This window comes from Sander lucioperca, chromosome 12 (genome assembly GCF_008315115.2).
Source record: "Sander lucioperca isolate FBNREF2018 chromosome 12, SLUC_FBN_1.2, whole genome shotgun sequence".
Classification (NCBI taxonomy): Eukaryota; Metazoa; Chordata; class Actinopteri; order Perciformes; family Percidae; genus Sander; species Sander lucioperca.
In genome coordinates, this window is record NC_050184.1 from 944532 (window position 1) to 1442031 (window position 497500).

A 497500-nucleotide genomic window follows, 5' to 3' on the forward strand; every position below is an offset into this window, starting at 1 on the left:
TGTTTGTTGTAATGCATTTGCAAGAACTTAAAAAAAAAACATTTAGGGCTGCAACTAACGATTATTTTAATAATCGATTACTCTGTCAATTATTTTTTCGATAAATCGGATAAAAAAACTTAATACATACTTACATACATACTTGTTGATTTAGTTAATAGTTGTGTAAAGGCAAGTAACCCAAAGAGCAGATAGACAACACACACACACACACACACACACACACACACACACACACACACACACACACACACACACACACACGTTCACTTGAAGCTTATTCATTAAATGATTACCATCATTGTAGTAAGTGCAAGTTAAGTTCATTTGTACACCACATTTAAACACAGCTTAAGATGACCAAGTGCTATAAAAGAACTTTAAAATGAAATTAAAAAGTACAACACGCACAAATATATTTGTCAACAATAACTGATATGGGACAAAGCACAGAATATATACATGACAATAGATTGAAAAATTAATGGGCCAAAAAAGGTGAGTGAATAAAAACGTGTCTTTAGTCTTGCAAATTATACCACCCCTGCTTTACTACTGTTCTTAACGAGCTAACGCTAGCTTGTCATACTTGTCAAGCTGGATAACGAGTAAATACCACATCAGCACCAGAAGAGGGACGTTACGTTCCTCACTTCAAAACGGAACAAAAGTAGGATTCTGTAGTGACTTTACCCTGCTGTTGAACTCCCTTCCTCCGCATCAAGGACTCCAACATGTTTACGTTGTAGGAGGTGCTGAATCATCACCATGGTGCGCCTGTGCCATGCCATGTCGCTTTTGCTTATCTTGTAATTAACACGTTTTCGATTTATTTAGTGTGAAATGCTCCCACACCTTGGATCAGTTAGGTCGAACTGATTTCTCTGCCTCCGCCACGTGTTTCAGAACGTTACAGGTCTCTCTGGTTTCTCTCAGTATTTCCTCTACCCCCGTTCTGCTCTTTTTTTGTTTTTTTCTTTCGCTCCGTGCCGCTCCGCACGGCACTCAACTCAATTGCTTTTATCTCCGTGGCTGAGTGGCGACACAACAAATCGATTATGAAATTCGTTGCCAACTTTTTTAATAATCAAATTTTTATCGATTTTATCGATCTGTTGTTGTAGCCCTAAAAACATTTAGTATTCGAATACTGATTTGGACGTCGGTTACCACGGCAAAGGCCGAAGCTTCGAAGCATTTGGGGCAGCCCTATTTAAAATTATTGTTCACTCATCAATCTACACTCAATATCCCATAATGACAAAGCCAAAACTGGATTTTTAGAAATGTTGAAAACTGAAATATCACATTAAGTATGCAGACACTTTAAATATAGCTCAGGAACAAGGGTTTTCCCTGCATTTATACGGCTTACAGCCAAAAACAGACCAAGCGTGTATAGCAGTGTAGCGCAGCTAGTTTTATTTTGGCACCTATGTTTTCCAGTCTGTCCGTGCATACCGGTGCGTAGCGATAGTTTCGGCGTCTCTTCTATTTCTTGCGCAAGACGCGAGCGTATGTGTCAAGTCAGGCAGGTGATCACATACAGGAAGACCACAGTGCAGCCGGATACTTTAGAAAAATAAAACATTTCAAAATAAAACACCTAGGTTCATGGTGATTTTGGCTGTCGTCTGACGGACAGAGACAAACACACACACACACACACACACACACACACACACACACACACACACAGCCAGCCACATATAGGCTACAATTACCACAGAGAGAGAGCCTAGAGGAGAAGGACCGCTTTGTGACCAGCGCATCCGGTATGAATGGCCAGGCGCGCGATCAGGCACGTATCTACGCTCCGTGACACTTACGCGTCCGCTGTGCTCCAGCTGTTCGGCGCAGCGCCTAAATGTTTTTGTGCACTGCCTAGGTGTATGAACGTAAAAACAAATCTTAAGAGCATCTGGACAAGCCAACGCTGCTTGTCCTCTGCATACATGTGCTGCCTGACTGTTGGCGTACACAGTGGCAAAAGCAGTGTTGGCCACACACACACACACACACACCTACCCACCATGCATGTGCACACACAGTGGAAGCTGCAGCCCATGTAAGCAAGTGTGCGGTAAAGAGAGAAGGAAAAAGAGAGAGGAAAGTGTGTTTGTCGGTTTTACAGTCAATTGATTGGACATGATTTAGAAAGGCACTGTCAGTTGCATTTTCCATGATGCTCTTCACCTTTTCATATTTTAATATGCTCTACAGTAAAGATAAATAGTAAATAATTGGCTTAATATTTGAGACCCCTCAAAAATGTATTTTGAGGATCTTAGTGGGTCCAATGTGTTAATTAAGGGCTCAGAAACCCAGAGACAACTGGTATTTAAAACACTGCTGGGGAGCTCTTGTGCATAAAACTGAGTTGTTTTTTGTCTGCAAGAAGACATGAAAGGGTGTTGCCACTACATCAATAAGAGGCCAGCTGTGAGGCTACTGAGAATCTTAAACCCTGCAGTTGTTCCTCATCAGATTGCAAATAATAAAAAAATGAATTAGGCTAATATGACTATCCATCATAACTAAACCAATTACACAATGCCTGAGTCGCATATCCAGGCATGTTGGACATTCAAAGAGACCGGTTTACAGACAGGTGTGCCTGCATTTTCTTTCTGTTATGCAGATTAAAATTATATCCCATATTTATTATCTTTCTTAAAGCTTACATATTATACATAGCAGATCCACGCATTAATAATAGAAAGAGAGTGCGCTTGTGTGTATATAATATACTCTATTAGGGATCGACCAATACTGGTTTTTCAGGGCCGATGCTGATTATTAGTATTTTTTAGTTTTTTTTTTAATAATTTTTATTGGTGCAACAACGTTGGTACAAGTTTAAAGTGTGTACAAATTACCATTTTTCCAAAAAATGTCAGAATCAGAAAGGGCTTTATTGCCAAGTACGTTGCACATACAAGGAATTTGTCATGGTGTTGTTGGAGCATGTTACACATTCAAATATAAGAAGGATAAAAAGAATATAAACAATAAAAGTATAAACATATACACACAGTATGTATTAATAACGAGAAAATAAATGTAAATAAATAGTAAAATAAGTTAAACAGTAGTAAAAAAGGAACTCTACAGCAGAGTAGGTACAGTGGCATGAGGAGCCAGAGGTGTAGTTTGGAGAGAGTCAGGGTGGTTTCCAGGCCTTGTTTAGAAGGCTAGTGGTGGAGGGGAAAAAACTGTTTATGTGACATGAGGTTTTGGTCCTGATGGACCTCAGCCTCCTGCCAGAGGGGAGTACAACAGCGGTCACAATTAGATTTGGAATCTGGGTATATTTTGGCCAGTCTGGCTTTGCTCAGGTGCACTCTGTGGGCTACGATACGGTTCAGGGACGATACATTTTTATATGAAACGATTCGGTGCGATACAATGAGATATGATTCAATCTGACAGATACAGTTAATATTTGTTTAATGTACACACATTAATTTCCCATTATAAATTAAAATAAGCCAATTCTATAAAAGAAGCATTGCCTACCTTCAAATAATATATTTTGTAAATATATATTTTGTATAAGGGACCAGGGAATAGTAAAGCTAGGACATGTTAATAGTATATAGTACACTGTAACTTCAACTTAATTAGCTAGCCTCTTATAACCAACATCAGCTCTATGTTAAATGAAACTGCCTCCTTGCTGCTGTAATCTTAGAGACAGTAGCTAAGTTTCCATCCACTTGTCAATCGAATTATCTGAAGTTCGGTAAAAAAACTCATGCGAATAAAGCTGGTGAAAGTGTGTTTCCATCCAACGGCTTTAAAGCGAATAAAAACCTGTGCGTAATGACATCACATGCTGTTTTGCGGTCAAATTGGTATATCGAATTGATTTGAGACATTTTAAGGTGTTTCCATTCATTTTCGCACTGAATCGCACAACATTCAAGCCAACATTTGCGAACAAAGTTTTGCTAGACAAAATGGATCGCGCCATCTACCAACAAATGATCAATATTGCACAAGTTGTAATAGTGCTTATGTGCCAGCTGATAGCGACATACCAAGCTATAATAAGAAAACAACGACGCTATCAACACATTGCTATGATGATGCAGATGCACGTAAATGCCCGACGACAACGGAGGCGGCCTGTGGTGTGGGAACGACAGCGTTATATTTTGCTCATAAATTACATTCAAAAAGTCTCTCGTCTTCTCGTTCGCCCACTTCCATCTGTCTTTGTTGACACCCGCCATGTGTGCAAACAGAGCTGAAATACTGGGCGGAAATGAACAAAAACTTCTTCGTTTTGTGGCGGGTTGTAACCATAAAATGACCTAAAACTTAATTGCAATTCATTATTTATTCGGCAAATAACGTTTCCATCAGCGTTTATCGCATAAGCCATATATCGATCAAGATATAATCCGATGAGACCGAACGGATTTCCTTTGAGTTGATATTCATGAAATTAAATCGAATTTTACTGTTTCCATAAGGCATTTTTCGTTTGACATCACTAAATTTGGATAAAAACGTGTGGATGGAAACATAGCTAGTAACTCAATCACAGGTACACGTTACACAGTCACACATTGTGAGCACTGCAATAATAATCATATACAGTATTACAGTATACGTGTGAGCACTATAATACTGTTGTGAGCGTTAGCATGCTGCTACAGACTTTTGTGCTAATGTAACTGAACATCTTAGAACATATAAACGTCATTATGAACTTAACACACCCAAATATCTATACATATGTATACCAGTCTACTCCCATGTTTATGAACACACACATGGATGGATGACTCACAGACCGCAGCTAGTACAATTTACAATATCCACAATGTATTCCTCTCAGCCACTTTCACACTAGTCTCGCTTTGCCAGACCTTCCTCCTTTCACTCTAACTCCAAAAACAAAACCTAGCAGTCGGCATGTTTTTTCTGCAAACCCAAAAAAGGCACTGATTGGCTGATCCCCGCCACCCCAAACGTGAATGATCAAGTCCTTAATCACACACATGGTGAGGATTTTGTTTTCCTCGCAAATAAACACACACCCGTCTCTATAAACAGCATTGCGCACACCGCAGCTTCGTTAGATTGACATTAGTTACTTCTTCCAAAAAGTAATTAAATTAGTTATTCAGTTACAACTTATGAAAGTAACTTGTTACTTCAGAAAGTAACTATTGCGTTACTTTCAAGTACATTTTTAAATGCTCAAATGTGACCCCACCTCCACCTACCCCTCTTTAATGGAACTTAAAATACATGTGCATGTTCAATTATTTATGATAAATCTGAATATTATAATGAAATGGACACTTAATACAATACATTATTAACAGAAACAATGTACACAAATCTAAACTATTTTAATGTTGCTGTGGGACAAAGTGAGACTAGCCTCCAATCAAATGCCATGTATGTAGATATTATGTTTATATAGTGGATCGATACAAATAACACAACACCTCAACAGGCCACAACTGGGCAAAATTTAATTATGCTTGTTAAGCACTATACCAAAAATAAATAACAAAGATTCTTTGTAGTGCAAATAACGTAAGTGGCTATGTTTATACTTGTGCGCTTGTGTGTGTGTGTGTGTGTGTGTGTGTGTGTGTGTGTGTGTGTGGGGAGTAGGTGATAGAGCGAGGGAGAAGTGAGAGAGTGACGGCGATTAGCTTTCGAGCGAGTACCGTATCGATATAGTAAGTTCTGACCACGTCTCCCCTGTTCTTTCTGACCACGGTGGAAAATCTGTAGCAGGAAAAGTTAACCCTCTCCTTGATTTCATAACGCCATACCTGTCTCTCTCTCGTTGACTGACTCGCTTGTGTTGTTCTTGCAACATGTCTTGTGTGTCCGACTATGCGTACTTTCAAACACCCGCCCAACTCTACCTCTGATTGGCTCACCATGACATTTTACTCAATCTCAGCCAATTGTCAGCATTTATGCGCTTGCGTTGTGCACTGCCCACTAACCAAGGAAGAACAGTAAAAAAAAGTATTTGCCTCTCGGCTCAGAATCTAGTTGGTCTGATGAAAAAACCAAAAAAATATAGTAACGTGCCGCATTTTTTGGCAGTAACGATAACGGCGTTATTAAGATGGGAAGAGTAATCAATTAGATTACTTGTTACTGAAAAAAAGTAACGCCGTTATTTATAACGCCGTTATTCCTGTCACTGGTCGTATCTGATAATACAACCGGACACCGATTTGTGTCTGTGAATCTTTACACCCCTAGTTATCAGTCAAATAAAATGCAGATACAGATAATCTGCAAACGGGCCGATAATCAGCCAGGGCCGATAATCTGTTGATCGCTATACTCTATATATTTGTAAAGTTCTTTTCATAGAAATATTTGTAGTGTTTTGCACTAAAATAGCCTATAAAGGCTATATAGCCTACACTAAAAAAATTGAATTGTAAATGTGTACATCGGTTCCACATGATCAGAATGTGGTTAACTGAAATACTTTTTGTCTCTCTCTTTATTACTTATTTCTTGTCAAACCAACATATTGTATTCACATTAGGCTGTCTATTAAAATTGTGTTAATTTAACATATTATTTTTCCGTTACAGTAACATGAAGTTTTTGTTTGAATGTTAAGTAATTTAATCATGTTCAGGATACCTGATTTTAGACTGTAATTGCAATACGAAATTATTATGTAATGTTAAGTAATTTAATCATGTTCAGGATACCTGATTTTACACTGTAACTGCAACTTGATTTCTTAAAGCTAGTATTATGTAAAGGTATTATGTAACTTAAATTTCATCATGTCCCTGGTACCTGAGTGGGGTCTCTAAGTCTAACATGATTTGTGAAAGTTAACTCTATCCAAATGTATTGTAGCCATCGGTTGGTTCCTTGTTGTGTGTGTAGGTAAATACAGTTGTATGTTGAAATGATTTGCATTGACAAAAAAGGCAGAGTCAGAGTTCTGTACTCAAAATTGTCTATATTAAAACTTGCGTACCAATTTTACCCAAAAAGAATGACTCCGTGCAGTTGCCATAAACAGATTTCACAGAGGGATCAAAAATCTTAACCTCTACATCAACAGCAGTGGATTCAACCACACAACTATGCAAACCACAATGTTTTCAAATCGTTGTAAATTATGCATACAGTGCATTGGTTTTAAATATAAAGTAACCTCGCACTATCCATCTTCACAGTAACAATAGGAGCATATACTGTACTTCTAAACATATCTTCATAGTGTACTTCGAACAGCAAAGACATTTATAATACTTCAAACATATCTTCAGTGGACATGGCAAAGACAATTATAGTACTCTTCTAAAAGTGCAAATACAAAATACTGTGAACTGCTCTCACAAACAGTGCTCTCCTGAGAGCAAATAAAAAAGAATAACACCATTTCAGTCACAATCAAACATGGCACAAAGTGAATAAGGCAAAAATAAGAGCTAGTGCTTTGTTACAAAATTTACTCCTAAGCTTAAAGGGTAAATTCAGTTTTTTTCAACCTGGACCCTATTTTCCTATGTTTTTGTGTGAATCTTTGAAAATTGGTCGATGTGAACCGGGCTGCAATGTTATATACGGCAACTTTGCATTGTCAGTTAGTGTCCACTAAAAGTTCTGTTGTTGCTGCTGACAGTCTCAGATTATTATTCTAAGTGTCTGACAACATTATGGAAAGGATCCCTACAGAGATAGACCTTTTTGTTAAAGAGTAAGATCCCAAACAGTACTTTTAGTCTGGTGGGTTTGGTGATGGTGATTTTGGGGCTGTTTCATGTTAAACAAAAAGGATCTTGTTATGCAGCTGTGCCACACGTCATATTTAATTGATGTCGCTTTAAAATGACTGCTCAGAGACAAAGATGTCTCATGTTTGTTAAATGCCTGTTGCCTCAACTCCTTTCTCCTCAAGTCTCTTCCTCGATTCCTCTGCTCAAATCTCCTGTGGGTGGGACTAAGACGCGAGGAGAGGAATCGGGGTTGCACAAACTGGGAATTGGGAAAGGGCTCCAGTGTAACTTTATAAATGCCTTTGAGAAGAGGTTATCTGAAATTGTGTGCTATTATGTCAATTTGTTCACCCCTCCCTATGATGGCAGGCATCTTGCCCCGCCTGCAAGTGTGACACCTTTGCCTTGAGACAGATAGTCGAACTACAGGCAGTACAAACTAGTTCATTTTTAAGCATATCCCGGCTTTAAGTCTTCAGGCTTGTACATACACCAGGCAAATGTCTAAGGTCATGCTGGTTGCCAGCTGTTGCTCAGCGGAGTAATTTCAGTCATAAAATGTTGGTTTGCTGCTCTGGTATTCAGATTTAAGCTTTCAGATGTTCTTTTCGACTCTTACCTTCTGCTCTCCTCCTTTAGATATCCGCCTCCGGGTTCGTGCTGAGTACTGCCAGCATGAGTCTGCGCTTCAGGGTAACGTCTTCTCCAACAAGCAAGAGGCAGTGGAGCGACAATTTGAGCGCTTCAACCAGGCAAACACTATCCTCAAATCCCGAGACTTGGGCTCCATCATCTGTGACATCAAGTTCTCTGAGCTCACCTACTTGGATGCCTTCTGGAGGGACTATATCAATGGATCATTGCTAGAGGCCCTTAAAGGGGTCTTTATCACAGATTCCTTAAAACAGGCTGTGGGCCATGAAGCTATAAAACTGTTGGTCAATGTTGATGAGGAGGACTACCAGGCTGGTCGACGCAAACTGCTACGTAATTTGGTCACAAGTGGAGGGAGTCCACCTGGAGCTAGCAAAGACTCTGTATCTTAGACACTCTCCAGGTGGTAGCATAAGGGAGAAACGCTGCCGTGCTTTCCCCACAGGGAATAGAGTGAGATGTGGTTGTGTCGTTTGAGGTGCCTGAAGTGTGTGCCTGAAAGGAACTGAAGGACTTCCACCGCATTAATTCCTAGAGAGCTAAGGTCATAGGATATCTACTTGGCACCCCTAAGCATAGCATGTGAGGTGATTGGGAACTATGTTAGCAAAAAGAAGAAGGTGTATACAGGTTGACATTATTTTTAATGTTAAGCTGTTCATTTTCTTCAAGGAGGAGAATGCTGATTCATTCGTGCATTGAATTTAACTAATTTCTTGTTTCTGGTATGTTTTCATTGAAGCATTGAGCTCATTGAAACACATTGTTATTCTAAAGATAGATGATCTTAACAACCTGTTCAGAGTCCAGTTCTTTTCAATACAACGAAGTTACTCCCAGTGGGAGTTGTACCTTACTGTCAAACTGGTTTTTCAGGTACATTACAGATTGATTGGATAAACCCAATGAGAAAGTGTTCTGTATGTTATATAAAGGCACAGACTGTAGGAGTTAAAATTAGTTTTTATATTTCTTTCAGCGTATTATCCTACTTTCCCCAGAGTTTCCTTGTCTGTAAAGATGGAATCTTTCAGAGCCTTTTTTTATTGGCTCATATGTGTTCACTGTCAACGTTGTGTCTTGGCTTTGTTTTAACAAATTCTTTGTTTTACAACATGGCTTGTTACCAGCAGCTGTGATTCTGGCCTAATGTGAAATTCCAATTGTCCAGTCACTGCCAATATTTAAACTTTGGGGATCATTTTAATGTGTTGAATACCATCCAATGAAACATTGAGTCATTCACTGGTGTTTTAGATTTGTTTGGATTTGCAAATTAGGGCCAGTTTCATTGTCAGCCTGTAACTCTGCTTACTCATCGTCTCACTCATGATATAACACTGACAAATTTTAAAATTTGAAATGACCCTTAATAGCTAATTAACAGCAGTTGAAAATCACAGACAGTGTGTGTAGAGTTATCTCAGTTGTGAGGGTAGTAAGATGCCAGAACAAATTCACAGTTAAGATATTTCACCCAGTTGTTGTTGGACTTGCACATTAAATCCTCAGCAGTCTTCTCTGTGGACTTGTTATGCCTCCAGGTGAATGAGGATGTAGTTGAGTCCATATGCTCAGTGTTACAATCACTTTCTTATCCAGTCGCTTGACACCCAGTTGGACATGTTAGACAAACTAGGCGTCCAGGTGTCCTTAGTTCGATCCTTCTCCATCATGGGGTGTGGCATCTCTACAGACATTCACAAACCAAACTGGAGTTCTTTTTATTAAGGTTTTGATACAGGAAAAAACTAACTGTGCGGGTCAACATAATAGTAAGGTATATAGCATGTTAATCTTCTACAATTAAGTGCGCAGATCTAGAACAATATTATGCCTATAGTGGAAGAATACCACTTTTACAGTGTTGTCAGAAATGCTAATTAACCAAAATGTAAATTTATATTAATTTCTTTTTGGTATATGGAATGAGGTGGATTAACAGAAGACATTAGGTTTGGTGGGTGCCTGTGACAAACCCGTGTTGACAGTATTACTGATGATAACATTTTAATTTAATGCAGTCCTAAAATACATTCAGTTGCCTCTTTATTAGGCACACCTTTTTAGTTCTGAGAAGGCCCCCTGAAGAGGGGATTGGGGATTATGGCCTCACAAATTTAATGCAGATTTTGTGGCTGCACATTCGTGATACAAATCTAGCTATTGCGCCTCAGATTACAGGAGCTGTACTCAGCTAAACAGGGTGCAGGATTTCAACAAGGCTGGTGATATAAAACCAAAACTGATCTGTAGTCATGTTTAGCTTCAGGAGATCAGTCGCTGGTACACATCCATCCCATACAGCTTGTTATTTTTGAGTAGCTTCAACCTTTCCATTTATTAGCATTGCAGTGTAAGCCAGATTCAGAAATTGTGCACATTAAACGTTCCTGGCATACCCAGACAAGAGTCTGCCCTTGTGTGCCCTTGAGCCTCCTGTGGCTAACAGTCGCCCTTATCAACAGCTAATTAATCATGTATTATTAGATGTTGATAATAGATGATGCCAGTGAGAGCGCTGCACAACTGGCAGTTCACCCATTGCCAGTACAATGCAAAACTTCTCCGTTCCAGTTGCAATTTTTTTGGTAGGCTTGTTTGTTCTGTAATACTTTGTGGATTAGAAATACAGACTACTACTGCCGGCCTATTTATTTTGCAAGTTTAGAACTTCCATGCATGTTAGCGGCCAACTGACTGTAGGCTGTAGTTTCTGTTCTGTTTAATGCAACTATTCACAAAAAATGTGAGTCGTCGACCAACTTTTACACCTGACAAAAGTGACAGTATTAGACAATCCTGCAAAATCCTGGATTATATTTGTGACAACATCCTTCAAATTCTTGCTTTCTACAATATCTGAGCACAGCAACTAGTATGCTATGGGGAGAGAACAATCGTGGTTACGTTTATTAAAGAGGCAAATGTCAATTGCAGGTCTGTGACGGGATGGAATTTCCAGTCTCCTGTACCAAAGTCAGACACACATCTGCCCATCCGCCACCCCAACCCCCATACCCTTTCTTTTTTGAGTAGCTGCATAAAGGACACACTACTTCCTGCATTGGCACTGAACATTGGCATTTGATGTTAATCGCACGGTGGTAAGATAGAAAAGGGGCAACATAGTCATACATTTTTAAACTTTTAAAATTGTAGCTTTAAAAAAAAGTAAATTGACATGCTGAAATGTCATCACTGGTTTACCAGGACTGGTTATGACTCAATGCAAACTCAAAGTACCTTTGTTTGGAAATGTTTAATATCAGTGATAATATATCAGTATATCAAAGATGAAGCATTGCTGTTTTGTGGTGAGATGATTTTGATTTTGTAACAGAGGTAGATAAGAGACTAAATGTCATTTAAGTAAAATTTGTCATTTGAAATGCCAGTCTCTAATGCTAATATTTGACATGTTTCTGTTATTCAGTGCACATAGCCAAATGGTTGACATAAAAAAATCTGTGTACCCTTTTAAAAGTTCAGTGTACGTTTTTACCAAATATATTCTTCCTGCTAAAAACGCTTATTTTAAAAATCTTATCTCTGCTATCATACCATCCATGGGTACATATCAGAACACGCAAGTCATGATTGACACGCCACTATTACTGTGAATTAAATAGAGTAGGCCTACATTTTATATTTTTCCTCCAGTGGAATTTTATGTTAAGGTTGCAAGTTAGTATCTATTATATAGGTTTGTGTATGTTATGTTGATTGTATGTTATGTTGTCATTTGCAGCTGTCTTTTACGCAAAATTGCATGTAAGCTGTTATCTCCAGAAATGTCATAGAAACTCACAGTGCTAACATTTTGTAAATAATATTGGATGTCAGGTTTTCTTACTTCAATTTTGCATTTCTTTCAGGAAACAGACAAGTAGGACTGTTAATAAATGAAATGGATGGGTTTTGTTGAAGTCCCAGCCTAGTTGTTTTTTTTGTCACATGACATATAAAGCAGAGTACAATTTTCAGATAAGAGAATATATAGGATATATTTAAACCATGAGAATCCTGATGGATCAATTTTTTTTCAGGGCTACACCAACATTTAAAAAAAATTTGGCCCTGCTTTGACACAAACCCTGTGTATAATGTGGAATGTTTTGAATTTGTGTTAAAACTATGTTGATTTACATTAGACTGGTCCTGGGTGCATCGCATTTTTCTTAGACATGTCCTCATACCCTTCACACACTTCTTGCCAGTCAGCTTGTCTCACTCATGACGTCAGGGAGATATAAGAAGAAAGGAGAAATCCTGGCAACAGATTGACAAATGAGGCAAACCATGTTAATTTGGACCATGGATGTTCTTGCGGAGACTTGAATGTAATGTCTGTAATGTAATTCAGTGTGAACCATACTCCCTACCAGTGTGATGGGATTACTTTCAACATATACACTACATGAAATTATATAATATTTGGTGGGTAGTTCTGAGGGGTATCCTACGAAGCAAGTTCAACAGAGCCAGGGCTTCTTTTAGAGCCAGCGTGGGCAAATGTCCAGAGAACACTACAGACATATTCAGTAGTTCAATGAGAGCAACAACATCCTTTCAAATAAAATGGTGTTCTTGCTCAGATTTTATTGCATAACTCTCATGGCAAAAATGAGAGTGGCAAAAAAACCTGCAACGTGATGCCTACAGTAAGCTCTACTTTAAAGATTCATTTTTGGGGCTTTTCCCTTTATTATATAGTGACAGTGGATAGACAGGAAAGGGGGAGAGATATGGGGGATGATACGCAGCAGGACGGATTCAAACCCGCGCTGCTGCAAATGACTCAGCCTGCATGGGGCGAACGCGCTTAGTGGGTGAGCTAGAGGCCGCCCCAGTAAGCTCTACTTTAACGGCACGGCTGCGTTCAGTAGCATAATAAATACCATTACAGCTTAACATGTTTGTATTTATAACGTATTCCCCCAGCTGAGAATCTGTATCGCTCATTCAGTAAATTGTAGACTGTAGTGACGCTATTTCCAAAAGTAGTTTATTAATGAAAAGAGCTTTTTAGATTTTCGATTTAGAGCCTAAACTTAAACCAGGTTAGCCGTGTAGCATAAGTCAGTGGTTCCCAAACCTTTTTATGTCAAGGACCCCTAAACTGACACAAATTAAACCACGGACACCCATTTGATAAGATTTTGCTTTAGGATGTTATTACAGAAAGTGTATAACTTAATTTGTTCTCTCCCACAAGTCCCACCGGACTTTTGTGTACCTTAAAGGGAGAAAACCACTGTGAGGCAAGGGAGGGATGACCTAAAATGTTTTTAAACTTAAAATGCTTTTGTTTTGCCATGTTTGCATTTGTATTATTTTACTACTTACACAATTATTTGAAGTATATATTATTTACAGTACACAGCATGGTTTCAATGATATTTCTAGGGGGGAAACCCTCAGATGGGGTGGGTCCTGACCCCCCTGCGATTTCTGCCTGTGCCTGCGATTCTCACGAAAATACAGCTGCTGTGCAGGGTAAGGTACCACCTGGGACCCCCTCAAGGACCACTGGCATGAGTTACCATGGCGATCTAACCAGGTTAAAAGAAAGCCACCTTCGTGACACAGAAAACCCTGGCTTCCGACTCAACATACCACACTTCCACTAAACAGATTCAATTAAGACTTTTTTTTTTTTATAATTTATTTATTGATTTTTTACACTCACAAGTAGTACAGTTCAGTTAACAAATCGCCCCCCCCCCTCCCCCTGACCCAACCCAAAACAAAGTCTCTCTCCCAACATCTGTTACACTATAAGAGCTTGTTGAAGAAGTCCCGCACTGTCTATTATGCATGCAAATACACATTTCACAACGTTTCGGTCACACAGACCTTCCTCAGGTGAATACAAGAGCTAAAAGACAAGAAAAACAAATAATATGACAGTATCACATCACCTTTGCCATCACCCTCCAAGACATGCCTCAGTCCTTTTCTCTTCTGGGGTTCACCACTTATTTTAATTATAGGTATCCTGTACCGCATAGATTTTCTCATACAGCCCCAATTTGTTTTTTTAATATATAAATTAATCTCTCCATAGGCATACATTGTGCCATTATCTTGATCCAAGCACCAATTGTAGGTGCCTCCATTTTCTTCCAGCTGAGAGCTGTAGTATTTTTTGCCTGCAGTATAGCAAGGGTTTTTGTTGAAAAGTGGGTTTTTATTTACCCAAAAAATGCAAAACCAATATAAACAAAGAACGTAATGTCTAGGCCTATAAAAGAGGTCAACACAATATAACTTAACCCAAAAAATAGCAACAACAAAACAAGATATGAACTCAACAAACTAACCTCCCTGAATGAGACAAAAATGGGACATATATACTGACTCGGCCAAACCAAATTACACACAGGGAAAACCAAGATGTACATAATTGCAACTAATACAAAGAAAACCAACCTAAACCTAAATCCCCCCCCAGCATGGTAGCCAATGGAACTGCCCAATTGGCAGGCCATAGTATATAACAGTCCTTTACCCTTGGCCATGCCTTTTCTGCACCGGGAAGGACCTCACCACCAGCATGGTAACAAAGACAGAAAATAATGATTAATATAACAGAAAACCTTATAATGTAGAAAAGTGTGCACTCCATTTAAACCTTGTAAAGCTAAAGGAAATAAACGTGGATTATGAATTAACCAAACAGTCTAATGTGTTTGTTTTGATGCCTGAATTGTTGGGGTGTGGCTGACTGCACAATGAATTAATGTGTGTACTTAACAGCATGGGTTGAAATTGTTTACCATATTACCATTGCTGGCTGTTTTAACCTGTGTAGCCTAGACCATCACACAGCCCCCCCCTTCAGGACTCTCGCTGGAACTGCGGGAGAGGTAGTGAGCTGTGAGGTTGTTCTTGCCTGGGATGTGCTGGATGCTGAAGCGGAAAGGTTGGAGTGCCAGGTACCACCTGGTTATCCTGCCATTGTTATCCTTCATCCTTTCCATCCACTGAAGAGCTTTGTGGTCTGTCTCAAGGGTGAATTCCCTGCCAAGGAGGTAGTACCGGAAGGAGTCAAGAGCCCACTTGATAGCCAGGGCCTCCTTTTCGACTGTCAAATACCGAACCTCTCTTGGGAACATTTTCCTGCTGATGTAGGCAACTGGATGGTGGTCGCTGGGTGGTCCCTGGAGACGCAACGCCCCCAGACCCCTGTCAGAAGCATCCGTTTGCAGAATAACATGTTCATAAAAGTTTGGACTGTACACTGTACTTACTTAGTGATTGCCGGATGTCATGGAAAGCTGCCATTGCATCCTCTGTCCACAGGATCTGATTGGGACACCGGGATCCAATCGGGTCTGTGAGAAGAGCTGCCCTGGTGGAGAACTGCGGTATGAAGCGGTGGTAGAAGTTTTTTCTTTGTTTGTGGCAAAGGACATGACTCTATGACCTGGATCTTGTTGGCTTGTGGCTGTATCACCCCATTTCCGATGATGTGGCCCAGGTACTCAGTCTCTGCAGCAGCAAAGACACACTTTGATGGGTTTATGGTCAGCCCGGCAGAGTGGAGACGGTCCAAGACAGCCTGCATATGTTCCAAGTGCTCCTTCCAGGTGGCACTGTAAATGATAATGTCATCCAGATATGCAGCTGCAAAACTAGTGAAACCTGACCTGGTCCATGAGCCTCTGGAAGGTAGCAGGAGCCCCATGCAAACCAAATGGCAGGACAGCAAACTGGAAGAGACCCACTGGAGTCCTGAAGGCTGTCAGCTCTCTGGATCACTCAGTGAGTGGAACCTGCCAATAACACTTGCACAGATCTATCGTGGTCAAGTATTTTGCTTTGCCCAGTCGTTTCAACAGTTCATCAATTCTTGGTGTGGGATAGGAATCAAACTGAGAAATTGAATTCAGGTACCTGAAGTCAATGCACAACCTTATGCTGCCATTCTTCTTTGGCACCAGGACCACAGGGTGACACCACTCACTTCTTGAAGTCTTGATGATCCCCATGGACAACATCAGATCAATCTCCTTTTTCAGTGAAGCCAGCAGGCGTTCATGAATCCTGTAACTAAGTTGTTTCACTGAAGCCCCTTCTTTAACAACAATGTTATGTTCAACAATATTTGTTCTACCAGGATTCTCCTGGAATACTTCTGAATTACAGATTTCTCTCACCTGGAGCTGCTTGTCTTCAGAGAAGTGGCCGAGGTCGTGGTCCACTGGAGCCCCAGCAGAAGGTAAGTATTGTTCATCCACTTCCTCTTCCTCTCGCACACCTCTGATGAGCATCACCTCTTTTCTTTCTGGTCGCTGCACCCACTTCTTCAGGAGATTTATATGTAGTATCCTACATGACCGTGGCTTCCCTGGGGTTGATACCTGTTAAGTGGTGGCCCCTAGTTTCTTCAGAATCTCAAACGGTCCTTGCCACTTTTTGTCATCACTGGGAAGGAGCACTAGTACTTTCTGTCCAGGGTTAAAGGACCTCTGCCAGGCCGACTGATCGTACCAGGACTTTTGCTGTTGCTGGGCCTCCACCATGTGTGCTTGGGCAAGCTCACTCACTTTCTCCAGTCGTTCCCTCATCTGGACAACATAGGATATGACATTAATGGATCCCCCCCCTCTCCTTGCCTCCCTCCCAAATCTCTCTCATCAGTGAGAGAGGACCTCACACTTCATGCCCATACAGAAGTTCAAATGGAGAGAAGCCAGTAGAGGCTTAGGGTACTTCCCTGTATGCGAAGAGGAGATATGGCAATCTGTACCCCTGTTGTTGACAAATTTCCAAAGCATCTGCTTCAGCGTCTGGTTAAAGCGCTCCGTCAGACCATCTGTTTGGGGGTGATATGGTGTGGTCCTCAGGCTCCTTATACCAAGTAACTGGTACACCTGCTTTAGCAGCAAACACATGAAGTTAGTTCCTTGATCAGTCAGGATTTCCTGAGGAGAACCTACTCTGGCAAAGAGCTGCACCAAACAGAAAGCAACTGCTTTTGCTTGTAAAGATTTAAGTGGAAAAACTTCAGGGTACTTTGTAGCATAATCTGTTATGACCAGCATGTAACGGTTTCCTGCTTTGCTCCTTTCAACAGGGCCCACAATGTCCATTCCCAGCCGTTCAAATGGGGTGCCAATGATGGGTAGTGGAGTTTTAGCAGATGTTATTTGGCACTGAGGGCAACTTCTACAGAATTCAGCTACATCTTTGTGCAGACTCGGCCAGTGGAAATGGCGTTTGACACGTGCTGTGGTTTTGTGATTACCCAGGTGGCCAGCCCAGGGAACAGAGTGCCCCAAGGTAAGTATGTTTGGTCCAACTGCTTGGGGAACCACTAGCTGCAACACTGACCCCTGATGATAGAGCATGCCATTTTGCAGAATATACTCATCTCTGTTGAAGTCTAGCTCAGCTTCTGACTCCTTCTCCTCTGCTTTCTGAAAGAGAGACACTAAAGATGGATCAGCTTTCTGTGCCTCAATTATGTTCACTGGCATTTGAAATCCTAAGGGTAACTCAGGTTCAGGATTGGTTAGTGGTTTCACAATAGTGTGTTGGGACTTCTCCTGCCGTCTCTGTCTACGAGTTTTACGAGACTTCCCGGGTGCTGTCTCCAACTCATCATTGTAGAAAGGCAGTGCACAGAGAGTCTCAGCATTGTCATTTGATTTCTTTGCCTACATTTCCGGTTTTGGTCTAACTCCAACAAATCAAAAAGCACTGGAAGATCTCGCCCTATTACAGCAGAATTAAATACTATAGCTCTCAGCTGGAAGAAAATGGAGGCACCTACAATTGGTGCTTGGATCAAGATAATGGCACAACCTAAATCCCCCCTCCAGCATGGTAGCCAATGGAACTGCCCAATTGGCAGGCCATAGTATATAACAGTCCTTCACCCTTGGCAACGCCTTTTCTGCACCGGGAAGGACCTCACCACCAGCATGTTAACAAAGACAGAAAATAATGATTAATATAACAGAAAACCTTACAATGTAGAAACATGTGCACTGGAGTGCACACTTTTCTTTACATGGTTTAAATGGATTTAAGATGGAATCTTGCATCCAGCTTTCCCTGTTTAAATGAAACATTGCTCCACACTGGGCTGAATTGTGACAGAGAGTCCAATATGTTCATATATTCTTTTACCTCATACCATACATTAACCATATTAGGAACTACAGGATGAGCAATATGTGTTCTTAAGTACTTTGGCTTGGTTGAATACAGGTATAAATGCATTTATAGCTGCTCTGCAGCGATGGTTGGGGCCGAACATTTTAAGGAGGATAAGGAAAATGCAGTGAATGGAGAACAGGAAGAGGAGAAAAATGGAAAATATATGAGCGTTCTGTCAGCACAAGTGCCAAACATTGCTGCTCATCACGTTGATTATGACCAAGGAAAAGGACCTATTTCACAAAACCAAGATAAGGGATTAAGCCGGGATTTACCTCAATTTAGCCATGACTCGGTTTCACAAAAGCAGAGGCACCTAAGCTACCATGGAGATTTATTCTGTACAGCTAGCCTGGTCCCGATCAGGCTAACAGCCAGGATTTATTAATCCTGCTGCCTTTTCTGTTCACTCAGCAGTGCTTTTACCTTATTGTTATCAGCCTGCATTAAAATACAACAGCTGCATATTGCTGTTCAGTTAACTACTGTTATTATTTAAAGTTGTGACCATTATTTTTTATAATTATTCATGTGACATTGTTACTGTTATATTGCTGTATGAAGACTGCTGTTCATATTGTTGTTAGAAGTTTGATGAATATAATATGGCAGTTGTTGAGATAATTAGAAAAGGCTGATAACATTTCAAATGTGTTTTAAATGAAGTCAGTTACTAAGGGCAATACATACAATGCTGTACATGTGTGTTTCTATAGTGGACCAATGCACCTTGAATTATTATTTGTTTAAATTTTTTAACAATAAAGGATCATGTTTGTTCCACTTCCATGTGCATTGTATTTGGCTTTCTTAGCACACAATTTGTGTTGTCCAATAAACTGGGATTATAATTTGGGAGGATTGTACAATTTTAACAACATATCCTAATTGTACAATCCTCCCAAATTATAGATTTACTTCACTGGACCAGTAACCATAAGCGGAGTTTGACATTCGAGCCAGGAGGGGCAAAAAAAAAAAAAAACTCATTGTAGAAGCTGAGACCTGGCCTACCACTTGGGGAACACAGCACGAGCACATATGGACAAAACAAACATGCTAAATAAACATGTTTATTTTTAAAGAAGATTTTAAATTACATTCTAACAATTTAACAACTCGCCCTTATGAAATCCAATCGCAGCACGGCTGTCTTGGAATGCAATAGACAGACGGTGGCAAACTGCCCCGACACTTAAATTCAACTAAAATGTAACAGTGAACAATCAGTGTTGGACCTCCAGTCTGTTGAGATGCCTCTCCAAACGCAGAAACCAAGCGCAGTCCCACCATAAAAGGTTAAGACACGTTAAGAAAAAAGATCCGTATTTTGCCGTAATCCAGTGACACGAAAAAAAAAAGTAATCCACAGCGATCAGGAGATCCACTTCGCCGTTTAAACAATGTGGAATAAAAACGTATAAAAGTCCAAATCTACACAAAACACGCAATCAATTAGGAAGTTGACAGCAAATTTATATACATGGCATTTAGGAAACCTTTATTACAACGTTGGCACTAGTGCAACAGTAATTTTAGTTTTTTGCGTCCTGCATATGTGTCGACAGGTCTCAGGTGAGAGCCAGAGCCCTGAAAAAATGTATTATTTTTTACTAAAGCAGTAGGCCTATATGAAATCAGATGTATTACCTACCACCATTTAGTTGTTTTGTGTTATTTAAAATATTTATAAAATATCTGGTCATGCCATGAAACAATGCAATTACCCGCTTCAGCTGCCAGGGGGGGCAGTGCTCCCCCTGCCCCCCGCAAACTCCGCGTATGCCAGTAACTATCTAGTGTTGTAGGCTACTGTACATTCATGTGACAACAGGGAGAGGACATCCCAATCGTTTTTGACCTTATATTTTGCTAGGGGGAAATAACTGATGAATATACTCTGTTACATTCATGTTTACAGTGTGCATGGAATTTATCACTTAAATTATCTTTATAGTTTCTAGATTTTAGAGTCCAATTTCTTCAGTGTCTTTCTTTTCTATGTCCATATATACGAGGGAGCAAAGCATATAATATGTAAAGAAGGAAACACGGCCTCTGTTTAAAAAAAAAAAATGCGAGAAAAAGCGTGGCAGATAATAGCGGACCGACTGAATGATATATCTAAAAATATACATTTATGAACTACTGCACTTAACTGAAAGCATTCAATGATCATTTGCAAAAAACGAACAGTTGTACACTTTGCATTTAAATTGAAAGTTAATATGACTTAGGAAATTTATATTTTAGCCCATGAGAGAGAGGGAGAAACAGAGTGAAAGAGATATTTACGCATCATATTCTAGCGTTATAGAAAATTGATCTTCATGGTAAATTTCCTGAGTAACATTATCTTCTGCTTACTTTTAAGGCAAATAGTACAACTGTTAATTTGTGCAAATGATTAGTAGCCTAATCCTTGAATGGTACAGGTTTCAATTCAGAGCAGTCGTCAGTTAATGTATATATTTAGGCTACTTACGCATTCAGTCGGTTTGCCATTGTCTGCCACGCTTTCTCTTGCTGTTTCATTACAACGGCCGTGTTTCTTTTTTTTTATTTACACAAATAATGGGTTTCTCGTTATCATGCTTCCATAAGAAGCTGCTGCTCACTCTGTGTAAAGTATGTACAATGCATATTTTCCATTTTAACATCAGTAAATCTGTGATCGACCTCGCGGTCTGTTAAAGAAAGCCAGGAACGCGCATCTATCCAAATTACTTTAGCCTGGCTCGACCTAGTCGCACCTCCTCAGCCTGGCTTGGCCTTCGTGAAACGCACCTAGCCAGGATGCACAGATTAGACTAGGTCAAACCTCGCTTTATTGGGTATCCTGGATTTATAAATTCTGCTTTTGTGAAACAGCCCCCAGGCCTACTGTTTAAGTGAGTGTTGGGTAGGGGATTGAAACTCCGAACCTCTCGCTCTAAAAACCAGTATCAACCTTGTTGAGCTACAGCTCCTCTAAGAAACCTGTGTCTCCAATCCCCACAGCACAATGCCATCTAAAACATGCAGGGAATGTGTTCAATAAGATGGTCACCTTGTAACTTGTGATGGCCACAGCCGTGGCCACACAGCCATCTTAAAGGCGGTAACTTCATACACTAACATTTATCTTAGTTCATGCTGTTTTCCTTAAGATTGGTTTCTATATATTTTCAGACACATTATATATTTTGTTGTAAACAGTTATTTAGTTTAAATAATGTACAAGACACTGGATTTGGTTTACATATATACTTTATTAGTTTTGGATTGTCTTTTTGCTATAACGGTTTTCTTTTGAGCTTACCAGTGTTGCGGATTCCACACCCTAGAGTGAGGCATGCAGGCTGCTGGAACAACAGCAGCTTTAAAGGGGTGGTGGCCAAATTGGACTCTACCACTACTTGTTATGTCTGGGGGGGTGTAGCTTTATTTTTTCCCAAGATATTTGAGTTTTGATTTGTGTTGTATCTAGTACATTTATTCGGTTAATGTTAATTAAGATTACATTTCTTTTGGAATAAGTGTTTAGTTGGTTTTTTTTTGTTATTTGTAGTTTATGTATTAGTGTTATTGTTAGTCTTCCCCTGGGTGTCAAACCTGGTCTGATCAGCCAGTATATAAGTCCCTTTGGTTTCTCTTATAGGAGGTCAGTTGTATTTTTGAGTTTGTTATGTTCAGAGCTTAAGTTCGGTTTGTTTGTTTGACCTCTTTTAAGGGCCCAAACTTTATCTCTATTTTGTTGTAATGATTTTGTGGGTAAAATAAAAAAAAACCTTTTTTGAAATACTCTTGTGACTCCTCTTGCCTAACTGCTTGGTCCCTGACATATGGTGGCAGTGGTGGGATCAGCCAGTTGAGGAGTGCAAGGTTTTTGTTTTTTTTTGTTCCACCATTTTGGTTTTCCTCCATTTTGTGAAGCATGCGAGGAGTGAGAGGGACAAGAGGCGGTCAGACAGAGAATAAGAAGACTGAGTCAATTCATTCAGAGAGAGGACATCGGGTGGACGGTGAAGACGCAATTGAGGAGGAAGCACTAAAAGGAGCATCATGCGTTGAGGATGACGATGGCAGAGAGCCAACGCTGAGTGACCTGGCAGGGATTATCCGGTCATTTGCGGGTCAACAGGAGGCCCGGGAAGAAGAATGGAGAGCGCAAGCCAACCGCCAGGAGCACCAGTTCAAGGCACTACAGCATCAGTTTCGCCTTCTGCAGCAAGAGGTCGAGGATCGTACATCTCCAGTCCCCAAGCCTGCTTCCACAGTACCGGATCCCTTTGAGGACCACAATTTGAATGAGAATCATCCAAGAGCTCAAGCCTCATCCTCTACAGAGTCGGTCCACCCTACTATGTCTTCAGCAGGTCAGTCTCGATCTCTTTATGAGCCTAGACTTGAAAAATTAACAGAAAATGATGATGTTGAACATTTCCTAATTACTTTTGAGAGAATTGCAGTAACATGTCGGTGGCCAAAAGTGGACTGGGTTTTTCGCCTCCTTCCACTGCTGACTAGTAAGGCCAGAGGAGCCTATGTGCATATGGATATGGATGATGCTCATGAATATGATAAAGTGAAATCAGCGATTCTAAAAAAGTATGATATTAACCCTGAGACCTACAGGCAGAGGTTCAGATCCCTCCATGTGGAACCTGAGGAGAGCCCCCAGGAGCTGTATGGGAGGCTGAAAGAGCTGTATGTCAAATGGATACAACCGCAAGGTAAAACACTTCATGAAATTAGTGAAGTTCTGATCATGGAACAATACTTGAGAATGCTGTCCCCTGAGCTTCAGGTTTGGGTAAAGGAGCATGGGCCGAAATCTGCTGCTGAAGCTGCCACTCTTGCGGATGTGTTTGTGGCTGCCCGGGAAAAAGGCCAGCCATGGAGTAGTATGGGTGGCAAGGACTGCCACAGGCCCATACCCCCTCAGCACCAACAGAGGTCGGCGTCAGGAGCGGGTAAGCCTCCCATGAGGGAGAACCAATATGCACCACCCAGAGCTCCTAACCGAACACCAATTTGTTACTTTTGTGGACAGGAAGGTCATATTAAACCGATGTGCCCAAAGAATCCAGTCAAGCTGACCCAGATGTGTTTTGTTCCACGCCAGAGTGTTAACCCTGAACCCAAAGGTAACCATATCAGGAAAATGGTTGGTGTTAAAATCAATGGGGTAAACCTCAGAGCCCTGATTGACACTGGCAGCACTCAGACCCTTGTACAGAGAAAGTATGTACCAGCTAATGCTATCTGCACCTTGGAGACGGTTCCTATTTGCTGTATACATGGTGATGAGAAGTCTTACCCCACCGCTGATATTTATCTGGAGATAGAAGGACAGGCTTATCTGTTAAATGTGGGAGCTGTGCTTCTCCAGGGACCCAAGGAGGAACGACATCCTGTGGCATATATCAGTCGGAAACTGCTCCCCAGAGAGGTCCGTTATTCAACGGTGGAAAAGGAGGCCTTGGCAGTCAAATGGGCCCTTGACTCCTTCAAGTATTACCTGATGGGCCGAGAGTTTATCTTGGAGTCTGACCATAAGGCACTGCAGTGGCTGGAGAGGATGAAATATACCAACGGGCGGATCACCAGGTGGTACCTTGCCATGCAGCCGTTCCGGTTTACAGTCCAGTACATCCCTGGCAAGTTCAACACCACTGCAGACTATCTCTCTCGCTGGCCCAGCGGCAGCTCTGAAGGAGGGGGGTGTGTGATGGCCACAGCCGTGGCCACACAGCCATCTTAAAGGCGGTAACTTCATACACTAACATTTATCTTAGTTCATGCTGTTTTCCTTAAGATTGGTTTCTATATATTTTCAGACACATTATATATTTTGTTGTAAACAGTTATTTAGTTTAAATAATGTACAAGACACTGGATTTGGTTTACATATATACTTTATTAGTTTTGGATTGTCTTTTTGCTATAACGGTTTTCTTTTGAGCTTACCAGTGTTGCGGATTCCACACCCTGGAGTGAGGCATGCAGGCTGCTGGGACAAAGGGGTAGCGTCTGGAACAACAGCAGCTTTAAAGGGGTGGTGGCCAAATTGGACTCTACCACTACTTGTTATGTCTGGGGGGGTGTAGCTTTATTTTTTCCCAAGATATTTGAGTTTTGATTTGTGTTGTATCTAGTACATTTATTCGGTTAATGTTAATTAAGATTACATTTCTTTTGGAATAAGTGTTTAGTTGTTTTTTTTTGTTATTTGTAGTTTATGTATTAGTGTTATTGTTAGTCTTCCCCTGGGTGTCAAACCTGGTCTGATCAGCCAGTATATAAGTCCCTTTGGTTTCTCTTATAGGAGGTCAGTTGTATTTTTGAGTTTGTTATGTTCAGAGCTTAAGTTCGGTTTGTTTGTTTGTTTGACCTCTTTTAAGGGCCCAAACTTTCAGAATCAGAATCAGAATGGGCTTTATTGCCAAGTACGTTGCACATACGAGGAATTTGTCATGGTGTTGTTGGAGCATGTCACACATACAAATATAAGAAGGATAAAAAGAATATAAACAATATAAGTATAAACATATACACACAGTATGTATTAATAACGATAAAATAAAATTAAATAAATAGTAAAATAAGTTAAACAGTAGTAAAAAGGAACGCTACAGCAGAGTAGGTACAGAGTAGGTACAGTAGGTACAGAGTATTTACAGTGGGGTGTGGAGAGAGTCAGGATGGATTCCGGGCCTTGTTAATAAGGCTAGTGGCGGAGGGGAAAAAACTGTTTATGTGGCGTGAGGTTTTGGTCCTGATGGACCTCATCCTCCTGCCAGAGGGGAGTGTCTCAAAGAGCTTGTGTCTGGGGTGGGAGGGCTCAGCCACAATCTTTCCAGCGCGCTTCAGAGTCCTGGTGGCGTATAGGTCCTGGAGCGGCGGCAGATTGCAGCCAATCACCTTCTCAGCTGCCTGCCTTTGTCCTTGGCAGTGGCAGCAGCGTACCAGATGGTGATGGAGGATGTGAGGATGGACTCAATGATGGCTGTGTAGAAGTGCACCATCATTGTCTTTGGCAGGTTGAATTTCTTCAGCTGCCGCAGGAAGTACATCCTCTGTTGTGCTTTCTTCACGAGGGAGCTGATGTTCAGCTCCCACTTGAGGTCTTGGGAGGTGGTAGTTCCCAGGAAGCGGAAAGACTCCACAGTATCAATTGTGGAGCCACAGAGGGTGATGGGGGCAGGTGAGGCTGGGTTCTTTCTGAAGTCCACAACCATCTCCACTGTCTTTAGAGCGTTGAGCTCTAGGTTGTTTTGCTTGCACCAGGTCACTAGGTGGTCAGCCTCCCAGCTGTAGGCGGACTTGTCTCCATCAGCGATGAGTCCGATGAGGGAGGTGTCGTCCGCAAACTTCAGAAGCTTGACGGACTGGTGACTGGAGGTGCAGCTGTTGGTGTACAGGGAGAAGAGCAGAGGAGAAAGAACGCAGCCCTGGGGGGATCCGGTGCTGATGGTCTGTGAGTCGGAGATGTGTTTCCCCAGCTTCACATGCTGCTTCCTGTCAGACAGGAAGTCAGTGATCCACCTGCAGGTGGAGTCAGGCACACCAAGCTGGGAGAGTTTCTCCTGAAGCAGAGCCGGGATGATGGTGTTGAAGGCAGAGCTGAAGTCCACAAACAGGATCCTGGCGTAGGTTCCCGCGGAGTCCAGGTGCCGGAGGATGTAGTGGAGGGCCAAATTGACTGCATCGTCTACAGACCTATTGGCTCTGTAGGTAAACTGCAGGGGGTCCAGGAGGGGGTCGGTGATGGCTTTGAGGTGTGAAAGCACAAGGCGCTCAAAGAACTTCATAACCACAGAGGTCAGGGCGACGGGTCTGAAGTCATTAAGTCCTGTGGTCCTTGGCTTCTTGGGGACAGGGATTATGGTTGAGGTCTTGAAGCAGGCTGGCACGTGACATGTCTCCAGTGAGGTGTTAAAAATGTCTGTGAACACTGGAGACAGCTGGTCAGCGTAGTGCTTCAAGCTGGATGGGGAGACAGCATCCGGTCCAGCAGCTTTCCTGGGATTCTGTCTCCTAAAGAGTCTGTTGACGTCCCTCTCGTGAATGGAGAGAGTCGTCACTGAGGTGGGAGGGGGGGTGGAGGTGGAGGGGACCTTTTAAGGAGGGCATTGGTGGGGGGGCCCAGGACCCTGCTGAGGTGGGCGAGGTGGAGGTGATGCACAGTGGCTGTAGCTGTAGGGAGGTGTCGTGGGGGATGGTGTCAGGACTGTCCTTTTGTCTTTCAAATCGACAGTAGTACCCGTTCAGGTCGTTGGCTAGGTGTCGGTCATTGAAGGAGTGGGGGGTTTTAGGCTTATAGTTGGTGATCTGCCTAAGTCCTTTCCAGACAGTCGCAGAGTCATTAGCTGAGAACTGGCGTTGGAGCTTCTCAGAGTACAGATGTTTAGCCTCCTTCACTGCCTTGCTAAACTTGTACTTCGACTCTTTAAATCTGTCTTTGTCCCCACTCCTGAACGAGTCTTCCTTAGCCAGCCTTAACCTTCTGAGTTTGGCTGTGAACCAGGGTTTGTCATTGTTGTAACTCACCCTGGTGCTTGATGGAACACAGCAGTCCTCACAGAAGCTGATGTATGACGTCACAGCCTCTGTGTACTCATCCAGACTGTTGGTAGCAGTCCTGAACACATCCCAGTCAGTACAATCCAAACACGACTGGAGATCCTCCACAGCCTCACTGGTCCACTTCCTTGATGTCCTCACTACAGGTTTGCAGAGCTTTAGTTTCTGCCTGTAGGTGGGGATCAGGTGGACCATGACGTGGTCAGAGAGGCCCAGTGCAGCACGGGGGACGGCGTGATAAGCATCCCTGACTGTGGTGCAACAGTGATCCAGAATGTTCTCCTCACTGGTCGGGCATTTAATATGTTGTCTGTATTTAGGGAGTTCATGAGTGAGGTTCCCTTTATTAAAGTTACCAAGGACAATAACTAGGGAGTCCGGGTTGGTCCGCTCCACACACAGTATCTGGTCGGCAAGCATGCGCTGCGCGTCCTGCACGTTGGCCTGCGGTGAGATGTAAATACCGACCAGAATGAATGAATGGAACTCACGGGGTGAATAAAAAGGCTTACAGTTTATGGTGAAATACTCCATGTCAGGAGAACAATGCTGCTGGATCACTGTCACGTCGTTGCACCAACCGCTGTTGATGTAGAAACAGATTCCTCCACCTTTAGTTTTGCCAGAGAGGTCCGTGTCTCTGTCCGCTCTGAAAAGCTGGAAGCCTGCCAGCTGCAGCGCAGAGTCCGGTATTATTCCACAGAGCCACGTCTCCGTGAAGCACAAAACAGCAGATGAAGAAAAGTCCCTGTTTCCCCCCCAACAGCAGTTGTAATTCCTCCACTTTGTTGGGCAGAGAGCGCACATTAGAGAGGAATATTCCAGGTAACGGTGTGCGTGATCCTCGCTGGTGGAGACGCACCAGCGCACCGGCCCGTTTCCCACTGCGGTCAAGCCAGCCGACACTCGGATCTCCGTGGTCAACTCAGCCGACACTAAACTTGTAATGCGCTCTTATTCCGGCACGCGTGGTAAATGCATTCAAACGGCCGAGATCGAGTAGCGAAGTTGGCGAGATGATACACATTGGACTACTTCCGGTTTTCAAAATAAGATGTTAATACAAAGTACATATAAAAACTAGTAATGGATTACATTCACCAGAAGTAAAATACATGTAACCTGTGTCTGTCCATTATACAAAACAAATGAGTGAATTGTGAAAGGAATGTATAGTTTGAGTTTACAAGAATACAACAATAATTCCAGACTGATTTATTTCAGGGGACACCTCTGACTACACCCATATTTAAAATCAGGCAATTAAACGGTATCAATTTGGGGATTTTTGGAAGCAAAGTCCCATACTTCTGCTGTAAAATGACTCAAAATATGAAACTGGAGGTGCTATAAAAAGACTTTGGTCCATAGTTCCAGGCAATGACTGACATATTTGAGTACAGGGCATCACTTAATACTGTCATACTGAAAATCAAACAATTTTACTGTATAATTTTGAAGATTTCTGGAAGCAAAGTCCCATACTTCTGCTGTAAAATGACTCAAAATATGAAACTGGAGGTGCTATAAAAAGACTTTGGTCCATAGTTCCAGGGAATGGCTGACATATTTGAGTACAGGGCATCACTTAATACTGTCATACTGTAAATCAAACATTTTTACTGTATAATTTTGAAGATTTCTGGATGCAAAGTCCCATACTTCTGCTGTAAAATGACTCAAAATATGAATTTGGAGGTGCTATAAAAGGACTTTGGTCCATAGTTCCAGGTAATGACTGACATATTTGAGTACAGGGCATCATTTAATATTGTCATACTGAAAATCAAACAATTTTACTGTATAATTTTGGAGATTTCTGGAAGCAAAGTCCCTTACAGCTGCTGTAAAATGACTAAAAAAATGAAACTGGAGGTGATATAAAAAGACTTTGGTCCATAGTTCCAGGGAATGACTGACATATTTGAGTACAGGGCATCACTTAGTACTGTCATACTGTAAATCAAACATTTTTACTGTATAATTTTGAAGATTTCTGGATGCAAAGTCCCATACTTCTGCTGTAAAATGACTCAAAATATGAAACTGGAGGTGCTATAAAAAGACTTTGGTCCATAGTTCCAGGGAATGACTGACATATTTGAGTACAGGGCATCACTTAATACTGTCATACTGTAAATCAAACATTTTTACTGTATAATTTTGGAGATTTTACTCAAATATGTCAGTCATTCCCTAACACAGGTTACATGTATTTTACTTCTGGTGAATATAATCCATTACTAGTTTTTATATGTACTTTGTATTAACATCTTATTTTGAAAACCGGAAGTAGTCCAATATGTATCATCTCGCCAACTTCGCTACTCGATCTCGGCCGTTTGAATGCATTTACCACGCGTGCCGGAATAAGAGCGCATTACAAGTTTAGTGTCGGCTGAGTTGACCACGGAGATCCGAGTGTCGGCTGGCTTGACCGCAGTCGTTTCCCTCTCCTCCGGCGTTTCGCTGCGTGAGCAAAGGTGAGCGCACCTTTGACCAGAATGTCCAAAATTTCCAGTGAAGGGAGAAGAAAAGTGGGAAATAAGTCTGATGGTGTTGTTGCCCTGAAGTTCATGAGCTCTTCACTTGTGAATGAGATACGGGTACCATCGCAAGAAACAGAATTAAAACACAAAACAAAACAAAACAGAGTGCACCAACACACCGTGTCGCCATTCTGCGGCGCCATCTTGCAATTCACTCTATCTCTATTTTGTTGTAATGATTTTGTGGGTAAAATAAAAAAAAAAACCTTTTTTGAAATCCTCTTGTGACTCCTCTTGCCTAACTGCTTGGTCCCTGACATAACTATTGGGGCTTGGACTCACAACCTTTGGGTCTGAAGGCAGATCTCAGTAAGCTGTTGTCTAGGTGATGATTCCTCTAGCTATTGGGGCTAGATTTTATTGAGTCAGCCTGGGTTGACTCAATAACACGACTTTCCTAAACTGCAACTGGACTGAATCTGAATCAGGTGTGTTAATGCAGAAACACATTTAAAATATGTAGGGAAGTTGTCCACAGCACAATGCCTGATTAGATATATGTAAGATCCTCTTGCAACACCAGGGGCTCGAATTTTGAACCTTTGATGCCATAGGCAGGTGCTTTTCGCAGGGAGCTATTATCTGAGTGATGAGACAAGTGGCCTCACAACAAATGCAGAATTTTAAACTATTGTAAAAATGAATTTCTCATTAGAAAATTCTGAGAATTTGTGTACTTGGTTAGGACAACATAGAGATGCCTGTAATTTATTTTCACAAAGATCAATAAATGAAAAACTGATGATTAGAGATGCTCTATTTTGCATTGACTGCAATGCGTAGATGAGGACACAATTCCAAAAAAAATTGAATTCACTTTTTTAGATAAAATTCTGAAAATCTACAGTAATTTTCGAATGTAATGTAATCTTGAAAGATTTAGTTTGCAAAAAATCGCAGAATTTGTTACACTACTGTATGCAGTAAAATGTTTTAATGCACTGTGGGCTCAATTTTTGATACATCAAAAATCTGAATACAATTTTTGTGGAGAACAGTCGAGATGAAGTTCCCAAAATTTGGTGTCAATTGAAACAAAAATGTGGGAGGAGATAGGAAAATTTTGTTTAGTTTTTGCAAAAAGTAGAGTGATGGACTTCAAAATTGCTACTGGGTAAAAGCAGAGCACAGTCTCTTCTCTATTGGGGCTACAGTTTGACATAAGTTGCGACGTAGTATGTATGTATGGTTGATTTGTTATGAATTTTTAAAGTTTAGAATTTTAGATGGCTGTTGTAGCGCCACCATCAGGGCAATTAGCACACACATCGCTGCTCGGCTTCGCTGCTCGGCCCCTAATGAAGAATAATAATAATACTGGCAAAAACAATAGGGTCCACGCAGCTTTGCTGCTCAGCCCCTAATTATAGCATAAAGGAGCATAACTCCATGTCCATCCATGACAGAGCATCTCCAGAAGAAAAGTAAAACATTATAGTTCTCAATTGTGTTGCTAATAGTACCAATGAAGATTTGGACATTTCAGCCCCCCAGTAGAGAGAAGCAGAATTGAGGACACTTCTTATTCCATATAAATTTCCTGAAGCGTGCTGTGAGTTTTTTAAACATTCCTACGGGTGGCGCGAGAGGGATATTTTGAAAAAAATACATGAATTTAGGCAATATGTTCACTTTTAATATATTAATTCTCCCTATCATAGATATAGGTAAAGGCATCCACAGGCATCCTTTCTACAGATGTATGTACTGAGTTTATTATTGCTTCATAGTTTGTTGGTGCTCTAGTTTCTAAATGAGGTGTTATTTTGTTGCCCAAAAATGTAAAATTAGATGAGAGCTTGAAAGTAAACCAGCATTCGGCCCTATATTCTCTTTCATTTCCGTTAAGCAGCATTAGTGATCATTTTGAAGCACTTACTTCATATCCACCAGGACAGGACAGGACAGGTCACCACATGGGTCAGCATCGCAGACAGTGAAAAGACAAAGCAACGGGTTGTTTTTCCCGTTTTTTGTGAAACCCATAGACTATATAATAGAGGTGACACCACAAAGCTAAATTTTATATACTGAGGCCATTTTAGGAACTAGGTGAAAGAAATGTTAAGGGAAAACTGCTTTTAATGCTGGCACACAAAACATTTATGATGTTGTATTACTATACATTTGGCAATAATGTTGTTGGACTTAGAAACAGTGGCATATTATGAGCTATTGCATTAGGCTATGTTTTGCGTTAAGGTTAGCTGTTGGCTGTTTTCTTCACATACACCAGGTAACCCTGCTTCTGACTAGACTCATGTTTAGCCTTACACTTACTTACTTGTACTAAACATGAATGATAGCACACCCTTTTCATTTCCATTGTTGGCTTGACATTTCATTACTGTAGTATATGAACATTCTATAACTTTCTATAAACTTTGTCTTAAAGGTTTGTTATAAGGGAGTCCTATGAACTTTACCCTACTGTTGCTGAAAACATCTGGAAACTGTTAACATTAGAAGGGGCCCCCCAAGACAGGACAGTCCTTTTTTGGAGATATGCCAGAATAAAGCAGCAATTGGTCAGTTTTCTGCTCCAATCATATACTCACACATATCATGTCTTATGTTATACAATGCACAGAATATATACCATGTGTTAAACAGCAGAACTTTAGAACGACGTATTGGAAGAAATTGGTTTGGTCGTCCTCCAAGCTCTCTGCAGGAGTTTGTAAAATTGATGCTCAATCTTTGATTGTAATAAACCTTTTTATAATCGAGATCAGTGTCTACGGAGTTTCTTCTTCACACATCGGCAACGCAGCGCTGCAACTAAAGATACCACATTACCAATAGAAAAATGTCATGTTAGTTAACACTGGTGCTCAGTTATGAGCAGTAAGACAGACAATGATGGATTAGTTGTAAATATTAAAAGTCCATCTGTTCTAAAGGCTGAGCTATTGTATTAGTATGTAGGCTTATGACTACTTTCTTGAACTCATATTGGATTTTATTCACAGAGTCAACATGCAGAGATCCGGGCCTTTTTTTGGTGCTAAAAAAGACTAAGATTAAAAATTAGCGTAGGTCATATACTGTAGATGATAATGCTGCCTGTATTTTCTGTGGTTGTCATGCAGGCTTAATACTAAAAAGGATAGCATAGGCAGGATGTCAGATGGACTGTTAGCAGGCAGGACCTAGTAGCAAAGAGGTGAGTAAGAAAAGAGCTTGCAACAACTACGGGGGCAAGGAGGGCAGCAGGACCACGGCGACAGCTGCAACCATGATTTTGGTGCCATCCTAATCCAAGGAAACATGCTGGGTGAAAAAAAAAACATAAGGACTCCGAGGAATAAGCTCCCCAGAGCTAGGTTAGTAACAAACATTTCTGGGACATGGATGCACGCAAATGGAAAGAGAGAGGAGAGAGAAGCTCAGTGTGTCAAAGGAAGTCCCCTGGCAGTCTAAAATTATAACAGAATAGCTAAGAGCTGCAGAGAAGCAGAGATAGGGAGGGGGAACGCCATGACTGTGGTTACACACCCTCCCCCGCCGCCCTAAGCGAACGCTGCAATTCCTCACTCCCTAACTATAAGCTTTATCAAAGAGGAGAGTTTTAAGTTTACTCTTAAATGTGGTGACGGTGCCTGCCCCCCGAACCCAGACTGGTAGCTGGTTCCACAGGAGAGGAGCCTGATAGCTAGAGCTCTGGCTCCCATTTCACTTTTAGAGACTCTAGGAACCACAAGTAACTCTGCATTCTGCGAGCGCAGTGCTCTAGTGGGACAATGTACTATGAGTTCTTTAAGATATGATGGTGCCTGACCATTTAGAGCTTTGTAGGTCAGGAGAAAGATTTTAAATTCAATCCTGGATTTTACAGGAAGCCAATGCAGAGAAGCTAATACAGGAGAAATATGATCTCTTTTCTTAGTTCTTGTCAGAACACGCGCTGCAGCATTCTGGATCAGCTGGAGAGTCTTAAGTGACTTATTTGGGCAACCTATCGTAAGGAATTATAGTAGTCCAGCCTGGAAGTAACAAATGCGGACTAGTTTTTCAGCATCGTTTTGACACAGGATGTGCCTAATTTTTAAATGAAACCATAGTCACGTCATGTTTATTTGGGTAATTTATAATTCCTTCCTTCAGGATACTTCATACTTTGACGTGAGTGCAGTTGAAGTGAGTGAAGCAATGAACAAAATTCTCTCTCATTTGATTTGTGCATGGGTTACATTAAACTACTCAGAAATCAAATGACCATATAACAGTTTAAATTGTTTAAATCTTGTCAAAATGTGAACTTCATGCAACTTTATAGTCAGGATTTCCATACTTATGTAAACATGCTCTGGGGATAATATGAATGAAAAAGGGTATACCTAGGCATACAAAAAAGAAGGAAGAACCTTGAGTGAAGATTTAACAGAACCTTACCAGCCAAATCCCAGGGAGATCGAGCCACCAGAACTCTCCCAGTCTTAAAATTTCAGGAGAAGTGGTTTAACATATGTCTCTTGTTCCATCGTGTTTTGTCTTTGCCATGTCTCGCTGTTTTATCTGATGAGCATGTTTTTATCTACTGTAAGGTGACCTTGGGTGTCCTGCGCATCAAATAAAATCTCTTATTTTTTTATGAATTTTTTTTATTCTTTAACAAAAATACAAAACATACAACTCGCAACATTAACAAATCCCCACCCCCCTTCCGTCATCACCACTCACCCAGACAAAAATCAAGAAAAGATGACACAGTAACTACAATATCCCAGACCATTCAACAAAATAGTAACACAATAGACAATAAACCAAATAAACATATGTATAAATGACAACACCATAAGCCCATCATACACATCTCTCCCCAGCACTTCTTAGAAGCCCTCCAGAAAGTTCAGGTACTCTTCCCTTTTACATCCAATCTGGCAACCGTTTATATGACATTTTTTCAAACCCTGCCCCATAGCCATCTCACAAGCCCACTCCTGGATTGATGGCACCCCTTCATTCTTATAACGAGGACATTAAGGGTAACAATTGCGTGAGAGCTTAACGGCTGTATTTTCAGACTTTGACATTTGATGATATATGCACAGTATTAAAGACAGATAATGTGTTATTTACACTGTGTTCTGCCGTTATCTAATGCTAGGTATTTGATGCTATCCTTGAATCCATGCAGTCGGGTCATCTCCCCCTCCTGTGCTCCGTAGCGGACAATGTGATGGCGAGACAGCGCCGATTAAACATTAAGAACATTTAAAACATTAAACATTAAATTTTTAATTAAGATTTGAGTTGGAGGTGTTTATGGAACAATTATCACTCAGTACAAGCGCAAATAACACTGCTGGATTTAATCTTCTTGGTAACGTGGATGATATGGAGTGAAAAAATGTGCGTGAGGCATCAATACTTGAAAATATTGCGAGTAATCGTTATTCCCATTTACTTTCTGCAGTCTGACTTCAGTTCACCACCTCACCATCTGGGTCCGTGTACTTGGTGGCCAACGGATTTTCGTTTTGAAAGGAAAAAAACAAAAACGAAAAACGGCCAGTTTCCCAATTACCATTAGTAAATAGGAAAACAAAAAACGGAAAACAACCCATTATTCGTTTTTTGTTTTGATATTAAAAAACGGAAAACGAAAAACAATCTCGTTATCCGATTTTCTTTGATGTATTTGTAGATGGAACTCGGAAATTAAAATGTGTGTATAAATCTTATTCCTTTGTCAGTACCCGATCCGTACCGCCTGTAAAATCCGTTCTGTGCACTGCCTGATCAGTTCTACGCTTGCGCGAACACCGGCAAACTTCACAGCTCTATGCACGCATTGGCGTAAGGATGTTTGGACATTCCCGGTTACCGGAAGAAAACATTAGACAGTAGACCGTTATGATGGCAAAGATGAAGTTTACAAGGTGTTTGCTGGAGTTGCCTAAAGTATCTGTTAATGATATACGGAGCGTCGTCTGGCCATCCAGTACAACACCATGTAGCAAATTAAATAAAGGCTTCAAATTTTACGTTTCGTCATTTCTTTACAACTTTGAAGGTAACGCTAACGCTAGCTAGCCTGAGCTAGAAGCCTTGCTTTGGTGTTATAAGTCATGACTCCGTCCTGCTTCAGGTTAACCATGTTTTAAATAAAGTTTAAGCATGTGTATACCTCTCACTTCATGTGTTGGTCATGTGCATGTCAGGTAAAAACAGGGCTACAAATGAGATCTCTGTGAGAGACCAGCATACTCCTAGCAAACTATTATGTAGCTCAATGCTGGACATTTCACCCCTAATTCCGGTCACTTTACTGTATTTGTATTTGTTTAGTATTTGGTTTAGAAGCCTTTATTGGTGAAGTCCTGCTATATACGTACATAGCTAGCTATATATGCTCCGCTATGTCGCGTTAGCATGCAGCTACAATAGTTAGCTATGAGTATGCTAACGTTAGATTGTAGTGGAACGAAGCAGCACTTTCTAACGTCAAAAATCGCAGACCAAACACTACACAATCGGACATGTTTCAGCAGGAATGTGACCCGGAATTGGGGACAATTTAACAACATTGCCAGCTAAGATGACCGTTAGCATGTAGCTACTATAGTGTTTACTGCCGTTAGCATGTAGCTACTATAGTGGTATACAGCAGTGGTGGCTGGGAGAGCTGTCATCCCATCTTCAAAAGGACACTTATGTACGTTTACACTTCATCGCATTAATAATAGACAGTCTATGGTTATTAGTCAAGACGAAGTATTAGGTAAAAACTTAACGTAAACAACACAACAACGATGTTGCTACACGGTTTTGGATCAGTGACAAGTTTCGAATGTTTGTAGCTATGACTATTGTATAATAAAGATTTAATAAAAAAAGATTTAATAAAAAGTTGTAATGTTTGGTCGTAAAGTGTTGACACTGTCGGTACACGATCCGTTCTGCACATGCGCAAAATGTTCGCGCATGCGCGGTTGTACGAGGATTTACGACACTGCACGATCTGTTCCACGCTTCCGGTCGACAGCCAAGCTAACGTTAGTTTAGCTAACAGCTAATTCGGCTAACCACTAGCTGATTGTAGCGGTCTGCCGTTAGCCTCCACAGGCAAGCTAACGTTAGTTTAGCTAACAGCTCATTCGGCTAACCGCTAGCTGAGACAGCATGTAATAACTTTAAAAGACCCTCAAAATAAAACTTGAAAATAAACGTTGACATATATAACAAACACCTAACATATATAACAGCTGTTACATCAGTTCTACTTTACTTGTGCTCATTTAAAATACAATCACTCAATACTTGTCTTTATTGTTATTACTGTGAAGTCTTAATTTAGCTGTAGCCTGCTTTTCCCATTACGTTTGAGTTAACGTTATTTTATTAGACTGAATCTAGCTGTCAGCTAGCGGTTAGCCGAATTAGCTGTTAGTTAAACTAACGTTAGCTTCCCGGTGGAGGCTAGCCATAGGCTAGCGTGGAACAGATCGTGCAGGTCGTATCCTCGGTAAAACAGTATTATCTTGCGCATGTGCAGAACGGATCGTGCAGGCAGAACGGATCGTGTACCGACAGACACGTTACTTATATACAGTCTATGGTTACAAATCGCACAGGGACATTGTTAGTTTTCTACTACGTAATTATGCGCATGCACAGAACGGATCTTACAGGCGGTACTGGCCAATAAATGCTATTGAAGGGCGGGTCTTGGCGTGGCGGGAGTAACTTCCGGGTCACGAAAAAAATACCAATGCAAAATTAAGGAATACGACTTATACACACGTATTTTAATTTCCGAGTTCCATCTACAAATACATCAAAGACAATCGGATAACGAGATTGTTTTTCGTTTTCCGTTTTTTAATATCAAAACAAAAAACGAATAATGGGTTGTTTTCCGTTTTTTGTTTTCCTATTTACTAATGGTAATTGGGAAACTGGCCGTTTTTCGTTTTTGTTTTTTTCCTTTCAAAACGAAAATCCGTTGGCCACCAAGTACACGGACCCATCTGCGTCGCCAATTCCTGTTTTGTCTCCAAAATGTGTATACGCATGGGTCAGAGTTTGCGTGGAGGACCACACATTCTCCCATCAAGTTTGTTTTTTATAAATCACAACCTTTGCGTGGGAAGTGGCGTACGCACATTTTCAGCCCCGTTTTGTGCGTACGCCACATTTATAAATGAGACCCCTGGACCTTACGTGCTAGTCTGGATCTTATGTGCTTATTCATGGGAATGGAACCTGGGTCCCTGCAATCTGACATAGGCGATTATGTATCCCGGTCCAAAATTCCTGTAGCTTATTCAACTCATTTGAGCCTCTTGTATTAAATAACAATTAAACTTAAAAATTAAATTAAAAATTAAACTTTAATAATGAAACACAAACAGACAGCAGCTGCATGATTCCTTATTTGTTATGTTGTTTAAGTTATGTTTTTTATGTTGATTATTTATTTTGGTTGTTTATAACAAATATTTTTTTGGCAGCCTACTCTCGTGTTCCAGGAGCCTAGGAGCCAGATTGTGATATGATTGTTAGCTGCTCATCCTTTACGGCTCATGAATTTTTTTAGATTTCTTTTGCAAAAAAATTGAGAGTAGATATAAAATTAGTTCCTTTTCTCCAGCTATGTCTATAATCTCTGCAGTGCAATATGCATATGCTGAATCCCAGTTAGTGTCTGTCCTTGCAACCCTTGCATTTTGAGACTTTCTCTTGAAACATTGTTTGAGCTGATGTCAGCTTCCCAACCAAACACCTGCTACTCAATCCCCTACCAGCTAAACTTTATAAAGATCTTTGGCCATATCTAGGACCTACAACACTGAATAAGTTGCATAAGTTAAAATTAGCCAATATTTATCCTTAAAAGAGACATCCCAACATGTTCAGAAACTTCCACATCTCAGGGACAATTTCATCCTTTTCTGACGCCTTGCTGCCAAGGAGCTTTTAGACTACCTCAGCTACCTCTACCAGGGATATGGATAAGTCTTCCCCCGAGTTCCTCAAAGTGCTATTTCGAATTACTGAACAATAGGAAAACAGAAATCTGTATAGGCCTATATAACTATATATGATAATTCTTCCACATTATCAGCTTAAGGATATTGTTGTTATTTCCTCAGGAAAAACTTCAGGCACCACCACAGAGTGTTTGACAAAGGTTGCAGTAAAGATTTAATACATTTACAACTTAACAAAAAAATCAAACATGCATTAGTAAAGTTAACTTTAACAGACTAAAACAGGACATTAATGCAACTATGATCAAATGTCTGTCATTAAAACCAATAACATTTTTTGGAGAAGGACTAAGATTAAAACTGAATCCAAATACCGTATTAACAATGTTTAACCTGTTGTTATTACCAGGGTTGGTCCAAGGGTTGGGCCGAACCGGCGGTCATATTTCAATTTTCAATGTCAGTTACAGTCATGGACGTATTATAACAGGTGACAGTATGGCCCTTAGCCTTGAGGTGGGCTGGCATGGCTCTCTCATCCGTAGACAGTGCAAAACGGAGCTCTGGCCTGAGTTGAAGATCTTTAGCAACATCAGATATGTGCGCTCTTCACAGGCACTCATGAAAGGCCACTCCATGCCAAAGTCCCGGCCTGAATTTTTATCCCATTATATCCCTGTTTATTACACTGAAAGGGCTAATACATTACGCCATAATGTTTTGTGATTAGTAGGTTAACTGGTCTTGTGCAATATGTGTTTAATTTTGTAAGTTACAGGCACCAATGTGTAGACAGTGAAGAAGCCTGGTTTGGTACACCAAGCTTACTCAACGATTAGCTAGTTTATTTAGTGCTTCAGTGGCCTTAGAACAGTGCTTCATTAGTTTTTTTGTTTCCTTGAAGTTGCTGTTCAAACTACTAGAATAAGTTCTGCATATTGTAGAACTTTATTAATTGGTAATACGTGACAGTGCATTAACGTGATGAAATGAATAACGGCACATTTTCTTTGCTTGTTATTTACTATTTGCTACACTCTCATAAATTACTTTTACTGCCCATGTGTGTTGCTGTCTCTCATTCACAGGCAGGATAGCATGACAGTTCATCACTGGTGCTTCTAGGATCTGAGGTCCTTTTTACTATAGGGCTTGTTTCCCAAGAGGTTATCCACCTCAGATACAATGGACAGTGATAACTTCGGAAGGACCTGTGGAATGAGAAGAGAGAAACCATTACTGTAATTTCTCAAACTATTTATTTACATCAACTGCCGAAAGAACCAGGCTTTTACTTAAGGCAGGTCTAAGTGTCACAAAGGTGTGACAAACAAACCATGTGTGTTTGCCAGTTTGGTTCAGGTTGTGCATACAGTATACTATGACACACTTTGTAGACTGTACTAAGTATCAAACCACATTTTATTTATCTATTGCTTATTGATAACTAAGCACCCAGTGATTGCATACCGTATACAAAGTGTGTTAATTTGATACACTTTGTGAACCATGCCCATGAATGCACCTTACACAAGAGCAAAACAACTTTCAAACTGTGGACAGACGATTTAGGAAAACAAGAATACATTGTAAGCAGGGTTCAAAATAAGCACCGTTTACCAGCCAAATGCTGGTGAAAAATGCAAGTGGCTGGTAGATTTGCTTCACTCACCAGCCAAAAAACCTGATAGCAATCTATTGAATGGCTGGTAATATTTGAACATTCACTAGCCATTTGGCTGGTGGATGAAAAAGTTAATTTTGAAGACTGATTGTAAGACAGACAGAGGTAGAAGCTGTAAAGATTTGCAGTGATCAGTCACCAAGAAATTGTAAAATCTCTGCACACCTTTACGTGGGTGTCAGAAGAAAGCATGAGTTGAATAAAACTGAAAAACCTCCCAACACACTGTTGGTAGAGAGCCGTACATGAAACCAGAACATCCGGGTGGTGTTCAATATTTAGAAGCTTTCAATAAACAAATTTCCCGTAACCTTATACTTTCGTTGGTTAAACCTCACAGCTCAACAGAAGAGGTCAGTCCTTTGGCGAGTCGAGGGGACGAGGTTAGTTGACGAGGTTAGTTTACACATCTCTATGATAGCAGTAGGGCAGGGAGTGGATTTGGTTTGGAACAATGGACTGTAAAAGTAATGGACGAAGCTTCCGGGCCTGAAAAATTAAGCGAATCCGGAAGTGCCTTAATGCGGCATTCTATCTAATTTCCAACAGGGGGCGACTCCACCGGCTCCAAAAAAAAGTCAGTTTCTATAGAAACTGACTTCTATAGAATTTCTCACTTGATTTATTACCTCAGTAAACACTTTAATAATGAGTTTATGGTCTCAATCTCTAGTACAAAGTCTTCTTTCATACAGCATAATGTTCATTTTGTAAATTATGGTCCCATTTATTTTAAAATAGATGATAAAGCAGGGGATGCTTTAGAGGTGTCACTACCATATTGTTGCATGTTATTATATTGCATTATTGGTCTGTTTTCTTTTCTGTTGTTCAGTCTCAAGACTGTACCATGTAGTGTTGGCTGTGGTTATGTAACTATTAACATGAAGTGCTTCCACCTGCTGCCTGTATGCTTTCTGACCTGTATTGCTCTGATATTCTCCATCAGCTGGTCAGTTCTGGAAGCTCCCAGCAGGACAGAGTTCACCCCCTCGTTCCTCAGGCACCATGCTGTGGGAATTTGCAGCACATGAAAAAAAGGTGCATTTTTTAATTTAACAGCCATTATTGCGTGGAGGCAAAGAGTCAAGTCATTTGGACTACAACACGGGCTAGGATATTACAACATGTTGTATGGTGGACTCATATGTGCCAGTTAAGGGATGTGTTTTGTATAATTCCCTATTGCTCAATTTGTGAGCAGTTCTTTGAAACTTTGTATTCTAGTACCTAGTACCTAGCTATCTTTTAATAATAACTGGGCAAGAAATAAGCCTTTCCTGTGTTTGCAAAGAAAAAAGTCTGTTTGATACCATATTTCCTCAAAAAGTGACTGGGCCTTTAGTTACTTCATTGCGGATGGTAAGATACCTTTACTTAAAGCAGGCTTGTATTAGAGGCAGGTCTTTATTTATAAGTTCCTCTGTTTGATAAATATATTTTAGCACAAAGCCTTGTTTTGATCTACTCCCATTTTCCCTATAACAATTACTGCATTACACTGTTAATACAAACTCTTGTATCTGCTTCTATTTAAAAGCCCTGTAGCGTTTCAGTGCAAAGAAACCCTTTATTTCTTAAATGAGAAATCTGGCGCAAAATTAACCTAGGGGTTAATAACACGTGTACCGAGTCGACCGTTCTCTGGGATATGTTTTCATGCTAATCGAATGTGACAAGTTTTATCGCAAACCGCTAATTAGCTTATAAAGCTAGTCGCTGGGGCACTGGTAAAGTAACAAGAATTTTTTAGAATTTGTATACCACTAACAAGGCTCAAAATAGCACCAAACTTCCACAGTAGCATAATGAGGGTCCGTACATGTAAACCGAAGCATTGAGAACTTTGTTAGTGTACAGACAGTTTATTAAAAAGATAGTTTATAAAGACAGTACCGTTCATATATACATGCGCCATCTTGGGAAAACAGTCATGACCAGTCGAACGACGAACACCGTGCAACCAGTAACATAGCTCAAGCACGGCGTTTGTCGTTCGACTGGTCATGACTGTTTTCCCAAGATGGCGCATGAACGGTACTGTCTTTATAAACTATCTTTTTATATAGTATGATTATATTGTTTAACTAATAAATTAAAAGCGATACATTATGCTTAGTTGCCATGCACATAATATACAGCCACCCGGGAGTTTATCCACCCTTATTTTTAGAGTGCCTTTGGACTCTGACTTGATTGACTCTGACTCAACTGGACCTGGTCTTGGACTTGACACGGATAGGATTAAGTTGGTATTGACTACAGCCCTGCCTGCATGTATCGTGAATGGCAGATGTGGTTTTCTGTGTTTTTTTTAATTCATGTCTAATAAAAGAAATACTGTAAAATACATATCTATAAAACTGCTCTAGTTGCAGGTTACCACAATACATGGGAATTTAAAGATGGCATCTTGGAAAATAAGCATAAAGTTAATCTTGGATAGAATTAGATGTAATGAAGTGATAACCAAATTCAATAAAGCTATCCTGACAGAGACAGAAATATCAGGTATTCCAGAAGAAAAAAAACATGGACACCTACAGAGTAGGATATGGTGGACATATAGACAGAACAAAAAATTACAGTTTTGTTTTACCAATAGCCAGTTGGGGCAGAGTGCAGCCTAGGTGCTCAGCAATTGCCTTCAACTCTTTTAGCTTCACCTGCTGACGGCTCCCTTCCTCACTCAGGATCTTGTCCTTCATCCACTGATAACCCTGTTGCAGACAACACAATACAGAGCTCAGGGCAAGACAAGGATTCTGGTAGTCAGTGGTGGAGGAAGTACTGAATCTCAGTACTTAAGTAAAAGTACAAATAACCAGAGATATATTTACTTTAGTAAAAGTACAACAATGAAAACCCTACTTAAGTAAAAGTAAAAAGTACCTGATTTTAAATGTACTTTAAGTATTAAAAGTAAAAGTACTTGCATAACGATTTATTCTCTTAATGTCTATATTCTAATAAAAAAAAACTGTATGGGCTGTGGCATTTTAATTAAGTTAGTTTTAGGTTAATGTAATTGTGCTTACCATCTGTGGCCCAGTTTACATTCTGAGTTACAATCCTGGGTATCTATCAGGGTGATCTGCATGAAGCTCGACTTTGCATTATTTCCCACGGGGCAGTGAATGATGCACATATTTATTTAGCGAGAACACGCAGGCTTGCAGTAACAGCAGTAACAGGAGCAGTGGTAGTACCAGGAGCGGTACGCGCCTGGCCAATAAACGCTATTGAAGGGCGGATATTGGCGTGGGCATAGTGGGATTCGTAATATCGCGAGCGGCACCGGGAGCTGGACGGCTGCTGCTGAAGGCTTCCCTGCGGACTGCAAAAGGGGGAAAACTGATCTGAAATGTAACAAAAATGTAACGGAACGTTGTAGAAATGTAGTGGAGTAGAAAGTATAGATAATTGCTGCAAAATGTAACAAAGTAAAAGTCAAAAGTATGCACTAGTGATTAAAGGACAATTCTGGCGCAAAACGAACCTAGGGGTTAATAACGGATGTGTACCCACTCTGTCGTTCTCTGGGACATGTTTTCATGCTAACTGATTGTGTTTGTAGCTTGAACGAAGCTAGCGCGGACCGCTGGTTAGCTTACAACGCTAGTATTCGGGGCACAGGGAAAGTAAAAACAAATTGCTATTTATACCACTAAAAAGGCTCAAAATAGCTCAAAGCATTGAGAACTTTGTAAGTGTACCGACAGTTTATTGAACGAAGAGCTGCGGGAGCTCCATGAAAGGGCTACGAGAGAGAGAGAGCTATGCCGCAACAGAGCCTCGTACTTCGGGAAACCAGTCATGACTTACAGCTGGCAATGCCAACTAAAATCATAAGCAATTTGCACAATATATCTGAAATAATCGCACCGATGTAAAACATAACTTGTCTAGTTTACTTACTTAGTGGATAACTGTCCATCTTGTCCCTCCGGTCTGGGTCGCCGTCTCCAATTTATTTTCGGGCCATGGAAAAAAGTTTCCCTGTTTATCACAGAGGGGGAATCTTCAGACTGTACAAAACACTGCGTCTCTTGGGAGTTGCGACGCAACACAGATACTCCTGTTCGGTGGCCATAGCTTCACAATGTCACACCACCAGTTTCCCGAAGTATGAGGCTCTGTTGCGGCATCTCTCTCGTAGCCCTTTCACGGAGCTCCTGCAGCTCTTCGTTCAATAAACTGTCGGTACACTTATAAAGTTCTCAATGCTTCGGTTAACATGTAGGGACCCTCACTATACTACCGTTGAAGTTTGGTGATATTTTGAGCCTTTTTAGTGGTATAAATAGCGATTTATTTTTACTTTCCCTGTGCCCCGAATACTAGCGTTGTAAGCTAACCAGTGGTCCGCGCTAGCTTCATTCAAGCTACAAACAGAATCAATTAGCATGAAAACATGTCCCAGAGAACGACAGACTGGGTAGACATCCGTTATTAACCCCTAGGTTCGTTTTGTGCCGGAATTGCCCTTTAAGTAAAGTACAGATACGTGAAAAATGTACTTAAGTACAGTAACGAAGTATTTGTACTTCGTTACATTCCACCACTGCTGGTAGTTTACCCAACCCTGAATGCCACAAAGATGACTTTTTTTTGTTCGTATTTAGATTAAGCTGTCTTTGTCACAGGAGGAAACTGATACCTAACATAACTACAGTTCTTGCACCAGAAACTACTTAAGAGACTCTTGCCCTTAATTGGTTTAAACCATTTGACTGCTTTGAAATGATCATCTCAGTGTTTCCCATACATAGTTTCTACTTTGGCGCAGTGCCCAGGTAGATTGAGACCCGCCCAGGTAGATAAAAACTGAATTACATTTTCTTTTCCAATCAACGATGTATTTTTTACAGCGCACAAGACCAGTGGCCTCTAGCCCCTCCCCCTTGTGAAGTCTCGCGCCGCGTGCATGACAGCGTCAACGCTTCACAATCACTTCAGGCTCAGAGGCTGTTAGTAGTAACTTGCTGCTCGTGGTCTAGTGTGGGATTAACTATAGCCAACTGATAAACTTTAGAAATGCCACGGCCACACTGTAAAGGCTCCCCGAACGTCATTTGTCAGAGTCTGGTTGTTCGAGTCTCCTCCCCTCCATAGCTTTATAATGGAGTAAACAGGAGCTGACCGGAGCTAATCACTAAACAGTGCTAATCGTTGCTAACCGAGCCTTTAGTTCATCTCCGTGCCTGTACCCATTAACTGTATTTATGGACTTGAGCCCGAATAAAACCTGAAATTTTATTAAGTTGGCTGTAAAGTTTTGAAATTCAACTCAGAGTTGTTTGAATGACATAAATATGTTCAGATGAGATCTAATGAATACAACACAGACATGTAGGCCTATTTGAAAATGCATGTTTTGTTTAAAGATCACCAAAGAAAAAACACTGGTGGAAGAAGTATACAGATCCTTTACTTCATTAAAAGTACGAATACCATACTGTAAAAAGACTCTGTTACAGTAAAAGTCCTGCATTGAAAATATTACTTAGGTAAAAGTATCTAAGTATCATCAGGGCAAACATTTGGACTTAAGTACAGTACTACTAAATGTACATAGTTACATTCCAACACTGGTGTTATGTTTGTACAAATGTAACTAATTCTTTGTGTGAATGATGTACAGCCAAAATTCTTATTTTCCTGCATTGTATAGTATTGTATGTCTCATATATACATGTGACCTTTAGGAAAATATTGAATTATCTGATTCAATGTTTTTCTATTTTTTTAAATAAATTATCAAATAAATCAAACTTATGTTTTTCCTTTTTTTATGTTTTATTCATTATAACTTTGTAACTATGAATATAAATACATGCAGGAGCTATTCCTACTTCTGGCCATGGTTATGCTTTTTAATTTGAGATGCCAGACTTGCAGATAGAGTGAAAAATGAGCTCACAGTGAGTAATAATGTCACAGGAACAAAAACACTATAATATTTGGGCTCCGGGTAATCAGGTATTTTATCTGCTGAACAATAACATTTGACAAACCAACCAGATTTAATTGAAAAAGCACATCATAGCTACACTTCATCTGTATCAGCTTTTAGTCTGATTTGTTTAATATGTAAGTAGTTATTTCTTTCTAAATGATCTGTTAATGTTATGTAGTCATTGTTTTCATTGTTTGTTTGACTAGTTTTTACTGAACTCAGCCATTACACGCCACGTCGTCACATTCTGCACCACCCACCACCACAAGTAAATTCTCAACCTGTGGGAAACACTGCATCTTCATAAATGGTCAGAGAGATGGCACACAATAGAATGACAATGAGAAGTGGGAAAAGTAGGAGTGTTACCTTAAGCGAGGCACGTGAAAAAGAGGGGATCCCACTGTTATACTTCCCTGAGATGATCCCACAGGCCAGTGGAGACCATGTCATAGCTCCAATGCCTGCATGCCCAAAACAGGTCTTGTAATCGACCAAATCACAGACAGCTAATTTGTGCTGTGTTGTTCAATGCCTTGTTTATTTACAGTTTCTTGTAGTTTTACAATATGAGGGACTAGGGAGGCTAGGATTAGCATCAGGATTCAAACTAATACAGTTAAAGTTTTATCTTAAAGAATCCAATGGCAGCCCAACATTACTAATATCCCAACCATTTGCATGGCTGATTCAATGTCTTACAAAAAAAACAAGATACATAATTAAACTTAATACAAATGAAAAAAAGTGACTTCTTCATAATCTGTCTTAATAATTATGAATACATATTTATTAAGACAGATTTTCCTTATTATGACTATGGCAGCTGCTTACCTATCTTGTGGAACAGTTCAGGCAGTTGCACTTCAACCTTCTCCCTTTGAAACATGTGGTACTCTGCCTGTTCGCAGATTGGTGGGATCTGGTTGAACTGTCGCGCCATCGAGTATGCCTCCTACAGCAAAAAGAGGGACATTTTTGACCTGATCCAGTCCAGACCTAATGTGCATAGATTAATTTTTAAAAAGAGCAACCTGATCTGTAATAGACTCAAGGATAATCAAAAAAATAATAATTTGGTGCACCCGAAAAGATCCAGACAGATGGAAAACACCAATACTGGCATCACTTGACCTGTTTAGACTCAATAATTTGGCCCTGACACCAACAAAGTAGTGGTGGGTGGATAGATCCAAATATCGATAACATTGATACCAACGTTGGTATTGATATTGATCAATACCAGTGTAATGAGATCGATACTTTAGTTTCAGTTTCTCTCCAGTATCCACTGCTGCGGTTTCATCAAAGAGGCGACCTGGCTGTCTGTCTGTGTAAGTCCAGTCACAGCGCAGAGCAGGTACACTTTGCTCCTTGTGATTTGATGTTGTACCGTCACGTGACTCAGCGGCACCTGGGACCTGTTTCAGGAAGGAGGTTTAACAAACTCTGAGTCTAACCCTGATCTCTAAGTTGATTTACCCTGAGATGGGAACCTCTGAGTTTTCGGTTCCAGAACAGCTGATTTGAGTTGGTTCAATCAACTCAGAGTTAAGCGCGTACACCAATACAATAAAAAGGCAGCATGAATGGAGCCATGATACTACGATTCACCATGGCAACAACCACAAACAAATCGGTCGGCATACTGTATCCCTCTGGAACTGGAACTACTCATGCGCACATACAGCGAGTTTGAATATATATTTTGTTAAAAAAAGCAACACGGCTGCTGCTGCAAAATAATGAGAATTGGTGTGGGAGAAAATTGCTGCTCGAGTCAATGCGTAAGCTCTAATATAGTGTATTAATTTCATATTTAATCACAGGTAACCTATAATATTACTGGTGAAAACTGGAATGGTATAGGCCTACACCTATAATTTCATTTAGGTGCAATCCTGCGGGTAAAAAAGTAAGATACTACTAATCCCATTCTGAGGTTGCAGCACCATGTCATTAACAGAATTATAATTTATAATCATTTAATTATTTTTAATGGCTCTCACTGGTTTGTGTCCAGGGAACACTACAAAAACATCTGAAAAATGTTTCAGAGCGAGCATTGGCGATTTTAGACCCTCTTTAGGGTGACTCAAGCCCCCCTAAATTTAATCTCAGCCCCCCTAAAAATTCAATTTTTTTTTCAATCAAAAAAAAAGTGCTTCAAGTTAAAGTTTACAAACTTGTCTGTTAGAGTTTGCGAACTTGTCTGTTAATGACAGAAGACAAACAATTACAGGTTCAAAGGGCTTGAAAAAGGTACAATATCCTGTGTCGCTGTCGCCAATGCTTGCACCTCTAACCCAATCAAGGAAAGGGTTAACAGAAACGTAGTGTTGGCCTTGGATTGGAGGTGGTTGTACCAGACAGAGTGTCGCTCTATCTAATCTGTCAGAGGGAGAGCAGGAGTACTGTTGTGAAGTTTAACGTTGGTAGTCCCCAGAGAAGAAGTTGGTAATTTCATGCTGCAGATTAGAACCCACATTGAAACATAAGCAACTAAAATTGCTGAATATTAGAACATTGTGTCAAATTGGTTTTTTGCAAGGCACTGTATCCGTGTCACATTCTCATTAGGGGCTGCGATATAATATATAATAATATATATATAAATAGTAATACAACTTTTTCATCAACGGGATCGTCGACAAAAGGACATGCCATGTTCGGGAAAAAAACGTTTTCTAATCTGCCTAACATAGTTAATAAACCAACACATTTTTTTATTTATGCAGACGACAACACTGCGCTAAAATGCGCCTGATACAGACTGAATGAGAAAATGAAAGAGCGCTGTGTCAGAGGGAGAAGACTGAGAGAAAATCAAAGTTTATTGAAGAAAACCTGCTCCCGACCAGATTAGGTTCACAGACTCAGTTACCATAGTAACGGACTATGAGGTTAAGTTACATCTCTTTCTGAAACGGGCTGGAGTAACCCCTCCTTCTCAGGTTTAAATAACCTCCCTTTCTGAAACAGAAAAACTCAGAGTTTTCACTAAACCTGCTTTCTGAAACGGGCCCCAGACAAACAAGCAAGCAAGCAGTCAGGCCCGGTGGCCAGCAGCACACACACACAGACACACAAGCAGGAGAGAGACAGAGCAGAAGAATGGCAGAGAGGAAGAAGAGCACTGTGTGGCTATATTTTCAGGCCAAAAATTAAACGACGGCAAGCTGTATAATTTGTAAAAAGGCTGTAAGATACAGTGTTAACACAACAAATGTATACAACCATATGAAAATTCTGTCCTAGGTTTTAACTTATTAAAAATCCAAAAAAGGAAAAATCACAAAACCAGTTAAAGGTCATAAAAATTCATTCAGATTTAGCAATTAGATTCATCGACATTATTAAAAAGTATCGGTATGGCATCGTATTGTATTGGTATTGGCGATACTGGCCCTGTATCGGATTGATACCAAATTTTGCAGTATCGCACACCACTGTGGCACTGTGGTCAATCAAATGGACCAATGAATGCATTTTCATATTTTGAGACTTGTCGGTGAACTCACCATGATCTCCATGGAGGTCCATCGTGATGTCCCCCAATACATGGCCATCCCCTGGTTGATCACATGGGTCATTGCCCTCACCGTCTCTACCAAAACAGCCCACATTAGTTAAGTAACAAAGTTTCAGCAATCATCAGAAAACAGCAAGGAGGAAAAAAGGGGCCAGCTTAAATGAAAAGAAGAAGCAATAGCATAAAAACTGTACTGGCTTATATGTTCTTTATGTACGTTTTGGGTCCAGTATACGGTTGATGGATCAATCTTTACTGGAAAAAGCTGGAGACACGTTTTTGAGTTACGTTTCATTTTTATTGTGTGTAATAGAAAAAAAGTATAGTATAAAAGTAAAAGTAGTATAATAACGTGTTGGAACAATTCAGTCAGAGGTTAGAAAGACAATACTGGGCGAGGGTTTATGGCATGAGCCATACGGTACACTAATAAGACGTAATAAGCCATAATTTGTATCAAATTAGATATAGATATGGAGCTCAGCGCAAATTCTTTCAGGAAGACTATTAAATAACTTCAATCACCACTATCTCTTCCTAAAACTATTCAGCTGTTAAGAGGCGTTCACTTTTCAGTAAACCAACCAAAATTGGCCATGATCCAATCATAGCATGACATCCTGCTTTAAATGTCTTCTCTCCTTGCTATCAGCTGTCTTTTCAGGCAAACGTGCAACTACTCATTGGACGGCTAATGGCACTAGTTTTCTTTCTATGTTACTTTTGGCTCTTCGTGCTTATCATGTCGGACTCCGACTTTGATCCGGCGGAGGGACCGGGTTCAGGAAGCTGCTTGTCTCCGGCGGCTACTGCAGGCTCTCTGGACAGCATTCGCAGGAGCTCTCGCCTGGCTACGCTGCACGGCTCCTGTTCAGATGGGACGGAGATGTTCCTCTTGCAGCTCCAGGATCATGGCATCACACCGGCTCCAGGTTTACCTTCTCCCAAGCTCTGCGAGCTGGCTGCCCAGGCCTGGTGTGTCTCGCCGGTTCCCTCGCCTTTCATTCCTGTGGCTGCTCATGGTCGTAAGCAGACCAAGAAGGCGGATCCCCTCCCAGCGCCCCGCTGAAGACACGTGGTGCGTGTTCTCTCAGCCGTGCGGCTACTACAGCTGTTCTGGGGGGTTCCTTGGACACGAGCCTCATCCTTGCTTCTCTGCAGTCTCTGGCCAGTTCAATGCAGTCCATGGATGCACGGCTGCAAGCCGTTGAAAGCAATTCTGCTTCCGCCGGTTCAGCGACCGTCAGTACCACGCTAGCATCTATGTCGCTGCCGCCGCCCTGCCTGCCCCAGCAGAAACCAGCTATTCCCTGGCCACCGCTGCCTCAGGCTTCCAAACCTCCTATTTGCAATAACTTTAATGACAATGTTTGTACCTTCCCCCATTGCATTTTTCTCCACATCTGCAGCGATTGCCGAGATGCTCATCCCTGGTCAGTCTGCCATCGGCGCCTTGTTCCGTCCCAGGCTGCTCGGCGGCCGTCTTGACGCGGCTCAAAGACATTTTGACAGTTCATCCTTCCACTCCATTAAATCTGCATACATTAGCATTTGAATTGTCTTCCCATCCTAATTCTGTTTTTGTGGATCACCTTCTCACAGGGCTTTCCCAAGGTTTTTGGGTGGGCGTGCTCACAGCTCCAAATGTTACGTTTGTGGCAAAAAATCTTTCCGCAGTTTCCGACCCCGACACCGTTTCCCGGTTGCTGGCGTCGGAGGTTGATAAGGGCTATGTCATCGGGCCGTTCAGCTCGTCTCCGTTTTCATTGTTTTGCATCAGTCCAATAGGTGTTGCTACTAGGAAATATTCTGTAAAAAGCGCCTGATTTTTTTGTCCGCGCCGCACAACGGGCCTGTTGCTTGCATTAATAGCCTCATTCCACCTGTCCCCTTTTCTCTGCACTATGCTACTGTCGACAATGCTATCAAAATGATTAAGTTGGCAGGGGTTGGCGCTTGGCTCTCCAAGGCGGACATCGCTGATGCATTTAAGATCGTTCCCATTCATCCTTCTCAGTGGCCTCTTTTCGGCGTTAGGTGGGATTCCAAATTCTATTTCGGAGTGCGTTTGACCTTCGGCTGCAGGATCAGCCCGTGTATTTTTAATCATATCTCCGAGGCGCTTTGCTGGATCCTGCTTAACAGGGTGAGGATGTCTTCATCTGCTGGATGATTTTCTTCTCATAGACCCTCCTCACGATAGCACTGGCTCGTCATTGGGCAAACTGAGGTGTTGTTTTCGTTCCCTCGGCGTTCCTCTGTCAGAGGAGAAAACTATTGGTCCTGCCACACGCCTTGACTTTCTCAGCATCACACTCGATTCTGTCGGCATGGCTCTCCCGCTTGACAAATTGCAGCGCATTCGAGAAATCGTTGCATCTTTTTCATCTGCTGTTGAAGTAACTAAACGCCAGTTACTCTCCCTTCTCGGGCATCTTAACTTCTCCATGCCCTCAAGGGTGCTCTTTCATTTCCCGGTTACTGGATACGGCATCCTCTGTTCCCCTTCTGCATGATTTTGTGTATCTCGATGACGGCTGCCGCTCCGATCTGCGTTTCTGGTCTCACCTTCTCAAGCATTGGAATGGCATTACCTTCTTTTATGAAGAGCTGGTGCATTCCTCCGACTCAATGCAGCTTTTTACGGACGCTGCCCCTTCCGCGGGTTTTCGTTTTTTTTTCCAAGGCCAGTGGTTCGCAGGCCACTGGCCTCCCAATTTCTTCCAGTTCGATTCTTCAGCCCTGCACGAGATTTACCCCATTGCTGTAGCCTGTCACGTCTGGGGCCATCATTGGAAATGTAAACGCATCACAGTTATGTGATAATCAAGCAGTTGTCAGCATCATTAATAGAGGGCGCTCTTTGTGTGAAAATATAACTTTCATGAGAAGCATCACATGGTCTGCTGTCATGCAAAATTTCATCATCACTGCCTGTCACGTCTCCGGTCATTTCAATAACGTGGCTGACGCTCTGTCTCGTTTTCAATTTCAGACCTTTCGGAGCCTCTGCCCTGCAGCCAGCCCCATACCTGTAACTCTTCCCTCTCTTCAAGAGCTAGCTCTGCACTAAATCTAAATCCCCTTCAGTGTTATTTAGACTCCTCTAGGATATATATGAGAAAGGGTTTAGCTGCTTCCACTCTAAAAACTCATGATTTTGCTCGGCATACATTCTCTTTTTTTTGTGTATCTATTGGTGTACCTCTCAAACCCGATTCTCATAAGCAGTATTTGTGCATTTATTTGTTATTGTACCAATACTCGCCATTTTAAACTGCAGTATACTCGCGGGATTATTGCTGGTATACAGTTTAACATCAAGTGTTACAATCCATCTTTTCTGAGCCTCTTTTCTAATCAGGCTATTAAACTGCTTTTGAAAGCTATCTCAAAAACTCTTTTTTTCCTGGACCTCAGGCAGCCGATTACACTCGGCATTTTGCATAAATTGGTGTTGACTCTTAGAGCAGGTGTTTTTTCTTCATACATTGATACCCTACTGGAGTACGTATTTTTGTTAGCTTTTTTGCTTTTCTCAGATGTGGCAAATTTACTACCCCCTCAAAATCTTTCAATCCCGATAGAGATATCACCTTCACCGATCTGGCCTTTCATTCTCATCATTAGTGTTTAAAACTTAAGCATTCTAAGCGCGTGGTGCTTGTTCTGTCATTGTTTCCCGCACAGACACACTTTTTTGCCCTTTCAAATCCATGATGAAATACCTTATGCTAAGGCCTCATACTGGCTCCCTCGCACCTTTGTTTCTTGCTCCCGGGGAATTTCCCCTGTCAAAAGGTTGGTTTAGCCATCATTTGAAGATAGTTCTTATCAAGTCTAACATTTCACCTCAACATTATTCGGGCCATTCCTTCAGGATAGGGGCTGCTACTACTGCGGCGATTCAAGGTATATCTCGTACTTCACTGCAAAAACTGGGTCGCTGGTCATCCTCTGCGTACTCATCCTACATTCGTCCCGACGTCAACGATGTCCTCGCAAACCAAAGATCCCTAAAGCCGTAATTTTCGGTAAGCGTGCATATAACTGGTGGTGGTCTGGGAGTTTACCTGCTCAGTTTGCATTTTATCGTTCTATCTATGGTATTTATGCTGCTTTAGTGTGCAGGCCAGAATTGCTAATACCGGCCGCTGCGCCGAAGAAAGTAATACCGGCTGCTGCGCCAAAGAAGTTAATACCGGCGCTGCGCCGATGAAATTAATACCGGCTGTTGCGCAGAACAATTAATACCACCTGCTGCGCCGAAGACATTAATATTGGCCGCTATCAGCTGTCTTTTCAGGCAAACGTGCAACCCTCCTCCTCCCCTTCCACCTCTGGTCATCGTCAACCACGGCAACCTGAGTCCCTTTCCGGCAGACAGCTCCTTCGTTCGGTCTCCAGGTTCCTTCTCCACCATCACCAGTGTTTAGGCTCCATCGGGGGGAATGTCTGGCTTCTCTACCCCTTTAAAATATTTTTAACGATGGAGTCTAATCCCCAAAGACTGTACATTTCATATTATGCTTATGTACAATAAATCTTTGCATATCTGCAACGAAGTCTCTCCTGATTGAAATAATGTGGTCTTTATTAGACAGTCAACAAACACAGTTATAAGACACCATATTCCTATTTTATGCTGTATTTGGAAACGGCATATAATGTCATATTAGACCCAAATTATACTATACTTAGACACTAATTTTTAATTATAAAGAATTCACAACTTTATGTTCGGAGACCATTTTTTTGGGGGCATTTCAGCCTTTAATGGAAAGAACAGCTAGATATGAAAGAGGGGAGAGAGAGGGATTACATGCAGGAAAATCATCTCAGGTCGGACTCGAAGGCATACACCTCTACATATGTGCGCCCGCTCTACCCACTGAGCCAACCCAGCCACATGTTCGAAGACTTTTATTTTGAAATTAAGGCGCATTTACTTCCGTATCATTCGCTAGCGCAGTTAGGATTTCCACTCATCCTGTGTTTCTGTGCAGAATTTACTGATTGTAAGTAATAATACTACATCATGTAGCACAATAACTAGATTATTTGTATTTCCTTACATTACAATGTTTAGTCGATGTTAAGCGTATTCATTCATGTTGTTACTAAGCTAACGTTAATGTTACCTGGCTAACCTAGCTAGCTTGCTCTGTAAATTCATTTTGTGCTGTGAACGTTTCACCCAAAAGGAATGCAGATATCATTTACAGTCTTTAAATGCTTTAATTAATGTTGTAATGCTGTGACAACTCAGATATTAACATAACGTTACCATTAGGCCAATTTGTATTTCTTGTGTTTTATTACAAAAACTGTAACATTCATAATATTTACCCCTATGCTGTACCGTTTGTAACATTAACGTTACTGTTTGTAATGTTAATACTTACAGTCTTCAAGAAAAAAAAGGCTAAAAACACTCTGTGCTCTCTTCACAGGCAAACGACGAACAGCCCAGTGAAAGACCAGACAAGGCAAACTGCACTAGGCCATACACAAAACTGTATCAATCAATCAATAAATAATTACATTTGTTAAAATACCACGTGTTTATTTTACCTGTGTGCTAATATATGGAAATCTGTGCACCAATCAGCCATTTACGTTGTAATGTGTCACTAATTACCTTTTAAGAAAGTCTAATAAGATCTAACAAGATCTGACAGAGGGAAACAAGGATGGATCCCACTTTATATTACGGTACGGTTTTGTTTTAATTTGTTACAAATTACCTTCTAATAAATACCACTGGACTCTGCAGAGCATCCAGGCTATGAGGGACTGTGTGAAGTGAAATGAAGTGACCGGAGGTGACTCGATGTGGGTTTGACATTTACTAACGATAGTTTTCTTCCAATAAGCAACAAATGACACTAAAAGGCAATGCCGATTTTTGGTTCTCACAATTATCAACAATTATTAATTTCCTAATTTGGATTATATATCTGATATCAATTTATGAACATCTGAAAATACATTGTTCACCCTACTGTTCTTAGGGGCAGAGGAGAGGTTGCTGGAAGGAGTTTTTTAAACTTTTGCAATCTTCAGACGTCTTTGGTTTGCCACGTGGCATATCTTTCTCTCTTGGCTCAGGAGGTCATCTTTATATTAATGTACATTTTATTTGCATAATTAGTTTTATCCTGGTCTCACTGTATGACTCAAGTCTTTGGAAGAGCCAGAATTGCTGGCAATTAGACAATTAACAATTGATTAGGTCCATTACTCCATTAGGCCCTTAAGCCCAGAAGACTCTGAACTTTACACCATGGGATCGTGTACACGGTATCCTTTCCCAAGTCCTTGCTGTCGTACATTGATAATGATAAAAGTGTGTCTTGACTAGTGGATAACTGCAGTGGATACTGTGTCATTAGTTTTAACGTTACTTACTACTACTTACTCGTTGGTGTTTATTCGGGGTGGCGTAGGAAGCATTAGCACAGAACACACTAGAGATGTAAAAATATTTTTGCTTCATTATAAAACTGTGGCCGGACCAGACACTGAGTAGTGACAACTTCATGAGCTTCTTCAATGATAAAATTCTAACGGTTTATCTTTAAACGCAGGACCGCTAGAAACAGCTTTAAGACCTGACATATGCTTAGACAGCTTTTCTCTTATTGAACTTCACCAATTAACGCAAAATATTTCTAAAGCTAAGCCATCTACCTGTCTCTTAGACCCCATCCCAACTAGGCTACTTAAAGACGCTTTACCCTTAGTTAACACTTTGTTACTAGATATGATCAGTATGTCTCTATTAACAGGTCATGTAGCCTACCACAGTCATTTAAAGTAGCTGTGATAAAACCTCTTCTTTAAAAACCCACTCTTGAACCTGAGGTCTTAGCCTAGGCTATAGTTATAGACCTATATCTAATCTCCCCTTTCTCTCCAAGATCCTTGAGAAGGTAGTTGCTAATCAGTTATGTAACTTTCTACTTAACAATAGTTTATTTTAGGGTTTTCAGTCAGGATTTAGAGTGCATCATAGCACAGAGACAGCAATGGTGAAAATTACAAATGACCTAACTGCTTCAGACAAAGGCCTTGTCTCCGTACTTGTCTTACTAGATCTTAGTGCTGCATTTGACACTATTGACCATGGCATCCTGTTGTAACAGGAGACTGGAACATTTAGTTGACATTTAAGGAATCGCACTAAGCTCGTTTAAGTCCCATTTATCTCAGTTTGTTAATGTTAACGATGAGGCACGCTAAAGTTAGCTATGGCGTTCCACAAGGCTCAGTGCTTGGACCAATTCTATTCACCTTATATATGCTTCCTCTAGGCAATATTATTAGGAAACACTCCATTAACTTTCGCTGTTATGCGGATGATACCCAATTATACCTATCAATCAAGCCAGGCGAAACCAGTCAGTTAGTTAAACTTCAAGCATGCATTAAGGACATAAAATCCTGGATGACCTACAATTTCCTGATGTTATTATGCTGAGCCCTAAACACCTCCAAACCTCATTATCCAAAGATATAGCTACTCTGGATAGCATTGCCGTGGCCTCCACAGCACTACTGTCAAAAATCTTGGGAGTTACTTTTGATCAGGATATATCCTTTAACGCCCACTTAAAACAATTCTCAAGAATAGCCTTTTTTCATCTGCGTAACATTGCCAAAATTAGGCACATCCTGTCTCAAAACGATGCTGAAAAACTAGTCCATGCATTTATTACTTCAAGCTGATCCAGAATGCTGCAGCACGTGTGCTGACAAGAACTAAGAAAAGAGATCATATTTCTCCTGTATTAGCTTCTCTGCATTGGTTTGTAAAATCCAGGATTGAATTTAAAATTCTTCTCCTGACCTACAAAGCTCTTAATGGTCAGGCACCATCATATCTTAAAGAGCTCATAGTACCTTATTGTCCCACTAGAGCACTGCACTCCCAGAATGCAGAGTTACTTGTGGTTCCTAGAGTCTCTAAAAGTAGAATGGAAGCCAGAGCCTTTAGCTATCAGGCTCCTCTCCTGTGGGACCAGCTCCCAGTCTGGGTTTGGAAGGCAGCATTGTTGCCGTGGTCCTGCGCCGTGGCCTGCTATACCCTGCTATGTCCTGCTACGCTCTGCAGTGCCTGCTACGCCCTGCTATGCCCTGCTACGTCCTGCTACGCCCTGCTACGTCCTGCTATGCCCTGCAGTGCCCTGCTACGCCCTGCAGTGCCCTGCTATGTCCTGCTATGCCCTGCTACAACCCTGTAATGCCCTGCAGTGCCCTGCTACGCCATGAACTACTACAACTATTTCTAGTCATAGTTCCATTATCTTTATTGTGACTATAATTGCCACTGTTCATCACACCTCCAACAGGCACCGTCAGACACTGCCTGCGAAGAGCCTGGGTCTGTCCGAGGTTTCTCCCTAAAAGGAAGTTTTCCTCACCACTCGAGGTTTCTGCCTAAAAGGGAGTTTTTCCTCGCCACTAAATGCTTGCTCTTGGGGGAATTACTGGAATTGTTGGGTCTTTGTAAATTATAGTGTGGTCTAGACCTACTCTATCTGTAGTGTCTTGAGATAACTCTTGTTATGATTTGATACTATAAATAAAATTTAATTTAATTGAAATAGATTATTTGGTGTTTCCTTTATAACGCTACCCTATGTCAACATAACTGGAGGTGATCTTATTAAGTAACTTGCTAATGTAGTTGACTGGACTGTGTTCATGTTTTATTTGACACGGTTTAAGTTGTCAGATTATTAATTAATTAATTATTGCCATATTTATCTGAGAAATGTTTGTCAAAGCTGCAGATTATCTGTTTGATACCCTAACAAAATACTGTGGATAATACTATATAATCATATTGTCATCTGTCAACACTGATAACACATACATTTTTAAAAATGTGTTGAGTCTAGCACAGATACAGATAGATGATTTAATGTAAGGCAGTACGTCATTTACAAACATTCTGACAACCTATATCATTATGTGATGATCAGACATTATGATTTATTAGCCTACTATTAAATTGTATGCCAAAAAACATTTATTTAAAGGCTGTGTAACAAAATATAAATTCCAGATCAAAGCTTATATATTATATATTAGGTTATAGCAAAGCTACAATAGAATGTTCGTTTTGGTGCTGGCCTCCGTTTCGTCCATCAGCCTCATCACCAGGATAGGCTCATGTCTACAACAGCTAAATCTGGGCCAGATTTGACTAAATGAAATGGGCCAAAACTTGCTCACATTTTTGGCAATTACAGAAAAAAGTTTTTACATTCCTCTACACACATTTACTGTTATCTATAAATCAGGACCTATTTGAACTCAAATAGCAGGCCTGGGTTCGACTATGACCTGTGGCCCTTTGCTGCATGTCTCTCCCCTCTCTCTTCCCTTTCATGTCTTCAGCTGTCCTGTCCAAAATAAAGACCTAAAATGCCCCAAAAAATCTCACTGATTGCACTACAGATGTAATTGTAACTGCAAATGAGGTTATTGTGTGGATATTTCTGCTACTATATATTAACACTTGCAACTGGACATTTTAGACTTCTCTAAGGAAAATCTCTTGACTGGATAATTTGTAAATCAGTGTTCATGTCTTATAAAGTTTTATGATGCATTCCCAAGTCTTGTTGGACCAGGCGAAACTTGAGTTAATAAGCTTCAGTATAATTTCCCCTTCATAAAAAGTAAAGAAACACGACTGATCCATCGCAGTATAAGGACACCCACCTTCTATAGGTGTGTTAGGATCTGGTCGATTCGCAAAAACCACGTCTACGTACTCCAGCTGAAGTCTCTCTAGTGATGCCCTTAGACCTGTTTCATATAGATAATTGCATATTTATTGTATTATTACATACATTCATTGTGATGTTATGTGGCTATGGTGACACATGCAGCTATGTTTTTCAAACAAATACATGTACTTGTCATGATAAAATACTAGTCTGTGAATAGTTATTCACAATGGTAGCATAAAATCTTACCTTCAATTATATGTTTTCGAGACAATCCTCTTTCCATTTCTGCTCTGAAAAAAAAAATCTTTCATTTCAGAACTCAAGGTTTGAAAACTAGAACATTTCAAAGGAATTCTAATTATCCTTTTATGTTGGTCATTGCTATATTGAATAAATGTAAGCACAAAGCATAGACCTATTTTGTGTTTAAGTCCCTTTATAAAAATGACATGGAAAATATCAGTCAGGCAGAAATATAATTTCATGTGGGATGTAGTAACCAGTGAGTTGACAGACTACAAGGGAAATCTAGCATTTAACAATGACACAACCAATGAGCAAAATATTCATTCATTTGAATCAACGGCCACACTAAGCGCACAGAAGCTGAGATGTTGCAATTTTGGGGCAAGAAGAAAAGCATGCCTTTGTTGAAGGGTTTGAAAGAAAACTGAATCCAAGAAACTGAGCAACAGAGGCTCTGATGCCAGATCCATTAGCTTTATTAAAGAGCATACAACCTTGACCTGGATGATGATAATAATGATAAGCAGCAGTTTTGCCAATGGAGGACCGTGGTATGCCAATACAAACAATACAGCCCCTCAGAACTTTTCTAAAGGGAGTTATCCTATTGTCAAATCATCAACATCAGCCAGGTTTGTTTCCTCCTTTTTTGTGGTAACATTAAAGATATTTGGAAAAGGACAGGTTGGTTGGTGACATGTTTTTAAAATGACATGAATTATCTAATGGCTAATGCCAGAAAAAAATAATGCTAGTCTAAATGGCGCAGATTTCTCCAGTTGCCTCTCCGTTAGCTCCGTAAAATTTATGCTGAATTGTCTATTTTACAAATATGTGCTTTATGTGGTTGATGTTGGACGGTGATGGCATTTGGCTATGAGTTGCTCATCAGGATGGGGAAATCAACTTGCCAGTTTCCTGCAGACTCTGCTAACCTCCTACCGACTCTGCTGGGCTGGGCTAGCTAACCAGCTGGCTCAAGTTTTCAAATGTAAACATCAGAGTAAACACAGAGAAAAGGTGGAGAAGATGAGCTCAAGCTAGCAAGACCATCTGCAGCAATCTCATGACTATGAGTCAATCATCAACTCACCGCTTTTTTGGTTGTCTGGATCGACGACATTTGGATAATCGCCGGATGTCCCTCTCCTTGCAAAACTCTGTTCGTTTCGGGAAGCAACAACAACGTTCGAGCTAGCAAGCTACACGCTGAAAATGACAATTTTGAGGAAACTTTGGATTGTACAACAAGGCAGTCTTTCTTGGTTCTTTCGGGGAATTATTGTAAAGATTTACAAAGAATATGTTCATAACGTTACGGCATTTACTATCCAACTGGGACGTTTTGGGACCGACTGTGGCAGGATTGCTGTGGACGAGTAACGTTAAACAGGGTGATACACAGGAACAAGTTATGTTTATGTATTTATGTATCCAGCTTATTTAAATAGCTCACGTTACTGTATTATGTTAACTTCATTAGTTAAATGTTCTGCGTTTGGAGCTTAGCGGCGCTCAAGACGATTGTGATTGGTTTAAAGAAATGCCAACAACCCAGAGCATTTTTTTATCCTATCCTGCAATGTATGTGGGGAGGCGCCAGACCTTACTCCACAGTGCTGGGGAGATACGTCTGGCCATGCGAAACTACTCTTTTGCTGACTCTGGTCAGTCAAAGTTTTCAAAAAGGTGAAAATGACTATCAGCTACGACCTATGGCTACAAGCAAGATCATCTCTGAATCTATCCATCTCTACATCAGAGCGGGCACTGAGGCAAGCGTGGAGGAACTGAACACTGACTGTCACTTCTCTGCTGGGCATCCTGCAGGCCAGTGTGCAGGCGTCAAACGGTGAGCATGGTGGCCTCCGTGCCTACGTTGAATTCCAGTGGGATGTCCAGAGCTGTAGTGTCCTTTCACAGAGACTTGGCTGGATCCAGGAGTGCCAGTGCCATTCAACCGTTTTTTTCTGTGTGCCGCCCTGACGGCAACATTCTCCTTTATCATGACTCATGTTGAAGTTGAAGGAGCTAATGGGATAACATTTTACTGAAAAAGAGCAGCAGTACAGTGTTTATTTTATGTTGTTCAGAGTGGTTATTGCAGAGGGAATGAAAAATGTGTCGTAAATGTTTTATCTATCTATCTATCTATCTATCTATCTATCTATCTATCTATCTATCTATCTATCTACAGTTCAGATAGGGGGGTTTGAGGTGAACCGATTATCTTACTGCAGTGATGTATTATGCAGGAGAGTTTTTTTGTGTTTGGTGTTGAGGAGGTTGTACCAGGATGAAATGTTAAAGGTGAGAATGGATTCAATGAGTGAACAGTAAACCAGTAAAACATCATCATGGCCAGGTGTCAATCTCCCCAAGTGTTCCCAGGTACTCAACCTGCTCCACCAGCTGACACTAGATACTGAGAGGTTGGAAGAGATGGGAAGCTTTTTTGACTCTGCTCCCACAGCACAGCACCTTAGACTTTGATATGCTCCAATGAATGTTCAGCAAATGTTTGGACCAGGTTGTTGACTGCCTGCTGGTCCAGTGATTCATTGTCAAAAACAGGAAAAAAGTCCATGACTAAAAGTCCTTAGCAGGTGTCTTTTTGGGAATTGAAATCATGGTGGATTCACCAGAGGCCAGTTTGAAGAGGTGCTCAGTAAAGTTGGAGTCCTCGCCATTCAATGTTGTCATATGAAATTATAATGCATCATTTCCATGGTACTGGTGACTTGTTCTGCACAATACCATTCAACTATCGTGTGGAGTTCTGCACAGTGGCCAGGATCGTAAAGGATGTGGCAGCAGCTATCTGGGAGTCGTTGGTGAGAGAGGTGATGCCTGCTCTGACCCTGGAAGACTGGAGGGCCATAGCAGAGGATTTCCATCAATGCTGGAACTCCCCCCGTTGTGTTGGCTCCAGAGATGGCAAACACATTGTCATCAGGGCCCCCTCCAACTCCGGCTCGCTGTTCTACAACTACAAGGGGACATTTTCTGTTGTCCTCTTGGCAGTTGTGGGCAGAGTACCGCTTCCAGGTCGTTGATATCGGAGGATATGGGAGAAACAGCATTGGTGGGTCTCTCCCCAACTCAGCTTTTGGAGAGGGCCTCCGTGATGGCACCCTTGACCTCCCACAATATTCTGTCGTCCCTGGAGCAGATCACAGAGGCTCACTGCCATATGTGTTTGTGGGAGATGAGGCCTTTTCCCTCCACAGGAACCTGATGAGGCCATTCCCAGGCTCCAACATCACAAGGGAGCAGAGGATTTTCAATTACCGCCTCAGCCGTGCCAGGTTGGTTGTTGAGGATACATTTGGCATCCTTTCCTCGCAGTCGCCCATGGACCGGCGTGTAATTGGAGTCAGCCCTGAAACTGCAGAGTCCTCGCAACCAAAAGGCAATGTCATGCATAGAGCAATGTTTCATTTGTACAAACACAACTATACTGTCTGCACAAGCACAACTTTAAATACAAAACAAAGACCCAAGCCCAAATACGTTGCAGACCGGTGCGTTGCAAGTAGCTGCAGATTTCAACTCGTCTCGTCATGTATCTTTGGTCTGAACTTCCTGCTGCACACACAGTGAGATATACAGAGTGAAAATCGGGTGCCTGGTTAGCTAACCTTGTAGAGCATGTGCCCATATATAGAGGTTTACTCCTCAACACAGCCGTGGGTTCGACTCCGACCTGTGGCCCTTTGCTGCATGTCATTCCCCCTCTCTCTCCCCTTTCATGTCTTCATCTGTCCTATGAAAATAAAGGCCTAAAATGCCCAAATAAATATCTTAAAAAAAAAAGATATATAGAGTGAAATTGTAAGTTTTTGTTAATGACTGTTACTTGCTTAACTTTAGCTACGTTTTCTTGAGGTTAAGGAAAGAGGATATTACTAGCTAGGGTGAACGAGTGAAATACAAGAAATAGTTAACCTAGATATCCACAGCTCTATTTTTGCCATTAATATATATATATATGTGTGTATAGAGAGAGAGAGAGAGAGAGAGAGAGAGAGAGAGAGAGAGAGAGAGAGTGTATCATATCTAAATATGTCTGATATTGTTTTTGAAATATGATACTAATATAAAAACAATATCAGTCCCCATAGAATGTTGTTGTCACTGAAAACTAAATGTCATAGTGTCCCTATAGTAACAATTTAAGCCGGCAAAAACAATAATTTTCAGTGGACAAAAATCGAGGGTGCACTATTGCCCTATTAGGTTACATTGCAGCTCCGTTCACCCTGGCCCATCGATGCGATCTCGCTCAATACTGGATCAATTTCAAAGATTTTTTTTTTAATTACCCTTCAATGTTTCAGTTGCTTCTTTATTCCAGACTCTAATGGATTTTGTGTTGGGTTCACCAGTTTGTAGTTGTGACCTTTATCTTTGCAGTAATAAGATGACATTGTGGTCAGTGCAGCTGAGAAGTGGGTGTGGTTTAGAGATCTGAGCTAGGGATGGGCGTATCGATAGATCGATATACTCACGCTACTCATTTGGCATTGATTTCCTTAAAAAAATATCGATATAAACTAAAAAATAATAATTGGGGGTGTATGCATCACTTTCAGCTGTTTTAGATTACTTACTTAAATTACTATGTGCTGGGACACCCCTGTACCTGGCGGCGTATTGAGCTGGCCCATGTCACGTGACAGGAGACGAGCGAATGAGCGTCAACGTGCGACACAGCCGACAGCGACACAGCAAAGGGCCTGAAAATGTGTATGTTTTTGTTCATATTTAATTTATTTCATTCATATTTATGTTATTTATTTTAATTTTAATTTTATTATGTATTGACCATAATACATTTTGTATAAATGGTCTGTATTTGTCTTGTGATTTGTCTTAAATGTAATAATATTTTTACTGACAAAAATTGCCAATAAGAAATTAACGGTATCGGTATCGTATCGAATCCTAAAAGTGTGGTATCGCCCATCCCTAATCTGAGCATCTGTGACATTGCCATACATGTGACAAGATAAACAACTTTTAGCATACTGTTAGTCCATGTTTGGCACCAAATATAGCTTCTCACTATCTCCTTCATTCTCACTATTCCATTGTGTCCTGCATGAAGTTACTGCAATACTTTAGTTACAAGGAAATAATAATCACTCTCCTCCCCCACAGCAAACATCCTGACTGAACTGACAGTTCTGACCGTCCTCCAACGAAGGGCTTTAAGTTTGCGTCATCAGTAGGTTGGCCCTTGACAATCACGTCCGTGACAACGGACAACACTGGGTCATTTCTGGACTCCTTTTTTACATTAACAGCTGAAACAGGTGCTTTTTCTATCTCCGTGAAGTAGAAAATTTCCATAGTGTTTGACTCTGGCTTCGTGACAGGGAGTGGCAATCTGGATAATAATAATAATAAAAATAATAATAATAATAATAATAATAATAATAATAACTTATTTATATAGCGCCTTTCAAGAAACCCAAGGACGCTTTACAGAATTACAGTGGCTAAGCTAAAGGAGGTTGTAGGCTGTGGTGAACAGGTGGTGTTTCAGGAGTTTTTTTTTAAAAATGTCTAGGTATGTAGCATTTCGGATATCTGCAGGGAGGGTGTTCCAGAGGGATGGGGCTGCAACACTAAAGGCTCTGTCTCCGAAGGTACAGAGTCTGGTGTAGGGAATGGAGAGCACGCCAGCGTCTGAGGACTGCAGGTTTCAGGGTGGGGTGTATGGATGGAGGAGGTCGGAGATGTACTGTGGGGCCAGGAGGGATTTGTAGGTGAGAAGGAGTTTATATGTTATGCAAGACTTAATTGGGGCCAGTGAAGGTGGATGAGGGTTGGGGTGATGTGCTGCCAGGTCTTGGAGTGGGTGAGGACCCTGGCGGCAGAGTTTTAGACATACTGGAGCCTGTCTAGGGTTTTGCTGGGGACCCCAGACAGGACTCCATTGCAGTAGTCCAAAAGAGAGGTTATGAAAGCATGATGAGGGTTTCTGCCACGGAGTCAGAGAGTGATGGCCGGAGTCTGGAGATGTTTTTGAGATGAAAAAAGGTTGATTTGGTGATGGATTTGATGTGAGTATGGAAAGAGAGGGTAGAGTCCAGGATTACACCAAGTTTGCGGACCTCAGAGGATGGGCAGATGGCGCACCTATCAACATCCAGGATGAGATCTCCAACCTTCTGGAGCAGCGCCTTGGGGGCCACAACCAAGAGCTCTGTTTTATTGCTGTTCAGTTTGAGTAGGTTGGTTGACATCCATGCTTTGATGTCATGCAGACAGTTGACCAGGGAGAGGGGGGGGGGGCTGAGGGCATAGTTTGGTGCTGATATAAAGTGTGTATCATCGGTGTAGGAGTGGAAACTGAGACCATGTTGCCGGATAATCTGACCAAGGGGGAGCATGTAGATGGTGAAGAGCATGGGTCCAAGCACAGAGCCTTGAGGCACGCCTTGGTTGACCGGAGCTGGATCGGAGCGGGAGTTGCTAATGGTGATAAATTGCTTCCTGTGTGAGAGGTAAGACTGAAACCAGGAGAGAGCTGTGCCAGTGATATCAAGGTAATGGGATAGGCGGTTGAGGAGAATGGTATGGGAGATTGTGTCAAAGGCCTAGGAGAGGTCGAGGAGAATGAGTATGCTGATGTGTCCAGAGTCAGCAGTGGTGAGTAGATCATTAGTGATTTGATGAGGGCGGTCTCTGTACTATGATACGGCCTGAATCCTGACTGAAGGGGTTCATAGAGCTCATGGTTGGACTGGCTGATGGACTTGGGCGGCAACTGCTTTTTCCAGGATTTTACTTAGGAATGGAAGGTTGGAGATTGGCTGGTAGTTGTTTGCATCCTCCGGATCCGAACCAGGCCTCTTGAGGATAGGGGTGACTAAGGCAGTTTTAAAGTAGGTGGGTATCATGCCAGATTCCAAGGAGCAGTTGATGACATCCACTATGATGGGACACAGGACAGGCAGGCATGCTTTGACCAGGGCTGTAGGCATGGAGGGAGGATGTGGAAGCCTTTGCTTTTATGACCAGCTTGGTCACTAGATGGTTGTCCATAGGCATGAAGGAGGAGAGGCAGCGCTGAGGCAGATGAGCAGGGGAGTGAGCAATGTTCTGTGGTTGATTGGAATTAGAAGTAGATGGGGCACACACCAGGAGTAGCTGATGGATAAGATCCACTTTGGCCTGAAGAAATCCAGGAACTTGGTGCAACAATCAGGTTCAGTGGGTGTCAATGGGGCGTAGCAGGTGGTTAATAGTGGAAAACAGCATTCTGGGGGGGTTTTGCTGGTTGCCGAAGAGGGTGGTGTAATAATTTGTCTTAGCTTTGGAAAGAGCTTCTTTGTAGGAGCTCACATGTTCTTTGTAGGCCTCCAGGTGGACAGTGAGGTCAGTTCTTTTATAAAGTCTCTCCAGTCTGCGACCAGAGGCTTTCATGGAGCGAAGTTCAGCGGTGTACCAAGGAGCTGAACAGGTGAAGGAGACAGTACAGGTTTTAAGGGGGGCAAGAAAGTCTAGGCTCAGAGACAGAGCCGTGTTGTAGTGGGCTGTTATGGCGTCCACTGTGGCCAGGGCTGTTTTGGTGGTGAAGTGGGTAGCTAACACATTTGTTAGGGATGGGGTGCTCACTGATTTTATGTTTCGAAATGTAATTGTACGTGTAGTACGTTGCCTAGGGAGAGAGGTGGGGATAGTAAAGAGGATAGCATGATGATCAGAGACAGCAAAGTCCAGGCACTGTAGATGGAGGAGTGTAGTGCCAGTGGAGCACACAAGATCCAATGTGTGATCTTTGGTGTGGGTGGGACCTTGGACATGCTGTGTGAAGCTGAGGCAGTCCAGTAGAGATAGAAGTTCGGTGGCTAGTGTGCAGCTGGTGGAGTCCACGTGGATATTAAAGTCGCCAAGGAGGAGTGTGGAATGAGACCTGGAGCAGACAGAGGTGAGTAGCTCAGATAGCTCAGACATGAAGGTGGTGGAGGCTTTAGGAGGACGGTATATAAGGACCATCTGAAGTGGAGCCGACCCAGTTAGACTGAAGGCAAGGCATTCCAGAGAGGTAACATTGGGAGCTGAAAGCTTTTTGACCAGGAAGTCTTTTCGGTGTACTACAGCCAGCCCACCACCACGGCACTTGGAGCGGGGCTCAGGTTTCAGTTAAGCAGAGAAAGTCTATTTTCTTTTCTGTAATGATGTCATGAATAAGAAGTGCTTTGTTGTTAATGGAGCGGATGTCTTGCAGCATAAACAAAGCAGTATTGTTTGTGGATGCTGAGCAAGAGGGGGTGGGAGGAATGACGATGATGTGGGACGGAGCGTCAGTCAGACAGTATGGTAGGGATGGCATGATCGGAGTAAACAATCTTGCATCACGTAGCATTGTGCACATAACAAGGACGACGTAGGAATATTTTAGGAGCACCATTTTCAGCAGTGCAGAGAGGTAGTGGCCAACACTAACGTTAGCTGTAAGTGTTAGCTATTTGCTTGAGCCGGGAACAGGGCTAAAAGAGCTCTACAGCGAACAGATGTGCTTGGCAAGCCGTCAGTCAGTGGTAGCTAACAGAAGCTAGCCGGCGTAAGCAAACAGCTGACCGGGTGTCTTAAAGTTACCAAGTGATCGGCGGAGACAGGGAGTACATGTACTTGAAAGAGTCTGGTAGTTGTGGCAAACGAAGGTCCATTCAGGAGTTTGGATGGAGAGTCCACTGAAATCCACTGTGGTCTTAAGGGATAATCCTCGCTAGATCACTAGCTAGCGGTGTGTTAGTCGGGAGGTTGACAGCTAACGTTAACCAGCTCAGAGTCAAAGCAGGGGATAGAAAGGTTTTGAGAATGACCAACACCTAATCTAAAACTTAAGGTACTTAATTTACTAGAAAGAAAAAAAAATAATAGTAATTTTGTGGATTGTGAAGCGGCAATATTCACGCCAGCGTCCTCACGTTCCATAGACAGTAGTGTATATAAACCATCTGCGTTGCAATGAGAGTCTTATTTGCGATACCTACTTACTTTGTGCAATAAATCCAAACTCTTACATCCAAGATTGATACACTTTATGTCCATAATTTATAAGTTTAAAGGCTGTTTATCGCTACTATCTTTGATGAACGCCAGTTTGACTTTCCCATGATGCTCTGGGATATCATTCTGAACAGAAGCTTGTTTACGTCTTGTTAGCCAATGGAAGGCTGGTTCGTCATTGCAGACGAAACAAAGATCATATATAGTGAAGAGGAATCACACAAGGGCAGAATAGTTAGTTATGACCAAAGATTGTCTATACATGACCGTTCTAAACCGGTTTTGAAAAGAGAAAAATTCCATTATTGTTTAGAGTTTTGGCATAAGTCTGGGCCTTTTTTGAAGAAATGTAAATAGTTTGTCCACTGTATAAGTTATAATGTTCATTGTAATGATGACTCCCAAGACATAGGAGAACTGTTTTACACAACAAAAATGCTTGTGTAGCATTGCTTTGTGTGTGAATAAATAAATATGGCAATACTATTTTGAGTATTGGCATAAGTGAATGTCATGAGGGCAACTTCTGGACTTTTTTTAAATAAATGTAGATATTTTGTCCACTGTATAAGTTATAATGTTAATTTTTACACTGTCTGATCTAGTTGCAGTCTGGTCCAGAAGCCTTCTGAGCTTTCATCCACTCATTATCCGCACAGTGTTTACAGTCAACACCTCTTAGTCTGAGGAATTACTTGTTCTGTTACCGTGCTTAAGTGTGTGAACATGTCTTTTCTTTTTGTGTTTTACAGTGTCTTTTTTACTTTAGGCTTTTTGTCTTTGCTCTTTTTGTTTCTGCAAGCCTTGTTTTTCACAATTGTGACAGTCCATCTCTTTACACCAACAGTCAGTAGCAAAAAGTCCTGATCTTCCACAGCGGAAACATGCTGTGGGTTTGCGTTGCCACTGCTGAGTTTATGCACTCTACCGCAAGCATAGCTGGTGAGCTTCTTTTGATGTTATTGCCATGGTCACACTGATTTTAATGGCTTTTTCAAGAGTCAAGTCACTTTTGTGAGTAATGTCTTCTGTGCTGCTTCATTCCTTAATCCACACACAAGCCTGTCTCTTAAATGTGTCATTTAAAACATCCATAAATTTGCAATGCTCAGCTAACTTGCGTAATGCTGCAACAAACATAGTTACAGACTCACCCTCTTCTTGATTCCGTCTGTGGAAACTTTCTGCAATCAACAGAGGCTTGGGTGAAAAATGGTTTGTCAGTGTGTCCACATTTTCTTTGTAGGTTTTACTGCCTTCTCGTGTAGCTGGCTGCACAGCGCACACACCTTGGCACAGGGAATGACATGCAGCAAAGGACCGCAGTTCGGAATTGAACCTGTGGCCGCCGTGACAAGGACTGAGCCTCTGTACATGGGGCACACCCTCAACCAGGTTAGCTACCCAGCATTCTGCTGACACGGTGCCCTGTCAGAAACCTTAATCCGCTCAAATTGGTGGCGGGGGGGGTCACTGTTGAGGCAGCCTGGGGATGGGAGTCTGAAGCCTTCTCCTCTTTGCCACACTGGAGCTCTTCGACTCCTCCTGCCTCGGTGGGTGAGTGAGGGGCAGATGGCAGTTTAGCTGTGACTTCTCCTTTACCAGTCGCTTGAAGCATTGAGTGACTGATGTAATCGATCCAAAAAGCCCCGTGGTGATGGGAGCTCCCAGGAGATCATTGCGGTCCTTTTTGGGGAGCGCAATGAGTCCAAGCCACACGTAACGAGCCAACGGTTGCTACAGACATCACACAGCCGGCGGAAGCTGCAAAACCCTGAATCAGATTGTTCATTTGGCCCTGAGAAAATTTGGGTGCAACCGGGGCTTTCGTCTTCAACAGATGCTGCCAGGACGCCTCAAACACTGCCAGATGTCTGGGAGAGAAGGCGAGACAGATGCCCCCAGTGAACTTCCGCAAACTTCAAGCTGTTGACATGATCCTCCTCTGCAAATGAAGCCGCCAGCTCGGCAGCGATCAGTCAATGGCTGGAGCGGGTGTCTCAACGTCGGCTCAGACTCCAGCTCGCTGGGTGGTGATGGTGACTTCCCTACAGGCCGCTCTTTGGCCTCAGGGGAAGCTTCAGGTCTTTTGAAGTTTCTCTGTCTCACAGAATAGTATCACCAAAACTGTTAGGTTCCAACACAACCCTTAGCCGTGTTATGCCAGACGTGTTAGCAGGTATAATAGGTTTGTCGCATCTCTACATAAAGTTTCCTTACACGGTGGGTGAACAGGCAAACATAAAAGCGCAATTTGCAGCAATGTCCGGTTTCCCAAATGTAATCGGTGCTATTGACTGCACTCATGTTGCTATAAAGGCACCGAATGAGAATGAAAATGCTTTCATTAATCAAAAGCATTTTCATTCAGTCAATGTCCAAATAATTTGTGATGCAGACATGTTGCTCACTAATGTAGTGGCTTGGTGGCCTGGGTCAACCCATGACTCATTTATTTAAACCTTACCAAACCTAAGGTCTTTTTTTACAATTCATTGTCCGTCTGGTTTTCATAATTTTTTTTCATTCATTTTTTTTTTTTGGGCTATTAGTAAGGTCACTTGAATGTAAAAAAAGGTTGTAGGACCTTAAAGACAAATAAATATATAAAACGGAACATGAATCTCAGATATGTATTGATATCACACACAGAACAATAAAAGCTAAGCCAATCTCCTGTCTAAAACACTTCCCATATGTCTTGGGAGTCAAACTGTGAAGAAATAAACACTATAAGTTATAGTTGACAAAATATAGTAATGTGTGACGGACCTGCCTTCCCATTGGTTGAAAAACATCAACACACTCTCGCAAAGCATCATGGGAGATTTATGCTAGACGGTAGCACAGAGCTAGCGGCAGAAATGACCGAAAACGTGATAAATTATGGACATCAAGTGGATAAATCTTGGATGTAAGAGTTTGGATTTAATGCTCAACGACCCTGAAAAAGGCACAAGTTCCAGGCTGGATAGAAAATCACCTGTAAAGGCTAGAAAGACACTAAAGACACCCCCGTGACGGCTAACTAAGGAGTTAGCCGTTTTTGCAGCAAAAATCGGTAAGTCTCTATCTTTTATGGCTATTAAATGATTAAAATATGAATCAGAGGCATTGCCATTTTGGGTCGTATACGACCCTTTCGATGGCTGGCTTCTGGCTTTACATTTGTCTGTACTTCAGTGTCTAATCCCTTCACTTTCCTTGCAGGGGGCAGTGGCTATCCCCTCAAGCAGTGGCTGCTTACACCTTTCCCGAACCCACAGAGTGCAGAGGAAAAGCACTATTACGTGCGCCACAGCCAAGCTTGCGCGATCATGGAGAGTACCATCGGGCTGTTCAAGGGCAGATGGCGCTGCCTTGACTACACTGGAGGGAGGTTACTATACACTTCTGAAAAGTGCCAAATTGTGCGAGTTTGTGCTGTGCTACACAATGTGGCACAGCTTAAAAACGTGCCATTACCCCCTGATGCCGATGGCTTTGTTGGCCCCAGCCCCATCCCCAGCCATTTGAGCCAAACGCTGCTGCTGTGCGCCAGCGTTCAGAAGTGATGAAACACAAAAGGTATGGAAACATAATACTATTTATTGAGAAATGCCTTTATTGTGCAGTTGATTTCAGACAGGACAGTCTTAATTTCTCTTAATTCCTTCGCCACCTCTCTAACAGACTCTATGGTTTCCCTCTGCATTTGCAGGACTGCATCGGTGAGGACACGGCCGCTGCCGGAGGGTTGGTACACACGTGCTGTGGAGACGCTGGGCCCACACGGCTGCTCAGCTGCAGTACCAAAACAACTGGCCCCGCTGGAACACCCTGTGACTAAAATAGAGATTGATTTTGTGAATAAAGTGTCATTGTGTACATACGTGTGACTTGACTGCTTTATTTTACTCATTTCACGTACCTGTGTCATCCGGTGCACCTTGCACTTGTGTCCCCCTCCGCCTCAGTCACCACTTAAAAGGGATTCCCCGATGATAGCTGAGTGTCTCATCAAGAGGGGTCAGCTCCGGTGTCCCCTTCCCACCGCCCGTGGCTGACACACTTGCACGATGTAGCGCTAGGCGCTTTTTTGCATCAACCTTAATGTCAGAGCATTTCTTTTTTATTTTGGCCATGGTCCGACCTTCTGAGGCATTAACAGCATCTGCCACCTTTTGCCATTCTAAAGCTTTTTTCACATTAGTGATGCCCACACTGTGCCCTCTAAATAACATTTTCCTCCTTTTTTCCACCTCTCCAACAAGAACTTCTACTTCACATTGGGTAAAGTTTCTTTTTTTGCTTTTCCTCTCTACGTTTGCCATGATGTTTCAATCAATGAATATTGATTGGGGGTGTTTCACTGACTATTTTTAGGCAACTATGGGCGTGACATGAAGCCGCCAAAGCTGCGCCACATTTAGGCCCTATCTTGCACCTGGCACAGCGCAAAGCCCGACACAAGTGTCTTTGCTAGTTTTAGACCAATGCAGTTGTCAATTTCCTGTCCAGCGCCCACGTCGTTTAAATAGCAAATGCACCTGCGCCCATCTTTGCGCCCATGGGCATGCTGGTCTTACAGGGACCTGTGTTCAGGCTAATTCTTGGTGTATTGCTATCTTGAGGCAGCGGGAAGTGATCGCTCCATTGACCAACAAAAACCTGGTCTAAAGTCAATAATTTCATTGTTATTTTAATTGCAAATTAGTAAAATGTGCCTAGGCTTATGCACAGCGCGTGCACACTATGCTTGTTACACACACAGGGACACACAAACATGCAAAAGATTACAAATAAAAATATTACGGTGCAAAATATTACGGTGTTTGTACAATGCGCCAAAGTACAAACGCGCCTGGCTTTTAAAGGGAATGGGAAATGACACTCTGATTGGTTTATTGCATGTTACGCCCAAAACACACCTATGAATTAATGAAGACACTAAGTACACCCCTTTGAACAATGTGCCCGGCACACAGACCCTTTTTTCTGCTGTCAAACTATCAAAAGTGGATTTGGACACGCCCTAAACGCACCTGCACCATGCGCTTCACGCCGTGCGCTTAAATCTTTAAAATACGGCCCTTTTGAGTTGATTGTGATAAAGGGAAACAAGCGTGCGTGCGCATGGTTTTATAAATCTGAATATTTCTGTGCATATTCACATCCTATGTTTCATCCGTACGCTACTTCTGATGCAAATTCGCCGCAGAGTTTTATAAATGAGGCCCCAGGTGTTAAAAAATGACCATGCTTTGACCATTAGCTGTTGTATTAAGCCTCTTTATTTGTCTCTCTTTGCTCAGCTAATGTAATGATGCATATGTCCCTTGGACTTGGTGGCAAAAGAGCCTGACAGGAGTTGATGTTACTTTATCAATTTGCAGTTCTCAAAACATTTTTCCTTTTTGACTTTTAGTGGACAATAATAAAATTACCTAATTGTAATTTCCCCATTGGGGATCAATAAAGAGTATAAATTATTACATTATTAGAACATTGCTGTAATGTTACCTCCTTATAATGGCCAATAGGGCATTAGCATATGGCCAATAGGCAAGTATTTAATTCAGTGCAATCATAGAAAGAAAAAAAGATAGCTTATACATACTTTCCGCCCCAGAAGATTTTGGTGGTGATGACTAAACTGGAACGCCTGCATGTGAGAACATATTTAAAAAAAGAAATCAGACTTTGGAAATATATCCTTTTAAAATGACACCTGAAAACAATATATTTCAATGGCTTAAAGCATTATAGAATATTATAATGAAATTCAGTATTCCCTTATTATATTTCTGACAATCAAATACCATCATTGTTTGCTTTTTATTTCAAACTTTTAGAACAAGTATATACAAAACACAAACAATTGACAACTACCCACAGGCCACCACCCTGATACACCCATTAAACATACAATAAAAGCAAAACAAACGTTGCCAGATTAGTAAATAGTTGTCCACACATGCCCATCTGCTGTGTAGGACCTTACTCTCCTTGAGAGAGTTTAAACAAAAACCCAACAGTCAACAAGGCTATAACTATCTTACTTGGTGACTCTGTGTGTGAAAGGCGTCTTAGACTCAGAAACGTAAAAACACTAACAGGTTAAGTCAATGATTAGACAAGTTATTGGAAGTTCCAGCTAGCAGAATCCTTCCCATTGGTGCAGGTGACATAGCTCCTTAGCTGCTACCAGAATGGAGGATATATATTCATGATGAAAATTAAGTCCAAAGAGAAAACGAAGAGGTCAAATTAAAAATATTATTTTACTACACTACTAGGAATAATCAGTTGATTGAAAAATTTGAAATTGAAAAAGCAAAGTTAAAATGTAAAATTGTAATTTGAAAATGTATAGTGACAATGAAAATTGCATTATCACACCGTTGTGACGAAAAGAGAGCTGAGCCAGAAGGCAAAGCTCTCAATCTACCGGTCAGTTTTCGTTCCTACCCTCACCTATGGTCATGAAGGCTGGGTCATGACCGAAAGAACGAGATCCAGGGTACAAGCGGCCGAAATGGGTTTCCTCAGGAGGGTGGCTGGCGTCTCCCTTAGAGATAGGGTGAGAAGCTCAGTCATCCGTGAGGAGCTCGGAGTAGAGCCGCTGCTCCTTCGCGTCGAAAAGAGCCAGTTGAGGTGGTTCGGGCATCTGGTAAGGATGCCCGGGCATTTCATCCTTTCAATTTTGATTTGGCATTTCAAAGGTGTATGTATAAGATGTGACGTGTGGCCCAAAGGCTGGAGGTAGGGTTTGAAACACTTGGGGTGCAGAGGAGCCTTATGGACAGCAGGGGGAGCTGACAAAGAGCACAGTTCAATGAAAACGGAGTGAGCAGGCTTGTAGGGATATTATTATTTAAAGGGCAATTGCTTCCACTTGATGAAAGTGTTCTTACATTTCTGAACTTGTGGCCTCTTACACAAAGTAACCAGTGATAGGACTAAGGAGCATAAACAACTCTACCACAGTTCCCTATCGGTCTGACGGCGAGAAAGCAGCGGACAATGCAGCAGAAACATTAAGAGGCTAACTTTAGCAAATAGCTACCATTATATTAGCCGTTACTTGCTGGCATGCATAACTAGTTATGTGGATACCATGTTAACTTGCGAACGGAACACAGACAGTGTCAAGTCATTTATGTCATGGTTGCAGCTGCTCCGCGCCCTGCTATGCCCTGCTACGCCCTGCTACGCTCTGCAGTGCCCTGCTACGTCCTGCTATGCCCTGCAGTGCCCTGCTACGTCCTGCTATGCCCTGCTACGCTCTGCTATGCCCTGCTACGCCATGAACTACTACAACTACTATTTCTAGTCATAGTTCCATTATCTTTATTGTGACTATTATCACACCCCCAACCAGCACCGTCAGACACCGCCTACCAAGAGCCTGGGTTTGTCTGAGGTTTCTCCCTGAAAGGAAGTTTTCCTCACCACCCAAGGTTTCTCCCTAAAAGGGAGTTTTTCCTCGCCACTGTCGCACTAAATCATTTCAGTCGGTCATTATGGCCGAACTGACCGTGCCATGGGAGGATGGGCTGGAGGTTGCCTTTGAAAGGAAAAAGGAGAGGTAGAGCTCCTGGCTGAAGACTGCACAAGGGGCGGAGGGGCTAGTTACTCTGTCCGCACGTTTGTGAAGCAATTGCCTCACAGACTCCCTAACTAACTACAAGCAGAATAAAGAGAAAACAGCCCGATGGTCCACCGAGAGGCGGGATGGAAGATGGACCAAACAGGATGGCCAACCTGGTAACGACTGGAATGGACACAACGAACAAAGAAAGGATCATAAGACAATGCAGCTGTGGATGGACCAAAGTGACCACATACATTGGCCTGCGAATCCATCAGGGGAAGGCAGTAGTAGTGTAGTGCAAGTAGTAGAAGTGCTGCAGGAACACCCAGGCGCAAGCTTGCACTGTAACAGCAGATCAGACAAGGAGGAACAGTAGCCAGGTTGAGCACCACAGCGCTACTGAGCCCACCATTGCACCTGGGAGAACGACGCCAGACCAGCCCCTGCAAGAGGATACGCATCATCCGCCACAAATCCAGCAGCCCGAACATCATAATACTGCAAGCGATGAGCCCAGAAGAGCTACAGCCACAGAACCTTGCCAAAAAGCCAAGGTCAAATGGCTGAAAACCAGTGAAAAGGATGAGTGGAGAAGCTTTGACGAGAGCCTGCATACAATCCTCCAGAACGCCCTGAAAGGCAACACAATCACTAAGCTGAACATTTGGAGAGCTGCAGCAAAGGAAGAGCCTTCCCAAGCAGAGCGGAAGACGGGAGAGGGAAATACACCAGCTAGTAAAAGAGCGCCGCTTCTTACAGAAAGCATGGAAAAGATCCAAGGAGCACGAAAAGGAGGGCCTCAAAAACCTGTGGGACCAGATCCGAGCCAAACTTGGACTGTTAAGGAGAGCAGAGAGAATCCGGAGACGCAGAAGTCGCAAGGTTGAGCTTCTTCCGTGACCCTTTCAAGTACGCCGTTGCTGGAGGAAAAGAATTCAAGGAGGCTGCACATCAATGAACGGGAGCTGGAGAACTATATAAAAACCCAGACAAGCGACGACCTTCGGGAATGTCCTCTTGGTCCACCTGGCTACATCCCTAAACCATCAGAGCCAAGAATTCAAGGAGGCTGCACATCAATGAACGGGAGCTGGAGAACTATATAAAAACCCAGACAAGCGACGACCTTCGGGAATGTCCTCTTGGTCCACCTGGCTACATCCCTAAACCATCAGAGCCATCGTCAAAGTTCAATACCACCCCCCCCCGAAATGGTATGAAATCAACCATGTGGTGTCTCGAGCAAGAGCTGCCTCTGCAGCTGGACCAAAAGGGGTATCATACAAGGTCTACAAGAGCTGCCCCATGACCTTGAGGCTCTTGTGGAAGATGATGAGTGTTGCCTGGAAAACTAAATCTATCCACCTGCATGGTGCAAGGCAGTCACCACTTTTATCCCAAAAGAAAAAGACTCCCGAAACATCAACCAATTCAGAGGCATTGTGCTTCTGAATGTGGAAGGGAGGCCCAGAAGGCAGGCGTACCAGGGTTTTCAGGCTGCATAAAGTCAGACCTCCATGAAGTTTGGCTCGATCTGGCTAATGCCTATGGGTCTGTCCCCACCAGCTCATCTGGTACGCCCTCAGCTTCTTCCACATCCCACCATGCATCTAGAGTCTCATAACCACCTACTTCAATAATCTCCAAGTGTGCTACTCTACAGCTACAACTTGGTGGTACCAACAGCAGAAGGGAATAGCCATGGGTTGTTTAATCTCCCCAATTCTCTTCACAGCTGCCTTCGAGGTCATCTTAGTTGGAGGAAGACAGATGGTTAATGGAGTCAGATCCCCAGCAGGGCAGCGACTTCCGGCCATCCGAAGCTATATGGATGACGTCACCACACTCCTCCAGATAGCAGCGTGCACTCACAGACTCCTAAAAAGATTTGAGGAACTGTTGACATGGGCCAGGATGAAGATAAAGCCATCCAAATCTCGCAGTGTCTCAATCCGCAAAGGAGCCAGGAGAGACAACATCTCCTTCTCAGTGGATGGCAAGGAGATTCCACGCCTGGCAGAACAGCTGGTGAAAAGCCTGGGTAGGCTATACACAGCTGACCTGTCAGATAAAAACATGACTGTCTCTGTGACTGCACAGCTCACTGCTGGTCTAAAGAAGATTGATCAAAGCCTCCTACTACATGGCAAGTTTAACCCTTGTGTTGTCCTTCGGGTCCCGTAGACCTCTGTGTTTCACTGTGTGAAATTAATAAATCATTTTGGTGCGGAGTTTTGAAATTCATGTTACCCCCCCCCCCGTCTCGTCCTGTCCCGAATTTTACCCATGAAATTAGCTCAGCATTTGACTCAAAATTGAAGCCAGTGGGCGGCCGGATAGTTCAATTGGTAGAGCGGGCGCCCATATATAGATGTTTACTCCTCGACACAGCGGGCCCGGGTTCGACTCCGACCTGCGACCCTTTGCTGCATTCCCCCTCTCTCTCCCCTTTCATTTCTTCAGATGTCCTGTCAATAAAGACCTAAAAATGCCCAAAAAATAATCTTTAAAAAAAATAAATAATTGAAGCCAATCCAAGAATCTCTGGACTCACTTCTCAATGATATGGCTTCTGTAACAATCAATGTGAAAGACCCCGAGGTCAGCCGCTAATGAGACGGAACGCTGACTCGCTGATATAGAACAGAAGCTTGCTTATACACAATCGGAGAATATGTCACTGAAACAGAAACTCAAATCTCATATATATATATATATATATATATATATATATATATATATATATATATATATATATATATATACACACATTTCATTCATTCATGTTCACATTCATTTTCATTTAAATAACACATTCATGTTTCATTATAAATTAAAATAAGCCAATTCTTTAGAAAACTTTGCCTACCTTAAAATATATATTTCGTAAAAGGGACCAGAGAATATCTTAACTTTATTAGCTAGCCACTTGACCAAATAACATACACATTAGCTCCATATTAAATTAAACAACCTCCTTGCTGCTGCAGAAACAGTAACAAACTTATAGTTCATTGAGTTACATAGCCTCTGTGAGCATTATGTTAGTAAATATTGAGAGAGCAATACTGTTGTGACCGTTAACATGCGGCTAGCAGAAAGTTATGATAATGTAGTGTATTGTAACATATGTATATATTTATACCAGTCTACTTACATGATTATGAACACACACATGGATGGATGACTCACACACTGCAGCTAGTAGCCTACAATTCATAATATCCACGATTCCTCCCACCACTAACTCCAAAAAGGAAACCTAGCAGTCAGCACGTTTTTTCTGCAAACCGAAACAAAGGTACTGATTGGCTGATCCCTGCCACCCTGAACATGAATGACCAAGTCTTTCATCACACAAATGGCAAGGCATTTGTCCAAGTTTCCCTTGCAAGCCGCACACATACATAAACACACCTGTTTCTTTCAACGGCATTGCACACACCGCAGCAGCTCCAACGAATTGACAGCAAAGCTTCAGTCAACTGATTATATATGGTAATGAGCTGCTAACCAGAGCAATGAGACTGAATAGCAGTTCAACCCCAATACATGTGCCAGTCTGGCATTACCCTACAGATGACATGCAATTTAAAATAAGTCAGAAAAAATCAGGTTTATAAGTTAAACTAAACTGTCAAGTATGATGCCCCTAGTTTTGCGAAAACAATCTGAAAATTTTACCTCCATTCTTTCTTCTTTATGATACTTCCCAAGACAACTTCAGCCCTGGGAAAGGAAAGCAGGGATAGATAAATAGAGAAATAAAAGTATTTTGATGTTTCTTTAATTAATGAAATAAAATAAATTGTTTATGAAATGTAATCTATTTCATATGCCGTATGAAGTTGTATTTGACTACATAGTAATGTAGAAGATGAGTTCACCTTTTCTGACTCCCAAAAAATTTTTTTTAAAGGACCTCTCATGCATTTTTCACTTTCCAGTTACTCAACAACCAGTTATCTAGACACACACTCAGCTGATGAACATACTAATAATTAGCAATGTAAACTGTAAACAAACCAACATTAAATAAAGCCAAGGCAGCATCATAGCAATTTGCCATTTTACTGTATGTAGCTTAAGACCTTTGTGAACTAGCCAGTGGTTTCATATGTATTGGTCCCTTCGCTCCAGAATGTGCTAGCAATGGAAAAGATGCTCTGGTGCTTCAATTTGCCCTGCTAAATGACAGCTAAGGTCCGCAAACACAATTCACAAATGAATGCAGAGCGATTTGTATCCGCAAACACAATTCACAAATGAATGTAGAGCGATTTGTATCCACTTATTAGGACTTTGTCGTCAAATAAATTACATTTATGTTTTCAGCATCATTGTTGCAGTGCATTTACAATTTGCTTCATGTTGTTATAGCGGCAGTGACAGTTTACTATATTTTGGAGCATGCTAACGTTCACGTTATTGTGCAGCTTGAACAGCGATGCAAACTTAGCTCATTAAAGTCAGCCCTGTAACCGTTGCCTGGTCTGGAATTGGCAGTCTGAAATATTATTAAGCGCTGCTTAAACTGTTAGTGGGCCCAGTTGTAAAGCTAGTGAATATATTTGGTATCATATGAAACTAGATGATCTAAGGAATCAATCAATGATGTTGCAAGTTAAACCATAAAGAATTTAAATTTAACATTTGCTCGACATATTGTAACCATGGCTATTAGTACAGTAATTGCCACGCACCGGGTTAAACATGCTGCTCTTTTATTCAAGACTAAATGTATGTGCAGTTGTACACCGTGATAAAAACTGATAGCCTAGTTTAATCTAACACTGAATCTGCCGTGTTTTCCAGATCTGACTGATCACTGATGAGGTGTACTCTCAACTGCTCAGTAACTTAAGTATTAACAGCTACTGTGAGGACTACTGTGTCCATAGACATTGATCAGGCTGTGTGAAAGGGACTCTTGTTTCACAAAGTAACTTAGAGATTTTCACTTTCACAAGTTTTTATCCGTTCATTATATTTATGCTGTGAAATGTTTTTCAAGCTGCAGATTAGATTTAATACCCCTTCAAAATACTTTAGTTTTATTCCTATTGTCATCTGTCAAAACAAGAAAGTATAACTGTTAAACAAATGTTTTGTGTTGCTTACTGTCACTATTACTTGTCGTTAAGGATTACATTTTCATAGTCAGGATGTTAAATGGACTTAGTGTTTGACCCTTCTACATGCATTAAATCAGACATATCACCTGTATAAACAGTGCAATTACAGTCTTTGTGAAAAAACATGTTATGTAACACTTAAGGAGCCTTACTACTAAACTTAAAAATGACCAAACCCTGCTTAGAAATAAAGCACTTTATTCATAGTCAATGAAATGGAAATATAAAGTGTGTATACATAATGCACAGAGTAGCAGATGTTAACTGTCCAGCTCATGTCCTCCACCCGTCTAAAGGGTTTCTTTTCTACTGAAGATGTGTCAGCTGGTAATGTAGGCTCTCAGGTCACATACAGTGGGGAGAACAAGTATTTGATACACTGCCGATTTTGCAGGTTTTCCCACTTATAAAGCATGTAGAGGTCTGTAATTTTTATCATAGGTACTCGTTAACTGTGAGTGACGGAATCTAAAACAAAAATCCAGAAAATCACATTGTATGATTTTTAAGTAATTTGCATTTTATTGCATGACATAAGTATTTGATACATCAGAAAAGCAGAACTTAATATTTGGTACAGAAACCTTTATTTGCAATTACAGAGATCATACGTTTCCTGTAGTTCTTGACCAGGTTTGCACACACTGCAGCAGGGATTTTGGCCCACTCCTCCATACAGACCTTCTCCAGATCCCTCAGGTTTCGGGGCTGTCGCTGGGCAATACAGACTTTCAGCTCCCTCCAAAGATTTTCTATTGGGTTCAGGTCTGGAGACTGGCTAGGCCACTCCAGGACCTTGAGATGCTTCTTACGGAGCCACTCCTTAGTTGCCCAGGCTGTGTCGTTGTCATGCTGGAAGACCCAGCCATGACCCATCTTCAATGCACTTACTGAGGGAAGGAGGTTGTTGGCCAAGATCTCGCGATACATGGCCCCATCCATCCTCCCCTCAATACGGTGCAGTTGTCCTGTCCCCTTTGCAGAAAAGCATTCCCAAAGAATGATGTTTCCACCTCCATGCTTCACGGTTGGGATGGTGTTCTTGGGGTTGTACTCATCCTTCTTCTTCCTCCAAACATGGTGAGTGGAGTTTAGACCAAAAAGCTCTATTTTTGTCTCATCAGACCACATGACCTCCCATTCCGCCTCTGGATCATCCAGATGGTCATTGGCAAACTTCAGACAGGCCAGCTCTCTTCAGGTCATTGACCAGGTCCTGCCATGTAGTTCTGGGCTGATCCCTCACCTTCCTCATGATCACTGATGCCCCACGAGGTGAGATCTTGCATGGAGCCCCAGACCGAGGGAGATTGACCGTCATCTTGAACTTCTTCCATTTTCTAATAATTGCGCCAACAGTTGTTGCCTTCTCACCAAGCTGCTTGCCTATTGTCCTGTAGCCCATCCCAGCAGGTCTACAATTTTATCCCTGATGTCCTTACACAGCTCTCTGGTCTTGGCCATTATGGAGAGGTTGGAGTCTGTTTGATTGAGTGTGTGGACAGGTGTCTTTTATACAGGTAACAAGTTCAAACAGGTGCAGTTATTACAGGTAATGAGTGGAGAACAGGAGGGCTTCTTAAAGAAAAACTAACAGGTCTGTGAGAGCCGGAATTCTTACTGGTTGGTAGGTGATCAAATACTTATGTCATGCAATAAAATGCAAATTAATTATTTAAAAATAAATAATGCTTTTTATGTAGGAAAACCTGCAAAATCGGCAGTGTATCAAATAATTGTTCTCCCCACTGTAAGTCATCCTGTGGATACTGAATCTTTCCTGATGCTGTTGTGTTGTCTTCAGACCATCGCTTGGCAGAAGTTTGACACCTGTCCCACAATACCTTCATACTGTGAGGAGTCTTGTGGGTCCAGGTAAACCTTGTCAAACAGGTGTTCAGGACAGCATCTGATCAGTCAGATCTGTAAAAAATGGCAGATTCAGCATGTATTTAACCCAGTGTGTGGCAATTACTGTACTAATAAACATGGTTACAATATGTCGAGCAAATGTTAAATTTGTATTCTGTTTAACTTGCTACATCATCTGAAATCTGTAGTTATGGCAACAGCTACAGTGTAAGACATTATAAATCCATTTTTATTCTGATTTCTTCAGGTGAGAGAGACTTCTTTGAAAATGGCTTAACTTTGGAACCTTATTTTATATATGCCTGTTAAGTATGCATGACATGGTTGGTATCAATGGATTCCTTAGATCGTCTAGTTTCATATGATACCAAATATATTCACTAGCTCGCCGACGGGTTTAAGCAACACTTAATAACATTTCAGACTGCCAATTCCATACAAAGACCAGGCAACGCCCATGTTACAGGGCTGACTTTAACGAGCTAAGTTAGCATCGCTGTTCAAGCTGTACAAGAACGTTAATGTTGGCACGCTCCAAAAAGTAGTAAATGTCACTGCCGCCATAACAACACAAAGCAAATTGAAAATGCACTGCAACAATGATGCTGAAAACATAAATGTAATTTATTTGACGACAAAGTCCTAATAATATCAACTTACCCAGAGGAACGTCAAGTACATTCTGCCAACCGTCTCTGAAACATTTAACAAGGCTTTTTCATGTAGTTTAACAGATGACAAACAACAACGGCACAGAAAAACATTCTCAAAAGTACTCACACAAATAGAAGGAGATTTACACATATTTACATTGAAAAATACAGTTAATTTACAAATGATGAAATACAAGTTACAAATTAGACACACGGACACAGATACGCATTAGTGGATTCAAATCGCGTCAAAATTGTGTTTGCGGATACAAATCACTCTGCATTCATTTGTGAATTGTGTTTCACAAGGCATAAATTAGAGACACAGATACAACACAGATTTACCAATACAAATCACTCTGTATTCATTTGTGAATTGTGTTTTACAAGTTGCAAATACTTATGAGACTGTTATCGACCATAATATCGACCTATCCTAAGGCTATAGAATTGTGAAATGAAATGAGTTATATCTACATAATTCAAATGTATTGTAATTTTCTCCACATAATACACATACGCATTATGTTAATTATTTTATCAAACATATTGCAGAAGATCACCTTTTGAAAGATCCCTAAAAATAATGTATAGACCTATACAAAAGTCATACCTCTCAATCATCACTTATGATCCACTAGAAGAGTGGGGTGTCTGTACCTGCAGAGACCCTGCCCTCTTTTCTTTTTAGGGCCCGAGCACGAAAGTGCAAGGCCCCAACGGTGCCTTGCACTGAAAGTGCGAAGGAACCTATTGTTTTTCATAAGATTATTATTATTATTATTATTATTATTATTTTTACCAATTCCTCGTCGCATTTTTGAGGGGGTTAGCATGCACGAAAACTCACAAAAATTTGCACACGTCACAACTGGTGAAAATTGCAAAGTTCTGTAGTGATTGGGCTCGGGCATTGCCAGGGGGCTCCATAGCGCCCCCTAACATGCGCCTTAAATTGGACAAAAGTAGTAAGTTAATATACCAACTTTTGAGGGAACATAGGTCTCATCTTCAAGTCCATGGTGCTATTTTTAGAAAAAATTACAAAATTCTATAATTTCGAACACTTGTTTGAGGACTTTAGGATGCATGAAAACTCTCAAGATTTTGCAGCCATGTGCACAATAGTAAACTCTTCGAAACAGGAATAGTTGTATCTTGCGCACGGCTATTCCGATGGACACAAAACTTAAGAGAATTGTTCGTCATGTGCCAATGAGGCTGTGTGACAAATATGGCGCCAGTCGGCCTTTAGATGGCGCTGTTTTCATTTTTTTAATTAATTAGCAAATTCGCTTTGAGCAAAACCTACTTTTTTATCTTCTCCGAGAGCTTGAGACCTATCTGCACAAAAATGTACACGTAGACTCGGTGGACCCTCATGACAAAAAGTTATCAAAAGAATTTTGATAGCTACCACAATGCGCAAGTTACAGAGGACCAACTTCCTGTAGGGGGCTGTCGAAACAGGAAGTTGCGTATCTTACCAAGATTTATTCCGATTGACACCAGACATGACACAGTTGTTCCGCACTGGGGCTTGAGCTTCCATGCCAAATTTAAAGTGAATCGGCCATTAGATGGCGCTGTTAGATTTTTTTTATTAATTAGCCACATCGCGATATATGGGAAACATACTTTGTCTAACTCCTCCTGGGCCGTGAGTCCAATCTGCACGGAAACTTGGATATAGACTCGGTGGACCCTCGTGACTAAAAGTTATCAAAAGAATTTTGATAGCTAAAACAATGCGCAAGTTATGGAGGAACAACTTCCTGTAGGAGGCTGTAAAAACATGAATGGTTGTATCTTGGCAAAAGTTATTCCGATTTACATGAAACTTAGAATGTGTGGTCTACATGTGATGTTGCGTCTGCCAGTCCCCCGATTGCAAGAAGGCGAGGGCCCGTTCATCGCTGCTTGCAGCTTTAATTCATCTTATTTTTGTGAGTGTGGGATGGTTATTGGCCTCAGTAACGAGCATTTGGGACCCACACGGTGTTCCAACCACTACTTTGCCCCTCAGCACCTCATACTGATGCAAAAGTTTAACTGACACAGACATGTTTCAACTTTGGATCATAAATTCAAATTTGTCTTATTTGTAGGAAAATTCTATTTCTTTCCTCAATTATCCAAACATTTAATGAAAAAAATTTCCACTATTTTTCCAAACCAGTCTCTTCATCTTCATGGTATCAGTTTCAGCCAAAGGATGGAGTAAAAGCCAGACAACAACTTTCAAATTTTATTTTGTGAATGACATATTGGATGCCAAAGGAGACTGCATTAGCTATGATTCTTTAATTTTAAAATACATGGGTATGTAAAGGTCACTGCTATGCACAGCTGTTGTCTGCATTACCTTTATCGTGGATAAATATGATTAAAAAAAATCACAGCATAATTTACATGTTTGTCGCCCCTGCCTCCAAAATTATAAATGACTGGTGAATTCTAAAATTAACTCTGCCATGTATCATTATTTTATCTCCTCTGACAATATCACTTCCCATTCATACCATTTTCAAACATACTGGAAAGATCTATTTGATAATGCTCTTCCTTGGTTGAGAATTTTGCAGTTTATTTATGAATCATCATGTTCAACTCCGCTGAAATTATTTTACAAAATACTAACACCAAAAAAAGTAGAAAAAAAAAAAAGTATAATTAAAGCTGCAAGCAGCATTGGACGGGACCTCGCGCCTCTGCGGGGTTACTGGTGAACAACGCTCCTTGCGAATCAACACTAACGACAAGAGAACTCCCTGCTGAGTTCAATGATCTCAATGACCTCACACAAGATTCTACGTCCTACAGTTCATTAGCTGTGAAAGGGGGCGTGGCCAAATCATAGGGGTTGGGGCAAATCTTTACCAATAAAAAAGGAAGTCTCTGCTGAGTTCATTGATACCTCACATAAGACTCTACATTAAACGGGTAACAAGTTATGAAAGGGGGCGTGGCTTAAGCATAGGGGTCGGGCCAAACCATCACCAATCAAAAAGAAACTGTCTGCTGAGTTCAATGATACCTTACATAAGACTCTACCTTAAACGGGTCACCAGTTATGAAAGGGGGCGTGGCTTAAGCATAGAGGGTCGGGCCAAACCATCACCAATGACTAAGGAACTCTCTGCTGAGTTCAATGATACCTCACACAAGGGTCTACCTTAAACGGTTGAAATGGTATGAAAGGGAGTGTGGCTTAAGCATAGGGGGCGGCCCAAACCATCACCAATGAAGAAGGAACTCTCTGCTGAGTTCAATGACACCTCACACAAGACTCTACCTTAAACGGTTCAAATGTTATGAAAGGGGGCGTGGCATGAGTACGTGGGCGTGGTTAAAGTATAGGGGGGGCGGCTCAGTATCACAAGTAGACCACACATTATAAGTTTCATGTAAATCGGATGATGTTTGTGATATAAGGCTGATTTCCTGTTGCCAGTGGGGGGTGCTATCACCAAAAGTCAATATTGTTTACAATAGCCTGTATATGTCCTCAGGCCTGGACTCTTGTTGATTGTGGGAAATTTCAAGCAGATATGACAATGTACACTGTAGTTACAGCCACTTCCTCGGTCATCGCTAAACACTCAAAATGGCCGCCATGCCACACCCACACCGTTTGGCGAAAAGTTTTTCTTTTAATAACTTTTCATCTTTGAGGTGTTCAGATGGTACAGACCAAATTTGAAGTCCATCGGATGAAATCTCTAGGAGGAGTTCGTTAAAGTATAGCACCTTGACTTTTAGATCTACTTCCTATTGCCACTAGGGGGCGCTATGACTTTGAGCCAATATCGGCCTGTAGATGTCGTCAGGGTTGGACTCTTATCAATCCTGAAAAGTTTCGAGCAATTGGACAATGTACACTCAAGTTACACCCACTTCCTGTTTCAATGGCGAAACGCACAAAATGGCCACCCCGCCACGGCCATGCCCTATGACAAAATGTTTTTCTTTTAATACATTTTCATCTTTAACGTCTTAAGATGGCACAGACCAAATTTGAAGTTGATCGGATGAAATCTCTAGGAGGAGTTCATTAAAGTACGATGTGGAAATGGCCAAAATCACACTAATTTCGAACTTTCAATTCAAAATAGCGAATTTCCTGTTCGGTTTCGTTAGTCTACGTCAACCATACTGCAGGGTGCGCTAGCGAGCTATTTTTGTGCGCTGATTCCCGAAACCCTTAAAATGCGTACATTTTCACCAGACTTGATGTGATTGCCAATTTTGGTGAGTTTTTGAGTATGTTAAGCCCTTCAAAAAGGTGATTCATTTGCAGAAAATAATAATAATTCCTTCAGTTTCAGTAGGGCTTTCGCCGCTGTCGGCGCTCGGGCCCTAATAATTGCTGTAGATTTTGTGTTAAGGAGGAAGACATGCACTTATTTTGGTATTGTCCGGTTGTATCATTTGGGCAGCAGGTGGCAGACTGGCTGGCAGAACAGGCAGTCCTTTAACCTTTAACCCCTTGAAATATTACTTGGGGTTTTCAAGAAGTCAAGACATGTTTTTGCAAATTACTGTAATTCTTAACAACATTTATAAATTGAAATCCACAAAAGAATTAGTATTAAGTATTAAGTAGTATGAGTGACCACTATTTTTAAACAGACAGGATGAAGCTCTGCATTCACTCATAATCCAGCAATGTGTGTGTGTGTGTGTGTGTGTGTTTATTTGTGGTTTAGAACATAACTGCTCCAAGATAATCAGAAAAGAGCATTTTGTTCCTCCGCTTCACTGCTTTGTTCAGCACTCCCTTTTCATTTCATTCTTATTTATCTTTCACTCTGTATCTCGCCAAAATGTCTAAACCATCCAAGGTAGACTGACCACGAGCTACGAAAACAAAGGTTTCTGCATTTGTATAATCCACAAGTTTGTATGAAATCAATCTTGGTTTAAGAAAAACATGTTTTATTGGCGTTCTTATGAAGAAGTACTACACTACCCAAAATCCTAAGCGTAACAGCGACGTCTCTGATTGGTGGAGCTTGCTATCACCATGGAAATGTTTTTTTCTTCTTTTTTAAAATTATTTTTTATTTTTATTTTGCAGAAACAGTGTGAAGCTATTTCATACATAAATGTTATTCCTCTTATTTCAAGTCCTTCACAATAGGACAAGACGGACAAGACATGCAAAAACATAAAATAAAATAAAAATAAAACAAAATAAATAAAAACACAAAACAACAAACCCAATAAATAGACCAAACAACATAATAAATGCACTCAGATAACATAGTCCCTAACATTAATGGAAACATTCATAAAATCATGAGATTTCCATATCTTCAAAAAGTCAGAGGTTCTGTCTTTACACTTGTACTAAATGCTGTCCATGACAAAGTCGCTTGAGAGTTCATTTCACCAGTGGACTAATTGCTGGGGGTTTGGAAGCCTTCCATTTTAAAGCTATGCATTTCCTATAAAAGAAAGAAGTGGCAGGAGCACTTCTGGTATCCTTTTAACCACCGGTGCTCATGGAAGGGTATACAATTCACCAAAAGGAAGAAGAATTATGACCAAGAAAGTGTAAAAAAAATCAAGTCCCTGCACTTAAGGTTGGTTACAAAAAGTAATAAAAATGCGTTTAATAAATAGGGCAAGACATTAAAAATACACCTACGCGTGTCGGCTTGAGCCTTCCTCAGGGAGTAGTGACACAAAGGGGTCCCTTTGTCACTACACCATGAGTGCCTGAACTTGATTTTTTATGACTTTCTTGGTCATAATTCGTCTTCTTTTTGGTGATATGCATTTCCTAGCTGCCACCAAGGCAAAATCTATGTACATACTTTCATATTTATTCCACTTGTCAGACATATTAATTCTCAAAAGACATAAACGAGGTGAAAGGGGAACAGATACATTTAAACACTGAGATATCAGCTTGGTAATGAATTTCCAAAATAATGAAAGTTGTTCACATGACCAAAGCACATGAAAAAAAGTACCTTTATATTTCTTACAACGCCAGCAGAGGAAATGATATCTCACTCTCTCTCATTGAATTTCTCTGGAGTATAATAAACCTTCTTAAATAGTGCTAATTTAAGCCTTAAATTATAAGAGCATTTATGTACTTTCCTGTAAATAAAAGACCAATCTTCTTGCTGTATTTCCATATAAAGATCTTGTTCCCACAGCTTGCAATAAAGGCACTATAAATCTTTAAGATAAGTATATTGTTGTTCTCCCTATTATCGTCGTTAATTACGACATACATTTTTGATGGCTCAGGTTCTCGCAAAGAGCTGTCTTCAGAATTGACTACATGCCTTATCTGAAAATATCCAAACAAATGGGAAGAATGAACTCCATATTTCTGCTGAAGCTCAGTGAATGAACAGCCTGGTCTCACAGAATTCCATAAAATTATCACAAATTGTTAACAGTGCATTATGTGGTGGTGGCACGGAATGTGTGAAAATTCTACGGTAGCGAGTAGTATGAAAGTCCGAAAATCCGCGTAGGGAGGTTGGTTGGGGTGGTGGACTTTCACCCAGGAGACTGTGGATCGTGTCCCGCGTGTCACGTTTCCTAAACCCAGCTGTCGCTTTCTTCTTTTCCTAAACTCAACCATCCCGTTATTCTTTTCCTAAACGCAACCATCCCGTTGTTGTCCCGCGTCCCATTATTGTTTTCCTAAACTCAACCATCCGTTATTCTTTTCGTAAACCCAACTGTCCCATTGCTGTCCCGCGTGTCACGTAAACGTAAGCATACCCACGACCTTTTCCTTAACTTAAGGGGCCATGTTCATTTCACGGAATTCTTCTGTGGGCTCATCACGGAATTTTAAGGGGCCGTGTTAATTTTACGGAATTGTTCCGTGGGCCCATCACAGAATTTTCGGCGATTCCGTGAAACTGCCACAGATTTTTAGTTAAGGGTCCGTGTTCATTTCAAACAAGTGAAACATTTTCCTTATACCTTTATCATACCAAAGTTCTGCTTCCAACTTTACATCCAATATTACATGATTGCTGGATATAACATACATATACTAACTTTTCTTCACTTTCCTAGAGCATGTGCGGCTAGCTGAAAGGAACATCGCGACTGTTGTGTGGAATAAGGTTGGGGGGAAACGGCGCTACGTAATGCTGGCTTTTCAGTGTCTATTATTTAGCTAAGAGTAAACTCAATAAAAAGCCATTTGCCAACACTAAATATCAAACAAAAAACAGACACTATATCGTATTAAGTTGCTGTGACCTGTAGCCTACATTCACCACTTCTAAACAGAGGCAGAACATAATCTAATCTCGGAGATTATTCCTAGCTGAACCGGGCAGACACAGCAGTTTTCATCAGACTCACCCTGAGTCGAGTTGATTAAGTCTATTGCTAATTTACAACACTAATAACGTTACCGTCACCAAAATACCCCCGTGAATCAAATCCCCTACTTCACCGATAACCGTCAAGCCACTAAACCTGTATGGAAATGAACACCCCTGCTGAAGTGTTAAATTCGTTATCGATCATACAACACAAGAAAACACTGTCTCTCTCTCTCTCTCTCTCTCTCGCTCTCTCTGCGCACACGCACAAACAGTCCGGTTCTGGTGGTTGATTAACGCAGATAGGTGCAGTTTAGCTCTCATAACGGGCCAGGTGGGTAGCGCACTGCCATGCATCCATGAGGCTAATGTCTGATTACTCAACATTTTCATTGTGATATTTTGTGATTAAATTCTGAATCTGCCACGTTCTCTGTCAGGAATATATTAGTAGAATGTCTTCCTCTGATGTATAAGTAGCCTACACTGTAAGTCAGTAGTAGGCTATACAGTGGAGTTGCATACTGCAAACCTAACAGTTTTGGTGATACTATTCTGTGAGACAGAGAAAGGCCTGAAGCTTCCCCTGAGGCCAAAGAGCGGCCTGTAGGGAAGTCACCAGCCTAGAACCCCATAATCCTAAAACAAAAGAATCCTCCAAAATGGAGAATTTACCTTCAAACACGAGGAGAAATGGCAGACTGGTGGAGGGCCTAAGAACTGCAACAACGAGTTTTCACACATTTGGCGAGGCCAGGATTTCCGATTGGCCGTGGCTCCTTGAACGCACCAAAAATAAAATAAAAGCCACCGGTGATCACCGCTCGCTGCTCTTCGTGGTAATCCGTTGCCGTAGAAGACACGTCGTTCAGCGCTGTTCGAGAATCAACATCGTATCATTCACTGGTCGAGTGAGACGTCAGTATCTTTCGTGATATAAAAGGATGCGACTGAAATACTAAACCCAGTATTTCACCAAATCTGCAGAGAGGGTAAATCAGCCCTGTTTCAAGGAAAAGGGGACAACGCACCTTTATTTTCCTGCAAGTCGACTGGACCGTGTTCCCGCTCCACTGCCCTGGACGGTACAGGTCGTTAATCTCTGGCAAGAGGTTAACTCAGTTCTGTTCACCGGGGAAAATCCGCCGGACAAACTAACAGACTGCACACCAAAAAGTAAGAGGCTTTCATAGTTCCGGGAAGACTTTAGAACTAGTGTGTTTTATTAATGAGTAAAAGTTATTGCTACTATTTGTTTGCCATTAATATGTGATCGGACCGCTGTGTCCTACGTATTGCTGTTAAGAATATCCCTGATCAAGAATTGTTGAAAGTTGTGTTGAACTGTAACTGATAACTTCCGCCTAACATCCTGCTTTTGTCACCCCACCACGGCGATATGATATACAGACATTATATCATATACCTGTGGAGGGACAGAGCGTGGGATTATCGCACCGCGGAGTCAGCTGCTTGCTCGCAGAGAGTAGCGGAGAATAAACACTCTCTACCGTTAAACAAACCTCAGATTTTGCTGTAACGCCACGTTAAGTTAGAATCTCGAGTGGGGTTCCCAGCTACTTCAGCGTTGGGAGTAGCCATTTTGGGTCTTTGTAACAAACTACAAAGAGCCTACAAGCAGGCGGTCCCTCCGACCGCCATCTTGAACCTCACGTGGTTAGTCGACCGCGTGGCCCTGCTACTCTGTAGATCTGTATTTTAAAGGGAACACCACCTAAATGAGACTGTTTCACAGTTTGATTATTGGCCCGTGAGTTCCAGGGTGGTGCCCCGTTTTGATTGTTTGTCAAGTTGGTGAAGTTATTAATACGCATATTCATAACTTTATTAATATTGATAAAACATCTTTGATAATTTGCCAATAATTAAATCTGTACCCTACCGATTCCCAACAATATTAAGTGGTTTAGGGTCCATCTGTAAGTACTTTTGGGGTACAATTTGGTTTTGAAGAATTCTACAAGCAGCACTAATACAGGCCAAGCAATCAGTTCCAAACAGGCACATTTTCAACAGGCACTGTACTATTTCCAAATAAAGGAAGATATGAGACTTTGTATCCTAAAAATAAAATGGAATGGAATGGAAATATAATGGAATAATTGGAAGATTTTTAAATAAATATAAAAACTTAGGCAAAACAGACATTTTAACTATGTTTACTCTCCCCATAAGTGAAATGGGTAGTTGGCCAATGATTTTTAACTCCTCCGATACTTTATTAATTACTGGAAGGTAATTCAAACTAAAAGACTCTTCCATTCTTTTTCCACACAAATTTAAAACATTTAATGACACATACGTTTGTTTTGTGTGGAAAAAAACAAGATTTTAACAGTGTTGGGCTCGGGTCGGGCTCAGACAGAAAAATGCAGGGTGGGAGCTGTCCTTGGTGATGATAAGATATATCCTTATCTAATAATAGTCTAAGTTGTCTAATCTTGTGCTAAGGTAGGTAATAAAATATTATCTAAAAAGGATCTGCATCTATCCGAGTCATACTGTGAAGTAGATGTATATAGTTCACTGTAGTATGATTTAAAAACATCACTGATATGAAAAGGGTCCATGGTAGTGCCTCCATCTTGTTTTTTGATTTTAAGAATTGTTGTCGAATTGTCTTCGGATTCTTTTTTGATCTGCCTAGTTTATAATTTGCCTGCCATTTCACCTTGTTCTACATAGCTTAATTTGGATTGTATGAATGCCAATTCACATGCATGATTTAATAGAATTATACTTCAACTTAAGTTCATCTTTGATTTTGCCTTACAAACAGCACAGTGGTCAGAAAGAATCCTAACGTAGTAAGAGCAGTTTATAATTTTTGAAAGATAATTAACTGGGATAAATAAAAAAATCTATTCTTGAATAAGAGTCATGCACATGAGAGTAGAAAGAGAACGCTTTCTCCTCTGGGTGAAGCATTCTCCAGACTTCATAGAGTCCTACATTTCGTGTATTATTTACCAAAGCTGTTGACATATTAGATAATGCATATTTATTTTGAGATGATCTATCCAATTTTACACAATTAAAATCTCCACCCCAAAATTTTGGAATTTCATACTGGAGTAACATAAGATAAAGATTATTAATGAATTTGGGATCATCATAATTAGGAATATATAAATTCAATAAAATAACCTCTTCATGGGCTAAAAAGCCTCTAAGAAATACCATATCTACCATATGGGTCAGATTTAGCTTCTTCTAGGGAGAAAGGTACATTTTTACAGATAAGAATAGCCACTCCTCTCGAATTAGATGTAAATGACGAATGGTACACTTTTCCAAACCACCTGGAATTAAGATGATCATGAGCTGATGAAATGGGTTGAGTCTCTTGTAAATAAACTGTCTATTTTCTTCTAGGTGCAACACAGCTTTACTGTTTTTAGCAAAACTCCCCAACCCTTTTACATTCCAACTCAGACATTTATATTTCGGCATTGCATAGAAACAACATGATATGAATAATTATGGACCTGAGATGCATTACAAAAAACACACAAAAAAAGAAAGAAAATACATGCTTTACAAACAACACCCCCTAGACCTAACACCTACCCCCCTAACATTATATACTACCTGTACATGTCCCCCTCAATGCAATGAAAGAGGTGCTGCATGGTATACAGTCAGCTCCACCTCATGAAATTACATGAAACTTAAATATCAGTATTGAATTTTGAACGTATCCTTTAACTATTGTCCATTAAGAGTCAAAACTAAACAAAACAATGTCTATAATCCAAGTCACTCATTTAAAAACTTTAAGCCATCTGGCCAAAAATGAGGACATTGAGAAAAAGAAGAGAGATCAGTCGTAAAAATAGTAATCATAATTGTGACGATCCCTGCTGTGTCTGGTTGTTCACCTGTCTCTGGGTGTTTCTCAATCTCAAGAATGCAAAGAATGGACTTGTGTTCTTGGGGAGAACGTTCTTGCTGGTTGTTCTTGGAAGAATGAACCCGCAAGTTCACAAGCACAGAAAACGCTGTTAACAGTTTGAGACGATGCGTTCTCCCTGTTATTGCTCAACACCCCCAGCACAGAGGCTACCTGCAATGCTTCAAAATAACAGTTAGCAATAAAAACCACAACAATATAACCACTTTGTATTAGTGGTTATAATAGCTCCGGACAAGCTATTATAATAGCTCCGGACAAGAAAACCTCATAATGCTACAACTATTGCAATAATATTGAAAAATAAAACTAATTGAGCTTTAATTTTATTGTTTATGGTTTAGCTCAAACACCCCTTACTTATTCAAAAGAGTGGAATGCAATCCCTACTATTATTAGAGTATAAGTTTAAGTCAGTTTAAATTAAAAAATAAGTAGGCATATGCACTGGTGTGTCCTATGTGTTCCTATTAGTGTTATGTGGAATTATCATTTCTATATTATTGTAGTGCACTTTATATGCCCAGGGACAACAGATGGAAATTAGCAATTAAAATTATAAAGGTTGGTGTCTCCCCTTTAGTCTACATAACATGTCATAGCATGTTACCACTTTATGTACAACTGTTCATTTATCATACAGACTGAAACTCAACTTCTAATAAATCAGAAAACAAATACACCAAAAAAATATGAACTAAATACTAAATCTAATGTATAGCCTATGGCATAATTTAAACAAGTCTCCCGAAACGGGTATTTCTCTCTCCCCCGCCTCTGCCTGCTGCGCTGTGTGTGTGTGAGCTTGTGGAGTTTAACTCCGAAAAGACAGTTAACCACAGGTTCCCGTTAATCTTATGATGGACATGTGTTGTGATATTTAAACAAACGATCAGTCAACGGCAAAATGAAAGCCTCTTATTTACGGGACCGGTCTAAAAGACCTCCGGCTTACAGCGGGGTCTCTGAGCGTGACGCGTCCGAGCGACGAGCTAGCGGCCCCGGCAGGCGCAAGCTTGCGGCCGCGTCACTTTATGGAGCTCCTCAACTCCGAAAACTTTGAAGCAAATTGTCAATTCGGCAAAGATTTACGCAAGACTGCCTATATTCGAAATCTAAACCGTTCATTTCTCGCCAAAAACGTTCTCAGAAGTGAATTTAGTGATGAATAAGATGGCGTTTTTGGTCTGTCTATGTACCGGAAACCCGACCATCATTGAATGCCGAAATGAATGTTGGGATACGGGTGCTGCGAAGTTCATACAAGTTACTGTCGGTACACGATCCGTTCTGCCTGCACGATCCGTTCTGCACATGCACAAAATGTTCGCGCATGCGCGGTTGTACAAGGATTTACGACACTGCACGATCTGTTCCACGCTTCCGGTCGACAGCCAAGCTAACGTTAGTTTAGCTAACAGCTAATTCGGCTAACCGCTAGCTGATTATAGCGGTCTGCCGTTAGCCTCCACAGGCAAGCTAACGTTAGTTTAGCTAACGGCTCATTCGGCTAACCGCTAGCTGATTGTAGCGGTCTGCCGTTAGCCTCCACAGGCAAACTAACGTTAGTTTAGCTAACAGCTAATTCGGCTAACTGCTAGCTGAGACAGCATGTAATAACTTTAAAAGACCCTCAAAATAAAACTTGAAAATAAACGTTGACATATATAACAAACACCTAACATATATAACAGCTGTTACGTCAGTTCTACTTTACTTGTGCTCATTTAAAATACAATCACTCAGTACTTGTCTTTATTGTTATTACTGTGAAGTCTTAATTTAGCTGTAGCCTGCTTTTCCCATTACGTTTGAGTTAACGTTATTTTAGAGTGAATCTAGCTGTCAGCTAGCGGTTAGCCGAATTAGCTGTTAGCTAAACTAACGTTAGCTTCCCGGTGGAGGCTAGCCATAGGCTAGCGTGGAACAGATCGTGCAGGTCGTATCCTCGGTAAAACAGTATTATCTTGCGCATGTGCAGAACGGATCGTGCAGGCAGAACGGATCGTGTACCGACAGTTACCAACCAATGCATCCCAAGCCCCCAGGAAGAGCGCCGAGTCTAAAAGCCACCATGGGCTTAGCGGATAACGGTGGTACTGCACCCCATGGCCCAGAAAGACTTTTCACATAGACTTTGCATGGCGAAAGAAACGTCTATATTTCAGCGGATAACTTGTTTCTGGGTATATCAACTTACCAGCCCGAACACTGAAAGGGTCCTTGTTTAAAACGTTACGTTTTTAACATTCACTAGAAGCGAATCCAGAATTATTAAATTTGGCATGATGAACGCGCATAGTGGACGCGAGTAGAGCCGCGGGACTGCGCCCGCCCGCTCACATGACTGTTCTCCCGAGCTCATGTAGCTAGCTATAATAATGGATATAGCTAATGGTTGTAATTCACCATGTGTTCTATTAATACGTCCATGGTATTATCTTATGAAGTCATGATACATCCCAGGGATGTATGTATGTAGCTGCTGTAAAGCCTGTTAGCTACGTGGATGTAACGTCATTAGCGTTTCCCAAACTGGCGGGCTATCGGCTAGCTAGCTAGTTGCTAACATCAGGGGTAGCTAGCATGGCTGTATTAAGATCTATACATAGCTAGCTATATGCCTACTACATAACGTTACTACAGACATAGTGATTACATCGCCTTGGTTCTCTCTTATGATACATCCGAGGGCTGTATGCTGTAAAGCTTGTAACGTGGATGAGAGCTGAAGCCATGGATGAGCTCTGTTCACGAAACTGCAGGCTAACAGCTAGCTAGCGCTAGTTAGTAGGTAGCTAGCTAGTAGCACAACATAATTATTAAATCTCCTTGGTTGTCTAGCTAAATACATCTATCGTTTATTTAGCTAAGTATGTAAACGATCGGGAACAACGAAAACAATGTTTAACGTTAGTGAATATTTTAGACAATGAAAATGGCGAGTTCATGAGTTCGCCACTTGTAAGAGACACGACAGAGAAGCTCATGAACGCGCATGTTGCTACCGGTTGCTACGACAACGCAAACAAATTGTTGCTAGTGCGCATGCGCATCGTGAGCCAACCAGCGTTATGGGCCAACAATGTGGAAGAGCCGAGCTCCATGTTTGCTTTATGCGCTTTTGAGCACTCTCATTGGAACGTACGGGGCTTCCTGCCGAACACTGTATCCAGTTCTCTTAATACATCCATGATGCATCCTCGGTAAAATGGGCGTGTCAAGAACATTTCCGGGAATCTTAACTGTTCTTGGTGAAATGCGAACTTGTGTATTGGGAAAGTACTTTGGCAACACAAGATGACGTTTCACAGGGACACAAGAACACAAGTCAATAGAAGAACACAGATTGAGAAACGCCCTCTGTCTTTGCAGGAACTCGTCAGAGTAACCTGGAACACCTGAGTGTGCCCAGGCTATTTAAGCCTGGCTGCAGGGCAGCTCTGAGGGCTATTTCACAAAACCAATATAAGGGATTAAGCTGGGCTTTACTAGTTATCCTGGCTCAATTCAGCCTTGACTCGGTTTCACAAAAGCAGAGGCACCTAAGTTACTATTATTTATTCTGTACAGCTAGCCTGGTCCTGTACAATGCTGTGTTTGTATAGTGGACCAATACACCTTGAATTATTTTAGTTGATTACGTTTTTTTTAAATTCTTTAACAATAAAGGATCATGTTTGTTCCACTTCCATGTGCATTGTATTTGGCATTCTTAGCACACAATTTGTGTTGTCCAGTAAACTGGGATTATAATTTGGGAGGATTGTACAATTTTAACAACATATCCTAATTGTACAATCCTCCCAAATTATAGATTTAGTTCACTGGACCAGTAACTATCTAGTGTTGTAGGCTACTGTACATGTACATACAACAGGGAGAGGACACCCCAATGGTTTTTGACCTTATATTTTGCTGGGGGGAAATAACTGATGAATATACTCTGTTACATTCATGTTTACAGTGTGCATGAAATGTATCACTTAATTATCTTTATAGTTTCTAGATTTTAGAGTCCAATTTCTTCAGTGTCTTTCTTTTCTATGTCCATATATACGAGGGAGCAAAGCATATAATATGTAATATGTAAAGAAGGAAACTCTGCCTCTGTTTAAAAAAAAAAAAAAAAAAAAAGCGAGGCAGATAATAGCGGACCGACTGAATGATATATCTAAAAATATACATTTATGAACTACTGCTCTTACCTGAAAGCATTCAATGAGTCACTTGTCATTTCACAAGTTACAAAATGAACAGTTGTGCACTTTGCATTAAAAGCAAGCAGTGGAAGTTAATATGTATTTTAGCCCATGAGAGAGAGGGAGAAACAGAGTGAAAGAGATATTTACGCATCATATTCTAGCGTTATAGAAAATTGATCTTCATGGTAAATTTCCTGAGTAACTTTATCTTCTGCTTTTAAGGCAAAGAGTACAACTGTTAATTTGTGCAAATGATTAGTAGTCTAATCCTTGAATGGTATGATTATGACGGTTTCAATTCAGACCAGTGGTCAGTTAATGTATATGTTTAGGCTACTTACGCATTCAGTCGGTTTGCGATCGTCTGCCACGCTTTCTCTTGCTGTTTCATTACAGCGGCCATGTTTCTTTTTTCTTGTATACAAATAATGGGTTTCACATTATCATGCTTCCATAAGAAGCTGCTGCTCACTCTGTGTAATGTATATGCAATGCATATTCTCCATTTTAGCATCAGTAAATCTGTGATCGACCTCGCGGTCTGTTAAAGAAAGCCGTGAACGCGCATCTATCCAAATTACTTTAGCCTGGCTCGACCTAGTCGCACCTCCTCAGCCTGGCTTGGCCTTCGTGAAACGCACCTAGCCAGGATGCACAGATTAGACTAGGTCAAGCCTCGCTTTATCAGTTATCCTGGATTTATAAATTTTGCTTTTGTGAAACAGCCCCCTGGTCTCTGCTTGTGGCTGGTTGCTGCTGGTCCTGTTCTCCCTAGTTTCGTTGGTTTCCTTTTTGGTTTGTTTATGTAGTTTAGTTTATCTTTATGCTTTGTTTGCACTGTTCACCTATGCACACACGCACACAATCCCTCATGCACATTTACACCACTGACAATACACACACTCCACACCTTAATAACCCTTTTTATTTGGTCTAATTCGGTTTGATTTGAGTTAATAAAGTACATTTTTGGTGAAACTTTATCACGGTGTGTCTCCTCTTTGTCACATGCTTTGAGCAGGTTTGTGAATAGCCTAAATGGTTTGTATTAACTTGTATTTCCCCTCAGCATGGCAGAGCAGCGCAGTGAAGAGAAATGAGGAGAGCAGTGGAAAAGAGAGGCGAAAACTTAAGAGAATGTTTTAGCACCATAGATATGTCCGAGGCATAGCGCCGACTGGTGGCGACCTTGCTCAAATTACCCTTTGATGCCAACAGAAAAGGAATCATAATGTGCAATCATTGCGTGGGCAGTTTTTCTTGGATGCTGTTGCCGACAACAGCCTTGTTTTGGTGAGTTTTATTTTGTTTCTATCAAGTTTAAATTGAGTTTGAATTAAGTGTGTTTTTTGTGGCTTTGATTAGAGCAGAGTTGGTGATTATTGGAACAATGAAATGACTAACTAAGCAGCTTTGGAGAGTTTTATTTTGTTTCTGTTCAGTTTGAATGAAGTGTATTTTATGATGAGTTTGAATTCAAAAAGTGTACACCTAAATTATGGTTGAAGCTGTCACCGTGGTCCTGCTCCGCACCCTGCTATGCCCTGCTATACCCTGCTATACCCTGCTACGCCCTGCAGTGACCTGCTACGTCCTGCAGTGCCCTGCTGCGTCCTGCTATGCCCTGCAGTGCACTGCTACGCCATGAACTACTACAACTACTATTTCCAGTCATAGTTCCATTATCTTTATTGTGACTTGAATTGCCACTGTTCATCACACCCCCAACCGGCACTGTCAGACACCGCCTACCAAGAGCCTGGGTCTGTCCGAGGTTTCTCCCTAAAAGAAAGTTTAACTACTAAATGACTAAACTAATTAATTACTAAATGCTTGCTCTTGGGGGAATTACTGAAATAGTTGGGTCTTTGTAAATTATAGTGTGGTCTAGACCTACTCTATCTGTAAAGTGTCTTGAGATTACTCTTGATGATTTGATACTATGAATAAAATTTAATTGAATTGTATGTAGGTGTAAACATATTTCCTATCTTGACATTTGTACGTTTATTTTGTTTACTAAAAAAGTTATTTGATCCACATTTGATATGATTGCATTTTTTTGTCCTCTAATCATCGTCCTTGATTCTCTGACCAGGCTTTGCTACAGTTGTATTTGTTGGACAGTTGTTGTTTATTATTGTTACTAAACTGCTGAAATGCACAAATTATTTTTCATCTGGCCTTTTTAGCTGTTGAAACAGTTTCATGTGTACTGCCACCATCCTCTGGACTAAAGTGGGGCTTATGCTGATTTACATATAGCCCGGGAAAACCAAGACAGACACATTCATGTGGCAAAGTATATACAAAATTGCATTAAGTCACATCTTGATTTGATCTTGGAAATCATACACAGCCATACTTACTTTCCAGCATTATACACTTCAGCGGTGTCGAACAGATTGATCCCATTCTCATATGCCAAAGTCATCAGCTCCTCTGCCACCTTCAACCGCAAAATTTGAAATGATAAAGATGAACAAAGTTTAAAACTGTTGTATTTTCTTTCTCACTGACCTCTGAGAAGTTTTTTTTGCTGGCAAGTTGAAGAGGTTCTTCAAAAAACAAGCAGTTGCATCAAGAATGCTTAATGCTTATATAACTTATATAACAGGATTATTAGGATTGTTTTCAGCTGCGGGTTATCATTAGGTTAGGATTTGAACATTTGTGGTGGAAGACTAGTAGCTACACTGCAGGTCAGCAACAGTGATGAAAAATAGTGTAGATGTTATGGGTCCTGAGCATGGTCCCAAATGAACAGATTATGCTGAAACAGCTGGAAAATGTCAACAGTTGGAAGCTTGTACCAAATTAAATCTTTTTTCTTTTTTTTTTTTTTAAAGATAATTTTTTGGGCATTTTAGGCCTTTTATTTGACAGGACAGCTGAAGACATGAAAGGGGAGAGAGAGAGGGGGGAATGACGTGCAGCAAAGGGCCGCAGGTCGGAGTCGAACTTGGGCCCGCTGCGTTGAGGAGTAAACCTTTATATATGGGCGCCCGCTCTACCAACTGAACTATCTGGGCGCCCTTGTACCAAATTAAATCTTAAACTCATTGCGGACATGCTTGACATTTCCATCTCCGGGTGATAAAGGATTAGCTGAGGCCTGTACTACGAAGCAAGATTTGGCGTTAACGAGGTAACTTCAGTTTCAACCCAGGGTTTTGTGTATCATGACGGTGGATCACTTGTTACCAGGTTCAACTGCCGTGGTAACTTATGATGAACACCTAACCTGGTCGGGAGCAGGTTATGTTGGAGATTAGAGATCAACCGATGTAAAAGTACTGACCAATCAATACTCGGTTGATAATGGCGTCACTGTAGAAGATCCGGTGAAGCTCGGTGCGCGGAGAGAGAGAGAGAGAGAGAGGTGCGCTCATAAAAGTTAAAACATTTAGAGACCGAGAACCCCGTTAACATTCCCTGATGGGTATCTTTATGAAATATATTGATTTTCAGCGCAGAGAATTACGTATAGGCTATTTGTCGGCTTCTTGAGCCGTGTGTTGCCAATGCCACACATCGGTTTGAATTATATTTTTATATTTTTTATTTGCTCCCATGATCACTTCCCACTGCCAGGGTTGCAACTGAAATAATAGGCTAAAGCAATGACAGTTTATGGAAAGCACAAGTGTAATTATGGTCAGATCTTGTGCCTGACTGATGGGGAAGATATTGATAAGCGTTTGATTTACACATTTACAGCATTGGCTATTTTTTTTGCCAGCTTTCCTTCCTGTTTTAGGAAGCAGCGACTGTATTGCATTTTGCCTGTAAAACCGTGTCCATGTTCTTCATATTTATGTAGAATTATAATTTGCTCTTCTTATGTAAAATATGCATCTCTGGTAGATGTTTGCGATTGGTCATGCTATGCAAACACCACCTCTTTTATGTGAACGCGCGCGTTGCTGGATTGGGAAACCCTGGGTTGATTGAAATAGTTGTTAACCACCGTCGTGACACAGCTTATACGGGACCACGGTTGTTAGGTTAGGTGAAGCCGAGTAACTGAAATCAATCCAGGGCATGTTGATCTTGATTCGTAGTACAGGCCTCTGGTGTCCGCTTTAGTAAAACAGGGACTGTTGTCAGCTGGTGTGGGCGTGGTTGCTTGTCATAAATCTGACGGAGCAGAGAGGTTTACCACAAAGCAAGTTCGACAGAGTCAAGGTTTCTCTGCCTCATCTGGCTCGACAAAGCCATGAAGCCTTAATCAGAGATCAGGCACTATGACAGTTATTAAATTGCTCTGTGAACCCAGGCTTTCTTCTTCAGGCTCTCTTCACATTATAAAATGGAGTGTTTAGAATTTCATTTAAACTCTTTAAACACACAAAAAGGGCCGATTGCAAGCCGGCTACTTCTGCCTATGAAGAAGATGAAAAATATAAAAATAATACTGTTGCTGCAAATATAAACTCACAATTTGATATACTTATTTTACCACTCACATTTTACCCCTCAATGCACTCTCAATGCTGACTATTTATTTCTAACACAGCTGCTCACTTGATGCAGCAGATGTAAACTATTTTACTCAAGAACTACATTTAGGTGTGACACTAATAATGAATAATAAAGCAGTAGTTTTTGGAGAAATCAAAGTAAAATGAATAATATTTCTGGAATATTATCTGTGATATACAGTATATACCAGCAGTGTAAAACAGACCTCAGCAAATCAGGACCAATAAAAACATCATCCAAAGTGGTAACGTTATGGTTTAAAGGAATTATACCATATTTAAAATGCAAGTAAACATCATACTGACTAATAATGCAGTAAACTATAAATGTCTGCTACCTGTGATTTTATAGATGCTGGGCTAATGTCCAGAGAACACTACAAACCGGTTCAGTGAGAGCAAAAACAACAAATAAAGATATAGCTGCTGTGCAGTTGTAAATTGGGGCCGCGCATTTTAATGAGAAATAAGAATGAGGAAGAGAAATAAAATATACAATTATCATTAAACTTTGAAACCTACGTCTGTATTCCATACAGCACAATACCTGTGTAGGCATTACCATGTTTATTCTGCATCACCTGACTCTAAGCTCTCTGAGCTAACTGCTGAGTCAGAAACTATAGACAGATTCACACTTTAAACCAGAGATCTTCAACAGGGGGTCCGCGACCCTTAGGGGGTCCTCAGAGTTACTCCAGGGAGGCCACCAAATTATTGTCTGCAAATTTTTTGATGAAATTGTTGTTTTTTAAATTAAAATGTCTGAAAATATACATTAATATGAATCCAACATATTATTAGGAAAGATACATTGTCCTGTTCATAAAATAATTTACACATTGATGATGCTTATTATAGGTAAGGTAGCCATTATGGTTATTCACTGTGCCATCCACATGTATAACAAATAAAACATGATGTATGAATAATTATCCATCCACCCAGTTTAATATGCAGCTTGGTTTTATACAATAGATGTAGCAGGGGGTCCCAGCTCCATCTCTCTTTTAGCCAGGGGGTCCTTGTCCTAAAAAATGTTGAAGACCTCTGTAAACTATGACTGAGGCAATCAACAGGGTGGCATGAAAGGGCAGAAAATATTCTAAAAATGTGTGTACTCCATCTAAACAACATAGAGATGTTTTAATTTTTTTTTTTTTTTTTTTACAAAATATGATTGCTCCATAAATAACAAAACTGATGTTTAAAGATGTTCTATTCCCATTGACTGCAACAGCGGATAGAATTTAAATTTATAGCTGTTGTGCAGCTGTAAGTAAGAGCAGGGTATTTTGATGAGAAAGGAAAAAAAGACAAATGAGAAACACAATTATCATTGAACATATGTTTCTAATCCACACAATATCCTGGAGCAGGCATTAACATGTTTGTTTTTACAACCGGGCTCAGACCCTCACAACCTCAGATATCAAGGGCAAGTGATGATCTTGTTTAGCTACCTGCCAAGTTAAACACTATTGATGGCTTCACACTTCACACAATGACTAAGGAAATTACAAGGGTTGCTTGTAAAGGCAGATTTTAAACTAGTGCCAAAAATTCAGTTATCAGGACAAAATTCTGAGATTCTACCACCTGAGCCACAGCCGCCTGCAAGCCGCCCATAGAGATCTGTATCTGTACATTATTTTTTTTATAAGTTTAATTGCTCCATAAGCAACAAAACTGATGTTTAAAAAAGCACTATTCCCATAGACTGAAATATCTTACATGAGGATATAATTCAAAGTATTGTTTTTGAGATACAATTCTGAAATTTACCACACTACTTCTACCATCAGCTAAACATTGCAGATTTATTAATCGAGAATTTTTATTAGTTGTTTCCAGGACTGTTAATTATCACTAAGTGGACAGATTCTCCCATTTAAAATACATACCTTAGAATCCTTAAGAGACTCAATAAATGTCTTGCCATGTTTATTAATGTAATTATTTATATTCACCCTTAAGGGAATTTCATCCAACTCCTTTAGGTAATCATCTAAGTCCCCAACTCTACTGTTTAGATCCCCACATATATAAATAACTTTCCTCAGAGGAAACTCTCAACAGGATTCCCAAACTGTCAGTGCGTCATGACATCGAGAGCTCCGAGGTGATAAAAGGGGGTCAAAGTAATGAATGTGATAAGCCATGATTGCCACAACCTCGAACGCACCCACCTATAATAAATCCTTATTTCGGATCCCACCCCGTGCCCAAGTGCCACAGGTTGGCAAGTAAGCCTAGTCAAGAAATTACCAAAGGTTTGTTTGACACACGCCCTACACACTTGGCAGGGTGCACCTGATCTAGCACCACTGGTTAATAAAGTTACCATACTTGTTTTACCCCCCTATTCCAGCGCCACAATGCAATGGACAGATAAGGAGATTGCCTTTTACAGTCCCCTAATTACCAAGTATTTACCTGGTATTTACATGGTAATAACATCATTAGGTAATGGTAATAGCATCATTAGGTAACTACCACTGGTAATAAGTAGGTAATTATAGAAAAACTACAGCTGAAGTACGAGGTAAAAATTAAGGTATTACCCATATATATAAGTACCATGTAGTTCTGACTGGTTTAGGATGGTAATAACTCAAGATAAAAGTGTGTACTTCCTAAGAAAATAAGCAATTAAACCTTAGAAATACCCCCCTCAATTACCAAGCAATAAAAGGTTCCAATTCAGGGTTTATTTTGTAACAGCCCAAGTTTTTTTGGGTACTTTTTGTGAATTTACTTTCCAATGAATTACTTACTTACACTTACAATGAAAGCTCATATAGCCATGAACAATAACTTTATACAAATAAAGTTATTGTTCATGGCTATATGAGCTTTATTTGATTTACCTTATTATATATATATATATATATATATATATATATATATATATATATATATAAGTACTTACCTGGTAACACCCACTGTGTGGACAGTTTATCTCTTGGGTAGTGGGTATGTTCTTTTAGATGTATTCACAATTTACTCAGTACTTAAGCAGAAACTGGACTGTAAAAGGAAGTCGTGTTTGTTCCCAGGTTATTACCAGAATATTACTATACAACGTGTAATAGAGTAATCCTGTTGTTTATGCAGTCAACACCAACTTGTACCATATGAAAAACATGGATATTTACCCATTAAATAAGTCGAAACTAGACTGTAAAAGGAAGTAGTGTCTGTTTTCAGGTTATTACCAGGATATTACCATTCAACTTCTGATAGATAAACACCCTTTGTTAGTCAACACCAACTTGTAACATACAGGTACCACAACATAACTATGAAAAACATCATTATTTACTCATTGAATAAGTTGAAACTGGACTGTAAAAAGGAAGTCTTGTTTGTTTCCAGGTTATTACCAATATATTACAATAATACTTGTAATAGATTACTCCCTTTGTTTGGTCAGTTAATGCCAATTTGTTACATATAGGTTCCATAAAATAACTAGGAAAAACATGAATATTTACTCATTAAATAAGTTGAAACTGGACTGTAAAAGGAAGCCTTGTTTGTTCCCAGGTTATAACCAGGATATTACCATTAAACTTGTAATAGCTTACTTACTTTGTTTGTATAGTTAACACCAACTTTTACAATATAGGTTCCACAATATAATTATGAAAAACATTAATATTTACACATTAAATAAGTAGAAACTGGCCTGTAAAAGGAGTCTTGTTTTTTACCAGGTTATTACCAGGATATTACCATTAAACTTGAAATAGATTACTTGGTAGCACTTAACATTACACTTCTGGTAGTTTCTGTGGTAATAATAATATATAATAATAATAATAACCCATCTCCTCTTCCTCCCCTGGGAAGATCAGACCACAACCTGATCCACCTCCTGCCTGTGTACAAACCTCTGGTCTGCAGGCAGCCAGCTGTCCCACGCACTGTGAAGAGATGATCTGATGAGGCTTGTGAAGCCTTAAAAGACTGTAAACACAACTATGCGAGCAACTTTCTGAAAACGTTTTTGATCCCTTTTGTCCTTTGGAACGTGCCTTGGTCGACGCGCTTAAACAAGACTCCGAATCACTCCACTGTTTTCCTTTTGTAACTGTCCTTACCAGATGGTGTACAGGCATTGACAGCAGCAAAAATAAAAGATATAACAAAAAACAACTTCAACTCACAATCACGTAACTGTTCTGAGCGGTACTTGAAGCAGCGGTCAAAAAACCGTATGGCTACAAAAACCAAAGACCCCAAAGTGAATGAAAGCCAGGCTATTATACACCAGCTGATGCAATTACTGCCTTCATCAGTTGATTGCCAAAAGGCTGTGACGATATGCCATGCATCAAGATCAATTAACATAAATTGTCAGTTTACAATGAGTCTAGTTTACTGTAAATATCACTGCATTCATGCACAATTTATCAAATTAAAAGTTAATATTGAAATCATAATTTTGGCTCCAACAACAACTATGTGGGATATACTCTGTTACACTCATGGGGAGGACATTGACAGTCTCACACATTCTATAACGGACTACATCAATTTCGGTGTGGAAAATGTTGTACCGACCAGGACCGTACGGTGTTTTCTCAACAATAAACCCTGGATTACTCCTGACATAAAGGATCTTCTTGAGGAAAAAAGGAGGGCTTTCGGGTCAAGAAATATAGAGGAACTCAAGAATATACAGAGGGAACTGAGAGGGAAGATCAGAGAGGGAAAAAAACGCTACAGGAGGAATATGGAGGATCAGCTGCAGCGTAAAAACACCATGGAGGTCTGGAAAAGCCTTACCACCAACCCGTTTATCGGCCGTCGGACAATCTGGCGAGGTCAGTGACTTGAGTCTATTCGTTGTTTTCCGTGCCGTCGTCAGTCGGAGGAGATGCCGGCATCCGTTTAGGCCGATTTTACTTGTTGAATCGGCCAGTGGGCAGTCGGACTTAATGACCAATCTGATTGGTGGAGTGCTAGCCCTTCCACAAGAAGAAGCCCGAGAGCTGACAATGCCAGTATCTTTTTATTACTAGCCATCGTATTTTCTTCCGTTCAGTGAGTAATGACAATAACGATCCTTCTTGACTACTATCAACACTCTCTGATGAAAACAATGACTGATGACAGCGGGCTTTGTGTTTACTAGGTCTAGAGAGATGTTCCGTCATTTCCGGTTTTCATTTTTTGGGCGACAATACAGATTAGCGCCGCCTACTGATATGGAGATGTATTACTGTACGTCTTGTGCACGCGCAGAACATACGCTCAAGTCGGCGTCGCTTCGGTGTGTTCCGAGGCACTTTTTTGAGAGACGGGAGCCGACTGATCAGTCCGACTGCCTTTTCTGCCGACGGTCGGCCGTCAGGTTGGTGTATTAGAGCCTTTAAAGCCATCTCAGGTTACAAAGGACTGAAACCTCAGACTGTGGGGAACACAAAGTGGGTGAATGATCTGAATCTTTTCTTCAACAGATTTGATGGGTCATTTACCCCTCCCCCTGTCCAGTCCTCTCTGCTGCAGTAAACACCACTCTCTGCACTCCCTGGGGTTTGTCACACCCCCGCCATCACTTCCCCACTCACAACCTCCAACAAACAGCCCCCCTCCTTCAACACACAGCACCCCTGCCCCAACCTGTCCTTCACAATACATCAGGTGAGGAGTGAGTTACGGAGGATCAAGGTGAGGAAAGCAGCGAATCCTGATGGCCTCAGCTCCAGGCTTCTCAAATCCTGTGCAGATCAGTTGTGCAGGATAGTGGGACACATGTTAAACCTGAGCCTAAAGCTAGGGAGGGGTGCCACAGCTCTGGAAGACATACTGAGTGGTGCCTGTGCCAAAGACCCCGCATCCCAAGGATCTCAACAGCTACAGGCCGGTGGCACTGACATCCCACCTGATGAAGACTCTGGAAAGGCTGGTCCTGGTCTATCTCCGCCCCCTGGTGAGCCCATCCATGGACCCACTTCAGTTTGCCTATAAACCTGGCACTGGGGTGGATGACGCCATCTTATACCTTCTCCACAAATCTCTCTCCCACCTGGAAAAGGCTAGAATCATTGTGAGAATCATGTTCTATGATTTCTCCAGCGCTTTTAATACCATCCATCCAAAGCTTCATTACCAACCGACCTCAGTTTGTAATGACACAGGGCTGTGTGTCTGACACAGCTGTCTGCAGCACAGGGGCCCCACAAGGAACAGTTCTGGCCCCGTTCCTGTTCACCCTCTACACTGCAGACTTCACCTATCACTCAGGAAACTGCCACCTACAAAAGTTCTCTGATGACTCCGCAGTTGTTAGCCTCATCGCAGATAGGGACGACAGGGAATACAGAGAACTTAACAAAGACTTTGTGGAATGGTGCCAGTGGAACCACCTCCAGATAAATGCTGGGAAAACCAAGGAGCTGGTGGTGGATTGCCAGAGGAGCTAACACTCTCCACCTCTGCCGGTGAACATCTTGGGTACGGACATCAATATGGTTAAATCATATAACTACCTTCGTGTTCACCTGAACAATAAGCAAACAGCATCCGCGCTGCATCATGAGATACCGCAACCTGCTGCTGTCAGACTCTACAATAAGCACTGCTCCCAGTAGACCACATGGACAAAACACACAGACCAGGACTGATAAAACAAAGGTGCAATAAAAAACGTGTGCAATACTGTAAATACATTTTACTATTTCAAAATATATTCTCTTTCATTTTATTTATTATTGTGGTTTATCTGTGTCTTATATTTTTCCTCTTATCCCTTGCTGCTGCAACAGTGTGAATTTCCCCATTGTGGTATTAATAAAGGATTTTGAGTCTTTAATCTTGAAATGCAAAACTACGTGTTTCTATTTCATTTCATAGTAATATTAGATTTAACAAGCCAGTGTGTGCTAACTATTCCTAACGTATGCTAGCTACAGTAGATATCAAACGAAAGCTGCAGACAATATTGCATTAAATTGCTGTGAGCTGTAAACTTACTACGTTAAAATATTAACAATAATAATATCAATACCTTTATTTATGAATAAGTTTTTTTTTTTAATTACATTCAATTAAAAAGACAGTAAGCAAACAGTTCAAAATGACATTCAATTTAAGAAAAGGTATTAAAACAAACAGTTAATTCTAAGTAGGAATAAACAAATAAGCATCTCGTGGCTAGGGTGTGTAGCATCCCCAGCTAGCAATAGCCAACTCGAAGAGCTGAGGGAGAAACAAACAAAAAAGCTCTCATAATGGAGCCATAAACATTTATTATACACTGAAAGTGTCGCATCCAGCTCCCGCTCTTATTTTGTGTTCTGTTTGTTTTCCTGGACTTCCTGTTTTATTTTGAAATGTACTGTTTGTCTACATTCCCGGTCACTTGTCTTCCTACCTTTGTTTGTTTCTCGCCGTTTGTGATTACCTGTCCCCGCCCTATGTGATTCACCTGTGTGTAGTTGTCTTCCCATCCCCCGTGTATATATACCCCCCTTGTTTCATTTGTTCCCTGCCAGATTGTTGTAGCTCCTTGTGTGTCTCTCTTTCCAGCGTTTTTCCCAGTGTATGTATACAGCGTTACCAGACTACCCAGGTAACAATTTTTGGTTCCCAGAACGTTCTGGGAATGTTCGTTTTTGGTTGCGGGAACGTTGCCTGAAGGTTAGTTTTTGGTTCCCATGGAAAGTTTTCCTGACATTTAGGGAACGTTAGTTTTTGGTTACATCGACCCTTCCCAGAACGTTCTCAGAACGTTCCCAGAACGTTCTCAGAACGTTCCCAGAACGTTCCTAACGTTGCAACCTTTAGAGAACGTTCCCCTACCGTTGTAACCTTTAGAGAACGTTCCCCTAACGTTATTTTTTACATTCCCATAACCTTTAAATAACTAACGACTGTGGTACCAATTTTATTATTAGTTTAAACTGTGTGCATGAGCAGGAATGAATTATTATATATTGGCAGGAATGAAAGAACAGGCAACAGGCAAACTTGATGGGATTTAAAACTTTAATATAAAATTAACAAAATACAAAAAATATTAAAAAAAAAATAATATAACAATCAGAAACTATACAAATAAGAAAAAAAAGCAATGGAGTGGGATGTAGAGTGCAAATGTAGTGCAAATATAGTGTGCAAAGATGCATATTGGAATGATAATGTAATGAATTATATATTAGCATTTTAACAAATACAATTGCTTTAACCTCTTAACGATCACTGTAACCTCCACTCATAAACGTTTTTATAACTTTAAAGCATTAAATCTTCAAAATATACAGCCACACCAATTGAAAGGGTCCGTGTACTTGGTGGCCAACGGATTTTCGTTTTGAAAGGAAAAAAACAAAAACGAAAAACGGCCAGTTTCCCAATTACCATTAGTAAATAGGAAAACAAAAAACGGAAAACAACCCATTATTCGTTTTTTGTTTTGATATTAAAAAACGGAAAACGAAAAACAATCTCGTTATCCGATTTTCTTTGATGTATTTGTAGATGGAACTCGGAAATTAAAATATGTGTATAAATCTTATTCCTTTGTCAGTACCCGATCTGTACCGCCTGTAAAATCCGTTCTGTGCACTGCCTGATCAGTTCTACGCTTGCGCGAACACCGGCAAACTTCACAGCTCTATGCACGCGTAAGGATGTTTGGACATTCCCGGTTACCGGAAGAAAACATTAGACAGTGACAGTAGACCGTTATGATGGCAAAGATGAAGTTTACAAGGTGTTTGCTGGAGTTGCCTAAAGTATCTGTTAACGATATACGGAGGGTCGTCTGGCCATCCAGTACAACACCATGTAGCAAATTAAATAAAGGCTTCAAATTTTACGTTTCGTCATTTCTTTACAACTTTGAAGGTAATTTGCTAACGCTAGCTAGCCTGAGCTAGAAGCCTTGCTTTGGTGTTATAAGTCATGACTCCGTCCTGCTTCAGGTTAACCATGTTTTAAATAAAGTTTAAGCATGTGTATACCTCTCACTTCATGTGTTTGTACTTTTATGAAAGTATCAGGTAAAAACAGGGCTACAAATGAGATCTCTGTGAGAGACCAGCATACTCCTAGCAAACTATTATGTAGCTCAATGCTGGACATTTCACCCCTAATTCCGGTCACTTTACTGTATTTGTATTTGTTTAGTATTTGGTTTAGAAGCCTTTATTGGTGATTTTTTACGGTACAAAGTCCTGCTATATACGTACATAGCTAGCTATATATGCTCCGCTATGTCGCGTTATAATGCAGCTACAATAGTTAGCTATGAGTATGCTAACGTTAGATTGTAGTGGAACGAAGCAGCACTTTCTAACGTCAAAAATCGCAGACCAAACACTACACAATCGGACATGTTTCAGCAGGAATGTGACCCGGAATTGGGGAGAATTTAACAACATTGCCAGCTAAGATGACCGTTAGCATGTAGTTACTATAGTGTTTACTGCCGTTAGCATGTAGCTACTATAGTGGTATACAGCAGTGGTGGCTGGGAGAGCTGTCATCCCATCTTCAAAAGGACACTTATGTACGTTTACACTTCATCGCATTAATAATAGACAGTCTATGGTTATTAGTCAAAACGAAGTATTAGGTAAAAACATTAACGTAAACAACACAACAACGATGTCGCTACACGGTTTTGGATCAGTGACAAGTTTCGAATGTTTGTAGCTATGACTATTGTATAATAAAGATTTAATAAAAAAAGATTTAATAAAAAAGTTGTAATGTTTGGTCATAAAGTGTTGACACATGTTACTTATATACAGTCTATCGTGCAGGCAGAACGGATCGTGTACCGACAGTTACAAATCGCACAGGGACATTGTTAGTTTTCTACTACGTAATTATGCGCATCCACAGAACGGATCTTACAGGCAGTACTGGCCAATAAATGCTATTGAAGGGCGGGTCTTGGCGTGGCGGGAGTAACTTCCGGGTCACGAAAAAAATACCAATGCAAAATTAAGGAATACGACTTATACACACGTATTTTAATTTCCGAGTTCCATCTACAAATACATCAAAGACAATCGGATAACGAGATTGTTTTTCGTTTTCCGTTTTTTAATATCAAAAAAAAAAACGAATAATGGGTTGTTTTCCGTTTTTTGTTTTCCTATTTACTAATGGTAATTGGGAAACTGGCCGTTTTTCGTTTTTGTTTTTTTCCTTTCAAAACGAAAATCCGTTGGCCACCAAGTACACGGACCTGAAAGCTTAGTCTCTCAGGATTCCATTAAGCCCACAGACAAAGAAGATGATTTATAGCAGTTACACAACTGCTACAAAGTTATAGAAAATAAAACAATACAGCTGTAGACGGCGCAGCTGGTGTCGAGAGTCAAGTGTACATTCATTCATTGCTTTCTCCCTTTAGCCACAACGTTGATATTGTAACAAAAACTTTTTTTTCCTACATCCCCAAGAGTCCAAGGAAATGGAATATCCAAGCCGTTTTATCCAAATCTAGCTGTTCAGGGTCACGCTGCCTTCGATCGACAGTTGCTTGAGCCAGTTACAATTCCATGGCACAAGACCTGCCTACCCTTTTAGCCAATGAGTAGAGGATTCCATTGATATATTGAAAGGCATGGCAATTTTAACCCTGTGATGGCTGGCTCTGTGTTTCAGCACAAACAGTGACTGTTTTCATGTTTTAATTTCCTTGAGCAATTTATAATTACTTATTTCCATATTTTTATGTAAATAGTTATCTCAAGTATGTGTATGATTGACGTGGGTGTGTTTGTGTATTTGATAAGTTGTATTTTGCAGTTTTTTTGGTCTTTTTTCTTTGCACTTTTCAAATGGAAATCAGAAAAACGCACAGACATATCTGTAGAAAAACAATTCATATAAAATCCATTTTTGAGTCTTTTGGCTTCTCTTTTTTCTGTAGTAAGCTGAGACATGTGGCTATGACATTGTGTTGACTGTACCTCACTAGATGTGTTTACAGCAGTGTATTTTAATAATTTTACAGATGTATGACTTGGATGGAAATAAAACCCCTCCATTCTAGCCTCTGTAACTCTGTGTCAGTAAGGTCTAGAATCACCCTGACACTTGGAACAAACACTTGAGACTGGTACCTTTCCAATGATATCAGGCACACCCCTGAGTGTCAAAGTATATGGGAGCTGTACCACTTTTAATTTGGGTATGTCGTTTAGACCAAAAAGCTTGAAAAAACGAAAAAAAAAAGAGAAAAAAAGAAACAAACAGAAGTTGGATATGTCATACTAAGAATCAACACGTTGACAAAAGCAAGACTAATTGCCTTACTAAGGGACTGTTTGTTATTTAATTAAGGGGCCACCGGAGGAGTTTTGTGGCCTCTAACCTAAAAAGACGTGACCCTCCCCTCGTCAGTAATAATTTTTCTATGACCCTCCAAAACGGATTGAAAAAAATGAATGACCCTCCCGTCACGTGCAAGTTTGCACTTAAAGAAGTACAGATACCATTTGATTTTTACAGCCATGACGTACAGGAGTTAACCTCTGCTTTCTCATCTTACACATCATACTCCTCTGTTATGGTGTGGTGGCCATTTCAGTAGATTTACTCACTAACATTGTTGTGGAAACAAAATAAGCATGGAAACTAAATGCACACTTCATTCATTACTGCATTACTTCAAATACTAAGTTACTCCTCTAGTAAACTAGTATTCATATGAAATAAAACAATAAAACATTGAGATCATTCAGCAAAGGACGCTGGGATATAACCAATTCAACACTTTTCATTGTATATTTTAGCACATAGGTAAAGCTGCCGAAGCTGAACATTATATTCCAAAACATATATGTTTATTTTTAAAGCAGATTTTAAGTTACATTGTAACAATTTAACAATTCGCCCTTATGAAATCCAATCGCGGCACGGCTGTTTTGGAACGCAATAGACAGACGCTTAAATTCAATTAAAATGTAACAGTGAACAATCAGTGTTGGACCTACAGTCTGTTGAGATGCCTCTCCAAACGCAGAAACCAAGCGCAGTCACACCATAAAACGTTAAGACACGTTGAGAAAAAAGATCCATATTTTGCCGTAATCCAATGACAAAAAAAAAAAGTAATCCACAGCGATCAGTAGATCCACAAAAAGGTAAATGATATGGTGTATCCAGCAAGGCCGATATCAGCATCACATACGAGGCCTCTCCACTTCGCCGTTTAAACAAAGTGGAATAAACGTATAAAAGTCCAAATCTACACAAAACCCGCAATCAATTAGTAAGCTGACATCACATTTGTATACATGGCCTTTATTGCAAGGTTGGGACGGCAAGATGTCCAGACTAGTGCAACAGTAATTTTCGTTTTTTTGAGTCCTGCATCGTCAGCCAGGTAATAATTTTTTTTTACCAAAGCAGTATATGAAATCAGATGTATTACCTATCACCATTTAGTTGTTTTGTGTTATTTAAGATATTTATAAAGTATCTGGTCATGCCAGATCTAATTATTCCACTAATTTTTTAAACAATGCAATTACCCGTTTGAGCCACCAGGGGGCAGTGCTCCACCTGCCCCCCAGCAAACTCCGCGTATGCGGTCAGACCCATCTGCTAGGGCAGGGGTTCTCAACCTTTTGCAAGCTGGGCCCCCCCAAAGCTGGTTCATTACAGTTGCAGCTGGTGGTGCGTCGGTTACCTTGTTGGTCCTCACTAGAAATCTCTCCATTTCGTTTGGTTTTGAAATAATTTGGATGTGGATTAATTGTGTTTTCAATAAAGTTGAGATGATGTAACGATGTGTGCGTGTGTGCAGCCTGGACACGGAGTGGTGTGTGTCTCCTCTCTACTCTGACTGCAGGCTGGGACTGCTGCGCGAAGCTACTGAGAGACTGATCGCCTGTGAGGGCTTTTGGACAGGGGAGGGGCTCACGGCAGCACCCGCTGCTCGTTGAGCACATAACTGCAGAGTGATACGTGCTTTCGAGTCTCCAAACACCACAAAAGTCTCCAATAACACCAGTAAAAGTTGCTAGATTTGTCGCTAGTCGCTTTTAACAAAAAAGTCGCCAGGAGGATGATTTATTTTAAAGTGCGAAGGCTCCACACAGAGCTTTCTCCGTAACCTACAAAAGTGTCCTGATGTTTATACTTGTGCACTGGTGTGTGCGTGAGCCAGCGTGTGTGTGTGTGTGTGTGTGTGTGGGTGGTAGAGGGAGAAGTGAGAGAGTGACAGCGTTTAGCTTTAGAGCGAGTACCGACTCTAGAGTCATAGTGAGAGAAACAAAGTGTCTCCCCTGTTTTTTCTGACCACGGTGGGAAATCTGGAGCAGGAGAAGTTAACCCTCTCCTTGATTTCATGTTGTTGATGGAGAAGGAGAACCAGGAAATGAGTCGGGGAGGAAATGCAACGCTACCCAGCCACGACCGAACAGCGTGCGTCGCCGCGACGTGTAGTTACATTACGTGATTTTTTTTTTTCCTCCCATCCTGTAGCCTACTCGCGCCCCCCCAGGAGAGTGTCTGCACCCCCCCAGGGGGCGGGCCCCACCGGTTGAGAACCACTGTGCTAGGGGGCCGAGACTGAGAGCTACATGGATAAATATGCACCAAACAAGCCACTTTGAAATTTTGCTCTTTTCATGAATAAAAAAGTTGGGTGACCCCCCCACCCAGACTAAAAAATGTTGGATGACCCTCCCCTCAGCATAAAATAAAAAGACATGACCCTCCCCTATTTTCCTCCGGTGGTCCATTCCATAAATACCGAACGGTCCCTAACAACTCTGTTTTTTTCACATCATATAGAAGCATTTCAATTTACCATCTGTGTGGGGCAAACTTCAGCGCTTGCCCGATCAAGTCCTCCACGTCTGCTGCAGTCAGCGTGGGGAGGTTCTTCTGGGAGGCCGCTAGAGTAGAAGTCAAAATGATGCAAAGTTACAAGTCAAATTAAAACCTCTTATCAGCCAAGCTAAGCATAATACTGATGTGAACAATAAAATAACACCTGCCTGTTATAACCCTGCATATAGTCAGGTCCTGGAAGGCCTTCTTTGCCTTTCCTCCCCGCAGGCTATACTCTTTCAGCACGTCATTGGTTGCCACTTGCCGTAGCATGCGTCAGACTGCAGTACCTGTGGTCAGACCTCCAAGCGTTGTCAGGAAAAGTTGCTGTAAAACATATAGAAATACAAATTATACATGTGGAACAAAGTGGAGAGCTTGTACAATCTCATTTTGTAAGAGAAGTCAGTTCTGTTATGATGATATTTGAATTTATGCAATTATATAGTGTTAATCTTAGGGCACTTAATTACCAATTTTATCCTCCTCTCCGGGTGACCGAGAATCCGGTCAAACTCCTCCAGCTCGGTGACGGTCGAGCAGGGCGACACCAACATGTCCTCGCCTGGAGCAGAGGGAGGGAACTGGGAGCTCCTTAACAGTATGAGCAGTTCATCCATCTTCTCCTCAAATGCATTCATCCACTGTGTCAGTCAATGGATGCCCTCATGGCTATGGAAAAAGTAATGGTGTTAGTTTTAGTTGTTATACATTACAAACTTGCATATGTGAACAACTTAAGTGAGTCTTCTTACCTCTCATTTCCGTCTCCATGGCTCCATGGTCTCCCTCTGTGTGATGAGGTCTGTTGTTTACAACAACAAAAAAAGTTATGTTACTCTCAAGTTCCTTGTCATGAAATTGTATTTAATTGGAAATGGAAAATTCAAAGCCACTGTACCTTCAACTGGGTCCCAAGAAGTGACAGGCCGAGCTTGCGTCACAATCGACCCATCCAGCTCTGGGCGACTGGCAGGTTTCCTGTACGGTGTTGACTCATCTAAAAAAGTAAATATGAATATTGGTCAGTTCATTTATGGTAGGTTTCTTGCACATGCCATTGCAAAGGATGAACCTATGCTGTTACATTAGACAATCGCTAAAAAAAAACCACTTACATGCAGGTGGTGGAGGCAATAACGTCTGCTGACCTGAAAAAGGGCAGGAAGGGACAAACGCATCAGAACAGTGCACCAGGTTGAGTGTCAGTAGTTCTATGGTAGGAAATATGACTCTGGTTTCTTAAACGCATGCATAAATGTTAACTTACGGACAGGGCTTCCAGACACACGCTCCGTCCTGAAATGCTTGCTTGCTTGTGGAATGGATTCATCTGAAATAAAAGACCATACAATTTGTACTGATTGCAAAAATAATATTTGAAGTGTAAATAATAATACATAGTCTGTACTTAAGGTCTTACCATGATTATCTAAATAAACGATGGATGTATCAATCATTATGTAATGCTAGGTTAGCCTGCAGTTTCGTGAATAGAGCTTCTCTTAATGCATCCATGGCTTTATCTCTCATCCATGTTACAGGCTTTACAGCATACAGCCCTCGGATGTATCGTAAGATAAGTGTTAAACCCTAAACCCACATCGACTCTTAGGGACACATAATATATTACGTTAACGTTAGCTAGCTACCTAGCTCCATTGTTGCTGTATAATGCTGGCAACCATGTCGGAGCTTTCTTTAAGTTGTTTACCAAAATCTCTCACCTTGTTGTCCAGGTTCCTTATGGTGGTTAAAACATTACCGAGGGAAGGCTCAGTCTCTGTGGCCAACTTCGATGTATCCATGGGGCTAGCAGCACTCACAGCATAGCTAGCTGTGGAAAGCTAACTTGTTTCCCGCATTAGCATATGGGCTAGCAGTCTTGAGCGGAGAAAAGTCTTTACTGTTGACAGCCGACAATGTCTTTCTTGGTATCTTCGTCCTACCTCGCGTTATAACACCGTCGGTGAAATGTAGTCAGCATATGTTTTAGTCAATGGCAGTATTTCAGTTCGAATTTGGGATCAAACGAACGGATCTTTTGTCTGCCTTGTTTGCCAGGTATGTATACTGGTGTTGTATACGGAAGCAAAGCCCGTCTACGGAAAGCCGTTCCACTCCCTATTAAGCCCCATTGTACCTACTTTGGTTGCAGTTCCACCAGAGTTCCACTGGGGGTGATCACGGTCCAGTGCAAAATGAATGGGACCCTATGGACCTAGACGGCTAAATTTGTCTCTTTTGCCTGATTGTCGATGAGAAATCTCAGATTTGATTGTAGTTTTTGCAAGTTCAACATGGATTATAGGTCGAAAGTTGAATGAACGAGTACTTATGCCCTTTCGATTTGTTACAGGTTGAGTCGTTGTTGCCCATAACACGCTAGCATTCTGCTAATGAATGCTGATTGGTCAGTGAAGGACAGATTACGATCGGAGATCCCGCTTGACGGCATCCGAAGCAGAACCAGAATGCCAGAGTGAATATTTCGGCGTGGTCTTTAAAACATTAGCAAACCTCTTTCTAGCACGTGTATTGACAGGGAGAGCCTAACCTGTCAGCTGTGTTGTCGATGCCTCGAGAGAAAAAAGGAAGTGACTCAGAGCTTGCCGTAAAGCAGAATCTCTGGCCGTATATGTGTATGACGTCATTTACATTTTAAAAGGCTTTTTAGAACAAAAAAGGCACTTTAAAAAAATCTAACACCCAGTAGTGTGTATTTTCTTAGCCAACATTCAAATTACTAGACAAAAAATTATATCCTGAGGAAAGTGGATTTTCAGGGGTATAGCTCCATAGAGTCCCATTCATTCTGCACTGGCCTGTGAGCGCCCCCTATTTGGAACTCTGGTGGAACTGCAACCAGTTCAGAAGCCGGAAGTAACGAGAGAGTGGAACTTCTTCCCTTATTAGAAATTCTTTGACGGAAGTCAGGACAGGACTTGAATCGATCACCTGAGAGCAGAGGCACTGTCTTCCCCCTACTGGCGTGGGGGTGTAACGGTTGGATTACACTGAACTGAGCCACTTGTTAGAAGTGAAATGTGAAATAAAAGAAGTGAATTTTCTTAGTTGTGAAAATCGTTCTATTGATAGATTCTTGTTTTAAGTATTTTCACCTAGTCCAGTTAAAAAAACGAAATTGAGCACAAATTATTGTTTTTAACAAAATTGTTATCAGCCTAAAAATAAATATATTCTCTTGCTATGTTGTTTATCTTACTTAGATTTTATAAGACCAATCATTTTTGAGTGAATCTAAATCAAGTGACTGCAAACCTTTTATATGCTACTTCAAAACTTAAATGGAGCTGGTATAAATAAACATTTTCAAAACCGCACTCAGAACAACCAAAAACAACCAAAAACAACCAAACGGGAACGTTGTGTGGAGGTACAGTACAACCACAGGAGAACGTTCCCGTTGGTTGGTTCCCTTAACGTTTAGGGAACGTTATAACCATGAGGGAACGTTCCCTAAACGTTAGTTTTTGGTCTGGTTCAAACTAACCTTTAGGGACCCAGAAACTAATGTTCCCCAACGTTCCCTAAACGTTCTGTGTTAGTGGGGTATTTGCTTGTATTCCTGACCACATCTTCTGCCTGTCGATTTTGTACTGTTGCCTGCATTGTTCATTTGAACAATAATACAAACTCACCTTTTACTCTGAGTTTGAGTCGTGCATTTGAGTCCGCCAGTGTACCCGTGACAGAAAGGAAAATAAAACAATAAGGCTTGTAGTGTTCTCATGTAGTGTGTCAAACTCTGATTAAACACCAAGTTATGAAGACAGTTGTAGTAAGTTTGACCATTTATCTCATTAAACGTACAATATGTAAAATTCCCGCTAGGGGTCTCTCAATCAAAACAATAGATGTAAAAAGGACTTTTGATGATGTTGTGTAGTGGCATTATGGGAGTTGTAGTTTAACACAATTGCCAATTAAAATATATCTGTTCACGGATAGGTACGTTTAGTAACGTTTATTCATGTCATTCTGATAAAATAGCTGCAGTTTCCCCCACATAATTACGTTTTCTTGATTCAATTTGTATTGGTAGCTAACATTAGCTAGCTAGTTGACCAGTTAGCGAGCAAGCAAGATAACATAAGCCAGTATCTAAAACCACAATATCACAATATATTTAACGTCAGTGTCACTTGTTGGATGTTTTCAGCACCGGGGGGAAAAGGGTTTGTTACTCAAACCTGCTGAGAGACATCTACTTCATGGCTGGGGCTGGCCGCCAAGTATCTTCGGGGCTGTAAATAAGACCACTAAACGCTAAAGGGGGGAGAATTTCAGCACAACACAGCCGGACTCGGACATCTGGGGCGATATGGTCTGTTTCCCCGACGGAACATTACACTTTCTGTCAGGGCCGGCTCTAGCCCTTTGGTTGCCCTAAGCGAGATTGAGTTTTGTGCCCCCCCCCCACCTAGTCTTGCATTGCCAGATCCCCACAGTGCTGTGTCAGCGATAGAGTAGCAATGTATGTTCATTTTAGTTTCTAGCTTGCATGTAAGTTAGATGGCACCAACATTTGGTCTAATCATAACTGGTCTGGCAACCCAAAGGCCAGTGTTTTGTTTCCAGATTTGTGTGCATGGTGTGATGGGGTCCACCCCCTGAAAGTTTTGAGCATTAAACTCTTCATTTCCTGCATTCAGGTGAATTTTTATGCACCTATTCTACCTTTTTCTGAATCAATTCATGCTGGAAATATCTTTATGTAAAGGGAAACATAGATTACAATCCAAATATAAAAACATAATGGAATATTTAGCAGTAAGGCTCTCAGGCATTCTGTATTGCTTTCATCTATTTATACTCCTGTAGATCGACTTTTCTAATTATATCTGAGTCAGCACACATGTAGCCTATCATTTACTCACCTCAATGATACATGAATTCATTTTAATGAATTAATCAACCCCTGGACTGTAATATCTCAGATGTGTTTGAGTAAGATTTCTGCTCATGTTCAAAACTTTGTGCACATTTAAAATATCTCATCTGTGCTCTCTGAGATTTGGAGGAGTCATGATATTTTGAGAAAAATAAAGTGATAATAGGCTATTGCAAGAATAAAGTCACAATATTTCAGAAAAGAATCCACCTACATCATAGTCTGCTGTGCTTTACGTGATTGCTCTGCTGATATGATAGATCTCAGTTCCTCCTGACAGACACAGAGCCCAGTTTGAGACTCTGGTGTCTGAATGACACAAAGTTTAGGGAAGTGGCTGCACACTGCTCTACATCGGAAGTGGAAACCCGAAACTACTGCAGAAATACACGGAGCACAAACGGGACACATCTGCCGCAACAGACCACGGAAGGCGCGCTGCAGCAGCTCCGTGGTCTGTGCCGCTGCTCATCTCTATTTTTACAGCGAGAGTGGACACTAAGCGACGCACAGGTCTGCTTCAGAGCTCCGTGTGTTTGAGTCTGACCCATAGACTGGAAACGTCACGTCACGGGAACTTCAACTAAATCATTAGTTTGAAGTTTTCCCCCCAATTAGGAAATTATCGACAATAATCATCAATTCAATCTAATAATCAGGTTGACAAGCAAACGTGTGGCTGAGAGGGTGCCCTAGGATGATCATGTTTAATAAACATGTTTTATTTTGCTTGTCATTCTAATGGCAAGCAAAATAAATCGCCTAGTTCGCCTATAGCAATCGTCGGCCCTGCTTTCTGTTACGGCCGTTAGCATAGTTATCAGCCGGCGCTGTAATTTGTGATGGCTGGGTTCGGATTGCTTTAAGTTTATAATATTGGCTGGCTGCTGGCTAACTGTGGATGTGTCGTGTCCCCGGGGCTGTTGTTCGCGTTCATCCCGACTGAAGTCCCTTAGTGGCGGGGATTGAGGCAGAAAAAACAGGGTGGGATAGCTGGCTAAATTAGCATTAGATTTGTTTTCTATCTATAAAGCTAACGTTAACGCTAACATTAGCTGGCGAACATAATCGTGGGTTAGCCCAGTGCCATTAACGTTAACTATACCTTGATGAAAACAATTACACTTAAAATAACTTCATGGACGTGTTGAACAATGTTGTAACCTTATCACGTTAACGTTCCCCACTGAGCATTAGCATGAGCTAACGCTAACGTTACTTGTCAACATAGCACGTTAAGCTGGATCAGTCGATATTGAAATTTATCAATAAATCAAGATCTCTGCTGTATTACTGTGTTGTAAGTGGCATGTAATCAATGACAAAATGATGCTGTATGGCAGAAAGCAAGATGTATTACAGTTACTGAGTATTATTCTTTCTGTGACATTGTATGATTTACGATTACACTCAAACGTATCGTCTGGGTGCCCGTGTTTAGAGGGGTCAAAGGTTTTATGACGCCACTGACAGGCAACTAAATGAAACGTCCTGTGTAATTAAAATTAAATAAGATTTCTCTGGGTTTGAACGTTGTTGGAAACATTTAGGATAGTGTAAGTACACAACTCAACAAAATATATTACAAAGGTATGGTCGTTTTTAGACATTTTAATAAATAAATACAAAATAATTACAAATGTTACATATTGTACCTTTTACAATGCTGATGAAAACTATAAATAAAGACAATACAAAACATATATTGTTTCCGTTTTAACTACATTTTTTTAACATCACATTGTACAAAATGGTAAACATAAGCTTTTCTTGCACAGTCGTTAGCTATTACCATGATTAGCCTACTTAGACTGCTGTGAACACGTTTTTTAATTAACTTAAGAAACATGCTTTTTAAGAAAATCTTTACTGATATACAATCTTTAACATGTTTACTGTCAAATAGATTAACTTACAGAATTGCATATATGATGCTTTCAGTGGATGCAAGCGGGTTATTTGTGGTCAACAAGTAGAGTTGATACATTAGGCCCATTCGGGTACTTTGCTAAACGTCAAGGCAATTTGTATTCCCCCTTTTGGGGAATACAAATTTTGTTTTTGGATCATAATTTTGACAAATGTGCATTGAATTAATTTCTTGTTAAACAAATGTTTGTTTTAAACACTTCTATTGCTTATTTTGTGAACTTGAGCGTTAATGATACCTTAATAAATTATAAAAAGATTAACTTCATAATAATAATAACTTCATAATAATAATGAATTCATTGGAAAAGAGTTGGCAACACTGGTCACTTCCGGTGTAGTAATAGTTCTGCCACTCTGACATTAATCCACATGCATCCACTGAATCATTATAGAGGCAATGCCGTTAAGTTAATCTATTTGACAGTGAACATGTTAAAGATCATATATCAGCAACGATTTAAAAAAAAAACTATGTTTAATAAGTTATTAAAAAATGTGTTTATTTACAACTGTAATAAGCTAACAGCAATTTTAGTAGTCATGGTAACAGCTAACTATTACTACAGCAACTACTGTGCAACAATGCTTATGTTTACCATTTTGTACAGTGATGTTTAGTTAAGAACAGAGACTGAATATTTTTTGTGTTGTCTTTATTTACAGTTTTCACCAGCATGTTAATGAGGATATGTGACAACCAATGGTCAAACTTACTACGACTCTGTCTTCATTGGCTGCGGTTTAACTTGGTGTTTAATCAGAGTTCAACACACTGCATGAGAACAATACAAGCCTTATTGTCTTATTTTCCTTTTAGTGTATAATAAATGTTTATGGCTGTTGTTTATCTTTGAGAATGAGCAGCATTATGAGAGCTTTTTATGTTTGTTTCTCCATCAGCTCTTCGAGTTGGCTATTGTTAGCTGGGGATGCACACTCTAGCCATATGAGATGCTTATTTGTTCATTCCTACTTGCTTTTAATTTAATTTGTTTAAATACCTTTTCTTAAATTTTATGTTTGCTTTTTGTCTTTTTAACTGAATGTAATTAAAAAGATCAAAAGTTATTCATAAATAAAGGTATTGATATTATTATTGTTTTTTTATATTTTAAAGTAGTAAGTTTACAGCTCACAGCAAGTTAATGCAATATTGTCTGCAGCTTTCGTTTGATATCTACTGTAGCTACCTCGGGTGTACTGTGGAGTGTGTAAGACTGCTTTTAATGGCAGGCTAGCAGATACTGTTGACTTGCGCTAGCCTAGCACCAGCGAACTCTGCAACTGGAAGGACTGGATGAAAACTGTCTCCACTGATAAATAACACACTGGCTAACTTGGAAATGAGGTCCTATGTCCAAAATTCTGAACCACCCCTTTAACGCAAAACTTTGTCTGGGTTCATTCTGTTCCTCTTCAATGGAGTGATATGTAGTCTGTGATTAATCCGAAATTGCAGTTCCTTGGCCTTATTAGTGGTGACACCCAAATAAGGTAAACCAGATGTCGTCCCAGTCTTCACTTATGATTTCAACACCAAGGTCGCTCTCCCAATCTGATTTAATTTTAGTTGTATTTTCCTTGATTATCTTACAGAGTACTGCATAGATTTGCGTAACTAAGTTGGTAGGGTCAGCATTATTAAAGAATATGGTTTCTAAAGGAGAAGTTGTGTATCCATATTGTAACTGTTTGAGGGTAGATGCAATATAGCTGTGTAACTGAAGATATCTAAAAAATTGGTTGGTTGGAATTTCATATCTACTTTTTAACTGATCAAAGCTCGACAGTAGTCCATTTACCACCATGTCTCCTAGCGTCCTAATGCCCCTGTCATGCCACACACTGAGGCAGTCAGGAGGGTGGGGAGGGAAATCTGGGTTCAAATATAGCGGCGTTAGTGGGGATGTGATGTTCTCCAGGCCCTCCAATTTTCTTGTTAGCCTCCAGACTTTAAGAGTATTTTGTAAGAGAAAGTCAACTTTAACAGCTGAGTTGACCCACTTCCTGGAAGTGTACAACATATTTTTTAAAGGTAAAGGGGAAATATGGTCTGATTCAATATCAAGCCAAGTGGATATATATATATATATGCGGCCCAAAAAGCACGTTGGGCCACCGGGAAAGTGCCCGGTATGCCCGTCCGCCCTTGGGGGGCATAGATGTTCAGAAATTATGTATATTCCTCATATAGGAGGCACTTGATTAAAACATATTGGCCCAGTTTATCTGATTTAACCTCCACTTCAGACAATGGCAGCGATTTATGTATTAAAATTGCAACACCTCTCTGTCCGTTTTTATTTTGGCTCCCATGTTAGAGCTTGCACACTGCCTGCGTGACACGCACATCTCAGGCGCCGAAAACACGTGCATGCTAGAAATAAGACCGACGCCTATTTTTCACGCGACATGCAAGCGTGTTGGAAGCGTTTCCAGGCAAAATAGAATACAAAAAGATGTTTATATGTCATTTTGACATGAATACATATATATACTGTAAATAAATGACATTTTGATGTTTGAAAGTCTCTAGGTTTTGACATGAATGCAGATATAAATGTAATTTAAAAAAGAATAATAAATAATTATCGATTTTCAAATATTGCACCTGTCAATACCGAACTAAATATTCTGTAGCCTATTTTGCCGTCAATACTGGACCTGTTGTCTGACCAAACAAAAATAAAAAAAGAACACATAAGCAAACCCCCAATAAAAGAAACCCCAGCCACCCCCTTTGACACTTCCCTCACGTTGAAGTGCACACGTTTGTGCATTTTGCACTAGAACCAGTGCTCCTACATGAACAATTCAACTGCAAACATAGCAGCTGCGGGCTGAGCGCAGCATATCAGTAATCTCGTGAACAGCCTAGGCAGTATAATGATGTAGGCTAGTTTCTACAGACACAGACTGCTGTGTGATAAACATACAAAGTATTTCCACAGGCTATGGTAACAACAGCAACACAGTATCCCAAGCCATTCCACAACAAATAAGAAAAAGCTATCAAAAGATAAAAAACAAAGTCATAACTAAATTCGACTATAAATGTGATTTTGATTTTTATTTTATTTGTCTATCCGCTTTAGGTGAATTGGCAGCGATGTCCATACAACTATATTAACAAGCGACATTTAGAAAAATATTGGGAATGCCGCAGCTTGTCAAAAGCATTAATCACACGCATTAATCACACTGAGTATCAATGTCACTGCCGTGCTCTCCCCCAGTTTCTGCATTGTTTGTTGTCGTGGTTTCACAGCAGAGCGATTGTTTGGGCAAAGAAAGTCTCTGCGTCCTCAGGCTTGTCAAAAACTTCTTGCTTACCTTGAAAAGTCACCTGTAGCTTTGCAGTGGGGAGCAGGCCATACCATACACCAGGGGGAGATCCTTCATCTTCGCTTTAATATCCTTGAAAGCAGCCCTCTGACGAGCAACGTCTGGAGGCCAATCCTGAAAAATGTGCACCCTGTGCTTGCGAAAATACAGCTCGCCCTTCTCCCGTGATATTAAGTATTAAGTATTTTGCGTCTGACCTGGTCGTGATGCACCCGCATGATGACCGGCCGGGGGGGTTGCTTGGGGTCCTTCGGCGCCAGGCTTCTATGAGCCCGATCACAAATGGGCAGTTGATGGGCAGTTGATTTGGCTGGATGGGCATTCCCAGGGTCTCGCTGAAAAAGACCTCCATAAATGCTGTCGGGATGCCTATCACTCGTAGGTTTTGGCGGCAGCTGCAAGACTACAGTTCCTCCAGCTTCTCATATAGGTTAGCATTGTGCTTAGCCAGTTTGGCACAGAGGCTTTCCAGAGTAGCCGTTCTCGAATCATCTCTCAGCGAGGTCTCAATATCTTCCAGGCGGCCCCCAATTGATAGTACAATCAATTGCAGAGTGTTAATAGAAGTGTGAGTCTCTCCTCTGAACTTTTCAATTAAGCCTGGTTCACACGGCAGGATAATTAGGCAGATTTTAGCCCCGATTCACCCCTTCCGACAATCTTAAGGATGCTCCGATTATCGTAAAATAATCTGATCAGATATTCCTGCCGTGTGTGGTGTGTTAAGACTGCTCTCGTCTGCTCGGAAGGACGTCGGGACCGCTCCGATCTCAAATCGGGGATATCCAACATGTTGGATTGTTTTGGCCCGATTTCTCCTCGTGTGTGGTGTCCCCTGGGGACAAACGAGCACGCAGCCTGTGGACTGTGGCGTGTAGCCAATCAGAAAGTGAGGTGACGAGGCGGCGAGGAAAGCACCGGGAAACAAAATCAAAACAGCCGGCGGCATGGCGCACCAGAAAGTCCGGTGGACGTCGGAGATAAGTATAGGAAGTATAGTCCATGCTCGCGTTGTCTCCACTTCTTTGACCATCGCCTTTTCTTTTGATAACGTTTTTTTTCCGGTTAAAAACAAACTATCGCCACTGCATCCGCTTCGTCCGCCATGATTGTTTACTCTGAAGTCACGTTTGATCTCGAGGGATTTTGCGAGATTTCCCGTCTGACCTGGGAATGCTCGGGAGTCAAATCGGTTCGTGTGTGATGTGTTGATTTTGCCGTGTGCTGCGCACCACACACTGTACGACCAAAACTGTTAGACCCATGATTTTTTATCGCCGTGTGTGGGGTCTCTCAGGATTGGAAAATCGGCCGACAATTTTAAAATCGTCCCGTGTGAACCAGGCTTTAGGCTAATCACGTTGGCTAACGTAGGTTCAGGATAGCCATCCTTGCTACCACTCTCCACATTGCCACCGTTGCTTTTACTCTGAGTTTCACGGTCAGGGGTGTTTCTCTTCGACTTCGGCATTTCACAAGAAATATGCAATGTAATAGCCTATTGAAACGAATCTGCAGTCGCAAAAATATTAAGTTTGCATTAAATTATTGTAGAAAGTTGTAGGAGCAGGTCTGGGACACGTCTACTCTCTATCCATGCTCAGCAGCGCCCTCAGAAGCGTAATGTTAAGTGCTACCAAGTAATCTATTTCAAGTTAAATGGTAATATCCTGGTAATAAACTGGAAACAAACAAGACTCCCTGTTACAGTCCAGTTTCTACTTATTTAATGTGTAAATATTCATGTTTTTCATAGTTATGTTGTGGTACCTGTATGTAACAAGTTGGTGTTGACTACACAAACAAAGGGAGTTTATCTCTCACAAGTTTAATGGTAATATCCTGGTAATAACCTGAAAACAGACACTACTTCCTCTTACAATCCAGTTTTGACTTATTTAATGGGTAAATATTCATGTTTTTCATAGTTTTGTTGTGGAACATATATGGTACAAGGTGGTGTTGACTGCATAAACAACAGGAGTACTCTATTACAAGTTGTATAGTGATATCCTGGTAATAACCTGGGAACAAACAAGACTTCCTTTTACAGTCCAGTTTCTGCTTAAGTACTGAGTCAATTGTGAATACATCTACAAGAACATACCCAGTACTCATGAAGATGTTCTATCATGACTACACAAGAGATAAACTATCCAACCAGTGATTAGGTTGATCTAACCCTGCCAAGTGAACCGATGTGGTTCCTTGACAAAGAACACTATTTATAATTTGTGACTTTCATTTCAACAATTTTTTTCTTGAAAATATATACATTTTCAACTAACTAATCTAGACTAGTGCAAGGGGCTGTTTGTCAACATAATCCAAGAGGTTAGGTGGTGAACATATGAAGGAAATGTTTAAACCAAAAAAAATTATGTATCTTTCAAAGTTTGCTCCACCATTTTAAAACATAACCAGGTGACATTAGTGGGCTAATTCAATCTTTGTGTACAAGATGTCCATGTATGTTACTTGGTAAAATTATTGTGATTGTTATCATACATCGTTAAACCTGGATTACCTGAGACTGTATATGTGTTCAGGTACTTTCTCTTACCTCATTTGTTATCTGGCCTCCAAAGGTAACCCACGTACCTGCACAAAAATAAAACGATTACATTTTGTGTGTGTGTGTGTGTGTGGCCCCCCCCCCCACACACACACACACACACAAAATGGGGGGAGAAATCTCTTTAGCGTGCTTCAATCACAGGAAATAATAAAGATTAAATAACAAATAAATTGCAACAAATTTGAGTATTGTTCAGTTTGCAAGCCAATATTTGAGAATGTGCAGTCCAGTCACAGATTTGTCAGGTGTTGGAACCTAACAGTTTTGGCGATACTAGCTTTTATCTTTATCGAGGGAAAGATAAAAGCCACCGGCGATCACCGCTCGCTGCTCTTCGTGGTAATCCATTTGCCGTAGAAGACACGTCGTTCAGCGCTGTTCGAGCATCAACATCGTATCATTCGCTGGTCTAGTGAGGCAAAAGGATCCGAGTGAAATACTAAGTAATACTAAGTAAGTAATACTAACTATTTCCTCCTCCTATCCTACACAAACACACACACACACAAGCTGGATTTGCTGTTTTGTTTGCTGGTACTGTAACAAGTAACTAGAGTTGTGACGAGTGAAAGATTATTGATGATTTTGAAGCTAATAAATTCTACTATACTTTAAATAGCAGTTGTTGGTGATTTGTGTACTTATTGTAATAATTGCTGGTTGAACACAGGTAGAGCTCAAATTCATCCTTCCCTTTTGTTCCTTTAGAAAATACCAGATAAATTAATCAAATTAATTAAGATCTGTATTTTAACCCTTGTGTTGTCTTCCTGTCAACCTTGAAAAAAACACTTTTTTCTGACGTTTTTGATGCCTTTTTTTCAGTTTTTTTTTTTTTTAAATAAATAAAGAAGAGACCACAAAGCCAGTCTTGATAAAAAAAAAATACCTATGTTCACTGTTTTTACTTTAGTGTTCGTTGGACAAATTTTGGACTAAGGCAAATTGATGCTTGGGTTGGCTTCCCAACAAAGTAGTCTCCTAGTGGCGGGGAGTAAGGCGGAGGGACCGAGGGGCTACGCTAATATTACTAGCTAGCTAACGGCAAAGTCAGCTTCCCTAGTGCTGCTTTCAAACGACGTTATACAAACATTTCAAATATAGCCCAGTAAACATTGCTCGGACATATTCATGTTACTACAATATCAACACGAAAAAGAAACAACACACTTATTACCAAATGGCTTTTGTTAAAATAAAAACACTTTTACTTTAAATTTCTGATATTTGCCTTCTCCTCTTCATAACATTGTGGCAAATTAGCTGTTGTATGATTTAAGAACTAAAACATACATACAAAAACCATATCACAAAAGTTTGTATTGCTCTTTCATAACCAAAATACACAATATCGATGTATGATGATCAACGACATTGGGAGATTACAAAGAGTAACCGTGCGTTCATGGGCATCGGAAAAACATTTTTCCCAGTGAAAACATCATTCACGTCACTTCATATGGGAATCAGAGGTGGGAAACTGGGGCTAGATTTTGCTAACAGAGTTTCCCAGTTGGTGACGCGTTGTTGACAACTGACGTTTGATGTAGGCGACTTTGGTTCACTGAAAATATTTCAATGACAATAAACTGTTTATTGTGGACAAACGCCTCTGCTAAGAAACATACACAGACATAATCAAATTACTCATAAATAGGCCTATGTATAAAAAAACACCTTATCCGTGTCCTTTCCTGTTTGTTGTCCTGCAGATAACACAAACACCTGTCACTGTACTGTTTGTATGCTCGCATAAGAAAACAGCAGCAAATCTTTTGTTATTGTGGCCTCCTTGTTTTCACACACCTGATGCTCTAGGCTACGTCCAACATTTGGTGGCAGTCATGCAACAAGTTGTTATGCCAAACGCCAATATAACAGAAGAAGAGGAACACGCATCCCGACCATGTGAACGCTCGCAGTCGGAAAAACAACATAATCACACGGGGGCGGTCCCTGATATTCCCAGGTGGCATTAACGCACCATTGGTGAAAGCAGCAGTGTCATGGCCTTGACACAGTGTCAATATAGCCTCACTCTGGCCTTCACCTAAAATAAAACAAGCATTACTGTGTAATAACTAGGCATTTTTAGAGTGCAAATCCAACTATATTTGTAGATGCAGAATAGGCTTCATGTTTGTTGTTTGAATGAATCATTACAATGTATATACAATTATAAATTACCAATTTGAAAAAGTGTTGTTTCCCCTCTTTTTCCAGGCTAGTAAAAATATACAAGGGGTCAGTAAAACTCTGATATACTGGGACGAGGGGCCAGCGGGGGGAAAATGTTGGACACTGCTGGAGATAGAGGGAAGATGCGAGATTATACGTGAACACAGACTGGCCAGCCAGTTACGGTATGTCGTCTAAATTTAGCTCTATACGTTTCTCCACTTGGATGTTAAAGGGCTGGGCAATTCCATCTTGTCTTAAAAGACAAAAAAAAGCATATGTTGGCTGTGGAAACTGAAAAACTTTGTGGAGGATGTGTTGGATATGTGTTTTATAGTGTGGGTCTAGCAGGAGTAGTGAGTCGCTACATTAATTAGCAAATTCATGTACCTGCAATTTAAATTTATTCAACAAATTTAGGATATTCAGGAAGAGGCATTATCGTGCTTGTGGAAATACAATGGAAAGAACTAATGGCTGACCTACTTTCTGATCTGCAGCGCTAACTCCACACACCTGCTGCTCCTCACACCTGTGGTCTATCTCCATGATTATCTGCTCCCTGATTTAAGCCAGTCCTTCCCTCCAGTCTTCGCCATTTCATTGTGAAACGTTCCGTGGTAACACTTGGTCTCCAGCTTGAAGATATTTTCTTCTTGTTGCCTAGTCTAGTTTTTTTTTTTTTTTAAACCTGTTTTTCTGTTTTTTCTGTGCCTCAGAACCTGCCAGACTCACCAGAAGCGTCCTGCCACTGTTGTCTCTGTGTTAACTTCTACTTCTCACCGGACCTATTTAGCCACGTCCCGCCTTGCCAGTCGTCTCAGTTGGATCACCTGTACTCCAGTTTTCAATAAACCGTTTTTTCAACCGCCTCCTGATTCAGTGTCTGCATTGGGGGTCCAGTTCAAAACTCCTGCTATTCGTAACAATTTTCTAATGGATTTGAAAAGGAAATTACAAGTTGTAGGGAACCACAATACGGTTCTAGGGACTTTTTTTGTTTTGTTTTTAATTTGACAGAGGACCCAGTTCTGGATTACAGTGGGGCTGCAGCACGTAGGGCCCCCCAGAGCCTCTCTCACATTACAGAGGATTTGTAAGACTCTAGACTTGGTGGATATTTGAAGGATTCTGAACCCATCTGGAAGAGATGAGCTAAAAGATCACTTGGCGATCAATTGGTTCTCTGTGTAGTCTTCAAGGGTGGCATGGGAGGCCTTAAAGGCTGTAATCAGGGGACCAATCTCCCGCTCCATTGTCCCCTCACTCGTGAACAAGACTCCAAGGTACTTGAACTCCTTCACTTGGGGTAAGGACTCATTCCCTACCTGGAGAAGGCACTCCATTGGTTTCCTGCTGAGAACCATGGCCTCTGATTTAGAGGTGCTGATCCTCATCCCAGCCGCTTCACACTCGGCTGCGAACCAATCCAGTGAGTGCTGAAGGTCACAGGCCGATGATGCCATGAGGACCACATCATCTGCAAAAAGCAGCGATGAGATCCCCAGCCCATCGAACTGCAACCCCTCTCCACCCCGACTATGCCTCAATAGCCTGTCCATAAATACTACAAACAGGATTGGTGACAAAGCACAGCCCTGGCGGAGGCCAACTCTCACCTGAAACGAGTCCGACTTACTGCCGAGAACCCGGACACAGCTCTCGCTTTGGTCGTACAGAGATTGGATGGCCCTGAGAAGGGACCCCCTCACCCCATACTCCCGCAGCACCTCCCACAGTATCTTCCGGGGGACCCCGGGTCCGTTGTGGTGCTGGTCCGTTGTTCCACGACCAGGACGGAATCCGTATTGTTCCTCTTCAACCTGAGGTTCGACTATTGACCGAACCCTCCTTTCCAGCACCTTGGAGTAGACTTTACCAGGGAGGCTGAGAAGTGTGATACCCCTATAATTGGCACACACCCTCTGGTCCCCCTTTTTGAAAAGGGGAACCACCACCCCGGTCTGCCACTCCTTAGGCACTGTCCCAGACTTCCACGCAATGTTGAAGAGGCGTGTCAACCAAGACAACCCCTCCACACCCAGAGCTTTAAGCATTTCTGGACGGATCTCATCAATCCCTGGGGCTTTGCCACTGTGGAGTTGTTTAACTACCTCAGCAACTTCCACCAGGGAAATTGACGACAATCCCCCATCATCCTCCAGTTCTGCCTCTACCATAGAGGGCGTATTAGTCGGATTTAGGAGTTCCTCAAAGTGCTCCTTCCACCGCCCTATTACATCCTCAGTTGAGGTCAACAGCGTCCCATCCTTACTGTACACAGCTTGGATGGTTCCCCGCTTCCCCCTCCTGAGGTGGCGAACGGTTTTCCAGAAGCACCTTGGTGCCGACCGAAAGTCCTTCTCCATGTCTTCTCCGAACTTCTCCCACACCCGCTGCTTTGCCTCTTTCACGGCAGAGGCTGCAGCCCTTCGGGCCCTTCGGTACCATGCAACTGCCTCCGGAGTCCTCTGGGATAACATATCCCGGAAAGACTCCTTCTTCAGTCGGACGGCTTCCCTGACCACCGGTGTCCACCACGGTGTTCGTGGGTTACCGCCCCTTGAGGCACCTAAGGCCCTAAGACCACAGCTCCTCGCAGCAGCTTCAGCAATGGAAACTTTGAACATTGTCCACTCAGGTTCAATGCCCCCAGCCTCCACAGAGATGCACGAAAAGCTCCGCCGGAGGTGTGAGTTGAAAGTCTGTCGGACAGGGGCCTCCTCCAGACGTTCCCAATTTACCCGCACTACCCGTTTGGGCTTACCAGGTCTGTCCAGAATCTTCCCCTACCCCCTGACCCAACTCACCACCAGATGGTGATCGGTTGACAGCTCTGCCCCTCTCTTCACCCGAGTGTCCAAAACATACGGCCTTAGATCAGATGAAACGATTATACAATCGATCATTGACCTTTGGCCTAGGGTGCTCTGGTACCAAGTACACTTATGAGCATCCCTATGTTCGAACATGGTGTTCGTTATAGACAATCTATGACTAGCACAGAAGTCCAACAACAAACAACCACTCTGGTTTAGATCAGGGAGGCCGTTCCTCCCAATCACGTCTCTCCATGTGTCTCCATCATTGCCCACGTGCGCGTTGAAGTCCCCCAGCAGAACTATGGAGTCCCCCATTGGAGCCCCATACAGGACTCCACTCAAGGTCTCCAAGAAGGCCGAATACTCCGAACTCACCCAAACACCATTAGACCTTAATTGGGCTTGTTTGGAAAACTTTCTCTTATTTTATGAATACTAATATAGTGCCCGTTGAAAATGTGCCTTGTTTGGAATGGGCCGATTGCTTGGCCTGTGGTATTTCTGCTTGTAGAATTCTTCAAAACTAAATTGTACCCCAAATTACTTACAGAATGACCCCAAACCACTTAATACGCAACTCCACTGTATAGCCTACTATTGACTTACAGTGTAGGCTACATCTATCATTGTACCTCTATAATTACCTAAAAGCGAACGTTGCAGATTCAGAATTTAATCACGAAGTATCACAATAAAAATGTGGAGTAATCAGACATCATGGACTCATGGCAGTGCGCTACTCACCTGGCCCGTTATGAGAGCTAATCAGCACATACCTGCGTTAATCAACCACCAGCACGGGACTGTTGTTTGTGTGTGTTACAGGTCTCAGATTGAGAACCCGTAAACAGATGCAGTAAGAATTCCTGTAAAACAGGACAAAATATCAGACAGGAGACGAGTGCTTGCGTTCACTGCAGCTTCGCTCAGCAGAATCTTTATTTGCCAATATGCAATAATATCTCTCTCTTTGTTTCTCTATTTTGCTTCTATACATTTAGCATCAACACAAAATCCAAAACAAACAAAGCAAAATACCATAGCTAGTTAGCCTTCTCCTTAGCCTTCAATTGAAACACCGATTCAATTTACCATTTCAATATGTGTTACTACATTTATCCTCATTCAGTACTATAACTGAGCTAGCATTTCAGTTAGTTAACCCCTTAAAAGAAGGTACCATTCAATAAACATAGCATATTTAGGCTGCTCACTTATTTTCATAAGATGTAAAATAAAGAAAACACACCTTTTACATGGCCACTAACGGCTGTCAGTACTGTACAATTGCTTGAGCTGAAGACTGGTAACGTTTTAGCTTATCAACAATATACATCAAATTACAACAACATATTAATTTAAAACGAGCTGCAATATCGTCACCAATATGCATTTAAAACCAACCTAAAATGCGCTGGAGCCAAGAACTCAGAAATATTTAAATCTTACTTCACTCTTTGGATTTATGGAAAGTTCACTGCCGGCGCCATCTCGAGACAGCCGCGACAACAATACTTTTCTCTACTTGTACACAAACCATATAAATGTGCTATCTTCCCTCCCACCAAACCGATCTAACATTACAAATGTAACTGTTTAACAAGATATGTATAAGTATACAAGTTTAAAGCGTCACAAACCTGTAAAACAGGACAAAATATCAGACAGGAGACGAGTGCTTGCGTTCACTGCAGCTTCGCTCAGCAGAATGACGAAGCAACGAGGGTCCGCTCACCAAGAGTGTCCGTGAGAGCGAAGCACAGCGCCACACTGCCCCCTGCTGGCAGCACCGTAATGCTGTATTAGAAAGAGCCTTGTACTCTTACCAGAAATAATTGATTAACCATTATGACTCCTATCAAACGTTTTTCTCTCATATAAATAATATCCCACAATAACACAGACAAAATTACATAAAATGTGACCATACATTTCGTGTGCGTCACACACTCCCTGACAAAAAATAAAAATGGCTCCAGACATTTCCAAACTCTAAACCTCAAAACATTTGCATTCAATCAACACTTTCAATACGCAAAGGTAAGTTCCAGGTAAGTATGTGTGAGTGTATGTATGTGTATGTCTATGTGTGCCGATCAGTATGCAAATTGTGGTGCAGTGCATTGCACAGTTGAAGTGTAAGGTAAGATTTGGTATGGTGTGGGGTATGGTACTATCTTGAAAGGCACGTGGTAGTTTATAGGGTATGCCTGCATTTCCCAGATCGGCATTGAAGGTGGTCTATAGGCCCCCACGGTACTGCACACTGTTCTGGGTTGGGAAGAGGGTTGCCCTAATGATTCATATGTGAGCATCTGGGTAGGCTTTCTTTCACGAGTGGACCTCCTAGTTTGTGGATTATTAGCTTGATCATCATAGGGCTGCTCACGCATTGTCCGGGGGGGATTCTGGTCTATCCTCTTGCTGCATCCCGTCTTCCTGCTCACATTCTGCAGGGTTAAGAGGTAAGTGCTCCTCTTCAGCCCATTCCTCTCCATGGTTGCTGTGTCTAGTTCCTCTGCTCTCAACACCAGGCCTGCTCCCCCTCCCCTTACTGACACGTACACTCCTTCTGGTGTCTTTTTCGGGTGTGAGTGGTCGGGTTTGTCCAGATCTCTCAGTTGTTGTTGCGTGATTAGAGTTCCTTTGAGGCTCACACACAGGCTGCACTTGTGTATTCTCCGTTCCTTTTCTTACCGGTATTCTCAGCCAGTATTGTGGTACATCATCATCATCATCATCATCATCAGAAGCGTCACTGCTTGGGTTCCAGTCTTTCTGTTCCTTTGTGTTTGACTGACTGTTTCTGGTTCTCTGTCGACGTTGTGGTTCTATTGATTGAGTGGGTGTGTGTCTTGTTGAGTCTTTTTTCCTCCAATTGGTGTTTTCTGTGACTGCTGGGGTAAATCGACAGGTAGGTCATTGACCAAGTGAAGCAGGTTGCGATGTAGTGTTCGTACCTTGTTTCCACCTGTTTCCGGTGTCACTTTGTAGACAGGCCCCTCTCCTTCACAACATGAATCATGCCTTCCCAGTACGATCTTAGCTTACCAGGGCCTCCTCTTTCACTCAAGTTACGCACCAACACCCGGTCCCCTGGTTCAAGGACAATGCCCTTCAGGTGGCGGTCATAGTATCTCTTTCCCCGAGAACTTGACTGTTGGCTATTCTCAGAGGCGAGTCTGTAAGCTTCCTTCATTCTAGAGGCCCATTTCTCTGCATAGCCTCTAGGAGAAATGGCTTCTTCATCAGCAGCCAAACCAAATATCATATCCACAGGCAGACGTGGGTGTCAGCCGTACATTAGGTAAAAGGGTGAAAACCCAGTAGCCTCATGCCTGGTACAGTTATAGGCGTGGACAACTTGTGGTAGGTGTTCTCCCCATCTTTCCTTTTCCTTTTCCTCCAGGGTTCTGAGCATTTGAAGCAAGGTACGGTTAAACCTTTCTGCTGGATTTCCCTGAGGATGATAAGGAGTGGTCCTCGAGTGACCCACTCCACTGAGCTGTTGCAGGGTTTTGAAAAGTTCATTCTCAAATTCTCTCCCTTGGTCATGGTGTAGTTTCCATGGGTAACCGAATCGTGGAATGAAATCATCAAAGAGTTTTTCTGCCGCTGTCTTTCCGGACTTGTTTTTGGTAGCATAAGCTTGTGCGAACCTGGTAAAGTGGTCTACAACTACCAAAATGTACTCAAAGCCCCCTTTGCTAGATTCCAAGTGTAGGTAGTCTATAGACACAAGCTCAAGTGGTGAGCTGGTGGTGATGCTCCCCATTGGCGCTCTGATGTGTAAGACGGGTTTTTTCTGCTTGACATCACGTTTCATGTATGGCCAATAGAATCTGTCTCTAGTTAGGCCCAGGACTCTTTCAGTCCCCATATGACCCATATCATTATGGAGATACTTCAGGACCAAAGGTCGGTACTGGACAGGCAAGACTAGTTGACTCCCCTGGCTGTTTTTCCTGTACAGAAGACCATCTTTGAGGTGTAGAAGTTTCCTTGTAGGACCATTAACTCCCCTTCTCATGTCACTAGTCAGAGTGTTGCTAGTCTCTTTCAGTCTGATGACTTGACTGATTGCAGGATCCTCTTGCTGAGATTTGATGAGCTCATCAGAGCTTATCGTTGGGAGCAACTCTGGTGACTGTAAGTACAAATTCTCTTTTGACAGGTTCAGGGCGGCAACATTGCTTAGCTGCTCTGCTGCGACATTGCTTAGCTGCTCCTTGCTTAGCTACTCTGCTGCCTTCCCAGGCTGCCAGAATGGTGTCTCTGGGCAGCTGTTCTGTGCATGACTCTACATAGCTGTCAATGTCTAATGGCAACCTGGAGAGTGTCAGCGTCCACATTTATTTTCCCTGGTCGATATCTCACCTCAAAACGAAAGTCAGCAAGCTCACCAACCCATCGGTGGCCGACAGCATTGAGCTTGGCAGTGCTCATCACATACGTTAAAGGATTGTTATCCGTGTACACAACGAAGTGGGGCGCGTAGAAGAGGTAATCTCGAAATTTCTCACTTATGGCCCACTTCAACGCCAGGAATTCGAGTTTGCCTGAGTGAAGGTTGTAATTTTGCTCTGCAGGCGTCAGTGTTCTGGATCCATAGGCTATTACTCTGAGCTTCCCTCCCTGATGTTGGTATAGCACAGCACCAAGTCCTTGTTCTGATGCATCTGTGTGTAGCACAAAAGGGAGGTTGAAGTCAGGATAACCAAGCACTGGTGGGTTGGACAAGATATCTACAAGGTGGTCTAGGGCTCTTTGGTGCTCCTCCATCCACTGTATCGGTGTCCTGGATGACAGCTGTACCCCTTTTCCCTTCTTTTGCTTGGGCTGAGGCATCACAGTGGCAGTGTTTTTGGCTTGCAAGAGCTCATACATTGGCTTGGAAATTTTAGAGAAGTCTTGTACATATGTCCGATAATAGCTGAGGAATCCCACTAGTTTACGGACTTCTCCAACCGTGCTAGGAGTTTTCCCTCTCAAAGCCTGAATGGCCTCCAGATCCTTGGGGTCGATCCGCACTCCATCAGCAGAGACCAACCTTCCCACGTAACGGACCTCTTTTTTTTGAAGAGCTCACACTTAGTTGGCCTGAGCTATACTCCGTGCTGTTGAAGGGCCCTCAGGATGCGTCTGAGTACCTCGACATGATCTTCAAATGTCTTAGAATAGCAGAGGATGTCGTCTAAATATGGAATGCAGTATTCATCCCGCAGGGAGCTGAGCATTTCCTCCATGCTCCTCTGAAATGCGGCTGGGGCATTCGAAAGTCCAAAAGGAATGCGCACCCACTCATACAAGCCCCATGGAGTGATGAATGCTGTCATGTGCCGGGATCCCTCTGCGATGAAGCCTTGATGATATGCTTTTCCTTGATCCAGAATTGAGAACCAGCTGTATCCCCCAAGTGTGTCAATTAGATCTTGAATGCGTGGCAGGGGGTGTCTGTCTGGGACTGTCTTTTGGTTCAGGAGCCTATAGTCAATGCACAACCTCAAGCTCCTGTCCTTTTTGCGAACACAAACCACTGGAGCAGAGTATGGGGACTTTGATTTAACTATCCACTTCTTTGCTAGTAAATCCTGTATGTACTCTTTGACTTCTTTGTAGAGAGGTTTGGGGACTGCTGCATAGGACCGCTGCACCGGGATGTCATCTTTCAGAGTTATGCTCATTTGGAGGTTTGGAACACACCCTATGTCGTTCTCATCCCGAGCAAATGCATTTGACTCCTCATAGAGCATTTTCTTCACTTCTGCTTGTTGTTCATCATTCAATTGACTTACATCAACGGGGGGATGCCACAGCTGGGACCGTTGCTCTGTTCGGCCGTTGTCCTCCTCATCCTCCCCAACAGGTACAAGTGAGTTGACATTTTGAACCTCAATGCAGTCCGATTGGTCTGTTTCCACTATCTTGTCGATTGGCTGGATACTGCCTAACACTGTGAAGTTGCCCAATGTAATGTTGTGTTGGGTGTAGTTGCACACTGGGATTTCAACATAAGGCCGCTGGGTGTGATGAACCTCAACCAGGCCATCACCGATATCTAGCTGGTCCAGTCTCAGGTCTGGATGGTTGACCTCGAACAGCGCCACAGATTCAGTGAAATCAGCAGGCACTTTACATTTGATGTGGACAACTTGACCTGGGTGGATAATGATATCATGCCGACCAACTGTCACAAGTCTATTGTCATGGACTGGTTCCTGGGTCTGTACAAAGTTCACAATGGCCTCAGCTTTGTCATTTTCAATTTGCATGGTGTCCCTCAGCAACTTAACAATAATGGCAATGACTTCAATTTCACTCTCCTGCCCTAGGATGAGCTCTTCGATCACGTTGAAGCCCAATATTGGTCTCACGAGGCTCACACAACTGACCAGGAAGGGTACTCTGATGGTGAGATTTGGATCATCATTGCCAGGTAAATTAAAGGTGACTTCCACCCATCCATCGTATGGTATCGGCTCTCCATTAGCTGCCGTGAGATCCAGTCGTCTATCTCCCATAAGCTCACACAGTGGGCGCACTTCCTGTTGAGGCAGGTATTTTTGTTTCCATGTGCGGTCGATAATGCTAACCTGGGCGCCAGAATCTAGCAAAGCAGTCACAGTATACCCACTCAGATTACATTTCAATAAACATTTCTTTCCAATTAGCTTAGCTACTCGCTGTGATGTTGACATGACCTCTGGTAATGAATGAGGAGAGTCAACGAGATTGTGGTTAACCTGTGCTGGTACTGGCTTGCTTGTATCTGGATGGGACTGAATATTAAAGTCGGTCACTGGTTGTCCCTCTGCCATGACTGGGGGGCGTTTCCCGACGGCTTAGGTTTTTTTAAGCATCCCACAGCACGGTGCCCCTCTTCCCCGCGTGCAAAGCAGTGATTGCAGTTAGTCCGATTACTGGCAATGCAGTTAGGGCAACCATGTGGTCTCTCTTTTCTTAACTGTCTGTTCTGTTTATTGGGACACTGGCAGGTACACTGTGGTTGAGGCTCAGATGTTGATGGCTTTGCTGCTGCTGTAACATTTGACTGTAAGGAGCTTACTGCCTGTGCCAGGGCCTGTACTTGAGCGCTCAGCTGGTGGAGTAGCTCATCTTTGCCACTGGTATCAGTGGTACACTGTCCTTTGTTAACCTCACTGATGTTAACTTCACTATTCTGAGCGTGAGCTAATTTTGGGCGATTGCTGCGTCCCAAGCGTTGTTTCCTCTCACTCTCCTCAGTTGTCGTTTTTGTAACTTGTCTCAGAAGAGCCTCATCAGTGACGGTAGGGTCTGAGAGAAGGGGTCTTAACTCCCGCCTGATATCATCATGTTTCTCACCCAAGCCCTGATAGACTGTGCGAAGGAATACATTCTGTGCTGTTCGTGCTTCATACTTAATGTCAGAATCCGTCTGTCTTGGTGTGAATATCACTTTTTGTTTAAGCCCCATCATTCTGTAAAGAAACTGGTGTGGCATTTCGTGCTCATGCTGTTTGGCATTCATCAGTTCTTGAAACAGTTCAGTGCTGCTTTTCTCTCCTAAATGTGATTGTAGAAAGCTCTTTAACTCTGTTATTGTCATTTCATCCTTGCTGGTGAGCATTTCCTTGAAGTTGCAAGGCTTTATGATGCGAAACACAGCTCTGGTGATTTCGTCTTTGGTGTGTTTCTCCTTTAATCCTTGATCAATCTGTTTACTGATACTACTGTAGCTTAACTCAGATGTGTTATCCCCAATTTGTCCACCGTGGATCTTGAATTCTTTCCTCTGCAAGAGGGAAAGGTCTTTGAGAGCAATCACGCTTTCAGTGGTGCTAGTGGAATGTCGGTCAGCGTTTGCACAAGGTGTCTGCATGACATGTGCACTGACTGACTGGTTACTGTCATTGTCAGTAGGTTGAGTGTCGGCCGTGTGGGGGGCTACGGGGACACTACCCGGTTTAAGCTTTTGACACAACTCATAACTACAGAGCAGTTTACTTAGCTGTGATTCAAGTGCATTTCTTTGAGGAGCTAAAGCTGTTGTTGCAGTTTCAGTGTGTGTATCTGTAGTGTTAATATGACCAACATCAGATGGTAAAGATTGCGAAACATCAGCTTCAGATACAGTAAAATCTCCCCCACCCTCTGTAGAAGATTCACCCTGCTTACGGTTGCTAATAATTTCACCAATCATATCTTTTAGGAAAAGTATCTGCGACATGCCCTCATCCTCTAACTCCAGCAAAACTGTACTTTCCATGTATGAACAAACGTAATCCATACAGGCTTCTTCGTCATATTTGTTTAACTTAGCTGGGTCTTGGTCCGGTGTCTGTGGGATAGCTGTTGTAATCTGGAACAACTCCTCGGCAGAAAGGTGGAACAGTCCCTTCTTTACCGTCCAAACCAGCTTCTTTCTTTCGTCTGCCATTGTGTACACTCATCAGATGCCCTCGGCCCTTGAAGTCCCTCGCTCTGGCCGCAGTCAGACGTCCTGGATTCTAGCAGCCCCTCGCTCTGATGACGTGCCACACACTGGTCCACAGGTTCAGATATCACTGGATCCACAACGTTCTCCAACCATGGGTCTTGCAGATCCCGGACGAGCCCCCATGAACTGTTACAGGTCTCAGATTGAGAACCCGTAAACAGATGCAGTAAGAATTCCTGTAAAACAGGACAAAATATCAGACAGGAGATGAGTGCTTGCGTTCACTGCAGCTTCGCTCAGCAGAATCTTTATTTGCCAATATGCAATAATATCTCTCTTTTTGTTTCTCTGTTTTGCTTCTATACATTTAGCATCAACACAAAATCCAAAACAAACAAAGCAAAATACCATAGCTAGTTAGCCTTCTCCTTAGCCTTCAATTGAAACACTGATTCAATTTACCATTTCAATATGTGTTACTACATTTATCCTCATTCAGTACTATAACTGAGCTAGCATTTCAGTTAGTTAACAACCCCTTAAAAGAAGGTACCATTCAATAAACATAGCATATTTAGGCTGCTCACTTATTTTCTTAAGATGTAAAATAAAGAAAACACACCTTTTACATGGCCACTAACGGCTGTCAGTACTGTACAATTGCTTGAGCTGAAGACTGGTAACGTTTTAGCTTTTCAACAATATACATCAAATTACAACAACATATTAATTTAAAACGAGCTGCAATATCGTCACCAATATGCATTTAAAACCAACCTAAAATGCGCTGGAGCCAAGAACTCAGAAATATTTAAATATTACTTCACTCTTTGGATCTACGGAAAGTTCACTGCCGGCGCCATCTTGAGACAGCCGCGACAACAATACTTTTCTCTACTTGTACACAAACCATATAAATGTGCTATCTTCCCTCCCACCAAACCGATCTAACATTACAAATGTAACTGTTTAACAAGATATGTATAAGTATACAAGTTTAAAGCGTCACAAACCTGTAAAACAGGACAAAATATCAGACAGGAGACGAGTGCTTGCGTTCACTGCAGCTTCGCTCAGCAGAATGACGAAGCAACGAGAGTCCGCTCACCAAGAGTGTCCGTGAGAGCGAAGCACAGCGCCACACTGCCCCCTGCTGGCAGCACCGTAATGCTGTTTTAGAAAGAGCCTTGTACTCTTATCAGAAATAATTGATTAACCATTATGACTCCTATCAAACGTTTTTCTCTCATATAAATAATATCCCACAATAACAGACAAAATTACATAAAATGTGACCATACATTTCGTGTGCGTCACATGTGTGCGGGGAGAGAGAGAGAGAGAGAGAGAGAGAGAGAGAGAGAGAGAGAGAGAGAGAGAGAGAGAGAAAAACATTGAACATCTGTTTCAAATGTATGAAGAGAAACAGTCTGCTTCAGTTGAACACCCAAAATGAGACTATTGATGTCATCAGAAGACAAATCATGGAGCTGTGAATAGTGCACAACTCCTAAGACATCATGCAGTACCCATGGTGAATTTACCAGGACATACATTTTATAATTCAGGTGTGAGCCTTACGGTAAAGATCCATATGTATGACATGACTGAAGCGTGGTGTCGCAACGTCATACATCCATGGTTGATGCTCCACGCCCCTGACCTTCAGCTGATTGGACGAACGTGTGTCGTGGGTTTGGCTTCTCGAGAATTTCAACAGATCTAATAAAAATGCTCTGATCAAATGAATTCAGTTTAATGTCCCGCTGCCAATTTATATTGTATCCATATAAAGAAAATGGATTCAACCATAAACATAAACTAGAACATTTACTTTAAATGAAAAAACTAATAATTTTCAGCTATTTCAATGAGAAAATACACATAAACGAACAACAGCAATGTTAGACTTTTTTCAGTGGGTGCTGGAAGGAGAACGCAAAATTTGAAATATCTGATAAATCTGAAGCATTCTTTGCTTCGATGTTGATTAATGGATTGAGGACGAAAGATTCATACACATAGGTGTAGCGTAGGTAGCAGCTCCTGATTTATTCACACTAAGCCCAGCTGATTTATTAAAAAAGATGAGGGCGCTAGAGGCCATTAACATATTTGCCTCAAATACGAAGCTTCAAGCTGTAAATGAACCCTTTGAAGAGCAAGTTGCAGCTTTTCAAACGGGGAACATAATGAGAGGCAGGGGTAGAGCGATTCGACAACCTTATAACACTCCACGCTACAGTTTTGGAGAAAGGAATGACAGGACAGGAAATCAGATTAATGCTAATAATCGTGATAGCATCTATGGGGAACGCAGAGCTAATAATTCTTGTCTATACTGTGGACGACAGGGTCATTATATTCGCAGCTGCCAAATGAGGATACGGGATGAAGAAAGGCAGACAGGAGGGGGGAGAGATAGGATGCCCCCAGGTCAGATGAGGGAAGCGACAGTACCGTCTTTTGGACAAAGAGCGGTACTACAACGAGAGAGGATTGAAAACAGACAAACACACCAGCTACTTTTCTTTGGGATAATAATCAATCAAATCAACAATAGGCCAGCCAACAGAGGGACACGGACAATTTTCAGCTTATGCGCGTACAGTTATCTGATTCACCAGCAACATTACCACAATTGTCGCTACGGGTAATGGGTAAAAGAATAAAATTCTTGGTGGACACTGGAGCAACAATGTCTTGTATTAGACAACAAGATTTCAACTGTCCAATAAGCAAAAGAGCTGTCAAAAGTGCTGGCATTTCAGGGGTTGGCATTTCCCCAGGCCCAGCCTGGGGACGCTGGGCAGCTCGGGAACGCTGGGCAGCTCAGGCTCTAGCGGACTGACAGGCTCGAAGTAGGGAGGGGCAAACTCCCTGGCAGTCGCCTGCCAGCGAACCTCCATGAGGTGTTTGGCCAAAATGGGGTTCTTTTTATGCAACCTGCGAAACATTCCCAGCAACTTCTCCCCATCATAGTCCAAAGGGTGAAAAAATGGTTCGAATTTCACCACTGCTGGGTCCATGTTGGTCAGATTGTTCTGTGATGGTGAGCGGGGGAAAGAGGACCCAAACGCAGGGAGAGGCAGACAGGCAGGAGATGGTTTGAGCTTGAGGTTTTATTTAACCCTTGTGTTTTCTTCCCGGGTCAAAATTGACCCGGTCTATTTTGCCTGTTTTATAAAACATAAAGTATACATTTTCCAATTCTGTGTTACATCTTCTAAGCCAACTTCATTCCAACTTATCACTGCTAGTTTTACACTTATGTTTGGAATTCATGGTCAATAAACCTCATTCATGTTAAAATAGGCCTAATCTTTAGTTAAAAACCCCAGAAATTATGAAGTACTTTAGCTAATAATTAAGATCAGAGGAACGAATGTTGATGCATAAATATAGCCTGTTTCGTGTATGGAACCATCCATGTTATTTTTGGGCAATTTGGTTGAAAGAAACCCATATTTTTGAAAACGGGTCAAATTTGACCCGAGGACCACATAAGGGTTAACAAAAAGCGGCAGTACAGAGACTGGAAAAACACACAGGGAATAACATACTGGAACAAAAGAACGCTGGGAAGATTTAAAAAAACCAGGCACAAAAACAGACAGGGTGGAAACACGAACTGACCAGAAGAAGACACAAACTGACGGGCAAAACACAAGGACGTAAACGGACGCAAAACATCTGACACCAGACAAAGAAAACACAGGGGCTAAATAAACTAGGTAACGAGAAGACGCAAGACAGGTGACACCAGGGCTGGGGAACAGGTGGAGCACATCAGACAATCACACAGGCGGGAAAACAAGGGAAGTAAAACTAGACATGACAAGACAGAAAACAGACTATCAAAATAAAACAGGAAACAGAACATAAACAGGGAAATGCACAACAGAAAAATACACAACAAAATATACACAGACCACAATACACAACACAGGATAAATTTACAAGACAGGGAGCAGAAAAATACAGAATAAATATACAAAAACAGGAAACATACAGAAAACTACAAACAGGCAACAGAAATATAACAAAGTACCAAGCAAAAAACTGAAACCATAACAAAACCAGAGTTTTCTTTAGAGTTTAGATTCTCGGCCCGAGCCCGAGCCCGACCCGAGCTAGACCGGACCTCGGGTCGGGCTCGGGCCGTTATTTTCCGCCACATCCTCGGGCCGGGCCGGGCCCGGGCCGGACCCTTGATCAAGCAATTTTTTTTTTTTTTTATCCATTAGGCCTACCTTATTATCCTATTTGGGTGGGGAGAAAGCTATGCCATAATCAGAAATATTATAAATATATATATATATATATATATATATATATATATAGGCTATATAAAAGTAACAAATGTGTACAAAAGTTAGGCTGCAGTTACAAAATGCAGCACTTCATGCGCGGAGTCTCCTCTCGCACGCATCACACCGGGAGCTTGAAGGTGTGGAGGAAAGTCGGAGGTATGGAAGCAGTTTAAACAAGTCGTGGGCAGTGACAACAATATGTTGTTCATCATTGTTTCTTTTTTTTTTTTTTTACGTTTCTTCATTCAGATCCATTTGCGATCCGTTCCATTCTAAACAAACAGCACAGTTTACATGCTTCGTCCTTGTTGTATTATTCTAAACAGATTTCTGTAGTTCAAACAACTCTGAATTGTAGTTGAGAACGTCAGTTATAACGGCCCACGTATTAAAAAATTGTCGGGTTTAAATCGGGCTCGGGCTCATAATTACAGTTAATGTGTCGGGCCGGGCTGGGCTCGGACGCAACGTGCTCGGGCTCGGGTAGGTTCGGGCTTGATTTTTTGGGCCGATCTAAGCTCTAGTTTTCTTCCAAAAATCTTTGTACAGTATGATATAAAAGTGTTAGAAAAGGTGCTGCCACAACCAGCATTGGGATCCAGGAGAAAAGGACCACCATTAGCGTGCTTACAGGCAGTAGGGGGAGATAAGAGGTATAATGTGGAAAATTTAGTGGTGTGTCCCAGAGTGGCATATATTGATGGAGAGGTTTTTATTCCTGCCACTAAGTATATTAGGTGGAGATGTGGAGATCAGGTTTTTACGCATTTACCACCTCATTGGCAAGGACGTTGTGCACCTTATTGGAGTTCATATGAGGACAAAAGTGATTTAGGTATATCACAAATCGAGGTAGTCAAAGTAAACTATGATTCAGGATTAGCTGAGGTAAAAGACATCAAAGGGAAGGAAGAGACAGAGAGTGAGAAAGAGGGAGAGCTAAGGATAGCAAAAACAATACAAGAGAGTGAGCAAGATCTGGTTTTAGAGTAGCGTGATTTTTGGGGACAAGAAATGCAACACATTTATAGTATCAACACATAACCAGGAAAGTTAAGAAAGTTACTTCAAACTCTTGCTATGCATGTGCAGTAATGTCGCAATCGATAAATCAATTGTTTAATAATGTTGCAATGCCTTTAAAGGGTCACGATGGAATCCCACCTCGTTATGTAATTATGTTACAATTTATAATACAGACACATCCATTAATTGGTTGAGTGAAGGACAAAGTGAGTGGACAGAGTACAGTCATAGCAGTAAGACGATTGGTAGTGAACGAGGGAGTGCGGACACTGATGGCAAGTGATACAGTGATAATATAAAACAACGGTTAGGGTTTCAGCATACGAACCAAAATTGGAAGGTTGTTTTGGATTTTATAAGAAATATGTGTCTGATATGCCTCTTGATTTATCGAAGCAGTCATCTAAGGTTTCAGTGATACATAATGAATCAGCAATTTTTGATGTTTGCATTGAAGGACGTGAACAGGAAGGAAAGCATGGAAAAAGGGAGAGTATGGGAGAAATTCCTGAGCAACAATGTTTCAGAATTATAGACGAACCAAATGAATATATGAGGATAGCAGTTTTAGGGACAATAGAAGTCCCTGGGTTTTTCTGGTGTTGTGGGAAGACATTTGGACTTCATTACAGAGTAATTTCATAGGACGTTGTGGTGTGTGTACGATGAATGAATTAATTGACATTGTTGAACCTGTAGAATTAATCAAAGAAAGCCATGAGGGGCAGAAGGAGAAGAGGGGAGTGTCGGACGTTACTGGCTATATCCATTTACAGAATAAAGATCCAACAGGCCTTGCGGAGAAATATTATGCATTAAGTGAGGACCATAGGATTTTTTCACATTCTCAAATGTATTTCAAGACTATGTTCTGGAATACGGAACTGATGTACGATAATCATTTCCTTATCACATTGACAAGGTGGGACGTGGTCAACTTAGCCAATGCTACTGCATTAGGACTTCAATCTTTGAGTGCAGAAGTAGCCCTAATTAGACAATTTGCCATCGAAAATCGCTTAGCTTCGGACACAATTACCGCTGCTCAAGGAGGAGTGCGTGCTTTAATTGATAAGGATTGGTGTACGTACTTACCATCAGAATCTGAAGGATTAGGAAATTTGTCAATTGCATTAAAAAATCTCAAGGATATTCAAGAAGGCATTGTTAGAACAAACAAAGAAGCACACATGACAGGAGGAAAGTATGCAGGAATAGGAAAAGGATTTTAATGGTTTACTGTGAATGTTTACTAACAATTCTGTTGTGGCAAGGATAATACGAATTATTGCTCCAGTTTTAGTGATCTTTCTGGTTATTTTTATGTTAGGATGTTGTTTTCCTATTCTGAAGACTTTAATATTAAGATCTGTCAATATTTCTTTGGTACAGAATCCAGTTAATCATGTACATGTACATGCAATTAATCGAAGAGTGAAACAATCTGTTTCTTTGGAGTCATTGTCTTCCAACTCCACTTCAAGTGAAGATGAAGGGCCCATGGGACAAGTTGATTAAAAGATGTGTATGAGAAATTAAACCTGGAAAGGGTAACACCATGTTAGAGACGATGAAGGATAAGTTTAGAGCCAAACTATCATGACAAGAAATAATGTAATCGCCCAAAGAATCGACTGGCAGCCTTTAATTGGGGATTGGAGAGGAATTTTCCTGGTAAAAGAAACAGCCATCCAGGTTTTTCGCCTCTTCCATGATTAGTATGGGTAGTGTTTATGTAATCTGAAAATGTTGTATCTTTGTATAACCATCATGTAAATGTATTCTCTGGGTAAAAATGTATTGTATATTCCAGTGTATTGCATGATATTTTGTATTCCAACTAGGATAAAAAAGGGAGGATTGATAGGTGGTATAATCCAGCCTGCATGTATTCAAATGTATTTTCATATTCTATACATATTCTGTAATGTGTTATAGGTGGGAGGTCATGGTGAGAAGGTTGAGGCCCTATACGTATGGAATTATTTTTGTGTCTTTAATACCAAGCAAAACTTCTCAAGTATCAAACAAAAATCACTAACTCAAGCAAAAAAATTGTCACCTCAAAGGTAAAACTTAAAACTTGCAAACAAAACATTTGTGTAGTCGTAAACTATTGGTCTTATATTTGTTTGATATTATGTCCTTTTGTTTTCAGTTCCCTCTGCTTCTTTCTCAATGATCAGTCTTTTGATCTCTCCATCACGTTTGCAGTTCTGCTCCCAGCTTTCTTGTTTGCGCTTCCCAAGTCTTTGTTTGCGATTCTGACACAAAGCTATCGCGTGGGCGGGTCTTACAGGGGTGCGTCCCCATTGGCTAATGCGTATTTGGAGTATTTTTGAGTGACAGCTCAGTGCCTGCCGGCCCCCTGACGTTTCAGTGCAGTTAACTTAAGAGATTTTGGATGACACACAAACCACTCCACAGCGGATTCCTACAAGATTAATAAAATGTAAGTATTGATCATATATATTGTCTGTGATGTACTTTGCAAGCATGGTTACTAGACGTTTGTTGTTTCGTTGTGTTAAGTTACTAATTAGCTAGTGAAGCTGTTAACTTAGCATTTAACGTTAGCTAACTGCTAACGTATTGATTATCGTCTTCTCTCTGTAGAATAATGAAACATTGTGGGACGTGCAGGACCCCGAGCAGAGCAGAGCTACGATGCTGTCCCAGGTAACGTTAGCTAGGTCAGTAACGTAGCTATATCTGATAATACACAATGCTAGGGTATTGGATAAATAGTACAATGTAGAAGCTGTGCATATAATGTATTCCTATCTAGAGGTTGACACATACAGTACATATGCAGTGTTAGCTGTGCCTAACTGGTTCATCTTTATAGATATGTGCATTATTATAGCATAGCATAGCATAGCATAGCATAAAAAGAAACTCAGTAATGATAGCTACATTTACACCAAGAGGATGACATTACAAGACAACAAGAATGTTCATCTGTACTTTCCTAGTTATGACAAAACTGGCTATCCTAACTCTAATTACATGTATTCTGTTGCATTTGCAAGCAGGTCAGCATAAGGAAAGTGTTCATATTGTTTTTAAAGCCTGTTGCTAATGGCTACTTAAAAGCAAGTTATTTTAATTGTAAATCACCCAATCTTAGAAGCCGCAGTTATCAATAAGAACTTTGTTACCATTTGATTTGTGTAAGGAACTTTGTTATAATTTTCTATCACAGCTCACATCAGGCAGCAGGCAGTCCAACCAGGAGGACGTGGTAGCAGCAGAGGGAGAGGAGCCTTCAGTCTCTCTGTGGAGGAAACACTGTTTGCTAAGGCTTCTAACAGCCAGGGTATAGACCAATAGAGTATGTATTGATCATATTTTACTGAGATACTCAATTAACACTTACAATAACCTTTTTCTTAAGTTTATTTTCATTTGTGTACTTGTAGTTTCTAAGTCCATTGTATATCAATATATACAGTATACTGTCCTGTAATTTAATGTGTTTACATTGTTTTACTGTAATTATATTTTAAAATGCACATAATATATTAAAACACTTTTTTACATTCACCCTTGTCAGTTTGGTTCATTATATAATACAGGACATAAGGTTGAGACTATTATAATGCTTTATTTTTAGTCCAATATAAAACTTCACATACATAATGGATATTTGAACGTATTTGGCTGGGGCCCCGGTGGTAGAAGAAGCTGGAACTCAGTGTCAGTCATTATTTGCAGTACATCACAGGTCAGGATCAGTTTTTCATCACCAACAATACACAAACATACTGAGTAATAGGGTTATGTATATATTTCACATATTCAGTTTCGCCTAAGGAAGCTGTATTTCTCTGCTGACTTGTGTCTGCAACAACACTTCTGAGGGTGGTGCAGGAATATCACACACAACTCATGGACGCCTGGGATCATCTGGTCTCCTGAGCTCACTGATGGCCCACCGCTCCAGTCTGGACGACAGCCTCTTTGAAGGGGTGGGATGTGGCTGTAGTCCTTCACTTCCTTGACTTATTGTAAAGCTTGAAGTACCTTATTAGATGAAAAAAAATGTTTGAATTTAGCTCAATAATAAATAATTTTAATTTTGCACTCTACGAACATTTTTCTAGCTTTCATAATCACTACTGGAACACTTATTTCTGGAATATTATTGATCACACTTTCTAGATTCCTACCTCCGTGCTGACTACATGTGTAAAGTACAATATGGCTTCATGTTGAATTTACTCAAATGATCCATCTGCTTTTCCCTTGGGTAATCTGCCAAGGTGGTCCAGGGCAGCCAGCAGGACCCGAGCTTCATCAGCCATGCACATCACTAAAAAACAATAATGATCACTTAGCAAAGGTACATTGTTTGGATAATAGTAACAATATGCATTCATTCTAAATATTGTTGAAATTTACATTGTTAAAATATACAAAAAATATGTCAATTATCTGCCATCTTGCAGCAGTGCAATACAAAAAGAAACAGTGTGTACAGATGGAACATTATCTAATGTATGTGTCAACCTCTAGATAGGAATACATTATATGCACAGCTTCTACATTGTACTACTTAACCAATACCCTAGCATTGTGTATTATCAGATATAGCTACGTTACTGACCTAGCTAACGTTACCTGGGACAGCATCGTAGCTCTGCTCTGCTCGGGGTCCTGCACGTCCCACAATGTTTCATTATTCTACAGAGAGAAGACGATAATTAATACAGCTCCTTGAGTAAGACACTAAGACTTCATGATTCCCATGGCAAATTAGCTCAGTAGCCTAACATAGCTACAACGTTAAATGCTAAGTTAACAGCTTTACTAGCTAATTAGTAACTTAACACAATGAAACAACAAACGTCTAGTAACCATGCTTGCAAAGTACATCACAGACAATATATATGATCAATACTTACATTTTATTAATCTTGTAGGAATCCGCTGTGGAGTGGTTTGTGTGTCATCCAAAATCTCTTAAGTTAACTGCACTGAAACGTCAGGGGGCCAGCAGGCACTGAGCTGTCACTCAAAAATACTCCAAATACGCATTAGCCAATGGGGACGCATCCCTGTAAGACCCGCCCACGCGATAGCTTTGTGTCAGAATCGCAAACAAAGACTTGGGAAGCGCAAACGAGAAAGCTGGGAGCAGAACTGCAAACGTGATGGAGAGATCAAAAGACTGATCATTGAGAAAGAAGCAGAGGGAACTGAAAACAAAAGGACATAATATCAAACAAATATAAGACCAATAGTTTATGACTACACAAATGTTTTGTTTGCAAGTTTTAAGTTTTACCTTTGAGGTGACAATTTTTTTGCTTGAGTTAGTGATTTTTGTTTGATACTTGAGACGTTTTGCTTGGTATTAAAGACACAAAAATAATTCCATACGTATAGGGCCTCAACCTTCTCACCATGACCTCCCACCTAGATCTCAATAACACATTACAGAATATGTATAGAATATGAAAATACATTTGAATACATGCAGGCTGGATTATACCACCTATCAATCCTCCCTTTTTTATCCTAAAAATAATTCCATATATACGTGAGAAAGTTGAAGAGGATACAGATGTTGGGTCTGAGAGAATAACATGCAAAGAGGCCATGATAAGTATCTGTCCAGGAGTTGTTATGTATTCTGTCATTCTATAGCGGAAAAACAACTTAAGGCACAGTTAACCTATGACCTTTGGTGGGGCCTACAGGATATCTACGTCTCACGGAGTATGGGAACATACAGTTGTTATGATGATATCATGAATAAGGGTTTCCAGATAGGGGTTTTCAGGATCTATAAGACTGTCTGGTCTAGACTCAGTTCGGAGAGAAGACTTGGGTCTGTGCAAAGCTGCATGTACCTGTGTTCTCCCTCATTAAAATTTGTTCAATATTGAATAAAGCTGCCTATAATCTGAGATCATCGGAGTTGTCATCTTTGAGCATCTCCATCATCAGTTTCCAGAGAGAACCATCTCTAAAATGTTGACTTGCAGACTGAAAAGCACTCAAATTTGTTTGGTGCTCATTCTGTTCCTTTGGGTCTATATAAGGTTCTGTAGATATTCATGGTTTTATTGTCATTCTAGATGGGCTTGTATGTGCATGCCACACTCACCTAATCCAAGACAGGACACCCGCAGCCCCGATTTGCCCAGATTTCTGTTGACAAAAAACACAGTACAATGAGAACAGCAGATCATAAAGTATATATCACATTATCAATATATTCTATTTTCTGTATAAATAAAGTGCAGTAAGAGGGAGATGATGTTTTGACTGTAAGACAAACGTCTGTTGAAAAACAGATAGCAGTAGCATTTGCCCAAAATGTCCTCACCACTGAAACTTCTAATAATCAAATCAAACTTTTAAACCTTTGACCAGCCACTGGTCAAACTTTTTCACATTTTTACAGAACATTTAGTTGGAGGAGCAGCAGCTCTCTATAGGCAGCCCGGTATCGCGGCAGTTCGTGTAAATGTCACGTTATTTTTAATCTATTGATACGTGTTCACGTGGATGTTTTTCTCATGTTTTACGTGGTGGCCAGCACGAAAATGTGAAGTAATGTATTTCAATGGGAAGCATATTTCGTGGTTACAGCACGTAAATGGTAGGGAGTAGTATAAAAGCCGAAAATCCACGTAGGGAGGTTAGTCGAGGTGGTGGATGGGTCAAACAACACAGGACTTTCACCCGGGCGAGCGGGGTTCGCGTCCCGTGTGTGGTGTTTTGTTTCCCGTAGTCTTCCTAATCACAACCGTCCCGTTATTGTCGCGCGTCCCCCGCAGCTGTCTCCCGGCGTGTGAGGCGTCCTTTTCGGCCATCTCCCGGCGCGTGAGGCATCCTTTCCCCGTAGTCGCGTCCGCAGTGGCCGCCTCGCGGCCGCCTCCCGTTATATGACACATCCTTTTCGGCCGTCTCCCGGCATGTGAGGCGTCCTTTCCCCGTAGGGTATTTTGTCCTGCACCTGCCAGAAGGTGGGATGTGCACTTCCTGTATCCACTATGTGGCGCTAGTGAACACACACTATTTATTTATCATGTTGCTGTATATCATGTGTAGACCACATGATGTAAATTTCAGATAAATGGTGAACAAAAAATAAACGTGATCTTTATCAGGGCTTACTTCCTATTGACATTAGGTGGCGCTATGACTATAACTCATTATTGATTTGTAAATGCCCTCAGACCTGATCTCTAATTAAGCATATAAACATTTTGGGCAGATTGGACAATGTACACTGGAGTTGCAAACCACTACCTGTTTCGCAGCCTTATATGATAATTTGACACCTAGACCGTTGGATGAAAGTGCAAAAGCTTAGCAATTTATCTTTGGCAAGATCTTTAGATTATACTGACACAACTTTATTTATCAGTTTTAAATATCAAACTTTCAACAAACATAAATGGTTGAGCATTTATGATAAGAGGTCTGAACCCTCAACCCCACCCACTCCAGGCGGCATCCCCAAATAAACACAAATAAGATAAGGTTTAACATACATACACAGAGATTGGCCTTCAACTTGGTCCCATGTTATTGCAGGAAAAAGTAACTTTGCATGTATTGATACATACAAATTAAAAACCAAAAAATTGTATGAGTGCAAATATACATATACACATATACATGCATAACCATATACACATAGTTAATGAAATTATGTGAGGAGATAGGTAACAACCACAGTCATAGTCTCCTAAGTGTCCAATTCAACAGTCAAAGAATCGACACAGAAAATCAGGTTCACTGTAAATTTTCCTGTAAAATAACAGTAAAAAGCTGGCAGCAGGGATGCCAGCAGTATACCGTTATGTATTCATAAGTAAAATGTAGTAGTCTGTAAACCAGAAAAACTGTATATTTCTCTATTCACACTGTTAAATGATTTCACAGTCTAATACAGTAAAAAAATAAATGCAGCATATTTCTGTGATTATTTGGAAATTACAATAATATTCTGTTTAGGTTGTTACTTTATCTTCTCACAGTAAGTAAGTAAGTAAAGTTTATTTGTATAGCACCTTTCACAGATAAAATTGCAAAGTGCTTTACAATAAAATGTCATACACTACAACAAATACAGTTTACTGTAGACAGGCACAGTAGATAATACAATAACTAAATTTAGCAGTTTCCTAATATATCAGACCGTCACCGCGGTCTATCTTGAATGACAAGTACCATCAGGGTCACAAGGAACAGAGGACTCCTCCCCGTCACAACTGCGCCCCGCAGCCGAGAGGAGAATGGCAGAACCCAATGGTACATGGGATGCCACATTCACCCTGTAGAACCTGGAAAATGTACAGGGAGCAGACCAAGTTGCCGCTGCACAGATTTCTGAAAGAGGAACACCTCTAAGAGAAGCCCAGGAAGCAGCCATACCTCTGGTCGAGTGGGCCAACAGAATAGCCGGGACCGGGAGACCCTGCCCAGAATAGGCAGCAGAGACTGTGTCCACAATCCAGTGGGACAAAGTCTGTTTAGATACAGGGAGTCCTAACTTTTTGCCACCAAAACAAACAAAGAGCTGGGTGTGAGAGCTTCTCAGAGCCCGAGTGCGGGCAAGATAAGCCCCTGGTGCCCTCACTGGACATAAAGTGAGCAGGCTCACATCCCCCTGCGGAAGAGCCGGATCAAGCTGAAAGGAGCTGATCTCAATCACCTGGTTAAGAGTCTGAGGGTTAACCACCTTAGAAAAGAGGGATTCGGCCAGAGAGACATGCTAGTGTTTTCAGCCTTCCATCTCAAACAATCCTCACTGCTCATGGATAGAGCATGCAGCTCGCCAACCCTCTTAGCAGAACATATAGCCAAGAGAAAACCTGTTTTGTGAGACAGAAAACTAAGGGTAGCCTGCTCTATGGGTTCATAAGGAGCTCGAGTCAAGGCCCTTCAGCACCATGGGTAGCTCCCATGACCTGGGGGACCTGTATGGATGCAGTGTACACACCCCTTTAATGAACTGGGACACCAAGGAATGTCTCCCCACCGTAACACCCACCACAGCCTCATGGAAGAGGGATACAGCAGAAGAGTTCACCTTAATGGTGCTAGCCACCTTCCCCGAGTCCAGAAGCGACTGCAGGAAGTGGAGAACAAGTTGGACGGAGCAAGTGGCTGGATCCTCCTGCCGACTGTGACACCATCCTGAGAACACCCTCCACTTCTGGGCATAGTTAGAACGAGTGGAGGGACCCCAGGCATTACCTATAGTGTGCAGGACCGCTTCATCTAGTCCCTGTGAGAGGGACTGAGAAGGGGCCAAGCCCAGAGCTGCAAGACGGCCAGCTTCGGGTGCCATATCTGCCCCTCCACCTGAGAAAGCAGGTCCACTCTGACCGGCAGGGCCCAAGGCTCCCCATAAACCAAGCGAAGGAGGGCCAGAGACCAATGCCTCCTCGGCCATCGAGGAGCTATCAGCAGTACCTTGTAATGGCCCATGGCGACCCTGTGGAGAACCTGGGGAAGCAGAGGGAATGGAGGAAAAGCACACAACAATCCTTCCGGCCACTCTCGAGAGTGCATCCAGACCCAGGGGACCTCCCTGACCCAGCAGGGAGAACCACATCCTGCAGTGGGTAGTCTCCGTTGATGCAAACAGATTGGTCCGTGCCATGCTGAACCGAGTCCATAGGACGGCCACAACTTCTGGATGGAGTCTCCACTCTCCTGGGGGTGGACCAGTCCTGAACAGGAGGTCCGCTGCCCGGTTCACAACTCCTGGAATGTAAATCGCACTGAGTGAAGCCAGACTCCCCAAAACAGGAGTTCCTGTGCGCCCTGGAGGCAGCGCAGAGACCTGGTGCCTCCCTGGTGATTTATGTGATACACAGTGGAGGAACTGTCTGTTCTCACCAGGACATGTCTGTCCTGAATAAAAGGGAGGAGCACCTTCAGAGAAAGGTGAACCGGCCTCAACTCCCCCGCAGGGGGTTCCCAAACACCTCACACCATCCTGCCTTCCAAGACTGCTCCCCAACCGGTCAGGGAGGCATCCGTCGTCACCACAGCTCGTCGTGAAGGAATGTTCCTGAGGGGGACTCCTTGGAGCAAAAATGCCCTGTCCCGCCACGGACGCAGAGCTTGAAGGCATGTATGCGCCACACGCTTCACATGCCTGTCCCACTTCGGGTGAAGTCTGAAGGCATTCAGCCATCTCTGCAGCGGTCGAGCCCTGAGAAGGCCCAAGGGAACAACAGCCACTGCAGCTGAAATCATGCCCAGCAGCCTCTGAAACTGAACCAACTCCACCTGCCTGCCCAGCTGGAATCGGTCCAGGAGGGTCAGGATGGACCGCACCCTCTGAGCAGTGAGAGACGCGGACATTGTGACGGAATTCAGGCAAAGACCCAAAAAGACTGCCTGCTGCCTTGGTACGAGGTTGCTTTTCTTCACATTCACCGTGATACCCAGAGACTGGACGTGTGAGACACGTGACCTTGTGTCCTCTGCGACTTGGCTGGGAGACGGAGCACAAACCAGCCAGTCATCCAAATGAGGAAGGACTTTCATCCCTGACAGTAGGAGCGGAGACAAGGCAGCCCCTACCACCCGGGTAAACACCCTTGGGGAGAGGGACAGGCCAAATGGCAGGACCTTGAACTGGTAGGCAAACCAAAGGAAAGGCCAGTGGTCCGGACAGATGGGCACATGAAAGTACGCATCTTTTATATCTATGGAGGTGAACCACTCCCCCCTTCTATGGATTCTAAGACCTGATTTGTGGTCAGCATCTTGAAAGGCAGAACCTTCATGAAGGCGTTTAATTGCCTTAGGTCCAAGATGGGGCACAACCCACCATCCTTCTTTGGAATGAGGAAATACGTGGAATAAAAGCCAGCGAGCTGTTCGCCGGGATCGACTTTCACGAATCCTTTGCAGAAGGATCAACATCTCCTCTGTTAAAAACCGAGCCTGGAACATTAAGACTTTTTTGATTACACGAGTAAGAACATTCAGCATACAAGAATCTTTGGCACATTTTGGGAAAGAAAATGCCCACAGGCTTGTGTTTTTCCTCTTAAAGTGTTAGATTAAAATTTCCTCAAAAGTCAATTTTTATTAGGGCCCGAGCGCCGACAGCAGCGAAGGCCCTATTGGAACTGAAGGAATTATTTTCTGCAAATGAATTGGCTTTTTGAGGGGCTTAACATGTTCAAACCTCACCAAAATTGGCAGGCGCATCAAGTCTGGTGATGAGTCTGTGCCATCTTAAGACGTTAAAGATGAAAAGTTGTTAAAAGAAAAACTTTTCGTTATAGGGCGTGGCCGTGGCGGGGTGGCCATTTTGTGCGTTTCACCGCCGAAACAGGAAGTGGGTGTAACTCGAGTGTACATTGTTCAACTGGCTCAAAACTTTTCACTTTTTCATAACACTCCAACTCTGAGGACATTTACTGGACAAGATTTACTCAAAGTCATAGCGCCCCGTAGTGGCAACAGGAAGTAGGCCTTAAAGTCAAGGTGCTATACTTTAACGAACTCCTCCTAGAGATTTCATCCGATGGACTTCAAATTTGGTCTATACCCTAAACCCAACAGGAAGTCTGCCATTTTAATTTGAATGTTTGAAATTAGTGCGATTTTGGCCATTTCCACATGTCGTACTTTAACGAACTCCTCCAAGAGATTTCATCCGATCAACTTCAAATTTGGTCTGTGCCATCTTAAGACGTTAAAGATGAAAAGTTGTTAAAAGAAAAACTTTTCGTTATAGGGCGTGGCCATGGCGGGGTGGCCATTTTGTGCGTTTCGCCATTGAAACAAGAAGTGGGTGTAACTCGAGTGTACATTGTCCAATTGCCTCGAAACTTTTCATGATTCATAAGACTCTGAGGACATTTACCCAACAAAATTGACTCAAAGTCATAGCGCCCCCTAGTGGCGACAGGAAGTAGGCCTAAAAGTCAACGTGCTATACTTTTATGAACTCCTCCTAGAGATTTCATCCGATGGACTTCAAATTTGGTCTGTACCATCAAAACACCTTAAAGATGAAAAGTTATTAAAAGAAAAACTTTTCGTCAAATGGTGTGGGCGTGGCGTGGCAGCCATTTTGAGTGTTTAGTGATGAACGACAAACTGGCTGTAACTAGAGTGTATGTACACTCTAGTTACAGCCAGTTTGTCATAGCTGCTTGAAATTTTCCACAATCAACAAGAGTCCAGGCCTGAGGACATATACAGGCCAGTATTGACTTTGGTTATAGCGCCCCCCACCCCCCTGGCAACAGGAAATCAGCCTTATATGACAAACATCATCCGATTTACATGAAACTTATGTGTGATCTACATGTGATACTGAGCCGGCCCCTATATTTTAACCACGCCCACTTACTCAGGCCACGCCTCTTTCATAACATTTGAACTGTTTAAGGTAGACCCTTGTGTGAGGTATCATTGAACTCAGCAGAGAGTTCCCTTTTCATTGATGATGATTTGCCCCGCCCCATATGCTTAAGCCACGCCCCCTTTAATAACTAATGACCCGTTTCTTGTACACTATTGTGTGAGGTATCATTGAACTCAACAGAGAGTTCCGTTTTCATTGTTCATGGTTCGGCCCACCCCCCATGATTTAGCCATGCCCCCTTTCACACCTAATGAACTGTATGACGTAGGGTCTTGTGTGAGGTATCATTGAACTCAGCAGGGCGTTCCGTTTTCATTGGTGACGATTTGCGGTGTCTGAGTGCCGCGCAAATGCATAGTCGCAAGGAGCGGCGTGCACCAGTAACCCAGACGCGCGCAGAGGCGCGAGGGCCCGTCCAACACTGCTTGCAGCTTTAATTATCTTTAGTTTCCCCCTCCAGTATTTATATTTAAATATTCCACTCTCCGCAACACTTGGCGTTGTTGTCAGGATTACTGAAGGCAAAGACTGGTAGTTTTTTTTTCTTTTCTTCCACAACCCCATTTATTCGTATTGTATAGGTTTGTTTTGCAGAACAGCACCAGGTGCCGGGCAGCTCCTGGCACAGCCAGTTGTCTCTTACCCCTTCTGTTTTGTTTTGTCATGGAGGAGGAGATCATCCAGTTAAGAGACTTGATCACTCAGCTGCAAGCTGAGGACCAACAGATGCGTCGGGAACAGGAGGTTAATCAGCCTGGGCCAAGCACAGCATCAACCAGTTCTTCAGCTCCTGGACCCTCCTCAACTCCTGCCCCAGTAACGGAGAGACTGGTCTATCTCCCCAGGGACTTGAAGTGCCCACTGTTTAGGGGCAGGACAGGATTAGGCATTGGGGAGTGGCTCGAAGAGGTCCATGCCTGCATACGAGCTCGCCACCTGTCTCCAGCGGACCAAGCGCTCTTCATCTACGATCACCTGGAGGGAGAAGTGAGGGAGGAAATTAAATATCAGTCTCCAGGGGACAGGGGAGATCCAAACAAGGTCCTGTCTATATTAAAAGAACTTTATGGGTGTACAAAATCATGTGTCTCTGCAGGAAGACTTCTTTTCAAGGAAACAACAAGACTGAAACATTGCAAGAGTTCTCTCATGCATTAATGTGTTTAATGGAAAAGGTTGTACAAAGACCCCCTCATGGTTCACTCAATAGGGAGGTGTTGTTGAGAGATCAATTTGTTGAGCATGTGTCTAATTGTTCCCTTCGCAGAGAGCTCATGCAGTTTGTCCGGGGTCACCCTACTGCCACCTTGATAGATGTCCGGACTGAGGGCATTAGATGGGAACAAGAAGGGATGCCTGGGGGCACAAGGGGCAGAAGTTGTTCCGTTCCCAATGCATTTGGCTACCAGTATGCTGTACAAGGCAATCAGCCCAACCATCAGGGGCCAGGTAACCCATCCTTCAGTTCTGAGTTGAGTGAATATTTAGACATACAGAAACCAATCTTTCGTGAGTAGCAGCCAAATCCGAGCCAGAGGAGCCCCCGTCTGAACTTTGGCTCAGTAGTTCAGTGGGTGCAAGTTTCCCTGGTTTTGGGGAGGTTATGTGGCTACAGGAGCAGGAACCAGCAAGAGCAGCTGACCCACCTTACTAAGGGCCTTACAGCCCTTACGGAGGGCCCTAGAATTCAATCAGGGCATGGTAAGAGAACAGTGATTTGTAGGAGGTGTCAAAAACCAGGTCACTTTGCGAGAGAGTGTAGAGAAGATTATGCTGCCATACAGCCACAACCAGCTCCTGTAGCCACACAACCTCCCCAAAACCAGGGAAACTTGCACCCACTGAACTACTGAGCCAAAGTTCAGGCGGGGGCTCCTCTGGCTCGGATTTGGCTGCTACTCACGAAAGATTGGTTTCTGTATGTCTAAATATTTTGGTACTAATGGGAGGGGTGCAGGTCCCCTGCTTAGTGGACACTGGCTCAATGGTGTCAACGATGACCGAGAGTTTCTTTTTGCAGCATTTTGAACCTTGGGGCCCAGAAAAACTCCAGTCCTGTAATTGGCTGCAGTTAAGTTAGCAATACCATATGTGGGCTATCTAGAATTGGATGTGCAGCTTTGTGGCAAAACTATCACCAGGCAAGGGGTGTTGGTTGTCCAAGATACTCCACACAGGGAGCCCTCAGTCCCAGGTGTACTGGGAATGAACATCATCAAAGAATGTTACTGGGAGTTGTTTGCTCTATTTAACCTACCTTCTATGTTACAGGCTCCCACGCCCATTCAGCAGGCGCTTCAGCAGTGTCATCGGGTTCAAACTAAAGCCCTCCCTGCATGTTCAGGTTGCGTAAAGGTAAAAGGGGGGAGGGTTTGCCGAGTCCCAGGGGGTACTATGAAAATGGTGGCAGCCACAGGTCCCCAGCATCTCGTAAATCAGATTCTGTTTGAGCAAAGGCACTGTGTATATCGCCATTGTCAACGTTGGGGCCCAGGAAGTTGTACTGTACCCCCGTACAGTCCTAGGTACTGTAAGTGAGGCCTACCTTGTCCACTCACCTGATAACCTTGTGGAGGAGGGCATAGCAGCTATTGTCTTTTCACAGACTACCACAAGTTTAGTGCAGGATAAGATCAATGCAGTTGATGTAGCATCACTCACTCAGGAAGAGCAGTGTCAAGTTGGGGTGCAACTGCAGAAATAGAGTGGGATATTTTCAGCCTATGAGGGAGATTTAGGATGCACTAACCTCAATTCTCATGATATCCCATTACTAGATGACGTGCCAGTGGGCCAGCGATATCGGCGTCTTCCACCTTCGGAGTACGAGGCGGTGAAGGTCCACCTTCGCCAACTTCTGGATGCACAGGTCATCAGAGAAAATAGTAGCCCCTTTTCCTCTCCCATTGTGCTTGTGAAAAAGAAAGATGGCAGTCTTTCGGTTGTGTGTGGACTACCGACTTTTGAACAATAACACTCGCAAGGATATTTTTCCCTTGCCCCGTATTGAAGAATCCCTTGATGCTTTATCAGGGGCTCACTGGTTCTCCACTTTGGACCTGACTGCTGGATACAATCACGTACCTGTCACCGAGAAAGACAAGGCAAAGATGGCCTTCTGCACCCCTTTTGGGTTGTTTAAGTGGAATCGGATGCCTTTTGGTTTGTGCAACACTCCCAGCACTTTCCAGAGATTGATGGAAAGGATCTTTGGGGACCAGCATGGTCAATCATTGTTGTTGTATTTGGATGATGTTGTCGTTTTTTCTGCTTCTGTGACAGAGCATATTCAACGCCTGGATGCTGTGCTGGGTCGCCTGTAACAGGAAGGACTGAAGGTGAAGTTGGAGAAGTGCTCGTTCTTCAGGCCAGAAGTAAACTACCTGGGTCACGTCATTTCCAGCGAAGGTGTAGCCACTGATCCTGGCAAAATCGAAGCCGTGGCAGGGTGGCCAAGGCCTAACCATGTGTCAGAGCTGCGCTCTTTTCTACAGACGCTTTGTAGAGGGGTTTGCCAAGCTGGCAGCCCCTTTGCATCGCCTGGTTGCTCTACTCGCTGGAACCAAAGTGCGGAAACCATCAAAAGCAAGCCTGCGTGCTGTATGGACGGAGGAGTGTGAGCAGGGCTTCGAAGGCCTAAAAAGAAGGTTGGTGTCTGCTCCAGTCCTGGCCTGCCAGCTACAGCGGACTGGGTGCTGTACTCTCCCAAGAACAAGAGGGTAAGGTCAGACACATTGCATATGCTAGTCGTGGCCTTAAGCCAACAGTACGCAACATGACGAATTACAGCTCCATGAAACTGGAATTTCTCGCCCTTAAATGGGATATGACAAAAATTCAGGGATTACCTATTGGGACAGAAGTGTGTGGTGTATACAGACAACAATCCTCTCAGTCACCTATCTACAGCAAAGCTGGGTGCTACAGAGCATCGTTGGGCTGCACAGTTGGCTTCTTTTGATTTTTCCATCAAGTACAAGCCTGGTCAAAGCAACAAGAATGCAGATGCACTTTCCAGGCAGCATCCCCCAAGAATCCACACATCAGAACATGTAGCTCCAGGCACGTCAGTCCTAGAATTGCTACAACAGGTGGCTGAGGAGAACCAGGTGACCCAAGCCACTGTCACAGCTTTTCCTTGCCACTCTACCCCTGACTTTCATGTTTTACAGGAAGCAGATCCAATCACCAAAGAGTTCCTGACCTTTTGGACTAGAAATAGGGCCCCTGATGCAGCTGAGCAACGCCAGGCTTCCAAGGACATCCTAGTGCTGGCCAGACAGTGGGACGGGCTAGTGGAGCAAGAAGGGGTGCTCTATCGCCGTGTCATCCTCCCCAGGGGGGACAATGTGCTCCAGCTGGTACTCACTTAAGACACAGGTACTACAACAGCTGCATAATGAACATGGCCACCAAGGTGCTGGGCGGACAACAGAGCTGGTTTGTCAGCGGTGCTATTGGCCAGGGGTGCATCGTGACATCAAGCAGTGGTGTCAGGAATGTGAACGCAGCCAGGTAGCCAAAGACACTCAACCTACAGCCTGTGCATTTATGGGTCACTTGCTTGCTTCTTGTCCAAATCAGGTCCTGGCTATTGATTTCACCGTTCTGGAGCCATTGAAGAATGGGGTGGAGAACATCCTGGTCATGACTGATGTTTTTTCAAAGTATAACCAAGCTGTCCCAACCCACGACCAGCAGGCATCTACAGTGGCCAGAGTGTTGGTTAACGAGTGGTTCTGCAGGTTTGGTGTGCCCAGTCGCCTCCATTCCGACCAGGGCAGGAACTTTGAGAGTAATCTCATCCGGCAGCTCTGCCATATGTATGGCATTGAGAAAAGCCACACCACCCCTTACCATCCGGCTGGAAATGGCCAATATGAGAGGTTTAACCGAACATTACATAACCTCATCTGCACTCTGCCCATCACCAAGAAGAGGGACTGATCTAGCTACCTGCCCCAAGTGACTTTTGCCTACAATACCACTGCACATCAGTCCACTGGTGAGTCTCCATTTTTTCTGATGTTTGGCCAAGACCCACAATTACCCGTTGACTTTCTTTTGGGCAGAGTACAGGAACCTGTAGCTGGCCAACCCCATGATTGGATCGTGGAACACCAGACTCGGCTACGCCATGCTTTCGAGAATGCAACCAGGCATCTGGAAGCTGCAGCTGCCCGGCGGAAGGAGCACTATGACAAGCACGTTCGAGATATCCCCCTGCAAGAAGGTCAGCTGGTCTTCCTTAGAGACACTGGAGTAAGGGGCCGTCACAAAATTCAAGACATCTGGAGCGCAACAGTGTACGAAGTATTGAAAGCACCTGGATTGGGAGGATCAGCGTTCACTGTTAAAAGGCAAAGTGGGTTGTGTTGCTGATTGTCCCCCCAGTGAGCCCCCTGAAAGGATGGGATCCACTCCAGCAGATGAGTCATCTTTTGACGGTGACTGGGCTGTAGTGGTCTGTGAACCCATGGCTGTGGTGTGGTGCACTGGGACTCTTTTAGTGCATGTTTTGTTGTAGTGTTTATAGTGTTGCCCACCCCCTAGACTAGGGAGACGGGGTATTCTTTCCAGTAGTCTGCCCACACTGAAGCCCCAGCCCACTGATTTGAGTCTATTATATGTATTTCACTAGAGTTTTTAGTATTGTTATAGTTGTCTTCTTTTAGATTATTTTTGTTAATAAAAACATTTGTTCTGTTTTACCTACTGTCTTTGCCTCATCAGTTTCAATCCTGTGCCCTTATTAGAATTTGGTTTTCATATCTTGGGGTGCAAGTCCCCAGGTGGCATTGTCGGTCCCTAAGTTAGTTCCTCCCCTTGGTTATCTTTAGTTTCCCCCTCCAGTATTTATATTTAAATATTCCACTCTCCGCCACATAAGCAGAATTGCTGTTCTTCTGGCTTTGTGATCAAATCGTGAATGATATACCTGCCCAATCCATTTAAATCTTAGCCTCTTTTGGGAATTATTATTTAGATGCGTTTCCTGCAGAAATATTATATCAGGCTTTACATTACATGAATATTATTCATGCCTTTGACATTCCAGCTGATAAAGGAAATTGCACGCTGTTGTTCACCTACAAGGGGGCATATTTCTGCAATTGAAAAAATGAACTGGCCCTGGATGTTGGTAAAATAACGAGTATATCTGTGCATGTTTGGGTCATAATATGAAACAAAAACAAAACAATGAGACAAAAAAATGATTAAAACAAACAAGCTAACAAGAGAAAACCTCTTACCACCCTGGATCCCCGGGCCAGTCTTCCTCGAACCTGAGGCTGCCCTAAAAACACCCATCTCTCTCCTAAGCATTTAACATGTAAAGACTAATCTAATAGACCTTTTTCACGGCAGACATGCTGACATGTCATAGTAGGAAAAGCACAGGTGTATTCAAAACCATTAATGATGGCTGCATTCCACTTAGGAGAGGCCCTGGTATTGTGCATGCTGACTCACTGAAATAGCTTACTGGGACACTTGATGGAATTGAGCCATCATTAAGGTTATCAATTTCAGCTGTGCTTTTCCTACTATGACAAATCAAAATGTCTGTTGTGAAAAAGGTCTATCTCTCACATGAACCGTGCAAGGGCAGAACAAAATGGAACAGGGTCCTTTACCAGATATCATTGCCACCTTTAAAGGCACTATTAATACCTTAGCATTTACAGTCAGAGATTAATTATAACTGAACTTATTATTGCTTTATCAACCACTATAGGCCACTTTGTTTTTCACTACACATTTGTCCATTATGGCTTTTTAGTCCACAGAGTGCTACCTTTCTTGTTTTACACCTTTTTCCATTATGGTCGCAGACATCAAAAAGTTTGTTCTTTAGTCCACACATAAGATGCAACTAGCTGTAGTGCAGTAAACAATTAAGTGTATAGCCAACTTGTGCCCTGGGCAGATCGGACAATGTACATTGGAGTTACAACAACTTCCTCTTCCATGATGTAACATTGAAGTTCGCCATGCTGCAAGTTCTTAAGGCTTTCCTGAACACTTTTGAGGTGGATCTGGTCAACCAGCTAGTTAGAGGACATCAAAGTGTAACAACTGTAACTTCCTGATGGCAGTAGGGGGCGCCATATCTACATGACAGTTGAGGTCTTCTGTAACAGCTGGTCCTATGTGTGTAGCACCTCCTGTTGCTAGATAACAAGCCTTCAAACATGTACTGGGTCAAAGCTTCAGAGGTCAATATTTCAAAGCAGGAGTGATGTATCATCTTCAGACTAATATATGTCATACTCTCCAGGTTGACACCTTTCCAACGATGTGTTTGGTTTAGTCCTATGACAACGGTTTAATTTGTATATTTAATGGGAGATGACTTTACAGGCGATAGCCTACTTTATTGTCCCCATAGGGATATTTGCCTTGGACTCAAATAATTCACACATAACACTAGACATATTGTCTTGTCCAAAAAACAAATAAATAAAGCGACATGCAGCCTACTCAAGAACATCACAACCACAATGTACATATATTGCACATCTTGCAAACAGTGATAAGAACAATCTATCTATACACACCCCTTTGCATCATTTCATGAAGCTATTGCACAACCCCTGCAACCTATTTAAAGTTTTAATTGAGGTAGGTCCAAATTGGGCCTAGTTTAAAAAAAGGTTGAATTTACATTGGGTACCCTATATCTTCTGCCAGAGGATAAGCTCATACATGAGCTCATACATGGCATGGAGAATATGAGATAGATGAGACAATATTCTCTTTGCTTGCCTGGAGTTTCTATTCCTCTTCACAACCTTCATGGCAGTATCTACCTGACAAGCAAGCTTTAAATGAAATGTTTTGAAATATTGCCGTACATTTCTGACATCCCATACCTGAATATGCTCTGTAATACAGCCTGGTATAACATAAACCCTTTGATTCACCCTGAGTGTGCGTAAAAAGTATAATCTCTGCTGTAAATGAGAACATCTCTGCTGCAAATGTAGATCATCTTTGCTGTAAATGAGAACACACACTTTTAACTCATTCCAGCCACATGAATGCCAAGGTACATATACGAGCAGACCTGACTGATTGGTTCATCATTTATGACCACTGATGTTCCGTCTTACAGCATACTTTATTCCTACAATAATTTTTAGTTTGAATACATTGTTGTACAAGATCAAAACTTGATCTTTTAGTTTTGATTTTTTTTTTTAAATGATCCAAACTTTTGGCTTGGATTTAGCTCCACACTAGATGAGCAGTTGAAAACAAGACGTGACACCAGGGACACACAGCCCGCAAAGTGCTGTGAAGTGAAGATTTGTGACCGATCGGGCCGCCTGGCTGTTCACATCAGACGTGCATTTCTCTGCGCCTGTCACAAAGCGATCCTGCTCCTCTCCATTTTACAGAAAGTTTCTCTCGTTTACCGGTGTTTTTTGCCCCCAACGGCTCCTTCCAGGCAGCGCTGCCTGGAAGGTACTAGGATTAGGCACTGGTTATGGTTAGGGTTAAGGTTAGGGTTAGGTGCCTTGGAGGTAGCGGTCGCAGCGCTGGCTGGAAGGAGCAGTTGGGGGCAACACCATTGAGCGTTTAAGACCTTGTAAGACCTTGTTGAAATGGCGCATCTCGGATTTTAAACTACTAATTTTGTGGAAAATAATATATATATATATATATATATATATATATATATATATATATATATATCTTTAAATAGAAAACCAGTACAATGTATATCTAATAGTAGATCAAAAAGTGATTCTTCTCCTCTCGGCTCTCTCTCTCTCTCTCTCTCTCTCTCTCTCTCTCTCTCTCTCTCTCTCTCTCTCTCTCCGTATTGTAACAGAGTTATAATTGCAATGCTTAGTTGTGCCACAAGGTGGTGCCTCCCTTTGTTATTATTCTGATGTACGAGTGTGCAGACAGTGCAGGCTTTTCTCCTCAGACCAACACACACAAGAGAGACTTCACTAACGAGTTGACCAGATGTATTCTGGCCTCATCTTACCTGTAAATCATGCCAGTGGAATAAGATATGCTGTCCCTGAGTGAAACATGGTTCATCCGAAGAAAATCCTCCAGATTTTTTAGCTGAGCAGCTGCGCGAACCTCTTTCAGGCGCTGAAACTCTGCTAACTGGCTACTGCGCTGCTGCTTTTCTTCCTGCTCCAGTGCTTGCTCTGACAAGAAACAGCTCAGTCCACTGTGCACACTCTCACTCATGGATGACAGGGACATTATCTTGCCTCCAGACAAGCCATTTCCACTGCTGATGCTGCTGCTTCGACATATCCCACTGCTGTCTCGACTCCCAGGTGGCACCCCTCCACTGCCCCCAGGCTTGGGCATCTAGAAGTTGATGACAAAACAAAATCTGGAGTCACAATCAAACAGATGTGTGATAGAGCCAGGACTATAAATAACAACTGTTCCTCTGCTGATCTGAATGGGTCGGTCAATCATCAGGGCCCGGTTTTTCAAAAGTAATCCACTAGGATTTTGGATAACGGATTGGATCAAATCTTGAAAATGGGTTTTTCAAAAGAAAAAACGGATTACATAATCGGATTAGATCACGTAATCCAATCTTGGTTTTGATCCGGATCAAACCTTTAGTTTGGGTTTTTCAGAACTTTTTTGTAGGATTTGGATCACTTTGATCCAAAAAATCTGGATTAAACTGATCCCATCAGAAGGGTGGATTTCATGCCCAAAATGTAATGAAAACATTAAAAATGTATCAAATAATACTATATTTGGATCATGCAGTATCTTACAAGATATCCTATTTATTCATAAGGTTTTAATTTTATTTGTTCATCCGTCAGGCTACAGTGATTAGGTAGGCTTTAACGTATTCAGCCTTTCAGTATAGGCCTACAGCAAAGTAGAAAGAGTTTGGCCTCATAAAATAATCCCCCAAACAGCTGTCAAAATTGACCAAAAACAATAAATTTATTCTCTCACTAATTGATATATATATTCATCACAATCGAAAATATATTCGTTTTTAGAATATTTATTAGTGATGCATGCAATGATTACAGAATAACCAAAAAAATGCAAAGAATGGCAATCACCGATTTTTGAAATCCAAAACAAATCCAAATCAGAAATAGTGTCTAACTATTGCGTCCCTTGTTGCACGTCCTGTTTGGTTGGTTAGGGTCTCCAAGGGGCTCAGGTGCATCATTGTCAGCACAGAGAGGGACATTGCGCTTAGTAGCGATGTTGTGCAGGACAATACAGGCAAGGGTTATGTTGCATGCTTTCTGTGGTTCCGCTCTCAGGTAGTTAAGGCATGCAAAGCGCCTCTTAAGAACTCCATTTAAACGCTCAATTGCACATCTTGCTCTGCAATGAGCAGTGTTGAAGCGTGCCTGCGCCGGTGTATTTGCTGTTAGAAAAGGAGTCATCAGCCATGGTAGGAGTGGGTAGGCACTGTCTCCTAATATTATGCCATCTGGTCGGTTGGTTTGGAGGTCTCTATATAGAGCGCTCTCCCTCAGGATGCGTGCATCATGGACAGACCCAGGCCACTTGACAACGCAGTTGGTGATGAGGTCAGCATCACACACAAGTTGGACATTGATGCTGTGCCTCCCCTTTCTGTTCATAAACTCCCATTCATTCTCACGAGGTGCTTGTATATGCACATGTGTGCAGTCGATTGCTCCAATAGTATTGGGCATATTCCCCAAAAGAAAAAAGCTGCGCTTGGCCTGGGCAATCTGGTTGTCCTTCGGAAAAGAAACAAATTCATTGACCAGGCTGGCCAGTGCGATTGACACATCTCTCACCACATCACACACAGCTGATTTCACCACTCCCATATAGTCACCAACAACTTGATAGAAAGTCCCACATGTATAAAATCGGAGAGCAATGAGGATCTGGTCTTCCACAGACAGACCGTGACTCCTTTGGGTTCTGTGTTGAAGTTTTGGCCTGAGAAGGTTCACAAGGTATATCTATATCAGCCTTCCCAAAGCGAAACCGGACATACAGCTCCTCAGTGGTGTATTGCTCCAGTGGCTTGGTACGTTCAACATACACCCTTTGACGGTATCCTCTCCTGGCAAAGTGGTGGTGGCGGTGGACAACACCTGCCATGTCACTGTCTCTCTGTGAATCCTCTGAGGAAGGCTGATTTATATGGCTGTGTAGTTGGTCGTTTCAAACACACCTATAGACCTTTTTCACGGCAGACATGTTGACATGTCATAGTAGGAAAAGCACAGGTGTATTGAAAACCATTAATGATGGCTACATTCCACTTAGGAGAGGCCCTGGTATTGTGCATGCTGACTCACTGAAATAGCTTACTGGGACACTTGGTGGAATGGAGCCATCGTTAAGGTTATCAATTTCAGCTGTGCTTTTCCTACTATGACAAGTCAACATGTCTGCTGTGAAAAAGGTCCATTACAACTGATTGGTTTTGGCTTGTGTTCAATTGAGGCAATTGGACCCAAGGCCTATAATTGATGAACAATGTTCACTATAGTAAAGCAACGGAACCATGGACTCAAGAAGCTGTAACTTCACTGCTGCTGAAACCAATGCACTACTAGAGGGTGTTCGGTGCCATTATGGAACAATAGTGGGAAGTTTTAATTCTGCTAAGGATACCAACAAAAATAACAATGATGTTTGGACTTTAATCACAGAAAATGTGAATGCCATAGGGTCTGGCCAGAGGAGGACCACAGACCAAATCAAATTGCGGTGGAAGAATCTTAAGGCCAGGGCAACAAAGGACCATGCTGAAGCCAAAAACCCACAAACAGGCAACAAGCCATTTAAGAGGGGAGATTACACAGATGTGGTCCTCGACATCATTGGAGGTGAGAAGTCTCAAGCTCTCCATGGTATTCAAGGTGTTGTAGGGGATGGCGAGCCTTGGATTGAGGAGGAGGAGAATCTGCCAGTTCCTCCTGAGGCTGATCCAGAGAGCGTATTTATATTGGATCTCAGCTCTGTTCCTGAGGAAGAAGCTGGATCCTCATTGGGTGAGCCAGTGGTAGTTGCCACAGGATCTCAGAGGAAAGGCTTGAAGCGCCCTTCATTAAACAAAGATGATGATTACAAGACACGTCTGCAAAAAGAGACTGAAAGGGCAGAAGCACAGCTTCGTCTGGCAGAGGAACAACTGACTCTGACCAAACTGCAGCAAACCAAGGCCAGACTAGAGATCCGCCTCCTAAAGGCTACGCTCAGACAAGCTGGTCTCTCCACATCAGATGAGGAAGTCTGAAATTATTGTGGAGCATTTGACATTAAGTCTTTTTCTTAATTCAATACATCTATATTTGAAACTTTTTATTAATATCCTCAATGTACAGTGTTTGTGTTGTAGGTCTCAGATGAGCAGACTGCTGGAAGAGGATGGGGTGGGGTTTTTCTTGTTTTTAGTTTTTTTTTAAATGTGTGTGTTTTCATTTCAAATATAAATTAACTTATATTTACCCCACACTGGCTATTCTACTTGTTGCTCTTTACATATCTATAGTTCTACATTGTGATTTCCTATCCTGTTTGAGCACTGGTTATCCAGATTTGGTGATCCTGAAAAGTTCCTATCCGGATCAGATTGATCCAATCCGATGTTGCTTTGAAAAACTGCCTCAAAAGTAAGCTGGATTACGTGATCACGGATCGCAAAAAAAAGGATTACTAAATCCGGATCAATTTTATCCAGATTAAACCTTTTGAAAAACTGGGCCCACCGTTCCCAATGCCATGTGCATCATGGCTTGTAACATAATCACAGCTGTTTTATGGTCTCTGCTCTGTCTGCATTATTGAAGTATAAACACTGAATAATTTATGGATGAGTGAAGTATGTGAAGCTTCGCTGTTTTGTCTGTGTGGAGGAAAAAATGATTATGCACACAATGCTGTGTAGGACAGAGAGCAAGATTTATACAAACTGCTGACATTCATAGGTAGACATCTGTGGAATTGTGGCATGCATGAGGATAGTTCACTTTGTGGAGAAGTAGCAATGTTGGTTAAGGGTGGAATTGAAAGAAAAGAACTTTTGACAGCAGGGATGTACTGGGACAAAATTCATCTCGGGACTTTGGGATGGAGTGGCCTTTTATGAGAACCCATGAAAAACATATTTTTTGTAATATTTAGTAATAATAAACTACATAATGTAATACAGAAACAATAAAAACTAATACAGCCTTAGTGGTATAAAGATAATCTGATGTTGCTAAAGTTCTTCAACTCAGGATGTTTTGACATTTTCTGTTTTCTCTGTGATCATAACTTCAGAGGGACTTAAGTGACCGGGCCAATCAGATTTAACAAAACGCAAAGCAGTCCAAGTTGGGAGGGGCCGTTTGGCTGTTGGAACCCCCCTCTAAATTGACAGTATTACAGCCAAAACACACCGGGTGCGTAAGCATTGAGTCGCGTATAGCAGCGTAGCGCAGCTATTTTTATTTTAGGCGCCCATGATCTATTTCGACCTCACTCAGATCGCCACCACGGTCTTACTTTGAATGATGCAATCCTTCAACCTAGCCTTAAGACATTATGTCAATCAACAAAGTCATGCTTTACTCGCCTCATCCGAGACCAGGTAAGTTAAGACACATTTGGGACTCCGCTGTCGTCAAACTGGGGGGGGCATTTTTTTGTCCTTTATTTATAAAACAGCAGAAGCATGAAAGGGGAGAGAGAGAGGGGGAATGACTTGCAGCAAAGGGCTACAGGTTGGAGTCGAAACCACAGCTGCTGTGTTGAGGAGTAAACCTCTGTAAATGGGCGCGTGCTCTACCAGGTGAGCTACCCAGGCGCTCTCGCCATGCTTGTATGATAAAAACTCATTAAGCTATTAATCTAAATACATGACTTTTTTTTATCCTGCTGAGTAGAGGACTACATTGGAACTGGGATCCTGCGGTACCCAACACAAATCTCGGGGGAGCAGGCGGTTTTAACGGTGCTGTGGCTGGAAGCAGGCGGTCCAAAAATAGACAGCTGGTCCTGGGATTTAGGAGCGCTGCTCCTGATCAGTGCTTAACCGACTGTTAGGTTCGCCTAGCTAGGTTTGCACTTCTTGTTGACGTTTGAAGTATTGTCAAACAAAACGGAGGATAGCTCGCCCTCCACCTCATCCCATCCCTTCCCCCTCCCTTCCGCGCACTAACCCCCCAACCCCCACCCCCAAATCCTTCTTGTCGGTTATTGGCTGGAACACTGTATGTTATGTTTCCTGGTGCAGGTTGGCGCATTTTGTTTTTGTTTCCATTTGTGGAGCCTGGGCTGTCTACAGAGACCGTGTTTTCAAAATTAAATAAAACCTGGGCAATACAAACCACAGCCAACAACACATTCTGAAATAAGTGAAATAAATAAATTAATACAATGTCACTTTGCCCTTATTGCACTAGAATAACTAATTACTGCACTTGTATGAATGTAATTATGCACTAGAATATAATTTCACTACTTATTAGCATATTTAGTAATACTACACAGTAAATAGTTACCCTGTGGGACGGGAGAAGACACAAAATCAATGGTCAATATATTATATTGTGGGAGCGGGTGGTAATGGTCAGAAATCCACCGAGAGCAGGTAGGAGCAGGATTAAGAAAACAGCGCAGGGCTGTACTACTGAGCTCCGCCGGCGGAGTTTATTATCTCTTTCAAAAGTTTAGTGGGGAAAGGGTCAAGTCAAAAAAATGTTAACACACACACAGCCACACAAACACAGCCACATATAGGCTACAATTACCACAGTTTTCGCCACTCATCCTGTCTCTTTCTATCAGAGAGAGAGAGAGAGAGAGAGAGAGCCGAGAGGAGAAGAATCACTTTTTGACCTACTATTAGATATACATTGTACTGGTTTTCTATTTAAATATATATATATATATATATATATATATATATATATATATATATATATATATATATATATGATGTATATTATTTTCCACAAAATTAGTAGTTTAAAATCCGAGATGCGCCATTTCAACAAGGTCTTACATGTAATCGTAGGCCTTCTAGAAGTAATAATTATAATTCCAGAACTATAAATTCCAAACAGTTATTTGTTTATCTTTTTGTATGAAAAGGTATCATTTAACTATTAGCCTCGTTCATCTCGACTCCCAGAATGCAGTGCTGTGAGCGATACACTCAACTTACAATTCGATACGATTTCAAGTTCACGATGCAATTTTCTCACAATTTGTTTTTAACAGAATGAAATTACTAACAATGAATAAACTGTGCAAAACAGCAGATGTGTCCTCTTATCAAAAGTGCAACTGAAATAGTATTTTATCTTAAATAAAAAATGGCTTGTGTATTGCTAATCTAATTTAAATAATTTATTGAAAATGTATAACTTATAACGACAAAAATTAAGAAGCACTAGATGGCAGAAGGGGTATTTTACAACAACATTGAATGCACCACAACCTTATGAGCTGAACTCAAACACACCATTAAGTCCTGTCTTTGTATTTTTTCTAACAGCAGCAATGTCCATGCTGTTTCACAGTGCAGCTAATCTCAAAGTCAGGGATATGGAGGGATGTAAACATTTAACCCTAAGTAACTAAGTATGTTGGCAGATGTGTGGAAACAGATGCAAACCACACACACATTTTTGGCAATGTAATAGACTACACATATTTTGGGAAAATGTACATGTTACAATTAAGGATGTTCTTGGATATGCAATACCTGGAATGTAAAGTCATGTACCTTGGAAATATAAATGATTACATTATTGGTAATGATAGAAATTTAGCCAAGATACTATTGATCACAAGTAAAAAAGCAATTACAAGAAACTGGCACAAGATTGAACCCCCAACTATAAAACAATGGTTAGAAATGATAGAAGAGATTTAAACTATGGAAAAAATGACTTCCAGCTAAGAGTGAGATAAATGTTTTCATTATAAATGGAAGAAATTGATGATTTATGGCTGTGGAAATACACCTAACTGATTTGTAATTTGATGGTGGAATTACTTGTAGCCATGATTGTTAGTTTTGTTTACTTTTGTTTAGTTTATTTCCTTTTATATATATATGTCTGTAAGACTCTCACTTGAACAAAATGTTTACTTATTTAGTTTACTTAAATGTTTAGCTGTCAGCATTTTAACTGTGTTCAACACAGCTAATGTTACTAGCTATCAGTAGGCTAATGTCACATGCTGTTTGTTAACCACCTAGGCTGTTTCTAATTTTTTTTATCTCAACCTTTTGTAATCTTTACATATTTAAATACATTTTTTTACCCATTCACAATGCATTGTTACATCCCTAGTGTCAAGCAATTATTAGGGGCTGCTATGGCTCAGGTCTTTGGCGGTTGTCTACCACGGAAGGTCGGTGGTCGGTGGTTCTATCCCTTGCCCTGCCTGGGCAAATACTCCTGATGCACCATGATAAAAACGTATGAACTTTTTGTAAAGTCTGATTGTAAAGTCTTAGGAGAACAATTTTCAGAGGAAAAACATCTCATTATTGGTCTCTGTGTGATTTCAAAAAAAATGTGAGATTCAATTTCCATTTAGTTTTTTTCTTTTATCTTTATAATCATGTACCAGTTTATGCATTCATGTGACATTCCTGCAGCATACATATCCTGATAGCCCAGCTTATTATAAAAAAGACATTACAATACCATACCATTACCATACAATTTCTTTAATTTCTCTCCACTTTACTAAACTGCAGAAGCGCATGTACCAGAAAATCCCCAACTACTCAATAATTTAAGAGACTCTTTTTACATGCTGATGATGAAGATGGAACATATCATCTAGCTACATTCCCTGAGACTGAACAAAATAACAGCTGTGACTCAAGAAAGAGTAGAACAAGATATTTTAGAGAACCAAATCTTCTTGGACCACAAGGATTTTTTACCTTTTCATGGTTCCACACAGTATTTTACACATGGACATCATATCTATACAACATCAATCCTTTCATCCCATTATAAGTCAATTCATCCTAAACACTATTAGCTACTCACCCGAGTGGTTGGCGTTCGGCCGATGTAGGGGTTCTGGACTACACTGCTCATGATAGAGGTTTGTGATGGCCAGATAGAGCAGTAATGTGTTTTACTCAGCCTAATGCCTAGCAAAGCAGCTTCTGGATTGCTTTCAAAGTAGTTGGTGGAGGAGTTAATATGGCTTTCCACTCCCTCCTACTAGGTCACATGGCACACAAAGAGCCCTATCAGCAACCCTCTCTGCACTGCAGAGGCCAGAAAATAGTCATACAAGTAAATTATTTATCTTGACACTAAAACTAGCATCTGCACAAAAAGCTTGTGTCTGTAACAGCAGAAAGCATACTAAAAGCCTGTCATCTTGCTTGTTTCATCAGTGATGTATTTCTTTTTAGACTTGTGTAATGTATGTTTAGTTATTAAAGAATAACTACTACTACTAATACTAAGTACAAGTATTTTCCAACCAATATAATTGTTCCAACCAATATTTCTAACAATCTCAATCTTGTCTTTTTAGCTCCTTAAAGGATCAACTGATAACGGATAACCCCCTAAGCTTGTTACTGGTTCCATTTGACGCACTTGCTGCCATAAATGGCAACACTTCTCCACCACTTTGTACTTTTATTAAGCAGAAAAATTCACATATATAGAATACATAATAGACATGCTGCTAAACAGAGAAACGGGCCCTTGAGACTGGTTTAGGCCAAAAATAAAAACAGGCCCTCTCTTACACGCTCTCTGTGTTTTCCCTGCTTGCATATCCTTCTTATCTTTTTTACCACTGATCGGTTGGCTTGCCGGTCTTTCAGAGCAACAGAAAGTCATGACACATCTTGCATTAATCATCATGCACAATAAACACGGCAAGAAACGGGGGCATTTTAACACTTTGAGGACATGTTCAAAAATATCAGTTCCCAAGCTGTCTCTAGCTCCACCCAAAGGATTTATGTGTTACCTGAGGTGTTCCCACTGTTCATCATTGGGTTCAAACTGGTTAGAGGGAACATAAACTGTTGAAAACTAGTCAATGACAGGTGCTCCACTCTACTGCTGCCGCTCATAAGCCATCTTCTGCAGCAACCCCTATGTCCTCTACAGCTGCCCCCTGATCTTCCCTTGAAACTGGCTGCCTATCCACTCCAAATACATCTCAATAGGAGTGTGATGTTGCAACTGTTATGCCAGACAACCTTGCACTGTTCTAGTGACATGCCTGGCATGTCTTCAGCCGGTGGTGGTTCCGTTGATTATGTGAAGTCACGGTTTATAGGGGGCAGGTAAATGAAGTGAAGATTCCTAAGGTGCATTTAATTGTTGGGGTCCCTCCGTTCTCCATATATGTAAACAAGCAACGGTAAACATTTGTTAAGGCTCTCCAGATATCGCCTCACAGTCTTTCAATGGGCTGGTTCCTCCGTCAAAAGGCATTTCCCAGGGTTGAACCTCAGAAGACATCCATAAACCGACAAACAGCATTGTTTTTCCCTCCATGATCACATCGGACCCTGGATCGACACAATACTGGCTGGTGGTTTATGCAGAGAATAATTTACCTCTGTACCATCTCCAGTGTAGTGGATGCTGACTCTTGATTCTCCAGATTGAACACATAAAAGAAGCCAATAAAGACAAAATGGCACTGCAAAGGCACTGGTGAAGTCACACAGATGGTCAACTTCCCCTCAATGCAGACCATCCAATGGGTCAATCAAACTACTACCTAAAACAAAAGTGTCACGATTGTGAGTGTCTGTTGTAGTGTTTCCTGTTGTATTTTGTAGTATTCTGTTTTCTCACTAGTCATGTCTCGTTTTACTTCATTTTTGGTTGGATCATTCTGTCAGATCCCTGACAGAATGATCCGACCAAAAATGGACCCAGCAGTTTTTGAGTTTGTGCCACACTTTCACCCTTTTGATTTGGTCAGTGAGTCTCATGACCTTTTTCTGCGAATTTCATGAGGAGGACCCCGCCTTTGCCAGGCACCTCATGGAGGTTCGCTGGCAGGCTACTGAGTGGGAATTTGGCCTTCCTGTCTCCAAGCCTGTCAGCCTTCCAGAGCCTCAGCGGACTAGCCTTCCAGAGCCTCAGCGGACCAGCATTCCAGAGCCTCAGCGGACCAGCCTTCCAGAGCCTCAGCTGACGCCCAGCCTTCTAGAGTCTTCACCGTTGCCCGGCGCCTCAGAGACTGTGCCCTTGCCCCCGGCGCCTCAGAGACTTTGTTGTTGTCCAGCGACCCGGCCGACTCCTGTCCCCAGTATTCAGTTGGCGGCCCGGCCGACACCTGCCCCCTGTGTTCAGTCGGCGGCTTGGCTGACTCCAGCTCCCCATGTCCTGTCGGTGGCCCGGCCGACTCCTGCTCCTGTTGCCTGTCACTGCGGACCTTTCGCCAGTCCAACCTCCAGTGACACTCTGCCTTCGCCAGCTTGCCTGGCCTCCAGAGGGAATCAGATCTCGCTGCTAGCGTCGTCGCCAGCCTCCAGAGGGTCTCTGTCTTCATCGTCGGCGTCATCACCAACCTCCAGAGAGTCTTCGCAATCCTGTCCAGCATCCAGAGGGTCTCCGCCTTCGCTGTCCTGCTCGGCCTACATTGGGACTCAGCCTTTGCCGTCCTACTCGGCTGCCAGAGGGGTTTCGCCTTCACCGCCGGCCTCCAGAGAGTCTTTCCCGTCCTGCTCGGCCGCCAGAGGGGTTTTGCCTTCGCCACCAGTTGCAAGAGGGTATCCGCCTTCTGGTAGCCGTCCCTTAAGGGAGGGTTCTGTCACAATTGTGAGTGTCTGTTGTAGTGTTTCCTGTTTTATTTTGTAGTATTCTATTTTCTCCCTAGTCATGTCTCTGCATTTGGGTCCAAGCCTTGCTAATTCCATGATAGATCCCTGACAAAAAGCATCTTCCTCTCATTTGCAGTGTGTCACAGAATACCACAACTTACATTGCTAATAGTGTATATAATATATATAATATAATACGCTATTTATTTTCATTCAAACTGACTTTCAAAATAGTCTCCTATGAATTCCATTGATTAACAGTCCTAAAAACAGTCATAAAAGAGTGCCTTCTGCTGTCCATAAGAGGGATAAAAAGCACTCACCGTTTTTGAAAGCTTAAATGAGTTTTTGGTTTTGTATCGGAGTGAAAAACGTAAAAGTAATGTCATCAGTTTAAAAAAAAACAAGTCTGTCTCTCCTGACACCAATAACGTCTCTCAGGTGTGCAACAAGTGTCCTCAGTGTCTCATATTCTAGTTCAGGTAATGTCTTCTTAATTACATGTTGTGGTTTTTAGCATATTTTATGGTTTAATAAGCGCATTACTAGTATGCAAAAGGAGAAGCATCCCAACTGCCAGGTTATGGAGCTGGAGTATTTGTGTGATACCAGATGGAGCTCAAAATCAGGGTCAGTGCATAAGATCTTGCAGTTGCTTTATGTATTACTGGAGACTCAGGCGGGATTTTCCGAAAGCAGTGGACAAACTAAAATAGAAGCAGACCAGGGGCCTATACCATGAAGCTGGTTTAGGTGGCTAGCCAGCTATGTTTCAGTTTAGTTTCCACCAACCCTGGGTTTTAGGTACTATGAAAGTAGCTCGGCTTTAATCGGTGTTCGTTGCCATGGTATCTTACGCTGCACGGCTAACCTGCTCCGGGGAAGGTTATGTTCTGGATTCGAGATCTCAGTCAGAAGTTTGACCAATCAGTGAGCAAAGAAACATATAGGTGACGTAATTAATTCCCAGCTTCTGTTCTCTGTTGCAATCATTGCAATGGCTTCACCTTTCTTTTCTTCCAAATCCTGTGGACATCTCAGCGCAAATTGTTAGACGAGCACTTCGTAGAGAAAGAGTTTTTAGGGACAGACAAAATCCCCTTGACTTTCCTGATACTTGTATGAAAGATACAGATATTCCGCGGAAGGAATAACTTATTTTTGTGAACTTCTTGAGCCGCACATAACAAATGTGACTCGTCGAAGCCATGCACTTACTGTACCGCAAATGGTATGTATTGCATTGCGTTTCTTCGCAAGTGGTACATACTTGTATGCGGTCGGTGATGCGGAGAACCTAGGGAAAAACACGGTTTGTCGAACCATTCGCAAGGTGGTCCTCGCACTGCAGGGGTACATAAATAGCTTCATTGTGTTCCCTGGACATTTATCGACCATGTCCATAAAAGAGGGATTTTATAAAATTGCCGGTAAGATATATTGATAGGGTGACATGAACAAATTTAACCTTTCACAATCATTTTTTTTTTCCTTCGAAAAGCAGCTTGCACTTAGAGCACTTAAGTATTATACAATAGTCTACAGTAGCTACATGTTAAGAATGGTTTTTAATATATATATATATATATATATTTTCTTTTTTTTTCATATGAAAGGATTCCCTAGAGTCATTGGAGCAATAGACTGCACACATGTTGCAATCTCCAAAGCTCTAGGAGAACATGAGGCATATTATGTGAACAGAAAGTCCTTTCACAGCCTTAATGTTCAGGTAGGGCTACTATATATATGTGATGATTTTTGTTTGCAATTTAAATAAATATTTAAATGAATAGTAACTAACAGATTTCATCTGCAGATGACTTGTGATCATGAATGCATGATCCCAAGCTTGGATTCCAAATGGCCTGGCTCAGTGCATGACTCACGAATTTTCCATGAGTCTATGTTGTGTCAGCGCTTTGAGGAAGGCAAGTTAAATTTGGTACAGTACAAAAGATGTTAAAGTGTTTATTTTAATTGTGACAGCAAAAAAAAAAATGTTCTCCCATTTTCTGTTCTATGACAGGGCTTTTTGATGGCCTGTTGGTAGGAGACAGGGGTTATGACGTCACTCTTTTATGTGCATGCGCGCGCGGAGTAATCAGAGTTTAAGGATCAAAGCCTGGGTTGACAGAGAAAGTTGATGAGCTGCGTCATGGTACCAATAAAGTCTGATTGCATCGGTTTGGTTTTGTCAACTCTAAACCAATCCTGCAACCCTGAGTTTGTTCAACTACCATCATGGTACAGGCCCCAGCTGTTGCAACACGTGCAAACGAAAAAGTTTGTTTTCATGCTTCTTACGTTTTGCAAACTGTTTGAAAACAGTGATTTTGCCACCAAGGGGCCACAGAGCTCAACGCTATGTGTGACAGACTGCACATCATTGATTGAAACACTGAAAGCTACATATTCAATTCAATTTTATTTATAGTATCAAATCATAACAAGAGTTATCCCAAGACACTTTACAGATAGAGTAGGTCTAGACCACACTCTATAATATACAAAGACCCAACAATTCCAGTAATTCCCCCAAGAGCAAGCATTTAGTGGCGAGGAAAAACTCCCTTTTTTGGAAGAAAGCTTGGAAAGACCCAGGCTCTTGGTAGGCGGTGTCTGACGGTGCCGGTTGGGGGTGTGATTAACAGTGGCAATAACAATCACAATTAAAGCTGCAAGCAGCGATGGATGGGCCCTCGCTCCTCTGCGCGCGTCTGGGTTACGGGCGGTCGCCGCTCCTTGCGACCGTGCATTTGCGTGGCACTCAGACACTGCAAATCGTCACCAATGAAAAGGGAACTCCCTGCTGAGTTCAATGATACCTCACACAAGACTCTACGTCATACAGTTCATTAGCTGTGAAAGGGGGCGTGGCCAAAGCATAGGGGTCGGGGCAAACCTTTACCAATTAAAAAGAGTCTCTGCTGAGTTCATTGATACCTCACATAAGACTACCTTAAATGGGTCAGCATTTATGAAAGGGGCATGGCTTAAGCATAGGGGACGGGATAAATCACCAATCAAAAACAAACTCTCTGCTGAGTTCCACAATAACACACAAGACTCTACGTCATACAGTTCATTAGCTGTGAAAAGGGGCGTGGCTAAAGCATAGCGGGCGGGTCAAACCATCACCAATTAAAAAGTAACTCTGCTGAGTTCAATGATACCTGACACAAGACTCTACCTTAGATGGGTCAGCATTTATGAAAGGGGGCGTGGCTTAAACATAGGGGCGGGCCAAACCATCACCAATGAATAAGGAAGTCTCTGCTGAGTTCACTGATATCTCACACAAGGGTCTACATCAAATGGGTCATTAGTTATAAAAGGGGGCGTGGCTAAAGCATAGGGGGCGGGCCAAACCATCACCAATGAAGAAGGAACTCTCTGCTGAGTTCATTGATATCTCACACAATGGTCAACCTTAAATGGTTCAAATGTTATGAAAGGGGCGTGACTTAAGCATAGGGGGCGGGCCAAACCATCACCAATGAAGAAGCAACTCTCTTCTGAGTTCAATGACACCTCACACAAATGTTATGAAAGGGGGCGTGGCCTGAGTAAGTGGGCGTGGTTAAAGTATAGGGGGCGGCTCAGTATCACATGTAGACCACACATTATAAGTTTCATGTAAATCGGATGATGTTTGTTATATAAGGCGCATTTCCTGTTGCCAGCGCTATGATCAAAAGTCAATTTTGGCCTGTAGGTGTCCTCAGGCGTGGACCGTTGTCAATTGTGAGAATTTCGGGCAGATACGACAACGTACACTCAAGTTACAACAACTTCTTTGTTCATTGCTCAACACTCAAAATGGCCGCCATGCCACGCCCACACCGTCTGATGAAAAGTTTTTCTTTTAATAGCTTTTGATCTTTAAGGTGTTGAGAAGATACAGAAAAAGTTTGAAGTCCATCGGATGAAATCTCTAGGAGGAGTTCGTTAAAGTATAGCACCTTGACTTTTAGGCCTACTTCCTGTTGCCACTAGGGGGCGCTATGACTTTAAGTAAATATCGGCCTTTATTTGTCCTCAGAGTTGGACTCTTATGAATCCTGAAAAGTTTTGAGCCAGTTGGACGATGTACACTCAAGTTACAGCCACTTCCTGTTTTGATGGCGAAACGCACAAAATGGTCGCCCCGCCACGGCCACATGACGAAAAGTTTTTCTTTTAACAACTCTTCATCTTTAATGTCTTATGATGGCACAGACCGAATTTGAAGTTGATCGGATGAAATCTCTAGGAGGAGTTCGTTAAAGTACGACGTGGAAATGGCCAAAATCGCACTAATTTCGAACTTTGAAATCAAAATGGCGGACTTCCTGTTGGGTTTAGGGTATCGCTCCAACGACGTGTTTTGTACATCTTGACATGTTACATATGTGTACCAAGTATCGTGAGTCTACGTTAAACACACTGCGGAGGCTCTATTTTTTTAACTTTGTAGGGGGTGCTAGCGAGCCATTTTTGCGCGCCTATTCCCGAAACCCTTAAAATACGTAAATTTTCACCAGACTTGATGCGACCGCCAAATTTGGTGAGTTTTTGAATATGTTAAGCCAATTCATTTGCCGGGAAAAAGAATAATAATTAAAGCTGCAAGCAGCGATGGACGGGCCCTCGTGCCTCGGCGCGTCAGCGTTACCGGCGGACGCCGCTCCTTGCGACCGTGCATTTGCTCGGCACTCAGACGCCGCAAATCGTCATCAATGAAAAGGGAACTCCCTGCCTAGTGCAACAATACCTCACACAAGACTCTACGTCATACAGTTAATTTGCTGTGAATAGGGGCGTGGCTAAATTATAGGGGGCGGGTCAAACCATCACCAATTAAAAAGGAAGTCTCTGCTGAGTTCATTGATACCTCACATAAGACTCTACCATAAACGGGTCACCATGTATGAAAGGGGGCGTGGCTAAGCACAGAGGGGCGGGCCAAACAATCACCAATGAAGAAGCAACTCTCTGCTGAGTTCAATGACACCTCACACAAGACCCTACCTTAAACAGTTCAAATGTTATGAAAGGGGGCGTGGCTTAAGCATAGGGGACGGGCCAAATGATCACCAATGAAGAAGGAACTCCCTGCTGAGTTCAATGACACCTCACACAAGACTCTACCTTAGATGGATCAGCATTCATGAAAGGGGGCGTGGCTTAATCATAGGGGGCGGGCCAAACCATCACCAATGAAGAAGCAACTCTCTGCTGAGTTCAATGACACCTCACACAAGACCCTACCTTAAAAGGTTCAAATGTTATGAAAGGGGGCATGGCTTAAGCATAGGGGGCGGGCCTAACTATCACCAATGAAGAAGCAACTCTCTGCTGAGTTCAATGACACCTCACACAAGACCCTACCTTAGATGGATCAGCATTCATGAAAGGGGGCGTGGCTTAAGCATAGGGGGCGGGCCAAACCATCAGCAATGAAGAAGCAACTCTCTGCTGAGTTCAATGACACCTCACACAAGACTCTACCTTAAACGGTACAAATGTTATGAAAGGGGGCGTGGCCTTCGCCGCTGTCGGCGCTCGGGCCCTAATAATTCCTTCAGTTCCAATAGGGCCTTCGCCGCTGTCGGCGCTCGGGCCATAATAAAGATAATAGAACAGTGACTAGAAATAGTAGTCAAAGTAGTTCATGGCATAGCAGAGCACTGCAGGGTGTTACAGGATGTAGCATGGCACGGCAGAGCATAGCAGGACGTAGCAGGATGCAGCAGGACGCAGCACGACACTGCAGGGCACCGCAGAGCGTAGCAGGGAGTGCAGCAGGACCATGGTGACAGCTGCAACCATGACTTTGGTGCCACCCTAATCCAAGGAAACATGCTCGGCGAAAAAGAAACTTAAGGACTCCGGAGAATAAGCTCCCCAGAGCTAGGTTAGTAACAATTATTCTGGGACATGGATGCACACAAATGGAAAGAGAACATATGCAACATTCTGGAATGATTCGGATGGTGACTTTGTTAAAGCAGCCATATTATGCTCATTTTCAGGTTCATAATTGTATTTTAAGGTTGTACCAGAATAGGTTTACATGGTTTAATTTTCAAAATACACCATATTTTTGTTGTACTGCAGTGCTCTCTCTCACTGCTGCAGATCCTCTTTTCACCTGGTCTCTGTTTTAGCTACAGAGTGAGACCTCTTTTCTTCTTCTTCTTCTGTACTATCTTTGATTGCACTGCACATGCCCAGTAGCTCAGATGTGGATCATGTCAGCTAGCTAGGTCCATAGACAGTAAAAGAAAGGCTGTTTCTACAACTTCGGTCAGTTACAAGGCAGGATTAGCTGGGAGACTTCTAAATGAGGGCGCACATGTAAGTAGTTCTTTTGTAGATTATGGTGAACTTGTGTGTGTTGTAGCAGTGCTTTGCTATTGAGAACGAGGTAGCATGCTAGCGTTAGCATTAGCGTTAGCATGCTAACACTAACGCTACGAGCTAATGGTTGCGGTTAGCCTGCTCGTTTCGGCTTGTGACGTCACAAGCCGTGCCGATTTTGAACAGCTCACCCAGAGACTGAAGGCAGGACACATTCAGAAACCGTATCTCACTCTAAACAGCATGGATGGATTTTTTTCAAAGTTTGTATGTGTGTGGAAGCACCAGAGACACCAAAGAACACCCCAAATCCCAGAAAAAGTGATTTCTTTTCATAATATGGGCACTTTAATGTGCTCAGACTGACAGAAGAACTGATGGAAAAGCATGAGATAGCTAACTGGGACGTGGTTGCTTCTCGTGAACACAAGCTGCCTTCAAAGTTTCACGAGTCTGTTGTCACCACAACTCTGGGAAAAAACTAAGCTAAGGTTAAAAGCAATGAGGATTTAAGGGCCCTGTGGAACTGTATCCTTGAAAGACAGATAACTGAGACTGAAGACGAGAGCGACGGCCTCTTTCGCACCTGGATCTCCCGCTTTTGGAGAAAATAAACATTTTAAGTGGTCTGTGTGCTTTATACAGTATTGAAATCGCTGATGCTGAATATTAGGGGTGGGAATCTTTTACCATCTCACGATTCAATTCGATTCCGATTCTTGAGGCCACGATTCGATTCAAAATCGATTTTCGATTCAAAAAGATTTTCGATTCAAAACGATTCAATTCTATCCATAATGATTTCTAATCGGGTTTCTGTTCATGATCTACTCTCATCTGCTTTGCTATACAGAATGACAAACGGAGACATTAAAGTGTCTTTTTCACATTTATTAAGTTCAATTCTCAGGGAAGTGCCTTTTATCAAAAACATTGTCTGGTTCTCAATTGCTACTCATTAGTAGCTAGCTGTAAAATAATTTGGAACAAAAATAAAGTGCTTCTTCATAATACAAAATGGTTGAAAATAGATGCATTTCCCAGGAAAGTTGCAGTTTACCACAAATATCATGTAGAACATAACCGATGAAGACAAAAAAAACATCTATATTTCTCAGTCAGACTCAGTAACTTAAAGAATAACAAGTTATGAAAATAAAGTGCTTCTTTCAAAATGAAAAATAGTACCCCTAAGCTACCTGTCTCTGAAATGTTCATGACAGTGTCTCTTGCAAGAACTGTAAACTGTGCAACTGATTATATGATTTTCAACAAATCATGAAAAAAAATGGACATGAACTGTGTCCAAGGTTACTGTCCATTTGCAGATGCAACATTCAGGTTCTTTTGCAGGAAAAGAAGCTGATCAACATGTGCAGGAGTGAGACTGCTTCGCTGTGCTGTCACTATATCTCCAGCGGTGGAGAAAACTCTCTCAGCTGCAACGCTAGTGCCAGGGATACACAAGTATCGCTTAGCCAGTCCAGCTAAGAGAGGAAAAGCTGTCTGATGGGTCCTCCACCAGCTGAGCGGGTTCTCTGCCAGAGACAGGGGAGGGGCTTCAAGATACTTCTTCAGTTCCTCTTCAGCTCTGGAGCTGGCAGATCTACGGACAACACTGACCTCAGTAAATGTCTTGCCCAATAGCGTGACCAGTGCAGAGGGCCTTCTTTTTCGAGCAGGGCCTTCTTCTTGCTGTGGTGTCTCAGACTCAACCTCAGCCTCTTCTGAGTTCACTTGTCTCTACAGAAACAATTCAACAATCATGTCAGTCACAATCAATTACAGGGATGCAAACACATGTATGGTTATTATCGAAGCCCTCGCCCCGCTGCAAATTTCCAGATACTTACATAATTGTGATGAATTTAATCCTTTTTAAGTTATTATTTTGCAGTGTAAGATTACAGTTAACACCTTTAAATATTACATCCATTTTCAGCAAGCATAAATGTCTTACACATTTTAGAAAATATATATTACTCAAGAACAGATAATTTACCTCAAGTGCTGCAGCCTCTGCAACTACATTGGCATGGATTTCCAGCTCCTCAGTGAGGAAAAGGCAGGGCCTTGAATCTGGGGTCCAAAAAGGAAGCAGAGTACAGCATGCGCTTATCCCGTGCAGAACTGTATCTTTTCGCCAGATCATCGTGGATTGCCAGTTTGATTTCCCGAATAACTGGTGTGTCAGCAGCAGCAACGCCAGCTGCCTCCGTGTCGTGCAGCAATTGAGTATGCAAAGGAGCAATAACTGAGAGTGTAGGCGTAGAATCCTCTGACATTATGTGGGTTGCGTCTTTCATTGGTTTCAGCGCCGATGCTATTTCCTCAGCAGTGGAGATGTCGGTGTCGCTGAGTGTGCAGATGTCACTTCCAGATTTTCTCACCTGGGGGGAGAGCAGCGCGGCACAAATAGCAGGCTGCTGCTCTAGGGATCGTTCTATCATGTCCAGCGCGCTGTTCCAGCGTGTAGCGACATCCGTTTTCAGTTTGTGCCGGTAACTGCAGAAGTTTCTGCTTTTCCAGCAGTTCCATGATTTGCAATGGCGCTGCGGTGGAAGAAACCAGTAATTCGCCTGATCCTCCCAAGCAGTCGTGACACCGTGGTGAGCTTCAGAGATCGTTGTGCAGCCAGGTTGAGAGTATGGGCAAAACATGTAATGTGTGCCAAGTTGTCAATCTGTGCAGCGGCGAGCATGTTGGCAGCATTATCAGTCACAATCACCAGATCCGAGACCGTCAGCTCCCATTCATTAGCAACGGAGTGAAACATGGCATTGACATTTACGGCTGTATGGCTCTCGTGCATCACACGAGTTTGCAAAACACGGGATTCGAGCACCCACGTATCAGTTATGTAGTGAGCGGTGAATGTCAAAAAGACTTGGTTGCTCTTGATGTCCATGCATCACGTTAGTGCCACTCTGGTCGTTTCGGTTAGGGCACTGGCGACCTTTCTTTTAGTCTCATTGTAAAGCTGTGGCACAGCTGTCTCAGTGAAAAACTTGCGGGACGGTATGGTGTACCTCGGCTCTGCTGTCTGTAACATGCAGACGAACCCCTCGTTCTCCACCACACTGTAAGACCTTAGGTCTTTGGCGATGAAGCAGGCGATAGACAGAGTTATTTTTTTTGCCCTCTCGGAGTTGGCAGGAAGTTTCGTGAAGCACTGCAGTGTGCGTTGGTCTGCAGCTGGCGGCTGCTCTGTGTCGCTGAGCTCCGAGTGATGCCTATTAATATGAGCCCGCGCATTTGTTGTGCTGCCGAAGTACTTGGTCTTCGTTTTGCAAAGCTTGCACACTGTGTGTGTCATGTCCAGCGCAGTGCTTCCAGGCATTCGGTAAAAAACGAAATTATGCCAAACTTTAGCTTTAAGTGAAGACGGGGCTGGTTGGATCTCCCTCTCATCCATATTTGCTTCCTCTTTGTTCTAGTGATTTACCGCTCACGTTCAAAAACCGGCTGCGTGGTGACGTCCGGACGTCCCGGATAGGCTAGTTACAAAAATGGAGACGGCTGATTTTATTTATTTATTAAATCGATTCTTGGACATTTCAGATCGATTCTGAATCGTTGCAAATGAGAATCTAGATTCTTCTGTGAATCGATTTTTTGGCACACCCCTACTGAATATGCTGTATTCATCCAGCACATCACACAGAGAATGGTTCGGGAGAACTTTCCCACATTAATGGAAGTACTGGACAGCTGCCCTGCTGAAATATTTCCCAACATAAATAGTGTTTTGATGGCCATCTTAACACTGCCTTCAATGCCCTGCAGCGTTGAGACTTTTCTCCGCAACAAACTTATTTATTGACAGTTTGGAATATGATGACATAATCAACGTTTTCAACTCAAAGCCCAGGAGACTCTGCCTTGTGTTTTTTATGCAGGCCTGCTATATTTTTGATTTTAGATAGCTTTTTCTGAAATGATGCTCTGAATATGTATACATTTATTTGTATTATAATGTTCAGTTTGAGTGTAGCTACTCTTATAACGAGAGTTATGCAGTGTTAGATGTTATTATCTAACACACCAATATCACTATACGATCATTTCAACTGTGGGAAACCAGCTGATTCGTGCATGTGGTCATGTGACCTGTTGCCAATCAGGAAGTGATAAAAAGCTCACCAGGTTCAGTCATTAGTCCCTTACCTCTCACTGAGCGCACTGCGTTGTGTGGATTCTCCTGTTGTGCAGGGTGATAGCCAGGCGCAAGTTCCCATCCTTCACGGAGTGAACTGAAGCTAATTGACGTTTACCACTGATGTGACTAATGAGCTGCTGTGGCTGTAGAGCTCCGGAAAATACTGCTTTGGAAATTCCTCCTCCTGCATTAATTGTGCTATAGGAGTTTGTGTTCTTGCAAAGTAGGCTTATATTTTACTCTTTTTATTAATGTGTTAATAATTATTTGAAAAACACGGTAATCTTGTGAATGGCCACTAATGTGTTTTGTTTCTTTCTCAAAGGGGGACCAGTCCAGTCACTGTTTTCTACGGTTATTTTACCATTTTGTTTCTTTGGGTTGTTTGCCTTGGTTGATTAATTTTTTTTGTGATTTCATTTACAAGTGGTCTGTGGATATATTTTTGATGGAAGTTTTGACATAGGTTTCTCTCCTCGATTTGTGTATATTCACAGCTTGATCCTGTACAAGGCTGGGTCCGTGTCGACACACTGCCTCCTCGGGGTGAGACTGCACTGGGTGACACTCTGTTGCGGTGTGTATGTAGCCTCGACACTGTATATTTTGTAGTGACTTGCATGATATTTTGTAGTGACTTGCATGATATTTTGTAGTGACTTGCATGATATTCTGTAGTGACTGGCGTGATATTTTGTAGTGAATTGTGTAGAAATAAGTGTGTAGTGCATGTCCTTGTCGGTGCTGGGCCTTCTGTCTCCTTTTTCTGTCTCCCACAGTCGTCTCCCGGAGTGGTGTGCGCATGCTGACCCGACCTTCCTACTTTGAGGAGAGTAAGACCACATGTATCTGCCATCTAATTTATTATTTTATTAATCTGTCCTTGCTATTTTAATTGGGATTCTTTTAAACTTTTTGTAATAAAACCCATGTATTTTTGTACAATATTGGCCTCCTGTTAATTGTTCCTGTTAGGGGAGAACTAGAGTTGGTCACACGACACACAATTAAACATAAGTAAAGGTTCAAAAGGTTCCTCCTGACCCTCAATAGGAGGTGGCGTTGTCAGGTCTGAAAGGTTTTATGTGCTCAGGCACTACACAACTAATAAATGTTATTTAGACTGTGTCATTGTTATTTTCTGTTATATGCATTAGTCTGTATTTGGATCTGAGAGAGACAGTAGTCTGAGAAGAGGGTGTGAACTGATGCAGTCCCTGTCACATGTACGGAATCCAAAGGAAGCTGTGGTGTCGTGGTAATTTTGAGGTGTGTCCTGAGTAGGGATGCACCGAATCCAGATTTTTGAGGTTCAGCCAAATACAGAATCCACTGGTTAAGATTCTGGCGAATCCAAAACCGAATACCAAATCCTACTCCCATCCTCAGTCCATTAACACAGTAAACACATTAATGATGTAAACAACATCCACAGGCTCTAAAATAGTTAAATGTGTATCGTCTAGACTCAGGTTTGGCTTTAACGGGCTTCCAACCAAGACAGCACTGCACGTCTCACTTTATTCCACCCCAACACAGTCAACCGTCAGAAAATACAACACTTTATTCACTTACGTTTTTCCTGTCAGAATAAAAGCTCTATGTTTACTCTTAACCTTCAACTGAGAGGTTACACAATAAAATACCTTATAAATGTAACAACTTAATGTTATATTCACACGCTCTTTTCACATCGTAGGAAAGCACATCGCTATCGCCAGATGAGTGACAATTTTGTTTGCCAAATTTTCACTAATCAGTGTATGATGAAGGTAGGCCTGTCACAATAACACATTTTGCTGGACAATAAATTGTCCCAGAAATAATTGCAATAAATGATAATATTGTCGTCTGAGACCTTTTTCATCTAATATAGTGATAATGGCATAATAATGCAGGTACACCTTTTCAAAGATCAATAAACTTTTATTTCTAAAGAATATTTTATTTCTAAAGAATATTTAACACTGGAACTGGAAGACATTTTAAATATCCACAATATGTCTTTTATCTGCTTTAGTATGTCGTATTTCACACAGTTGTGGAATTGCCGTTTGTGACACGTATGTTCTCCCAGGCAATTCGTACTGGCTGTCAAATGTTTGCAGCATTCCTTGAGTGTTTGTGCGATAGACTACAGACTCTGTACTACATTTAACAATTATTTATTAAACACTAAATATTAAATTTAAATAATAATAATATATAATTAATAAATTATATCTAGCTATATCTATGTGGCTATCTGCCACATGGCGAGTAAATGTTTGTACCAAAATAGTCTTCATTTTGGCGAAGGTACAGCTACTTTCTTCTGCTCCTCTGCTGTCTGCAGGTCGGAGCTTCGCGGGGGCGGGCCGACACACACACACACACACACACACACACACACACACACACATCACTTCTGTTTACTGATGGCTATCGTTTACCTCAGGCTAATTAATTAGCTAGTAAGTGGCGATTTTTGGCAGCCAGCCTTCCAAAAGAAAGCACAATGAAATTAAGTAACCGATCATTAACCGTTGACCGACAAGCAGGTAACAGAGTCTCAGTTCACCGTCCGGGAGCCTCTGACACACTGACAGCGGATAGCTGTAGGCTTGTACCGGTTAACGTTCTGTGCATTGTCGGACACATGCAGTGTCGGACACATGCAGCCACTTTCCTGAAACCGCTTGCGAGACTGACAAGTCCACAGCGGCATGTATGTCCAAGCCTGTCTCCTCCGCCTCCACCTGCAGGTGGTTAACTGTGTGGTTTGGAATGAAAGGGAGAAAACAGGACGCCGAGTAACGCGGCGGCTATCGCTCATATACTTTTTTTTTTTTGACAGCTTCTTAACTGCAAAGTGCTGCGGGAAACCCTGCTCCAACTCTCAACTTTCTCTGTCTCTCTCTCTCCGCCAGGAGTCCCGCCTCCCAACACAAAGAAAATGCGACTGACAAGAGGGTTCACTCGTTATGCTAAGGAACCGAGAGTGGTCATCCAGTCTCTTTGGTAGAGAGAGAGAGAAGGAAAACAAACAAGCATGCAAATGGAAATTATCGCGGCTGGAAAAATTATCAAGCTAATTTTTTTTATCGTGCGATTAATTGATTTATTGACTATCATAACAGGCCTAGATGAAGGCATGTTGGGTGAGTGAAATTAGAAAGCTAACGTTTGCTAACGAGCAGCAGTCGCTCCGCTCCCACTGTAGGGAGATTCCGAAAGAACGGCTGACAGCCGGGAGAGGCACTGTCTGGTTAACACAAGTTTTTAGCTGTGACTATCCTTCCTTTGCCATACCTGGGGTTGCTGCGTTTTGGCTGCTGTCTGGATTCCTTCATGCGCGGCTCGTATTCTTTTGGATGTTTCATGTGGAGGTGTTTTGGCAGCGGCAATGTTGTGTGTTGTCTGGGGTCCTTGCTGCCGCAGGACAGGTCGGCATTGCGGGTTGGGCGTGTGGCTCGGCTTGGGTCACTTTGTTTTGGCTGGGGGTGCTGCCGGGTGGCGCTTTTTCTGCTCGCGAGTTCCATTTTCACTTTCTCACAGCCTACTGCAGTGAACAGTCCACCTACATTACGTCGACCAGCATAGCGCGCACAGTGCAAGTGTAGGGTCTAGTGGAAAAAAAACGAACCCCGTCAAAAAGCCCAATATTCGTCCGAATCTGAACCCGAATCCTGGATTCGGTGTCCTGAGTCCGCTACATATATGTAATCTTAAAAACCAAGGCCCACACAGACATTCCTAGGCCCACCTATTAATGACGTTCTGTATCCGCCACTGTGTAGGTTACATGTGTAAGTTACAAGGCTTATCAATATCACTGCTCCATCAGTCAGGAACAACAAGATCAGACCACACTTATGCATTCCATAAACCTATTTTGCTGTAGCCTATTCTTTCAGTTGCAACACTGGAAGTGGTAAGCGATCGTGGGAGCAAATAAAAATATAAAAACATAATTCAAACCGATGTGTCGCATTGGCAACAAACGGCTCAAGAAGCTGACAAAGATACGTAATTCCGTCCACTGAAAATCTATATCTTTCATAAAGATAACTATCAGGGCAGTGGCGGCAGTAGGATTCTATTTTATAGTACGCACAAGAACCACCTGCCTGCTGAAGCAGTTTACTGCGCCAGAAATCAGCTGTTCTTATATTTAATGTGTATGAGAGTGTGCTCCTAGCATACTTTTATCATATCATGATGACCAGATCATTAAAATATTTTACTGAAGCGTTTTGTAAGAGAGAGAGTTGGATGCGCTCAGAGCAGACAGCTGTCGGCGAACCTGTACGGATATGAATAACATGAGTTCTCTGTGTGCCATGTAAACATCATATCCCGAATATGATCAAAAACAGGATAAGCCTCATAACCGTAATATTCATGTCCATGTTAACACATGTGATTCAAACAACATGCTAGCTTCATCCGTGGGTTTAGCGATACTCAGCGTCCAGCAACCAGTTTATCTATTGATCGAGTCATAAAAATGAATAATCTGATTATTGGTGGATGGGTTGTATGTGAAATAACGTATAAGTAATGAGAAAATTGTTAATTGATCTGCTCTGTGAACAGAGCAGATCATTATATGCATTGCATGTCTCACAGAAATTTTTTTACGGACAGTGCGTACAGGAATACGACTGCCAGCGCCACTGTCATCAAGGAATGTCTAACTTTTGCATACGTTCAGCTACAAAAAACATTCAAATATCAAAATGTTCAGCTCTTTAAGCACATAATGGGACTTCTTCAACATTTGTCCTGCTATTTATACTTTTTAAAATGTGTTTTTTTTTCATTTTTTTTACAAGTCAATGAGAGCAGGCTTCACATCCTTCAAATCCTCTCCTACATATTTACATAGACGCAAGTCAAACTTTAAACCATTCATGAAAAAGTCAGCTATTAGGCTATATCTCAGCAGTTTGATATATTTTACAGTTTCTGTGAAATGGATTTTTCTGCGTTGATAATGGGTGTGTATTTTGTGACTTACAGTGGGTGATATCGTCGCTAAAGCACGGTGCCTTAAAAAAATCATCTTAGTCCCTTCTCTATAAATTGCTCTCACACCCACAATTTCTACTTGTCATATATAATTTATATGTTAAAACGCAGGTATCCTTGTCTAGTTTCAGCCAATGTGCTCACCTTGTCACGGGGGTAAGTAGCGAGGCTTGGATCAAAATGCAGTTCAGTTCAGAAAACAGAGTTTATTAACAAAAAACTTACATCAAGTAGTTCCAAAAGCATGCGGGCCAGAAAGCGAGGAAGCCAGGAATGAGCAGGCACACACAGTACACCACTCCAAAAACACAAAAAACTCAGAGCAAAAACTTGACACCACTGAACAACAACACATGAGGCACACAGACAGAACGTAATGATCCCATAAGACACAAAGGAAACAGAGACTAAATACACAGGGTAATGAGGAAACGAGAGACAGGTGACAGTAAGGCTGGGGAACAGGTGAAACACATCAGACAATAACAAGGGCGGGAAAACCAAAAGACAGGAAGTAAAACCAGACAAGACTAGGGAGAAAAAAAACAGACTTCAAAATAAAACAGGAAATAGGAAAATCAACAGAAAACATGAAACCAACTAAACAAAGAAACTTGACAAGGGACTAGAAGTGACAGTACCCCTCCCTCAAGGGACAGCTACCAGACGGCCCTTCAAAAATAAAACAAAAATCGTCCACAGAATAGGGCAAAAAGGCCCAGGAAGGGCGGAGGGGGTACGGAGGAGGGACGAACAAAAGTCAACCCACGGAGGGGCGAAAGGAGGAACAACAGTCAACAGGGTGTGGGAACTGAGGACTATGGGAACTTGGGACCTGCGGACAGCAGTGAAGATGGAGCCCCTCTGGCGGCTGAACAGGCCGTCGAGGATACTCAGGTGGCCGTCGACGAAGACGAAACCCCTCTGGCGGCCGAACAGGACGTCGAAGACTCTCTGGAGGCCGCTGGCGAAGGCGATGGTCCTAATATGTCAAAATACTGTAGAAGAAGTTCTGATGGAATTCCATCCAACCCTGGCGTTTTCCCTTTTTTAACTGTTTTTAATGCTGATTTAAGTTCCTCTAACGTTATAGGTTGACCCAGTTCTTCTGCCTCCTTTGGGTCAAGAAGAGGCAGATTTAGTTCTTTTAGGAACTCCTGGCACTGTGTCGGATCTGAGTTGCAGGAGGACTCATACAACTTTGAATAGAAGGATTGAAAAATGGCGCTGATATCCTTAGGATTTGTTGAGATACCTCAGTCTGTGCGGATGCTGTTGATAGTAGCTCTGGATTTGCTTTGTTTTAATTTCAGAGCAAGCTATTTGCTTGGTTTACAGCCATTAAAATAATAATTTTGCCTCACTCTTTGCATTTTGAATTCAGCTCTCCTTAGCAGATCATTTAGCTCTGTTCGACTTGTGACTAGAAGAGTATGTGTGGATTTAGAAAAACACGTCTTAAAAGCGTTCTTCCAACTCCGCATCTTAGCCTCTCTTTTCCTTTTCAAGTTGACCGCAAAGGAAGATGTGAAATCTCTAATAACAACCCAGTCTCACGGCAGTTCGTGAAATGGTCATGTTATCTAATCTATGGATTTGTGTACAAGGACACGCTTTTCTCGTTTTTTTTGTGTTGGTGTGGACGATTTTTAAAGTAATTTATTTAAATGGGAAGCATGTTTCGTGATCACAGCACGACTACGGTAGCGAGTAGTATGAAATGCCGAAAATCCGCGTAGGGAGGTTGGTTGGGGTGGTGGATGGGTCAAACAACACAGGACTTTCACCCCGGAGACTGGGGATTGTGTCCCGGTGTGTGGTGTGTCCTTTCACCGTTCTCGTGTCCCGGTGTGTGGCGTGTCCTTTCCCCGTTCTTCTTTTGTGGCGTGTCCGCCAGAGACCGCGGCTTGTGTCCCAGTGTGTGGCGTGTCGTTTCCCCGTTTTTCTTTTCCTAAACCCAACCGTCCCGTTGTTGTGGCGCATCCCCCAGACACCGCGGCTCGTGTCCCGGCGCATGGCGTGTCGTTTCCCCGTTCTTCTTTTCCGAAACCCAACCTCCTTAGATGCTTTCCATTACGTTTTCTGCAACACGAAATAAACAAGATAATTGTGTCCGTGTACACGAATCAATAGATTAAAAATAACGTGACCATTTCACGAACTGCTGTGAGACCGTGTTGCTAATAAATCCTTTAGTTGCCTGCCAGGTATGTGCAGGGTCAGAAACTGAGTCGGTGTTGATTGATATAAGGGCATTATTAAATTGCCACCTCCTAGATCTGTCTCCTAACATATCACAATGGAATGTGGTTATCAGCGCATTGTGATCAGACAGAATTGCTGGTTCTATTGCTATCATGTGGAACCTTGCCTTAAGCTCACTGGAGTACAAAATATAATCAATGCGGGAGTGGGTGAGGTGACCTTTGGAAAAGAAGGTGTAATCCTTGCCAGTAGGGTTGTGCATCCTCCATATATCTGTAAGATGGTGGTATTCCACAACTGCTTTAAACATGTCTGATATATCTTTCTGAGCTTTTGTGTGATTGACCCCTGATCTATCCTGATTTAAATCTAGTACTGCATTCATGTCTCCCCCTATAATTAGTGAATATTCATTGAGAGGAAGCAATTCATTGAATAGGCGTGGGAAAAAACTTTCATCACATGTAGACGGTACATATACCGATACAAAGGTCAGCCTAGTAGGAGTAATAAACATAGATTATAAGATGAATAGTCCACATTCATCATGTTCTTTCAGCCTACTTAAATGTCCCTTTAAAGCTTGGTTCCAAAAGTTATGTACAGTGCCCTCGAAGCGGCTCGTGTGGATGTCCTGTCATCCTCCATATCCAGCTCCCGACAAAAAACGTCCGCATCCTTGGCTGTAGTGAAGGTGAGCACTCTCCCTCCGTGGGTCACTCTCAGGGTGGCCGGATAGATAAGGAAGTTTGAGACGCCTTTAGCATGTAGCTTATGCTGAGCTCCTATAAATTATTGGTGCCGCTGGACGGTGAAAGCACTGTAGTCAGCCTTAAAGCGTAGCGTTGCTTTGGAATCACGAATCGGGCCTTTCTGCTGTACTTGTCCCGCCCTCTGAAGGATTGCTTGGCGTTCCTGGTATCTCAAACACCTGAAAATCAGAGTAAGTGTTGTTGTACCCTTGCCGTAGATTCTGTGTGCTCTGTCAATTTCGATGGCAGCCCTGTTCTGTAAGGAGGGGATCCACACCAGTAACTGCTTTTGCAGGAACCCAACTGGGTCATCTTTTCGCTGCCCTCTGTCAGTCCAATGATGCGTACGTTGTTGCGTCGGTATCTGTCTTCCATTTCGGCTAGCTTATACTCAAATTTCTTGTGGTCCTCAACACAGGCATTCACAATGTTTCTCATCTGCCTGTTATCCCCTTGTGTCTTGTCTAGTCTTTGCACCAGATCACGTACCGTAGCTCCCTGCCTCTCGAGCTCTGTCCTGATGTATTGCAGCGAGATATCAATTTCTGCTAGCGCTTCCTTCACTGCGTTGCGGACCACTGATTCAAGCACACTCCGTTGCTTTTCCAGGACCCTGGCCATAGCGTTTTCCATGTTTAAGTCCACGCTAGCATCAGTAGCCATATTAGCTACCGCCATGTTGGTAGGTTTCTGTGACCGGGTAAACAGCAATGAAACCTGCTTTTTTGCTCCTGCAGGCATTTCACTGAGTCACTGTGGTAACAGTGGTACTTTTGGCAAATGCTTGGACTGATACCTTCTCTGTTTCACACGGATCAGATGGCTGACATAGCCTTGAGTTCTGACAGACCTAACTCCACAAAGTTTATATCTTGGAATGTGAAGGCCATGAATAGCCCTGTCAAGAGATCAAAAGTATTCTACTCTAATGTAATCCCTGACAGCAATGGTAGATATGTAATTATTACTGGTACTCTCTGGCACACCCCTGTTAAATATAACTAATAATTATTAACTATAATAATTAACTAATAAGTTAATGTATATGCACCAAATTCTGATATTGCATTTGTTAACAGCTTACTAAGTAAGATCCCCTGCCTGAACACGTACATTTTGATATTTGGAGGAGACTTAAACTGTGTTATGGACCCATCGTTAGACCGCTCCGCTCTCAATATGTCTCCTCCCTCTTCTATGGCTAAATGTTTTTTGGATTTTATGTCTCTGAATGGTTGTGCTGACCCCTGGAGATTCTGACATCCCCACTCTCATGATTACTCCTTTTTTCTGCATGTACACCATTCCTTTTCTTTTATTGATTATTTTTTTATTGATCGTTCATTACTGCCTAAAGTTACCTCCTCGGCATATTTACCTATCGTTAATTCTGATCATGGCCCCCTAGCTCTGAACATTGCTTTGTCCACACAGCCTTGATCATCCCAGTATTGGAGATTTAATTCTCTCCTGCTCTCTGATAACCAATTCTAACCGATTTTGTGACAAAATCTCCACTTCTATGGATGATTTTCAATCAGAAAAGCTCCACCTCCCACTCACTTAGTTGGGAGTCACTCAAGGCTTATCTCAGAGGGCAAATCATTTCTTATTCTTCATAAGACCCATAAGGCTAGATTGGACAAGCTCTCTGAGGCCACACGTAAATTAGATCGTCAGTGTGCTTTAAATCCTTCTCCCATATTATATAAATAGCGCTTGAACCTCCAAACTGAATTCAACCTCCTGTCCACTCAAGATGCAGAATGTTTGCTTCTGCACTCACGTGCTACACTCTACGAACATGGTGACAGGGCAAGTCGGCTGCTGGCGTAACAGTTGAAATGCAGGACCGTGTCCCGTTTGATTGCTCAAATTCTCGATCCTTCCTCTAATCACTTGATTTCCGACCCAATAGGGATTAATAACACCTTAAAATCTTTTTACACATCCTTGTACAAGTCGCAGTTTCCATCGAATACTACTAATATGATCCCGTTTCTAGGCAAATTCGTGACTCCTTCAGTTGCACCTGAGGTTGCGGACGTCCTAGAATCACCACTCACTCTTGACGAAGTTATTCAAGCTCTCAGATCGATGCAGAGTGACAAGGCCTCAGGCTCTGATGTATTTCCCACAGAATTAAAAAAAAAGTTTTATGTCAAACTGGTCCCTTTACTCTTATCCATGTACAATTAATCTTTCGATAATGGCCTACTCCCACCCACCTTAACACAAGCTTCTATAGCCTTACTCCTTAAGAAGGGAAGGGATGCTACTACGTGCAGCTCCTACAGACCGCTCAGCCTCCTAAATGTTGATTTGATTTATGTAAATCCCATCGTCTCCCTGCCGTCTATTATCTCAATTCTTGAGAATTTTGGCTCTTTTTCAGACTTTCAGAGGTGGGGTAAATTGTCACTCTCACTTTTAGGCAGCATAAACGCTGTTAAAATGAACATTCTACTTATTCTACTTCTACTTATTTCAATCCATCCCTTTATTTCTACCTAAATCGTTTTTTTTCGGTCAATTAATCAAGCTGTCTCCACGTTTATCTGGCAAGGAAAGGTGCCCAGGATCAATAGATCAGTGCTGCAGAGATGCAAATTTAGTGGTGGACTTGCGCTCCCTAATTTGTTATGTTACTATTGGGCTGTGAACATCCAAAAATTGTCGTTCTGGCTGCACTCCCTGAGTAGCGCTTGGTGTCATCTAGAGGCTCAATCTCTCATCTCAACATTGCTCCCTGCTCTTCTTTGCTCCTCTCTCCCAACCAGACTTTCTCACTTCACCAACAATCCAATCGTCCTCACCACATTAAAGATTTAGTACCAATTTCGCAAACATTTCAAATTCCTTTCTACATTCATCATATGTCCTGTTGATAGAAACCACTTATTTTCCCCGTCCCTAATAGATAATGTTTTCTCCATTTGGAAAAGCAAAGGCATACAGACTTTCCAAGACTTATTTGTAACTGATATTTTTGCCAGCTTTACTTCCCTGGCCGCTGAATTCTCCCTACTTCCCTCTCATCTCTTTCGTTACTTTCAGATTAGGCACTTTGTCTCCTCCCATTTTCCTAACTTTCCTGTTCTGCCCCCCAGACAACCTTGGGAAGAGCTCTTTGCTTTATTGCCTCGACAGACAGCTTCTATAACCTACATTTATCTTTAACTCATTACTCTATGAACAACATTAGAAATGCTTGGTTGCAAGAGTTGAGGGTTGAACTTTCAGAGGAATGGTGGGATGAATCAGTTAAAAGGGTGCTTACTAAGACCTTCTTTACTAGACTAGGGCTAATTCAGTTTAAAGTTCTATACAGACTGCATTTCTCCAAATCTAGGCTATCAAAGATATACCTCAATGTAAATGATAACTGTGATCGATGCCAGATGTCCCCCTGTGACCTTAGTCATATGTTTGCTCTTTGTCCTAAATCGCAGGCCTATTGGAACAAAATCTTTAAAATACTCTTCGATGTTCATAAAATTAAGGTGCCATATGGTGACACTTAAACTTATATTACTGTTTATTTGTGTCTATTAAACACTGATTTAATAGTGTTACCAAAAAAAAGAGTTGGGTTGATTTTCCCACACTTTTCTGAGAGCCTTTTTTCTCCCCTTCCACAAACGCTTGGATTCGCTGCTGCATGGAATGTTCAGCCCACAACTAATTAACATTCATGAGCAGAACGTTCTGATTGGCTAAGCACATATCTACATAGAAGGTGGCCTGGAATCAGATTTTGTTGGAAGCCTACTAAACATGGCAGCGGGATCTGCAAGACCTTACCAGTTAGAGCCTGAATACTCAAGTTCAGAGGATTCAGGTGAAGTTTTATTTTAGTAGGCTATGTAATGCTTTAGACAAAGTCAGCTAACGTTAGACAAGTGTGACAAGGCTATTTGGTGCTAAGTCTAACGTTATATAGTGGCTGTGTATTTTGACGTCTTTTGGGTTTGAACATTAGAAAGTCACAGAAACCACTTGGAGTGAATGATGTGTTTTCATGTTATTGTCATACTGTGGGTGATGTGTCTGTGTTTATGTCAGCAGTAAGGGATGTGACTTTTTGTTCATTTAAGTAGATAACAATCTTATCTGGGAGCCGATTCTTAAGTTCCTCTAACAACACAAGTTCACGCAGATCATCCAAAGTTGCCATCTTACTGGCCTGACACCATTTATCAAACAGAGCGCCTTTCTCCCTTGCAAACTCTACATACGTCTGGGTGGCAGCTTTTTCACAACTTCTAAAGTTTTGCCTATATGCTTCTGGCACTAACTCATAGGCACAGAGGACAACAACGTCATAATTCAAGCTGTCTTCTATGAACAGAGAGGTACATACTTCCTGAGCTTTGCCCAATAACCTACATTGGAGCAAAAGAGGCCACACGCTCATCGGCCAATTCAGTGTAGCAGCAATACGTTCAAAAGCATTGAAATAGGAGTCTACCTCAGATTCTCTAAATGGTGGACCCAGTGCAATGTGCCTACTCACATCGAAGCTGTCTTGGGGTCTTGGGATGAGTGACAGTGAAGTAGACGAACTGGCAGATGTAGCGGCTCCCCGCTCTATCTCCAGAGCCCTTATTTTCAGATGCATGGCTTGCACTTCCAACTCTCGATTTCTCACCTCAGCCTCCCTTATCTGCAGCGTTAGCCTCAGCTCTTCTGTTGTCAAGTTTGCCTGAGCCACAAGGCCTCGAGGTGGGATTACTTGGAGTGGGGCAACAATACCAGCCCGTTCACCCGGAACTCCCTCTGAAGGAGCCAACTCCCCAAACAAACCCCTTTCAGTTAGCTCTGAGTAAAGGAGCTCTTTCAACTCCTGCTTCTTAACCCTTGTGTTGTCCTTCGGTTCCCAGTGACCCGAAGGACAACAAATCTAAGAGATCAAAACAATCCTTTTCACTAAAGGCTGTTTACACTACTCACAACAACTTGAAACACAAGACACAGATTTACACAGGCACATGTTGGGAATGGCAGAGTGAAGAGAGGCTGAGTTCCTGTCCGATGGGGCTTAAAATGGCTGCTGTCCTCCAGGCGACCAATCAGGAGACAGCAATCAGCTCTGCTGGACCAATCCGGTGTGCGCACCTGTTCTCCATTACCTGTGTACACTCAGAGGAGATCAACTGATGCAGCTGTGCAGGGTGAGAGACAAATTATAAAATATGACCCCAGGGTCATAACAGGTGCCACAGTCAGCTAACCAGCCAACTAACCAACCATTAGGAAAAAAGAAATTATCAACTCAGTTAGCTAGTAATCTACGTTATAAAATTGTTTTTTACTCACCGTTTCAATGCTTGGGAGAGGGTCCCGAATAGTTGGAATGGATCCTTTCATCAACAGTAGTTTTGATACGACTCCAGCATCGTATAGCCCCTGATTCAGTACGAACTGCAGTGAAAAATGTGTAGTACATAGCCAAGAAGCCTGACTGGGCACAGGTTGAGTCTCCAAAAATAAAATCCATTCACTTGTCAGCGACATCTTTTTCTTTTGGAAGGCAGTGCAGTGATTTATTTTATACTCTGCACCCTGGAATGATGCATTTCTCATTCTTCAGGGACGAATTAACTCCCAACATGACTCCCGATTCTTATCGGCGGCACGAAGCGAACGTTGGAAAAGGTGGCGGGGCTAGGTCGATTTACCGTCGAAAACCAAATTGTTCTAGCTATAGACCACTCTGTTCTACTTATTTATTCAATTCTTTATATTTCTATTCTATATTATCACACAGTATCTTGCCTTTCTTCTTATGTTAAGTCACCCCAATACTACACTGTAGCCCTACCTTTACCATCCACTGGTGACTATAACACTGTAACGTCTGTTTACTTTTTTCGTTTTTTTAATTATTATTATTATTATTATTACTACTACTATCATTATTCTTGTTGCTAATTTCATTCTTATTCCCCTTCTTTCTCTTTTTTATTTATTTATTATTTTATTTTTTATGGGGCTTGTTGTTCTCTATTGTTCTCTTAATTGTCCTTTCATTATCGAAAAATTCTAATAAAAAGAATTATTAAAAAAGAAAAATGTCAATATAACAACTTTGACCATTCCCTCTGTTTTTGTTGTCTCTCGTGCATGATATACAGTCAATCCTCGTGCATGATATACACTTTAGTGATGATTGGATCCACAAGCCCTTAAGAAATGTACATGAATTTAAATCGGTTTATGCAAACAGCCATTATACTACTTTCTGACCGGAGCATCGTTCCGGTGCGCTCCCGCAGCACTACACCCCTGATTGGAATATATTCAAACCTATGTGTTTTTATAGAACGAATATTCGAACGTCATTTTTGGCCAGTTTTGACAGCCCTACTGACAGCCCTACTGACCAAGGGCATTATGCCCGGTTGCCAACTCCACTACCTGAACCACAGAAAAAAACACCACCATGTAATGTAAAAAAAAAAAACATACAAAACCTCAAATAGAAAAAAAAGGACAGAAACTCACTCGCTCCTTAGACTCACTCCACACTCATGCATGCGCTCAGAGAGAGAGAGAGAGAGAGAGAGAGACTGTAATCCTCCAAATATAAACCCAAGCCACAGAGTGAGGCGGCCTCAGTGTGAAGGATGGGAGATAAAACGTCCACCGCTCTGAAGACAGATGGAGTATCCTATGTTCTGAGCAGCACCCAGCAGGATGACTGGTCCTCTCACACTCTGCCTTCTTTCTGCTTACACTCTCAGCCTAACAGCTGGTAAGTGGACATGACCCGCAACAAGCAGCTTCTCCAGAGACGTCTGCACTGTTTAAATGAGGTAAAGAGTAGGGCAGAAAAAAAGGAGCATCTTTAAAGGCTTCAAAAAGCGTTTTTCTGTGGAAGTGACAAGGTATGCTTGCTTTTATGATTCCTTCTTTGTTTGATATTGTTGATGTCGGCCTTATGATAATCACTGACTATTTAAGAAGTTTTCTGGGGTTTTTCAAGATGGAGATTTTTGGAATGTAGTGTATAATGTGTTTAATTGTGGTTTTGTGGAGCTGAGATAATTGTCACCAACAGTGTGATTAACACTTGACTTATCTCTGTGTGTGTGTCTCCCGCATGCACACTAGATTGATATTTACATGAACACAATGACAGCTGCAAACTTATAATGCAACATTTACTCGTATACTTTTTTTTTTTTACTCTGGTTCATTTTCCATCACAACCACAACTCAGTGATTACAACCTCTGGAATCTGTCACTGCAACTTCACATATGTGCTCTCTCGCATCACAAAGTTGCGAATCTGCAACCTCGACTTTCACAACACTCTTGACGATACATTTGGTGCAAAACTAATTTGTACCTGTGGACTTAGGCTGTGGAGCTCTGAGCTAACAGAACGGGAAAAGCAGGGTTTCTATCGCCAGATGAGGGACAACTCTGTCCGGCTTATTTATGTAGCATGGAAACTTGGTGGAATAGCATGCTAGCGTTAGCTAACTAGCAGCCAGCCCGCTTCTAAATAAATACCTTTTAATTGTCTAAACACTTTTTAACAGTCAAACTAAAACACTGGCGGTGAGCTCCACGGCCTGCAGCCGCAGACGGACCGTCATCAGTGGGGATCGACCAGCGTAGCAACACTGCTTTTGCCAGAAAGCTTTGCTGCCGACCTCGACCTGCAGTCGGAGCTCCAGCGGGACACGGAGAGCCCCACATTCGGTAGCATGTCTCCCGCATGCACAGTACAGCAGCGGGGGCGGGAAATGCTACACCAACGTAGAGCCCAAGCATGTCTTCGCAGTGGGCGACAGGTGCCGTGCTAAAAAGTGATCATCCGCCAAAAAATTATGCTGTCTACCCTACATGCAAATGATGAAATTATTGGTACACAAACACACTTAGACAACTGCCCAGGCTGTTAGGCTCTCCAGTAGCTACATTGTTTTGTTGCCGGCGGTTGCGCACATTTCTCCGGCCGTTCTGCCTGCTGTTGCAGCATTACCAGCAGGCTAAGCAGGACTCCCTGCTTCCCTCGCCCAGGCCACATCGCTACCTGGATGTGTGACGCTAGACAAAAAAAAGGGAAATGATGATTCTGTAGATGAGCCACAGCGGAGCCGCGCCTGATTGAACCGTGTGCGTAGAGCGAGAATGGCCTGTACCCAAACATTTTTAAATTACATTTCATTAAATTATGTCATGTGACAACAACTAGGAAAACATGAGATGCAGTTAAAAGACAAAGTTAGTGAGTGGACCTTGATTTCACACATTGTTTTTATTCCGCTCATGGACACAGACAAATTTTATAATCAAACCACAAATTATTTGCCTTATCACATTACATATCCATGACCGGAAAGGACATGGATGAAGTCTAAATCTTATTTTCCCAGCCCCAATAATAAACAAACTAGATAAATAGATAGACTATAGGTCAGTTAGTATCTGATTTTACGTAGAAAAGAGAGAGAGAGAGAGAGAGAGAGAGAGAGAGAGAGAGAGAGAGAGAGAGAGAGAGAGAGAGAGAGGACCAAAAAAGAAAATAATAATAACAAAGAAAATAAATGTATCTGGAAATTTCATATTCTAAAAATGTTTTTGTCTTATACATGTTCTTAAACATAAAGATATTGATATTACCCTTTAAATCATTATCCAAGGAGTTCCACTTGACACCACATACTGAAATACACATTTCCTTATTTTCTAGGGCTGTCAAACAATAAATTTTTTCTTAATCACGATTAACCGCATGTTTTATCACATGATTAAAATTCTATTATTTTTTCTTACCAGTGTATCTTGATTCAAATGAATGCAAAAAAAGTTACTTTATGAACTTGACTTTAAGATTTCTATTTGTTTATTATTTATTTATTTATTTATTTACTGTAAAGAAAAGAAAAACCTGTTAATCTAGTCACACATTTGAATCTAGAGTCAATATAGTGTGCAGTAACTCCTAATTTTGATTACTCACTGATGTCCTGTGATCACCGGTTAATGAGACAGCGTTTGCACTTTGCAGCAGTTCCAGTTGGGCTGCTTTCTCAGTGTCGTACAGACTGTGTGTGCGTGGGGCTGCTGTCCCCCTCAATGGCAATGTATAAGACGGGTCAGAACATGCCAACCGTAGTACGTCTTTAAGACCCGAGTCTTCTACAATGCTGACAGGTCTGCAGTTAGTTGCCACCCATTTCGCAAGAGCTGTAGTAATTTTTTTGGGATTTGGTTTCATCCACAGGTCGGCAACTAGCACTCTCCAGGGTGGTGCTTTGCCTGAGCCCACTAGCATCAACCTGAGTCACGTTAACTGTACTATGCTTAGCTCGTAGGTGGTAGATCAAGCTTGACGTGCTTCGGTGATATTTTAAATCGGCTTTACACAATATGCATATGGCTTTCGACTTGTCTACTGAGCCGTCCGGAGAATTGTGTTGCTGATGTCTTTCTCCATCATGCCTGCAGCAGTGATGTGTTATGAGGAAGTATGGCAGCTTGATGATAAGTAAATGATAAGAACGACGCAAAGCCGAGTGAGGTGTAAAATAAATTAATAAATGGCAGCATGCGATTGTGATTAAAAAAATGAACGCGTTATGCTCGGCCCTTAATCGCAACGCGATTAATGCGTTAATGCTGACAGCCCTATTATTTTCTGATCTGAACACAAACATTTATTGTATATATTTTCTGGTAATACTTAGCTTTTTGCCTTAAACATTACCAACAAAGTCTGTAATTCAACAAGGTCTTTACGTTTCATTAATCCTGATTTGATAAACATGGTTGGTGTGTTCTCTAAAATCCACTTATGTAGAATTCGTACTGCTGTTTACTGTAAAATGAACAATGGCTCTGTTAGTTGCGTATGTGTTCCCCCACACTTCCACACAATAACTAAAGTAAGGCAAGATACGTGAACAGTACATAATTCGCATTGCCTTGTAATCTAACACATACTTAGCTTTGTTTAGAACAGAATGTTCTATATGGGATTTCCATGTCAATTTATCATTCATTATCACACCCAAAAATCTAAACTCAAACACTATTTTAATAGGAGTTCCATCAATCAATTATGAAACATTTCCATCTTGCTTCTGATTGGAAAAAAACATCAACTTTGTTTTCAGTGGTAACTTGTTTTTATCAAACCATTTTTTCAGTTTGACCAATTCTTTTTCAATACTTTTTGCTATGGTTTTCAGATCATCTCATTTTTTTGTCATCTGCAAACAGCACGAATTGCATTAATTTTGACACCTCACACATGTCATTAATGTACAAAATGAATAATTTATGCCCCAAAACTGAACCTTTCAGGACTCCACATTCAATCTTCCTTCATTCAGATGTATTACCAGCTAACTGTACGTATTGTTGTCTTATTACTGCTTAACCATTTTAAAACTACAACCGTATGTTTGCAATTTAGAAATTAATATTTTGTGATCTATAGTGTCAAAACCTTTTTTTAAATCTAAAAATATCTGTCGTATATTTCTTATATTCAATTGCAGTTGTAATTTCTTCTATTTTCATTAATGCTAAAGCTGTAGACCGATTTGTTTGAAAACCATACTGACTCTCACTAAGCAATTTTTTTTCATTCAAGAAAAGCATTAAGTTTTTCAAACACCTTTTTGTTGTGAAATCTTTTTTTATAGTTGGTCAGGCTATGTTTATCTCCTGTTTTAAAAAGTGGGATGACCTTTGCTGTTTTCATTCTATCAGGAACTATACCTGTACAGAAGGAAAGATTGAAAATATAACTTAGAGGTTTTCACAGTAGAGAGTATAGTCAACATTAATTTTCACTCAGTTTGTTAATTTCCCGATCCTCGTTTTGTGCAATTCTTGACTCCGCTTCATCCATTCGTATATTCAGCTCTCCCATACCTTAAGGATTTTTGATATTCCCAAAGCACCTTACTCCTCCTTGTCAGATTTGTTTTGCACTGGTGGATTGTTTCTTGTTTGTATCTTCTCTGTTCTTCACTATATTTCTCTTTTTTTGCGCTGCAGAAAATGCCTTAGATGTAGCCTAATTAAAGCGTCTTTTGATGTGATTCTTTTCCTTTTTTTTCTTTATTTCTTTTTTTTTAGAAAATTGTTGAGCGTGGCTCTCTCTCAGTGCCTGATGGCAGCCATCTTTCCTTTACTACCGTGTGGCAGTTCAAATTTACATTTGTTGTCACATTTCTTCCAAATATTATATATGAAGGTAAATATGGTGCAAAATGGGAGAGCTTGTAGAATACGATGGGAGAACTTGCAGAACAAAAAATCTGAACTTGTATGTTAAAATTTGCATTTGTAAAAAATATTCACACACGTGATCTGAATTTGAAGTCATACAAAGAAAAAAAACATGAGCTTGTAAAAAAAATCTGAACTTGTAATTTGAAATTTGCACTTGTAGAAAATGTTCACACACCTGTATTCTGAATGTGAAGTTACAGAAAAAATATTCACAAATGTGTAGATTGATATTTACATGAACACAATGACAGCTGCAAACTTATAATGCAACATTTACTCATTTACTTTTTTTTTTTAATCTGGTTCATTTTCCATCACAACCACAACTCAGTGATTACAACCTCTCGAATCTGTCACTGCAACTTCACATATGTGCTCTCTCGCATCACAAAGTGGCGAATCTGCGCACCTCGACTTTCACAACACTCTTGACGCAAAAGCAGTGTTGCTACGCTGGTCGAACCCCACTGATGACGGTCCGTCTGCGGCTGCAGGCCGTGGAGCTCACCGCCAGTGTTTTAGTTTGACTGTTTAAAAAGTGTTTAGACAATTAAAAGGTATTTATTTAGAAGCGGGCTGGCTGCTAGTTAGCTAACGCTAGCATGCTATTCCACCAAGTTTCCATGCTACATAAATAAGCCGGACAGAGTTGTCCCTCATCTGGCGATAGAAACCCTGCTTTTCCCGTTCTGTTAGCTCAGAGCTCCACAGCCTAAGTCCACAGGTACAAATTAGTTTTGCACCAAATGTATCGTCAAGAGTGTTGTGAAAGTCGAGGTGCGCAGATTCGCCACTTTGTGATGCGAGAGAGTTGTGTGGCAATGCAGTGGAGATCTTTCAAAATTGCAATCCTTCAAATATACTGTAAGTGTGATGTGGGAAAAGCAGTCATGATGCACACTGTGATGGGATGTGTAGCAAGTACATCTCTGCAAGTAGATCTTCATATAAGAGTTTAATGGCAGGCTGGATTACTAACAACACAATATAGACAAACTCTCTGTTTGGTGTGACTTGGATGTTATCAAGGGGGTAAGCGAGCATCCGAAACGCGTACCTCCTACGGGGAGACTCTTAGGCTAACAAGCCATCACCTGCCGTTAGCTTTCCATTGACTCCCATTAATTTTGGCATCACTTCGACAGTGAATAACTTTACATCTGAAGCATTTAAAGACTCTATTTGTCCATTGTTTATTTCTAAACAAACAGACAATGTATAAAAGGCTCCATTACCTTGTATCTCACGTTATGGCCCCGTAGCAGCAACTACCCATCTTCAGACCAAAATCCCACCTGTTAACATAAATACATTTGATTGTTTTTCACACACATCACAATTTATAATTAATCTTAACAGTTGTAAGGGTACACGTAATGTACATTTTCTAATGATTAATGCATGTACCTTGAATGTAAAAGGTGCCAGAGTGCATCAAAAAGCATCAACAAGCACTGACACAGTCAGCAGGGCCAGTACAGACAATCTGTGAATTCTGCTTTGGGATTAAAATCCATGCACTTTGTGGTCTGAACAGACACAATCATTTAATCATCAAGTACAGATTACCTTGAGCAATATGGGTCAGAGTCAGACAATGGGCTTTTTTATCCCAGAGGGGGAACATTCTCCAAACACCATTAGATAACTTAGATGACATGTCTCCTGCTCTGAAGCCACACCACCAGGTTGCATAACTTAATTCCCTTTCACTCAAAATGTCTTTTCTTTTGCATTATATTTGTAATTCATCGTCATCATCAAGCCATGTGATGGACTGGACTGCTGGATTTATAATAAAACAGCATTATTATTCTATGTTTACATTTACATTACTGCAAATTTTCCAAAGCAGATAAAACATTTTTTTTTGATTGTGTATTCTGAGGGGCCTGGGGCAAAAATGTGCTGGACATACACATCATCCTCCTGCATCAAAGTCAGACATGCCACCCACCTATCCACACTATCTCTTTCCACCTTGTTTCAGGACTCAATACTTCCTTCCTGGCACTGAGTGCTGTCAGTGAAGGTAAACCGTGACCGGCAAAATCATCCAATACACAATTCCAAGGAATATTGGGCTCTGAATTGTGCTCCAAAAAGAAGTCAGTTTCTATTGAAGGATATGAGAAAATGAGCCTACTTCTCATTTGATTTATTTTTATTTTCAGTAAACATTTTCATAATGACTTTATGGTCTCAATCGCTAGTTTCAAGTATTCTTCAATACAACACAATGTTTATTTTAGAAATGATGGTCCCATTTATTTTAAAATAGACAATAAAGAAGAGGATGGTTTAGGACCTGTCAATCAGGACAGAGGCTTAGCTATGCTAACCATGGCTCTGTGGAGATTAAAATAGAGCAAAAGCACCCATAATTCCACAGCCAAACTGAAGCTGAACAGAGCGGGACAGTGATATCACTCCTCAATATCTCATTTCACTAACTCTAATCTCATTCCAAAATATGCTTTCCCTTAGTGAAATGATTGTTTTTTGTTGTTTACAGAGAACATTATGAATCAGTTATCATGTGCAAATGCTGTCAAGTGTGTGTGTGTGTGTGTGTGTGTGTGTGTGCCAGAGCTTGGCAAATGGCTGGCTTTCTAGATGAAAAGCTGGAGGGAGGATTAAACTCAAAAACATGGGGAAAATAATCTGTAGGCAGGCTGACGTCATGCAGTACAGGCCAGTGTTGTGGATGTGAGGGAGCTGACTGTGATGGCAGAGGGCATCAGTGTCTCCCAGCACCGCCAGGCTGCTGCTCTGCAAGGTGCCTTTGATTTTGGTCCCAGTCCATGTGTCAGAGGGCAGCACACACACACAGACACACACACACACACACACACACACACACAGTAAAGACTACATCAGGCTGGGGCTTTGTTTCAGTCCCTTACAAACGAAAGCACATGTAAAATATTACATTTCACACTTGGAGTGTACAATTTCAAATGTGTAACGTCCAAAAAGCCAAGTCCATTGATTCTATGTGACTTTATGCGAAATTAGCCTACGTATAAAATTGATGTTTTCACATATGACAGCTTGATTTCACATTGGAAATATCTGTAAATGTACCTATGTCATGTGAATTAATCACCTGTGAAATGCTGTTTCATATATGATGACCACATATGTGAATTGGGCTGTCAGTTGATTAAAATATTTAACTCGCGATAAATCGCAAATTAATGACACATTTTTATCTGTTATAAATGTACTTAAAAGGGATATTTTTCAAGTTAAAATGCTCAAGTGGTATTTGAGCCTCGCCATACTCTCCACACACTGCAGAGCAGAGGACGGTCTGGCTACTCCACACAGCATTCTGGGATGGGAGGAAAACATGCTCTGGTTTATTGGCATTTCTTTAAACCAATCACAATTGTCTAAGTGCCGCACTGAGCCGCTGTAAAATAGTAGTGTGAGAGAAAACTCAGATTGGACAGATAGTCTAGCTAGCTGTCTGGATTTACCCTGCAGAGATCTGAGGAGCTGCTGGAGCTGCTCCCCCCGTGACCCGATACCGGATAAGCGGACGAAGATGGATGGATGGAGATCTGAAGAGCAGTTAACCATAGTCCTCATAAATCCACCGGAGTTTAAAATTCCAACACAAATAAAGTGGAATGAAATGAAAAAGACATGCATCCGGCAGAATTTCCTGCGGCAGCAGAGCAATCCCGGCAGTGACACGTCAAGGATATAGACTAACAGTAAGGTTACATGCAAATAACCTCAGGTCTTGTGGCGAGAACCATCTGGAAGGGCTTTGAAACTTAACTTCAAAAGACCCTTTTCTTCTTCCATTTCTGCTCAAGGAAATTTGTTTTTGCTAGCCATCCACTCCAGTCCCGTCATCTCAGCACAGAATGCCTATGCGTTAATCACACTGTAAACCATTTCCTGTATATTACTGTAGTTTTAATGGTATTTTGTAATTTGATGGTATTGTACTGTAATATGCAGTTTTATTAATATTCATGTATTACTATTATAAATAATAGTATATAATAATCTCCAGTTACTAATTTTGTATTAATAAGGTATACTTCCAAATAACAAATCAAAAGGCAATCCAAACAATGTTCTTAATTAAAAAAATAATTTTATTAAAACATTTCTTTAATTTTCAACATTTTCCAGTTGTCTTTTGACAACATTCACATTTTCCTCCAGTTCAGCCCATAGCCCTCTGAAGAGTTATTTCTGGAACACGGAGCAGACAAGTCAGAACAAGAACAGGAAACTCGACTTGGAACAAATAACAAAGGCTGGTGAAATAGCATACTGGTAGTAAGCAACAATCCGGCAGGGAGAGTAAAGTCAGACTGGTCTTTAAAGGCAGATGATGAGCAGATGAGTTGCAGGTGCGCTGATTTGGGATTGGTGCCAGGTGCGGGGAGAGAGCAGCAGGAGGGGGTGTGTCCACACACTGGAGAATGAAGGTGACACAGAAACACAGACAGAAAACTAAAACACCACCAAACACACTGCAGGCATAACAAAATGAAGAAATAAAACAAAACACATTCACACACACACACACACACCAGACTGTCACCGGGGTGTGACAGTACCCCCCATCCGACGAGCGCCTGCGGGCGCTCCACCAGGCTTCTCTGGATGAGAGCAATGGAAATCCCTCACAAGAGTAGCATCCAAAATCTGTCGCCTGGGTACCCAGCTCCTCTCCTCAGGGCCATAACCCTCCCAGTCAATGAGGTACTGAATACCCCTACCTCTGCGGCGGGAGTCGAGAATCCAACGAACCGTGTACGTAGGATGGTCGTCAATCATCCGAGGGGGAGGAGGTGCAGGAGGGTAGAGGCAGTAGCAGTCTGATCCTGACAGGTTTTATCCGGGAAACAGGTTTCACCCTGATAGTGCGGGGCAGCTTGAGATGGACAAGAACAGGGTTAATAATTCTCTCAATCACAAAAGGGACCAACGACAACTTCCTGGAGTCAGTCTTCAGTGGGAGAGCCTTTGAAGAGAGCCACACCTTGTCCCCAACAGATTAGGATGGAGCAGGACAATTAGCGTGCCGCTGGTAGTGGTCAGAATTATTCAACAGAGTTGCCCGGGCCCGATGCCAAGTCCGGTGACGCTTGCAGATGTAGAACTGGACAGAGGGCACAGAGATCTCCTCCTGGGATGGAAACAGTGGAGGTTGAAAACCGTAAACATATTGAAAAGGGAACAGACCTGTGGCTGATGTGGGCAGAGTGTTGTGGGTGTACTGCATCCAGGGGAGTTGAGATGACCAGATGGTAGGGTTGGTTGAGACCATATAGTGGAGAGCAACTTCCAGCTTCTGGTTTGCTCGTTCCGCTTGATCGTTGGACTGAGGGTGAAACCCAGAGGTCAGGCTCACGGTGGCACCAATAGCTCGGCAGAAGGAATGCCAAACAGCAGAGATGAACTGGGGTCCTCCATCCGAAACGATGCCCACGGGGAGTCCATATATCAGGTAAATCACTGTAGCAACAATTCAGCCGTCTCCTTGGCAGAGGGTAGTTTAGGCAGAGGCAGGAAACGAGCAAACTTACTAAACTGATCCACAACAGTCAGAATGGTGGTCATACCATTGGATTGTGGCAGCCCAGTTACAAAACCCAGGGAAAGGTGAGACCAAGGGCGATGAGGAATCGGCAGCGGTCGCAGGAGGCCAAAACTGGGCTGGTTCGACGTCTTATTCTGGGCACAAACAGAACAGGCAGAGACAAATGACTTAACATCTGCCTCCATCGTCGGCCACCAGAACCGTCTCTGGAGGAATGTGAGGGAGCGAGCCACTCCCGGATGACAGCTAAGTTTAGAGGAATGCCCCCACAGTAGCACAGATGTTCTGACAGAATGAGGAACAGGCGTCCTGGTGGACCGTTACCTGGACCTGGTTCCTGTTGCAGTACCTCATTAACCTCCTTTTCGATTCCCCAAGAAACTGCTCCAATAACACAGGTACAAGGTACAATGGTGTCTGGAGCAGAGGAACCACTCTCTTCTTTGACAAACAGGTGGGAAAGGGAGTCGGGCTTGACGTTCCATGAACTGAGTCTGTAGATTAGAGCAAAGTTGAAACGACCAAAAAACAGGGCCCACCTGGCCTGATGAGAGTTGAGGCGTCTTGCAGAGCGGATGTACTTGAGGTTCTTATGATCAGTCCACACCAGAAAAGGCTGTTCTGCTCCCGCCAGCCAGTGTCTCCATTCTTCGAGAGCCAGTTTCACAGCCAGCAGCTCCCGGTTACCGACATCATAGTTTCTCTCTGCGGGGGATAAACGGTGAGAAAGTAAGGCACAAGGGTGAAATTTATTAAGGATATTTATCAGTTGGGTTCCTTTAGGAAAGAACTGCTCCAACTCCCACATCTGAGACGTCAACCTCTACTACAAACTGCAGGCTAGTGTCAGGTTGGGTGAGGATGGGGGCTGTAGTAGTGAAATGCTCCTTAAGTCCAGCGCAAGCCTCCTCAGCCTCAGGTGTCCAGAAAAAGGGTCTACTAGTGGAGGTGAGAGCAGTTAAAGGGGCAGCCAAACGGCTGTAGTTCCTAATGAAGCGTAAAAATTTGCAAAGCCCAAAAACCTCTGTAGTTGCTTTTTGTTCTCCGGTCTGGGCCATTCTTGGACCGCTTTCACCTTGCCAGGATCCATCTGAACCTGCCCCTCAGTCACGATGTAGCCCAGAAAGGCATGGAATTCACACTTCTCTGCCTTGACGAATAGGCAGTTCTCCCGGATCCGCTGAAGAACTTGGCGAACATGTTGAGTGTGCTCGGCAGGATCTCTGGAAAAGATCAAAATGTCATTGAGGTAGACAAACACAAACCTGCTAAGCATGTCCCTTAAAACATCATTTACCAAGCATTGAAATACTGCTGGAGCATTAGTTTGGCTGAAAGGCATGGCAAGGTACTCAATGTCCAAGCGGAGTGTTAAATGCCGTTTTTCCACTCATCTCCCTTACGGATACGAACCAGGTGGTAGGCGTTGCGAAGGTCCAGCTTAGTGAATATGGAAGAGCCCTGGAGAGACTCAAATGCAGAACTCATGAGAGGAAGAGGATACTTGTTCTTAATAGTGATGTCATTTAAACCTCTGAAAGTCAATACATGGGCGGAGAGTCCCATCCTTCTTGCCCACAAAAAAGAATCCAGCTCCCAGTGGGGAAGATGATGGGCGAATTATGCCTGCAGCTAGAGAACCATATATGTACTCCTCCATGGCTCCCTGCTTCGGTTTAGACAGGCTGTAAAGATGGCTATGTGGATGAGTGGAACCAGGCAGGTCACAGTCGTATGGATGGTGTGGAGGCAGGGAGAGGGCTTGTTGTTTGCTGAAAACCTCCCCGATGTCATGATAGACAGCAGGAACGAGGGACAGGTCAGGAAGGTCCAGACTGGACTTCTGGCTGGAAACAGACAGGGGCAGAGCAGATTGCAGACAACTGGCATGGCAAGCGGGGCTCCAGTTAGTTATCTTAGCTGATGTCCAATCAATATTGGGATTATGCTTAACAAGCCAAGAGTGACCCAAAAACAGTGGCATAAGCAGTGAATCAATGACAAAGAAACTCATCTGTTCAAGGTGATTGCCAGAAAGCTGGAGCTGAATGGGACTGGTTCTGGTGGTGATCTTGGCGAGTAACCTTCCGTCCAAGGTGTTAGCCTCCTGTGGCACCTCCAGATGTTCAATGGGCAGCCCCAGTTGATTCACTAGCCTATTGTCCAATACACTTTCATCAGCCCCAGAGTCAATAAATGCTAGTATTTCCAAGGACTGACCTTTTCAGCAGATTTGATTTGATTTTGATTTCACTGGGATCTCCATTAGCTGGGGCCGAAGCCACAGCTATTCTTCCTGGAGTCCACTCACAACTTGTGCAGCTATACATTGCCGTGCATCATTACATTAAAAACAACCCCCAAAAAAACAACATTCAATACTGAAAGAAAAACGAAAAAAATAACAAGACATAACAACATACTACAACACAGTACAACACAGGACCTAGTTTAAATTATTCATAGATCGTAGAGATGAGATTATAACATTGTTCACTAATAATATGACCAAGCAAATGCACACAGAGAACCCTCAATGATACTGACAGCATTCATTAAATATCCAATACAGAGTTCTGCTCAGCTAGGAGATGTTCTTTAAGTAATACTTTGAATTGAGGTTTTCTATTTTCTTGAAAGACATGACTAGGCATTGCATTCCAATTAATCATAGCTCTATATATTACGGTGTTTTTTCCTTTATTTATTCGTACTTTAGGTAATGTAAATGTGCCCTCCGTAGCATGCCTAGTACTGTAGTCATGTTTATCAGAACTAAGACTAAGTTGCTGATACAACACGCTCGGCTGTTTAGTCACTAAAATATTTCTGGTAAAGTTGAGCAATGAGGCAGTTAATCTGTTCCTTACACTTAACCAGGATAAGCAGCCATGCATTGCATCAATGCTTGATCTGAGTAGAGCTTAGATCGGCCCAAAAAAATCAAGCCCGAACCTGCCCGAGCCCGAGCACGTTGTGTCCGAGGCCGGCCCGACACATTAACTGTAATTATGAGCCCGAGCCCGATTTAAACCCGACAATTTTTTAATACGTGGGCCGTTATAACTGACGTTCTCAACTACAATTCAGAGTTGTTTGAACTGGAGAAATCTGTTTAGAATAATACAACAAGGACGAAGCATGTAAACTGGGCTGTTTGTTTAGAATGGAACAGATCGCAAGTGGATCCGAATGAAGAAACGTAAAAAAAAAAAGAAACAATGATGAACAACATATTGTTGTCACTGCCCAGGACTTGTTTAAACTGCTTCCATACCTCCGACTTTCCTCCATACTTGCTCAAAGTTAATTCTCCTGTTTTTCTTTTTTTCTTTACATCTTCAAGCTCCCGGTGTGATGCGTGCGAGAGGAGGAGACTCCGCGCATGACACGTGCTGCATTTTGTAACTGCAGCCTAACTTTTGTACACATTTGTTACTTTTATATAGCCTATATATATATTTATTATAGTTCTGATTATGGCATAGCTATCTCCCCACCCAAATAGGATAATAAGGTAATGGATAAAAAAAAAAATGGGATCAAGGGCCCGGCCCAGGCGCGGTCCGGCCCGGGCCCGGCCCGGCCCGAGGATGTGGCAGAAAATAACAGCCCGAGCCCAACCCGAGGTCCGGTCGGGCTCGGGTCGGGCTCGGGCTTGGGCCGAGAATCTAAACTCTAGATCTGAGTGGGCACCTTAGTAAACAGCGTGCGGCCTTATTCTGAGCAATTTGCAATGTCTTTATAGTTGATACGGCAGCACCTGACCAAACCCTTGAACAATAGTCCAAATGGGATAGGACAATCATTTTAATGACGTTTCCCATTCCATTTTTATTGAGAATATTTGAACATCTCCTTATAACTGAGAGACCTCTACCCATTTTTTTCACCACCCCATCAATGTGTTGAGACCAGGATAATTTACTGTCTACTATAACCCCAAGAAGCTTGGTCCTTTGTACCAATAATTTATACAGTAATTTTTGTTCTAAATACAATGCTTGTGGTTTTAGATACATTAAGAACTAGTTGATTATTTGTTACCCATTCCAATGCTGACTGCAATTCTTTATTCAAAACACTAGTAAGGCATTCAGCTGTAGATGCCGCCATGTATATTGTTGAGTCGTCGCCATTTTTTAATCTATTAAGGTTAAAGGAAATTCATTGGTAAAAATAGAATAAAGTAATGGCCCCAAACAGCTTTCTTGTGGAATTCCACAGCTTACTGATTTTACCTCTGAAAAACTCCCATTAAAGTACACCGTCTGTATCCTATTTGCTAGATAGCTTTCTAGTCAAAGTATTGCACTTGAATTGAAACCATAACATTTTATTTTTTTTTAATAACAAATTGTGATCAATGATATCAAAAGCCGCAGTGAAATCCAACAGCACAGCCCCTACTAATTTCTCATTTTCTATCTCTCTGTGCCAGTCGTCCAACTCTGTAGGCATGTTGATAATCTGTATATAAATCATTTACTGAAAAATAACATTGTATTTGTTCATAAGCAATTTCTCCATGATTTTGCTTAACGCCGGCAGCAGGCTAATTGGTCGACTGTTTGGGTCACTAAATGGTACAGTTGCATTCTTCGATAAAGAAATGATTTTAGCAGTTTTCCATGTTGTTGGAAAGATTTTTTTTTCTAAACTCATATTCAACACACTGGAATGGCAATCAAGTTTGCCACCAATTTCAAAAGTTTTGTATCCATATTATCCACACCAGATGGTTTGTCTTTACAACTAAGAAGCAACTTTTCCACATATCTCACATCAACTTTAGTAAATTCAAAAGTACATTGTTTTCCTATCATAATTTGATCTCTAATCAAGGTATATGATTGTATGTTAGTTGTTTGGCACATTTTCTCCTTAAGTTTTTCCACTTTGTTGTTAAAATAGTTATTGAGGTAATTAGCAATATCCACAGGCTTGGTAAGAAATTGTCCTGATTCAAGAAATGATGGAGTAGATTTGAATTTACTGATCATCATCTCATTAATAAGAATATTCCACATTTTCTTACTGTCATGCTTTGCATTCCCAATTGCATTTTCATAATACATCTTCTTTTTCTTTTTATTTAACTTAAGTCACATAATTTCTTAGCTTGCAGTAAACTTGCCAATCCGATTCATAATTGGAGTTATTTGCCATTTTCTTAGCTTGATCTCTCTGTGCCATACAATCCTTCAATTCCTCATCAATCCAAAAAGATCTCACATTTCTAACAGTTCTCTTTTTCACAGGTGCATGCTTATTAAAAGCCTCAACAGCGTCATCTGGATCATCCTGCCTCAACACACTATCCCAGCAAATATTACTAACATCTTCTATAAAATGGTTCTCATTGCAGTATTTATATGCTCTCTTAATAATGATTTGTGGTCCGGCTTTTGGGACCTTTGTTTTCCTTACTATAGCCACTAGGTTGTGATCACTACATCACCATTGGCAAAGACTTGCCTTTGCTGCATTGTTATGCTTGGTTAGTATATATATGATCTATACAAGTTGCCGTTTTGGATCCATCCTTTTTTAATCATACTCGTGTTGGTTTAGATATCACTTGTGTTAATCCACATGCATCTGTGATAGTTTGAATCTTATTCTTAAGTGGACAATGTAAAGACTTCCAATCAATATTTAAATCTCCAAGGAGATATATTTCATTGGCATCACATACTGTATCTATCATATCACAAAATTTATCTAGATAATCAGAATTTGCATTAGGTGGTCTATAACAGCAGCCCACTAATAAAGGCTTCAAATGGGGGATATGAGCTTGAAGCCATAATGCTTCTATTTCTGCTGACATTAAGTCTATCCTTACTTTCACAGGAATATGATTTTGGATATAGATAGCCACCCCACCTCCATTTGCATTTCTGTCTTTCCTATATGTATTATATCCTTGCATGCTTATTACAGCATCTTTAAACGAAAAATCCGGCAAGATGTTGGCATGCAGTTGGGTTCGAGGACAGGAAGACAAAGGTAGAGTTGTCCAGCTCGCTAGAATCCTTCCCTGAGCTAGCGAGGCCTCCGGTTAAGACAGGTGGCGACGTAGTGGCCTAGTTGACCACAGCAGATGCAGCTGTTACTGGATCTGCGACTTTCACGTTCCTCCGTGCTCAGCCGGTTAAGTCCCAGCTGCATGGGTTCTGGCTCCGGTGAAGTCGCTGTCCGGGTTCCTAAAGGAAAAACGGGCCCCTCATTCCGATGAGACACCCCAACAGCAGGGGAACGATGTCCTCGGCGAGGAGTGACGTCACCGCCAGCTCTTTGCCTCTCCTCCTTTCACTGCATCAGTTGTCAATGCGGATAGAGAGAGACATCAGATCATCCAGAGTTGCTGGCTCTGGATGTGACACAAGTTCATCTTTTAACTGTTCATTAAGCCCGTGAACAAACACGGCTAGAGATGTTGCTCTGTTCCACCCGCTTTCAGCAACCAGAGTACAAAACTCAATTCTGGCGAAATGAAAACAGTCTCCTGGCTGCATCTTGTCCTTGAACAGGATGGTCAAAAACTTTACTCATCTCATGAATGAAGTTGGCGTAGGTGGATGTCACTGGATCCTGTCTCCTCCCGTGAACGGCCGCCCACTCCAACACCTCTCCTCACAACAGGCTAATCAGGTAAGCTATCTTAGCTTTCTCAGTAGAATACGTCAGGGGCTGCAGGTCGAAAACTAAACCATATTGCAGGAGAACAGTCTTACATTTACCCAAATGTCCATCATACGTCTCGGGCGGGGAAACCCATGGTTCACGCGTCGGAACTGTGGCGGGAGGTGGGGGTCCCAGCGCTGAAGGAGCAGCTTGAGAGACAGCCTGAATCTCCGTCAGACATGTGGTGAGCTGGTGAAATCTACCCATGATTTCCTGGAGAGTCTTGCTGTGCTGCTCCAGGATTGCTCCCTGTGTGGCGATGGCATGACGCACCGGCTCCAGATCTGCTGAGTCCATACTGACCGGATTGTTCTGTCAGGATTGGGGACAGAACTTAGGCACAGACTGGAGTTGGTGCAAAAAAATCTGTTTTATTTAGACAATGTGGGTGAGCTGGCAGTGGGGGGTGCTGTGTCCGAAGCTGGCTGGGGCTGGCAGTAGAGGTGTTGGGTCTGGAGATGGCTGAGCAGGCAGTGGATTCTGAAGATGAGTTATTTCTGGAACACGGAGCAGACAGGTAAGAACAAGAACAGGAAACTCGACATGGAACAAATAACAAAGGCTGGTGAAATAGCATACTGGTAGTAAGCAACAATCCGGCAGGGAGAGTAAAGTCAGACTGGTCTTTAAAGGCAGATGATGAGCAGATGAGTTGCAGGTGCGCTGATTTGGGATTGGTGCCAGGTGCGGGGAGAGAGCAGCAGGAGGGGGTGTGTCCACACACTGGAGAATGAAGGTGACACAGAAACACAGACAGAAAACTAAAACACCACCAAACACACTGCAGGCATAACAAAATGAAGAAATAAAACAAAACACATTCACACACACACCAGACTGTCACCGGGGCATGACAACATGCCTATATGTGAAGTAATAATGAACATGTTTTTATGTACGGTTTGGCATTGCACCTATGTAATAAATTACATCTATATACCTATACACATTTTCATATGAAAAATGGTGTTTTGCATGTCATGTGCAAGGAAGTGTCATACATTCATGTAGTTGAATTTTAACCCAATCCACAAACATTTCCTAAACGTAACTGGTTACGTTATAAATAACCTCTCTCAGTCTACTTAAGAGGTCCGCTGCAATGTTGCATTGCCGCGATGGTCTTAATGTTTGAACGAGTGAAAGAGTTATAAACTCTGCCGACAATGGTCTCTGCGGCGGGAGATACCGTTATACAATATACAGTAGTATCAAACACAAACATTCAACAGGTACCGTGATCCAGTACTTTCACATAGAGCTTAGATCGGCCCAAAAAATCAAGCCCGAACCTGCCCGAGCCCGAGCACGTTGTGTCCGAGGCCGGCCCGGCCCGATTTAAACCCAACAATTTTTTAATACGTGGGCCGTTATAACTGACGTTCTCAACTACAATTCAGAGTTGTTTGAACTGGAGAAATCTGTTTAGAATAATACAACAAGGACAAAGCATGTAAACTGCGCTGTTTGTTTAGAATGGAACGGATCGCAAGTGGATCCGAATGAAGAAACGTAAAAAAAAAAAGAAAGAATGATGAACAACATATTGTTGTCACTGCCCAGGACTTGTTTAAACTGCTTCCATACCTCCGACTTTCCTCCATATTTGCTCAAAGTTAATTCTCCTGTTTTTCTTTTTTTCTTTACATCTTCAAGCTCCCGGTGTGATGCGTGCGAGAGGAGGAGACTCCGCGCATGACACGTGCTGCATTTTGTAACTGCAGCCTAACTTTTGTACACATTTGTTACTTTTATATAGCCTATATATATATTTATTGTATTTCTGATTATGGCATAGCTATCTCCCCACCCAAATAGGATAATAAGGTAATGGATGTGGCCCGAGGATGTGGCGGAAAATAACGGCCCGAGCCCGACCCGAGCCCGACCCGAGCCCGACCGGACCTCGGGTCGGGCTCGGGCTTGGGCCGAGAATCTAAACTCTACTTTCACAACAATAAACAGGACACAAGGTCCAAAATCCCATTCAATGTAGTAACAAAAGTTGCAGCAATAGATTATACATTAATAACACACACCTATATTTCTCTGCCCAGAAACTTAAGCCTCTTACTGTGTGTTGTAGTCCGTTCATTTGGTTGGCGGATTCTCCGCGATGAAACAAAACGGATCCGGTTCTCATTCGTCAGTGGTATGGAAAAAGCTGGTTTCTCTTCAAAGGCAGTGAAGAACCAGTTCAGTCGTCTTGAGAAAAAAGCAGTGTCCACGTTGTCCGATTTCTTGTAGAGGAAATGTTGATTTATCTTCTGCAGAGGTGAAACATGCATGCACAGTGTTTCAACAGGATCCAAAATAGTTCACTCGTCCATCCATCCATCCATCTTCGTCCGCTTATCCGGTATCGGGTCGCGGGGGGAGCAGCTTCAGCAGGGGAACCCAAACTTCCCTTTCCCGAGCCGCATTAACCAGCTCCGACTGGGGGATCCTGAGGCGTTGCCAGGCCAGGTTGGAGATATAGTCCCTCCACCTAGTCCTGGATCTTCCCCGAGGTCTCCTCCCAGCTGGGCGTGCCTGGAACACCTCCCTAGGGAGGCGCCCAGGGGGCATCCTTACCAGATGGCCCGAACCACCTCAACTGGCTCCTTTCGACGCGAAGGAGCAGTGGCTCTACTCCGAGCTCCTCACGGATGACTGTGCTTCTCACCCTATCTCTAAGGGAGACGCCAGCCACCCTCCTGAGGAAACCCATTTCGGCCGCTTGTACCCTAGTTCACTCGTTCGGTAAATTAAACTATTTAATTAGAGTACAAATGTTTGACTGTGCTTCCATTAGCACGGATGCAATGGAGAGCAACAGATCATCTTCTTTAGCAATATGATGTTGCAGTGAATGACTGATAAGTGCACTCTGTAGCAACTTGCCATTGCAGTGAATGACAATAAAAAGAGGGTCAGAAGAGTATTTATACCCCTGGTCACCTGGGCATGGACCCCTGCTGTGTTCAGGGACCCCGGCCAATAGGAAATCTAATTCTTGCAGGTGTCATGTAGGTCTGAACTACAAATTCTGTAATTTTTATATCTCCGGCCAATTTTCTTATGGAGGTGTGACTTTCAGGCTTTAAAGTTGGCCTGGAGGCCTCATTCTCTTTGTTTGAAAGGGCGCTCAGGCCGCATGTGAGACATGTGGTTTACTTTGTCTCAGAAGTCACATGCTCTGAGATCTCTTTGTTTAAAGATAGTGTTTAATCACATTGCTTCGGTTCCCAACATACATATATATATATATATATATATAGGGATGGCTATCGAGCACCAGTTCAAAACTGGTACCGGTTCCAGACTAGTCAGTACCGGAGTAGCAATAAGCTCCTGGAAAAACGATACTGCTATTGATTTTTATGTAACACTACCGGCTGCACACCGGGTCTAAGCATCTGGGAATGATTATTAACTTAGGCTATACACAACAAGTAGCAAACTCCTTTGAGGAATAACTGCGCATGTTCATATAATGTAAGTGAGTGAGCGAAGAGAGAGAAAAAGAGAGAGCATATGTGTATGACGGTGAGTATGAATTTAGCAGTTAGCTGTAAACATAGCAGTGTGTGTGTGTGTGTGTGTGTGTGTGTGTGTGTGTGTGTGTGTGTGTGTGTGTGTGGTGAACTCTTATGGACTTGCAACACCAACAACACTGGGCTGGACTGAAACTTCAGGGAAAACTTGCATGTCTTCCCTATGCTGCTCACTCTGTTTCTCACTCATTTCTTAAGAATACTGCACTCAGAGGACATTACCATATTCACAGTAAAAGCTAGACTAGAAAATGCATTTCCTGCAGAAAATGTGTATAAATCTGTATAGCTAAATTGCTAAAGCTAAACTGGATTAATAGCTTAAATCCGTAAAAAGAAGTTGAAGTAGTGAGAATAGCTGGAAAAGTGGGAATGGTTTTAATAAGTATGAATTTCATTGAAAGATGTGGAATAATTAAAGTTTTTTTTTTTTTTTTTTTTAAAAAGCTCATGCTAAAGCTAAACTGGATTGCTGGTTAAAATGTGTAAGAAGGTGAAGTTGTAAGAAATGTGGAAAAGTGAAAATTGTTCTAATAATATGATATCTTTAAAAGATGAATAATAGCTGTAGATAATTCTGGTGTATTATTATGTTCGCTCTCTGTATGGACGCTACGAGACACCGTACTTTAGGAAGTGCACATGCGCAGTAGGATTCTAGTTCTGTGTGCACAGCTCCCCGCCAAGTTGTATATGGTTGTAAGATGTCGCCTGTTACTTTGACTGAATATGTTCCACATGGTTTCTGGAAGTCTATAAATAAACACAACCGCTTGGATTCATAAAGTAAGGACTCCTCTTATATTTCAACAATAGCCATATTGTATTAGTTAAAGTTGTAGGTGTTACAACAGTGGCAAGTGAGTGACATCCATTCGGCACACATCGTGGCACCACAGTGGCAAACGTCTGCAGACTGCAGTTCAGTGCGGCTGCTGCACTGAACTGCAGTCTGCGGACGTTTACCACTGTGGTGTTGTGAAGACAACAGCAAAGCCTATCTTTACTTTAAATGAAATCAAACAAAGAAATGTTCTCCCCTCATCTTAAAATGGTCAACAATCGATACGAGAGTAACCTACTTCCTTGTCTAGCTGCTGCAATAACCCTTGTGTTGACTTCGGGTTACATTGACCCGTTTTCAATTTTTGTTTTATATCAGAAAATATGGGACGTAGAAATAAGTGCTGAAAATGTGTAGAAGAAAAAACAATTTAAAACGTTGGAAAAAGCAAAAACAAACTGTGAAAAAAAGGCGTCAAAAATGTCGTGTTTTTTTCAAGGTTGATGGGAAGACAACACAAGGGATAAATATGCAGAGAAGGAGGAATTAGAATGTAATCACTGCGGAACCATCATCGAATAGCTTTTTTTTCTCCCGCCCATTTCTAGAAATTAAGGTAATTGTTATGCAATGCACCCATGTTGACCCATGTGACCTCTGAATTGTCATACCAGGGGTATACCCATGTTGACTGGCTTGGTTTGAATTTCCTAAAGGAGGGTTGAACCCTTATCAGACATCAGGTCATTGGTGTGAAAGCAGTATAACGGGCAGGCTATCTGTGTATCACATTGCTAGACCTATCTCCAGACCTATCGCCACAACAATGTTTGTGCCACGCTGTGTGATACGCTCTGATGCAGACATCGAGCGATTGAGTTTCTTTTAAGTTAATGATGACACACCTGTGCACAATAATAATTGAAAACGACACATTTGAGACATTTGGAGCCGCAGGTTCGATTGGCCCCTTCATCAAGGACAGAGCCTCTACCACTAGGCCAACCAGGGCCACATGACCAATGAAGAACCGTGTGTGTATGTTTGTGTGTGTGTGTGTGTGTGTGTGTGTGTGTGTGTAAATTAACCGTAATGTTGTGTTAATCTTCATATTACTGTCTGTAGTTGCAGTTTGACTGTCTGGCGAAAATGCTGCGTCATGCTTACTAATCAGTGGCCAAGTTTGTAAACACAGAGGAGATTGCTTTGATCTCTGTAATCAGCTAACGACCGTGTCACCTGTGTCAAACTGCTACCATTAAAGCACCCATATTATGCTCATTTTCAGGTTCATAATTGTATTTTAAGGTTGTACCAGAATAGGTTTACATGGTTTAATTTTCAAAAAACACCATATTTTTGTTGTACTGCACCGCTCTCTCTCACTGCTGCAGATCCTCTTTTCAGCTGGTCTCTGTTTTTTTATTGCACTCGTAGATCATGTCAGCTAGCTAGCTCCATAGACAGTAAAAGAAAGGCTGTTTCTACAACTTCGGTCAGTTACAAGGCAGGATTAGCTGGGAGACTTCTAAATGAGGGCGCACATGTAAGTAGTTCTTTTGTAGATTATGGTGAACTCGTGTGTGTTGTAGCAGTGCTTTGCTATTGAGAACGAGGTAGCATGCTAGCGTTAGCATTAGCGTTAATGGTTGCGGTTAGCCAGCTTGTTTCGGCTTGTGATGTCACAAGCCGTGCCGATTTTGAACAGTTCACCCGGAGACTGAAGGCAGGACACATTCAGAAACTGGATCTCACTCAAAACAGCATGAATGTTTTTTTTTCAAAGTTTTTATGTGTGTGGAAGCATCAGAGACACAAAAGAACACCCCAAATCCCAGAAAAAGTGTTTTTTTCATAATATGGGCACTTTAAGGGGAAACACGGCAGGCAAAAACATAATTTTGTATGCACTTTTCAGTTTTGAGATTTTGGGCTATTTGTCTTCCATAACATGTCTTCTTTCGGACTTGTGGTGAAAAAAAGTCCAAAATACAGGGCTGGTGTTAACTACTATCCAATATATAGGCTAAGAGGGGGAGTGATTTATGCCCCCCAGAACCAGTGCTCGAATTATGGGTCTCTCTATCTCATAAAAAAATAGTTTACGACTACACAGATGTTTTTTTGCAAGTTTTAAGTTTTACCTTTGAGGTGACCATTTTTTTTTGCTTTAATAATAGTTTTTGTTTGATACTTGAGAGGTTTTGCTTGGAATTAAAGTCACAAAAAAAATTCCTTATTCCTCCCAGTTTTGCTAAGGACCATCTCAGTCCACCTTGAGGCTATTTGAATTTAGTATGAGCTCTTCTGACAACTAATTTTGTATTGTTTATAGTTGTTAGACCAGACATTTGTAGCATTTACTCCTCCCTCATTATAGATATACAGGAATTTTAGGAAACAATTTAACGTACTTCTGCAAAATAGTAATGATAAAATAACTGTTGAATCTTTTGATGTTTTTATTTTTTGCAAAAAATTATAGATCGTAGTATTGATAAGAGTAGAGAGTAAGATTACTACTAAGAGTAGTAGTAATCCTAACGCTACCCATCCCTAGCTATATTGAACGTAAAGTTTCATAAGATATACAATATGCAGATGTTTTGTAACATATCAGATGATGATATCGTTGATGAGAATACGTTGAAAAATACCTCAAGTCTAGTCACGCTTTCATAGCGGATTACTTTGTAAATGCATAAGAACATACATTACAGTTCACTACTGGAGCCATACAGGGTAATGTAATGTCATTTTCAAATGTTTCTCATTTTTCTCTGTTTGGCAGGTTATTTAAGTGTTTCCATTCAGCCTCTTCCTTCTGTTGTCATTGGAGACACAGTCACACTCAAATGCAACTTCCAAACAGACGGCAACCTCCGAGAGATTGTCTGGTTTCGGGTGAGCACACAGGTGAAATGAATGCCTCCGCCCCCTTTTTCAGCCCTCAATGTATCTGTTTGAACATATTCATGTTTAATGTAGAGTCATACATATAGGTAAGTAGGTATTACCTTATCCCTGTTTTTTTATGAGCAGTGGCCTGATTGATGGTGACTTATTCAGTCCAGCTGAGAATAATCAGCTAAAACTTCTGACAAAATCTGACAAAGGCAACAATGCAAATTAGTCTATGATTACTTCGCAGAAAACCACTACCCAAATTGAATACACTATATTAGAATTGAAAACTCCACCTTGAGCAGATGTTAAGTAACTCTCTTTCACTGTTCCCTTTAAGTTAATTACATTTTATTGTGAGGTATTATTAGTTTTTACTATCATTAGTTTTTACTTCAGAAAATAAATCCGACACTAAAAGACATGCCCAAGTTGCGGCTCCTCGCAGTCAGAAACAGTGGTTGTTGGAGCCAAAATTATGATTTCGATGTTAACTTTTATTTTGATAAATTGTGTATGGATGCAGTGACATTCGCAGTAAACTGGACTCATTGTGAGCTGATAATTTGTGTTGGTTGATCTTGGTGCATGGCATATCGTCACAGCCTTTTGGCAATCAGCTGATTAGGGTAGTAATTGCATCAGCTGGTGTATAAAAGCCAGGAGCTGTCATTGAGTTGGGTGCCTTTGGTTTGTAGCCACACGGTTTTTTGACCGCTGTTTCAAGTAGGCTACCGTGCAAAACAGAACATGCTTGTGAATTGAAGTTGAAATTGTTTTTTTTTGTTATATCTTTTATTTTTTGCTCAGCTGTCAATGCTTGTGCACCATCTGGTAAGGACAGTTCATTATTTTTTTGTGGAAAAGACGAAAACGTATCACATTAAAGTTTGAGTGATAAAGAAAAAAAACGTGGAAACAAAGGAAAACAGTGGAGTTATTGAGTCTTGTTTAAGCGCGTCGACCACGGCGCATTCCAAAGGACAAAAAAAGGGAACAAAAAAGTCAAAGTTGCTCCCACAGTGGTGAAATACACTTAGCCAAGCTAATTTCCAAATAGGCGTATTGCTTGCTTTTACATACCAAGGATATCAGCAGAGGTATTTTGTCGCAGTAAGGGAGACAACAACAGCCTTCCAAAACAAAAAACACAAAACAATAACGATAATAAATTTAGAATGTGAGAAGTTGATTAGGTAAAGCGGCCAAAATTAGAAAGACACCACAGTAACTGTAGAAAGCGCTGTGTTGTGTCAAAGTGATGTTTGTGACGAGAACGCCACTCTCGCCAGATTCCTTTTTTTTGCATCTTTTTTAGGGTTTTTTTTTTCAAAAAAAACAGCATAGTTTACAAACATTTGACAACAAACTTTTTTTCTTTTGCTCCCCCCACCCCCCACACACTGCCTATACAAATAATAAATATACAGAAAAAAGAAAAGAAATATCTATATAGAGGGAATTGTACCAAGTACGTAATAAAATAAACACATGAAAATAAACTTACAATATAATTTAAAAATATATACCATCAGTTGCTGAGAGCTCAATCACTGAGGAGGGTTAGTTATGGAGGATATAGTTTCTACTTAATTTTTGGGAAGAGTCTTGTGCCTTTCATAATAAAATTCCAAAGGGTCCCATCTCGTATGGAATTTTTGGGTTGACTCTCTAATGGAATATTTCATATTTTCTAGCTTCAGGAATAGCAACAGGTTGTTCATCCAAGCCGAGGCTTTGGTTGGATGCTCAGATTTCTACTCTAACAAAATCCTTCTTCGGGCAAGAAGAGTTGCAAAGGCAAATAATCTTTTAGCCTGTTTGTCATTTGTATACCTTCCCCTGGAACACCAAAACTAGCTATTTCAGCACTAGGCTGAATATCTTTGTGAAATGCCTCAGACAAGATCTGAAATACCATAGTCCAAAAGTTGTTACAGGACCAAAACATGTGAGTCAGGTCTGCCTTTTCTGTGGACAAGGATCAAAAATGTCATTCACGTTAGGGTAGATCTTGGACAGTCTGGTGTTAGTATAATGTGTACAATGAAGAACCTTAAATTGAATTGGCCTTGGCGAGCACATGAGGTTGACACATTTACCCTACCCAATGCACTATTCCATATTTCATCAGATAACTATTACAAGCTCTTCACCCCAGTCTGCTCAGACCTTAAGTGATACGTCACTGAGAGACATGATAGTAATATATATATATATATATATATATTTATTTTTAGTTAAGAACTTAACAAGCACAGGAATTTGCAAAATTACATCTAGTCCCGTTCTTGGCGGTAGACTGGTAAAGGATGGGCTAATGGATCGCATAAAGTGACCTGGAAATGGCGGAAAAGGCTAGAGTGCTGTAACTGAAAGTGGAACAGAGAAATCCCCGTGAGCTAAAATGTTCAGATTTCCAACTGTTCTGAATAATCCGGTTTCAACACGTTTTTTTAAACTCTTGGCTAAGTCTTGCGCAACTCCAAGCAGGCCTTCTATGATTGGTCATGTGCTCCATAGATGTATTAAGAGAACCTGCTTCAGGCAGGAACTACTGAAGTGTTTTTTTAAGCTACTGCGGTGTTAACAATGCAGCTAGCCATGTAGCACATCCAGCTGGGGTGAGGCCTCAGGAAAGATTATATCTCCACCCTGGCCTGGGAACGGCTCCCACAGTCCAGCCTGGTCTCACAGAATTCCATGAAATGATCACGAACTGTAAACGAACTTATGTGGTGGTGGCACAGAATGTGTGAAAATTCTGTGTGGTCAGCACGGAAAAGAATGACGTAGCATTAGGAGCGACTACGGTAGCGAGTAGTATGAAAGCCTGAAAATCCGCTTAACGAGGTTGGTTGGGGTGGTGGATGGGTCAAACACAGGACTTTCACCCAGGAGACCGGGGATCGTGTCCAACGTGTCATGTTTCCTAAACCCAACTGTAACTGTCCAGTCCCGCTCTTCTTTTCCTGAACCCAACCATCCTGTTCTTCTTTTCCTAAACCCAACTATCCCATTGTTGTCCTGCGTGTCATGGAAACGTAAGCCCACCCACGACCTTTTCCTTAACTTAAGGGGCATGTTCATTTCACGGAATTCTTCCGTGGGCCCATCACAGAATTTTTGCCGATCCGTGTTTATTTGACGGAATTCTTCTGTTGGCCCATCACGGAATTCTGTGAGATTAGGTTGCCCAGTCAGAGCTGGCTAATGTGGCTCGGGAAAGGGAAGATTGGGCCCTCCTGCTGGAGCAGCTGCCCCCGCAACCCAACCCAAATAAGCGGCTGACGATGGATGGATGGATGGATGGATAGAGTGGTTCCATAGCCAAAGCAAAAAGAAGTGGGCTAATAGGACAACCATGCCGCATAGCCCTTGCCAGTATTCTGCACACAGGATGTCCTACAGAAAGGGAGACTAACTCTGCTTTAAATCCACGTTGGATGATTAAAGTCCCTTTAACCGGTTACAATATATAGTCAACACGACCAGGATCCAAAGATTGTATCGGACAAGTGAAGCTCAAAGACGGATAAAAAGCCAATTTCTGGGCACCCAGATAGCTCAGTTGGTAGAGCGGGTGCCCATATATAGAGGTTTACTCCTCGACGCAGCGGGCCCGGGTTCGACTCCAACCTGCGGCCCTTTGCTGCATGTCATTCCCCCTCTCTCTCCCCTTTCACGTCTTCATCTGTCCTGTCAAAAATAAAGGCCGAAAATGCCCAAAAAATAATCTTTTAAAAAAAAAAAGGCAATTTCTTGGGGCTCACCTTGTGGAGCATGCACCCTATGTACCCCCTCTCTCTCCCCCCTCTCTGGCAATTAAGTGTCCAATTAATCTAACCTGCATGTCTTTGGACTGTGGGAGGAAACCAGAGAATCCACAAAAAAACCCACGCAAAAACATGTAAACTCCACACATAAAGGCCCCAGATGGCCTACAGGTTCAAACCCAGAACCTGCGCTGCCCCACTATACATACACAACATTTTAATTAATGTCTACATAGTCACAGCTACTGTACACTAAGTAATGCTAATGTTTTCTCAGGTGGTTGAAGGAGGCGGTGCCAAGCAAAAGATTTTCACCTATGATGCTATGTACAACAGCACCTACTCCCACATGGAGGACAACCACAGACGAGAGGACCTGGTCTACCAGTCAACTGTGCGGTGAGACAGGCCACTACTAGTGTACAAGTTGTACCAAAATTCATAGAAAGACAAATGTTTGGGGGAACATTCCCACCTGTGGCATGGTTTCTTTTGACAATGGGGGAGTAGTGATAGGGGGATGTGAAATAAAAAAAAAAATAAACAGTGGGTATTTTTACTATCTCTAATCTCAAGAACCTGAGATGTTAAAAATGAAAGGTAAAATTAAAAAAACTCCCTCTGTAATTGTTGTAACTGTGTATATGAGCAGGCTTCCTGAGGTCCAGATGGAGGATGACGGCCTGTATGAGTGTCATGTGGGGATCTATGACAAAAGCTCCACAGACAAAGTGATTCTAGCCTCTGGCAGCATCACCCTCACTGTCATAGGTATGTGTTCATTTCTGAGGGTCTTGTGATTTTTAAAGACTGTGGCCCTCATTTATCAACCTAACGTAGAAACCAGCGCAGATATGAGCACAGAAATCATCTTACGACAGGCTTCACGTGTGATTCATGAAATGTTCGTATCACACCAATCAGAGCGTAAGAATGGTCGTACATTGATAAATGCAGCGGCTGGAAACAATCGTAATTTAAATATCACGCCCCAATATATACTCAGTTTGGAGGCCTCGTCCCTACAATTTACGACATGGCGAGACGTAATCCGGCTGAGAAGCGGCACTTTTCAGAGGTGGAGATTGAAACCCTGATATTTCAGGTTCATTTGCACTAACGTGTACTATTTGGCAGCCTGAAAACTGGTATTAAAGGCTGTAGAAAGAATGCGGAATGGAATGAGATCACTGATGCAGTCAACAGCGTTGACAGTAAATCGGACTCCAGCTGAAGTTTATTTAATGTAGGCTACATCCTTGACATATGTATGCTATAGTCCAAATAGTAATATACAGGCTTATATTGCAATATCTTAGACCTACATGGTGTACCTATATTTAAATAAACACACAGTAGCGGAGTTTATGCAGTGTCTTTTATTTTTCTCGTGTTTTTTTCATGAGTGAGAGCTAGGCAACAGCTGTGAGGGAGAGTGCGTGTCCTCCACCCCCCCATGCTGGACCACCACCCCGTCCCTGTCTCCTGACAGCAGAGGGGCTGGAAAAACAATCTGAAATAACTCGGTCAATGGCAGAAATAAATCATTCACTTGTGGCCATTAAAACTTTAAAAGAGAAACGAAAACCTGAAGAATAAATAAAAATGTTGTGCATCGTCATGTTTCCTGTATTGAATATCATTGCCAAACATAACACTATACCTTTTTAAAAGTGAGGAATAATATCCTGTCTCCTTCGTCTCGCACTTGGGGCTGTGCTGGACACTGCTCTCTGGGCATCAGGTCATCTGGCTCCATCACTACATTTATGGCACCCTGTTTTCCTGCGTGATGTTGTGCAGAACCCCACAGGCTAAAACTATGTTGCAGACTTTTTCTGCTGTGTATGGGTGATATCGCTGATGCAAGACAGAGCCATCTGCCCTTAATCAATCCGATGGAGCGCTCCACCGTGGCCCATGCGCGTACATGTGCACTGTTCCCGGCACATAGAGGTCCTCTATAAGAGCCAGATCTGCCATTGCTGATAAGTGATCAACTGATGACTTCTCCTTCTCTTTTTAAACTGATTATATGCTGCACCGCAAGTCCACACTGACTCGAAAACTTGCGTACACGAGTTCAGACCAGACGTGAGATTTTATCGCAGCCTACGCTCACGTTCAAATTGATAAATGCCTTGCTTTGCGTAGGAATTGGCGTACGCCCATCCTACACCTGTTTTAGGTCGTACGCACATTTCATAAATGAGGGCCCATATCTTTAGAAGAAAAGTCAGGGGATCACAATTTATTTTAGGATTCATCATGTGGGCACCATTGATATCGCTACAAAATAATTGAATTGATTTGAAATATTCACACTTAAAGGTGCTCCTCTTGCAGTCTCAGCTTGGAGTCATCACCAGCAGACTGACTCACTACTTATCGCAGATTTTTTTATTACTTGATAAATACCTAATAAGTTATATTCTATTATATTGATTTAGTTAATCGAAAGAGTGTCATCTGTGTATTTTCTCTGCAGTACCTCCCAAGTCTATCTCTGTGGTGGCAGCCAACAGCCCGGCTCCTTTCAGCCGCTATGAGGCGCACAACTTCACTCTGGTTTGCATTGTTACAGGAGCAAAGCCAGCTCCCATGGTGAGACTTTTTACTGTTTATCTCCAGAGCTCCAGACTAACTTTTTTTCACTAGGAGCACAGGGGCGCAACCAGAAAATTTAGGGGCACACACAGTAAATCAACATGTCAACCAAATATTCACATTTCTACTAATTTCCACTGTATTACTAATCAATACTTTGATAATAGATGCAGAAATTAATAATTAAATGTGCTGTTTCAAATTCAGTGTCACTTTTGAAGATGCAACATAGAAGGTTAACCGACAGCACCATCGTTGTCATGAAAAACAAAAACTATATATATATATATATATATATATATATATATATATATATATATATATATATATATATATATTAGGGGTGTAACGGTACATGTATTCGTATTGAACCGAAACGGTACGGGCGTCTCGGTTCGGTACATGAATTTACACAGAGAATACACGGTATAAAAATAAATAAATAAATAAATAAATAAAACTCGCGAGCAAATGAACTAATGTAATGTGGAACTACTGTTACATACGCGTTTCTTAGGGACACCTAATCTGTAGCCCCGCCTTAGCTCTGAAGCTCCCGAGCTCCGCCCACACGTCAAGTCGGTCCAGTGAGTCCACACCAGAGCCATGTCTTTCTCTATCACTCTGGTCCACATGAAGCAAACTAGTCCCTTCCATATACAACCAAACACGGATGTACTGTAGCTGTATCCCTTCTTGCCTCGACCACAAATGGCTTCCAGGTCCATTTGCTTCGCTGTTTGCTCCGCTTTTAGCTCCGCCGTTATTCGTTAGCTCCGCCGTTAGCGCCGCCGTTAGCTGTTAGCTCTGCCGTTAGTTTCGCTGTTTGCTGCTAGCTCCGCTGTTAGCATGTGAAGCTAACGCCACAATTCGCCAACTGCTCTTTTAACACACCTGCTCTGTGCATTCACATATGAGAGCAGCGCTTGTCTCCCATATCACACTACTAGCTAGCTGATTGTCTTATTTTGTTTACAAGTTCCAGGTGGAGTCTGGAGAAGATGTGGGGTAGCCTACTTATTGTTTAGGCTACTGTTTACATCTTACTTTATAAGCTTCAGGCTGTTGCAGCTAGCTCAGGGGAGAGACTGGATCACACTAGGTGGTACAGCCTGAGACATGCACAATAAAAAAATTGCCTTCTGCATTTTTGTTATGCTTTTTCCTCCATTGTACCGAACCGTGATGTCTGAACCGAGGTATGAACCGAACCGTGACTTCAGTGTACCGTTCCACCCCTAATAATATATATATATATTAGGCTGTCAATCGATTAAAAAAATTAATCTAATTAATTACAGACTCTGTGATTAATTAATCGAAATGAATCGCATACATAATTAACGGTGCCTGAACCGATACTTTTTAAGAAAGTAAAAAAAGAAAAGAAAACAAAGGGTACTAAACAACAGTCGGTGACATTTAAGAACGGCTTGTTTATTGCTAAGGCCATATGGTCAAAATTAAATGATTTAATAATGTATAACAATCAACGCACCGTCTGTGTTGTTTTTCCGACGGCAGCTGCAGCTTGTTACATCCCGCTGTTGAGTCACAGTCCTCTACAGTAAAACACAGTCAAACTTTACACCGTTCAGCGTTAGCTGTCAGCATTGTAACCGTGTTTAATCCAGCTACTAGCTAGCGGTAGGCTAACGTTAGCTGCTGTCGAGTATAGTGTTAACTAGCGTCACATGCAACGGTGTTTGTGTTGCCTGTATCGTCTTCAGAGCACCAGAGAGAAGTGCAGACATATCAGTGGCACCAGATTTCGCTAGCCAGGGTTGGCAGGAAGAAGATTTTTACAAGTAAATGTTCCAGTTAATGATCCAGGCAGCACATTCTCGTCTCCCTCCTTTATTTTACAGTCCAATGGTGGCTAGAACGGCTCCGGGTCAAACGTCAATATGGAATGGATTAATCTGCGTTATATATCGAAATTAACGCGTTATTTTGACAGCCCTAATATATATATATATATATATATATATATATATATATATATATATATATATACCAGCTCTAGTCTACAATTACAATGAATTCAACTTAAAATTAAAAATGCTTTGTTTAGGCTACTACTGAACCAATATCGGTACCGATACCTGAAATTCGGTTCCGTTACTCAACTTTCCCTCTATAATTACAAAACAATTATTTCAGTTGTAAAAAATATTGTCAAACCTATTTATCCTATGTACTTAGAACATTATGTTATTTTATTAGAATGTTACACTCGAAAGAAATTAAACAAAAATAAAAATAAAACCCCTCCCTCTCTCCTCCCAAACCCATCCCTACAACCTATTAAATTGAATAATTATTCATTTCTTACTCACTGTAACTTTTATTCTTGTATTTGTATATTATTATATTTTAGCCTGTTTTATTTTCATGACCGTTTTTAATTGCTCTTTAATGTTTCATGTAAAGCACTTTGAATTGCCTTGTTGCTGAAAGGTGCTGTAGAAATAAAGTTGCCTTGTTGCTGTAGAAATAAAGTTGCCTTGCCTTACAACCTCAGCCTGTCAGTCATTCACCAGGGCACAGAACCACCGTTGTGCCTGCTTAGGAAGTGTAACGTCAACAGCACCGCGACCGCTTTCGGCTCTCCATTAATATCATATCGCTGTCTGCGTGAAGTTTTGAAAAACTGTAACCACACTTGAAACCACTTTATCGGCATCTCCGTGACTCACTGTGACTTCAACCAAACTGCAGAGCCGACGTAGTTTGCACCGTCCACAGCTATGCGTGTGCGTGCGTTTGTGTCAGAGTTCCGCTCTCTGTCAATTTTCAGAGAGGCCAGATAAGCTCGAGTTTACGCGCTCTCAGGTACCGAAATTTCGACATTTAACGTGTAAAAAAGGGGGCAAATTTACTGGTCGCACATGTGCGACTGGATGTAAAATTCAGTCGCACACTCCCAAATTTTAGTCGCAAAATGCGACCATTTGGTCGCAGTCTGGAGCCCTGATCTCTCTGGATTGTTTTACATGTCCTGAATGAGACAAACATGCAAAAGATAAAGAGAACCAATGCTACATAATCATAATCTTAATAGAACACCATTTAATTAAATTTTCCATTTGTATTTACTGAATTGGACTACATGTTCAATAGCTGTCTTTGTTTAACCAAGGACACCTCTGCCCAGCACTGGTTTATTGTAGTTGTGGTAAATAATAATGATGGCAGACACCAATCTCTTTGGTCACATGGCCATGTATACTGAGCAGTAAACAAGATGAACACAGGAGCATCCAGCTGTAGGCTGCCCACTGACTGTCTGAATAATATTAACGATACCATCACTGTTTATATATACATACATTGTTTGCTTTAAATTACCTTGTTGCGTAGAAGAAGGCTAGAGAAAAAGGAACTCTTTGCTGAGTGCAATGGTGCCTCCCACATTAATCTACGTAAAACAGTTCATTAGTTATAAAAGGGGGTCAATCAATCAAATGTATTTAAAGTGTAAAATCATCATTAAATATGGTCTCAATGCACTTTACAATTAAAGTAACAAATAACACACAGCAACAAAACAATTGAACAGCATTAAAACAGTAATAACATTTTTTTTTAAAAGAAACGGCAACAAAGACAATAAGTGAAAAGGTTTGTTTGTGAAGAATGCAGAAAGGATGGTGTGTTATGGTTGGCTGTAATATAATGAGTAGAGGTGGGATTTTTTGATTTAGAAATGTCAATTGAGTGAGCTTCTTTAACATGTAGTGGGAAGCCATTCCAAAGATGAGGGACACAGTAGGAGAATGCTCTACAACCAACTGATGTTTTGTTTACTAGGGGAATGACCAGGAGACCAGCATCAAGGGAGCGGAGAGTGTGTGGCAGTGTATATGGTGTAATAAGCTCAGATAAATAAGGTGGTGCGAGTCCATGCTGGGCCTTATATGTTAAAAGAAGAACCTTAAAATCAGTTCTAGCTTCCACTGGGAGCCAGTGAAGAGAGGCCAGAATGGGTATTATGTGATTGTATTTTCTAGTTCTTGTCAAGATTCTGGCTGCAGTGTTCTGGGCATGTTGAAGGCCTCTAGTGGCAGAGCTTGGAAGACCAGAAAACATTCAGTAATTAAGTTGGGAAGACACAAATGCATTATAACATTATAGTTAATGTTACTGAGATGGAAAAATGCTGTCTTAGAAATAGCCTTGATGTGAGACTGAACTGTCAGGCGAGGATCACAAATCACACCAAGGTTTTGATGCTCAAGCTTTCAGAGATAACACAGCCATTACTATTAATACACAGATTCTTAAACAAGTGACCATGTTTGGCTTGTCTAACTACTAATTGCTATGTTTTATCAGCATTCAGAAAGTTCATAGCCATCTATCCATTTATGTCTGATACACATGCTTCTAAATTTAGGAGTTGGGAAAGGTTGTTTGGCTGTACAGGTACATATAGCTGGATATCATCAGCATAGCAATGACATTAAATTGACAATACATTTTTTGGGGGCTTTTTCCCCTTTATTAGATAGTAACAGTGGATAGACAGGAAAGGGGGAGAGAGAGAGAGAGAGAGGGAATGACATGCAGCAAAGGGCCGCAGGTCGGATTCAAACCTGGGCCACTGCAAAGGACTCAGCCTACATGGGGCACACACTCTACTAGGTGAGCTAATAATGTCTGCAAGGCGAAGCATATAGATGGGAAAAAACACCGGGCCAAGGGCCGATCCCTGAGGTACACCAGATTTCACTGTAGAGGAGTCAGAATTGTTATTGTTGTAGTTTACATGTGCAGTTCTTTTTGATAAATTTGAGTGAAACCATGAAAGGGCTGTCCCCTCTACACCAATAGAATTCTCCAGGTGCCGTAAGAGTATGCTGTGGTCCAGAGTGTCAAAAGCTGCACTCAGGTCAAGGAGCAGTCAGCAACAGAGATGTTGAGTCAGAGTCGGCAGTAATTAATAGATCATTTACTACTTTGGTCAAGGCAGTTTCAGTTGAGTGACAGGAATGGAAGCCAGATTGGAATTTTTTGAAAAGATTGTTATTGGACAAATGGGCAGTAAGTTGGTTCTCAATAGCCCATTCAAGTAGTTTTGACATAAAGGGTAGATTAGAGATTGGCCTGTAATTGTTTTAATTAAAATTTATATTTTAAAATTAATAAAATGGTTTTAATTTTTTTTTTTAAGCAGAGGTTTAATAATAGCGGTTTGAAAAGCTGAGGGCACAGAACCCACGGAAAGCGACTTATTAATGAAATTACTGAAAACAGGAAACAGCTCTTTAAAAAGGTTAGACGGTACTGGATTCTGATATGAGTGTGGACCAGTGAAATTATCTCTAATTGAGTCAATCTTGCTTGCGAAGAAGTTCATAAAGTCATCAGCTGTGAAAGAAGAGCTGTTGGCAGGGGGACACTCTGTGTGAGTTTAGCCACAGTGTCGTGGATTATTTTTATTAGTGTTAATCACTTGATAGATATCTTTCCCTAACAGCTGAGAGTGCTCTTTTGTATGCCCTAAAACTCCTAGCCCAAGCTACATGAGAAGTCGCATGTTTAGATCTGCGCCACCTGCGCTCAAGTTTTCTGCACTTCTGTTTGAGTGCACCAGTGTCATCAGTGAACCATGGTGGCGTTTTTGTCTGAGTGCGTTTTCTGGTTATAAGAGGTGTGACAGAGTCAAGTGTGTTAAGCAATGCACTATTCAGATTGTTTGTGATATTATCAAGGGAAGCAGAAGTAGTATTGCAGTATACAACAGTATACGTTGCGGAATCCACTATTGATGAACTTGCAAGTGTGGTAAACAAGGAATTGCAGCAGGTAGTTAAACATGTAACAAATAACAAACTGGTTCTTAATGTCTCTAAAACAAAAAGCATTGTATTTAGGATGAATTGAATGTTAAGAAAAGAGCCTAGATTAAAGTTGCATGTAACAGATGTTAAATAAAAGACCAAACTTTTAGGTACAACAATAGATAGTAAATATTATGGTCTACACATATAGATACATTGGTGTGAAAAATGAAATGGGACATTAAGACACAAGTTTGATCTAATCTGGACTACTGCTCAGTAGTTTTGACCCAGATGAGAAAATTGCAAAAAAAACAAAGCAGCACATTGTACACTTCGATGCTCATATAGAACCATTGTAAATACGATGCATAACTGACTAAAGGTAAAAGATAGATGTCTCTTTGCTTAAAAAAAAAAAAGATTTCAGTAACTAAATTGCCAAGGGTATTACACATAAAAAGCTATGTTTAAGCTCAAATGTGATTAAATACCAGGCACGCTATTGGAGGTAGATTCACACTACCCAAAGCAAAAACCAGAATGGTGCAGAACATTGCAATGTACAGAGCTGTGGTTACATGGAACTCTCTGCCTGAGCATATCATTCAGGAAAACAGTAAGAATCACTTTAAAATATCACTGACACAACATCTCCTGGCGAAACAACTTTCCTCACCTAATGATATTTAGGTCGTAACTAGATGATTTTATACAGTATAATCTATAATCTAGATGGTGCTGTACCCAAGTGCTTAAGTGCAGGTTTGTGGTGCTTGTGCTTAGTTTGAGTGTTTCTATTTTTTGTTGCTTAGTGCTTGTACTGCATTGCATCTTTGAGGCAAATATTGTACCATTTATTCCAAAATTATTATTAATACACAATATATAATGTGAAAGTTATGGATGATGATGTATTGTTGTAGATTGAATTGCCCGGTAGTATAGGAAATAATCAGGTTGGCCCCAACATTCGCCAGCTGCAACATTAGGGTTATAAACACATTTGGCGTTTTTCCATTACATGGTACCTGCTCGACTTGCCTCGACTCTACTCGCATTTTTTGTTTTTCCATTATGAAAAAAGGTACCTGGTACTAGCTAACAGGTCATTTTTTTTGTTTCACCTCCGTCAAGATTCCAAGCGAGCTGAGGTGATACCAAAAGGTGGCATGAAAACCTGCAGACTACTGACTACTGATTGGTTGGAGAGAATCGGCACTAGTTACTGCGTCATCATTGCTAGCGACAGACGGGGGTGTACTGAACAAACCTGCCATTTTCAAATAGTTTAGCCAGCGGCGTTTCTTTTGCTGCCTCCAGCTTCTTTTGAAACTAAATGTGTGCTTTGTGCCGAGAATTAAAAACAACACACCTTCGACGTTCTGTGTGTTTGTCGCGTTAGGTCATGGCAGTTTCCTGTGGCGTCACTATGACGACCAGCCTCACGCATGAGGCGGTATTAAATCTGCAATGGAAAATGGAGGACGGGGCACCGAAGCTGAGTCGTGTCGAGCCAAGCAGAACTGGTACTAGCAGTGGGTAAGTGCCAATTGATGTATCACTAACTGTAGTGCAGGCAGCAGTATAGTGTAGGATTGGCCACTCTGCGTGATAAGTACTCCATGGTCTGCTCAATTTATTAATACAGCTCAATGTCAAGACATCTTTCATTATGTACCTCCTGTCATGGTTGTGGTTTTCAGCTGTAGTTTTCCCTGTTTTATTGTGTTAATGTATTTCCTGTTTACTTGTGTACTGTCTCCTGTATTCTCTGTTGTGTTTTACCCTATTTAATCCATGTGTATGTTTCTTGCTTCAGTTTCTTGTTTTACTTTTTAGTGTCCGTTTCTCTCTGTGTTGTGTCTTGTTTTACTTCCTGCCTTGTGTTTTCCCACCTCTGCTTTTGTCTGCCCTGCCCTGAAGTGTTCCACCTGTTCTTCAGCCCTCATGTCACCTGTTCCTTGTTTTACCCTTGTTAACTTGTGTATTAGTTTCTGTGCTGTCTTTGTCTGTTGTCGATCATTCTATCAAGGGTTAGGAATACCAGACTTGGACCAAATGTGTAGAGACGAGTAGGCAGTGGAATATTAGAGGATTGAATAAAGTAAACGGCATACAACAAAGGGAGTCCTGAAGGAAGCAGGCAGGCAGAACGAGTTCCAAAAAACACTGAGCAAACCAAAGACTAGGGAGTCAAAACTACAAGGAACGCTGCGACAAGGAGTTGCAAACATAATGGCTGTTTTTCAATCTCTAGAATGCAAAGAACGGACTTGTGTTCTTGGGGAGAACGTTCTTTCTGGTTGTTCTTGGAAGATTGACCTTGCAAGTTCACAAGCACAGAAAATGCTTTTAACAGTTTGAGACGATGCATTCTTCCTGTTATTGCTCAACACCCCCAACACAGAGGCTGCCTCAGTGCTCCAAAATAACAGCTAGAAATACAAACCACAACAATAAAACCACTTTATATTTAAACAATCTATTGCAATAATATTGAAAAATAAAACTTATGGAGCTTTAATTTTTTTGTTTATGGTTTAGCTCAAACATCCCTTATTCAAAAGAGTGGAACGCGATCCCTACTATTATTAGTGTATTAGTTTTAGTCAGTTTAATAAAAAAGCAGCATGCCTCTCTGAATGGGTAGATGTCCCTATTAGTATTATGTGGACAATTATTTTTAGATATTTCAATTACAAAGGAAAACAAAACAAATACCAATAAAACACACACACACACACACACACACACACACACACACACGAGGACATTAAATCAGAGGTTACAGATAAAATGATAAATGGAAACTACAAAAAGTAAGGAAATTTGTGTTTGGTAGATTATTTCTCTGTGGTAACAATGCTTTTTGGCAATAAATCTTATACCGTTGGAAAGCCTGACTCATGCTGGTCACTAGCCTGGTCACAATCTGCTGTGGGATGGCATCCCATTCTTCAACCAGCATTTGTCGCAAGTCAGCCAACGTGGTTGTGTTGGTCACTCTGGCACGAACAGCACGTCCAAGCTGATCCCACAAGTGTTCAATGGGGTTGAGGTCAGGACTGCTGGCAGGCCACTCCATCCTCTCCACTCACACATTCTGGAGGTAGTCTCTGACCAGCATGAGGAGGAGGTGCCAGGCTATTGTGGCTGTGTATGGTTCTTCCACATGCTACTGAGGCTCCTGTTTGTGAAATGAATAAATTGTTAAATTGCCAATATGTCTTGTTTCTTCAAATTTCAATCATCCAACCCACCAAACACCAAACGAGTCAATGGCAGAATAAGCCGTTTGGCATTGGCAGAGAAGATGTGGCAAATTTTTCATGGCCACAACCCACATACTCAGCACTGCTGCTCATCCCACAAATGCATGTTCCTTACAAATGGGGCACCATTTGAAAGGGAACTAAACAGGCTTTCCAACGGTATAAGATTTATTGCCAAAAAGCATTGTTACCACAGAGAAATAATCTACCAAACACAAATTTCCTTACTTTTTGTAATAAGTTTATATACACACACACATACATACACACACACACATTTATATGTACTTACGTATTTATTTATTTAAGTGCCTTTCATATAATATTAAGTACAAATAAAATTCAAGTTCATAATGTACATTTCTACCAATTTAATTTAACAGATTCAACAATATATTCATGCTTTTTTCCACACTTTGTTTTCCTGGATTATGGTACTCATGCAAAGTATTATTGTCCTACCGGTATTTTAGTCAATGCGGCTGTATGTGCAGCCAAGTGTAGTTTGTAGTAACGTACAGGTGGCAATAGATGGAGGTGGCTACATTGGACAGGTCTCATGTAGTGCTAGTGATGGACTTTTCAACAACTTTTTGAAAACAAAAACAGTTTTAAAGTATGCGGAGGAAAACTCGGGTGAGAAAGTTGCGAGACATTTCGACATTGACCCCAGGAGAATCCGATACTGGAAGAAACAAAAGGATGAGCTGACAAGATTAGCTGACAAGAGCAGAGCATGGCTAGCTGGAGGTGGGAGAAAAAAAGTTAGCCTGGAGCTAGGAACAAATAGCTACCATCTGTAACGTTAATCTGATACTGGTGTGCTGCAAACCAGCAATGTGTTTTACAAAACTACTGTATGCTCTTATTGTAATCTACCAGCAATACCGTAGTAGCTGTATTTGACATAAATACCCGGTACATTTACAGGGTTCAAAATGACACAATGGTGGTGTTTGATTAATTCTGACCCAAATTGCCTTCTGGCTGTTGTTGTATATGGTGATATTTTTGCAAATGTTTCTTAAAAAATGAATGATCTCTGTCCACTGGAACGCTATGGCTTTTCATTTAAAACAGTTTATTTAAAACAATTATACTTATCAAACAGATGGAATTAGAAATAAAGGCCTGCCTCTAACAAAAGCCTGCTTCAAATAAAAGCCTGTTACCTTCTGCAGATCAGGTAAATAAAGGCCCCGGTTTTTATTTGAGGAATTATGGTAGTTATAAATGTGATACCAAAACCAGGACGGGAGGGAAATACTCCATCCGAGTATCAACCTATTATAAATAGAGTTGAACCCATAAAATAAATCACAGGCCAAGACCAAATTTGTCCAGTACAGCAAACAGAGTTCATTTGACTTTCATATGCCTTTTCAGCATCCAAGGACACAATCATTTCAGGCTCGTCCCCAGATGCGGGAGAAACTATACTACGTTTAATCCCCCCAAAACATTTCTTTATGTGACTATATGCCTTAATCACCTCCTTTGTCTGGTCTAATAAAGCAACTCTCCTTCAAAATCCAAGAACAGAAGGAATTTTCAAAATTTTGAACTGCATTATTATGCCTCACAGATGTTTATTGGGTTTTTGCACAAATTGACAATTCAGTAACAGTGCTTGTGAGTGATATTGAAATTATATGATAAAATAACACAATTAGAAAAAACAAACATCAAAATAACAAATAATAGTAAGACATAAGCAAAACAATCAACAGTCAGCACGGTCTTATCTTGTGTACCACAGTAAACATTGCCTCACCTCTTTTGGAAGAGACTCTTAAAGTACACCTGAGTTTCTCAAGCTTCAAGTTATTAACTTGTATCCACAAAGCATGAGATGGTGGTCTTGATGATTTCCATATCAATATTAGACGTCTAGCCAGCAATGTTACAAAAGCTATTAGCTCCGCTTGTAGCTATTGAGCATCTTGCTCAATAAGTGTCCCAGTTACCTCTGTCAAAGTGTAAAGGTTGCAGTCTAGTAAGCGTGTAAAGCTGAAGACAACCAAAACCTATGAATGTGGTTTGCTGGTGTCTTTCGACATTTTTCACAAGAGGTGTCAATATTATCATACATTTACAGAACGTCTATCTTTGGTCCAATGAATGCGGTGAATAACTTTGCATTGGATCAACCCAGCTTTGTGCAAACGGATAAATTATGCACCCATTTAAGAATATTGGGTTGAACGTTTTGATTGGTCTAAACCTCAGGTGTACGAGCCAGAGTTCAGTGCACGCCGTGTCGCCGCCCGAATATCTTCAAGTCTGCTGGAAAATGCAGCGGTTACCTGCACCCACTGGCCCTGCTAAAAAGAAAAGAGACTGTAGCTGAAATAACGACAACTAAAAGGCTTTAGAGGAGAAAAAAAGAAAAATAGATATTGGAAACGCTTTTCAGCGATGGAGACAGCTGAAGGAGTTGAAAGGGAAAACTGATGCCATCATTGCGTCTTTCTGTTGGACAGGTACATGTTTGTTTTTTTTCCTTTTTGTGGGGGATTTGTTTCTTTCAGGAAATGTCTAGCCAACGTAGCTTTTCATTTATGTAGCGTTAGTCACATAAAGCCCAATGCTTACGTTAGCTTCAGTGTAAATCTAGGCTACTGGTAAGCTAAAGTTACACTAGCTAATGTATGTTTACATATTCCTGTCTAATTCAAGTCATTTACATATTGTATTTTCACAAATGTGCTGATGCAGGCTCTGCGTTTTTCATTTTGTTATTATTTTGTAGTTACGACAAGGATAATTCGATGTCGACACCGCAGAAACTCTGCTCAATGAGACCACCTCTCCCTGCTGTGCCAACTACTGTTTCACAGTCTCTCTCTGACCGGTAACGTTAGCTTGATGTAGAAGTGAGCTGTTCTCTTTGAAGTGCGAGACATACACGAGTTATCAAAGATATTGATACTAAATATTTGCGCCAGAGAAATAATAACTGTACTGTTGTTCATTGTGGCTGTCTTTCTTTATTCTCTTTCAAGGACAATCGCTGCCAGAGTAGGTTACCACAGCTGATGATACTGTCAGAGCCAGACCTGTCTGCTAACACTGGAGCCCTGGGCAAAGTTTTGAATACCATATTCATTATTTATATGAAAAATAAATAGGGTTTTGCACCACATTGGTTGTTATTATTTTGTGCAGCATGTACGGAGATGAGATATGTCTTGGTAGCTGGAATATCATACATGTAAAGTAATTTATCTTTTTTCATTTGAACAAAATATAAAAACAAAGGGTAACATTACATTACGTTAATTCCTCCTGGGAATAAATAGAAAGGGAAACTATGTAATTTGTGTAGTTGTATGTAAAATGAAGTAATTTGAGTTTAATTCCAGCGGTTTGTTTGTGGTGAGAACGTGATCCGGTCTCGAACCGCACCAACAATATATACTCCGCAAGTCTGAGCTAAATGGCTCCTGTAGTCAGGTGTGCTTTGTAATCTGCGATGCAGCTGATCAGGCAAACTGTAGCAGCGTGCAGTGTTTCTCTCACAGAAATAGACTGCAGCCAAGCTCACCGTCCTTCACTCGCATCTCACAAAACCAATCAAATCAAGGGCAAATCGCTCCAAGTTGACAAACTATAGAAATAATATAAAACTATAAAACTATAAAAGTATTTCCCTACTGAAGAACTTTGAAGAAGTTTGGGATTTAACCACTTGAAGTGCTGTGTTCTGCTGGGAATCTGAAAGGATGAATTAGAATATCTAAAAACACCAGGTCTTTGCCAGTTCCACAATAGTAAACGCTAATATGAAAGACAAGGAAAAACTGCACTCTGATGGAAGACAGACAGAAAGTGATAAAGGCAGCCTATTATAATGTGTCCAGCTCCTGGCACTTACCAGTACCTCTTGTTGATGTGTAATTAACTCTGCTGTCTCTCCTCTTTGAATTTTTCCCATCCACCTTTCTCCCTAGTAGGCCTACTCTTCTTCCTCAGTTTTTTTTTTTTTTTACACGTAGCATATAAGTGATCATATTAGCGCCCCCTGCTGTTGGCTGTTAATATCGCTTTATTCAACTTTATTTGTGTTGACGGCCGTCAGTTGGACGCCGTTCTGGACTTTTGCCGAACGCACAGATTGTCAGTCCCTGTGTGAAGACAAGAATAAATTATTGTTTTAATCATGATTGCATGCACTTGAAGCATTTTGTATTTGGGCTCCTTTTATATTTTACCATGTCTTGGTTAAGTGATGTTTATATTGTCAAAGATGGTTGAGGCAGATGTTCCCTCCATATTGTCCAGGGAAAATATTTAGCAGTTTTTATGTTCGCTTGCTGTTGTCCTTTCTCAGCTGTGACATAAAACACATCACTCGAGTTGCTGCGTGTGAATGTCGCCGGACTACACCCTTTTGTGATCATAGCCATATTGCGAAATACAGAGAGAGTTTTCTAGGGCTGGTGGTCTTAATTGGCTTTGTATTAACTCATTTGGCACTGGCTTGAATGTAACGGATATTCATTAATATAAAATTGCTGCGCACTATAGCTTGTAGACAACAAAAGAGCTAAATGAATGAATATACCTGGTATATTGTATCTCTCCTAATGTTGGGATATCAGGAGAAAAATACAAATCTCTATTGTTTCCTGTATCTGAGTGAATCTTTAAGCTAAATATTCGTCTACCTCTTGCTTTAGGGTTTAAGGTTACCTTCTTCTTTTGACTGAACATCTTTTTATAAAGGTTAAATGGATCTCTATAAAATACTGTTCTAACTTGCTCATTATTTCTCTTCCCTCTAAGTTGTACTGCTAACTGGATTCTTAGCTTTTTTTGCAAAACATGAATTACCTTTCTCATCTATTGTTGCTTTTCTCTATTGCTTTCTTAGTTGTCTCCTCTCCACTAATTTATCTACTTCTTTATGCTATCTAGACTTAATAGTTTACAAACTGTCCACTTTCTTTATATCAATGATTCTAAATCTTTCAGCACCATATTCATACCTAATTTCTCCCATCTTTACCGCTGCCCATCTAACACTATTATTAGGTCTCTATTTTCTGTCTCGCGGCTCATAACTTAAAGATATTACCTCATTCTGTCAGGATACTTTATGTTGATGTAAGTCAGCAATGGTTTCTTTACTGGAATCACCATCACTTGTGCCTACTTCAATTGGTTTCTGGATGCAAAAGCCTGAATCTTTCAAGAGAAGGTTTGGGGGAATCTCTCTGGACGTTACCAGAAAGACACCACCCAGACCTTCCTTATACGAGGCGACAGCAATCGACTCCAGGTTCAAGGGAAAGATGAATAATGATGCCAACTGCTGGAACCGGTTGAGAAGGGCAGCAGTAGCCAATGTAACACAATAGGGCTGAATGATTTATCGCCTTTGCAATAATATCACGATATGTTAAAACGCGATTTCCTAATCGCAAAGGCCAAGTGACTCGCAGGGAGAAAAGCAGTCTGCAATCCGCAGAGAAAGCATCAACTTAGCACGCTAACGCTACGTCGTACCTTGACCTGTTGTACGGCCTCAGAATCGACAGAAACTTTAGTTCCAAATAGGAACAGTATGTCACTTGTGTGGGACTATTTTGGTTTAAAAAAAGATGATGCGCAGCTTCAGGTATTGTGCAAAACGTTGCTACCTCATGGGGTAACACTAAGAACCTGTATCAGCACTTAAAAAAACAACACAAAGCCATCTATGACAGTTGCATGGCTAAAATGCCGAACACCAGTTTGTCAAGTAAGCAAAACACCTAAATGTTTTAAAGTGTAACGTTAACTCCATATGAACGTACTTCAAAACGGAACGAGGAAATTACTCAAGCAGTAACGGAGTTTATCACCAAAGACATGATGCCCCTTAGTACGGTTACCAAGCCTGGGTCGACGAGCGTCTGTTTAGCACCGGAGGGAATATAGATTAGATTAGATTCAACTTTGTCATTATGCAGAGTACAAGTACAAAGACAACGAAATGCAGTTTGCATTTTTACGAAAACCAGAAGTGCAAAAAAAAGCAGAAAAATGCAATGTGATATTCAAGTATAGACAGGTGGTGCATAGGCAGGACAAGAAATATATTGCAGTGTTATAAGAGCAGAATAAATATGGCTATGTAATATGAACAATGTATGAACAACATGTACAGATATGTGCAATGTAGTAGCAGTGACATTATATTAGTAGTAAGAATAATATAGATATATGCAGTGTATTAACAGAATACATACTAAGAAAATCAGAATAAATATGGATATTCTGAATGAACCATATGGACAGATATGTACAGTATGTACAGCTATTTGCAGTGTGGTAACATAAAAGTTGTAAGAATAAGTATGTGCAGGATGAATAGTATAATACTTCTACTTTTACTAAAGTAAATATGTCTCTGGTTATTTGTACTTTTACTTAACTAGTCTAGTTATTTAAACATTGCTGCTGTTGCTGCTCAAACACTATTTGTTAACAAGAATAATAAAACAATGTTTATTCTTTTCTTAATTTTCTCACAAAATAATAAAAAAAGAACCAATAAATGTATCAATAAGAAACAGAACCGTTAATTAAGCAGTATCGATTAAACCCTAATCATACCCATCCCTAGTAATAAATAAATAAAATCCCTTGTGTGGACTACCTCCTTCTCACATTGCCTGAGCCAGGATTGACAAAAATTGTCAGGAGGAACAGTGACACCCCAATACGCATGTGTGCAGGACTCCAGCTCAACTTGTTTAAATGTTCACACGTCCCACCAGTAAAGTGTTGCCTGCACTTGATTAACAATCACATGTTCCTGTTGAATACCATTATTGACTACTTAGGATCTCCTTTAACCAAATATTATCGTGTCAAAGCATTTGACTTGTCCTGCCCCTTATGCAATCGACAGCAAACTGTCTTTTTAAATGGAGGTTCTGTGTTCCAGTTGATCTGACCTGCCTTTGTCCTGGCTTTTAAGGTGTACTTCAAGCGAGATGGTGAGCTTATTGATGTGGTGCCAACTGCCCAGTTGTCCTCAGTGGAAGACCAAAGCAAGGGTCGAGGTCTAGAAAAAAGCTTTGACAGGAGCCAAGCGGGGCTCTGGAGCTCCCGGGCTCTCACCAGTCGAGACCTTGATGACACCAAACTCCAGAAGTCCCTGCTGGAACAAGTGGGGAAGCTTGCTCGGCTGGGCCAAGACGGCCCAGATGGCCCAGAAAAGGGGAGAGAACATGGGTCCAAGTCAGACTCCGAGCCAACCACCGAGGTGATTCCTGAGACGGTGGTGAGCCGGGAGTTTCCCCGCTGGGTCCAGAGCAGCGATCCGCTCTACCACTTCCAGCAGCGGCAGCAGGCAGCACGTGACGGCACCATGGAGGTGAGAGCCATGCTGACCTGGAGCCTCAACCCCCAGCTGGATAATGAGGCTCTGTTCAGCTGTGAGGTCAACCATCCAGCTCTGTCCATGCCCATGCAGGCCGAGGTCACACTGGGTGAGTCATGCACCACTACACAGAGCTGATGCACACAGAATTCTCTCTGAATCCAGTTACTCAGACCATATAGGTCATGTTTTATATGAGTGCAAAGAGAAGCATTGCTGTGAATAGATGAACAATCAAATAATTTTTTTATACCTTTTCTGAAATGTTATATATATATATATAGAGTGCAGACCTGAAGTCTCATTTAAAACCGTTGCAAACGAACTAAAAAGGGGCTTGAAACAGGCGAACGCCACTTCTCACGCAAAAGTTGTGATCTATAAAAAGACTTTGCGCACCTGCAGGTAAACTCTGACCCCTGCTTACAGACATTGAGACAGGGGAAATTGGCTACACAGATGGTAGGGTGGTAAATTGGAGCCAGATTGTATACCGATAGCTCACATTTAATTTAACTTAATATCAAACGTTAATTATAGATCCATCCATCCATCTTCGTCCGCTTATCCGGTCTCGGGTCGCGGGGGTAGCAGCTCCAGCAGGGGACCCCAAACTTCCCTTTCCCGAGCCACATTAACCAGCTCCAACTCAGATTCAGATTCAGATTCACTCAGATTCACTTTATTAGCCATTTGCAGTGTAACCCTCATTGAAAAAAAATGTGCAAGGAACTCAAAGGGCAAGGTCAACACATAAAGGGACACAACATAAAAACAGACAAGCAAATGCCACATAAAACCTCAATATTAAAATACTATACAATAAAAATCCATACATAAATTTAAAGTGCCGAGTTTAAGGTGCTTTGTTTAAAATAATCACAGCCTGTGGAAAGAAACTGTTTAAATAGCGATCAGTGGAACATTTGACAGAACGATACCTTCTCCCTGAGTGAAGCATCTCAAAGAAAGCTGGATGGCTTGAGGCATCATTAGCCAGTTGTAAAGCTCGATTCAAGAGTCTAGCTTTATATGTGACCTCCAGGAGCAGTAAAGTACAGCCAATAATTCTGCTGGCTGAGCGAACCACTTTATTCAAAGCCTTCTTCTCTTTCAGAGTAAGATTACCAAACCACACGGTAATACAACTGGTTAGGACACTCTCAATTACACAATAGTTAAAGTTCAAAAGAATCTTAGTATTTTGAGTAAACTCTCGAAGCCTACGTAAAAAGAAGAGGCGCTGTCTCGCTTTCTTAGCGATGTTAGTCGTGTTAGAGCTCCAATTCAAATCATGAGAGAGTCACACCCAAGAATTTACATTTCTCAATAATCTGCACATCAGAATCTTGGATAGTAATAGGCAACTGATTCCTATTGTGACAAAAATCAATAACAAATTCACAAGTTTCTGAAGTGTTCAAAAGCAAGTTGTTTTCTTTACTCCATTGAACAACATTCTCCACCTCCTCGCGATAATGAGATTCATCATTTGAACTGGTCAGCCCAATGATAGTTGTATCATCGGCATATTTGATTATCACATTATTATCATGAGATGCTGTGAGGTCATGAGTATACAATGTAAACAGCAGGGGGCTCAAAATACACCCCTGCGGTGAACCAGTACTAACATACAGCTCATCTGAAATACAACCTTTGATTTTGACCCTTTGTGGTCGACAAGTCAAAAAATTAAAAATCCATTTACAAATGGCATCATCAAGTCCAAGACATTTCAATTTATGAATGAGCTTTGTTGGGACCATTGAATTAAAAGCTGAACTGTAGTCTATGAATAGCATTCTAGCATATGATTTATGTACATCTAGATGCTTGTAGACAGTTTAAAGCAAAGGAGATGGCGTCCTTCTTGGGCACTGGAATAATGATTGATCTTTTAAAGCTAGCTGGGACAGTGCACTTCTCCAGTGACATGTTGAAAAGATCTGTCAGAACAGGAGCAAGTTGCTCGAAGCACAGTTTAAGGACACGGGAAGGAATAGGTCCAGGTGCCTTCCTAACCTTCGTCCTGGCCAAAACCCTCTGGACATCCTCTTGAATGATGGTAAAACTCTGCTCATTACAAGCAGGAAAAACAACAGGTTCAACATTTCAGATTTCAAAACGACAATAAAACTCATTTAGTTCGTTTGGCAAGGATGGGTCAGCATTAATGATAGACCCTCCTTTAGATTTCCAAGCGGTGATAGAATTTAACCCTTGCCACATACGTCGTGGATCCCCCTCCATAAAATGACCCTCTATCTTAGCTCCATAGGCTCGTTTAGCAGCTTTTATGGACCTCTCCAAAGAATATCTGGACAGCTTATAAGCAGCAGTATTACCAGATTTAAAAGCCACGGCCCGCTGTTGCATTTTCCTATTCACATCCGCATTGTACCACGGGTTCTGACTAGCATGCCGTTTTATTACCTTTTTTGGAACACCGCAATCAATGCAAAAGTCAATGTACCCAGTCACTGCATCACAATACTCGTCCAAATTTTCTGGATAGAACACAGACCAATCAGTAGCATCAAAGCATCCTTGTAATTTCACTTCACTCTCCTTCGTCCAGCACTGAACAATACATGACGAAGGTTTTGATTGTTTACTCCTCTGTATATATGTAGAAAGAAGTAACACAGAGTAGTGATCTGATTTTCCAAAGGCTGGTCTGAGACTGGATTTATAAGCAGATTTTATATTACTGTAACAATGATCCAGGATGTGTGCTCCCCTAGTTGGATGTTTCACATGCTGATAGTAGTTAGGAAAGGTGGTTTTAAAATTACATTTATTAAAATCACCAGCTAATATAGCCACAGCATTAACATGGGAGCTCTCAAATTTGTGTACAATGTCACTTAATTCACTCAAGGCAGCAGAGATGTCCGCCCGCGGATGTATGTAAATTCCACACAGGAACATCATTGAAAACTCCCGTGGTAGATAAAATGGGCGGCATTTCAAAATAAGACATCCCAAGTTAACGTTACAAGTTTTGTTCACGATGACACAATCCGTGCACCAAAGTTCGTTAATTAAAAAACACACACCTCCACCTTTCGATTTTCCGGTACGCTCCTTCACCCTGTCCAAGCGGTGGACAGAGAAGCCCGGCGGCTGGAAAGAAGAATCCGGCACGCCGCTATGTAGCCACGTCTCTGTCAGACAGTACACGGAGCAGTCCCGGGCCTCGCGCTGGGTCTTGATGCGGCTCAGCAAGTCGTCCGTCTTGTTCGGCAATGACTGGACATTCGCCAGGTAGATGGACGGCAGCGGGATCCTCGACTGGCGGCTGCGCAGCTTCACAAGCAGCCCTCCTCGCTTCCCTCGGTGTCTGCGCTTCCGCCGCTGATGGCCTGTAGCGTCCCCACTCAGGGGCTCAGCTGTGCGGCGTATGTGACGATACCTCCGCCCAGTCCCTTCGCTCTGTTCCCGACCTCCGCGGCCCAACTCCTGGCCTCGTTTGCCTCGAATGGGGCACGCATCGAAGTCAGCACACCTCAGTCCAGTATTAACCGATGACGAACCACAAACCTCCTCACGAATCCTCAGAAGTGTCTCACGGCCATAACTTAAAGTGGCAAGTGCATCAAAGACAAAGACAAACATAAAACAGACAGCACACAGGAGAGCTCTTGCTACGGCGCCCTGTCTCGGTGCCATCTTAGCATCTGGGGGATCCCGAGGCGTTCCCAGGCCAGGTTGGAGATATAATCCCTCCACCTAGTCCTGGGTCTTCCCCGAGGCCTCCTCCCAGCTGGACATGCCTGGAACACCTCCCTAGGGAGGCGCCCAGGGGGCATCCTTACCAGATGCCCGAACCACCTCAACTGGCTCCTTTCGACGCGAAGGAGCAGCGGCTGATGACTGAGCTTCTCACCCTATCTCTAAGGGAGAGACCAGCCACCCTCCTGAGGAAACCCATTTCGGCCGCTTGTAACCTGAATCTCGTTCTCTCGGTCATGACCCAGCCTTCATGACCATAGGTGAGGGTAGGAACGAAAACTGACCGGTAGATCGAGAGCTTTGCCTTCTGGCTCAGCTCCCTTTTCGTCACAACGGTGCGATATTATAGATCCATATTTACATAAACATTCAAACCAGCAGTGGTATTTGTGCTCGCAGTGAGCCATAACTATTCCATAAACACCTGTCAACTTGTAAAATATCTAACCAACTCAAATGTTAAATCAAAGTCTCAAAGCTCAATATTTCACCAGTTTTGTCTCACCGTCACATTCCACACCCACAGAGCGCAGAGCAGAGAGCCGGACTGTGATTAAATTATAATCTGTTGTTGAAATCCAAGATTACGTCATATATTATACAATATATTTATATACATTTTTGGGGGACAAATTCAGGGCTACGAAGAATTAACAGGGGCAAGCCACCTAATTCATTAATTTAAACTAAACTGAGAACAATGAATAGTAAGTGGGTCATCCTGAGCCTTCAGCACAGTTTGTACCACTTCACACACCAGTTTGTACTCTGTAATAATAGTACATGTTACCTATTATTTGGTTTTATTAAAGTTAATATAAGTGTTGTGTTACTGTACAACAGCAATCCAACGTGCCATTTTATTTTTCTATCAGCTGCTCCCAGAGGACCCAAGCTGTCCATGAGCCCCAGTAAGGCCACTGTGGGAGACACAGTGCGGATCACTGTCCAGGGCTTCCAGCTGGGACCTTCTGCAGTGAGTTTTTCAACACAGTGGCTCTGTGAAGTCATAAAATTACATCAGGGGACTTTCCAGGATAACAGATATGGACAGAGTAAAAAAAGGCTCTTTTCACACCCTTTTTCAAAGTGTACTATAGGTTTCTGAATTCAGTTGCTCCGTTCCAGACAGTAGTCTTGTGTTTTTTTCATTGGTTTATTGTTAAAGGGTATAGATGGGCTTACAGGCAGGTTCAGGTGCTGGTGGCTTAAAAGCAAAAGTGCAAAGCACATGACCACTATGAAGATCTGCGAAGGGCACAATGAAAGTGGGCCATTGAGGGGCTGATGAGGGAATGAGATGCAGGTGAGAAGGTGGGCGGGGAAAGCCAGGTAAATGCAGAGCAGATGAGGGAAGTGGGAAAAGGTGTGTAGATAGGGAGGAGCAGTCAGGATGGGGAAAGGAAAATAGCAATGAAGGGACCTGTTGAATTGGGAATGTGACTGGCAAGGAAGGAATGAGAGACAGACTGTGACAGCAGATCAGAAAAGAAGGAAGCTTCATACTAAAATATGACCAAATAAAGAATATACTTATCAAACAGAGTGGATTAGTAATAAAATGCATGTCTCTAATATAAGCCTTCAATCTGCAGTTGAGGTAAATACATGGCAAAACATTACCAGCTGAAACACTGTTGAATATTAATTTTGAAAGAGCAACTAGAAGAGAAACTACAACACTCACTCTGACCAATGGTTTAACTTCATCACTCAGTAAGTCAGGGACAGACTTTTGCATTTATAGGGTTGGCCCCACATTGCTGTGGTCCAGATAAAATTATGAGCATAATTTACATATAATTTACTATAATCCATTTCTTAAATAATTTGATTGCATACAACTCTTTTTATAAAAAAAAACTATTGCAACACTTAATAATTGGTTGCTGTGGACATTGTCTTTCTTCTGCATTGAGAGGGTTTGGAGAGCAGAAAATGCTTGTACGATCTCAACGCACCACTTTTACACAGTCAATCCTGGCCTCCCATCTGGTCACTAACAAAGATTTTACTGTTAAGTGCTTAACATGTTCCAGTAAAACTGCCCAGCGTTGAACAGAGGAGCTAAAAAGATTGTACAATCTCTCGATCCAGATTAAAAGTGTGACTGCTGCATGGGACACACAGTGCCTTCTCATTCAGTTGCAATATTCTTGTTTGAACACCTTGTCTATTCCCCATCATTTTGCTGCCATTATCATAGGATTGTCCACAGCAGTCTGAAAGTTCTTCTCTGAAACTTCTCCAGAGGCCTGTACTACGAAGCAAGATTTGGCGTTAACGAGGTAACTTCAGGTTCAACCCAGGGTTTTCTGTATCACGACGGTGGATAAGTTGTTACAATCGCCGTGGTAACTTATGCTGAACACCTAACCTGGTCGGGAGCAGGTTATGTTGGAGATTAGAGATCAACCGGTGTAAAAGCACCGCCTACTGACCAATCGGTTGATAACGGCGTCACCGTTCTTAGAAGATCCGGTGGAGCTCGGTGCGCGGAGAGAGAGAGAGGTGCGCTCAGAAAAGTTAAAACATTTAGAGACCGACAACCCTTTTAACATTCCCTGATGGGTATTTATGAAAGCAGAGGGTATTACGTATAGGCTATTTGTCGGCTTCTTGAGCCGTGTGTTGCCAATACGCACATCGGTTTGAATTATTTTTACACTTACCACTGCCAAGGTTGCAACTGAAATAATAGGCTAAAGCAACGATAGTTTATGGAAAGCACAAGTGTAATTATGGTCAGATGTTGTGCCTGACTGATGGGGAAGTGATATTGATAAGCATTGTTATTTACACATCTACAGCGTCGGCTATTTTTTTGCCAGCTGTCCTCCTGTTTTAGGAAGCAGCGACTGTATTGCGTTTTGCCTGTAAAACCGTGTCTGTGTTCTTCATATTTATGTAGAATTATAACTTGCTCTTCTTATGTAAAATATGCTTTCCATTCAATGACACAGATTAGTTATAAAAAAAATGGTTCTCTTTCTACAGATTTCTTATTCCCTAATTGTGTTGGTAAAATATGCGACTCTAGTAGATGTTTGCGATTGGTCGTGCTGTGCAAACACCGCCTCTTTTATGTGAACGCACGCGCCGCTGGATTGGGAAACCCTGAGTTGATTGAACTAGTTGTTAACCACCGTCATGACACAGCTCATGCGGGACTGCTGTTGTTAGGGTTAGTGAAACTGGGTAACTGAAAGAAATCCAGGGAATGTTGATCTTGATTCGTAGTACAGGCCTCAGAAGTGTGTCACATAAACCTTTTTCAATGGTGTATTGAACATCAACAAATCCTACCAAATGATCTACTATCTGGTCAATTATTTTGTCTCTAACTAGTGTGATGATTTAATTTTGAATTTGACTGCTGAGTTAGTACACCTTTGTTTCTTTGATTCGAATCCTCCGCAAATCTTTCATGACTGGAACATATGGTGCCATCAATTCCACCTTTGATAGGCAATTACCATTATGTGGGTAATAAAGGACATTTGTTTGCCCTCTCAAAGAGTTGTTCCTTTCAGCTAGGTGACATTATGGCAATCACTCTGCATATTACACCTCTCCAGTGCTGCACCTCAATTAAAGTGAAATGTATTGAATGTGTATTTTTCTTAGAATTCTGGGGGGAAACTTTATCTTGACCTGTGTAGGTCCTCTTGTTACAAATGCACACTATTTAGTAATAACACAGGGCAATAATGGGGCAAGAACAGATTTCTCAATACACTACCAGGGTTTTTTGCTTAACTACTAAATGTGCTTCTCCTCTAAAAATGCAGCCCTTTTCTCATTTAAACACATTTAAGATCTTTTGAGAGCCATGGTTTATTTATTTTAACACCTAGTCTCCCTTTGCCAGAACTCCTCACAGTGCTACGAAGGAGGGTCTAGTTAGTCCAACATTCCGGGATGGGAGAGGAACATGCTCTGGTTTATTGGCATGTCTTTAAACCAATCACAAAAGCAGCTTGTAGTCTTTAGTGCACACTCTCTTGAACACTTTGGCCCAAGTGTTGTCAATGAACATGCAGAGTCCTCCACCGGTGCTTGCGCTGTTCTCATGAAGCCATGTCTCAGTAAAGCAGATCAAGTTACTTCTCCAAAAATCCTCATCACAACAGATGTGTGTTGTGACCCCATCCAGTTCATTATTCAACAATCTGATATTTGACAGAGTTATGATGGAAAGCAGGTGTCTGCTTCCTCGCCTTCTCAGTCCATTACGGACTCCTCCCCTCTTTTCCTTCTTTTTTTTGCCTTTGCATTTAAAGGAGGGACTGACACATAGTTTCAACAAGCACAGCTTTATCTCGAATATTCAATCATTGACGAGATTTGTACACAATATTCACTTCCTTCGTTGTATCAAAATTCTCACTTATGACAGTGTATAGGATGAATAAAATCACCACGGCACATGAGTAGTCCATTTCCATGTTGCTTAACAGAAGGACGTAGAAAAAACAGAAGTTAACAGAACAATTAACACAGATAAATCAACAACCAATTAAACAGAGTGCCCTAATGACATCCAAACACATTTATGAATGTGAAAGCCCTTTGCTGCTTGTCATCCCCTTTCTCTTGCACATTTTCCAGTGTCTCTTCAGATCTCTGCTCAAACACAAGTGTGTGTGTGTGCATGTGTCCACAGAGCGAGGTCTTCCCTGAGCCCATATTCACCTGGACCAAGGTCGGCGGGCCTCTGCTAGATGGCAGAGAGGAACATAACGGAAGGGAACTCATCATGGAGAGAGTTCCTGCTGAGCTCAATGGCTCAATGTTCCGCTGCACGGCCCAGAATCCTCTTGGGTCCACAGATACCCACACCCGCCTCATCGTGTTTGGTGAGTCTGTTTATGAGGGAATTTGTTCTAATAATTTATCATTAGTTCAGTGAGCTCACAGTAATGATTTTTTTTATTTGGTGTGTTTTTATAGACAACCCAAGACTGAGGAAAAGACATTTTATTGGTAGGTCTTTCTCTGTCATATTCATTTCAAGGACTACTGTTATAGTGATTACATCCTGTTAATGTAATGAACCATTCATATAAACACAAAGTGACCACAGAAATCCGGGCTTCTGACTCCGACTAGCTGAGCATTTCCAACACTTCTTGATGATAAAATAAACTTATAGTTGGAGGTATCATCTATTCCTCTGCAATTTAGGGTCACATTAGTCAGGGGATTATACCAACCAAATATGACACAAATACAATAAGAACATCTAGGAGGACTTTTGAAAAATTATGAATAGAATACAGGAAAAATGCACAAAATTGAAAATGGCTGACTTATCATTGGGCAGAGCTGATGGAAGCAAATTGGAAATATGTCGGAAATGATGAGAGAAATGTGGGTACCAAATTTTGTGAATATAGGAGCAACTATGTCTAAATTAAGGCCTTCATGCTGGATAATAAACACAATGCTCACAGGTTTAAAAAAAGTGCATTCAAAGGAGTAATCACTATAGAGCAGATGTGCCATACCTAAGCCCAACTGCATTATCAATTTAAATGAACATGGCTGCAAAATGTTGTAATTGTGCATCCTAAAGTCTTAAACATGTTCGTAAAATAAAAATGAGGGGGCGGGGCAAACCATGAACAATGAAAAAGGATCCCTGCTAGGTGCAATGATACCTTCCACAGAATTATACGTCAAACTGTTCGTAAGTTATGACAGTATAGAGGGTGGCACGAGACATGTATTTTGTTGCTCACTATCATGTGTAGACCACACAATGTAAATTTCATGTAAATTGGACGCTTTTCACATAAGTCTGATTTCCTGTAACCTGTAGGTGGTGCTATGACTATGAGTCAATATTGGCATGTATATGTTCTCAGGCCGGGACTCTTATTATGCATGAGAAAATGCGAGCAGATTGGACAATGTACACAACTTACTTTTTCTTTCCGAAATGTTTACAATGGCCCATTATCAATTGGCGAAACTTGAAAAATGTCCGTCTAGCCATGCCCACACCGTTTGACGAAAACTTTTCATTGTTCAGGTCTTTAGATTGCACAAAATTTGAAGTAATTTTGATCAAATCTGCAGGAGGAGTTTGTTAATACAGCGAGTTGAATATAAGGGCACTTTCACACCTACCTAGTTTGGTAGATTCGGTGCAATTCGGGGGTGAAGTTGCAACCATTGTTGCATTTTTCATTTGGTTCGGTTAGCTTTTACATTGCACTTTGTCAAATGCACCAAACATTGTAAACAAATAATGGGTCAGATCGCATTCTCACCTAAAGTGAACCGAACTGTAGTTCACATGGAAGGGAACCAAGACCCCCGTTTTCAAGCAGACCAGAGTTTGGTTGTTTGGTCCGCACCAGAGTACGAATGAGCTAACCCCTAACCCTAACCCTGGAAACGGTAAGCGGGGGATTAAGTATAATGCACTTGGTGACTGTAGATGGTAGGTGGTAGCAGAATGCTTGAATCCTGTTGACAGAATGGTTGACAGGATTTTAGGATTTATGACCAATACACCCTCTGACCAAAGAATGGGTTACAATGGCAGAGTGGCGCTGTTCGTATTTCTGCTCGCTGACTCCACAGGATGAAGAAAGAAGAAGACTATAAACTAACAAAGTGTGAAAGAAATTCACTCACTTTCTTATGGTGGAGCTAATATTCATCTTATTCATTCAGCTGTGGAACAGGATGAACGGTAAGAGATTAATTGTGCATTTGTGTTGCTCTCATTTAGCAAAAGGGCTAACGTTACAACTAACGTTAATAAAAAAAAAATTGAAATAGGTATCAATTCATTTTGTCATTGAGTGTACACGTTAAAACTCCAGTGTTTCTCAGACTGACCTTATTTCAGCTAACACGTTAGCTAGATCTGTGTGCTTTTGATGATTTTAAAAACGTACAGACATAACACATTCCGTCTGTTTTCTCTCCGTTTTATGATGGATCAATGTTGCTGTTATTTCTGCCTGTTAGATTAACCTGTAAGGTAAATTAACATGTAAGGTAATCATGCGTTTGTCTGTCAAATGCTAATTAGTGTTAGCTGAAATGCGGTCGAAGAGACACCGAAGTTTAGTGACTTGTTTACAGTGTTTATAAAACTGCAATCTGCACACATGATGTGATTAGCCACACTGCTGGAACATAATTCCTATAATATTGGGAGATTATATGTTAATATTTCTGAGTGAGCAGGATTGTGGTGCAGCTTGAAAATGTAACGTTAGTTTGAAAGTTAGTTTAAAGAAATGAAAATAGGCTACGTATAGTCTGCATGTGTTTTAACAGTATTTCAGTGACTGTTTCGATTGAGTTTGTTAAACCTCCTTTTCTGAAACGTGGCACAGGAAACAAACTAGAACACGTTTAGAATGTTAATGTATAAAACTGAACTACTGTTTGACTTTTCCATTTAATACTGCAGGTCGCCTAATTTGTAGGGAATCTTAACTCATGGCTGCAATCGAGACATTTTGGACCACAAAACTCACCAGAGAGGCCTGCAACAATTACATCGACCACTTGGACAAAGTGACAACGCAGGTCATTGCATGATTTCAGAAAATACATGTGAATAAACTTTTATGCCTCCTGCTAACCCTAGCCAGGTTAACAAAAAAGCTGTTGGAATTTTTTTTCTCTACTGTAAGACTGATATTACTGTATTATACTTAATATAGTACAGTAAAAACTGAAAATATAATATGTGCATTGCACAGGGTACCCACTCAGCCAGTGGGTTGATCTTTTAGATGCGGGGCCTGCACACCTTTGTAGGTACCCTGCATCAGTGTTGGGCAAGTTACTTCCAAAATGTAATACATTATAGATTACTAGTTACTGTCATTTGAGAGTAATTAGTTATATTACAATATTACTGTCTCTGAATTGTAATGCGTTACACTACTTTTGCATTACTTTTGAGTTACTTTCACCAAAATAACAGGGGAAATTTGATTTGGCAGCTAGCTTGTGAATTTCACCACCGGATCAATAAAGTCTCCTCTTTATCCACTTTAATACATCATAGATTATTCATATTTTGTATAATCAATATAAATATGCAAAGTAACTAAAGCTATAAAAAATAGATAAGTAAAACGTATAACAGGCAAGTAGGAGAAAATGAAAATACTCAATTAAAAGTACGACATTGTTGTAAAATGTTTGTTTATAGCACTTGAATAAGAAATTCATGTTGTTTAGTTTAAAACACTCTAAAGGAAATGTTCAATTATAGTGTGATTAAAACTCACTATTTACATTATTTACAGTACTTGATTTACAGCTGATTTGTGAAAAGGTAGCCTACACAACCTTATTTAACAGTAATTTAGTTTTACTGCGAACCGTCACAGGAAGTGCTTTTATTTTGAAGTAGGCTACACGGACGTTGTCTGTTGTGTAGCCTACTCTTGCTAGCTTACTGAGATGCAACATGTCCGTCAGGCTCCAGTTGTTCACTTTCTTGTTTGTAAAACTGCAACATATTGAACAGTAAATGGTCACAGTAAAAGACAAGCGCTTTTGGTCGTCATTCGAAGCCATTCCACTACAGGCAGAGTTACTCTCCACGGCTGATAAAATGCAATGATATTTACGTGTAGCAAGCCTCAACATTAATTCCCGACATGTTTATATCTGTCAGCCACTGACGTACCGTCACCTGTTGGGACATACATGCTGTCCGTACCGTCTCTGGTTCTGGCTCTGACCACGGGAACAGAAACAGGACAGCTCACTTCAACGCAACGTAATAACTCCTGAAAATGTCCATATCGCAAATGTATCTGTCTCTGCAGTCATCTCAACCATCGAATACAGCGACAGGAAAATAATACGGCTTTTTTTTTCCTGTGAAAAAATGTGTCGCGGTGTTGGTGAATTCTTTAAAAAAACAATGCACCACTAAATGTTGCGTTAAAATGCGTTGTAACTCGCGTTACTGAGATTGTAACGAGTATAATATTACCGAAATTTAATTAGTAATGCGTTATATTACTGCGTTACAGCAAAAAGGAATACATTACTGTAATTGCGTTACTTTTGTAACGCGTTACTTTTGTAACGCGTTACTCCCAACACTGCCCTGCATGTTGCTGGCATTGTCATAAAACTGTCTTCTACAGTTATTAATGTCAATGCCCATCTCTCCTAAAACACTAATAACTGAATTAAACAGTGCTTCTCCCCTTGAATTGGGGGGAATTTAACAAAATGCTCCTCTATACAGCCCTCTGGTGATACGTACTGCAGGATGAAAATCAGCTGGTCCACATGTGTGATGTCTGGCGTGAAGTCCACATTGACTTTGAAATATCTTGCAAGTTTCACTCTGCTGAAGACTTCATCCAGCACCTTCTGTCACATCAGCTGTATGGATTCCTCACACACATTCAGGGAGAGGTAGAATGGGGTTCCTCTGCCTGCATTTCCATATTTATCAATATAGACTTTAAAAAAAGGTTCCAACTGACTGATCAATTCCATGCTACCATAATAGTTGCCATTGTTGCTGTCTCCAAAACTGTGGCTTTCACCACTAAAAGCAAGTCCCCACTGAGCCAGATACTCAGCCAAAGTAACACCCCTCCCCAATAGTCACAATCCTTATTGTTTCTTTAGTTTTGTGTCCACTGTCCCGCTTCAGATGTATGATTTATTTATGATTTTTGTATGCAATCATGGCTTTCCTGTGCATATCACAGCTTTCATGTTCTGTGATACGTTCATTTGCATGCTTTCAATTTGAATAACCCACGTCATTTATCGTCTGGTTGTTCACCCTCCCCACGGCAGTCTGCTCTGCTCGAGCTGATCTTTATAATGGAGTTATTGGAGCTATCCTGAGCTCCGTCACCGTGCCTGTACCCATTAATTGTAATGAATGACAAAAATCTGTTCAGATGAGATCTTAATAAGTGCAACAAGGACACATATATAGTACAGTTACATGTAGCAGCATGTTTATTTGAATCTATAACAAACAAAATTAAAACTTCAAGCAACCAGGAACGGGCCCTCGCCCCTCCCAGCACATCGGGGGTACTGGCGGAATGCCTGGGTGATTTACTTCCAATTTTGCACACAGCCTCAGTGGAGCATCAGGAACAACTGTGCCGGGTTTCGTCTAATTCAGAATAACTGTTGCCAAGATACTGTAGACTGGATTCTACATGCAAAGTTTCATGCAGATCGGATTCACGCTGTAGGAGTTGTTAGAAAGAGGTTTTGCATATATCGCGATTTTGCCAAAATGAAAAGAAAATTAAAACGGCGCCATCTAAAGGCTGATTGATGCCAAATTTGGCACAGAGCCTCACTGGCCCTGGGCCCTGGCACTGGGGAACAACTGTGTTGAATTTTCTGTCAATCAGAATAACTGTTACCAAGATACCCAAAACTTCCTGTTTTGACTGCCACGTACAGGAAGTTGTTCCTCTATAACTCGCATATTTTTTAGATTATCAAAGTTCTTATATCTTTTTTGTCATGAGGGTCCACAGATTCTACATGCAAAGTGTCGTGCAGATCAGAGTGCCTAGGAGGAGTTTGCAAAAGTAGCATAAAAATTGCATTTATCGCTATTTTGCGAAAAAAAGATCCAACCTCTAAATGGGCAAGTCCTAGGCTGTATGATTCAGCTTCATTCAAGGGACATGTGGATGTAAAGACTTTGAATCTGCGATATGTAATGTGGGAGTTATAGACCAAAACGCGTCTATGTTGATTATAGCTCCCCCTAATGGCCAGTCTTTGCAATTGTTGGTCCACAGTCTCCGAGTTGCATTAACAATAATCTTAAGTTTCGCAATGATAGCATTTACTTTGGACGAGATATGTAAAAGTTTGTGTTTGGTAGCTAACTAAAAAAATGTGTTAGTTTATAATTAAAGCAACACTAGGTAACTTTTCCCGCTTCGGTCCCCCTACATTGGAAGTGGAATTGTCCATTACATTGTCTTTCTCATAGTCGGATCTGTAGTTCATTCGAACTACAGATCCGCTACCCGATCTGGCAAACTTGCATAATGTAATGTAATGGACAATTCCGCTTCCAGCCTGTAGGGGGACCGAAGCAGGAAAAGTTACCTAGTGTTGCTTTAATGCAATTTTGAACCGAGCAAAAATTTTTTGGAAGCTTTTTGTCATGACGGTCTACAGATTCGACCTGCAAAGTTTTGTGAAGATTGGAATCACAACCTAGGAGAATTTCGAAAAAAATTGCAAAAATTAAGTGAAAAATGCATACATTTCAAAATGGCCGACTTCCAGTTGGGCGGAGCTAATGAAAGTAAATTGAACATAATGTTCGTACTGATGACAGCAATGTGTGTACCAAATTTCGTGAATATCGGAGCAACTATGTCCAAATTAAGGCGTTCCACGCATTAGGGGGCGCTATGAAGCCCCACTAAACACTCATTAACGAAATTGCGGTATAATCTCGCATTGCTCACAGGTTTTGATGTGTGCGCCACATTTGGTGAGTTTTCGAGTATATTAAGGGTGTCAAAAATGCGATCAACTTTAGGATGCAAGTTTCCGTGCATCTTAAAGTCCTCAAACATGTTCGTAAAATGAAAATTAACGCACAAAGTCCAAGATGGCGGACTTCCTGTCAGGCCAAAAAAATTCAAAAAAATTATCCATGTTTCTCAAGATGAAAACAATGTTCCCACCTAATTTCGTGAACATCAAAGGAACTTTATCCGAACCAGGGGGTGCATTAGTGGTTCACACACAAGCCAAATCACTACAGAAGCACATTTTTGTGAGTATACAGCATCCTAAGCCCCTCAAAAATGCGATTGCGTAGCACAAAAATACAAACCCCAATGAAGTTGGGATGTTGTGTAAAACGTAAATAAAAACAGAATACAATGATTTGCAAATTCTTTTTAACCTATATTCAGTTGCATACACTACAAAGACAAGATATTTATTGTTCAAACGTTACAAATGTTGCAAATATTCACTCATTTTGAATTTGATGCCTGCAACACGCTCCAAAAAAAACTGGGACAGGGGCATATTTACCACTGTGTTACATCACCTTTTCTTTTAACAATACTCAGGAGTTTGGGAAAGGAGGACACTAATTGGTGAAGCTTTGTAGGTGGAATTCTTTCCCATTCTTGCTTGATGTACGACTCTGTTGTCGTATTTTGCGCTTCATAATGCGCCTCACATTTTCAATGGGGGACAGGTCTGGACAGCAGGCAGGCCAGTCTAGTACCTGCACTCTTTTACTACGAAGTCATGCTGTTGTAACACATGCAGAATATGGCTTAGCATTGTCTTGCTGAAATAAGCAGGGACGTCCCTGAAAAAGACGTTGCTTGGATGGCAGCATACTCTATGTTGCTCCAAAACCTGTATGTACCTTTCAGCATTAATGGTGCCTTCACAGATGTGTAAGTTATCCATGCCATGGGCACTAATACACCCCCATACCATCACAGATGCTGGCTTTTGAACTTTGCGCTGATAACAATCTGGATGGTCCTTTTCCTCTTTGGCCCAGAAGACATGATGTCCATGATTTCCAAAAACAATTTGAAATGACTCGTGAGACCAAGGCACACTTTTCCACTTAGCGTCAGTCCATCTCAGATGAGCTCGGGCCCAGAGAAGCCGGTGGCGTTTCTGGGTGTTGTTGATATATGGCTTTGGCTTTGCATGGTAGAGTTTTAACTTGCACTTGTAGATGTAGCGACAAACTGTGTTAACTGACAATGGTTTTCCGAAGTGTTCCTGAGCCCACGTGGTAATTTCCTTTACATTATGATGTCGGTTTTTAATGCAGTGCCGTCTGAGGGATCATAGGTCACGGACATTCAATGTTGGTTTTCGGGCTTGCCGCTTACGTGCAGAGATTTCTCCAGTTTCTCTGAATCTTTTGATGATATTATGGACTGTAGATTATGAAATCCCTAATTTCCTGCAATTTTACTTTGAGAAAGGTTGTTCTTAAACTGTTGGACTATTTGCTGACGCAGTTGTTCACAAAGTGGTGAACCTCGCCCTCGCCCCATCCTTGCTTGTGAACGACTGAGCCTTTTGGGGATCCTCCTTTTACACCCAATCATGACCAGTTAACCTGTTCACCTGTGGAATGTTCCAAACAAGTGTGTTTTGAGCATTCCTTAAATTGTCTTTTGTTGCCTCTTTCCCAGCTTTTTTGGAACACGTTGCAGGCATCAAATTCAAAACAAGTGAATATTTGCAAAAAACAATAAAGTTCATCAGTTTGAACATTAAATATCTTGTGTCTAATATGATGTAACATGAGTAAGGAAGAGACAGTGTTGACATTTAGATTAACTTGTAACTGTCAGTATGGTCATAGTATGGTTTTAAGGTGAAGTTGTTAATATATATATATATATATATATATAACATTTCATCCATCCATCCATCTTCATTCGCTTATCCGGGGTCGGGTCGTGGGGGCAGCAGCTCCAGCAGGGGACCCCAAACTTCCCTTTCCCGAGCCACATTAACCAGCTCTGACTGGGGGATCCCGAGGCGTTCCCAGGCCAGGTTGGAGATATAATCCCTCCACCTAGTCCTGGGTCTTCCCCGAGGTCTCCTCCCAGCTGGGCGTGCCTGGAACACCTCCCTAGGGAGGCGCCCAGGGGGCATCCTTACAGATGCCCGAACCACCTCAACTGGCTCCTTTCGACACAAAGGAGCAGCGGTTCTACTCCGAGCTCCTCACGGACCCGGTCATATGCCTTCTCTAGATCCACAAAACACATGTAGACTGGATGGGCATACTCCCAGGCTCCCTCCAGGATCCTTGCGAGAGTGAAGATCTGGTCCGTTGTTCCATGACCAGGATGGAATCTGCATTGTTCCTCTTCAACCCGAGGTTCAACTATCAGCCAAACCCTCTTTTCCAGTACCTTGGAGTAGACTTTACCAGGGAGGCTGAAAAGTGTGATACCCCTGTAATTGGCACATACCCTCTGGTCCCCCTTTTTGAACAGGGGAACCACTACCCCGATCCCCCACCCCTTTGGCACTGTCCCAGACCTCCACACAATGCTGAAGAGGCGTGTCATCCATGACAGCCCCTCCACACCCGACGACAATCATCTCAAGCTCTGCCTCTAACATAGAGGGCGTATTAGTTGGATTTAGGAGTTCCTCAAAGTGCTCCTTCCACCGCCTTATTACCTCCTCAGTTGAGGTCAACAGCGTCCCATCCTTACTGTACACAGCTTGGATGGTTCCCTGCTTCCTCCTTCTGAGGTGGCGAATGGTTTTCCAGAAGCACCTTGGTGCCAACCGGAAGTCCTTCTCCATGTCTTCTCCAAACTTCTCCCACACCCGCTGCTTTGCCTCTTTCACGGCAAAGGCAGCAGTCCTTCTAGCCCTTCGGTACCCTGCAACTGCCTCCGGAGTCCTCTGGGATAACATATCCCTGAAAGACTCCTTAAGTCGGACGGCTTCCCTGACCATCGGTGTCGGGGTTACCGCCCCTTGAGGCACCTAAGACCCTAAGACCACAGCTCCCCGTCGCAGCTTCAGCAATGAAAACCCAGTAGAACTATGGGGTCCCCGACTGGAGCCCGATACAGGACTCCATTCAAGGTCTCCAAGAAGGCCAAATACTCCGAGCTTTTGTTTGGTGCATATGCAAGTTTTCCCCCCCACAACCCGCAGGCGTAGGGAGGTGACCCTCTCGTCCACCGGGGTAAACTCCAACGTAGATGCGCTCAGCCGGGGACTTGTGAGTATCGCCACACCTGCCCGGCGCCTCACACCCTGGGTAACTCCGGAGAAGAAAAGAGTCCAACCCCTAACCAGGAGTATGGTTCCAGAACCGAGACTGTGCGTAGAGGTAAGCCCCACCAGATCTAACTGGTAACGCTCCACCTCCTGCACAAGTTCCGGCTCCTTCCCCCACAGAGAGGTGACATTCCACGTCCCCAGAGCCAGCCTCTGCTGCCTGGGTCTGGTCCGTCGAGGCCCCTGACCTTCACCGCCACCTGTGTGGCAGCGCACCCGACCCCAGCGGTTCCTCCCACAGGTGGTGGGCCCATGGGATGGAGAGAGAAGTGCCACGTAGCAAACCCGGCCACCAGGTGCTCGCTGACGAGCCCTCCATCTGGGCCCAGCTCCAGACGGGGCCCCGAGCTTCCTCCGGGCAGGGTCACTCTATCTCTTCCTCGGTCACTCATAGGGTTTTTGAACCATTCTTCATCTGGCCCCTCAGCTGAGACCATTTTGCCATTGGAGACCCTACCAGGAGCACCAGACAACACAGCCCTCAGGTTCATAGGGACACAAACCTCTCCACAACCATAAGGTGATGGTTCCCGTCTAACATTTGGGTTCAGGGTAATTAGGTATTTTATCTGCTGAACCATTAAATGTATTTGACAAACCAACCAGATTTAATGATGAAGCACATCATAGCTACACTCCATCTGTATCTGTATCATCTTTTCATCTAGTTTTGTTTAATGTAATATAATGTAAAAACTATTTACATATGTAAATAGTTATTTCTAAATGATCTGTTAATGTTATGTAGTCATTGTTTTCAATAAAAAATGTAGTTCGTAAATCTTTGTTTGTTTGTAGTTTATTACTGAACCCAGCCATCACGCTGCACCATCACATCTTGCACCACCTACCACTACAAGTAAATTCTTAACCTGTGGGAAACAATGAATATGCATTTTTTTATTTTAGAAAAAAAAGGTTCAGGAATTACCTTAAACACATTTTAGCTTTATGGCATGGAGGAATAAAGGGCCGTCCACACGAAGAACAATAACTATAATCATAACTATAACGATGTGAGCATCCACACTGCTAAATGAAAACGTTATGTAAACAGGGGCGTCAAGCACGCACTGCACGCCCCAGCTGATAATAATACATAATACACACTACAGCAGACGTTGCAACATAAGATTACAGGAATGTCTATATTAATATCCTACATATTCTTGAATTCAGGTAAATTTTATGAACCATAAAAGTCTATCGTGGGTCCCTGGGGACGGACACCGCTGCCTTCTCCAGGCTACAGCGGCACACAGAGCTCAGAGAACCGGAGATCAGAGCGGGCAGGCTACGTCAGATCTGTGCAGAGCACTGGAACAAAACCACCGACAGTATGATAATAACATCCAAAACACAAGATCCACTCTCAGTGGCTTCTGTGACATGAGAAATACTTTCAAAGGTATGTCAAAAAATACAAAAATACAGCTAAAGGATTGTAGCCCCATCGAGTGGAAAGTCCCACCACGCCACTGACCACCTGTGTGGAACAAAGTTCTCTGCAGTGTCTCTCTCCGCCATGTCATGTTGTGAGTTGAGATAAATTGTGATTGGCTGACAGTGTTTCTATTGTTCAACAAATCTCTCTGAAAGTGATCCCAATGATATTGTTTACCACTGCGGTTGCCGTTATAGTTGTGGTGTGGACCCCACCATCCACTTGAGTTAGAAGGATTTTGAAAACTATATATTTATAGTTATCGTTTTTGGGGTGGATGGCCCTTAAGATATATCAGGCTTTGATGCACACACACACACACACACACACTAGGGCTGAGCGATTAATCGTTTTCAAATTGAAATCGCGATTTGAAAGAATGCGATCAGCTGATTGTGAAGACCGTGATTAATTGAATGTGAATGTTTATTTGAATGTAATTGTAATGTAATGGTGTAATATTTGGTTTAACATTTTTTATTTCCACTTTTTGGATTCTGAATTATTTTTCCCCAAATTGTTCAGCCCTAACACACACACACACACACACACACACACACACACACACACACACACACACACACAATTATTATTGTAATTGTATTAATCTGTAGCAGTGCTCTGTAATGCATGCTGTCTTGTTTGTGTGCAGCCACTGACGCAGCAGCCAGTCAGTGCCCCCTCACATTAACCTCCATGTTGTTGCTGCTGAGCCTCACCTGCGAGCTGACGTGACCCAGGACCTTGCTGCGCCTCCACACACCACCACCGGCATCAACCTGAGGCACCTGCTCTTTAGTGACTCCCCCGCAGTAGGTAAACCCCAACCCAGCTGTTCCAGCAGAGCTAAACAGTAAAGGTGTAGCAGGACTGGGAGAGAAGACAGACACTGACACAGCATCAGCCACACAGCAAAGGTCCAGATGCTGTACAGCATGCCCTCGCACTATGACAAACTTTGCTGATGAGTTACACTAATCTGACTGATTATGAGTTTGTAAGAGGCTCTAACTGCATCATACTAAGGAAAAGGTTGGTGTAGTGTGTGTGATGTCACCTAAAAATGTCTGCAGGGTTGACACTAGATCCCATGGAATAATGGCACTGGATTATGGTCAAGTTTTATCAAAAGTTTGGAGTGAGATTATATGTGTTAGGGAAGGAGCCATCCCAATATTTGCCGCAGTGGCAGTGCAAGGAGTTCTATTTGACCCATTGTCAGTGTTGGGCAAGTTACTTCCAAAATGTAATACATTATAGATTACTAGTTACTGTCATTTGAGAGTAATTAGTTACATTACAATATTACTGTCTTTGAATTGTAATGCTTTACACTACTTTTGCATTACTTTTGACTTACTTTCACCAAAATAACAGTGGAAGTTTGACTTGGCAGGTAGCTTGTGAATTTCACCACCGGATCAATAAAGTCTCGTCTTTATCCACTTTAATACATCATAGATTATTCATAATATTTTGTATAATTAATATGAATATGCAAAGTAAGTAAAGATATGAAAACAGGGAGGTAAAAGGTACAATAGGCAAGTAGGAGAAGATGAAAATACTCAATTAAAAATACCTTACAGTTGTATTGAGGTACGGCATAGTTACTTTCCACGGCTGATAAAATGCAATGATATTTACATGTATCAAGCCTAAACATTAATTCCCGACATATTTCTATCTGTCAGCAGCTTGGACACACTGGCTCTGACCACGGGAACAGTAACGGGACAGCTTGCTTCAATGCAGCGTAATAACTCCTGAAAATAATGTCCATCTTGCAAATGTATGTCTCTGCAGTCATCTCAACCATCGAATATAGCAACAGGAAATAATACTCACGACTTTTTTCCCTGTGAAGAAATGTTTTGCGGTGTTGGTGAATTCTTAAAAAAACAAAACACCACTAAATATTGCATTAAAATGCATTGTAACTCGCGTTACTGAGATTATATATGTATAATATTACCGAAATTAATTCGTAATGCGTTATATTACTGCGTTACAGCAAAAAGGAATACATAACCGTAATTGCGTTACTTTTGTAATGCGTTACTCCCAACACGGCCCATTGTTCATAAATAACCAGCACAAACAGAAATTATAACAATTGGTAAATCTGATAAATGACCACCAGTCTTTTCATATGCCATGTACCTTGGTCTCTTGTTCGGTTATGCCACCAACAGAAGCTGAAGCATAAAACTTGCAATCCTACTTACTGACTTAAGTTCCTGTTCTTTGGCCTGATGCCCTTTGCTTTTAACATGCTTGTTGACATCAGTCACACATTGATGGGCACAATAATTCTCGTGTCTGCAAACAGAGCAGCAGTAATAGGAGCTGGTAGTGCCTTTAGTGATAAATGGCCATTTGGTTGACCACTAATTTTTGAAAGTACACCTATAAGTGGCTGCTTTTCCACTGTCTCCTGTATGCTCCCTTCCTATGTGTCCTGTATGCTCTCTTCCACTGTCTCCTGTATGCTCTCTTCCATTGTCTACTGAATGCTTTCTTCTAATATCTCCTGTATGCTCTATTCCACTGTCTCCTATGTGCTCTCTTCCACTGTCCCTCCTACTGTCTCCCTTGGTGTCTTCTCCACCGTCTCTGCCACCACTTCTTCCACCGTCTCCTCCTCTGATCTGGCAACCTTTTTAGGGGGCTTACCCTTTGGTGCACAGAACAAAAAATATTCTTTTGCTTTTTTCCCTGACATCTTTGAAACAGACAAATGCAATGATTAATGTAGGCCTATGTTTTGACAGGATATTAAACATTATTGAAATACAATCCAGAGCACTCTGCTTTAATAAATGTAGTCTTAATGTAACTAGAAATACTATTAATACAGTATTATTTTAAATAAAATGAAGAAATATATTCAGTCCTTAACTAACTAAGTGTCAGATAATGTAAGCCAGCCAAACTGAGCCAAAGCTTGTGGTTGCAAAGCAGATAATACTATAGCCACAAATTGGCTATATTACCAAATGTTCTGGCCTCTCTGGAGTAAATATTAAAAATTTTAGTCAAGCTTTCTTCCAAATGACCTTCTCCGTGTGTTCGCGCGTCTATGTTGATTACTTAGTAACGAACGAACGTGCGGTGGCTGAGACTGTTCCGTGTGTTCGCGTGTCTATGTTGCCTAGTAACAAACTTACGGTGGCCGAGGCAGGGGCAAACAATACGTGCTGGTGGCAGGAAACTTCACTCCGTGTATCTGCACCTCGTCCATAATGTACAACGTTAGAAGGACAACGTTAGCAGGACATTAGTGGGACAACTTCGTGGGCGTTGCCTTCTCAGTAGTGGTGGGCGGATCAATCCAAATATCGATAATGTCGTTACCAACTTTGGTATTGATCTTGATCAATACCATTCTAATAAGATCAATACTTTAGTTTCAGTTTCTCTCCAGTATGCACCGCTGCGGTTTCATCAAAGAGGCGACCTGGCTGTCTGTGTCTGTGTAAGTGCCGCTGCTTTAAAGTGGTCAAGTCCTGTCACAGCGTGGAGGAGGCACACTCCTCCTCCCCCCTCTTGTGATTTGATGTTGTACTGTCACGTGACTCAGCGGTGCCAGGTAAACAAGCAAGCAAGCATCCAGGCCCGGCAGCGTCCAGCAGCACACACACACAAGCAGTACAGAGACGGAGCAGAAGAATGGCAGAGAGGAAGAGCGCTGTGTGGATTTTCTTTCAGGCCGAAAATGAAACAACGGCAAGCTATATAATTTGTAAAAAGGCTATAAGATGTAGTGGTAACACAACAAATTTATACAAGCATATGAAAATGCTGTCCTTGGTTTTAACTTATAATCCAAATATAAAATCACAAAAACACTTAGGCTAAAGGTCATGATAATTCATCCTCCTTAATTACTAAAAAGTGTAGGTATCGTATTGGTATCGGCGATATTGGCCCAGTATTTACTTGGTATCGGATCAATACCAAATATTGCAGTATCGCACACCACTACTTCTCAGTGTGAGAAATACAAGGTGTAGCGTGTGAGAATGTGAACTGCTTGAAATGTGTGTCTCACGTTCAATACGTGAGGCTTGAGAACCCTGATTATGGTAGTCCTGTTAGGTTAAAGGCTGGCCAATCAGCATGTTGACACCAGACCAGATAACACTGCAAGAAAAAAACCTGTCAATCTTAAAAAAGAAATATCGTTTCAGTTTTTAGTTGTAAGGTGAGTTTGTGATCAATTATTTGCCTATGTATGACTCAACCCTTTCTCTTGGCTGGTTGTTGACTAGCAGAGAGGGGGTGAAGGAAGGACCTTTGCAGAAGTCAACAACCAACTCCTGTTTTGAGGTCAGGGCAGTTCCCCCTACACGACTCTGTAAAAATGTAATTTCAAAGTGATCAAAAGGCCTGTGACCATAAATTGCAGACCTATCAGGTACCGATTGGTCAGGGCCATTATTCTTTGGGATCTGATAAAGGATTTTTTTTTTAGGTAATTTGAGTTCTCAGAAATAGTAGCTTTTATTTCCTTGTGCAACACATCTGCTCACTTAAAGCTCTAGAGTGACTGAGTAGGTTTGTTTGGGTTGTGTCTTTGCTCTCCTTTCACAGAGTTGTTGAAGACCACGTCATACAATTATTTCTGAAAATGCTTCTGTAAAGCTTAAATAAAGAATTGATTTCATTCATTATTTAAAGGATAATAAAAGCGTCTACCGATACTGAAGCAGGATAACTACCTCCCTCTCTGTAACTCCTGTAGAAGGGCTTTCTGCTGATGACAGTGTTTCCTTGTTTAAATGATGGATGAATTTAAAATCTAAGAATGTATTATTGGAAATTATTAAAATCTCCAAATTATCCTGAATGTTTAGCATTCAGTGTATAATTCTAAAAAAAAACAAAAACAAAAAACATTTCTTCCAAATGACTGTATCCATCTAGACTTGTACTGTTTGAACCAGACTACATTGTTTGGTTTTGGTTTGTTTATTTGATTGCAAAATCTTGATGCACAATAAATGAAAAGGGTTTTTTTTAATTAGTTTGAATGAAGTAATATCATTTCATGTGTTTAAAAAAAAGAAGTTCATTCAGTCATTCATTAGTAAGCTACAGTCAGTCACTTATAAAATGATGACTTACATGCAGCTCAGCAGCTTGTTAATGACTGCAGGTCAACTGGCTTGGTATTTTTGAGCTGCAATCAAGTTTCATTCTTAAAAATATAAAGGCTAAATGAGAACAACTTTATGGTGAATTCTGCTGTATTAAAACACAGTGTAGTGATCATCCAGAGCAGAAGGGTGGTAAAACGTGCACAGTTTGCCAATCTGTGAACACAGTTTATTCATCTGTCTGCACTTATTTTTCACATAAATTTTTCTTTACTACCACATTACCCTTGGTATCTTCATGCCATCATTATCTGGTTTCAGCTTTTCTGAGTGACAGCTTTTTTTGTGATGATAGCAAACCAGATATCTTTGGGATTTGGCCTTTTGGTTTAATGAAATATGAATACCTCATCTTGGGCTGTGGGAGTTTATTTATTATTTACAGACAATGGTCAATCAAGATTAATCCATAATGAAAACCATAATTAGCTGCAGCCCTACTGTACATATGTGCATATTGTCCACTCCATTGAAAAAAAAACAACATCCCAGCCTTTCAGAGGGCAAAAGACAAAATCCTGAATGTTTAAGTGGCACGATTCCCAAAGAGGTCAGATTGTTTGTTCCTAGTTGTACATGTTTCTTATACCACTTCTTGAAAAGTTCAATTATTGTCATGAATTGGAAAATACAAGATAGTCAGGGCGCTCATTCAAAATGGTCTTGAGCAGTTTCTTTGGCGCTGACAATGTCTTTGAAGGTTGCAGTTGCCTTCACACACTCTACATTCTTGGGTCTTGTAGGAATCTATAGAAAGAACAGAAAATCAGTCTCTTAGTGGTCATTACTAGTCAGCAAGGTGCTAAAAATGTATTTCATCCTCTTAAAGCAACACCCTACAAATAGCATTTATTTATTTTTAGCTAATCTGAATATTAGTTTCATGTGTCATAGCAATGGAATACCATTTTATTACCAACATAAAAACTATGACTATGAAATGCATCCCTAAAGAAAAAATTAGGCAAAAAATTATAAATAATGTAAATATAAATATATAAATGAGTCGATATAGTTCAATAAAATTAAAATAAATAATAAAATGATTAGCACCTCTTATATTGAAATGAATGGGTGTGGCTGGGATTCGTCTGTAGTTTTAGTATGTGCTTATGGTATCACATACATAATGTCTATTTTGTTATTATATTATTGTATTGTTTTGAATATTAGTCTTAGTTATTACAGTATGTTGTCTTAATTATGTCTAAGTAAGTGGTGATGATTACTGGGGCGTTCAGGGATGTGTTCATTTTGTGAGCTGTATGTTTTGTTTTAAAACAAAATAAAACCTGTCAATCTTAAAAAAGAAATATTGTTTCACTTTTTAGTTGTAAGGTGAGTTTGTGATCAATTTTTTGCCTATGTGAGATAACAGCCTTGTGGGGCTCCTGTGGAGATTGTCTTGGATGGACTGAGGTGACCATTGACTCCTATGAAGGTAAATATGGTGCAAAAAGGGAGAGCTTGTAGAATACAATGTGAGAACTTGCAGAACAAAAAATCTGAACTTGTATGTTAAAATTTGCACTTGTAAAAATAAAATTTGCACTTGTAAAAATAAAATTTGCACTTGTAAAAAATATTCACACACGTGATCTGAATTTGAAGTCATACAAAAAAAAAACATGAGAGCTTGTAAAAAAAATCTGAACTTGTAAGTTGAAATTTGCACTTGTAGAAAATGTTCACACACCTGTATTCTGAATGTGAAGTTACAGAAAAAATATTCACAAATGTGTAGATTGATATTTACATGAACACAATGACAGCTGCAAACTTATAATGCAACATTTACTCGTATACTTTTTTTTTTTTAGTCTGGTTCATTTTCCATCACAACCACAACTCAGTGATTACAACCTCTCCAATCTGTCACTGCAACTTCACATATGTGCTCTCTCGCATCATAAAGTGGCGAATCTGCGCACCTCGACTTTCACAACACTCTTGACGATACATTTGGTGCAAAACTAATTTGTACCTGTGGACTTAGGCTCAGGAAAATCAGGGTTTCTATCGCCAGATGAGGGACAACTCTGTCTGGCTTATTTATGTAGCATGGAAACTTGGTGGAATAGCATGCTAGCGTTAGCTAACTAGCAGCCAGCCCGCTTCTAAATAAATACCTTTTAATTATCGAAACACTTTTTAACAGTCAAACTAAAACACTGGCGGTGAGCTCCACGGCCTGCAGCCGCAGACGGACCGTCATCAGTGGGGATCGACCAGCGTAGCAACACTGCTTTTGCCAGAAAGCTTCGCTGCCGACCTCGACCTGCAGTCGGAGCTCCAGCGGGACACGGAGAGCCCCACATCCGGTAGCAGCGGCCCATCCCCCGGCCATGACCAGAGCTTGCTTTGCTGATGTTGTGCATCCCTGCTAAGAATTGCACCCGCTTGGGCAGAAACAATAATTTCTGCAGAATTCATTGCTGCCGAAAATTGCATCTAGGTAGCAAGGAAATGCTACTACAGAGTCTGATAAAACATTGATGTCTCTAAACCTTCTAAAATCCTAATCATTAATGATGAACATGACAAAGAGATTTACTATTGCCTAGTTTTTAAACAGTACTTTGCCTTATAAAATCATTATTTTCCCTAGTGGATGCAATTCTCGGCAGGGATGCGAAACTTGGCACCTGTTACCCACTGATGACGGTCCGTCTGCGGCTGCAGGCCCTGGAGCTCACCGCCAGTGTTTTAGTTTGACTGTTAAAAATGTTTAGACAATTAAAAGGTATTTATTTAGAAGCGGGCTGGCTGCTAGTTAGCTAACGCTAGCATGCTATTCCACCAAGTTTCCATGCTACATAAATAAGCCAGACAGAGTTGTCCCTCATCTGGCGATAGAAACCCTGATTTTCCCATAGACTGTATATAAGAAGGCTTTTCCCGTTCTGTTAGCTCAGAGCTCCACAGCCTAAGTCCACAGGTACAAATTAGTTTTGCACGAAATGTATCGTCAAGAGTGTTGTGAAAGTCGAGGTGCGCAGATTCGCCACTTTGTGATGCGAGAGAGCACATATGTGAAGTTGCAGTGACAGATTCGAGAGGTTGTAATCACTGAGTTGTGGTTGTGATGGAAAATGAACCAGAGTAAAAAAAAAAGTATACGAGTAAATGTTGCATTATAAGTTTGCAGCTGTCATTGTTTTCATGTAAATATCAATCTACACATTTGTGAATATTTTTTCTGTAACTTCACATTCAGAATACAGGTGTGTGAACATTTTCTACAAGTGCAAATTTCAACTTACAAGTTCAGATTTTTTTTACAAGCTCTCATGTTTTTTTTCTTTGTATGACTTCAAATTCAGATCACATGTGTGTGAATATTTTTTACAAGTGCAAACTTTATTTTTACAAGTGCAAATAAAATTTTTACAAGTGCAAATTTTAACATACAAGTTCAGATTTTTTGTTCTGCAAGTTCTCACATTGTATTCTACAAGCTCTCCCCTTTTGCACCATATTTACCTTCATAGACTCCCACCCTCTGTTGACATCTATCTGGAGCAGTTTGCGGGCCATCAGGTGAGGTTGCATGGTGTTGGCACTAGAGTAGTCCACAAAGACCAGTCTAACTAGTGATTTAGGTTTCTCAAGATGGGTATAGGCACCATGCAGAAGCAGTGTTCGTACAGCGTCATCCACACCTCTGTGTCGTTGTATGCAAACAGAAAAGGTTCAGCATGCATACTAACTTCCTCCTGAAGCTGGGAAAGAATAAGCCTTTCATAGCCTTTAATGACCAAAGATTTTAATGCCACAGGTCGGTAATCATTGTCACAGGTGGGATTGCTCATTTTGGGCTACAGGGCAGATGGTTGAGGATTTTCACAGTGACAGGATTGAATGTTCTGACAGGGAGAGTTGAAGAGATGACAGAAAAAAACAGCCAGCTGGCTGCTGCAGGTTTTCATCAACTGGCCACATATCTGGTCAGGTCCTGGTGCTGTTTGGTTTCATCCTCCTCAGCAGAGTTCAACCTCCCTCTGTTGCAACTCCAGGTTTACTTGGGTAGGTAACATTGGAGTGAGCTCAGCTATTAGCTCCTCCCTCTTCCGTGAGTAGTTACACTGGTCAAAGCTGCAGTGGAACTGATTAAGGCTCTCTGCCACGTCGCGTCTTTTGACCAGGTGTTTGATGATGCTGAGTTGTTGTTGGGGAGACCAACCAGTGTCTTTTCTATGGTTTACCGGATGTTAACACTGTATTTTTCATATTTCATTTTGCAGCTGAATTTTGTCTATTGAATTTGAGCAAGTTGAAAATATATTAGTTGAATTTTAGACATTGTATTTTGCATCTGAATTTGGTATATTGAATTTTTTAACATTGAATTTTTGATTATGACGGCACTCCTAGAGTGTCCAGAAAAGGGCCCTGAGAATCATCACTAGAGGTCGCACCCACCTCTGCCACTCCCATCTCTTCAGAGCAGGAGGGAGCAGGCAGCGGTTTGGCTGGTTAAAGACATGACATCTGAACACCACCCTCTCCATGACCTGCTTCCACTGACTAAACCTATAAACACCAACAGGCTACTGCAAAACAGAGACCATCTTACAGACATTCAGTGCAGAACAGACTGAAGACAGCAACACTGCCCACAGCAGTCAGATTGTACAACACAGCACTGAGTGCAGTGTGAGATAAACATATGTGTAATTATTTACATTTAGTATTTTTATTTTCATTTCATATTTTTCATTTAATTTTTTTATCTATGTAGGGCCGGACTTTGTTTTAAACCAATGTAAATTCTGCTTTTTATTCAGTTGTTTAACTGTGCGCATGATTTTCAATAAACTAATAAATAAATCGAATATGTAAGGACATAAGAAGCTGGGTCCAGACTAGTTTAATGATAGCCACAGACAGATTATTTTAAGGGGATGGAAGAATGAAGGGGTGGCAGCGTTTGAAAAAAAAAAGCCATATAAACGGTTTGCAAGATTGAATGTTTACAATAGAAAATGGGGAAAGTACTTAAGCATTCTGGTGGGCTCCTGGAAAGCTTTGTGCTGGGGAAAAGCATATACTATGTGCTGTTTTGTCTCTTATACATAATAGGTTTATGTGGTTTACATTTGTCTATTACGTTATTTTATTGTACTGTCTTGAATATTATGGTTATTTTTTTCTTGTCTTATTTTTGTAATTTTTTCAAGTAAGTGGTGATGATGAGTGGGGGGTTCAGGGGGAGAGAGCATGTGTTCATGGTGTTAGCAGTATGTTTTTTTTTTTTTTAAACAAAATAGGAACTGGCTATCTTAAAAAAGAAAACATGGATGCAAGCCTTCTTGATAAATGCAGGTAATCTATGGGTAAGAGTTGTGTAAACTGATTTCATTCCATATGTTTTCATCACTACATCGCTGGGTGTAGACAAAAAATATGACTTTTTGTCTGGTATGGCCAAAATGCAGACTACTGCTCAGTTTGAACAGACAATGTATTACACTGCCATTTTAACTCACATTATGTTTTAATTGACTTAATTGAAAGAATAAAAAATCTGAAACCTCATGCATAACTCATACCTGGTTGCACACAGCCTTTCCATAGCGTACAAAAGTGGCAAAGTGCTCGCAGTTGAGAGTGAAAAGATGATATGGGAATTCCTTATCAAGAAGGGCATCGCACCGTAGCCTCATATCCTCAGGTGCTGATGGTGTGAAGGCATGGCGGTTGTTACTGATCAGGGCATGGGTTCCTTTCGGGACATTCACCTCACCAAGAGGCACTCTGCGGATCTTGGTCTCCCCAAGAAGAAGGTCACCACATACAGGGAAGATTGCTTGTAGGGAAGAACGTATGCTGCTCATCAGTTGCCCCTGATCTAAAGAATGAAACAGTATACTTTCAGAATGTGTAACAATTGGACAAACTGTCTTAGTTTTTTATCTGCATAATATGTATCTGTAGCTATTATACCATTGTCAAATAGCACCATAATACACCAGTTATACTCTCATAATAGTGTTCTGGAGTTGCTGCAACTGGATATATTTAGAAGCTGTCATTATCTCCCATGAAAGCGGTGTTTCTTTTCTTTTTTTTCAAAGGGCAAAAAAAAGAATGTAGAGCTATATTTAGGGCCCGAGCGCCGATAGCGGCAAAGGCCCTATTGAAACTGAAGAAATTATATTCTTTTCTGCAAATGAATTGCCTTTTTTAGGGGCTTAACATACTCAAAAACTCACCAAAATTGGTAGTCGCATCAAGTTTGGTGAAAATGTACGTATTTTAAGGGTTTCGGGAATAGGCGCACAAAAATGGCTCGCTAGCGCCCTCTACAAAACTTAAAAAAATTGAGCCCCTGCAGTACGTTTAATGTAGACTAACGAAAAGTGGTACACATATGTAGCATGTCAAGACGTACAAAAAAAGTCATTCCAGCCATACCCTAAACCCAACAGGAAGTCCGCTATTTTGAACTGAATGTTCGAAATTAGTGTGATTTTGGCTATTTCCACGTCGTTTAACGAACTCCTCCTAGAGATTTCATCTGATCATATTCAAGTTTGGTCTGTGCCATCATAAGACATTAAAGATGAAAAGTTATTAAAAGAAAAACTTTTCGTCATAGGACATGGCCGTGGCGGGGCGGCCATTTTGTGTGTTTCGCCATCAAAACAGGAAGTGGTGTAACTTGAGTGTACATTGTCCAATTGGCTCGAAACTTTTCATGATTCATAAGACTCTAAAACTGAGAACATTTACCGGCCAAAATTGACTCAAAGTCATAGCGCCCCCTAGTGGCAACAGGAAGTAGGCCCAAAACTATACGTGTTATACTTAACTGTTAACGAACTACTCTGAGAGATTTCATCCGATCAACTTCAAATTCAGTCTGTGTCATCTAAAGACCTCTGCGATGAAAAGTTATTAAAAGCAAAACTTTTCGTCCAACGATGTGGGCGCGGTGTGGCAGCCATTTTGAGCATTTAATGATGAACAAAGAAGTTGTTGTAACTTGAGTGTACGTTGTCATATCTGCCCGAAATTTCTCACAATTGAAAAAGGTCCGGGCCTAAGGACATCTACAGGCCAAAATTGACTTTTGGTCATAGCGTGCAACAGGAAATCCACCTTATATGACAAACATCATCCGATTTACATGAAACTTATAATCTAATATTAATAGTCTACATGTGATACTGAGCTGCCCCCTATACGTTAACCACGCCCACGTACTCAGACCACGCCCCCATTCATAACATTTGAACCATTTAAGGTATAGTCTTGTTTGAGGTATCATTGAAATCAGCAGAGTTCCTTCTTCATTGGTCATGGTTTGGCCCGCCCCCTATGATTAAGCCACGCCCCCTTTTATAACTGGTGACCCATTTAAGGTAGAGTCTTGTGTGAGGTATCATTGAACTCAGCAGAGAGTTCCTTTTTAATTGGTGATGGTTTGACCCACCCCTTATGCTTTAGCCACGCCCCCTTTATAACTAATGACCTATTTGATGTAGACTATTGTGTGAGGTATCATTGAACTCAGCAAAGAGTTCCTTTTTAATTAGTGATGGTTTGCCCCGACCCATATGCTTGCAGGGAGTTCCCTTTTCATTGGTGATGATTTGCAGTGTCTGAGTGCCGCGCAAACGCACGGTCGCAAGGAGCAGCGTCCGCCCGTAACCCCGACGCGCGCAGAGGAGTGAGGGCCCGTCCAACGCTGCTTGCAGCTTTAATTTGTTTTGTATTTCATATAGTTCCCTTGATTGATGACCAGACAATGACAATTAGAGGTCTGTGAAGGTGATCATGTACAACAATGTTTCAAAGTGGAGCTTTATGCATTCAAGGAGGTGATTTTTTCAAGTCTCCTTGAATTGATCCATTTTGGTGCTCCATAATCCGTGTATAGTTTGTTCATTTTCCAAAATAAAATAAAAAATCAGAAAAGCAAAAAATGATTTGTTTCCTTAATACTCGTTTCCCAAATCCCCAAGAAATCGTTTTTCAAATTTACTACCTTTTCAAAATTAAGAAGGGACTAGTTTTAGGAAGCATTTTCAGGAAATTAAAAGGATAAGCAGATTGTTGCCAAGGTTTTTGTTCACAGAGTAAGTATATAGCTTTGTATGGGTATGTGTACATATACAACATGTGTTTTGGCATTTTTCAGCCTATATACTGCCTATATACGGCACACAGATACAAGTACTTTTGCATTTCTGCTGAAATAGAGACATCTGTGCAGTGGTGCCATGCCAACAATCTCATTCAACCATTTCACAAACTGAGGAAAGGGTCTTGACATGGGTCAGAGGGTATCAGAGGTCATAAATGATGAACCAATTAATCGGGGTTGCTCTTGCAACTGTTTGTGAAAGATTAGCAATAGATTGTGGCTGTGTGATGTGCTTCAGTCTGACTACATATCACTTTGTTTATGTTGTTTTTTATTGTAAGTATATGTCAGCTGTATGATGAAACAATATGTCAAGTGTTATGTGTGAAGCATTTGAACTCAAGGCAAATATCCCTCTGGGGACAATAACGTATCACCTGCAAAGTGGTCTTCATGATACTGTATGTAAAAATGACTATAGCAAAGACATCGCTGAAAAGGTCTCAACCTTGACAGTAACAAATGTCAGTCTGAAGAGGATACATTACTCCTGCTTTGAAATATTGACCTCTGAACCTTGAACCCAGTACATCTTTGAAGGCTTGTCATTTAGCAACAGAAGGTGCAACACACATAGGACCAACTGTTATAGAAAGCTCTGGACCTCAGCTGTCATGCAGATATGGTCACTAAAGTTTACCCACTGTAAGCAGTGTCAAATATGGTAATAAGTAGGGCTGTCAAAATATCGCGTTAATTTTGATTAATTAATCTGAGAAAAAATAATGCGTTAAAAAAATTAACGCAGATTAATCCATTCTATATTGACGTTTGCATACAGACGAAAATCTGGTGCCACCGATATGTCTGCGCTTCTCTCTGATGCTCTGAAACAGACATTACAGGCAACACAAACACCGCTGCATGTGACGCTAGTTAACACTATACTCAACAGCAGCTAACGTTAGCCTAGCATACAGCATACTGTAATATTTCACCAGTAATAAGACCGAAATAATATTGTTAAAATAAAGAAATGACTACCATGATAACATCTAAATAAATGTTGATAGATGTAGCGTTATAGTTTTAAAAATATAAACAAAAAAGCAACCCAGCTTCCCTGGCCAAAATAGACCGAAATAATAACATTAAAAGAAATACATATAAACCATGATAAGATCTTGTGAATAAATGTTGATTAAAATAACTGTTATTGGGCTAACAATACCAATAATAAAACTGCCACAGATTTCGAGTTAAGGGGGGCGTGTTTTTTCTTTCGTCTATATCCAATGGTGAGGGATTAACATGAATGTCTATCTGATGGACCCCCCCGTCGAAAAACAACGCAACAGGTACACCTCTTTCGTTGGAACTTAACGCCAGGGGTCCTTGGCCATGTGTCAGACATTTGACGAGTAGGGAGTGAGACTGTGTTGTTAAATCAAACCCTCAAGTGTAATAATGCAATTATACAACTACTTACTTAAATGCAAATTGCGTCGATTGAAAATATCAAAATTGGATTAAAAGCTTGTTATCCATTTTTTTATTTGAGCACAAAATCGGAAATTGGAAAAACGAGTGATTATCCGTTTTTTCATTTTGGTTTTGGAAACGAGTATTGAGAAAAGTCATTTTTTGGCCTTTTTAATTCATTTTGAAAAACGAATGAACGAATGATACACGGATTCTCTAGTGTTCACACAAACTGAAAGTGATCTAACCCAACGCCAAAGTAAAAAAAAAACTGATCACATGAAATAAAGTAAAGTGCATTGGATGACAGTATGATAACTGTGGAAGTTGGGGCAGGAGGCCTGCACACAAACTGCAGAGTCTAACCTAGCTAGTTTCTGCACAACAATGGAGCTCTGGGCACAGAGGAAGAGGATATATCAGACACACAATACTAGTAAGTAGATACATTCATAATATTGTAAGCCTTACCTTTTAATATATAATTTACTAATGCTTTACGGTTAGATATAAGACAAAATAGGAATATTTTTTGGGTTACCAGGTTAAAAAAATGCCTTTGGCTGATGTTTATCCTCCTCCAGCACCACACATTTTTCTTTAGCTCTTTAGTTAATCAGAACAACCACTTAAATCCTGGAAAAAAAAGATGCAAAACATCTGGGCCAAAATACATTTGAAGCAACTCATTAACATTTACATATAAAAGATGTATGTAAGTTTCCATTATTACTGACTTAACATTTACAATTCAAGATGTCTAACTTTTGCATTATTGAATGATATATCAGCCATTGGTTAAAGTTTATAGAGCTTTTCTAAAGGATGCCTTTTTGGAGAATAGTACCATATCCATCCCACCACTAAATTTCAAAACATGTAAACAACCAACCAGGCAACCAGCCCCGGATCCCCAGGAGCCCTAGTACCGGGATCACTGTGTCATTTTGTTTGTAGAGATCTAAATAATTAAATTAAAAAGTTGTGCTGAGGACAATTCAATTCATTGTCATATCACAATGCCTGCACAACTCCAACCGGACTCCTTCACAACTCTTAGAGACTTTAGTCCAGCATCATGACCTCATCCAAGTCTAGTTTTAAGAAGGTGGTATTGTTTTGTATTGTATTGCATATTTTTTTTTCAACTTAAAAACATAAAATCATAGTGATGTTATTGTATGTATGTTGTCCTCACCTGCAACAGCAAAATGGATTACATTGCCATCTTCAACATACACTCCCCAGTGTGAGTATCCGATAGGGTAGGAAAATTCAATCAAGTCTCCAAATTTGGCAGTGGAGGCAATTTCTTCAGCCTGCATGCATGGCAAAACACATGACAATAAAAGCAGCAGTGTATGACACATCTCCACCCTGCTCCACTCCCTGTACAGCCTGAAAGCAGGTTAAGCTACATTACATTCATTTCAGAGAGACTTGTGGTTACAAGTTCTTTACTAATGGTAAATACTGCTCAGTATCACCATGTGTAAAACTGATCACCCTTGTTTGTTTGTTTGTTTGTTTCTTGTAAGTCATGCATTTACAATTAAGATTACTTCTAACTCTTGTTTCTGTGGAGGTTTACTGCACGTCTAAGTTGCTCTGGACAAAAGTATCTGCTTAATGAATGCAATGTAATATAACGTAGTAATGCAGGATGTACTATTAACTATTAAACGTCCCTTTGAAAGACAATCTCACAGTTCCATTGGCTGAAGTCACATTGCTATATTGGTGCATTCTATTACATTACACTGACTAACTAACTTTACATTACATTACCTACAAAATAACTATGTCTGATTTATTTACAATACAGGTGATCATGCTGTAACATTGTAAGATTGTTGACTGTTCCATTGCAAGATAATTTAGAGCTGGATTTTGTGTTGTTGGTTCTTACCTGCTTCAGAAAATCCATTTTACTCCCTGTAAGTTAGTGTGAGCCTGTGGTGTCTGTTGTAAAGCAGTTTGCCCGTACTGTGCAGGGTATGTTGTGTGAGAATCTGGTTTGGACTGTTTTCTGCTTGGGAGTTATTTGAAAGGAAAGAAAGACAGCTGATTGGCTAATACAGTGAAAGACTACCTCAACAGTAATATTAAAAAAACTCTGCCTCAAACAAGAGTAACACGTCAAACAAGCTACACTTTAGGAAGTTTATGAAGAACTGTCAACATATAAAGGTTTTAATTTGCACTCAACTGTTTTGGTCTTTCTTGAAAATATATAAAATCTAATATATACATTGTTACGTCCCTAATCTGTCTAGGGGTGGAGGACGCAAACAATTTAAAATAATAAACCCGGGAGGTCTGAACAAAGAAAAGATAATTTATTATACAAAAAGAACACAAGACAATCCTCAAAAGGAAGACGATTACGGGCTCTTAATCACTGGCTTGATTTAGCTTCTCACAGCAGCACTCCTCAGCAGCACTCCTCAGCTCACTCTGCTCAAACACGGCTGGCTTTCACTGCAGCTTCCCCACTCTTTCACTCTCTGGCTTCCACTGAAGCAACCACTCACTCTGGCTTGGCACAGCCATTTAACACCTTCCCTCATCAGTTGATCAGCTGCAGCTGCAGGAGTCTCATCACCAGAACACTCCTGAAGAGAATCTCACACACACACTCACACACACACACACACACACACACACACACACACACACACACACACACACACACACACACACACACACACAGAGAGAACACAGCAAAACAAAACACGGCACATAACATACATATATGTGTGTGTGTGTGTGTGTGTGTGTGTGTGTGTGTGTGTGTGTGTACTCGTTTTTATATTTGGTAGCCTAGCAACACAGGTTGGTAGTAAGAGGCCTGCAACAACTTGGGATAGCCAAAAAGAGGGCTAAATGGCTTGCAAAGTACAGTGCCATATATGCTATTATTGGCAGCCGCCATATATGGCGGAGACGTTGCTACATATACCCTTAAGAACTGAGTATTGTGCTACTTATACCCTTAAGAAGTGAGTATTGTGCTTGTTAAGTGATAGTGTGAAGACCTGCTGCGTGCCACTGGTCCATGAGTTTGTGTATGTATTGTACTGCATCGGTATTATTTGTGTCCCTGTACCATTTTTCTTTATGTGGACATAAATAAATGGTTAAAATGTGTGTGCTTATAGGGGCAAGTAATAAACAAATCTGCCACACACAAAAAGACCCACCAGATCAATGTATTTATTAACAGTAATATGGCATATCATTTCATGTACAGTAACATTAGCAGATGGTTAGTGTTGTGAACAATCCGATCATGATTGTTTTGTGGCTACTCATCTACTTGACCTCTGTTAATTGATTCTGAAAGCAGTGGCGAGCGCTCAGAACAGAGTGACATGAAGCAGAGTCCAGTTCACAATGTTCTGTGAAAGGTTTAATGAGACACACAAAGATATACATATTTTCTAACAATCGCTACATTCATTTAGATGATGTGAAATAAGATAAAAGAGTTAGGATGGGCAGAAGGATTGTCCCAAGATTTGTTCATAGAGATAGGAAAACATTGTTGCAATTTAGGATCCAAATAAAACAGATGAGAACGACTTTCTTCAGAGTTCTCACAGAATGGAATGTGGAATGTAACATATTCACAGTTGCCCTCTTTTATCCAAACAAGGATAACTAGACTAAAACCATTCCATTCTTAGATCATGTACAGTTAGTTCAGGTTATGTTAAAAACAAGCAGCAGTTTATTGCATATAGGAAACATATATCTACAGTACCAGAGGCGGCGTCAGCTGATTTTGCCGGGGCTTCAGCCCCGAATGTTTTGAATGTAGCCCCGAATGTATTTTGAAAAGTTGACTGACAAATATGAAACGTGCCTGATCGCCTGCCCATTCATACTGGACGCTTATTTCTCCGCGCCTGTCACAAAGCGATCCCTCCCCTCTCGGCTCTCTTTCGCTCTCTCTCTCCGATAGAAAGAGACAGGATGAGTGGGGAAAACTGTGGTAATTGTAGCCTGTATGTGGCTGTGTGTGTGTGTGTGTGTGTGTGTGTGTGTGTGTGTGTGTGTGTCTTTCTCTCTGTCCGTCCGTCGGTCTCTCCCTCCATGTGCCTGATCGCGTGTCTCGCTGTGAAAAGTCAAGACTACCAAAAATGAACCTACAGTAAGAACTTGCCCACTCAACACTGGTAGGAGAGACTACAAGGCCGCCGCCGCGGTACCGACTCATCGAAGATCCAGCAGATCAGATAAGGAAAGCCCATGACGTGTTGTCACCATAGCGACTGCAAGCAACGGTGATTGGAATGTGTTGAAAGCGCAACTTTTCAAACTGAAGCCAAGAAGCACTCTACCATTAGGCTACATTCAAGTTAAAGTGGTGTGAGAAGTGGTTCAACTTGGAAATTGCAACTAAGGACTCAGCTCTATTAACCTTGCATTGCAGTGCTTAGCCTACATGTTTTGGGGATGAATCTAATATGTTGGTGGTTCTGGTTGTTACATGCTACAAGGTGTAAAGGGGAATCTACCTCCATAAGGGAGTAAATACGTTTTGAGTATAAGGTGAAAGAAAAGGACAACATAAGTTTAAGTACTCCTCCATGACTCACACATTTGGGATGAGTTATAATGTACACATAGTTTTGAACATGAGCAGAAATCTTGCTCGAACACATCTGAAATATTACAGTCCAGGGGTTTATTAATTCATTAAAATGAATGAATGTATCATTGAGGTGAATAATTGTCATATGCACATTTAAGGAGGTTACTTCCCCAACAAAAGACGCAAAAGAGGAGGGAAGAGTAAATTATGCCTAGGCTACATGTATGCTGATTCAGATATAATTAGAAAAGTCGATCCAAAGGAGAATAAATAGTTGAAAGCAATACAGAATGCCTAAGAACCTTATTGTAATCTATTCCATTACGTTTTTATATTTGAATTGTAATCTGTTTCCCTTTACATAAAGATATTTCCAGCATAAAGTGATTCAGAAAAAGGTAGAAATAGGTGCATACAAATTCACCTGAATGCAGGAAATTAAGTGTTTAATGTTCATAATTTTATGGGGGAGGACCCCCCAAATCATAATTCGCCACACAGATCTGGAAACAAAACCTTGACCTTTGGGTTGCCAGGCCAGTTATGATTAGGCCAAATGTTGATGCCATCTAACTAAAATCTACAAACTGGCCAGCTAAAACGAACATACACTGGCTATTAACAAGTAAATAAATGTATTAATAGTCGATGCAACGTTGGCAGGTTTTCACTGGGGAGAGAAAGAGACAAAGAAATATCACCATAGATGCTTTTCAATTTCGAAATCAGGGCAACTGCATAGTCACCTAAAGATGTGTTGACCATTCTGTCCCCACACCCAAGTAGTTGGGAATGGATGTCCCATCAGAGCTTCAAATGGAGATATTTTAGTGTTTGCATTTGAAGTCATTCTTGTCTCAGCTAGGACAGTAGCTATCATTACAACCCAAGATTCCCCTGTCTCATAGCTTTAGTCAGCTTTTCCTTTATAGTTCTATTCATTCCTTCCACTGTACCAGATGACTGAGGATGTTAAGGAACGTGAAACTGCAACTCAATGGTGAGATATTTACATAGTTGTTGAGTCTTTTGCAGTAGGGTGTACCGCTATCACTGTTAATCATGGTAGCTGAAAGTTTGGGGATACAAAAATGTTCTTTATTGAGTGCAGGGTTTCCCACAGCACTTTGCAGTTTGGCGGCCCACCTTAACAACACACACATGCCGCCTTAACTGAGTCTTCAAAAAAAAAAAAAATATATATATATATATATATATATATATATATATATATATTTGTTTTTTTTTGTTTTTTTAGAAATAAACTTAGAAATAAACTTTACTTATTTACTTTACAAGAGACAGGGTTTAGAGAGCAATTTTCAACAAAGTAAAGGGAAGTATATAACCCTTGTGTTGTCCTTCGGGTCACTGGGACCCAAAAGTCAATGAACACAATTCTGCACAAAATATGACAGTATAAGTTATCAGAACTTAAAATAAATATACACTATAATATAGTAATTCTACAAAATTCTGCAATTTTGTGTGGGTTTTTTTTAGGGGGGGGCGCTCGAATGCGGTCTCGCCCTGGGTGTAATTCAATGTAGAACCGCCACTGTTGACAGGTCATCAACATACTGAATAAGAATTATTTAATGTCATATGGCATAGCGTCTCATGTATTGTTAGCAGAAGGTTAGAGTGTCTCAAATCAAAAGCTTAAAAGTCTGTGTGTGTGTGTGTGTGTGTGTGTGTGTGTGAGAATTGAAAACCCACTTAAAAAAATAAAAGCAATAAAGGAATAAAAAGAAAGGAAATTTGAACACACACACACACACACACACACACACACACACATATATATATATATACCCTTCCTCCATACCAGCCTCCCTTACCGGGAGTGGGAGAGGCGGTAGAGCAGAAACAGGGCAGCGAGACACAACACCTCAGGCCCCAGAGGAGCCAGGAGCTGGAGGTGATAGACACTGCCCAGCAGCTTCCACACTTCTTCCCAAAAAGAGCCTCTGGATTTGGGGGTTGTCTGGGGGTAACATAATCACCTGCACACATTTGTAAGCAGTTTTTAGAGGAAAGAGCTGTCAAGATAATCTGTGACAACACTAATTGAAATGCAGCAAAGGAGCATGCTAAAGGAAGTTTGTTTGCCAAGAGCCGAATCCTGCCAAATACCTGGTATAGCCTACGGGGAGCTTATGATTTACACAGCACTTATGAAACCCAGAGTTAGAGACTACTGGAGGAAGAGATCACACCCTAGTGTACACTTTCCTGTTTCTGTCATGACCAGGGACAGGTTCATGGCAATTATCAGAACCATACACATGAGCAACCCATAACTTGACTATATCTCTCTCATTTTGTATATAGTTTGTGAAAATCACTTGCACTATTTATGAATTTGCACTCAATAATACATTTCTCTCATTCATATTGTATTCATATTATCTGGTAAATGAACTGTCATTGATTCAGACTTCTTTTTATTTCTATCATTATTTGAATTCTACTTTTTTGCCAAGACGATATGAACTGGCACTCCCAGAGGTCAGTTCTGCCCACTTTTGTCCTGAAGTGCCAGACATCCAACAGTGGTCACTGTTGGCATAATTCATCCAAATGTGACTTTATGCAGAACGCCAAAATCTGTACTGACACTCACAAGAGCATTTTGGAGTGGGCCATTTGCAGTTTTGAATGTTAATGTAAATGGACTGCATTTATATAGCGCTTTTCTAGTCTTAATGACTACTCAAAGCACTCAGAGTACACAACTACATTCACAAACACGTGGTGTTTTTTTTTGGTTGCCATATCACTCTATACTTAGTTATTTAAACTTATAAACTGTACTGAGAACCCACAGTGGCCTCAGTACAGAAGAAATTGTCAGACGAGGACTCAATGAAGACACCAGAGATTGCTGAAGTTCACCATGCAGATTTATTTGCAACAACAATTAACAATCAACTGACTGCAGGCATAGTCAACTGAGTATAGAAAACTGAATGTAAGGTTAGGTAAGTAGTAGATATTGAGCCTGCAGGATAGCTCAAGGCTTGTATCCTTTTCTATCTAAGAAAAAATACCAGACATGTAAAGAGCTGTAGGGGGAGCCCGATGGGGAGGATTGGAGGCAGCATGTGACTGAATTTAATTGAATTTATTTTATCATAAGCTATTAATAAAATAAAAATAAAAAATAGAGACTATACAAACAAATAGATAACTATTTAATATAAATAAAACGGAAAAAATAAATAAAAAAGGATAATTACATAAAGGAAAATAAACAAGCCAAGAAAACTGAGCAAAGGGAAATATCAGCAGAGTGTGAGGCCTACATTTGTTTATGTTTTGGTGGGGGGTGAGGGTGTGCATGGCAGTTGTGTGAATTATTATTATTTTGAATGTACAGGTCGTTGTTCTTCCTGCATGGAACGGCCTGCCGCACCTCCACCGGTGCCACTCACAGATGTTTCCCCCCATTACTCCAGAACATCTCCCGGTGGCGGGGCAGCGAACAGGGACATGGCCTGCTCGCCATGCCTGACTCAGTCTTCTCAGTCAGAGCCAGAAGCTTGCCTTCCCCCCCCTCCTCCCATGGGACTGTGAGCTTTCCCAGCCTCTGACAGCAGAGTCTTGCTGCAGATGTCACCTGGGAAATGGAGCTGTCTGCCCAGGTCCACCTCCATCTTCCACTCCAATCCCGGTGTCAGGAGCTTAGATTCTGGTGTCTTGTTGGTGGTGACTGCCGGCTCCCCCTGCTGCAGAAATATGATCCTCTGCTCACTCCCTGCTGGGCTCTCTTCGCTTGCCTCTGGCATCCTTCTCTCCACCCCCTCTGCCAGCTTCCTGAGCACTTGGTCATGTCTCCATCCAAACCGACCCTGTGTCAGCGCGGTCTTGCAACCTGACAAAATGTGCTGGAGGGAGGCATTGATGGTCCCACAGAGGTCACAGGGTTGTTCCGTAGCGAGCCACTGATGGAGGTTGCAAGGTCAGGGTAGGGTGTCGTAAGTTGCCCTGATGAGAAAGCTGAGTCAAGCCTGTGCAGTTTCCAGATTTCTGCCCAGCTGATCGCTTGATTCATGACACCCTCCCATGTTGTCCAGCACCCCTGCTGCCCTACCGCTACCACGGCCTGCACTCTGTAGCCCTCCTGCTCCATTTGGTGATCTCAGAGACAACAAGGTCTTTCCTCTCCTTTTTAGCCACTCATAAGCAATTTCAGATCATACTTTTTAAGTTTCAGACTTTGGGTCTTGATGTGTCATAGGGGTGTGGCATCAACTAATAGGGCGTGGAATTATGAGTGACAGCATTATAAAGAAGGCTGAGGACTTGTTGCCTTCAGGGAAAGCAGGTACTGGGACAATTATGATTCAACACTTTCTATGGTCCATATTCATGTGATTGGCAGTAAAAAAATGACGCCAGTGACAGTTCCATTTAGCAAGCTCTTTTAGACCCTACTTGGCACCAATTACAAGATAAGAGCAACACATTAAAGGCAGGGTTGGTAAGGTTGAGAAGCTAGTGAGATTTGAAAGTAACATCTTTTCAGGGCTCCATCTAACCCCTCCCCTCGGCGCTCCCCCCAACACACAGATGTGCACAAGCACCACTTTAAAGCGAGGCGCTGCACTGCTTCTGTTTCAAAGCAGAGTGGAGGAAGAACTGCATTTTCACTCATCAGAACTCCTTCATTTTGCATACAACTACACAATTTACATAAGTTTCCCATTTTATTTATTCCCAGGAGGAATTAACAGTACAAAAAGTACCCTTTGTTTTTATATTTTATTCGAAATGTATAAATTACTTTCCATTGATGTTATTAAACTTATCAAGACATCATATCTCATTTCTATGGAGGGATTAATGGGCCATAACTAAATAAATGAATACATAAATGAATGTTTAATTATATAATTCAATGTATAAATATGTATATATTTATTTATACTTTCATTTATACTTTTATTTATACGTTGATACTTTTATTTATACTTCTATACTTTTATTTATATTTTTATACTTTTATTTATCCATAGCGTAACTTTCTGCAGGATACAAAATCAATTTGTCAACTTCAGTCATCAAAAGTCAGTGGGCAGGTTAAAGCTGAATGAACGTATTATAGACCCAGCAGGCTCAACTAGTCAATCGAGCTCTCTTGGATCGAGCTATGAGTTTGCTTTGCACTGTAAAACTACAATCCAGGAGATAGATTAGAGAGAAAGAAGGCATACTATTCAAAATATGTATAATATGTTCTTTTTTTTTTAAATTATCGTTTTATTAATTGGGAGTTCTGTAAATACTGGATATTATTCAACAAGTAGATTATGGCGTTATATATGTGTCACATTCCTGAGCGAGTAATTGTATGTTTTGAGCACAGAGAACTATATTTTGCAAGCGCATTACATTGCATTTTGAACAGAAATGTACACTCGCAAAAAATAATTCAGTTTGAGTAAACAAAAACCTATTTCGTGCACAATAAATGTATTTACATGTCTTTCTCTGCTCGCAGATAGACGCTGCTGCGTCTCCCTCGCTCTCAACCTCTTCTCTCTACGCGCTCAACTCTAGACACGCTCGCTCAGATTTTCACAGCGTTACAAGTGTGCCACAAAACCAACCAATCGCAGAATCAAAAGGTCAATTCTGATTGGCTGTTCGTCTCCAATTAGATCGCAAGTAGCAGGAAACAAAAATCTAGGAGGAACCAAAGCCCGTCTACGGAAAGCCGTTCCACTCCCTATTAAGCCCCATTGTACCTACTTTGGTTGCAGTTCCACCAGAGTTCCACTGGGGGTGATCACGGTCCAGTGCAAAATGAATGGGACCCTATGGAGCTAGACGGCTAAATTTGTCTCTTTCGCCTGATTGTCGATGAGAAATCTCAGATTTGATTGTAGTTTTTGCAAGTTCAACATGGATTATAGGTCGAAAGTTGAATGAACGAGTACTTATGCCCTTTCGATTTGTTACAGGTTGAGTCGTTGTTGCCCATAACACGCTAGCATTCTGCTAATGAATGCTGATTGGTCAGTGAAGGACAGATTACGATCGGAGATCCCGCTGGACGGCATCCGAAGCAGAACCAGAATGCCAGAGTGAATATTTCGGCGTGGTCTTTAAAACATTAGCAAACCTCTTTCTAGCCCGTGTATTGACAGGGAGAGCCTAACCTGTCAGCTGTGTTGTCGATGCCTCGAGAGAAAAAAGGAAGCGACTCAGAGCTTGCCATAAAGCAGAATCTCTGGCCGTATATGTGTATGACGTCATTGACATTTTAAAAGGCTTTTTAGAACAAAAAAGCCATCCATCCATCTTCTTCCGCTTATCCGGTAGCGGGTCGCGGGGGTAGCAGCTCCAGCAGGGGACCCCAAACTTCCCTTTCCCGAGCCACATTAACCAGCTCCGACTGGGGGATCCCGATTCCCAGGCCAGGTTGGAGATATAATCCCTCCACCTAGTCCTGGGTCTTCCCCAAGGCCTCCTCCCAGCTGGACGTGCCTGGAACACCTCCCTAGGGAGGCGCCCAGGGGGCATCCTTACCAGATGCCCGAACCACCTCAACTGACTCCTTTCGACACGAAGGAGCAGCGGCTCTACTCCGAGCTCCTCATGGATGACTGAGCTTCTCACCCTATCTCTAAGGGAGATGCCAGCCACCCTCCTGAGGAAACCCATTTCGGCCGCTTGTACCCTGGATCTCGTTCTTTCGGTCATGACCCAGCCTTCATGACCATAGGTGAGGGTAGGAACGAAAACTGACCGGTAGATTGAGAGCTTTGCCTTCTGGCTCAGCTCTCTTTTCGTCAAAACGGTGCGATAACTTGAGTGTAATACCGCACCCGCTGCGCCGATTCTCCGACCAATCTCCCGCTCCATTTTCCCCTCACTCGCGAACAATACCCCAAGGTACTTGAACTCCTTCACTTGGGGTAAAGACTCATTCCCTACCTGGAGAAGGCACTCCATCGGTTTCCTGCTGAGAACCATGGCCTCAGATTTAGAGGTGCTGATCCTCATCCCAGCCGCTTCACACTCGGCTGCGAACCGATCCAGTGAGTGCTGAAGGTCACAGGCCGACGATGCCATCAGGACCACATCATCTGCAAAAAGCAGCGATGAGATCCCCAGCTCACCAAACTGCAACCCCTCTCCACCCCGACTATGCCTCGATATCCTGTCCATAAATACTACAAACAGGATTGGTGACAAAGCGCAGCCCTGGCGGAGGCCAACTCTCACCTGAAACGAGTCCGACTTACTGCCGAGAACCCGGACACAGCTCTCGCTTTGGTCGTACAGAGATTGGATGGCCCTGAGAAGGGACCCCCTCACCCCATACTCCCGCAGCACCTCCCACAGTATCTCCCAGGGGACCCGGTCATACGCCTTCTCCAGATCCACAAAGCACATGTAGACCGGTTGGGCATACTCCCAGGCTCCCTCCAGGATCCTTGCGAGAGTAAAGATCTCGTCCATTGTTTCACGACCAGGATGGAATCCGCATTGTTCCTCTTCAACCTGAGGTTCGACTGTCGACCAAACCCTCCTTTCCAGCACCTTGGAGTAGACTTTACCGGGAAGGCTGAGAAGTGTGATACCCCTGTAATTGGCACACACCCTCTGGTCCCCCTTTTTGAAAAGGGGAACCACCACCCCGGTCTGCCACTCCTTAGGCACCGTCCCTGACTTCCACGCAATGTTGAAGAGGCGTGTCAACCAAGACAACCCCTCCACACCCAGAGCTTTAAGCATTTCTGGACGGATCTCATCAATCCCAGGGGCTTTGCCACTGTGGAGTTGTTTAACTACCTCAGCAACTTCCACCAGGGAAATTGACGACAATCCCCCATCATCCTCCAGCTCTGCCTCTACCATAGAGGGCGTATTAGTCGGATTTAGGAGTTCCTCAAAGTGCTCCTTCCACCGCCCTATTACCTCCTCAGTTGAGGTCAACAGCGTCCCATCCTTACTGTACACAGCTTGGATGGTTCCCCGCTTCCCCCTCCTGAGGTGGCGAACGGTTTTCCAGAAGCACCTTGGTGCCGACCGAAAGTCCTTCTCCATGTCTTCTCTGAACTTCTCCCACACCCGCTGCTTTGCCTCTTTCACGGCAGAGGCTGCATCCCTTCAGGCCCTTCGGTACCTTGCAACTGCCTCCGGAGTCCTCTGGGATAACATATCCCGGAAAGACTCCTTCTTCAGTCAGACGGCTTCCCTGACCACCGGTGTCCACCACGGTGTTCGTGGGTTACCGCCCCTTGAGGCACCTAAGACCCTAACACCACAGCTCCCCGCCGCAGCTTCAGCAATGGAAACTTTGAACATTGTCCACTCGGGTTCAATGCCCCCAGCCTCCACAGGGATGCACGAAAAGCTACGCCGGAGGTGTGAGTTGAAAGTCTGTCGGACAGGGGCCTCCTCCAGACCCAATTCCCAATTTACCCGCACTGCCCGTTTGGGCTTACCAGGTCTGTCCAGAGTCTTCCCACACCCTCTGACCCAACTCACCACCAGGTGGTGATCAGTTGACAGCTCTGCCCCTCTCTTCACCCGAGTGTCCAAAACATACGGCCTCAGATCAGATGAAACGATTATAAAATCGATCATTGACTTTTGGCCTAGGGTGCTCTGGTACCAAGTACACTTATGAGCATCCCTATGTTCGAACATGGTGTTCGTTATAGACAATCCATGACTAGCACAGAAGTCCAACAACAAACAACCACTCTGGTTTAGATCAGGGAGGCCGTTCCTCCCAATCACGCCTCTCCATGTGTCTCCATCATTTCCCACGTGCGCGTTGAAGTCCCCCAGCAGAACTATGGAGTCCCCCACTGGAGCCCCATACAGGACTCCATTCAAGGTCTCCGTCAGAGTTTTCCCCCCCACAACCCGCAGGCGTAGGGAGGCGACCCTCTCGTCCACCGGGGTAAACTCCAACGTAGCGGCGCTCAGCCGGGGGCTTGTGAGTATCCCCACACCCGCCCGGCGCCTCACACCCTGGGCAACTCCGGAGAAGAAAAGAGTCCAACCCCTATCCAGGAGTATGGTTCCAGAACCGAGACTCTGCGTAGAGGTAAGCCCCACCAGATCCAACTGGTAGCGCTCCACCTCCTGCACAAGTTCCGGCTCCTTCCCCCACAGAGAGGTGACATTCCACGTCCCCAGAGCCAGCGTCTGCTGCCCGGGTCTGGTCCGTCGAGGCCCCTGACCTTCACTGCCACCCATGTGGCAGCGCACCCGACCCCAGCGGTTCCTCCCACAGGTGGTGGGCCCATGGGTTGGAGAGAGAGGTGCCACGTAGCTTTTTCGGGCTGTGCCCGGCCGGGCTCCGTAGCAAACCCGGCCACCAGGCGCTCGCTGACGGGCCCTCCATCTGGGCCTGGCTCCAGACGGGGGCCCCGGGCTTCCTCCGGGCAGGGTCACTCCATCTCTACCTCGTTTTTTTTTTTCAAAAAAGCCACTTTAAAAAAATCTAACACCCAGCAGTGTGTATTTTCTTAGCCTCCCCTTTCAAATGCAACATTCAAATTACTAGACAAAAAATTATATCCTGAGAAAAGTGGATTTTGAGGGGTATAGCTCCATAGAGTCCCATTCATTCTGCACTGGTCTGTGAGCGCCCCCTATTTGGAACTCTGGTGGAACTGCAACCACTTCAGAAGCCGGAAGTAACAAGAGAGTGGAACTTCTTCCCATATTAGAAATTCTTTGGAGGAACAGTCTTTTTCAGTTAACACCTGTTGGTACAGCAAATACTGACTACAGTGGATCTGTTCGACTAATGTTACTGGATTAAAACACATTTCGGTCAGTATTTTGTATTATTGACTTATATCACAGAAATGTCTTAATATTTGTGTGTACTATAATGCCGTTGTTTTCTTTGACTTATATCTCCTTGTGTGTTTAACGTTAGTTTGACTCATCCTTCACAAGCAATCTAGCTCACACACTGCAGCCGACATGTCATCTGAACAGGCCTCGCAGCACTATAACTAGCTGAGTTAGCTAGGTCTCGCAATGCGAGACTGAACAGCAGTAGACCTGTCACACTATAGCCACATGTAGCTAAGTAGTTTTTAATACTTTGGTTACATTACCGTATTTTATTAACCTGAATTATGTTGCTATATTAGCTTGCGAAGGAGCTATCCGTTGCTAACGCTAATTTATCTCAAAAAGCAGAAACGTTAGCTAACTACTGCCAAGATATGATTTCACTAGAGACCAGAGAGGTGTTGTAAGACTCGTCAAGTGTTGTCATGTGTTTACGCTGTCTTACAATGAAACCATATCTTGGCAGTAACATTAGTTAGCTACTGCTTTTTGACATACATTAGCTAGCTAACGTTAGCGTTAGCAACGGATAGCTACTTTGCAAGCCAATAAAATATAGCCTTGGCAAACAGAATTAAGGTTAATAAAACACGATAACTATGTAACCAGTATTACAAACTTCTTACAAGTGGCTGGATAGTGACGTTTTAGGTGTGTTCGGATGAATACGTTGGATGCATAGACTTTATCCATGCTGGGCTAATGTTAGATTGCTTGTGAAGGATGATGTTAGTCACACAGAGATATGTAATTCAAACAACGGTATTGTGATTAACCCAACTAATAAGGCATGTCTGTAATATACCGGTCAGTCAATAATATAAAATACTGTAGATCAGTGCTTTCCAACCCTTCTGTTCTGAGTTTCCCCCCACAGCCCTGTCATATAAACTCACATACCCCGCCCTATGAATTCCCAATGTGTTCACACTATTTATCATATTAAAGTGAATATTCTTACATTTTCATGCAATTGAACTGTAAACATTTAGGTTGGTTTGGTCAGAAATTCTACTAGCTAGCTAGGCCTTTTACTTGAAGTGTGGTTAATGTTTCAAAATTCATCCATTACTTTTAGCTAATCATTTCAACTGTTAGCTAAGTCAGTAGGCCACTGTTAGCTGTTTATTTCTACCATTGATTACTTCGCTATATGTTTAAACATATGTGTTGAGCTGTTTTAGCTGATATATTGTTTTAAATCAATCATAATTCAATTATTTTAATTAGTTAAGCTGCTCCACAATCTTTCCAAGTACCCACTGGCTACAGCAGAGATACCCCTTGCTGGGGCATCATGGCAGACTGTTTCCCTGTAGATGTCTTTCCTGCTACTTGCGATCTAATTGGAGACGAACAGCCAATCAGAATTGACCTTTTGATTCTGCGATTGGTTGGTTTTGTGGCACACTTGTAACGCTGTGAAAATCTGAGCGAGCGTGTCTAGAGTTGAGCGCGTAGAGAGAAGAGGTTGAGAGCGAGGGAGACATGACCGGAGCGCAGCAGCGTCTACCTGCGAGCAGAGAAAGACATGTAAATACATTTATTGTGCACGAAATAAGTTTTTGTTTACTCAAACTGAATTATTTTTTGCGAGTGTACATTTCTGTTCAAAATGCAATGTAATGCGCTTGCAAAATATAGTTCTCTGTGCTCAAAACATACAATTACTCGCTCAGGAATGTGACACATATATAACGCCATAGTAGATCCGACCAGGCAATCTGATTTGTAAAACTAGAAAGTGCTCAAATCAGCATGACAACACACCCAGAGGCTCCACACACACCACAGGCTCATCCCTAAAAATATTACTCATATGCCATTTCCATGTCAACATAACAGAGTTAAATGAAAAACTGGTTTTGAAACATATTTGAACCAAAAATTAAACATTATAACTTATACAGTGGACAAAATATCTAATTTTTTTCAAAAAAAGTCCAGACGCTTTTGCCCTCATGACATTCACTTCACTGTGTTAGTCATTGAGGAAGTGGTTAAAAATACTCTGGGTGACCTCTGACGCACAGAAAGTTAAGCTTAAGTCATAAAAATAGTTTAGGCTTTTATGGCATAATAATGCATTGTGTACCAGACAGATAAGCAGAACAGGAAGAGACAGTTAAAGTTAAGAGATTAGGAGGGGAAGTTGCACTACACACAGGCAATCTGATTATAAAACTAGAAAGTGCTTAAACCAGCATGACAACAAACCCAGAGCCATCTGAGCACACCACAGGCTCATCACCAAAAATATTACTCATATGCCATTTCCATGTCAACATAACAGAGTTAAATGAAAAACTGGTTTTGAAACATTTGCATTCATGAAAATAAATCAGGAACCACAGTGGAACACACAAAAACTCCCAAACATATTTATATAAAGGGATTAACCCTCTGAGTATTTTTGGCAACCTCTGGTCCGTCTGGTTTTATCTTCTAAAAAAGCTTGTAAAACATCAACCCTGTTGTACACAGTCAATCTGTGGACGCCATTTTTTCAGGAAAAACTGGGCTATTAGAATATTTGTGCTGCAGTGAAGTCACTTGAATGTAAAAAAAAAGGTTGTAGGACCATAAAGACGGAACATGAATCTCACCGATATGTATCACACACACAGCAATAAAAGCTAAGCCAATCTCCTGTCCAAATCAGTTCTCATATGTATTAGGAGTCAAACATTGAAAAAATAAACATTATAACTTATACAGTGGACAAAATATCTACATTTTTTTCAAAAAAAGTCCATACGCTTTTGCCCTCATGACATTCACTTCAATGCCAATTCAACTTCTTGCCAATCATAGAATAGAAGTTGCTGACAGTTAAAATTGCATGGTGGTTAAAAGTACTCTGGGTGACCTCTAATGCACAGAAAGTTAAGTTTAAGTCATACAAATAGTTTAGGCTTTTATGGCATAAGAATGCATTGTGTACCAGACAGATTACATTACATTGCATGTCATTTAGCTTAGTTTAGCTTCCAATTAAGTGCTTTCAACCCTGGAGGTGCAAACTCCAGACAACAAGTAGTAAGTGCAAGTAAATTATCTTTAAATTAGCAAAACTACAAAGAGCCATATGAAAGTGCAGCTTCAAGAAATTATATGTAATTCTTTTTTTTTTTTTTCTTTTTTTATGTTTGCCCGAGGTGTAGTCGGAAGAGATGTGTTTTTAGCCTTCGGCGGGAGATGCGTAGGCTTTCGGCCATAGTGATGGTGTATGGACATCCAAGAAGAAATGTCAGTCAGACAGGCCGAGATACATGCTGCTACTTGAGTTTCAGACTCCGGAAAGGAGAGAATTAGTTGGGTGTCATCTGCGTAGCTGTGATAAGAAAAGTCATGCGAGTGAATGACAGACCCGAGAGAGTTGGTGTACAGAGAGAAGAGGAGGGGAGCCAGGACTGATCCCTGAGGAACCCCAGTTTTGAGTGGGCAAGGTTCTGAGGTACATCCTCTCCAAGTTACCCGGTAGGTTCAGTCTGTCAGGTAAGATGTGAGCAAAGAGAGTGCAGAGCCTGAGACACCCAGATCCTGGAGTGTCGAAATGAGGATCTGGTGGTTCACTGTGTCAAAGGCAGCAGAAAGGTCCAGAAGGATGACGACGGAAAAGAGAGAGGTTGCTCTAGCGATGTGAAGCTGCTCAGTGACAGCAAGGAGGGCAGTTTCTGTTGAGTGGCCAGCCTTGAAGCCCGACTGGTGGGGATCAAGAAGGTTGTTCTGGTAGAGATACGTAGAGAGTTGATTTTAAATGGCATGCTCAAGAGTTTTGGATAAAAATGGAAGAAGGGAGACGAGTCTGTAGTAATTTACCTCAGACGAGTCAAGTGTTGGTTTTTTGAGTAGTGGGCTCACTCTTGCCTTTTTGAGGGCGTCGGGGAAACAGCCATTTGACAATGAGGTGATGAGATGGGTGAGGAAAGGAAGAAGGTCAGGAGCAATAGACTGGAGAAGGTGAGAAGGGATAGGATCAAGGGGGCAGGTGGTTGGGCGGGCGGAGGTAATCAAAGTAAGAATTTGATTTGGAGATAGAGGGGTGAAAGATGAAAGAGTACTGGATGTGATGGATGGTAAGATGATTTCAGGAAGTGTGGTGGAGAATGAAGAGCGTATGTCATCTATCGTTTTTACAAAATAGTTGACAAAGTGGGTTGGTAGGCGGGAGGAGGTGGACTGGGGGAATCTAGGAGGTTAGAGAAGATGGAAAAGCGTTTTTTGGGGTTGGAAAAAGAGGATTCAATTTTGGTTTGATAAAAAGAACTTTTTGCTGCAGAAATAGAGGCAGTGAAGGAGGAAAGACGAGACTGATAGGTAAGCAGATCATCTGGGTGTTTAGATTTTTGCCATTTCCTTTCCGCTGCCCGTATAGTTGATCTTATGGCACGCACTGAGTCAGATAACCATGGAGCTGGGGAGGACTTGCGAGCCGGCCGTGAAGTAAGAGGACAGAGAGAGTCAAGAGAGGAGGATTTGTATTTAAAATAAATGCAAAAATATATTTGAATGCACAATTACAACAATTACTTGCTTTCAGGTGAACATTAACAAAAATAGTAAAAACAAAAGCTTACATATAGTGTATATGTAAGCTTTTGTTTTTACTATTTTTGTTAATGTTCACCTGAAAGCAAGTAATTGTTGTAATTGTGCATTCAAATATATTTTTGCATTAATATGTTTAAATAATGTTTTGTTTATTTAAAGCATATTAAAGAGTGTCTTTAATATGCTTTAAATAAACAAAACATTATTTAAACATATTAATTTCTCTGTAAAGTCTTTCTTACTTACAATGAACAGTTTCCAAAAATAGCAACACAATATACAGTTATTTTTACTACACACATCCATTTAAACTTTCAGGCTCTGTGTGCACCAGTAGTTTAGAGTCTGTGCATACATACACCACGTTACATTTCATGTCCCACCTGTGCCAATCTGTAATGGCTGCTAGGAGTCACGTTAGACTGGTAATATTTAACTAAGCACTTAACATACAGCTTCTAACACCAGGCCCGTATTAAGACAATGTGGGCACTATACCTCAAAGTGCCCCCCCCTTTACCCATGCTGTCCTCCTGGCAAAAATATCAGACATAATCAAGGGGATTTCTCAAATGTAATTTACTAACTTGTCCAACTACATACATGTAGGCATATGAGCAGTGAGTACTATATTCAAATGTCTCAATTCAAAATGTCAATTTCAAAAAGCACAGCATTCAATTCAAAATGAAAAAATCAATACACATCAGTACATCAGCCCAGCAGAAAGTCAAAAAAACTAACAAAAAACAAAGCATTTTCATTATGCAAAGAGAAACCAACACAAAAATATCAGACATAATCAAGGGGATTTCTCAAATGTAATTTTATAACTTATCCAACTACATACATGTAGGCATATGAGCAGTGAGCACTATATTCAAATGTCTCAATTCAAAATGTCTATCAATTCAAAGAGCCAAAATCAATACTAGAATTGTGGGTCGGTCAAATCTGTATTTTTCCGACTTTATTTCACGGGCCCTGAAAGCAACTCCTCTGATTGGTCAAAAACTTTCAAAAGCATCATGGGAAAGCTAAAACTGCTTTAGCATCACAGCTAACGACAATAAAATGACCTAAATGAATAAGATATAGACAAAAGACTATCAATATTAGATCTAAGAATATGGATTTATTGCACAAAGTCCTCTGAAAGAAATACAAGTTCTAGGAAAAGAAGCACAGACTGTGTACCGGTCTTTTAGGGCCCTGACACACCAACCAGACGGGCCGACCGTCGGCAGAAAAGGCAGTCGGACTGATCAGTCGGGTCCCCGAGGTCCAAAAAATGCCTCAGAACACACTCAGGCGACGCCGACTTGAGTGTACGCTTTGCGCGTGCGCGAAACGTAATACGTCTCCATAGCAGCAGGCGGCGCTGCTCTGTATTGTTTCCATTAACAGTCTGATTATTTACCAGAAAATGAAAACCGGCAGCTGATTGGATGAACGCATCACGTGGTTCTTTTTTCTCCGGAATTTTACAGCCAGACTGTCATGGCGACGATCTCATATTGTACTAAAATAGTTCACCGAAACGTGTTTCTGAAAACATTTTAAGCGAGAAATAGGCCGTGCAGTTTCTGAATCTGTCTTCATTTCAGATTGACAAAGGTCAGTTTAAAAGATTTTCGTCAGATTTTGAGAGGCTCATCTGCTCGCCATTTCCGAGTCCCGACTGCCCTGTCTCCGACTGAACATGTTGGGTCGGCCAAAATGAAGGCCGACGGCTCCTCGGACGGCCGACAGCACAGGACACACTGAACAGACTCGAGTCACCGACCTCGCCAGACGGTCCGACGGCCGATTATCGGGCTGGTGTGTCTTCTCTCTTACACTTCTCTGCATACTGAATAAACTCACGAAGCGCACCGACCGTGCTATGTGCTTGGAAAACACGGAGAAGGGTTGGGCGCAACCAAGTCTCACCAAGAGGTGGGGGGGATTTGTATGAAAAATGTTTTTATTTGCTTGCCAATTACATTAAATCAAGAAAGCCAACCGCTTATAATTTTTTATAACAGTTAATATTTTACATTCATCATTATGATATCATTTTTGGGGGGTTAAACTGGCCGCTTTTGGTTATTGTTAAACCCCCCCCCTCCCATCCTCCAAATGATACATTTGCGCGTACTTGTGGACCAACTCAACTCTGACAGATTGGGGAGGGGAGTGATAGTGGTCATGTAATATTGATTTATTTATAATTTATTATTATTATTATTATTATTATTATTGTGAAATTAGTGTTCATAAACGAGTAATGTATGGTCTTTCAACAATTTCAAGTGAATAATATAACAATTTACGGAAAATATTGTTAAAGCTTGTGTCATGTGGTGCCCCCCCACTGGTTGTGAATGGTTGGTGCCCCTGGGCACTGGCCCAAGTACCCTTATGGATAATCCGGGCATGTCTAACACATTTAAAAGAAAACCAAAATGCACAAAGCATTTTGCTAACATATTTCTTACAGTTTAAGCACATAAACATTCATTTTCATACCTGGAAATGCGAGATAGAAATGATCACTCCAACGATATTTTCTCTCCGGTAGCTCCACCGAGAATGAGGCATCGCGCTGAGAGCTCCCGCTTCCGACCCTGCAGACATAACTAATCAATCACGGATCAGTTTTCTCAAAAAGGTTAAACTAACAGATCACAGATCCGAAATCTTTAACAGGTATTTAAATATATATAATGTATAAATAATATATACAAATGTTCTCAAACAGTATTTACTATGTTAAACATTTTAGAAAAGTTTTTTACCTTCTTGAAATGTTTTCTACCTTCTTCAAAGGACCAACAGTTTAACAAGCTTTTAATAGATGTTCACATTTACTTTTATGAATTTACTTTACTCATGAATTAAATTATGATCTCTTTGATCTTTGACTCAACAATTTCACAATTATATATCAAATCACTCTATTACACCTTTTCTTAAAAATGTTACATATTGTTGTCTTGCTACTCCTAAAGCCTGTTGCCTGTTTTATAGTCTTGTTTGAAGGCCTAATAGTATGTATATATTTTTTATCAAATGTTGTTATCTAAACAAAGTCCAGGAGGAGCCCATATTTCATTGACAGCACTGAAGTCACCGCTCCTCTGTCTTCTACGATATTTAAACCTGCCTCCTCATCCCTACGTCACACAGGCCAGCGTTATGAATGATCTGTCCTCCTCCCCCTACTCCTCCATTTAACCAGAGACTTTCTAATGAGGAGGCAGAGCATTCAAAAAATCTTCCATAGGGATTTGCTGAGCTGAGTGGGAGGACATAAAACCTGTAGATACAGAAAAAGGTACAAGTGGACATCTTTGCCCCAACAATTTCAACCATTTCAGACTGTGTTTTAGTATTCAAAAGGAATCAAACAAAAATACAAGGTTCCAGAAAGACAACAGGTCCATTTTGTCATGGGAAGGCACATTGCAAGTTTGCCAATTGTAGGACCTTCCAAATGATAATTCTCGAAGATCCTGGGCCTCACAATGATGACATTATTGTTGAAATTCATGTCTCAGTTAGAGAGAACCACAAAACAGCATTGTCCCATCTTAGGCACACAAGAAAAACAGAAAGGGGAAAAAATAAGAAAAGAACCCACATGTACACCAAAAAAATGGCGAGTGCCAATAAGGAAAAATTCCTTTCAGGAAACTTTGATCAGGTGCCATCCATTCCTGTTCTCCAAAAGATATCCAGCGAGAAAAACCTTCAGGACAGATATCATCAAAACCTATTTTTGGACATATCCCTTGTGCAATAAGCACAAGACTCAAGGTTTTGAAAGTACAGCTTTAAGACACCACTATGTGCAGTTTATAGGGATGTCACCTTTAACTGTTCACATATACTCCCTGCCTCAGCTCCAAGCTTTGAAGCAAAAAATTGATAATAAGCAGCTTTGTTTATATCTTGATGCGATAGGCACAGTAATAGCCAAACCTCCTAAAGCCAAAAATGTACTCTATTATGCACTGTGCATGCCCCTGGAGTTGCCAAGGCCTACTGTATTTCCCCTTGCAGTAATGATCACCTCGGACCAAACTTCTGTGAACATACAGAACTGGTTAAATTGCCTGTGCTGAGATTACACCTCTATATACAAAACGCACTCACAATTAATTCTGCCCGAATTAGATGGCCGATATGTGCCCAAAGTGCGTTGAAATATGGCTGTCGAATGGATGGACTTGCCTAAAAGGACTGGTAGTACGCCACTAGGTGAGCTTTGTGAAAGCTGTTGTCTTACCTTTCCTGTAAAAGCTGCTTGTGGTGTCACAGCCTGTGATGGTGTGGCATGCAGATAGACAATCACAGAATTGATCTCCAAGTTTCTGTGAAATGGCGCAGACTGGGACAAATCTTTCCCTTGGGCCATGTCCAGAGTGCATAGAGACAATAGATGATACAAACACCCCTTTGCTTGCATAGTAGAAAAGCAAAACAAGTACATCTGTGCCATCACATTTGATGATAAGACGAGAATGTGACTGTGCAAGGTGTATTGCATGTAACACCAATCTCGCATCAGCCTCCTCCTGGTTACTGTATAGGTCTATCAGGCTTTCTACCCCCAACTGGCTGACCATCTTGACGACCATTTTCAAAGCATCCTGCCAAAATAATTGGTCTTCCCTGAAGAGATTCTCTGTGGTCCTATGTAGTTGCTGACAAAGCTTTATATGGCAGCCTTGTTCCCACTGCACTTCAGATATTCTTTGTAGTTTGTAGGAACTTTTGCTCTTCCTGTAATAACATAGATAGGTCTGTTGACTTACTGTGAACTGTGCCTCTTCGTTTCCTTTCAAGGTCTTTTATTGATGGGAAATGGTCATATCTGTCAAAGACTATAGCCACACAGTTGAAGCCCTCCTTTCCTATTAAGGCTGTAACCTTCCTCCTGATGCTCTCGGTCATTGAATCTCTGAAACTCTGACTCAGGAAGACCCAGTAGAAGAGCCATGCCATCAATGACAAGTGAAATGGAGACAGATCTTTCTACGATTAAGAAAAGTATACAAATGTTCTCAGATGAAGGAGTTAAGCAATAAACAAACTTTGCATAGTGATTAAATTTTTGATGTGCACTGAGTTTTGTTCCTGCATCTTTCCTGAGTGCCCAAACATGACACATTTTGTTAGAGAGGATAAAGAGGATGAATGACATGCTGCATACAAAATACGGAAAAGGGAAGAAAAAAAGTGAATATTTTGTTTGTATGTTATAAATTCATTCTTAAAGCATATTTTGCCTGTTCAAATAATTAAAATGATATCTTTGCACCCAGAACATTTATTTACTCCTTAAAGTTTATACAAAACAGTTTTTCCCCTGATTAAAGAGTATTGTTTCAGTTTCTAGATGTTGTTTTAGATTGCCTGCTGACTTTCTATTTACACCTATTTCATTGTGCTTAGCTACACGTCATACATTTCTGAATGTAGACAACAGACTGTATGTGCTACAGCAACAAATGTAGCTCAGCGTAAATTCTTTCAGGAAGACCTAACAATAATCAGTCTCTCCTAAAGCGAATCAGCGCTTGAGGCGCTCTCCTTCTGATAATCCAATCAGGAAAGGCCAAAGATTTCATAGGCCAATCACAGCGTCTCAACACGTTTAAAAACGCTTTCTCTCCCCGTGCTATCAGCTGTCATTTCAGAAAGGCGTCGTGTTGTCAGTCGGACGGCTGTATGGCGCTCGTTCCCTTGCTGTTTTGTACCGTGCTCCGTTGTCTTGCTATGTCGGATTTCGAGTCTGATCCCGCATCGGACCCAGGTCCGGATCTCTTCTCATCGCCGGCGGCAAATCCAGCTTCTTCAGACGGCGTCCGCAGGAACTCTCGCCTGGCCTCTCTGCCCGTTCCTGTTTCGGCCGGCGCGGCGTCGGAAAGGATCATCCTGCAGCTTCGGGATCGAGGCATCGCGGCGGCTCCGGGCTTATCTTCTCCGGAGCTCCGAGAGCTGGCTGCTCAGGTCGGATGCATCTCGCCGGTTCCCCCGCCTCCTGCTCCTGCGGCGGCTTGTGGTCGGAAGCGGTCTGCGAAGGCGGACGCCCCTCCTCGTGCCCGCCGAAGAGGCGCGGTGCGGGTTCCCTCAGCCTGGCGGCTGCTGTGGCCGTGCCGAGTAGGTCATCTGACACGGCTCTGATTCTCGGTTCTCTTCAATCCCTGGCCGGCTCTCTTCAGTCCATGGACGCAAGGCTGCAGTCCATTGAACGCTCACCCGTTTTCCTCGGGTCGTCCACCGCCGCCACCGCTGTGGCCTCCGTGTCTCTGCCGGCGCACGTTTTTTCTCAGCCGGCCCCTACAGCCCCCGGAGAAGCCGACTTTTCCCTGGCCACTTCTGCTCCAGCCCCGTTCGTAGGTAGGCCATATATTCCCGCTGCTGCCAACATTTCTTCTGCGGGCAAAAATCTTGCAGGGCAAGGATGTCAACCTGGTAAGCCTAATTCTGCCTTCCTCTCGCGCGGTCCAACGTCCAGGTGGACTGGTCCGTGATGGACCTCGAGCTCATTGCATGCTCTGCCTGCGGCGCTCCGGGGCACATGGCCGCCCTTTGCCTCATGGTGGTGTTTCGCCCGGGCCTCAGTGCCGCTTCTCAGCCCCCTCGCCGCGGTTCCCCGCCCGGCGTGCCTTCCCGTGGACGCCAGGTTTCTCAGAATTACAATCCTCCCATTTGCAATAACTTTAATGAAGGTGTCTGTTCTTTTCCCAATTGTATTTTTCTTCATGTCTGCAGCGCTTGCCGGGATGCACGCCCCCGTTCGGTCTGCCCCCGGGGGGGGGGGGGGGGGGGTGCCTCGGGCTGCCCGGCGGAAGCCTCGGCCCGACTCAAAGATATAATGACTGTTCACCCATCCACCCCATTAAATCTCCGTAATTTTGCAGATGAATTGGCTTTTCATCCTGACTCTGTGTTTGTGGATCACCTGCTCTCCGGGCTTTCTCAGGGTTTTAGAGTGGGCGTGCTCAATGTTCCTTCCGTCTCGTTCGTCGCGAGGAATCTCCTTTCTGCGGTCTCCGACCCCGCAACCGTTTCTCGGCTGCTGGCGTCGGAGGTCGATAAGGGGTACTTTATCTGTCCCTTTAGCTCGTCTCCGTTCGCCGTTTTTCGCGTCAGTCCCATCGGCGTGGCTACTAGGAAGTATTCTGGGAAGAAACGCCTAATCTTTGATTTATCAGCACCGCACAACGGGCCTGTCGCGAGCATCAATAGTCTTATTCTGCCCGTCCCTTTTTCTCTGTATTATGCCACTGTGGATAACGCCATTAGATTGATCAAGCTGGCGGGGGTTGGCGCATGGCTCTCCAAGGCAGACATCACCGACGCATTTAAAATAGTGCCCATTCACCCTTCGCAGTGGCCCCTCTTCGGTGTTAAGTGGGACTCTAATTTCTATTTCTGGGTGCATTTAACCTTCGGCTGCCGCAGCAGCCCGTGCATTTTCAACCATGTTTCCTAGGCCCTGTGCTGGATCCTGCTTAACAGGGTGAGGGTGCCCTCGGTGCTTCATTTGCTGGACGATTTTCTTCTTGTAGACCTCCCCCACGATGGCTCCGGCACGTCCCTGGGCAAACTGCGGCGCTGTTTTGGGTACCTCGGCGTCCCCCTGTCCGAGGCGAAAACCATCGGCCCCGCCACATGCCTGGAGTTTCTAGGCATTACTTTAGATTCTGTAAGCGTCCCACTCTTCCGCCGTGGCGCTCCGATTTGCGTTTTTGGTCTCACCTCTTGGAGCATTGGAGTGGGGTTTCCTTCTTTTATGATGAGTTGGTGCATTCTTCTGACTCTCTGCGGTTTTTCACTGACGCTGCCCCTTCCGCGGGTTTTGGGGGATTTTTTCAGGACCAGTGGTTCGCAGGCCACTGGCCTCCCACTTTTTCCCAGTCTGATTCCTCAGCCCTGCATGAGATCTACCCCATTGCCGTAGCCTGCCGCGTCTGGGGGCATCACTGGAAGCGCAAACGCGTCTCAGTCATGTGTGATAACCAATCAGTTGTCAGTATAATCAATAGAGGGCGCTCATTGTGTAGCAAAATCATGCCGTTCATGAGAAGCATCACATGAGAAGCATCACATGGTCCGCGGTTATGAATAATTTCATCATCACCGCCCGTCATGTCCCTGGGCATTTTAACAATGAGGCTGATGCGCTGTCTCGTTTTCACTTTCAGACCTTTCGAAGCCAGTCCCGTCCCGGTAGAGCTTCCCTCTCTCCAAGAGCTAGCGCTGCATTAAATCTAAACCCCTTGCAACATTATCTAGATTCTTCTAGGATGTACATGAGGAAAGGTCTAGCGGCTTCCACTCTTAAAACCTATGATTGCCTGGCATACTTTTTCTTTATTTTGCGTAATCATTTGTGTACCTCTCAGACCAGTTCTTGTTAAAAGTATTTGTGCCTTCATATGTTATTGTACCGATACTCGCAACTTCAAGGTGCAGTACACTCGTGGGTTGATTGCAGGTATTCAGTTTCACATAAAATGTTACGATCCATCGTTTCCTAGCCTCCTTTCTAATCAGTCTATAAAATTGCTGTTGAAAGGCGTCTCTAAAGCTCACCCTTCTTCCCCTGACCTCAGGCAGCCTATCACTCTCGGTATTCTACATCAACTAGTGTCGAGACTCAGGATAGGTGTTTTTTCCCCTTACATAGACACACTTCTGGAGTCTGTCTTCCTGTTAGCTTTCTACGCATTTCTCAGATGCGGTGAATTCGCTACTCCATTTAAATCCTTCAACCCCGATAGTGATATCACTTTCTCTGATCTGACCTTTCACGCTAATCATTACTGCTTACATCTTAAGCATTCTAAACGCGGAGGAGCTTGCTCAGTAGTTGTCGCCCGCACAGATACATTATTTTGCCCATTTAAATCCATGTTGAATTATCTTTCAGCAAGGCCTTCTACTAACTCCCTCGCGCCTCTGTTCATTATTTCGGGGGATTGTCCCTTGTCTAAAGGGTGGTTTAAGCAACATCTGGAAGCAGTTCTCCTCAAATCTGGCATTTCATCGCAGCATTATTCAGGGCATTCATTCAGGATAGGGGCTGCAACCACGGCGGCCAATCAAGGGATGTCTCGGACCTCGCTGCAAAGGCTGGGTCGGTGGTCTTCTTCGGCTTACACTGCATATATTCGTCCTGACGTCGACGTTGTCCTCTCAAATCAACGATCCCTAAAGCCGTAATCCAGCTTGTGGCGGTGTTTTTATTGGGCCACGGGTGGCATGTCTCACATCCATGAGCAATCGTTCATGTCGAACTAGAGATATAAGTGTAGGCCTAATGGTAAAAAGAAAATGTTTTTTGTTTACTGCTACATTGCGTAAATGGCGAAGATGCCCTGTTTTCTTAATTTTTTACCGGCCGAGTTGCCGCAACAGCATATAACTGGTGTAATTCTTCAGCTAGTGTTCACTTGACGGGAATTTCTGTTCATAGCCTATAGCCTAGTAATTAATGTGTGCTATGTGTCATTCTATGTACCGGGCTGAGTTGCGTACCGGCGGAGATGCCGCGTATGCGGCCCTATGTGCCATAACGGCGGAGATGCCGTGTTGCCGGCCTGAATTGCCGTACCGGCGGAGATGCCGTGTTTGTCGGCCTGAATTGCTGTACCGGCGGAGATGCCGTGTTTTCCCGGCCTGAGTCGCCGATGACCAAAATACGGGCAGTATTTCGAATGCTGTTTCGGTACAGATCACTGTTTTTGCTTTTCTGTTTCAGATCCGTGCCACACAGAGGTAAGCTACATATTTTATAAATAAAATCGTATTTCATTTTCGTGTGTAGGCTACTATTTCCTTCATGTTCCAATTTCAGTCACGTTTTGGGGGTTACATCATGGTTCCCTACCCCTATATATTAAATGTATTAATATATCTAATGTATTAATACAAATATATTAATATAACGATGGAGTTCAATCTCCAATACTATGTTCAAATTATGCTCTTGTTCAATAAAACATTTTGCATATCTGCAAACAGTCTCTCCTGATTGAAATCATATATTGCTGGATTCAGCACCGTCATAGCTTTACAGAAAACCCTGGTTGGTGTTTCTGGGACTAGCCCAGTCAAAGCTGCCTTTTTTTTATTATTATTATAAATTAATAAATTTATTATAGACCCTAATATTTGATATTTCCACTTAATGTATTTCTGTGTTTGTAGTGCTGTATTTCCTCAATTCATCAACATATTCACATTCTATTTTTTCAGACTGGGTCAGACTGGTGGTAAGTGAAATGAGCTTTATTCACAAAATCCAACACGAGGAATGGTGAGCAGGCCAAACATAAAACAGAACTTAGCTGAGGTAGTTAGAGTCCTTGGGTAGCAGCAGACAGCAGGAGGTTGATAGCAGTTAGGATTCTCGGTAGGGCAACAGGTAAGTAGCAGGAGAGAGTCTAGGTGTCTTGTAGCTAAGTGTAGCGATGAGACCAGACAAAGAGTGAATGAGCATGTGCCGAATATAAAGATGGTGGACTAATGAGGTGCAGGTGGCGAACTGATGAGTGGCCTGATGAAGTGCAGGTGTGAGTGATCAGTATTGAGGAGATAGTGAACGGATGAGAGGAGTGAGTGCTGGTGAAGGTGGGACCCTGACATGTAGAGGAACCCCTTGCCCACTTTCACACAAAATGTGGGATGAATCAGAGCTTGCATTGTGAAACTACATGAGATCAAATTTAACATCTTCCATTCGGCCTGGCTTTATTTTGCACTTTTTTAATTTATGGGGTGTGCCAAAATATCTGTCAATTAAACCACATTTGCAGTAAAATATTTTTATACAAGAATCAATTCCATGTGGCCGGTTAGCTCAGTTGATAGAGCAGGCACACATATGCGGAGGTTTATTCCTCGACGTAGAAGGTCCAGTGTTTGAGTCCGACCTGTCACAGTTTCCTGCATGTCTTTCCACTCTCCCTCCCAGTAGTGGTTTTTGGCATGGGCAAAGCGGGCAGCCGCCCGGAGCGGTATTTTTTTCATGACACATGGGGGGCGGCACGAGCACTTAAAAAAATCCTTGAAGTGGTTTTCTACTGTATTATCTATCATTTCACTGTGTGGGGAATTGGCAAATTGGCACCCCTGCTTGCTGAGAAGGTACCGTGCACAGAGAAGCTGTGTGAGAAGGGGAAAGGGGAGCGGGGGACAGTTCACCTCTGGGTCGCACGGGTTGCTGGGCATAGGCACCGATACCGTTGGTGCTCCGCTTATACTGAGCATCCACGAAGCTGATCGCGGTTATGTGTCAGTTAAACTTTTCAACTCCAATCCTATCTTTAGTTGAAAGATAGCCTACTTTACGGCTTTATTATCAAGTTGATAGGCGTGTGTGTTCGTGTCGGCTGTCTGAAATGCAAACACTTTTTTGACTACTTTTTTTTAAAAAAAGCACCCATGGAGGAAAACATAAATCGGCAGCTATGTTGCTTGGTCTCCCAAATGGAATGGTCCGGACAAGAGGGGGAACAGAGGACCATGAGCCTCCCTTGAGCTTATCACTTTTAGGCATGATAAGGATGCATGCTTTGCACTTCTCGACGATATCAGCTGCATAGTTGTTATCAAAGTAAACTCGCTTGCCATCGCGGTGATGCGGTCGTAGCCGGTTTCGGAATTAGCGCTCTATGAGCCCGTTGGACTTGAAGCTCAACTTCAGCTGGCAGATTGAGGTGACTTTTGAGTAGTTCACTTACAAAGTCAGTGACCGATTTCCCCTCTTTTCCTTCTGGTACACCATAGATTTGGATATTATTTCTTCTAGAGCGACTCTCCAAATCCACTATCTTGTCCTACATCTCCGAGTTTCCTTCCTGAAAATGTGCTTGTTGAAATGAATACTTGTAGTGGATAAACATATTATTGTAACCCCAAGAGCTGGAGTAGAGTGCTGTGCCACCGCCCAACAGAGAAGGACACCTGTGATCCATCCGCCCCAACGGTCACCAAATCCCGCACACAAGATCAGCAAGTCATGGCGTTATATGGCAGATGCAGCCGAGGCAACGTTTGCGGCAGAAAAAAATTATGACAAGAGGATTGTAAAAGAAACGAGATTGCGCGCAGCTGGACAACAGTCTTTTGCTCTGTGTGCTCCGCTTCTCAGCAGCCAGCAGCTCCAAACCACTTCCACTTAAGTATATCCAAGATGCATGCAAATGATTATGTCCTGCAACAGCGGAATTAGACTACCGGCACCTTTTTTGGTCCAATTCAGGCACTGGATATAGGGGAGATGTATTTTGTCAGTATATACGGAACCAGACTAGCTGTTTCCATGTTTTCAGTCTTTATGCTAAGCTAAGTTAAATGCATCCATTTTTAGCACACAGACATGAACGTGCTATCCATCCTCTCATCTAACTCTAAAGAAAGTGAATACCTGGACTTCCCCTAAATGTTTCCCCAAAACAATGCCTAGTTTATTATTTTCACACTCATTATTTTTTTATTTAAGTTTTGAAATGTATAGTTTATATATAAACTCCATCTGAAAATATTGTTCTTACAATGTACAGTAATCTACATCAGCCTGGAAGAGAGTAGACCACATGTCAAAGTTTGGTTCTTCTGCATGCGTTGATTTTTTAATAAAAATAAAGATAAGGAGAATAAAAACTAAATAAATTAAATGTTTGAAGTGTTATTCCAATGTGTAGTGTCCCAAACATTGCCTGAAACACAGCTTTTGTTATCTAATAATATAAGGCTACTACAGTGGGCTTGTACACTAGGTGGCAGTCCAGGTATGTTGTATGTAGCATTGATGTACTCCAACACTCCATGTTACACCCACACAGGGTAATGCTGTTCTCTTGCTGTTCTGTGGAAGCGGTATAAAGGATGAGTCAACAAGTAAAAGTTAATGTGCTGTCAGCATTAAGCTGGTGGATTCATCTCTTTCTTTAGGTTATTTATATGTGCAGTACCACCGAAAGGCCAAGACTACTCATAAAGATGATCCATGCAGGTCCTGCTTTCTCTTCTCCACATTGATGCATCAACCCCACCTATGATGAGCATTATGCTAAAGCTACATTACAATTCAGGGTCTGGACCCTTCACAGTCTGCATTTTGTTCCATATGTGCTCTTTCTAATAAAAGCCTGAAAACCAGCCTTTCTTTGACTAAGGACTATGGGGAATTTTTCTTTTTCAGTCCATAGTGTTCCATTATCCCTTAGTTCTCAACTGGTGGGTGGGAATGGACCATCTTGAGTGGGAAGAAAGTGAACCATGAAACATCAAATTGTGAGAAATGTTTCATATTGTTATATAATGGCCTGTAAAAATGTAAATGGTAAAATGTACCCATATCTGCTGCAGCATGTCATATCAAATACTAACATGGATGTAACACCTCTAAAACATCCAATGGAATGAGCATGAGTACATCTTTAAAGCCACCCACTTTACCAAAATCAACTGTACTGTGTCGGCTGTAAAAAGCCTTCAGGTTGCACAGATCTAAATTCTCCCAATCTACAATCTCGTAAATGAATACATACTGTTATTTTTCTCAAGAAGTAAAATTCACATTATATGACAGACAATGATGCAATTATGAAAATCATTTTATTGAAAATAGTCTTTATATATGACATTTTGATTGATCATTACTTTCAGGAATAAAGATATTTGCAGTCAATGAGGTCCTTCTGCAAACCTTTCAGGACCTCTGTGTGACAGGAGAGGCTGAGAACAGGTGTGTTGATTGGGTTTGGTAAATGCAGACAAAAAGTAGAGCCATGTCTTCAGGAATGGCCAGAGATGATGATGAAGTCAATGGAAAGTGAAGATACTGCGCTGTGAGGGCTCCAGCTGAATCCTTTATTCAACACCTTTCATGAACTCAAGGAACTCTGTCAGAGAGAATGCATTAATATATACATATTAATATTTATATAATTCATCTTCTATTTCCGACTTGAACACACACTTTAGGAGAGTAACGATTCTCGGAGATCCTTTGTATTTACAACATCTGCCTAAATTTGTTGATAAATGGGTGCAAACAGCTTTCATGTTGGGCAGAAGACTAGTTGTACAATCTTTTTTTATGATTATTTTTTTGGGGCATTTTAGGCCTTTATTTTGACAGGACAGCTGAAGACATGAAAGGGGAGAGAGAGGGGGAATGACATGCAGCAAAGGGCCGCAGGTCGGAGTCGACCCTTGGGCCGCTGCGTTGAGGAATGAGCCTCTATATATATGGACGCGCGCTCTACCAGGTGAGCTACCCAGGCACCCTACAATGGACATCTGACCAAACGCCTACTTTAAGACAATGGCTTCTCTTACGTAATATGATCATGCATAAAAAAAAAAAAACATAATTTAAAGGAGAACTCCGGCCGATTTTTACCTGAATCTTGATTACTAGATATCTACGAGTACTGTTGATAGGAAAAACAATGACCAAAATTGGTGCTTGCAAACTGGAGTTGCTGCAGCTAATGACAAGAGCTCCCAGTTAGCTAAAATGCCAGTTGTTGGGGCATAATTCTAAAGAGTGCCTTTGTAGGTAGGATTCCGAAGATCCAGGACTTAGCCAAAAAATGTGAACATCGACAACTTCTCAGTCCCTCCCCCCTTTCTGCTAAAGCCCAAAATGGTCTCCTAAGCCCCTCCCCCCACAAGGGAGAATGAATGCGTGTGCATGAGCAATGATTAACACGCAGTTAGACACCCCCCCTGGCCCTGATTGGTGCATCTGAACAGTGAGCTATGGATTTTTGCAAATCGCACTACAGGCTGTAGGTGGTGCCAGAGGAGCCAGATTTTTTTTTAAATTACCTACATGTAGTTCTACTCGAACATAGGGTCAGTTTCAGCAAATAGAACAAAAAGTTAGTTTTATATGTCTTACCTACTGCACCTTTAACAGACACAAATAAAATTATTTAATTAAAATTTCTGTGCTTCAAGTTGGCCTCATTAAAGTCTCCTGCAATTATATGACCACCGTCTGGGTGGGCCTGCTGCTGTTTGTTTATGGTGTTCAGCAGGAGCGAGAGCGCCGTGTTTACATTGGTGTCGTGTGGAATATACACAGTCGTGACGTGACGATCACTACTGTTAGCTCTCTCAGTAGAAAAAAAGGCCGGCATCTTACAGACATGTACTCGAGGTCAGGGGAACAGTGTTTATCTATAATTGTCCCATTATTACACCAGTTATCATGCACATACATACAGAGCCCCCCTCCTCTGCTCTTACCGGAGTCCTCAGTCATGTCCCAGCGGAGCAGAGTGCGACCTGCTAGCTGCATGCTAGCATCGGGTATCCCCAGGTAAAGCCAGGTTTCAGTGATAATCAAAACACAGCAGTCACGAACATAGTGATTTCCAGAGTTGTAATTCCAAGTCGTCCATTTTATGCACCAGGGATCTGGCATTGGAGAGATACAGGCTCGGTCTGCGCCGCCTCCTAGACCTGATAACAATCCACGGAGAGCCCAGCGGTCTCGCTATGTCATTTGGGATGTTGTGCATATAATGAAAGACACTCGAAATAGATATCTCGTGCTTGTCACCGATGTCCTCTGGTCTGGAGGACATAGCCAGACCACTGGGCGCTCCATGGATTGTTGTCGGCAGTGGCAGGCGACGAAGGCGGCGGCAGGAGAGAAAGCAGAAGTGAGGATGCCGGTCAGGCCTGCTAGCCCGGCTAAGGACACTACCATACAGACCTCCACTGCACACAAAATGGATGAGCTGGAACTCAGCATAGCAACGAACAACTATACACGGAACTGCTGCGTGATGATTAGCACCGAAACCTTGCTGAACCCCCTCATGCCGGATGCTGCTATGCAGGTAGCAGGCCGAGCTAGCTACCAGCATAATCGAGACAAGGTAAGTGACAGTACAAACTTTGAATTTAAACGGTTTCTTCACAATGTCTGAGTTGAAAACGCATCTTGTTGTCACGTAAGGGCCCTGTTCATGTTGCATAGAAATTTTGATTGCATTTTGTGTCTGCTAAGAGGCACAAAGGCACTCTTTAGAATTATACCCCCACAACTGGCAATTTAGCTAACTGGGAGCTCTGGTCATTAGCTGCAGCAACTCCAGTTTGCTAGCACAGATTTTGGTCGTTTTTTTCCCTATCGACAGTACTCGTAGATCTATCTAGAGATCAAGATTCAGGTAAAAATCGGCCAGAGCGCTCCTTTAAGCCTTGCCAGAAACGTAAGAAATGGGAGAACTAAATGTATATTGGTGTAGAGTAAGATGAAGCTGAATTCCCTAGCAGCATGACCTTTAATTTATTTACATATAGTTACATAAATATGCAAGACTATACTGTCTCCTGTAGTTCTTTCTTATCTTTTGGTTCTTTTCTTTATTTACAGTGCTCATATAATGCTCATTTTCAGGTTTATAATTTTATTTAGAGGTTATATCAGAATAGGTTTACATGGTTTCATTTTCAAAAAACATCATATTTTTGTTGTACTGCACATTGCTGCAGCTCTTGTTTTCACCCTGTGCATTGAGCTCTCTGTTTTAGCTACAGAGTGAGGCATCTCACTTCTGTTTCATCTTTGTTGAGAGTCGCACATGCGCAGTACCTAAGTAAGGACTACTAGCCAGTCAGAAGCAGAGTATGAGGGTGTGCCATGCTAGCAGCTAGGCGAGCATTATAAACGTGTTACAAAGTGACGCGCGTTCGTCACGGAAGTAAAGGCTGGACTACAATAGAGCTGTCTGTAGCAGTTTGTGAACAGTGTTTTCTGTTGGAAATGGTAAGTGCCTTTGGGGTGGACTTTGGGCTTTTTTACTTTGTAAACCTATAACGTGCACATAAAAGATATATAACACAATAAAGAAAAGGGAAAAAGCCAAAAAGCATAATATGAGCACTTTAAAGCTATTTTTTTTACTGATGTTATCTTTTGCCCCGCTTTATCCCATAGATGAGAAGATTTGTTGGAAATAATATGTAATAAATGGTTTTGTAATGTATACTGTGCATATTTATGTATATGTTAAATGTATATTCACTTTTTTATATACAAAATTATATCTGTACATAATAGTTAAATGTTTGTTTACCTTGTTCAGCTTTGTTGAACTTAGATAGATGGATAGATAGAAGGACTTTAATAATCCCAAACAGGGAAACTACGTAAATTAGTTGTTTTTAGTTGTATCTGTATTTCTGTGTGTGTACTTTGAGAGCAACAAAAAGCCGGAGTCAAATTCCCTGTATGTGTTCATTAAAGCTGATTCATTCTGATTCTATATGCAGACATTTTCTGACAAGGACCTCTTGTGGCAGTGTGGTGTTGTTGTGGAAGTTTATGACAAACAATGTATTTTGTTGTTCAGTTTGGAAGACTTGTGTTTCCTGCTAACTTTAATCACAAATGCAAATTCTTTGCCTTTGAATATTGTTTGTCGAACATTCAGTTGTGCTGCTGATTGGCTGGCTCCCTTACCGTCATAATCAATTTTCCCATCATTGTTTTTATCTCCATCCTTCATCAGCTCCTCAATGTCATCTTCTGTGATGGCCTCTCCAGTGGACTCCAACATGGTCTTCAGCTCTTCTAAGTCTATGTAGCCATCTCCATTCCTCAAAACAAGATAAAGGAATTATACTCATCTGGAATATGTTGAAACCTTTAGCACTAAGCTGTTCTGAGTGTACTGTGTTTTCTAACACAGTGTGAGTGAAAGTGAAGTTGTGGGTATTTATCAAAGATACCAAGAGAGTTTTGTTTGACTTTAGTGATATTTCAAACATCTGTCAATATACTAGCACTGATTCCTCTTACATTAACTTGAATGTTGAAGTAGCTTTATGCAGTGTGTGAAAATACAAAGAGGAACCTACTTGTCAAACATGCGGAACAGTTCAGCCAACTCCTCCTCTGATTTTCCTTTGCTCTCCTCCTTCATGCAGCGGACCATCATAACCAAGAACTCATCAAAATCAACTGTGCCACTTCCTGTTAACATGACGAACAATATTATAAAGACTCCTTATGTCTATGTTATACTTGCAGTTATTAGACCTCAACATACAGTGTTCATTTAATATTTAAATGATTTTATTCCACTCTAAAAAATATGTGCTGCTGATGTCTACAGTGATTTGACAGGTGTAATGATGCTGACATACCATCCTCATCCACCTCATCAATCATCTCCTGTAACTCTTCAGGGGTGGGATTCTGTCCCAGCATCCTCATCACCTTTCCCAACTCTTTGGTGCTGATGCAGCCGTCCTCTGCATCCTGGATGAAGATGTCAAACGCAGCCTTGAACTCTAGAAGGGACACAGTAACTGTTACTGTCTGACAAGGACAAAAGAGCTGTAAGTTACTCATAACTACAAACAGAGACATCCATGTCCACAACGTAACACCAAGAAGAATTGCCGACATAAAAACCATGTAAAAATGTTATCCAACATAACCAGGCCAGCCAAGTATTTTGTGGCTCTAGATATCAGTAATTAATCGGAAATGCTTTACTATGCAAAGGTTATACAGGATGTTTAGTGGAAATAATTGAATTTGGCTCTTATTCCTGGGAAACCAGGCATTTTATTAAAAGAACAGCTCCACTACGACCCTAATAAATAGTCATTATTCATTTATTAGTCTGGATGAAATACATTTTCAGGATAAAGCCTGACATCTGGCGCGGTGCCAGGTTTTGCCCCTCCGCTTCCCCTCTCTCTGTGTTGCCGTTCCTAAACTCTGTCCGCTACAAGAAATAGCAACCTTCCAGCTAGCAAGCTACACGTGTTTTTTTTTCCAAAGAAAATTTGGATGGTGCAACAAGGCAGACCTACTTGGTTCTTTCGGAGAATTATTGTAAAGATTTACAAAAAATATGTTTAGGGCATTTCCGCTCTAACTGGGACGTTTTGCGACTGATTGGTGGGATTGCTGTGGACCAAGTACATACAGAGATACACTGGTAAGAGCAAATGAGGTTTAACCATGTATCTAGCTAATTTAAAGAGCTCACGTACTGTATTGTGTCAACAGTTAACTTCATTTAATATATTGTTATTGTAATGTGGCACTTTCTTTTGCATGGTGCAGAAGTTCCACGAGACAAGTTATTTCCCGAGACTATTTAGCAGAGCCGCCGTCTGGAGCTGCCTAGAGCGTTTTTTGCTCCTATCCCAGAATGTATAGTGTGAAGTAGCCAGACCTTACTCCACAGCGCTGTGGAGACAGAGCTGGCAATGCGAGACTATTTATTTATTAATAGAAACCTTATTCTGAATGTACGCTGAATTATTTGCTTACCTGTAGACATATTTATATATTATATATTTTTAATAGTCAGCCAACCTGCAGTGACAGATTAAGTTAACAACTTAGTGGAATCCATTAAGTAGACAAGGTATATCAATCAAGAAAACAGCTTGGAAATTATTATATATTATTACACTAAATAATTTGGGACAACCCTATACTATTCAATTAGATCCAGAAGAAAAGCCTTAAAAGCCAAGAAACTTAACTGAGGAACCAAATAAAGAAACAAATGGACAATTTTCACTGTTTGTTTCAACCACACTTGGAGAACCGTTAAGATAAGTCAAATAGACTTGAAATGTTCTGTTTGAGACGCAACCAGATGTTTTAACAGCAGTGACAGTTCCTCTCTTGGGCACTTCATGGATGTACGGCAGCCAGTGATAAATCTCTCAACAATCTCCTGTTTGAAAAGGAGCTTTCGTTATTTATCCATACAGTAGATGTGCTTGTACACAATCATGTATGTGTAATGACAGTGTATGGGCATATTTCATTTTAATGTTTTTATCTTTTCATTGTTTGAACAAATTGTGAAAGTCAATAAAACTTAAAGTACTATTCGCATAGGACTAGTACTACCAGGGGACCTTGCAGGATTTAGAATTTGTCTGTTTTGCCCACTTGTTGCACTTTTTGGTCTCTCCCCAAAAACTGCAAATTTGTCAAACCTATAGCTAGGCGATTGATTCTCCTTAATTGGAAATCAAGCCAACCACCTACTCATATAAACTGGGTATGTGACTTAATGAGCTGCATCCATCTTGGAAATATAAGATATCTGAGAGATGGGAAGCAGGAGAAATTTAAGATGATTTGGAACCTATTTATTTCCTACTTCTCTTCTATGCTACTGGGATCACTCCCATCACTGTCTTAATTTGTTCCCTGCTTATCCCAGTTATGTTATTTTGTAACTTTTCTGCATTAAAATGTCTAAAAATGACCATGCCTATGTTATATATTTTTATGAGTTGTGTTCTTACACTATCCCAAATGTTTCCACCAAATGTCAAACTCAGAGAAATCTGTTATTTTATTTTCAGACACGTCACGTTTCATTTAGTCGCCTGTCAGTGGCGTCATATAACCTTTCACCATCTAGTTACTCGTAACTTCCGTCAAAACACGGCAACCAGATGATATGTTCAGGAGTAATTGTAAATCATACAATGTCACAGAAAAAATACTTGTAACCGTAATATTGCTTTTTTTTTGCTTTTGTGCTGGTTGACAAGCAGCTAACGTTAATGCTCATGCTTGGTGGATGACATTATAGGGTTACAACATCGTTCAACATGCTCATAAAGTTATTTTTGGTATGATTGTTTTGACCGTGGTTAACAGCACTGGGCTAACCCACGAATGAGTTCACTAGTAACGTTAACGTTAGCTGTATAGATAGACGATTAATCTAATGCTAATTTAGCCAGCTAGTTAGCACATCCCGGTCTGCCTGCCTCACTCCCCCGGCGCAGAGAGACTCAGTCGGGATGAGAGCTGACAACTGCCCCGGGATATATAACTAGCTAGTTACCGTTAGCCCCCAGTCAGCTAGAAGACAGCCACTTAGCTACAGCAATCCCCCCGGCCAGCACTTAACTCCAGTGCCTGGTGCTTACGACGCTAACGGCAGTTTAATGAAGCGTCGGGAAACAGACCATATCAGACCCAACACCCGAGTCACAACAGCGGCCATCCAAACGTTAGCTACCTAGCTACGTCTCTGTTAGCGCTACCAGTGTCCGTGCTGAAAATCTCCTCCCTGCCGAATTTCTCCCCCCTTCGTGTTTAGCTGTCTTTATGGTTAGCTAAATCAACCCGACAAAAGGTGGGTCAAGCACCAAAACGAAACGTTAAGATTACAGAAAAGTGAAGGGGAGATCATTCCGGGCAGCTGGGAGATGTTCTGCTGCTACACAACAGGCATCGAACGTCCTCGCCATCGCAGAGATCCCCCCGGCAATCCCCACCCACACCTGTCTCTCAGCCTCGTTGAGTAGCACAACAAACCCGTCCGCCCTTGTGTTGAAACCATTGAAAAGGTGACATAGATATGTGAAATATTTTGTGTTATAATGTTAGCTTGCTGGCTCACTAGCTAACTGGTCAGCTAACAATAACAATCAAATTATGTTGGGGAAACTGCAGTTATTTTATTAGAATAACATGAATAAACGTTACTAAACGTAACGTGAATAAACTTGAATGGGTAAACTCGTCCGTGAATAGATGCATTCTAACCAGCGAAGGTGTTTAACACAAAAAACTACAACTCCCATAATTCCACGCAACTTCCCAACGTCATCAAAAGTCCGTGTTTACCATCCATTGTTTTGGTTGAGAGACCCCTAGCGGCAGAAAGTTACATATTGTACGTTTAATTATTTTTATTCATGGTGGAATACGGTGGAATACGGTGGAATTTGTATTTACACATTAAAGACATGGCAGATTCATACGGGAATAAGATCACAGACAACCGTCGCAATTGTTACAGATTACTACAGGTCTCTAGGTAATACTAGTCCTGTGTGACTTGGGTTAAAGACATAGTTTATTACATAGTATTGTTAGTAGCAGTAGTTGTACTTGTAAATATAGTGTTATGAGTATTATCAGTTTAGGTATGGTGAATATAGATAGTAGTAGTAATAAGTAATAGCAGTAGTAGTTTTCTCACCATTTTTTTGTTCCTCTGTCAAGTTCTCAACCTTAAGGGAAACAAAGTGAAGATGATCATTATATACCACTGTGTTTATTTTTTTTATGTATTTTTTTATTTGACAGGGACAGTGCATATTAATTCACATTTCTGTAGTTTTTTAGTAGTTTTTTTTTTAATCTGCAGTCCCTGGCCAGATGTTACAATAGGCTCCCTAAAAAGCAATGATAAGCATTCTAACATTAGTACAACATTAAAAATACAAATATACATTACGTTTCCCCGTTTCAATGCACTCAGTGCAGGCGGACTGTAATGTCACACTGCTTTCCTCACTTACTATTCTTGTTGTGTGGCAGAGTACAAAGGGGGGGATTTCTGACACCAGTACTGTTGTCTGGCTGGCTCATTTGTTTTAATAGCCATCAGCTGTCCCTTCTCTTCTTCCCTCAGCGCTTCTTTTTTCTATTGTCGGGCACAGACATGAACTAACCACAGCAGCCTGTCACTCCGTGCTCTGTCTGTCTTACACCTTTCAGTATCGTACAAGTTAAAGGAACACACAGAGACTCTTGTTTTTGTGTGTGCAGTAAAACCCTTTTTTTTTCTTTTTTCTTTTTACAAAAAGTAAACATCAAGAAAGTGGTAATCACAGAAGATAAACCATAAACTCAGTTAGTGATCATTGCAAACAACCACAAGCACGACTGCAGTCAGAACCCAGGAGGGACCTAAAAAATACTGGTGTCTATTCATTAATCTTTGTCATTGTATGGATATTTTTATGTTCTATTAATTATGCTTCAATTTATTTTCTGGAATGCTGTTTCAAAGTTGTGTCCATACTGATGGAATAAAACACTATATTCATATATTTTCTTCTAAATGTATTCTATAACTATTCGAAGAATGATTATAAATTTCATAGTTTGTAAAAGCAACCCCCCCCCCCCCCCCCAAATAAAAAAAAATTAAATACCAAGGACATGACCTCAGTGTCCTCAGCAGAAGCTACGGCCCTGCCCACAAGTAGAAATTCAAATCAATTCAGAATCTATTAATTTACCCTTAAAAATCCCTATTATTTTATAGATGTTCCAAGACCTTTATCTGTCCAATACAATGACTATATGATATATACTGTAAAATGTGTTACATTTACACTACCAGGTGTCAAAAATCAAATCCTGACAACATAATCTAAACCAATAACACAGCAGCAGCGAGGTAAATCCAAACTTCTCTGGCAGTCTCAACAAAAGTTTGATGTTTGATCTTCACAGAAGTAGCAGCTTCTACTATTTCACATAGTGTGTAGGTGTTTTTGTTCCACAAATGTTAAACTTGACTTTGGAATTACAGAGCAGCTGTTCGTGTTAACAGCTGTCACATTGGCTTCTGAACTTTTTCAAACGCATGAAAGCCAGCAGACTTCCCCTATCGTGTCATGCAAGAGTGTATTCCTGTTCATTTTTTGTTGTTGAAGCACAACACACAAGAATAGGATCTGTTCCAGGTTTTCTGATTATTACACGCTATACAAGTCATTACATCAGAGTGAAATAAAAGAAATAAAACAGCCTATCATGCATGTCTTTATTGTACTCACTGCTGCTTTATACACGTCATCCATGGCTGCTGGTCCTTCCCTGCCTCTGACACACCGCTGCACTCACTGCTGCACTCAGACACAGCACAAGTACTGCCAGCAATGACTGCCTCAGTCTTTATTGTTGAAGGAGTGTGGCACTAAAAAACCCATCCCGCAAAATCCAAGGGTGATGGAGGGAGGAGTGACTGAGAGAGATTTCTATAAATAGGAAACAACAGAAGCCACCCGACAATGGGGAAACACTGACAGCAGCAGCTAAGTGGGGATGGTCTTGTTGGGTTTACAAGGTGTCTGTGTGTTCAGCTCAGCTCATTTTAATGTTCCTTTGCCCTACAAAGCCTAAACATGATAGATGCAATATCGTTTTATCCTGGAGGACAATGTTGCACTACGTTTTTCACATGAAAAGAGTGTATGTTAAGAATGGAAAAGTGGGCTTGAGAGAGAAGTTCAAATCCTAGCTCCTTTCTCACCTCCACACAGCTGACCAATCACATCATGAAGTGGGTGTAAAGCATGCTGGCAGGTTTACTGCACTCTCTGACACAGAGACAGCCAACTAAAGCAAGGCAGTATGTTTATTTAAAGGTAGCTGGTATGGTGGCCATAGCTATCCTTAGATACAGCTGCATTTGACTCCTTTTTCCCCCTATGTCTCCTGTGATGACATGCTAATTCAGTTTGTTATACCACATAAATAATGAGGCAGAAAAATACAGTATTAATGACGAAAAAACTAAGGAGGTTTTCACACCGATAGTTGGTTTGCTTTGATCTGAATCAGTTGATGAGTTTGTAAACTTGGAGCGTTTTCCCCATAGACTGTATATAAGAATGGACCAACAGATCCCGTTGCTCTGGACGGAGACCAGTGAAGGCCGTTAGAAGCACTTTTCCGGTGAGCGCTGAGCGTTACTGCGCAGCCTCCAACTGAGAGAGACGACGTAAATGTGCCGTGAGCAACCTGTCTGAAAGTTGTAAGTCTTCTGGTAGCTGTGCCAAGAGAAATCTCAATCATTCCCAATCTTGCAGAGACGGAGAGCGTAGGTATATGTAAGGAGATAACATAGGCACAGGATAATTATTGCTAACTAAAATGCTAGTTAACATTAGTAATTACACTTAAACAGCTAATGTGAGACGAAACTGCCTGCGTGCTTCTCCTGTACTATACGGTAATTCCTCTACTATGCGATAGTAAGTCGCGTGGTTATGACACAATCGTTAGCCTATTTTTACAAAAACGTCTGCTACGGAGCCATAACGTGAGGTACAAGGTAATGGAGCCTTTTATACATTGTCGTGTTTCTTTAGAAATAAACAATGGACAAATAGAGTCTTTAAACGCTTCAGATGTAAAGTTATTCACTGTCAAAGTGACGTCAAAATGAATGGCAGTCAATGGAATGCTAACGGGGGGTGATCGCTTTGTAGCATCAAAATGGCGCCATAGGAGATTCGAGGTCTGAAGCGAAGCTTACCCCCTTGGTTTTCCCCTTGGTTTGGCTTTTGTTTCCTCACAGAGAAAAATCCAAGTGAACCCAAATGCATCATTACTAACCCTAACCCACGCAAGAACTCCACTTATTGGTCAGATGTGTCTGGGGCGGGAGCAAGAAAGTGAATACAGGAAGAAGGTCCTGTGTCCTAAACTAGTTCATATTTCTTGCATCTCCATGGTCAAACCAGCTCATTTCATTTAAATAATTTTCCAGACAGTATTTCGTTATTTTGCCTGCTCTGCTCACCCAGACTTTGCTCTTTTGCTCTCTCTTCCCTATTTCTGTGAGAGACACATTGCAAGACAGTTTACAGCTACAGTTGCAAAGCACACCTGACTACAGGAGCTGTTTAATTCAAACTTGCGGAATACATCTGGTAGTTGGGTCTGAACAAGGTTGGATCACATTCACCACAAACAAACCGTACCAAAGCATACCAGAGTTCATTTGTAACTGGACCGGTTGTTTTGGTCAGCACCCCAGTGTGATTGCAGTGTCCACATCTGCCTAAACGAACGAAGCTTTAGGGTTCGATTCAACAAAACTAAACAAGGCAGGTGTGAAAACACCCTAAGTAACCAGCTGAACTGGCAGGTTACTGTCTTAGCTTAACAGAGGCAGTATAGCTGACATCTGAGCTGCTGTCTGAAGGGGATATCATGTGATTTATTTGCGGTTTGGTCACCTTTAAATCACACTTTTAAGTTCAGTAGTTGAAATTGACATAAGATGAAAGGACGCATTTTATTTGCAGATACTGAACTGATTTGCAGACTTCTTTAAGGTTGTCCAAAGTCATAGTGCAGTATCTACATGTTTTAGTCTTATGTTAACATCTATGACAACAATTTGTTTTCTAACAAAAACAAAGAAACATTATTATTAAGGATCCGTTAAATGTTGTTATTAAAGAATAGTCACTCAGATACAGTACGTGCTGAGCAGGATATTTTACAGTGCTGCACTGTAATGGCAACAATCATCTCAAACCTATTTTCTCACACGGCAAAGTAAAGGATCTTTTGGAAAGCTCTGCCAAAAATTGGAAAGGCATCACAGAGAATGCTTGTCAGGTCACTCGTATCCATGTCACCATAAACACATGAGCTCTCCATATTTGAACATTTGGAAGGGCAAACACTCTATTCAGATTGAAGGACAATGAATGTTTAGTTTTCATGATTACATATATTCTTCCTTAAAGTAGAGTTAACCTCAGTACGTAGCAGAGTCAGATGTCTACATGAAACAATAGAAACACAGATAGGGCTATTTTGAATGTGTGTCCTTGACTAGAAATAGTAGTCCTCTACCAATAGGGAGGGTGAGAGAGGGACTATGGTAATAAATCTATGTTGTAAGGCTTACACTATGTAAGACAGACAGATAGCACCTGCCAATGTGCAGCAGCTGTAAAGTCAGCTCAATGGTCAGAGATCAAGCCTCTGATTTTAGACCTGGTCTCTCTGGATGGACAGTAATAATTTCACTAATCTTTTGTCAAACTGTTTTGATGAAGATGACAACAAACTGTAGCTTTACAGGTTATCACATTGCTTCAAGTCAAGCATCAATACACAGATTCATATAAACACACACACACCCACACTGTAATTAGACAAATGCCTGAGAGAATAAGTTTCCTTTTGAATGTGGACACAGTTGTGATGGACCTCAGGTCATCGCGTGGACATAGGGACAGAGGGCTCTGTATTGTACTGATATATTTATCCTTTTAAAGATACTTAGCTAGAGATAGTTGTGCTTAGCCTGGAGGAGAAACATTATGGAATCCAAATATGTCAAAAAACACAAAGTCAGCTGCCTGTGTAGATATTAAGAAGCATTTGAACCTTGTTGGAGTTACGACTGTAACCGCCCAAGATGACGCTGCTGTGACGCCCGGAGCAGAAAAGCAACAGGCTGGTGTGATGCCGGCAGACATTGGTAAAATATTTACAGCACTCGAGAAAATTGCAGCTGATCTGAAAGGGTCTGAAGGAAAATTTTCTGTTCCATCGTTTCAATGGAGACAACACTCTCCAGCCTGGTCACCAGAATTGATGTAGTTGAGAATCACGTGGAAAGTATCGAGGCTGCCAAGAAGGAAAGACGGGATAATCCAGCTGCTAGCGAAAGAAAGGTGGATTTGCTTTGGTAAAAAATTGAAGATTTTGAAAATTGATTCCCGATGCAATTACGCCTATTTTGTGGGCATTCCCGAGGGTAAAGAAGGAGGAGATGCAGTAAAGTTTATGGGGAAGCTGATTCGAGAATTGCAGGAGATTGATGGAGAATATGAGTTTGAACGTGCACACTGAACTGCGGGCCAACAGCCAGGGGCTGGAGACGGATCCAGAACCATTCTGGCAAGATTCTTGTGATCCTGTGGGGTGGATGGGTTGGATATATGTTTCATAGTGTGGGATTTAGCAGAAGTAGGGGCATTGTTACACTGTTTAACAAGTCCTTGCAATTAAAATGAATTAAACAAATTAAGGATAATTCTGAAAGAGGCTGAAATACAAGGGCAAAAACATGGCTAACATATATGCACCTAATGTAGATGATCAGGCATTTTTTCTAACGCCAACATTACATGTCAGCGTAGCACATAATGTTAAGCTGGATCAATCGATATTGAAATGTATCAATAAATAAGGTCTCTGCTGTATTACTGTGTTGTATGGCATGTTATCAATGACAAAATTATGCTGTGTGGCAGAAAGCAAGCTGTATTACGCTTACTGAGTATTATTCTTTCTGGGACATTGTATGACTTACAATTACTCTCAAACATATCCAGAGGCGGACTTTACCATTAGGCAAAGGTCGGCAATTGCCTTGGGCCCCGAGCTACCTAGGGGCCCCCAAAATGCCCCATTAACTTATGCTTAAGGTTTTGTTTTTTTTTTACTTTTCGCAAATTATATATTTCTAAAACTCCATTTGCGAAAAATGGCATCAAATCATTAGTTTCGCAGACCGGAGGGGGCCCCCCCACCTCACTACATGATTGGACTATTCCATTATCTCACTTACTGCGCATCTGCGAAAGTGACAAGGCTGTAATGCGCCAAAATACGGAGAAAAAAAAGTGACAGACAGACAGGGTGCGTATGTAGAGTGACAGACAGTGTACAGAGTAGAGCTATAATGAAGCCAAACTACCCAAGTGGTGCTGAAAAAAGGAGGAAGCGGAAGGAAAGCAAAACGTTTTTTAAAAAAATTGCCGAAGTTAACAAAGTTTTTTGTGATGCCTGCCGCTGACAATGACAACAACGCTACAACCCATGCCACAACCACCATCACGACCGTTAGCACTGCTGCTAGCGAGGAGGAGCTACCTGTTGCTGCCGACAGTGCCAGCCCAGGCTGCTCAAGTGATATTGCTGCTAACGTTATGGATATGGAATCAGTGATAGCAAGATTTGCTGAGGCCAAAGCTCGCAAGGTCAGATTATAGCGCTTTAGACATGACAATACAGACACTCACACACACACACACACACACAGACACTCACACACTCACTCACACACAGACACTCTCACACAGATACACTCACTCACTCACTCACTCACTCACTCACTCACTCACACACAGACACTCACTCACTCACACACACACTCACACACAGGCACTCTCACACAGATACACTCACTCACACACAGACACTCACTCACTCACTCACTCACTCACTCACAGACACACTCACTCACACACAGACACTCACTCACTCACACACTCACTCACACACAGACACTCTCACACACACACACACACACACACACACACACAGTCTCCTCCCTCTGACACTGTGTCAGAGGGAGGAGACTGAGAGAAACTCGAGGTTTCTTCTCTCTCATTTCCTCATTCATTCATTCAGTCTGTATCAGGCGCATTTTAATGCAGTTTGTTATCTGCATGAATAAAAACTTAATACATAAAACTTATTGTTAGGCAGATTATAAAACGTTTTTTTCTCAAACATGTCATGTCCTTTTGTCGACGATCCCGTTGATGAAAAAGCTGTATTACTTCACAGAGTTTACGTCGGGAGATGATATTGAGTCCCGACTAAATGTATTTTCATTTCCACATAACCGATTTGAGAGGTATTTTTTTCACAGTCCATCAGATATGTAGATACCCTATCCGTCCTCATATCACTAACATCCACCATCGTGGACATGCTTTAACATCCCAGCAGATTCTTTGTGTCGCATTACGTTTTTTGCAAACGGCAGTTTTCTTTATTGGTGATGCAGATCATACTGTAGGCTAATAGTAAAGCCACTCGTCACAAAAGTGTGACCCGCTCTGAAACGTTTTTTAAAAGTTTTTTGTATTGTTCCCTGGACACAAACCAGTGAGAGACATAAAAAAGAAATAAATGATTATAAATTATAGTTCTGTTAATGATCATGGTGCTGCAGCCTCAGAATGGGATATAGTAGTAGCCTAGTAGCTTACTTTTTCGCCAGTAGGATTGCACCCAAATGAAATTATAGGTGTAATACAATTCCAGTTTTCACTAGTAGGCTAATATTATAAGTTAACTGTGATTAAATATGAAATTAATACACTTTTAATGCTTACGCATTGACTCGAGCAGCAATTTTCTCCCACACCAATTATCTCTCTTTTGCAGCAGCAGCCGCCGTCTTACTTTTTTAACTAAATACATGTTCAAACTCGCTGTTTGTGCGCATGAGTATTTCCGCCGACCCGTTTGTTTGTGGTTGTTACCATGGTGAATCGTAGAATCATGGCTCCATTCATGCTGCCTTTTTATTGTGGTGGTGCACGCGCGTGAACCTACTCTGAGTTGATTGAACCAACTCATATCAGCTGTTCTGGAACCGAAAACTCTTCCCATCTCAGGGTAAATCAACTCAGACATCAGGGTTAGACTCAGAGTTTGTTAAACCTTCTACCTGAAACTGACCCCCGAAGTCTAGACATCATTGCTGTGTGAAGACTGCTGAAGAGAAGTTACAAGTAGGACTTTCTTAGAAAAATAAGGATTGACAAAAGGGGGGAAACATGAGATGTAGAGGGCCCCATGTCTGTGTTTGCCTTGGGCCCCAAAATGACTAAATCCGCCCCTGAACGTATCATCCGTGTTTTGACGGAAGTTAGAGGATTTTATGACGCCACTGACAGGCGACTAAATGAAACGTCCTGTGTTATTAAAATAAAATAAGATTTCTCTAGGTTGAACATTGTTGGAAACATTTTGGATAGTGTAAGTACACAACTCAACAAAATACATAACGTAGGTATAGTCGTTGTTAGACATTTTAATGCAGAAATGTTACGTATTGTACCTTTAAAGGCTGTGATCAGGGGACGCATTAACAACTAAGCTAACCAGCTGATAACGCTAACTCGACCAACGTTATAACAAGGGAAAAAAGCTTATGGGGAGTTGTTTGGCTCGAGGTCAAGGTGCAAAGCAGCCTAGGGTGAAATTACTCCGAACCATCACTTTAATGTCTAACTTCATTAGGGAAATTGGGCGGTAGTTCTCCTGGGTCTCCTTGGTCTTTGGAATGTAAAAGTCAGAGACTTTCAGCATTTTCTCTGTCGCAATATACACAATGGTTCTGCCATTGACAACTACATTGAAGGAGCGAGTACAGCAAATCAGCAAATAGAAAGCTGGTGGGGCTTTCTCAGGAAGGAGTCGATGGAGTTCTACATCTCTCTGTTTGTTGATCTGAAAGACCGTGGTTTGTTCGACGGTGGATATTTGGACAAAAGACTAATTCAGTACTGCTTGATGGGTATCATCCAGGTGAGCTACAAATGTATTTTCATCTTGTTACCCTGGCCCACATAACACCATAAATCACTCGGTATTCATATTCTCCACATAGAAGACACTGTATGGCTGTGTTGATGTTTAAACGTTAATGTAAAATTTGACAAATGGTTAATTCATATTGATACAGTAGTTAATATATTTGGCATAGGCCTATTACCATAATTACAACTCGATAAATGTTGGCTGGTTCATTTGATGTCCAGCACATATGTTGCTGTGTATTATATTGTATGTTCAGTGACACATGATCAGTGGTAGCTGCTTTAGAAGAAAAAGTGAAGTCTGGGTTTTTGGTGGGAAGGTTTAGAGAGACGGATCGGAGGTTATTCGGTCCGTCCCTCTAAACTGTCCCACCAAAAACCTTACCCATATAATATACACAGCAACATAAGTGTTGGACAGCGCATGAACCAGGCAACATTCACGTAATAAATGTAATAGTTATTATGTTAATAAATGCCAAAAATATTAATGTATCAATATAAATTAATAACCATCTGAACATTGCTGAATATTTACTGCTTGGCCAAATATTACTGCTATTTGACAGAATTTTGTAGTCAAAAGCTCAAATCAAGGCGGAATTGTTTGCCATCACATATAGTATAGGCCTATCCTATGTCAAACTAATTGTGGTCAGTAGAGAGTAGAAAGCATTTGTCATCAAAAATTGAACATGTTTCATTTCAAGCCCTCTCATAATTTATCAAAGGTTCACATGAGAACACTGTTATTTGTGATCAGTTAACTTGTTCTCTTATTTTCTATCATGCTGTTTCTCAAGGACAAGTTGGATGAGATGATCTATGTGTGGGATTTGCCATTTGTCATCAGACCATCAAAGAACAGTGTTGGGCAAGTTACTTCCAAAATGTAATACATTATTGATTACTAGTTACTGTCATTTGAGAGTCATTAGTTATATTACAATATTACTGTCTCTGAATTGTAATGCTTTACACTACTTTTGCATTACTTTTGAGTTACTTTCACCAAAATAAAAGCGGAAGAATGACTTGGCAGGTAGCTTGCGAGTTTCACTACAGGATCAACAAAGTCTCATCTTTATCCACTTTAATACATCATCATTTATTCATATTATTTTGTATTATTAATCTGAAGCTGCAAAGTAACTAACGCTATGAAATAAATTAAGTAAAATGTACAATAGCCTACTTGACTCTGAATTGTGGTGGACTAGTAGAGTAATACGTAGGATTCAATTGAAATATTCAATTAAAAGCATCTTACAATTGAATCAAAGTAGACTACGGTATAGTTACTTCCCACCGCTGATAAAATGTAATGATATTACGTGTAGCAAGACTAAACATTAATTCCTGACGTTGTTATCTGTCAGTTGCTCGGGCACATTGCTGTCGGCACTGACAGGACAGAGATGTCCCTAGCCTACCATCTCTGGTTCTGGCTCTGACCACGGGAAAAGTGACGGGACAGTTTCAACGCAGCGTAAACAACTCCTGAAAATAATGTCCATGTCGCAAATGTATTTGTCTCTGCAGTCATTTCAACCACAGCAACAGGAAATAACACTCGCTAACGTTTTTTCTCTGTGCCGAAATGTTTTGCGGTGTTGGTGAATTCTTAAAAAAAAGAAAAGAAACGCCACTATTATGTCGGGTTAAATGCGTTGTAACTCACGTTACTGAGATTGTAATGGGTATAATATTACCGAAATTGCATTAGTAATGCTTTATATTACTGCGTTACAGCAACAAGGAATACATTACTGTAATTGCGTTACTTTTGTAACGCGTTACTCCCATCACTGTCAAAGAATGACAGAGTAGCAAGTGGTCGAGCCAGAATCATGTACATGTTCCCAGAGCTCTTGAACTCATGACTGTGTTTCCTCAGTGGAAAGCGCTGATGTACAGCTGTGTCGGAATAGCTGCACATTTCGACCAGCAGTGCCATGTGACATAGACATCTACAAGCTCTGCAATGTTCTGATGGTGGAGTAACAGTTGGTTCTCCCAGCTGATGCTTACCAGGCACTGGATTTGTACCTGCATTTGAGGAATACGATAATATCCTCTCTTTAATTTGAGATGGTACTACACATATCCAGATCTAAACGAATTATCGGTCCATGGTGCTTTTTTTTTAGTTTCTTTTTCAGCTATCTTGCTTTCATCAGTGTGATGTCTGGGTTTTTTCATATCTGCTTTAGAATCAATATTTACTGAAGGTAAAATATTTGATTTTATAAAAAGTATCACAATAAAGATGGTAATGTTTGATGTATTTATGGCTATCTGTATGTCATGACAGTTGAGCTTTAAATTAGAAACATGAAAGAACCTCAGACACCACCCCAAATATAGGAAAATTATTTTATAGTTTGCAGTGGAAGTAAACACTTACATTTGTAGTGGATAGCTGCCACAGAAGAGAAAAACAAGAAGGCATATTATGAATGAAGAATTAAGTTTTTTTATTTAACAATATTTTACTATTGCTAGTTATTGTAAATTTCCCCTATGTGGCTCCAACTAAAATAGCCATGGGCACCATTTCGAAATGGAATGTGCATCTCACAGCCATTTTATCAAATGCTGACATGTACAGTATTTCTTTTTGAGTAACAACTGCATAAAACCTGCACATGAACATGTAACAGTTGCCCATGCCTGGTAAATTAATGCATACACATAAACGCAGGTCTGACAAACTCATCAGAATGCTTAAACAAAACGTGTATTTTGTACTTGAATAAAGTTTCAAACTCATAATAAACATTAAATTGGCAATACCATTCCTTTTTTCAGTTTTTGTAAGCTGGTTACATAATCCGTCAGATGAGTCATGTAACTCTTATTCATTTAAGGCAATGTTTTCTTAGAGGGAATACTTGAAATGGTCACAATGACAATAATCTGCTGAACTGCGTCATCAGACATCAGCTAAATGCTAAAAAAAATATTTCCAGTACCTCTGTGCCTATTTCGTGCAAAACAAGATTATCTGGCAAAAAACGGTTTTACCCCAAAAGAATCTCCAATAAAATAAAGGATGTCACTACACATTCTTTCACTTACTTATAGTGGGGTCTACAGATGGCGATGAAATTTCAAAGTTACTATCTCAAGTTTTGCAATTTCTATATGAAAGATTACTATTTTATGAATGAAACTTAGTTGTGTTGCTCATAGGATTAAGAAATCCAAGGCAGAGGCAGCCTCCACTCTGAAAACCCCACCTTTAATTTCTGGTAGCACTTTACATTACAGCACGGTGATAAGATGGTAATAGTGGGGTAACAGTGTGATAATAAAGAGGTAATATATAGGTAATAACAAGTAATTACCAAAGTAATAACTGGGTAATGCATCACAGTAATAAGATGTAATACTGGGGTAATAAGGTGATAAGAAGGTAACAGATGTAATAACATGCAATTACCAATGTAATTACTAGGAAAGGGTTCGATGTTAACCATATGTACACCTGGGTAATGGTAATATAGTCATATTAATATTGTAATAACATGATAATAATGGGGTAATATATGTTGATGTTTTCACAGTATTATAGGTTACTATCATCATAATACCTTCCAAATTAGATAGAACTTCTTGGAATTTGAAATTGGTAATTACCATATTATAATGCTGAAATTCATCCACCCTTTATGTTCCAAATATTTTCCTTTTTTTTCAAGGTAATACTTTACAAATGATGAAACTTGATATGTTTAATCCTGGACTTCTTACCTGAAAACACGTCTGGTAGTTTCTGTGTAACAACCATGAATCAGTCCTGCAAAATGCATTTCTATTTTATTTCAAGGTAATATTTGATACATACACATTTTATAGTATTGATGCCTTGTATTTAAAACTCCAAAGGAATGCCATGTATGAACAAAGGAATGCCATGCATGAACATGTTTATACTGATATCCATCAATTAATTATTTACTGAACAAAACACAAAAGGCTGATTTTGATACAAACAAAATCTGAAAAATCACAGTAACCTCAGCCACACCTTATAAATAAAAATATATCTCTTGAAACTAAACTGTCTGTTTGAGTGTGTGGTCATGTTTATGTTTGTGTGTGTGTGTGTGTGTGTGTGTGTGTGTGTTATAAAGGATAAATTGCTCTTATGTCCTTGAAAAGGCGACCAAGGGCTCCATCTCTGTGTGTTTTAGCCAGCCAGTAGTTCCACTCAATGAATTGTAGGGTTTCTCTTAATGTTTCCTCTGTCATGTTGCCCCTGAAGCAGTACACCTCATTCTTGAAGGTCGTCCAGGACCTCGCTATGTGTTGTGTGTATGCTCCCATTGCTGGGTGAACAAAGGACCTCTGGTGGTTGACTTGGTAGTGGATATATCCATATTGACTCAGTCTGTGATACGGGCGCCAGGAGTCACTCATAATCGTACTTGCTGGTCTGCAGTATCTCTGTATAATGGGAAGCAGGTTGTCTGCATTTCGTCTGCGAACAAACTTTTCGTCTTTGTCGTTGCTTGACCTCTAGCAGTCCAAAGACCCATCCTCTCCTCCTCCAAGTAGCGTCCACGTGCATACTGAAAAATATAGAGATTTGTAAGGACGACGAGGACAAATCAGGGGTAATTTTCAATTGGAAGTTATTTAAACAACAGTCATGGATATACGAGGACACAAGCTTGATTTATACTTTATAATTTATACTTTTACTGCGTAAAATCCACGCCGTTGCTACGTATGTAGGTACGTGGAGACACAAACCTACACCGGACCCTACGCCGTAGCCTGATGTGCACCTGTCGAAAAATGTAACTACACGTCGCGGCGACGTACGTCGCTCGGCCTTAGCTTGGTAGCGGTTGCATTTCCCACTACTCATTTCCTGGTTCTCCTTCTCCATAAACAACATGAAATCAAGGAGAGGGTTAACTTTTCCTGCTACAGATTTCCCACCGTGGTCAGAAAGCACAGGGGAGACACTTTGTTTCTCTCACTATGACTCTAGAGTCGCTTTACTCGCTCCGAAGATAATGCTGTCACTCTCTCACTTTCCCTCGCTCTACCACACACTCCCCCCACACACACACATGCCGGCTCGACGCAGACACCAGCGCACAAGTATAAACATCAGGCCAATTATGTAAGCTATGGCGAAAGCTCTGCGTGAAGAACCATGAATCACGCTTAAGTGACGCTGTCCTGCCACAGTTAACAGAACAACAAGGACGGTGTAGGATTAATGAGTTTTTTGAGCATATGTTTCTCTATTCAATTATCCAAATGCATACAGATACTGTAGATGAATGCACCACATGAATGGTGAGGTTTTGCTGACAAATGTTTGCTTAGCTCACTATTGGAGGTTCATTTGTAAACATTTGCAAAGTTATGAAATGTAGTGTGACATATAAGCCCCAATTTGCATAACACGGCCACTTCATCAATTTAGTTGTGATCATAGGAATATGAAAAAAATAATAATGTGGAAGTACTATAAGGTTATTTTGTTTCAGACTGAAGTATTACAATTGCAAAAGTAATTGACTCATACATTTTTAAAAGAAACTGCCATGGCAGCTCATTTATATAAAAAAAGCCCAGTGGAAAAACTGAATCAGTATGGAATTAGACTTGCCACATACAGTATAGTACACACACTAACTTAATTACCATGCTTTTCCCCCTTCTCTGTAAGCGTTTAACTACTCATACACATGTGTCTTAGTTTGCTGGACATGTGCGACTGCTTCCACACACTCCTTCTTCAATCAAATCTACTTGTCTCAATCTTAATCCTTGAGCAAACATGCAACATGCAACAATTCTGTGATGAACAACTTTTGTAATGTTGTTTCCCTGTTTGGAATTACATATTCTTAAATCAATAAAATGATAGTCTACAGAATTACAATAAAAGCACACTTTAGTATTGATTCCAAAATCATAGAAAGGTGCCATTGTATTTTATTGATTTCCATGTATAAAAGAATTATATTTAATTTAAATAAAAAAAGTGATAGAATATTACCTAACATGCAGACAGACACTCGTGATTCTTGACAAATGCTTTCAGAAAAAAACCAGAATGCAAATAGATTGTTATATATGTATATTAACTGTTTTAATATAAGTCACCTATGAATAAACATCATCCAAGATATTAAAGAGGTACGTGACCCATTTCTTATGGATCTGGAGACAAATCTTTGATGTTTCCTCCACACCCTAAGAATAAAATGCAAGACATGACAAAAAGTATACAGGACTGTCAAAAGGTTTAGCACTTCAGTACTTAATAGTAGTAAGTTGTAATAGTTAACAGATGGACTAAAGGGCATATTCCCCCATTTCAAATATCTATCTGTGCCTCTCTCCACACACCATAATCATGTTTTATTCCTTGTTTTATTTTTAAACACACAGACTAAAGCCCAGTCTCAATGACCGTCCTGCACAGAGAATATGCCAGGCAGACACACAGCTGACAACATCGCAGCTAAACTAATATATGCGGTGGAGAGAGATGTAATTCATGGCACAATGATAAACAGATAAAAACGAAGAAATATAGAGATCAAGAACTCACTCCTTGGTGTTTTTGTAGCCATTTTAACAGTTTAATTTTCCTCCTTTTTCCTCTTTCGATTTTTTCTAACAGTTTTTTTACGATGCTCATGATGAACACTGCGTCAGAATCAACAGCCTCAGTTAGTAGGCTAGCTAAAAAAAGGTTTAAAATATTGGCGCAATTAAAAACTATTGGCTATCTTATCCATCAGTCCCTGGCACTTCCCCTTCTTACATCTCAACCATAGACTGTAAGGCACACAGCTGACAGGAGTTTGCTACCAGTAGGCAGCGGAAGCGGGACTTAAACGCTGATTTGCACTTCATCAAGAAAGACAGCACACGAACAAGACTTCAGGCGCCATCATTCTTGCTGAGGACCCTGATTGCTGCGAGGTAATGTTAATCCCATATACTGTATAAAAGTAATTAAAACACCAAGAACCTCATCCACATTGGCTCCAACAGCCAAAGCAATAATTGAGCAGCAAAGACAGAAAATAACAGCCCTTGAGGATGAAAGAAACTTCCTAAGAGAATGGCTGAAAAAAGCACTGGACAAAGCTCCCACTGCTGCAGGTGCTATATATATATATATATATATATATATATATATATATATATATATATTGCAAGCTCGCTAAAGAAGTTTGATAAGCTAGACAGATTGCAAAGCCTCATTAACATCAATTGTATTTGTGGGTTTTTCAGGTTTTTTTCAATATAATATACTGTATATATGTTTTCATATGCTACAATTGTTGTGCAATGAGAGGGGCCGCAGGTTTCATTTTCCCCAATTTTACTCCCAATTCAAATCTTTTTTGTATATGTTCTAAATGTAACTGACTTAAACACAGGACTCAGTTTTCAATGTTTATGATCTACTGTATAATGTACTAGAATAGAGTAGAATAGAATAGAATACACTTTATTGTCCTCGAGGGGAAATTGGTCTTGGACATAGTAATACAATCTGTTGCTTCACAACATAAACAAAATGTAACAGAAAAAACATTCTAAAATCTACATAAAATAAAATAAAATAAACATAAAAATGAGATCAGCAAAGCGTCCTAAGACACAAAAGTAGGAAAGGACTCTTGAATATTGGGCAGGTGGGCTTTTCACAGTAACTTTTATAATTAAATCCTCTCTGTCAATTAAAAGTTTGAACAAAACATTTGGCTTACTTCTTTTGCCAAACTGTGCCACTTTATCCTTTTTTATGCTCTTCCTCTTGGTCTTCTTCTTCCTCTTCCTCCTGTCACTGGATGAAGAGGAAGATTCGGAGTCTGAAGAATACGAATCAGATGAATCTGAGCCTGAAGGTGATTGATGTTTTCCTGAAAAAGTAAAAGAAGAAAAAGAAGTTAAAGAAGAATAATATTGTACTATCCAACGTTGAAAAATGAATTGATTTGTTAGTTAGGAGGAGCTATTTTTGATGTTTTTGTTTCCGGAAGTACTGTACTGTATTAATATAAATAATTGTCCCATAGAAAATGTTATGTGATACACAATTGGAGCTTACTGTATATTTTCAAATTGGTTTGATATCAAGCCCAACACTGGACCAGACCGGTATACCGAATTTACCACTAGGTGTCGCACTTGTGTCAGCTGCTCCCGAATTAGACAAATGAGAGAGCCCATAATGAGTGTAGTGACACCAGACCACATAGAATTGGTAATGCGCCTCAAAGCCATTACTTTTTACCTGCAGTGAGCTTGAATAACCTCTTTGGTTTAGGTGTTTACACTTACCCTCCTCTTTTTCAGTTCTTTCATTCGCTTGAAATTTTATTTTTCTTTAAGACTAACAGCCATATTTCATCTCTCAAGACAAAAAACACAAAATTTTATAGTAAACTAACAGCGTGTGCTGTTTGGCCGTTCCCCTTCCCACCTTAGCTCCCACTGCTACTGATAAATCTCCTTCACATCACCACTCGGCTGGGAAGTAAATTGCCGTAAAAAACACTAGCAGCTCCGTTTATATACAACCATCAAGTTTATCATGTTGCCATATTGCTTATTACCAGTGTTGGCCAAGCTATTTTTGCTGCTGGATTTGGCCTATTGAATTTTGAGCAAGTTGAAAATATATTAGTCAAATTTTATACATTGTATTTTGCATCTGAATTTTGTATATTGAATTTTGTAACGTTGAATTTTATATTCTAAATATGTGAGCTTAGAAAAATAAAGGTGAGAATTAGTTGTTGACAATTTGAAGAGTAAAATGCAGACGCAAACATTTCAGATACATCATTTCAATGCATAAATATTCATTGCTAGAAATTCAATGGCTTTTTAATTTCGTGGATAATATAGTGTGCTTTTGGAATATGTTTAGTGGCATTTCGTCTCCACTACAGCCCTGAACCCCAGACTAAAATCTATCCCTAGACCTACCAAAGGATTTTCCATCGGGTTTCAAATCACACTGTGACCCAGTGTGGCATAGGCCAGATGCAGGTGAGAGGGTTTTGGGCTCAGGATTGTCAGGATTTTCTTCTTGGGGTGTTGCATTTTCCAAAATCTTGTATGAAAAGCAGTGAAAACGGCAGAATGACAAGCATATTGCGTAAGAAAGTAAGTAAACATTTATTTATATAGCACATTGTCTAACTCACTAAAAGAGCCTCATGTAGACAGACAAACAAAATCACTCAGTAACAGGCATTGGTGGTGCTATGCTTAACATGACATAGCTGTTGACCTTTTGAACTCCAGCCGGCCACTCTGCAGGCTGAGCTGTGGTGTGGTGTCAGGTTACAGCTTGTTGCTACAGTCATTACTATGGAAATAACCACGGCAAATAATTTTTTTTGGGAGAAAAATACGTTTTGGAATATTGGATTGTATGAGTTCGGCAATTGACTAGTGTGGACTTCACCAGAAACCAGGAAATAAACAGAGGTATGGATTCCCAGGTGAAAAAGAAATCTATTAAAAATATACTTTAATAAAGTGTACTAAGTATATTTTCTACATTTTGTACTTTTTTCGTCAAATCCAAGTATAGTTAAGTGTATTCAATTATGTATTAACTTCAACTTAACATATATTTGACTACACTTCAAGTGTAAATAGTATGTTAAAATGGAACAACTTTTATACACTAATGAAAATCTAGATTTATAAGCAATTAAGCACACTTACAGTACAATTGCATTATATCGCCATTCTAATGGAAATACACTTAAAAAGGCATTGCAGCTCAACTTATAGTTGTGTTTAAGTATATTTTGTATATATTGTTATCATACTTGTTACTATAAACTATGTTAATTTAGTATGCCTCTGTAATATTTCAAGTGATCTACAAATGCACTTCCTAACTATATTTAGTGCTTTTAAAGTGTCCCACTATGACAATAATGTATTTGAAGTGAAGTTCAATAACAACCTAAACATCATAAACACATACTTTCAGTGCAATGTTATTATAGTGTTAGCAAGAAATTAATTGTGTTTGAAGTATACTTCTTCTGTACTTTTATCCCCATTTTGTTATACTTAAGCATAAATGTTGCCATTATACTACAAGTATATTATATTACAATTAATTTCAAGTGCATTACAACAACAGATTACAAATTGCATTTCAGAAAAGGATCTTTATTACTCACACAAAAGTAACACAGAAAATATCCAACTCATTTGAATTAAATGTAATCAAAGCCTGTCTGTCATGGAATATTGCGCAAAAATCAGTGCAAATACCATAGGACACATGTATATACACTCCAAGCCATATACAACACAAAAGTCCAACATTATAAACTGGGGCAAACAAATCTGGAGCAGTAGTAAAGCCATTTCGAACCCCGTTTTACGCTTCCAGCTCACTTCTACCCAGTTTGAGCATTACCTGCTGAGTAAAGTTGAAAGTGTTTTTCATGCACATGGGGTAGTCCAGGTGCAGGGCGTAGATCAACCCGAAACGGCTGTGTGTGTGTGTGAAACGAAAGGACACAAAAGGCCTGAGGCAGGTTGGCCAGTTCATCCATTATCACAGACCCTTCCAAGATGATACTGAATGGGTTGAGCTGGGTATTTTCTCAACCCAGGCAGAGAATTCCCACTGGAGTTTAACTGTACGAGTCCTTGTCAGTTACATCCTAATGTGAAAGAAACGTAGTGACAAGGAGAAAACATAAACATGCCAGTTAGACAATGGTGTTTTGTACACCAAAAAGAGCCTGTGACTGTTTATAATGAAACGTGTTGTACAATATAAACTGCACTGATAGTATACTAAAGGATGATACCAGTTTTTTTTTTTAATCAAATGCCATATTTGGATCTGTACAGTATATTGCAACACTTTGTCCCAAATATGGAGTTTACCCACTTTCAGTCACAGTCGTGCTGAAAAGATGTAGAAAACTGCTCCCAGAAACTTTGTTGCTATGCAACTATACAATTTTGTGAATCATATGACTCAGTACATTTCACCTTAATTGCTTTTTGTAAACTTTACTGTCACCGGTTGAAACTAACATTAAGTTAGTTGATTAATTGAGCAACCAGAATCTAACATGTGCACTCAGAACTCCCATTTCAGTTAAAGACCCGAGAACATTTTCACAACTTCCAACTGGTGACAGTAAAGTAAAAAAACAAAGTGGGCAATGTAAAAGGATTCATACAACTTTAGTTATGGTGAGCAATTTTCTAAATCTTTTCAATAAAACTGGGACTGAAAGTGGGTAAGCTATCTTTGTTTGGCAATAAATAGAGACTTAACGGAGGCCCTTAAGGAGACACTGATTGCTGATCAAATCATTCTGAAAATTAGTAGTACTGTTCATTAATGGCTTAAAATGAGACAAATGAGCATGCACCTGCAACATTTACAAAAAAATGATTAACTTACAGAGCATGTCTTGAAGAAGGCAGAAGAATCATCCGCCAAGATGACACGCAGTCCCCGAAGACATAGGCACCTGATGTGTGTTGGCTCAGTGGTCTGGAAGATAATGGACACAAGAGTAAAACACATCTTGCTAAGGATAATCACATGTATTTATCAAATAAATTCCAGAAATTCCCCACAATGTTTATGTACAAGAGGACAAAAGGGGAGGAAAATGGAGAGGACAGAAAAGAAGGGAGGGGAGATTTGATGGGAAGAAAAGGATAGAGCAGAGAAGAAACAAAAGACATAAAAAGAAAAGCGATGAACAGAGAGAGGAAAGAGAGGTAGTAGACTAATGTAGCTAGTCAAACCCACCTTTGTCTGACGTAAAGCTCAGCCAAAAGCTCGCTGGGCAGGCCTTTCTTTTTTCCTAAAGGAGGTCCATCATCCTTGGAGAGAAACGGTCAAGTTCATCAAAGAAATTCTCTTGCAGACTTTTCCCCACCACTCTGGCGAACTCCTAACAAACCTGAAACAAAACATAACAAAAACGAACCTTTGAGAGGAGGCATAGCTGTATAAATCAGTGATTGATAGCTCACTGTGTAGAGCTGCGGACTCGGGTGTTAGCTATTATTCTACTTTGGCGGGCCGACCAAGTAGAATAATACTGAAACAGTTGAACTGGTTATGAACTGGTTAAAACGACGGTTTAGGCAATTTAGCTGACATTAGCTAAGCCAGCAAACAGGTGGCTAACGTTGATGTCCGCCGAACTTGTTAAAACAACGTTTTTGACTAACGTTACTCACAAAAAGCCCCTCCAGTGAGAAAAGTAATTTAGCTAGCTAGCTAACGGATGGCTAAATTAATGTCTATTGACGTCAAACTGATTAACTTCGAATCCTCACAAACAGCACCCCCCCCCCACCCCAACTGAAAAATGTTTTTAAACTGTAGCTAGCTAACGTTAGCAGGTGAAAAAAGGGTGCCGACCTAGTTAAAAAATAGCTTCCCACTACTCACCAACATCCCCTTGAATCCACACACAAACACGGAAACATGAAGTTGTCTGACTCCTCAGCAGCTAGCGATAGCTAAACAATGGACAACGGGAGGGCGAGATCGTTACTTAACGTTACTTACCGTTACTTACCGTTACTTACCATTACTTACCGTCTCTGGCGAGTGTTAGCAGCAACTGGTCTGTCCGGCGGGCGACGGCAAAGTGACAGCTTCTCAGCCAAAAGCGGATTGCGGCAAAGTAACGGCTTTCACGTTCCCATCGTGCATTGCATTAAGCAGTGGAGCGTTGTCACAGTGGCTCACGAGTAGGCCTACAGTTAGTAGCATAGACTGTGGTTAGTAGCTAGTAGTTGGTGTTTTTAGACATACGGAAACAACAAAAAAATGTGATTTCTCAGAAATTAAATTGAAATTTATGGAAACAACGGCCCTAACATAACCATACTTTTAGTAATATCATTTATTTATCCACAAACCTGTGCGTTTGTGTTAAATAAAAAATAACTTACTACTTAGCCTAATATCGCTGTTGTTACGTAAAACTCTAATGGGAAAAATAGCCTACTTTCAGATCTTGCGGCTTCATAGCAACTTATGTAGCCTAGGTAAAGAGATGGTCAGAATTGCCACTCTAAGTATGTCAAATTTAATACACTTCTATACAAAAATAAACTTCTATACAATTTAAAATACATTAACAATAAAGTACACTTTCAAAAAGTACATTTAAAAAATAATTTGATTATTGCTAAATTAGTATACTTACTTTTTGGACTCTGAAGTTGAACTTAATTACATCTATTTTGAAATATACTTTTAAAAAGTACATATTAAATACTCTTTAAATAAAGCACAACAAGTAGAAGCATACTTGTTTTATACTTCATGTACTTTATTCATATTTCTAATACACTAAAGTATACTACTTTTTTACCTGGGTTAACACAACTTTTATGCATTTCTGTCACAGCTACTGCAGTCAAATTCGCTGTGTTCCCCCGGTAGGAATAACTACACATGGGTAGGCACTTGTAATGACATTTCAAACATGTTTAGAGGCTAAAAACAAGTTTAAAATGTGCCCTGTTTAAGCCTGTTGGCTGCTAACTCTAGCAGGAGGATAACACAGTGTAGGCAGCACCGATTGTTTTCGTTTTTCTCGCTACTGACAGCACTCCAAATTTACAAACAACAGACGTGTTGAAATCGACTGGAATTCTCCTTTAAGGCATCTTTGACTGGGCTAGTCCCAGAAACACCAACCACAAACAGTATCTGATGTGCAGTGGTAAAAAGGCTGCCCTATGTAGCTTTGTCAGCAACTACATAGTGGACACAGGACCACAGAGAATCTCTTCAGGGAAGACCAATTATTTTGGTAGGAGTCTTTGAAAATGGTGAAGACGTCAAGATGGTAAGCCAGTCGGGGGTAGAAAGCCTGATAGACCTACAGTAACCAGGAGGAGGCTGATACGAGATTGGTGTTACATGCAATACACCTTGCACAGTCACATTCTCGTCTTATCATCAAATATGATGACACAGATGTACTTGTTTTGCTTGTCTACTATGCAAGCAAAGGGGTGTTAGCATCATCTATTGTCTACATGCACTCTGGACATGGCCCAAGGGAAAGCTGAAGACGCACCTTGCTGATTTGAAAGAAATGTCTTCGGATTATCTGGCTGCTTGGAAGAAGCATTGCCTGTGGCAAGAAAGTATGCTCTCCATCTGTATGGATAAAAGAAAAAAGAGAATGGAAGCCTATGCACTAGCCTTGATGAGTTGAGATACATTTTGGCAGCTACAACTGATGCATCAGTGGCACAACTCCCCCCGACCAAAGATGCTCTCAAGCAGCATGTTTTGAGAGCAATGTATCAGACAGCAGTATGGCGCCATAGCCATCTTGCAAAGCTACTTCTCTGGAATCCCATTGGAAAAGACTGGACAGTAGGAGTAGACAGATCCACTGAGGCCACAATGTTCCAGAAACCAGCTGCTCCACAAGAGCTCAGAAACATCCCACACCTGTACTGCAGTGATGGGACCTGCAGTGACTCCAGAAAATGCCAGTGTTTCAGTGGGATTAATGTGCACTGAGTTTTGTTGCTGCATATTCCCTGAGTGCCGGAAAAAGCAAGAAAAAAGGGAATGTTTTGTGTTTGTATGAGTTATATATTCATACTTAAAAGCATATTTTGCCTGTTCAAATGATTAAAATTATATTTCTGCATCCAGAACATTTATGTACTCCTTAAAGTTGATACCAAACTGTTACATTTTTCCCTGATTAAAGAGTATTTTTTCAGTTTCTAGATGTTGTTTTAGATTGCCTGCTGACTTCTATTTACACCCATTTCATTGTGCTTAGCTACACGTCATACATCTGAATGTAGACAACAGACTGTATGTGCCACAGCAACAAAGCATCATTTATTGCTGGATTCAGCACCGTCATAGCTTTCCAGAAAGCCTTGGTTGGTATTTCTGGGACCAGCCCAGTCAAATCTGCCTTAAAGCAAATTAATAAATTTATTATAGACCCTAATATTTGATATTTCCGCTTTACGTATTTCTGTGTTTGTAGTGCTGTATTTCCTCAATGCATCAACATATTCACATTCTATTTTTTCAGACATGTAGATGAACCCCCTGCCCACTTTAACACAACATTTGGGATGAATCAGAGCTTGCATTGTGAAACTACATGAGATCAAATGTAACATCTACCATTTGGCCTGGCTTTTTTGCTCTTTTTTAATTCATGGGGTGTGCCAAAATATCTGTCAATTCAACCACATTTGCAGTAAAATAATTTTATACAAGAATCCGTTTGATATGTGGGGGACCTAATGTAATGTAATGTAAAAATAAATTGTGCTTTGTTCTACAAACCCCAATTCCAATGAAGTTGGGACATTGTGTAAAACGTAAATAAAAACAGAATACAATGATTTGCAAATCCTTTTCAACCTGTATTCAATTGAATACACTACAAAGACAAGATATTTAATGTTCAAACTGATAAACTTCGTTTTTTTGCAAATATTCACTCATTTAGAATTTGATGCCTGCAACACGTTCCAAAAAAGCTGGGACAGGGGCATGTTGACCACTGTGTTACATCACCTTTCCTTTTAACAACACTCAATAAGTGTTTGGGAACTGAGGACACTAATTGTTGAAGCTTTGTAGGTGAAATTCTTTCCCATTCTTGCTTGATGTACGACTTAAGTTTCTCAACAGTCCGGGGTCTCCGTTGTCGTATTCATAATGCGCCACACATTTTCAATGCAAGACAGGTCTGGACTGCAGGCAGTCCAGTCTAGTACCTGCACTAACACACCCCCATACCATCACAGATGCTGGCTTTTGAACTTTGCGCTGATAACAATCTGAATGTTCCTTTTCCTCTTTGGCCTGACATGACGTCCACGATTTCCAAAAACAATTTGAAATGTGGACTCGTCAGACCACAGCACACTTTTCCACTTAGCGTCAGTCCATATCAGATGAGCTCAGAGAAGCCGGTGGCGTTTCTGGGTGTTGTTGGGAAAAAAAAGAAAAAAAAAACATTCATCAGTTTGAACATTAAATATCTTGTCTTTGTAGTGTATTCAATTGAATATATTAACCTATTCAACCTATAGGTTGAAAAGGATTTGCAAATCATTGTATTCTGTTTTTATTTACATTTAACACAATGTCCCAACTTCATTGGAATTGGGGTTTGAACCTCCGGTAGGGGTACCTCAAGAGTTTGTGTGCCTTCCCACAAGCCTACTATGTCCTAAGGGTTTTTTGTTGAAGAGAAACAGTTCCCCACCCCCACATCCGGTTGAGGCAGATGGCTGCCCATCAACAGATAGGGTCTGCCTGAGGTTTCTGCCTGTTGAAAGAAAGTTTTTACTCACCACATTTATAGTGCCTCCACAGAGACACTAAAAAAAAAATTGAATTGATTAAAGCCCGCTATAAAAGCGAAATATAGCAGGACCTGACAGCAGACATAACTCATAATTATTTTTTATTAACAGCAAAAGTTGTGTTGTTAAGATGTATTTATAATACACAAGTATGGCAAGATACAATGAAAAGACATTATACATGATCCTGATTTCCATCATTAAACATCTATGATGAGCTGGGGCTGCATGGTTACTTTGCTGTCTCTGTAAGTGTGTCTCAGCTGCTAAGCCTTAGCCTATGTCTCCACCTACTGCTCACAATTCCAAACTACAGACACATAAAGAGAATGGGCCAAAAGAATAGAAATATCTAATTTATGGTAGTAGCATTGCCCAGAATGCATATTTGTCTCTGTCTGCCCCCACAAACAGAGCAGCTGCACAGTGTGAGTATATAATTGAGTAATAATGTGAGTAATCATTTAATGAATTATATTTCGAAAAAGTAATGTTTTACGTAACAATTACCTGAAATGTCAAGACAATATAGTGCTTTTAAATGAATAAAATCCAGATGCAATACCACTTCAGTATTATTGTTATTATTATTATAGGCCATTGACACTAAGTGTGACTAAAGTATGCCCTCAGGCGAGGAGGACCTGAAAGTCCTCCACTGACCTGTGCCTCCATCTGCACATCTACCTCCTCCTCTTCCTCCTCCACAATTGAGGGGTGAAGCATAAGTAATGGATACCCTATAATTAGCTTATAAGTAGTTGTTTTGCTATTTTGTTTTCTCTCCAGCATTTTACAGAGCTGAGGAACAGGATAGACACAAATATGGGTTTAAAGACTTCACACACTGTTTCCAGATAAAGTTATTCATTTTGAATCAGTATAGTTCTTGCCTTACTTCTGTTATCCCTGGCCTGTGTGAACGATCAGTGTTAATCTTCACCATTGCATGTGCACGTTTGAGTACTTTTGTGACTAGCACAAAGCATCAAGAAGTATATAGGAATATCACTTTTGAAACACAACACATTATTATCATGTGAACATATAAATGAACACAATGAACTATTGAAACAGCTGTGCAAGAATGAAGAAAAATAAACAACCACAACAACAGATAGTTTGCATAAATGATCAAATACAATGATAAAGAATGAAATACAAGAATCTATTCTCCTTCAGATCATCATCAACCCTGATGTCCCATTGGGCAATGAAGAGTATTTTGTCTGGTGTGCCAACAGGAGAGGTTTGAAACAATAATGTTGTTTCTTGAGTGGTTCATCCTTCTGCCATAAGTGTCCTTGTCTGGTTGACACGCCCAGGAGAATGCAGAGATATTTTCTCTCTTTTAAAAGATGATTAATATCAAAATGATATGATATTTCCATTTTCCCTTTTCCTATCCAAATTCTTTCAAGGCAGGCCCTTCCATTTTCCTTTATTTTTATTTGGTGGTACAATAGGCAGCAGTTGAGATTCTTAATTTAGCCTGTGTAACACATTCTGAGCATTCTCTTAGCTCTTCCCTAACTCCATCTATTGTAGTTAGAATACCGTCGAATTTTGTGGAAAGGTCCGCTCTCAAAGTATCAATAGTGTCAATGTTCAATGTGTTATCTCCCTTCATTTTGGGTTTACTGCACTTATGCGCAGCCATTGCTGGAGTTATGCTAACATCCGCACCACCTTTAGCTTCTCGAGTTAGCTTGTGCGTTCTGTAGTTTAGATTGCGTCGTGTCTGAGCGATGTCTTATTGATATTCCTGCTGCAGTTGACATTCCAGCGCATTTACAAGAGCAAAACACAGGATTTAAGGCAGAGCACTGAAAACACTCTCTAGCAAGCCGCCATAACAGGAAATCTGTAGAACTGTTAGGTTTTGATTGTTCGATTTAGGGGAAGCTTGCGTAATGCACCAAATGTGCTCGGTCCTGTCCACACAGCAGAGTTGGTGGTATTGATCCTACAGGTGGTCAGACTCTGGACAGGACACACAGACTGACAGTCACTAAGAAAGGACTATAATATTTATAAGAAAAATATGATATGAAATGTATTTTTAATACCCTTAATACAAAGTGTTGTGCAATCTTTGTGAAAGAGATTTGATCTGGAATCAATCTGCTTTTTGAATAAATCAAAAAATAAACACCCTGTGCAGGAAACAAACCACCAACCTCGTAATCTGAACTATTCTGTCACCGGTACACGTGTGTATGTTGTATGTTTGAAGAATTACACTTGAGTGTAAAGAGGAAAAAAGGTAAAGAGGCAGACACCACAGTGTGTGTGTGTGTGTGTGTGTGTGTGTGTGTGTGTGTGTGTGTGTCTGTGAGTGTGTGTGCACGTTGTGTGAAATTACCCATAAAGCTACAGTTATAATAGTAAAAAATATGTAGGTAACAAGTTAAGCATCAGCATTAATTTAGTTCAGTCAGACAACTCGTGTTTTAAATGTTCATTTTAAGAGCAGAACATTATGTTTGTCACCCAGCCAGAAGTCTGACAGCCATACCAGAAATTGGCTTCTCCACCATCATTGTACAGGGAATCAGAAATGTGGCCTTGTGAAACAGAATGGCACATGAACATGATGTTGGAAAGCTTACATGTATACATATATTATTAATTACATGTTGTTATGTTAGGGCTCCACTGTATTAAAATGAGCTATCAATTTCCTCCAATAAATATTAAATTTGTCCATACTTAGGTTCAGGGAGAAAGTTAGTTTTTCCATATTATGTATTTATTTTACGACTCCAATTCATTCCCCTTTTATTGGGGGCTCTTTACTCAGTCATTTTCTATTTTTTTTTTAGCTTTTTTTACTAGTGGCCAACATTGTTTTAATCAAATACTTATCAGTAGAATTGATTATGGATGGGATATTCCCAAGATATGTCGTACAGAAATTCAATTAGATTTTATTTAGTGTCATATCATAACAGGAGTTATCTCAGAACACTTTACAGATAGAGTGGTTCTTAACCACACTCTATAATTTACAAGACCCAACTATTCCCCCTAAGAGCAAGCATTTGGTGCGACAGTGGCGAGAAAAAACTTAATTTAAACAGACAGAAACCTCAGACAAACCCAGGCTCTTGGTCTCATCTGCCATGACCATTTGGAACACAGAGACACTTATACAGAAATATGATTCCATAATAATCATAGCAGTTGGCATGATGCATGGTGGCAATTATAGTAACAATAAGGATAATAGAACTATGACTAGAAATAATAGTAGTAGCAGTGCAGGCGTCAAGCTCCAGGTGCCACCACAATCCAAGGAAATCTGTGAGGCGAGAAAGCACAAGAACTCCGGGGAAGAAGCTCCCTTGGAGTAGAGTAAGAAATCATGCTTAATCTCAAAGCCCATCTTTTCTACTGTTTCAATCCAATAGGGCTGGATAGCTGGGCAGTGGAAGTGTTCCACATCACCTCTAACATCATCCCCAATTTGGTAAACCCTTCTGAATTAGTTTTATTTTCGGAGTAATAAAAAATGTAATCAGATTCTTCCATGTCAATTCCCTCCAATGACCTGACCTCGAAGTGCTCTGCTGTGTTATTCAAATGTTTAGCCAATCCTCTACTGAAAATATTTTAGCTTCTTTCTCCCATTTTGTTTCAATATAGAGTGTAGAACTCCCATTGTCTAGCTGTACGCATGAATAGATTCTAGCATAATCATATGTTGATATGGATGGTAACACTTAGGTAAATGCAGCCAAATGTAAACAATACAAATATAACAGAAAAAAAGAATTTTGTTGCATTCAGAAGTGATTTCACAGTTCAATGATGCTCAAGTTCAAATTCAATTTCAATGAACACAAACCACAACTCTCTTGTTAGAGCATTGTTGCAGTAATCAGATATAAGCCTAAGAATCACACAGACCAGGTGACATTGCTTTAATTGTCCTAATGTCATTCCATGTCCTGTCGGAAAAAAAAATTATTCTGAAAGCACTGATCATCAATATGTGGTGGAAGATCAACACGGCTTAGAAAAGTTTGATTCTTTATCAGATTTTCAAATTAATAAATTGTGTAGTTTACATGAGTTGTTTTATTCTTCTCCCTAAAGGGAACAGAAATTATAGTCATAACATTTTGTGAAAAATGTGAAATTTGAAATTGAATTGAATGATGTCATTGTGTAATAGCTCTTCTAAACATGCACTTAAATGGATGATTTAAATAAATGAACAGTTTCATCTCAACCATACTCTTTAACTCTTTAACTAATCTGATGGGACTGGTTGACTTTATCTGAAACACTCCACTTTCCTTGTGGGAACCTCTGAATCAAGCAGTCCCTCCAGGATTTCGCAGCCTTTTTTTCAGAACAGTGAAAATTGCAAAAAAAGTTGCAATTTTTTCTAGTAACCTTACCAAAAAGGCTCAGGATGCTGCAAATTTGGTATAAAATGAAAATTATAATTTATTGAATTAATCAAATTTGAACAGCCGCAGAGAGCTGACAGGATTAAAACAGCAGCAGCTTTCAGCAAGTTTAGAGTGAAAAAACGTTACAGCGAAATGTGTACAGGTTGGAAGGACGGTCTGAAATGTTTTGCACGGTCTTTCTCTGTACGTTTTGTTGGTAAATGTGAGATGTTCGAGATGGCAGCTGAAGAAATTCAACCTGTCAAAGACAATGATGGTGCACTTCTACACAGCCATCATCGAGTCCGTCCTCACATCCTCCATAACCATCTAGTACGCTGCTGCCACTGCCAAGGACAAGGGCAGACTGCAGCGTGTCATTCAGTCTGCAGAAAAGGCGATTGGCTGCAATCTGCCGCCACTCCAGGACCTATACGCCACCAGGACTCTGAAGCGTGCTGGAAAGATTGTGACTGACCCCTCCTACCCCGGCCACAAACTCTTTGAGCCACTCCCCTCTGGCAGGAGGCTGAAGTCTATCAGGACCTCAACCACACGCCACATACTACTATATACTATATTACTCTGCTGTAGCGTTCCTTTTTACTACTGTTTAACTTATTTTATTATTTATTTACATTTATTTTATCGTTATTAATACATACTGTGTGTATATGTTCATACTTATATTGTTTATATTCTTTTTATCCTTCTTATATTTGAGAATGTGTGACATGCACCAACAACACCATGACAAATTCCTTGTATGTGCAAAAAACGTACTTGGCAATAAAGCCCTTTCTGATTCTGATTCTGATTCTGATTCTAAAATTTGAAGTAAAGTTGCGATGATTGGTCAAAAGTGCGAGTCGCACTGAACTCACAGTGATTGGTTGAATGCGCGTGAATTGTTCCCTGGTGGAAGTCGCTGAGGTAGTCAAACAACTCCACAGTGGCAAAGCCCCGGGGATGAGATCCGTACAGAAATGCTGAAAGCTCTGGGTGTTGAGGGGCTGTCTTGGATGACACGCCTCTTCAAGATTGCGTGGAAGTGTGGGACAGTGCCAAAGGAGTGGAAGACCGGGGTTGTGGTTCCCCTGTTCAAAAAGGAGGACCAGAGGGTGTGTGCCAATTACAGGGGTATCACACTTCTCAGCCTCCCTGGTAAAGTCTACTCCAAGGTGCTGGAAAGGAGGGTTCGGCCGAGTCGAACCTCAGGTTGAAGAGGAACAATGCGGATTCTGTCCTGGTCGTGGAACTCTCGCAAGAGATCCCATCTGGTCTACATGTGTTTTGTGGATCTGGAGAAGGCTTATGACAGGGTGCCCTGGGAGATACTGTGGGAGGTGCTGCGGGAGTATGGGGTGAGGGGGTCCTTTCTCAGGGCCATCCAATCTCTGTATGACCAAAGCGAGAGCTGCGTCTGGGTTCTTGGCAGTAAGTCGAACTTGTTTCAGGTGAGGGTTGGCCTCCGTCAGCGCTGTGCTTTGCCACCAATCCTGTTTGTAATATTTATGGACAGGATATCGAGGCGTAGTCGGGGTGGGGAGGGGCTGCAGTTCGGTGGGCTGGGGATCTCATCGCTGCTTTTTGCAGATGATGTGGTCCTCATGGCATCATCGGCCTGTGACCTTCAGCACTTACTGGATCGGTTCGCAGCCGAGTGTGAAACAGCTGGAATGAGGATCAGCACCTCTAAATCTGAGGCCATGGTTCTCAACAGGAAACGGAGTGCCTACTCCAGGTAGGGTCTTTACCCTTACCCCAGTCCTTACCCCAAGTAAAGGAGTTCAAATACCTTGGGGTCTTGTTCGCGAGTGAGGGGACAATGGAGTGGGAGATTGGTCGGGGAATCGGCGCAGCGGGGGCGGTATTACATTCAATTCATTGCACCGTTGTGACGAAAAGAGAGCTGAGCCAGAAGGCAAAGCTCTCGATCTACCGGTCAGTTTTCATTCCTACCCTCACCTATGGTCATGAAGGCTGGGTCATGACCGAAAGAACGAGATTCAGGGTACAAGCGGCCGAAATGGGTTTCCTCAGGAGGGTGGCTGGTGTCTCCCTTAGAGATAGGGTGAGAAGCTCAGTCATCCGCAAGGAGCTCGGAGTAGAGCCTCTGCTCCTTTGTGTCGAAAGGAGCCAGTTGAGGTGGTTTGGGCGCCTCCCTAGGGAGGTGTTCAAGGCTTGTCCAGCTGGGAGGAGGCCTCGGGGAAGACCCAGGACTAGGTGTAGGGATTATATCTCCAACCTGGCCTGGGAACGCCTCGGGATCCCCCAGCTGGAGCTGGTTAATGTGGCTCGGGAAAGGGAAGTTTGGGGTCCCCTGCTGGAGCTGCTAACTCAACCCCGGATAAGCGGACGAAGATGGATGGATGGATGGATTGTTGTGATCGCGACATTGCGAATTCCTGGAGGAACTGATAAAGGGTGTAGGTCCACATTTGTGGGGGGTGATGAAGTAAAGAACATTTTGAGCATGAAACACTTCATTTCCTGCATTCTGGTGATTTTTTCAAAAAATTGTGCTTTTCTGCATCAATTAATGGTGAAAATATCTTTATTTATGTAATGAAAAACAGGTGACAATTTAAAATATCTAAATATAATGGAATGGAATGCAGTTGGGCTCCCATGCATTCTGTATTGCTTTCAAATATGTATTCTCCTGTAGATCAGGTTTTCCTGTTAACGTTATCCCTGCTGAGTTAACACACATGTAGGCATGAGTTACTTTTCCTCCTCTTTTGTGTCCACTGTTTGGGGAAGTAACCTCTTTAAATGTGGCACCTGTTCCCGTCAATGATACATTAATTAATTTATAAACCCCTGGACTGTAATAGCTCAGATGTGTTTCAGCAAGATGTCTGCTCATGTTTAAAATTTTCTGCACATTCAAAATATAACTTATGTGTTCTCTGAGATTTGAAAGTTGTAATATTTTGAGAAAAATGTTATTGCTCTGCTGTATGGCAGACCATCAGACAGACACAGAGCCCTGTATGGGACTGACAGTGGTCTCTGTATGAGACAAACATCAGAGAAGACGCTGTAGGCTGCTCTTCATCAGAACTACAGCAGAAATACGTGGAGCATAAGCACACGTCTGTCGCAGCAGAGCACATCCTTTTTAGTCAACTGAAGCTGCTACACTGACCACAGAAGCCGTGCTGCTCATCTCTACTTCAACGGAGACAGAAGACACATAGCTACTGGTCAGAGGAAAGACGCCACACAGCAGTCCAAACTTTTTACAAATCAAAATAACTGGAGCACACTCAGCAGCTCTCACCCCCTTCATGTCTGGCAGTAAGTAAATACTGCCCAAATACAAACCTACACCCTTGCTCTGAAGAGAGAAAAGACAGCATTCAGAGAGGGCAGCAACTTGAGCCTAACTACACTGGGTTTGAGAACGCGTTTGATTTCAAACGGACCAATGTACCTGGGTGCCAACTTACGGGACTCCACTTGGAGGGGGAGGTCAGACGAGGACAGCCAAACCTTCTGGCCCGGCTGATAGTCAGGAGCTGGAGCACAACGGCAGTCTGCGATTCTCTGATTGCGTGCTGAGCATGGGTAAGTGGAGCCTCCTGCCAAACTCGGCGGGCGCGCCGAAGATGCCCCTGGACCGAGGAAACTGCCACCTCTGTCTCCTGATTGGGGAAGAGAGGGGGTTGGAAACCAATTGAGGCCATGAATGGAGACAAACCTGTAGCCGAGCAGAAGAGGGAGTTATGGGCATATTCAACCCAAGGGAGGTAGGTGGACCAGGATGCAGGTTGGCGAGATGAGCAGTGGCAGTTCTACATTGAATTACACCCTTTGGAAAAAAAACACACAGACAAAATTTCTGCACAAACAGTTATATTTTATTATAACATTTGTTGTCATGAAAAGACCAAAGCTGTTTCTTAATACTTTCCAACATTCATAAACCCATTTATTTCTACTGAGAACGTCAATCTTTAACATGCGTATAGGATGTGTGTTGGCGGCCTGGGGGTTAAAGAATCAATTTAAAATTTTTCAAGTCAGTCTTAAAACAATTTGTAGTAAATGAATGCACCTTGACTTACGTATTTACATGTACTGTAGCTACCTGTAGTATGTACAGTATGACCTGTGTACTACTAGCTAATCACATCCTAACAACATGCTGCTCATTGATGTGTTTTTAACTAGATGTTGCTCATTGATGTGTTTTTGGAGGAAGAAGATTTATCAGGCTGTGGTTTGGGTCTTTAATGGGATTTATTGATTAAAAAATACAGACTATCACCAGCCTTAACCTTTAATCGATTAGTAGTTTTTTAAAGACAGAAAATACAGATTACTTTGTTGCTGCATTATGACATCACAATCACTATATTTGACTACAATATCCCTAAAAGCATGTTTTGGGTGTATTTATATCAATATGGGGGTAATACTCAGGTGTCCACTTTATAAATTATGTGAAAATGTACCCCAGCACATACAGTAATGCTATGCGACATCCCAAACTGGACACATCTGAGAGAAACTTTTTTCATGTAAAATGTGAATATTTCAATGGATATTCCAAATATATTTAAGACTTAGCCTATAATGAACTATGTGTGGAGCTAATTCTCTGCTTTGGTAGGACACACACACACACACACACACACACACACATCCAGTGCATGCGCCGGCGGCCGCGTGCGTCGCTCCTCCTTGTGAATCCTAAATAGTGCGCTGAGCCACAGAGCTGGATGGCATCACAGGATGTCTGGTGCCAGACTGGAGCAAAGACCACTATAGGAGCCGTTAGCACAGATACAACTGCCCACCGGCCTGGGAGTGCACCATCCCTTTATCACTATTAAATCACTGTTCTTTATTATCAACGTTTCATTCCTTTGAAGACATTTGGCTTCGTGGCGCAGAGGATTATTTTTATTTTTTTTGTGTCGTGTGTCGTGAAAAAATGCCGCCCCGGGCCTTTGCCCGCTTCGCTCGTGCCAAAAAACGCTAATGGAGATGAGACACAGCGAAGGGCTACCATCATGTCCTGGTTTGCCCGCTCCGTCTGGCCATTGGTCTGGGGGTGGTAACCCGATAACAGACTGGCGGATGCCCCCAACGTCTGGCAGAAAATCCTACAAACTTCTGAGGTGAACTGTGGCCCTCTGTCAGACACGATGGGGATGCCGTGTAATCTAAACACATGCTGGGTGAGTAGCGTGGCAGTCTCCAGAGCAGAAGGTAACTTAGGCACAGTATTACCTTCTGAAGGAGGCAGGCCTGTACAAAACGGTCGATGAGGGACAGGAAGAGGGCACAGCAAGCCAGCGGAGGACAATGAGAGGCCTTACTGCGGGTGCAGACAGAGCAGGCAGAGACATACTCCTTTGTGTCAGAGGCAATGAAGGGCCACCAGAAGTGTTGTTGGAGGAGGGACAGAATCTGTTGAATGCCGGGATGGCAGGCAACCTTAGAGTCATGCCTCCACTGAAGCACTGAAGATCTGGCCGACGGGAGAACAAACAGCCTGTCCGGTGGACAGCCATCAGGAGTCTGTTGTTCCTCCTGTGCCTCCTGGACCACCCTCTCAACCTCCCATCTGGCTGCTCCAATAAAACAGGAGGATGGCAGGATGGTTTCCTCTGATGTCTCTTCAACTGGAGAGGTGAACTGACGAGACAGGGCATCAGGTTTAAGGTTCCGTGGAACCAGAGGTGGAACGCTGGGAGAGGACTGCTCCCACGCCAGAGTCCGAGGTATCGACCTCAACCACAAATGGAGCTGTAGGGTCAGGGTGAGTTAGAACAGGGGCAGAGGTAAACAAACACTTTAGCTTACAAAACAGAACATTGTCTGCTGGGTACCACACATAAGGAACCTTTACTGAAGTTAACTTAGAGAGAGGAGCAGCTACACGACTATAGTCACAAATAAACTAAAAAAAATTGCAAATCCCAGACACTTTTGGAGCTGTTTTCTCGTCCCCAGCGTGGGCCATTCAACCACTAGCTCAATCTTGGCAGGGTTGGCCTTGAGTTGCCACTCTTCCACCACAAAACCCAGAAACTGAACAGAGGAAACATGAAACTCACATTTCTCGGCTTTCGCATATAGTCTGCTTTTGAGCAGTCTACGCAGCACCAAACGGACTGTACATTTTACTGGTTGGCAGGGGGGGCGCCCGGGAGCAAGTCTATCATACAATCGTAAGGGCAGTGAGGTTGTAAAGAAAGGGCACGATCCTTACTAAACACCTCCCTGAGGTCGTGGTACTCAGGAGGGACAAACGTAAGGTCAATAGGTTTAGGGGGAGATGGACTGGCACTAACAGAGGCTGGTATGGCTGAATGGAGACAGTGAGAATGACAATATATACTCCAGTTGGTGATGAGGACCAGTCTATTTGGGGATTGTGGAGCTTGAGCCAGGGGAGACCTAAAACTAACGGTGACGTAGTAGACGTAATAAGGTAGAGGGATAAAGACTCCTCAATGATTACCAGAGAGAGCTAGGGAAACTGGGGCGGTCTGGTGGGTAACATGGGCCAGAAGTCTCCCATCTAGAGCAAAAACATCTTTAGGTTAAGTTAGGGGCTCAGAGGAAATACTCGTCTGTGAAACGAACTCAGCGTCAATGAAATTGTCATCAGCCCCAGAATCAACCAAAACTTGAATGGGATGAGAAACTTCAGACCAGGAAACAGTACCTTGTAACTCAATGAGTTTAGAGAGGGAATGGTGGACAGCTGTTTGGCTCACCAGCGTCCCCCTCCTGACTGGTGAGCCTGCTCTTTTGGCCGAGCAGGGCAGCTCACACGGATATGCCCCGCCTGACCGCACAGCCTCTCCCGGAAACGCCACTCTCATTCAACTGGAGATAATCTCATTTTGGCCAGCTGCATGGACTTCTTCTCGTTGGCAGCCGAGGAAGCAGAGGGTGATGCGTCCGGATGGGGGGATGAAGTTGGCGACTGCCCCGTCTGACAAGGCGTCCTGGAAGGGGGAAGAGAAGGAGGGGGTCTCTGCCTGCCTACCCTTTCCCTGCGCCTCTCACGGAGACGCATATCTAAACGAATAGCTAGGGCGATTGAATCCTCAAGAGACTTCGCTCATTGCGAGCAGCTAACTCATCGTTCAATTCCTCATTAAGACCCCAATAAAAACTCCCTGAAGAGCCCTTTCGTCCCAGCCGCGAGAATGTGGAAATCAATGGAAAATCAAGCTACAGAATCTGAACCCTGACTTAAGAAAAGGAGTCAATTACTGGCCTCCTTACCCCTAAGTGGATTGTCAAAAACTTTCAGCATTTCAGCCTCAAACTGTGGAAAGAAGTAACAAATCTGCGAATTATTGTTAGCCATGGCTATAGCCCAAGTGGACGTTCTTTCAGTTAACAGACTCATAATTAATGCTATTTTAGCTTTATCAGTGGAGAATTTAATGGCTGCTGATCGAAAACAAGTAAGAATTGGTGGAGGAGCTGCCTACGACCCTATGTTACTTGTATACCAGACAGGAGTGGTAATAAAGGGTTGGCGGGGCTGGGAGGTGGAGCTGCTGGGACTCAAGCAGGAACGGAATCGGGCGCCACCTCCGGGTGCAGAAGAGTGGATACCTGATCCAAGCGGCCACCGAGCTGAGATACATTGGAGGACAGGCTGAGGAGTGAATCCATGATCTCCTGCAGAGGCGCCTCGTGCTGCCCTTCACGAGCTCCGTGAGTGGAAATGGCTTGAATGATTCTTTTCGTCTCTGCGGTGTCCATCTTCGTGGCCAGATAATTCTGTTGCAAACTAGTGGTGTTTGGACCCCAAAGCAGAAAGTGGAAACAGTTAGTTCACAAGTTAGTGAACAAAAAGTTTATTCAAAACAAAAAATGTCTCTTGGCAAGAGCAAGGGTGGCAGGGAGCTGGCCGGCTTGAGTGGTCCTTTGAGCCACTCCTGCCAGAGGGGAGTGGCTCAAAGAGTTTGTGGCCGGGGTGGGAGGGGTCAGCCACAATCTTTACAGCACGCTTCAGAGTCCTGGTGGCGTATAGGTCCTGGAGCGGCAGCAGATTGCAGCCAATCGCCTTTTCTGCAGACTGAATGACACGCTGCAGTCTGCCCCTGTCCTTGGCAGTGGCAGAAGCATACCAGATGGTGATGGAGGATGTGAGGATGGACTCAATGATGGCTGTGTAGAAGTGCACCATCATTGTCTTTGGCAGGTTGAATTTCTTCAGCTGCCGCAGGGAGTACATCCTCTGTTGTGCTTTCTTGACGAGGGAGCTGATGTTCAGCTCCCACTTGAGGTCTTGAGAGATGATAGTTCCCAGGAAGCGGAATGACTCCACAGTGTCAATTGTGGAGCCACAGAGGGTGATGGGAGCAGGTGGGGCTGGGTTCTTCCTGAAGTTTTGGTTGCACCAGGTTACCAGGTGGTCAGCCTCCCACCTGAAGGCGGACTCGTCTCCATCAGAGATGAGTCCGATGAGGGAGGTGTCGTCTGCAAACTTCAGAAGCTTGACAGACTGGTGACTGGAGGTGCAACTGTTTGTGTACAGGGAGAAGAGCAGAGGAGAAAGAACACAACAAACAACACATACATCTAATTAGCTCATACGGGCTACTTAGGTGTGTAGAAGCTAGCTGCTAGTCTGGGCTGTGAACATTAGTCTCGGTTGAACAAATAGGCTGTGCCCCACCGAAATTGTCACCGGTTTGAATGTAAACGAGCCTTTGAATTTACAGTCACATCAAATGTATCAGCAGTGTGAATGGTAAAGGGAGAGCTCAGTTTTTTTGGAGAAGATTGTAGCATGACGCACTTTGCCATCATGTCATGTGTGACATGTGTTATGCTGTTATTACATGTGTATACATTTGTATAGATGTTTATACATTTGTATAGATTTTTCTTTAATTAAAAACAAAATAGTTTTGGATTTATGACCCCTTGTCCTATTTTCACTACATAGGAGAGATCCCCCCGCCCCGTTTTACAGTTTTTTGTAAGTAACTAAGTACTAAGTTACTAAGTAACTTTTACTTAAGGTACATTTTAAATGAACTACTTATTACTTTTACTTGAGTAATTTTTCAGATAGGTAATTAGGGCCCGAGTGCCGACGGCGGCGAAGGCCCTATTGAAACTGAAGGAATTATTATTCTTTATCCCGCAAATGAATCGCCTTTTTGAGGGGCTTAACATACACAAAAACTCATCAACAATTTTAAACCACGCCCCCTTTCACAGGTAATGAACTGTACGACGTAGAGTCTTGTGTGAGATATCATTGAACTCAGCAGGGAGTTCCCTTTTCATTGGTGAAGATTTGCAGTGTCTGAGTGCCGCGTAAATGCACGGTCGCAAGGAGCAGTGTCCGCCAGTAGCCCCGATGCGCACAGAGGATCGAGGGCCCGTCCAACGCTGCTTGCAGCTTTATTAGGGCCCGAGCACCGACAGCGGCGAAGGCTATTGAAACTGAAGGAATTATTATTCTTTATCTGGCAAATGAATTGCCTTTTTGAGGGGCTTAACATACTCAAAAACTCACCAAAATTGGCGGTCGCATCAAGTCTGGTGAAAATTTACGGATTTTAATTTTCGGGAATAGGAGCACAAAAATGGCTCACTAGCGCCCCCTAAAAACTTGAAAAAATTGAGCCCCTGCAGTACGTTTAACCTAGACTAACAACACTTGGTACACATATGTAGCATGTCAAAACGTACAAAAAGCTCATTGGAGCCATACCCTAAACCCAACATGAAGTCCGCCATTGTGAATTGAAAGTTCGAAATTAGTGCGATTTTGGCCATTTCCACATGTTGTACTTTAACAAACTCCTCCTAGAGATTTCATCCGATCGACTTCAAATTTGGTGTGTGCCATCTTAAGACGATAAAGATGAAAAGTTATTAAAAGAAAAACTTTTCGTTGGCCATTTTGTGTGTTTCGCCATCGAAACAGGAAGTTTGAGTATGAGGTACCACCTAAGTATGATTGACTATCCTCCCCAGGAGCCAGCTACACCTACATCTGTAGTCCCCCCTCCCCGTCAGCTCAATCACTCTCTATTCCAGTAATAACTGCATGCAGGAGGTCCAATGCATGCTCAGGACGAAGGAGTCGGTCATCTCTTCTATCTGTTCCTATGCAAAAGCATAATGCTCCGCCCCACTCTTTCCATACCAGAGCACCCGGCGAAGTCCCCAACTTCCCTTCAGATGGCACTACTAAATATAAGGTCGCTCTCAAGTAAGACCTTGTACATTAATGACTTGGTCTCCCAGCATGAACTGAACTTTCTCATTTTAACTGAATGCTGGTTAAGCGCTGGCGCGGCTGGAACTCTAGTAGAAGCCTCCCCTCCAGATTACAATTTTCTGTTCTCTGCTAGGCAAGGGAAAAAAGGAGGTGGGAGACGACTATTTATTCCAACCTTTTTAATTGCACTAATTAAATTTAGGACATTTCTTCGAATACTTAGCCATGGTCATCAGATCGCACCAACAACGACCTACTCTTATTTTATCTGTTTATCGACCACCCAAGCATAATAATGAGTTTTTATCTGAGTTTGCAGGTCTCTTATCTATAGAAGTGACTAAATACGATAGTATACTTGTAGTAGGTGATTTTAATTTTCATGTCAATGACCTCTCTGACAATAGAGCTTCAGCGTTTGTTGATCTGGCTGACAGTCTTGATTTCGCACTGCTTGCTACTGATACCACACACATCCATGGGAACACGTTAGATTTAATTTTCACAAGAGGTATTGACGCACAGCTCTTGTCAGTAGAAATGGTTCCTGTGTCGGATCATTTTTGTATTTTTTTTAACGTCTCTCTTCACACCCCAAATAAGAGCTTTAACCCTGATACCTACACTTACCGCCGCATTGACAGTAAGGCAAAGGCTGTTATGGCTGATCAACTACAAGACTTACTTCAGTCTTGCCAGAATGGCCCAAGTTTAGACATTTTAACAGAAAACTTGAATAGTGTTCTTACCAGGACGCTTGACACGGTTGCGCCTCTGCTAACACGGAGGCGCACCCGTGCTAAATCAGCTCCTTGGTTCAGTGACACCACTTGTGCGCTCAAAAGAACATGTAGATCATTGGAACATAAGTGGCGAGTGACGAAACAAGACGAGGACCGCCTGACATGGGTACTGAGTTTTAAAAATTATATTCTAATTATTTCTTTTTAACACTGTTAGTAAGCTTACACAGGTTGTTGACACTTCCCCTAGTCCAGCTTTTATTGCAAATGATTTTATGACGTTCTTCATATCAAAGGTTAACCAGATCAGAGAAAAAATTGTCTGCCCATTAGCCGTTTCTCATGCAGAGGAAGGGGATGTAGAGTCCCCCCACTTCAGCATTTTCTCACAGTTCAATATCATCACTTCTGATGTATTAATGAATTTAGTTTCAGCTTCAAAGCCCACCACATGCCAACTGGACCCAATACCATCCAGTCTCCTTAAGGAACTATTTCCCATTCTCTGTAACTACGTTCTTTTTATTATTAATATGTCACTCGCACAAGGTATGGTACCAGCAGTTTTCAAATTAGCAGTCATAAAACCACTGCTTAAAAAGCCCAGTTTAGACTCTCATGTTTTACAAAACTATAGACCTGTATCCAATTTACCATTCATGTCAAAAACTCTGGAGAGGGCTGTTCTGGAACAACTTACTGCCCATTTATCTAACAACAGCCTATTTGAGAAATTTCAATCTGGTTTCCGGTCTGGTCATTCCACGGAAACTGCCCTGACGAGAGTCACAAATGATCTTCTGCTTTCATGTGATAGTGGCCATGCATCGTTTCTAGTACTCCTCGATCTGAGCGCAGCTTTCGATACAATAGATCACACTTTACTTCTCGCCCGGCTTGAGAAACATGTTGGGATTAAAGGGACAGTACTTTCTTGGTTTAATTCTTACTTATCCAATAGATCTCAGCGGGTCATTTTTAATGAATCTACTTCTGAACTGTGCAAGGTAGGCTGTGGTATACCACAAGGGTCAGTACTGGGCCCTATGCTGTTTTCCATCTATATGCTCCCTCTTGGTTCTATCATCAGCAGCTTTGATGTTCAGTTTCATTGTTATGCAGATGACACACAGCTATATGTCCCTCTATTACAAAATGACCATTCACAGATTCTGAAATTACAGGCATGCCTGGCAAAAATTCAAAATTGGATGGGTAAGAATTTCTTGCTGCTTAATGCAGACAAAACAGAGCTGCTTATCATAGTGAGGCCAGCCAAATATAGCATCCCAGTGGAGAAACAAATCTTACGTTTTAATGACTGTGTGATCACAGAGAGTGACACTGTTAAGAACTTAGGTGTCACATTTGACAAAACTCTAACTTTCTGCCAACATATAAAGGCTATCACTAGGACTGCCTTTTACCATCTAGGCAACATTTCTCGAATAAGACCAATGTTATCAATGCATGATGCAGAAATACTAATTCATGCATTTGTCTCATCAAGACTTGATTACTGCAACGCACTGTTCTCAGCCCCCCCTGCTTGTATGACCAAAAGTCTCCAGCTCGTACAAAATGCGGCAGCCCGAGTTTTGACTAAGACAAAAAAATGTAGCCACATTTCACCAGTTCTGGCTGCGCTACATTGGTTACCTGTGCAAGCCAGGGCTGATTTTAAGGTTCTTCTTTTGACTTATAAAGCCTTAAAGGGACTTGCGCCTGCCTACTTAAGTGAGCTACTTACACCATATATCCCAACACGCCCCCTTCGTTCTATGGATGCTGGTCTTCTGAATGTTCCAAATATAAAATCCTTTGCCTTTCACGCACCATCCCTCTGAAATGGTCTTCCATCCAACGTTAGGGAGGCAAGCTCAGTGGATATTTTAAAATCAAGACTTAAAACATTTCTTTATTCAAAGTATCATGAACATGTTTAAAATCCATAACTTTTGAACCATTGTTTTATTGTTTATTTTATTATGCATTATCATTCGTTGTTTTATTTCATGTCTTAACATGTTTTATCTTTAGTTTAATTTTAACCTGTGGTATTTCAATTACATTCCTTTTTGTGTTGTTGATTTTATATTTTATATTTAATTCCACCTTTTATATTGGCTAAATTGTAAATCTTCAATTTTGTTGTGAAGTGTTCTGAGATCATGGTCCATGGTGATAATTCACTATAAATAACAATAAATTGAATTGAATTGAAATTGGGTCCAATTGTCCAATTCATTTTCCAATTGGCTCGAGACTTTTCAGGATTCATAAGAGTCCAACCCTGACGACATATACACGCCGATATTGGCTCAAAGTCATAGCGCCCCCTAGTGGCAACAGGAAGTAGACCTAAAAGTCAAGGTCCTCCTAGAGATTTCATCCGATGGACTTCAAATTTGGTCTGTACCATCTCAACACCTTAAAGATGAAAAGTTATTAAAAGAAAAACTTTTCGTCAAACGCTGTGGGCGAGGTGTGACGGCCATTTTGAGCATTTATCGATGATCGAAGCAGGTGTTATAACTGTAGTGTATATTGTCATATCTGCCCAACATTTCTTACGTTTGACAAGGGTCGAGGACTGAGGACATCTACATGCCAAAATTGACTTTTTGTTACAGTGCCCCCCGCTGGCAACAGGAAATCCGCCTAATATGACAAACATCATCCGATTTACATGAAACGTATGTTACTCAGGTGTGTTCTACATGTGATACTGACACCCCTATACTTTAACCACGTCTTGTCTGAGGTATCATTGAACTCAGCAGAGAGTTCCTTCTTCATTGGATGATGGTTTGGCCCGCCAAATTTTTGCTTAAGCCACTCCCCTTTCATAACTTGTGACCCGTTTATCGTAGGCTATTGTGTGAGGTATCATTGAACTCAGCAGAGAGTTCCTTTTTCACTTGGTACAACTTTTGCAATACACCATCTCAAACGGCGCACACTCAACCGTGCATGCTGTGTCCGACGGTTGCGCAAATGCAGGGTTGCGTGGGTCGGCGTCCGCCAGTAACCCCGACGCACGAAGAGGAGCGAGGGCCCGTCCAACACTGCTTGCAGCTTTAATTTCACTTGTACTTGAGTAATATTTCATCAAAGTATTGGTACTTTTACTTAAGTACAATATTTTAGTACTTTTTCCACACACACAGGTGGGATTTACACATAAGTCATAAGCAAGGTTGTAAAAAAAAAATTCACAAAAAAAAGAAATGTGAATTTAATAGACTGTATGTTTATATATAAGCTACTAAAAAACAATTCTTGGAAAAAAAGGATTGAGTGTTCATTTCATCTTATGAAGTCTATCAGCAGAAGTGGATTTGGTGTTTTCCACTCAGTAGCTCACTACATCAACACTGCCCAAGTCTGCACTGTCCACTGCCCATTGAGCTTATGAAAATGATAACTTGTAAGAGCTGAGAGCCATGGGAAAGTAAAGAAGTCAGAATGAGGGTTGTCCTTTCTTTAAATGGATTGTCAATAAGATGAATATAGAACAGACATGGGCAACTGGCGGCCCGCAGGTGGCATATGGCCCGGCGACCTTGGATTTCCCAATTGGAAAAGAGATTAGGCTACTTATTTTGTGGGATTTCTGTTTGTTTTTTTTATTTTTGTTGATCAACAAATCAAGTTGAGAGGTGAAGACAGCATGAGCAAAAGAAAAATGTATAATGAAAACTGTATGTTTAAAGAAAAATGGGAGACAGATTACCTATTTACAGAGTTCAAAGGTAGACCACAATGTTTGGTGTGTGTCACGGTTAGGGACAGAACTCAGACGCAGACTGGAGTTGGTGCAAAAGAATCTGTTTATTAGTCAGTGAGAGTGAGCTGGCTGGGGCTGGCAGTTGAGGTGGTCGTTCTGACGATGGCTGAGCAGGCAGTGGAGGTGCTGGGTCTGGAGAAAGCTGGGTTGGCGGAGGAGGTGCTGGGTCCGAGGGAAGGCTGAGCTGGCAGAAGGTTCTGAAGGTAAGTACTTCTAGGACACGGTGGTGGTGGTGGTGATGGCGCAGTGGATATAACACATGCCTTTGGTGTGGGAGATCTGGGTTCAATTCCCTAAGCAAGACACTTAACCCCTAGTTGCTCCAGAGGCTTGCAACCTCTGATATATAGCAATTGTAAGTCACTTTGGATAAAAGCGTCAGCTAAATGACATGTAATGTAATAATGTAATGTAATGGAACAGAGAGCTTAGAAACACGACAGCGGGAGGAGGGGGCGTGTCCTCACACTGTGGAGAATGAAGGTGACAAACAAAAAAACAAAACACACCAACTACACTGCAGGCATAACAAAATGAAGAAATAAAACAAAACACATTCAGACACACACCAGACTGTCACTGGGGCGTGACAGTACCCCCCTCCGACAAGCACCTCCTGGCACTTCACCAGGCTAAACTGATCCACAACAGTCAGAATGGTGGTAAGGTGAGACCAAGGGCAATGAGGAATCGGCAGCAGTCGCAGGAGGCCAGAACTGGACTGGTTCAATGTCTTAATCTGGGCACACACAGAACAGGCAGAGACAAACGACTTGACATCTGCCTCCATCGTTGGCCACCAGAACCGCCTCTGGAGGACTGCGAGCCACTCCCGGATGACAGGTAAGTTTAGAGGACTGCCCCCACAGTAACACAGATGTTCTGACAGAATGAGGAACAAACAGGCGTCCTGGTGGACTGTTACCTGGACCTGGTTCCTGTTGCAGTGCCTCCTTAACCTCCTTTTCGATTCCCCAAGAAACTGATCCAATAACACAGGTACCAGGTACAATCGTGTCTGGAGCAGAGGAACCACTCTCCTCTTTGACCAACAGGTGGGCCGTGTTAGAAGTTAGAGCAAAGTTGAACCGACCAAAAAACAGGGCCCACCTGGCCTGATGAGAGTTGAGGCGTCTTACAGAGCGGATGTACTTGAGGTTCTTATAATCAGTCCACACCAGAAAAGGCTGTTCTGCTCCCTCCTGGTTACTGACATCATAGTTTCTCCCTGCTCCGGTTTAGACAGACTGTAGAGATGGCTACGTGTATGAGTGGAACCAGGCAGCAGGTCTATCGCACAGTCGTACGGGCGGTGTGGAGGCAGAGAGAGGGCCTCCCCAATGTCATGATACACAGCAGGAACGAGGGACAGGTCAAGAGGGTCCAGACTGGACTTCTGGCTGGAAACTAACAGGGGCAAAGCAGATTGCAGACAACTGGCATGGCAAGCGGGGCTCCAGTTAGTTATCTTAGCTGATGTCCAATCAATATTGGGATTGTGCTTAACAAGCCAAGAGTGACCCAAAACCAGTGGCATAAGCATTGAATCAATGACAAAGAAACTTCTGTTCAAGGTGATTGCCAGAAAGCTGGAACTGAACGGGACTGGTTCTGGTGGTGATCTTGGCGAGTAACCTTCCGTCCAAGGTGTTAGCCTCCAGTAGCACCTCCAGATGTTCAATGGGCAGCCCAAGTTGATTCACTAGCCTAGTGTCCAATAAACTTTCATCAGCCCGTTAAGTCAATTAATGCTAGTATTAGCCAGAGTTGCTGGCTCTGGATGTGACACAAGTTCATCTTTTAATTGTTCATTAGGTCCATGAACAAACATGGCTAGAGACGCAGCTTCGTTCCACCCACTTTCAGCAACCAGAGAACGGAACTCAATAGAGTACTTGGCCACACTCCGTGACCCCTGGCGAAGTGAAAACAGTCTCCTAGCTGCATCTTGTCCTTGAACAGGATGTCAAAAACTTTACTCATCTCATGAATGATGTTGGCGTAGGTGGATGTCAACGGATCCTGTCTCCTCCAGTGAACGGTGCCCACTCCAGACTAGAGTCTGTGATTAGAGAACAGCACCCAAGAGCTAAATTTGAAAAATACACTCCATTATTGAAGATCTTAAAAGAAAAGTACATGGACAGCAGAGCCTTTTCAGAAAAGCACAAAAATGTTCCCTTGTACACACTACATGAACTTGTGAAGAAGAATGTAGCAACAGGCTAATCAGGTAAGCTATCTTAGCTTTCTCAGTCATGTTACGTCAGGGGCTGTAGGTCGAAAACCAAACAACATTGCAGGAGAAAAGTCTTACATTTACCCAAATGTCCATCGTACCCCTTGTGCGGGGAAACCCATGGTTGGAACTGCGGCGGGAGGTGGGGGTCCAGCGCTGAAGGAGCGGCTTGAGAAACAGCCTGAATCTCCGTCAGACGTGTGGTAAGCTGGTGAAATCCACCCATGATTTCCTGGAGAGTCTTGCTGTGCTGCTCCAGGATTGCTCCCTGTGTGGAGACTTGGGTTGGGTACTGAACCCTGTACTGAGCCCAGTACTTTTACCGGTACTGACCGAATCACGTCGGTACTACGGAGTATTGGTTCACGTAAAATCAAACTGTGCCAAATTTCGGTACCTGAGAGTAAGCACAAGCTTATCTGTCCTCTCTGCATGTTAACAGAGAGCAGAGGTCCAACACACACACGCGCGCGCAGAGGTGCGGACAGAGCAAACTACGTCATCTCTGCAGTTCTGTTGAAGTCACAGAGAGTCACGGCAATGCCGATGAAGCGCTTTCAAGTGTGGTTACAGTTTTTCAAAACTTCACGCAGACACCTTTCACTGTGATATGATATTAATGGCGAGCCGAAAGCGGCCGCGGTGCTGTTGACATTACACTTCCTCAGGCACAACGGTGTTTTTTTACAACATTTCTTTTTTACATTTTTTTGTAAAGAGGGAAAGTACCGAAAAAAGTACTGTTGGGTACCGGGAACCGAATTCCAGGTACCGGTATCGGTAGTTGTATTGGTTCAGCTGCGAAAGGTACCCACCCCTAGTGGAGACAGCATGATCCAGATCTGCTGAGTCCATACTGGCCGGATTGTTCTGTCACATTTGGGGACAGAACTCAGATGCAGACTAGAGTTGGTGCAAAAGAGACAGTGAGAGTGAGATGGCAGTGGGGGGTGCTGGGTCCGACGCTGGCTGGGGCTGGCAGTTGAGGTGGTGGGTCCGACGATGGCTGAGCAGGCAGTGGAGGTGCTGGGTCTGGAGAAAGCTTGGTTGGTGGAGGAGGTGCTGGGTCCGACGGAAGGCTGAGCTGGCAGAAGGTTCTGAAGGTGACTACTTCTAGGACACGAAACAAACAGATTAGAAACATGACAAGAAACTAGACTGGAAATAATTAACGTAGGCTGGTGAAATTGCATAGTGGTGGTAAGCAACAATCCGGCAGGGAGAGGAAAGTCAGACTGGTCTTTAAAGGCAGATGATGAGCAGATGAGTTGCAGGTGCGGGGAGAGAGCAGCGAGAGGGGGCGTGTCCACACACTGTGGAGAATGAAGGTGACAAACAGAAAACCAAAACACACCAACCACACTGCAGGCATAACAAAATTAAGAAATAAAACAAAACACATTCACACACACACACCAGACTGTCCCCGGGGCGTGACAGTGTGCTTGCAGACTGTATCTGTGATTAGAGAACAGTACCAAGAGCTAAATTTGAAAAATACACTCCATTATTGAAGATCTTAAAAGAAAAGTACATGGACAGCAGAGCCTTTTCAGAAAAGCACAAAAATGTTCCCTTGATGCATCCTACAAAGTCGCACTGGAGCTAGCAAAAGCCAAAAAGCCACTGTCTGATGGAGAGACTGTGAAGAGGTGTGCAGTGGTAATGGTGAAGGCTTTTGGGGATGACAAGATGGCCCAACATTTTGAGTCTGTGTCTGTGTTGCGACGGACAGTGACTCCCAGGATTTTTGACATCAACAATCATGTGGAGGGAAGGTTAAATATCTCATCAGAGCGCATACCTCTCTTTGGCCTTGGATGACAGCACTGATGTAACGGATATTAGCCAGCTGCTGATATATGTTTGAACAATAAATTTTGACCCTAATGAAGAACTGTTGAAACTAGTACATCTGCATGGTACTACCAAGGAAGCGGACATTTTCATCGCTGTAAAAGATGTCATGGAATTTGGTGGCTTCCAAAAATTTTCTGCTACGAGCCATGCAGGGGAGTTAAACAGGATTTTTTTGCATCAAAGTGGTGTGTGCTGTCCAGTTCTACACTGCATAATTCACCAGGTAGGAATACAGTAATGATACGTGAATGTCTTAGGAGTAAACCAGTATAGCACTGCTGGGTAAAAGCATTAGTGATAGTGATTGTAATCGCTATAATTGTCTTTGATTGTGGAAAAAAAACTGAACTTCAGCCATGTCATGGATGTAGTCACCAAAGTAACCATCTTGATCCTAGGTTGGAACTGAGCATTCAGACATCGTAAATATACTGCTTTCCTAGATGAAGTGGATGACCATATGGTGATCTGAAACTTCATACAGAAGTACGATGGATGAGCAGAGCACCATGCACATAACTCCCTTTGTTTTTAGAGGAGCATTTCAGTGAGAATGTGACTAGTTACTGTGTCAAACTGAGGGATGTCAGCTTTCTTTCTGATCTGACGTTTCTCACAGACATAACACAGCATCTGAACGGCCTGAATTTGAAGCTACAGGGGTGCTATCAGACCGTTGCTGATCTTTTTAGCCACATCAATGGTTTTCAATGTAAACTTTAACTTTTGAAGACCATTTGTCATCCAACAAATAAAGCCACTTTACTGCTTGCGCTCAATTATGCACAGATCTGTCTGACAGCGAGAGCCCTGTCTCCTTTACCAAGTACGTAGCTGACATCACTTCACTACAGGAGCAGTTTAAAAACCGCTTCCAAGACATCCACGCCATGCAGACTGGCAACAACCTTTTCACAGCTCCACTGTCCGCTGTGGTTAATGAGCAACCCATTGACCTGCAAATGGAACAATGCGAATTGCAGGCCTACCCCTTCTAGTCCAAACAGAATGAGGGTGGTGTTACATTTTGGAAACTGTTGCTAAAGAACCTCTTCTCACGACTGAAAGACTTTGCACTGTCAAGCATGTTTGGGAGCACATGTATTTGTGAGGGCAACTTTTCCACTCTCAAGAACCTGCAATCAACGGAGAGAAACACACTGAAGACTGCTCCACCTTATGAGATTGGGATGTACAACGGTAGAAATTGATGTCCCTTCTCTTGTGCGTGCACATGAGAGAGTGCAAGTGTCCCATTAGCAGCTGTAAGTGTTATTCTTTACAGTTTATACATGTAAATGTATTCACCCATGACTCTCCTTATTTCATATTATTAGCCATCTTGATTATTCATTCATGTTTTCATTTCATGTCCAGCCTTTGCTGGGTTTTCAAGTGAAGATGGTAATTGTTTCAACCTTCACTGGTCGTTTTCTGGTTGTTGCTGTATCTGGGCTTACAGTTATTATTATGATTTGAATGCTATGATTTAATAAATGAATGCTCAATCCTTGAAAGAAATTTAATTTATTTTGGTAGTAGTTGTTCACTATAGAGAATGTTGACGTTACTGATATATTACATTTAATTAATAGCTACATACCTTTATTACTCATATCTTGTTTGCACAAATTGTCTCCTTGTGTATAGGTATCAGTGTGGACGTGCATACACTGCCTTGCAAGCCACTGCGGCCCCTCATAATGACTTGAAATATTTTGTCTTACTCCAATAAAAGTTGCCCATCCCTGATACAGAATAACACCAGATCCGCAACACTGATTACTTTAACATGCACACTAATATTCCACTATTATTCTGAATATGACAAAAAATCCAGATTTGATCATGTAAACAGCATATTCTGTTTGGATATTTCGAATAAGGCCTTTTTCCAAATTTAGCATTTCCGATTAAGACGTGTGTTATGTTGGTATTATTCAGGTTTTAGAAGCATTGTTTGGACATGTATACAGTGAATTCAGAAGCGGCATCTCTCCAATCAATTTTACCACAGATTGCAACAGTTTACGGCCTCTTGCCTGTTTCCCGGCTCACACTCAGCTCTGTGCGTTGCTGTGGTTGTTGTACACAAACTAACCAGCCAACAGTTTGTAGGGCTGTGGTAGAGATGCATGGCCAAAAGAAAAGAAGGAGAAACACAGCAATTTTAAACATCTAAGACTTGGGTATCAACTAAGCCAGCCTTTTCAAGAAGGTGGTTGAAGGAATGAAAGAGGGAGACTGTGTTCACATGGTCCAACAAGTCCACCACTGGTGGAAAACTTAAAATAAATATCCTATTTTGCACAGCTGCATGTAGACGGGAATATCAGTGAAATATTCACTTTTATTAGCCATGTAAACAGCTTAGTCGGAATATTGTCTTTATGAAATAAAGGCAAAAACTGGAATATTATGTGCATGTCAAGTCATTGTTCGTAAACTCATACGGCAATAAAAAATATTAAAATTAAGAAAGAGGTAGCTGTGATTTTCCCAGAGACTGTGAAAACAGAGATGTGTAGAGAAAGAGAGAGAGAGAGAGAGAGAGAGAGAGAGAGAGAGAGAGCGCACAGCTGCTGTTCTACACTCATCATCCTGCTGCTGATGGTAAGAAAAACATCGTCTCTCAATTCTCTCCCTCTTTCTCATTACACAATTCTCCCTCATTGGCACAACATCACAAGCAACAACATGCACACGCATGCACACACACATACATCTGTGTGTGGGAGCAGTCAATGGGTGTTAGGGGTGGGGGTATCTCAGCTGTTGGGCTTGTCAAAAGCCTGGGAAAGTGGCGTGTCCCTCCTCACAGCCGCCTTGACCCTCCCAGTCCAGCCTACTCACGGTTTCCCTGTCCCTGGCCATGTCTCGGTGAAACCTGAAGCCCTGATTCTGATCATTTTTGGGAGATGACTGTGTACTGGGACAGCAGAGCAGCGCAGGATGGCTTAAACAACCATTTGGGCACAGACATGAGAGCCTTTATTTGCCAGTGATTCGTGGGAAGTTGTGAGTGTGTGATTTTAGCTTACACAAAAATGAACACAATCCATGTGCTGATCAAGGTCATTGGAAACTGTTTGGAAAAAAATACCTGGCAGGTGATAGGGTTGAACTATAGGATAGTGTGTGATAGGGTTGTCTATCACATCCTACATTGTTGTTTAGAAGGAACAGTCACAGCGCCTAAACCACGGCCATAGCTGCTAGGAGTTCCTCACAGGACACTGATTGGTTCAGTAAGCTGTTTGTTTGGACACAAACACATTACTTGAAGCCTGACAAGATGCATTTTCGTGTGATATGTGATGCTGCGATTCTCGAGCGATCTTGAGATATCACGAGGATCCAGCTGCCGTCTAGGTAATCTGACCCCCACCTTCAGGCCTGTAGTCTCAGTAGCTACTGTGTAACTGTTATTCTTCCATGTGGAAACTAAAAGTGGAAAAATACGAGTCAGAAATGCATTGGGCCATTTTGCATGACTTTCTCAACACAGACTCACTCCCAACTCATCAAATACTGACGCTCGGTCAGGACCCCTTGGAAAATTTTTGATGCTCTGGTTCGGGAACCCTTGGATCATTTTTCAACAAGCAGGGTAAAACCACTTAGTTAAGTAAAGATTGTGGTTGGGGTTAAAAAATGTACGTTTCAGTGACGCATGAAAAGAACAGGACATGAACCCTGGTCTCCTGGGTGAAAGCCTTGCACTGCTTGACCCGTCCACCACCACTCTGCTCCTCTTTATGCAGATTTTCGGTCTTTAATACCATTATCGCTCTTCATTATATGCTGCTCTGCTCAGTGCGTCCCATACAGACATTAAAGGGTGCCTTGTGTGTCGGTGTATGGTGCTGTGAGTCACTGACTAAGTGTCAGTATGTGACGAGTTAGGTTTGACAACAGGTTGGGTTTTCTTCAAAAGACTTGTGTTTATAATGGCAGGAGGCTAAGATGACTGTTAAAATGTGTCTATGTGTCTATGTTAAAAAATTAGAGAATATTACATAATTATTTTTTTTTTTTTAAGATGTGCATGTGCAGGAGGACGTCCAGATTCATTATTTAGTCAATTTTATCCATTTTGGAATAAGGCTGTAACATAACAAAATGTGGGAAAAGTGAATACTTTCCGGATGCACTGTAAATACCTGAATTACACAAACTCGTATAAATATCTTGGTTTTTATCTTGATGAGCATCTAAATTTTGTGAAAGGTACCACCATGTTTTCTGAGCCTGCTGGGAGGGCTTTAGAAGGAGTTGTAGCCAACTTTGAGCTAAAGACTAAACTACTGTATATCATGCTTATGTCTGTCCTGTGTTGGATATGTCACGCTAAAGTTAGCCGTGGCGTTCACATTATATATGCTTCCTCTAGGCTGTTTTGTTTTGTTTGTCTTTATTATCTATACCTGCCCTGTAAAGCGACTTTGAGTTTGTGAATATATATAATTATATATATAATTCAAATTTATTATTATTATTATTAGGAAACACTCAATTAACTTTCACTCTTATGCGGCTGACACCCAATTATACCTATCAATCAAGCCAGACGAAACTAGTCAGTTAGCTAAACTTCAAGCATGCATTAAAGATATAAAATCATGGATGACCTACAATTTTCTGTTGTTAAACTCAAACAAAACCGAGGTTATTGTGCTGGTCCCTAAACACTTCCGAACCTCATAATCTAAAGATATAGCTACTCTGGACGGCATTGCCCTGGCCTCCAGCACTATTGTCAGAAATCTAGGAGTTATTTTTTATCAGGATATATCCTTTAACGCCCACTTAAAACAAATCTCAAGAACAGCCTTTTTTCACCTTCATAACATTGCCAAAATTAGGCACATCCTTCCTCAAAACGATGCTGAAAAACTAGTCCGTGCATTTGTTACTTACAAGCTGGACTTTTGTAATTCCTTACTATCAGGTTGCTCAAATAAGTCCCTTAAAAGCTGATCCAGAATGCTGCAGCGCGTGTTCTGACAAGAACTAAGAAAAGAGATCATATTTCTCCTGTATTAGCTTCTCTGCATTGGCTTCCTGTAAAATCAGTCCCTCCAGGATTTCGCGGCCTTTTTTTTTAGATTGTTGCAGCCCAAAATGGCTGATTTCGCAGGAGCTTTTGTAAAAAATTGCGATAAAAGTTGCGATGTCTTTTGTATGTTTGTTGCAATTAAGTTGCGAGAGATAGTGAAAGTTGCAAAAAACGTTGCGATTATTTTTTTTGTATAGTTCTTTAAAAATAAAAAGGAAACTTGTTTTGGGGAGAATAAAATTACTCTGGGCTGAGATTTCCTAGTAAGCTTACAAAAAAGGCTCAGGATGCTGCAAATGTTGGTATAATATAAAACCTGAACTGAATAATATGAAAATGGATTTAAGACAAAAAATAATTTATTGAATGAATTAAATTTGAACATATGTGTCAGTGGCTTGTTGAGCTTTACATTGTTAGTTAAGTTCCTATCCTGGCCTGGGACACACATTCATACAGTTTGATAAAGTACTTCTTGGACTTTAACTTATCATTGCACTTACAATAACGAGCGTAGCTGTACTCAATTTAGGTCATCGTGTCGTCTCAGCTCTGGTTTTTCCTGCATCCACCGTGTGTGTTTGTGTATGTGTGTGCGCGCGCGTCAGTCGTGGGGGGAAGGGAACAGCAGCAGAGAGACAGGATTGAAACAGCAGCAGCTTTTAGCGACTTTAGAGTGAAAAATTGTTACAGCATACATGTTTTGATGTTAAAATGTATACAGGTTGGCAGGACGGTCTGAAATGTTTTGCATGGTCTTTTGCTGTACGTTTTGTTGGTAAATGTGAGATGTTTGAGTCACACACGTCTTGTCTTCATATCAGTAACAAGGAAATTATCATATTAACCCGTTCCCACTCCCGCTTGGTCAGTGGCTCTCAGAGTGCATGTGGGACTGCTGGGATTGGTTGAAGTCACGGGAAACTTCAGGTTATTGGTAAAATTTGCGAGTCGCACCAAATTCACGGTGATTGGTTGAATTCGCGTGAATTGAATTGAATTGAAGAGATTGAGATTGAGTGAATTGACATCGCGAAATCCTGGAGGAACTGTAAAATCCAGGATTGAATTTAAAATCCTTCTCCTGACCTACAAAGCTCTAAATGGTCAAGCACCATCATATCTTGAAGAGATCATAGTACCTTATTGTCCCACTAGAGTACTGCGCTCCCAGAATGCAGAGTTACTTTTGGTTCCTAGAGTCTCTAAAAGTAGAATGGGAGCCAGAGCCTTCAGCTATCAGGCTCCTCTCCTGTGGAACCAGCTCCCAGTCTGGGTTCGGGAGGCAGACACCGTCCCCACATTTAAGAGTAAAGTTAAAACTCTTTGATAAAGCTTATAGTTAGGGAGTGAGGAGTTGCAGCGTTATAGCTAGTGTATAGCTTCAGACACAGCACCCCGTCTCTGCTTCTCTTCATAGTCGTCAGATTCATCTAACAACCCTTATAGAACTACTTCAGGTTTGCCTTGCACCAGCTCTTTATTATGCTGTTAAAGTTTTAGACTGCCGGGGGACTTTCTTTGACACACTTAGCTTCTCTCTCCTCTCTCTTTCCATCTGTGTGCATCCATGTCCCAGGTTGGGTTGAAGAATGGGATGCCATCCCACAGCAGTGTGTGACCAGGCTGGTGACCAGCATGAAGAGGAGGTGCCAGGCTGTTGTGGCTGTGTATGGTTCTTGACATGCTACTGAGGCTCCTGTTTGTGAAATGAATAAATTGTTCAATTGCCAATTTCAATATGTCTTGTTTATTCAAACTTCAATCATCCAATCCACCAAACACCAAACGAGTCAATGGCAGAATAAGCTGTTTGGCATTGGCAGAGAAGATTTGGCAAATTTTTCATGGGCCCAACCCACATACTCAGCACTGCTGCTCATCCCACAAATGCATGTTCCTTACAATTCGGGCATCATTTGAAAGGGAACTAAACAGGCATTCCAACGGTATAAGATTTATTGGCAAAAAGCATTGTTACCACAGAGAAATAATCTACCAAACACAAATGTCCTTATTCTTTGTGCTAAGTTTATTTCAGGGAACCTACAAATAGCAGCATTAACATACACTGTCACTGTTGCCTGTTGCCTTTGCTTGATGCGATATTGCAAGGCTCCATATTAGTTTATACGCTTCATATTCAAGGATTTGATTCTCATCTCAGCAGTGAAGAAAAGCTTTAGTTGAAATATATAGGCTGCGAACTGATATAATTTTACGTAGTACATTTTAGGATCACAGAGTACAGTGTGTGGACAGGGTCATCACTACAGATAGGGGTGAGAAAGATTTGCATAGCCATTGTTTTCTCTGCTGTCTTTTCATGTACTATATCCCCTAAATTTTTTAAATTGAGTCACCAAACCCTAGTAATCCAGCCTCTAGAAGTCTCTCGCAGTCCACTGCTGTAATGGGAATGATTATCATAAAGGCCTGTGATCTTAAAAAATTTAATTTTCCCCCCAGATCTGGAGTTTTCTCATCCCAGCTGGAGACAGCAAAACCTCCTAAGCAGCCACAATGGAGGGCGGGGTCTCACCATCCTGATACAAGGATTTTGTAATCCTGAGCTGTGGTGTACATGAAATCCCACTGTAATTGCCTTCTTTCCAAAGGTAGGTCGGTTAGAGCTAAGATATTCACCATTCTCAAGACAGCTCACAAGGACAATGGAGGGGATTTAGTTCCTATACGTGCTGAATATTTTTAGTGCAGGTGCTTTGGAAAGTCTCACAGTATTCTCACAATTCACCCTGAGCGTCAGACAGAAAAGTTGAGAAGAAAAGGTTTAGAGGACAAACATGCTGGAACTGAAGACTGATATTGCAACCGCAAGAGACTTAAAGGGTAATACAATTAATTTGTTTGACATAGTGCACAACAGAAAAGTTGAAGAAATATGTGAGAAGTTTTCGGCGATTAGACCCTATTGTGCGTCATTATCTAAAGGGGGTAGTGATACTATGAGCTGTACAGGAATATCCACATAGGAAGTAGTGAAGAGCTACTCTTCCAGTGGAAGGACCCGTGGGCACTGGAGGTGAATGGGACAGGATCCAACTTTGAAGTGACAGCTGACAGCAGCAGAGAAAGGAACAGTTTTTAAATCTGACAGCAATTAGATGATTGGCTCATCAATCAATTTTGTTTTGTCACATGAAATCGTAGGAGGTACAATTCCAGTAAAATGTTATCCCATCATCTCTTTCAACTTGTACATCATTCATCATGAAGCAGAATGTGGTCGTCAGATCAGCACACAGATAAAAGAGTCACCCAGTTGAATGGCACTGGCACTCCAGGATTCAGCCAAGTCTCAACAAAAGGACCACCACAGCTCCTGACATCCCGCATGGGGCCACCATGCTCACCGTACGGCGCCTGCATACTGGACGCCCAGCATTGAAGTGGCAGTCAGTGTTCAGCTCCTCCATGCTTGCCTCTCTGTTATAGAGATGGAGATGGGCACATAGATGGTCTTTCTTGTCCACATAGTTGGGATCATAGGCATTTGTCGTAGCTTCTTGCCCATTTCAGAAATACCGAGGTCCAAAGACTGAGTTTACTAGGGGGGTTTGGGGGCATGCACCACCACATTTTTTTAGGATAACAAAAACATCACAAGAACAATAAATGACAATGTTTAATGAAATTCACACTCCACACACAACTTCAATCTAATCATGACCATCTCTCTCACCACTGCCTTTCCCCTTTTCTCCTCAGACAAGCTCTACTGCCTCTTAAAATACTTTGTTTGCATCATTTTGGATTTTAAATATAGAAATGTGTCTCTAACAGAACACAAACCTGGGCAAAAGGTGTTAAACAAATATATATTTATATAATAATACTATATAATTACACTATAATTTTGATAAGTGTGGTGTGTTGTTGTCAAATAAAACCTATAGGTTCCACTGTAATTACCCAGGAACATTGAATGTTTGAATTGAATTGTTTGTTTGTGTTGAACAGCACAGGGACAAAATGTTAATCCTGGGCACAGTGGACCTGCGCATCCTCTCTCTCTTCCATCATTCTCTCTTTCTGTCTTTCTCTCTTCTCTCGCATCAGGTCCATCTCTTCCCTTCCCAAAGCTCAGCTTTTTGTCTGTTTTTGTGAAGAATGTAAACATACGGTCAATTGATATTTATTTGTAATGATAATAAAATACAACATAATAATCTATAGGGTGGGGGCTTTTAAATCGCTTCGCAGAGGTCTACTTGGCACTTTGGACCATAATGTTGTTTTCCTTGTTCCGTGCTGCAAATCTGTCCTGATGGTCCTGATGGTCGCCTGTTCTGATTGGACAGTGTTTAAAAATGACTGTGTGGATTTAAATTTACTCATGAAACTGTGTATACTTATATAAAATGCTGATTAACCCTGTTCTTAACAATATTGTGTACAATGATAAGCCCATGGTCTTGAAACTTTTCCGTGGTGTCAAGGAAAGGAAAAGTCCCAGCCCTGATGGCATCGGAGGTCGATTTTTAAAACGCTGTGCCGTGCAGCTAGCAGACATCTTCTGCTCCATTTTCTAATTGCCCTTACAGCTGAATGAAGTCCCTTGTCTTTGGAAGGATTTAATTATTGTTGCTGTACCTAAGAACAAAACTCCAAAGACTCTTAATGACTTCATGCCAGTGGCACTCACCTCTCTGGTAATGAAAACTTTTGAAAAGTTGGGGAAGGATGCAATTTTAGATACTGTTCAGCATAAGTTGGACCCTTTCCAGTTTGCCTACAGGTCGGGCAGAGGTGTGGATGATGTGACAGGGACGGTTTTAAATATGTTTTTTAAACATCTTGAGGGGGGCCAAGTCTCTTGTCCGTCTACTTTTTATTAGTCTATATCGACGACGTTCCACTTCTGGGATTTCTCCAGTGTTGCTGAAATTTCCGCCGGATGTCCATCATTTTTGGCCGGATGTCCTCTTCCTCTTTCTTTGTGTTGCCCTTCTAAACGTTGGTGTATTTATGAGGACTATGGTTAACTGCTCCTCAGATCTCTGCAGAGTAAATCCAGACAGCTAGCTAGACTATCTGTCCAATCTGAGTTTTCTGTTGCACGACTAAAACTACTTTTGAACGTACACACGTTCCACCAAAACAAGTTCCTTCCTGAGGCTATTTTGCAGAGGCACCGTCATGGAGTCATTAATGTGAAAAAAACAAGGAGATGTGTATTTATTTGAGAAGAAACCCTATTACCATCTTCCCTGTGGTGATAAACAACTGGGCTGTTAAACTTGTGCAGCTCTACAAATATCTTGGGACCTTCCTCGATAATAAACTGCTTTGAGCCCCATGTTGATGCTGTGTGTAAGAAAGCACATTGGCGTATCCACTTTTATCGTAAGCTTAGCAGTTTTAATGTAGACACCCCTTTTATGAAAATGTTTTATACATGTTTTATCAAATCTATTCAGATACTTTCCATGGCCAAAACCTAAGTTTATGTATGAGATAAATAAAAAATTGTTAAACAACCTACTCAAACTGAATAGTAAAACAGAGCTCTTGGTTATGGCCCCCAAGGCGCTGCTCCAGAAGGTTGGAGATCTCATCCTGGATGTTGACAGGTGCTCCTTCTGCCCATCATTCGAGGTCCGCAACCTTGGTCTAATCCTTGAAGCTACCCTCTTTCCATACGCACATCAAATTTATTACCAAATCTGCCTTTTTTTCACCTCAAAAACATTTCCAGACTCCTGCCATCACTCTCTGACTCCATGGCAGAAACCCTCATGCATGCTTTCATAACCTCCTGTTTCACCCTACTGCATTTTCAGTTGTGTGCCCTGGACAACTACATAAAATGCTTTAATCATGTGTTGTACATCACAGTTCTACAGTAACTGAAGGAAAAGTACTCCATTTCTTTATTTCATAAATAATACTATCACAGAGTCCTTAAGGCCTATGCTGAACAGTTGGCAGAGGTGTACACCGACATTGTTACACCTCCACCTCATGCAGTAAACTGTCCCATGCATTTTGAAATCATCTATTATAGTACTGGTTCCTAAAACCCCACACACCACTACAATAAACAACTTTAGGCCAGTGACACTCAAATCAGTGGCCATGAAGTGTTTTGTCATCTTAACAAGCCATATTTTAAACTGCTGTTTTTGATCTTGTGGCGGCACGAGAGCAGACAGAATAGAGGAGGTGGTATTCTAGATGAAACCCACCTCAAACACACTGACAACACCACCCTGGGAATTTCACCCAGAGAATGATTTCAATTACTAATGAATGATTTTACTTCCAATTGCAAGATTAATATATTTAAGGTCACACAGGTAAGTATACAACGCAGCCAGAGACGAGGTTCAATTTTTAAAAGAAGCACATTTTATTTCAATCAATTAAAAAAAAAACAGTTTAAAACACATTCTTACCAAAAGGGGAAGAAAATAATTGTGCTGAGGCTTACCAGTGGAGGAGATAGGAGTACGAGGGATCCCAGGGAAAGTCACCCGTGAACACAGCAAATAAAAACAGGGAGACACAACACACAGGAAGGGAATACCACCACCCGGACACCAGCACCTTTGGCTCTCAGCAACAAAAATGGGACACACACACACACCAAAAATCAATATAAGGTTAGAAAGAAAAGAACAAACTCAAAGAAATTTAACACAATATAAACCAATATAAACTGCCAGAACCACTAGTGGTTCCAAGAGGCAGTAAAAAAAACAAGAATATGAATTCAAAAGAAATTAACACTTAACAATAAACCCAAAAGAAACACTAATTATAATTAGGACCCAAGAAACTCAAATTTTAAACAGAAAACAACTCACTAATGAAAAGAAAACTAAACAAAATATAACTGACTTTTAACCAACTTGAAAACAAAATAAAGAGAAAGTAAAAAAAAAAAGAAACAAATCAACCAAATTAATGTAGGGAGCCAAACCCCTGTGCTACATTCGTCCGTTTAAAACAATGGCTCAGATGACACAGGTGGCGCACACATTGGCCCAGTAGCCGTAAAGGCAGGACAGGCGTGCAGCAATCGCTACAATACTCAGAGTTTTTCCAGGCAAAACAGACGTTTTCAGTGGGCAAAGACAGCTTCCAGACAAAAACCGTCTCAGGCAAAACAGCAGCCAGTGGGTGACCGCTAATCGGCTATGACGATCTCCGGCTATATCAGCCTGGTTTCTATTATTTATAGAAAATAACAGTTAATAACACAAAATATTGACGATAAATCCTACCCCATTTAGCCTACATACCGATCAAGCAGCGTTTGTCAACCTGAAGGAGGCAGCTCCAAGCGGCCAAACCGCACGGCAAACACCGTGATATCCACTTTATTCGAAGGTGATTAAAATGGCGAGATCGAGGACTGGCCCACCAACCGGAGATCTACGAGCGTTCATTGCATAGTAAAATAACGGCAGCTGATAACAATGGAATGAATGCAGAGGCAATAAAGCCGCTACCTTACCTGTAGCATAGCAGAGCACACACACGAAGATGACGACGCGGAGGTATGACGCACTTCCGTCACCAACGAGCAAGAGAGGGCGGAAGGGGGACAACTAGCTGTTTTTTATACTGGGGCCCTGCGGCCGTGATTGGCCAAAAGACCGCCAGGTAGTTAGGAGTTACTCACACTGCTACAATCTATTTTGTAAACATGTCACAATTTATTCATGTCACCTTTTGAAAAATGTGTAGCCATCTAAAATTGTTGTGCTAGGAATTTCAATTATATTTATGAGAGTCACACCCGCTGGAGTCTGTTAATCTAAAACAACTACATGTATTAATTGTAAAGTTTGCAGCCTCTTACCATTCAGAGAACGGAGGTGGAGCAGGCTGACAGCTACAAGTTCCTTGGCCTTCGCATTTTAGAAGACCTGAGCTGGGCCAAAAACACAATGACAATGAAAAAAGCACAGAAGTGGTGATACTTCATTAGACTGCTGAAGAAGGCCAGATTTAGTTGTCAGCCCCTCACCCAGGCATACAGGACTTGTTGAAAGCATCCTCACCCCTTGTTGAATCCCCTTGTGGTTTAGAAACACCACTCTAACTGAGAGGAAATCACTTCAACAGGTCATCAAGACTGCAGAGAGGATCATTGTCTCCAACCTCCTTCGAGACGGCCCTCACCGAGTAGGGACAGAACAACTTCTGGTTCAGCCAAGGACAGAGGAGTCGAGGAGCTATCAAATGGGGCATGAGATGCAACGCAGGTTTTGAACCACCCCTGGCCTGGAAATGCCAAAAACTGCAGTTCATCGAGTGGCCGCTTGAGGATGGCTCCAGAAGTGAGTCAATGTTTATATACCCCCATGTTAGAATGTCCAACTTTACAGCAGAATTAAACATGTTTACAGCCTGGATCAAAAAACGGTTTTGGTCTATAGATAGATAAGTTATACCCTTCATGACAACTTCATGGGGGGGGTGAATTTTTTATAACTCATCAGATGAAGTTATATACAGGCTTAAAGTTCTGCATAATTAAGGGCGTGGTCACGTTGATTGACAGGTGGCTGTAGTGAAATGAGGCTGCAGCTGTGCTTGCTTGGTGTCTCCATCAGTTCAGCTACAGCTAATCCCACTCACTGCACTTGACCTCCCGGCCATGTTTTGGCCTTTAGGACAATTTTCAAGCATATATCGAACTCATAATATGGCTTGTTGTATGTTTGATTGTACTAACGGACCCTCCCAAGAAGTCTACACTCCAGTTCTCTCGGTGAGTGAAATTCTAATATGTTTTTAACGTTTGTGAGCATTATTAGCACATTAACTAGCTAATGTTTATTAGTCAGACAGAAGCCTCGAAAAAGGACACTTACAGGGCTATGCTAAACCGGCTTTCACCGAAGTTAAAACGTAACTTTGTAGTGTTTTAATGTACTGTGATAATACTTTTGAACAAAATGTGTTTGGATGAAGTTGGAAAATAAATAGTCACTACGTTATTAGGGTGTGAGCAGCGTGACAAAGCTTTACACCAGGCCGAGAGAAGCAGCACCAGCCGGGTGTAGAGCTCTGCTGCACTCCGCCTTCCCTTTGCGCTGGTGACAGTCATGGATGTAAAATAAGACCGATGAGAGAAACTACTCTGGTGACAGCATACTCTCTGATTCATGACTCGCCATACGGGCTAATGCTAGACTAGGCGAACTGTGCTAAATGGTGTGTGTAACTTAAAAATATTTCACATTTCAGCATGATTCCAGAAATACAGTTTACCTAGATGTTGCAATATGTTAGTTAAACTGGAGTTTGTTATCGAGGCTATACGGTACTGTACAGTTTTGTTATATTATATTAATATGAAGGCATTTTAGATTAGGCCTATTACTTCATTTTAGCTAAAGTAATTTGATTATGACCTGTTGCACATTGAAGTAATTTAAGTTGTATTGTTTGCATGTAAAAAAGTCTTTTAAAGGAGTTTACCCAGCAAATTTTCTGTTTGTATTGTTCCCCTCTAACTCCCATGTTTAACCTTTATTTATACAGGTAATCTCATTGAGACACGTGGTACCATTCTCATGAGAGACCTGTTAAGGACAATACACGACATCAGTTACAGACAGACAAACAGATTACAATAGTATACACAATATGTACTATACACAATATTTAACGAAAGTGCCAAGTACAGTGAAAACACTAAAGAAGTATCTACCTTCCACTCCAAGCACTCCTGTAATTAAACTCCATGTCTTCTCTTTTCCTGATAAAAAGATCTGTGATGTCTATTATGTATTTCCACCTCCAAGATTAATCTCTTGCTGTCCGTGGTGTTGTAGAGGAGACGTGTACGATACTGGGGGGTGTCTTTTGGTAAATTGACTGGATGCTCTCGCTGTTTAACTTCCTGCCCGGCTGTCCAAATATGGCGTTATATATGTGTCACATTCCTGAGCGAGTAATTGTATGTTTTGAGCACAGAGAACTATAACAAAAAATTGTAAAAAATAATTCAGTTTGAGTAAACAAAAACCTATTTCGTGCACAATAAATGTATTTGCATGTCTTTCTCTGCTCGCAGGTAGACGCTGCTGCGCTCCGGTCATGTCTCCCTCGCTCTCAACCTCTTCTCCCTACGCGCTCAACTCTAGACACGCTCGCTCAGATTTTCACAGCGTTACAAGTGTGCCACAAAACCAACCAATCGCAGAATCAAAAGGTCAATTCTGATTGGCTGTTCGTCTCCAATTAGATCGCAAGTAGCAGGAAAGACATCTACAGGGAAACAGTCTTTGACGCAACACCTGCCGTGATGCCCCAACAAGGGCTATCTCTGCTGTAGCCAGTGGGTACTTGGAAAGATTGTGGAGCAGCTTAACTAATTAAAAAAATTGAATTATGATTGATTTAAAACAATATATCAGCTAAAACAGCTCAACACATATGTTTAAACATATAGCGAAGTAATCAATGATAGAAATAAACAGCTAAAAGTGGCCTACTGACTTAGCTAACAGTTGAAATGATTAGCTAAAAGTAATGGATGAATTTTGAAACATTAACCACACTTCAAGTAAAAGGCCTAGCTAGCTAGTAGAATTTCTGACCAAACCAACCTAAATGTTTACAGTTCAATTGCATGAAAATGTAAGAATATTCACTTTAATATGAAATAGTGTGAACACATTGGGAATTGATGAGAATTGAAATGTGAGTTTATATGACAGGGCTGTGGGGAAAACTCTGACCAGAAGGGTTGGAAAGCACTGATCTACAGTATTTTATATTATTGACCGACCGGTATATTACAGACATGCCTTAATAGTTGGGTTAATCACAATACCGTTGTTTGAATTACATATATCTGTGTGACTAACGTCATCCTTCACAAGCAATCTAACATTAGCCCAGCATGGATAAAGTCTATGCATCCAACGTATTCATCCGAACACACCTAAAACGTCACAATCCAGCCACTTGTAAGAAGTTTGTAATACTGGTTACATAGTTATCGTGTTTTATTAACCTTAATTCTGTTTGCCAAGGCTATATTTTATTGGCTTGCAAAGTAGCTATCTGTTGCTAACGCTAACGTTAGCTAGCTAATTTATGTCAAAAAGCAGTAGCTAACTAATGTTACTGCCAAGATATGGTTTCATTGTAAGACAGTGTAAACACATGACAACACTTGATGAGTCTTACAGCACCTCTCTGGTTTCTAGTGAAATCATATCTTGGCAGTAGTTAGCTAACGTTTCTGCTTTTTGAGATAAATTAGCGTTAGCAACGGATAGCTCCTTCGCAAGCTAATATAGCAACATAATTCAGGTTAATAAAATACGGTAATGTAACCAAAGTATTAAAAACTACTTAGCTACATGTGGCTATAGTGTGACAGGCCTACTGCTGTTCAGTCTTGCATTGCAAGACCTAGCTAACTTAGCTAGTTACAGTGCTGCGAGGCCTGTTCAGAGGACATGTCGGCTGCAGTGTGTGAGCTAGATTGCTTGTGAAGGATGAGTCAAACTAACGTTAAACACACAAGGAGATATAAGTCAAACAAAACAACGGCATTATAGTACACACAAATATTAAGACATTTCTGTGATATAAGTCAATAATACAAAATACTGACCGAAATGTGTTTTAATCCAGTAACATTAGTCGGACAGCTCCACTGTAGTCAGTATTTGCTGTACCAACAGGTGTTAACTGAAAAAGACTGTTCCTCCTAGATTTTTGTTTCCTGCTACTTGTGGCAGAGGGAAATATGCCACCGCCTTGTGGGGGAAATATCCAGCACTATACTAAGGAAGACTGAGTGAGCAACAGGATCCTAGTCCTCCCACCCAATGCTTTTAGTCTTTGTACAACTGCTAGCCTTGTTGTGTGTGGTGTCTATCGCGTTGCAATGTGTAATGCTCAAGAGTCGGCGAGGTGGGCTTCAGGATTTACTCAATACACGGCAGCCACCTGAAGTGTGTATATGTAGAAAACTCAGGAGTTAAACCTGGTTGACTGCAAAACCCACCCTCCCCGGATCTAACAGGATAGGTAAGACGCCCCCACTCCTTAGTATAAGTGACTCAAAATTAACATAAACAGTTTTAGCTTAACAAACAAAATAACATTTATTTCTGCTGCATGAATTGAAATGATTCTGTTTTCTTTGTTTTCACAGGAAGTGTAAAAACAATTTAAAATGCAGAAAAATTAGTGAAAAGTGAAATAAAAATGTGGAAAATAATAATGGGAGAAAATCAACAAATGTGTTTCAGTTGCAGTTCAATCTGAACAAAATAACAATCAGTTTCACTTATTGTAAGTAGACTGAAACATTTCACAGTTCACTTCAGTAAACTCAACCTTTCAAATGAAGTTCACTTGATTCACTTAAAGTTCACTTCCATTCGGTCCAAAAATTCAAGATCCTATTCAAAAATCCAGGAAAAAGTTATACTCTGTCCATTTATGAGTTCACGGGCCAAAAAGTTCAGTAATGTGCACAAAAGAAAGTCTATGAATCCCTTTGCAGGAATATTCACTGATCACAGTTCCATCAAAGATAACGGCACGATTGAACAGTTCAGTTCTGATGACTCACTGACAGAAAATGGTACTTTGCTTACCAGTGTTCAGTAGGAAAAGAAGTTCGTTTGAACAAATGAAACAAACAAAAAAAACTGTTTTAAACAAAGAAAACACGAGAGTACTTAACTCCTACGCAACCGAAACTTAATGAGACTAACAGGTCTTTTTGCCCAGCTTCACGCATGAACACGGCAGAAAACTACTTTTAACACTTACTTTAACAAACTTGTTCACATAAACAAACACTCAGAGGCAACGTCATGCAGCTCTTATATTTGTCGCGGGTCTAAACTCAACTTTTTATCGTGACTGACTACCCGAGATCGACATTCATTTTCAGCTTGCCGCTGCTCTTCTCCACTCTCTCTCCTCTCTCCTCGTCATAACCCAAAATGGCGGCGCCCGTGTCAAATGTCAAAATAAAAGTCTTCACAATTTTAATCACAAATTCGTAGATACTCTACATACTTGCGATCTAATTGGAGACGAACAGCCAATCAGAATTGACCTTCTGATTCTGCGATTGGTTGGTTTTGTGGCACACTTGTAACGCTGTGAAAATCTGAGCGAGCGTGTCTAGAGTTGAGCGCGTAGAGAGAAGAGGTTGAGAGCGAGGGAGACATGACCGGAGCGCAGCAGCGTCTACCTGCGAGCAGAGAAAGACATGCAAATACATTTATTGTGCACAAAATAGGTTTTTGTTTACTCAAACTGAATTATTTTTTGCGAGTGTACATTTCTGTTCAAAATGCAATGTAATGCGCTTGCAAAATATAGTTCTCTGTGCTTAAAACATACAATTACTCGCTCAGGAATGTGACACATATATAACGCCATATCCAAACTCCCTGGAGCAGAGCAGAGAGCCGATTCACGCAAGCTTCTGGGACGCTCTGTGGCGCAGCAGGTGGAATTTTAAGCATTGACTTGAAATTATGCCACTGAGTTGTTCATCAGTTCAATTATTATAATCACCGTGACACATTTTTAATTTAATTTATTTAAAAAAAATTTCATTAATCAGACATGGCAACTTCTGAATTTGTAACCTTTTAAAATTAAAGTGCCCATATTATGAAAAAAACACTTTTTCTGGGATTTGGGGTGTTATGTTGTGTCTCTGGTGCTTCCAAACACATACAAACTTTGAAAAAAATCCATCCATGCTGTTTTGAGTGAGATACGGTTTCTGAATGTGTCCTGCCTTCAGTCTCTGGGTGAGCTGTTCAAAATCGGCACGGCTTGTGGCGTCACAAGCCGAAACGAGCAGGCTAACCGCAACCATTAGCTCGTAGCATGCTAATGCTAATGCTAACGCTAGCATGCTACCTCGTTCTCAATAGCAATGCACTGCTACAACACACACAAGTTCACCATAATCTACAAAAGAACTACTTACATGTGCGCCCTCATTTAGAAGTCTCCCAGCTAATCCTGCCTTGTAACTGACCAAAGTTGTAGAAACAGCCTCTTTTACTATCTATGGAGCTAGCTAGCTGACATGATCTACATCTGAGCTACTGGGCATGTGCAAGTGCAATCAAAGATAGTACAGAAGAAGAAGAAGAAAAGAGGTCTCACTCTGTAGCTAAAACAGAGACCAGGTGAAAAGAGGATCTGCAGCAGTGAGAGAGAACGGTGCAGTACAACAAAAATATGGTGTTTTTTGAAAATTAAACCATGTAAACCTATTCTGGTACAACCTTAAAATACAATTATGAATCTGAAAATGAGCATAATATGGCTGCTTTAAGAGAGAAGTATTAATGCTTAGTTTCATCTGGATTGAATTGGTCACATTTTAGATCGAAATCCTTCAGAAGTATTAATGCTTAGTTTCATCTGGATTGTGTGACTTGCTTGTTCTTTAAATTGACAGATTTGAATGTAAAATCTAACATTTTCAATCAGTAAAGACAAAAGCAGAATAAATATAAATAGAATTTATTGTAACGCTGTACAACAGTAAACATTCTCACATCAGTGATGAGTTTGTAAACTTGGAGCGGTTTCCCCTTGGTTCGGTTTCATTTCACACCTAGAAAAATCCAAGCGTTCTAAAATGCGTCACGCATTACAAATCACGCAGGAATGTTCATTCCTCTTATTGGTCAGATGTGTCTGGGGCGGGAGCAAAAAAGTAAATACAGAAAGAAGGTGCTGTGTGGACTAGTGCATATTTCTTGCATCTCCATGTTCAAACCAGCTCATTTCATTTAAATAATCAGACATTATTTCGCGAGCTACTACGTCTGCTCTGAGGCCTCATTTATAAAACTGTGCGGCGAATTTGCGTCAGAAGTGGCGTACGGACGAAACATAGGATGTGAGTATGCACAGAAATATTCAGATTTTTAAAATCGTGTGCACGCACGTCCTACGCCGGATTCCCTTTATAAATCGTATCGACTCTAATTGTGGCGCAGCTTTGGCGGCTTCATGTCACGCCCATAATTTCCCTTAAATAGTCAGTGAAACGCCCCAAATAAATATTCATCCTTACCAACATCATGCGCACAGGAAAACAAAGCAAAGTACTTTCACTCAATGTGAAGTTGTAGTTCTTGTTAGAGAGGTGGAAACTAGGAAAATATGTTTGGAGGGCACAGTGTGGGCATTACTAATGCCAAAATAGCGGTAGAGTGATAACATGTTGCACCGTCGGACCGTGGCCCAAATTAAAAAGAAATGGTCCGAAAGTTGATGCAAAAAATGCATTTGTGTTTGTGCCACAGGACGCTGGAGCTGACCCCTCTTGAAGTGGGACAGGTGTTGGCACGGCGTGGTTTCTCTGAGTGCTCCTCTGTAACGCTGGGCCCAAAACAGCACAGAGATCCAACAGGACAACTTGAGGCAGTCTGAACCGGCTCTAAGGCCACTCGTCCTTGTTTGCCAGTCTTCTTGCTGTCTGTCTCCATTTGCCACATCTCCCAACAGTGCAAAGCCAGCCATTGTGAGTCATTACGCATGGCATGCCTTTTTATACCCATCAATTTGATTGTATCTAAAAAGCTAAAGGTGTCGGAATTAGTTGTAAATGACAAATAGTTCTGCGCAAGGAGCATGTAATTAGTAAACCTTTCTATTGTACCTTTCACAATGGTTAAAACATGCTTTAGACCTACAATACAAACAAACATTTAAAACAAAAGTAAAACAATCTAAAGCCATAACAATAAACACTGTATAAAACACTATGATACTGTATATGATGACCATATTAAAACGATGTGCTCCGCCAGACGGAGGCATCGAAAGCAGCATCAGTGTAAACATTATTTGTCCTGTTTATCTATTATTCATGAGAATACATTCTATAACATGCCAATATAATTACAAAACATTTGAGTTTTTTCGCAAATATATCTTCATTTGAATATACGATAGTATCTTGTTTTATTTAGTCTGTTTTTCACCGCTGATCGATCAAACAGCTGTTTGTGTGGGATATTTAATTGTAAGAATGGCTTTGTGAATTCTTCATATCATCAATTTCGATTTGTTAAACACAATGGTCTCAGTTTCACATGTTTCATCCATCTGCCGTCGGTGTCGCCGTTTCTCAATTCTTGCGTCAAGAACAGCGTACGTCTTCTTTTGTGCGTACACCGCACTTATAAATGAGGCCCCTGGTCACCGAAACTTCGCTCTGCCGGCGTCTGTCTCCAACTTTAGCAGCGGCTAGTTTGAACATGGAGTTTCGAGTGAAGAACAGCGAGCTTAACTGCAGTCTATTTCTGTGAGAGAAGCGTTATTATGGAACCCACACAACTTCTAGGAAAGGCCAGCCCTTCTATAGCATTCACACACTACTATTGGCCAGGCGTCGATGCTATTCCCTGACCAATCGGCTATCCTAACAAGGTCAATGCCTAACCCCAACCAATCAGGCTGCTTTGTAGGGCGGGCCTTTCCTAGAAGTTACGTGGGTTCCATAATAACGCATGAGAGAAACATTGAAGCTGCTACAGTTTGCCTGCTCAGCTGCATCGCAGATTGCAAAGCACACCTGACTACAGGAGACATTAGCTCAGACTTACGGCGTATATATTGTTGGTGCAGTTGGAGGTCGGATCATGTTCTCACCACAAATTAACCACTCCAGAATTGGATTGAAAGCGTACCGAGACCACCTCATCAAGCTGGTCTCGGTACGCTTGTTTGGTCCGTTGAGCGTGATTGCCGCGTTCTCACCTGCCCAAACGAACCGCACCAGCAGGGCAAATAAACTCTAGTGTGATTCAACCGAACTAAACGAGCAGGGTTTTCCTGGCTCAAAATGGGCCTTTATATATTAAGTTCTCCCCCAGGAAATTTTGAGTGTCAAAGACTTAATTTCCTGCATTCTGTTACATTTCACCACCAATATTTGGTGACAATGTCTTTATTTATGTCAAGGAAAACACAATATTCTGTTATATAATGCAGTAAGGGAAGGGGGTTTCGCATCCGGGACCACGATCTGACTACACTTGATCCCAAAGTCCAGTTTGTTTAATAAATATGAACAGCTGGCTTTATGGTAACTTTTTTCAGAGCACGTTTTACTCCTAAGTTGAAAAATGTAGGAGTGACTTACAGTAAATAAGGTAACGGCTATTACTGTTATAGCTAATTTGTACAAAAATACGATAGAGTACAAACACGCCTTACAAAGCTATTGTGAACTAAATATGATTGTTGAGTATTATAATAAAATGTTTCATTAAATTCAGGTGACAATACTTGGTGAATCAATCTTTTCTCAGGCTTAAAATCCACAATGATTTTCCATTATATGGCTGTGAAGTTGGCATTAAATTTCATCCTAGGTGGTATTAAAATGGTCTTAAAAAGTCTTAAATTTAACTTGAAGAATCCTGGGGGTACCCTGGGTTGGGTACTGTTCACATTTTTTCTGGTACCCAACGGTACCTTTTTTTCTGTACTTTCCTTCTGTAAAAACAAAAAAAATAATTTCAGTTGTAAAGATAATTCCAAAGCTATTTATCCTATTTACTTTTTGAACATTTTGTTATTTAGAAGATTTTACACACCACACAAAATAAAACACCTCCCTCTGCCCTGCCAAACCCATCCCTACAAACTCAAATAATAATTATGAATTTCTTAAACTGCACTATAACTTGGTTCTATTCTTTTTTAGCCTGTTTTCATTTTCTATCTCTTTTTAATTGCTCTTTAATGTTTTATGTAAAGCAATTAGAATTGCCTTGTTGCTGAAATGTGCTATAGAAATAAAGCCTTGCCTTACAACGTCCAGCCTGTCAGTCAGTCAACAGGGCATAGAGAACACTGGTGTGCCTGCCTCTCCCAGAGGAAGTGTAACTGCACCTTGACAAACTGCAGAGTAGACGTAGTTTCACTCCGTCTGCACCGCAGCTCTGCGAGTGTGTCTGGGCTGAGCTCCGCTCTCTGTCAACATGCAGGAAGGACAGATAAGCTCACCTTTACACGCTCTCAGGTACCGAAATGTGGCACCGTTTGATTTAACGTGAATTGGTCCTCGGTAGTACTGACATAATTCGGTTGGTACCCAAAAAAGGATTTCGGTACCCAACCCTGGCCTGCAGGTGAGCTAAGTTAGCTATAGGACTTGGATGTTTTCGTTTTTATGCATTTTCAGCTTGTGTAACGTTAGTGTATCAATAACAAAAAAAATTATAATAAGTTTTGTTTTAAAATTTTGGGTTAACTTACCTCAAACAAGCTGGGACAAATGAGTAAATTACCAACCGGGAGCAACTTGTCTGCAGGAGCCGAGCGAGCAGCATCACCACAGGGCTAGCAACAGAGTAGCTTATCCTAGCCTAGCTTCTTAGCCATTGCTAGGTCGGGAGCTTAGAGCTAGGTGGGCGTGGTTTCAGCAACCAGGCATCATTCAGCTGCCCTGCCCGTCCCAGCTCCTCCCACACCCCACCTCCTGAAGTCAGCACTGCCAACATGGCATAAAAATCGTTAAAAGCTGCTGCTGTTTCGATCCTGTCTACTCTCTGCCGAGCTGGCGAGGCTGCTACTTAGTTCTCCTCGCGACTGACACACACACACACACACACACACACACACACACACACACACACACACACAATCCATCTATCTAGTAAATGCCAAGATTACTGCATTTGTTAAATAAAGGTTTAATCCACAGATTTAATCTAAGTAGAATTAAAAGATAAATTAGTAGCACTTGTGCTAGTCATGCAAAGTATCACCCTCTTGCATATTAGTGCTCTTACTCTATTACATCTTCAAAACATAGCAAAAAAACAAACTTTCATTGATTAAGGCAGATATCCACCTACCATAGAGCCGGGTCTGTTCGACATACCTGGCTGTTAAAAGGGGTAAAATGTTTTTTGTTCCCACTGTGCGCAAGATTGCTGGACACATTTATAAATATTGCATCTTTCTGTTGCTCATGGAGGAATTGTTGGGTCTCTGTAAATCATTAAGTTATAGAGTGTGATCTAGACCTAGGCCTACTCTACATTGAAAGATAACTTTTGTTATGATTTGACACTATGAATAAAATTAAATTGAATAGACAAAGCAGTAAAAAGCTTTCTACTCATGTACTACTACTACTACTACTACTATTACTACTACTACTACTACTTACTGAACTTAAAACACTGAACTCATTTAGATTGCAGAATTCAATTTTTAATAAGTTCAGCTTCATTAATGAACAAGATAAGTCAAATGTAGCTCACAACAAACATTGTGCCTTTGATGTACAAACGGATAAAAAAACAACAACACAACTTTCACAGTATTTATGTTGCACTTTTCTTTTGCAAGGCGTTATGCAGTTATAGACCTAGAATTTCAGGTGCTGCCTGTCCCGGTTCTTAAGAGCTTCTGAACAGCCACACAGGTGATTTCAGTTATTCTGGCTGATTAGACCTCTGCTAAAGTTGAATGTGGCTCGGAGCTTAGATGGGAATTTATTACGCCACAAATTTCATCTACCAATAAGAATGATAAAGGTGTCATTTGTCCTGCCCTAACAGGTACAACAATGCTAACAGGAGGCTCAGGAAGATGTCAATCAATCTATCTAGACACACCCACACAGTCCTGGGAAGAGGTCCAATCAGCCAGATTAACTGTAAACACCTGTGTGGGTGTCCAGGGCCTTTAAAGCAGCCATATTATGCTCATTTTCAGGTTCATAATTGTATTTTAAGGTTGTACCAGAATAGGTTTACATGGTTTAATTTTCAAAAAACACCATATTTTTGTTGTACTGCAGTGCTCTCTCTCACTGCTGCAGATCCTCTTTTCAGCTGGTCTCTGTTTTAGCTACAGAGTGAGACCTCTTTTCTTCTTCTTCTTCTGTACTATCTTTGATTGCACTGCACATGCCAGTAGCTCAGATGTAGATCATGTCAGCTAGCTAGCTCCATAGACAGTAAAAGAAAGGCTGTTTCTACAACTTCGGTCAGTTACAAGGCAGGATTAGCTGGGAGACTTCTAAATGAGGGCGCACATGTAAGTAGTTCTTTTGTAGATTATGGTGAACTTGTGTGTGTTGTAGCAGTGCTTTGCTACTGAGAACGAGGTAGCATGCTAGCGTTAGCATGCTAATGCTACGAGCTAATGGTTGCGGTTAGCCTGCTCGTTTCGGCTTGTGACATCACAAGCCGTGCCGATTTTGAACAGCTCACCCAGAGACTGAAGGCAGGACACATTCAGAACCGTATCTCACTCTAAACAGCATGGGTGGATTTTTTTCAAAGTTTGTATGTGTGTGGAAGCACCAGAGACACAACATAACACCCCAAATCCCAGAAAAAGTGATTTTTTCATAATATGGGCACTTTAAGAGCTTCTGGTTCAGCCCTTAGACAATTCTCACAGTCACTCTTTGCTGATATAAATATGTGATGAATCAATTAATGTGCCTTTCCACCACCTGCACCTCTATCTGCTTTCAGAGTGTTTTCTTCTTCTGGGTAGGTGTAGGGGTAGTTCTGCTGTAAAGTGTTTAAATTACAAAGTTATTAGTGGAAACATCTCCAAAGGGAAAAAAAACAAAGCATGACTGGATTTCAATAACGAGTCTCTGAGAGGGGGGAAGGATGTTGTCTATCGCCATGCTGTCAGACGTGCTGGTCTGTCATATTTTGTGGTAATGGCTGTCAGGGTACAGCATACGCTGATAACTAACCAAAAGTTAGTAAGAGTGTCTGACAGGGGGAAAGGTTGGGAGTTGTCCACCGTCATGTTGCAGCTAAATGGTCGCCTGTAAACACAAGTTGTTATAATGCCAACTTTTTCAATTATATTTATTTAAAACAAAGTTTAGGAAGTTGAACTTTTGATTAGAATTTTTGAATCAAACCTAGGACATTTGTACTGTTCTTAAAATTTGATACGAAGTTACTGACTCCTACGTCATTACCACAGCAGCCCATGCATAGGTGCATAGATAGGTTGGTGATGTCTGGCAACACAAATCCAATCTGTTCACTTGTAAATAACAGTGCAGACACTGTGGTTGAAAAGATCTGATTTGCTTGAAGTCTGTACATATTCTTAGATTGATATCTTACAGATTCTAATTCTAATCCATTCAACCCCAAAGATTTTGATACATTCTGCAACACCATGAGTCATTGTGTACACTGTGTACTGTCAAAACATACTTGTGTTCTCCATGGGCTGTCTCCCGCTCCGTAGTCATAGGTAATTTCTTCTCTTTCTTTAATGTCATTCAGAGCAAACACACAAAGGTGTGGGTTTCCATTCACCTCAATTTTTTCATGTTACAATTTGGAGATCTGTCATTGACTAGCCGCCCAAATGATCCATCTTCTCTCGAGGCATCAATACTTGGAAAAATTGAAACATGAGAAAAGTGGAAATACAAATATCCCAAAATATCACCTCAAAACCAGAGCCTCACTTAGAGAGTAAAGTATAGTATAGGTGCAATTTGTAGTCTTACCACCATGTTTTCTTTCTACTCTTGAACACAAACATAATTGCAGCACATGACGGGTGGTAAACTTTTCTTCTTGCCTGGGATTCTCCATCATTTATCATATCTCTCCTGAATTCAACAACAAAATCTCCTTTAAAATTGAACCCTTTGCAAATACACCACATTCTGTAAAGGACAACAAAAGTATTTTCAACAGAACAGGAAAAAAATTAGTCTAGACCTCATCAGATAGTTGTGGATTTAAGATAAGCTGCAATCTATAGCCTATTTAATTTACCCTGATATTCTGCATTTGATGCTTATCTAATTATGAACTTATAAATCACATCAGAAACCCTCTTACCTTTCACAAAAACCAGGTCCCCATAAGAAAAACCCTTCTAAATGAATGCAGGAGTCATTCTGAAGGTGCCTATGTGGTTCACCTCTCAGTTCACCGCATGGACAGAATGAGAGAGTCCGGAAAGTCGAGGGGAGGAGGCTCTCGTTAACCACCAGACTGAACATCGGGATGCAGCTGTCATCGTAGCCGGGGATTTTAACAGTGCTAACGTGAAGAGAGTCAGACCTGACCTTCAGCAGCACATCACACCAGAGGAGAGAGAACCCTGGATCACTGTCACTCAACCTTCAAGAAGGAGCTTCTTCCCTCAGGCTGTTCAACTGCTCAATAAGAACTGTGATTAGCCCCTCACCCACAACCTCATTTTCTTGTGTTGAATATAATACTATTTTTATGGATTTTATTTTATTGTTGTTTTTATTGAGACAGAACAGGTACACAATGCATTTCACTGCACATTGTACTGTGTATGATTGTGTATGTGACAAATACATTTGATTTAATTTGATTGATTTTAGCATTGGCCCATAAAACGTGAGTGCATGCATAAATGCGTGCAGTAGCGCCTCTGTACTATTATACCAGCGTTTGCAGCATCCTGAGCTTACCTGCAGTATTCTGGGATTTTGTTCTAGATATGTGGAGCATAAAAACTGAACGCTGCTTCCCCCTGTTTAGTTCTGACTCTGGGGACAGAAAGCAGACGTGTCCCTGACGACCTGAGAGGTCTGGGTGGTTCATAGTTTAGCAGCAGATCAGAAATTTTGGCTCTAAACCGTTTAGTGATTTATAAACCAACAGTAATATTTTGAAATCACTTTTGGGAGAGATAGGAAGCCAGCGTAAAGAACTCAGAACTGGAGTGATGTGATCCACTGTCTTGGTCTTAGTGAGGACAAGAGCAGCAGCATTCTGAATCAGCTGCAAGTGTCTGATTGATTTTTTTAGGGAGACCTGTAAAGACACTGTTAAACTAGAGCTGGGCGATATGGAAAAAATCAAATTTCACAATATTTTTGACCAAATACATTAATATTGCGGCGATATTGTAGGGTTGACTTTGGTGCTTTCACAAAATATTTACACAATGAGATTTTTATTAATATGCATCAGTAATGTGGATATAATGATTAAGTTGGTAAAGGCAAATAATAGAACAGCTAGCCTGTTAATATCCACCGGGTCGGCGGCGCCCCATTACGTAACTTACGTAAGTTCAAATGTGTTTCATAATAAGCATTTAACCACAAAAGTTCAAAACTTTTGTCAATATGGACATGCTATACATCGTTAGATCTGTAAATGATCCACAATTCAATCGTTTAGTTCATGCTAATGAACAAAAAGAGATGAGAAATCATGACGATTCCCTACACTGAATCTGGGTCCATTCCTGGCTTATTTATATTCCTCTAGTCTGGAAGTGTCCCCCGATAAAAAGGAACATACGGACAAGAAAAGTATTTATTGGAAATATTGTTAACGGCTAGCAAGAAAGCCATAACATGAAAATGGTTATAGTCCGAATCTCCAACAAAGGCTGACTGGATCAATATTGTGACGAAAGTCCGAAGTATGGAGAAAATTACTCTTTCGCTAATAAATACTGGCAATACTGGGGAAAATGGATTGTATTTATCGATTCGGACTGTTTAATGATCATTTACTGTATTGAACTGTAAATATGTATGTATTAGTGTAAACCCATTCATATTAGAAAACTGTAATAGACATGTGTTGAGAGCGAGAGAGAGCGAGAGAGAGCGAGAGAGAGAGCGAGAGAGAGCGAGAGAGAGAGAGAGAGAGAGAGAGAGAGAGATATGCCTCCTCCATAATAAACCTGACAGAAGCTGCTGTTGCTTCAAAAATCCTCCATCTGTTGGATGCATGTTGCAGAGTTGCAAACCAACAATCCTGTTCTTATTGCCTCTCTATTGTAGTGATTTAATCGCGAGCATCCACAATCCCGTCCCCGATGGCTGAAGTGTGCATTCGCTGTGCCTGATTACACATGTACATCAGACTGTCAGGCCTCCACTGATCTTGCCAAGAAAGCAACTGGAGTCTCAAACCCCACCGCTTTGCTATCAGAATGCAAAGGGGACTTAAGGACAAAGGCAGGGAGCACAAAGAGCAGAGGGACATGTTTTTAAGAACTCTTCTGTGTGTGTGTGTGTGTGTGTGTGTGTGTGTGTCTAGCTTAACTTAATTTAGCAGTGCACCAAAATGGAAAACTAAACATCTTGGTTGAGAGAATCAGAGACAAGTCTGTCTTGAGAGAACAATCGTAGTATTCCCAGATTACCCTTAATAACAAAATCTTCCCCAGTTCACTTTCTGTAGAAATAAAACAATCAGAATGTTCAAGTGATCCGCAGTTGAGAGAGATGAGGAGTAGTAAAGAAACACAGAAATGAAATTGAATTAGAAGAGATAGAGGGATGTAGCATTCTTTTTCTCTGCATAGCTTACAAAACACAAGGGAGATAGTGGGGAGATGCCACTGTGTTTCAACAAAAGACATCTCCACCATATGTTCTACTCGGGAGAGTTTTACGTAGTGGCCTGTTTTGTTTTCAGAAAAAAAATTATTTGGTTTCCCAGAAAAAATAAAAACTAAGTCTATAAGAAATTATACATCTATAGCCCCATTCACACAGGATTAGTATCATCTGGAGACCTCGTGTGGGTTGGGGGTTCCGTATCCTTTTGGGCAAGTCCCGGTAGAGGTTACCAGAGGCGCATACCCTATCATACCCGCCGCAGCAGCACGCACACAGCATCCCCGTCAGCCGTCTGACAAAGCCACGGGGATCGCGTCAACTCAAGGACGGAGGTCTCCGGTCTGGCAGTGGTCCAGACTAGGTTGGCCATGAAAGGCGGCGTCTGCAGGCCCCGGCGAACCCATATCCGTCTTCACGAGAGGGATAATAAGGCGCACAGGAAACAAAAACCTTGTAAAAATAATGTTCGACCCTGCCAAATCCCAGACATGACCAATTCGCACGGGATTAAGATCACAGACAACCTCTGTAATTATAACAAATGACTAGAGTTCATAGGTAATACTATTCCCGTGCGAACAGGGTTTTTGTTGTCTAAAACCCTGTTATGAGAGTTGGAGGTAACAGAAAAAAAGTCTTCTAAATGTAGTTTCTATACAGAAAAACAAAATCATTTCTGGGAAACAATGAAGTGACAATTACACATCTGCATTCTGTAAACAATACAATAACAAGACCAGCATTTTCAGATGTATCCACTGCTGGAAGGGTTATGGAAAAGCTTCCAAAATAAACATTTTATTTGATATTTAGAATAAATAACTAGTTCTGAGCATTGCACAAGTCTTGCATGTCAAAGCAGATGTATAGATGGTAGGCTTGGGAGGACCAGTGCCCCATGACTTTGATAAGGTGATCTGGGACTCCTCGGCAGATGTGATGAGCCAGTAACAACCTGCTCTGCCAGCCCACTACCTGTAAGCGGAGGAGAAAACACAAGCAGGCTAGACAGATTAGATACATAGAAGGGGTCGTCACAGTTCCAACTGAAGAGGTTTGATTTATGGTGAACATCAGGGTCATGACAGGCAATGTAAAGAGCTTGCTACGACATTGTGGTGACAGAATACAAAAAATTGGAAGGGGCGAGACTGGGTGGGAAATGGCAGCAATGCAGATTTTTCATTTGGGTGTGTCACATTTCATTTTTGAAGGGGCCTGGATGACAGGTACATATAATTAGTAACGCTTTAGCAATATAATGATGCTATTTCATTTAGCCACAGTAGCACTTGGCTCATGAATGAATAAAGAGGCAGTCTCCAGCTGTGTCCTCTAACCCATGATGCTATGGGGGGTTGAGGGTGAGTTTAAGCATCAAAGCCTTGAATCATTAAGAGACTGAAATTGTATAGAACCCCTCCAATGAAAAACACTTTTCAAATTGTTAAGTCCCAGTTTGCCTACCAGCCTCATCTGGGAGCGGACGATGCCATGGATGGAAACGGTTGCACTGTGAGAATCACATCCTTTGATTTCTACAGTGCATTTAACACCATCCAGACGCTGCTACTGAGGGAGAAGCTGAAAGTGATGAGAGTAGACACATCCACCATCTTCTGTATTACTGACTCTCACGGCAGACCGCAGTTTGTGTGGCAGTGTTCTGTCTGAAATAGTGGTCAGTAGTACGGAGCTTCGCAGGGGACTGTGCTGTCTCCCTTTTTACCTTGTACAACACAGACTTTTTTTGAGACAAGTTTCCAGTTGTCATTAATTTTATACATGTCAAATATGTCAACCAGTCTGGTATCACATTTCTCAATAGGTTGTACCTCATCATTAAAATAATCCCTGGGTTGTAAATACCTTTAAAAAAAAGTCAAATTCTTTTAAAACATAAATTTCTGAGAGTTTCTGGAAACTATTCAGTTTTCCCTTTGATGAGATTAAACAGTAAGAAGTGATGCCAATTTTGCCAATTGTTTTATGCTTGAACCTCCTGTCCATCCTTGCTACTTTAAAGTCCAGGTCAAAAGTGACCTATCTCAGCAGTCTAGACTGTCTTTAAAGCTACACTGTGTAAGAATTTATCCCATCTAGCGGTGAAATTGAATATGACAACCAACTGAATATTACTTTCTAGCCCCTCCCAATCCGAGCGCGTTTTAACTCCTACGGTGGTCGTTTTATTCCAAGAAGTATGACTTCATCCGTGAGTGTTCTGTACAGTGTAATAATAGTTTTACAGTTTCGTTATTTTGGTACCATTTCATTGCTAACATTAGCTATCAGGTTCCCAAACATATGCAAGCTAATGTTAGTAAAGTATCAGTGCTATCGTTATTCTGCATATTGTACGAGATTAATAGTGCAAGGCAATGTTTACAGCGTAGGAGAGAAGCAATGGAGATTTGTGTTTTTAATATATTTCTCTGAGCAGTATGAACAATGTCAATAAAAACTAAATTAGCTCTTAGTATCTCCATCATTTACACGCAGCTGTTCTAGCTGTAGCTAGTCTGTGTTACAACTGCACATGAGGTGAGTTGTCTGCCAGGGAAATCATGACACATATAATTACGTTCATGTTACAAGATAGACAATCCTTTCTCATCATTGACGCGAGGAAAAGTATCCTAGACGTCGTTCTAGCGTTATGCACAACCATGCTATAGTTAGCCAAGCAACTATAAAACTTCGAATTTAAACAAATAGGCAGAATTACCTTTTGAGAAGAAAGCAGGCAACTTCGTCCCTTTTAAAATCCTTGCTCCTTATGAGCTCTTTCCATCTTGGAAAAGCCACTCCAATATTAACTTTGGTCTTGTTGCTTTGCCTGTCGCATTGTCGTTTTAATTCTCTTTTTAACTTCCATGACGACTCCGTTACATGTCCTCCATCTTCAACAGGCTTTTAAATCTGCCGGCAGTCGCAACTCGTGAGTAATCTTCTCCCCCTCCCTGGCATTTGTCACAGTGCCACTGAGTGTAAAAGCACGAAAGGCGGAGGTATGTCCCTCTTTGGCTAATGTATTTTAAAGATGGAGGCGCAACATGGCGGCCGTCATTCGAGCGACTCGCTCGTATGTATTCTGAATGATTCTGAATGGCAGATTCTACGCTTACGAGAATACTTTGATTAGTTGGTGGAAGTAATTACACATGAATGAGCGCATATTTATGAAAGATTTTTTTTTTACTAGGAATCAACTTGAAACATTACACAATGGAGCTTTAAAGTAATGTTAAAAATTTGTTTATTAGGATAAACCCCTTGAGATGTATCATCTCGTTTTCGAGGGGGTAATTTACATTTCTTAAACCAGATTTTAAGGGGAACTTTAGTCCATTGATTTAAACTATTAGAATGCTGCTCATATAGTGGCCAGTTAGCTCAGTTAGGGTTAGTATGGAGGACGGAACATGACTTACTCAATAAATAAATGTATAAATAAATACAGGAATAAATAAATAAATGCAGAAATAAATAAATACAGATATAAATAAATAAATGAAAACATATATGCAGTAATAAATGAATGAATAAATACAGAAATAAATGTATAAATAAATAAAAGAATAACAATGCTGAAATAAATAAAATAATAAAGAAATAAATGAATGCTTTACATTTATTTCTACATTTTTGTCCTACAATTATTTATTTCTGTGTCCATATGTTAATGAGGTAGGAGGTCCTAACCTCAGTTTATAGCATGATTGGTTACAGGAGTGATCTTGATTCGGGTCTACTACTTTTGCCTTACAGTGACAACATAGACTGTAACAAGGGAGATTTTGCACAGAGGAGCATTAGCTGACAGCAGCTCTCCTCTGCTCCCTGCTATGTTCACAGTAATATTTTCCTCATTGATTATACATTATTTCACCCACAATCCATCCACTATTAATCAGAATGTTCATTTTCATGACTCGATCCGCCGCTGATAAACCGCTAGTGGTTGCTATGGACGCTGCTATTGCTGAACCCATGGAGCTAGCATGTTTGTATTTTTTTGGACATGAATATTCCGGTTATGTAACACATATAAGCAATATTAGACGAGAGAGTGTGATTTAACCTTAGCACGACAGTGATGCGTCTAGCATCGAGGTCCATAATGTTAAGAGTCACTGAAGTTTCAATCCCTCACTGTTTAGTCAGTCAGCTGACTTAAGCTATCGTTAGCTTTGTAGAAATCGTAGGATTTCCAAACCGAATAAATACTTATAATATATATTATATAAAATATATATTTTTAACAGCGCTATGTCGGCGTTGTGTCGAAGTCTATTTCCCCCGTCGATATCTGAAGAAAATCAAGTATTAGACTATAAACAATATAAGTATATATATATATATATATATATATATATACCAGAGATGAATCCGATGAGGGAGGTGTTGTCCGCAAACTTCAGAAGCTTGACGGACTGGTGACTGGAGGTGCAGCTGTTAGTGTACAGGGAGAAGAGGAGAAAGAATGCAGCCTTGGGGGGATCCAGTGCTGATGGTCTTTGAGTCTGAGACGTGTTTCCCCAGCTTCACATGCTGCTTCCTGTCAGACAGGAAGTCAGTGATCCACCTGCAGGTGGAGTCAGGCACACCTAGCTGTAAGAGCTTCTCCTGGAGCAGAGCCGGGATGATGGTGTTAAACGCAGTGGTTGTAGTGGAGGGCCAAGTTGACTGCATCGTCTACAGACCTATTGGCTCTGTAGGCAAACTGCAGGGGGTCCAGGAGGGGGTCGGTGATGGCTCTGAGGTGTGAAAGCACAAGGTGCTCAAAGGATTTCATAACCACAGATGTCAGGGCGACGGGTCTGAAGTCGTTAAGTCCTGTGGTCCTTGGCTTCTTGGGAACAGTGATGATCATAGAGGACTTGAAGCAGGCTGGCACGTGACATGTCTTCAGTGAGGTGTTGAAAATGTCTGTGAACACTGGAGACAGCTGGTCAGCACAGTGCTTCAAGCTGGATGGGGAGACAGCATCCGGTCCTGCAGCTTTCCTGGGGTTCTGTCTCCTGAAGAGTTTGTTGACGTCCCTCTCATGGATGGAAAGAGTCGTCCCTGTGTTAGGGTTAGGCTATATTTAAGGTCACACAGGTAAGTATACAACACAGCCAGAGACGAGGTTCAATTTTTAAAAGAAGCACATTTTATTTCAATCAATTTAAAAACAAAAACAGTTTAAAACACATTCTTACCAAAAGGGGGAGAAAATAATTGTGCTGAGGCTTACCAGTGGAGGAGAAGGGAATACGAAGGCAGTGAGGGATCCCAGGGAAAGTCACCCGTGAACACACACAAACACACAACAGTGGACACAGCAAATGAAAACGGGGAAACACAGCACACAGGAAGGGAATACCACCACCAGCACCACCACCTTCGGCTCTCACCAACTAAAATGGGACACACACACACACAATTAGCAGGGTTTACTCCACAAAAAGAACATCAAAATCAATATACAAGGTTATAAAGAAAATAACAAACTGAAAGAAATTTAACACAATATAGACCAATATAAACTGCCAGAACCACTAGTGGTTCCAGGAGGCAGTACAAAACAAGAATATAAATTCAAAAGAAAAGACCCAAAAGAAACAAAACCCTAATTATAATTAAAACAACCAAAAAAACTCAATTTTTAAGTAGAAAACTCACTAATGAAAAGAAAACTAAACAAAATATGATTGCCACTTCTACCTAAATTGAAAACAAAACAAACGAAAAGAAACAAACCAAATTATAATGTGGGGTGCTAACCCCTTTTTCACTACATTCACACAGTTAAGACCATGGCCCACACATATGACCACATGGCAGAGGTGTAGTTACTCCGTACAACACTTGTACCACGCCGAATAGGCAAGACAGTCTGTAGGCACACAACAGGTAGGCAAACCAGTCTGTAGGCAGGAATAGCACTTTGGCAAAAAGCCGTTCAGGCAAAACAGCAGCCGGTAGTTGGAATGGGAGCCAGAGCCTTCAGCTACCAGGCTCCTCTCCTGTGGAACCAGCTCCCAACTTGGGTTTGGGGGGCTGACACCGTCGCCACATTTAAGAATAAACTGAAAACCATCATCTTTGATAAAGCTTATAGTTAGGGAGTGAGGAGTTGCAGCATAGTAGAGTAGAGTAGAGGGAGGCAGGAAGTACAAGCCCGTTCCGGCAGGGGAGAGTACGAACCCGGTCCAGGGCCCCTCTCTTTAGCCTGCCTCTCTTAGTTATGCTATTATAACTCTAGACTGCTGTGGGAAGCTCCTTCCAAGGACACAATGAGCCGCTCCCTCTTCTCTCTTTTCACTTGTCTCCTTTTGTGTGCATCTTAGTCCCAGAAATGCCTGTTACTAACCTAGCTCTGGGGAGTTTTCTCCCCGGAGTCCCTTTGCTTCTTCTTCACCCAGAACATCGCCTTGGAATTGGGTGGCACCTACACCGGGGTCCTGGGTGCAGCTGACGCTATGGACTTACTACACCCTGCTACGCTCTGCGATTCCCCGCAGTGTCCGACTGCGTCCTGCTGCGTCCAACCGCGTCCACCCAGGCTGCTGTGCCACACTACACCCCGTAACGCCCTGCTGTACCCTACTATGACATGAACTACTACGACTACCATTGTGATCACTGTTTCACTATCTTTATTATGACTATTATTGCCACCATTCACCACTCCCCCAACTGGTGCCGTCAGACACCGCCTACCAAGAGTCTGGGTCTGTCCGAGGGTTCTTCCTAACAAAAAAGGGAGTTTTTCCTTGCCACTGTCGCAATAGCTACTGCTAATGCTTGCTCTTGAGGCAACCACTGTAATAGTTGGGGCTTCGTAAACTACAGAGTTTGGTCTAGACCTACTCTATCTGTAAAGTGTCTCGAGATAACTCTTGTTATGATTTGATACTATAAATAAAATTGAATTGAATTGAATTGAATTGAATTGAATGCTAGACAGCTAACAGAGATCTCCGGCGGCACCAGCCCGGTTCCTAATGTTTAGAGAAAGTAATAATTAACACCAAATAAATCTAAAAAATAAATCCGACCCCATTTAGCCCACATACCGTTCAAGCAGTTTTAGTAGACCCAGAAGGAGGCAGCTCCGAGCATGCAAACCGCGGCAGCTATCAGTATTACTCACTTCTCATTCACGGCGTTCAACCGGCAAGGTGGAGGATAACTCGGCAACCGAAGAACTACAAGCGTTCAGTACATAATAAAATAACGGCAACGAAATAACAGTGAAAGTGAGTGCGGAGGCAGCAAAGCCGCTACCCTACCTGTAGCCCCGCAGAACAACTCACAGAGTGAGCAACCCGGAAGTGTAGAGTACTTCCGTCACCAACGAGCAAGAGAGGGCGGAAGGAGAACACTAGCTGTTTTTATACGGGGGCCCTGCGGCCGTGATTGGCCAAAAGAGCGCCAGGTAGTTAGGAGTTACTCATACTGCTACATGGGGGATGGTTTCAGGACTGTCCCTTTGTTGGGAGGTGTTGTGGGGTATGGTTATATGACTGTCCCTTTGTCTTTCAAAGCAGCAGTAGAACTTGTTCAGGTCGTTGGCTAGGCGTTGGTCATTGAAGGAGTGGGGGGTTTTAGACTTATAGGTGGTGATCTGCCTGAGCCCTTTCCAGACAGACGCAGAGTCGTTGGCTGAGAACTGGTGTTGGAGCTTCTCAGAGTACCGCCGTTTAGCCTCTTTCACCGCCTTGCTAAACTTGTACTTCGCCTCTCTAAATCTGTCTTTGTCTTTGTCCCCACTCCTGAAGGCCTCTTCCTTATCCAACCTTAACCTTCTGAGTTTGGCTGTGAACCAGGGTTTGTCATTGTTGTAACCCTGGTGCATGATGGAACACAGCAGTCCTCACAGAAGCTGATGTATGACATCACTGCCTCTGTGTACTCATCCAGACTGTTGGTAGCAGTCCTGAAAACGTCCCAGTCAGTAGAGTCCAAACACGTCTGGAGATCCTCCACAGCCTCACTGGTCCAATTCCTTGATGTCCTCAGTACAGGTTTGCAGAGCTTTAGTTTCTGCCTGTACGCGGGGAACAGGTGGACCATGACGTGGTCAGAGTGTCCCAGTGCAGCACGGGGGACGGCGTGATTAGCATCCCTGACTGTGGTCTATTAGTGATCCAGAATGTTCTCCTCTCTGGTCGGGCATTTAATATGCTGTCTGAATTTAGGGAGTTTGTGAGTGAGGTTTCCCTTGTTAAAATCACCAAGGACAATAACTAAGGAGTCCGGGTTGGTCCGCTCCACACACAGCATCTGGTCGGCAAGAATGCGCTGTGCCACCTGCACGTTGGCCTGCGGCGGGATGTAAACACCGACCAGAATGAATGAAGCAAACTCACGGGGTGAATAAAAAGGCTTACAGTTTATGATGAAAGATTCCAGGTCAGGAGAACAGTGCTGCTGGGTCACTGTCACGTCGTTGCACCAACTGCCGTTGATGTAGAAACAGATTCCTCCACCTTTAGTTTTGCCGGAAAGTTCCATGTCTCTCTCCGCTCTGTATAGTTGGAAGCCTGCCAGCTGCAGCGCAGAGTCCGCTATTAATCCACAAAGCCAAGTCTCCGTGAAGCACAAAAAAGTAGATGAAGAAAAGTCCCTGTTTTTCCCCAACAGCAGTTGTAATTCCTCCAGTTTGTTGGGCAGTGAACACACGTTAGAGAGAAATATTCCAGGTAATGGTGTACGTAATCCTCGCTGTAGTGTTAATTTCGTCAGACGAGACGAGACTAAATGTGTTTGTCAACAACCTTTTTTTCCATTAGTAAGACAAGACAATGACGAGACTGCACCAAAACGCTGACTAAGACTAAATTAACATGCATTATTGTTGACGAAAAAAGACGAGACTAAAATGTTTTGCATAAAACAAAAACTAAGATAAAATCTCTCTTAATCTTCGTCTACAATCGTCTCTACTTTTTCATCATGAGATAGAACTAGTGCAGTGCCTGTTTGGCGCGCGTGCCTGTTCCAAACAGGCCAAGTGCTTGGTTCCCAGTATTGTTTTCCCCACAACTTTATCTAACTAAGCGCGGTTCAATCAGGCGCGGCTCGGCCGTGGCTCATCTAGAGATTCGGCGTGTCCCCTTTTTTTCATCTAGCCGTCACACATCCAGGTAGCGATGTGGCCCGGGCAGGGGAGGGAGGGAGGAAGCCCGGTTCACCCTGCTGCAGAAGCCGCTACAGCGAGTAGCGATGTGTCCCGGCCCCGGGCAAGGAAGGGAGACAGGCTTAGCCTGCTGGTGAAGCCGCTCTTAAACAGCTTGCAGAACGGACAGAGTAATGTATGCAACTACTGGCAACAAAACAACATGCTGTAGAGCCCAGGAGCCCTGGCGCTTATCTAACATGTGTCTGTGTACGATTGTATTTGCATGAAGGAAGAGGCTCGATATAAAACCAGACGCGTTTGACAAAGTTGCATTGAACAAAAATCATTCAACAAGTGTATGTTTTGGTAATTATGACATTTAACCAATATTTGAGATGTGGGAAACACTATTTGACTGAAATGGTTATCAGAAATAATCTCAGAAATAATTTATTTAAAAAAAGACAAGATAGATAACTTGAGTTGTCTTTTGACTAAAACTAGACTAAAATGACAAGACTTTTAGTCGACTAACAAAAAAAAATATGTGAATGACTTAATATGACTAAAACTAACAAGGACATTTGGCACAAGAATAAGACTAAGACTAAATTTAAAATAGGTGACAAAATGAACACTACCTCGCTGGCGGAGACGCACAAGCGCACCGGCCCGTTTCCCTCTCCTCCGGCATTTCACTGCATGAGCAAAGGTGAGCGCACCTTTGACCAGAATGTCCAAAATGTCCAGTGTAGGGAGAAGAGTAGTAGGAAATAAGTCCTCTGGTGTTGTTCCCCTGATGTTCACGAGCTCTTCTCTGGTGAAAGAGCTCCGGGTACCATCACAAAAAGAGTTTAAACAAAAAACAAAACTAAACAACTCGCACCAACACACCGAGTCGACCGTCCGCGGCGCCATCTTAGATCACATTAGTATAGTAATTTCACTCACAACCCATCCACTATGGCTAATCAGAATGTTCATTTTTATGACCCAATCTGCGGATAGTTGCTGGTTGCTATGGACGCTGCTGAACCCACTACCGGAGTTAGCATGTTGTTTGAATCATGTGTGTTATGAATATTCCGGTTATTAGGCTTATCTTGTTTTGATCATATTCGGGATATGATGTTTGCATGGCAGAGAAATCAGGTTATTCATATCCCCGTACAGACTCTTCGACAGCTGTCTGCTCTGAGCGCATCCACCTCTCTCTTTCACACTGTCTGTTTCAACTGATGTCAACATTATGTCGAATTTAGCTTAAAAAAGACAAATTGATTGCCAATAAACACATATCAATAAAAGAGGTTTGACCCAAGAGCCCAGACTCCTTTTAAAGTCACGCTGTTTTGTGAGTTGTTGAGTCAGGGCGACACCTTAAACTTTGTGAAATGCTTCCTACGACAAATTCATAAATGTTCATGCCTTGTAAATTCGGCAAACGTAATAGGCACATGCCGTAATTTCGATTCTATAACATATATCATTAATTTCCCTCTGTAGTGCTTTTATTTTCATGCAGTTTTGTTGAATAACAGCTTTCATCGATTGGTAGGCTATTGGTGTCTCCTTCAGCCAATCTGCTTTTGCATAAAACAATAACCTGTAGCCTATCAGGGTTTTACACAACCCTTCAGCATAACATTTTCATGACCTGGACATTATGATATGATAAAAGTACGCTCTATCTAGGAGCTCACTCTCACTTTGGTTCCTGATTTATTTTCATGAATACAAATGTTTCAAAAACTGTAACTCGTTACTCTGTAACGTTGATGGAAATGTGACAGTTTCCTGTATGTCTTACCCCCTCTCTTTCCTTTCATATCTGAGCTGTCCTATCCATTAAAGGCGGAAATGCCCAAAAAAAATCTGTATAATATGATCAAAATGTATGCTGCTCATACAAAGTTTTGCTACCCAATACAGATTGCAAGGGTATATCCAGCTGCAAAATGTTCAGGCTTTCCATTTAGCTATATACTTTGGGTTACAGCAGCATACTAGTGAGCTTAACTGTGCCGCCTTATTGTCTGTTAAGCATGGCAGTACTCTACCCCTTGTTTTTTAGACAGTTGCAAAGTTTATATATAATTCTTGGCCTTCAACCCCCCATCTGAATCTTGAAATCCATTTATCCTGTTCATAAAATTGTTTTGGTGTTACTACAACTAGTAGTATGGAAAGAACATTTATTTTTATTGTTTCGATCCTGTTGTGCATGTCAAAGAGCCAACAAAATTGTTTTATTTGCATTCTTGAGGGCTCGACAGTAATTGTTGCCCGGTTGCCCTTGGCAACCAGATTAAGTCACTTGGCAACCATTTCGTGGCCTCTGTCACCTGTTCAATATTTGTGTTTTTCTTAATATATAAAAACAAATGAAAACGTACAAAACTGGAAAATCTTATTTCAAAAGAAGTCAATATTGTTTTTGGTTGTCTCAACATTTCAGCTGTTGTGCGACCGCTTTCCACACACGCCCGTTTGGCGTGAAAAGATACAGGCGACGCAATTTTCTGTTCACGTTAACGGCGTTAAAATCCGGTGCTAATATGGCCGGTATCTACCGGACAAAATAGCAACACGGATTTCGGTGCCTCATTACGGTGCCACTAAAATGTCTGTGCTGCTCTCTGATGCTCTGAAACAGACATTAAAGGCAACAGAAACATTGCTGCATTTCACACTAATAACACGTTACACTTGGCAGCAGGTAACGTCAGCTAGTAACTAGATTAAACACGGTTAAAATGCTGACAGTTAAACGGTGTAAAAGTGTGACTGTATTTCACTGCAGAGGATTCCAACAGCAGGAAGTACAACAGTCTGCCGCTAAAGCTATGAGCTAAAAGACACAAACTAGCTCTGGTCACTGCTGTTGCAGGAAAAATCAAAACAGACGGGACAAAATGTTGCATTTACTTAAAACTGGTAAACCTCGTGGTGCATTTAAAGTTATTGTAAAATACCCTTTTCTCATCTCTTTTTGTCGTTTAACAGTAATTTACTGGTGAAAGAAGTAATTATTGTTAAAAGTTATTGTTACTACATTTTTAATAATCATTTAAATTCCCCCCTTTTTTGTGCTGATTCGAAAATTGATCCGATCTGGATTCAAAACCGTTATCCGAACCATGAGTTTTGTGATCCGTTGCACCCATATTTGAGAGGGATGGGAAATTATATTGCAAGCCATTCTCTCATTGTTTCATTATTAAAATGTGTTGTATAGTTACATAAGAAATGAATTGCTCCAAATATAGGCAGTTTAAAACATGGCAACCGGATTGTCAATTTCGGCAACCATAAGCTGATGCCTGGTTGCCAAGCTGGCAACCACTTTAAAAAGTTAGTGTTGAGCCCTGTTCTTTACCTGTCTGTTAAATTGAGTATGTTCCAGATTTTTTATTTAATTTGGTTTGGTTTACAAAGTGGCGTTGATAAGGGCTCATAATACTGAGGAGAAACTGAATAATTTCCATGGTGAAATTTAAGATATTTGTAGGTTATAAAATCAATATTGTGTAAGGAACAGTATTTATCACAGCCAAATTTTGAGAATATTGATTAATTGTAATGGAATCTTTGTGATTAGTAGATTAATCGCAGAAGCAAAATAAATCCTGCAGAGTTTTTATGTAGAGTTAAAGGTTGACACACAAATTGACAACAGGAATTGATGGTTCAAATCTTAAACTGTGTTAAATTATTGTCTGGTAGATGATCAAGCTAGCTAGCATGTTAGTGGAATAACTAACCTCTGCCAATTACCAGCAAATTACCACAACAGCACTTATGGACTTAACAGAATTATATTAATGTCTAAGTTACGTTGTACCACTAAAGACCCATTTTTTTCTGTTGCCATCAGGTGGGGTTTTGCGTTGCATCTAGTAATGAGCTCACAAGACCTTTAGACTAATCTGACTATTAAGAACCAATATGATGTGCTATTATCTCAAAAATGCTCTCTGGGCATTTATCCATGCCAAAACTCGTGCCTGTTAGAAAAATGACTTCTGCTAAATAAAAGGTTGTAATGTAGTTAATGCATTGCCAGTGTTCCATTACCATATACTGTCCATTAACTGATCTGAAATGATAGCACCATTTATCGCAATCACAAAGGTCAATAATAAATGTTCATAAGTGATTCATCTGCATGTTTTTGCTTTGTGGAAGCAGTTTAGCATCAGCGAGTCATGTTGCTTTTTAAAGCCAAGGTTTTTAGAGCGGCTGTTAGCTCAGACTCAGATGAGCTCAAGTCTTTTTCCACAATGAGGCTGATTGAGGGCCTGGTGTCGGAGCAGAGAGGTTAGTAAGACTCCCAGCTTCCTCCCAGCTTAATTTCAAAGTGCTACTGGAGTGAGGAGATTAGAATGAGTGGGGTGCTGGGAGTGCGGGGGCAGGGTGTGAGAGCGGGGTGCTGAACAACAGAGGTTGCTACAGGGCTCAGTAATCGTACATTCAGGGGACTACTGCGATAAGACATAAAAGACTCCAGACTTAAGGAAACCCCTCACACTAAATGAAAGATGAGGAAGTGGTTACAAAAAAAGATACTACCTCTCACTTTCTTTTGTAGTCAGGGAAAATGAAATCTGCAAGGTAAATAAAAGATGGAACGTTAGGAACCACAGCGGCCAACAACAGCAATTGGGGAGGAGGGGAAGAGGGATCTAGCAATTTATTCTTCTGTCTGTTTCACACCGCTTAAGCACACTACTTACAAGCTGATATTATTAGCCAATCATAGCAATCTGTCTCCTGTAAGCTGATTGTAGAGGGGGCAATCCCCTCACTGTGGTGATCAGACAGCTGGGCGCAGGTACATAATGTATCCTGGAATAATTATGGGATTTAGGGAGATGTTAGGCTTTGTAAGGGCTTTCACTGTGACTGTGTTGAGTGTTTGACACAGCGGTACTCCCAATGCACAATACCCCTGGGTCTGCTGCAGTGGGGGGATTGAACGTCTACAGACATGTCCTGTAATCACTGCATTCCTCATGGCACTTTCTGCTCTCAAAGTGCTAACGTTTATTCTGGCCGGTAAGAATCATTACTGTCTCGCTGCTCCTGTAATCTTTCTGTTGAGGTTAATTGCTCATTAAATCACCTGTTTTCCACATATTTGCTAGCACTACTTAAATCTCTTCTATTTGAACCGAAAAGTGTACAAAAATGAAATGTCTTAAGGACTCCTCCAATTATACATATATATATATATATATATATATATATATATATATATTTTGAAAAAAAAAATTAAAAAAAACTTTGGTTAGGTTCATAGCATAGGTTTCTGAATTTCTGAATATTACAAATAATTTATGCTACTTCCAATTAAAAATGTTGTTCCATAAATTTACTTTTTGGACCTTTTCCTTTCCCTCCACAACCTAACCTATGTTACTCCCTGTGTTCCACTTTTGCTATGTGTTGTAAATAAAAATGAACCTGCATTAAAGCAGAATGGCTTTTTTTTTCAAACATATATTTATTGTTGTTTTTTGAACAATAGACAAGCACAACAAAACAGGGAACAAAGACAGCACCTACGCATTGTAAAAGCACACAAATAATAATAACAATAAGAGGAAACACATAGCATTAACAATATTGCACAGGAGCACGTCAAAATAAATAAATAAAAATAAATACAATATACAAAATAAATAACATAGCCATGTAAACCATCAGATCAGTCCATCAGTCCTTCCATCAATTTGTATGTTTTCATTTTCCAGGAAGTTACAAAAAACGTCCCAAATATTCCAAAACCTGTCAAGCCTGTTTTTAGTAAAATAACTTATCCTTTCCAGTGCCCGATAGGAAGTCATTCTGTTCAACCATTCAGAGACTCCACAGACAGTGGGCTTTTTCCAAGACCTGGCAACAACCTCTTAGCCTCTAAAAGGCAAACACCAAGTAAAGATTGTGTATTATTTGAGAGCACCAAATTGACAGGGTAAATATGTAGGATACATAACTTAGGATCAAGAGGCAATGCTTTGCCAATAATACGATCAACAAGGTTTAGTACCTCTCTCCAGAAGTGGGAAACCTGTAGACAGCCCCACATGCAATGAAGCAGTGACCCCTTCTGATGGTAACATTTGATGTGAAAGTGGAATGTTAATACTTCTGGACAAACTAAGCTATGCTCATACTGTAAATAATAGCATTAGCAAATGTGGAAAAGGGTTCAACATAATGTTAAATGAAAAAATGGTTGTCATTGTCGATCGGTCTCTACGGATTAGCTGTGCGCCAATTTAGCGCACACAGTGACCTAAGGACTCATATGAAGGTGGTTATGCCTGATGCAGTGTCACCATGCCTCTTGCCTCCTAAGAGTGCACATCCCAATTCTTTAGACTTGGCACCCACTGTGGGTTTTGCAGGGCTTTTCATTTCAAAGACAAATTTGAAGTGAAAACTGAACAGGTTCGCATGTACGAACATCACCATGACCAGGTACAGTCAAATGGTCTTAATGGACTTACTCAGAGACAATCTCTTCTTGCATTTTTTCTGTTTATCAGCCACAAGCTATGGAGGACCTCCAGGGTCTTGGAAATTGAAATAGAGCATTTCTTTATTTAATATTTAATTGTACATTAAAACAGCAAGGAAATGGATTTGAAAATGGGAAAAGGAATTGCCCTTTTAAATGCCTTTTTTAAAAGCTGTATTTAATTGATTTTGTTGATTAAATTTAGTGAATTCAATTATTAATTCCTGTTTTTCAAATTGCATTTTTCAAATTCATTTTTAAATGCTCTTTTTTATTTAGTAATTCATTGTATTTTTAAATGATGGATTAATCATTTATTAATTCCTGTTTTAATGTGCAATTAAATATTAAATAAAGAAATGCTCTATTTCAATTTACAAGACCCTGGAGGTCCTCCATAATGAACATGATCTATGATATATGACTTTGGTTTGTGAAGGTGTGAAAGCAGGCAGTGTTTGAACTTCTCTCTCCAGCTGTCTTATTTCATTCTTTACGCAACTGCTTCCATCACTTTTCATATGAACAGCCAAGTGCAACACAATGCCTGCCCCTGTTGAGCTTGTATGAAAGTGTGCTCTGTTAGCCCAATGTATATGATACAACAAAGACACACACAAAGAGAGATCAGGGACGCAGTGGGATCCATCACTGATTTTGACCTGAACTTTCACTGTGATTCCAACTAGATTTTAATATTACAATCTGGATTCAACAGCCAAGAAAAATGGCATTTTCCACTGATTTTGTCGTCCATGATCTAAAGGTATTTGTATTTCAACTTTTTTTTTAAGGCTTTTCCCTCTGGTCCTGTGAGAGACAGTCCAGCCAGCGGGCCTCAGTGGAATACTGGACGGTCTATAAATACCCTGCTGTGGTCAGGTCTGGGTCACAAGCCCTCAGGCAGCAGCCAACACTGCTTCACTGTGGGCTCATACAGCAGTCTTTATCAACATGACTCCATTCATTCTGGATTTTTTTTAAATCTTCAATTGCTGGAGCTGTCCTCAAAGCCCTCAAAGCAAAGAGAGTCGTAGATTAACAAAGGGGGGGTTAGATCATAATTTAGAGGTTATGTCATCAGTGCAATAGGAAAAGAACGTAGCCAGTGGATTATCTTCTGCTTCATGCCATCAACTGAACAAGTTTCAAGTATTTTGATCATAAATATAAGTTCTAAGAGCATATACAGGAGATTGCTGACATCTTCACCTGCCTCTGCCCAAACACCTGACTTGCATTACCTACTGTACTTGTCCCCGTCCCATGGCGCTCAGACAGTGTTGGACATCACAGCTTTATGTTTTGAACTCTATATATCTATTATGTCGTTGCAGTTTGTTGCAGGTCAGCCCTCCTCACTTTGGCCTGTGTGAGCATCCAGCTCTTAGCACCACGCTAAACCTACGTCAGGCTGCCTCTGCTTGTTTAATACAGTCCATGCACCATGTCTAGACTAGAGCAGCTTTTCTAGTTAAACTGTTGGGATATTTCATAATGCAAAGTAATCAATTTAGCCTGCCTGTACAACGGCATAGAGCTTAACGGGTGGTTCCTGTTCATTTTCTCCATAAGGATTTGGATTATTAGCTATAATGACTAAACCATCTGAGGTAGACTGAGCATGAACTGTGATGTTGTTAAACGAAGGTTTCTGATCCTGTAGAAGCTAGAAGTCCATATGAAATCAACCTGGTTTAAAGAAAAACATGTTTTATTCGTGATGTCAAGAGAAAAACTATACTACCCACAATACTAAGCGTAAAAGCGAAGTTTCTGATTGGTGGAGCTCGCTGTTACCATGGAAATGTTTACCGCACCCGTGAACCTCTGTCGTTATTTGCCGTTTTCAAAATCCTTTTTTTTTTCGCTGAATCAAATGTTATGGTCATGATTCATCTCGTAACTGGTTGGCTCGGTTTCAGGCTTAAAATGACGACCTCTAGCTCACCCAGTAAGAGCGTGTGCCCCATGTAGGCTGAGTCCTTTGCAGCGGCCCGGGTTCGAGTCCGACCTGCAGCCCTTTGCTGCGTGTCATCCCCTCTCTCTCGCCCACCTTTCCTGTCTATCTACTGTTACTATCTAATAAAGGGAAAAAGCCCCAAAAAATAATCTTAAAAAAAAACAAAAACGTAAATGGACATATTGAAGTCCATAACCAGAGCTCCTCTGGGATTCTCCGACCATAGTGGGGTCCCTGATGCATAGGGACTGTATGCATTGGTCTGTCTTTCAGGAATCCAAAACTATTGATAAACTGACAGATGTAACATGCAGCTATATTTCTTTCTGTTTTGATAATGTGATCCCATCAAAAACAGTTGTCTCCTATCCTAAGAACAAGCCTTGAATAACTAAGGAATCGTTGGAATCTGCTTGGGGAGAAGAAGGCTTGTTTTAAAATGGGTGATAAAACTGGTTATTGTTGCATCCAAACTCAATGAGTCCGACCTCAGATCTGTCTGGAATGGTATAATATGATGCCAGGTCTACATAAAAGCTCTAATCCTGTCTTTCCAAATGGTTTCACATCAAATGTGCAGCTGGCAAAATAATTGAATAGATTTTGAGATTTATCTCTGATGATTTCTCTGAGAAACTAGTAACATTTGTGAACTTGTCAGGGACACCTCTGCTTTTAATATTGATGTCTCTTGGATGCAAAGTTTTTTAAACAATTTAAGTAACATTAGTGGCCGGGTGCTTAAAGGTGATCTATTATGTATTTTCTGTCATATCTATAATGTTACAATGTCAAATTTTCAAGTTAAACATGGCCAAAGTTTCAAATAGTGAGGTAGACGTATTTTAGAAAAATCCCTGTCCCAGATTTCCCACTGTTCTGAACACTCCGGTTTCAACATTTCTTTCTACTCTCTGCTCTGTGTCACGTCACTCGGAGCTGGGTTTCTATAATTGGTCATCGGCTCCAGGCAGGCTACTGAAGCGTTTTTTTTTTTTAGTTTAACGTTCCTGCAGTGTTTACATTGTCACAAGTACTGTAGCTACATGCTAACTCCTGAGAACCTGTAATCTTGGCTACCAATGTTGTTCGTTTCTCCCCATTTTCGGGTCACATTACTGCTGAAACATGTCAAGTTGTGTATTATTTGGTTTAGAAGCCTTTATTGGTGATTTTTCACAGTACAAAGTCTTGCTATATACTCCGTTGCAGTCAGTCTTACAGTCCTATAGTTCCTTCACCTCAGAACTCAGAAGCCGAAGCTGGGAATGACCTCACACCCGAGTTGAATGCGTTCCATTTACAAGTTGGCTTTTCATTGTTTTCATTAGCTCTAGCCAGGTTAACCATTGTTAGAAAATGCCATTTTTTGTGTGCATACAAACAGCATTGCAATGTGTCCACAGATTAGAATATGGACAGCACTGTGTGTACGAATGACTTAGTGAAACACAAATAAGACAGTGTGCTAATAACTGTATGTTACCACAGCTTTCACAATTGTTGATGTACGGAGCAGCCATGTTGGATTTTTAGCTCAGGGTACTCTGTGGTTGCCCGAGCTCCGAGCTTGTAAATCTGAGGTCAGGGGGCGTGTTTCCGACTTTGACCTTGGAAAATCCGACTTCTGACTACAAATGGAACGCACTATCAGGCTTTAACAGTGTGCAACAACAGCAGAGATTCCAGAGACTCGCAGACATGTGGAAACGCGCTGACCAATCAGAGCAAACTGGGCTTTTTGGGGAGGGGGGTTTAAAGAGACACACGCTCTAAAGGCAGTTACACACCAACCAGACGGCAGACCGTTGGCAGAAAAGGCAGTTGGACTGATCAGTCTCCCCGAGTTGGTCAAAAAAGTGCCTCGGAACACACCAAAGCGACGAGACGTAATACGTCTCCTTAACAGCAGGCAGCGCTAATCTGTATTGTCGCCTAAAAAATTAAAACCGGCAGCTGATTGGACGAGCGCATCACATGGATCTGGCTCATTCAGATTACGATCTCATATTGTACTAAAATAGTTCACCGAAACGTGTTTCGGAAAACATTTTAAGCGAGAAATAGGCCATGCAGTTGCTGAATCTGTCTTCATTTCAGATCGACAAAGGTCAGTTTAAAAGATTTTCGTCAGATTTTGAGAGGCTTAGTCACGCTCATCCCGCTTGCCATTTCCGGGTGAGTCCTGACTGCCCCATCTCCGACTGAGCATGTCAGGTTGGTGAAAATGAAGGCCGACAGCTCCTCCAACGGACGACAGCACGGAACACACCGAACAGACTCGAGTCACTGACTTCGCCAGACTGTCCAACAGCCAATTATCGGCCCGGTGTGTAACTGCTTTAACAGAGCATCTCAGACTGAGGGTGACTAAAGGTGCAGCAGCCATGGGCAGGATGAAAAAAATAAAATGTTTTTTACACATTAAAGCATGTAAACATGTTGTAGTAGAATCACAAAATTCAAGTATGAACCTGAAAATCGTCTGATTTAAACAGTTCCTAAAATATAGAAACATGCCACCAGTGTCCCTGTGGCTAAATGTAATAACCCTAAAATATTTAGAGAAAGTGGTTAAGCAGGAGATACTGAGGCAGGTTGAAGGTCAGATGGACCCACTTCAGTTTGTCTATGGGGCAGGCAGCAACACTTCCTCTGTTAAATGTCCTTGTTCAACATCTGGAGGCTTCAAAAACTCATGCTAGGCTTCTAGTTATTATTTTAATTTGAACTTAAATCTTGTTGGCTGGATTGTGGATTGTTAATGATCTGGTTCTGTGTCCTTTCGCCATTGCTTTCTATTTTATATACTAATGAATGTAGGAGTACGATACAGTCATTTTGAGTCTCTGTGTCCAAGACTAGAGACATGATTATCGATGTAGCTTGTATCGACTAGCTTGCTTTTATGTACCCTTGTTTTATAGCTTGGACTAGCCTGGATTGCTGTTTCTTATTTTTTTAGCTCGTTTTTAGCTTCTGGTTAAGTGTAGCAGGTGTACCTTGTTTCATTTGTGGTGTGGAATTTTATGTATTTGCTTCTGTTCAATATTTAATGTTTGTCATGGACCTCGATGTGATTTGATGCCTGCTGCCAAATATACTTCCAGATAATTAAGTTGAAGTTGAACAAACAAATGTCAACATGGGTCCTAATGATTATCTAGGTTATATTTGAATTGCAGTGCACTACTTTTCTCAGTAATGCAGTATTATTATGAACAGTGAATGAGGACAGCCTGATAAGGTACACATTTAAGGAAAGAACTGAATAAATGGTGCTTTTATACCTCAGATTTTAAAATCTCAAAGATGCTGAACTTAATCTTTTTTTCTCTTCGAGTTTACAAAGAACAACAACACTCTCAGTGTATGTAAATGAAGAGCAGGCAGCCAGCACAACCCTGTGGTCTTGGTCCAGTTGTAGAGCTTTAATAAACAGTGTTACAGTTAACACACCAAGAGGCTGAGGGGAGGAAATGTAAATACAAATTTGTCACTAGTCTAATACTTCATACAGGTAGAATAAATTATACTATGGTAAAATACACACATGCCAAACAGAAAGCAGAACAAACGAAGCAGAGAAAGGACTACGAGGTAAACAGGAGGGCTGGGGCTGAATGAGCATATCTGTACATTTGATCCTTAATGTTCTCCTTGGTTTGCTGTCAGTGAAAAATATATATTTACACAAGGTAGAAGGTTAACACAGCCAGCATCCAAATAGTTTTCATGGCTCTTGTGGAGGTGCAGAGGGATGATATTATAAAAGCCTCTGTATGAGACACCAGCATCTGGTGGGAACCGAAATAAACTCATCAAACCCAGCTCAGTTTCATTTCATGGCATCATCTTTAAACGTATGATGGTAAACAGTATCTCTCTGAAATGGCACCAAATGCAAAACAAGGGTGAAAGAAAGAAAAAGAAATAAATAAATAAAACTTAAATAAGGCTTAGTGTCCACATGGTGTTTTTTTTTTTTTTTTGGCGCCAGCGTCTTTTTTTAAATTGTTCCCAGGGGGTTGAAGTAGGATCTAGCAGGTTGGGGAACTCTCAGGTCTGTGCAAACACCACACCAAATTCCATTCTCAAATTTAACCTTTTAACGTTTCTTACTGCTTTAAGCTAGTTCACCTGTTACTGTCATTATTTCCTTCTTCTAGAACAGTGGGGAAGAACACCAGGAGCAACAGCCAGGAGTTTTCATTCAAACTAAATTATGACTGGTGTGTTAACTGCATGCCAAATTAAGCATTTAAAAGTCTAGTGTTTTAAACGGAGTCCGATGCAGTAGCTCCACATAAAAACACACTGGGGCTACATTTACTTCCAGCTAACTTCACAGAGAACGTTACCCTGGCGATCACTACCGAGCCTGTTTTTAACTGACTTTACCAGATCAGATAACAGACACTCGACCGTCCTGCTATTTTAACAGACAGGTGAACTCACCACAGACACAGTTGCCTTGTTCATGGACTCAGGGTAAATGTGGCCGCATGCGTCTTTTTTCAGAGCGTAAGTAAGTAAGCTTGTTGTTAGCCGTGTAGCCAACCCATTATTAATGTAGTGTTAAGTTAGCTAACGTTAACGTTGTTGTCATAGAAACAATACCAACAGGCAGCGCTTGGCAGCACTCCCCTGGGCCCTGCCAGAGAAAAACACTATATGGACACAGGCCCTTATACAGGAGTATATTTTGATTGTTCAAGTATTATTATTTTTTGTATGGAATGATGCAATAGGGGGAATGATTCTCTGTTTGGTCTCTGTTTGTCCTCCAGCTCATCAATGTTAAAGTGGTTTCCATTAAAGAACACAAAACAAAGCTCGATACGGTGGCATCTTTGCAGCATTGTTGTTCCTCTCCTGAGCAATGCCGAGTGGAATCTCTCACAAACCTCTCTCTCTCTCTCTCTCTGACTGCAATGCACATCCTCAATGGAATCCTTTTTAGAACCGGTGTAGTGGGTACCACTTTAGCATTTAAGAGGTTCTGTCCACATTGTGACAGAAATTCTCAAATGAAAGCCGGTTTTTAAATAATGGATAATGAATAAAAACACTGAGCGTGTCTATTGTTAAGACAAATACTTATTTCCAGTTGCCTCTAGTCTGCAGAGTCGATGTAAAAGGAATACTTCCTGCAGATATTTCACATTAAAAGGAGAGGATTATGCTTTTTGCTGGAAGTTTTAATTTGAAACGTCTATGCGGGAAATTAACAAAACTCTCTATCACGCTTATCAGTGACGAGAAGAACAATGAAGAAGAGAATTGATCGAGACAAGAGGTAAACATGGAGGAAGTGTTGAATTTGTGTCCACTGCAAATTAAGACAGGAGCAGATCAGAAAACAGAGAGGCTTATTTTACTGAAATATGATAAAAAAATATACTTAATCACAAATACAGACCTCATGTAAGCCTGTTCCAGATGAAGGCCTGGTTCTCTCTGTAGTTGAGGCAAATGAAATCCAATATTTCAGCAATTACGCTATCTTCATTAACTGATTCACTGCAGATTTTTTTGAAACACCCAACTTTCCCCTCAGTTCACTGTTGTTGAAACTCATCCGTGAACTGTATGGCGTCTGAACACAGCAACAGTGAGTTGGGAGAACACTTTAGGATTCCAGACATAGGCACTATACCAAACTTTGCATCTGTAACCATCCCAAACCGTACTTTAGTTGTGATGGGCAAATGACATGAAAACATTTCCTCAATGAACACAATTAGCGAGAATGAAGAGTTACTTATGGTATTAAACAACACTGTTAACTAGTCCAATTGTAATTGCAGATAACTCATCAAAATCCATTTCTTATCCAAAGAGTATTTTAGAACAGTTGGTGTTGGCATGTCATAGAACAACCCAGTGGTTGTTTTCATAGATAAATACAAGTAGTAAGCATTAAATGAACTGGAATCAAAAGAAATGAAAATGAAGAAAGGAAGTTTCATGATTGATACCAAGCTGCCTGGAGAAAGGTCCGGCTGCATTCAGGTGTGGAGTGATGGTCACACCGAGTGTCAGCTGATCAGTCCGAAGCTTTGACCTCTGACTATTGCCAAAGCTCTTCAGGAGCTCCTATTGTTGATAAGACGGACTGCAGTGTCAGAACAGAGGCATCTCTTTAGGAATGGTTGAAATAGTCCATATCAGTCTGCTACAGAGGTGTTTTATCTCCCTCACATACTTACACACACGCTCGCGAACACAGAAACACACACACACACACACACACACACACACACACACACAGGTTCCTGAAGGCTGACACTTTTTTTTTTTAAACTGCCAATATCTTGTGCTGATAATCAGTATCTATAAAGTTACGTTTCACATAAAAAATACAATGTATTTAGGGTTGCCCTGAAATTGTATTCTTCTTAAAGTGAACGAAATGTTTAGAATTTAGAACACTAAAATTAAGCCAGGACCAATCTGTTTATTTGGGTGGCAATTTCTCAAAGACAGCAACTCAAAATCTTGTTTCCGCTGCATAGGGTTAGTGATGTGATGCTGTGAGAGGTCAGAAGTACAACACACTTAAATTTGAGCTAAAATTCCTGAGCTGCAATCAAATCACACTTGCAGTTGTCTGACAACACAACCAGAAACATATGTCAATGAATGAAACTCAATATTAGATCATGGAGCTGACTCAGCAGAGTAACCGGGCTGTGTTCCCATAAGGTGTGTTCAGAATGAATGCCAAAGGAGTTATTGACGTTAACAATTGTATTTCATGTCAATTCAATGACACAATGGATGCCAACAGATGTCTGTCTGTCTGTCTGTCTGTCCCTCTGTCTGTCTCTGTCTGTCTGTCTGTCTGTCTGTGTCTGTGGCCAGATACCCCTAGATATGGCACCAGTTATATTGCCATTCAGTCTGAATGCACCATTACAGGATGTGTTAATTGTTGTTTGCTGACCCACAGAAGAGCAGGGTTTTTTTTGTAAAAATATTTTAAAGTAGCTATGAGGAAATTTTTGGTTTGTGTTGATTCTAGCGGTAAGCGTTTTTACCACACCTGCTGTCTCAAAGATCTTTTCTAGCGCGAGGTCATATAGTTGCGATTAATGTTTTGCTCAGACAGTATATCATACAGAATCATACTATGGCTGATACTGCCCCAGTATAACAGATAACTTCTAAAATAAAAATGATAAATACAATTAGGCCTATATAAATCTCCTGCTATCTTTTACCTGCATACTCACTTACACAGGCTTTACCGGTGTTACACTGAAATCTGTGACCTGTCAGAATGTGTTACTGTAGAGCCGAGTCTGCCGGCCGTTAATCATTTTGGGACTTTGCGGGAGTATCGGACCCGGGCAAGGGCATTAATAAAAACTATATAAAAAGAGCGTTCTTTTCACTGTTAGTCTCGTTTGCTGTTACAGGCCATTTATGATCATCAGATGGAAAATTAAACACTTTCAAAAACATTAAAAAGTTCCAAATAGTTCAAGAGCAGGTCACCCAGTCTAAATTGATTGGCTCAGGATTTACATAGTAATTGTTTATATCACTAGTTTATAGCTGTCGTGCAATATGAACAACAAATATAAAACAATATTCCTAACAGTAGCTTTGGTCGGTCCCATTGGGAATGTTTAAAGCTTCGACAGCTGCATCATTCAATCCTTAAACCCTGGAGAAACAGTTGCATAAAATAAAGTATAAAATCAGCCCAATGTACAACACACACACACACGCACGCACGCACGCACGCACGCACACACACACACACACACACACACACACACAGTCTCTGGGAGATTTGTATGGATGGTAGCAGGAGGTGTGGGTTGTGCTGGTGACCTGGTGTCATGTTGCATGTCCGGTGAGTGCTAGTAGGCCTGGCCAGTCTCGACCTGCAGCAGTCCCAGCACAGCTGAGTGGTCGGCCAGCTTCATCCTGCGCTGACTGGACAGGCTCACGTTCTTAGCCAGGTAATCCACAGCGGCTGGAGGAGATCAGAGACAGGACACACACTTAAAACATTTATGTATATATACTGTACATGTTGTTACACTGAGTAAAACATTGATATGGATGCTTCTCACTGCATTGGAAATGAAAATGAGGAAGAAAACGGAGCGGACCATGCTGAGCAGGAGCAACGACCAAAATCTGACCGGTGGCATCTGAGTTATTGTCCTACTCTCTGTGTGACCCCTGTGGGACTCTGACTCAGAAAGGTAAGGTGTATGCAGTAACTTGTATTGTAGAGGTTCACTATAGTTATTTTCAAATCAAATCAATTGAGCTTCAGAAACAATGAGTCCTACATTTCCCAAAATGCAACCCATAGCATCTTTTTTTACTGTATTAGGCCCTCTCTGCCTGGTCAACAGCCTGCCACCTTTTTTAAATTCCTCATCTCCAGTTTGTAATGCAGGCTTTTGGTTATAAACGTGTAGTCTCTGAGCCCAAGCTCACGTGATGATGACATTATTATGACATCGCTATGACATCATTTGACAGAGCTTGTCCAGAACCACAGACGACAATACACAACTGTTACACAGGCTGAGTAGAGCTTGTGATGGCTGGATGTAAATTCAGTGCAATGCCCCTTTAAAGCTTTGGACCTTTGTTCAGCAGTTTTGCAATTTCCACTGATTTCCATTTACATTTCTGATCATAGTCATTGTAGAATGACGCTTGTAGTGTCATAACCTACATGAATAGTCCTTTTTATGGATGTCACAGCTAGCACTGCTCACATTTATGCTGCTGTCAAATGGGAGTTGGTTTTCCATTCCAAGTCATTTAACTGGTTAAACTCCCAACTGACAGAAAAATTGACAGGCCCCGCAGGTGGCTTGTGGCTCGGGGGTAGTCTGGTCACCCCTCAACCACAAGATTGGCGGTTCAATCCCAAGCTCCTCCTGCCACATGTCAAACTGTCCCTGAGCAAGACACTGAAGCCCAAGTTGCTCCCCGGCTGCTGTATGTATAGCTGTTCACTGCTCCTAATTCTTAGGATGGGTTTAAATGTAGTAATTAAATTTCATGACATTATACTGTGTATGAGACAAATATGTTTTTTGTTTTGTTTTTGTTTTAAAAATTGGCACTTTAATGGGCTAATGCATTGTTTTATTTGGTCATGTATGACAGAATACAAAGGTATACAATAATAATATATTATATTAAACGACTGAATCATCCTTCATGCCAACAGACAGTGTTAAAGTATAAGACTGCTGTGTCCTTACGTCAATACTTTACTTCCCGTGCCTGTCAGTGGCATTGGTTCTTACTGAAGACATACATTTTTAAAAACGGGTCACAAATACATAGTTTCTTTTTTTTTCAAAAGTCTCAGTCATTTCCTAAAACAGGAGCAAATTTACATTTCAAGTCAAACCTCTCTCCTAGTAATTATGTCTACATGCTAATAATTTGCAACACCAAATGTGTTAGTAGCAAGGAAACATTCTTAATTAACATATCTGCAAAGTTACAACGCATCTGCAACATTTTAAGTAGCAGGACAAGTTTACTTTTTCAATATTTGACCAAATCCATCATATTTCTCTTCCCTATTTCTATCCAGCCTGAAGCTAACTACACACAGGACTCAGGATATGAACCCCGAGCTACGCTTTCAAAGTCCTGCACTTTGTACGGCAACCATCCACTCAGCAACCTCCCTACGGATTCTGTGCAACACATGAACTTCCTGGATGGTAAAGAATATTGCCAGTAACCATAACCCAAGCAGCATTTATGTTTCCTCCAGAGCGCATGTGGCAAAACTAATGATAGATAGAAATGTAATTTCTAGAAGACAGACCGTTGTTGCGCTCTGGTGAGTATTTGTGGCAACAGGGATTGAGTCAAAATAAACTACAGTGTGGCTAATTGATGTGTTATGTTATACACACACAATACCTGTTAGTAGATACATTCAGTGTTGGTTTGGCGCTGCATGTTGAGATTTGTTGACAAGAAGAAAAAATATTGAATATCACCAGACTGAAACATGCATTATATTACTGCAGAATTGTTTTTTTTGTTTCTTATGTCCAATCATACTGACTGACAAGAGAACACTATGTTTGACAGACAGACAAAAGGAGCCAACAGTTTGGCTCCACAGACAGAAAGACAGAGAGGCAGGTAGAATAACTGTGGTTCTTGTAAAGCTGGCATTAATGCACAGCATATTTTTCTGTCTGAGTGGTGGATGCTGCACCTCCCTGGTTCAGCTGCTGATAACTTCTCTTTTATAGGCCAGGATAGAGGAGGGCTGACAGTAGATGGGATGTGACAAAGTGTGTTTGTGAGTGCATGGGTGTGTGTTGGGCAAATAGGGGGAGATAAGTAAGGCATGCCAGTTAGGATGCTAGCGTGCACAGACAAGGAAACTGTCACTCTGTACTGAGGAATAACAGAAAGAAGAGCACCTATGGGTGGGCAGGTCTGTCTGCCAAGATGCCAGTCACCCAGACAGCAAGAGGGGGAGCTGTGTCTGTGTGTGTGTGTGTATGTGTGTGTGTGTGTGTGTGTGTGTGTGTGTGTGTGTGTGTGTGTGTGTGTGTGTGTGTGTGTGTGTGTGTGTGTGTGTGTTGTTTCACAAGGGTTTAGTGAGGTCCTCTGAAGGAAGCTGTTTTTTCTGTCAACCAGCTTTATACCTTAAATCCCTGTCGAGCAGTCACACTGAGAGTCCTCTGCCTCCAAGATTGAACCTATCTGATAATACACACTAACGCACTAACACACATGCATAAACATAGGTGCACACACACCTCAACTATTTTGACAGTATGTACTTTAATCTGTCAGGAGCTTCCTGCATTAGAACAAGAGAAGAGTCAAATGTCTGAAGTATCTGTCTACAGGAGGGGGGGGAGGTGGAGTGAAGGGCCACAGCCAAACCACAAATGTCACATCAAAGAGGATCAGTTATAGCATCAGAGCTGACATGTTTTTTTTATATATAACCTGAGTCTTATTGCTGTAACATTTAATGTGTTTCTTTTTTAGGAGGGGTGGGATGGAATATTACTTTGTATTTTTGTGAAGTAGTTTGTAACCCTGTTTTGAAAGGTGCTATATAAATAAAGCCATTATTATTGGAAGTAATCCAGGGTTTTGCAAAATTGTCTAATATTGACATTCTTATAGGGTTGGTAGCCATTAGGCTTACATAAAATGGGCAAATACAGCAATACAATTTCCCTAACAATAACATTTATATTGGACAAAGCTGGCATGCATAATTTATGTTCAGTGCCAATACAGTATCAGTGCAGAGATTGGGGTAGTGGATGGGTGTGCAGCACATCTGCCTTTCATGTGGGAGACAGCAGTAGGAATTTTTTTACAATCATCTGTGGAGAAACATGGTAATGTAGAAAGCGGCGGTGAAACAATGTCATGAATAGTATCTAACAAAATCTTAGGATTTATTTTTGAAGAAAAAGCTGAGTTAGCAAAGTAAGAAGTCTAGGCTTCCTTCACTAGTGTATTAAAAGAATTGCAAAGCTCTTTGAGATACAGGCGGTGCACTTCTAGCACAGTGGCTTTCAATAATCCTTTGTCCTGCGATACTTCAGGCTACAGACAGCGTCTGTCATCCACGGAGAAGTGTTGCAGATAGCCCTAGTCCTAACCTTTAAAGGTGCCTCTGTTCTACAACATGCAGCAATGCTCGTTGAAAGACTGCATTATAAGCTTTACATCATTGACATTAGTATTAATATCACAGCAAAACTGAAAACTGATTAGCTGTATTCTGAGTAATGACCCATGTGAGTGGCACTGGAAACATGTTGCTTTAAATTTAAAGATTCTGTAATATTAAAAGATTCAGAGGCTACACAGTTCGTGACGTCATTGATATGCAAGTTAAAAACACTTTGGGCCCTATTTTGCACCCGGCGCAGCGCGGCGCTAAGCCCGATACAAGTTTTCTTTGCTATTTTAAGACCATCCAGTGCCCACGTCGTTTAAATAGCAAATGCACCTGCACCCATCTGTGCGCCCATGGGCGTGCTGGTCTTACAGGGAGGTGTGAATTCTGGGCGTATTGCTATCTTGAGGCAGCGGTGAGTGATCGCGCCATTGACCAAGAAAAACCTGGTCTAAAGTCAATAACGCAGAATTTTATTGTTATTTTAACAGCACATTAGTAAAATGCGCCTAGGCTTATGCACAGTGCGTGCACACTATGCTTGTTACACACACAGGGACACGCAGCAGCACACACACATGCAGAAGATTAAAAAATATATATATTATGGTGCAAATCCGCCATCATAATAGCAATGCGCCAAGGTACAAACGCGCCTGGCTTTTAAAGGGAATGGGAGATAACACTGATTGGTTTATTGCATGTTACGCCCAAAACACATCTATGAATTAATGAAGACACTAAGTACAACCCTTTTGAACCATGCGCCCGGCCATACCTGTCAAGTTTTGGATTTGAAAATAAGGGAAATTTTCCGGCGCCCACCGCGAGCAGTCCCACCACCCCAACCAAGCTCCAGTATCCCTTACATTTTGAGGGTTTTGGTTTTTTGGCAGGAGTGCCTTCGTCGTAGCGTCCATCATCCGTCTCTGTTTTTTTTTCTTTTTTTTCCCGCGTTGTCACTCATCATCAACTGCCACCTACAGTACCTGTAGTAGGCTACTCCGCCCGGGCCCAGGGTATTATTATTTTTTAATAACGCAGGTTAAAATACGGGAGATTTACGGGAAAATACTAATACGGGAGGACGGCGGGAAAGAAGGGTAAAATATTGACAGGTATGCGCACGGACCCTTTTTTCCGCTGTCAAACTAGCAAAAGTGGATTTGGACAAGCCCTAAACGCACCTGCGCCATGCACTTCACGCCGTGCACTTAGATCGTTAAAATAGGGCCCTTTGTCTTTGGCTTAATAATAGAGGTCAGAAAATCAGTTTACTCTAATAAAAACTGTCCAGCTGAACCAGGGAGTTGAGATTAAAACACAGTGAAGCGCCTTTAGCCAACCAACTTTAACCAGTTGTAGTTCAAAAGTAGTGAAAGGTTCTGTGCTCACCAATTGGCAAGACGCGGAGTCCCAATACATTTTAGAATCCATGGGGCACAATTTCTTTATATGTATAAACTCCATATTCCATTAAGAAAGCCAATTTTTCCTTTGTTGGGAAGCTGTAACATTCTATTCTGTGAAAACTCTGAACAAAGCCTCTCTCATCTGTTTCAATTGGTATCATACATTTATATCATAAATTGTTACACTTTTCTTTCCTTAAGATTTATCTCCGTGAACCTACTTCAAACCAATCCTTCCTTCCTAAGAAGCCTTTTTCTGGTAACACTTTATTTGAAGGGGTGTGCATAAGACTGACATGACACTGTCATAACCATGACACTACATCCGTCATGAACATGAAGGAGTCTTTATAAGTGTTTATGACTAAATTATGAAACCTTTAATGCAAAGTTAGCATTGTTTGAGCTATCTGTGTTTTGACAACTTACATTAAACAAGACAATATAACCTGTCATGAATATGTCATAACAGGCCTAATTATCAAACTTAAAGAAACGATTTAGCTTTATGTGTTGACATCACATTAAACGTAAGTGGTACGTTTTGACATTGGCTGTCATGAAACTATTACAATTGTGTGAATATTTTCCTTGACCTCAAGTAAAGTGTAACCATTTGGACTTGTCATTGATATGTCCTAAAAGTTTTGATGACAGTGAATACAGTACCGAGATAATTTACTGTGTTTTCGACAGATGACTTCAGTTTTTGATAAAGTACCTGCTAAACGCTGCTAACTGTAGTTAGCTGCCTTCGGCTAGTTAGCTAGGTTAGCTGTATTGATAACTTGTATCAGTTGTTAATGTAAGAAACTAGGGCTGTCAATCAATTAAAAAAATTTATCTAATTAATTACATAGTCTATGATTAATTAATCTAAATTAATCGCATACATAATTTTTGCCCGGTGCCTTAACCACAAGGCTGTAGGTTACCAGTTTCATTGAACGCACCGTCTGTGTTTTTCCGACAACGGCAGCTGCACATTGTTACATCCCGGTATTGAATCCTCTACAGTAAAATATAGTCACACTTTACACCGTTTAGCGTTAGCTGTCAGCATTGTAAGTAATTGTAAGTAAATGTTCCAATTAATGATCCAGGCAGCGCATTCTCGTCTCCCTCCTTCATTTTACAGTCGAATGGTGGCTAGAACGGCTCTGGGTCAAAGTTCAATATGGAATGGATTAATCTGCGTTATTTTTTTTAACGCGTTATTTTTTCTCAGATTAATTAATCAAAATGAACGCGTTATTTTGACAGCCCTATTAGAAACATTTGAACATTTTAAGGGAAGTGTGACTTAAAACAGAAAAAGAAAGAAAGGGGGTAATCTATTGTTCAATATAATGTTATGCTGCATTGATGCATTTTACATTATTCTGAAAAAACATTGTTTATACATTGATAAACAATGAGCTGTAAGGTAAAAACAAAGTCACATTATTTTTGACGGTGTATGGTGGAATAAGGAACAATCCACTGTCCATGAATTAATGTGGAAATTCAGTCAAACACTAGTCATTCACTGAGTGCTATACTTGTGCAATATCAGTAAGTGATAAAGAGTCATAAAGCTGTTCTATATCACAATGCTGCTGTTTGTTTAGTCTGAAGTAGAAGGTGTCAGACTTACTCTGGCCATACTGACTGTACTGGTAGCCGGCAGCAGCCATAGCTGGGTCCATGCTGTAGCCGGTGGTGCTGTATGTGGGGGGGCAGTAGGACTGAGATGATGGAAGGCTGTCCACCGTCTTAATGGAGGCCTCAACTGAACGCTGGCTGCAGCTGGCTGAGATGGCGTTGGATGGAGAGGAGTCCAAGGCACTGTGGAGCGGTGAGATGGAGAAGTCGTGTTGTGGCTGTGAGGAAACACCACTGGGGTTACTCAGGATGCTCATCACCTGCAAACACAGAGGAGAAGACACTTTGGTACAGAGCAAGATATCCCCAGAACCACTAGTTAGATCATCATGAAATCTACCCTGAATAGTTTCAGCATTTTGGTGACCACCTGAGCTTTCCTTTAGTGCCAAAAATGTCAACATTGCTCACAAGATATCTCATAATCTTACAGGCAGATTGGTCTGAAATATTTTTGAGAAGATACATTAACCCTGGAGGAGGAATCCTATACAGACTCATTTTCTGCTTCAACTTTGACCTGCTGTGCTTACTGCAGCTGTGTGCTCAGTTTTCTTGTGCAATGAGTGTCTTTTTAGTGATGCCATTGTGTTCTCAGACGTCAGCAATTACTTTGATGAATACAGTCTGTGTTTACATCGCACCGCAGGCTAACGTGCAGGAGGCACAGCGCACGCTCGCCGACCAGATACTGTGTGTGGAGCGGCCAAACCCAGACTCCGATCCACCCAGTCATGATCTTCCCAAATACAGACAGTCTGTTAATGTCCAAGGAACGCTTACCCTAACCATAACCTGCTGTATGGACATCTAAGAAGTGGACCAGTGATGCTATCTTCGGCCGTTTTTGGACCGTACAAACTGGGATGAAAACATCGCAGTTTTGTTCAACTGCACCCCCACGCCGTCTGCCACCCATCCACCCATCCACCCCATAGACTGACTGTGTAGACACATATGCACACACATGCCAATGGCCACTTCTCTACTTCCTACCCCCCTACTTTTGGTGCCCTTGCTCTGACCATATCCATCTTCAAACATTTTGATCTCACCTACACACCTGTAAAGTTGTGTGACTGTATCGTACACGGTTGTGATGCTAGCGCAGTGGCAAAATCTGTCCCCAGACAGACAGACAGACAGACAGACTGGCAAGTACTCAAAACCACAGAACTTGTGTTACCGTGTGTACTCTCAAGGGAAAAGCAACACCAGCGGCCGGTAACAAGGTAATGTGACAACGTTGTGAACCTTAAGCATCATAATGTAACAGCAGCCACATACAGTAAAGTGATTTATCAATTTATGCACAAATTGTGCTCTAGTTCGGTTTTCATAGCTTGAACACAGTTTTCAAAACTCTACACACTTATCCTATGGCTTTAACCACAACGTGCACAACACTGTGGATTTACAGCACGTTGTTCAAATGCTAACACACTGCTATCAAAACTGTTAACCACGCATTCAAAACAGAATAGATTTCAGTCTGGTGCATTTCAAACACTGCTGATTGCAATGGTTTCTTGTTTTAGACTTGTTAGTGAACACATACTGTATATACAGTATATATGGGAAAGCTCATAAAGCCTTTTTTAAAAATAAAGAAACACCAAATTTAAAAAAAAAAAGTGAAAAACACTTCCTTCCTAATATAGCAAAACTGCACACTTACTGTTTTTCACAAAATAATGGAGGTGTAAGCAATGAGAACACCACAGTCATTTGTATTTATAGATAATGTAGGTTCATGGCAAGAGAAGACATCCAATTTGTTGATAAAAAAACTTGTATAACTTCTGGACTATTACGTACCTTTAGTTTGTAACATTTCCAGTAATTACGTAAATTACTACAGACAAAATTATATATATATATATATAATTTGTCTGTAGTAATTTACATAATTACTGGATATATATATATATATATATATATATATATATATATATATATATATATATATATATATATATATATATATATATAAATATAAGCAAACTGAAGATTTTCATTAATTCTTGTTTACCTCAAAACCTGTATATAGCACATATCCAGTAATTACGTAAATTACTACAGACAAATTATATATATATATATAAATATAAGCAAACTGAAGATTTTCATTAATTCTTGTTTACCTCAAAACCTGTATAAAATAAAAAAGGAAAGACAATAATTTAACTCTTCTCTTATAGCAAATATTGATTAGTGTAAAGTCAATTAAATTATTCAAACTGTAAAGATGAAAAGTTTGTAATTTCTGTATTGGTGTTTGACACTAGTGTTTTTACTCTCGGTGTGTTCTGATTGACATTGTGTGTTATCTAGATGAGGATTGTTCATAGTGTTTGGCTGCACAGAGCCTGTTTTGAGATGTGTGTGAAGAGTTGTGTTGCTGTGAATGAGTTTTGCAGGTGATGTGAACTGTTTAGCTCAGGTGACTGTTGGTAATGCAGACTGTGGTTAGAGTTTTGCACATGTGGCTTCAGTTGTGACCACTGTCGTTTAGCAATCAAAAAAAGTAAGTACAGAGCTGGAGTCAGGACATTGTTAGCCTAGCTTAGCATAAAGACTGGAAGCAGGGGGAAACAGCAAGCATGGCTCTGTCTAAAGATGAAAAATACTCCTCTGAAGCTCACTGATAGCCACAATGGCAAATGCTTAACAACTTTAGAAGAAAAGAATATAAGACGTGTGGAAGCTGGTGTCCGCCAGAGCACAAAATACCTTAACTAAGAGTCCTGAGAGCTGAGGTTTCTGCAGACAGGACAGACACATACATGATTGACTTGGAAACTGTAATATAGTGATTCAGTCTAAATGAAGGAGTGTGAAGTGTAAATGAATACAATATGCATTGTTTCAGATAAATCAACATTTCAGACAGAGTTAGCCTTTCATTTCATTTGAATGTCCTCAGCTGTTCTAATGAAGCCTTGTTTTGTTTGTGCTCATGTCAGAGGAAACCCTCTTCTTTGTTGGTTTCTAAGCTCAGTGTGCTCCTGCAGCTGCAGCCTACTGATAGCAGTACTACTTACAGATACTGTAGCCAGGAGCTAATGCCAGGGCTTCGTAAACATTCCCAGCAAGCATTTCACTGAGACAATATCCATAAGGTGTCCAGCGGTGTCAAAGTATTAACACAGCAGCACACATTGTCTCAGCAGGAATAAGCACATGCAATGTTTTACAACCTGGGTAATACTTCTATGAATTGGTCATCATTCCTTTTCATAGCTTAATAACAGTTTAAGCTAAAATATTTTTAATCTAAACAGAATCAAGGTGTGTGAAGGTGAAAAGGTGATACAAACTATTAATTGTTATAATTCAATCGCTGGTCATTTTTTACCTGCAGCATTCATTCACTGTTATTCCCTCCCATACACACCCTATATGTTGCAGCCATGTAAGCTGGAGTCCCAGTTCTATGGAAGGTCAAGCATAGCTAACACTGTATGTAGTGTGGAAGTTATGGTACAATTTAGTAATATTGGGTTGCACTATACACGTTGTTAGACTCCAGGCCTCATGCTTCAAATGTACTCGTACATCATGCCGTCAAACCACATCTAAATGGCAAAACATGTTCATACATGTTCAGGCAAGGTGAAAGTCTTTCCTCGAACACATTCATGTTGTTGCACATGTTGTTCACACGTCGGGAGACTGAAGTAGTTATGTGAATAATGAGAAAAGGGAACTTGAAAAGTGCAAACCCAGCTTACTTTCATATCTCCACACACCTGAACATTACTGCGTAAAGTAGCTGTGCCTGGCAGATTACCCGTTTTGAAAAGTTACTATAATTGTCGGATGCAGCCCCCCCAGGTATGACATCACAAAGGTGTGTGGGGGTTTCAGACACTGTTCAACAATTTTTTTTTATTTTCTCAAGTTTGTGCACTGGTTGTTCATGTGATATCACTGTTTACCTGATTTTTTTGTAAATTGCATTTTGTCAATAAAAAAAAAAAAAAAAAACACTGTTCAACAATTCAACAAGCTTGTTGTTTGGCTTAAGATATATCCTGACTCCAGATGCAAGTCATTCCTATGAACTGTGGTGATATACAGTACATACCAGATTTTAGGCACAGTTTATAATGTAATGGATTGGATTGGATTGATTTGCTTGCGCTCTTGCCAGATTAAACTGATGGGTGAATGTAAAAAGTCTTAATTACCAGCTCTATCTCCACAGCACTGTAGAGTAAGGTCTGGCTACACATAGGATAAAAAACACTGGGTTGTGTTGCATTTCTTTAAACCAATCACAATGGTCTTGGGCGGCGCTAAGCTCTGGACGCAGCGACGGTGGCTCTGCTAAATAGTCTCAGGAAGGAACTTTGGTGGAACATTTGCACCCCACAAAAGAAAAGGCCACAAACAATACATTAAATGAAGTTAAATGTTGTATATATATATATATATATATGAATATCAGCTGTTGTATAAATGTTTGCAGGAATATGCTACCTTACCCAAATGTGCCTGACAGTTAATCAGACAAAGATCTGAGTTCCTGTAGATGCAGGATGAAATTGTAGAGATATTCAGTAAAAACGGAATAAAGATTTGCTGTTTGTGAGTCAATGCCACTCAAAGGATGAAAGGTAGTGAAATATAACACACAGACACAGGTGGTGGATAAGGTGAGAAGCCTCCATCTCAAACAGTACAGGAGTCTTTCACAGATGAAGAGATGAGAGGAGAACAGTTATCTCTGGACCACACATTACCATCTCCTACTCCTCACTGTTCCTCCACCTCTTGCTACACTACTTTGAAACGCTATCCCCCACATCGGCTTATTTATTTATTCAGCATTCAGGTTGGTGCTTGGTTCTGAGCTGGTTTCAAAATGCTGCGCTTAAAGATAATTTAGGGATTTTAGGATGCTATAACAAAATCAGTATGTGGAAGCATATGTGTGCTTCAAACGAAGTGCTTATTGGATTATCAAACACCGTCTGAAACTTCTTCCCTTCACGCCTGTCTGATGTCAGAATTGTTGGGTAATGTGTAACTTTCCAAAACAGAAAATCTGATAATCACACCCACTTTACTAAGATTAGTCAGGTGTGCAGCAGTGTGGAAGCAGGCAAGGTTTAAACTTTTTATCCACACATCTACTTCCATGAGTTTTTGTATGTAGAGTATAAATGAGTGTGACACCTGAATGCCCTTGAGGAAAGAGTGAAAGCCTGCTTTGTTACTTCGCTCCTTCTCTGGCCTTTCAGAAAAGCTAGTTCAAACTAGTAGTTTGTGGGTGAAATGATCAACCAATTTCAGCTTACATTATATATATGCATTTATGTCAGCTGATAAGAAACAAGAAATGTAAGTGCATAAATATATGTTTAAGGTAGGGATCGACCGATACTGGTTTTTCAGGGCAGATGCCGATTATTAGTAGTTATTGAAAACGATAACCGATATTTGGAACCGATATGCATTTACAGTGAAAATGAAAATCTTTAAGTCAAAATTAAAATGTTGGAATGTTACAAATTCCAACACAAAACTTTATTTAAATGCTTTAAGCAATTATTTAATAAATTAGAAACTTTCAACATAATACCAAAGAATTTCTAATAAGGGAAGAAGTTCCACTCTCTTGTTACTTCCGGCTTCTGAATTGGTTGCAGTTCCACCAGAGTTCCATATAGGGGGCGCTCACAGGCCAGTGCAGAATGAATTGGACTCTATATACTCGGATATAATTTTTTGTCTAGTAATTTGAATGTTGCATTCGAAAGGGAGGCTAAGAACATACACACTGCTGGGTGTTAAGTGGCTTTTTTGTTCTAAAAAGCCTTTTAAAATGTCAATGACGTCATACACATCGTACAGCCAGAGATTCTGCTTTACGGCAAGCTCTGAGTCGCTTCCTTTTTTCCCTCGAGGCATCGACAACACAGCTGACAGGTTAGGCTCTCCCTGTCAATACACGTGCTAGAAAGAGGTTTGCTAATGTTTTAAAGACTACGCCAAAATATTCACTCTGACATTCTGGTTCTGCTTCAGATGCCATCAAGCAGGATCTCCGATCGTAATCAGTCCTTCACTGACCAATCAGCATTCATTAGCAGAATGCTAGCGTGTTAACAACGATTCAACCTGTAAGAAATCGAAAGGACATAAGTACTCGTTCATTCAACTTTCGACCTATAATCCATGTTGAACATGCAAAAATTATAATCAAATCTGAGATTTCTCAACGACAATCAGGCAAAAGAGACAAATTTAGCCGTCTGGCTCCATAGAGTCCCATTCATTTTGCACTGGAGCGCGTTCACCCCCAGTGGAACTGTGGTGGAACTGCAACCAAATTCGGTACAATGGGGCTGAATTAGAGCTTAGATCGGCCCAAAAAATCAAGCCCGAACCTACCCGAGCCCGAGCACGTTGCGTCCGAGACCGGCTCGGCCCGAAACATTAACTGTAATTATGAGCCCAAGCCCGATTTAAACCCAACACTTTTTTAATACGTGGGCCGTTATAACTGACATTCTCAACTACAATTCAGAGTTGTTTGAACTGCAGAAATCTGTTTAGAATAATACAACAAGGACGAAGCCTGTAAACTGCGCTGTTTGTTTATTCAGAATGGAACGGATCGCAAATGGATCTGAATGAAGAAACGTAAAAAAAAGAAACAATTATGAACAACATATTGTTGTCACTGCCCACGACTTGTTTAAACTGCTTCCATACCTCCGACTTTCCTCCACAATTGCTCAAAGGTAATTCTCCTGTTTTTCTTTTTTTCTTTACATCTTCAAGCTCCATGTTGCACTTAAGATACACAATACAGCACAGCAGGCCCGGTGTGATGCGTGCAGAGGAGGAGACTCCGCGCATGAAGTGCTGCATTTTGTAACTGCAGCCTAAATTTTGTACACATTTGTTACTTTTATATAGCTTATATATACATATTTATAATATTTCTGATTATGGCATAGCTTTCTCCCCACCCAATTAGGCTAAATAGGTAATGGATAAAAAAAAAAAAAAATGCTTGATCAAGGGTCCGGCCCGGGCCCGGCCCGGCCCGAGGATAGTGGCGGAAATAACGGCCCGAGCCCGACCCGAGGTCGTGTCGGGCTCGGGTCGGACTCGGGCTTGGGCCGAGAATCTAAACTCTAGGCTGAATAGGGAGTGGAAAGGCTTTCCGTAGACCAGCTTTGATAATCCCCAGTAAAAAAGAGTCAGTGGGCGGGACATTAAGTCAGACTCAGTGGTGAGTGAAACCGTAGCAGAGGGACAGACACAGAGGTGTAGCCGAGCCAGAGTAGAACACTTTTTATTTCATTAACTTAATATACTTAATATACTTGATACAGATCATCTGCAAACAGCCAAAAAACGGCATAGTATCCCTAGTTTAAGGTCATTTAGAAATAGTCTTCATAAAATCGTTAAGAGCAATGACAAGTTGATTTTTACACTGTAAACATCCCACTCATTACATCTCATGGTCACTATTCTTTAATTTAAATTGAATCCACATCCAAGGTCTGCATTCTAGTTGCAATCCGTATTGTTGAGCGTACACGGTCATTGAGAGCAGACTGTACCGTGGGGAGATGGTCAAGAAAGAAAGGAACAAACAGTCAAGGATGAAGGCATTCTTCATAACTTCTACTGCACGACGTAACTGTATAACATTTGAATTTAAATTTAAAGTAGATTTAGCTCACAGCGTCAGGTTGAGCTTCTGTTGTGGGTGGATACAGCGACTGGGATTTAGGCTGATGTTGGCATGTTGCTGGTGCCACACAGGATCTATCACTATCTTCCATGGAATTGTAAGTGAGACAGTAATTGCAGAGCATACTGATCATGTCAGTGTTGAATGAAGAATATCTGATGCAATCAGAGGTTATTATGCAATCAGCTTTTGCTATTTTACTATAAACAGATGTGTTTTCTGTCACAGGCGGTAATCCTGAAAATGCCAACTCCCCCATCAATGATGAAAAAGAAATCAAATTTGATAGCATGAAGAAGAAATATAAAAATACACAGATGGAACAACAAACAAGTGCATTAAGAGCCTTATTAAACTGAAAGACAAATATCATATCGTATACCTTATCAGAAGAAATAAGATAAACCCAGAGACAAATGAAATGACAGTTACCTTTGTGTCTGTGATGTTATCACAAGTGGTAAATGGACTGCCTGTTCTAGTCTTAACGACTACTCAAAGCGCTTTACACTACAGGCAATGTTCAGCCCATTCACACACACACATTCACACACTGGCTTCAGTATCTTGCCCACTGCTGCGCCAGTCAATATTACGATGAATTATGTTTTGCCACTGTCTTTGAACATGTTGTAGTACTCCCTAATGCTGACATTTCAGCCTTGGGTATAATCACGAAAGTTGAAGTTCACATGAAACATTGAATTTAAGCACTATTTCTGGAAATAACAGCAAAATCATCTAAGGACATTGAAATGATGAAAAAAAAATAAAAACTTAATCTCAATTCGAGGTCCACATTCCTAGAGTTCCTGACCATCTTAAACCGTGTTGTGCTCAATATTTACACATGAAGCCTAAAGGTGCTCTGCTCTGAATAATGGAAAGTTGGACCTTAAGTTGAGACTTTGTCTTGTAAACAGGACAAATTTGTCCAATTCTGTCAAATAGTGGTCGGGGCTTTCATTTACCCAAACTACACCGAGAACCAGGCCTTCATTTAAAACAGGCTAACAATGGAGACATGTCTTTGTATATGGGGATATTTGATCATATAAGCCATCTTCTGACCTGTTGTTATTTAATTTTCCCTGCGCACCTGATGTCTGGATACATTCAGTATCATGTACCTTTCCACAGCACTGATTCCATCAGTGCAACAACAGATTATTGACATGTGACATGACAGGAGTGTATCACCACAGTAAATATAGATATATATGTTATGTTTAATTATAATCATCTGATGAATTAATCCATTTAAAAAGCTATCATTGGGTGCCCTGGTAGCTCAGTTGGTAGAGTCCTCCAAATATAGAGGTTTCCTCCTTGACGCCGCGGCAGTAGGTTCGACCTCAACCTGTGGCCCTTTGCTGCATGTCGTTCCCCCTCTTTCTCCCCTTTCATGTGTTCAGCTGTCCTGTCAAAATAAAGTCCTAAAATGCCCAAAAAAAAATCTTTCATGGTTTCATTATATGACTAAATAAATTTGCACTTAAATGTACGATATGTAATTTCTGCCACTAGGAGTCTCTCAATAAAAAAAGGGGATGAAAACATGAACTTTTAATGATGTTGTGAAGTTGCGTGCGGTTATGGGAGTTGTAGTTTTCATTGTTAAACACCGTTTATTCATGTAATTCTAATAAAAAAGCTGCAGTTTCCCCAACATAATTAAGTTTTTCTTGATATGATTTGTATTGGTAGCTGAACAGTTAGCGAGCAAGCACGCTAACATTAGCCAGCAGTTAAAGCCACAATATCAAAATATATTTCACATGTCAGTGTTACCTTTTGGATGTTTTCAGCACCGGGGAAAAGGGTTTGTCGTAACATTACTCAACGATGCTGAGAGACTTCGCGGGTGGTGGTGGTTGGCGGAATCTTCGGCAGCTGGAATTCTTCACTTTTTTTCTAATTTTGAATAGTTGTTTTGGTGCCTAAATATAGCTGTTGTCGCCGCAGGAAAGTCACCTTTTATTGGCTAAATGCGAAGCGGGGGGATATTTTCGGCACAACACCGGTAACGGAAATGCAACGTTATGGATAGCCCATGTTCGGCCAGACTCAGGCGCCTGGGAGTGATATGGTCTGCTCACCGACGGATCATTAAACTTTATGTAACTGCCGTTAGTGTCGTTAGCACCCGGTGCTGGAGTTTGTGCTGGCTGGGTTCGGGTTGTAATGATAGTGGACTCCAAACTCCATACTGTTGTACTGATGAAATAAGTACTGTGGAAATGTGTCAAGAAATTACCATTACCATGTTAGCACTCTTAGTGGTCTTACCTGGGCTTTTAATAACCTTTCAACAAATAGTCTTTGTTTTGTGTGCACGTTTTTTACTTCTGTTACTTTGAGATATTGATATTAATTTCTTAAAATGAACAGACTCAACCACTGCTGACAACATTTTTCATTGCATGTCTCAAATTCAGTAACTGCCCATACACAATTTCCAGGTAACCAATTTGTGCACCATTACATCCACATCTGGGATTCTTCCTCATGTGGAAACAGTATGCAGCTAAATGCTCCCAGTCTTGCAAGGCCTCGCATCTCCCTCGCACCAACATCCCCCACTGCACTTCCCTCCCTACCACCTTTACTATACCAAACTAACAGGTTACCTTAAATGATTTCAGGCCAACAGGCTGGACTCGAGTCAATGGAAGCAGACAGAAGCTGTTTGCTCAAGCAGCGGGACATTGAGAAATGTCAGGTCAAACAGCAGCTGACAGTGTTAATATCTGCTCCTCCTCACTATAATGACTTATATAAACAGAGAGATGGCTCTCAGCTGGAGGCTGACAGGCAGAGTGCTGCTGCAAACAGCAGACAGCTGGGTCTTGAATGCATCGCAGAGAGACCAACATGAACATGCCTACAGACAGACACAGATAGACGGACAGTGCAGTCGGAATATCAGTTTGTTGTGTCTGGAATATTTTCTCTGCAAGGCAAGGCAAGTTTATTAATTGAGCACATTTCAGCAACAAGGCAATTCAAAGTTCTTTACGTCAAACATTAAGGATCAATTAAAAACAATTAAAAACACTGATTAAAGAAAATAGAAAATAAGAGTAAAGGTTACAGTGCACTGTAAAGCCCTATTTGCACAGGACTAGTATTCCCAGGGGACTTCATGTGATTTAGAAATAACCCCCCCCCCACACGTCTGTGCTTAGTGAGGCACATTTTTAGGGATAAGCAAGTCTGTATTTTACTCAAATTTACTGACCTTATCCCCCACATATGATGTCAAGGCTCTGTCAAAACTTTCCTTCATAATGTCCAACGCAGCCAATCCAACCCCAAATCATGCTGATTCCCACGGGACTAATATTATCATATGAGCTCAGTCTTTCGTGAAATATAGTAGGCCATTTGCGGTGGAAACAACAGTAATTTTTTGAAATCACTTCTGGGAGAGACAGGAAGCCAGCGTAAAGAGCTCAGAACTGGAGTGATGTGATCCACTTTCTTGGTCTTAGTGAGGACAAGAGCAGCAGCATTCTGAATCAGCTGCAGCTGTCTGATTGATTTTTTAGGGAGACCTGTAAAGACACTGTTACAGTAGTCGAGTCTACTGAAGAAAGAAGCATGGACTAGTTTTCCAAATCCTGCTGAGACATACTCTTAGTCCTTTAACCCTTAGCTATATATTCTTAAGGTGATAATAGGCTGACTTTCTAATTGTCTTAATGTGGCTGTTGAAATTCAGATCTGAGTCCATGACTACACCAAGATTTCTGGCTTTTTCCGTTGTTTTCAACATTGCAGATTGAATCTTAGAGCTGACTTTTAATCGTTCCTCTTTGGCTCCAAAAACAACTACCTCAGTTTGTGTCTTTATTTAATTAAAGAAAGTTCCAGCACATCCAATCGTGGATTTGCTCATGCACTTACTCAGTGTTTGTATTGGAGAATTAGTCCCCTGGTGATAAGGTTATGTAAATGTGTGTGTCGTCCGCATCATTATTTTTGTCAATAAAATGCACTGAATGGACGGTAAATGCAGTTGAAATCCGTGTGTTCAGTGCTGACAATCTGCTGAATCTCTTAACTCCTAACTTGTGACTGGTGGTAGAGGGCCACTGATTAACACCTCAGCATTCAGAGAGCTGACTGTGTTCAGCAGATCCATAAAGTCTCGTTACAGCACCACGTGCTGCCACGTTATGCAGGATTCTTTCTGCCAAGTCGGAGAGCAGAGTATTTGGGTGTTTGTAGTTAACATGTCTCTTATATTTTTTTTCTTATATTTCTTACAGCAGAGTCACCTGCAATCCAAGTATGAGTTGGCTTTCCCTGTAGCCTTTTACTTTTTGATTTACTCTCGGTCCTTACCCTGCTGTGTGACGATGATACATAATCCAGGTCATCAGATGGAGATCCAGGGTCCTGCAGCAGTGGAGAAAATCTGTTGTCCAGTTGCAGAGGTTTTTTGTTGCTAGTTCTCCTTTTCGCAGCTGTCTATGGCTGTGTCCTGCTAAGCAGAGGGGTTGAAGAGGCGATCTGCCTGGATGATAATGCAGGCCAGCCGGTCATATCACAAATCTCAGGGCTCTGTGCCCTGTCGGTTACTCGTCCTCCCATTTCCCAGGAAAATGATTTACTCTTAGGCTTGGAGCCAAGAGAGTTCCAGGGAAGACCACACCTGGTACAAGGCCTTCCTGTTCTTTGCAGTCTTGTTGGTGCTAATTAGCCATGTGTTAGCATGCTTTTGTCCACGGAGTTTAACCCCGAAAAGACAAGTTAACCACAGGTTCCCGTTAATCTTATGATGGACATGTGTTGTGATATTTAAACAACGAACCGTCAACCGCAAAATAAAAGCTTCTTATTTACGAGAGCGGTCTGAGAGACCCAGGGGCGATTGTAGGATCAGACCTTTAGGGTGGCTCAGCCCCTAATGAGAATGTGACACGGATACAGTGTCTTGCAAAAGCATTAACCCCCCCCCCACACACACACACACACACACACTAAATCAGTAATTTCACTAGCCGATAATCTCTGAGCTCACTACTGAACAACGACGTCGGCTAACGTTTTTTGACACTATGATGGAACGAAACCTGACACTTTATAGGTCACATTAATAACGACCAATTTGACACAATGTCCTAACATTCAGCAATTTTAGTTAATTACGTTTCAATTTGGGTTATAATCTGCGCCATGAAATTACCAACTTCTTCTCTTTCTCTGGGGACTACCAACGTTAAACTTTATAACCGCACTCCTGCTCTCCTCCTGACAGATTAGATAGAGACTCAGCAACACAGGATATTAAACCTGTTTCAAGTCCTTTGAACCTGTAATTGTTTTTCCTATGTCACTAACAGACAAGTTTGCAAACTCTCACTTGAAGCACCGAAATTGATTTTTTTATTATCATAATTTTTAGGGGGGCTGAGATGAAATTTAGGGGGGCTTGAGCCCCCCTAAAAAGGGTCTAAAATCGCCCATGGAGAGACCTCCAGCTCACAGCGAGGTGTCTGAGCATGACTGGACGAGCTAGAGGCCGGGGCAGGCGCTTGCTGGCTGTCGCCTCACTTCATGGAGGTTCTCAACTCTGAAAACTTTGAAGCAAATTGTCAATTCGGCATCAATTTACGCAAGACTGCCTATATTCGAAATCTAAACAGTTAATTTCTAGCCTAAAACGTTGTCAGAAGTGAATTTAATGATGAATAAGATGGTGAAAATTGTTAAAAATGTCCCGTTGTTGGTTGTTGCTCTGTCTGCAAGTTGGCAGTGTGCGTGACTTATAAGTTTGACCAATCAAGTACACCTAGGCAAAGGGAAAAGGGAAAAGACCCTGCTCTGAAGTAGGAGCTAAAAAAGTACGCTACTGTGGCGAGAGGAACTTAAAAATCCCCAAATTTTTCCTGTCGGAACACGACGAAAAAAGTGTTCTAGGAACATTTAGTTCTAAGAACTGCAAAAATTCCTCCGGTCAGAAAGCCCCTAATGAAGGCATCTTGCTGCTAATTAGCTTTAGCTAAGTACTATGTTTCCAGTCACTGCAGTACAGGCTTGTGCTTTTGGTAGGCCACGCTCACGCAGCACTGAGGAGGTCATACAAATGTTGAAATACGGCGATAGCCTACTTTATCTACAAAACAATGTATAGTCATTAGAGTTGTAAAAATAGGCATGTGGTCCTGCATCAGCACAGAAGTAGAGCCACTCATGGTTCCAGCTTTGTTCAGTTTGGTGCATTTTGTCAAGTGCCCCCCCCCATCACTTTCCACCGTACATTTACTTTTTGATTATTATTGGGCAAATTCTATATCTAAGTACTCCTCCAGCCTTCAACAGTCTGTAGAAACCTTTACCTTTTTTCTGTCTGAATCTGTGTAGCCTATAGCAGCTCTTTACCATTTCTGCTGTATTTTTTCATGTGAATGCATCAATGGTTTTCAACACTACGTCAGATATGTGCAAGTAGCTGAAAATAATACACACCATCAGGCCAATCAGAATCAAGTATTTACTGTGGTCATTGTACAAGTGTTTGTAAAAACTGATCACATAAATAAAGAGCAGATGAGGTTGTAGTGCGCTGCAGCCACTCAACACCTACATTTCATCCAAACCACAGGAACTAGAGGGGCTTAACACTTTTCTACCCACTCAGTCAGTCAGACAGCACCCTGGGCTCAGTTTAGTTTCCACTGAGGGAGGAGGAGAGGAGAACACTCTGAGTGATAAATAAAGAAGAAAAGAAATCCTACAAACATTCCATCAGTGGGTATGATTTAAATTCCTCTGCTTTTCTGGCAGCTTTCTTGAGTAGGTCTTGTCTTATTATTTATTTATTTGCTTTAAAGCTCCTTGCTTTGCTTCTTGCCAAACTAAAGCGGCATCTGTTTTTTAGGCAATTTCTAATTAACATCTACCCCCCCCAGCGCCCCAACTCTATTGCTCATTATGGGAATGATGTAAATATATGTGCTCATCCTTTTTGATTTGTTGACATGGGAGCATGCCAGTTGACAGCGTGCCCAGTCAAAGGGCTTAAAACTGCAAATTTTAATAGCAGCTGAGACTAATATTAGGCACCGCACTCATTGACATTCAGGTGCAAACAGCCATGTCAACACACTGTGAACTGGGGGGCTGCAGGAGGACGGGCACAGGAATGGGGGTGCTGATATTTGTAGATTTTTAAGGGAGGGGCCCCTCTGCTCAAGCTTCTTGAATATAATTCAACACATTTCCTCATTGATTTAAAAAAAAAAATAGGTTGTTGTTAATGTAAATGGCTGTGTGTGTGTGTGGGTGTGTGTGTGTGTGTGTGTGTGTGTGTGTGTGTGTGTGTGTGTGTGAAGAGGCACCCCACATCCCCCAACCCCACCTCCTTATCTCAGGCCGACAGTTGTCAGGAATCACGGGCAGAGGCCTGAGTTAGCGAGGCAGGCAGGCAGGCAGGCCTGGGGATATGGATCAAAGAGACAGAGCTGGAGAACCAAAGCAGCTCTGATCCCCCAACACTGAAACCCACTCTGCTCTAGCCGTACTCGCCCGCTCTCTCTCTCTCTCTCTCTCTCTCTCTCTCTCTCTCTCACCCCAACATCAAATAGCGAGCCAGAGAACTCCACCATTCCAAAGCAGGCTAAATCGTCCTCTCACAACAAACCGGAGAGGAAATGAGTATCGCTAGCGGAGAAATGTGTTCTTCTTTACTCGTGTGATGTGTTGATGTGTTGGGGTCACTGTGGAAAGTAATAGTTTCATCTTCAGTGGCAAGTCACTAAGTTGTCTGACCTGACAAAAACGGATTAGTGGGCCAGCATCACTGAAGAAAAAAACTCACCACTTAGAGGGCTCTAAAGCAGAATAGATTTATGGGAATTTGTCAAAAAGGGTGGTTAAAAATAAGGCTTTATTTTTGCAGGCTTTCTTAGGGGAGAGGGGGGTTGTAACAACTCTGATGGTGAAGCTGTGGAAAGGGTTTCTCTTTACACATGCAGTGCCATCACAGGGATGGAATTTCATACTGTCATTTTGTCTTTCTGTCAATAAGACTTGGAATTGGCTGCACACTCCATCTCCACATGAAAGTCAGCCTCTAATTCTTTCCCATTCAATTTGAGAGGAGGAGGCGCAGAATGGCTCGTGTGAATTACATTCCAAATGCAATATAGCTGTTTCAAATTGAATTATTGCCTGTCAGACGTACAGCATATGGTCTTCCTGTAATTTTGAAGTGGGATCTTAGGAAATCCATCCTACATTGTTATCTCATGTAAATGCCTGGGAGCATGATGAAAGGGTCAACGACAGTAAAGCCATAATGGAAAAGCTTCAGCTGAGCCTCGGAGCAGTTCAGAACAGACTGAGAGGACAATAAACACAGAATGCAGCAGCATTCTCTGTTGATGCATTTCATGTCAGGAATGAATACCATTTCAATCAAAATGAATTCACTGGAGATGTTTTGATTTAAATTTGATGGTATTCCTTCCACAGTCAAGTCATATGTTGGTGCTCTGTCCAAACATATATCAGTAGATAAAAGCAGTCCTTCCTTAAGCTCATAAATATACCTGAAAGCTCTACAGATTGATGTGGCCATTTCAAATTCAGATTGTACTATTTGAAACAAATCAAACAGCAGAAAATTAGAAACTACAACATACTATGAATGATAATGTTGAGATTATATAGAAGGTAGCACACGGCATCAGCTTCCTTTAGAGTGGCTCCATTTTAATTACTTCAAATCTCAGATTTTCCCTTTCAATTTCCCTTTAGGAGCTTTACGTTATAAACACCATTTTTACCACACAGACAGCTTCATTTAAATAAACTGGTATGTGCTTGTTCCACTGCATCCTTTATGCTACTATGTGATGCTTGAACTGACTGAAATATTTGAACTAAAGACAACATGTCATGGCTGACCTTTAGTTTCACTTCATTTACCCAGCATGGCATTGTATGGAGGAAATATTTATTCATAATTCAAATTGAAAGTCCAAAGAGAAATTGAAAGTCCAAAGAGAAAACGAAGCGAGATCAAATTAAAAATATTATTATTTTTTAAAATTTTCCATTGATCAAATTAAAAATATTATTATTTTTTTTTAATTTTCCATTTGGCTTTTCCATTTGGATTTAATATTTGGCTTTTGAATTTAAATTTAACATTGGCTTTTCCATTTGGATTTAATATTTGGCTTTTGAATTTAAATTTAACATTGGCTTTTAATTTGGATTTAATATTTGGCTTTTGAATTTCAATTTAACATTGGCTTTTAATTTGGATTTAATATTTGGCTTTTCGATTTCAATTTAACATTGGATTTTCATTTGGATTTAATTTTTGGCTTTTGAATTTACATTTAACATTGGCTTTTCATTTGGACTTGACCCATGTCAATGTAAATGAGGAGGCGTGGCCCAAAGGCTGGTGGGAGGGTTTGAAACGAAAGGGGTGCAGAGGCACCTTATGAACAGCAGGGGGAACTGACTGCTGGGGAGCACACTGAGGAGCATCTGTCTGCAGCTTGGCCACCAGGCTGGCTTAGCCTCTTATTTCACATGATAGAAACTGATGATGTAGGCTAAACACAAACCACATTTCATGCAACAACAGTGAAGTTTTCATGTAGATACTATAATTGGGCCCGTGTTAGTGAGGACTAGATTAGGACTGTATTTAAAGCTGATTCTGGTTTCCAACTTCGCCCCAGGTGTGTCTGTTTAAAACACGGACGGAGACAACTTCTCTCTTTTGATGTTTTATTTAATTAAGCAACAGTACAAACATGGGTGTGGGTAGCTCTGCTACGTGTGTTTGTGTGTTGTCAGATCTCGAGGACACACACACACGCACACACACACACACACACACAATCTCAACCGGGTAGTCATCGTCCGAACTGCGACCTCTCCTTTTTCTTTCTCTCACTTTTTTCTCCGGGTAGTGCGTCAGTGTGAGGTGCATGTCCGCGCTATTCTCCGACATGTACTCACAACAATCACTCCTGATTGACGGCCTTTTGTACAGCCTGTGTACTTTTTCGTTCATTTGATTTCCGATTTTGAAACGATATCCAAATTTGAAAAATGGGTCATTTTAAACCTTGTTAATATTGATGACAATGTGCTCAAACGGAAAACGTGTGTGAAATAGCAGATCGAAATTATAAAAAAGTAATCGATTCTATAATCTAGATCGGGAGTTTGCCGTAGCAGCAGCAGCAAACAACTGGAAACTTCTTAAAATTTTTGTCTGCTATTTCACCACTAAATTCACTATTGAGACTTTTTTATGCGAGCAATTAACTGTGTAGAGTTTGAATATGGGCAGTTTTACAAACATTGATGGCCAACTGCACATTTTCTCCAATGTTGTCAGAAGCTCCAGTCTGACGGGACAGCCAGCTGGTGGCGGCCGGGATCGCCTCCCTGCTGGCCGGCCAGTGATGCTCACAGACACCGCTGTCAGCTGGAAGTCTCTCAATAGAATCATGGACAAGTTTATTTACTGAAATATGGCTCGTTTTACGTTTGAACACATTGTCATCAATATTAACAAGGTTTAAAATGACCCATTTTTCAAATTTGGATATCGTTTCAAAATCGGAAATCAAATGAACGAAAAAGTACACAGGCTGTACAAAAGGCCGTCAATCAGGAGTGATTGTTATGAGTACGTGTCAGAGAATAGCGCGGACATGCACCTCACACTGCGCGTACCACCCGGCGAAAAAAGTGAGAGAAATAAAAAAGGAGAGGTCGCAGTTCGGACGATGACTACCCGGTTGAGATTGTGTGTGTGTGTGTGTGTGTGTGTGTGTGTGTGTGTGTGTGTGTGTCCTCGAGGTCTGACAACACACAAACACACGTAGCAGAGCTACCCACACCCATGTTTGTACTGTTGCTTAATTAAATAAAACATCAGAAGAGAGAAGTTGTCTCCGTCCGTGTTTTAAACAGACACACCTGGGGCGAAGTTGGAAACCAGAATCAGCTTTAAATACAGTCCTAATCTAGTCCTCACTAACACGGGCCCAATTATAGTATCTACATGAAAACTTCACTGTTGTTGCATGAAATGTGGTTTGTGTTTAGCCTACATCATCAGTTTCTATCATGTGAAATAAGAGGATAAGCCAGCCTGGTGGCCAAGCTGCAGACAGATGCTCCTCAACAGTGTGCTCCCCAGCAGTCAGCTCCCCCTGCTGTTCATAAGGTGCCTCTGCACCCCTTTCGTTTCAGACCCTCCCACCAGCCTTTGGGCCACGCCTCCTCATTTACATTGACATGTGTCAAGTCCAAATGAAAAGCCAATGTTAAATGTAAATTCAAAAGCCAAATATTAAATCCAAATGAAAATCCAATGTTAAATTGAAATCAAAAAGCCAAATATTAAATCCAAATTAAAAGCCAATGTTAAATTGAAATTCAAAAGCCAAATATTAAATCCAAATTAAAAGCCAATGTTAAATTTAAATTCAAAAGCCAAATATTAAATCCAAATGGAAAAGCCAAATGGAAAATTTAAAAAAAATAATAATATTTTTAATTTTATCTCGCTTCGTTTTCTCTTTGGACTTTCAATTTCTCTTTGGACTTTCAATTTGAATTATGAATAAATATTTCCTCCATAGGGCATTGTGGCCAAATTATGTTTGGGGGGGTTCTTTTGCCCTAAGTTTTTTTATTTTTCTTCCGCTTTTAATGGATAGGAAAGCTGAGATATGAAAGGGGAGAGAGAGGGGGAAGACATGCAGGAAACTGTCACAGGTCAGACTTGAACCCTGGACCTTCTGCATCGAGTAATAAACCCCTATATATATATATATATATGTGCACCCGCTCTACCAACTGAGCTAACCCGACCACATGAGTAAGCAGACTTATACAGACCATCCTCACCTAAAAAACAGCAGTATATGTCGTCTGTGCAAGCAGCTTATTAAGACAAATATTTACGTTTATTGTTAGGCGGCGCCCCCTAGTGGCTGTAGTCATTATGACGAGAGCAAAGGAGAAATTCAGGTGAAGTAGTTAAAGAGCGACACAGTCTGCGAAGTGAGGAGGTCTGAGTGGATGGATAGGTCAAACAAACAGGCTATCACCCAGGAGACCGCTGTTCATGTCCTGTGTGAAACCAAAAGTCAACGATGACTTAGTCTCATATTGCCAGACTTATCTGCACAGCGCTGGAGTGTGGTCCGGCTACAGCGCTTATTTATTCTGGGATAGGGAGAAAAAACGCTCTGGCTTGTTTGTATTTATTTAAACCAATCACAATCGTCCCGGGTGGCACTAATCAGCGCCGTTGAGAGCGAAAGTTGTGTCATCTTTCTATTGAAAAGAGCTGGGGCCAGCACGCAGCCCCCGGTTCAGAGCTCTTGCCTCCCACAACCACCCGGGCCATCATTCCAGAATGAAACTGTTTAAGGATGGTAAGAAATTTGGGTGGACAACCAAATTTCTGCAGTACACCCTAAAGCAGATCTCTGTTTGCAGTGCCAAAGGCCTTAGAGAGGTCAACGAAAGCCATGAATAGGTTTTGGTGCTGCTCCCGACATTTTTCCTGCAGTTGGCATGTACAAAGATCATATCAACACACACACATATACACTAGGGGTGGGGGGAAAAAATCGATACAGCATAGCATCGCGATATTTTCCGTGGCAATACTGTATCGATACACAGACGCCAAGTATCGATCTTTTATTATATATGTGTTGGTCAGTCTGTCTGCTTGACAATCCCATTTTGCAGCAATACAATTGAAGTGAGATGAACAAACGGAGAAATATATCTTTTTAGATAAAACAGATGTTGACAAAGTTTACTTTTGGGGACATCATTTGAAATTGGGAAACATTTTGGTGGAAATCTTGGTGTTATATTTGATTAGAATATGTTTCTTGACCAACATATCAAATCACTAACCCGCACTTGTTTTTTTCAACTGAGAAACATTGCTAAACTTAGAGCCGTGGTTTCGCAATGTGAACTTGAGATGATCATTCATGGTTTTATTTCATCCCGGCTTGATTACTGCAACTTCATTTTCACCTGTCTCAGCAAGGTCCCAGGACCATCTACAACTGGTCCAGAACTCTGCTGCAAGGCTGTTGACGAGGTCCAGCAGAATGTCGCACATCACTCTTGTTTTATCCATGTTACATTGGCTTCCAATCAAGTTCTGGATCCAATTTAAAGTTCTTGTTCTTACATATAAAGCATTGCATGGTCAGGCGCCTGTTTATATCTCTGACCTGCTCCATCCGTACACTACTAACAGGTCACTCAGGTCTTCTAACCAGGGACTACTGGTGGTCCCACGCACTCGTTTGAAAACTAAAGGTGACCGTTCCTTTGACGTGGTAACACCGACTCTGTGGAACGCCCTTCCTATTACCTTACATTCTACAGTCTCGGTTGACGCTTTTAGAAAGCAGCTGAAGACACACTTGTTTCAACTCGCTTTTGTCTCATAACCCTTGTAATTTGGGTTTTTTAATCTTTTAATCTTCATTTGTATTGTATTTGTTTTTGCTTGTTTATTTTCTGTTTTGGATCATACTGTATAACAAATGTCTTTTGTGTGAAGCACTTTGTGACTCTGTCTGTAAAAGGTGCTATATCAAATAAAAATTATTATTATATTATAACCAAATAACATCCACATCAGCTCCATATTAAAAGAAACATCCTCCTTGCTGCTGTAATTTGAGAGACAGTAACTCAAACATCCACGTTCACAGTTACACAGTCATTATGAGCACTCCAATAATTATCAAATAGAGTATTACGTGATTGCTATGGGTTACTTAACATAATTTTTTTCTTTTGTTTCCTTTTATGCACATCATGTCTCAGAAGTGCTTGTTACTAACCTAGCTCTGGGGAGTTTACTCCCCGGAGTCCTTATGTTTCTTCTTCACCCAGAACATCGCCTCGGATTAGGGCGACACCAAGACCACGGTCTTGGGTGCAGCTGTGGCTATGGACCTGCTACACCCTGCTACGCTCTGCGATTCCCTGCAATGCCCGACTACGTCCTGCTGCGTCCACCGCGTCCACCCATGCTCTGCTGTGCCACGCTACATCCTGTACCGTCATAACCCCAACCGTCAGACACCGCCCACCAAGAGTCTGGGTCTGCCGAGGTTTCTTCCTAAAAGGGAGTTTTTCCTCGCCACTGTCGCAATAGCCACTGCTAATGCTTGCTCTTGGGGGAACTATTGGAATTGTTGGGGCTTTATAGAGTGTGGTCTAGACCTACTCTGTCTGTAAAGTGTCTCGAGATAACTCTTGTTATGATTTGATACTATAAATAAAATTGAATTGAATTGAATTGAATAATCACCGATTCTTTAATAACAGAGTAAGGTGTTTTACTATAGGAATCCCCTCTGCCTGACCAACTATGGAAACTCCAATGACACCACATCTGTCAATGACAGACAGGTCGCATTGTGCCCCCCCTCATTTAATCACAGTCGACCAGCTCCTTACAAATCATTCTAGACCACGGTTTCTTTCCGTGTCTTTGCAAGGAGGGAAGTGTTGGTCGTCATTCGGTGTTTCACTATGGAAGATATAGACCACTCCCGGATTGCATGAATCTCCCAAAGCCATAAATCACATTGAGCCGAGCAGAGTGTCACCCTGACCCCAGCTCCTCCAGCACAGCTAGTGCCAAGGATGGTTCAGAAACATTGGCTCTGTGCCTGAATGCGAGAATGCAAGCTTTATTTGGCTTTACGAATGGCTGTTCAAGGAGCTCCTCGAAGAGTGGAGGCATGCTTGGGGACTCATCATACCTCACGTCCGCCCAGCTAGGTGCAGCTTGCGGCTGATGGGTGCCGTTTGTGGCTTTTGAGGTGGTTCCCGACAGACATGGGTCTTGACTGTTGGCCACTGCCACTCTCAGTCTCCTTTCCAGCATCTTTTCTGGTATTGACGCACAGCGGATGCATGACTGAGGGTCAGCTGACACTGCCTGAGCAGGTTTAGCGCCTATGCACATCAGATGAGGGTCGCTGCCCAAGATGGATGCTCCACATAACACGGGGCACAGGTGGGATACAGCCTCACTAGCCTTCAGTTCCAACCCTTTGGTGGGGGTCACTGTCGAGGACACGGTGACTGGATGGAAGAAAACTGAGTAAATGTACAACCGTAGCAGGAGCGTCATAACACGTTAGCCTGTTGGCAAGTTGTGTTAGCACACAGGGTTTAGCCCGAGCTAACCGTGTACCAAAAGAGTTTGCCCAACGTAACACGATAGCTCACTCCAGGTACTCGGCATGGCTAACAAACAAATGCTAACGGAACACAGGAGGGCTCGCCGTAACGCATTAGTCAGAGGGTAAAAAGTTATATAGCTAATGTTACCGATAAACAATACAGACTAGACAAAAGATCAGCTCGCCCTGAAGCGGACACTGCTCCAAAACTGCGTAACAACAAAGTAAAACTACTTGTGAAGTACTTCTACTAAATCCAGACGGGAACGTACGTAGTCCTTAACAGTTCGTCTGTGAACTGTTTAGCAGCTAACCAACCAAGCTAGCCTTGAAGAGCTGAGGGAGCTTAGTATACAGTAGTTTCTTCATGAAAGAAAAGCAAGAATGATTTGTAAGGAGCTGGTAGACTGTGATTATATAATTCAATTCAATTTTATTTATAGTATCAAATCATAACAAGAGTTATCTCAAGACACTTTACAGATAGAGTAGGTCTAGACCACATTCTATAATTTACAAAGACCCAACAATTCCAGTAATTCCCCCAAGAGCAAGCATTTAGTGCGATAGCGGTGCGGAAAACTTCCTTTTAGGGAGAACTAACAGACACAGGCTCTTGGTAGGCGGTGTCTGACGGTGCCGGTTGGGGGTGTGATGAACAGTGGCAATAATAGTCACAATAAAGATAATGGAACTATAACTAGAAATAGTAGTTGTAGTAGTTCATGGCGTAGCAGGGCACATATAAGGGGGAGTGCCCCTAGCACAGTTAGAATGTTCTGTCACATGGACAATAATGCTGTTGTGAACGTTAGCATGTGGCTAGCGTATTTTTATGCTAATGCGGTACATTCTAACTGAACATCTTAGAACATAAAAGTCAATGTGAACTTCACACACCCAACACACACACACACACACACACACACACACACACACACATATATATATATATATCAATCACGTTTTTTCTTCAAACCCAAAGGCACCAATCACTGCCACCCTGAATATGAATGACCACACACCCATGTCTTTTAACGGCATTGCAAATCCCACAGCAGCTTAGTTGAATTGATAGCAAAGCTTCAGTCAACCGATTCATAACGTTAGTACCAGGCCATCAGCCGAATCATGGTCCCTTTAGATCGATACAGGGGTCCATGTATCGATGTACTATATACATAAAAAGCATTTTCCAAATCTTATTTTCTGGAGGATCACGCTGCTTGGGGTGTTCTGCACTGCCCAGTGTTTGTGACTAATTGCGTCTTTTTAGCCAGTGAGTGTATTGATATGATTCCGTTGTCTATTCTGCCACAGAGAACAATCCCCCTGAGCGCACAAAGTCTCATTTGGAATGGTTATTGTTCAAGAGACATAGACAAGATAACACAGGGAATCCCTCCCTCCTCTCTGTTAGTGTGGACACAAAAACACACTGATACCTTATTCCGCTGCCAACTGTTTGTGAATTAGAAAAGCTGTGTTAACATCTTGCAATGAGTGATTCATGACACTGCAGTCAGAGATTAACATTGCATGAAAAAACAACCCTGTCGGCAGACAACAACATCAATATTGAATGATTCCGTAGCACCCTGGATTATGCTGAAATACGATGTTTGTTTCTATGTCCAAAATGATCACTATCTTATGTCTTTGCAAGATAACTGCAGTATGGTTGAAGTTAGGGAAAGATCATGATTACAGTTAATAAGAAGACAAACATTAAGTGGCAGTTTGTGACAGGACATGAATTCCAGTGTCCTGCATGGAAGTCAGATGCGCTACATGTCCATCCACCTCCCTGACATTTACACCCTCACTTTTTACCTCACTACATCCTGCACTGGCAACAAATGTTGGCATTGGACGGTGCAGAATCATCCAATATGAAATTCCACGTTCACTTTGAAAACAGTGAAGGAAAATGCACAAGAGAACAGGAAAGGTGGGACAACAAAAATTAAAAGCTTCTTCACCAACAAAATGTAAAAAATTATGGAACTAACTGCCAATGCAGGGATTGGAGAAAAGATGTGATGTGATCAAATTTGTTGTTAGGATTCTGGATTCTGGCACTTTTGATTGCTTTACAATGCCTCACCCCATGCCTGAAACAAGAAGCCTTTTACTCTGGATATATTCTTCAAATGATAAAAGGCAGCGTTTGTGATGTTGGTGAGATGGTTCTGGAATTTTAGGGCTCAATCAAAGATGACAACCACATTTCTGTCCTGTGTAGTACTTTTCGGAGAGAAAGAGGCCAAATGGGAACCTATTTCCTGCCACAGAGGCTAAGCATCAATTACAAGGATTTCTGTCGTGTCACTAAAAGTTGTCGGACATCCATGTGTTTACGCAAATTTTAGAAACAGCTTTACTAAATGTAAGATCATTGGTAGGAAAAACATTAAATCACTGCCCTAATGAGTTATTCAAAGTGAACACACCAATGGCCTCGCATTTAATAAAACTTTTCTTAAATTAAGCAGATAAGTGTTTTTGATGCAGACTTAGTAGCCAGGTGTGCAGTGGTGGAGAGGGAGGGTTTGCTCTTAGTCAAGTCAAAGCAACATCATCCAGCAACTTACTGTTGTGGCCAATCAAATACTGCACTGAAATGAACAATCCACTTCCTGGATCATATTTCATTGTCTAACCTGTACTTAAAGCAACATGCACACAACAATCCATCCCAACACAGGCACACACAGGCCCACTATGACACACAGATACCAGGTAAGTAAATATAGAGTATGAACCTTAAACTAAGTGACATATAGTTTGTGCTTGATAACATTAGATTTATTAAATATTGTACATCTTTTCACACCTAACTGGCACCAACTTGTGCATTGTAAATGCAATGTACAAAATAGGAAAGGAAGATTTTTGTGTTAAATCTGATGCATATTTTAGTGTTATGTTCAAATTGGAAAGGGCTGAATCTCGCCTGTGTTCATGTATAAGATGTCCAAATGTAGAAAGAATATGGCACAACCAAAAAGAGATGACGCACAAGGCAACCATATGGTGAGGAACATGCATTTATTACATATAACTAATATATTGTGCAATGCCTGGTACCTTGATCAAATGAGAAAGAAAGACAAAGCGATCCCTGTTGGAGCGCGTGCCTGTTTGGAAAGGGCCGATGATTGGAAAGGGCCGATGATTGGTTCCCAGTATTATTATTTTTATTGTTGTTGTTGTTATTGTTGTTCCCAGTATTGCTGCTTGCAGCATTGGCGTGCCTGTGCAAAGCGTTCTCTAGAACCACTCATCCACTGTTAAATAGTAAATGTACTGTATTTATATAGCGCCTTTCTGCCTTACCGGACAGAGCACTTTACAATTTGCCTCTCATTCACCCATTCACATACACCCATTGTGGCGGAGCTGCCAAGCAAGGCGCTGGCCCACTACATGACGCACCTTAGGCTCGCTGATGCTCCTCAGTCAGAAGAGACAGAGAGAAGTGAGTGTGGCAGCCGCAAGAAAGAAAGACCTTGCAGTCGCAGGACAATACTGGCGTCTCTCTTCCACAGAAAGTTGCTAGATTTATCACTATTCACTTTTATGAACCCCTGCTGCTGTACAGATGCCTGTGGGCTCTCCATTGGTAGCAGAGCCGTGAACCGCAATCAGCCGTCTAAGGATTTAGCAACTCTCCGTCCTTGCTGTTGTACAGAGCCTTGCAACAGCATACTGCATGTGACGGTTTTGTTTCGAAAACTGGGGCAATGAGCGCTCAGCTGGCCCAACTTTGACCGTCTCCCTGGTGTGTCAGGGCCTTAACATTGCAATTGGTTGACAGGTTGTAAGGATTTAGTAAATGGCCACACAGCTCTGAGGTGCACAAAAGGTTTCTCATAGGTGGGCTGTTTTTCCTCTAGCTTTATGATTCTCCCAGGTCTGTGATTCCAGCATTGGGCAAGTTGCTTGGAAATTCATTCAATTTTATTTATAGTGTCAAATCACAACAGTAGTTACAGTATCTCAGGACACTTTACAGATAGAATAGGTCTAGACCACACTCTATCATTTACAAAGACCCAACAATTCCCCCTAAGACTTTCTTTAAACAGGCAGAAACAGACAGACCCAGGCTCTTGGTGGGAGGCCATCTGCTGCGGTAAGTTTGAGACACAGAGACACTGATTGATTGAATAATTATAGCAGTTGGTATGATGCGCCGTGGCACTTATACTAACAATAAAGATAATAGAACTATGACTAGAAATAATAGTTGTAGCAGTGCAGGGCGTTGAGCAGGACCACTGTGGAAATTGTAAATAATTACTTACTAATTACTCATTGAAAAAGTATTCACCAAATGTTACTAATAAGTTAACAGTAGAAGTAAAAAATGTTTTTTATTATCCATACTTTTTATTTTCCATACTTTAATTACTTTGCGTTAATCAGAACGCCTCTGACCAAGGTGACTCCCAACACATTTAATGTTAAATACACGTGTAGGAACATCATGATTTAATGAACAAGCCTACACTTTGGGGCAATTCACTGACCATAGTGAAGGAGACTTTGAGAGGTACCAGTATCTGGATGCAACAAGTACAAACCCCAATTCCAATGAAGTGTGTCCGTGGTGTAAAACGTAAATAAAAACAGAATACAATGATTTGCAAATCCTTTTAAAACTATATTGCAACACGTTCCAAAAAAAGCTGGGACAGGGGCATGTTTACCACTGTGTTAAATCACCTTTCCTTTTAACAGCACTCAATAAGCATTTGGTAATTAGTGAAGCTTTGTCGGTGGAATTCTTTCCCATTCTTGCTTGATGTACGACTTCAGTTGCTCAACAGTACGGGGTCTCCTTTGTCAAATTTTGCGCTTCATAATGTGCCATACATTTTCAATGAGATGTTGTCATCCAAATGTGAGTTTTACCGGTGGATAAACGCGGACCAACTTTCCCTTAAGTTACCAGCTAACACTAGCGGTAGCTAGTTAGCTTGGTTAAATTTTTCAAAACTAATCTAGTTTTAGTCTTGGAATTTGTGACCCTGCAAGATCTACAGTCTTTACATATTATGACAGTCTTTAACGTTGGATGTGAGATGATTGTCTTTAGATGTGAGATGGTGTCAGACTTTAGTCTTTTTAAAGTGTTCTAGTGTATGTAGTCATGTAACACGTTAACATGCTGGATCTAGTTAACGGCATAAGGTTATTCGGATAGTGATGAGGCGGCCACAAGGGGGCGTGCGTGATACACATTGCTTAAAGCGTAACTCTCACCAAAATGCAACCTAGGGTCTTTTTGTGAATATACCCGAGTCAAATTTTAGTTTAAAAGCATAATTAGGATGGAAATGCCACTTTTAAGATTTACCGTATTCTCGTTTTCGGTCAAATGGCCTTTTGAATGGGAGTGCTAGGGGCACTACTATGATTGCATCAAAATCGCTAAGAAGGCTCGAAGTATCACCAGGGGCTCTACATATGAACTTGATTGAGAACATTGTTTGTGTACACAGAGTTTACTAAAAAGAAGGTTTTGAACGACTCACTTTAGCAGTTGTTGTTTACGCTATCCACCATCTTCTCAGTCAAAAAGTGTCGATCTCCAAATGTGAATGAACGGACTCCATAGGAGGAAATGTCATTCTTATTTGAGGCTCCTTTTTCAACTACAAGGTCAATATTGTTTTTCACTAACGACAAAACAACAAATTATCTGTGCATTTATATGGAACGAAGCTTTCGGAGCTTTTCCATCTTTACTCTCTCAGTAAATTAACTGACTATAGTGGAACAGGATGCCAGCTGTCCGATGGACACTTTCTAGGTGAAGTCAAAACGTACACCTACATCTCAGACAACAACACTACACCTTGGACAGTGAAACTGAAAGTTTGCGAGACACTTCTCTCCTTCAAGATCGACACTGGTGCAGATACCACTTTGATATCAAAAGAAACATATCACCAGCTCAGACACCTGCCCCAGCTAGCAAAGAACGACAGAGACTTTGACAGCCTTGGAGGTAAACTGAACTGTTTGGGACAATTTGTCACCTTAACAAAGTACAAAGGCCAGTTCTACAAGTATAAGGTCCATGTGATTGAAATGGCCAACGGCAGCAACCTGTTGGGTTGAAATGTGGAGGTGGCAATGGGACTGGTAAAAAGAGTAGATGAAGTCCAGGAGAGCCAAAGCATGTTTGGTAAGGATTTGGGACTTAAAAATAAAGCCAGTAAAAATATGTTTAAGAGATGATGCAGAACCGTATGCAGTTAACACGGCAAGGAGAGCGTCTGCCCCTCTGTTTCCTAAAGTCAAGGCTGAACTGGAGAGGATGGTGAAATGCAGCGTCATCAAGGAAATCACAGAGCGAGTGGTGCGCTCCTATGGTTCCTGTCCCAAAAAAGACTGAAGGTGTGAGAATCTGTGTTGACCTCAAACGGCTCAACAAAGCAGTCAAGTTCTCCCTGCTCGATGCTGAAAGCGGCTTTTGGCAGATCCTGCTGGAGCGTGATACAGCCAAATGTCCAGCCCGACACCTCAAAAGTAAGTGCCATCACAGAGCTACAGTCGCCAGAGCACGTGTCAGGTCTGAGGAGGTTCCTGGGCATAATCCATTATCTTGGGAGATATCTGCCCAACCTGATCGATGCACTACAAACCTTCAATACCTGCTAAAAGACGACACAACCTGGACCTGGGATGCTGCACAAACAGACGCCTTTAAAAAGGTAAAGCAACTCGTCACCACTGCACCAACTCTTGCTTTCTATGATATACACAAACCTACAATAGTGAGTGCAGACGCAAGTAGCTATGGGCTGAGCACTGACTGATGCAGCAAAGCACTACGCACAGATAGAAAAACAGACTCTGGCTGTGGTCTGGGCCTGTGAAAGATTTTCCACTTACCTGTATGGCCTAAATGAGTTCACAGTGCACACAGACCACAAACCATTGGTTCCTCTGATTAATAACAAAGACTTAGACGCAGTTCCCCTGAGGTTCCAACGCCTACTTATGCGTCTGATGAGGTACAACCCCACAGCAGAGTATGTTCCGGGGAAAACACTGACGGTAGCCGACACATTATCTAGACAGCCACTACCCTTCATACACAGTGAAGTGTGTGAACTAACACGTGACAGCATTTGAAGCGGCAGCTCATGCAGCCTGGCCTGTGTCACCGCTGAAGCTGAAAAGGATTAAGCAGTACACAAGCATGGACAGAGAACTGCAGGTGGTGAGCAGACAGGTGATCGAGGGTTGGCCAAAACATGTGAATAACATTCCAGCTCAAGCAAGAGCATACCACCAGTGGAGAAATAGACTGACTGTGTCAAAAGGTACTGTGCTTTATGGCGACCGCATCGTCATCCCGCACAGCATGAGAAGAGACATACTGCACCGCCTGCACGATGGGCACCAGGGCATCACTAAATGTCACGAGAGGGCGCACATGAGCGTGTGGTGGCCTGGGCTGGAGAGCGAGATCCAGGACCTGGTGACAACATGCCCAGAATGTATGGAGGTCAGACCAACACAGAGGAAGGAGCCTTTGATAATGACACCGCTACCACAAAGGCCCTGGCAAAAAATTGGAGCGGACATTCAATTCAATTCAATTCAATTTTATTTATAGTATCAAATCATAACAGGAGTTATCTCGAGACACTTTACAGATAGAGTAGGTCTAGACCACACTCTATAGTTTACAAAGTCCCAACAATTCTAGTAATTCCCCCAAGAGCAAGCATTTAGTGCGACAGTGGCGAGGAAAAACTCCCTTTTAGGAAGAAACCTTGGCAGACCCAGGCTCTTAGTAGGCGGTGTCTGACGCTGCCGGTTGGGGATGTGATAAACAGTGGCAATAATAGTCACAATAAAGATAATGGAACAGCGACTACAAATGGTAGTCGTAGTAGTTCATGTCATAGCAGGGCACTGCAAGCGTTACAGGGTGTAGCGTGGCACAGTGGAGCATAGTAGGACGTAGCAGGACGCAGCAGGGAGTGCATCAGGACCACAGGACAGCTGCAACCAAGATCTCGGTGCCATCCTAATCCAAGGAAATATGCTGGGCAAAAAAAAAAAAAAACATAAGGACTCCGGGGAGAAAACTCCCCAGAGCTAGGTAGAAAAGTCTATGAGTCTATGATCTGTGAGTTCGCCAAGCAGACCTATCTGGTCGTTATTGATAATTTCTCTCGCTATCTCGAAATAGCCCATCTGACTGACATGACGAGTGAGACCACCTGTGCACGGCTTAAAAACATATTTGCCAGGTGGGGGTGTCCAGACGAGCTACACACAGACAACGGAGGACAGTTTTCAAGTAAGGAGTTCAAACACTTTTCTGTGACTTATGACTTTAAACACATTACCTCCAGCCCCCACTATCCTCAGTCCAACGGGGAGGCTGAGAGGGCGGTTCAAATGGCTGACCTGTTCCAGGTTCTCATGAGCTACAGAGCTACTCTGCTGCATGCCACGGGTTGCAGTCCTGCCCAGCTCATGATGGGCCGACAGATCAAAACAACAGTGCCCACAGTCAACACCATACTGTCTCCAAAATGGCCTGACCTCACAAAAGTGTGTAAAGCTGATGTAAAAGGCTGAAGGAAGCTACAGGCGTGCCTATAACAAACGCCACAGCGTCAGACCACTTCCACCTCTCAATCCAGGGGACAGGGTGGCAGTCAAACTTGACAGTGAGTCAGGTTGGACGACAACAGGGACAGTCCAAATGCCACACCCAACTCTGAGGTTTTACCTGATCCAAACTGACCATGGGACACTGCGGAGGAACAGGCTACACTCACGCCCAACTTTCCTACCTACACGAGAGCCAACCACCTTCCCGGTCCTCACCTCCACCTTCGCCTGTTAGACAGAGTGGCCCTCATTTATCAACCTAACGTAGAAACCAGCACAGATATGAGTGCAGAAATCATCTTACGACAGGCTTCACGTGTGATTCATGAAACGTTCATATCACACCAATCAGAGCGTAAGAATGGTCGTACATTGATAAATGCAGCGGCAGTGGAAACGATTGTAATTTAAATTTCACGCCCCAATATATTCTCGGTTTTGAGGCCTCGCTCCTATAATTTACGACATGGCGAGATGTAATCCGGCTAAGAAGCGGCACTTTTCAGAGGTGGAGATTGAAACCCTGATATTTCAGGTTCATTTGCACTAATGTGTGTACTATTTGGCAGCCTGAAAACTGGTATTAAAGGCTGTAGTAACTCCAGTAACGTAGTAACTCCAGCTGAAGTTTATTTAATTTAAATACATCCTTGACATATGTGTGCTATAGTCCTAATAGTAATATACAGGCTTATATTGCAATCTCTAAGGCCTACATGGTGTACCTATATTTAAATAAACACACAGTAACAGAGTTTATGCAGTGTCTTTTATTTTACTTTTTTTCATGAGTCAGAGCCAGGCAACCATGAGCTGTGAGGGAGAGCGTGTGTCCTCCCCCCCCGTGCTGGACCACCACCCCCGTCCCTGTCTCCTGACAGCAGAGGGGCTGGAAAAACAAGCTAAAATATGTCGGTCAATGGCAGAAATAAATCGTTCACTTGTGGCCATTAACAACATTTTAAAAGAGAAATGAAAACCTGAAGAATAAATAAAAATGTTGTGCATCGTCATGTCTCCGGTATTGAATATCATTGCCAAACATAACACTATACCTTTTGAAAGCGAGGAATAATATCCTGTCTCCTTCATATAGCCTCCAGTTGGTGCTGTGCTGGACACTGTTCTCTGGGCATCGGGTCATCCGGCTCCATCACTACATTTATGGCACTATGTTTTCCTGCGCAATGTTGTCCAGAACCCCACAGGCTAAAACAATGTTGCAGAATTTTTCTGCCGTGTATAGTAGTGTGGCCCGTGTGCGTACGTGTGCACTGTTGTACCGGCGCATAGAGGTCTTCTAAAAGAGCCAGATCTGCCATTGCTGATAAGTGATCAACTGATGACTTCTCCTTCTCCTGTTGAACTGATTATATGTTGCACCGCAAGTCCACACTGACTCGAAAACTTGCATACACAAGTTTAAACTTGACGTGAGATTTTATCGTAGCCTCCGCTCACGTCCATATTGATGAATGCCGAGCTTTGCATGGAAATGAACAAACACCAGTTTTACGCTTGTTTTCTGTCGTACATTCGTTTCGTAAATGAGGGCCATTTGCACTGGTACCTGTGGTACGGCTCCCTGCTCAAGCTCGTGTGTCTTAACAGGGGAGAATTATCCATCCACCAGAGAGACTGAAAGACTAACACATAGCTTGCCTATTGGAGCAGAATAATCTCCAGCAGCTATGGAGGTGCATGAGCAGTGTACCTCATATCCTCAGGTTACCCCATCTTATTAAGTATTGGTCAAGAGAGAAAAAAAGGGAAGAAATGTGGAAGAATGTATGCATAAATGTGAAATGTGGAGAAAGGGGACATGTTGACAATCATTGTTTAAAGCACTTGTTGATATTGTTTACAAAATCATATGTGGTGTATATGGTGTATCATTTACAGAAACTAATAAGACTTGTAGAAGGTGCCTCAAGAGTTATATCTAAAATGTATCATTTTCATAAGAAGGGATGTTGCACTATTGGCTCCAAACTGTTAATAATCCTACAACTCAAAAGGGGGGAGTTGTCATTAACAAAATAACGGCGTAAGGTTACTCGGATAGTGATGAGGCTGCCACAAGGAGGCATGATACACATTGCTTAAGGCAGTCGGAAAAATGTCCTAGGATGTAATGCTGTATGCTACGGCCCATACTGTTCAAATGTCAGGAGACAAATAAACGAGAAGCCTCTCGAGTTGTATGAACGTGTCACGGACCATTCATTCCGCAAGTAGAAACTTGTACATATGGTAGGCATAACGCTGAGTGGAGGCTAACTTAGTTAGCATAGCTGCGGACATGTTGAGAAGGACTGGACTGTGTTAAGGCTAGAGATGCAGTCAGAACAAAACGCCGCAGATACCGCCGTGCTGCCCGAGTTGTGACTGTTTCCCCATTGAGATTTGTTTCCCCTACCTGAACCTGAGCCAAACCTTATGTCCTACCCTTAACAACGTAGGAATACTATCATTTTAACAGGAGGGAAACACAATTTGACGGGGAAACACTTCAACACACCAGCGTGTCAGCGTCTCTGTGACTACAGCCGTACGTGTGACGAACAGGTAGAACTCCTCCCAGTGATGCCACAATGTGTTGATGGAAGAAGAGAATACACAAAATCAGTACAAAGAGAGTGGGACCCACTTTAGACTCAGCGCTGCCACTGTTTATTTTCTGTCACCAGACAGTGTAGCATTAAAACAAGCAAGCTAGCTATCCAGACGCTAATGAGTAAAACTGAACAACTCCATGCTTTATACACACTCTTGTTACAGAGTAGGAATGCACATTCTTATTGCTAGATGAGTGGAAACTTTCTTTGGCTCATTTTCCGTTACCAGTGTTTCAGGAAAGCATTTTGGAATTAACAAGTTAAGATAGTTATCTAATTTAGCTAAAATGATGCGTCATGGCAACGAGTAGCCAATCACACATTGAAAAGGGCGTAACTTGAAGCTGAGGGTGTAACCTGAAGGGTCCTGCAGGCTGCAGACGGACTCACTTGCTCCGTTGGGGGCGGGACTTAAATGTGCGTTCGATGGTGTTTTAAGCCTCCAACGTCGCCTTCCAGGCAGCTAACCCTAACCTTAACCCTAAACATAACCATTGCAACGCTGCCTGGAAGGCGATGTTGGGGGCTTAAAACACCAAACACCTAAATGTGCTCTGACAGACAGGTAGAAGCTATACCGTGACGATGCAGCACCACAACGATAAATCAGCACATACCCCTCTTTCTCTTGTAGTGATTGGAGTTAATTCTTCCAACCACTAGAGGCAGCAACGACTCCTACATGTAAGCTGCGCTTGTATTGTCTTGACTAGACAGTAGACTCTCTCTCTCTGTATGTGTTGTCGGTAGCTCTCGTCCTTACCTGGCCGGTGTGAATCAGAGCGGTTGAGCAGCAAGGGGCTAAGAGACGCCGCTTCTGACTAACATTAGATCATAAAAAGTCCAGGGAATAGGCTGTGTTTGCCTGCTATGACTAAGACAAAAGTAACGAGCAACGAGTGCATTTAAATTTCAGTAATTGTTATTGCGTTATTTAAATTGAAATTAAGCTATAAATTAAGTAGTTACGTTTCTAGTTACTGCTGAAAGTAGTGGAATTACAGTAACGGGTTACTTTATAATGCATTACTCCTAATGCTGCCTGTAATATGCTACTTCAATACACTTTAAGACCAAATTTTTACTGGGACCACTACAGTAGTTGAACATTTTGTATACAGGCATTTACATTATAGACACTACTGACTATCTTTTGGCCACAATTTAGCACAGTGACCAAACACACTCCAGCCATATACAGGTTTCAACCGAGTCAGGTTTCCCAACAGCAGGAATGTGGTGTGTTGAAACAGATAAATATTGTTTTCTTCTTTCTTCTTGTCTCTTGCATCCAAGCACATCCAATTTCTTAAAAAGGTTCCCTTAGTTAACGTTACAACCCATTAGTGTAATATTTTCAGCTGATTCAGAGAATCATGAGGTCAGCTGAAACAGTTCAGAGATTAATGTGCAGAAATCTGCACAATCTAATCATATAAAAAATACCCAAAAATAATCTTTAAAAAAAAACTTTGCTTGTAGAAAGTGTTTGCTTGAGCCAGTTAAAGGCTAAGTACGCATGCACTTATGTGCACATGATCAGGATGGTACCATCTCTGCCTCATTTTGAGCCAGGAAAACAGCCCAACACTGGTCCGGTTGATGTTTAGTTATGTTATGATATCCTCATGCCTAAATGTTACAATAGTCCAGCAGGTCTTACCTGTGGGGAAAGTCCGTTGCTGACAGGGTTGACGTGGTTGCTAGGTGCTGCAGAGCTCATAAAGGAGTCAGGGTAGCTGGAGAAGCCGTGGCGGTTGGAGGCCAGACCGTAGGCAGAGCTGCTGTCAGTGCTGGACAGACCGCTCTGGTGCATGGTGGATGGAGGTAACGGCTGGGGACGGTGAACTGTGCCACCACCGTCTGAAGGGCAAAACACAACAGCACAAAGCTGAGCACCTAAAGATACACCAGCTTAATCTTCCCCTTCCTGTACCTTCCTTGTGTGCAATAACACATATATTTCTTCAATTGCTCAAGTATGTACACAGGACAGGAGCTAGGCTAGCAGTTTCCCACTGCTACCAGTCTATGTGCTAAACAGGACTAAACCATAATCTGTGACCTCACAAATTGTTTGTAGACTGCAGTTTTGAAACCAGGAGTCTGCATTTTGACCGTCACCATCTTGTTTTTTTGGAGCCAGAAATGACCATATTTAGACAAAATGGCGAAGCTAGTGAGGATGACGCGGCTAAGCCAGTGTTGGTTATTTGTTTCATGGTGCTGCACTAAGCTAAAGGCTAAAAGAGGGAAAGTTGCAGATTTTCAACCCTTCTGAAGCGAGTCATTCAGTGGAGATTTAAACACGGACCTCCGGGTACTGGAGACATTTGTCAGCATGTGTGGCAGTACACAGAGCTGCAGAACGCTAAAAAGACATTTTACAAGTGTTTCAATCAACTTTGATGAAGTGAAAACACATTCTATTTTAATGTCCACAGTGTTAGCATGGTTAGCATTGCTAAGCCTCTGTCCTGATTGACAGGTCCTAAAGCATATCCTGCTTTATCGTCTATTTAAAATAAATAGGACCTTCATTTACAAAATGAACATCATGCTGTATTGAAGAAGACTTGAAACTAGCAATTGAAACAATAAACTCATTATGAAAATGTTTACTGAGTAATTATATTCAATTGCTAGTTTCAAGTCTTGTTCAGCATTCTGCCAACTAAGCTAGCTAGCTACAGCTAGCATTAGCTGGTAAGTTAAGAGAAAGTCTGCCTTTTTTCTACCAGTACCCAGGTCAGTGTTTACAGGCTGATAAATCTCTGCCGGATGACTTGCTTCAGAAGGGTTGAAAATCGTCAACTTTCCCTCTTTACAAGCAAAACAACGTGGGTTGGCCACGTCATCCTTCCCTAGCTCCACCCTCTCGTCAAAAACCGTCACATCGAGATGGCGAAGGCAGTCCATAAACCAATTGATGACATCACTGATGCTATGCCTATTATTTTCACATTCTATGGTTGTGACCCAGCTCGTATCTGAATTGTTATGACCAGGGCTCAACCCGTGTTGACTGGCTTGTTTTGAATTGACAAAAGAAGGGTTGAACACAGGTCAGATAACCCTGATCCGAACTGGGTTATTGTTGTGAAACAATAATTATTTTGACTGCACTGCATCTGTTTTCTTTGTTTACTTTTTATCTTGTAAATAATGTTGATAAAAGTACATAACTATTAGGTGGGGGCGTTATGGCAAAATCTTCTATCACGGTATATGTAATGTTATATCTCAGTAAATGTAGTGAAATAAACTACAGTGTGCAAATGTCTAGTAATCATGTAATTCCAGCTTCAAAATGCATTCACAAATCACAACAATATTTTTAGTAGTTTTTTTTAAAGGCTGGGATGCCTCGTCCTGCTCTGTATTTACAACTTCCCTCTGCTATGTCTGCCCAAGTCACGTTAGGCAGTGGATTCATGAGATCAAGCGAAAATCATGGGATCATGCAAGAATCACAAGATCACGAGAGAATAGCTCTCATGGTGGGAAGAGTTTGCCAAATCGGTGGACACATTTCTACTTCTACTGTTGCACGGTATACTGTTTTGTTTGTTTTTTTTTAAACCACACCCATGTTAGTTTGTGAAGCCACATATTAGACAACGCTCTCCACCACCATCATTATCAAAACACCAAATGAGGGAATATGTTTTGGAAAAATGTTGTTCATCCCTCCAGTAGCGCTCCACACACCTGGAGAAGCGGTTGTGGAGGCCTGTGGTGAGACAGCACCTTACTAACACACTGCATGCTGTTGTTTACTGTCATTAGTCACCCATCTTTATATTTTATTTTATAAGTGTAAATGTGTTATCTTCTCTACCTTGGGACAGAGTGTTGGTTGGGTAGCTGGACTCTGGCAGCTGGTATGTAGGAAGTGTTGGCATTCCTGTGGGAGGAAATCCGCCCGGCAACAGGTGGTTGAAAGCTGCTAGCTGATTAGCTCCTGCTTGTTTTCGCCACCTGGCCCTTCGATTGCTGAACCAAACCTGAAACAAAGAGCAAAAACCCAAATGGATCAGTTTCATTAGTCATTCAACTGTATCTCAGAGTCAGAGTGAGCTTTCCTGTTTCATTTTAACAAATTACAAATGAACTTGTCTGACCAAGAACGTTTTTTGTACTAGGCTGTAAACATGTTTATTTCTGCTACGAAGTTTGGATTTTTTAACATGGGGCTCTACGGGGAATGACTCTGCTCAAGCAGCCACTCGAGGAACTGCAGTTCAGCCGCGGAGCTGCCGCTTTAATAACAAACCTATGACAAACATAATTTTCAGCTTCTTACTGATATATCACTAATTATTGAAATAAAAAAACACTTTACCTGACACACCGTAGTGTTAGCTTAACAGTTAACTTAATGTTAGCTTAAAATAAGGATTACCATTACCTCTTGTGATATTAAATTAAACAAGTTCATAACATTAAAATATTGTAAAAAAAACTTTTTCATCTGTGAAATGTTTTTCCATGTTACTTAGTTTGGCATTTATTTCGCATGAACATCCAAAAGCAGCACAAGAGTCTTTTTGTCTGAGTCTTTATGGTCAATCAGGTCAGATGTCCGTCCCAGAATGGCGGTGGCAAAGACGCATCTCACACAGCCGTAGGCGGTATCTAAGTATTTATGCTGGTCTCTGCTCATCTCAGCCCAAACACTTCATTAGCATTACAGGGTAAGTTAATGGCCCATCGTGTGCCACAGGTCTTCCTGCGCCCTTTCCTATCGAAAACACAAATCTTCCCATTTATTTTGAATGGGGGTAGTGCATTTAGGCTGTGGTGGTGGAGGCCGCATGGGGAAGCCGAAGAACACCTTGTATTGCACCTTTTGGAGAAATTCAACCCTGTGTCACGCTGTGGTGGCCAGTCATGTAACAGAGATCAGACTTTTCGTTGTGTTTTGATGCGGTGTGAGAGTCCCGTACAGGAAACAGGAAACATCACTGCCTCTATTGCTGCCAATAGAGCCATATAGTGGATCAATACAAATAACACAACACCTCAACAGGCCACAACTGGGCAAAATTAAATTATACTTGTTAAGCACTATACCAAAAATAAATAACAAATATATACACTCTTTGTAGTGGAAATAAAAGTGGCCTGATGTTTATACTTGCGCTGGTGTGTGCATCGAGCCGGCGTGTGTGTGTGTGTGTGTGTGTGTGTGTGTGTGTGTGTGTGTGTGTGTGTGTGTGGGTAGGTGATAGAGCAAGGGAGAAGTGAGAGTGATGGCGATTAGCTTTGGAGCGTGTACCGACTTTAGAGTCATATAGTAAGAGAAACAAAGTGTCTCCCCTGTGTTTTCTGACTAGAGCTTAGATCGGCCCAAAAAATCAAGCCCGAACCTACCCGAGCCCGAGCACGTTGCGTCCGAGACCAGCCCGGCCCGACACATTAACTGTAATTATGAGCCCGAGCCCGATTTAAACCCAACACTTTTTTAATACGTGGGCCGTTATAACTGATGTTCTCAACTACAATTCCGAGTTGTTTGAACTGCAGAAATCTGTTTAGAATAATGCAACAAGGACGAAGCCTGTAATCAGAATGGAAAGGATCGCAAATGGATCTGAATGAAGAAACGTAAAAAAAAAAGAAACAATTATGAACAACATATTGTTGTCACTGCCCACGACTTGTTTAAACTGCTTCTATACCTCCGACTTTCCTCCACACTTGCTCAAAGGTAATTCTCCTGTTTTTCTTTTTTTCTTTACATCTTCAAGCTCCATGTTGCACTTAAGATACACAATACAGCACAGCAGGCCCGGTGTGATGCGTGCAGAGGAGGAGACTCCGTGCATGAAGTGCTGCATTTTGTAACTGCAGCCTAAATTTTGTACACATTTGTTACTTTTATATAGCTTATATATACATATTTATAATATTTCTGATTATGGCATAGCTTTCTCCCCACCCAATTAGGCTAAATAGGTAATGGATAAAAAAAAAAAATGCTCGACCCGAGGTCGTGTCGGGCTCGGGTCGGACTCGGGCTTGGGCTGAGAATCTAAACTCTATTTCTGACCACGGTGGAAAATCTGTAGCAGGAAAAGTTAACCCTCTCCTTGATTTCATAACGCCATACCTGTCTCTCTCTCGTTGACTGACTCGCTTGTGTTGTTCGTTGTGTGTCTGACTATGCGTGCTTTCGAACACCCGCCCAACTCTACCTCTGATTGGCTTAACATGACATTTTACTCAACCTCAGCCAATCGTCAGCATTTATGCGCTTGTGTCGTGCACTGCCCATTAACCAAGGAAGAACAATAAAAAAACGGTTTTTGCCTCTCGGCTCAGACTCTGAGATCTAGTTGGTCTGATGAAAAAAACAGCTTCAATTATAGTAACGCGCCGCATTTTTTGGCAGTAACGGTAACGGCGTTATTAAGATGGGAAGAGTAATCAATTAGATTACTCGTTACTGAAAAAAAGTAACGCCGTTATTTATAACACCGTTATTCCCATCACTGGAAATAAGATCATTAATAAATAAGTTTGGATTAATTTCTTATATTGTTTAATTTTGATTAATTTTGGTGATGATTTTGGGTATTTTTTTTTTATCTTACATACACAGAAAATAACTGAGTTATCATTGAAGCAGTGTGACAAAACACCGGCTTGAGAAAATCTATTAGTGTGTGTGACAAGTATCCAGTCAGGTAGACTGCCATGAAGGGGTGACTTGTGTAGGCTTATTAATTAATTGGGTTCGATTTAAATTCCCAAATATATTTTTTTCTGAAGATTTATAAAGCCAGTTCATATTAAAGTTGTCTCATATAATCATTGATGGTCGTTGATGGTAGCATTCAAACGGATAATAGACTCTGCAGGTGCAGAGGGAGGTCTAACAAAAAGGCCTTCAAAATGTATTGGCTTGGCTCTAGGTGTAATTAACTCGGAGACCAAGTTAGAGGAAACACAAGGAGCCACACCTCCACCCCTGGAGCATCCCTCAGCTCTATATAAGTGTCATTTGTGAGTTTAATATCCACATTTTCCACATACATGTAACTGCATTTTTATCGATATACCACTCGTATGACACATACACACACACACACACACACACATACACACACACCCGTCATTGACATAATGCATTCCCTAGCCCATTACCCTAACCGTAACCATCACAACTAAATGCCTAACCTTAAGCCTTACCCTCACCCTGACCATAACCTAATTCCAACCCTAATCCTAAAACCAAGTCTTAACCCTCAAACAGCCCTTTAAAGTTGTGGGGTCCAGCATTTTGGCCCACAAAGCTGTCCGGATCCCACGAGTATACTGTATTCCCGGTTTTTGGACCTCACGAATGTAGTTAAACAAGAACACACACACACACACACACACACACACACACACACACAGTACACTGAGCTAAATCAGGCAGATTGTGAAATGACCAAGGGAGTGTATTGCCAAAAGCTAAACTGTCTTCTTTTTCAACTCAGCAGGGCACTAATTTCCAAGTTCTTAATTAAAGCCAACAAAAAGAGAGACTTTCAGGGCAGGTAGCAGCCTGACACTTTGCAGAAAACACACTCACAGTGCCTGGATTTGTCTCCACACACTGACCCACATACAGGTAACTGTAGCCATATACCACTCGTATGAGTTAAAACACACACACGCACGCATGCACGCGTACACACACACACACACACACACACACACACACACACACACAGAGCAGGAATCTATGTATTGCCTCCAGCTTTCCACCTGCCCATTTTCTCCAGGAATCCTCCTTTTTTCATTTGGAGCAATTGGAAACATGCCTTTCAAGTGTAGAAGATCATTTGGACTCTTATTTCTGTAGAGGAGACTGAAATAATTAGAACTGGTGTTGACGCCCTCAGGTACTACTGCAAGAGAAGCAGAAGAAGTAGAGTCTGGCAGATCAACTCAATAGTCCAAAGACATGACTGTGGATAGTGGCTCAGTAAGGATCCTACAACAGAGAGTTGGTAGGAGACATGACAGCTGAAGAGCAAAGTCTCTGCTTCATAGAGTCAAAGGGCTTTTTCCGACTGAAGTGTGGATATATGTAAATATGACTTCCGCTCCTTCTTTTCTTTGGAAAGGAGGAAAATGTTCACCTTCTCCTGAACATCCAGTAGCCTGACCAGAGTCTGCCTGGGACCAGGTCTGTCACTGTCGACTCCTGTATGAATATCAGCAGCAGTACTGCGAACAAAGCAGTTGTTCATCATACCAACTGCTATAATTATTATGAATCATATTTCTGTATATCTGTAACAGTGTCTATGTGTCCCATCCTATAGCGGCAGATGGCCGCCCACCTAGAGTCTGGGTCTGTCTGAGGTTGTTGCCTGTTTAAAGGAGGTTTATCCCCGCAACAAATGCTTGATCTTGGGGGGGGGGACTTATTGGCTCTCTGTAAATGATAGTGTGTGATCTAGACCTACTCTATCTGTAAAATGTCCTGAGATAACTCCTGTTATGATTTGACACTATAAATACAAATCTAGTGTTTGTTACATTCCGAACATGAGAGCGTTGCAGAGGGATGACGCAAGTTGATGACATGTCTATGTCTCTGCTTGCATCACTACTCTTTCTTAATTAACATCAAAGAGCTGCATTGATTGCACCATCTGACATGCTTTTAGATTTTTTAGATTTATTTTATTTATTTCAAACATTGATTAAGAGTAAAACATATAACACATTCTCAATATACACATATTCATAAACAGCATAACAAAACAACATAAATAAAAATGTAATTTCCGAAAAAGGAGTAGGAAGAAGTTTTCACTTCCCAAACTTTCCTTTTAAATTATAGACAGATTGTTCAGTGTTCAATTGTACCAGATCTCTAAACTACCGAGCCTGTGCCTTGAAAACAGAATGTTAGTGCAATCACAATATCCAACATGGTTTACTATGCTTATGGCTCGTTATGCGTGTAATGTGCTGTAGGTGTTGCCCCATACCTCCACACTGTAAGTCAGAGCCTGTAATACAAGTGAACAGACATATCATCATATCATTTCACATGCTCTTTTTATATTAACATTGTAAATCATAACTTGTGTGCTAGTGTTTATTTGGCAGTTTCCAAACTGCATATTCTTTGTTTTGTTCAAATTGAATAATAATTTGGATGTGTCTTTTGTATGAAACAAAAATGCTCAGTAATAAAGTAGGGATGATATTAGTTGTCCTTCACATTTTTGTGAGAGATGCCACTGTATGCCATAAATAACAATAATCACAAAATAACCTTGGTTAAACAAGGCTTATAGTGAAGGGATTTGAACTGTGATTTGCATATACTTCCAGAGTCTGGCTAATCTATTTTAAAATGACTAAATATTGTTTCTAGAGCAGCAACAGGAATGTTTACGACACTCTAAATCATAGTATAATATTCCTTACAGTTTAAAAAAGAATGAAGAACACAGACATGAGTCAGTATCAGTCCTTCATCCTGTCCTCCTCCCTCTGCTGCTGCTGGGATTTCAGGCTCCGCTTTCCTTTTAGCAGAGGTGGGGGACTAGAGTGGCACGACTTGACTCGAGTCTGACTTATGGTCAGGGTTATTATAGTTTTGCACTTTTCATTAGTTTTTTTTTTCATTTTGACTTTTTGTTTTCAAATTCAGTTTAGTTTTAATTAGTTTTTAAAACAGGTTTGCTAGTTTATTTTATTTTTTATTTTTTGAAAATGCTTAGTTTTAGTTTAGTTTTTATTAGTTTTAATAATATGGGTTATTTGTCAAGGGACAAGATTCAAAAAGGCCAGAAAAAGTATTGTGTAATAATAACAAAAACATCATACAATTTTAGAAATATGTATTCACAATGTATTCGACAATACTACCGGTACATAAAATGTACATATGAGGATGAGCACAAATAGTCTACACAAGACGCAGCAGTAAGTGCAAAATGTGCAAGTGACGTGTACCAGAAAAAACCCTTAATAGCCAATAGACTAAAGAAGACATACATGAACAGGTGTTTTGAACTTTGGTTCGAGTAAAGTGGCGAACTTTTTGAAGTCAATCGACTCACACAGTTGTGTAGACATCCCAGTATCAACACACATATTAACCCACACTTCTTTACTAACCAGCAGCTATCGGGTCGCCGGTGAAAGCCCTCCTGTAGTGTTCTCTGTCCTACGGTTGTCTCCGTCATGCTGCCTGGCCCTGTACCCATACATCCATGCCCTGTACCCATACGTCCATGCCCTGTACCGGGGTTAGCTTCTGTTTCGGGGGAAGGGGGCTTTGCGTTCTCCTTTACCTTGTTATGGTAAGTTAGGTTAGCCTCCTTGTGCGCGCTTCTCAAATGTACTTTCAAATTCGTGGGATTTTTCCCTTTAATTAATTGTCCACATAATTTATTTTACCACCTTCCCCTGCAAGGCACTTGCTTTTATCCGACAGAGTCATAATCAAATAGGACTCTGCCGCTTTCTTCCGACTTTCGGTACCGCCATGATGCCAGGCGAGGGTCACAGACTATGTTGTGTTCAATTTGACATGGAATGTCGGAATTTCTGGGTTCCCAGTCCAGAACTATATATGTCTGTGGCATAGACTGCATAAAACAGGTCTATGATCGAAAATGTCAACTCTGAAAGAAATAACGTTATTTGCTCTGTGAAAGACATTGACGAAGACGAAAACTAAGGACATTTACTCAATATTTTATTTTATTTTAGTTAGTTTTGCAAGCAGACATTACAGTGTTAGTTATCGTTTTTTGTAATGCCTCGTATTTATTTTATTTCAGTTAATGACAATGTTTTTTCCCTCCTAGTTTTCGTTATTTTGTTTGTTTTCGTTAACGATTATAACCTTGGTCTGACTCGAGCCGCCAATTTGAGGACTTGAGACTTGCTTGACTTACATTGATAAATGACTCAACTTGACTTTGACTTGGTATTCAAGACTTGAGACTTAACTTTGACTTGAGACAGATGACTTGAAAGGACTTGACTTTTTATTTATGTAATAGTTAGGCTGTACCATTTTTTAAGGTATTGAGAAGTTACATTTTATCTTTGGAACATCTTTGTGCTATATGCGCCACCGTGCCAAGTTGCTAGGCAACCTTCCAGATCGCCGCAGACCAGTAGAGGCAAACGTAGGAGGCAGCCAGCATGGAAGGGAATATGCCCAAAATAGATAGTAACATTTGGTTTAAAGAGTTTGTAGTCGATGCTGGTTGTAAAAAAAGAACAGCGGTGTGCAAGGATTGCAACTCAAAATTCCAAACATGAGAACCACAACATCCAACTTCATCCGTCATTTCAAGCAACACAAACAAAGCTAACATTAACGGTAATAAACCGGCTGATAAAACTTTAGCTAGAAAGCAAACGATACTTTAATTCAATTTCAATTCAATTCAATTTTATTTATAGGATCAAATCATAACAAGAGTTATCTCAAGACACTTTACAGATAGAGTAGGTCTAGATAATTTACAAAGACCCAACAATTCCAGTAATTCCTTTAGGCTTGGTTTCAAATCTATTGCTAAGACATACAGTTTATGTGAAAGACAATCGGACAGAGAACTCTGTAATGAAACATTATCTAATAAGTGTATTGAAGCGGCTCTGCTGTAAAGGCTAACACTGCTCGGTTAGCACAATGACATCATGTTAGCAAACACAGCCGAAACGACATGTCATAAACGGAGTAGTCTATATCCACGATATTCCACTTCCGGGGATTGCTCTGGTGCCGCCGGAAATCTCCGGTGGATTTATGAGGACTATGGTTAACTGCTCCTCAGATCTCTGCAAGGAAAAACTGTTCAGAGTTTTCTGTTGCATGACTAAAACAACTTTTAAACGTGTTCCACCGAAACAAGTTCCTTCCCAAGGCTATTTAGCAGAGGCACCATGGCTCCGTCCAGAGCTTAGCACCACCCATGACGATTGTGATTGGTTTAAAGAAAGGCAAATAAACCAGAACACGTTTTTCTCCCATCCAGAATGTGGACTCGACAGACCTTCCTCTGCAGTGCTGTGGAGGAAGGGCTGGACAAGCTAGACTATAAACGGAGTAACAGCCGTTGTTAGCCACCATGCTAACGGCATTGATTACTAAGCCAAACGGTGCTGTCACTACTATGTTAGTGGTTTATAAGCACCTGTTTCTTGCAGAGTGTCACGTTAATGAGCCTCTCTCTACTAATGTTACTCAGTCTCTCTACTGTAACGTCAGCTCCGTGCTCTAAGACCTCACAATGCCTTGTGTTTCTCACTCCCATTAACTTATTGTTCATCAGATGTGACATGACATGAGCATTTTGTTTTCAGACACGGGTAGGCCAACACGAAAAGAGGGATATTCGCTAATCTTAGCCAACATATTTATAAAAAATAAACATTCAAATAGGAATCGCAGCATTCAGTTAGTATTGATTCTTTTTAGTATTCAAATTATATTTGACTTTGGGAATTTGTTCCAACAGCCCTAGTGTGTGTGTAGGAGCTGAGAACTCTCAGCAAAGTTTGCTACACAAAAGTGTTATAATTGTCGGGTAAACTCTAGTGGGCGTTGATAGTGAGTTTACTGCGTCCTTTCTGACTTTAATGCTACAGACACAGGCAGTTATCTAGCAATATCACTGGAACTATAGATGTCCAAATCTTTAAGCAAAGACTGTACATTAACTGCTCCTCTTTGAAAAACTGTGAAACGTGTCAGTGGATGTAAGATGACCTGCATAGATCATTCTGAGGTCTGCAGGTATAAGAACTAAGTAACAGAGTGTGGGCTGGTTTCCATGCCATACTGTTTTCTCACTCTGGGTTTTTCCTGGTTCTTGATTGATCCACGTTGCAGTTGTGGATTAAAGCTCCCATGAGACAGCCTCAGACCCTTTAGTGATGCGCTGTGCATTTTACAATGAGTGGTGGGCTTGAAAATGGTGGGAAATACAGATTCCAGCCAAGATGTCAGGGAGTGAGACATGCATGAGGAATGTGGCCCCCTCCCCGCTGCTGAACACCTAACAGCTGTTGTTACAGCTCTACAGTATTTTCTCCAACAGTACTGGGACACTGGGGAGCTGTCAAAAGCTAACAGACATGAAAGACAGGGTTCTTAGCTGGGATGTGAACAGCTGGCAGTCTCTTGCATTATACTGTATGTATGTGTGAGTAATAGTTGAACTCAGTGGGTAAATATGGAACTTGATCTGTTAAGTAATGTGGCATCTTTTGCAATAATACATCCAATCATAGAGGTTAACAGAACAGCTTGAAAAAAATGCAATATCTGTAGGCAATGGGACAAGATTTTTGTATTGGAAGTGGGTTTTTTTATGTATCTGCATTCATATGCAGATATCTGTTTATAGAGACATCTTCTCTAAACTCCAACATTCTCACTTCCATATCCATTATCTGGATATCCATGTAGCCACATTGGAACCACCGAAATATTCGCTATTGCTCATAGAGGTTAAGCCTGGCTCAGACTACAGGAGCTTCGGAAGGTTTGATGCCAAATTCACCTTTCCCCGATAATCAGCGAGAAATCTGGTCTAGGACGTGGGTCGGTATCGATGTTCGCCCTGAAAATTCCAAACATGTTTGATATTTAGGAGTAAAAATGTGGATGATTACGATTATGTTTGTGTCAGTACTTTTACAATAGCCAATGAGAGAGAGAGTCCTGGAGCAGCTGACGGTGTCGCCAAGCAACAGTAAACAGGGGGTTGAAAGGGTTAAACTTGGCCAATTTTAGCCTGCTATATTAGAGAGGGCTGGTAGAAATAATAGGTGATCACCTGGGGCGGTTGGTTGCCCAGAGGTTAGAGAAGTGGACAAGTGGCCCAAAGGTTGCCAGTTCAAATCCATAGTAAGATGACAGCTGGCCTGGCAACCCAAAGGAATAGGCATCTTTTCAACAGTCATGGGACACATATTAGGTGGGGTCTTGGGTCCTCCCCCAGAACATTTTAAGCTTTTAACACTTAATTTCCTTAAATTCTTAATTTCTTAAATATGTATTCTCCTGTAGATCAGGTTTTCCCATTAACGTTATTCTGCTGAGTTAACACACATGGAGACGTGGTTCCTTCTCTTTTGTGTCCACTGTTTGGGGAAGTAACCTCTTTAAATGTGGCACCTGTTCATGTCAATGATACATTAATTAATTTATAAACCCCCGGACTGTAATAGCTCAGATGTGTTTTAGGAAGATGTCTGCTCATGTTTAAAACTGTCTGCACATTCAAAATATAACTAATAAAGACACATTATTTAATCCACCTGCCCTATATATCGGCTGTGTATAATGTTATTGCTCTGCTGTATGGCAGTATCTCATTCAGACCGTCTGACAGACACAGAGCCCTGCTTGGGACTGACTTGGGGGTAGTGCGCTGAAGTACAGAAGGGAGGGGACGGGATGAGGAGGAGGGAGGAGTGAGAAGTAACGTCACCCAACATCGCTTAGAGCACCTTTAAGGAAGATATTCCAATAGCATTTAATTCAATGCCGTGCTTTAATATAACAGAGGACTCTTATAGGAAGGCCCTCAGAAATGCCACATCAGACTATTACTCTTCACTAATAGAAGAAAATAAGAACAACCCAAAGTTTCTTTTCAGCACTGTAGCCAGGCTGACAGAGAGACACAGCTCTATTGAACCATCTATTCCTATAACTTTGTGTAGTGATGACTTCATGAGCTCCTTTAATGATACAATTATAACAATTAGAGATACAATTCATCACCTCTTGCCCGGTTCACCTTTAAACACTGGACCTCTAGAAAGAACGACAAGACCTTACATATACCTAGACTGCTTTTATCCTATAGACCTTCAACAATTAATGTTAAAGGTCTCTTCAGCTAAGCCATCTACCTGTCTCTTAGACCCCATCCCAACGAGGCTACTTAAAGAAGCGTTACCCGTGGTTAACACTTTATTACTAGATATGATCAATATGTCTTTATTAACAGGTTATGTACCGCAGTCATTTAAAGTAGCTGTGATAAAACCAACTCTGAAAAAAACCCACCCTTGATCCTGAAGTCTTAGCCAACTATAGACCTATATCTAATCTTCCCTTTCTCTCCAAGATCCTTGAGAAGGGAGTTGCTAATCAGTTATGTGACTTTCTACATAGCAATAGTTTATTTGAGGACTTTCAGTCAGGATTTAGAATGCATCATAGCACAGAGACGGCAGTGGTAAAAATTACTAACGACCTTCTAACTGCTTCAGACAAAGGACGTACTTGTCTTACTAGATCTTAGTGCTGCATTCAACACTATTGACCGTACCATCCTGTTAGAGAGACTGGAACATTTAGTTGGCATTAAATGAATCGCACTAAGCTGGTTTAAGTCCTATTTATCTGATCAATCTCAATTTGTTAATGTTAACGATGAATCCTCCAGGCACGCTAAAGTTAGCCATGGCGTTCCACAAGGCTCAGTGCTTGGACCAATTCTATTCACCTTATATATGCTTCCTCTAGGCAATATTATTAGGAAACACTCAATTAACTTTCACTGTTATTCGGACAATACCCAGTTATACCTATCAATCAAGCCAGACGAAACCAGTCAGTTAGCTAAACTTCAAGCATGCATTAAAGATATAAAATCATGGATGACCTACAATTTTCTGATGTTAAACTCAGAACCGAGGTTATTGTGCTGGGCCCTAAACAACTCTGAACCTCATTATCTAAAGATATAGCTACTCTGGATGGCATTGCCCTGGAATCCAGCACAACTGTCAGAAATCTAGGAGTTATTTTTGATCAGCATATATCCTTTAACGCCCACTTAAAACAAACCTCAAGAACAGCCTTTTTTCACCTTCGTAACATTGCCAAAATTAGGCACATCCTGTCTCAAAACGATGCTGAAAAACTAGTCCATGCATTTGTTACTTTCAGACTGGACTATTGTAATTCTTTATTGTCAGGTTGCTCAAATAAGTCCCTTAAGACTCTCCAGTTGATCCAGAATGCTGCAGCACGTGTCCTGACAAGAACTAAGAAAAGAGATCATATTTCTCCTGTATTAGCTTTTCTGCATTGGCTTCCTGTAAAATCCAGGATTGAATTTAAAATCCTTCTCCTGACCACTAATCCTGGTCAAGCACCATCATTGAAGAGCTCATAGTACCGTATTGTCCCACTAGAGCACTGCACTCCCAGAATGCAGAATTACATTAAAGTAGAATGGGAGCCAGAGCCTTCAGCTATCAGGCTCCTTTCCTGTGGAACCACCTCCCAGTCTGGGTTCGGGAGGCAGACACCGTCACCACATTTAAGAGTAAACTTAAAACTCTCCTCTTTGATTCTTTGACTCTCCTCAGCAGAGGAGGGTGTATATCTCCAAACACAGCACCCCTTCTCTTCTCTGCTTCTCTTCATAGTCGTCAGATTCATCTACCAACCCTTATAGAACTGGCTCAGTTATAGTTGCTGTTATGCTGTTATAGTTTTAGACTGAGCTCCTCTCTCCTATCTATTTCCATCTGTGTGCATCCATGTCCCAGAAATGCTTGTTACTAACTTAGCTCTGGGGAGGTTATTCCCCGAAGACCTTATGTTTTTTTGCACAGCAGTTTTCCTTGGAATAGGGTGGCACCTAAATCATGGTTGCAGCTGTTGCCGTGGTCCTGCTATGCTCTGCAGTGCCCTGCTACGTCCTGCTACGCCCTGCTACACCCTGCTATGCCCTGCAGTGCCCTGCTACACCCTGCTATGCCCTGCAGTGCCCTGCTACACCCTGTAATGCCCTGCAGTGCACTGCTACGCCATGAACTACTACAACTACTATTTCTAGTCATAGTTCCATTATCTTTATTGTGACTATTATTGCCACTGTTCATCACACCCCCAACCACCTACCAAGAGCTTGGGTCTGTCTGAGGTTACCCCTAAAAGGAAGTTTTCCTTGCCTCTGTCGCACTAAATGCTTGCTCTTGGGGTAATTACTGGAATTGTTGTGTCTTTGTAAATTATAGTGTGGTCTAGACCTACTTTATCTGTAAAGTGTCTTGAGATAACTTTTCTTATGATTTGATACCAAAAATAAAATTGAATTGAATTGGATGGATGGATGGATGGTAGAATGGATGGATGAACAGATGGATGGATGGTAGGATGGATGGATGAATAGATGGATGGATGGATGGATGGATGGATGAATGGATGGTAGGATGGATGGATGGATGGATGGATGGATGGATGGATGGATGGATGGATGGATGGATAGATGGATGGATGGATGGATGGAAGGGAGTGTATTACCTGGACCCTGGCCTCTGTGAGTTTGGTCCTCTGGGCCAGCTCCTCCCTGGTGTAGATGTCGGGGTAGTGGGTTCTTTCGAAAGCCTTCTCCAGCTCCTCCAGCTGCTCTGCAGTGAACGTGGTGCGACTCCTGCGCTGCTTCCGCTTCAGGGGGAGGTCAGGCTCCGACTCCACGTCTGACACTTCATCCATCCGACTACCTGGACAAACACATTCATGTCAGCATGTTTTATACTGTCAATATGTGCTACTTCTATAAAAATAAACACACAATAAGCTAACTAAATCAAAAGGCTCCTCATTTAAAATACTTAGTAGTAAAAAGATGCTGATTGGCTTGCTGATTTTTCCTGGTCGTCTACTGATAATACTGGTAATACTAAACATTATTGATCAAACTGTACGTATAATGTACTGCCATTCTTATGGATGGTTGATGAACATACAGAAAATAAATTAGGCTTTATTCAAGCCATTCTGTGGTTGGGGAATGTATTTTATTCATAAGGTATGTTTTTCAAAATGGGGACCTAGTTATCTTCGGATGTCTACTTCTAATTACTGTAGCAGGTTCATATATTGCTAATTACTGCTGCAAAGTGAGACCATGTAATAAATCACATCGTTATTGGCTCAAAACTGTTTAGGTGGCAAACGTCTGATTTTTAAAATGAAATGAGATGGTTGCATTCACATATACAATATAATAATATGCAGTATATATGTAGTAATTCAACTTTACACATAGCATTCAGGTGAGCAGTGACCAAAGTGGTTGAAAAGAAAACCTAACGTCTGATTCATACTGCCCACTGGATTATAAACAACATTATAATCTGAAACAACAGACTGAGAGTAGGACCATAGCAAACAACAGAACAACAAATCAACACAAAATGGAGCCAACTTGTCAATATCATATTTGTCCAGCATTTATTAAAAGTCATCAAACCTGTCAACACACAATGTATAGTTATCCAAAAGAGACATCTACAGTGAGGTGAAATTGAGTGAATAGTGTACAGACCACACTGTGTGTTCATTTGTTCACCCACACTATCCACAGCTACAGCAGGTAGGTAGGGTATGGTGGTTTGATTAAATACTGAAAAAGGCAACACTGATTTCAAGCAAGAGACGGGATGAGCTTAACAGTTCATTATTGAGCTTGGAAACAGGTTGGTGAAACAATAGGCTCATTGGAGATGAGCCAGGCCTGCGCAGAATCGATCATCTGTGATCGCCGCCCAATGCATGCTGGGTAGATTTGTGTCTGACTTGCTCTGACGTCATGCACACGTGGGCAACAATAACTTCGAGAGATCAAGGTAGCTGCAGGTTTTAGAACCAGACACCGCCGTTGATTGGTTCAGAACTGACTCAACACTATGATGTTTAGTTTAGTTTAGTCAGAGGAAGTAAATCCGTTCAGATTACGGATCATCTACAGTATATTAACATCAGCAACAGATCGCATGTAGAGCATTTTGACAGCTACTCTGTCATAATAAAAACAACTGGAGACTGTGTACACACCCAAGGTAATCAGGGTAAGGCAGAGTAAACATCTTAACACTGAGTTTTTCATCCAAGATTTATTAGATATAAATTGGAATAGGCTTCACCTCATTCCTTTTGTTGAAGATGCTTGGAATTTTTTCTACACTGAAGTTCTTAAAGTAATTGACAAACATTTACCTTGGATATCAGTTAGGGTCAAGGGCCAACATTTACCTTGGATTGATGCTGATTTAATATATCTTTTTAAACAAAGAGATGAGGCATGGGAAATGTGTTCCTATATGTCAAAGGACTCAGCAGACGGGCTGTATATAAACGATTAAGAAATATGTGCACAACTAAAACAAGAAATGCTAAATCGAATTATTATAAAAACTCTCTGTCTAATACATTTAATAATCCTAAGAAGTTTTGGAAAAGTCTTAATTCTTTATTCAATAATTCTACTAAAAGCATTGCTACCAAAATCAAAGTTAATAATGATATTATTAGTGATCCTTCCGCGGTTGCCAATGCTTTTAATCAACACTTTTCCTCTATTTGTAGCTCACAATTTTCTAACTTCTCCTACTCTAGTCTGGCAGATGAGCTTAGCAGCTCCTTCTCATTTGCTATAATAAATCCTACTGACGTTAGCAGGCAATTTCCGAATTAAAGTCAAGCAATAGTACTGATCCTGACGGCCTGGAGATCAAGTTCATTAAGCTCGCGTCTCATGTACTGGCATTTCCTTTATCGGATTTATTTAATTTATTGTTATCCACCTGTGTGGTTCCATCAATGTGGAAGTCTGCCAGAGTTAGGGTGGCGATGCACTTGATCTTAACAACTGCAGACCTAAATCCATTATCAGTAGTATAGCAAAAGTGTTTGAAAAACTAATATTTAAACAATTATTCAAATATATTAATGATTTCTCCATTCTGTCACCAAATCAATCTGGTTTCAGACCAAATTTTTCTACAACTACTGCTCTTCTAAAATTTACCAATGATGTTTCATCCTCTTTAGACAATGTATATATTGCATTAGTCAACATGTTGTTGACTAATGCAATATTCATAGATCTGACTAAAGCTTTCAATATGGTCGATCATTATATGCTTCTTGACAAATTACATGCGATAGGCCTTTCTAAACACTCTGTTCTCTGGTTTAATTCTTATCTTCACTGTAGACATCAGCGTGTCTCTTTTCATGGTTGTGTATCACAGTCCTTAATAATGGAGAAAGGTGTCCCTCAAGGCTCTTCCTTAGGGCCTCTCCTATTTTCTTTATTTACTAATGATCTTCCTCAAATCTGTTCAGACTGTTATATTCATCTATATGCAGATTACACAGTGATCTATACATCTAATGTGTCTGTCTCTAAGATTCAATTCTCACTGCAATCTAACTTGCAAATGCTATTCAACTTTGTTTCCAATCCAACCACCTTCTACTGAATAAGAAAAAAGTCATATAACATACTGTTCCCCACCAGATCAGCTACATTGAATCAAGATAACAATCTTTCAACTCCACTTGTACAAGTTGATTAACTTAAATATCTGGGCCTTTGGCTTGATTCACAACTTTCCTTTAGGTATCATATAAATTCTGTTGTAAAAAAGATCAACTGTAATTTACGAATATTGTATCGCTCTATTAATTGTTTCACTCAAGTGATTAGGTTAAGAATTGTGTCACAGTTAATATTTCCTATATTAGACTATGCAGATGTTGTCTATCAAAACACATCAGAATCAAATCTGAAACCATTAAATGTTGCTTTCAATAATATATGCAGATTTGTGCTGAGATGTCCTTTTACTACTCACCACTGTGGAATGTATGACTCACTGAACGTATTATCACCAAAAGCCAGAAGACAGTATCACTGGTACCAGGTTATTTTTAAATGTGTTTACTCTGATTATCCTTCTTACCTGAAGGAATATTTAATTCCATATAGACCCAGCTATAGATTGAGACACACTGAATATCACTTCTCCACTGTGCCAAACATCTACAAAGAGAGTGGTAGACGTACCTTTAAATTTAAAGCCCATTCAGACTGGAATAGCCTGCCTGGGTCTCTAAGATCTGTCACTTCTTTGCTTCTTTGCACTCCTTCAAAACATCGCTCTTTACTTACTTGCATGCAAACTGTTGCTTTAAATGTTTTCCTCATGTATGACTGGACTTTTGTTTTATATACCCAAATATATAATATATATATATATATATATATATATATATATATATATATATATATATATATATGTATATGTATATATATATATATATATATGCATGTGTATGGATGGGCTAAATGTTGTCATGCCTCTTAATACTACAATATGTTTTATACACGGATTTGTTTTCAATAAGGAGTCGGTGGGGCGGGTAGGGTTGGCGAGATGGGATGAGGGAGAGCTTTAGCGAGTGTGAATGTACATGTGCTGTATTGTCTTTGTCTTATGTCTCGAGGACCCCCTCGAAAACAAGATGCTTCATCTCAAGGAGTTATCCTCCTAACAATAACATTTGCTCCCGTCCACTTTACAGGCGAGGCGCAGTTCATCTCGAATGAGCCTAGTTTAGTTTTAATTAACTGTACAGTTAAGGATCAGCTTTAGCCTCTACGGATAATTTCCAGCTGCAGCCTATGTTGTCAATAGGCATCCTCAAATACAGTGGTCATTTTTTATATATATATAAATTATATTATATTTATAATTACAGCAGGCCTAAGCAACAGGGATTAAGACATACAAACATATGGCACACAATTGGAGCAAGCACAAACAAGAAAGCACATGATGATGGCAAAGGCATCAAAGCAGTTCCAGCAATAAAAATATTACAAATGGAACAAGGAGAATAGTCCCAGAGGCCACACTGAAAGCACATACAAGAGTCAGGCAGCAGAGATGACTGACAGAGCAATTTCAGTCTGAGTGAACATGATCTTCAAAACATATTTAATGTAAATGAGTAGTGTGTAAACTTATTTTGAGGGGACATTGACATCTGCAAAATGAGAGATGGTAGAGCACCAATAGAAGAGCTGCGGTGCTTGAAGACTGTGGGACCCAGAGTAGAACAGACTTCTCACAATCACTGATGGGGAAACAATGTGTCTATTACAAGAGAGATGCTATCTAACCTCCCTCAAAACCACCATCACTTCTCCTGGACATCCCAGAATCCAGGCCAGGCCACAATAGGTGTAGACAGATGAATAGTCCCTGACCCGGGACCATGTGGATTCTGAGAGCATCTCACAACATTTGTATCGTACCATAAGTGTCCAGGGGCCTGTACTACGAAGCCAGTTCAAAGTATCCAGGATATCTTCTGGTTATCTGGCTTCACTAACCCCACATCATGCTAGGCGGTCACACGACGGTGGTTATCAACTCAATCAATCAACCCAGGGTTACCCAATCCAGCCATGAGTGCAATCACATAAATGGGGAGGGGTTTGTAGCATATGACCAATCATGGACAAGTATACTGGCAGAAGAGCAAAGAGAAAACTATAATATTAGACAAATATGGAGAGGTTAAACAAAACCAGGCGAAAAGCATCACATTTGCTGCTGCCAAATGCAGGAAAGACTGCTGATACTGTGTAAATGCATAGATTATAGGCTCATTATATCACTGTATAATGGAAAGTAGCAGCATACACTGCTCCAAATTAAACAGTGTATCAGATGCACTTATAAAAGAGGTGAAACTCAGGCACGTCTTAAATAATCTTTTTACGAATAGGCATTCGAAACGCATTGGTTTTGAAGCATAATAAGCAAACTTCTGTTGTAGTCTTCTTATTAATAGTGTCCTCATTCATTGTGGGCAAACACAAATGCATTTCAGATAAAACCGCATTTATCACAATAAACAAGGCTATTTATCTGTAAGTGTCGGAGTTTTGTTTCTTTTATAATATCATTGGTCATCTAGGACACTCTCACATATGACTATAATTACATTTGTGTATTCCATTAAATTAAGGTGTTGCTTAGATGTATAGCGGGGGGGGGATTAAACATGGGGTATATATATATATATATATATATATGTGTGTGTGTCAAAATCCCTTATTCTGTTAGCTTCATGCCGGTGGGACTGGTAAAACTAAAACACACAATGTATGGCAGAATGAAATCTGTACACAGTCCACAGCACTTTAAATATGGGTTGATCTGTTATCTCGAACATGATCTGCTTTGGAGCTGGTTAGCTGTTCAGCATAAGTTACCATGGTGATTTATCCAGGTGAAAAGTTAACCCTAAGTTACCCCGCTTACCCCAAATCCTGCTCTGTAGTACAGGCCCCAGCTGCCTTGTGGATTTAATGTCTATCAATAACAAGTTCAGTGGTTCAGCGGGTCAAGACTTGCGCAGCATTCAGACATGTTCACAGAGAGAGCCAGGCAGAGGAATGAGGGACAAATGATGCTTCAAACAGCTCTGTGTGGTTATTTATATGACAAAACAATTTTCTTGTGCTTGGTAAGTACAATTCTATATCAAAACCTGCATATCCTAGCATCCCCTAGGGCACAGTGCTGAGAGTTGGAGTAGAATGAGGGGTGCTAATCTCTCTGGACCACCTTGGTGATGTGTGTAGCACCATTCTTCCACTATGGGCCCCAGGGTAGCCCAGACAAACACACTGAAAATAGTCCCAAAATATTTATTGTGCAGCTGATTTTACTCATACACAATGTGTCCATGCCGCTGTTCAGAAAGAGCCATGGAAGATTATCTGAAGCATGCAGATATGCATTTCAAATGAGGCTGCCTACTACGGTTTGACATCACAGTTCAGGTGAAACTAGTCTCTCA

General features: G+C 41.5%; 7 protein-coding genes and 6 long non-coding RNA genes across 16 annotated transcripts in view; 5 read left to right on the plus strand and 8 right to left on the minus strand.

The window, feature by feature from the left end:
- Positions 1 to 12434, plus strand: part of dedd (death effector domain containing) — a 38156-nt gene extending 25722 nt beyond the window's left edge. For both annotated transcript variants that reach the window (XM_031324107.2, XM_031324106.2), the window contains exon 5: positions 8379 to 12434. In XM_031324107.2, the coding sequence (XP_031179967.1) occupies positions 8379 to 8785 (407 nt within the window). In that variant the 3' untranslated portion in view covers positions 8786 to 12434. The remainder of the gene's footprint in view (positions 1 to 8378) is intronic.
- A 10048-nt stretch (positions 12435 to 22482) lies between these two features.
- Positions 22483 to 24312, plus strand: LOC116067643. The gene has a single exon (XM_031324105.1). The coding sequence runs from the start codon at positions 22483 to 22485 to the stop codon at positions 24310 to 24312; it is 1830 nt and encodes a 609-aa protein (XP_031179965.1).
- Positions 24313 to 38810: 14498 nt separating this feature from the next.
- Positions 38811 to 178906, minus strand: LOC116067645 (voltage-gated potassium channel subunit beta-2-like). The gene is made up of 15 exons (XM_036008046.1): positions 178717 to 178906; positions 170700 to 171040; positions 155444 to 155487; positions 130556 to 130593; positions 101874 to 101953; positions 80077 to 80121; positions 74416 to 74460; positions 59790 to 59833; positions 59533 to 59619; positions 49787 to 49872; positions 47100 to 47220; positions 46635 to 46729; positions 42906 to 43026; positions 41229 to 41317; positions 38811 to 39833 (listed from the first exon to the last, which is right to left on the minus strand). Exons 1-15 carry the CDS (start codon positions 178765 to 178767, stop codon positions 39744 to 39746), a joined length of 1377 nt encoding a protein of 458 aa, XP_035863939.1. The 5' UTR covers positions 178768 to 178906; the 3' UTR covers positions 38811 to 39743.
- On the plus strand, positions 116616 to 124272 carry LOC118496426. Its single transcript, XR_004898989.1, has 4 exons — positions 116616 to 116626; positions 121252 to 121256; positions 123947 to 123949; positions 124157 to 124272. It is a non-coding gene; the product is annotated as an uncharacterized LOC118496426 (long non-coding RNA).
- On the minus strand, positions 119592 to 121192 carry LOC116050866. Its single transcript, XR_004105186.1, has 3 exons — positions 121181 to 121192; positions 119944 to 119946; positions 119592 to 119841 (listed from the first exon to the last, which is right to left on the minus strand). It is a non-coding gene; the product is annotated as an uncharacterized LOC116050866 (long non-coding RNA).
- On the plus strand, positions 151585 to 152786 carry LOC116050867. The gene is made up of 3 exons (XR_004105187.2): positions 151585 to 151780; positions 151945 to 152021; positions 152534 to 152786. It is a non-coding gene; the product is annotated as an uncharacterized LOC116050867 (long non-coding RNA).
- A 26363-nt stretch (positions 178907 to 205269) lies between the features above and the next one.
- On the minus strand, positions 205270 to 205541 carry LOC116050919. The gene is made up of 2 exons (XR_004105207.1): positions 205460 to 205541; positions 205270 to 205379 (listed from the first exon to the last, which is right to left on the minus strand). It is a non-coding gene; the product is annotated as an uncharacterized LOC116050919 (long non-coding RNA).
- A 959-nt stretch (positions 205542 to 206500) lies between these two features.
- Positions 206501 to 274771, plus strand: LOC116050868 (immunoglobulin superfamily member 21-like). Of its 2 annotated transcripts, none has more exons than XM_031301091.2 (10): positions 206501 to 206712; positions 230595 to 230719; positions 234761 to 234882; positions 235136 to 235254; positions 236972 to 237087; positions 253122 to 253635; positions 258140 to 258240; positions 261931 to 262123; positions 262218 to 262250; positions 274175 to 274771. In XM_031301091.2, exons 1-10 carry the CDS (start codon positions 206655 to 206657, stop codon positions 274255 to 274257), a joined length of 1464 nt encoding a protein of 487 aa, XP_031156951.1. In that variant the 5' UTR covers positions 206501 to 206654; the 3' UTR covers positions 274258 to 274771. The 2 variants fall into 2 exon arrangements, with proteins under 2 accessions (XP_031156951.1, XP_031156952.1); XM_031301092.2 differs by having other exon boundaries at positions 230595 to 230707.
- Positions 274772 to 279037: 4266 nt separating this feature from the next.
- LOC116050908 (phospholipase A and acyltransferase 2-like) lies at positions 279038 to 290323 on the minus strand. The gene is made up of 4 exons (XM_036008369.1): positions 290168 to 290323; positions 289457 to 289577; positions 284237 to 284535; positions 279038 to 279431 (listed from the first exon to the last, which is right to left on the minus strand). The coding sequence occupies exons 1-4, from the start codon at positions 290183 to 290185 to the stop codon at positions 279333 to 279335; spliced, it is 537 nt and encodes a 178-aa protein (XP_035864262.1). The 5' UTR covers positions 290186 to 290323; the 3' UTR covers positions 279038 to 279332.
- A 30530-nt stretch (positions 290324 to 320853) lies between these two features.
- LOC116050917 (troponin C, slow skeletal and cardiac muscles-like) lies at positions 320854 to 331113 on the minus strand. The gene is made up of 6 exons (XM_031301134.2): positions 330860 to 331113; positions 329269 to 329299; positions 325430 to 325576; positions 325142 to 325256; positions 324744 to 324880; positions 320854 to 321159 (listed from the first exon to the last, which is right to left on the minus strand). Exons 1-6 carry the CDS (start codon positions 330881 to 330883, stop codon positions 321128 to 321130), a joined length of 486 nt encoding a protein of 161 aa, XP_031156994.2. The 5' UTR covers positions 330884 to 331113; the 3' UTR covers positions 320854 to 321127.
- A 19360-nt stretch (positions 331114 to 350473) lies between these two features.
- Positions 350474 to 367938, minus strand: LOC118496525. The gene is made up of 3 exons (XR_004899093.1): positions 367541 to 367938; positions 351903 to 351914; positions 350474 to 350488 (listed from the first exon to the last, which is right to left on the minus strand). It is a non-coding gene; the product is annotated as an uncharacterized LOC118496525 (long non-coding RNA).
- A 64008-nt stretch (positions 367939 to 431946) lies between these two features.
- LOC116050869 (paired box protein Pax-7-like) overlaps positions 431947 to 497500 on the minus strand; it is an 89205-nt gene continuing 23651 nt past the window's right edge. For both annotated transcript variants that reach the window (XM_031301094.2, XM_031301093.2), the window contains exons 5-9: positions 491138 to 491337; positions 477659 to 477824; positions 475481 to 475680; positions 439581 to 439848; positions 431947 to 432851 (exon numbers count right to left, since the gene is read on the minus strand). In XM_031301094.2, coding sequence (XP_031156954.1) covers positions 432736 to 432851; positions 439581 to 439848; positions 475481 to 475680; positions 477659 to 477824; positions 491138 to 491337 — 950 coding nt within the window. In that variant the 3' untranslated portion in view covers positions 431947 to 432735. The remainder of the gene's footprint in view (positions 432852 to 439580; positions 439849 to 475480; positions 475681 to 477658; positions 477825 to 491137; positions 491338 to 497500) is intronic.
- LOC118496466 lies at positions 493130 to 493996 on the minus strand. The gene is made up of 3 exons (XR_004899040.1): positions 493831 to 493996; positions 493696 to 493705; positions 493130 to 493219 (listed from the first exon to the last, which is right to left on the minus strand). It is a non-coding gene; the product is annotated as an uncharacterized LOC118496466 (long non-coding RNA).

Excerpts from the sequence above, each read along its gene's own strand:
- LOC116050868 (XM_031301091.2), top strand. The coding sequence starts at position 206,655 with ATGACTGGTCCTCTCACACTCTGCCTTCTTTCTGCTTACACTCTCAGC. Across the intron at positions 206,713-230,594 it reads CACTCTCAGCCTAACAGCTG|GTTATTTAAGTGTTTCCATT; the intron begins GTAAGTGGACAT and ends TCTGTTTGGCAG. Across the intron at positions 262,251-274,174 it reads GAGGAAAAGACATTTTATTG|CCACTGACGCAGCAGCCAGT; the intron begins GTAGGTCTTTCT and ends GTTTGTGTGCAG.
- LOC116050917 (XM_031301134.2), bottom strand. The coding sequence starts at position 330,883 with ATGGATGACGTGTATAAAGCAGCA. Across the intron at positions 329,300-330,859 it reads ATGACGTGTATAAAGCAGCA|GTTGAGAACTTGACAGAGGA; the intron begins GTGAGTACAATA and ends GTTTCCCTTAAG. Across the intron at positions 325,577-329,268 it reads GACAGAGGAACAAAAAAATG|AGTTCAAGGCTGCGTTTGAC; the intron begins GTGAGAAAACTA and ends TGTCCCTTCTAG.
- LOC116067643 (XM_031324105.1), top strand. The coding sequence starts at position 22,483 with ATGCGAGGAGTGAGAGGGACAAGAGGCGGTCAGACAGAGAATAAGAAG.
- LOC116067645 (XM_036008046.1), bottom strand. The coding sequence starts at position 178,767 with ATGAGCAGTGTAGTCCAGAACCCCTACATCGGCCGAACGCCAACCACT. Across the intron at positions 74,461-80,076 it reads ATAAAGAAGAAAGAATGGAG|GCGTTCCAGTTTAGTCATCA; the intron begins GTAAAATTTTCA and ends TCTCACATGCAG. Across the intron at positions 47,221-49,786 it reads GGACCTCCATGGAGATCATG|GAGGCATACTCGATGGCGCG; the intron begins GTGAGTTCACCG and ends TTTTTGCTGTAG.
- LOC116050908 (XM_036008369.1), bottom strand. Across the intron at positions 284,536-289,456 it reads AATCCATTTTGCTGTTGCAG|ATCAGGGGCAACTGATGAGC; the intron begins GTGAGGACAACA and ends TTCATTCTTTAG. Across the intron at positions 279,432-284,236 it reads GAAAGGCTGTGTGCAACCAG|ATTCCTACAAGACCCAAGAA; the intron begins GTATGAGTTATG and ends TTCTTTCTATAG.